Source organism: Bufo bufo, chromosome 3, assembly GCF_905171765.1.
Source record: "Bufo bufo chromosome 3, aBufBuf1.1, whole genome shotgun sequence".
NCBI lineage: Eukaryota > Metazoa > Chordata > Amphibia > Anura > Bufonidae > Bufo > Bufo bufo.
Genome location: NC_053391.1, coordinates 122,642,067 through 123,218,782, shown reverse-complemented (window position 1 = coordinate 123,218,782; position 576,716 = coordinate 122,642,067). Strand labels below are relative to the sequence as shown.

Here is a 576,716-nt window from a genome sequence, read left to right as displayed (position 1 = left end):
CCTAGGTGCGCGTGGCAGTGTAGTTTATGCTGAATTTCTGCTTGGATTTTCATGCAGTCTCTGCTGTTTTCCCACACCAAATCCGCTCCAAAATCTGTATGTGTTACTGTGAATTTGTCACATGTGGATTTGCCCTTGATCTCACTCTCTGCATTGCAAAGGGTGAAATCTGCACTGGAAATCTGTACAAACAATTTATACGCTGCATATTTCAGAAGCCCAATGGCGGATTACAATAGGGACGTTCGGGTCAGCAGCCCCGGGCCCAGCACCGCTGGGGGGCCCAACGCTGACCCGAACGCCCACATACTGCGGCGGGGCACGGGAGCGCATAGCTTCCTGTCCCGTCGCCGATCACCGCCATAGGCTTCAGGCCTGAGGCCTATGCGGTAGAGAAATCCCGGCGCAGGCGTGCGTGATGACGTCATCGCGCGCCTGTGCCGGGACGCAGCACTGTGACGCGCCTGACTCATCCCGCCTTCCTCTGCGAGCAAGCGCCTGGCCCTGGACATAGGTGAGTATTTATCTTTTCATTTTTTTGTTCATTTTTTTATTTTTTATTTCATGTGCCTACTTTTGGGGGGGGGGGCGCTACACACAGGAGGACATATTAGGGAAGTTAAATCGAGTACATGGTGGGGGGAATGTGGGGGCTGTATGGGGCCAAATTATTATGGGAGGGAATACTATGTGGGGGCAAATTACTAGATGGGGCAGTGTGGGGGCAAATTGCTATGTGAGGGCAGTGTGGGGGCAAATTATTATGGGAGGGAATACTATGTGTGGGCAAATTTCTATATGGGGGCAGTGTGGGGGAAACTATTGTGTGGGGGCAGTGTGGGGAAATTGCTATGTAGGGGCAAATTACTATGTGGGGGCAAATTACTATGTGGGGAAAACTATTGTGTGGGGAAATTGCTATGTGAGAACAGTGTGGGGAAATTGCTACGTGGGGGCAAATTACTATGTGGGGGCAGTGTGGGGGAAAATTACTATGTGGGGGAAGTGTGGTTGAAATTACTATGTGGGGGCAGTGTAGGGCAAATTACTGTGTGGGGGGCAAACTACTATATGGGGGCAGTTTGGGGGAAATTACTGTGTGGGGGCAAATTACTATGGGGGATTACTATGTGGGGGCAGTGTGGTGGAAATTACTATATGGGGGTGTTGCTATTGGGGAGGCACTGTAGGGGCAATTCTCTTATTTCTGGGGACACTATACAGGGATTATTGCCTGGAGCACAATATAGGGTGTTATTATTGCTGGGGGTCTCTAGGGGACATTATAGCTGCTGTGGACACTATAGGAACATTTGGGGTAATTTATCAAACTGGTGTAACGCAGAACTGGCTTAGTTGCCCATAGCAGCCAATCAGATTCCACCTTTCATATTTGACAGCTCTTTTGGAAATCCAGTTCTACTTTACACCAGTTTGATAAATTACCCCAATTATGTCTATTAGGGTCACTATTTTTTCAGCAGTATAGTTCCTGGGGCATTGGGAAGCACAACGGACACAGTATTGGCGGTGGCAGGATGACACTGTGGGGACACCAGAATGGGGGGGTTGATGGAAAAATTGAGAAATCTAACGTGTCTGTGTTACAAACTGTAGAGACGAGATGCGGCTGAAAGAATTTGCCATGGTGGTCTGGGTCAAATGGAGGAGAAGAGGAAAGAGAAGGTCTACATGACAGGAGATGTCACTGGATGTAAGAGGTATGTGGTGCTGTATTCTCCTCCATGTCTTTTTTATTACAATTATATGTATTTTAAATTTGGTGACCAAATTTTTCAGTTTAGGACCCAATTTGGGGTATTTTTTTTTAGTCTGAAGATGTCATATGGCCTAAAAAGAGACCGTGGCGCCCATGAAGCACCGCAGCCTCTTCATACAAAAAAAAAAACTAAACTAAAATGGAGGAAGGGGGGGGGGGGGGGGGTAGACAGCCCCGGGCCTATCATGCACTTAATCCGCCCCTGCAGAAGCCGCACCGCAGGTCATTTTCTGGCACTTAAAATTTCTGCACTGGTAGCTTATTAAACTGCAGATTTTCTGCATGAAAATCTGTGTGGAAAATCAGCGTGCAATACGCACTGTGTGCATATACCCTAAAGATGCCAATACACCATCAATAAAAAAAAAATAGTTTGGTCAACAGCTATTCTTCCAGACATATAAGTTTGGATCAGTTAAGTGTGTGTGTTGTCAATGGGGAAAGTGGAGTTCACATGGGTCCCTTTATACGGGATGATATTATAGCAGATTCTCATAAGCTTAGGCTAATGCCATCGCTCTTCCCCATAAGGACTTGTCGTTTGCTGGCAGGAGATCGTGTTAACACAGCACGATCTGTTGCCGGGAAATGATCATTTTTGCATGTGCACAAACGATTGGATTACCTGATGAATGAGCGTTTTGTGATTCTCGGCCCGAGTGGAGGAGGAGGCATACCTCCATTGAGAACAAAAGCAGTGGGGTTTGCAATTCAGCATGTCCAATCCTTATTTCTTTTAAAATCATCTGTCAGTCGAGAGTCAGGAGACAGGGCATCTGTCAGCAGAGCCTCTAGGAGCAACGGGGGAGTTGCCATTACACCTAGAGGCTGAGGTTTCTCTGCAACTGTGGCAAAATCTCCACTTCGATTGCCAGGACCAGGCAGTGTAAATGTCATCACGCCTGGCCCTGTCAATTAAAGTGCAGAGGGTGCTGCAGTTGCAGAGAGAGCTGAGCCTCTAGGTGTAACAGCAACGCCCCCGTTGCTCCTAGAGGCTCATTTGCATACATTAAAACCTAATTTTTTTCAGCAACGCGGGCACATATGAACATGGGACCAACACAGATGCCTTCAGCTGCCAAGTGCACATGTCACAGGTCAGCCAGTTTCATAGGTGCAAATCTGCTGATAGACGCTCTCTAAGAGTATTGTATTATGATATGATGTAATGCTAGTGTATAATAGTGAAGGACAATGTAAAACATTTTGAAGTAATTTCATTGAATGGCCACATCCCAGTGATTAATGGAAACACATTTTTATTGTAATTATATCTCTTGTTAATGGATTACATTCAAATTCTAAATTACTGTATGAAATATTACTGTATCGATGAGACACTACAAGTTTCTGGAGGGCGAGCTAGTGATGAAGTGACTGTAATGCTTACGAGCAATTATTTGGGCTAAAGATAGGCTTTATTTAAGACTGGCTTACAATCCTGCCACTTCTGCTCCCCGTGCAGACCTTCCATTGTTCCAAAATAAATCTACTTAAACAGTGATGCTTATCCAATTAAAAGGATTACTAATGGAAGGAGGAACTATGTAATCCAATACAGTGAACACTGATGTGCAACATGGGATTGATTACAAAAATATACAATCAATGCCTTTTGCTTTTTAGTAGATTCCCACAAACACGTTTTGGTAGCCAACTTGCCACTGAGAAATGTCAAACATCCCAGACAAGAAACTGAATGGAAACTAACAAAGATTAATATAAATAATCAGAAATACTCAAAAGGTATACACATGCTGATATTCTTTTGATCAAATGCATAAAATAATATATATCTGGGATATCTAGTCAAAGCCATATTATAGCAACATGCTTGAGCCATACATAACATAGGGCATGACCACACAGCACTATGCAGACATGCTGTATGCAGCCATAGAGCTGCAGTGGGTTTCATTTAAAGGGGTTAACCCAAGACTAATGTAAAAAATAAAATATATATATGATATGATATCACATAGTACATGGCAACCTCTTTCTAACAAAGCTAGAACCAACCCTGTACCTCACATGGAACCAGAGATCTCCCCATTCATTGCTCTGCTAGATTCATATCAAGCTAACCGCTTAGGGGAGTGTCTTTTCTGATGCAGCTCAGGGGGCGTGTCCATGCTGTGCCTACCACAGCTCAGGGGGCATGTCCATGCTGTGCCTACCACAACTCAGGGGGCGTGTCCATGCTGTGCCTACCACAGCTCAGGCGGCGTGTCCATGCAGTGCTTACCACAGCTCAGGGGGCGTGTCCATGCTGTGCTTACCACAGCTCAGGGGGCAGTTGAAGGATGAAACTGAGCATGTGTGCCCATCTTAGTGAGCTGGACAAAGAAATAAGAAAAAACCCTAAACAGCAGGTGGCGCTATACAGATACATTTTATTGAATAGCTCAGGGCCTACTCAAAATGTTTAATTACATGCTATTACAAAAGTATTCACGTCCAGGTGCTGGTTTGAAAAGTGTAGAATATGTTTCATGGGACAACCCATTGCAAATTAAAACTGACTAAACAATGCAGTCTTAACCGCCTCCGGACCGCCTAACGCAGATTCGCGCTCCGGAGGCGGCAGCCCTGCGCAGAATCACGCATATATGCGTCATCTCGCGCGAGCCGAGATTTCCTGTGGACGCGCGCACACAGGCGCGCACGCTCACAGGAACGGAAGGTAAGAGAGTGGATCTCCAGCCTGCCAGCGGCGATCGTTCGCTGGCAGGCTGGAGATGTGATTTTTTTAACCCCTAACAGGTATATTAGACGCTGTTTTGATAACAGCGTCTAATATACCTGCTACCTGGTCCTCTGGTGGTCCCCTTTGTTTGGATCGACCACCAGAGGACACAGGTAGCTCAGTAAAGTAGCACCAAACACCACTACACTACACCCCCCCCCTTGTCACTTATTAACCCCTTATTCACCCTTGATCACCCCTGATCACCCCATATAGACTCCCTGATCACCCCCCTGTCATTGATTACCCCCCTGTCATTGATCAGCCCCCTGTAAAGCTCCATTCAGATGTCCGCATGATTTTTACGGATCCACTGATAGATGGATCGGATCCGCAAAACGCATACGGACGTCTGAATGGAGCCTTACAGGGGCGTGATCAATGACTGTGGTGATCACCCCATATAGACTCCCTGATCACCCCCCTGTCATTGATTACCCCTCTGTCATTGATCACCCCCCTGTAAAGCTCCATTCAGATGTCCGCATGATTTTTACGGATCCACTGATAGATGGATCGGATCCGCAAAACGCATACGGACGTCTGAATGGAGCCTTACAGGGGCGTGATCAATGACTGTGGTGATCACCCCATATAGACTCCCTGATCACCCCCCTGTCATTGATTACACCCCTGTCATTGATCACCCCCCTGTTAAGCTCCATTCAGATGTCCGCATGATTTTTACGGATCCACTGATAGATGGATCGGATCCGCAAAACGCATACGGACGTCTGAATGGAGCCTTACAGGGGCGTGATCAATGACTGTGGTGATCACCCCATATAGACTCCCTGATCACACCCCTGTCATTGATTACCCCCCTGTCATTGATCACCCCCCTGTAAAGCTCCATTCAGATGTCCGCATGATTTTTACGGATCCACTGATAGATGGATCGGATCCGCAAAACGCATACGGACGTCTGAATGGAGCCTTACAGGGGCGTGATCAATGACTGTGGTGATCACCCCATATAGACTCCCTGATCACACCCCTGTCATTGATTACCCCCCTGTCATTGATCACCCCCCTGTAAAGCTCCATTCAGATGTCCGCATGATTTTTACGGATCCACTGATAGATGGATCGGATCCGCAAAACGCATACGGACGTCTGAATGGAGCCTTACAGGGGGTGATCAATGACTGTGGTGATCACCCCATATAGACTCCCTGATCACCCCCCTGTCATTGATTACCCCCCTGTCATTGATCACCCCCCTGTAAAGCTCCATTCAGATGTCCGCATGATTTTTACGGATCCACTGATAGATGGATCGGATCCGCAAAACGCATACGGACGTCTGAATGGAGCCTTACAGGGGCGTGATCAATGACTGTGGTGATCACCCCATATAGACTCCCTGATCACCCCCCTGTCATTGATTACCCCTCTGTCATTGATCACCCCCCTGTAAAGCTCCATTCAGATGTCCGCATGATTTTTACGGATCCACTGATAGATGGATCGGATCCGCAAAACACATACAGGCGTCTCCCTGGAGCCTTCCGGGGGGGGGGGGGGGGGGTGATCACCCCATATAGACTCCCTGATCACCACCCTGTCATTGATCACCCCCCCTGTCAGGCTGCATTCAGATGTCTGTATGATTTTTACGGATCCACGGATACATGGATCGGATCCGCAAAACACATACGGACATCTGAATGGAGCCTGACAGGGGGGTGATCACCCCATATAGACTCCCTGATCACCCCCCTGTCATTGATCACCCCCCTGTCATTGATCACCCCCCTGTAAGGCTCTATTCAGACATTTTTTTGGCCCAAGTTAGCTGAAATTATTTTTTTTTTTCTTACAAAGTCTCATATTCCACTAACTTGTGTCAAAAAATTAAATCTCACATGAACTCACCATACCCCTCACGGAATCCAAATGCGTAAAATTTTTTAGACATTTATATTCCAGACTTCTTCTCACGCTTTAGGGCCCCTAGAATGCCAGGGCAGTATAAATACCCCACATGTGACCCCATTTCGGAAAGAAGACACCCCCAGGTATTCCGTGAGGGGCATATTGAGTCCATAAAAGATTGAAATTTTTGTCCCAAGTTAGCAGAAAGGGAGACTTTGTGAGAAAAAAATAAATAAAATCAATTTCCGCTAACTTGTGCCAAAAAAAAAATATTTCTATGAACTCGCCATGCCCCTCATTGAATACCTTGGGGTGTCTTCTTTCCAAAATGAGGTCACATGTGGGGTATTTATACTGCCCTGGCATTTTAGGGGCCCTAAAGCGTGAGAAGAAGTCTGGGATCCAAATGTCTAAAAATGCCCTCATAAAAGGAATGTGGGCCCCTTTGCGCATCTAGGCTGCAAAAAAGTGTCACACATCTGGTATCGCCGTGCTCAGGAGAAGTTGGGCAATGTGTTTTGGGGTGTCATTTTACATATACCCATGCTGGGTGAGATAAATATCTTGGTCAAATGCCAACTTTGTATAAAAAAATGGGAAAAGTTGTCTTTTGCCGAGATATTTCTCTCACCCAGCATGAGTATATGTAAAAAGACACCCCAAAACACATTGCCCAACTTCTCCTGAATACGGCGATACCACATGTGTGACACTTTTTTGCAGCCTAGGTGGGCAAAGGGGCCCACATTCCAAAGAGCACCTTTAGGATTTCACAGGTCATTTACCTACTTACCACACATTAGGGCCCCTGGAAAATGCCAGGGCAGTATAACTACCCCACAAGTGACCCCATTTTGGAAAGAAGACACCCCAAGGTATTCCGTGAGGGGCATGGCGAGTTCTTAGAATTTTATATTTTTTGTCACAAGTTAGTGGAAAATGATGATTTTTTTTTTCCTTACAAAGTCTCATATTCCACTAACTTGTGACAAAAAATAAAAACTTCCATGAACTCACTATGCCCATCACGAAATACCTTGGGGTGTCTTCTTTCCAAAATGGGGTCACTTGTGGGGTAGTTATACTGCCCTGGCATTCTAGGGGCCCAAATGTGTGGTAAGAAGTTTGAAATCAAAATGTGTAAAAAATGACCGGTGAGATCCGAAAGGTGCTCTTTGGAATATGGGCCCCTTTGCCCACCTAGGCTGCAAAAAAGTGTCACACATGTGGTATCTCCGTACTCAGGAGAAGTTGGGGAATGTGTTTTGGGGTGTCATTTTACATATACCCATGCTGGGTGAGAGAAATATCTTGGCAAAAGACAACTTTTCCCATTTTTTTATACAAAGTTGGCATTTGACCAAGATATTTATCTCACCCAGCATTGGTATATGAAAAATGACACCCCAAAACACATTCCCCAACTTCTCCTGAATACGGAGATACCAGATATGTGACACTTTTTTGCAGCCTAGGTGGGCAAAGGGGCCCACATTCCAAAGAGCACCTTTCGGATTTCACTGGCCATTTTTTACAGAATTTGATTTCAAACTCCTTACCACACATTTGGGCCCCTAGAATGCCAGGGCAGTATAACTACCCCACAAGTGACCCCATTTTGGAAAGAAGACACCCCAAGGTATTCCGTGAGGGGCATGGCGAGTTCCTAGAATTTTTTATTTTTTGTCACAAGTTAGTGGAAAATGATGATTTATTTTATTTTATTTTTTTTCTTACAAAGTCTCATATTCCACTAACTTGTGACAAAAAATAAAAACTTCCATGAACTCACTATGCCCATCAGCGAATACCTTGGGGTGTCTTCTTTCCAAAATGGGGTCACTTGTGGGGTAGTTATACTGCCCTGGCATTCTAGGGGCCCAAATGTGTGGTAAGAAGTTTGAAATCAAAATGTGTAAAAAATGACCTGTGAAATCCGAAAGGTGCTCGTTGGAATATGGGCCCCTTTGCCCACCTAGGCTGCAAAAAAGTGTCACACATCTGGTATCTCCGTATTCAGGAGAAGTTGGGGAATGTGTTTTGGGGTGTCATTTTACCTATACCCATGCTGGGTGAGAGAAATATCTTGGCAAAAGACAACTTTTCCCATTTTTTTATACAAAGTTGTCTTTTGCCAAGATATTTCTCTCACCCAGCATGGGTATATGTAAAATGACACCCCAAAACACATTCCCCAACTTCTCCTGAATACGGAGATACCACATGTGTGACACTTTTTTGCAGCCTAGGTGGGCAAAGGGGCCCACATTCCAAAGAGCACCTTTCGGATTTCACCGGCCATTTTTTACAGAATTTGATTTCAAACTCCTTACCACACATTTGGGCCCCTAGAATGCCAGGGCAGTATAACTACCCCAAAAGTGACCCCATTTTGGAAAGAAGACACCCCAAGGTATTCGCTGATGGGCATAGTGAGTTCATGGAAGTTTTTATTTTTTGTCACAAGTTAGTGGAATATGAGACTTTGTAAGAAAAAAAATAAAAAATCATCATTTTCCGCTAACTTGTGACAAAAAAATAAAAAGTTCTATGAACTCACTATGCCCATGAGCGAATACCTTAGGGTGTCTACTTTCCGAAATGGGGTCATTTGTGGGGTGTTTGTACTGTCTGGGCATTGTAGAACCTCAGGAAACATGACAGGTGCTCAGAAAGTCAGAGCTGCTTCAAAAAGCGGAAATTCACATTTTTGTACCATAGTTTGTAAACGCTATAACTTTTACCCAAACCATTTTTTTTTACCCAAACATTTTTTTTTTATCAAAGACATGTAGAACAATAAATTTCGAGCAAAATTTTTATATGGATGTCGTTTTTTTTTGCAAAATTTTACAACTGAAAGTGAAAAATGTCATTTTTTTTGCAAAAAAATCGTTAAATTTCGATTAATAACAAAAAAAGTAAAAATGTCAGCAGCAATGAAATACCATCAAATGAAAGCTCTATTAGTGAGAAGAAAAGGAGGTAAAATTCATTTGGGTGGTAAGTTGCATGACCGAGCAATAAACGGTGAAAGTAGTGTAGGTCAGAAGTGTAAAAAGTGGCCTGGTCTTTCAGGGTGTTTAAGCTATGGGGGCTGAGGTGGTTAATTAGTTAATTGGAGACGAATGTGGTCATACCGTAGGAGATGTCACCACAAGATAGAGACTTTCAGGATCTATACACTTGAATGGTTTGTCTCAGAAACTGTAAAGTTTATTGCATAGAGTATTCCATGTACTAAAGAAGCCTCTACACCTTCAATAGCTGTCAGCCAAAGGAGCTGTTCTCCCAGATACATGCAAACAAGTTGTGTATGTGTTTTCAATGTGGAGAGAAGAGAAAGCTGCTGCCGTAGACCTCTGGCGATGGCTTATCTCCTGGGAGAACTGATGCATTCTGAGCGGATCCGTTTCCATTTAAAATGCATTAGGGCAAAACTAAACCGTTTTGGACCGCTTTTGAGAGCCCTGAACGGACCTCACAAATGGAAAGCCAAAACGCCAGTGTGAAAGTAGCCTAAGCCAGTTTTCCTTTACACCAGTGTGATAAAGATTGTGGGGGAGATTTATCACACTGGTGTAAAGGAAAACTGGCTTAGGCTACTTTCAGGCTCAATTCACACCTGAGCGTTTTACAGCGCGTTCCTACGCGCTGTAAAACGCTCAACAAGGAGAAACCAATGCTTCCCTATGGGAATGGTTCTCACCTGGGCGTTTTACAGCGCGTACGATCGCGCTGTAAAACGCCCGACGCTCACACAAGTTCGGTAGCGTTTTTTTGGGCGCTTGTCGCGCGTTCCCGTACATAGACTTTCGGGAACGCGCGACACTGTGTGCACACTTGTCTCTGTATGCGCGCTTGTAAACGCCCGTACAATCGCGCATACAGAGCGCTCGTTTCAGAACGCTCAGGTGTGAATTGAGCCTCACACTGGCGTTTTGGCTTTCCGTTTGTGAGGTCCGTTCAGGGCTCTCAAAAGCGGTCCAAAACGGTTTAGTTTTGCCCTAATGCATTTTAAATGGAAACGGATCCGCTCAGAATGCATCAGTTTTCCTCCGTTCAGTCTCCATTCCGCTCTGGAGGCGGACACCAAAGCGCTGCCTGCAGCGTGTTTCTGTCCACCTGACGAAGCAGAGCCAAACAGATCCGTCCTGACACACAATGTAAGTCAATGGGGACGGATCCGTTTTCTCTGACACAATCTGGCACAATAGAAAATGGATCTGTCCCCCATTGACTTTCAATGGTGTTCAAGACGGATCCATCACGGCTATAGAAGACATAATACAACCGGATCCGTTCATGACGGATGCATGCGGTTGTATTATTGTAACAGAAGCGTTTTTGCAGATCCATGATGGATCCGCAAAAAAAGCTAGTGTGAAAGTAGCCTTAGTTGCCCAGAGCAACCAATCAGATTCCACCTTTTATTTTCCAGAGGAGCTCTGAAAAATGAAAGGTTTGAATCTGATTAGTTACTATGGGCAACTAAGCCAGTTTTTCCTCTACATCAGTTTTGATAAATTTACCGCTTTGTGTTAAAATAAAAGTGTCTGATCCTTCTTTCTGCCAACATCATCTGTTGAGGGAGAGCTCCCCATACACATTAGATTGTCAGCTGATCACATGGCCGGCGGATCTCCGCAGTTTCAAACAACAGAAACCCGTGGCTAATGACCGCAATTGGCAATAATGTCGATCGCAGTCATTAAAGCCTTTAGATGCTGTGATCAATTGAGAAATTGTGAAAAGCTCAGAAGCTCCGGGCTTCTTATCGGCATCCTCTGAGGCCAATGAGGATGCCAGTAATTGATTTAAATGTGCTGGGTCTCTCTGAAGAGACCCAGGGCATTGAAGCTGCAATTCTTATTTTGGCCAGCAGGTCAACATAAGAAATTAGCAATTCTGTAAATATAATGGATGTAAGAAATCCATGATTGTCCAGATTTTTTTTTTTAATGGATAAAAAAAACTGTTAAAAATATATATAAAAAATAAAAAAATAAACGTTTAAATCACTTACCTTTCCGTAGGAAAAAAAAATTAATACATAAATAACAAAATATATAAATACATGGGCATCACCACAGCCAAAAACCCCATTACTATTAAAATCTAAAAATATTTTTTCAATACGGCGAATGGCTTACCAATTCTCTTACCAAAATTTTTTTTAAAAAATGTAATCAAAAAGTCACACACACTACAAATTGGTATCAATAAAAACTACAGATTGTCCGGCAAAAAATGAGCCCCCACACAGCTCAGATGATATAAAAAAGTTATGGAGGTCAGAATTTGGTGATGTAAAAAAAAAATACATGTTTTATTTCAATGTTTACATTTATTTTTACACTATTAAGACATAGAAACCTATACATATGGGGTATCGTTATAATCGTACTGACCCAGAAAATGGCACAGGTCAGATTTTCCACAAATGGAATGCCGTAGGAACAAAACCTGTCAAACGGTGGAGGAATTGGATTTTTTTTCCAATTCCACCCCATTTGGAATTTTTTTCCCACTTCCCACTACATTGTATGCCATATTCAGTGGTGGCATTAGAAAGTACAACTTGTCCCGCAAAAAATAAGCTCTCATACAGCTATGTGAATGGAAAAATAAAAAAGTTATGGCTCAAGGAAGATAGGGAAGAAAAATGAAAACGCAAAAAAACTCCGGTATCCAAAGGGTTAAAGAGGACCCGTTACCTCTCCTGACATGTCTGTTTTAGCAACTACTTGCATACCCCATGTAACAAAAATTCTGGAGGATCCACTCTTATCACTCTATGCTGTGCCATTCCTTTATTATTCCTGCTAAACATTATGGGCCAGATTTATCATTAGCTCATATCAGAATAATGGAGTGAAAAAGTTTAAAAAAATTACGCAATCGCTTAAACTGCGCAAAAATTTTAGACTTTTATTGGCTCTGCACTATGCTCGCCAGTTTTCTGAAAGTAGGCGTGTTTTCTTATGCAAATTAATCTCTAGACAGATTTACTATTGCAACAATTTAAAAAGTCGCAAAATTACTCCAGTGAGGACCATGCTTATCTTATGCGATTTTTTAAAAGAACATGCAACTTTTTCGTAAAGATGTGCGACTTTTGTAAAGCTGCCCTCTGACGGATAAACTGCTACCGTCAAACCACATTTATTACAGTCTTAAAGGGCCGATCATAAATCTGACTTGGCTAAAACTGACTTTAGCCGTATGTGAAAGTGGAGTGAGCTGTCAGAGTCATGATAAATCTGGCCTTATGAATGAATTGCTAGCAGTTTGCAGTAAAGATCCAAATGAGTGTTACAAGTTGCGGTGGGGGGGGGGGGGGCATGCATATTCTGACACTATCCAATCAGTGCTGCCAGTGTCAGCAAATAGAGTTGAGGATTTGGACAGGATTAATGGTGTCCTCAATGCTGAGAAATACAGGGTGATACTTATCCACCATGAAATACCATCAGAGGAGATGGGAGGATCTGAGCAAGCCTACATCCACAGAAGATCTGTAGTTTGTTCTCCAAGATGTTTGGAACAACCTCCCTGTTGAGTTTCTTCAAAAACTGTGCAAGTGTACCTAGAAGAACTGAAGCTGCTTTGAAGGCAAAGGGTGGTGACATTGTAATATTGATTGGATTAGATTTCTCTTTAGTTCATTCACTTGTTAAATGATAAAAATAAACTATATGTCTATTAGACACTCCGATGCTGCAAGCGATTGTCGGGGGGGAGGGAAAGCATTCCCTCCCAGCAGTAGCCTTGATAGCTAGCAGAGGACCCCTCTGTTATTACATGCAGCGATGTCCTCCGCAGCATGGAAAGAAGCGATCGCCATGCCATCGCTCGTTCCCATGCAGGACAATGGTGTTCCAGCAGCAGATCGTGATTACATAGCACAATCTGCTACTGGCAAATCCAAAATGCTGACCTCAATTGCCTGATGATCAAGCGTTTGCTCATTCATCGGGCAATTAGAGGCAGTATAAGGCTAGGTCTACACGACGACATTCGTCGCGCGACATTTTGTTGCACCATTGTCGCGCGACAATTTTTATAATGGCAGTCTATGGTGTCGCACTGCAACATGCGACATGCTGCGACTGCGACGCGACAGTCGCAGAAAATCCATCGAGATGGATTTTTCTGCGACTGTTGCGTCGCAGTCGCAGCATGTCGCATGTTGCAGTGCGACACCATAGACTGCCATTATAAAAATTGTCGCACGACATTGGTGCAACAAAATGTTGCGCGACAAATGTTGCGCCCTATTTGTCGCGCGACTTAGTGTCGCGCGACAAATGTCGTCGTGTAGACCTAGCCTTAGACTGCCAGATGATTGCTAACGAGAACGCTCGTTAGTGATTATCGGGCAGAAAATTTGCTCGTCTAATATACCCTGCATTTTCCATACCTGTGTAAACCTTTGCAGTACATTGGGCACTGTACAGTCGTGGCCAAAAGTTTTGAGAATGACACAAATATTAGTTTTCACAAAGTTTGCTGCTAAACTGCTTTTAGATCTTTGTTTCAGTTGTTTCTGTGATGTAGTGAAATATAATTACACGCACTTCATACGTTTCAAAGGCTTTTATCGACAATTACATGACATTTATGCAAAGAGTCAGTATTTGCAGTGTTGGCCCTTCTTTTTCAGGACCTCTGCAATTCGACTGGGCATGCTCTCAATCAACTTCTGGGCCAATTCCAGACTGATAGCAACCCATTCTTTCATAATCACTTCTTGGAGTTTGTCAGAATTAGTGGGTTTTTGTTTGTCCACCCGCCTCTTGAGGATTGACCACAAGTTCTAAATGGGATTAAGATCTGGGGAGTTTCCAGGCCATGGACAGAAAATGTCAACGTTTTGGTCCCCAAGCCACTTAGTTAGCACTTTTGCCTTATGGCACGGTGCTCCATCGTGCTGGAAAATGCATTGTTCTTCACCAACGGTTGTTGGATTGTTGGAAGAAGTTGCTGTTGGAGGGTGTTTTGGTACCATTCTTTATTCATGGTTGTGTTTTTGGGCAAAATTGTGAGTGAGCCCACTCCCTTGGATGAGAAGCAACCCCACACATGAATGGTCTCAGGATGCTTTACTGTTGGCATGACACAGGACTGATGGTAGCGCTCACCTTTTCTTCTCTGGACAAGCCTTTTTCCAGATGCCCCAAACAATCGGAAAGAGGCTTCATCGGAGAATATGACTTTGCCCCAGTCCTCAGCAGTCCATTCACCATACTTTCTGCAGAAGATCAATGTGTCCCTGATGGGTTTTTTTGGAGAGAAGTGACTTCTTTGCTGCCCTTCTTGACACCAGGCCATCTTCCAAAAGTCTTCGCCTCACTGTGCGTGCAGATGCGCTCACACCTGCCTGCTGCCATTCCTGAGCAAGCTCTGCACTGGTGGCACTCCGATCCCGCAGCTGAATCCTCTTTAGGAGACGATCCTGGCGCTTGCTGGACTTTCTTGGACGCCCTGAAGCCTTCTTAACAAGAATTGAACCTCTTTCCTTGAAGTTCTTGATGATCCTATAAATTGTTGATTGAGGTGCAATCTTAGTAGCCACAATATTCTTGCCTGTGAAGCCATTTTCATGCAACGCAATGATGGCTGTACGCGTTTCTTTGCAGGTCACCATGGTTAACAATGGAAGAACAATGATTTCAAGCATCACCCTCCCCTCTGCTTCTCTCTCTTACAAACATGCACTTTAAAATTCGCATTAAAAAATCCCAGGGTCTTATTCTTTGGCAAAGAATAAGACGCTGGGATTTTTTAATGCGAATTTTAAAGTGCATGTTTGTAAGTATGTACTAATAAACTTTTTAAAAACAGTTACCGGAGCTTCACTATGGTAGGAGCCACTTGTATCCACAGAAACTTTTAGGAAAAGAAATTGGGAATACTAGCAGACTTATCTGGTGTGTACTGGAACCAAGTCCGTGGTTGAACCCTGTTTGGTTGTGTATGAACGTGGATCTTCGCCGCGAAAAATCTAACCAGCCTTTTTGTTGGTGGAGTGCCGTGTAAGTACAACCTGTGCACTGCAGGGCAAAACAACCGTACGGATTTACACTATTTTAGTTTTTTCAGTTGCAGGATATCCACAAATAGGACATTTGCAGCCCTCAGGTTTTTTTCTAAAAGGAGAAGGAGAAAAGAAAAAAACTGTTTGTATACCGTCTGTTTAAGACACGCGCGGTCCGAACCATATATATAGGCTAAAGTAAAGAACAGAAATCTTTTTATGTCATGAGACTCAATGTAGCAGAACAGGGCTATCCATGGCTTGTACCGATAGCTAGTTGTGACCCTTCATTCATTCATTAATGAAATCCAACATGCCCAATACTTCATTTACCCTCAACATATGCCATCATGGAGAAGCCAGGACTCCTACATACACATTAGATAGCTTTCTAGTTTCACTGAAATTGGAGGGTCCAGCCACCTTAAGCTGGCCATTTATATTAGAGATATGCCAGCCGATCCCAGCTTTTCCCTGACAGCAGAACAGGGGAGAAGCTGGATTTTAACAATGTAATCCGTCTGTTTTCAGGGACACAAGCTGCAGCCAGAGGTGTCTGGCAGTGACTTACTTCCCTCTACCTGTTCAGTGCACCAGCATAAGGTGTGTATGAGTATTAGGCCTATTTCACACGGGCGTCACGTTTTGGCTCAGGATGCGTCCTGGGTGCATTGCGGCAAACCCGCGCAGTAGGTACGCAATTTCAGTCCGTTTTGACTGCGATTGCGTTCCGTTGTTCAGTTTTTATCGTGCGGGTGCAATGCGTTTTGCACGCGCGTGATAAAAAAACTGAATGTGGTACCCAGACCCGAACTTCTTCAGTGAAGTTCTCGTTTGGGTTCAAGGTTGTGTAGATGTAATTATTTTCCCTTATAACATGGTTATAAGGGAAAATAATAGCATTCTTAATACAAAATGCTTAGTAAAATAGGGCTGGAGGGGTTAAAAAAAAATAAATAATAATTTAACTCACCTTTATCCACTTGTTCGCGTAGCCCGGCTTCTCTTCTTTCTTCAGGACCTGGGTAAAGGACCTTTGATGACAGCACTGAGCTCATCACATGGTTCATCACCATGGTGATGGATCATGTGACGGACCATGTGATGAGTGCAGTGACGTCACCACAGGTCCTTTTCCTGCACACAGCAAAGAAGAAGAAAGAAGAGAAGCCGGGCTGTGCTAACAAGTGGATTAAGGTGAGTTAAATTATTATTATTATTTTTTTAAACCCTCCAGCCCTGTTTTACTAAGCATTCTGTATTAATAATGCTATTATTTTCCCTTATAACCATGTTATAAGTGAAAATAATAAAGATCGGGTCCACATCCCGATCGTCTCCTAGCAACCGTGCGTGAAAAATCACACCGCATCCGCACTTGCTTGCGGATTCTTGCGATTTTCAAGCAGCCCCATTCACTTCTATGGGGCCTGCGTTGCGTGAAAAACGCACAAAATAGAGAATGCTGCGATTTTTCACACAACGAACAAGTGATGCGTGTAAATCACCGCTCATGTGCACAGCCCCATAGAAATGAATGGGTCCGGATTCAGTGCAGGTGCAATGCGTTCACCTCACACATTGCACCCGCACGGAAATCTCGCCCGTGTGAAAGAGCCCTTAGAAAAGAACATAACTAAGGCCCCTTTCACACGAGCGAGTTTTCCGTGTGGGTGCAATGCGTGACGTGAATCAGGGGCATACATAAAAATCCCTGGGCCCCATAGCAGGAATCTAAATTGGGCCCCCATTCCCCTTTTATAGTCCCTCCTTTTGTTCCATGAACTATGCTTGCTGCTGCGTTTTATAATTTATGCTATCAATGCCGGATTGGGATTACAAAACAGCCCTAGCACACAAAAGAGGTATAATAGATGCAGTGTGTACAGGTATATAGTATATTCCCTAGTGTTCTGATACAGTTGCAAGAAAAAGTATGTGAACCCTTTGGAATTATATGGATTTCTGCACAAATTAGTCATAAAATGTGATCTGATCTTCATCTAAATCACAACAATAGACAATCACAGTCTGCTTAAACTAATAACACACAAAGAAATAAATGTTACCATGCTTTTATTGAACACACCATGTAAACATTCACAGTGCAGGTGGGAAAAGTATGTGAACCCCTAGACTAATGACATCTCCAAGAGCTAATTGAAGTGAGGTGTCAGCCAAATGGAGTCCAATCAATGAGATGAGATTGGAGGTGTTGGTTATAGCTGCCCTGCCCTATAAAAAAAAACACACACCAGTTCTTGTTTTGCTTTTCACAAGAAGCATTGCATGATGTGAATGATGCCTCGCACAAAAGAGCTCTCAGAAGACCTACGATTTAGAATTGTTGACTTGCATTAAGCTGGAAAGTGTTATAAAAGTATCTCCAAAAGCCTTGCTGTTCATCAGTCCACGGTAAGACAAATTGTCTATAAATGGAGAAAGTTCAGCACTGCTGCTACTCTCCCTGGAGTGGCCGTCCTGTAAAGATGACTGCAAGAGCACAGCGCAGATTTCTCAATGAGGTGAAGAAGAATCCTAGAGTGTCAGCTAAAGACTTACAAAAGTCTCTGGCATATGCTAACATCCCTGTTAGCGAATCTACAATACGTGAAAAACACTAAACAAGAATGGATTTCATGGGAGGATACCACAGAGGAAGCCACTGCTGTCCAAAAAAAACATTGCTGCACGTTTACAGTTTGCATAAGAGCACCTGGATGTTCCACAGCAGTACTGGCAAAATATTCTGTGGACAGATGAAACCAAAGTTGAGTTGTTTGGAAGAAACACACAACACTATGTGTGGAGAAAAAGAGGCACAGCACACCAACATCAAAACCTCATCCCAATTGTGAAGTATGGTGGTGGGGGTTTAGGGCTGCTTTATTGCTTCAGGGCCTGGACGGATTGCTATCATCGAAGGAAAAATGAATTCCCAAGTTTATCAAGACATTTTGCAGGAGAACTTAAGCCCATCTGTCCACCAGCTGAAGCTCAACAGAAGATGAGTGTTGCAACAGGACAACGACCCAAAGCATAAAAGTAAATCAACAACAGAGTGGCTTAAGAAAATTCTGGAGTGGCCCAGTCAGAGTCCTGACCTCAACCCGATTGAGATGCTGTGGCATGACCTCAAGACAGCGATTCACACCAGATATCCCAAGAATATTGCTGAACTGTCACGGAACCATGAACCAGACGTACAACAAGGGATAAGTGAAAATAAGAAGGCTTTATTGAAAATAAAGCTGTAAAGCAAAAGTCCAAACGGATGGCGAAACCGAAGCAGAGTCTTTGCGAAGCCAGAGGTCAGGAACCAGAAGGGTAGTCAGACGAAGCCAGGATCAGGAACCAGCAGGGTAGTCAGACGAAGCCAGGATCAGGAACCAGCAGGGTAGTCGGACGAAACCAGGATCAGGAACCAGCAGGGTAGTCGGACGAAACCAGGATCAGGATCAGGAACCAGAAGCAGCAGCAGTCTAGAAGCATGTGAACACAGGAGGACCAAGCGAGGAACTGAAGCCACAGACCTCCTATATATATGAGCTAGGCATCCAGCTCCTCCCAGTGGGAAGGAGGAGCCGCAGGGTGGGAGGCTACAAGAAACCCAGAAACCAAGATGGCCGCCAGCACATGTCAAACGAAGGAGAACAGCAAGAAGGTAAGACCATGACAGTACCTCCCCCTCAAGGGCCCCTCCTCCGCGGAGTAAAGAACGGTTTCTGAGGGAAGCGTGCGTGGAAGGCTCGGAGCAAGGCAGGAGCATGGACATCTGCGGAGGGAACCCAGGAACGCTCCTCTGGACCATAACCACGCCAATGGACCAAAAACTGCACCCGACCGCGGACCAGGCGTGAGTCCAGGATATTGCTCACCTCATACTCCTCACGATTACCCACTTGGACCGGACGAGGCCGAGGAACCGAGGAAGTGAAACGATTACACACCAGTGGCTTCAACAGGGAGACATGAAACACGTTGGAGATCCGCATGCCAGGAGGAAGCGCAAGGGCATAGGCTACCGGGTTTACCCTGCGAAGCACTCGGAAGGGACCAACAAAGCGAGGCGCCAGCTTGGGAGTGGGCACTCGAAGGTTGAGGTTGCGGGTGGACAACCATACACGGTCTCCGACCTGGTAGGAAGGAGCAGGCGCTCGTCTGCGATCAGCCTGGAGTCTCTGGCGCTGCGCAGAGACCTCAAGGGACTTCTGGATCAGTACCCAAGAAGCACGTAGGACGGAAAGGTGATCCTCCACAGCCGGAATATCCTGGGGAGAGAATACCTCCGGTAACACGGCAGGTTGGAACCCATAATTGGCCATGAAGGGAGACGTCCCAGAGGAAGAGTTCACCGCCGTGTTCCTGGCAAACTCAGCCCAAGGCAGGAGGTCAACCCAATTGTCTTGGTGATCGGAGACATAGCAACGAAGGAATTGCTCCAAGGCCTGATTGGATCGTTCTGCGGCCCCATTGGACTGAGGGTGGTAGGCCGAGGAGAAGGAGAGATGAATCCCCAACTGGGAGCAAAAGGCGCGCCAGAACCTGGACACAAACTGACTCCCCCGATCCGACACAATCTCCTTGGGCAAACCGTGCAACCGGAAGACCTCCCTGGCAAAAATCGTGGCCAACTCTTGTGCAGAGGGTAACTTCTTGAGAGGAACACAGTGGCACATTTTGGAAAACCGATCCACAATCATGAGAATGACCGTATGGCCTCGGGATGCAGGGAGGTCCACAATGAAATCCATCCCCAGGTGTGACCATGGGCGCTCCCCGGTGGCTATGGGTTGCAGAAGGCCCAACGGAAGGTGCCGAGGGGACTTACTCTGGGCACAAACGGAGCATGCCGCTACATATGCGGCGATGTCGGAACGTAGGGAAGGCCACCAGAACAGACGTGAAACAGCCCAGGACAGCTGATTCTTTCCTGGATGCCCCGCGGTCTTGGAGTTATGGTAGGTTCGCAACAACCGAGTGCGCAACTCCTCAGGCACAAAACATCTGCCGTTGGGTCTCCCAGAGGGAGCACCAGATTGAGCCGCCAAAATCTGCTCACCCAGGGGAGAGGTCAGGCTGGTGCGAATGGCGGCCAAGATCTGATTCGGAGGTATGACCGAAGTCGGAATCGACTCCTCCCTGGACAGCTCGGAGTACTGCCGTGATAAGGCATCCGCCCTGATGTTCTTGGAACCGGGTAGGTAGGAGACCACGTAATTAAAACGTGACAAGAACAGAGCCCATCTGTTCTGATGTGGTGTCAATCTCTTGGCCTCAGAAAGGTAGGTCAGATTCTTGTGGTCCGTCAGGATGAGAACCGGAACCACCGAACCCTCGAGCAAGTGCCTCCATTCTTTAAGGGCCTGCACGATGGCCAATAACTCCCTGTCACCAATCTGATAGTTGCACTCCGCGGAAGACAGTTTCCGGGAGTAAAACCCACAAGGAAGCAGAGGACCCTCTGGTGTTCTACGCTGAGACAGAAGGGCGCCTACTCCCGTCTCAGACGCGTCCACCTCGAGGACAAAGGGCAACCCAGGGTTGGGATGCGACAGAATCGGAGCCGACACAAAGGCGGACTTTAGAGCCTCAAAAGCTCGGATGGCCTCGAGCGGCCAGACCTGGGAATTACTGCCCTTCCTGGTCAGATCCGTGAGAGGCTTGGCTAGCATGGAAAAGTCCCTGATGAACTTCCGATAATAATTGGCGAAGCCCAAAAAGCGCTGCAGGGAACGAAGACCACTGGGCTGGGGCCACTGTAAGACAGCCGAAACCTTCTCAGGATCCATGGAGAACCCCTCAGCGGAAATGATGTAACCTAAGAAGGTTACCTGGGATCGGTGAAATTCGCATTTCTCAAGCTTACCGAACAGCTTGTTCTCTCGTAACCGTTGCAACACTCGTCTGACATCCAGAATGTGGGCCTCCATGGATTCAGAATATACCAAGATGTCATCCAAATAGACCACCACACACTGCTGCAACAGGTCACGGAAAACATCGTTGATGAATTCCTGAAAGACTGCGGGCGCATTGCACAACCCAAAGGGCATAACCAAGGATTCATAATGACCGGTCCTGGTGTTAAACGCGGTCTTCCACTCATCGCCCGCCTTGATCCTTACCAGGTTATATGCCGCCCTCAGGTCGAGTTTGGTAAAGACCGTGGCCCCTTTAAGGCGATCGAACAGCTCGGAAATCAAGGGTATCGGGTAAGCGTTCTTGATCGTGATGCGATTGAGACCCCTGTAATCGATGCAAGGCCTCAACTCACCGCCCTTCTTTTTCACAAAGAAAAATCCAGCCCCTGCCGGGGACGAGGATTTGCGAATGTGTCCGCGTGAAAGCGCCTCCCTCACGTACTCCTCCATGGCCTCATTCTCCGCTACCGACAGTGGATAGACTTTGCCACGAGGAGGAACGGCACCAGATTGTAACTCTATGGCACAATCGTATGGGCGGTGCGGAGGTAGGGCAACCGCGCGCACCTTATCGAATACATCCCGGTACTCCTCGTATTCAGGAGGCAACAGAGAGTCCGAAGAAGTACACAGCAACTTGACAGACCCATGGATGCAACTAGCCCCACACTGCGGTGACCACGAGAGGATCTCGGCCGATCTCCAATCGAAAGTCGGATTATGCTTCCGGAGCCAGGGGTACCCCAAGACCACCGAGTAGTGTGGAGACGAAATAACCTGGAGGCAGACCGACTCTCTGTGAACGGCACCAATGGCTATCCCCACTGGAAGGGTCTCATGAGTCACGTGTGGCGGCAGAAGGGGTCTGCCGTCTATCGCCTCAAGAGCCAGTGGGGAACCTCGAGCCTGCAGAGGAATGGAATTGGCGGCAGCGAACACATTATCAATGAACAAACCACCAGCACCAGAGTCCACCAACGCCTGGGTCGTCACCGAGCCCCCGACCCAGGAGAGGACAACAGTGATCAGTGGTTTGTCAACACGGGAAACCGGGGACGAGGAGACTCCACCCAAGATCTGCCCCCGACAGGATCTCAGGTGCGAGCGTTTGCCGGACGGTTCGGACATGCCAACCGAAAATGCCCACCGAGACCACAGTACATGCATCGGCCCTCGCGTCTCCGGAGTACCCTCTCCCCCTCGGACAGGCGAGCAAACCCCAGCTGCATGGGTTCACCCCCAGACAAGTCATCCCCAGGAGGCGTGGGAGGAGAGGGAGGCACGGGTGGGACAGCAAACGTAGGCGCCAATCTGTTAGAAAACCTCCGCAGGCTCTCCTTAAAGGAAGGTCTCTCCCTGAGTCTGGTGTCAATCAAAATCAGGAAAGAAATAAGAGACTCGAGCTCCACTGGTAGGTCCTTAGCTGCAACCTCATCCTTCAAGGCATCCGAGAGACCATGAGAGAAAGCAGCGACCAGAGCCTCATTATTCCAGCCCACCTCTGCTGCCAGGGTACGAAACTCAATGGCGTATTCAGCTACGGATCGTGAACCCTGTCTGATGGACATAAGGAGCTTCGCAGCAGAGGCAGCACGAGCCGGCACATCGAATACCTTCCGAAGAGAAGCAACAAAACCGGAAAACTCGGCAACCACCGGATTGTTGTTCTCCCATAAAGGGCTGGCCCAGGCCAAGGCCTTGTCCGAGAGCAGCGAGATCAAGAAGCCCACCTTTGATCTCTCAGTAGGAAAGGCATGTGGCAGCAACTCGAAATAAATGCCCACCTGGTTAAGGAAACCTCGGCACTGAGTTGGCTCTCCCCCAAAGCGCTGTGGAAGAGGGGCAGAACCGGTCATACCCCGAAACACCGCAGGTGCAACAACAGGTGTCGGGGTGGACTCTGGCGCAACAACCGGAGCGGCAGTAGGAGCGGGCCCAGGAGCGACAACCGACCCATCGGCAACGGGAGCGAAATGAGCCGTGCGTTCAAGCAGGGTTTGCAACGCCACAGCGAACCGACCCAACAGGTGATCCTGCTGATCAAGTCTGGCAACCAGCGTGGGTAGCGAGGATGGCCCTGTACCGTCAGAATTCATGGCTTGGTCCTAATGTCACGGAACCATGAACCAGACGTACAACAAGGGATAAGTGAAAATAAGAAGGCTTTATTGAAAATAAAGCTGTAAAGCAAAAGTCCAAACGGATGGCGAAACCGAGCAGAGTCTTTGCGAAGCCAGAGGTCAGGAACCAGAAGGGTAGTCAGACGAAGCCAGGATCAGGAACCAGCAGGGTAGTCAGACGAAGCCAGGATCAGGAACCAGCAGGGTAGTCGGACGAAACCAGGATCAGGAACCAGCAGGGTAGTCGGACGAAACCAGGATCAGGATCAGGAACCAGAAGCAGCAGCAGTCTAGAAGCATGTGAACACAGGAGGACCAAGCGAGGAACTGAAGCCACAGACCTCCTATATATATGAGCTAGGCATCCAGCTCCTCCCAGTGGGAAGGAGGAGCCGCAGGATGGGAGGCTACAAGAAACCCAGAAACCAAGATGGCCGCCAGCACATGTCAAACGAAGGAGAACAGCAAGAAGGTAAGACCATGACATGAACTGAAACAGTTCTGTAAAGAGGAATGGTCAAGAATTACTCCTGACCGTTGTGCACGTCTGATCTGCAACTACAGGAAACGTTTGGTAGAAGTTATTTCTGCCAAAGGAGGTTCAACCAGTAAATAAATCCAAGGGTTCACATACTTTTTCCACCTGCACTGTTAATGTTTACATGGTGTGTTCAATAAAAAAATGGTAACATTTAATTATTTGTGTGTTATTAGTTTAAGCAGACTGTGATTGTCTATTGTTGTGACTTAGATGAAGATCAGAACACAATTTATGACCAATTTGTGCAGAAATCTATATCATTCCAAAGGGTTCACATACTTTTTCTTGCAACTGTATGTGAGGTACAGGGTATAATATATGCAGTGTGTACAGGTATATAGTATATACAGCAGTGTACTGATATGTGAGGTACGGGGTATAATATATGCAGTGTATACAGGTATACAGTATATACAGTAGTGTAATATGTGAGGTTCGAGGTATAATAGATGCAGTGTGTACAGGTATATAGTAAATACAGCAGTGTATTGACACCTCGTACCTCACATATCAGTACATTGCTGTATATACTATATATCTGTACACACTGCATCTATTATACCTCGTACCTCACATATCAGTACACTGCTGTATATACTATATATCTGTACACACTGCATCTATTATACCTTGTACCTCACATATCAGTGCACTGCGGTATATACTATATATCTGTACATATTGCATGTATAATACTGTGTAATATATGCAGTGTGTGTGTGTGTGTGGGGGGGGGTGTGTGTATATACACTGCTCAAAAAAATAAAGGGAACACAAAAATAACACATCCTAGATCTGAATTAATTTAATATTCTTCTGAAATACTTTGTTCTTTACATAGTTGAATGTGCTGACAACAAAATCACACAAAAATAAAAAAATGGAAATCAAATTTTTCAACCCATGGAGGTCTGGATTTGGAGTCACACTCAAAATTAAAGTGGAAAAACACACTACAGGCTGATCCAACTTTGATGTAATGTCCTTAAAACAAGTCAAAATGAGGCTCAGTAGTGTGTGTGGCCTCCACGTGCCTGTATGACCTCCCTACAACGCCTGTGCATGCTCCTGATGAGGTGGCGGACGGTCTCCTGAGGGATCTCCTCCCAGACCTGGACTAAAGCATCTGCCAACTCCTGGACAGTCTGTGGTGCAACGTGACGTTGGTGGATAGAGCGAGACATGATGTCCCAGATGTGCTCAATTGGATTCAGGTCTGGGGAACGGGCGGGCCAGTCCATAGCATCAATGCCTTCGTCTTGCAGGAACTGCTGACACACTTCAGCCACATGAGGTCTAGCATTGTCTTGCATTAGGAGGAACCCAGGGCCAACCGCACCAGCATATGGTCTCACAAGGGGTCTGAGGATCTCATCTCGGTACCTAATGGCAGTCAGGCTACCTCTGGCGAGCACATGGAGGGCTGTGCGGCCCTCCAAAGAAATGCCACCCCACACCATTACTGACCCAATGCGAAACCGGTCATGCTGGAGGATGTTGCAGGCAGCAGAACGTTCTCCACTGCGTCTCCAGACTCTGTCACTTCTGTCACATGTGCTCAGTGTGAACCTGCTTTCATCTGTGAAGAGCACAGGGCGCCAGTGGCGAATTTGCCAATCTTGGTGTTCTCTGGCAAATGCCAAACGTCCTGCACGGTGTTGGGCTGTAAGCACAACCCCCACCTATGGACGTCGGGCCCTCCTATCACCCTCATGGAGTCTGTTTCTGACCGTTTGAGCAGACACATGCACATTTGTGGCCTGCTGGAGGTTATTTTGCAGGGCTCTGGCAGTGCTCCTCCTGTTCCTCCTTGCACAAAAGTGGAGGTAGCGGTCGGGCTGCTGGGTTGTTGCCCTCCTACGGCCTCCTTCACGTCTCCTGATGTACTGGCCTGTCTCCTGGTAGCGCCTCCATGCTCTGGACACTACGCTGACAGACACAGCAAACCTTCTTGCCACAGCTCGCATTGATGTGCCATCCTGGATAAGCTGCAGTACCTGAGCCACTTGTGTGGGTTGTAGACTCCGTCTCATGCTACCACTAGAGTGAAAGCACCGCCAGCATTCAAAAGTGACCAAAACATCAGCCAGGAAGCATAGGAACTGAGAAGTGGTCTGTGATCACCACCTGCAGAACCACTCCTTTATTGGGGATGTCTTGCTAATTGCCTATAATTTCCACTTGTTGTTTATCCCATTTGCACAACAGCATGTGAAGTTGATTGTCACTCAGTGTTGCTTCCTAAGTGGACAGTTTGATTTCACAGAAGTGTGATTGACTTGGAGTTACATTGTGTTGTTTAAGTGTTCCCTTTATTTTTTTGAGCAGTGCATACAGTTGCAAGAAAAAGTATGTGAACCCTTTGGAATGATATGGATTTCTGCACAAATTGGTCATAAAATGTGATCTGATCTTCATCTAAGTCACAACAATAGACAATCGCAGTCTGCTTAAACTAATAACACACAAAGAATTAAATGTTATCATGTTTTTATTGAACACACAATGTAAACATTCACATTGCAGGTGGAAAAAGTATGTGAACCCCTAGACTAATGACATCTCCAATAGCTAATTGGAGTGAGGTGTCAGCCAACTGGAGTCCAATCAATGAGATGAGATTGGAGGTGTTGGTTACAGCTGCCCTGCCCTATAAGAAACACACACCACTTCTGTGTTTGCTTTCCACAAGAAGCATTGCCTGATGTGAATAATGCCTCACACAAAAGAGCTCTCAGAAGACCTACGATTAAGAATTGTTGACTTGAATAAAGCTGGAAAGGATTATAAAAGTATCTCGAAAAGCCTTGCTGTTCATCAGTCCAAGGTAAGACAAACTGTCTATAAATGGAGAAAGTTCAGCACTGCTGCTACTCTCCCTAGGAGTGGCCATCCTGTAAAGATGACTGCAAGAGCACAGCGCAGACTGCTCAATGAGGTGAAGAAGAATCCTAGAGTGTCAGCTAAAGACTTACAAAAGTCTCTGGCATATGCTAACACCCCTGTTAGGGAATCTACGATATGTAAAACACTAAACAAGAATGGATTTCATGGTAGGATACCACAGAGGAAGCCACTGCTGTCCAAGAAAACATTGCTGCACGTTTACAGTTTGCACAAGAGCACTTGGATGTTCCACAGCAGTACTGGCAAAATATTCTGTTGACAGATGAAACCAAAGTTGAGTTGTTTGGAAGAAACACACAACACTATGTATGGAGAAAAAGAGACACAGCACACCAACATCAAAACCTCATCCCAACTGTGAAGTATGGTGGTGGGGGCATCATGGTCAGGGCCTGGACGGATTCCTATCATCAAAGGAAAAATGAATTCCCAAGTTTATCAAGACATTTTGCAGGAGAACTTAAGCCCATCTGTCCACCAGCTGAAGCTCAACAGAAGATGGGTGTTGCAACAGGACAATGACCCAAAGCATAGAAGTAAATCTACAACAGAATGGCTTAAACAGAAGAAAATACGCCTTCTGGAGTGGCCCAGTCAAAGTCATGACCTCAACCCAATTGAGATGCTGTGGCATGACCTCAAGAAAGTGATTCACACCAGACATCCCAAGAATATTGCTGAACTGAAACAGTTCTGTAAAGAGGAATGGTCAAGAATTACTCCTGACCGTTGTGCACGTCTGATCTGCAACTACAGGAAACGTTTGGTTGAAGTTATGGCTGCCAAAGGAGGTTCAACCAGTTATTAAATCCAAGGGTTCACATAATTTTTCCACCAGTACTGTGCATGTTTACATCATGTGTTCAATAAAAACATGGTAACATTTAATTCTTTGTGTGTTATTAGTTTAAGCAGACTGTGATTGTCTATTGTTGTGACTTAGATGAAGATCAGATCACATTTTATGACCAATTTGTGCAGAAATCCATATCATTCCAAAGGGTTCACATACTTTTTCTTGCAACTGTATATATATATATATATATACACACACACTCACCTAATAGAACACCTGTTCTATTTCTCATTAATGCAATTATCTAGTCAACCAATCACATGGCAGTTGCTTCAATGCATTTAGGGGTGTGGTCCTGGTCAAGACAATCTCCTGAACTCCAAACTGAATGTCAGAATGGGAAAGAAAGGTGATTTAAGCAATTTTGAGCGTGGCATGGTTGTTGGTGCCAGACGGGCCGGTCTGATTATTTCACAATCTGCTTAGTTACTGGGATTTTCACTCACAATCATTTCTAGGGTTTACAAAAAAATTGTGAAAAGGGAAAAACATCCAGTATGCGGCAGTCCTGTGGGCAAAAATGCCTTGTGGATGCTAGAGGTCAGAGGAGAATGGGCCGACTGATTCAAGCTGATAGAAGAGCAACGTTGACTGAAATAACCACTAGTTACAACCGAGGTATGCAGCAAAGCATTTGTGAAGCCACAACACGCACAACCTTGAGGCGGATGGGCTACAACAGCAGAAGACCCCACCGGGTACCACTCATCTCCACTACAAATAGGAAAAAGAGGCTACAATTTGCACAAGCTCACCAAAATTGGACTGTTGAAGACTGGAAAAATGTTGCCTGGTCTGATGAGTCTCGATTTCTGTTGAGAGTCCGAATTTGGCGTAAACAGAATGAGAACATGTATCCATCCTCTGATGGCTACTTCCAGCAGGATAATGCACCATGTCACAAAGCTTGAATCATTTCAAATTGGTTTCTTGAACATGACAATGAGTTCACTATACTAAAATGGCCCCCACAGTCACCAGATCTCAACCCAATAGAGCATCTTTGGGATGTGGTGGAACGGGAGCTTCGTGCCCTGGATGTGCATCCCTCAAATCTCCATCAACTGAAAGATGCTATCCTATCAATATGGGCCAACATTTCTAAAGAATGCTATAAGCACCTTGTTGAATCAATGCCACGTAGAATTAAGGCCTCTTTCACACTTGCGTTGTCCGGATCCGGCGTGTACTCCACTTGCCGGAATTACACGCCGGATCCGGAAAAACGCAAGTGTACTGAAAGCATTTGAAGACGGATCCGTCTTCAAATTGCGTTCAGTGTTACTATGGCAGCCAGGACGCTATTAAAGTCCTGGCTGCCATAGTAGTAGTGGGGAGCGGGGGAGCAGTATACTTACAGTCCGTGCGGCTCCCGGGGCGCTCCAGAATGACGTCCGAGCGCCCCATGCGCATGGATGACGTGTCCATGCGATCACGTGATCCATGCGCTTGGGGCGCCCTGACGTCACTCTGGAGTGTCCCGGCAGCCATGGTAACCATTCAGAAAAAGCTAAATGTCGGGTCCGGCAATGCGCCAAAACGACGTTTAGCTTAAGGCCGGATCCGGATCAATGCCTTTCAATGGGCATTAATTCCGGATCCGGCCTTGCGGCAAGTGTTCAGGATTTTTGGCCGGAGCAAAAAGCGCAGCATGCTGCGGTATTTTCTCCGGCCAAAAAACGCTCCGTTCCGGAACTGAAGACATCCTGATGCATCCTGAACGGATTTCTCTCCATTCAGAATGCATTAGGATAAAACTGATCAGGATTCTTCCGGCATAGAGCCCCGACGACAGAACTCTATGCCGGAAGAAAAGAACGCAGGTGTGAAAGAGCCCTAAGGCAGTTCTGAAGGCAAAAGGGGGTCCAACACCGTATTAGTATGGTGTTCCTAATAATTCTTTAGGTGAGTGTATATATACACACACACAGAGCAGTGTATTGATGTGAGACATAGAAGGTATAATACTGTAGATGCAGTGTTTACAGAAATATGTGGTCAGTTATACATTATGGTCACGGTGTGTGTGAGGTACATGAGGTAGTGGTCACTGTAACTGTCTGAAGTATTATACATGAGTGAGCAATGAGTAAAAACAGGGCATGGAGGGGGGGTAAATGATGAAAAGTGGAGGACCTCCTCTTACCACTCTATTCCAGTCTGTATGGATCCATGCAGAGCTGCTTGTGAACTTCTAATACTTGCTGTTAGGGGTTGAAGGACCTGTGATGATGTCATCACAGGTCCTGGCAGATATACCTTTGAAACCTAGGAAGTACACCATTTTTGGTGCAGTTCCTTTGCTAGATTTTGCAGGATCTGTGATGTTGAAGATGATGTCATCACAGGTCCTGGCAGATGCACTGTTCTAACCTGGGAACTACACTTTACACTGTGCAGTTCCCTTACAGGACCTGTAATGACATCTTCAAAGGTCCTTTAGCTTTAGAAAGATAAACAGGAGCAATTAGGGGGCGGGGCCTTTCCTCCACTTCGGGCCCCTCTTTCTCACGGGCCCCATAGCAGCTGTGTGGTCTGCCTATATGGTAGGTACGCCACTGACGTGAATGCATAGCACCCGCACTGAATCCTGACCCATTCATTTGAATGGGTCTGTGTACATGAGCGTTTTATTTCACATATCACTTGTGCGTTGCGTGAAAAACATAGCATGTTCTATATTGTGCGTTTTTCATGCAGCCCTGGCTCCACAGAGGTGAATGGGGCTTCAGTAAAAAACGCAAGCATCTGCAAGCAAGTTGAAATGTTGTTTGTAAATCTTCAGTTTTTTATTACGCGCGTGAAAAACGCATCAAAATGCATTGCACCCGCGTGGAAAAAACTGAACAATTGAACGCAACCGCAGATAAAACTGACTGAACTTGCTTGCAAAATGGTGCGAGTTTCACTGAAGGCATCGGGACCTAATCTGTCACGCTCGTGTGAAAGAGGCCTAAAAGAGTCCTTCAGACTCTTTAAATGGTCACTGAACTTTCAAAAACGTTTCATATGACATATCAAAGTTTTTGAATGGTGGGGGTCTCAGCACTCAGACCCCCACCGATCCCTAGAACGGAGAAAGAAAAACTCTCATATAGGTCACTCTCTCTCTTTGCTGCAGATGGGCCTGACTCAATTCCATCCCCTGCAGTGAGGAGAAAGTGCTCACTATGTACGTGCTTCTCTCTGCTCGTTCTAGCCATCAGTTGGGGTCTCAGCACTCCGACTCCCACTGATCAAAGCCTTTCATATGTCGCTATGACATATCAAAAGTTTCTTGACATTTCAGAGACACTTTAAGTTCTATATAATTAAAAAAATAAATAGTTTAAATCTTTTGGCCGTGCTTCATTTCTCCTATTTCTGGTTGGCAATCATTGTACTAAATACACATATAAAAGTAAAGCAGCGATAGACTTTTTTGGGACTTAGCAGCCTTATCGTCTCCTTTCTCTGCTAGCTCTGAACCATTGCCATTGATCTTCCAAACCTGCTGCACTGGAGCCAAAAGTACAAGTGTTAATCAGTAAATGTTGATAATAATAAAAATACTAAGCTGTTCAATCATAGCAATAAAGATGCGTATAAATAATTAGCACTTTGAATAATTAACTTCATACTTGAAGAAGCCTGCAAGGTAGGAAGATGCAGTTCTCTGATGGTTCTCTATTAATAGACTGCTGTGTGCTGAGTCTGGCTTTCACTTGAAACCAGAACCGTGGAGCCAAATGTATGTTTGAGCGGATATCCTTCAGTGTTTTATTATGAAATATAATCCAGAACTCTCAGCCTCTGTTTCTTTCACAGCTTTCCTTTATAGAATTACACTCTATGAAATCACTCTGCATGGCTGAAAACTACAAATGCTGCAATTATATAAACATATGGAAAGATAAGGCTTAAAAGCAACAGCTAACAAGTGGTGGGAAACACTAAATTTCTGTTTTCAATAAAAAAATAAAATGCTGTTAAATTATCTGGAAAATAACTGCAGATCCAACAGAAACTTAGAGGGCATCTATCATCAGTCTGTTCTATAAGCACCACATTATTTTCTGTCCGCCACCACAAAACAATCTGGAAGTGTCCCTCCATGTGGCATCATGTATGTGGGCAGACAGTGTTGTATCATGTATGTGGGCAGTCATTTTTTTAAATTATGACAAGTGCCCTTTTTTATTTTTTTTACTTAAAGGGGTATTCCCATCACAATGATCACTGTTAAATCTGTTAATGATTTGACAGTGACCATTTTTGTAAATACATTTAATTACCCAATTCCCACCCTTTTTGAGAAAATAAGTCCCCTCTTACCTGATCGTTGTCTTTCATCTCCCCTGGTTACGGCCACCTCTCCTGTCGAATCCCGCCGGGATTCAGTCTTCAATCTTCAGTCTTCTGCGCAAGCGCGGCCCGGCCGGGAGAAGACGTCAGTCAAGCCCAGCCGAATCCAGGAAGTGAACGTTGCGTTCAACGAAGGTAAGTATGAAAAGTGAAGATGGGAATATCCCTTTAAGCCCCTGCCCTTCAAAATGTCTGTGCACGTCCCTGTCCTGTACTATGTGCTGCAAGTATGCAGCTGCTTAAGGGCTCATGCACATGACCGTATGGCTTTTTCAGTGTTTTGCTGTCTGTTTTTTATGGATCCGTTGTTCCATTTTTTGTTTCCGTTGTGTTTCTGTTTCCTTTCCCTTTTTCCGTTCCGTATTTCCGCATGCCATATACAGTATACAGTAATTACATAAAAAAATTGGGCTGGGCATAACATTTTCAATAGATGATTCTGCAAAAACGGAATGGATACGGAAGACATACGGATGCATTTCCGTATGTGTTCCGTTTTTTTTGCGGACCCATTGACTTAGGCTCCATTCACACGTCCGCAAATGGGTCCGCATCCGTTCCGCAATTTTGCGGAACGGGTGCGGACCCATTCATTTTCTATGGGGACAGAATGGATGTGGAGAGCACACAGTGTGCTGTCAGCATCTGCATTTGCGGAGCGCGGCCCCGATCTTCAGGTCCGCAGCTCCGCAAAAGATAGAACATGTCCTATTCTTGTCCGGGGCTTGCAGACAAGAATAGACATTTCTATAGGGGTGCCGGGCGGGTGTGTTGCGGATCCGCAACACACCACGGACGTGTGAATGGAGCCTTAATGGAGCCAAGCACCGTGATTTGCGGTCAAGAATAGGACATGTTCTATCTTTTCATGGTACAGAAATATGAAAATACTGAAGCGGAACGCACATGGAGACACTTCAGCTTTTTTTGCTGAACCATTGAAATGAATGGTTCAGTATATGTACCGCATACTGAACTAAAAAAACGGCCAGTATACTGAACGCAAAATACTGTCGTGTGCATGAGCCCTAACCCTGACTGTGACATCACTTTGTATACCCTGTACTGTGATGTCACTCACTGTGCATGGTAACCCTATACTGTTAGTCACAGTACAGGGTTAATATGCACAGTGATGTCACATACAGTACAGCCAGGGTTAATCTTTATTATCGCTTGCATATCTTGTGTTCCTGTGGGCCTCATGTTCGAGTTTCGCCTAAGGCCTTACAAAGTCTAGAGCCGCCTCTGTCTGCCCACATACATGATGCCACATGGAGGGACACTTCCAGATTGTTTTGTGGTGGCGGACAGAAAACAATGTGGTGCTTATAGAACAGACTACACAGTGTAGCGGTATACTGTATATTGTGTGGCACAGTGTACGCTATATGTGTATAACAAACAGATTTCATATGAAAACTTACAGTTACTTGGCTTGGCCCTTGGGGATCTCGGACACCACTTCAACACTTGGCCGGGGGCTCGGCGCAGCTGATGTTGTGCTTTATCCTAATGAGAAAGATTTCATAATAAGGATTTGGAGAAGGGGCAGAGGGATAGCAGAGCAGGGAGAGGCTGGTGCTGCTACTAGGGGGTCATACCATGGGGGAGTAATAAAGCCCACCATAATGCCCCCCCTTCCCCGTAGTAATAATTCTCCTTATAATGTGACAGTGCAAAAAAATACCCCCTTGTAATGCCCCCAGTTGAGCTAATGTTCCCATAGTGTCCACCTTAATGTGCCAGTATAAAATACCACTATATAGTGACCCCAGTAAATGCCCCCATAGTGCTCCTCTCCCCTCTTCCTCCTAGTGCCCCCCATAATGTACCAGTATAAAATATCCCTTCTTAGTGCCCCCCGGAGATGACCCCATAGTACTCCTCTCCCCCCTTCCCCACAGTACCCACCATAATGTGTCCCAGTATAAAATGTCACTGTACAGAGTGATGGGATATATGTGACTCCATTTTGTCTTATTTAGCCACGTGTATTACATTTGGTTAGTGCACTACAAAACCTCCCTTCCCCCTATGGAATGTGAGACACTTCCTTAAACTGTTTCAGGAAATCCATACATGTTGAAAGTATGAACAGTCCAAGCCATATAAAGCCATCTGGCTCAAGTGTCTGCTAGCTTATGTGTATATACCTGATTGGTCAAATGCTGTTACTATGAGTCAGCTATTATGTTAATGCAGAACTTATGTGTGACCATACTATTGGTCACATACTAATGCTAACATATGATTGGATGTAAAGGAAGCTCAACCCCCTCTTTTAAAACTGTTTGCCAGCTGTGAATAAACCAGAATGGATTGGAAATAGACATGTGTTCATGTGGTCTATCTTCTTCATTCTCCCGGTACCGGTTAGACTTAATTCAAGCTGACCACTGAAATCATGTGTCAGGGACACACGTTAGGCGAGAGAGTAAATTAGGCCTAACACAGAGCCCTCCATATAACATACCCCTTCTTTGTGGCCTCAGTAGATGCCCCTATAGTGCCACCTAATAATGTGCCAGTAAAAAGTGCCCCCAATGATATCCCCGGCCTTAATGTCACATTACTCCCCCTCCATCCATGTCACATTTCTCCCCCTCCACGTCACATCACCCCCTCCTTTTTAGATCACCCCATTCGTGTCACATTTCTCCCCCCCCCCCCTCCATGGCAGCACTCCCCCCCCCAATGGCACATTTCTCCCCCTCCATCACCTGGCAGCAGCACATCTTACCTCCCCAATGGCACATTTCTCCCCCTCCATGGGCCTGGCAGCAGCACATCTTACCCCCCCCCAATGGCACATTTCTCCCCCTCCATGGGCCTGGCAGCAGCACATCTTACCCCCCCCTCCCCCATGGCACATTACTGGCAGTAACAGTAAGTTATAATAACTTAGTTATTATCATCAGGCCCTAAGGTAGGAGTCTAACAGTATAGCCAGCCTGGGGGGGGGGGGGGGGGGGGGGGGGAGATGGGCACAGCAGCCAGCAGGACACACACCTGACCTTGGGCTTCTTCGTGCACCACTGTCTGTCTTCGGGCGCCAGCGGCAGCCAGACACGGACGTGAGGTGAGGCAGGGCCCTGGCTCCTTCTCCCCTGTGGCTGCGCAGCGCTCTGAGGGCGGGGCTGGCGTTGCGTTCAGTCAGAAGACGTGCCTGTGCGGCGGCACGCTCCGAGTGCCAGCAGCCACTGCTCTCTTAAAGAGGCAGAGAGCAGAGGGGCTCAGAGCGGCTGGGCCGCCGCGGCTCTTATTAGTCCGCTTAGCACTGCGCAGGCCACCTGGAAGCCAATAAAATTGCGGTTGCGGCGGTGTCGGGTGCGGGTGGGATTCAGAGCGAGGGCCCCACCAGCGCGAGGCCTAATGGAAAGCTGCCTCTGAATACAGGCACATATGAACATGGGACCAACACAGATGCCTTCAGCTACCAAGTGACCAAGTGCACATGCTTCAGCTGGTTTCATAGGCACAAATCTGGTGCCAGATGGCCTTTAAGTTAAAGAAAGCAGCAAGCACAGAAGAAATCTTCAGTTTCCGTCATATGCTTCGATTTTGTTGAAGAAATTTCTGTGACTTTTTGTGAAATCAGTTTCTTTTTATTGGAATACGGTTTTGGCGGCAAGCACATGTATTTCTGCAAGCTCCATGATACAATGTAAAGTAGTCAGTGTACAGCTTGTATAACAGTGTAAATTTGGTGCCCTCAAAATAACTCAACACACAGCCATTAATGTCTAAGCCGCTGGCAACAAAAGTGAGTACAGCCCTAAGTGAAAAAATGGCCAAATTGTGGCCAATTAGCCATTTTCCCTCCCCTGTGTCAGGTGACTCGTTAGTGTTACAAGGTCTCAGGTGTGAATGGGGAGCAAGTGTATTAAATTTAGGGTTATCACTCTCACACTCTCTAATACTGGTCACTGGAAGTTCAACATGTCACTAAGCGGCAGCACTATGGCCAAGACCATACAGCGGTTTAACAGAACAGAACAGGCCTCCCCATGGTCGACCAAAGAAGTTGAGTGAACGTGCTCAGTGTCACATCCAGAGGTTGTCTTTTCAAAATAGACGTATGAGTGCTGCCAGTATTACTGCAGAGGTTAAAGGGTTGGGGTGGGGTGGGGGTCAGCCTGTCAGTGCTCAGACCATACGTCGCACACTGCATCAAATTGTTCTGCATGGCTCTCATCCCAGAAGGAAGCCTCTTCTAAAGATGATGCACAAGAAAGCCCGCAAACAGTTTGCTGAAGACAAGCAGACTAAGGACTTACTGGAACCATGTCCTGTGGTCTGATGAGACCAAGATAAACTTAGCTGGTTCAGATGATGTCAAGCATGTGTGGTGGCAACCAGGTGAGGAGTACAAGTGTACAAGTAGAAGTAGGAGTGTGTTGTTTATAGTCAAGGATGGTGGTGGAAGTGTCATGGTTTGGGCTGCATGAGGGCTGCTGGCTGTGAGGAACTACAGTTCATTGAGGGAACCATAAATGCCAACATGTACTGTGACATACTGAAGCAGAGCATTATCCCCTCCCTTCGGAAACTGGTCCGTAGGGCAGTATTCCAACATAATAGCGACCCCAAACACACCTCCAAGATGAGCACTGCCTTGCTAAACAAACTGAGGGTAAAGGTGCTGGACTGGCCAAGCATGTCTCCAGACCTAAACCCTGAAACAGATGGTGGAGGAGCGCAAGGTCTCTAACATCCACCAGCAATGTGATGTCATCATGGAGGAGTGGAAGAGGATTCCAATGGCAACCTGTAAAGCTGTAGTGAACTCCATGCCCAAGAGAGTTAAAGGGATTTTGTCACCAGGATTATCGATATAGTGATATTTATATGCAGGGCCGGTGCAAGGATTTTGCCGCCCTAGGCAAGATAAAAATTGCCCCCCCCCCCTTATCAGATGATCTGCCCATATCATGACATCACATATGTTCCACCCCTTTCTCAGCTTTTAAATTAAAATAACTGCTATGTTTCCCTTACGGTTAATCCAGCTTCTTGTAGCTGTCTCTTTTTGCGGAACGGAATTGTGGACCCATACATTTCTATGGGGCCGCACGACGGACCCGGATCCGCAATTCCGATCCTGAAAAAAATAGAACATGTCCTATTCTCTTAGTGCCGGCAATGTGCAGTCCGCAAAATGCGGAACGCACATTGCCGCTGTCCGTGTTTTGTGGACCCTAAATGTGAGGTAAATTAGTTTCCAATGTAGTATAACTAAACAATTACATAATAAACATATTGCATTGTCTACTTACCACCAGGACAATGAGATGATCTGGTCTCTGGCTGCAGTCTGGCTCTGGGGACTCCCTTGTCACTCTCTTCCCCCCTCTCCCTTGTCACTCTCTTCTCCCCCCCCTCCCTCCCTTGTCACTCTCTTCTCCCCCCCCCCCCCTCCCTCCCTTGTCACTCTCCCCCCCCTCCCTTGTCACTCTCTCCCCCCCTCCCTCCTTTGTCACTATCTCCCCCCTCCTTTGTCACTCTCCCCCCCCTCCTTTGTCACTCTCTCCCCCCCTCCCTCCTTTGTCACTCTCTCCCCCCCTCCCTCCTTTGTCACTCTCTCCCCCCTCCCTCCTTTGTCACTCTCTCCCCCCTCCCTCCTTTGTCACTCTCTCCCCCTCTCCCTCCTTTGTCACTCTCTCCCCCCTCCCTCCTTTGTCACTCTCTCCCCCTCTCCCTCCTGTCACTCTCCCCCCCTCCTTTGTCACTCCCCCCTCCCTTGTCACTCCCCCCACTCTCATTCTACCCCCCCTCCTCCCTTGTCACTCTCATTCTACCCCTCCTCCTCCCTTGTCACTCTCATTCTACCCCCCCCCCTCCCTTGTCACCTCTAGTGTAGCGTGGCCGAGCTCTGTTCGGTCCGCGGTACAGGAGCATTTGTTTCCTGTACCCGGACGGACTGAAAGGAAGTGCACACTAAGTGAGCACTTCCTGTCAGTCTGGCCGGGTACAGGAAACAAAAGCTCCTGTACCGCGGACCGAACAGAGCTCGGACACGCTACATTAACAACAGCACAGAGCAGACACAGCATGACAGCAGGCGCAGGCAGGCTGCGCAGCACTGAGCCGGCGGCCGGAGATTCTTTAGAGCGGCTAGTGCTCAGCTGCTCAGGAGGCGCAGCATGAGGGGCGCCGCTGGCCGGCCGCCCGAACTTATATAACCAATTTTATTTTTTTTTACACCGCAATGGGCGCCCCCTGCTAAATGGCGCCCTAGGCGACTGCCTAAGTCGCCTTACTGGTGGCGCCGGCCCTGTTTATATATGCCCATTAGTCTCCATGCAGTGTTTACAATGATCCCTCTGTTTATGCTTTGTGTATTAGATTCTTATAAAAAGCAATATTATTGATATGTTAATCACCTCAAGAGACCAAGGGGTTGTCCCACGATATGTTGGAGCCCAGCAGCGCCCATCGATCTGGAGCCCAGCACCGCCTACCACTTAATTTATTCACTCCACTATCCTGACGAGGGAGCTAGCGCATGCGCAGTGGACTAGTTGAAGCCGATGCCAGTAGTCCGCACGGGCGCAGACTACAGTGTCCACTGCACCTGCGCCAGACTACGGAGCTGAGATGAACTGATGTCAGGATAGTGGAGTGAAAAAATTAAGTGGTAGGCGGTGCTGGGCTCCGGATCGATGGGCGCGGCTGGGCTCCAACATATCGTTGGACAACCCCTTGGGCTCCTGACAGAGGTGATTTACATATCAATAATATTGCTTTTTATAAGAATCTAACAGTCTGCCTAAACTAATAACACACAAAGAATTAAATGTTACCATGTTTTTATTGAACACACAATGTAAACATTCACAGTGCAGGTGGAAAAAGTATGTGAACCCCTAGACTAAAGACATCTCCAAGAGCTAATTGGTGACTGGAGTCCAATCAATGAGATGAGATTGGAGGTGTTGGTTACAGCTGCCCTGCCCTATAAAAAACACACACCTGTTCTGGGTTTGCTTTTCACAAGAAGCATTGCCTGATGTGAATGATGCCTCCCACAAAAGAGCTCCCAGAAGACCTACGATTAAGAATTGTTGACTTGCATAAAGCTGGAAAGGGTTATAAAAGTATATCCAAAAGCCCTGCTGTTCATCAGTCCACGGTAAGACAAATTGTCTGTAATGGAGAAAGTTCAGCACTGCTGCTACTCTCCCTAGGAGTGGCCGTCCTGTAAAGATGACTGCAAGAGCACAGCGCAGACTGCTCAATGAGGTGAAGAAGAATCCTAGAGTGTCAGATAAAGACTTACAAAAGTCTCTGGCATATGCTAACATCCCTGTTAGCGAATCTACGATACGCAAAACACTAAACAAGAATGGATTTCATGGGAGGATACCACAGAGGAAGCCACTGCTGTCCAAAAAAAACATTGCTGCACATTTACAGTTTGCACAAGAGCACCTGGATGTTCCACAGCAGTACTGGCAAAATATTCTGTGGGCAGATGAAACCAAAGTTGAGTTGTTTGGAAGAAACATACAACACTATGTGTGGAGAAAAAGAGGCACAACACACCAACATCAAAACCTCATCCCAACTGTGAAGTATGGTGGTGGGGGCATCATGGACGGATTGCTATCATCGAAGGAAAAATTAATTCCCAAGTTTATCAAGACATTTTGCAGGAGAACTTAAGGCCATCTGTCCACCAGCTGAAGCTCGGCAGAAAATGGGTGTTGCAACAGGACAATAACCCAAAGCATAGAAGTAACAACAGAATGGCTTAAACAGAAGAAAATACGCCTTCTGGAGTGGCCCAGTCAGAGTCCTGACCTCAACCCGATTGAGATGCTGTGGCATGACCTCAAGAAAGCGATTTACACCAGACATCCCAAGAATATTGCTGAACTGAAACAGTTCTGCAAAGAGGAATGGTCAAGAATTACTCCTGACCGTTGTGCACGTCTGATCTGCAACTACAGGAAACGTTTGGTTGAAGTTATTGCTGCCAAAGGAGGTTCAACCAGTTATTAAATCCAAGGGTTCACATACTTTTTCCACCTGCACTGTGAATGTTTACATGGTGTGTTCAATAAAAACATGGTAACATTTAATTCTTTGTGTGTTATTAGTTTAAGCAGACTGTGATTGTTTATTGTTGTGACTTAGATGAAGATCAGATCACATTTTATGACCAATTTGTGCAGAAATCCATATCATTCCAAAGGGTTCACATACTTTTTCTTGCAACTATATATATATATATATATATAGAGAGAGAGAGAGAGTATATATATATATATATATATATATAGAGAGAGAGAGGCAGTGAGGGCAGCAGCAGTCAGTGTGGAGCGTGTCTCCACAGTTAAGTAAACAAAAGACAGGGAGCGTTGCTAAGGCACAAAATGGGCTACTTTAGAGCTATTTTTCTAATAGAAATGTACGATTTCAGTAATTTAAGTATATTAGGCTACTTTCACACCAGAATTTTTGCTGGATCCGTCATGGATCTGTAAAAACGGTGCGGTTACTGATAATACAACCGACTGTTATGTACGGATCCGGTTTTATTATCTTTAAAATAGCCATGATGGATCCGTCATGAACTCCATTGAAAGTCAATCGGGGACGGATCAGTTTTCTTTTGTGTCCGAGAAAACAAATCCATCCTCATTGACTTACATTGTATGTCAGGACGGAGCCATCTTGCTCTGCAATATTCTGTCCGCGATGGGGACGCAACCAAACGGAACGGAATGCATTCTGGTGCACTCCATTTCATTCAGTTCAGCTTTGGCCCCATTGACTATGAATGGGGACAAAACAGAAGCGTTTTCCCCCCGCTATTGAGATCCTATGATGGATCTGAATAGCGGAAAAGGAAAGCGCAGATGTGAAAGTAGCCTTACAAAAAATGGTCAGTATCACTGCCCCTATACATTATAAAAAAAAACACTTTAATAAGAGTTCTATGAAACTGGCCCTAGTATTTATTCTATATGTGTAAAATAATTCAGTGAGCCCCATCAGAGAAGTGGAATGATGGGATGTGACCCTCTCCGTACAGCGCAGTCCTATATAAAAGAAGGAAATAAATCCCATTCATACATAATCAAAACATTTAGGGGAGCAGGAAGACTGCCTCTGGCAGGATTAAAACAAATGGCAGCAGAAGACCTGCTCTGTCCTGCCCTTATAGAATACCTATAAGTGAATAATTTCCTCTTCTAAGATTAATAAGGTTCATAAAGTCATTCCAGAAAAGCATAGATAACTATGCTATAATGTATCATGTAGATATAGTAAAACAGCTAAAGAAACCACACCAAAGTCCTACAAAGAACACATTTTGCAGAATTACGTCTATAGAAAACAGAAGAAAAATCTGCTGGAATTATCTTACTTTTCAGCTGCCTTTATTATTTCCACTGCTGGAGGATAACTGACTCTTGGATCAACAAAGTCCTTGGACGTCTGGGCCTCAAATGCTATATAATATCCTGCTTGCCTTGCTGGACACTTCGGAGAAGTATTTCCATCTGTGTACTGCAGCTGATGTACAAGGAAGAAAATAACTTCAACACATACCATTCTCCTCTGTCGAGATCTACAACCTTGCTTCTGGTGTTCACCTGACTCTAGACCTTCAGTGTGGTCAGACATGGTTTTTATGATGTTGAAATATTGAAATGAAGAGACCTGTTGAAATGTCCTATCCAGACCTTACCTTAAAGGGTTGTCTCACTTCAGAAAATAGCAGTGATCATGTAGAGAAAGTTAATACAAGGCACTTACTAATGTATTGTCATTATCCATATTGCTTCCTTTGCTGGCTGGATTCATTTTTCCATTACATTATACACTGCTAGTTTCTATAGTTACAACCACCCTGCAATCCAGCATCGGTGGTTGTGCTGGACTATACGCATTCCCACTTTCCCGGGTACCAGAGAGGCCGGACCTTTTTCCTATATTTTGCAAGTATGACCACCAATGCTGGATTACAGGGTGGTCATAACCATGGAAACATACAGTATATAAACTGAAGGAAAAATGAATCCAGCCAGCAAGGGAAGCAATATGGACAATCAGAATACATTAGTAAGTGCCTTGTATTAACTTTATTTACATGATAAATGCCATTTTCTGAAGTGAGACAACCCCTTTAATATTCAGTGTTTATTAAACACATTTGGGGTTATACACTAACAGCAGTACGCCAGTTTTTGGCATAAAAAAGTCAAAACAACCCTTTTTGCAACTTTTTAAGCACCTGTGCAACAATATACCACTTAGGAGTGGTGAGGCCGTGGCAGGGGCTGAGCCGGGCCTGTAACATAGACCCCAGTAAATGTACTAACATTAACAACTGGAAACAGGGAATGGAGTAGTTTTTACTCCTGGTGCACAAACTGCTATAGATGCACCTAATTTATAACAAGGTGCATGACTCATGAAAATTGATGCATATCCTCCAGCAGCACAGCAGACATAAAATTCCAGTCTTTGTAAATGACCCCCCATTAGTTTTGCACAGGGTTGCACATGTAGTACTGCAGTCAGGGGCCCGGACCCAACCAGTTTGATCTCGGACATTGGCAGCCTCATTAGTATTCACTTCAGTGGATTGAATATTAATGAAGCTGTGTGGCCCTTCTGCCCCATATGGGTTGGGGGAGATGAACTCTTCAAGCTCATAGAGTTTTACAAAATAAATTAATTTAGTCTGTCGTTTATTAAACTCCAGACCTGTATTACACTGTGTAATACACTAACAGGCAATGCATTACAATACAGATGTATTGTAATGCATTGCGGAGGGGATCAGACTGGGACAGAAATAAAGTAAAAAAAAAAAAGGGGTTTTTAATAATAAAAAAATAAAATAGTAAAAAAAGAAAAAGGAAAAAAGTATATATTAGGTATCACCGTATCCGTAACGACCGGTTCTATAAAAATATCACATAATCTACCCCATCAGATAAATACCGTAAACAAAATGAATAAAAACTGTTCCAAAAAAGCAATTTTTGTCACCTTACATCACAAAAAGTGCAACACCAAGCAATCAAAAAGTCAAAAGCAGCCCAAAATGGTACCAATCAAACCGTCACCTCATCCTGCAAAAAATGAGCCTCTACTTAAGACAATCACCCAAAAAATAATAATATCGCTCTCAGAATATGGAGACACATAATTTTTTTGTTACAAAAATGCTCTTATTGTGTAAAACTTGAATAAATAAAAAAAAGTATACATATTAGGTATTGTCACTAGTGATGGACAAACATCGGCCGGGACAATTCGCAAATGCTATCGCGCGAATGCGATCAAATGTTCGCGAACCGCAAGTTTGCGGTGGGTCCCATTAACTTTAATGGCAGGCGAACCTGAAAAACCTTCAGGTCATATTTGCAGCCACCAAATACTTACTAGAAGTGCACAAATCGTCCCACAACATGGACAGTGACATACCAAAGGGGGATAAATGGCAAAAATTCCCACAAAAAATATGTATTTTAATTAGGGGCCATTTTAATGCATCTTAAAGGGAAACTGTCAAAAATGTGCCCTTCTGAAGCCTAGAAATTTTTTATTTTAGACCATGGGATTACAGGCCCCAAACATTAGGCATTCACCGGACAGAAAACATCAATTGATTATGTGGCTTGAGATATATTAGACGGTCATTGGATATCAATTTTACTGCAGACCAGTGGACTACAGGCCCCAAAAATTATTCATTCAACGTACAGAAAAGAACAATTGATAATGTGGCTGGAGGTACATTAGGCGGTCACCGTATAACAATTTTACTCTTCGCCAGTTAGATTACAGGCCCCAACAATTAGGCATTCACCGTACAGAAAAGATCAAGTGATTATGTGGCTGGAGGTATATTAGACGGTCAATGGATATCAATTTTACTGCAGGCCAGTACAAATACATGTCAAATGCATATGTTTTAAATAACTAAAAATAGAAAATTGGATTAAAAACATGGCTAACGAAATCCCCCCTCTTGAATAAATCCCACATGATAATAGGTGAAATTCAATAACATGTGGTCGTCACAGGTGTTGAATTCCTCTGAGGCCCCAAAAATTTGGCTTTCACCGTATAGAAAAGATCAAGTGATTATGTGGCTGGAGGTATATTAGACGGTCAATGGATATCAATTTTACTGCAGGCCAGTGGACTACAGGCCCCAAACATTAGGCGTTCACCGGACAGAAAACATCAAGTGATTATGTGGCTGGAGGTATATTAGACAGTCAATGAATATCAATTTTACTGCAGGCCAGTGGACTACAGGCCCCCAAAATTATTCATTCACCGTACAGAAAAGAACAATTTATAATGTGGCTGGAGGTACATTAGGCGGTCACCGTATAACAATTTTACTGTTGGCCAGTTAGATTAAAGCCCCAAAAATTATGCATTCACCAGACAGAAAACATCAAGTGATTATGTGGCTGGAGGTATATTAGATGGTCATTGGATATCAATTTTAATGCAGGCCAGTGGAGTACAGGTCCCAAAAATTATTCATTCCCTGGAAAGAAACGAACAAGTGATTATGTGGCTGGAGGTATATTAGACGGTCATTGGATAACAATTTTACTTCAGGCCAGTGGAGTACAGACCCCAAAAATTATTCATTCAACGTACAGAAAAGAACAAGTGATTATGTGGCTGGAGGTATATTAGACGGTGATTGAATATCAATTTTACTGCAGGCCATTGAAATACAGGCCCCAAACATTAGGCATTCACCGTACAGAAAAGAACAAGTGATTATGTGGATGGAGGTATATTAGACGGTCATTGGATATCAATTTTACTGCAGGCCAGTACAAATACATGTCAAATACATATGTTTAAAAGAACTAAAAATATAAAATTGGATTAAAAACATGGCTAACGAAATCCGCCTCTTGAAAAACTCCCAAATGATGATAGTTGAAATTCAATAACATGTGGTCGTCACAGGTGTTGAATTTGGCCCCAAACATTAGGCATTCACCGGACAGAAAAGGCCTTACAGAAAAGGCCTTTTATGCCGCTTTATTAACATAATACAGGGACCATTATTTGTTCTGTGCGGTGGTGGATATGTGTGGGCTGGCATGATGAAATTCAATTAAACGTGGTTGTCACAGGTGTTGAATTTCTCCAAGTTCCATGCCTCATTAATTTTTAGAAATGTGAGGTAGTCCACAATGTCGTGAGCTAGACAAATGCGCTTATCGGTCACGATCCCCCCTGCTGCGCTGAACATCCTTTCGGACAGGACACTTGACGAGGGGCAAGCCAAGAGTTCCATGGCAAATTGTGCCAGCTATGGCCACAGGTCAAGCCTGCACACCAAGTAGTCAAGGGGTTCCTCGCTTCTCAGAGCGTCCACATCGGCCGTTAACCCGATGTAGTCGGACACCTGTTGGTCTAGACGTTCCCTGAGGCTAGAACCAGAGGGCGGCTGTCGATGGGTTGGGTGCAAGAATTATCTCATATCCAAAGTGACCAACACATCTTCAAACATCCCTCTTCTTGCATGCGCTGTAGGATTAGTAACCGCAACTGTTTCTCTGTGGGTGGAAATTCCTCTGCCAGAGCCCGCAACAGCAGAATGCAGCATCTCTCAAAGGAAGGCCTGGAAATGCTGCAATCTGACTGCCCTCTGTGATGCTGGTAACATGTCCTCCATTTTGTGTTTGTACCGGGGGTCTAGGTACGTTGCCACCCAGTACTGGTCCTTGCCCTTTGTGCTTTTTATACGGGGGACCCTCTTCAAACACTGGAGCATGAAGGCCCCCATTTGCACTAAATTGGAAGCGGTAGAGCGGCATGGCTCCTGCTCATCGCCCAGGAGAATGTCGTCCTCGGTCTCCTCCCCCCATCCACGCACAACACCAGGGATCCCAGAAAAGTTTAAAGTCTGCTCTTCTTGCTTCTCCTCCTCCACCTCCCCCCAGGTACCATCCTCCTCTGACTCCTTTTCAGACTCCTGCTGATTTGTCTCAGATGAAGTAGACCCCCTGGGAATTCATTCTGCATTGCAACTTCCTCATCTTCCTTCTCCTGCTCCTCGATGGCTTGATAAATGACACGACGCAATGCACGCTCTAGAAAGAAGGCGTAAGGTACAATGTCACTGATGGTGCCCTGGCTGCGACTGACCAGTTTGGTGATCTCATCAGATACCTGCAGAAGTCTGCATGCGTCGTGCATGAGCAGCCACTGTTGTGGTGAAAAAAAAACTAGCTCCCCAGAACCTGTCCTGCCGCAGAGTTCGTACAGGTAGTCATTAACGGCACGTTTCTGCTGGAGCAGCCTATCAAGCATATACAAGGTGGAGTTCCAGCGCGTCAGGCAGTTACAAATCAGACGTCTGACAGGCAAGTGGTGTCGCCGCTGAACTTCAGCAAAGTGAGCCATGGCCGTGTAAGATCTTCTAAAGTGGCCCGAGATTTTACTGGCCTGCTGCAAGTCATCCTGGAGCCCAGGGTATTCGGCAACGAATCGCTGCACGACTAAGTTCAGGACATGTGTTATTTTGACCTGTTTCAGCACGCCACCGTTGTCGCACACCATTTTACCAACTGTCAAATTGAGCGGGGTTAGCCACTGATCAGCCTGTGACCGCAGAGCTGAAAGGAGTGCAGGACCGGTGTGGCTCTTGGCTTCCAGGCACAACAGCCGCAGCACAGCATGGCAATGTCTTACCTGGCACGTCGAATAGTGTAAAAGGAGGAGTCAGCCGAGGAGGAGATGGAGGATGGGGTAGGAGGAAGGGAAGAAGAGGCAGGCCTGCATGCAATCCGTGGTGGTAACACCAAATCCTAGCCTACCTTTTGCCAGATGAATGCGACGACGGCACGGTGGAAGGTGGAGTGGAGGACAAATGGGAGGAGAGAGGAGAAGGAGAAGAGGCAGGGCGTGGAGCGTCGGGAGTGTGGCTTTGTGGGTTCTGACGGTGTTGCTACTACTGGGCTCACTGATGGAAGGCCAGGTGCCTTCTTAAGGCGCTCGTCCCTAGGTGAGTGTTGGGCTTACCGCGACTTATGTGGTGACAGCATAGATTGCATATGGCAACACTATTGTCAGCAGCTGACACATTAAAAGAAGCCCACACTGCGGAGCCATGTGCCGGCGTCCTGGGAGCGCCAGATGTGACCGTGCATGGTGGATGGCTCGCTCCAGATACATCTGCAGTCTGCTTTTTGCCTCCTGTGCACTGCGAGTTCTGCCTGCTTCTCCTCCTTCTCCTCCCTATCTGCTGCTCCGTCTCCCCCTCTGAACTCCCCTCCTCTTCCTCTCTTGTGGGCGCCCATGTAACGTCCATCGACACGTCATCATCGTCTCCTTCCCCACCACTGACATTAGAGATCTCAGAGTAGGCAGCAACAGCAGGGACCACCCTCCTTGGGCTGATCTGGGTACTGTCGTCAGACCGCGGGGTGGCGGCTGTTGTTACCTCCTCTTACTCATTCGATGCCAAGAATGGCTGCGCATCGGTAAGGTCTGGGAATGGATGGGAAAATAATTCCTCTGACTCGAGTGGAGGGGCTACGTTGGTAATGGTGATGGTGTCTTTGGGGGTGCACACAGCAGAGAGTGAGGAGGGTGCTAATACAGAGGATGAGGAGGGTGCAGAAGCGGAAGGCTGAGTGAGCCACTCAACCTTTTACGTAATCGCACGCACCTTCTCCAACTTCCCACTTAGGCTCCGGCCTGGTGCACCTGCCTGACTCCTACCACCCTTGCGGAATGGCCTGCCTGTCTTTTTCAAAATGACCCTGTGACAAAGTCCCTATAGAAGAGCAGTATTTGTGGAAGCCGGTATATCGCAGGCCTCAATCAATATTTTGTGGAACCCGGTATATCAATCCCCTCTATCAGTATTTTGTGGAAACAGGTATATAGAACCCAATAATGAGTATTTGCTGAAAGCTGGTAAATCAAACCCCTTAATTAATATTTGTGGGAAGCTGGTGTATTGCAGGCCTCAATCCATATTTTGTGGAAGGCAGTATATCTATACTCTGTATAAGTATTTTGTGGAAACAGGTATATAGAACCCAATAATAAGTATTTGCTGGAAGCCGGTAAATCAAACCCCTTAATTAATATTTGTGGGAAACTGGAGTATTGCAGGCCTCAATCCATATTTTGTGGAAGCTGGTATATCAATCCCCTCTATCAGTATTTTGTGGAAACAGGTATATAGAACCCAATAATGAGTATTTGCTGAAAGCTGGTAACTCAAACCCCTTAATCAATATTTGGTGGAAGCCGGTGTATCGCAGGCATCAATCAATATTTGGTGGAAGCCGGTATATTAATCCACTCTATCAGTATTTTGTGGAAACAGGTATATAGAACCCAATAATGAGTATTTGCTGGAAGCGCGTATATCAAACCACTTAATCAATATTTGCAGGAAGTCGGTGTATCGCAGGCCTCAATCTATATTTGGTGGAAGCTGGTATATCACACCCCTTAATCAATATTTGGTGGAAACTGGTGTATCACACCCCTCAATCAGTATTTAGTGAAAGCAGATATATCGCACCCCTTAATCAGTTTTTTTGGCGGCAACAGGTATATCACACCTGTTGCAATTACAAACCGGATTCCAAAAAAGTTGGGACACTAAACAAATTGTGAATAAAAACTGAATGCAATGATGTGGAGATGGCAAATGTCAATATTTTATTTGTAATAGAACGTAGATGACAGATCAAACGTTTAATCCGAGTAAATGTATCATTTTAAAGGAAAAATACGTTGATTCCAATTTTCACGGTGTCAGCAAATCCCAAAAAAGTTGGGACAAGTAGCAATAAGAGGCTGGAAAAAGTAAATTTGAGCATAACGAAGAGCTGGAAGACCAATTAACACTAATTAGGTCAATTGGCAACATGATTGGGTATAAAAAGAGCTTCTCAGAGTGGCAGTGTCTCTCAGAAGCCAAGATGGGTAGAGGATCACCAATTCCCACAATGTTGCGCAGAAAGATAGTGGAACAATATCAGAAAGGTGTTACCCAGCGAAAAATTGCAAAGACTTTGCATCTATCATCATCAACTGTGCATAGCATCATCCGAAGATTCAGAGAATCTGGAACAATCTCTGTGCGTAAGGGTCAAGGCCGTAAAACCATACTGGATGTGTCACAGCCAGACAGCTGAGAAGCGCTCACAGGAGCTTCTCAGATCCTCCTCCTTGAATTTCTTTGTTTTGGTTTAGTTTCTCATCTCGTTAGTCTATCTCAGCTGTCATGCAGTTGGACTGATTGCTACCCTTTAAGTTCCTCCCCATAATGCAGTAGTGTGCGGCTGATACAACTTCCTGGAGTGTGTGTGCATGCTGTTCCCAGTTCCCAGTCGTCTGCAAGATAAGTGCTGTTTATGTATTTATGATTTTGTCTTTTCTGGATCCAGGTGACCCTGACTCCCTCCGTGTCAGTGTAGGGAGCCGGTGGTCGTGTCCCTTCACTATTGTAGGGTCTTCAGGTAATAGATAGCCGAGGAACGTGGATATGCGGCCATCCACCTTTGGGGTGGTCGCATAGGCTGAGCAATAAGGGAGAGCGGCAGGTCTCTTGCAGGGGTCTCCCTTTTGTTCCTTAGTTGTGGATCCAGTGAGTCATTGTTTATATTATTGTCTTGTTTCCTGTACACCATCCGTGACATTATCAGCCGCCAAAACCGTCTCAAGCATGGATCCGGTTTCACTTTTGGCTGAACGCTTTCAGGGTCTTTCTTTGGAGGTAGCTGATCTCCGTAAGACTTTTTCTCAGTTTCAAGTGACCGGTTCAGCTTGCGTTCATGGAGTTTGTGCTGAGCCTAAGATCTCGCTCCCGGATACGTTCTCCGGGGGTAGTGAGAATTTTGTGCGTTTTAGAGAGGCTTGCAAACTCCATTTTCGCCTTCTTCCCCATTCTTCTGGTGATGAAGAACGGAGGGTGGGGATCATTATATCGCTGCTCAGGGGTAACGCTCAGTCCTGGGCCTTTTCGCTGCCGGAGGGGGCACGGCCCCTCCGCTCAGTGGATGAATTCTTTTTAGCCCTGGGTCAGATATATGATGATCCGGATCGTATTGCTCTGGCTGAGTCTAGACTACGTCTGTTATGCCAGGGTAAACAATCCGCAGAGATATACTGTTCAGAATTTCGGAGATGGGCAGCAGATACGGGTTGGAATGATGCTGCACTCCGAAGTCAATTTTGCTATGGTCTTTCAGAGGGATGAAAAGATGCATTTGCCTTTCATGAAACACCTACCTCCTTGGATTCTGCTATGTCTCAGGCTGTTCGTATTGACAGGCGTCTTAGAGAGAGACTCAGTCATACTCAGTCCCGGGACAGTGCAGCGGTCTCATTCTGTGCACAGGGGTCTCAGTCGCTGTCAGCCCCTTCTGAGCAGGAGTCCATGCAGCTGGGGTTGATTGCCTCTGACAATAGAAGATTCAGCCCGCAGGGGAGGGTTTGTTTTTGTTGTGGAGGTATAAATCATCTGGCAAATGTTTGTCCCTCTAGGAGATTCAGGCAGTTTTCTGGGAGTAATAAAGAGACAAAAAGGAAAAAATCTTTTAAAAATGTTCCGTCTGTTACTATTGGCAGGGTTGAGGCGGAAATTGAAGGTTTTCCGTTTGCTTGTAGTTCCCGTTTTGTCCTGCCTGCTAGGGTGGCGCTAGAGAGCAAGAGCATTTTTTGTGAGATTTTTGTGGATAGTGGAGCAGCTGTCAACCTCATTGATAATCAATTTGCAATAACTCATGGTTTCCAGGTATGCACTTTGGGAAAGGATATTCCTGTTTTTGCTATTGATTCAGCTCCACTTTCTCAGAAATCATTAAAGGGCATAGTTCACAATATCCGTTTAATTGTAAGTGATGCTCATGTTGAGGATGTGTCATGTTTCGTCCTTAGCGGTTTGCCTACTCCTCTAGTGTTGGGGCTACCCTGGCTCACTAAACATAACCCCACCATTGATTGGCAAGCGAGGCAAATAAATGGTTGGAGTAACTTTTGCAGAGAGAATTGCCTCATAACATCTGTTTCTGAGGTTTCTACTAACACTGTACCACCTTTCCTCTCTGAATTTTTGGATGTCTTCTCTGAGAGTGGAGTTCAGGGTTTACCTCCGCACAGGGAGTATGATTGCCCTATTAATCTTATCCCAGGCGCCAAGCTGCCTAAATCTCGTTTATACAATCTCTCCCAACCTGAGAGGGTCGCTATGCGGGCTTATATCTCTCAGAGTCTGAGAAAAGGACACATACGACCCTCGAAGTCACCTGTTGCCGCTGGTTTTTTCTTTGTTAAGAAAAAAGATGGTTCTTTAAGACCTTGTCTGGATTTCAGGGAGCTGAACAGTATCACTATTCGTGATCCTTATCCGCTTCCTCTGATCCCGGACCTGTTTAACCAGGTTGTTGGGGCTAAAGTCTTTTCCAAATTAGACCTAAGAGGGGCATACAACCTGGTTAGGGTCAGAGAAGGAGACGAATGGAAGACGGCTTTCAATACCCCTGAGGGCCATTTTGAGAATTTGGTTATGCCTTTTGGTTTGATGAATGCCCCAGCCGTTTTTCAGCATTTCGTCAACAGCATTTTTTATCATTTAATGGGAAAATTTGTATTAGTGTATTTGGATGACATTTTGATTTTTTTCTCCTGATTTTAAGACTCATAAGGAACACTTACGTCAGGTCTTGCTCATCCTGCGGGAGAATAAATTATAAGCGAAACTGGAAAAATGTGTGTTTGCGGTTCCAGAAATCCAATTTCTGGGGTTTCTTGTCTCCGCTTCTGGTTTTCGCATGGACCCCGAGAAGGTCTGCGCTGTGCTTGAGTGGGAGCTTCCTGAGAATCAGAAGGCGCTGATGCGTTTTTTGGGCTTTGCCAATTATTACAGGAAATTTATTTTGAATTATTCCTCTGTTGTTAAACCACTCACTGATATGACCAGAAAGGGGGTAGATTTTTCTTCCTGGTCGGTAGAGGCGCGTAAGGCCTTTTCTAATATCAAGGAGAGTTTTGCTTCCGCTCCCATCCTAGTACAACCTGATATTTCGTTACCCTTCATAGTTGAGGTTGATGCTTCTGAGGTAGGGGTGGGTGCGGTCTTGTCTCAGGGTTCCTCTCCTGCCAAATGGCAACCGTGTGCCTTTTTCTCAAAGAAACTCTCCTCCGCAGAGAGAAATTATGATGTGGGAGATAGGGAATTGTTGGCCATCAAGTTGGCTTTTGAGGAATGGCGCCATTGGCTAGAGGGAGCCAGACACCCTATTACCGTGTTTACTGACCATAAAAATCTGGCCTACTTGGAGTCAGCCAAGCGTCTGAACCCGAGACAGGCCAGATGGTCTTTGTTCTTTTCAAGGTTTAATTTTGTTGTTACGTTCCGCCCTGGGGTTAAGAATGTGAAGGCAGATGCCCTGTCACGTTGTTTTCCGGGAGGTGGGAATTTTGAAGACCCGGGTCCCATTTTGGCTGAAGGTGTGGTGGTCTCTGCTCTTTTTCCTGAATTGGAGGCAGAGGTGCAGGCAGCCCAGTCAGAAGCTCCTGATCTTTGTCCTCCTGGGAGGTTGTTTGTGCCTCTCGCTTTGAGACACAAGATTTTTAAAGAACACCACGACACGGTCCTTGCTGGGTACCTGGGGGCAAGAGCCACACTGGATCTCATCGCTCGGAGATTCTGGTGGCCTGCGCTTCGTAAGTCGGTTGAGGGTTTTGTGGCAGCTTGCAAAACTTGCGCTCGTGCCAAGGTCCCTCATTCACGGCCATCAGGTCCTCTCCTTCCTTTGCCCATTCCTTCCCGTCCTTGGACACATCTGTCCATGGACTTCATAACGGACTTGCCTCGTTCCTCGGGGAAGTCTGTGATTCTGGTGATGGTGGACCGTTTTAGCAAAATGGTGCATTTTATCCCTTTTCCTGGTTTGCCCAATGCTAAGACGCTGGCTCAGGCATTTATTGACCACATTGTCAAATTGCATGGGATTCCTTCAGACATAGTCTCTGATAGGGGCACGCAGTTTGTTTCCAGATTCTGGAAGGCTTTCTGTTCTCGCTTAGGGGTTCGGTTGTCATTCTCTTCTGCTTTCCATCCGCAGTCGAATGGCCAGACAGAGCACGTCAATCAGAATCTGGAGACATATCTGCGCTGTTTTGTGGCGGAGAATCAGGAGGATTGGTGTTCTTTTTTGTCCCTTGCTGAGTTTGCTTTAAATAACCGTCGTCAGGAGTCCTCTGATAAGTCACCATTTTTTGGTGCATATGGGTTCCATCCGCAGTTTGGGACTTTCTCGGGAGAGGGCTCTTCTGGTTTGCCTGATGAGAACAGATTCTCCTCGTCTTTGTCATCTATTTGGCAAAAGATTCAGGATAATCTAAAGAGCATGAGTAAGAGATATAAGCGTGTGGCGGATAAGAGACGTGTGCCTGGTCCGGACCTGAATGTTGGTGATCTGGTGTGGTTGTCTACCAAGAATATCAAATTGAAGGTTCCCTCCTGGAAGTTGGGTCCTAGGTTTATTGGGCCTTACAAGATCCTGTCTGTCATCAATCCTGTTGCCTACCGTCTTGATCTTCCTCAGACTTGGAAGATCCATAATGTTTTTCATAAGTCCTTATTGAAACCTTATGTTCAACCTATTGTACCCTCGCCTTTGCCTCCTCCTCCGATTATGGTTGATGGAAATCTTGAATTTCAGGTCTCTAGGATTGTGGATTCTCGTATTGTCCGCGGTTCCCTCCAGTACCTCGTTCATTGGGAGGGTTATGGTCCTGAGGAGAGGATGTGGGTCCCAGTGACGGACATTAAGGCCTCTCGTCTCATCAGGGCTTTCCATAGGTCCCATCCTGAGAAGGTGGGCTCTGAGTGTCCGGAGTCCACTCCTAGAGGGGGGGGGGTACTGTCACAGCCAGACAGCTGAGAAGCGCTCACAGGAGCTTCTCAGATCCTCCTCCTTGAATTTCTTTGTTTTGGTTTAGTTTCTCATCTCGTTAGTCTATCTCAGCTGTCATGCAGTTGGACTGATTGCTACCCTTTAAGTTCCTCCCCATAATGCAGTAGTGTGTGGCTGATACAACTTCCTGGAGTGTGTGTGCATGCTGTTCCCAGTTCCCAGTTCCCAGTTCCCAGTCGTCAGTCGTCTGCAAGATAAGTGCTGTTTATGTATTTATGATTTTGTCTTTTCTGGATCCATGTGACCCTGACTCCCTCCGTGTCAGTGTAGGGAGCCGGTGGTCGTGTCCCTTCACTATTGTAGGGTCTTCAGGTAATAGATAGCCGAGGAACGTGGATATGCGGCCATCCACCTTTGGGGTGGTCGCATAGGCTGAGCAATAAGGGAGAGCGGCAGGTCTCTTGCAGGGGTCTCCCTTTTGTTCCTTAGTTGTGGATCCAGTGAGTCATTGTTTATATTATTGTCTTGTTTCCTGTACACCATCCGTGACAGGATGCCCGTGATCTCCGGGCCCTTAAACGACACTGCACCACAAACAGGAATGCTACTGTAAAGGAAATCACAGAATGGGCTCAGGAATACTTCCAGAAACCATTGTCAGTGAACACAATCCACCGTGCCATCCGCCGTTGCCAGCTGAAACTCTACAGTGCAAAGAAGAAGCCATTTCTAAGCAAGATCCACAAGCTCAGGCGTTTTCACTGGACCAGGGATCATTTAAAATGGAGTGTGGCAAAATGGAAGACTGTTCTGTGGTCAGACGAGTCACGATTCGAAGTTTTTTTTGGAAATCTGGGACGCCATGTCATCCGGACCAAAGAGGACAAGGACAACCCAAGTTGTTATCCACGCTCAGTTCAGAAGCCTGCATCTCTGATGGTATGGGGTTGCATGAGTGCGTGTGGCATGGGCAGATTGCATGTCTGGAAAGGCACCATCAATGCAGAAAAATATATTCAGGTTCTAGAACAACATATGCTCCCATCCAGACGTCATCTCTTTCAGGGAAGACCCTGCATTTTTCAACAAGATAATGCCAGACCACATTCTGCATCAATCACAACATCATGGCTGCGTAGGAGAAGGATCCGGGTACTGAAATGGCCAGTCTGCAGTCCAGATCTTTCACCTATAGAGAACATTTGGCGCATCATAAAGAGGAAGGTGCAACAAAGAAGGCCCAAGACGATTGAACAGTTAGAGGCCTGTATTAGACAAAAATGGGAGAGCATTCCTATTTCTAAACTTGAAAAACTGGTCTCCTCGGTCCCCAGACGTCTGTTGAGTGTTGTAAGAAGAAGGGGAGATGCCACACAGTGGTGAAAATGGCCTTGTCCCAACTTTTTTGGGATTTGTTGACACCATAAAATTCTGATTCAACATATTTTTCCCTTAAAATGGTACATTTTCTCAGTTTAAACTTTTGTTCCGTGATTTATGTTATATTCTGAATAAAATATTAGAAGTTGGCACCTCCACATCATTGCATTCAGTTTTTATTCACAATTTGTATAGTGTCCCAACTTTTTTGGAATCCGGTTTGTACTTATTCCAATAGCGTTTGTCCCTCTATCTAGCTGCGGTATCGCAGCAGAACTGCACACAACTGCTGCACAATACAAATGCAGTATAATATACTTTCTATGTTAGAAGGTATATTATAGGTACAGTGCTGCCCATAATTATTCATACCCCTGGCAAATTTTGACTTAAAGTTACTTTTATTCAACCAGCAAGTAATTTTTTGACGGGAAATGACATAGGTGTCTCCCAAAAGATAATAAGACGATGTATAAAAGGCATTAATGTGGGGAAAAAAACATTTCTCAGCTTTTATTTACATTTGAGCTAAAAATACAAGATGTTCCGCACTGTGGAAAATCTCCGAGGACGTGGTCGGAAGCCAAAAGTGACACCTGTGCTGGCCAGGAGGATAGTTAGAGAGGTGAAAAAGAATCCAAGGATCACCACCAAGGCCATCCTGGGGAATCTGGGCTCTGCTGGTGGCAATGTCTCAAGGCAGACAATCCAACAGACACTGCACAATGCAGACCAAGGAGGACGCCACTTCTCCAAAAAAGGCACACAAAAGCTCGCTTGACCTTTGCAAAAGCTCATCTGGACAAAGAAGACGACTTCTGGTCTCCTGTGTTATGGTCAGATGAAACAAAAATTGAATTGTTTGGTCACAATGATGTTTCCTTCATTTGTCGTAAAAATGGAGAAGCCTTCAACCCAAAGAACACCATCCCCACTGTCAAACATGGTGGTGGGAACCTAATGCTTTTGGGGTGTTTTTCAGCCAATGGACCAGGGAACCTAATCACAGTAAACGGCACCATGAAAAAAGAGAAAAACATGAGGATTCTCAATGACAACATCAGGCAGTCTGCAGAGAAACTTGGCTTTGGGCACCAGTGGACATTTCAGCATGACAATGACCCAAAACACACAGCAAAAGTGGTGAAGAAATGGTTAGTAGACAGCAACATTAACGTTTTGGAGTGGCCTAGCCAGAGTCCAGACTTGAATCCAATTGAGAATCTGTGGAGGGAGCTAAAGATTAGGGTGATGGCAAGAAGACCCTCCAACCTGAAAGATTTGGAGCTCATTGCTAAAGATGAATGGGCAAAAATACCTGTGGAGACATGCAAAAAGCTGGTCTGCAATTATAAGAAGCGTTTGATTGCTGTAATAGCCAATAACGGCTTTTCTATTGATTATTGAGAAGGGTATGAATAATTTTGGACTGGACACTTTTTGCTCAAATGTAAATAAAAGATGAGAAATGTTTTTTTCCACAATAATGCCTCTTGTACATTGTCTTATTATCTTTTGGGAGACACCTATGTCATTTCCCGTCAAAAAATTACTTGCTGGTTGAATAAAAGTAACTTTAAGTCAAAATTTGCCAGGGGTATGAATAATTATGGGCAGCACTGTATATCACACTCCTCAAAAAAAATTTGGGGGGAGCAACAGGTATAGCACACCAGTTGCAATTAGTTATTCCAATAGCTGCGGTATCTCAGCAGCACCGCGCACAACTGCTGCACAATACAAATGCACTATAATATACTTTCTATGTTAGAAGGTATATTATAGGTATATCACACCCCTCTATCAGTTTTTATTTTTTGGGGCAACAGGTATATCACACCAGTTGCAATTAGTTACTTCAAATAGCGTTTGTCCCTCTATCTAGCTGTGGTATCTCAGCAGCACCGCACACAACTGTTGCACAATACAAATGCACTATAATATACTTTCTATGTTAGAAGGTATATTATAGATATATCACACCCCTCAATCAGTTTTTTTTTTAGGGGGCAACAAGTATATCACACCAGTTGCAATTAGTTATTCCAATAGCGTTTGTCCCTCTATCTAGCTGCAGTATCGCAGCAGAACCGCACACAACTGCTGCAAAATACAAATGCACTATAATATACTTTCTATGTTAGAAAGTATATTATAAGTATATCACACCCCTCAGTATGTCACACCTATCGATAGCACACCTATACCAGTCCTTAAAAGGACTTTTGTGGCCCTATTAGCTAGCGTTTGATGTCCCTAACAGTCTGTCCCTGCTCCACACAGCAACCTCTCCCTACACTGGCAAAAAATAGAATGTAAAATGGCTGCCAGATCGGGTTTATTTATAGTGTAGGGGTAGTGCCCATGTGCTGAAACGTCTCTATTGACTGTCTTGTCCCACCCGATGGATGTGTCATGGGTCAAAGTACAGCGCTATGCAAAAAAATATGGCAGGTGCGAATATGTTCGCATGTTCTGCGAATCGCGAACAAGCAAAGTTCGTCGCGAAACGACGGCCGGGCTAACCGCAAGGCCATCTCTAGTTGTCACGTCTGTAACGACCTGCTCTATAAAATATCACAACACCTAACCCCTCAAATGAACATCGTAAAAAAATAAAAATAAAAACAGTGCAAAAAAAAACAACATATTTTGTCACCTTACATCACAAAAAGTACAACACCAAACGATCAAAAAGGCGTATGCCCCCAAAATAATACCAATCAAATCGTCACCTCATCCTGCAAAAAATTAGTCCTCTACATAAGACAATTGGTCAAAAAATAAAAAAAACTATAGTTCTCAGACTATGGAGACGCTAAAATATGATTTTTTTTGTTTGTTTCAAAAAAGCTTTTATTGTGTTAAAGAGAAATAAATAAAAGAGTAGACATATTTGGTATGGCCGCATCCGTAACAACCAGCTCTAAAAAATATCATATGAATTACCCCGACAGGAGTACCCTGTAAAAAATAAAAACTGTGCCAAAACAACCAATTTTATTTTTGTCACCTTGCCCCATAAAGTGTAATATTGAATGATCAAAAAATCATATGTGCCCAAAAATGTTACCAATAAAATCGTCAACAAGATGATTGGCAGAAAAATTAAAAAAATATGGCATTCAGAAAACAAACACATAGTTTTTTTCAAAAATGCTTTATTATGTAAAACTGAAACAAACAAACAAGTATACATATTTGATATCGTCACATCTGTAACAACCTGCTCTATAAAATAGCACATGTTCTAACCTGTCAGATGAACATTGTAAAAAACCAAAAATAAAAACTGTGCCAGAGCAGCCATTTTTATGTTACCTTGCCTCACAAAAATTGTAATATAGAGCGATCAGAAATCATATGTACCCCAAAATAATACCAATAAAACTGTCACCTTATCCCGTTGTTTCCAAAATGGGGTCGCTTTTTGAGAGTTTCTACGATAGGGGTGCATCAGGGGGGCTTAAAATGGGTCTAAAAATCACCCGGCAAGTTTCTATTTTTGCATTTGCGTTTTTCACTCCCTGCCTTCCTGAAGCCATAACTTTTTTATTTTTCCGTTCACATAAACATATAAGGGGCTTGTTTTTTGCAGGACAAGTTGTAGTTTTTGATGGCATTATTTACTATTGCATACTATGTAGTGGGAATCTGAAAAAAAAAAATCCCAAATGGGGTGGAATTTGAAAAAAAATTCAATTCCGCCACAGTTTTATGAGTTTTGATTTAATGACATTCCCCATGCGGTCAAAATGACCTGTTACCTTCATTCTCCAGTTCAGTATGATTACAACCATACCACATTTATATTGTTTTTCTTCTGTTTTAATACTGACCAAAAAAAAAAAACTTTGTGAAAAATGTATATGCCATATTTGTCTTATTGCCATATTCTGACCCCCATAACTTTTTTTATAGTTATGTTTACGGATCTGTGTTAGAGCAAATTTTTTGCAGGCAGATCTGTCATTTGTATTGATAACATTTTGTAATGTGTAAAACTTTTTGATCGTTTTATATTACATTTTTTGGGAGGTGAAGTGGCAAAAAATAACAAATCGGACATTTTGATTTATTTCTGTTATGTATGTGATAAATATTTTTAAATTTTAATAGTTCGGGCGGTTTCAGACACGGCGATGTCCATGATGTTTAGTTTTTTTATTGTTTATGTTTAATCTAGGGAAAGGGGGGTGATTTAAATTTTTACCATACTAATAGGGGGAAAATGGCCGTGCGTCTTATAAAGCGAATGCTGGTGAGAGCTTCCATTATGGAAGTGCTCACTAGTATGCATTATAGGGTTGCACTGGGTATTTGCCTTTTAACGATACTAGGCTGCTCTACTGTGCAGCCTAGTATCACAGAACATGGAGCGTGCTGCTGTCAGCGCGCTCCATGTTCTCTCAGCAGCACAGGGGAGAGAGAAGCAGTCTCTCCCTCCCCCCTTGCTACTTGAATCAAATCATTTTTATTGATCACTTATAATAAGCATTTTCTGCAATCACGTTGACATTTCACCATAGTGCAAAACACAATGATGTATAGTAACATAGTACATCATCGGACGACATATCCATTTCAACATTAGGCAATGTACACAATCAAGAGTAACTGCAATAGTATACAATGTACACCTTCAAAATTAAATATGGCAAAATTTTAAGGCACAAAACATATCAAATCAAAGCCTAGTCCCCCCTCCCCTCCCTAATGGATAGGAGTAAGAACATCTCTGTCATATTTTATAACACAATATGAGTATGAGACAACCACTCATTCCACAATTTCTCAAACTTCTGAGGACAGTCTCTCTTAACAAACACACTTTTTTCCATGATCAACATGTCATTCACCCTCCTCACAAACTCATCTATCGTTGGCGGACTCCCCTGGATCCACCTCTGCGCCACCAGTTTCCTGGCCACATATAACAGCCTTCCCACCGCCACCTTGACCAACTCACTTCCTCCAATCTCCGACATATATCCCAACACACAAACCTTAGGATCCTTTTGCAATCTCAGCTCCAATTTGTGTTTAATCATGGTCAGCACCTCATCCCAATATCAACCTATCACTGGACACGACCAGAGCATGTGCACCAGATCCGCTCCCCCCTCCATGCACTTCGGACACTTATCATCATTCCTGACCCCAATTTTTTGTAAAAATAACGGCGTTTTATATACTCTGTGGATGATGAAAATCTGTGACAATTTAGCCTGCTCGCTTAAAGGCACTCTGGGAACTGCCTCCAATATATCTTCCCACTGATCTTTAGACACGGCATCCAAATCACCCTCCCATTTCATCATCCGCGTCAGAGGGAACCCATCTAGAAACTTGTCCAGCAATAGAGTATACACCTGCGATATCAATCCTCTCTTCCCCCCCTTCGGGAGAATAAGTTTCTGTACCACATCCATTTTAGCTATATTACACCCTTTCCTCACCGTGACATCATAAGCGTGCCTCAGTTGCAGATACTGATAAAACCACACCTTGGGGACGTTAAATTCTTGCTGTATACCCTGAAAAGATTTGAATACATTACCCTCCGTCAGTTGACCTATCCTCATTTGCAGCGTACTCAAGTTGTGTGTAATAGGTGTTTCTGGGTGATGTAGTGCAATATACACTAACCTGAGACAGCTGACTCTCTGCATAGGCAGGTGATGGTAGAAATTGTTCGTGACGCCAGTGCCAAGTAAACAGTGGCACGCTGTTTGCGGATAGCAGGAATAAATGAGGGACCACGTGATCTTAAAACAGAACTCCAACTTTAGTAGGTTTCATAGAGACAATAATGGAATCGCAGTTCCTTGGCATACAGTCGATTTTGCAATACGGTTGATGCAGGCAATTACAGATTGAGCAAGGTGATTACAGAGTGTTGAACACAGGACTTGCAGTACAGGAGCTTGCACTCTATTTCTGTCTGATCCTGGAATATAGCAATTCTTCTCCAAGGCCCAATAACCTAGTTCTGGCTTTATATCCTTGGTTGTAGCTTTAGAAAGTACCTCCTCTGTTATTTTGAGTACCTCTTACTTCTCTGCACTTTGCCTCTGTCCCTCTCAGCTTCCTTAGGCTCTAGAAACTTCTGCACAGTGGTCTTCCTGCTTCTGCATTTCTATATATTCAGGAGGGGAACCTTCTCCTTGGATTTGGAACCCGGTTACAGGGACTGCAATACCCTCTCCTGGTCTGCAGGCTTCAGGCCCGGACTGGTCTCTGACATAGTCTAATCTCTGGTTAGACTAGACTACAGACTCCAACTCCAACTCTAGACTAGACTCTCTTAGACTGACTTTTGCTTCCCTGTCTGGGCCTTATATAAACTAGGGCTCCCTAGCTCCCTCTAATGACTAAGAGCTGGAATGACACCCCTAGCAGGCCTGTACATGCAAGTTTCACAGTAACAGGAAAATACATAGCATTACATTACACTGCGTGCAGAATTATTAGGCAAATGAGTATTTTGACCACATCATCCTCTTTATGCATGTTGTCTTACTCCAAGCTGTATAGGCTCGAAAGCCTACTACCAATTAAGCATATTAGGTGATGTGCATCTCTGTAATGAGAAGGGGTGTTGTCTAATGACATCAACACCCTATATTAGGTGTGCATAATTATTAGGCAACTTCCTTTCCTTTGGCAAAATGGGTCAAAGGAAGGACTTGACAGGCTCAGAAAAGTCAAAAATAGTGAGATATCTTGCAGAGGGATGCAGCACTCTTAAAATTGCAAAGCTTCTGAAGCGTGATCATCGAACAATCAAGCGTTTCATTCAAAATAGTCAACAGGGTCGCAAGAAGCGTGTGGAAAAACCAAGGCGCAAAATAACTGCCCATGAACTGAGAAAAGTCAAGCGTGCAGCTGCCAAGATGCCACTTGCCACCAGTTTGGCCATATTTCAGAGCTGCAACATCACTGGAGTGCCCAAAAGCACAAGGTGTGCAATACTGAGAGACATGGCCAAGGTAAGAAAGGCTGAAAGACGACCACCACTGAACAAGACACACAAGCTGAAACGTCAAGACTGGGCCAAGAAATATCTCAAGACTGATTTTTCTAAGGTTTTATGGACTGATGAAATGAGAGTGAGTCTTGATGGGCCAGATGGATGGGCCCGTGGCTGGATTGGTAAAGGGCAGAGAGCTCCAGTCCGACTCAGACGCCAGCAAAGTGGAGGTGGAGTACTGGTTTGGGCTGGTATCATCAAAGATGAGCTTGTGGGGCCTTTTCGGGTTGAGGATGGAGTCAAGCTCAACTCCCAGTCCTACTGCCAGTTTCTGGAAGACACCTTCTTCAAGCAGTGGTACAGGAAGAAGTCTGCATCCTTCAAGAAAAACATGATTTTCATGCAGGACAATGCTCCATCACACGCGTCCAAGTACTCCACAGCGTGGCTGGCAAGAAAGGGTATAAAAGAAGAAAATCTAATGACATGGCCTCCTTGTTCACCTGATCTGAACCCCATTGAGAATCTGTGGTCCATCATCAAATGTGAGATTTACAAGGAGGGAAAACAGTACACCTCTCTGAACAGTGTCTGGGAGGCTGTGGTTGCTGCTGCACGCAATGTTGATGGTGAACAGATCAAAACACTGACAGAATCCATGGATGGCAGGCTTTTGAGTGTCCTTGCAAAGAAAGGTGGCTATATTGGTCACTGATTTGTTTTTGTTTTGTTTTTGAATGTCAGAAATGTATATTTGTGAATGTTGAGATGTTATATTGGTTTCACTGGTAAAAATAAATAATTGAAATGGGTATATATTTGTTTTTTGTTAAGTTGCCTAATAATTATGCACAGTAATAGTCACCTGCACACACAGATATCCCCCTAAAATAGCTAAAACTAAAAACAAACTAAAAACTACTTCCAAAAATATTCAGCTTTGATATTAATGAGTTTTTTGGGTTCATTGAGAACATGGTTGTTGTTCAATAATAAAATTAATCCTCAAAAATACAACTTGCCTAATAATTCTGCACTCCCTGTACATGACATTTTATAAAACTGACATACACCAACTTCCCATAAATAAGGAGGGACGACAGCACACCAAGTGACACTTTTGTAGTGACGGGCATTACAGTCCCCGTACACTACATACCCCACTGCTTTAAGCTGAGTACGACCTCGTACTCCATCAGGGCTCGCCCAACTGGAATCTCTACCTGAAACAGAAAAAGAGACATGCAGGCATACATACATGTAATTCATCTGCATTTACATTTACATCAGGTCCAATTGGCAAAGGTGAAGGGTAGTGACAAGGGGCGTCGTTCTCTTCTCTCAGGATAATGAATGGAACTGGGGCGCTGACCTGGCACAGCGTAACATTATAACCAGGATAGTCCATGACAATGAATAAGTCCATGATAGATCAGCAAACTGGATAAAACAGTATAAAAGTTCTTGGAGGCTCAAAGAACAAACATGAGTCCGTACCCAGGTTATTTTCCTATTAAATCACAGAGGCTCTCATGCAGTGGAGTCCATCTCTGGGCACATTTCCTTTAAAAGAGCAAAAATCTCAGAGGCTCAGGTTCTTTTGAGTCTGTCTCCGGGCACGGTTCCTTAGTATGAAGTTGCACAATAAAAGGACAGCAAAGACAAGTGCTGTAATACCCCTGATCAACCTGAAAAGGGGGTGAAGGGTAAAAGGTGCAACTAAGGAACAGGCACAACTTGGCGTGGGGTAGCAAAAGCAGGCAGGAGGTCCTGGAAACAAACTTGGCCTTGCTGACTTTGTGATTTCAGTGGTCAACACCTACCACTGAGCCGTGGATGAACTGGCAGCCGCAACAAAGGACCAGGAAACATAGGACTCCTGTCCTGGAAGGGTTAACACCATATTTCTGCGGTGAAATAAATCAAAGGCCTAGCAGGCTGTTTCACAGTGGCATATCATAACCACTTGGCTCTGCTGGCAAGTACGGCCTGTAGTAGTCCTCTACAGGAGGATGGGCCCACATAACTGTATTGGGGGGCAGCTGCAAGGTGAAGGGGCCCCTAATAGGTATTGGCCCCATGGGCCTAGGGGAAAACCCTTGGGTGGACTGTACCGGTCCCGGCATAATGATTGTGGGGTGGAATGGTGTGGTTACCGCCGCCTCAAGCGGTCCGGTGGGCTCTGCGCAGCTATTCACAACAACGGGGGGTCTCCTTTGGGGCACTGACGGAGCGGTGGCAGCAGAAGGTGGTCTACGGGTGGTGACAGGCACCCTTACCTCGTCCTTCTTTGGCGGCGTCTGGATCCTGGCGGTCGCGATCTTGCGCAGCTCCCGCAACTTCTCCTCCAGCCGGACAATCTGCTCACCGATGCTCTCTGTGTCGGAGTCGCTGTCATCTGCTGGCGCCGCCGGCGCAGGTACAGTCACCGATGGCGCGGACTCGGCCTCTGCAGGTTCTGGCGATGCGTCTGGTCTCCGACCCCTCCGGATGTTCTCCAAGGTAGCATGAAGTCCTTTCAAGTTTTCCATATCTTGTATGGTCTTCTCCCGACGAGGCAGCTCGGGGGAAGGATAGGGGCTCACCCATTTCTCCAACACGGTTGGCTGCCAGAAGACGTTAGGCCCAATGAAGGAGCTCCGCTCCTGAAAGGCGTGATGGGCCGGCTCTGGAGAGCGTTCAGGTTCCCGCTCGCAGCCAGAGTAGTCTTCTCCTTCTTCTGCCTCCCAGTCCTCAGGTTCTCGCTTGGGACGGGTCACAGCAGTCGCATAAGGGCCGCGCAGGCTCTCGGCAGGGGTGTACTCCACTTCCTCTCCCTCACGGAGGCTGTGCTGATAAGAAGGGAGGTAGTCTCTTTTGACAGACCTTCTATTCACATATAGGTCTCTGCCAGTCAGATAGTCTTGGATGAACCCGTAGCCACGGATTTTGTCGAAGGACACCACCACTCCCTTTCTCCTTTCCAGGCGGGGTTGGGTGTTAGTGTGCTTTTCATGGATTGTTTTAGTCAATTCTTCATAAACGATTTTGGTCTTGGTATTCCGCTTTATAGCGGCCTCCCGGATCTCCGCCATTAGTGAGGACCATTTGAAAGAGGGCTGAAAGAAGTCCCTCCACGAGCCATAGTAGGGCTCTGGTTCTTTCTCCCTTGGGCGGCAGGCGGGTTTCTCCGGTCCCGGAGAGTAGGTCGGTGGAGCCTCCTCTGGCTCTACACCGATGTCAGTCATTTTTGCAATCTCAGGTGCGGACGCTGCAGCAACGCTCTGCTCACTTTCCAACATGCTCGATCCTTCTCTGGAGAGCGATAGGGTCGCGTCAATTAAAGCAGCCAGCTCCTCCCATTGCACTGGGAGGCCGCCCCCCAGGTATTCCAGTATTTGGAAGGCGGTGTCCATGCTGGCAGACATGCAAATGTCCAGATAAGCAGTGGCGCCTGACCTTGAACTCCTTCCCGCTATTTCCTCAGAAAGGCGCCAATTTTTCCCGCCTTTTCGGGATGAAGATGACGCAGCAGTAAATTCAGCAAGCTCAGCGGCCATTTTTAGCAAGAAACGCTGTCTATTCACTGACAGCAAGCAGGATTGTAAAAAGTCCACAAAACCACACTCCAATGCGGCGATTTTCTTCCTCTTGGTAGCGCAACACTGCACAGCGCTTTTTAGAGGTTTTAGGAACACTTTGGGTATGATTTTCAGTCCACAAAGTCCACTTGAATAAAACGGGCAAATTGTCACTTTGGTCACAGGGCAACTGTATAAGGCACAAAGTTCACGCTTCTTGCACTAGAAAGCGTGCGTATCCTGTTCGTGACGCCAAAAGAGATGTGCAGCGTACTCAAGTTGTGTGTAATAGGTGTTTCTGGGTGATGTAGTGCAATATACACTAACCTGAGACAGCTGACTCTCTGCATAGGCAGGTGATGGTAGAAATTGTTCGTGACGCCAGTGCCAAGTAAACGGTGGCACGCCGTTTGCGGATAGCAGGAATAAATGAAGGACCACGTGATCTTAAAACAGAACTCCAACTTTAGTAGGTTTCATAGAGACAATAATGGAATCGCAGTTCCTTGGCATACAGTCGATTTTGCAATACGGTTGATGCAGGCAATTACAGATTGAGCAAGGTGATTACAGAGTGTTGAACACAGGACTTGCAGTACAGGAGCTTGCACTCTATTTCTGTCTGATCCTGGAATATAGCAATTCTTCTCCAAGGCCCAATAACCTAGTTCTGGCTTTATATCCTTGGTTGTAGCTTTAGAAAGTACCTCCTCTGTTATTTTGAGTACCTCTTACTTCTCTGCACTTTGCCTCTGTCCCTCTCAGCTTCCTTAGGCTCTAGAAACTTCTGCACAGTGGTCTTCCTGCTTCTGCATTTCTATATATTCAGGAGGGGAACCTTCTCCTTGGATTTGGAACCCGGTTACAGGGACTGCAATACCCTCTCCTGGTCTGCAGGCTTCAGGCCCGGACTGGTCTCTGACATAGTCTAATCTCTGGTTAGACTAGACTACAGACTCCAACTCCAACTCTAGACTAGACTCTCTTAGACTGACTTTTGCTTCCCTGTCTGGGCCTTATATAAACTAGGGCTCCCTAGCTCCCTCTAATGACTAAGAGCTGGAATGACACCCCTAGCAGGCCTGTACATGCAAGTTTCACAGTAACAGGAAAATACATAGCATTACATTACATGACATTTTATAAAACTGACATACACCAACTTCCCATAAATAAGGAGGGACGACAGCACACCAAGTGACACTTTTGTAGTGACGGGCATTACAGTCCCCGTACACTACACATTACCTTATGAGATTCCCAATTCCTAAGTCCTGACAAAGATGTGAATTCTGGCAATAGATTATTGTTCCATATTGGGGAAAGCTCTCCAACTCCTCCCACACCTCTAAGCTGCTTCACCTTTGCCCATACTTTCTTCATAAGTTCAATAAGTAGGACTTTCTCTCTCCCCACGTGCATTCCCGCCCCCTCCAGTATACACATAAGGTCTCGACTGCCCAACCAGTGCTGCAGTATCTTGCCTGTCACATCCGGTGACTGAAAATCAATCCAGCCCTTAAAGTGCTGACACTGAGAAGCCAAGAAGTAAATCCAGGCATTCGGGACTGCCAAACCACCTTCTGTCTTAGGGTATTGCAGCGTCTCTAGTTTGATCCTTGCTTGGTCATACTTCTAAATGAGGTCCCTGAATATGGAATGTATTTTCCTGAACCTATCTAGAGGGATCCACACGGGGGCATTATTGAGTACATAAAGCAGCTGAGGCATCATTACCATTTTTAAAAGGTTCACTCTACCCACTACAGATAGAAAGAGCCTACACCAAGTCCTTACCTTACGTCTGAAAGTAACAAGCAAGGGGGTCAGATTTAGTTCTTCAAAGTCCAGCAATCTAGGCGTTATGTACAACCCTAAATATTTGAACTTGTCCACCCAGGGAATCCTACTATCAACTCGCTCAGCTGACAGGGCCTGCCTATCCACAAGCATCATAGCAGACTTTTGCCAATTAATCTTAAGTCCAGAGAAGTTCCCGAATCTATCTATCAATGACATGGCTGCAACCAGAGACGTCCCAGTATCGCCCAAGAAAAGCAAGGTATCCTCAGCGTACATAGCCACCTTGTTCTGTACCGCACCCTATCTGAACCCCACAATATGAGGTGACAGGCGTATTAGAGCTGCTAGTGGCTCGATGGCCAGAGCAAATAATAAAGGGGACAGTGGGCATCCCTGCCTGGTGCCCCTAGCCAAAGTAAAGTTGTCTGACAGCCCCCCATTGGCTCTAATGCGGGCCCTAGGACTCGAATACAACACCTGTACCCACTGTATAAACCGAGCGCCAAAACCCATAGCTCTCAAGACTCCCCACAGATAATTTCACTCTACACTATCAAACGCCTTAGCGGCATCGAGAGTAAGTAAGGCCCTGTCTCCACAATTATCTGCCGGGATATTCAAACTAGCATATAGCCTGCTTATAGGATGTTTATAGCAGTCGACTTCCCAGGCATAAAGCATGTCTGATCTGAGTGTACAATAGTCAGAATCACCCTGGACAACCTGTTCGCCAGCACCTTAGCTAGGAGCTTCCCCCCTTGATACTGCCGCCAATGAAGAGAGAGGGGGACGGAAGAGGGGAGGGACTGTGGCCACTGTGCCACCAATGATAATTAACCTTTAATACAGATACAGGAGGCGGGTGCCAGCTATGTGTTTCTGCTGCCGTCACCGGCCTCCTGTATCTATATTAAAGGTTAATTATCATTGGTGGCGCAGTGCACCCTCCCCCCTAGTATTAAAAACATTGGTGGCACAGTGCGCCCCCCCAACCCTCCAGTATTAAAATCATTGGTGGCAGGGGCCACAGGGTCCCCTCCTCCCCTCCTCTTCATTCATTTCATTCATTGGTGGCAGTGGCAGTTCTGATCCGAGCCCCAGCAGTGTAATCCTGGGGCTCCGATTGGTTACCATGGCAGCAAGGACGCTACTCAAGCCCTGGCTACCATGGTAAGCTCCCTGCTGCCTTGTGCACAAAGCACAGGGCAACAGAGAGAGTGTGAGATCCTATTCACCCTCATAGAGCTCTATGGGGGTGAATAGGACAAGGGGGGAAATAGTTATTATGGGGGTGAATAGGACAAGGGGGGAAATAGTTATTAAATAAAAAGTTTAAAAAACCCCACCAAAATATTAGGTATAAATCACACTCTTTCCCAATTTTACATATAAAATATATAAACAATACATAAAAACATATTACATATCGCCACGTCTGAAAAGTCCAAACTATTAAAATATAAAAAAAATCTCCTATGCTGTTGTTCTGAGGTCTGTTGGGGGTCTGACATAGAGGGCAGATGGGGTTATGACATGGAGGGCTGATATGGGGGTCTGATGTGATGTCCTGATATTTATGGGGGCCTGATCTGAGGATCTGATTAAAAATATTTTTTTCTTATTTTCCTCCTCTAAAATCTGGGGTGCGTCTTATAAAGTGAAAAATATGGTATTTTATTTTTTTTACTTTTTTCTTTTTTCTAAGTCACCCTAGGTGACTCTTGTATTCTATAATGCATATATATGCTTTATAGAATACTGAATTCAGTATATTCCAATATAGTACTGCCACCTACAGGCCTGCATTGGAATATACTAGTAATTGGCCTGTAAGCCTAGTACTGTCTTACTATTACAAGCTCAGCCAGGGGAAGGAGTCCTGGGCCGGGAAGTGCGCAGCTCCCGGTTTTAGCTCTCCCAGATGCCCTGGTCAAATTTGACCATGACATCTGAGGGGTTAAATGTTCACAATAAGTATGACTACCAATCACAGGCATTACCCCTAGGCCTCTGCTGTGTAAAACAGCAGAAAACAGGTGGCTATGATGCAGGCACAATCTTTAAAGACTGGACTTATACGGCTGGAAAGGATTAAACACCTGTGGGGTCATAGCGATCACTACGAACTTTGCTGAATTCTTTAGAGTGGGATGTAGTTTCAAAAATTATTTCTTGGGGTTTCCACAGTACTGGTACTTCAGGGGTCTAACAAGTCTGACATTGCGCCTGAGCCTATTTCAGTAAAATCAGGTTTTCAAAAGCCAAATGGCACTGCTTCCCTTCTGATCCCTGCTGTGTGCCCATACATCAGGTTACAACCACATATTGCTATACTTGGCAGAAATGGCGTAATTGTTTTTGGGGTGCTTTTTCTTCAGTTTGCTAAAAATGTTGCACTAAAAATACATATTATTGTTATGATGTAATTTTTTGTTTTTATTGAGGTGTTTTAGCACCTCCAGATCTCTGCAAACCTGAAAGTGCCTGAAAAACTTCCTAAAAAATGGGGGCCAGGAAATCCACAAGGTGCTTCTTCACTTGTGAAGCCGTTATTTGAGTCAAGTAGCACTCTAGGGCCACTTATAGGATATTTCTAAAAACGACAAAATCACAGAGTTATACATTTAGAGTATTAGTGCTATTTTATAATTTGCTGTGTGCCAAAAAATTTATAAAAATTGAAAATCAGAAAAAATAAATTATGACATTTTTAAATTTCACTTTCATTTTGCATGAACTCCTGTGAAACACCTAATGGGTGAACAAACTTCCTAAATGTCATTTTAAATACTTTAAGAGCGCAGTTTTTAATATGGGGTTTCTAATATATAGGCCTCTCAAAGCCACTTCAGAACTGAATTGTTCCCTAAAAAATAGCATTTGTAAAGTTTCTTAAAATGTTTTTAAATTGCTGCTAAACTTGTAAGCAATTTAACATCTCCAAAAAAAAAAAAGACGACTAAACAATGATAAAGTGGACATATGGTAAATATTAATTAGAATTTTGTGAGCTAGGACTATCTGTCTTAAAAGCAGAGAAATTCTAATTTGGAAAAATTGCATGCGCAGTTCATGGCTGGAGATCGCTGGGCAGATGGGTGATCTCACGAGAGTGCCAGTATACACTGCATGACTCTGTCAGTCAAAGCAGTGGGGGCACGGTGTAGAAGATAATAAGTGGCAACTCTGGGTGCAATGCTCTAGTTGCACTTTCTCCACATTGGGAGCACGTATGGAGATTGGACAAAGAGCATTTAAATGTAGTGAGCAGCGCCCATGACAGAAGGATTTATATCGAGGTATCTGATGTCAGATTCCATTTAAGGCCATTATAGGCTTCATTCTTAAGGGGTAAAAAAAAAGTGCTAAAATCCTGCAGTTCTCGCACTGGCCACTAAGCCAAATAATACGCAGATATGACAAATAACACATATATGCAGAGTGTATAACACAGGATCTAAAATTCACTACAGGTAATATAACAGCTTATCTACTTCCTACTGACATCTGCACAGGTCACAAAGTATGTCTAGAAAACTTTCCCATAGAGTCAATGAGGTCAGCTCCTGTCCATTTTATTAATGGCCCATGGTGGCTGCTGTAAAGCAATTCTCTAAATGCTGTTGACAACAGCTCAGACAAGAGGGCTGCCCCATAATCAAGTACTAAAAATCGAATAAAAAATCTACGATTAGGAAATAAAAACAGATTAGAAAAAAGGATATGTGTCACTATGTGGTTTTAATTGGTGGAAACAATTCTAGGTGACATTCCCTTTAAAGCAAAGTGTGTCGATATTTATGGATAGCAGACATTTAGAGGGGAATCTTGCTTTGTATGGCATTAATGAAACATTTTTAGATAATTCTATTTATATTTGAATAAGGGTTTTAGATAATAGAGTTAACCAAGGTTGGATGCATTGTTTGGCTGTGGCTACTAGATGGAATAGGTTAATATTCGTTGAAACAGAAGTTTTTACCCAGATTGTGAACAATACCGGTATATATTTCAAATGTGCAATATTAGTTAAAAAATAATGATTGGGTAAAAATAAACATTGGGTGAAACCATTTCTTAATTAAGAAATGAAATAAAGGGGCTTAAATAAATGCAAAAAAAAAAAGTTACAATTTTGCCATACCATTGTAAAAGGAGACCATTCACATGCTTTGCTCTCTACATTGTAGTCTAAAAGATTTGTTGGATTGTCTCTATATAGACCATTGCAGAGGACAATGCACATGTACTGTATGGTCACCTTTCCTATATATTTTTTCTTATTGGGATGGGAGTGATCTCAGAAGTAGGATGGTGTCCCCACCAAGTATTTTGCCCTGGGACTTCCACCACCATTAATTCAGGTCTAATGCTATACAGTATATATATATATATATATATATATATATATATATATATCAAAAAAGCGGGCAGCACTCCGCAAAATAAAGTAAAAAGAAAATTTATTCACCCATAAAGCAATGCAACATTTCGGCTCAGTGCTAGAGCCTTCCTCAAGCAATGTGTTAAGACAAAGTGCTCAGTGTATATAGCATACTCAATCAATGTGCCAAAATTGCAATCAATAAAAACAATTAAAGTTAAAAGTGACATATAATAAATGCACCAACATATCTAGTATGTAAGTGATTACAGTGCATAATTAAATATCTGTGTCAGATACAAAAAATCTTTACAACAGACATGATTCTCAATACAAATACATAAATTATCATATATATCGTGATTATCTGACATGTGCAACCAATTGCATAAAGTGACCAGTGCTTACTAGATGATGTATCAATCGGAGGGGAGAAAGAAGAGAAAAAAAGATGTATGGCGGCATCCAGTTATCCACCACCTGCTTCGGCGTACCCCATGCAACACTGCGCATGTCAGGATGACGTATATACAACTTCCATCACATCATTGTATCGGGCGTATCTGAGAGCATGCGCCCATTCTTCTAGATGTCAAAGCGGCCATGTTGGATAAGGGAATATCACATAGTTCATCGGGCGCATGCGTGTCGCGCACCCTAGTGAATGGAACAAAATCAAACCTGCCAGTAAGTCCCAAATGCAGAGCTCTATTCACGAGCAACCTGCACCTAATGTATGGGGGTGGCTATATGGGACCAGGTAAGGGCATCCACATCCAGAGCAGACGTGGAGCCCTCCGCTATGGGCACGGACCAAAACATAAGCCCGCACGTCAATGCAGAGTCATGTTGCATCCGAGTCCAAATCCCATGTATCACCATCTCTCCAGAGGGTTCTCCTCCATAAGGGCTCACTGGAAATGAATGACGACAGATGCTGTTTTAAGATCTGGAGATTGCGTCCTGTTACCTGTCACCGCCAGTTCTGTGAGAAGGTCTGACAGACGTTCTTCTCTACCTCTTGTATGACGTTCTTTGTTTTGGTTTCACTTTGTCATCTACTTTCCTTCTGCCAGGTGTCACTTATTTAGACTAATCGTCATCCTTTATATTCCCTCCTTACTGCCTCACTTTGCGATTTATACTACTTCCTGGATGAAGTGTTCACTGCTGGAGGCTGCTGCTGCTGTTTGCTCAGATAAGTCTTTTCCTTTATTGTGTTTCCTTGCTGGCTTGATTCTAGGTGACCCTGACTCCGTCCGTATTAAGTGCAGGGAGCCAGTGGTCGTGTCCCCTCACTATTATAGGGTTTTCAGGTGTCACACAGCCTTAGGTACGTGGGCATGCAATCGTCTACCATTGAGACCCTTGCATGTGCATAGCAGTCAGGGAGAGCTCTTAGGGTTTTAAAGGGCTCACCTATATGCTCCTTAGTTTGGGATCAAGCCAGTCGGTCGTTTATTTATAATTTCCAGCTATCTGCAACTTCACCCGTGACATTATAAACCGCCTAAACCGTCTTAAGCATGGATCCGGTTTCAGCCTTGATTGACCGCATGCAAGGTCTTTCGCTAGAGGTAGCAGATCTCCGTAAAACTGTGTCTCAGTTTCAGGTGACCGGTTCTGCTGGCGTTCATGGAGTTTGTTCCGAGCCTAAGATCTCGCTTCCGGATACGTTCTCCGGGGGTAGTGAGAATTGTGTTCACTTTAGAGACGCTTGCAAACTCCATTTTCGCCTACTTCCCCATTCCTCTGGTGATGAGGAGCAGAGGGTGGGGATCATCATCTCGCTGCTCAGGGATAACGCTCAGTCTTGGGCCTTTCGCTGCCGGTGGGGGCACGGCCCCTCCGATCGGTGGATTAATTTTTTGTAGCCCTGGGGCAGATATATGATGATCCGGATCGTATTTCTCTGGCTGAATCTAAACTGCGTCTTTTATGCCAGGGTAAACAGTCCGCAGAGATATATTGTTCTGAATGTCGGAGATGGGCAGCTGATACTGGTTGGAATGATGCTGCACTCCGAAGTAAATTTTGCCATGGTCTTTCGGAAAGATTGAAAGATGCATTTGCTTTTCATGAGAGACCAGCGTTGTTAGAGTCTGCCATGTCTCTATTGACAGGCGTCTTAGAGAGAGAGAGGAGACTACTCTTTCCTGTCATATTCAGCCCAAGGACAGTGGGTCTCTCTCATTCAGTGCGCAGGGGTCTCAGGCTGTCTCAATCCCCTCTGAGGAGGAGGCCATGCAGCTGGGTTTGCTTGCCTCTGATAGTAGAGGATTCAGCTCTCAGAGGAGGGTTTGTTTCTGTTGTGGGGGTATAAATCATTTGGCTAATGTTTGCCTCTCTAGGAGATTATTGGAGTTTTCTGAGGGTAATTAAAAAAAAAAAAAAACTCTAAAAACTTTCCATCTGCTACTATTGGCAAGGTTGATGCGGAAATTGAAGGTTTGCCGTTTGCTTGTAGTTCCCGTTTTCTCCTATCTGCCAGGGTGGCGCTAGACAGCAAGAACATTGTTTGTGAGATTTTTGTAGATAGTGGAGCAGCTGTCAATCTCATTGATAATCAATTTGCAACAACGCATGGTTTCCAGGTGTGCACTTTGGAAAAGGATATACCTGTTTTTGCTATCGATTCCGCTCCACTTTCTCAAAGATCGTTAAAGGGCATAGTTCATAATATCCGTTTGACTGTGGGTGACGCTCATGTTGAGGATATGTCATGTTTCATCTTAAAAAGACGAAAACATGCAATGCGACAATTCACTGCAATATAGAGTACAAAATTGCATAAAAATTACAAGTGCTACACTATAAGTGAGAGATACTTGGCAAATCGTTTTGTACAAAATAATCTGAGCCCGTCTGCCGAACGTCAAGGCAATCTCTATTAGACGGGTTCCTACGCTAAATTCTACCTGTTAGGCGCCATGACGGCTACCAAACACTTCAGGGAGTGTAGGTTACACAGCAGGCCCACTCCACAACACCACCGCCGCCATAGGATACCAAGGGGTGCAGTGAGAGTCCACAAACTATCTCACTCCTGGTGCCAGGCTTCAGTGCCAAGGCTTAAGCGGATTACCTACTCCTCTAGTGTTGGGGCTACCCTGGCTCACTAAACATAACCCCACCATTGATTGGCAAGCAAGGCAAATAAATGGTTGGAGTGAGTTTTGCAGAGAGAATTGCCTCACGACGTCTCTTTCAGAGGTTTCTACCAAGACTGTGCCATCTTTTCTCTCTGAATTTTCTGATGTGTTTTCCGAGAGTGGTGTCCAGGAGTTGCCCCCTCACCGGGAGTACGACTGCCCTATTAATCTCATCCCAGGCACCAAGCTGCCAAAATCACGATTATACAATCTCTCCCAACCTGAAAGAGGCGCTATGCGTACTTATATCTCTGAGAGCCTGAGAAAGGGACACATCCGACCCTCGAAGTCACCTTTTGCCGCTGGTTTTAATTTTTGTTAAGAAAAAAGATGCTTCTTTAAGACCTTGTCTGGATTTCAGGGAGCTTAACCGTATCATGATTCGTGACCCATATCCGCTTCCTCTGATCCCGGACCTGTTTAACCAGATTGTTGGGGCTAAAGTTTTTTCTAAGTTGGATTTAAGAGGGGCATACAACCTAGTCAGGGTCAGGGAAGGGGATGAATGGAAGACGGCTTTCAATACCCCTGAGGGTCATTTCGAGAATTTGGTTATGCCCTTTGATTTGATGAATGCTCCGGCCGTCTTCCAACATTTTGTTAACAGCATTTATTATCATTTAATTGGGAAATTTGTACTGGTGTATCTAGATGACATTTTGATTTTTTCTCCTGATTTCAAGACTCATCGGGACCACCTATGTCAGGTCTTGCTGATTCTGCGGGAGAATAAATTGTACGCTAAACTGGAAAAATGTGTGTTTGCGGTTCCGGAGATTCAATTTCTTGGTTTTCTTCTCTCCGCTTCTGGTTTTCGGATGGACCCTGAGAAGGTCCGCGCTATGCTTAATTGGGAGCTTCCTGAGAATCAGAAGGCGCTGATGTGGTTTTTGGGTTTTGCCAATTATTACAGAAAGTTCATTTTGAATTATTCCTCTGTTGTTAAGCCACTCACTGATATGACTAAAAAGGGGGTCGATTTTTCCTCGTGGTCGGTAGATGCGCTTAAAGCCTTTTCTAGTATTAAAGAGTGTTTTGCTTCCGCTCCCATTTTGGTACAACCTGATGTCTCTCTACCTTTTATTGTTGAGGTGGATGCTTCTGAGGTGGGTGTGGGTGCGGTCTTATCTCAGGGTCCCTCTCCTGCCAAATGGCGACCATGTGCCTTTTTCTCAAGGAAACTCTCCTCTGCAGAGAGAAAATTACGATGTGGGAGATAGGGAGTTGTTGGCCATCAAATTAGCTTTTTAGGAATGGCGCCATTGGTTAGAGGGAGCCAGACATCCTATTACCGTGTTTACCGACCATAAGAATCTGGCCTACTTGGAATCGGCCAAGCGTCTGAACCCGAGACAGGCCAGATGGTCTTTGTTCTTTTCTAGGTTTAATTTTCTTGTTACGTTCCGCCCTGGGGTTAAAATGTGAAGGCGGATGCCCTGTCACGTTGTTTTCCGGGAGGGGGGAACTTTGAAGACCCGGGTCCCCCCGGATTTGGAGGCAGAGGTTCAGGCAGCCCAGGCAGAGGCTCTTGATCTTTGTCCTCCTGGGAGGTTGTTTGTGCCTCTCGCTTTACAACACAAGGTTTTTAAGGAGCACCACGATACTGTCCTTGCTGGGCACCCAGGGAGTAGAGCCACAGTGGATCTCATTGCTCGGAGATTCTGGTGGCCGGCTCTTCGTAAGACGGTTGAGGGTTTTGTGGCAGCCTGCGAGACCTGCGCTCGTGCCAAGGTCCCTCATTCACGGCCATCGTGTTCTCTCCTCCCGTTACCTATTCCTTCCCATCCTTGGACGCATGTGTCCATGGACTTCATTACGGACCTGCCTCGTTCCTCGGGGAAGACTGTGATTCTGGTGGTAGTGGACCGTTTTAGCAAAATGGCGCATTTCATTCCCTTTCCTGGGTTAACCAATGCTAAGACGCTGGCGCAAGCGTTTGTTGATCACATTGTTAAATTGCATGGCATTCCTTCAGACATCGTTTCTGATAGGGGCATGCAATTTGTTTCCAGATTCTGGAAGGCCTTCGGTTCGGTTGTCGTTCTCTTCTGCTTTTCACCCGCAGTCGAATGGTCAGACCGAACGCGTCAATCAGAATCTCGAGACATATCTGTGCTGTTTTGTGGCGGAGAATCAGGAGGATTGGTATTCTTTTTTGTCCCTTGCTGAGTTTGCTTTAAATAACCGTCGCCAGGAGTCCTCTGATAAGTCACCATTTTTTGGTGCATATGGGTTTCATCTGCAGTTTGGGACATTCTCTGGAGAGGGGTTTTCTGGTGTACCTGATGAGGAGAGATTTTCCTCGTCTATGTCATTTATTTGGCAAAAGATTCAGGGTAATCTGAAGAGGATGAGTGAGAGATATAAGCGTGTGGCTGATAAGAGACGTGTGCCTGGTCCGGACCTGAATGTGGGTGATCTGGTGTGGTTGTCTACAAAGAATATCAAACTGAAGGTTCCCTCCTGGAAGTTGGGTCCTAAGTTTATTGGGCCTTACAAGATCTTGTCCGTCATCAATCCCGTTGCCTTCCCTCTTGATCTTCCTCAGACTTGGAAAATCCATAATGTTTTTCACAGGTCCCTATTAAAACCTTATGTCCAACCCACTGTACCCTCCTCTTTGCCTCCTCCTACGATTTTTGTTGATGGTAATCTTGAATTTCAGGTCTCTAGAATTGTGGATTCTCGCATTATCCGCGGTTCTCTTCAGTACCTCGTTCATTGGGAGGGTTATGGTCCTGAGGAGAGGATGTGGGTCCCAGTGGCGGACATTAAGGCCACTCGTCTCATCAGGGCTTTCCATAGGTCTCATCCTGAGAAGGTGGGCTCTGAGTGTCCGGAGTCCACCCGTAGAGGGAGGGGTACTGTCACCGCCAGTTCTGTGAGAAGGTCTGACAGACATTCTTCTCTACCTCTTGTATGACGTTCTTTGTTTTGGTTTCTCTTTGTCATCTCCTTTCCTTCTGCCAGGTGTCACTTATTTAGACTAATCATCTTCCTTTATATTCCCTCCCATACTGCCTCACTTTGCGGTTTATACTACTTCCTGGATGAAGTGTTCACTGCTGGAGGCTGCTGCTGCTTTTTGCTCAGATAAGTCTTTTCCTTTATTGTGTTTCCTTGCTGGCTTGATTCTAGGTGACCCTGACTCCATCCGTATTAAGTGCAGGGAGCCGGTGGTCGTGTCCCCTCACTATTATAGGGTTTTCAGGTTTAACACAGCCTTAGGTACGTGGGCATGCAATCGTCTACCATTGAGACCTTTGCATGTGCATAGCAGTCAGGGAGAGCTCTTAGGGTTTTAAAGGGCTCACCTATATGCTCCTTAGTTTGGGATCAAGCCAGTCGGTCGTTTATTTATAAGTTCCAGCTATCTGCAACTTCACCCGTGACATTACCATGACAATATGCAAGCGGTTTTTCAATGGTCAAGTGATTTTTTGATGGATGGTATTAGTCATCTTTTCATTCATGGAAGCAATGGATGAAGGTCATGTGGTCTGATGAGTCCAGATTTACACTGTTCCAGAGTGATGGGAGCATCAGGGTAAGAAGAGAGGCAGATCAAGTGATGCACCCATCATGCCTAGTGCCTACTGTACAAGCCTGTGGGGGCATTGCTATGATCTTGGGTTGCTGCAGTTGGTCAGGTCTAGGTTCAGCAATAGAGATGGCCTTGCGGTTCGCCCGGCGGTCGTTTCGCGGCGAACTTTGCGTGTTCGCGATTTGCCGAACATGCGAACATATGGAGAAATTCGCGCCCGCCATATTTTTTTACATTATGAAGAACTTTGACACATGACACATCCATCAGGTGGTACAGGACAGCCAATTGAGACATTTCAGCACATGGACATACCCCCTACCTTATAAATAAACCTGATCTGGCTGCCATTTTACATTCAGTGTTTTGCCAGTGTAGGGAGAGGTTGCTGTGTGGGGCAGGGACAGGCTGTTAGGGACACCAAACGCTAGCTAATAGGGCCACAAAAGTCATTTTAAGGACTAGTATAGGTGTGCTATCTATATGTGTGATACACAGAGGGGGTGCAATATACCTATACTTTTATAATGAGTCAAAAACACATAGATCTATATAGTGATCACCTGGAAGTCAGGGGACTAGGGGCTTACTAGGGCCATTTTTATATAGGGTAAGGTCTGTGGTTAGGCTATCAGGGCCAAAATAGCACCCCCCTGTAGGGCAATATCAGGGACAGTTCTTTGCCCACCCTGTCCTTCAATACCACATCATCATCTAGCCCAGGGATAGATGGTTTTTGCTTTCCCTCCGGGATTCATAGATGTGCACTGGAACCCCCCGGATTGTGGTAGGACATATGGTTTCTGATTTGGTGCCGCCGAGCACTTGTTATTGCCTACCACAGCTATGCTTTTTGCTTAAAGGGGTTCTGCACTTTGTTTTAACTGATGATCTATCCTCTGCAGTGGCGACTCTAGGATCAATATATAGGGGGGGCACAGAAGATACACAGTCAGAAATGGGGGGGCACTAATAAATTTCACCAGCTAATCATACTACTGAAAAATACTAAAGCAGCCGCTTCCCCTGCAGCTACGCCCCTGACGCCGGGGTAATATAATTAAGGGGTATCAGGGTACATTGGGTGTAATATAACTGAGGAGGGCTATCAGACATTATAAAGGGGTAATATAGCTTACATTACCCCTGTATTACGTCCCTGATAGGATAGCACTCCTCAGTTAGGTTACCCCTGTATAATGCACCCTGATATCCCTTAGTTATATTATATAACTAAGGGATATCAGGGTACATTACACAGGGGTAATATAACTGAGGGCTATCATGGGACATTATACAGGGGTAATGTAAGCTATATTGCAACCGTATAATGCCTGATAGGCCTCCTGAGTTATATTACCCCTGTATAATGTACCCTGATACCCCTTAGTTATATTATATAACTAAGGGATATCAGGGTACATTACACAGGGGTAATATAACTGAGGGGTATCAGGGTACATTATAAAAGGGTATTGGTAATATAACTGAGGAGGGCTATCATGGGACATTATAATGCCGTATAATGCCTGATAGGCCTCCTGAGTTATATTACCCTTGTATAATTATGTACCCTGATACCCCTTAGTTATATGACCCCGCCGAGATCATATAACTAAGGGATATCTGGGTACATAATTATACAAGGGTAATATAACTCAGGAGGCCTATCAGGCATTATACGGTGGAACGGTGGTAATATAAGTATTACCCCCTGTATAATGTACCCTGACACCCCTTGGTTATATTACCCCCTGTATAATGTACCCTGATTACCCTCAGTTATATAACTGAGGGGTATCAGTCAGGGGACATTATGGGTAATATTAACTAAGGGGTATCATCAGGGTACATTATACAAGGGTACAGTGCTATCAGGGGGAGTGGGGACATTATACAGGGGTCCTTAGTTATATTACCCCTGTATAATGTACCATGATACCCTAAGTTATAGGGCTAACCGTATCAGGGACAGGTTGAGGAGGGGCTGGGCGCAAACCAAGCAGGAGGGAGGGCTCAGGGCAGGCCATAAGTAGAGGTAGTGGGGGTAAGGGTACATACTTTTTAAAAAATCTTTGTTTTTATTCTTACTTTTTCTTTTCTATAGGGCCAGGCAGAGTTGAGAGGTTGCAATGCCACAGCAGCCACAGTCGAGTCCACTCCTGTCTCCAGTCCTGCTGTCCTCCTCCTCTCCTGACAGTCCAAGCTGGGGCTAGGCTGTCTAGCAATAGACAGTGGGGCCGGGCACCTGTAGAAGACAGCCAGGTGAGGTCAGGGCCAGGCTGAGGGCCTGCGGCTCAGACAGCCGCTGCTGGCTCAAGTCACAACAGTCTAAGAAGTCACTAGTAGGCACTAGCTAGCCTAGCAGAGTGACGCAACACGCAGGACAGGTCCAGACCGTCCAGGAGCAGAGAACATTGAAGGCAGGCAGGCAGGCACTCAGTTAGAACTTCTATGATCTATCACTCACTACTCACACACTATGGTGGCACTTGACTTGACAGGCGCGAGCGCAGCAGTTTCCAAAGTCTGTTCGCGCGGGCGGGAACTGGGAAGGCACGCAGCAGCGCAGCTTTACTTGTTGACGACCGTGACGTCAAGTCGTCAACTCGTCTCTGCGGCTGCCACACTCAGCCGGCCTGCGCCCGCCCTGCACGCTCTGCCTCCACGTCCGCGAGCCCGCTGGGTCCGAACGCCGCCCCCTGTGACTCGAGTAGACACAGACTTATATATATCTGTGCCGGGCGGTGTGTGTACACTGTACACTTTAACTTTAATCACTGACACTGAGGTCAGTAGTGCCGGCGCAGCAGCCGCAGCGAACGATTATTACTATTATATATTAGAGTTAGCGATTCAGCAGGGGGGGCACCCGGGGGGGCAAGGAATGACCTGGGGGGGGGCAATTGCCCCCCCTTGCCCCCCTGTAGCGACGCCACTGATCCTCTTGATAGATCAGCAGCATCTGATCGGCGGGGGTCCAACACCCGTTTGAGAAGGCAGTGGCGCTTCAGCAGCGCCGCGGCCTTCTCGCTGTTTACCACTGGCCCAGTGACGTCACAACTAGTATCAACTAGCGTGGGCGGGGCTAAGCTCTTTTCACTTGAATGGAGCTTAGCCCCGCCCACGCTAGTTGATACTAGTCGTGACATCACTGGGCCAGCGGTAAACCGTGAGAAGGCCGCGCCGCTGCTGGAGCGCCGCTGCCTTCTCAAACAGCTGATCGGCGGGGGTCCTGGGTGTCGGACCCCCGCCACTCAGATGCTGATGATCTATCCAGAGGATAGATCATCAGTTAAAACAAAGTGCAGAACCCCTTAATTTATTTTCATTTTGAGGGATATCTTTTCCATTCACACGTCCACAAAATTGGTCCACATCCGTTCCGCAATTTTGCGGAATGGGTGCAGATCCATTCATGTTCAATGTGGTCGGAATGTGCTGTCCGCATCCGCATTTGCGGATCCGCACTTCCGCATCTGTGCTTCCGTTTCCGCAATAAAATAGAAAATGTCCTATTCTTGTCCACAATTGCAGACAAGATTAGGCATTTTCTATTATAGTGCCGGCGATGTGCGGTCCACAAATTGCGGAATGCACATTGCCGGTGTCCGTGTTTTGCGGATCCGCAAAACACTTACGGAGGTGTGAATTGACCCTCATAGTAAAATTATTAAAGGTTACGTTTTATCTTTCTGTATATTCTAATGGATTGCCTTCCTTGTACATGTTATAATATACTTTCTATGTTAGAAAGTATATTATAGTGCATTTGTATTGTGCGGCAGTTGTGTGCGGTTCTGCTGCGATACTGCAGGTATATAGAGGGACAAGCGTTATTGGAACAAATAATTTCTACTGGTGTGATATACCAGTCGCCCCCCAAAAAAACTATTTAAAGCAGGTTATATACCAATATACTTTCTTTATAGTGCATTTGGGTACTGTATAGTGCATTTGCGCACGTGAAAATTATATTGCCGATATTTCGCATTGAAAAAAATATTTAAATGGAGATCACAAATTCGAATAATACATCTGGTATGTCACTGTCCATGTTGTGGGACTATTTGTGCACTTCTAGTAATTATTTCTTGGCTGCTGTTGAGGAAGGGTTGAGACGCATGCATATATATACATATATGCATGCAAACACGTGCATGCGTGTATGATATATATGCATGCATTAATGGTCACTTCAAAGGATGATGTGCGCGGATGTGCCCAGCATCTACGCACATCTGCCCTTAGTGGCCCACAGGGGCTCATGTTGGGCCCTGTGGGAAATGTGTGGTCCCTGGTTGATCTGTGCCCCCCTTATATGTGTCCCCTTATAGTTAGTATATATATTTCCTGTCCCTCTCATGTAGATATATATATATATATATATATATATGGGGATGTGTGTATGCAGTGCATACATCTATATGTGTGTATCTGCCATGGCTCTCCCCCAGGTATATATATATATATGGGCCTATAACTGCCCATGTATGCCCCAGGTTTATAATGAGAATATATGTGTATATAGATGCGCCCCAAGTATCTATTTACATATATATACTTAAATGCCCCCCATAGGGACAGCGTTTAGCCAGTTCCTGCAGATGGCTGGTGACTTCAAAGGCTAAGAAATCAATTGCCTTTTGTTGATTTTATCAGCCTAGTTACTTATGTTTGGGACATGGCTGGGCGCGTGGTGCTGCTAGCCTCAGGGGGCCAACTGGCTGTTCTGAGGGCAGGCATACGTCACAGTGACACTATGATGTCACATCCCTGAGGAAGGAGGAGGGGGGGGCTGGTTTTGGGCTATAAAGCCCCAAGCAGAGGAGAGGTGCGCTCTCTTGGATTCCTGGACTGCAATGAGAGACACATGGGAGCTGCACCCTGAAGGATGGCTGAGTACCCCTTTTCCCTCCAGACCCCTAATACACCTGCCCTGATTCACCCCTTCCCTGCCACCAACTCATACCCCTGTAGCTGCCCTGTAATCTGCCTGCATACCCCAGTAGTAGCTGAGTGTGTGCTGCTAAGGAATGTATGTGTATTGTACAGCTAGAGTGTGGGGTGGAATTGGGAATTGTCTAGTGTAGTGAGGTCTGTATTGTGGTGTGTGCGTCTATATGTATATATATTTATAACCATTGATCTATAAATATATATAGATATAGCGTATAATTAGACTTGTATTGTTGTAAGTGACCCCCCCCCCCCTGGTGAACCCCTATTTCCCCCCCTGGTTATCCTAACCCCTACTCCCCTGAATACCCTGATTTACCCTTGCCGTGTTACTGGACACCCTGATCCCCCAAACCCTTGCCTTATTGTATCCTTGTTTGTACGCCTGATCCTGTGCCACTGGTTCCCTGATCCTGTGCCCCTGATTGTATTTGTGGTTCAGTTACACCCCCCTGATAACCCCCACTGTATCTCACCCCTATTACTGTATTAGTGTCTGTGGACTACATACACTTCTGTAGTGCCACCGTGTAACCCTCGTCGTACCCTGTAGGGACAGTGAATAGTCAGGTGGGGTGGGTTGTTATATACTTGTATGTGTGAATTGTCTAGTTAGTTTATGGGTGGAATATGGGAATGTATAGTGTAGTTTAGGATTGTATATTTAGTGCTGTATTGTTAGTGTATTGCGTGCGTAGTGTATTGTAAGTAATAAATACTGTGTTACTTGTAACTATCTGTGTAACGTGTAGTTATTGGTGATAGTTAGTTAGTTAGGCGCATGCAGCTAGCGTAGCGATCAGTGTAAAGCATAGCGAAAGTATGTTGTTATTATTATATAAAGGTATAAATGGGCGGAGTTATCAATAGACGGCTCCTCCCATGTATGAATATTAATTATTGATAGTTGCATAAATATTAGTGATTAATATTCCCTTTTTACATTGGCAAGCCAGGCCCACTGCGTGGATTTTGCGTTTGTTTTTGGTCTTAAGGCTGAGGGTCGCTGGTACTGTGAATTAGTGGGCAGGAGAGACGCGGTCAGCGGAGTGTCTGAGCGTCTAGGACCCGATAATTCGTACAGGAGAAGCGATACTTCCCTTAGAGTACCAGAAATAAAACAAAATCTTTTGCAGAGAATCTATAATCTATCTGTGTATAAATATTTTTGTATTTGCTTTACACGGTCACCGTCGCTGGGGTAAGAGAAGAAGGATACGTCACGGAAAGAGATCCATCTTCGTTGGAGGTACATAAAAGTCCAGCTGGTCGGGAAGAAGCGATCCGGAAGAAAAGGACTTCTTTCAAGCAGCTGCAAGGGACGGGAAAGTACAGCACCAACAAGAAGATGGAGGCTCAGAAAAATGTGAGTATGAACTTCTCCACACTCCAACACTTAGCCAAACACAGCACATTTAACCCCATCTTCCTACTACATACAAGTCAGCAGAAATGCTGTGGTCCGATTTGTTAGCACAGGCTTGTAGTTACGACAAGCTATGTGTTAACAAACAGACGGTTTTGAACAAGGCCACCAAACGGCTTCAGATGCTGGCCAAACTCGTTCATACGTTTGAGGCTAGCATCTGTAAGCCAAAGGAAGTGGCGCTGGTGTCTCAGTCAACGGAGACAATTCCTCCGGCCATTCACTGCCAGTGCTGTACCAGTAATTCGGACCAGGTTTTGGCATTGCGGGCACAGCTGGCAGAGAATGTGCAGTCTACTGTTGACCGAGATGCGCAGGTGGCTAATATAGAGTCACAGTTAGTAGAGCTGCAGAGGCAGAAGGAGGAAATTGAGGCTAAGTTGACTCAGTCTTATACTGAGGTCAAGGCCTTCAAGGAGCGGACTGCCTCTACTGACGTGACGGTAGCCAAATTGAAGGCTGAGGTTGCTGTAAGGTCCCAGCTAATGTCTGGCATGCAACAGGTTATCACCAAGTTGGTGCCGGCCCTTTCTTTTTCCGTAAAGCCAGGGTCGAAATCTCCCAAAATGTTGCCCTGTGCAGGGCCACAAGGGGGGAGAGTAGTCTGTGAACGGTCTAATCATCAGGTCAAGCCGGTCCAGACTAACATAGATCTTTCCCTGACTTTGGGAAAAAGAACTGTCGTGAAGAGTGCGTCCCTGAGGATGGAACAATTCAGGAGAAGGGAGCACGGCTGCAGTGTAGATGGACCTGGGCCATGCAGATCAAACATCAGATGTTTTGCATGTGGTGGCCTAGGTCACATAGCGAGACACTGCAAAACAGATAGGAACATAACACACAGGACAGGAAACCAAGTCACGTGTTTCAGGTGTGGGAACAAAGGACACATTGCAAGGAATTGCCCTTGTGCAAGTAATTGCAATGTGTCCAACAGTATCAGCCAGGTAACAAATTGTGCAGTGGGGTCTAGTCAGCCTGGCCATAACGGGGTTACCTCTCGGCAGCATCACCAGCTGCTGAGGGGTCAGAGTGGCCAAGCTAGGCTAGGCAACATTTTACACCCCTGTACTATTTGTTACACCGTTTGTTCCCTGTGTATGTCCATGTTGGGTGTTTTTGTTATCTGTTTGTAAGTTTTTCTTGATGTTGATGGTGGTAGTCCTTGTCTACGGAGGTGTTCTACCATGCTGATTTATGTAGTGTTGTAAATCCCGTCTGCTGTCTTTGTTTCATTCTGTGTCCCCTTGGAGTGGAACAGTGTTATACTGTGGATCGAGAACGTATTGGTTCGCGAGCAGATAATATCACACGGGAAATCCTGCTGGTCGGGAGAAGGCATAAGGACCTTCTCCATGCAGCACACAAAGGATGATGTGATATTATTCTGGGCAGCCAGGGTCTCGGATCGATACGGGTAACACTGTTGTGCTCAAGGTTTTCGGTAGGGCTGTGTTGCGCTGGGGACTGGGGCGGACAGAGAACATTGGTGTAATGTTGTGCTGCGCACTTAATTCTAGTCCGAGCAGGTAGCACAGCTCTGATAGGGATTGGACGCAGAGTGTTTGGCAGCAGAGTGTGGACTGTGTTCTTGTGTTGTGGGGTTCTGGAGAGCCAGGGCATGACTATGCCATTGGTTCTGCGGGCCTCCACAGGATGGGATCACAGGGGGAAATCAGCCTGGGTACACATGAGTGGACAGGGATGTGGTGCCATCAATAACAAGATGGTGCTTTGTCTACAGAACTCCAGTTATCCTAACCTAGTAGGGTGGCCATCCTTATCTTTTGGTGCAGAGGGATGTGCAGCAGAGGACGCTATCCTCTGAAGGTAGGGTGTTCAGACACCAGTGTTGGGATAACGAGGGGCCATGTGAGATAAAGGGCAGCCCAATACCTTTCTCTACCCATGGGTCAAAGGTATTGGTGCTGGGAATTTTCACATTTAATTGCACTGTTAGGGGAGAAATTCCCCCGGGAGCGCCTGGTATTTTCTTCTGCCATAGGTGTGGTTTTATATGGAGCGGAAGAAAAACCCAGGAGATGCCACAGAAGAGGCCAGCTATTCCCCCTGACTCTCTTGTGAGGCTCCAGAGGATCCCACTGGATTTTGGCAACTAAGCGACCTCTGCCTAGAGGTGTTCTAGAGATGGAAGACTGTGCCACAATCCAGCGGGAGCGTTATCTCAGACTCTGGAAGAAGACTTGGAGACGTTCGGGTGGAAGAGCTACTATCACTTGTTTCACCCAGTGAAACTTCTTCTGGTTCTGGTCATAGTCATATCGGAGGGTCAAGGGACTTATTGACCAAATACACCAGAACCAGACAGAACTTTACCGAACTAACCAAAGGAGGAGGCTCGGGACATAACTCAAACATTGTTCCTGAAGCCAAATATTGGATGGACACACTTTGTTTCCTATGAGGGTTCGGGACTTATAACTTGTACTACCCTGAAACCCCATAGCACATTGTATTGTATTTATTGATTTTGTTTGTCGGTCGATTGTGTACCCATGGACACTCTAGGTGCAAATGTGTGACAGCCCACCCACAGGGAAACTCGCCCAACACACTGCGGTGAGTTATTATTTGGCTGTACACATTTGCATCCTATAGTCGTTTCCCATTGACACAGGGGTCTGCGACTTACCTGTGTCTTTGGAGGTGTAGAGATATGCCAGGTTGCATGAGTCTCTATAGGTACACATACATATAATGATTTTGGTGGTGTTGGGAGGGATGTGACATGTGTTTTGTGTGAATGGGGATAAGGTTAGGTCACGATAGGGACAGGCATCCATTGTTTGCCATTTGCCACCTTGAACCCTGGAACGGTGAGGTTCTTAAGGGAAGGGCTGGAGGTGTAGTGTGGCGGAGGTGTTCTCCGCAGTAGAATTTAGGTACTGTGACATCGCCGCTTAAGAGTCTGACCTGCCTTGTAAAGACCTATTAATCTGTCCACGGGAGAACCGCACCCATCAAGATGGAAACAGACGTTGGATAGAAGAAAGTTGGGACTGAGGTTGTAAGGGTGAACCCGCTCCAGATGCCTTGGAGGCGGGCCATACCTGAAGATCGGCAGAACTACCGAGAGACTGTGGGGGTGTGGTCACTCCAAAGTGGGGGTGGCCGACACTAAAAGACTGCAAAAGAAAGGCCAGTTAAAGACTGCGAGGGTGAACCCGCTCCAGATTCCTTGGAGGCGGGCCATACCTGAAGATCGGCAGAATTACCGAGAGACTGTGGGGGTGTGGTCACTCCAAAGTGGGGGTGGCCGACACCAAAAGCCAGTTAACTGACAGACTGTGGGTGTGTGGTATCCTAAAGAAAGTTCCAGCGAGAAGAAGACGGTGCATCCTGTGGACGGAGGAGTAGGTTACGGTGAAGGGCAGGTCGGAGGATGAGGGATGTTTAAGTACCTAAAGATCAGTGTGCACTACAGTTCTTCCTGAACTTCCACCAAGGATGGGGTTGAAGGGGGGGCAAATATATCTCAACCCGTTCCCCCAATATATTGTCGTATTATATAGTCCGACAACAGGGGGATTGTTGAGGAAGGGTTGAGACGCATGCATATATATACATATATGCATGCAAACACGTGCATGCGTGTATGATATATATGCATGCATTAATGGTCACTTCATAGGATGATGTGCGCGGATGTGCCCAGCATCTACGCACATCTGCCCTTAGTGGCCCACAGGGGCTCATGTTGGGCCCTGTGGGAAATGTGTGGTCCCTGGTTGATCTGTGCCCCCCTTATATGTGTCCCCTTATAGTTAGTATATATATTTCCTGTCCCTCTCATGTAGATATATATATATATATATGGGGATGTGTGTATGCAGTGCATACATCTATATGTGTGTATCTGCCATGGCTCTCCCCCAGGTATATATATATATATATATGGGCCTATAACTGCCCATGTATGCCCCAGGTTTATAATGAGTATATATGTGTATATAGATGCACCCCAAGTATCTATTTACATATATATACTTAAATGCCCCCCATAGGGACAGCGTTTAGCCAGTTCCTGCAGATGGCTGGTGACTTCAAAGGCTAAGAAATCAATTGCCTTTTGTTGATTTTATCAGCCTAGTTACTTATGTTTGGGACATGGCTGGGCGCGTGGTGCTGCTAGCCTCAGGGGGCCAACTGGCTGTTCTGAGGGCAGGCATACGTCACAGTGACACTATGATGTCACATCCCTGAGGAAGGAGGAGGGGGGGGCTGGTTTTGGGCTATAAAGCCCCAAGCAGAGGAGAGGTGCGCTCTCTTGGATTCCTGGACTGCAATGAGAGACACATGGGAGCTGCACCCTGAAGGATGGCTGAGTACCCCTTTTCCCTCCAGACCCCTAATACACCTGCCCTGATTCACCCCTTCCCTGCCACCAACTCATACCCCTGTAGCTGCCCTGTAATCTGCCTGCATACCCCAGTAGTAGCTGAGTGTGTGCTGCTAAGGAATGTATGTGTATTGTACAGCTAGAGTGTGGGGTGGAATTGGGAATTGTCTAGTGTAGTGAGGTCTGTATTGTGGTGTGTGCGTCTATATGTATATATATTTATAACCATTGATCTATAAATATATATAGATATAGCGTATAATTAGACTTGCATTGTTGTAAGTGACCCCCCCCCCCCTGGTGAACCCCTATTTCCCCCCCTGGTTATCCTAACCCCTACTCCCCTGAATACCCTGATTTACCCTTGCCGTGTTACTGGACACCCTGATCCCCCAAACCCTTGCCTTATTGTATCCTTGTTTGTACGCCTGATCCTGTGCCACTGGTTCCCTGATCCTGTGCCCCTGATTGTATTTGTGGTTCAGTTACACCCCCCTGATGACCCCCACTGTATCTCACCCCTATTACTGTATTAGTGTCTGTGGACTACATACACTCCTGTAGTGCCACCGTGTAACCCTCGTCGTACCCTGTAGGGACAGTGAATAGTCAGGTGGGGTGGGTTGTTATATACTTGTATGTGTGAATTGTCTAGTTAGTTTATGGGTGAAATATGGGAATGTGTAGTGTAGTTTAGGATTGTATATTTAGTGCTGTATTGTTAGTGTATTGCGTGCGTAGTGTATTGTAAGTAATAAATACTGTGTTACTTGTAACTATCTGTGTAACGTGTAGTTATTGGCGATAGTTAGTTAGGCGCATGCAGCTAGCGTAGCGATCAGTGTAAAGCATAGCGAAAGTATGTTGTTATTATTATATAAAGGTATAAATGGGCGGAGTTATCAATAGACGGCTCCTCCCATTTATGAATATTAATTATTGATAGTTGCATAAATATTAGTGATTAATATTCCCCCTTTACAGCTGCAAATATGAGCTGAAGGTTTTTCAGGTTCGCCTGCCATTAAAATGAATGGGACCCGCCGCGAACTTGCGGTTCGCGAACATTTGATTGCGTTCGCGAACTGTCCCGGCAGATGTTCGTCCATCACTATTCAGCAACAGTATGTGCTCCAAGAATGAGGTCAGCTGACTATCTGAACATACTGAATGACCAGGTTATTCCATCAATGGATTTTTTCTTCGCTGATGGCACGGGCATATTCCAAGATGACAATGCCAGGATTCATCGGGCTCAAAATGTGAGAGTGGTTCAGGGAGCATGAGACATCATTTTCACACATGGCTTGGCCACCACAGAGTCCAGACCTTAACCCCATTGAGAATCTTTGGGATGTGCTGGAGAAGGCTTTGCGCAGCAGTCAGACTCTACCATCATCAATGCAAGATCTTGGTGAAAAATGTATGTAACACTGGATGGAAATAAATCTTGTGATATTGCAGAAGCTTATCGAAACAATGCCACAGCAAATGCGTGCCGTAATCAAAACTAAAGGCTTTTTTTTGGCAGCGACTTTTTTTGGACAGGCAGTGTATATATATATATATATATATATATATATATATATATACAGTACAGACCAAAAGTTTGGACACACCTTCTCATTCAAAGAGTTTTCTTTATTTTCATGACTATGAATTAACACATGTGGAATTATATACATAACAAACAAGTGTGAAACAACTGAAAATATGTCATATTCTAGGTTCTTCAAAGTAGCCACCTTTTGCTTTGATTACTGATTTGCACACTCTTGGCGTTCTCTTGATGAGCTTTAAGAGGTAGTCCCCTGAAATGGTCTTCCAACAGTCTTGAAGGAGTTCCCAGAGATGCTTAGCACTTGTTGGCCCTTTTGCCTTCACACTGCGGTCCAGCTCACCCCAAACCATCTCGATTGGGTTCAGGTCCGGTGACTGTGGAGGCCAGGTCATCTGGCCCAGCACCCCATCACTCTCCTTCATGGTCAAATAGCCCTTACTTTCAAAGTTTTCCCAATTTTTCAGCTGACTGACTGACCTTCATTTCTTAAAGTAATGATGGCCACTCGTTTTTCTTTACTTAGCTGCTTTTTTCTTGCCATAATACCAATTCTAACAGTATATTCAGTAGGACTATCAGCTGTGTATCCACCTGACTTCTCCTCAACGCAACTGATAGTCCCAACCCCATTTATAAGGCAAGAAATCCCACTTATTAAACCTGACAGGGCACACCTGTGAAGTGAAAACCATTTCAGGGGACTACCTCTTAAAGCTCATCAAGAGAATGCCAAGAGTGTGCAAAGCAGTAATCAAAGCAAAAGGTGGCTACTTTAAAGAACCTAGAATATGACATATTTTCAGTTTTTTCACACTTGTTTGTTATGTATATAATTCCACATGTGTTAATTCATAGTTTTGATGCCTTCAGTGTGAATCTACAATTTTCATAGTCATGAAAATAAAGAAAACTCTTTGAATGAGAAGGTGTGTCCAAACTTTTGGTCTGTACTGTATTTATATATATATATATATATATATATATATATACAGTATATATTTTTACATATTATACAGTGAGGAACAGAAGTATTTAAACACCCTGCGATTTTGCAAGTTCTCCCACTTAGAAATCATGTAGGGGTCTGAAATTCACATTGTAGGTGCAATCCCACTCTGAGAGACAGAATTAAAAAAAAATTCAGGAAATCACATTGTATGAGTTTTAAAAAATTTACCGTACTTGTCTTGCACTGCTGAACATAAGTATTTGAACACCTGAGAAACCGCAAGAATTCTGGCTCTCAAAGACCTGTTACTGTGCCTTTAAAAAGTCCACCTCTACTCCACTCAATTTAACTTTAATAGCACCTGTCTGACACCTGTCCACCCCACAGTCAGTCAGACGCCAACTACTACCATTGGCAGGACCAAAAAGCTGTCAAAAGACACCAGAGACAAAATTGTGGACCTCCACGAGGCTGGAAAGGGCTACGGGGCAATGGCCAACAGCTTGGTGAAAATAGATCAACTGTTGGAGCAATTGTTAGAAAATGGAAGAGGCTAAAGATGATTGTCAGTCTCCCTCGGACTGGGGCTCCATGCAAGACCTCGTGGGGTATCACGGATGATAAGAAAGGTGAGGAATCAGCCCAGAACTACAGGGGAGGAGCTGATCAATGACATAAAGAGAGCTGGGACCACAGTTTCAAAGGTCACTGTCGGTACAACACTACGCCGTCATGGTTTCAAATCATGCATTGCACGGAAGGTTCCCCTGCTCAAGTCATCATATGTCCAGGCCCGTCTGAAGTTTGCCAATGACCATCTGGATGATCCAGAGGAGGCATGGGAGAAAGTCATGTGGTCAGATGAGACCAAAGTAGAACTTTTTGGTCTAAACTTCACTCGTCGTGTTTGGAGGAAAAAGAAGGATGAGTTGAATCCCAAGAACACCATCCCTACTGTGAAGCATGGGGGTGGTAACATCATGCTTTGGGGGTGCTTTTCTGCGAGGGGGACAGGACGACTGCACTGTATTAAGGAGAGGATAAATGGGGCCATTTATTGTGAGATTTTGAGCAACAAGCGCCTTCCCTCAGTCAGAGCATTGAAGATGGGTCGTGGCTGGGTCTTCCAACATGACAACGACCCAAAGCACACAGCCAGGATAACCAAGGAGTGGCTCCTTAAGAAGCATATCAAGGTTCTGGAGTGGCCTAGCCAGTCTCCAGACCTAAATCCAATAGAACATCTTTGGAGGGAGCAGAAACTCTGTGTTGCTCAGTGACAGCCCTGAAACCTGACAGATCTAGAGGAGATCTGTGTGGAGGACTGGGCCAAAATCCCTGTTGCAGTGTGTGCAAACCTGGTCAAGAACTACAGGAAACGTTTGACCTTTGTAATTGCAAACAAAGGTTTCTGTACCAAATATTAACACCGATTTTCTGAGGTGTTCAAATACTTATGTTCAGCAGTGCAAGACAAATAAAAAAATTTTTAAATCATACAATGTGATTTCATGAATTATTTTTTTATTCTGTCTCTCAGAGTGGGAATGCACCTACAATGTCAATTTCAGACCCCTCCATGATTTCTAAGTGGGAGAACTTGCAAAATCGCAGGGTGTTCAAATACTTCTGTTCCTCACTGTAGATATATATAAAGGCCTTTTTTTCTGGCGGAACACCCCGGAATGGCGTTCCGCCACCTATTTTCTGCCGACTCGCACCGCCCCCCTTTAGTTACGTGGCCCAGCCAGCCCGCTGCTTAGGCTGCTTACTTACAGCAATGCTCAGTCCCTGCAGCCTCCGGCACCTCCGGCTCTCCACTGGCTCAGGCCCGCCCAGCTCCCGCCCACCACTGACAGCGGCGGAGAGAGTAAGAGAGGAGACGCCGATTCTGTGGCCCCAAACCCCGCCCCCAGGCCGACTCCATTGCTGTCTGCGGCCCCAGACCCGGGACCCCCCGCCTCCGGCTCCACTGACAGGCCCGCCCAGCAGGCAGGGCGGCTGCTGGAGGCGCGGGCGGCAGTTTAGTGTCGTGGCATACCACTTCTGGTAAATATTTATTTTGCGTACAATCTACTTGCTGTACAAGTTGTTGAAATGTCGAACTACAAGGCTCAGCATGGACTGGCAGCCTCCTGGTGCAGGCTGCATATGGCTGGCAGTTTAAATGTCCTTATTTCTTCTGAGAAATCCTCACTTCCTGTTCTTCTGTCTGTAACTCCACACAGTAATGCGAGGCTTTCTCCATGGTGTGGATGGAGATGGAGATGGAGATTTGCAGATAGAGAAAGGAGCTGTGTGTTAGTGGGCGTCCTGACACTCCTGCTCGCCCCCTCAGGAGGCTTTCTCCACACCATGGAGAAAGCCTCGCATTACTGTGGGGAGTTACCAGAAGAACAGGAACTGAGGATTTTTCAGAACTACATAACCTTTTTTAGTTTATTCATATGACCTGACAACTTAGTGCTTTACAATATACGAAGCCATTACCTTCGTTGTTAGTTCGTTTTCATCTATATTTTCAGATCATCTATTTAAATCATCTATTATTTAATTCCATACATTTACTTTTATAGCCCCCCCCCCCCAAATTTTACTTGCATCCCTGTTCTCTAAAGGGGCGGTTTTAGGGGGCGGTCCTAGGGGTGGGTAGGGGCGTGGCCAGGGGAGGGGGGGGGGGGGGTTCCACCACCTTTTCTCTGAGATAAAAAGCCCTGCTTTGCACACTCTTGGCATTCTCTTGATGAGCTTCAAGAGGTAGTACCCTGAAATGGTTTTCACTTCACAGGTGTGCCCTGTCAGGTTTAATAAGTGGGATTTCTTGCCTTATAAATGGGGTTGGGACCATCAGTTGCGTTGAGGAGAAGTCAGGTGGATACACAGCTGATAGTCCTACTGAATAGACTGTTAGAATTGGTATTATGGCAAGAAAATGAAAAGGTTTAAAAAATGAAGGTCAGTCAGTCAGCTGAAAAATTGGGAAAAGTTTGAAAGTAAGGGCTATTTGACCATGAAGGAGAGTGATGGGGTGCTGCGCCAGATGACCTGGCCTCCACAGTCACCGGACCTGAACCCAATCGAGATGGTTTGGGGTGAGCTGGACCGCAGAGTGAAGGCAAAAGGGCCAACAAGTGCTAAGCATCTCTGGGAACTCCTTCAAGACTGTTGGAAGACCATTTCAGGGGACTACCTCTTGAAGCTCATCAAGAGAATGCCAAGAGTGTGCAAAGCAGTAATCAAAGCAAAAGGTGGCTACTTTGAAGAACCTAGAATATTACATATTTTCAGTTGGTTCACACTTATTTGTTATGTATATAATTCCACATGTGTTAATTCATAGTTTTGATGCCTTCATAGTCATGAAAATAAAGAAAACTCTTTGAATGAGAAGGTGTGTCCAAACTTTTGGTCGGTACTGTATATAGTGAAAACCTTCTTCAGATGACCACTCAAAATTGCAGTAAAGAATGGTCTTCCAGAGGTGTGGTCAAAGAAGATGACCAGTATGGATAGTATATGATGGACTGAAAATCTATCACTGGAAATATGATCTACAAAATAGGGTCGTCTTCTCAAATAAGTGGTCTTTTGGAGAGGACTCTATACTGGTAAAAAACCATGTGGTTCATACATCCAATGTGCCACATCAGGATGCTGTAAATATTTTTGTTGTTGTTGTGTCTAAATGACCAGAGAAGGTAGTAATCACAACTCTAACAAAGCTAGAAACAGCCCTGTACCTCACATCGAACCAAAGATCTCCCCATTCATTGCTCCAGCAGGGCAGATAGATTTTTTTCAGGCTTGCAGCTTAGGGTGTGTGTCTTTTTTCAGAGGGCTGTCCGTTCTGTTGCAACTCCTTCCCTCCTGTAACTGCTACAGCTTAAAAAGAAGATTTGGCTAGTGGCAGTTGAAGATATAAACTGAGCGCGTACAACCACTTCAGTTAGGTGGATGGACTGAAAGGGAAAAGAACGAACAGCAGGTGGCACCATACAGATACATTTATTAGAAAACTCAGTGGTTATATTATAGTAGCCAGTGGGGAACTTAAGGGGTGTTGTATCCAAGGTTATGATTGTAGGACTAATGGCCCAGAACCATTATTGAGTCTGGGCCTAGAATCTGTCTACAATTTGGGCACAAAATGTCACAAATCATAGGTTTTTGTTATGCTGGACAAAATGTGCGCCAAAGTTTATGTTGTAAACATCTGAATGAAAGTAGGAGAACTGAAAGTTGGCTTAAACTTCTAGATAGGCAGCCTATAGATGCACCAGATTTATCATACAACCTGAGCCACTATGACAATTCTGGCATTTTTAAAGATTACTTGTCATATGTTAAAGATGTTGTAGGGCCACTACTCAAACCAAACCACTCTGCCTGCATGATACTCCAACATACCTGTTTATTCCACAGCCTTTACCTTTGTATGACTGACTATAGCTTTTGGCTATCTAGTTCAGCTGATGGCTATCCCTCCCGACCCGTCCCCACCAGGGGTGCATGTGTTCTCTGTGGGGAGAGAGGAGAAATTCAACTGCCTGACCCTTACCTTCCCTGACATATGTCATCAGGGAAGAATTGGCCTGTACCTAATTGCTGGGTTCAGCTTTTGTTGTTTGCGTTTTTCCTGTGAATGACCATGTCATCACTGTCTCAAAGGATGTTTCCAGCTGTTCGCTGCGTGAGAAGAAATGGCATCCCCTTTAATTCTCAAATTGGTAATGTGAAAGAGCAGTGATGGAACCTTAAATTGGTTCTTCAGGTTTTAACAATTGATGACCTATCTGTAGGATAGGTTATACATATCACAATGACGGGAGTCCAACACCCTGCACCCCCACAATCAGCCTTTTGCCTTTGAGTAGCTCCTACACAGTTCTGTTTAAAATATAGTGCCCCCCCCCTCACCTTCTGTCCTGTTCTCTTATTTTATTTGTTTATTTGGTTTTAGATACTTCCATATAGACTAAGGCCTCACAGAGCCAGCGATGACGAGTGAAGGCCTCCCCCTTCTGACCTTCCTCTCTAAATAGCGACCTTTAAAGGACTTCATTGAGTTCTTAACTTAAGAGGAGGAGGTCATTAGGGATTTTCAGGGTTTGGAGGTGCTCAGTTTACAAGATTCGATGCAATATATAACCATAACCCCTTCCCGACTGCAATCCGTTTATATACGTGATATTTGCACATGTGCCCCATGCAGCTACCACGTGTATAAACGTCAAGCCAGTTCTTTAATCCAAGCGCTGCAAAGCGCTTGGATTAAAGCTTCTGCCCCTGTCCTGCTGCTGTCACGGACAGCATACAGTGCAGTAATGCCGGCAAGGGACCAATCAGAGTGGCCCCTTGCCGGCAATCGATCCGATTGGTTAGTCTATGCAGACTAACCAATCGGATCGCGGCAGTGAAAAAATGCCGGTTTCAGGCTCTGATCTGCGCTCTGCAGATCAAAGCCTGAAATCAGGTAACGTGTCCTGAAGCCCCCGATCTGTGCCCCCTTCTTGAAGCCCCCGATCTGTCCCCCCTTCTTGAAGCCCCCGATCTGTGCCCCCTTCTTGTCCTTGTCCTTCTTTTTATCCTACCCCCGATGCGGTCCGCCCCCTCCTACCCCGATCTGTAATTTGTAAAATGCTGCTCCCCCTCCTCCCTTTCCAGCGCTGCCCCCGATCGGTCCCCCTTCTGTGTGTGATGGCGGCAGCTCCATTCCTGAGCCGCCGCCATCAGCAGCGTGTGTCAGCTGAAATCAGGTAGTGTTCCTCGTGCCCCCCGATCTGTGCCCCTCCAAGCCCCCCGTTGTGGCCACCTGCCCCTGAAGCTCATCTCCATATTCATGCAGCGCCTGCCCTGATGCGGTTCGCCCCCTCCCCGCCCCATACATTATTCCTGCCCCCATTTGTGCTGCCTCAGCCTCCCTCAATGTTGGCCGTACCCCCCCCCCTTTCCAGCGCTGCCCCTGCCCCCGATCGGTCCTCCTGCGGTGTGTGAGCCGCCGCCATCAGCATTCCTGAGCCGCCGCCATCAGCAGAGAGTGTCAGCTCTATGCTGACACTCTGCTGTAACCCCATAGATGCCGCGGCAGCGGCATCCATGGGGTTAATAGAGGGAGGGGGCTCCCTCTCTCCACCATCGGGGCTTCCGCACTGCGATGGCAGCGCCCGATGGTTGCCATGGCAACCGGACGCTTTGCAAAAGTGTCCAGTGTTGCCACCTACAGGGCATCTGATAGTATTATACTTTGCAATGCAAGAGCATTGCAAAGTATAGTACAGCCAACAGCCCCACTGGATCTTCAAGATCTAAGAGGGACTTAATAAAAAAAAAAGTGAAAATAATAAAAGTAAAAATAAATAAATAACAAAAAATGTAAAATTAAAAAAATAAATTGCCTTTTCCTATAAAAAAACAAAATACACATATTAGGTATCACCGCGTCCGTAACGACCGTCTCTATAAATATATCACATGATAGACCCCGTCCGATCAACACCATAAAAAAAAAAGTGTAAATAAAGCCATTTTTGTCACCTTACATCACAAAAAGTGCAACACCAAGCGATCAAAAAGGTGTATATCAAACAAAATGGTACCAATAAAACAGTCACCTCATCCCGCAAAAAATGAGACCCTACATAAGAAAATCGCTCAAAAAATAAAAAACTATAGTTCTTAGAACATTGAGACGCTAAAACATAATTTTTTTATTTCAAATATGCTACTATTGTTTTAAAGTGAAATAAATAAATAAAAGTGTACATATTAGGTATCGCCGCATCCGTAATAACCTGCTCGATAAAAATATCACATGACCTAACCACTCAGTTGAACACCGTAAAAAAAAGAAGAAAAAAAACTGTGCCAAAAAAGCCATTTTTGTCACCTTACATCACAAAAAGTGCAACAGCAAGCGATCAAAAAGGCTTATGACCCCCAAAATAGTACCAAACTATCACCTCATCCCACAAAAAATGATACCCTATTTAAGACAATCGCCCAAAAAATAAAAAAGCTATGGCTCTCAGATTATGGAGACACTAAAACATCATTTTTTTGGTTTCAGAAAAGCTATTATTGTGTAAAACTTAAATAAATAAGAAAAAGTATACATATTAGGTATTGCCACGTCCGTAACGGTCTGCTCTATAAAACTGTCACATGACCTAACCCCTCAGATAAACGCTGTAAAAATAAATAAAAAGTGTTCCAAAACAGACAATTATTTGGTCACCTTGCCCCATAAAGTGTAATAATGAATGATCAAAAAATCCTATGTACCCAAAAATGGTACCAATAAAAACCACAACTCTTTCTGCAAAAAATGAGCCCCTGCACAAGACGATCGGCAGAAAAATAAAAAACATATGGCGTTCAGAAAATGGACACACAAAACATAATTTCCTTTTCAAAAATGCTTTATTATGTAAAACTGAAACAAACAAAGAAAGTAGACATATTTGATATCATTGCATCCATAACAACCTGCTCTATAAAAATAGCACATGATCTACCCTGTCAGATGAATCTTGTAAAAAAAACAAAAAAAACTGTGCCAAAACAGCCGTTTTTCAGTTACCTTACCTCACAAAAAACGTAATATAGAGCAATTAAAAATCATATGTACCCCAAAATAGTACCAATAAAACTGGCACCTTATCCCCTAGTTTCCAAAATAGGGTCACTTTTTGGGAGTTTCTACTGTATGGGTGCATCAGGGGGGCTTTAAATGGGACATGGCATCTAAAACCAGTCCAGCAAAATCTGCCTTCCAAAAACCATACGGCGTTCCTTTCCTTCTGCGCCCTGCCGTGCGCCCTTTCATCAGTTTACGACCACATGTCGGGTGTTTCTGTAAACCGCAGAATCAGGGTAATAAATATTGAGTGTTGTTTGGCTGTTAACCCTCAATGTGATAAAGAAAAATTTTAATAAAATGGAAAATCTGCCAAAAAAGTGAAATGTAGAAATTTCATCTCCATTTTCCTTTAATTCTTGTGGAACACCTAAAGGGTTAACAAAGTTAGTAAAATCAGTTTTTAGTAACTTGAGGGGTGTAGTTTCTACAATGGGGTCATTTATGGGGGGTTTCCACTTTGTAAGCCCCACAAAGTGACTTTAGACCTAAACTGGTCCTTAAAAAGTGGGTTTTGGAAATTTTCTTAAAAATTTTAAGAATTGCTTCTAAACTTCTAAGCCTTCTAACGTCCTAAAAAAATAAAATGACATTTCCAAAATGATGCCAACATAAAGTATACATATGGGAAATGTTAAGTAATAAATATTTTATTAGGTATGACTTTTTTAGAAGCAGAGAAGTTGAAATTTAGAAAATTGTGAATTTTTCTAAATTTTGGGTAAATTTGGGATTTTTTCATAAATAAAGGTGAACTATATTGACTCAAATTTATGACTATCATGAAGTACAATATGTCACGAGAAAACATTCTCAGAATGGCTTGGATAAATAAAAGTGTTCCAAAGCAATTACCACATAAAGTGACACGTCAGATTTGTAAATTTTGACCTGGACACTGGGGCATCAATGACCCTTGGTCATGAAAGGGTTAATGGTAATATCAGAACACTTTCACTTAAACATGTACAAAGCTAACGTCGATATAGCTCTTGTTCTGATTTTTTTTCTTCTTTATGAATCCTCTCAAATAGAATTCTTTCTCCTTGAGGGTTTATAAGTCCCCACTCTCTCAACCATTGCCAATTTCCGCTCTATGTGATTCTGTACCATTGTATTGGCCTCAATGCAACTTTGACTTGCTGTCATGTATTGTAACCCCCCTTTATTGAAAATCAATAAAAAGAATTTGAAAAGAAAGAAACTATAGTGGCCATGCTAGATTATGGAGCCCAATTCCCATTGAAGTGAATGGCAGCTGAGCTGCAGTAACCCAGCATGGTCACACTTTGTACGGAGTTGTGCTTCCTGTTCCATTTAAAGGGCTAGTACCAGCGCCAGAGGCTGCAAGTAACAGCCGATCAGTGGGGTTTGGCAAGCAGGACCCCCACTAATCATGTGTTGATGACCTATCCTGACGATAGATTTTCAATATCAGGAGCCTAGAAAACTTCTTTAAATTCTAGGTGAAATATCGGTGGAACAGACTGTTATAGGGAATACAATTGTTCACTAAAGCAGACATGTCCGGAGAGTCGACAGATCCTCTTTAATGTGTGCATTACACCTACTAGAATAGCCTTATTAGAGGATCTTAATGTACAGTAGTGGCCAAAAGTTTTGAGAATTACATAAATATTGGAAATTGGAAAAGTTGCTGCTTAAGTTTTTTATATTAGTAATTTGCATATACTCCAGAATGTTATGAAGAGTGATCAGATGAATTGCATAGTCCTTCTTTGCTATGAAAATTAACTTAATCCCAAAAAAAACTTTCCACTGCATTTCATTGCTGTCATTAAAGGACCTGCTGAGATCATTTCAGTAATCGTCTTGTTAACTCAGGTGAGAATGTTGACGAGCACAAGGCTGGAGATCATTATTTCAGGCTGATTGGGTTAAAATGGCAGACTTGACATGTTAAAAGGAGGGTGATGCTTGAAATCATTGTTCTTCCATGGTAGCTATGGTGACCTGCAAAGAAACGCGTGCAGCCATCATTGCGTTGCATAAAAATGGCTTCACAGGCAAGGATATTGTGGCTACTAAGATTGCACCTCAATCAACAATTTATAGGATCATCAAGAACTTCAAGGAAAGAGGTTCAATTCTTGTTAAGAAGGCTTCAGGGCGTCCAAGAAAGTCCAGCAAGCGCCAGGATCGTCTCCTAAAGAGGATTCAGCTGTGGGATCGGAGTGCCACCAGTGCAGAGCTTGCTCAGGAATGGCAGCAGGCATGTGTGAGCGCATCTGCACGCACAGTGAGGCGAAGACTTTTGGAAGATGGCCTGGTGTCAAGAAGGACAACAAAGAAGCCACTTCTCTCCAAAAAAACCATCAGGGACAGATTGATCCTCTGCAGAAAGTATGGTGAATGGACTGCTGAGGACTGGGGCAAAGTCATATTCTCCGATGAAGCCTCTTTCCGATTGTTTGGGGCATCTAGAAAAAGGCTTGTCCGGAGAAGAAAAGGTGAGCGCTACCATCAGTCCTGTGTCATGCCAACAGTAAAACATCCTGAGACCATTCATGTGTGGGGTTGCTTCTCATCCAAGGGAGTGGGCTCACTCACAATTTTGCCCAAAAACACAGCCATGAATAAAGAATGGTACCAAAACACCCTCCAACAGCAACTTCTTCCAACAATCCAACAACAGTTTGGTAAAGAACAATGCATTTTCCAGCACAATGGAGCACCGTGTCATAAGGCAAAAGTGATAACTAAGTGGCTCGGGGACCAAAGCGTTTACATTTTGGGTCCATGGCCTGGAAACTCCGCAGATCTTAATCCCATTGAGAACTTGTGGTCAATCCTCAAGAGGCGGGTGGACAAACAAAAACCCACTAATTCTGACAAACTCCAAGAAGTGATTATGAAAGAATAAGTTGCTATCAGTCAGGAATTGGCCCAGAAGTTGATTGAGAGCATGCGCAGTCGAATTGCAGAGGTCCTGAAAAAGAAGGGCCAACACTGCAAATACTGACTCTTTGCATAAATGTCATGTAATTGTCGATAAAAGCCTTTGAAACGTATGAAGTGCGTGTAATTATATTTCACTACATCACAGAAACAACTGAAACAAAGATCTAAAAGCAGTTTAGCAGCAAACTTTGTGAAAACTAATATTTGTGTCATTCTCAAAACTTTTGGCCACGACTGTACAGGAGGATGTTCTTGTGACTGCTTCACCTGATTAGCAGCAAAATGGCAAATCTAGTAGCAGTGAGTATATTCTCTTATATTCCTCCTTGTCATGTGAAATTGATAAGTACAAGGAATGATGGTAAGATTGATAGGAGGAGGAACATTCACTCTGCTAAATAAAGAGAACAAGAGACAAATTACTGAGCAGATAAAGATTGACAGAAAAAGCTGAATCAGTCCTTCAATAATTCAATCACAGAGCGCAGGTCAGAATTCCGATTAAGTATTAAGTATAATGTATTTGCAGGATGCTCAGCTCTTAGTTATCTTGTTTTAAACACTTATCTATATTGAAGATCTTTCTTATTCATATTATAGATTTTCTTCTCGAGGTTGGAGGAAGTTCCGTTACTTACTCTGTCTGAGATATTTTTATTTTAAAAGTAAAGTTTAGCTTATTCCTAATTGGGATTTCTATTACATTTCTTTTATAGACATTTATATGGACATTTACAGAGCAAGTGTCTATAGCAGTGACCTGCCTCGGCAAAGTGGGGCTTTCCTGGATCTTCCGATATGTTGAGCCAGGACCAGGAAGTGAGGAAGACAGAGGACCAGAGCATTTTCGGAATGGCAGCAGTGGGATTGGTGGAGGTGAGTAATGATTCTTTTTTAGACTTTTCTGACCCATATTCTTAAAAAAATCTCCCTGGAACATTGTACTGTAAACTTTACAGTTACCATTGTGCACACAAGACATATCATCAGTAAAGTCTAAAAGGTTATTTGTGAATCAATCCAATAAGAAACAGCTCCTAATGGAAAGTGATCGGCTCCATAGTCAACTGACACTACTGTTGGATTTCGTTACTGAGTCTGGTCTATCCAAGGATCCTTTGGTGCTTGGTGGGCAGTGGTGGACTAGGAACTTAGTGGTCCTGAAAAAATAAATAAAAGTGGCCTCAAATTGTAGGCGAGTCCAAATTGACAGAAGGCAGGGACAACAGAAGCAAACAAAATAGCAGAGTGATGCCCTATGACCATTTTGAGGATGGTGATACAGTTGAATTCAGGAGGTCATCTGCAGCTGTTGGACAGGTGCATAAGTACCTGATGCTTCTAGCATTAATACTGAGAGCATCAGATTATTATGTACCTGACCAATGGCTGTAAGGAGGGCTCGGACAGCCCCCTGGGCATTGGCCTGCCGGGAAATTTCCCTGTGAGGTATATGGCCAGTATTCCTCTGTAAGTGGGCCAGTCATAATCTGATCCTTGGGATCTTGTGGTGCACCAGTCCAACCCTTATTACAATTATAATATTCCTGAACATTTTTGAAATTTATCATACATACCTTTCTATAAAAAAAAAATAAACTTTTATTTGTTCAGCAACGTTTTACAATTTGTGCAGCAACATTTTAAAATCAGGAATGTAAAAGCACTGACTATTCTAAAATGATTCTAAATGATAAAATGCTGATGTTAATTATCACCTTACTGCCCTAATTAGGCGTCAGTAGGAGCATTTGATCTTACAGGGTCTACACTATGCAGGGCAGCTTTAATCAAAGGGCAAAGGGTGCAAATGCACCCATCCCAACAGCGGTAGGTCACATGACCCATCAAGGACAGTCCTTGATTTTGGCCACCGTCTCGCAGACCTGGAAGGACTGCACATGTCCTGATTTTAACTACATGTTCATCTTGAGGACAAGGATACAGTTGAATACAATGGTGAAGCAAGGAGTTGTCAGATCCCTGCTCTACCATTCACCGCCCCTGTGCTCTCCCCAGCAGGCAGACATGTAACATTCAAATGATTTAGCAATTTCTTGGGCCAGTCATCCCAATAACACCAAAATCATTACATTCCAAAATGACATCCTTTCTAGGCTTCTTGTAAATACTTCACGTATTGACTGTTTAATGCTGGCTTATCAACTTTTCAATTTTCTGAAAATACATTAAGAATTTATGAACTGAAAATAATTTTTTCAATTGTTTCCTTTTTTGCAGGAATGCATTCATATTTTATGGATAAAGATTGAGACATTGCTGTGGCTCCTAGTTTTATGTATAGTTGAATTCTTAATCATTTATTGACATGAGTCACTTCTCCTGAAATTTCTGTTTTAGTAAATTAATGCATCTCCCATGTATATTGTGCCATTCCTTTATTAGTCCTGCTAGAAGTTTATGAATACATTTCTAGCAGTCTTTAATAAAGGTCCATCTAGGTTTTACCAGTGTGTGTGTGTGTGTGTGTGTTGGGGTAGGATAGGATTGGTCCCTGCATAGTCTGACACTATTCAACCAGTTCTGCCAGTGGCAAATGGTGCAGAGACAAACCCCTCACTGGTAACACCCAGTTGGGAAACTGAGTGGGGCAGGGGGCCCATAGTAAGTTTTGCTGTGAGGTCTTGTGAGATCTGTGTACGCCCCTGGCTGAAGACAGTTCTTAAAGGGGTTCTTAAGAATTAATAAAATGAAAATACTTAAATATTACTTTATTATAAACATATTCCTAAATACCTATTATTAGTTATAATGGCCTGTTTTGTCTAGGGAGCAATAACTAGGAGAAATAAACTGCTGCCGTTCTATTAGTACACACAAATCCTGTCGTAATCGCACAGTAGGACAAGTTACTTCACAACACTTAGCTAAGGAGCTGCCTCATCCTTAAAGGGGTTATCCGACTTAAATATATTCATTCTAATTACTCTTATTATATTCCATTGAAAAATTCTTCAAATCACTTACATTATCTATCTTTCCCCATTTGGCCAGTTCACTTATGGGTCATGTGACCGCCGACGTCAGCAAGCTGGCTCTGGCGCCTGACGTCTCGTTTACAGGCTTCTCCCTGCTTGAGGGAGTGGCCCGGCTCTGTAAACGAGACGTCAGAGCCTCTGGTTGCCTCCCCTCTCTCGCTGTTTAGGCTACTTTCACACTAGCGTTCGGGGCTCCGCTTGTGAGTTCCGTTTGAAGGCTCTCACAAGCGTCCCCGAACGGATCCGCTAAGAATGCATCAGTCTGGCTCCGTTTGTCCTCCGCTCCGCTCAGCAGGCGGACACCTGAATGCAGCTTGCAGCGTTCAGGTGTCCGCCTGGCCGTGCGGAGGCAAACAGATCCGTCCAGACTTAGGCTACTTTCACACCTGCGTTTAGGTCGGATCCGTCTGGTATGTGCCCAGACGGATCCGCACCTATTTGCAAACGCTTAGATCCGTTCAGAACGCATCCGTTTGCATTACCATGAACAAAAAAAAAAAAAAAAAAAAAAATTTTTTTTTTTTTTTTTTTTTGTTCATGATAATGCAAACGGATCCGTTTTGACTTTACATTGAAAGTCAATGGGAGACGGATCCGTTTGAAAATTGAGCCATACTGTGTCAACTTCAAACGGATCCGTCCCCATTGACTTACATTGTAAGTCTGGACGGATCCGTTTGCCTCCGCACGGCCAGGCGGACACCTGAACGCTGCAAGCTGCGTTCAGGTGTCCGCCTGCTGAGCGGAACGGAGGACAAACGGAGCCAGACTGATGCATTCTGAGCGGATCCGCATCCATTCAGAATGCATTAGGGCTGGACGGATCCGTTCGGGGCCGCTTGTGAGCCCCTTCAAACGGAACTCACAAGCGGAGCCCCGAACGCTAGTGTGAAAGTAGCCTTACAATGTAAGTCAATGGGGACGGATCCGTTTGAAGTTGACACAGTATGGCTCAATTTTCAAACGGATCCGTCTCCCATTGACTTTCAATGTAAAGTCAAAACGGATCCGTTTGCATTATCATAAACAAAACAAAAAAAAAAAAAATTTTTTTTTTTTGTTCATGGAATGCAAACGGATCCGTTCTGAACGGATCTAAACGTTTGCATTATAGGTGCGGATCCGTCTGGGCACATACCAGACGGATCCGACCTAAACGCAGGTGTGAAAGTAACACTGCCTCGGCGACGGTATGCGATCGCGCATGCGCGGTACGTACCAGAGCCGAGGCGATCTCTTCTCCGGCAGCAGGGTATGTTTCTCGCTCCTGCACTCACTGGGCTAGAGTTAGTGTGATCCGGTGTGATCCCCTCTGCGTCTGGGGATCGTTCTTACAGCCATGTTACCCTCCACAAGTACACATTCAACAGTTACCACCCCCTGGGAAAAATAAATAAATAAATGTCCTTCCTATTTATTGATATAGCTATATATAATCCATATCTGCTACCAATATATATATTTATATAAGCAATATCCATATTGAATATATATTTGAATAATATAAATATTGCTTAGATACAGATACTGCTTATAGTACTTTCACACTAGCGGCAGGACGTATCCGACAGGCTGTTCACCCTGTAGGATCCGCCCTGCCGCTATTTGGCCGTGCCGCTCGACTGCCGCTCCGTCCCCATTGACTATAATGGGGACGGGGGTGGATCTCTGGCGGACTAAGTCTACTTTTACACTTGCAGCAGAGTGATCCGGCGAGCAGTTCCGACGACGGAACTGCCTGCCGGATCTGGCATTGCAAAACAACTGAAGGATGGATCCGTCCTTCCGGTCTGCGCATGCGCAGACCATGAAAACTGTGAAAAAGCCTGCCAGACGGATCCGTCCATCCGCATGACAAGCGGATAGATGGATCCGTTCTTGCAATGCATTTGTAGACAGATCCGTTCCTGCAATGCATTTGTAGACGGATACGTTCTTGCAATGCATTTGTAGACGGATCCGCACCCGTATCCGTCTACAAATGCTGTGAGTTGTCACACTGATTGGCGTATCTGGCAGGCAGCTCCGACGACTGAACTTTCTGCCGGATCCGGCATTGCAAAACAACTGAAGGACGGATCCGTCCTTCCGGTCTGCGACCAGGAAAACTGTGAAAAAGACTACCAGATGGATCCGTCCATCCGCATGACAAGCGGATAGACGGATCCGTTCTTGCAATGCATTTGTAGACGGATCCGTTCTTGCAATGTGCAGGAAGATCTTCTGCCAGTGTGAGCTAGGAGATGATCATGTGTTTTTTTTTTATGCAAAGTGCAGAGCAGGGGGAGGGGAAGGGCAGGTTGTTCACGCCCAGAAATATTCATGAGGCAGAGCTCAGGCTTTGTTGTTATACGCCCCCTCAGCATGGACTTCAGCATGTAAACAAAGCAATGACAGAACCATGAAAAGGTGTAAGTATGGGTTTTTACTTGATGAAATCAAGCTTAACCAATGTATATCCTGATGAGTTTTAAGAGTTTTTTTTTTTTTCCCATAACTTGGATAACCCCTTTAATACAGCTGATCCTGAATACAGCTGATCTTTATCTGAATCTCTGTAGGAATAGAGTTTATGAGGAGATGAAGTACAGACAGGACAGACTGTGGTAATGTGGGGCTGTGGTAATGGAGACTGCATACAAGTGCTGCTGCTCATTATCCACACCCCCACCTCCTCTCCGTACTTCATGTCTCCTCATGAACTCCATTCCTTCAGCTGTATATCATATTAAACTGTAATCAGGATCATAATCCCTGACAAGCAGAACAGAGAGGAGGACGAGGCAGCTCTTTAGCTCAATGTTGTGAAGTAACTTGTCCTGCTGTGTGAGTAGGACAGGTTCTGTGTGTACTAATAGGACCGCAGCCATTTTATTGCTCTCTAGACAAAACGAGCCATTATAACTAATGAAAGTATTTGGGAACACATATATAATAAAGTAATATTTAAGTATTTTCAGTAATTTTATTTTCTTAATTCCCCGAGAACCCCTTCAATGACATTGGCTGTATGTTTGGAGTCGTTGTCCTTTTTCAGAATAAATTTGGAGACAATCAGATGCCTCGCTGATGATATTGCGTGATGGATTAGCATGTTCCTGTATTTCTCAGCACTGAGGACATCATTAATCCTAGCCAAATCCCCAACTCCATTCCCTGAAATGCAGCCCCACACTTTTTTTAATTAGAATTTTTTCATAAAATTTTTTAATGTAATAAAACAAACAATAAATTAGAAATCAGGGGAGTTGAGCTTTGTGTTTTACATTGCCTAAGGATCCGATACGCATACAGCCATTAGATTTTCCTTAGTGTGAAAGAAAGCGAATCGCGCCAACACATCTCTAGGCACTTCCGCTGGCAAACCTTTAGGGTTTAGTAATCGATGAGCTCTATCGAGAAAAAGTTCTGTTTGAGCGGCATTGGGCAACAGGATTGTAAAGAAGTCAATCAGGTACTTATGAAGTTGATCTGGTTTTACCGATTCCAGAATTAATCTAAATCAGATATTATGCGGTGGGAACGATCTTCCAAATCAATCACTTTTGTGCAAAGTGCCGCTAATTCTTCATCTTTCTCATTTGTAGTGTCTACTAGATCGTTATGAGCTTTTGCAAATTCAGACATTTTGTTTTCCAAGTGGGACGTATGCCTTCCAATTTCCACCATTTTGTTTTGTAAAGCTGTCAGCATGTTGCAAAAATCTGCCTGCACGGACATTTGCAGGTCTCCCTTTAGGGCTTTAAGGAAAGACTCTGTGACCGGTCTGTCGGATCCCATGCTGCTGCCAGCAGGGTAAGGCTGAGTACATACTGTGTTTGAGCAGTCTTCATACTGCTGTTCCATGAATAGAACCTGCCCTTGGGGACTAGCAACGTTCACATAATGCTGCCCAGGCGGGGTGTCATGACAAATGTGTGGCGCCACCATATTTCTCCCCATTAAGCTTTCTGGTGTGCGCTGCCCCGATGTGGCAGGGGAGGGGACATGGTGAGATATTGCAGGGCCCTGTATGGACAGCGTCTGGGGCTGGTTACCTGCAGGGGTTTCCCTGTATGGACAGCGTCTGGGGCTGTTACCTGCAGGGGTTTGTGTTACCCTCGCTGGTTCTTAACCACCTCCGGACCGCCTAACGCAGATTCGCGTTCCGGAGGTGGCAGCGCTGCGCACAATCACGCATATACGCGTCATCTCGCGAGACGCGAGATTTCGCTCAAAGCCGGCCTGCGCATGCGCATCGCGGGCCGGCAAAATTAAAAGAACAAGTTCGTCACCAGCCTGCCAGCAACGATCATTGGCTGGCAGGCTGGCGATTTTCAAAAAATCCAATCAAAAGTCATATAACAGATCATATTAGTAAATATGATCTGTTATATGGCTTGTCTGCTCCTCTGCTGGTCCTTTTCGTCGGTTGGATCCAGCAGAGGAGCAGACTGAACTGTGAGTACACCAAACACTACACCTTAGCCCCAGATCACCCCCCTGCACCCCAATTAACCCTTTGATCACCCCTTTGATCGCCCCTGTCAATCACTATTGAAAGGAAAAAAAGTGATCAGTGTAAACTGTCACTTTTTTTTTTTCACTAGTATTGGCTGTTAGGTTTTAGGGATAGTTTAGGCCCCTTGGTTAGGTAGTTTAGCGTGAGTTAGCGCCCAGCCCACCGCACCGCAGTCACTTATTCTCTGTTTAGCGTATCGCTAATCAGCATTTGTACTTTTATAGTATCTGTAAGTGATCAAAACTGATCACGGTCAGATCTATAATAGTATTAGTGTCACCTTAGTTCGCCCTCCACCCAAAACGCAGTGTTTGCCCGATCAAGCCTGATCGGTCGCCCACACGTGCGTTCACCCACGCCCGCCCCACCGCAGTGACAAAAAATATATATTTTTTTATCACTGCGGCGATAAAAAAAATCAGTTTTGATATTTTTTATCAACCGCAGCGGCCTCCGGTACTTCGCTAGCCTCCCCTTTGTAAGACAGGCTTGCTTTTTTTCTTGGGTAGTCTCAGGGAATACCCCTAAATTTAGTAGTCCAAAATGTCAAACAGGGGGTATTCTTCTGAAGAGGCCTACAGGATTCTGACCCAGTCGGATGAGGAGTGGGAACCCTCATCTGACGAATCTAGCGGGTCAGAATATGAACCTGTAGAAAGCAGTGGCTCTCTGACCCAAAGTTCGGACGAGGAGGTTGAGGTCCCTGGCAGCACCAGGCGTACCCGGCCCCGTGTCGCTAGACCACAGGTTATGCAGGATCCGCTTCAAGAGCAGCAGAGTGGGGCTGTCGCTGCCGGATCACGTGGTGAGGCATACACCAGCAGCGCAGCCCTCCCTGGACCTAGTACCAGCACTGCCGTACAACATGGTGACGTGGCGAGCACCAGAAGGGCAGTTGAAGCTGGTACGGTGGCACATGCAGTAGTTACCCCGTCGCAGCCACCGCACAGACAGGCCCGTAGAGCCCCTAGAATCCCTGAGGTGCTGGCAAACCCTGATTGGCAGTCACCAACTTCAGCCGCACCATTAGTTCCCCCTTTCACCGCCCAGTCTGGAGTTCGGGTTGAGACGGCTCAAATCGGTTCGGCCCTGGGATTTTTTGAGCTGTTCTTGACTGCGGAGCTCTTGGACTTAGTCGTGGCAGAGACAAACCGGTATGCCACACAATTTATATCCGCCAACCCGGGAAGCTTTTATGCCCAGCCTTTCCGGTGGAAACCAGTCCAAGTTTCCGAACTTATAATTTTTTTGGGCCTTCTCCTCAACATGGGCCTGACAAAAAAGCATGAATTGCGGTCATATTGGTCCACGAACCCGATTCATCACATGCCCATGTTCTCTGCTGCTATGTCCAGGGCACGATTTGAGGCCATCCTCCGTTTCCTGCATTTTAGCGACAACACCACCTCCCGTCCCAGAGGCCACCCAGCTTTTGACCGGCTCCACAAAATTCGGCCCCTCATAGACCATTTCAACTAGAAATTTGCAGATTTGTATACCCCCGAGCAAAACATCTGCGTAGACGAGTCCCTAATACATTTTACCGGGCGCCTTGGCTTCAAACAATACATCCCAAGCAAGCGTGCCCGGTATGGGGTCAAATTGTATAAGCTCTGTGAAAGGGCCACAGGCTATACCCACAAATTTCGGATCTATGAGGGAAAAGATCAGACCCTGGAGCCGGTCGGTTGCCCTGACTACCTGGGGAGCAGTGGGAAGACAGTCTGGGACTTGGTGTCACCCTTATTCGGCAAGGGGTACCATCTTTATGTGGACAATTTTTACACAAGTGTGGCCCTCTTTAGGCATTTGTTTCTAGAACAGATTTGCGCCTGTGGCACCGCGCGAACTAGTCGCGTGGGCTTCCCCCAACGGCTTGTAACCACCCGTCTTGCAAGGGGGGAGAGGGCTGCCTTGTGTAACGAAGAACTGCTCGCGGTGAAATGGAGAGACAAGCGTGACGTTTACATGCTCTCCTCCATTCACGCAGACACGACAATGTGTCCACGACTATAATGCGCTCATGGGAGGGGTGGACTTCAATGACCAGATGTTGTCTCCGTATTTAGTTTCCCGCAGAACCAGACGCTGGTATAAGAAGGTGTCTGTATATTTAATTCAATTGGCGCTGTATAATAGTTTTGTTCTCTACAGTAAGGCTGGGAGAACAGGATCCTTCCTCAAATTCCAGGAAGAGATCATCGAGAACCTCCTTTACCCAGGAGGTTCCGTGGCCCCATCCACCAGTGTAGTTAGCCGTCTACACGAGCGACATTTCCCCAGTGTCGTTCCTGGTACCTCAACCCAACCGTCACCCCGAAAAAGATGTCGTGTCTGTAGCAGGAGTGGAATAAGGCGTGACACCCGCTATTTCTGTCCTGACTGTCCTGACCACCCTGCCCTATGCTTTGGTGAGTGTTTCCGGAAGTACCACACACAGGTACACCTAGCATAGGGATTGCATCTCACAGGACAGGCACACAGGGCTATTAGGGCCCTTTTACTCACAGCTGCTGCAAACCTCTCCTTTCACCTGGGATAAAGTGCATAACGTACTTTGCCACATCTTTGGGCGATTTGCGCTTTGCACATTGTCCCGTGGGGAAGGAGAGGTTTATTCTATAAAGGTAAAAAAAACTAAACAAAAAAAAAATTACCGGTAAGTAAAAAAGTTTAAAAAAAGTTAATATGTTCTGTTCTAAAGTTAATAAAGTTATTGCGTTGCGGCCTGGTTTTTTCTTTTTTGTTTTGTTTTTTTTACCTTTCAGGTGGACCAACCGATCGACTAGCTGCAGCACTGATGTGCATTCGGACAGAAGCATTGCGCTGCTGTCAGATTACACGCAAGTCGGTGTATGCGGCGCTGCAAGACGAGATTTCTCCTCTGCAGTAAAAGATACGTTTGCCGAGGCATATGAGCTGAGGAGGTGGCGGTGTTCATATACTTTGGCAAACACTTTGTATATATAAAAAAAAAAATCCCGGCAATGATTTATTCATCCACATCGATTGATGTGAATGGAGAAATCGGGTTTGCCAGGGCATTACGGGCTAAGTGGGTATGGATGTTGGGCGGAGCTCCTATGTCCTGGCAGACGCCTTTCCCCTCCTTTTTCTTTTTTTGGCAGAGATTTTTTCATCCACATTGATCGATGCGAATGAAGAAATCTGTGCCGTTCATTTTTTTCTTTCAGCCCAGAGGCTGAACGGAAAAAAAAAATCTCATTACCTGTATGCTCAATATAAGGAGAATAGCAGAAACTCCTAATGCTGGGCATACATGTAATGATTGCGGAGACCCTCAAATGCCAGGGCAGTACAAACACCCCACAAATAACACCATTTTGGAAAGAAGACACCCCAAGGTATTCGCTGAGGGGCATATTGAGTCCATGAAAGATTGAAATTTTTGTCCCAAGTTAGCGGAAAGGGAGACTTTGTGAGAACAAAATCAAAAAAATCAATTTCCGCTAACTTGTGCCAAAATTTTTTTTTTTCTATGAACTCGCCATGCCCCTCATTGAATACCTTGGGGTGTCTTCTTTCCAAAATGGGGTCACATGTGGGGTATTTATACTGCCCTGGCATTTTAGGGGCCCCAAAGCGTGAGAAGAAGTCTGGTATCCAAATGTCTAAAAATGCCCTCCTAAAAGGAATTTGGGCACCTTTGCCCACCTAGGCTGCAAAAAAGTGTCACACATGTGGTATCTCCGTATTCAGGAGAAGTTGGGGAATATGTTTTGGGGTGTCATTTTACATATACCCATGCTGGGTGAGATAAATATCTTGGTCAAATGCCAGCTTTGTATAAAAAAATGGGAAAAGTTGTCTTTTGCCAAGATATTTCTCTCACCCAGCATGGGTATATGTAAAATGACACCACAAAACACATTCCCCAACTTCTCCTGAATACGGCGATACCACATGTGTGACACTTTTTTGCAGCCTAGGTGGGCAAAGGGGCCCACATTCCAAAGAGCACCTTTCGGATTTCACAGGTCATTTACCTACTTACCACACATTAGGGCCCCTGGAAAATGCCAGGGGAGTATAACTACCCCACAAGTGACCCCATTTTGGAAAGAAGACACCCCAAGGTATTCCGTGAGGGGCATGGCAAGTTCCTAGAATTTTTTATTTTTTGTCACAAGTTAGTGGAAAATGATGATTTTTTTTTTCATACAAAGTCTCATATTCTACTAACTTGTGACAAAAAATAAAAACTTCCATGAACTCACTATGCCCATCAGCGAATACCTTGGGGTCTCTTCTTTCCAAAATGGGGTCATTTGTGGGGTAGTTATACTGCCCTGGCATTCTAGGGGCCCAAATGTGTGGTAAGGAGTTTGAAATCAAATTCTGTAAAAACTGACCAGTGAAATCCGAAAGGTGCTCTTTGGAATATGGGCCCCTTTGCCCACCTAGGCTGCAAAAAAGTGTCACACATGTGGTATCTCTGTATTCAGGAGAAGTTGAGGAATGTGTTTTGGGGTGTCTTTTTACATATACCCATGCTGGGTGAGATAAATATCTTGGTCAAATGCCAACTTTGTATAAAAAAATGGGAAAAGTTGTCTTTTGCCAAGATATTTCTCTCACCCAGCATGGGTATATGTAAAATGACACCCCAAAACACATTCCCCAACTTCTCCTGAGTACAGAGATACCAGATGTGTGACACTTTTTTGCAGCCTAGGTGGGCAAAGGGGCCCATATTACAAAGAGCACCTTTCGGATTTCACTGGTCAGTTTTTACAGAATTTGATTTCAAACTCCTTATCACACATTTGGGCCCCTAGAATGCCAGGGCAGTATAACCACCCCACAAGTGACCCCATTTTGGAAAGAAGAGACCCCAAGGTATTTCATGATGGGCATAGTGAGTTCATAGAACTTTTTATTTTTTGTCACAAGTTAGTGGAATAGGAGACTTTGTAAGAAAAAAAAATAAAAAATTAAAATCATCATTTTCCGCTAACTTGTGACAAAAAATAAAAAGTCCTATGAACTCACTATGCCCATCAGCGAATACCTTAGGGTGTGTACTTTCCGAAATGGGGTCATTTGTTGGGTGTTTGTACTGTCTGGGCATTGTAGAACCTCAGGAAACATGACAGGTGCTCAGAAAGTCAGAGCTGCTTCAAAAAGCGGAAATTCACATTTTTGTACCATAGTTTGTAAACGCTATAACTTTTACCCAAACCATTTTTTTTTTACCCAAACATTTTTTTTTTATCAAAGACATGTAGAACAATAAATTTAGAGCAAAATTTATATATGGATCTCGTTTTTTTTTGCAAAATTTTACAACTGAAAGTGAAAAATGACATTTTTTTGCAAAAAAATCGTTAAATTTCGATTAATAACAAAAAAAGTAAAAATGTCAGCAGCAATGAAATACCACCAAATGAAAGCTCTATTCGTGAGAAGAAAAGGAGGTAAAATTCATTTGGGTGGTAAGTTGCATGACCGAGCAATAAACGGTGAAAGTAGTGTAGGTCAGAAGTGTAAAAAGTGGCCTGGTCTTTCAGGGTGTTTAAGCACTGGGGGCTCAGGTGGTTGTTAAAGAGATTGCTGCACGCTTCTACCGCCGCCATTTTAGGTTGCGCTGGCAACGGGGAAAAACTGCATCAATTTACCGGAGGCCACCTTTTTCCTGGTCTTCTTCATCTTCAAGTCTGGCATGGTGAAGATTTCTTTATGTGCAGTGAACTTTAGGTAAGTTCTGCAGGCTTTTTGCCGGCGTCTCAGATCTGAAGCGCCGGAGCAGAGTTGAAGTGCGTCTCACTCCATGCCCTGCCGGCCATGCCGCCCCCTTGTAAACACAATATAACCTCTCAATACAAATAGGACAAGACACCAGCTTCTTCCACACCCAAACTTTATTATTGCACTTGCAAAAAAGACAGAAAAGAAATAATTGTTTAAATCAATTAAAAAACAATCAAATTTAAAGAAAGGAACCTTCAGCGCACTGCATTCCTTATCATTAACATTCAGATTCATAGAATATCATGTACATGTCATATATGCAGATCATTAATGCAGTATATTTGCTCCATCATACCTCAAGAGATCTTTATAGTAACATCATGAACCTGTGAAGCAGAGGTTTAGACACACAGGGTATCTATAGTTCATCTAAACTGATCACTGTGATTCATGAGAAAATAAGAAACTAATTTGCATTTATAGAATAAATTCATTTGCATTTTAATTAAAACTTGTCCCAAACATGCAAAAAAGACAATGAGATACCTGGCCAATTATTGATTATTTCTATTGTGAAAGCAGACGGTATTGAAAAACTTTTACTAATGAACCATGCTATTGATTAAAGTCTTATCATACCCACCCAATCAAACCTGAACCTGTCAATGTGCTGCCCCTGATAATGAGCAGGCGTCTAAAAGAATACAACTAACTGTCATGGATGGATATCGGAGAGAGTAAATGGGGTTCAGGCTTCCAGTTCCCAGGGTTTTTTACATGACACATTTTGTTATGGCAGACACAGGGGCAATAGTACTAAGAGGTGATACAATGGACTTATGTAAAGAAAGTTTCATCTTTGTATAATGAACATTTCTATGGTTTTCTAATATACTTTGTGTTTCTATTTATCCCCATTTTCAAGATCTGCAAGTCTACAATCATTTGTATTACAATATATCAGCGTGGCCTACATTGCTACATTGTAATAAGCCATCAGCTGTATAAGCAGCAGTAGGTCAGGGGGAGTCACCCTTTTAATGCAAAAACAATTAATGCTTCCGTTCAAATCATGAAACTAGAATGGAATTAAAACATTGTATATTAGGAGGTTGTATATCCTTTAGATATCCAATTACCGTAATAAACTTTATTCCCAACAAACTAGACACCCCTTTTACATATAAGCCTAAAGAAATTGTATTTGGTTACTTATACATGCACTTAGATTTTAAAGACAATTATAGGGTCAGCCATTTTATTAAAAAAACATATGCCATTTTTATTTCATAATGTAGAATTAAAGGCTATGGCCGTTTTGATTACATAAATTTTATTACTGAATGGTACTTATTTGGGGATAAACAATTGTTCTTCATTAAAAATTCTTAACTGTTGGTCTTCTGCAGCGGGGATCTTTTAACATACGGTGATGGCCACTCTGTCCCCTAGAAGGTGAATTCCATCAGAGGAGCCGTCTGATGGCTCATTTTCTAACTTTTTATGCAAACTCAAACACTTAATGAAGCTAAATTCTTATCAATTTGCTATGAATTCAGCTTAAATGAGAGTTTATGAGCTTTCAGGGGTGCAGAGATATGGTGTACAGATCGAGCTTTTAGCTCCTATGCAGCAGCACTGTATGTGAAAAATTGTAGGCAGTAGTGAACAAGTGGTTACAGTTTTTTTTAATAAAGACCAATTTGAATTTGTCTCAGCCCCAAATAAGTACAATGCAATAATAAAAAAGTATCAAGCTACTCATCTTAAAATATATCAGATCAGGGACGCTCAACCTGCGGCCCTCCAGCTGTTGTAAAACTACAAATCCCACAATGCCCTGCTGTAGACTGATAGCTATAGGCTGTCCAGGCATGCTGGGAGTTGTAGTTTTGCAACAGCTGGAGGGCTGCAGGTTGGGCATCCCTGGTCTAGATCATATGCATTTAAACTCCACCCTGCCCCAAACCTGTTCTGGATCCCTACTTCTGGGTGGTGTTTAGATAAACCCTGCACATTTTTGAGGGGGGACAAGCAAAATTTGTCGGGATGATCCCAGTAAATTCATGACTGTTGCAACTGTGCATATGCCAGGAAAACCAGAAATGTTTTTTTTTTTTTTTAGAAATGATCCACAATGGAGGACGCATTAATGGCGTTGTATGCCTCTTACAGCACAGTAGCAGCTATATAGTAAATTCAATAGGGAACACTGAAATTTCAGTAGTGCATGTACAGTTAAATTTCTTTCCACACACAAAGATGGCCCTGTTAACAAAATGGCTGACTTATATTAGTAATAGGCAATAACAGTAACAATGCATTATTATCTATGATATTCACAGTGCCAGAAGATGAGACACGTCAATTTGTATGGTCACAAGGCAAGTTATGGAAAACAGCATATTTCTAACAGAAATCATTATAGACAACAGGGTGCAACGTGACGGCTTTATTATTCCATTACAAAAACTTCCAAACCGTTGCACCACTTTACACATAATAGATTAGTAGTATGCATCCGCCATTCCTCCAAATGCAGCCTAATGACGTCTCTGACACTGCGGTGCTGATCATGCCCTATTGCTGCAACCACCATACCACTGCTAGGCATAAAATCTATCTGTAGTTCCATGTTTTAATCCAAGGGATGTTAAAAAATCATAAGAACTGCCTACTAGCGAAATTCTACTATTGAAGGGTAAATGGATAGTCGCCTTGTTAAATATGTATAGGTAGTCCATTTTCTCCGCTCTTGTGTCTGCCATTTCCACTACTGTAAAGCTAGTCTAGGTCAAGCAGCTGTGCATAATGCATGGATCAGGGAAATCAGCCTGTAAAAATACATCCGGTCATTTGGTCTCAGGGAGATTAAGACGCCCCCGTATTGCGGATTCTCTACTCCTGCCACATGGCTCCGTTTTCTCCGTTCTCATGGAATTTGTGCAAGTGGTCGGAGTATCTAAAAGTGAAAGATGAAGTACAGGATTACTGTAGGCAATCTTCTGATGTCATTTAAATGACATTGTAATAAGAGGAAACGCTCATATCCATTTCTACTTTGCAAAAATTATAGTAATATACAGACTGAAGACACTTATGTAGTCAAATATTCATATGGCGTGTGGCTTATGTACTGTACACAGTTCATGCTACCAAGACAGATACTGACAACAACTTTTTTTTGAAAATGTTGTAACATTTACTGGCACAATTTCTTATATTACCTGTGGATGACTACAGAAGGATATGCCCACACATTCGACTTCGGAGGCTTCGATTAAGTGCCAGCATGTCGTCATTTGCCATGAGCAAGGCACGTTATTATATCTGCGCTAGGGCTTTCAGTTGTGCCAAGTATGTTGCATCATGTTAAATGATAATACAATATTTAACAAATTGTGCAAAACCAGAATATGAATGAGTAAAACTTGGGTTTCAAGTTTCTCACCACAGAAGCTATCAGAATACCAGCGTCAGTTAAAGCAGTGCCTTTCAAACTCTCAGCTTGGCGTCACTGGTGAAAAGTGCCACCCCAGTTATTGGTGGTCTGACTTGACACATGCTGCACAAACCTTAAAGGGGTTGTCTCACCGCATTAATCAAGAGTCATTCTGCTTATTGCAGTCTGATGATCGATTTTGCCATTTAATTTTGTTTTCCATTGTGTCTCTGTGAGATCTTATTTCCAAACTAAGAACCCCAAATTGCCTGCTCGTTTCTAGGGGTTACGACCACCGCTGTAGAGCTATCAGCAGTGGCCGTGCAGGCGCATGGAAAGAGCTTTGGCTGGCTGCAGCTTTTTACCCTGGCTACACCAATCTGTGATCCTGCAACACAACTAACTCCTTCTACACTTATTTAATGATCCACTGAATTAAGGTGGCAAATAAAACTTGAGCAATAATTTTTCATTTTTAGCATGGACTTTGGCCAAAGGTGAAGCCCAATTGTCACTATATTCTGGATGATAATGTCCCAGTAGAAAAAAGCTGAAGAAGCAAAGAGTTGGACCTTCCTGTATTTAGTGAATGGGGTTATTTCAGGGTTTGTCCTGAGGCCTTGTAAATGAGACTCACAGAGTACAGGGGGTGCTATACATGGCTTCTGTATTCTGCAGAGACTTAGATGACCCTCATCTACGAACAAAACATTTCTACTTGTAAATAGATCCCTTCCTATACAGTCAGGGGCGTAACTACCATAGCGGCAGACCATGCGACTGCTATGGGGCCCAGGGCAAGAGGGGGCCCAGTCTTAGTTGGGATTATCTCCTCTTCTACTGGAGGTGAAAACTTGGTCAGGACTCTACTCTTTAAAGGAACAACTTTTAGCAAATGAAGCAGTGGAAAAATGGCCAAAGGGTCATAGAAAGGGGTTTAGGCAGAAACCGTTCTGTCCTGTCTAGGGGGCCTGGTTTGATTCTTGCATGGGGCCCCTACTTCTCTATGTACGCCACTGTATACAGTATATTATATATTATTTATTAATAGTATTATTATATTATGTATTATACATTATAATTGGAGGATCGCTTGTAACAAAACTCTCTAATATAATATGCGAACAAAGACTTTATCCAAAATGAAACCTATATGGCCATTTATTTACTGCCTTATCCGCAGTCACAGATAAATAATATCTATAGTTCTTTTATAGTCCTAGAGCTTGTGTCCGTAGAGCTTGTGCATTGTCTCCCACTTTGTACTGAGCATGTATAGGGTTTCAGTGTAATGTGCGTTTAGAAGCAGAATAGAATGAGTAAGGTATAATGGTCTGTTAATGCCTTGGGTTAATGGTCCGAGCCATCAGGAGACACGGTCCTCTGCTCTGCATTTTCATGAGCATCAATAGGCAAAAGTGGGAGGAAATGGTTTACACAGCCTACTATTTTTGGATGTATTGATATCCCCAATTGGGAATGTAAGGAAGTAGTCAATCTCAGTAACGGTGGTAACAAGATAACATGAGCACTATTCTGTGATAGAAAATCCCTCACCCCCATATTTATAGTGGAGAGCTCATACGCTCCATCTCCCGCACCTCACAGTAGCACATTGACTATTTAAAGGTACACAAAAGACGCATAGAGCAACACCAGGGGTATATAAAAAAAAACAGGGGGAAGAGTATATAAACCACTCACCTTGGAGCCAAATGGGGGTGCATGAAGCTATTGTCTTGCCAGAAAAGTATCAAGAGAAAGAAAAAAAAGAGACTTCTGCTTGTTAAAGGAACTGACCTTGGTATATCCGTTTATTTGTGTAAAATAGCAATGCATTTCTGGTCTGAACTAGGAAGGGGTTAGTCCAGCCCAGAAACTCGTTGCCATTTTCAACAAATAAACGGTTATATGGTTGGAAGTTCCTTTAGCGAGCAATGCCTGCGAGAAGTCTCTTTTTCTCTGTTTCTATTGATGCATTACTATTTAGGCTTTCTGATCCAAGGAGTATCAGGAACTGATGGACAATATGTAGGAACACTGGCCTTTGTATTTTGTCTTAGTGGCACACTGTTACTACACTGCAACGGTTTATTCTCCAAACCCTACTTTGCGGCATCTCATCCATGTGTTGCGATAAGGAGGTCTATAAAATACTGGCTTTAATGGTCAGTGAGGATTTTGCATGTCTAACTATGAAGTAGCTATGGCAATGCAAATTTCTTGTGTTACAACATATCTAGGTCATGTTTTAAGCTTTCTCAGACTACCAGGGTAAGCAATTATGCTTGAACCTATTATGTAAGATTATGATAAGGCCTCATGCACACGGACGTTTTTTTCACGGTCCGCAAAAACGGGGTCCGTAGGTCCGTGATCCGTGACTGTTTTTTCGTCCGTGGGTCTTTCTTGATTTTTGGAGGATCCACGGACATGAAAAAAAAGTCGTTTTGGTGTCCGCCTGGCCGTGCGGAGCCAAACGAATCCGTCCTGAATTACAATGCAAGTAAATGGGGACGGATCCGTTTGACGTTGACACAATATGGTGCCATTTCAAACGGATCCGTCCCCATTGACTTTCAATGTAAAGTCTGGAGTCCCTTTTATACCATCGGAGTTTTCTCCAATCCGATGGTATATTTTAACTTGAAGCGTCCCCATCACCATGGGAACGCCTCTATGTTAGAATATACTGTCGGATATGAGTTACATCGTGAAACCTCATTTCCGACAGTATATTCTAACACAGAGGCGTTCCCATGGTGATGGGGACGCTTCTAGTTAGAATATACTACAAACTGTTTACATGACTGCCCCCTGCTGCCTAGCAGCATCCGATCTCTTACAGGGGGCCGTGATCAGCACAATTAACCCCTCAGGTGCCGCACCTGAAGGGGTTAATTGTACTATCATATCCCCCTGTAAGAGATCAGGGCTGCCAGGCAGCAGGGGGCAGACCTTTCCCCCCCTCCCCAGTTTGAATATCATTGGTGGCCAGTGCGGCCCCCCCCCCTTCCTCCCTCTATTGTAATAAATCGTTGGTGGCACAGTGTGCGCCCCCCATCGGCCCCCCCTCCCTCTATAGCATTAACAACATTGGTGGCCAGTGTGCGGCCTCCCATCTCTCCCCCCCCCCCCCCCGATCATTGGTGGCAGCGGGTTACTAGCAATAGTACAATAGTAAAAGATTCAGACTTACCTGGGAGCTGCGATGTCTGTGTCCGGCCGGGAGCTCCTCCTACTGGTAAGTGACAGTTCATTTAGCAATGCGCCGCACAGACCTGTCACTTACCAGTAGGTGGAGCTCCCGGCCGGACACGAACATCGCAGCAGCCAGGAGCAGGTAAGTATGAATCTTCTACTATTGTACTATTGCTAAGTAACCATGGCAACCAGGACTGTAGTAGCGTCCTGGTTGCCATGGTTACCGATCGGAGCCCCAGCGATTAAACTGGGACTCCGATCGGAACTCCGCTGCCACCAATGATGGGGGGGGGGGGGGGAGATGGGAGGCCGCACACTGGCCACCAATGTTGTTAATGCTATAGAGGGAGGGGGGGCCGATGGGGGGCGCACACTGTGCCACCAACGAATTATTACAATAGAGGGAGGGGGGGGCCGCACTGGCCACCAACGAATTATTACAATAGAGGGGGGGGGGGGGCCGCACTGGCCACCAATGATATTCAAACTGGGGAGGGGGGGAGGGTCTGCCCCCTGCTGCCTGGCAGCCCTGATCTCTTACAGGGGGATATGAAAGTACAATTAACCCCTTCAGGTGCCGCACCTGAAGGGGTTAATTGTGCTGATCACGGCCCCCTGTAAGAGATCGGGTGCTGCCAGGCAGCAGTCTTGTACACAGTTTGTAGTGTATTCTAACTAGAAGCGTCCCCATCACCATGGGAACGCTTCTGTGTTAGAATATACTGTCGGATCTGAGTTTTCACGAAGTGAAAACTTAGATCTGAAAAAGCTTTTATGCAGACGGATCTTTGGATCCGTCTGTATTAAAGTAACCTACGGCCACGGATCACGGACACGGATGCCAATCTTGTGTGCATCCGTGTTCTTTCACGGACCCATTGACTTGAATGGGTCCGTGAACCGTTGTCCGTCAAAAAAATAGGACAGGTCATATTTTTTGGACGGACAGGATACACGGATCACGGTCTCGGCTGCAAAACGGTGCATTTTCCGATTTTTCCACGGACCCATTGAAAGTCAATGGGTCCGCGAAAAAAAAACGGAAAACAGCACAACGGCCACGGATGCACACAACGGTCGTGTGCATGAGGCCTAAGACTGAGTCAGAGAGTAGAGAACAGAATATGTGACTTCACAGCAAGTCATGGCGAATACAACGCCATAATACTGATATATTCATTTAACGCCTCATTTCATTTCCTTACTTCTTGGCGCAGTAGGCAGCACAATCTCTTCCCACACTTTCACTCCAGGCTGTTTTGTACAGGACCTAATAAATGAATAGATATATTAGTATTCAACATCATTAGAACAAAGCAGCCCAATTCATTAAAAGGGGTTTTCCCATTACAGCCTTTAATGGAACATCCATAGAGTATGGTACTCTATATCCCTATGACCCCCACCGAAACCTAAAACAAAGATGCCAAATTAAATAGATATAATCCTTTCGCACTTCTCTGACAAAGCACCACTCCACCTCCTGCCATAGTATGTAGTGTAGCTTCTGGGTCCTGACACTATCACCTCACCTTTCCTTAAAGGAAGCATGTCATCAGAAAATAAAGTATTGTTTAACCCTTTCCTGATGCAGTGATTTTCCATTTTTGCTTTTTTGTTCTTCACTCCCTGCCTTCCCGGAGTCATAACTTTTTTATTTTTCCATTCACATAGCCATATCATGTAGTGGGTAAAGAAATTCCAAATGGGGTGGAATTGGAAAAAAATAATAACAATTTCACCACAGTTTTATGGGTTTGCAGCATCGCTTACGAAATCCCGCGCCTGCGCCGTTCACTTCTGTATTCGGCGCAGGCGCAGTGAGTGAATGATGCGATCCTGGTGCCGGATTCCTCACTGCGCCGACTACGTCACAGTGAGGAAGCCGGCATCAGGAGAGCGGCCTTTACTCACTGCGCCTGCGCTAAATACAGAAGTGAACGGCGCAGGCGCGGGATTTTGTAAGCGATGCTGCAAACCGTCAGAGGAGCGGGGCGGGCAGAACAGGGACCTGGCACCTAGAGGCTCATTAGAATATTATAAAAGTGCTTATTTTATCAGAACGACTGCAGGGAGAAAGGTAAAAAACATACTGTTATGTAGTGCTGACATTAGTGCATCGCTAATGTCAGCTACATAACAGTATTTCTGGTGGTAGAAACCCTTTAAAGTGATGAAAAAATGGTGAATCAGCCATTTTTATATTTTTTCCGTTACGCCATTCACCATATGGAATATTTTTTTTTTATATTTTAATAATACGGGCACTTTCACACACGGCGATGCCCATGATGTTGAATTTTTATTGCTTAATTTTTTTTATTTTCACTTTGAGAAAAGGGGGGTAGTGTACTGTAATGGAAAACCTTCCCTGATCTACGCCAGGGGAGGCACGGCATCTCAGGGGTTAAATGTCCACGATCGGCATTACCACGAATCTCGGACATTAGCCGTGGGTGTCTGCTGTATGAAACAGCAGGCACTTGCTAGCTATGGTGCTCGCTCCACTCCGGAGCGAGCACCATCTTTAAAGATCCAATATCTGCCTTACATGTCATAAGGGGTTAAATCAAGTTGTCATTTTTAATTTTCCATGTCACTGTCTATATTTTAAAAATATCTTAGTTTTCTCACTGGCCACTAAGCATATTAATAGGCTGACACTTTCCTAGAGATCGCTTTTGCAGTAGTCATCTCATTATCATCACAGGCAAAATTACAGTGGCAGATAACACATATATAGGTAGCTGAATATTTTTCCAGATCTCAAGACCAGAATTATTAAAAAAGTAGTTCAAATATGGGCTTAAAAAGTATATGGAAGTCACTGCTTTTGGCAAATATTCGCCCTCTATTTCCTGGTTTCATTGTTGGTTGTGGGTATTTTTTCCCTGTCTTCTAGGACAGATCCATTATCTGTGTCTACAGGTTAGGTATTTCAATTACATATGTTCATCTCTTGTTCAGAGTGGTACTCTGTGCCTTCTCCATGCCGTACAAGTATAAGCTGGCTGCAAGATCCCCAAGAAAGCAGATGATAGAATGAAGACTAATTTTACAGAAAGTATGGAATGATTATAAAGTACAAGGTAAATAAACCACCAGTGACTAGGATCCCAGTCCCGCAAGGCACTAATGCCAACCACTGAACCCCAGTGCTGCCCCTATCCTGTATGTAGCACTTCCTGTTGCTGTATCCAACCAAACCCATGATGCACTTCTCCTTTCTCTGCCACAGCTCCAGCACCGCCCCTAACCACACCCAGCTGGATTATAGCTCCTCCCACCCAGCTAGTTACATAGACACACCCTTATTACTGACACGCCCATGGACATAACGTCACAGGAAATAAGAAAGAGCTGCATGGACATGGTCATGTGACCACAGCCCAGAACGGAATAAAGGAGCACTAAATGTAAAAGAAAATACAGTACACAATTACAGCTCCCTTCATAAATATCTTAACGGATGTTAATGCAAACTGCATCTCCCCTTTACGGCAGCTCATTAATTATTATCATTGTGAATGGCTACCATTTTATTCCACCATGATAACGTATTATGTTACATACCAGGAATACCAGACAATGCAGGAACAGAGTATAGAAAAACGCAATTGTGCGGGCCATCTTATTGGACAGAATGAGCCGACCCTAAAGAAGGTAATAAACATATATATTACAGGGACATAGTTTAATTCACATGCAGGCTGTTTCATATACTTAACCTTTGATATACTATATACTGAGCACAAGCACATGCATTATATTTTACTGGTGTTGTGTGATATCACACCGTAATTCTACTGTAATATATTTGGCAGAGTTTTTTTCCTGTATTATCTAGTTTTATGACAATATTAACAAATCTGTCCCAGCTTTTTAAAGGGGTTGTCAAGCTTTTGTTAAGTGATGGCCTATACTCAGGATCAGCCATCACTAGCTGATTGGCTAGAGTTTGACACCCCACACTCCTACCGATCAGCTATTTGGTGTAACACCATAGCCAGAAGTTGGTGCCAGAGCTACAGAGCACCGTCCACATGTAGTGGACAGCACTCGTCAGCGATGGAGCTCAACCAAAAGGCTGATTGTGTGGCTGTAGGTGGTCGACCCCCACGATCAGCTAGTGATGGCTTATCATGAGAATTGGGCATTACTTACAAAAAGCTGGACAACCCCTTTAACCTTACAAGGCAGGTATGTACCAGTCAACACTTGGTATACTATTGCTGAGCTTAGGCTACTTTCACACTAGCGTTTTTGCTGGATGGTAGGGTTCAGCAAAAAAATTTCCTTTACTGATAATATAACCATCTGCATCCGTTATGAATGGATCCAGTTGTATTATCTTTAACATAGCCAAGACGGATCCGCCATGAACTCCATTGAAAGTCAATGAGAGACGGATCCATTTTCTATTGTGTCAGAGGAAACGGATCCGTCCCCATTGACTTGCATTGTGGGTCATGACGGATCAGTCTTACTTCGCATCCCAAGACGGAAAGCAAACCGCAGCATGCTGCGGTTTGCTCTCCGGTATGAGAACCGAACAAAATGCATTTTGGAGCATTCCGTTTTGTTCAGTTACGTTTTGTCCCTATTGACAATGAATGGGGACAAGACAGAAGCGTTTTTTCCGGTATTGAGACCCTATGACGGACCTCAATACCGTAAAATATTAACTCTAATGTCAAAGTAGCCTTGGTGTTGTGGAGTTTGCAGCACACACGCCAGCTTATGTTCTATTAACAATAATAAATCATGTAAAAATACAATGTAATGTACTTATATCATTGCAGACTTTTAAAGTCTACCCACTAATACTTGGCTGTAGGATCACCATTCTTCCTTGAATGAGACATTGTGGTGGACCCTTATAAATATATGATCGCTTCTTCATGTGAGCCAAGTTTTTAGACAATCAATAAAACATTATTCTTCCATTTCTCTCCATAGCATTTGGCTCTTGGACCACGGCACACTTCTCCACAAAATACTGAATATATGTCATCATAGAGGTAAGATAATAAAGAGATCCTGGCAGCAGTTTTCTATGAATGCAGGAGCAGGTTACAAAAACTGAAAAGGTCTGAAAACTAATGATGGAATGACTGAAACTTAGGGGAAACTTTTTTTTTCACTGGGAGGTAACCATTAAGATGTGTAAAAATCATTTTTCCCGGGAGTCCATAACCTTTAAGTTACCGACTGATCTCATTTTACATACACGTGTGCAGGTACTCACCATGCTAAGGGTTGCTTTATCCCATGGGCTTAAGTTGAGATACTTCCTCTGGCGTTCCTGCAATAGGAAAGTGAATTGTTAAAGGGGTTATCCAATTTCACAAACAGCCCACCCATGTGCCGGGCCCCTCAGAGGGAATAAACTTACCTCGCTCTGCTCCTGGTTCCCGCACCGCCGCTGCTTCTCCCTGTACACTGATGAAAAGATCTGGTGTCAGGGGGGAGCAGTCAATGGCAGGCGGGACGGGGAAAAGTCTCCCTAGCATCACGGGTGATGCTAGGGAGGCTCGTCCCCGCCTGTCATTGGCTGCTCACCCCCGACACCGGATGTTTTCATCAGTGTACAGGAAGAAGCGGCGGCGGTGTCGGGACCAGGAGCGGCACAGGGAGCGGGGTAAGTACAGTTGCAAGAAAAAGAATGTGAACCCTTTGGAATGATATGTATTTCTGCACAAATTGGTCATAAAATGTGATCTGATCTTCATCTAAGTCACAACAATAGACAATCACAGTCTGCTTAAACTAATAACACACAAAGAATTAAATGTTACCATGTTTTTATTGAACACACCATGTAAACATTCACAGTGTAGGTGGAAAAAGTATGAGAACCCTTGGATTTAATAACTGGTTGAACCTCCTTTGGCAGCAATAACTTCAACCAAACGTTTCCTGTAGTTGCAGATCAGACGAGCACAACGCTCAGGAGTAATTCTTGACCATTCCTCTTTACAGAACTGTTTCAGTTCAGCAATATTCCTGGGATGTCTGGTGTGAATCGCTTTCTTGAGGTCATGCCACAGCATCTCAATCGGGTTGAGGTCAGGACTCTGACTGGGCCACTCCAGAAGGCGTATTTTCTTCTGTTTAAGCCATTCTGTTGTTGATTTACTTCTATGCTTTGGGTCGTTGTCCTATTGCAACACCCATCTTCTGTTGAGCTTCAGCTGGTGGTCAAATGGCCTTAAGTTCTCCTGCAAAATGTCTTGATAAACTTGGGAATTCATTTTGTCTTCGATGATAGCAATCTGTCCAGGCCCTGACGCAGCAAAGCAGCCCCAAACCATGATGCCCCCACCACCATACTTCATAGTTGGGATGAGGTTTTGATGTTGGTGTGCTGTGCCTCTTTCTCCACACATAGTGTTGTGTGTTTCTTCCAAACAACTCAACTTTGGTTTCATCTGTCCACAGAATATTTTATTTTGCCAGTACTGCTGTGGAACATCCAGGTGCTCTTGTGCAAACTCTAAACGTGCAGCAATGTTTTTTTTGGACAGCAGTGGCTTCCTCTGTGGTATCCTCCCATGAAATCCATTCTTGTTTAGTGTTTTACGTATTGTAGATTCGCTAACAGGGATGTTAGCATATGCCAGAGACTTTTTTAAGTCTTTAGCTGACACTCTAGGATTCTTCTTCACCTCATTGAGCAGTCTGCGCTGTGCTCTTGCAGTCATCTTTACAGGACGGCCACTCCTAGGGCCGTCCTGTAAAGGACTGAACTTTCTCCATTTATAGACAATTTTTTTTACCATGGACTGATGAACAGCAAGGCTTTTGGAGATACTTTTAAACCCTTTCCAGCTTTATGCAAGTCAACAATTCTTAATCATAGGTCTTCTGAGAGCTCTTTTGTGCGAGGCATCATTTACATCAGGCAATGCTTCTTGTGAAAAGCAAACCCAGAACTGGTGTGTGTTTTTTATAGGGCAGGGCAGCTGTAACCAACACCTCCAATCTCATCTCATTGATTGGACTCCAGTTGGCTGACAACTCACTCCAATTACCTCTTGGAGATGTCATTAGTCTAGGGGTTCACATACTTTTTCCACCTGCACTGTGAATGTTTACATAGTGTGTTCAATAAAAACATGGTAACATTTAATTCTTTGTGTGTTATTAGTTTAAGCAGACTGTGATTGTCTATTGTTGTGACTTAGATGAAGATCAGATCACATTTTATGACCAATTTGTGCAGAAATCCATATTATTCCAAAGGGTTCACATACTTTTTCTTGCAACTGTATATTCCCTCTGGGGGAAGGGGGGGGGGGGGCTGTTTGTGAAATTGGATAACCCAATCTAAGCAGCTTGTAAATTATGCAAAGAGTACAGGCATCATTTGATTGTCTGTGATTATTTTTCTCTCTCCATGCACTGTGCCACTTCTGGGAAATGGGAGCAGTGCTGCAGTAACCATCTTCGACCATTACACAGTTGATTGAGCTGTGTAGTTCCGGTGCCCGTTTCTGGGGTTGGACCTACAGCAAAATGGCAGATTGGCGAGTTCTTTGGAAGTCAGACCCCTGCTGGTCTGATACTAATAGCCTTTCCTAAATATAGGCTATCAATACTCCTGGAGAATATCTTTAAGTCCCCAAGTTATCAGTCACAGTCAGTTAATGTCAGTACACATGTTGATCCAGATGTAAGTGGAGACAGTCATATTTATTAGAAGACGATTTAAACCAGTATTCAATTACATAATTAATATTAAATATATCTTTCTCTTTATGCCATCCAGTGTCTGTAGAAATCTGTAAGACAACCCCTATGGGCACCATAATGGCTGCTCTTAGTGTCTGGCATGCATCATCTATTAGCTATGCAGGAAATTCAGGATAACTGAAAATTTCTAGTATAGCTCATACTAAGGCAAAAAGGTGTTCAGTTGTTCATATGGTCCTTCTTGTAGAAAGCTGTATGCTGAATGAGCATAGGATATGACCGTTGTGGGCAGTGATTGGCTAAGTGGTCACTTCCTGTGTGTGGAGAAGGACCAGGAAATAGAGACTAGTGGAGACCCAGGAAATGTCTTAAGTGGCGGGGGAACGGTGAGGTGAACATTCCTTCTTATTTTTATGCCATTTTAATCCAGGTTTTTTTTATCTGACAGCAACTAAGCCTTGTACATGTACAGTGGTGCTTGAAATATTGTGACATCTTCACAATTTTCTGTATTTATGCCCAAATTTGACATAAAACTACATCTTCATTTATTTAAGTAAATGATTCAATATCCCATGTCTGTAAGTGGCAGAAGTATGTGAACCTTTAGGTTTAGCAGATAATTTGAAATTAGAGTCAGGAACACGGATCCATAAACGTCTGATCTTCACAATACGTTTGTGAAAGTGTATCATAGCATGAACAAAGGAGATTTCTGAGAAGATGAGTTCCCAGCAGTGGTCAACCAACAAAGATTACTCAGTCTGATCACCGAGGAATCTAAGGCAATCTCTAAGCAAGTAAAAGCCTTTCCCACATTAGCTAATGTTAATGTTCATGAGGCCACATAATCCTATCTGTGAAACCTGGTGGTGGTAGTATCATGGTTTGGACCTGTTTTGCTGCATCTGGGTCAAGACAACTTGCCATCATTGATGGAACAATGAATTCTGAATTCTACCAACAACAATATGTGTGGGGCTGTGCCCATTTTGTGTGTTGCAGCCGCCCCCTTGGTACAGCAACTTGCCCACCTCATTAACTTGGAGCACCGAGTCTGCACCTAATTATGCAGAATCCTAGTGCCACATACATTTACAGTACATAGAGGGAGAGAGCAGCCATGACTTGAATAGTGTTTCCTAAGAAGAATTACAGTGGCCTGTAAAGTGGAACATAGTGCCTGCAGATTGCATGCATTTCCTGGTGACAGGTCCTTCTTTAAAGTGTACCTAAGTTTTTAAAAAAAAGTTTGCATAATGGCTATAGTTCTTTGTGCAATTATAACTGTGAAAAAAAACAGTTGTGTGTGGGCTTACCTAATGTTTTTTTTCAGCTGCATAGTTAGATGCATTTCACTCAGAAGCAGGGAGCATCTCCCTTCTATCAGCATTCTATGCAGTGACCTCACTTCCTGCTCACAGAATAGCTAAGGAGGGATAAATCACATTTACAGACACACAGGAGGCTCCTGTGATCAATGCAGTGAAGAAGCAGTAATTTTATCAGGCTCACAAAATGGTTGCCACTCTTGCTGTGCTTCTTTGTGTAGTTATAACTGTGAAGGAACAGTTATTTTGGGCTTCCCTAATGTTTTTTTTCCAGCTGCACAGCTAGATGCATTTCACTCAGAAGCAGTGGGGAGTCTCCCTTCTCTATTTTTTCAGGGTTACGACAGGGTTGCCAATCATCCAGAAACTCCTGGACTTTTTTTTACCAGTGTCTGTGATTTTTCTTAGTACTTGAGCAGGTCACTTTGTAATTCTCAGCATTTTAGAGCTCGCAGTAAATTATAGTAAAATGTTCAGTATTAGTATCTTACGTATAGACATGTATTACTCATCATCTTTATAGTTCATTATAGTCTTACAATTTGTCTGTGAAAAATGATGCCTGTGATTTTTGGATAAATTGTCCAGAAAAAATAAAAATGTAGGTTGACAATCCTGGCTCACAATCTCAGCTAGCTCTGACACCCCCCCCCCCCCCTTCCTCTCAGCCGTCTTCTCTGTTACCAGGGACAGATCATGCCTGACAACAGGCAGTGGGCTCTAGCTTAGGTGGAAGTGAGACCCCTAGTGGCCATGACTGTACTACATTTAGAAATTTTCTAGTTATACCATTCTCTGTTAAATGAAATGAAATTGTGTGAAAGTACAGTGACTCTTTAAATGTGGAACCATAATGTTTAATAAAGACTATGAAAAACAGAAAATAATTTTTTTGCATTATGAATTAATGGTTTGGCTTTTACTGACCAGAGAACAAAGTATGCAAAGAAAAAAAAAAGCCAAAACAGCTCAATGTTATTCTTGCATGATGTTGTGGCAAACCACAAGTAGATTTCCCCCTACTATGGCAGCAATTGTTCCAGAGTCTGATGCTGTGCCAGGTTGGGTTTAGAAAATTCATTGGTTGATTGAGAAAACTAGTAAATAACAATTTAAGTGCAACAATCAATAGAGGAAATAAATGGTAAAGGAAAAGCTTTTATACTGCGTATGGAAAGACAAATGTCTTCTGTATACACAAATCTCGGAAACTCATTCCATCAAAAATCTTTTTGGAAACATCTTGTGGTTTTATATTAGAAACATCGAAGCCACTAAGTAAATCTGCGCGCTTATTATTGTGGAAAAGATCTATAAAGCTCAGCTTACATTTCAGAACTCGCTCTGTGCAGGCAAGCATCAACTCACAACCATTAAAAATCAATTTAATTATCTCTTTTGTAGGCTTAGTAGTGACCATATACATAGATATCCTTGTCCTGAAACGACCTCAACAAATATTTAATCTGGAACAATATATGACTTGTTGAAGACTGAGAATAAAAGCAACTATGCAAATAAGAGCAAATTTGGCTAAACCCACCATTTTTAGCAGCATCGGCCAACTATCAAATCTGTATGGGGGTGTACCAACTCTCCGACGATAAATGGTATTAGAGGAAAGAAGTATCTTGAATGTTAAAGGAGTTTTCTAGGACTTAGATACTGCTGACCTGTCCTCAGGATAGGCCATCAGTATCAGACCAATGGCGGTCCAATACCCGGCTCAGGCAGCTGGCGGCAAGGGAAACTATACAGTAGACACTGATGGAAGCAGAAGGTTCCATCCACTGTGTAGTTTCTGGTGCCGGTATAGCTCCCATTTATTAATTTATTTTACTTGCTTGTATAGGACCAACATACACATACACACCAGCATATACAGCGCTTTACAACAGTACCATCACTCACGGTCACCAGTGGAGCTCACAATATACATTCCATATCATTATGTCTTCAAAGTGTGGGAGGAAACCAGAGATGTCTGGCAGTGGCTAATTTCCGCGTCCATACTGAGAACACAGGCCTCATTAAGTGCGCGTGTGTATAAGGGGTGGGGTGGTCAAGAGGAATAACTGTCAGCTGAAGAGGCGTTCCAACGACAGCTATGACCTCTTAAAATATCATACCCACAGTCAACTTACATTGTTTGCAGTTGCAGCAAGCATAGCTATGCTGCGCTGTAACAGAAACCATTTTAGTCAGATAAATATTGATGTTACTAGCAATAAAGAAATGCTGAGTGTCTTGAGACAGTTGATGCTTTAAAGGGGTGATTTTAATACAGACAACCCCATTAATATAGGAGCTACCGGGGCAATATAATATTCCATAGCAGCCATTCAGGTAGGATATGTCCAGATAGTACAACCTCTTTAACCCCATTATGCTCTATGATGTACTATTATATCATGGCAGCAGGGTCATTCCCCCTCTGTGCTGTAACAGTATGTCATGGCGATGGTTAGGGCCCAGGAACTCAGAAAGCACCCAGCTCTCACTGCCAAGATTAGACATAACTCCTATCCTGACAGTTTACGTTTTCAGTGATAAAAGCAGGTTGTGCCTTCATACTAATGATAGCCACATCAGAGTTTGAAGATGGGCTGGAGAGCATCTACTGCCATCATGCAGAGACACACAGGACCAATATTATCTACCATGGCTGTCAGGTATTCGTGGAGGAAACATTGACCAGCCTTTGGTATGTTCAGGACAATGTGGAACCAGTCCTACTGCCTTTTTGGGTCAGTTAGAAGACATGCTACACAAGATAATGTCCACCCATGCTACACAACGTGCTCTTCAGCGTATCCAGCAGCAACCCTGGCCAGCTTAATCACCAGATCTCTCCCCATCTAGAATGTCAGGGACTGGATTGGGCAATGGATCTCCAATGCACAGCAGATAACTACCATGGCTGAACTAGGAGTCCAAGTCGAAAGAACTTGGAAGGACATACAACAGGATATGTATATACAGTTGCAAGAAAAAGTATGTGAACCCTTTGGAATGATATGGATTTCTGCACAAATTGGTCATAAAATGTGATCTGATCTTCATCAAAGTCACAACAATAGACAATCACAGTCTGCTTAAACTAATAACACACAAAGAATTAAATGTTACCATGTTTTTATTGAACACACCATGTAAACATTCACAGTGCAGGTGGAAAAAGTATGTGAACCCCTAGACTAATGACATCTCCAAGAACTAATTGGAGTGAGATGTCAGCCAACTGGAGTCCAATCAATGAGATTAGATTGGAGGTGTTGGTTACAGCTGCCTTGCCCTATAAAAAACACACACCAGTTCTGGGTTTGCTTTTCACAAGAAGCATTGCCTGATGTGAATGATGTCTCGCACAAAAGAGCTCTCAGAAGATCTACGATTAAGAATTGTTTACTTGCATAAAGCTGGAAAGGGTTATAAAAGTATCTCCAAAAGCTTTGCTGTTCATCAGTCTATGGTAAAACAAATTGTCTATAAATGGAGAAAGTTCAGCACTGCTGCTACTCTCCCTAGGAGTGGCCGTCCTTTAAAGATGATTGCAAGAGCACAGCGCAGACTGCTCAATGAGGTGAAGAAGATTCCTAGAGTGTCAGCTAAAGACTTACAAAAGTCTCTGGCATATGCTAACATCCCTGTTAGCGAATTTACGATACGTAAAACACTAAACAAGAATGGATTTCATGGGAGGATACCACAGAGGAAGCCACTGCTGTCCAAAAAAAACATTGCTGCACATTTACAGTTTGCACAAGAGCACCTGGATGTTCCACAGCAGTACTGGCAAAATATTCTGTGGACAGATGAAACCAAAGTTGAGTTGTTTGGAAGAAACACACAACTCTATGTGTGGAGAAAAAGAGGCACAGCACACCAACATCAAAACCTCATCCCAACAGTGAAGTATGGTGGTGGGGGCATCATGGTTTGGGGCTGCTTTGCTGCGTCAGGGCCTGGACGGATTGCTATCATCGAAGGAAAAATGAATTCCCAAGTTTATCAAGACATTTTGCAGGAGAACTTAAGGCCATCTGTCCACCAGCTGAAGCTCAACAGAAGATGGGTGTTGCAACAGGACAACGACCCAAAGCATAGAAGTAAATCAACAACAGAATGGCTTAAACAGAAGAAAATACGCCTTCTGGAGTGGCCCAGTCAGAGTCCTGACCTCAATCCGATTAAGATGCTGTGGCATGACCTCAAGAAAGCGATTCACACCAGACATCCCAAGAATATTGCTGAACTGAAACAGTTCTGTAAAGAGGAATGGTCAAGAATTACTCCTGACCGTTGTGCATGTCTGATCTGCAACTACAGGAAACGTTTGGTTGAAGTTATTGCTGCCAAAAGAGGTTCCACCAGTTATTAAATCCAAGGGTTCACATACTTTTTCCACCTGCACTGTGAATGTTTACATGGTGTGTTCAATAAAAACATGGTAACATTTAATTCTTTGTGTGTTATTAGTTTAAGCAGACTGGGATTGTCTATTGTTGTGACTTAGAAGAAGATCAGATCACATTTTATGACCAATTTGTGCAGAAATCCTTATCATTCCAAAGGGTTCACATACTTTTTCTTGCAACTGTATATATGTAGTAACATGGTGGCTGGTAAAGTACTGGAGTTGGTGTATATCTCACCCAGAATGCCCAGATGGGTAAAAGGTAAAAGAATCCAGGAAAGCGGGGTGGTTTCAGCATATTTTTATGAAAGGGTGGATAGTTTGGTAGAGGGATCTGCGATTCCTGTCCTACTCCAGGACATTTTCCCCTAAGCTGAAGTAATGCCTGGTGAAGCTGCTGGGCTCATTACTGGGTCAGTGTCTGGACGCTGCATGACCTGCTGGTTCAGGAGAGTCTGATCATGTGTTTACAAAGTACAATTCTGTTTAGTTAGTGTCCAGAGGAGTAAGGACTTTAGTTTTTTTGTTCTATTTTGGATGGAAAATAAATGATAATGGATTTTTAAACTGCCAGATCCTGTGAAGTCTGTCATCGTCTACCCCATTGATAAGTACAAGTCCTAACAATATATAATATATGCATATACACATACACACAATACATATATACACACACTATATGGACAAAAGTATTGGGACATGTCTTAATCATTGAATTTGTGTGCTTCATTCATTCCCATTGCAACAGGTGTATAAAATCCAGCTCCTAGTCATGCAGTCTGCCTCTACAAACATTTGTGAAAAAATGGGTCGTTCTAAAGAGGTCACTGGATCTCAATGGAAGTTTTTAGGAACCAAGCAAATCAGCCACAAAGTAGAGAGCATGTAAAGGTACAGAGTGGGGTCACCGAGTGCGGAGTTGCATAAAAGTCACCAAGACTCTGCTGACTTCTCTCGCATTAGCATCAACACAAAAGCTGTGTGCCAGGAGCTTCATGCATGGGTTTCCATGGCTGAGCAGCTGCATGCAAGCCTTACATCTCCAAGCACAATGCAAAGTGTCAGATGTGGTGGTGTAAAAAGCACGCTGCTACTGTACTCTGGAGCAGTGGAAACGTGTTCTGTGGAGTGACAAATCAGGCTTCTCTATCTGGCAGTCAGATGGATGAGTCTGGGTTTGGCGAATGCCAGGAAAACGTTACCTGCCTGACTGCATTGCGCCTACTGTAGTTTGGTGGAGGAGGGATAATGCTAAAAGGTTGCTCTGCAGGTGTTGGCCTAGGCCCCTTAATACCAGTGAAGTGAAATCTTACTGCTTCAGCATACCAAGGCTCTTTTCTGATTCAGCAAGACTGTGCACCAGTGTACAAAGCAAGGTCCATAAAGGCATGGTTGGGTAAGTCTGGTGTGAAAGAACTTGACTGGCTGCACAGAGCCCTGACCTCAACGCTATCAACATTTTGCTGTTTTAGCTGCAAAGGAGGGATCAACTCCATCACTCACACCCTCCATCATTAGAAAATGCTACCTGACCCGAAAAACTTACCTTCCTGCTAAATGAGGAGAATGGGTCAAGTCGCTCTTCATACTGGGAGGAGTAACGAAGCTCGGTGTCATCACTCTTACCTCCCTGGTGAAGGAAAACAGAAAAGTTTATTAGACTTAAAAGGTCCACCCAAATAGAAGCCAGTATATGTCCATTGTCCTCATAAACCAAATTTATTCCAGCCATTACTAATTATTTTCTTTTGATCTTTTTTAACATGATCATGTTTTCTACTACATAGTTGACTTAGGCTAGTTTCACGCTAGCAGCAAGGAACGCCGGCAGGCTGTTCGGGCGGGTGAACAGCCTGTCGGATCCGTGCTGCCGCTAGTGCACGCATGCCCCCGGGCTACCGCTCCGGCCCCATTGACTATAAGGGGGGCGGGACGGAGTTCCGGCGGCAGCACGGCAAACATGCGGAGACGCGGCCGGAATAAAACTACAACATGTCGTAGTTTTATTCCGGCCACCTCTTCACCCGCAGGAACAGCCTGCCGGAGTTCCTTGCCGCTAGTGTGAAAGTAACCTTAAAAATGAATGAGTGCGCCCTACAGGCTGAAAAAAAAAATGCTTATTAGTATTATCAGTATCACCTTTGTTACATTATTAAAACTTCCTTTTTGATAATGCAATGAAAGAAATTGCAGAGCATGGAGGCACACAAGTTCCCGAAGGTCTTTAATATGGAGTCAAAAGTGCTGCTGTATAGTTTTCTAAAAAAATTTCTGCGCCCTGCAGTATAGTTGCTCTGTACAATTCAGTATAACAGAAGAATTCTCCTCCACAAGCTATTTTTCTAAGGCTACATGCATACCAACATGAAAAAAAAAGTCAGTTAAAAACGGACACATTGTGAGTTTTTTATGACCATTTTTCAACCATTTGTGCATCCATTTTCTGGCCGTCTGGCCATTTTTAATGGCTATTGTGCATATGTTTTTCATAGCCATTAAAAATGGCCATGAAAAATGGATGAATTTCATAGTTTTTTTTTTCTTTAAAGATAAAAGATCCCAACCCATGCATTGACTTCAGTACACATAATGTCCCCCATCTGTAATAATGACCCCCAGAAATAGTAATGTCTCCTATAATGTCTCCTATAGTATAATGTCTCCTAATAGTAATGTCTCCTATAGTGGCCCCCAGCAGTTATAATGTCTCCGATAGTGGACTCAAGAATTAGTAATGTCCCTCATAGTGTCCCCCGGCTGTAATATTTGCTTTCCCCAGAAAAAAATAAAATAAATACTCACCTCATCACGCATGTGCAGTGGCAGTCGATCCTCCTTGATTGAAAGGATCTGCAGAAGGACCTGCGCTCAGCGTCAGGGCCGGCTCCAGGTTCATGTGGGCCCTTGGGCGATAAATCTCAGTGGGCCCCCTTACATAGTGATAACTCTCTGAGTACAGATTATTTAGTAGATATCACCTGCAGTCCTATGTAACAACACAGATAACACAGTGCTGGCTATCTGAGTACAGAAAATGTAGTAGTGTAACTGCAGTCCTATGTAAAACCACAGAGAACACTTGTGCTAATAATGTGGTAGTGTTACCTGCAGTGCTATGTAAAACCACAGATAACACTAGAGCTGATAATGTGGTAGTGTTACCTGCAGTCCTATGTAAAACCACAGATAACACTAGTGTAGATCATGTGGTAGTGTTACCTATGTCCTTAGTGTGTCTCCCTGTGCCTCTCCCTACGGGACTCCATGCTGGTGGCGCTGCCTTCTCTTCCATCTTCTTTTTGCCTCGCACAGAACGTCCTGAAGCCGCTGCGTCAAGGCATAGGAACACTGTGGGCATGGTGACACACAGGGAGAGACACACACACACACAGGGACAGATACACACATAGGGACAGGGACACACACAGGGACAGGGACACACACAGGGACAGACAAATACATATGGACAGACACTTACATATGGACAGACACTTACATATGGACAGACACTTATACGATGGTGAGATTGTCACAGCACCTGCTGTGTATGGGGCAGGCTCACCGCCGCAGTCCGCTCCATCCATTGTTTCAGCACCGCATAGTGAGTGGGGCACAACACTGCCTGCATGGCACGGCTTATCATAAGCTGGGCCATGCAGGCAGCCGCCGGGGACAGAGGTGAAAGCCCAGGGCCAGCTCAGGCTTCTTTGACATCACCGTTCAGCCTTTCCATTCTCCTGCTCTGTTTAGGAGCAGGAGAACGGAAAGGACGGATTTGGCACATAACTGAGCCGAATGGAGCCCATGGGCCCCATAGACTATAATGGGGTCCGTTAGGTGTCCGCTCTGAAGATGATTTTTGAAGCGGAGACAAAAGCACTACTTTCGTCTCCGCTCCAAAATAATCTTCTGAGCGGAAACCTAACGGACCCCATTCTAGTCTATGGGGTCCGTAGGCTCCGTTCAGCTCAGTTATGTGCAGAATCCGTCCTTTCTGTTTTCCTGCTCCTAAACAGAGCAGGAGAACGGAAAGGCTGAACGGTGATGTGAACGAAGCCTCATATTGATCCTTTCTATGCGGGCCCCCTTCTTCTCTCTCTGTACAGGGAACACTGACAACTGTTGCGGTCCGCATCTTTTGCAGCCCGATTGAAATGAATGGGTCCGCACACATTCCGCAAAATTGCGGCACGGATGCGGACACAGAATTACGGTCATGTGACTGGACCCTAAAGGTGGATCATCAGCGACACTTGGTGGTGACAACAGCGCTGAGTGACAGTAACTACAAGTACTACTTGTTCATGCTAAATCTTACAGCGTGTCCCAATTATAAGGAAATGGAACATCATGGGAGGAGAGTGGTGCTGGCTGAGACTCACTATTTGGCTAATGGAAAAAGCTCAGTCACTGTGCCGTGGCAGAGCCTGAAGGGCTAAAATTAAACAACTGGACAAAAGAAAAAAAAAGAAAAAAAAAGGACCTTACTAGATTGAAGACAGGCCAGCAAGCAGGACAGGAACCAACTCTGCAGTGACGGGGGAAAGGCCGGAGTAGCCACACTGAGTGGTCTCCCTCTGGTGATCACAGAAGAACTTGGGGCATGTCAGGAGCACGGAGGACTGCAGAAGGAGGAGGCAAGGATCGTTATTTTCCTGGGACCCGGCCCCTCCTTCTGCAAGTCTCTCTCTCTCAAGGCTCCCGAGCTCTCTTCCCTGGCTGTGTGAGGAGGCGGAGCCAAGGACGCAGCACAGTGAGTGAGAGGCCGGACACTGCCTGCATGGCCGGGTTTATCATATGCCGGGACATGCAGGCAGCCGCCCGGGACAGTTGGGACCTATACAGCTGCAGGAGTGAGTGGGCATAGTGGGCCCCCCCACTTGCCCGGGTATGCTGGGTGCTGACGCCGGCCCTGCTCAGCGTAATGACATCACTGCATGCTCCCAGCATGAGTGCATGGTGATGTAATTACGCTGAGAGCAGGTCCCTCAGCAGGTTCTTTTCAATCAAGAGAGGAGCAACTGCCACTGCGCGTGCAAGTGCATGAGGGGAGTATTTTTATTTTATTTTATTTTTTTCAACCCCTAAAAGGCCACATGGTTCTAGGTGTACCCGTTTTTAACGGCTGTTAGACGTGTGTACTCCTGTCTAAGCGGCCGTTAAAAAAAAGAGTTCTGTCTGGCCTTAAAAAGGGTCAAAAATAGAACTATTTTTTTGACAGCCGCTATTCACTGGCCTTTTAAGACTTTCATTGGTCATAAAAGTTGTGTGCATGTAGCCTTAGACAGAATACCTCTGTAGCACTGCATGTGGAGCATAGACCATAATTATGCCGCACACATCTCTGAGAGGCATACGGGAATGTCACTAGCAACAGACGTCTGGGCACATGCCTAATGTTTTTTTTGCCTGCTTCCCCTTGATTCCTAGTCTGGGCCCTGGAACCTTAGCCTGCATTTGACCCAGTGTTCAGGTGGAAACCCTTTATTATTTAATAAAGTAGACCACAAGCAGTTGTGTTGCTGTTTTGCTTTACATTGGATCTATTTTGGCAGACGTCTCTGATACAGAATAAAAACTGTGGTTCTTCAAAGAGAGGTAAATAGACAGTACAAATTAACTAATAAATCCTCCAGGACAAGACAGACTTTTGGCCCTCCAAGGATTATCATAGATGCGGGTCCATGTTTTACTCTCTCACAGCTACTGCATTCACATCTACACTGCTCAGTGCTTCTCTATAATGTCCTCCATGCTGCTGCAATTTCGCTCTGTATATGAGGCAATTATAAGGGGAGTAGGATCTTCTGTCCTCCGTGTGTTGTGTATGGGAGACCTCATAGCAGCTATGATGTGTCCACCTACTAGCTCAGGCATAACTGAGAATTACAGATAGAGCCTGCGAGGGGAAAACTTGGGAAATGCCAACGAAAGTTCATATAATGGACAGATATAGTGCTTCTCATGTACACACAAGACAGATTATTCTGAAGTCAACTGAAAACTATAGGTACATTTTAATTTCTAATAGGTATAGTAATAACAAAGATATAAGGACCTATCTGACACCAAAGAGGTGCTAAAATGATGTGGGCAGCCTAATGCATACAAAAGTTATGTCAGTTTAAAAATCACTAAACTGAGTGCGTCATTATATTCCACGGCAGTCATTAATGGGTTTAACTACATAATTTGCTAAGACACAGATGATAATGTGGCTCTTTGGATTTACAGACTTTAGTCTTAAAAGATAGCTCTATGGTTCATAGTGGACAAAGACAGATGATCCAGTTCTTTATATAACAGCCCCATAAAGTCATGTAAAAGTTCCCTGTTCTGAGATTATTCTGGAAATCAAAAAAAAACTCACTTTGCCCCTGTAACTTTGCAGGAATTTAATCTTTTCATACAGCTTGATCGTTGCAGCTCTCAGGTTATCTAGCTCGCTTTGAAGAGCCCCTCATAGTATGATGCATCATCCGATTTTCCTATTTAGTGGAGACAAAACAAACAGACCAGAAGTTAACAAAAATACAAACAAAAAAAAAATAAAAATCAAGTTATCCTATTAAAATATGTTAAAAACTCAGAGATAAAATCCTTCATTTTTTGTAAAGCAATTTGAGGAAGGAAGCACTTATAGGACACTGACAATATACTATAATTCTTGTAATTGGTGTTGGACATTTTGAAAATCTTAACTCACTGGCAATCCAGAACCTCATAAAACTAGAGATAGCACAAACCTGTCTTGCTTGAGAATAGCATAATTTGTTTGTTACTGTCTATTCTTCCTTCGCACACAGAGCCAGGAAGATGTGTTCTTGATTAAATTGCCTCTTAAAGGGGTTCTCCAGGAATGGTTTAAGATGGCCACCAGCAACCTGTCCTAGAATGTGAGCAGCAATGGTTTCCTCCACTTGCAGAGCTGCCTAGGGAGGTGAGGGGGCGATTCCTCACTACACATTAAACTCTAGAACTTGCATATACTACATATTGGGCAGTTCTCCTGTCAGACTGCTCAGCCATGATGGCATATCATAGGCAGGGTCGCATCATCACCATTTATTGTATTGCAGTGTAGTGAGGCTTTGCGCCCTCATCCCCAAGACAGCTCTGCAAGTGGAGGCAACCAGTCCTGCTGGCATTATAGGATAGGTTGCTGGTGGCCATTTCAAATCATTCCCGGAGAACCCGTTTAATCCAAGATAAAGAAAGTGGCAGAAAACCACACATTTTCCCAATGCAGTGTGGAAGACTTTATAATTATTATAAATACTATAATTATTTTCCATCTATTGATTGCAATGTATGACAGAATCAGATGGACGGAGATGAGAACATGTTTTCAGCTATTACTATTTTTGGTTTTACGTTAGAATCCCTTTCACGCCATTTTCCTACTTAATACTATAATCAGAATGTTAAAGGGAGTCTGCAGGCAGTTTTCACCATACACAGTGCTTTATCCTGTGAGAAAACAGGATAAACCTTACCTTTTGTGGAGCTTTTATTATAGGAAGAGTGTGACTATGAAGTTTTTATTCTGCCAGATTCTGTACCTGCAAGTGCTTTGAAGGCGGAGCTTCCACTTGAACTGCTCCTCACTCCTTGCATCGAGCTGCTTCACAACCCTTCCCCTATGCTGTTAGCATCAATTACACCAATATCCTGGTTGGATGCTACAGCTCTCACTCAACGTCAAGCAGCTCAAATGCAAAGAGCACTACATAGTGACTTTCTGCCTCTTGGGCACGTGCAGGAGAAGAACCAGGAAGAATAAATGTTCCTAGTCACACTACTCCTGATAATAAAAGCTCTGCAAAGTAGGACATCAGTGCTGATTTATTCTCAAGCTCAATGAAGATCCCTGAAGTTGGACATATGCCAAAACTTTAAATTGGTGTATTTTTAAAATTGAGTGCCAGCACTTGATCAGATAGCAAAATTGCTAACAGAACTAGGTAGGGTCAGTTCTACCCTCTAAACTGACCCTACCTAGTTCTGTTAGCAATTTTGCTATCTGATCAAGTGCTGGCACTCAATTGCAAAAATACACCAATTTTAAAGTTTTGGCATATGTCCAACTTCAGGGATCTTCATTGACCTTGGGAATAAATCAGCACTAGAGCTTCCTTACAGTCTTTTCCATACATAGAGGTGCCACTTGACACAGCTACATTCAAGTGAATAGGCCCAACAGCAGTTCTTGCTCAGCTGTGCAGAACGAGGAATAACACTATTTCCACTGTTTTCGCCACTGCACACTCAGTCTCTCCGTTTGCAGTTTCTCCCAGATCTGGTGGGAGAGACTAGATCCCGTCTGCACACAGAAAGTAGAGGAGAATCTTCTTCATAACCTTCTCTTGCTCATATTTTGAAGTTTGTGCTGCGCGTTCGTGTTGTGGTATTTACCGATTGTGTTATGGATTCTGTTACCATGGACCATAATGCAAATCCATGAAGGAATGCATAACGGAAGCCTTTAGAGGCATTCCGTTATTCATTCCGTCATAATAGAAGTCTATGGCCTGCATAATGGATCCGTCCGGTTTCCGTTATACTGAGTCCTCTCCTGCATAACGAAACCCGACGGATCCGTTATGTAGGCCATTCACTTCTATTATGACGGAACGAATAACGGAAAGTCTCTAAAGGCATTCCGTTATGCATTTAGTCCGTGGTAACGGAATCCATAACGCAAATCAGTAAATACCACAACACGAACCCGCACATGAACTTCAAAATATGAAATTCGCTCATCCCTACTGATTATATCACATTGTCCAGTCTACGGAACAGGATAAGAGGCCACTTACCGCTTCCAGTTCTTGATTTCTTGCTCTGAAACGCTCCCTTTGACTGGATATGATTGAAAGCAAAGAGTCCATCTGTCCTTCAGGAATTGGAGTACTCGCAGAATGACCTGGAATGATACAAAAGCATTAGTATTAACCTTCATGTAAACATATACAACCTATGAGATACTGTACCTACTATAACGGACATAGAATGAAAGACGAATGATGGGAGAATAAGATTTATGAAGTAGAGGTTCTCTCTCAGACACTTCATATGGTCCTATTACAAGCATTGATCATTGACCTGCTAAAAGCAGGGAGCAATCTGCCACAGATAGGCCTATCAGTCACTGGTGTAACTAGAGTTTCTATAGGCCCCAGGGCAAACTTTTGGATTAGACCCACCTACAACATAGGCCGCTTTTCGTATTTTTTTTTTCCAGGGCCACTTTAAGTTCCCAGTCCGTCATTGTTCTATAGTTATTCCCTATGATGATGATTGTTATTGCAAGTAATTTAAAAAAATAGATCAGGACAGGTACAGGTTGTCTTTAAGATATATGAAAATAAAGTGCTTTAACTTTGGAACATGAATAAATCAGTACTTAAAGCAGCAGTCAAACTTTAGAAATATTTTCACAAGTGACAACAGGAAGTGCCGCCATATTGATTGCCACTAGTTTTATTATTAGGTGCTATAAAGCAAATTCATAAGTGACAGTGAAAGTACAAGATGAATAATAAACAATATTTATATATAAAAGCACAGAACAAAATGTTCTTCTCAGGGTTGAGAACCTTTAGCGAGTCCGGCAAACCAAGTAGACTGTTATCCATGATAGTAAAAAATCAAAGTGGGAGTAATAATATTAACCGGAATCAGGACAGAGGGCAGGAAACATTTTACGAGACCTGATGATATTCTAAGGGAATTTACCCGATATTCTCGATACTATATCAAGCTGGGTCTAAAACTCAGGGAGGAAAAATAGATCAATATCTAGATAATATTAAGATCCCTGAATTGACCAACAAGATATTGATTGGCTGAATAGACCTATCCAATTGATCGAGCTACAAAACCACGTTAAAATCTATTAAGGGTAATACATTCCCAGGGGTGGACGGCTTTCCATTCGAACTATATCGAAAACATGAGGGAATTATCCTTCCCCAAATGCTGGAGGTATTAAACCAATCTTGGATAATGGGCTCTTTACCTCCCTCATGGATGGAAGCAACCATCACATTAATCCCCAAAAAAGGGAAAGATCCGTTATCAGTCACATCCTATCGCCCCATCTCTCTGTTGAACACAGATTATAAAATCCTTGCCAATTGTTAGCCAATAGATTAAAAACAGTTATCCATAAAGTTTTCCATGCGGACCAAACTGGGTTTATTCCCAAAAGAAATATACAAGATAATGTAAGGAGGGCCTTCTTGAACGTCCAGATGGGGGATGGGGAGGACCGCTCCATTCTGTCCTTGGATGCCGCTAAGGCCTTCGACAGGGTGGAGTGGCCCTTCCTCTGGAGAGTAAGTCTCGGGTTAAAATCGGTGAATACTTCTCCAGATGGGTTCGCATTCTGTATCAAAACCCGGTATCCAGGGTCCGAAATCAATGGTGAATACTCTGTTCCTTTCCCCCTGACCCGAGGAACACGTCAGGGTTGCCCCCTTTCCCCTTCTCGTTGTTCTTGGAACCATTGGCATGTAAATTAGAGCGGATGGGGGAAATACTGGGTTTTGGGTGTGAGGGAAAGAAGTTGACAAAATAAGTCTCTATTCAGATGATACGCTGCTTTTTATGGGAGAGGATATATGAACTTGCCCAGGGTTATGGAAAGCCTGGACGAATTTGGATGCCTATCTGGATATGAGATAAACTGGGAAAAAAATCAAAATTTCTTCCATTAAGACGTCCGGGTCCCCGCCCGGTCATAATTTTCGGGTTAGCATATTGACCCCAGAAGACTCCTTACTATATCTAGGTATCCAGATGGGGACCAAACTGGAACAATACACGAAACTGAATATACTTCCAATAATAGATAGAGTTAAGGAAAAAATTAGAACATGGCTAAAACTTCCCTTGTCACAAATCAACCGCATAGCACTGATAAAAATGACGTTTACTACCAATGTTACTATATGTATTTAGCGCAAGTCCAATAATGATAGAAGATAAGTTCTTTAATAAGCTAGAGACTCTCTTTAATGAACTAATATGGGGGCGCTAACGAGTTAGAATTAAGATACAACATTTGTATAAGAAGAGGGTGGAATCTCTGTCCCTTTCCTAAAAGGATATTATATAGCTGCTCAATTGAGAGGGAGTGTGAGGAATCGAAGGAATAAATGCATTCGGCTTATTTTTGGGGAGCACTGTAGACCCTGGGAGGATCTTTTTCATATTCTCGAAACTGGTATCATGGAGAAGAAAACATAATAAACCCGTTTAGTAAGAATGCTTGGGTATATTTGGCAACAAGTTAGATACATGGTTGGAGTATCCCAAGCAGTTCAGTATACCCCATTGTGGGGGAACGCTCACCTATCACAAGTTATGCAACTGGTTGATGTTGAATATTGGGAAAAATTTGGGATATATTTAATTGCACAGGTTTTCTATAAAGGACAGATTAAGCCCTTAAACGAAATCCTACCAGATATTACATTAGGATTTATTGATCAATTTCGATATGAACAACTACGACACGCTATACACTACACGGAGAATAAGAATTATTTAAACATTGTACGGAACACTTTTTTAGATTTTTGTCAAGACATGACATTTAACACTTCTATATCACACATTTATGCAAAGTAAAAATATGAATACACTAAAACGATCACATTTAGAGGTGAGGTTAAATGGGAAAGGGACCTGCAAAATGGGGAACCCATTCCGTGGAATATTGTTTACAGAAATATTAAAAGATCGACGGTCTCCCCCGCCCATGCATGGATTCTTTTGAAAATCATACACCGTCTCTATTACACACCAGTATTATTGCATACTATTATAAAGACAGAAAAGAGAACTGTTATAAATTTAATAAAGACAGAGGAGACTATAAACACTTGCTGTGGGAATGCCCAGGGGATAAAAGATTATTGGACAAAAATATTCCGGAAACTGCAGGGGTAGCTCCCCCATGGAAATATGAATCATGCATTGAGTATGTTATCTTGGGTACTCTTCCAGAGACAGATAAAAACAAAATTGAGCAGTCACTTTGGCTCCGGGGCAATCGCCCTGGCCAAAATAATAATTGTTAAATATTGGGGCGTCTAATACAAACATTTTAAGCCCTGCCTCTGTAGGACCCATCTAAGTACTTTGAAGACTGTTCACCATGGCACAGAGAATACTTCCTTACCATAGAAAACTGCTGTAGCTTCTTTAATGGGTCAAGAATCTTCTCATGCTGGGCACTGCAGCTCCCTGTTGATTATAACATGATATTATTACAAGTAGATTCTAATTATATGGATGGTACACAAATAATAATCTGAGGAACTGGTAAAAATGGAGGGTGTGGGTGATCCCAATGTTGCAATTGAACCCTAGGGCACTAGGGTTGTCACGATACCAAAATTTTGATTCAATTTTGATACCATAAAAAAGTATTGCGATACTCGATACCATGCGAAAAAAAATAAGATGCCAAAAAAGCTGCGTGCATTCAACTCTTTATGGAACGTCCGGCCCATAATCGAACAGTCCAATCCTATTTTTTGGGGGGACAAGGTGACAAAAAAAGGGCAAATCACAGAGTTTTTTTTTTTTTTTCTGTTACGCCGTTCACCTTATAGGAGATATTTTTTTATATTTTAATAGTTTGGACGTGGCGATACGTAATGTTTATTTATTCTTTATATATTTTATATGTAAAATTGGGAAAGAGGGTGATTTATACTTAATATTTTGGTGTTTTTTTCGGTAGCATCCTGGCTGCCATGGTAACCGATCGGAGCCCTGCGTTTACACTGCTGGGGCTCCGATCGGAACCTGCCACTGCACCAGCAATGAAGAGGGGGAGAGGGGACCCTGTGGCCACTGCCACCAATAATTTAATACTGGGGGGGGTGCACTGTGCCACCAATGATGATAACGAACGTTTAATACAAATACAGGAGGCGGGTACTGGCTGGAGAATCACATAGCCAGCACCTGACCTCTATGACAGGGCGCTGCGATCCGCGGCAATTAACCCCTCAGATGCCGCATCTGAGGGGTTAACTGCCGTGGATCGCAGCGCCCTGTCATAGAGGTCGGGTGCGGCTAAGTGATTCTGCAGCCGTCACCGCCTCCTGTATTTGTAATAATGGTTTAGTTATCTTCATTGATGGCGCAGTGGCCACAGTCCCTCCCTTCCTCCTCCCCTCTCTCTCCTCATTGGTGGCAGCGGCACAGGTGGAGGGAGAGACTCTCTCCTTCTCCACTGTGCTGCTGAGGGAACATGGCGCGCGCTGAGAGCAGCGTGTGCCATGTTCTGTGATACTATGTTCTGTGATGTACCCATGCAACCCTAATTGGCACAGCAACCCTTTGGCAATTAAAGGGGCTGTGCAGTGTCCTCAGGATAGGTCATCAGTATTGGATCAGCGGGGGTCCAATTCCCAGCGCCCCTGCCGATTAGCTGGTTGAAGAGGCCGAGGGTACTTGTTTCAGTGCTGCATCCTCTTCATTGTTTTCCTTACACCCCATGTAGCGGAGGTGAAGTGTAACTACAACTTCTTCTGCCATTCACTTGTATGGGAGAGGAAGGTGTAATTACACTGCACTGCTGCTACAAGGGAGATGATGTGCAGGTAAACTTTGAGAGATGCAGCACTTGCATGAACCCTCCAGCCTCTTCAACCAGATGATTGTGGGGGGTGCCAGGAGTCGGACCCTTGCTGATCTGATACTGATGACCTATCCTGATTATTTTAGCACAAGGCTGCAACATAACAAAATGTAAAAAAGTGAAAGGGTCTGAAGAATTTATGAATGCATTTTATATATATATATATATATATATATATATATATATATATATATATTCAAAGAATGAAGAGGCAGCACTTCCAGTTGTTAGGTGATAGGGTGACGACCCCAAACTTTATTCCAGCTACGTTTCTGCCTTCTCAATGAGGCCTTTGTCAAGCTACAACAGTGCTACACTGTGGGGTTCATATACCCACAATCCAATACAAATTGGTGCAATTAGTGAAACCACATGTGCACAATAAAATCACATGATCCCAAAAACGTCACATCTCACATGACTATTTGTGTAAACATATTCTACATGTCAAATTTTTTTATACAGGAGTGGTAACATATTCAATAGTGGACAAGCCAGCCTCTGTGAGGATTTCTTGCACCCAGAGCTCCACATCTGACTGTGCTGCTGCATTATTTGTGGTATTATATATATATATATATATATATATATAAAAAAGTATAGTATATGGGAGAATAATTTCCACTGCCTTTTGCTGCTGTATCTAATTCCTTCTTGCAGAAATTAGCCCTATATTTGAGAATGTATGTGCGTCATACTATGTATATCTTAGCTGGTGGTGTAGGTCACCCAAATGGAGCCCTGAGAAAATGTAAGGGATACCTCAGCATCTGGTCGTTGGACAGATGACATAGACTGGATGGTGCTCAGGTCATGCTCCAGTTTGGAGATCAGGTCTTTCTGCTCAGTCACTGTAGAAATGGATTCTGTGAACTGGAGCTGTAACTCTGCACAGCGGGCTGGAAAATAATACATGGAAGACATATCAGCTCATATGAAGGAGATCCATGGGAGGCAGCTACGTTCTGCTACATTACTAATCATACATATTATTCAATCACCTTGACATGGAGATCACTGTAGGGTGGTGGTCCAGAAAATACCGCTTTTGCCTTGTCTGCATATAACATCTGGGGAATTGGGTTTAAAGCCAACTTCACTTTGGCACATGGGAAGGTACAAGTAAGAAACCCACACAGATGATGCTTATAAGATGTCAGCAATGCATGATGGTAACCTCAGTCTTCTATCCACATGGGCTGCTGCTAAAGCCAAGCCCTGAGGAGGAGCATGTAGGAGGCATCAGTGTGACTAAAAAGGGCGTGATAAAACTTTAAGTTGTAGTATTAGTGTTGTACTTTTCAGGTCTATGTAATGACCCCGCTTCCTTCTTTCAAGTTTCTTGTCCAAATGTAGGGATATCCCTTAAAAGGACTCGTGCCATAAACTACTGTTCACTCTAAAGCGTATTATCACCAATTACTCTAGCATCTATATCTCCTTGGATAGTTTTTTTTTCCATATTTACCTCATTTGCAGTTTTCTCTTATCCCCCATGCTTGAATCCTACTTCCTGTTTTGCCATGTGTGTGCTGTCCCATCATGCCTTAGGGCAGTGAGATGTTCAGCAGGTCATATGACACTAACCACACCCCTTGTTCTTACCAATGACGCTTGTGCTCCCTACATTACAAGGATTCGATACACGACAACTGAATGGTAGAATAATAAATAATAGAATAAGGCAGTTTTGATAAATGGTGGTATTTGGAGAAAGTGATATAACAGTTATCTGTTGTTTGGGATACATTTATATTAGTGCCACAACCCCTTTAAGTTTAATATAGAAGAAAGTTGACCAATAGGACTATTACCATAAACAATATCTGATATTTTTGTGTACAATAACAAGATTCCACAATATCCTGTCCTCTGCCTTGGAGCTCTAAAGATGAAAATCTACAGTAGTTTGGGCTAAAAATTTTTTTTATAGGAGCCCAGTGACTTCTAGTGACTTGCTTTATTTTTTTCACTTAGAACTTAAATTTAAGTAGAGGCTAAATCTAGATAATCATCGCCATACTTTATCTATATAATAAAGTATTACTTAGGGCACGACGGTGTGGTCATGAGGTGGTCATGCTGCAGTTAGGAACAGCAGCATCTCATTTCCCAATAGAAGCCAAGGCGGAAATAGGTTTCTGAGACAGACCTGGCACTTCTCAAGTTGTGATGACTGCACAAGTTATACATGAGGTTGACCGCACGTAAAACACGCCCGACCATTTGCGACTGCAGACCGTAGCGACCATATAGTAGATCAACCGCTTCTGGTATAGATGTAACATATTTTACCACATGTATCACTATTTAAAGTTAATCAGAATGCTAAAGAACCACGAAAATTCACAACAAATAGCAGTCCATAATCGCAGACAAAAAAAAAAAAAGCACGCTAAAAGCATGATTATACATGCCGTGGCAGCATGCGTTCCCTGACTGCAGCATGAGTTCCCTGACTGCAGCATGACCATGACACAAACGCACTGTGTGGTCGTACCCTTATGTGAATGAGTTGGTTAAAGTGGTTCTCCGGGCTTTTAATATTGATGACCTGTCCTCAGAATAGGTCATCAATATCAGATTGGTGGTTGTCCGACACCCGGCACCCCCACCGATCAGCTGTATGAAGGGAAGGCACGAGCACTGCGCGATTGCCGTCTCCTTTCTCTCTTACTGCTCGCCATAGACATAGCAGGAGCGAAGAGGAAGAGAGACTGCACCCGCGCACACCTTCCTTTCATAAAACTGATCGACAGGGGTGCCGGCTGTCGGACCTCCGCCGGTCTGATATTGATGACCTATCGTGAGGATAGCAATAAACAAAGTGTAGAAGCAGCATTACTCGGTCCTTTTTGATGTACCCTAATAGATGCAACAGCCTCACCAATGGCCCTGGATCTAACGGACGGAATATATGGATAAATGCAGACGGTATCAGCAGCATCTGACATCAAAGCGGTATCAGCCCCCAGTCATCCCAATCCACACTATAAAGTATAGATTATAAGATAGTGACCTCAGACAGTCCAGGCAATTGATCCGCATGTTTCAGCAATGTCAGACTCACGAGTGCGTAGAGTGCCCTGAACGCACTCGTGAGTCTGACATTGCTGAAACATGCGGATCAATTGCCTGGACTGTCTGAGGTCACTATCCCATAATCTATACTTTATAGTGTGGACTGGGATGACTGGGGCTCCCCCTGTGTAGGTGGTGGATCGCAGTCTATATTCATGGGACTTCTGTAGATTCTGGATACCTTCGGTGGCGCTGTGGGTTGCCGTGGCAACACTGGGACGCCCTCTGTTTGGTCAGTTAGTTGCGTGTCAACGCCAGGATGATGTAGTTGGGAGCGCTCATCCCGACCGGATGACGTCGGCAGTGGAGGATGGACCAACGTGACACGTAGGGGCGGACCCACAGACGCATTACAGGGATCATAGATGATGACGTGAGAGATTAGACAGCTGTGTATACATGCGCACTGAGCGGTAAGGAACGCCGAACATGGCAATTGATGTTTTGCTCTACATTTCGTCCACAGCAATTACAGACGTCATGCGATGATGGGGTTGACCTATAGCGCGATTGGTGGACACTCAGGTGAGACATATAGGTAAATTAGGCTAAAGAGCGGTTGTGTAAATACGCATTCTCATTGGTCAGTCCATACCATTGCCTGCAACTGGATAATCTGGATGGGGGTGGTGCATAAATATATGGATGTAACACAATGTGAATAGGCTTGACAAAGGCTGTATATCAGCCAAAACGTTGCCATCTGCATTGTTGCTTTGAAGTCCAAATAAAAGTCGATGATGTGAGATGCTGCTGATAACGTCTGCATTTATCTATCCTGAGGATAGGTCATCAATATTAAAAGCCCGGAGAACCCCTTTAATTGATTAGTTTTATGTTGATTTTGTGAAACTACATAAAGAAAAATAATTTGCCTGCAGCTGGAAACAAACAGCTACATTTTTATACTACATTTTACACTCTTCTTTACGTATGTTACAATAGGAATACAAAACACTAGATCACATTAAATGAACACACTTGGACTAGTGTAATACATATGTAGGACCACTAGATGTCAGCATGTCCTAAAAATAAAAAAGCATCTCTTGTAATAGTATTGCCTAATACTTTCTAACAATGTGGCTTATTCACAATTGCAAGAAAAAGTAAGTGAACCCTTTGGAATTACCTGGATTTCTGCATTTATTACTAATAAAATGTCATGTTTTTTTTTTTTTTTGAGTAGTTAAAAAAAAAAAAGTTTTAAGACTAATATGGGCGTATTTCTGTTTATTAAATGACCCTTATCGTTTTAAGGAAAAATATTCAGTATGACTTGCATCTTATTACAATCTCTGCTCATTTTGAGCTCAGCAGCCAAGTGGTTGGTCTTATAAGTGATTGACAGCTATCTATGTATACAAAATGATAAGGAGGGACAAAAGCAGTAGTGAACCTTGGCAAATTTTATAATACTAAGCCACACCTCTAACTTCGCTCAATGCATATTATACACACCCAATCCCCTTAGTGCTCCCACACAGAAGTTATACCTACATTGTGCCCTCTCACAGTAGTAATGCCCACATTGTGCCCTCGCAGTAGTTAAAGGGAACCTGTCACCTGGATTTGGGGTATAGAGCTGAGGACATGGGTTGCTAGATGGCCGCTAGCACAACCGCAATACCCAGTCCCCATAGCTCTGTGTGCTTTTATTGTGTATAAAAACTAATTTGATACATATGCAAATTAACCTGAAATGAGTCATAGCTTGAAAATATGACTCTTCTCTGGTCACACAAGTAAGATATGACTCTTTTATGTTAATTTGCATATGTATCAAATCGTTTTTTTTACACAATAAAAGCACACAGAGCTATGGGGACTGGGTATTGCGGATGTGCTAGCGGCCATCTAGCAACCCATGTCCTCAGCTCTATACACAGAATCCCGGTGACAGGTTCCCTTTAAGACAACATTGTACCCCCTCACAGTAGTAATGCCCAAATTTTGTCCCTCTTTTTTAGTAGTTATGCCCACACTAAAAAAAACTTTCAGTAGTAATGCGCACATTGTGTCCCTTTTTTAGTAGAGTTGTCCACATTGTGCCCTTCTTTCAGTAGTTATGTCCACGTTGTGTCCCTCTTTCAGTATTTATGTCCAGATTGAGTCCCTCTTTTAGTAGAATTGCCCACATTGTGCCCCCTTTCAGTAATTATGCCCACATTGTGTTCCTCTTTTAGTATTTATGCATACATTGTGCCCCCCTTTTAGTAGTTATGCATACATTGTGCCCCCTTTTAGTAGTTATGCCTACATTGTGTCCATTTTTTAGTAGAATTGTCCACATTTCAGTAGTTATGCCCACATTGTGTCCTTCTTTTAGTAGTTACGCCCACATTGTGTCCCCCTTTTAGTAGTTATGTCCACATTGTATTCCTCTTTAAGTAGTAATGCATACATTGTACCCCCGTTTAGTAGTTATGCCCACATTGTATTCCTCTTTTAGTAGTTATGCATACATTGTATCCCCCTTTTAGTAGTTATGCATACATTTTATTCACCTTTCAGTAGTTATGCCCACATCGTGTCCCCCTTTTAGTAGTTATGCATACGTGTTCCCCTTTTACTAGTTATGCATACACTGTGTCCCCCTTTTACTAGTTATGCATACATTGTGTCCCCTTTTAGTAGTTATGCATACATTGTGTCCTCCTTTTAGTAGTAATGCATACATTGTGTCCCCCTTTTAGTAGTTATGCATACATTTTATTCACCTTTCAGTAGTTATGCCCACATTGTGTCCCCTTTTAGTAGTTATGCCCACGTGTCCCCCTTTTACTAGTTATGCATACATTGTGTCCCCTTTTAGTAGTTATGCATACATGTCCCCCTTTTACTAGTTATGCATACATTGTGTCCCCCTTTTAGTAGTTATGCATACATCGTATGCCCCTTTCAGTAGTTATGCCCACATTGTGTCCCCATTTTAGTAGTTATTTTTGTTACATGAGACCCACTCACACGTGTTGAGACTCAAAACACTCACTTTTTCAATTGGTCACTAGGACCATTAGTAGTCTCTAGGTTAACACGTGCTTCAGGATAACTAATATTAAAATATAACTTTTATTTCTTCCTATAAAAAATTAACTAGAACTCACACTTTTAAAATTATCAGTGGTGCCTGCACTGTTGCATATATAAATATAATAGTTTGTATATATGCTCTCAACCACTGGAGGGTTCCCTGACTGTTTGCCTAATAGTTTCCACTGTGACACTGTAACAATTATCACAGTCAGTTGTTGCGCTCTGTTAATTCCACAGGGCGCTACTTTTAAATATTGAGCGTCCTCCTGGTGTATGGAGTATGTCGGTCACGTCATGTGTTCATGTATTCATGCTCCGCGCTGCACACACTGGCTAATATCACATGTCACACTCTGCCCCCCGACATGTTTCGCCAAGCACTTGGCGTCTTCAGGGGTATGGGCAGTGAATGTGTTGGGGGCGGGACTAGGCTTTTAAAACCTCCTAGTGCGTGTCATAACTGCATTGGCCAATGTGCATCCTTGTTGCTGTTCACTATAATCTTACAGCCAATCAGTGTTTGCGTTACGTGATGTGTTAGGTAGTAGGATCCTCCCCCTTCCCTCTCCACCAGTCTGAACTCTGCTGCGCCGTCCGTCCCTGCGCTCAGACTTAGCTGAGATCGCTGGTTTTCACTTGCTGCACATGCCCAGACACTCTGTTAGCCTGCCTTGTCCTAAGCTGTTAGTCAAGTACGTACGTCAAGACTGGATGCCGATCGGTACATATGTTTTAGCGCATGCTCCCGGACTTAGTAGTTGGTCTACTCTTCTTCTAGTCTTCATGTACATGTGTCCGGATTTGGTACTGGACCTTGGCTTGTTTTGGCATATCTGGATGCTTCTGTATCTCTCATCTTTCTTATATTATGCGCATGTGTCCGATTCCAGGCATTTATATTTTCCTTAGTTTTTAGGAGGGCATATTAAGGCTTCATTACAGTCTCCTCGCTTAGTGCTGTTCATGCACTTACATTTGGACTGGGGTATAATCTCTACTTGGCTGCTACATCAATCGTCCCTTATCATGGGCTGAATATTGTGATTATCAGGTTCCCATGTCTATGTCCCACAGCATATTATCATCCTATTGCTTGATTATGTATGGTGCCTAATAGAGTATGTGGGACATATACATGGGACCCTTATAATATATACGGGTTCTGCACTTGTTGGGGCTATTTCCTTTTACTCCTACTCACTAATTGTGATCTTTGATCCTGGATACCATATAGTGACCTGTGATCCCCAGTTCTTCCCTTAGATATAGTGGTCTAGTTTTTATTGGAGGGGGGGTCCTACTATATTTTATATACATACATTATATACATTGTGTCCCCTTTTTACTAGTTATGCATACATCATATGCCCCTTTCAGTAGTTATGCCCACATTGTGTCCCCATTTTAGTAGTTATGCCCACATCGTGTCCCCCGTTTAGTAGTTATGCATGCATTGTATCCCTTTTAGTAGTTATGCCCACATTGTGTTCCTCTTAGTAGTTATGCATACATTGTGTCCCCCTTTTAGTAGTTATGCCCACATTATATTCCTCTTTTAGTAGTAATGCATACATCGTATGCCCCTTTCAGTAGCTATGCCCACATTGTGTCCCCATTTTACTAGTTATGCCCACATCGTGTCCCCCGTTTAGTAGTTATGCATGCATTGTATCCCCCTTTTAGTAGTTATGCCCACATTGTGTTCCTCTTTTAGTAGTTATGCATACATCGTATGCCCCTTTCAGTAGTTATGCCCACATCGTGTCCCCATTTTCATAGTTATGCATACATCGTGTTCCCCTTTTAGTAGTGTCACCTCTGTTAATAAATAAAAAAGAAAATACTCACCTAGGCCTTCCCCTGATGACTGGAGCACATCCTACGCTCCCCAGGAGGCATGATGCAGTCACACACATTGTGCTTGCTAGGCTGTGTAGGAGAGGGTGGGCACAGGTAGATTCCCGGGCCTGCATATTCTTCCCACACAGCACAGCAGAGTAATGTGTGTGTGACTGCATCATGTCTGCTGGGGAGCGCTGGCAGCGGAGATGAATAGTGAAGCGGACAGCTCTCTGCTTCACTGCAATCAACTGTCTGAAAAGACGATTGCCCACGTCAATAAATTACAAGTTGCTAAATCTTTTCCCAGAAAAACTATATATTCAGTTTGCTGAGCTTCTTCTGATCTATAACATGCTGCCTGCAGATTGCATTGCAGTCTAAGGCTGGGTTCACATCACGTTTTTCCCACCTGTTCAACATACAAAAAAGATATACGTTAAACAGATGCATCAAACTGATGCCATACAGTGGCATCCGTTCACCATAGAGTTCCATTGTAAAAAAAAAAAAAAAATTTTTTTTTTACTGGACTGTGCATTGCGGGCCGCAGTGCACGAACACCCACTAAGGTGCAGCTGCAGCAGATCACAGACCCATTCACTTTAATAGGTCCGCGATCTGGCCGTTCCGCAAAAAGATAGGACATGTTCTATCTATTTGCAGAACGGAAGGACGGGACGAAACCCCACGGAAGCACTCCGTAGTGCTTCCGTAGGGTTCTGTTCCGTGCTTCCGTTTCGCATCTCAGCGAAAGTTAATGGGTCCGCATCAGTGATGCGGAATGCACACGAAACGTTGCCCGTGTATTGTGGATCCGCAAATGCGGTCCGCAATACGGTCACGGGGCCCACATGTTCGTGTGCAAGAGGCCTAATACTGATGATCTGATTGGTGGGAGTCCGACACCAAGGACCTCTGCCGATCAGCTGTTTGAGAAGGCAGTGGCGCTCAAAGTAGTGCCACAGCCTTCTCCAGCTTTTCCTAGGCCGTGTGATGACATGTTAATTAGTCAGATGGCCTAGGGGCAACTTAGCCCCACAGAAGTGAATGGGACTGAGCTGCAATACCAAGCATAGCCGTTATACTATGTACGTCGCCGTGCTTGGCGAGCTATAAGAAGGCCACAGCGCTCACAGGAGCACCAGTTGCTTCTGAAACAGCTAATCAGCGGGGGATCCGGGTGTCGGACCCCCACGATCAGTATTTAAATCTGGGAAAACCCTTTTAAGTCTAGACAAATTCTATCCCAATCTGGACAAGATTGATTAAGCTTGAAAGGGATTTTTTTTATAGTATATATATATATATATATATATATATATATGGCAGATATAAAATTTTACAGCATGCCAATTTTCATTTTAAAATAAAAAACATTTTTGACATAGTTAGATTTTTTTTACTTTATTTATCCTATCCATAAAAATGCAGTTTTCATTATTGGCCACTAGATGTCAGCATAGCAGCCTTCATTACTTGACAGAAAACAGTTTGTTACAGGCCAGTAAAACAGAATGTTCTTTAGTCATTACTACTGGAGAGGCCGCTGTGTTGGGTCAAAAGCCAGGCAGTTGCCAAAGATGTTTAATCCTTAGGAGGCCCCCAGGGATGGGACTGTCAAAAGCAAGCTGACCAAGGAGCAGAGAAAAACATTTAGCTGCACTGTCTCCTATGACCAGTCTGGTCTGGGTGCTCATTAAAACCAAACTCTCTTCCATGCCATCTGACCTATTATTAGTGCACCAGAGGCAAAGGAGACAGGTAAACTGCAGTCAGATTCCTGTTACAGGCTGCCAGACAGTGCTGGAGGAGTGACTAGGACTGGGTAAGACTCGCACTGTTCATGCAATGTATTTAACTGGCAGTGTTAGGCCTAGTTCACGCTTTAGTGATTTGGTCATTGATTTCCATCAGTGATTGTGAGCCAAAACCAGGGACATGTGAAAAACACAAAACAGGTGCAAATATTTCCATTATTCCTTATGTCTCTCCATTCCTGGTTTTGGTTTACAAATCACTGATCAAAATCACTGACCAAATATCGACATCCACCAGCAGACTGCGCCAGAGAGGAGCAGCCCGCTGGGACATACTGGAGGCAGGCCTGGGGCCTTCAATACGCTCCAGCCTGCGTGCAGAGACATTGGCACCCCGCAATGTCATTTGTGGGGTGCAAATGGGAAGCAGAGGGAGTCTGCTTAGTCTGTAACCACTTAAATGCCATGGGTGCTCTTGCCTGTGGCATCTAAGGGGTTAAATGTTAGAGCAGGGAGAGCTGAGCCCCCACTCTCTGCTGCAGTCCTGTGCAGCGCTTAGACTGGGCCGCCATAAAAAGGCATATTTGTAGTCTCTAAGGGGATAAATGGTGACATGATAAAGTGCAACTTGTCCCGCAAAAAACAAGGCCTCCAAAAATGACTGATTGTAGCCTCTGCTCTAGATTATGTCTTCTCCAATTCCAGTTTCCTCTAATTCCAGGGATAAACGCAGGAAAATAACAACTCAGTTATTAAAGGACTAATGAATTCAAGACAGTGGAACCTTACATGTAGACATATAGCTGAAGTCCACCCAGTCTGCCATTGTCTTGGAAAAGTTCCTCATTAAATCTTTTCAGAAGAATTTTACTGTTGGGAAGCCTCAGTTTTTCCAACACTATTCTTGTACTAGCAGTTTGCAGACTGAAGGCTTAAAAGGATTTTCTGATATTTTAATACTGATGACCTATCCTCTGGACAGGTCATCAGTATCTGATGGGTGGGGGTCCGACACCCAGGACCCCCGCCGATCAGCTGTTTGGACAGTGGATAGGTTATCAGTATTGGAATCTTGGAAAACCCCTTTTAACCAGTCACCTCTCCTGACTTGCATTCTAAGTTCTGAAGCATCTTTTCCTATAACTATGTTCTGCAATTCCTCTATTACTCCTACTAGAAGTGTATAAATAAATTGCCAACAGTCTGCAATAGGGGTGCAGCTGGGTAATATGGGGGGGGGGGGGGGGGTTCCTGCACAGTTTGATACTCTCCATTCGGTCCTGCAAGTGGCAGACTGTGCAGAGACTCCCCTCTCCTAATTGGTAACACCAAGCTGGACCTTTGTTGTTCTGGCAGTTCATTCATAAACTTCCAGTAGGAATAATAGGGGAATGACACAACGTAGTCATAAGGATAGATGCTGCAGAATTGTTTTTACACGGGGAATGCAACTTCCCCTCCTTTGCTCCCTTGATGCACCCTCTCCGATGCCCTGGCATGCTCTTCCACCAAGGTCCTGACCAGATGTGGCCGCTCTTATCCTATACAGTTGCATTGACTATAAAGCAGCTGAACAGGAAAAGATGCGGCCACATCTGGTCAGGACCCGGGCGGAAGAGCATGCAGAGCGACTTTGGGAGAAAGTAAGTTCTATGTAAAAGAGCGTCCCACCATATGTTAGTACCATACGGTATTTAGACAAAATGCCTGGAGAACCCATTTAAGTACCGGACAACCCCTTTAACTTATGTCAGCCTTTGTAAAGGTTGCATTCTACTTGAAGATCACCCAATACACGTAATATTGCCAAACTATTGGTGCAGAACCCCGCCACCATTAGAAATTTGAGGATTCTATACTATTAAAGGTTTTGTTCAGTATAAGAAAAAAAGGAGCAACTTGTTTTCAGGGACAGACTGGGAACTTAAAGTGGCCTTGGAAAAAAATAAAAAAATAAAACGTGGCCCCATGTAGTAGGCAGGTCTACAGGGCTCCAGACTAAAAAAAATATCAAGGAGCCATTGGCTCCTAACCTGAAAAATTTAGGAGCCAAATTTACATTTTTAGTAGCCAAATTTAAAATACATATAATTACGGTATAATTAAAAAAAGAACAAAAAAAAACAACAAAACATGTCTAGGGTTGTCACGATACCAAAATTTTAACTCAATTTCGATACCATAAAAAAGTATTGCGATACTCGATACCACGTGAAAAAAAAAAAAATAAATGCCACGTGCATTCCACATTTTATGGAACACCTGGACCATAATAGAACAGTCCAATCCTAATTTTTGTCTAGACAAGGTGACCAAAAAAAAAAGGCAAATTGCAAGTTTTTTTTATTTTTTTTCTGTTACGGCGTTCACCGCATAGGAGATATTTTTTAAATATTTTAATAGTTCGCACTTTTTTGGGCGTGGCAATATGTAATATTTATTTATTGTTTATATATTTTATATGTAAAATTGGGCAAGGGGGTGATTTAAACCTATTATTTTTTTTTCACTTTTTTTTTAAAACTTTTTATTTAATAACTATTTACCCCCTTAGGGGCTAGAACCTGGGATCTTTTCATCCCTTGTCCTATTCACCCTGATAGAGCTCTATCAGGGTGAATAGGAATTTACACTCTCCCTGCTGCTCTGTGCATAGTGCACACAGCAGCAGGGAGGTGACCATGGCAGTCAGGGCTTCAGTAGCGTTCTGGCTGCCATGGTAACCGATCGGAGCCGATTAGAATAGTTATAATACTGTGAATATAGTTTATGCCTGAATACAAACGCAGGCTGAGCTGCACCTCAGGGGTTAATAGCGGCGGATCACAGCACGCAGTCATAGAGGCTGGGTGCCGGGTATGGGATATGGCCGGCACCCGCAGCCTGCGTTTGTATTCAGGCATAAACTATATTCATTGGTGGTGCAGTGGCCACAGCCCCTTCCCTCCTCCTCCTTGCTATCAGCCCATTGGTGGCAGCGGTGCAGGGGGAAGGGACTGCCTCCTTCTCCTCTGTGCTGCTGAGGAGAACATGGCACACGCTGACAGTCAGTTCCTCCTGTGTGAGAGGTAGAGCAGCGGAGGGTCTAGGCACAAATGGCGACAAGACTACAAAGTCTTGTCGCCATTTAGCAATTCTAAGTCGCATTGGCGACCATTTTGGTTGCCATCTGGAGCCCTGGGTCTAAATTGACAGAAGGCAGGAGCAAAATAAGTAGGTCAATAGGCCAAAATAAGTAAGTCAATAGGCCAAAATAAGTAGGTGGGGTCAGCAATACTGTAGTGCGGCAAAAAAATACCAGCCCCAACAGAACCAAATACCACAGTCCTGCATAAAATATTGCCTCACCAGCTGCAATATTTGACTGTATTACCATCCTGAGGACGACAATACAGCTGAAGCAGGTGGGCACTTTCCACCACCGGCCAGGTGCATAGGTACCTGATGCCTCTTGCATTAATTACTGACGAGAGCATCAGATTGCTATGTACTTTAGTGGCCCACTGGGCATTGGCCCATCAGGAAATTTGCCTGTAGAGTCTATGGCCAGCCTACCCCTGGCTGTTTTACAGAAGTATCTGGTATTCATGTAAATGAAGCTAAACTGCAATAAAATAGACAGTGTGTGGGCAGCAGTGGTGCGATACTGGATAACAGCTTGAAGTAGTTGGGCCCTTTATTGTTTTAGCTGAGCTGTATTGACGGCAATTGACATTTTCCTTCTCTCCTCTAAAAGCCTGAAAATGCTGACAGCAACTGGATCAGTGTGAATGCCCAGAAATCCACTGATACAAACTTTGGATAGAGAATATTACATTTCTATTTATTGAAATGACAGTGCCCTTTTAAGATAAACTTCTAGACTGCTCTTCTCGGGGGAGGAGGAAAGAATCAAGGATGCGATTCTTGCACAGCAGATGTATTTTCCCCCCAGTCTTCTGATTCTATGCAGTTTACTTTGAAAATGTACCTTTAATCCAAATCCCTTGCCCAGCTATACACTTGCATGAATAACCTTACATTAAATATAACAGGAGCATAAATCCGCATGCAGTGAGCTCCCCCTAGTGGAGGTGGCAGCCAGAATTTTTTTTCTCCCAGTGAACTCACACACAAGTCATCCTATTAAGCCCAGCCCCTGACTTGACCTCTGGTGCTGCCCTAACGACCATATCATAATTTAAAATCATTTATTTCCTTTATTGCCAATTGCAAAGTCTACTTTTTTGGTATACACAAAGCACTGTGGAAAGGTTGTCTAAGGTCAGGCAAGCATATGGAAAGCTTTTTTAAGGTTAATAGCTTTAACTTTATTTTCTTGGATTCTTATCTTTTTTCCATCCATGCTGAATACATTTCCTTCTCATCTTCGCTGTAATGTATAGATCTCGGTGTTCATGCCTAAAACAGTTAATGGAACTGAAATGCATATTGAAGAGCTACTCTAATATTGTTTCTGAAAGTGAAAAATAGCAAAAAATATAATTTAGAATAAAATAGCCTTTAAGGCTAACACTTTTTGGCCTCTAATATTATATTACTATTTTTGCCTATATTTGTAGAAGCAAAATGTGTCTAGAGGGCATATGGTAAGCCACCATCTAAAAAGTTTTGTTACCTGAACTTTTGTCACTTTTTTACACTTGCACAAAAACTTTTGTGACAGTGCGATTACTCCGCTGGCCTCTACACTTTCTGGAAAAGGGGGCATGGTGGGGAGAGGGTGGAGACAGAGGCCCTGCCACATTTATCATCTTTTACACCAGTTTTATGGCGTAGAACATCACTGAAATCTATGCCAGCCCCTTAAGGCACACGGATTGCTGTACACTGCATACATCAGGCGCAGCATCCGTACGCCACCAGGCTATGATAAATCTGGCCCTATGAATACGTTTTGGAGCATTTTTTTTATTATTGCATTTTACTCATTCTGGGCTAAAAATTTTTTTTAATTGTACTTTATGAAAAGTTTTCAACAGTTTCAAGTCATACAGCCTTCACCATAGACGATTGCTGTATCTGCAGACTACTGCTTTCTGTTTTACACAATCAATCATGGAGCTACTCTGATGGCTCAATGTGCAGTCCTTATTTCAATACTGAAAGGAAATAAAGTTGCCTTACACATTAGATTAACCCTTCATGGCATCCGGCTCTTTAAAAGATGGCACCCGCTCCGAAGCGGGGAGAGTGCCATAACCACTGGGTGCCTGCTGTTTTATACAGCAGGCACCCTCAGCTAATGTCTGCAATCCGAGTTAATGACAACCGTGGACATTAAACCCCTCAGATGCTGTGGTCAAATGTGCGCTTCCGGATCAGGCTAGGAGATGGGGGAAAACGCTTTGTTCTAATAATGAGCAAGAGTTTACAGGCTCATTATTAGTACATCCCAGTTCAGGCCAGCAGGTGGCAGCGCTGAACTGGGATATAGTGATTTCTGTACAGAATAATGGAATTTGCTCTCTGCATTCTGATTATTACAAAGTTGTGGTCCACTTGGGGACCTAACAAAAAGTAAAAAAGTAAAAAAAAAAATAAGAGTTTTGAAAAAATAATAATATATATAAAATTAAAATCACCCCCCTTTTTCCAAAATCCAAATAAACAATAAAAAAAATAACATCATGGGCATCGCTGCATGCAAAAAAAAATCCTTACTATTAAAATATTTTACAAAAAGTTATACCATAGGGTAAGTGGTGTAACAGAAAAATAATAAAAATGGCCTATTTGCTGTTTTTCATCACTTTATCTTCCAAAAACTTTTATAAAAAGGTGATCAAAAAATTATACACAGCCCAAAATAGTATTAGCAAAAACTACAGAACCTCCCGCTAAAAATGAGCCCCTCCACATTTTTTTTTTATTGAAATGCAAGAAAAACTATACATTTGTGGTGTCACCAGATTCATACTGACCTGGAGAATGAAGAGCACAAGTCAGTTTTACTGCATATTGAACGCTGTAAAAAAAACAGAACACTGTGGCGGAATTGCATTTTTTTTACAATTCCACCCATGCAGAGTTTTTCCCGCTTCCCACTACATCCTATGCAGTATTAAATTGTGACTTTAGAAAACACAACTTGTCCCGCAAAAAAACAAGCCCTTATATGGCTATGTGAACGAAAAAATAAAAAAGTTATGACTCTTGGAAGGCACGAAGAGCAAAACAAAAATGGAAAATCGCCATTCCAGGAAAGGTTTAATGGACTGGCCGACCATCTAATGTCTAAGGGGTGCTCTGACAAATAAAAATTGGGCTGTTGAATTTCAACATGATTGATCCTTTTGTTTTCAGTAAAGAAATTAGTCTGGCAGCAGCTTTCTCCCCATTGAAAACACACTTGTCTGAACCGAGAAGGCATGTGTATGGGGGAGGTGTATCACGAGGGAAAGCTGTTGGCCAACAGCTATCTAAGGCCTGGTTCACACCTGAGCGTTTTACAGCGCGTTCCTACGCGCTGTAAATGCTGTAAAACGCTCAACAGGCAAAAACACATGTTTCCCTATGGGCATGGTTCTCACGCCCAAAGGAGTACAGGAGCTTCTTTGGGACGTATTGTCGCGCGTTCTGTACATAAACACCTCTGTTTTTCATTGGACGCCTCTGTGGTCAATCGCAAGAACGTGTGTTTCCCATTTCCAAAAACGCGCTGTAATACTCCCCGAAAACGTCAGACAAAAACGTGTGTAAAACGCGTGTATCAAATACTCTCAAGTGTGAACCAGGCGTAAAGTAAATACTGTCCGCATCTGTAGTCCTGGTATGTTACATGATGCTAGTACGTCCATTTTAAATCAAACCCCCCCCCCCCCCCCTCACATAATATGCTCCCATAACGGATCCATTGGTTTCTGTCACCCACTGTGGACTTATGTGCAAGCTGATCACAAAACATCTAACCACATGACCACTGCAGCCAATCACTTACCTTTGACCACATGGTTAGTTAGTATCAGCTGCAAAGATATACAGCAAAACCACAATATCCACTGGGAATAGGTTCCAAGCGTATCCCTAAATTTGCAGTAGAAACCAATGGCAGACTATAATGGGGTCGATTGGGGTGGCAGCCCTGGGCCTGACTCTTTTTGGGGGCCCATGGCCGCCCACCATTTTTATAGACCACAAACACATTAGGCTCCAGTGGAGAGCCTGTCTTTATCTTTTTACTGTGGAACGTGCGCCACTGCCCATCTACATTGCCTCAGTCTGTCCGGCACAAGCAGTGACTGACGACAACCTGTGACCTGGACAGGAAGCAATTAAAATTATCGGTGGCAGCAAAGTAAGAGACGAAGATCATCTTGTCCCCCATCATGCCTGTAAGTATGTGTATATACATGTATGCGTATACACTGTATATACATGTCTAGATAAACAGTATATATATATATATATATATATATATATATATATATATATATATACACACACACACACACACACACGTCTGTGTATATACGGTACATGTCTACGTATATAAAGGGGGGGATGTTCAGGGGCAAAAGGAGGGAGGGGGGCCAAAGTTGGGTAAACAGCTTTGGGTCTATGAAGCACTTCATCTGCCTGGTAGCGACCACCATGCACTGTTCATACCTATGATAAAGGAAGAACTTTTTACGACTTATCTTTGGCATATCCAATTTGCCAGAATCCCTGCTCTTCTACATTGGGGCCATTATTAGGCGAGTGGACACACTGGACAAAGCCATGATTTACATCCTGGGCAGGACTGTCTGTACAGTGGTCAATTGTGGTTAAGTGAAACTGCAGTAACTGAAATAGCAGATAGAGACCGACAGGGACCACTGGATCAATGGCATGGAGAGGCAGGTACTGAATGGGTGAGTATTTTTTAAAATCATTTTAATTAATTAAAATATTAAAGATCATCCTCCTGAAGAATGTTTTTTTTTGTGAAAGATCCACTGCATTGGAGGTTAGTTTATTATCTCAGGGCACATTTGGGTCTCATACCAACCATATCATGTTTCCCCATCATTCTGCTGAGGGTACTTTCACACTAGCGTTTTTCTTTTCCGGTGTTGAGTTCCGTCCTAGAGGCTCTATACCGGAAAAGAACTGATGAGTTTTATCCCCATGCATTCAGAATGGAGAGAAATTTGTTCAGGATGCATCAGTTCAGTCATTGAATGGCGTTTTGGACAGAGGAAATACCGCAGCATGCTGCAGTATTATCTCCGTCCAAAATTCCGGATCAGTTGCCGGAATGCCGGATCCGGCATTAATTTACATTAAAATGTATTAGTGCCTGATCCAGCATTAAAAATACCACAATGCCGGATCCGGATGTGAGAAAAAATAGAAACAGATCTGTTTGTCAGTTTGTGAGACTGATCCGCATCCGGATCAGTCTACAAATGCTGTCCGTTTGCATGCAAATTGCCTGATCCGGCAGGCAGTTCCGGCGAACTGCTTGCCGGATCACTCTGCCGCAAGTGTGAAAGTAGCCTTAGGCCTCTTTCAGACGGGCGTTGCGGCAAAATGTGCGGGTGCGTTACGGGAACACCCGCGATTTTTCCGCGCGAGTGCAAAACATTGTAATGCGTTTTGCACTCGCGTGAGAAAAATTGCGCGTGTTTGGTACCCAAATCCGAACTTCTTCACAGAAGTTCGGGCTTGGGATCGGTGTTCTGTAGATTGTATTATTTTCCCTTATAACATGGTTATAAGGGAAAATAATAGCATTCTGAATACAGAATGCATAGTAAAACATCGCTGGAGGGGTTAAAAAAATAATATTTTTTTTTTAAACTCACCTTAGTCCACTTGATCGCGTAGCCGGCATCTCCTTCTGTCTTCATCTGATCTCTGTGCAGCAACAGGACCTGTGGTGACGTCATTCCGGTCATCACATGATCCATCACCATGGTAAAAAGATCATGTGATGGATCATGTGATGACCGGAGTGACGTCACCACAGGTCCTATTGCTGCACAGAGATTAGATGAAGACAGAAGGAGATGCCGGGCTACGCGATCAAGTGGACTAAGGTGAGTTAAAAAAAATTTTTTTAACCCCTCCTGCGATGTTTTACTATGCATTCTGTATTCAGAATGCTATTATTTTCCCTTATAACCATGTTATAAGGGAAAATAATAATGATCGGGTCTCCATCCCGATAAGTCTCCTAGCAACCGTGCGTGAAAATCGCACCGCATCCGCACTTGCTTGCGGATGCTTGCGATTTTCACGCAACCCCATTTATTTCTATGGGGCCTGCGTTACGTGAAAAACGCACAAAGAGGAGCATGCTGCGATTTTCACGCAACGCCCAAGTGATGCGTGAAAATCACCGCTCATGCGAACAGCCCCATAGAAATGAATGGGTCGGTATTCAGTGCGGGTGCAATGCGTACACCTCCCGTATCGCATCCGCGCAGAATACTCGCCCGTGTGAAAGGGGCCTTAACGAGAAAGTGAAAACAGAATTTTAGAAATGCTTGCAAATTTATTAACAAGGAAAAACAAAAATTTGCATGGATGTTTTTTAGATACTTTGCTATGACAATGTAGCTCTGGGGCTTCCCATTTCTCTTGATCTTCTTTGAGATGTATCTACACCTTGATTAGAGTCCTCCTGTGATGTATTTAGTTGATTGGACATGATTTGGAAAGATAAACCGCTGTCTATATAAGATTTCAGAGTTGACAATGTATAATCAGAGCAAAAAACAAGCCATGAGGAGGAAAGAACTGTCCGTAGAGCCATGGATTGTGTGGAGTCACAAATCTGGAGAAAGTTATAAAAATTTGTGCTGCACTGAGTGTCCCAAAAATCAGTGGCCATAATTCTTAAATGAAAAAAGTTGAGCTGGCCACTAGAGATGAGCGAATCGAATCCCACGAAGTAGAACTCGATCCGAATTTCAGGATAAATTCGATTCGCCTAGAAGCCGAATTTCCTTGTGCTTCGTGTCAGCGAATCGATTGAACCTGAAATGGTATAAAAAAAAATATAAAATCAAACTTACCGCCTCCATTTGCTCACGACGGGCCGGCCGCCGCCATCTTGCTTGAATATCTCGTCCAAAATCCCAAGCGGCGCAAGATTACATCCTCACGCCAGCCGGCGTGATGACGTAATCTCGAGTCGCACAGGATTTCGGCCGAGATCTTCAAGCAAGATGGCGGCGGCCGGCCCGTCGTGAGCAAATGGAGGCGGTAAGTTTGATTTAATTTTTTTTTATTGTTATTTTACACTCAGATGTGCGATCATGTATAAAAGCAGCATCTGAGGGGAACAATGACGAGGGCGGTGCTATCGCAGCTCCCTGTCATTGCACCCACTACTTACAAAAAAAGTTCACTTTTTTTGTGAAATTTGGCGAATCAGCTAAATTGAACTTAAGAAATTTGCTCATCTCTACTGGCCACCCCACCAAACTAAGTAATCTGAGGAAAAGGGCCTTGGTAAGAGAGGTGACCAAGAATCCAATGGTCACTTTGACTTCGCTCCAAAGATCCTGTGTGCAGATGGGAGAAACTTCAGGTGGTCAACAATCACTGCAGGCTCCACCAATCTAGGTTTTATGGCAGAGTGACCAAAAAGAAGCCTTTCTTCAGTAACAAAAGAAACACATGAAAGCTTTAAAAAAAGCTACCTAAAGGACTCAGATTGTTAGAAACAGGAATCTCTGGTCTGATGAAACCAATATTGAAATTTTTGTCCTCAATTCTAAGTGTCATACGGAAACCAAGCACTGCTCATCACTGAACAATACTATCCTCAGCGAAGCATGGTGGGTGGCAGCATCATGCTTTAGACGTGTTTGCCAGTGGCTGGGACAGGGAGACTGGTCAGAGTTGAGAGAAAGCTAAATGGAGCAAAGTACAAAGATATTATTAATTAAAACCTAATCCAGAGTGTTTTGGCCTGGAGGTTTACATTCCAACATGACAATGACACTAAGCACACAACCACAACAAGACTCTGAGTAACCCAGCCAGAGCCCTGACTTGAACCCAATCGAACATGGCTGTCCACCAATACAGTTGCAAGAAAAAGTATGTGAACCCTTTGGAATGATATGGATTTCTGCACAAATTGGTAAAAAAATTTGATCTGATCTTCATCTAAGTCACAACAATAGACCCTAGATCCTAGTCTGATTAAACTAATAACACACAAAGAATTTAATGTTACCATGTTTTTATTGAACACACCATGTAAACATTCACAGTGCAGGTGGAAAAAGTATGTGAACCCTTGGATTTAATAACTGGTTGAAACTCCTTTGGCAGCAATAACTTCAACCAAACGTTTCCTGTAGTTGCAGATCAGACGTGCACAACGGTCAGGATTAATTCTTGACCATTCCTCTTTACAGAACTGTTTCAGTTCAGCAATATTCTTGGGATGTCTGGTGTGAATTGCTTTCTTGAGGTCATGCCACAGCATCTCAATCGGGTTGAGGTCAGGACTCTGACTGGGCCACTCCAGAAGGCGTATTTTCTTGTTTAAGCCATTCTGTTGTTGATTTACCTCTATGCTTTGGGTTGTTGTCCTGTTGCAACACCCATCTTCTGTTGAGCTTCAGCTGGTTGACAGATGGCCTAAAGTTCTCCTGCAAAATGTCTTGATAAACTTGGGAATTCATTTTTGCTTCGATGATAGCAATCCGTCCAGGCCCTGACGCAGCACAGCAGCCCCAAACCATGATGCCCCCACCACCATACTTCACAGTTGGGATGAGGTTTTGATGTTGGTGTGCTGTGCCTCTTTTTCTCTACACATAGTGTTGAGTTTCTTCCAAACAACTCACTTTGGTTTCATCTGTCCACAGAATATTTTGCCAGTACTGCTGTGGAACATCCAGGTGCTCTTGTGCAAACTGTAAACGTGCAACAATGTTTTTTTTTTGGACAGCAGTGGCTTTCTCTGTGGTATCCTCCCATGAAATCCATTCTTGTTTAGATGTTTTACGTATCGTAAATTCGCTAACAGGATGTTAGCATATGCCAGAGACTTTTGTAAGTCTTTAGCTGACACTCTAGGATTCTTCTTCACCTCATTGAGCAGTCTGCGCTGTGCTCTTGCTCTTTACAGGATGGCCACTCCTAGGGAGAGTATCAGCAGTGCTGAACTTTCTCCATTTATAGACAATTTGTCTTACCGTGGACTGATGAACAGCAAGGCTTTTGGAGATACTTTTATAACCTTTTCCAGCTTTATGCAAGTCAACAATTCTTAATCGTAGGTCTTCTGAGAGCTCTTTTGTGTGAGGCATCATTCACATCAGGCAATGCTTCTTGTGAAAAACAAACCCAGAACTGGTGTGGTTTTTTAGGCCAGGGCAGCTGTAACCAACACCTCCAATCTCATTTCATTGATTGGACTCCAGTTGGCTGACACCTCACTCCAATTAGCTCTTGGAGATGTCATTAGTCTAGGGGTTTCACATACTTTTTCCACCTGCACTGTGAATGTTTACATGGTGTGTTCAATAAAAACATGGTAACATTTAATTCTTTGTGTGTTATTAGTTTAAGCGGACTGTGATTGTCTATTGTTGTCACTTAGATGAAGATCAGATCACATTTTATGACCAATTTGTGCAGAAATCCATATCATTCCAAAGGGTTCACATACTTTTTCTTGCAACTGTAGTCCCCATCCAACCTTACTGAGATTGTGAGATCTGCAAAGAATCCATATGTGCAAACCTTGTGGCATCATATCCAAGAAGACTGGAGGCTGTAACTTCTGCCAAAGGTGCTTCAAAGTCTTGAGTAAAGGGTCTGATGCTTATGTCAATGCAGTTTTTCCTCTTCAATAAATTAGCAAAGTTTCAAACATTCTACTTTCACTGTAATTATGGGGTACGGCGTTTCCGATTCATGGGAAAAAATAAATAAAAAAGAAACTTTTTTTTATTTTAGTACAAGGCTGCAACATAATCAAAATGTGAAAAAGTAAAAAGGTCTGAAGAGCTTCCGAATGCACTGTATCCCTATGATATTTCCGAAAATAACCAAGTGAGTGCGCTTGGCTATTTTCGGAAGTTCCATAGTGGTGAATGGAAAGCGCACAGAGCAAGAAATGGCCACCTCTCCATTTACCCCTATGGGACTGCTGAAATAGTCGAGCAAATGCTTGGCTATTTTTGGAAGTCCCATAGCAGTGAAAAGTGGCGAGACCCCCACCTATCTGACATTGATGGCATATCCTAACTATATGCCTTCAATATCCCTGATGGGAATACGCCTTTAATTGGAAATGTAATTTAAGGAAAACCAGCATCTCATTGATTGCTTTCAGCAAATCTGCGGCATTTCTTTGAAGCAGTTTCGCAAATGAATCAACATACATAATCTTCAGCATAATTTATCAAGGTTTTCGTATATGATAAACAAAAAATGTAAAGTGTAAAATAAATACAGCATTCACGCTGCTCTGTAAATGTTTGCTGTTTTGACCACATTAAAGAATGACAAACCACCATTGACTGTGTTTGTATAAAAGATATTTACTTCAATTATCACACCTAGGGTGCTAGTGAATAATAATAATAATACATTGTGTGAGATTCATACAGTGATATTGCTTCTCCATATCATATAGGGACCGTTGTACAGTGCTGAGAACAAACATTATTATGGCTACCCAACAAAGACAGAACAATTGCCTGCTGACGGGACCTCTATTCCCACTGTCGCCAGCCATAAAGAACTTGTACTATATGTTTGAACAAATACCAATAAAGAAAAAGCTACAAAAAAAAGAGTCACAGCAACACAACATGGGCTTCTCAAAGCTACGTGTACAAAAATTACACTTTTTTTGGTCAGTTGGGTCTCTCGTGAGGATTTTTGTTTTTGTTTTTTTTTCTTTTTTTCATATTTTAAACTTGTGATCGTGAATAACAAACAAGCTCTAAAAACATCTAAGACTTAATGCAGTACAGAAAAAAATAAAATAAAATAAAAATATATTTAAAAAAATAATAGAATACTGCTAAAAATGTCAGACACCACAATACACCGGGGAACTGAGCTTATTCAAATGTTCTCAAGAAATAAGGATAAAAAAGACAAGTACATCACGTCTGAGTTCATCTTGTGCTGTGTTAGTAGTCAGGGCATTTTTCAGCTGCACCCATCTTCATGGCAAGTAGTTATTGCACAAATATAAGAAGTTAGTTTTAGAGTAACATAAACAGGGACATGAAGAAATGCGTTATTTTCCTCCTTTGTTACAGGTGAATCTTGCCTTTGGATACAAGCCCATATGTCTATCCAAATACAACTGCATTTGTGGTAGACTCATTGCAAAAAATATGAAATGAGGAGAAAATATATATATAAAAAGTACTGCAGGCTGTATTGTCATGAGGTTATGACCAATATTTAGTGTGTCAATGTGTAATTATATAGTGGCAATTTTTTGTATTTTTTAAGCTTCTGTCCAAAAACGTGCTCGTTGCGGAAGTGGAATTTATCTGAAATTGCTGAGATCTAGGTGACAGATAGATGCACATGTGGTAACCAGTCACCGACCCAGAGTAGAGGCGGCCATTATGTGAGGGTCGTAACCTTATGCCTGAGGATAGGAAGCAATCACATTACTATGGGAACACCTCAGTGACGGCAGCAGGCAATCATTCCTCTCTCCGGTCACTAGTAACGGATAGGCTACCTACTCTTGAATATTGGTTGATTCCCTACAATGGCTGCTTCCACCAGTAGTCACTGACAGAAACTCAAGTTAGGCCACCAAAAGCTTAATCTACATGGTGTAGTCAATCTCAGTAGACACTTACTGTAACAATGTAGCAGGGTTAATGTCTTGCAACACAACAATGAAATATTAATGGAATTTAGAAACCAAAACGTTACAATATTTCCTCGTAAAATATAATGAGCATTTGGAAGTCCAGAACAAAGTGCCATTTACCATTTGATACGTCTTAGTATAGCAGAAGATATCTGTCTGGTGTACAGAACAGGTCTCTCTGTCCTAGAATGGTACATGTGGTATATTGCCGTTTCTTGCATCACAACCAGTCCTGAATCTACTGAAACTAAATAGTACAAGAAATCCAACACTTTGAACCACGATATCTGTTGAAAATATTTTCAGGCTCTTAGAGGCATAAGGCAAGAAAAAAAAATTCAAAAAACTGGTTATTGGGCGCATTAAAAATACATTAAGTGTTTAAAGGGTTGTCCAGTTTCGACCCTCCAGATCAAGCTGCAATGAAGAATGGGTAAATACTTACTTGACAGATTCTGCTCGGCTGCTCCAGTTCTCCTGGCCAGGCTTTATTTACCCAGCTGCAACAGTGACGTCACGTCAACAATACGTGACTGCTTGCAGCCAATCACTGGCCTGGGTTCATCTCTGAAACTAGTGATTGGATGCAGTGGTCACGTGTTGTCGAAATGACATCACCACTGCAGCTGGGTAAATAGAGCCCGAACAGGAGAAACAGGGTGGTGGCCCAGGATCTGGCAGGTAACTTCTTACCCATTCTCCATCACAGCTTGATCAGGAGAGTTATTCGGTTTCATCCCTAATATAGATACAAAGTGGCCAGAATGCAGCCAAGGTGTGGCTCTAATGTGTCCCCCCCCCCCCCCCCCCTACAAACTGACATGTGGTAAAGACCAGGCGGTTATTATGGGTAAAAATGATGTTTACCTGCAGAACATGTTTGCAATAACAATGAGCTTGAAAATTGCACCAATTTGTAGCAAAAACACATGTTGGTGCAGTTTCCAGTTGCTATGCATGTCCTCTACCCAGAGAGGTAACCTACAGCATCTTGGCCCCAATGTAAATCTGTAAAGGGCCTTTAACTATGACACATTCATAGGGCTGGGGCAGAGGGACCTTAGGTGTCCACCTTTGGCTCTAGGTACCAGGTAGGACGACAGCACTCTGCACCCTGTCTCTACCCTAATTGATCTATTACCCCACAATGACTAAATGACAAGTGTATTTAACCCACAGGACTGGACATGATGAAGTGAATCTGTAACAAGTGGCGGAGTAGTTTTATGTTTGTATGGTATGTGCTAGTTTTCAGACTACAGAATCTGAAAGCTAGAAATTGTGTTACCATTTTTATTTCAGAATACTGAAGTATCGCAGTGAATAGTACAAGACGACTTGAATAAGTAGTGTTTAAAAATATTTTAAAAACCACTGAAATATTAATTAAAAAACTATTTCCATTTAGCATGTTAAAAATAAAATAATTGGTATCGTTGCATCCAAAAAATGGCCACTATACTAAAATATCATGTGATTTATCCTGCACAGTAAACAGCGTAAAAAAAACGGAATTGTTGTTTTTTTTGTGTCACTTTGCTCCCCCCAAAAATGGAATTAAAATTTAAAAAATTTATCAAAAGGTTACGTGTTCCTCAAAATGATACCAATAAAAACGACAGCTCATCTTGCAAAAAAACGAGCCTTCACTTTTACTGCATAGTAAACGCCGTAAAAAAATAACCCCAAATTACATTGAGTTGCATTTTTTAACCCCCAAAATATCTTTTTTTTTACAGCTTCACAATACATTAATCCCATGGTTCGTTAAATGGTGCCATTAAAAGTTGGGGCGGGAAGAAAAAATGGAAAACGGCATTTCCAAAATTGCCCTGGTCTCAAAAGGCCTTAATCTGGAAGTAAACAACTGCAAGCAGAGATCTTGAACCATCCACAAGGAATTGATATAGAAACTATACTGGAAAATTTAGCAATAAACTGTGAATATGAAAAAAAATTCTGGAGTCTCTGGGACTTGAACCTCATACACAGGCCAGTCGTAAAAATCTCTCATGTATGTGAAAGTTTAGAGAGAAGCATGGTAGAAGCATGCTTGGAGATACTTCAGTGGTCACCATACAGTTATTAGAATGTACATTGAATAAAAATGGACAATGAGATATACAGAGGTACCTGACAATGCTGGAGGATTTTCCCTGTATAGTGTAACAGCAGATAGTAACTCAGTATGGTCCTATACCTTATTGCTTAGTGTTGCTGTAATGCAGTAGTTTTGCTCTATAACTTAGGTGACAAATCTTTAACTCTCCTCATATATACAAAAAAAAAAAAGGGTAATGTGGCAAGTAATGTCTATTTATACAGTGTGCCAGCTGCACAGGTCTATATCTATGGCTGGAAAAGATTATACCGCCCAGAATTACAGTATACACTCTGAGTATGTGGATAGATCCTACATGCATGACTAATTTGTGATTTTTGGTTCATCTACTGTTTAGGACCAGTTTGCATAGAAGACCATAGTCCTGTTGATGTAACACATGGATAGTATGGCTTTATGGGTCTCCTTCACTGTAGCTGCTCTTCTGACATATGGGTGAAATTTTGCAGGATAGTCATCTAAAAGAAACCAATTAAGAAAATCTTGGATGTTTACAGGATGTAACGAATTAGAAGCTTGTTAGCCTAGAGGAGGCTAGCCAGGGTTTAAAGGTTTCCCACTTTGGACAACAATTTGGACATCTATTTCAGTGTGTTCCATCAGGGCATATGGAGGTCATGAAGGGGGTGTTACATGGATGTTCATTGATTCCAATGGGTGTCCTTTAAACAGCTCATGCAGCAGTGTTATATGGGAATTGAGCATTTGCCAAGTGATCTGGTGGGAGGGACACTAAGAAGCACCCCCTTTGTCACTATCAGCTACAGTACTGGTTAGGAGAGTTTGCCCACATGATCTCTACTTTTGTTCTTCTCAATATCCCTGGTTTATTTGGTCCCATTTATAGCCGAGGTATTCTTCAGCTTTCTCCTAATACTGCGGTATTTTTCCCAGCACTTATACTGGGGAACCTGCTGGATCCCATCACAATCAATGGGGATCTGGCGGTGCCGGATACAGTAACTCCAGTAATCTGCTCCTTTGCCGGAAAAGACTACTCATTACATGCAAAGCGAGATATTTCAAGCCCTGTATTTGTTATAATTTGGATGATTATGGCTTACAGTTATGAAACCCCAAAGTCACAATTTTGAGGTACCCTTTGATCAGGGGGTATGGATTCATTAGCTGACTGGAGTGTGACACTTGAAGCCTAGAATATTGAACCTTTTCACAAAACTTTAATTTTAAGCTGCATTAATGCAATTCCTTTTAATTTGCATTGCTGAAATAAATGGACTTTTGCACGATATTCTAATTTTTCGAGTTTCACCTGTATGTATATTCTGTACATGCCTCCAATTCCTTTGGTGGTTTTAGTGACCTACGTGGTAACATGGGCAAAGCCAAGATGAGAGATAGGCAGAATAGGCTGCTGCCTTAGGCCCAACTATTTTTGAATTTCTTTTGACAGCTAGTCAGGCATTAGGTCTCAGTGGCTGGTAACGCTGTAAAACACAACCACACACATATATGAAGGCTGCGTGCACAGGCATAGCATGCACGTTTGCATGTTACTGGGTGCATCATGGCTGCAGGCAGAACGACTATTCAATAGCTATCATGCTGATGTTAAGGGTGTAAAGGTTATTGTGAAACCCCTGCACCAAATTTGTGCCACTACTAAACACAGTTTAAGGGTCCATTCACACATCCGTGTGTGTTTTGCGGATCCACAAAACACGGACAGCGGCAATGTGCGTTCCGCATTTTGCGGACCGCACATTGCCGGCACTAAGGGAATATGCCTATTCTTGTCCGCTATTGCGGACAAGAATAGGACATGTTCTATTTTTTTCAGGATCGGAATTGCAGACCCGGAAGTGCGGGTCCGCAATTCCGGATCGGGGGACGCACGTCGTGCAGCCCCATAGAAATGTATGGGTCGGCAATTCCGTTCCGCAAAATGCGGAATGGAATTGCGGATGTGTGAATGGAGCCTAAAGGGGATTTCATGGGACGTGACTTCTACTTATATGCAAAAGAGAGAGAAAAAATATCTTTGAAACTGAAAGACCAGCACAGGTATCATTTTTGATCATCATGCTCATTATGTCGCACCAGAATTTATTTAAAGACCACGGCTTTAAATGTATATTGTTAAAGGGGAATCACATCTGTGCAAATACTTACAATTTTGGCAAATATATTTTTTACAAATAGGCTTATTTTATACTGCAAAAACATGAACAACCCTTTAAGTGTTCAGATGGGAAAAAAATAACTTTAAAAGGAGACAATATACAGTAACCTAATTGACTAGTGATTATCAATTGGTTCTACTACAAATACAGCAAAAATCTGCTGACAACATTTTTTTTTACTTGCCCTTTTTGCCTCTGAGCCTCTTTTTTTGTAATTGGTTTTCTGTATTGTTCATCGAGAATTTAATCTATCCTTAACCTGAAGTGCTACTGCATCTTACCAATGCATGTAAAGAGCATTTTATATTTTACTACACTCTTGTATAACAAATGTGGTTCTACACATTAAAATGTTTCTACTAAATAATACAAAGCTCATTGAGGTTTAGCATAGGGAGTACGGTTTTATAACAACACTCCCATCCCCTATAAGATAAAGGATTAAAACATAAAAATAAAAAAAAGATATATTATTAAAACATAAGTAACAAATGCACCAAATAACGTCATCAAAAGATGCTGACCTAAGACACAATGTTTCAATGATACACGATAAGATCAAAGAAAAAAAAAAATCTTTAAATCAATAATATACAGTATGACAACTACATCTTGTAAATTATACCCAATACTGCCGGCAGTCTATTCCCTCTAAAGAATATTTGCCCCCGTTTTCATCCCTTCCTAACAATCAGATATAAAAATACAGCACCTATAAATAAGCAAAAAAATATATATATACTGAAATCATCTATTGTTAGTTTTTAAGATATGGCGAGAAACGAGCCTAGTTCAGCAAATCTTGTCGAAGCCATAGCAGATAAACCAGCTTATTGAAAAAGGTGGCAGTAATGCACTCTATGTGTGCACAAGTACATAAGAAAATACACAGACTTATAAAATTGCATACACGGGTATTCCCACACGTCTCTGTTCTCTCTCACACACATATTGACAGCAAGAAGGAAGAGGATACAAATTGGATATGGGTGTCGTACTTTGAACGAGAACGGACAGTTGTCGGAAAGATTGCTCGGGGGCCACAAATGCCGTCTCGTCCAATGGTTATTTTGGTTCTAGATTTGTCTATTTACACTGTATTATGTCAGAGTTAAGAGGTTGCTTTGTTTTATCTTTTTTTTTTCTATATTTTTATTATATTTTTTTATACATAAAAAGTTTATAATTAGACTGCATTTAAAATGTCTCTTTCTCTGCATCCAGCTGGCAGCATATTTGGTAATAGTTGAACGTATTTTAAAAAAAGTGGCCTTTTGTAAAAGAAAACAAAATTATATATATACATATATATATATATATACGTGTGTGTGTGTGTGTCGGTATGTAGGGAATACTGTAAGGATGTATAACAGTACATGTCTGCCATTCCAACTTGTACCCTTTTACCCTCCCAAAATATGAGGTCTGATCAGCGTGCTCTGTGGTTAGAGGTTAAAAAGCAGATTAGAAAATACCTAAAATTCAGATTTTTTTTTTTGTCCTGATTTGGCCTAAAATGGAGTGTAATAAACAAATCCTGGTCTGGAAAAGACCATAATTAGTTAAAGCTATGAAACAATGTGCACTGGATACCTAGTTTCACTACCAAGAAAACACTACATCAGCTACCACAAATTAAAATAGTTTCCTGATGTGACTTTAGTTAGAAAATATGTGGATTGGTGTATTTCTTTTATTTAAAGTTCTGAGCAGGTTTTTTTTTTATTCTTTTTTTTATTTTTTTTTATTTTAACTTCTTGAAAATAGGATTCCAAACTAGTGTGTTTAGAGTCAGATGACTGTGCAATCTCTTGTGGCAACTGAAACACCTACTAAAAAGGAAAACCAAAATGATAAAAAAAGGACAACCTTTTTTTTTTTTCCTGAAAAATCTCCTCCTTTTCCTGGTATAAGAAGATCATAGTGTATTATCGCTCTGCGGCATTACATGGCAGATAAAAAGCCCCCATATATTTTGTGGGTTCAATTTTTTTAGCTTTTTTTGTACTTTTTTTTTAAGCCCACACTAAAAAGGTGGGCACAAGGCAAAGCTGTAAGAGTTATTCCAGAAAGTGTGAAAATCACTTGGGTAATAGTAAAAACACTTCAGGTTACAAAAAGCTTGACTACATATTTCAGTTTTCGTCCTCGAAAACACAACATAAAATTGGGCTTAATGCTCCTTTTTTATTCTATATGCACCTTGGCCTATGGCGTTTTTGCCCTGTGGCCTGCAGGGCGGTAAGTGCGCAATATGATATAACCAGTGAGAGGTCCAGTTTAAAATCCCCAGTTTGCTGGAACAGGGTTTAATTTAATTTCAAAACTCCCATTCGATGGGGTTCTTCTCGACTAGCGGCCTTCTCTAAGCGGTGAATTATGCTGTTCAAGTTTGCGGCTTTCTTTTTCCTCAAGGAGTTGTCCCGTGTGTTTTTGGAACTTGCTGTCTCAGAAAAGTTGAACAAGCTCTGAATCGAGCTTCCTTTCTGTGAACTTGTACTTGGCACACTGGATAGTTTCTCAGAATCTTCACTAGACTTGTTTAAAACCCTCCTTTGTGGGGACCAAGCTTGAGGCAGCTGAGGTAGAGGCTGCTTTTCAGTAGCAGATTTCGGTGTCGTCTCTGAACTCTCTCCAGAACACCGAGATCCAGGAAGGAAGTCCGACTCTGCTTTCTCCGGCCTTCCTCAACCTTTTCAACTGGGCTGTCTACTTCTGACCGGCTGTTGTCCGATTTCTCAAGTAGGTCTAGCGTCTTCACCCTCTTCAAAAGCTGAATCTGTCTGCCCGCCCTGAGACTTTATATTGTCACTGAATTCATCTCCTTCAAGGACACCATGCTTCCCATCAGTTGTGCTTTCCATATCTACACCATCGCAGCTATCTCCTTCTGAACTGTGGGCTGCTCTGCTGCTTGTAGCTGATGGAGAATCACTAGAACCAATTTGTCCATGACCACCTGCTTGAATTTCTTCAATGAACAGCTCTCTACGGATGCGAGACCTGATGAGAGAAGTAAAAGCATTTTTAAAAATAATTTTATGCACACTATATCCAGAAAAAAAACAAAACATATTTAGAGATAATTAAAGAGGTTTTCCATGCTACTGATAATAATGACCTATTCCTAGGACAGGTCATTAATATCCCATTAGTGAAGGTCCAACACCCCGCAGCCCCACTAATCAGCTGTTCCTGCAGCATTTGGCGCCGGAATTAGCACTGTGAATGGAACAGGAAGCACAGCTCCGTTCAAAGTGGAGTGGCCGTACCGCTGCAGTAGGGCTCTGTGGGAAGGATTGCAGCTTCACCAGCAAATGGGTGCAGCCTAAGAAGCACCATTTTCGCCAAAATTGCATCACAATTCTAGCATAAAATTCTGTCTTAAAGGGAACCTGTCACCGGGATTTGATGTATAGAGCTGAGGACATGGGTTGCTAGATGGCCGCTAGCACATCTGCAATACCCAGTCCCCATAGCTCTGTGTTCTTTTATTGTGGAAAAAAAAACAACATTTTATCCATATGCAAATTACCCTGATATGTGTCCTGTCCCGGAGAGGAGTCCAGCGTGAAGGAGCCCAGCACCGGCCCGCATCCTCAGAATCTCCTCCTTGCTCCCTGACGTCAGACAGCCAGAGCGCCGTAATCTCGCGATGCGCAAGTTAGCGCATGCGCAGTTCCTTCCCTGAGGGCTGATGCCAGCACAGGGAAGGAACACTATGAGGACAGTGCGCATTGCGCTAGCTCACGCATCGCGAGATTACGGCTCCCTGGCTGTCTGACGTCGGGGAGTAAGGAGGAGATTCTGAGGATGCGGGGCGGTGCTGGGCTCCTTCACGCTGGACTCATCTTCTCGGGACAGTACACATATCAGGGTAATTTGCATATGGATCAAATAGTTTTTTTTCCAAATAAAAGCACACAAGCTATGGGGACTGGGTATTGCAAATGTGCTAGCAGCCATCTAGCAACCCATGTCCTCAGCTCCTATACATAAAATCCTGGTGACAGGTTCCCTTTAAAGTAAGCCAACCATAATGTTGCCATTATACTCTGACTGGCACCTACATGTTTGAAAAGAGTGTTCTCATAAACCCAAAACGTTGCAGCTTATTGTTTCATGTGTAAATGGGATGTTATGATCTAAGCTTTGGTGGACAAAAATAAAGACTACCGAACTGCAGTAAAATTTGAATGCTGTCCTAATATAGTGAATAATAGTTGGTATAGAGTCAGAGAAAAGTATCTATCCTGCGCCATATTTATCTTCCAGCATCTAGACAGCCTGTCTAAGCTTATGTCCTATATGGATTGGTTAGCTGCCCCCTATGTGGGCAGGGGACTTTAAAGAGGTTATCTGATTCCTAAAATGCCCCCCCCCCCCCCACATTAATATGCAATGAAATTAAGGAACTGATGCTCGAATAAGTGAAATAATGAATTATTGTACCATTGTAATTTATTGGGAATACTTTTGCCATCACTAACCAGCTTATTTCCAGTGTACTGTGCTCACACAGGGTTGTAATTAGTTTGATCACGAATATTCGAATTCCGTTTTTTTATCGCGAATATAGGTACTTCGAAATTCGCGAATATTTCGAATATAGTTATATATATTCGTAATTTCGAATATTCGAATTTATTTTTCCCTTTTTTTTAATTCGATTTTTTTTTTTAATCAGTACACATGAAAGCTCCCTGCTTCTAGCTTGTGGGCCAATAAGAAGGCTGCAATATACTTGACTTTAGGAGTAGTAGTGTTTGCAAAATTTTGCTCTATATTCGTTTTTTTCGAATATTCGCTATATTGCTATATATTCTTGTTTTAAAATATTACGAATATTCGAAAAAACGAAGTTATAGCAATATAGCGAATATTCGAAAAAAAAACGTATATAGAGCAATTTAGCCTAATATAGTGCTATAATCTTTTTTTTTATAGTTGTAATTTTTTTCCAATCTGAACTTCAGATGACAAAGAAGATTATAGCACTATATTAGATAAATTGCTCTATATTAGTTTTTTTTCGAATATTCGCTATATTGCTATATATTCTTTTAGAATATTACGAATATTCGGAAAAACAAAGTTATAGCAATATAGCGAATATTCGAAAAAAGAAAATCTAATATAGAGCAATTTAGCTAATTTAGTGCTATAATCTTCTTTGTCTAATAGTTGTAAGTTGAAAAATTCGCAATAAAACATTCGAATCCAAAAATTCGAATTACAAAAAATTCGCATATTACACAATCATTACCTTGCCGATTTTTCGAGTAAAAAAATCGGTTGAATTTTCGAATTTGCGAATATTCGACGAATATTCTACAAAATATTAGCGAAATATCGCGAATTCGAATATGACCCCTGCCGCTCATCACTAGTTGTAATCAATGTGGGACAGCTGACTCACAGATTTTCACTAGAGGTTGCGTCTTAACCACTTAAGGACCACAGGTTTATACCCCCCTAAAGACCAGGCCCTTTTTTACAAATCGGCACTCCACAACTTTAGCGGTTTATTGCTCGGTCATGCAACTTACCACCCAAATGAATTTTACCTCCTTTTCTTCTCACTAATAGAGCTTTCATTTGGTGGTATTTCATTGCTGCTGACATTTTTACTTTTTTTTGTTATTAATCGAAAATTAACGATTTTTTTGCAAAAAATGACATTTTTCACTTTCAGTTGTAAAATTTTGCAAAAAAAACTACATCCATATATAAATTTTGCTCTAAATTTATTGTTCTACATGTCTTTGATAAAAAAAAAATGTTTGGGTAAAAAAAAAAAAATGGTTTGGGTAAAAGTTATAGCGTTTACAAACTATGGTACAAAAATGTGAATTTCCGCTTTTTGAAGCAGCTCTGACTTTCTGAGCACCTGTCATGTTTCCTGATGTTCTACAATGCCCAGACAGTACAAACACCCCACAAATGACCCCATTTCGGAAAGTAGACACCCTAAGGTATTCGCTGATGGGCATAGTGAGTTCATAGAACTTTTTATTTTTTGTCACAAGTTAGTGCAAAATGATGATTTTTTTTTCTTACAAAGTCTCATATTCCACTAACTTGTGACAAAAAATAAAACTTCTATGAACTCACTATGCCCATCAGCAAATACCTTGGGGTGTCTTCTTTCCAAAATGGGGTCACTTGTGGGGTAGTTATACTGCCCTGGCATTCTAGGGGCCCAAATGTGTGGTAAGTAGTTTGAAATCAAAATGTGTAAAAAATGACCCGGTGAAATCCGAAAGGTGCTCTTTGGAATGTGGGGCCCCTTTGCCCACCTAGGCTGCAAAAAAGTGCCACACATGTGGTATCACCGTACTCAGGAGAAGTTGGGGAATGTGTTTTGGGGTGTCATTTTACATATACCCATGCTGGGTGAGATAAATATCTTGGTCAAATGCCAACTTTGTATAAAAAAATGGGAAAAGTTGTCTTTTTGCCAAGATATTTCTCTCACCCAGCATGGGTATATGTAAAATGACACCCCAAAACACATTCCCCAACTTCTCCTGAGTACGGAGATACCACATGTGTGACACTTTTTTGCAGCCTAGGTGGGCAAAGGGGCCCATATTCCAAAGAGCACCTTCGGATTTCACCGGGCCATTTTTTACAAATTTTGATTTCAAACCACTTCTCACGCATTCGGCCCCTAAAATGCCAGGGCAGTATAACTACCCCACAAGTGACCCCATTTTGGAAAGAAGACACCCAAGGTATTTCGTGATGGGCATAGTGAGTTCATGGAAATTTTTATTTTTTGTCACAAGTTAGTGGAATATGAGACTTTGTAAGGAAAAAAATAAATAAAAAATAAATCATCATTTCCATGAACTCACTATGCCCATCACGAAATACCTTGGGGTGTCTTCTTTCCAAAATGGGGTCACTTGTGGGGTAGTTATACTGCCCTGGCATTTTCCAGGGGCCCTAATGTGTGGTAAATAGGTTAATGACCTGTGAAATCCTAAAGGTGCTCTTTGGAATGTGGGCCCCTTTGCCCACCTAGGCTGCAAAAAAGTGTCACACATGTGGTATCGCCGTATTCAGAGAAGTTGGGCAATGTGTTTTGGGGTGTCTTTTTACATATACTCATGCTGGGTGAGAGAAATATCTCGGCAAAAGACAACTTTTCCCATTTTTTTATACAAAGTTGGCATTTGACCAAGATATTTATCTCACCCAGCATGGGTATATGTAAAATGACACCCCAAAACACATTGCCCAACTTCTCCTGAGTATGGCGATACCAGTTGTGTGACACTTTTTTGCAGCCTAGATGCGCAAAGGGGCCCACATTCCTTTTATGAGGGCATTTTTAGACATTTGGATCCCCAGACTTCTTCTCACGCTTTAGGGCCCCTAAAATGCCAGGGCAGTATAAATACCCCACATGTGACCCCATTTTGGAAAGAAGACACCCCAAGGTATTCAATGAGGGGCATGGCGAGTTCATCGAAATTTTTTTTTTTTGGCACAAGTTAGCGGAAATTGATTTTATTTATTTTTTTATCACAAGGTCTCCCTTTCCGCTAACTTGGGACAAAAATTTCAATCTTTCATGGACTCAATATGCCCCTCACGGAATTCCTGGGGGTGTCTTCTTCCGAAATGGGGTCACATGTGGGGTATTTATACTGCCCTGGCATTCTAGGGGCCCTAAAGCGTGAGAAGAAGTCTGGAATATAAATGTCTAAAAATTTTTACGCATTTGGATTCCGTGAGGGGTAGGGTGAGTTCATGTGAGATTTTATTTTTTGACACATGTTAGTGGAATATGAGACTTTGTAAGAAAAAAAATAATAATTTCCCGCTAACTTGGGCCAAAAAAATGTCTGAATGGAGCCTTACAGAGGGTGATCAATGACAGGGGGGTGATCAGGGAGTCTATATGGGGTGATCACCCCCCTGTCATTGATCACCCTCTGTAAGGCTCCATTCAGATGTCCGTATGTGTTTTGCGGATCCGATCCATGTATCCGTGGATCCGTAAAAATCATACGGACATCTGAATGCAGCCTGACAGGGGGGGTGATCAATGACAGGGGGGGGGGGGGGTGATCAATGACAGGGGGGTGATCAGGGAGTCTATATGGGGTGATCACCCCCCCTGGAAGGCTCCAGGGAGACGCCTGTATGTGTTTTGCGGATCCGATCCATCTATCAGTGGATCCGTAAAATCATGCGGACGTCTGACTGGAGCTTTACAGGGGGGTGATCAATGACAGGGGGGTGCATAAAGGAGTCTATATGGGGCGATCACCACAGTCATTGATCACGCCCCTGTAAGGCTCCATTCAGCGTCCGTATGCGTTTTGCGGATCCGATCCATCTATCAGTGGATCTGTAAAAATCATGCGTACATCTGAATGGAGCTTTTACAGGGGGGGTGATCATTGACAGGGGGTAATCAATGACAGGGGGGTGATCAGGGAGTCTATATGGGGTGATCAGGGGTGATCAAGGTGAATAAGGGGTTAATAAGTGACAAGGGGGGGGGGGTGTAGTGTAGTGGTGCAACATATTACTGAGCTACCTGTGTCCTCTGGTGGTCGATCCAAACAAAAGGGACCACCAGAGGACCAGGTAGCAGGTATATTAGACGCTGTTATCAAAACAGCGTCTAATATACCTGTTAGGGGTTAAAAAAATCACAATCTCCAGCCTGCCAGCGAACGATCGCCGCTGGCAGGCTGGAGATCCACTCTCTTACCTTCCGTTCCTGTGAGCATGCGCGCGTTCACAGGAAATCTCGGCTCACGCGAGATGACGCCAATCAGCGTTAGTGTGACCTGGGAGCGCCGCAGAGATGACGCCTTTCGGCGTTAGTGTGACGGTAAGTGGTTAAAGACAAAGATACTAGGAGCAAAAGATGATACCCCCACCATATGGCTTATCCCCTCTACCAGCATTATTATTATTGATTCATCATGAGGAGCTAAGTTTGACAAGTCTGATATAGACGTTTGTTAGGCTGGTAAGGGATGATTTAAAGGGATGGCCTCTCAGGGCGTACTGTAGAGCTTCTGAAGATGAGAACCCCCCAGGGAGTAAACAAAAACCACCAGGTATCATTTAGTGGTGTTAAATGGGAAATAATAATAAGCTTACCTAGCGCCACCATATTCCGCAGCACTTATGAATTATATGATGAAGTAGGAACTACTTGTCTATAGTCATATGAGGGCACGGCCACATGTGCTGTATACACAGCAAATACAGAAGCAGCAAAGTGAATGAGATTTAAGAAAAAAAAAAATCTCATCCACATGCTGCGAAGTTTCCACTAAAAACTTGACCTGCAGGGCAGATGTTAAATCTACAGCCTATCAATTTAGGTTGCAAATAAAGGGGAAATCTGGGGGAATGAAACACACCAGAAAAGTGCTAAAGTAGATGGGGCTACCAAATTGGTATACGTTACACCTGTGGTCGCAATTCTAGTGATAAAATATCGCATATCGGCCTTAAAAAAAAGTTGGGTGTTCAAAATGAGTTGAGCACAGGATCCACGGTCACAAATACAATTAAATGTTGCGTTTTAACTCTGACATCAATTTAAAAATAGCATGCGCCTTTTGATAAATGAGCTGCTGTTATATGAACTGTATATGGCAATATTACATTGCATAAGGTGGCTAATGCTTGTTGGCATTTTCTATAAAACTGGCGGCCCACACTGCTATGATATTGAAGATTTCTCTATGTCTTACAATCATGTTACATAAGGAGACACACACTTCTGGCGAGTTGTCGAATTGTTAGTCTCTGTATTACCATTAAAAACAATAGATTGGTGGCGCATTTACCTGTAATTATGGAACCAGTTGATAACGGTGCTGGTTTTCAGGTTCAGTTGTGTTGCAAGCTCTTCAATAGTTTTAGGGGAAGGGTATGGCTTTTGCTGGTAAGCCCGTTTCAAAGCTTCTTTCTCCTCAGGAGCCAATACTACGCGTGGCTTCTTCAGATGATGCTGTGGCTGGGGACTGGATCCCTGGCTGTAATCTATGCCTGTAGGGGCGGCTCACAGGGCAGGCTGTCACTCACCGAACTGTGCCTTCTCTTCATGTAAGCTGTAGGTGAGAGCATTTCATTGGTTAAACACATGGTAAATCACTGTCAATTACCATTAGAGCTTGATAATAATAATGGGGGACATTTCTTAGGCTACTTTCACACTAGCTTTTTTTGAGGATCTGCAAAAACGCTTCCGTTACAATAATAAAACCGCATGCATCCGTCATGAACGGATCCGGTTGTATTATGTCTTCTATAGCCATGACGGATCCCTCTTGAACACCATTGAAAGTCAATGGGGGAAGGATCAGTTTTCTATTGTGCCAGATCCGTTCGTGAGATCCGTTCAGAGCTCTAACAAACGGTCCAAAACGGATCAGTTTTGCCCTAATGCATTCTGAATGGATAAGGATCCGCTCAGAATGCATCGGTTTGCCTCCGTTCAGTCACCATTCCGCTCTGGAGGCGAACACCAAAACGCTGCCTGCAGCGCCTGACGAAGCGAAGCTAAACGGATCTGTCCTGGCACACAATTTAAGTCAATGGGGACGGATCCGTTTGGCTCCGCTTCGTCAGGCGGACAGCAAAACGCTGCAAGCAGCGTTTTGGTGTCCGCCTCCAGAGCGGAATGGAGACGGAACGGAGGCAAACTGGTGCGTTCTGAGCGGATCCTTTTCCATTCAGAATGCATTAGGGCAAAACTGATCCGTTTTGGACGCTTGTGAGAGCCCTGAAACGGATCTCACAAACGGAAAGCCAAAACGCCAGTGTGAAAGTAGCCTTAAACAGAAATACGGCAATATTAGGTGTACTTCTGGAGCAGATTGCCAGAACTTTCCCCGCTCACGCCAGCAGGGCCCGTCTCATTCATCATTTTCTATGACTGTTTTAGGTGAAGAAAATGGTCTAAATGTAAGACAGTTAGGAAGCGGTGGATCTGCTGAGGCTCTGTTAGAGGCCTGCGCCTCTACATAATTCAGTGATCCACCGCCAGCGCAGGTCCTTATTAAGACCGTCTGCCTAAAACGACGGTCTTAATAAATATTTTTTACTCCTGATGAAAATATTCACACTCTGGCTTTAGATTATTAGGTGAGAAAAAAAACATGGACCTTTTAGCTGTTCTGACATGTATTTTTAGTAAAAACGTATATTCACCATTTCTTAGAAATATGGGGGACACTTATTATCCCCTGTGCTGCTGGAGGATGCGGCTATATTAATAATGAGGTGCAAACCTCGTCATAAATTTGGCGCATCCTCCGACACCGCGAGCACCTTAATTAAAACCTATGACCCTCAGAGCTGCCGTACATTTCCTGGCTTCATTTGCAGCTGAAAACTGGTATAAAATTACGATAAATTTGGTTGTGGCAGCAGGCCCCGTCCCTTTCCTGCAATTTCCCTGCCCCCATTTGGAAAAGTGGGGGGGGCGACAGTCGCAGTTTAAAAAGACGCAAATACGTAGTTTGCCGTTTTTTAATGCCACTTTTCAGGCACAAAGGAGATGATAAATCTTCCCCTATGCCCTCTGCAGCTCTTCTGTCATTCCCCCTTGAAGTATATGAAAGAAACTGGGCATTACTATGTGTCACTGTCAGGACTGATTGGACAGTGAGTGTATATGAACTTGCTCCACTGAAAAGGGAAATGGTAACACCTAGTGGAATTTTTTTTTTTCCTGGAGGAATAACAGAGGAAAGATACCATTCATAAAACATGATTCAGGGTTGTTATATAAAGTCTCGCAAAGTTTTCACTTGTAAGGCAATACGGAATCACTCCACTTTTTACACCATCCCTTTTTACTGGAGGAAGATTGCAACAATTTTTGTGACTATATTAAAGTTGATAAATCTGGATTAAATCTGCTCCAGAGGTTAATCATGGCTATATTCCCACCTGCTTTTCAAAACTGGAGTGAGTGGTGAAAAAAATGAAAAATTTTTGAACAAAAGCCCAAAAAGCCCTCATTTTGCCTGCCTTTTTTTGAAGGCAGATTTCTGGTGTGCAGGACTTGATAAGTTCACCCATAGTCATTAGGTTCAGAGCAGATTTTTAGTGCTAGTATGCTTAAATTCTATAATTTAATATTAGTTACCGATCTGATGTGAAATGATTAAGAGACTTGTATCACACTAAATCGTTCTTTCCCTGAGATGCATGCAATGTCTCCACCTCTAGATGGCGCTTCAGGCAAAGTAATTGAATATAAACTTGAACATTTGAAACGGAAACTGTGGCATGTACAGCAAAATGAATCACTAATGTTTTATATAAACCATGACCAGTTGTGTATTATTTAGCTGCGTGCTTTCTTTTAAGAAGTCTTAAGCCTTTAAATTTAGATTCTGAGGACACTATTATATTTAGTTTCTGATGTTATTTGTAACCTTTACAGAAAAGCACTTCTAAAAACAGAAAGAAATTATAAAATGTATATGAATTATAGATGTGGAACGTCCCTATAACAATTATCCACTACTCAAATAAGTACCCCAAAAGTTATGGTCATACACTACAGATACCCTCTAGAGATCTGTGCACTCCCCCAGGGAACAAGCCTAGGATACTGAGAAAGACTAAAATCTATAGAAATGGGTATTCATGACAAGTTGTTGTGCCAATGCAGCTCTTGTGCATGGAAGCATTTTTCAGGAACACACCAAAGTGCTCGATTGAAGTGAATGGGAGCAGCGCTGCAGTTACCATCTCTATCCACTACACAATGATGGAGGCTCTGTAGTCCCCTGATCGTGGGTGTCTGACCACCGCGTGATCTGATACTGATGGCCTATACTGATGAAAGGCCATCAGTATTAAAATCCTGGACAAAATCCAGAGTGTTTAGTGGCAGGTGTGGCATGTGGCCAGAGTGTTAGTGGCAGGTGTGGCATGTGGCCAGAGTGTTAGTGGCAGGTGTGGCATTGTGGCCAGAGTGTTAGTGGCAGGTGTGGCATGTGGCCAGAGGGTTAGTGGCAGGTGTTGGCATGTGGCCAGAGTGTTAGTGGCAGGTGTGGCATGTGGCCAGAGTGTTAGTGGCAGGTGTGGCATGTGGCCAGAGTGTAGTGGCAGGTGTGGCATGTGGCCAGAGTGTTAGTGGCAGGTGTGGCATGTGGCCAGAGTGTTAGTGGCAGGTGTGCATGTGGCCAGAGTGTTAGTGGCAGGAGTGGCATGTGGCCAGAGTGTTAGTGGCAGGTGTGGGCATGTGGCCAGAGTGTTAGTGGCAGGTTGTGGCATGTGGCCCAGAGTGTTAGTGGCAGGTGTGTGGCATGTGCCCAGAGTGTTAGTGGCAGGTGTGGCATGTGCCCAGAGTGTTAGTGGCAGGTGTGACATATGTCCAGAGTGTTAGTGGCAGGGTTTGCTTCCGGAGAGGGAGCCCGAGTAACGGCTACCACTTCCAAGAAAGGCAGGCGGGGGCGTGCAAATTACCCACTCCCGACTCAGGGAGGTAGTGATGATAAATAACAATACAGGACTCTTAAGAGGCCATGTCATTGGAATGAGTACTAAAAAATTACAGGGAATGTCATAGGTATTTAGGATGAGGAAACGTTATACAGGAGAGGTACCACAGGTAATGACACTGTTCGCAGCATCTACGGCAAAGGTATATCTGTGGGCCAGCTCACCGGCAGGCCCACAGATATACAAGGGCTGCAGGTGAGCCGACACTCTAAAAGATTTCCGCTGAGGGCCGGCAGGTGAGCTGACCTTCGAAAAGATTTCCGCTGAGGGCCTGCTGGTGAGCTGACCTTCGAAAAGATTTCCACTGAGGGCCGGCAGGTGAGCTGACCTTCGAAAAGATTTCCGCTGAGGGCCTGCTGGTGAGCTGACCCTCTAAAAGATTTTCGCTAAGGGCCTGCGGGTGACCTGACCCTGTAAAAAATTTAATGAGAGGGCCTGCGGGTGAGCTGACCCTGTACAAAATTATATGAGAGGGCCTACGGGTGAGCTGACCCTGTAAAAAATTATATGAGAGGACCTGCGGGTGAGCTGACTGTAAAAATTTATATGAGAGGGCATATATACGAGGGCATTATATGCGACGAATAAGCATGTTGATATAATGAAATAGGAGGAGGAGGAGAAAAGGAAGATTCAACCATATACCCTTTTTTTGTGGTGGAAGGGGTGCATGGGAATACAGAATATTCAGTACATTATAAACAACACATTTAGAGTGCCTTTTATGTTCATCCGCATTCCTCTGGGTGGAGTCGAGAAGTCAGGTGCAATCCAGGCCTTGGTCCTTTTTATAAGAGTCAACCTTTCAGCATTTTCAGTTGACAGGCGGATACTGCCACAAGCAGTACTAAATACCCGCTCAGACAAAACGCTGGCGGCAGGGCAGGCCAGCACCTCCAAGGCGTAGATCGCCAGTTCGTGCCACGTGTCCAGCTTGGACACCCAGTAGTTGTAATGCACTGAGGGATCACTGAGAACTCTGACACGGTCTGCTACGTACTCCTTCACCATCTTCCAAAACTTTTCCCTCCTTGTGACACTAGGCCGCGCATCAGGGTCAGGGTGCTGGCGGGGTGTCATGAAACTGTCCCAGGCCTTGGAGAGTGTTGCCCTGCCTGTGCTAGAACTGCTGTGTGTTCAATTGTCTCCCCTCCTCGGTTGCCCAAGGAAGTACAGACTCTGCCACCAGCGTTGTCAGATGGAAATTTTTGGAGCAATTTTTCAACAAGGACCTTCTGGTATTGCACCGTTTTGCTCGTCCTTTCCACCCGAGGAATGAGAGATGACAAGTTCTCTTTGTAGCGGGGGTCGAGAAGGGTGAACACCCAGTAATCAGTGTTGTCTAAAATGCGTATAACGCGCGGGTCGGGGGAAAGGCAGCCTAACATGAAGTCAGCCATGTGTGCCAGAGTACCAACGGACAAGACTTCGCTCTTGTCAACAGGAGGGTGACTGTCCATCTCCTCATCCACTTCCTACTCTTCTGCCCACTCAAGCTAAACAGATGGAATTAAACTTCCATGGGTACTACCCTCTGTAGCAGCGGCAACAGTCTCCTGCTCCTCCTCCTCAACGTCCAATTCACGCTGAGAAGACGGATGGAGGGTGGTCTGGCTATCACCCTGTGTAATGTCTTCTTCCCCCATTTCCACCTCTTCCACATGCAAAGTGTCAGCCTTAATTGTGAGCAGCGTTTGAGTAGACACAGAAGTGGGATGGTTACGCTGATAATAGCGTTAAACGCCGCTTACCATCTGTGTTGATTCCTCAAAGTTTCTTAAAATCTCACAGAGGTCAGACATCCATGCCCACTTCCTCCGCTTCTGATTAGCGAAGCTGACTGAATATTTGACGACCATATAAGCATTTTGTATTCCAGCTACTGCCCTCTGCTGCTCACAAAGCCTGGCCAACATGTGGAACGTTGAGTTCCAGTGCGTGATCATGTCGCACAACAGCCGGTGAGCTGGCAATTTCAAGCGCTGCTGCAGCGTTGACAGACCGCCTGAAGCTGAGATGACTTGCAGAAATGTGCACACACGCGGCACACCTTCACCAGTAGTTTAGGCAAATTGGGGTAGGTTTTGAGAAATCGCTGAACCACTAAGTTTAAGACGTGGACTAGGCATGGGATTGTGCGAGCTTGCCGAGCTCCAAAGCCGCCACCAAGTTACGGCCATAATCACACATTAACCATGCCTGGGTTGTGGGTTGAGTGGCAAAGCCACAGCTCAGTCTGGTCTCTGATCCCCTGCAACAGCTCTGCGGCGGTGTGCTTTTGTCCCCTAAGCATATCAGCTTAAGCACGGCCTGTTGACGCTTCCCCACTGCAGTGCTACACTTCCTCCAGCTATCGGCTGATGGCTGACTGGTGCTGCACGCGGATAATTCGGAGGGTGGAAGTGGAGGAGAAGTGGGGGTTGGGAGCCACTGACGTAGGTGCTGGCGGAAACCCTCATCGACGTAGGGCCCGCAATCCTCGGCGTCGGTAGCACCTGTGCCATCCCAGGGTACGACTCACTCCCGGCCTCCACAATGTTCACCCAGTGTGCCGTCAGGGAAATGTAGCGTCCCTGCCCGAATGCACTTGTACATGTGTCCATGGTTAAGTGGACCTTCCCAGTAACTGCGTTGGTCAGGGCACGTGTGACATTTCTGGACACATGTTGGTGTAAGGCGCACACCTTGAAAAATAGTAGCGGCTGGGGACAGAGTACCGCGGTACGGCCGCCGACATCAGGCTGCGGAAGGCCTCAGAGTCCACAAGCCTAAATGGCAACATTTCCAGGGCCAGTATTTTTGAAAGGTGTGCATTTAGTGCTATGGGCCTGTGGGGTGGGTGGATGGGTATTTGCTCTTGCGTTCATATGCCTGGGGTAAGGACATTTGGAAGCTGCGCTGGACAGGGAATGGATGTGGTCGCTGATGGGCTTGCGAAGGTCCAGGTCAGGGTTGGGAGGCATCCTCGCCTGCTCCTTCGAAAGATGATTGGCCAGCACGTACCATAGGGGAAGAGGAGGCAGTGGTGTGACCCGCAGACACAGATTGTGGACCCAGGCGTTCGTCCCACTTATCACGGTGCTTGGATGCCTTGTGGCGGATGATGCTGTTCGTGGTGAGGTTGCTAGTGTTCACTCCCCGGCTCATTTTGGTGTGGCACAGGTTGCAAACTACTATTCTTCTGTCGTCCACACTTTCCCTCAAAAAAGCGCCATACTCGGAACACCTACCCCTTGCAAGGGAGATTTACGCAAGGGGTGCTCCGTGGAACAGTTGCGTGCCTGTTTTGGTGTGGCCGCCTTCTCCTTTATGCCCCCCCCACTGCCACTTCCAGCCTGTTGCGGGTGCTGCAGATCGCTCCCCCTCTGTACTGCTGTCCTCGCTTGGCTTTCCACCTTCCAGGGTTGGGACAGTGACTCTCAGTCGTCCACCAAGTCCTCTTCCACTTCCTCACTTGATCATCCTCCTGATTTGTTGACCCAACCACAACCTCAGTGACTGACAACTCTGTATCATCCTCTTCATCAACCTCTTGAGACAGTAAGGGCTGTTTCACACGAGCAGATGCCATGCGTGGCATCCGCTCCGTGAAAAGAGTGCCAAGGACCCGATGCAGACGCAGAGGCACGGAGCATTTAACATGACTGATAATGCTCCGTGCCTCTCTGTGATCTCTTTACTACGAAATCACAGTGACAACTTATCTCAATGTGATTTCGTAGTAAAGAGATCACAGAGAGGCACGGAGCATTATCAGTCATGTTAATGCTCGTGGCCTCTGCAGTCTGCATCGGGTCTTGGCACTCTTTCACGGAGCGGATGCCACGCACGGCATCCGCCTCTGTGAAACAGCCCTAATTGCGGTTGACTCAATGGGCAACTGTGTCTCTCAGTCATCCACCTCATTACACACTAATTGCCGTTCCCCACTGTCATCTTCTTGTGACTGTGGATTCTGTAGAGTTTGGGGAATCAGGGCAACGAGATCACATGTCCCTCTTCAAGCGTGCTTGGCGAGAGGGTCAAATCAAGTAATGGCGATAAAAAGAGCTCCTCGCAAAATCCGAGTGTGGGATCACTTGTTTTGGCCAGACTCTCCATGGTGAAAGGAGGATCAGGTGAGGATTCCTGTTGACCAGACTCTTGGCTACTGAGACTGGACTTGGTGGAAGACAGAGTGGTGCTTAACCGACTGGAAGCATTATCTGCTGCAATCCAACCGACCACCTGGTCGCACTGGTCTGACTCAAGAGTTTTGTCCTGCAACGCCCTGAAAACTGTGACATGAAGCTAGGAATCGCGGATGATTGCTTTTTTGTGCTCTGGCAGCAGGCACAGTTTCAACGGATGTCACAAGTCACTGCAGGCACCCTCTATAGAAAAAGTATAGAAAAAGTATGGAAAAGTACAGAAAAAAACAAATTGATGGCTTTATTATATTCCTGCCACCACACACAATAGTCCTTAAAAGGACTTTTGGGTCTTTGAAACGTTTTCAACTAAATAGATTGCGATCACACTCCTTACACTATCTGTCCCTTTTCTAAGCGCAGCTCTCCCTGACTAATAATGAGTCGAACACACGCGCCATCGGGTGCTATATAGCACCCGATCACATGTTCCGGCCAGCCAATCACTGTAATGTCAGTAACCAACAAGGCTACGGCATTACACTGATGGCAGTACTTACCTGCACGTTTATTGGCAGCCAAGAAACGTGTGGGGAGGAGACTTAGGCATGCGCTCGAGCACATGCGGTACTCGGCAGAGTACCGCCATGTGCCGAGCATAGCGATGCTTGAGCCGAACAGCAGTTCGGCCGAGCATGCTCGCTCAACACTAATTGCTACACAGGGGGAACCAAGTGGTAAGTCACAAGCAGATCTAAGACTGTCGAGGGTAACCCGCTGCCTCATCCTCCTAAGTGTTATATGTTTTGAGACCTTGTGCTTAGCCAAGGTTCTTTATTTATTCCCATGTTTTGTGCTTAGCCAAGCCAGAGAAAAATGTGTGTAGCTACCTGGTCAGTTATCAAGGTGACGAAGTGTAAAGCATTATTAGACCTTGGTGCAAGGATGAAGCCACCCTTCTATTTGCAGGCGTATCATGACATGTGGAGGGATTCCAGTACATGACACACCCACGCTCCATTTGCAAAAAAAAGGCCACATCGTAGAAAATTAAGCGCTTAGTGCAGTAGTACTTAAAGAGTACTCATTTGTTCGGTTCGTTGCGAGAGAGAGAACCGTTGCAAGACACCCTACCCAGTCCAGGAGCCCATAGGTAGCCGTCTTCTATGTTTAGTCTATGTATGTCTATATTTTCTTGCGGAACTTAAGTTTTTTCCCAGGTGCCCTGACAGCATATTTATATACCCTAAGCACAAGCCGAGGCGGCTTGGTTCTTAAGTGTGGGGGTATGCAACGCCCCAGAGGTGCATTACCACCTTTACGCCTCTCTACTATCTCCTATGGTTAACCTAATGTCATCCTATGTATTAATTTCCAGGGCCCGCAAAATGTGTATTTCCATTTCCATGCAAATGTTATGCTAAAGTATAATGCGCCTGGTTCACCAGTAGATGGCAGCAACAATGGCAGAGCTATCTTACATAGAATGGAACCCTTCTTTCCATTCTAGCTCCCTCAAGGGAGGAGTTTAGCTAGTTATAAGTCAGTCTACCTTCCCTTCTAAGGGAGAGGTCGAGTCTAGCTTACCCCCTTCTAGGGGAAGGCTGTGTCCAAGCCAGCAGAGCACCCCAAGCTCTGCTGGATATTGAGGCCAAAGCCTGAAGCCTCAAGAGCCAGGAAGAAAGGAAAAGTTTCCTATTTAATCCTGTTACACAGCAGAGCCAAAGAGCAACAGATGTAGCAGAGCTGAGTGTGTTTGCCTGCCAGAATTAATGCCAAAGCTTGCTAGTGACTAAGGCAAAGCTTGCTAATCATTTGGAGGAAAGTTATTTAAGTAAAGCTGCTGTTCAACTATCCTTTTTTCTGCAACAGACGCCCCAACGCCTGGGTTTCCAGCTTATCCAGGTAGGAACAACACCGTGACAAGTGCAACACCATTCAGGAACATTTTAGGTCACCCTACATTGGGTACCACCATATCACTAAAAAGGGCCCTGTGCCCTTGTTGCTTCAATGCAACTGGTGTCACGAGAAACAAGAAACTATAGACTTTTTTCCTCTTAAAGGGACCCCCATGGCCATGGTCCGTAGCACTGCATATGTACATTAATGTATAATTTAGTCATAGTAAATGTGTAAGGAAATAGCCATAACCCATCACTAGACAATCACAGGGTGGCATCTTTAGAGGTATAGGCAGGGTACATACTGGAACATGAGATGAAATGAACAGTGGGAAGTAATATGGATATTGGCACCGATACAATATATTCCTATAGGTTGTGAGCAGGGAAGTCACTTCTTTGGTTTGAATTGCTGGTTAGATGTTACTCTGTATATACTCTGGAATTATTATTTATGTGCTACATACTTTGTTCTATTATACTTATTCCCATAAAATAATTGTTTTGTGTTATGAAACATGGTTTCTATCAAATGTAATAGTTAGCTAGCTATGAGTGACAATGCAGACACTGTTTCATCCCCTAGCTGCCTCAGGTTGGCAACATGTCAGGTGCGGTACATTATATAGTGGATGTGCCGGTTATTGCAGCTTAATTCTGTTCACTATGATGGGAGTGAGCTGTGCAAAGATCAAGTTACCAACGGACGTGATGCTTTAGGCCAACGAAGACGCACAGCGCTCAGCCGCCAGCCCCTTTCAACAGTTGACCGGCAAGGGTGCCGTGAGTCGGACCCCCACTGAGGTGATATGCATGACCTATCCTGAGGATCATGTAGACTACATACAAAGGCCAATGTAAGATTTGGCTGTGTTGGTTATAACAAGAAATCAATACTGAACCTGAAGAAACCAAATCAATCGCATACCTTTCTTTTCCATCCGTTTCATGTCCATGAGCTTATCTACATTGTTTGGATCATTGAGCCACAGTTGCATTCGTACAAATGGTTCTCTTCCTTTCAAACTTAGTTTATGCCAGGGTTTTGGTCTAGCCAGCAAATCAGAGACGGAGCCTTGAGTTAAGCCGAGAATGGTCTCTCCAAACAGACGCTGACCTGAGTGAAAGAAGACATAGATAGATAAATGATGCCAATCCTATGAAGATCCTTTATTATCAGTTAGTAAGGAAGTAAACTACTTTTCTACCTAAATTATTGTCCGTTAAAACTTCTTTCACCCTCTTGGTGATGCCATAGGTGTCCAGTTCTGGTGACATGGCCACCAGCTCTTGGATGCTCAGTGCTGAATGGCCAGGGAATGGAAGTGGTGTTGGTGGCTGGGAGTCACCTCCAGTGGCATCACTTGACTCCTGGGCCTCTCCTTCTTTGTTGGTCTCAATTGGGGGGCACGGCTGTTGCACCAGTTCTGTCAGGCTTTTCACCGATTCATTGGAGCTCATTGGTGATTCTGGAGCAGGGCTGCAGCTGGTTGAGCTTTTTGGAGTGTTTTCTGTAACAAAAATTATGTAGGTTACTGTACATTGTTGAGCTCAACTGTTTTTCTTTACCCAAACCACTATAATCCAAAAATTGCATATAAGTAGTACAGTTCATACTGTTAGAATTGATGAAAAGGCATATATACGGTACAAACCTAATTAAAAAGGTACTGGAGTCATATATTAGCACATCAGCAATGTCTACTTTCTAGTCAATACATTAAACATTTAAGAACAAATAGTTTTTATTTTTTCAGGTCACTGTCTACACATCATCACATCAGACTGGCGAAGTCAGGCTTTTAGGGATTTTAGCTTGTGCAGTGTATAGTGGAAACAGGGTCAGCAGTCATCTCAATATCAGAGTGCAGATTACAATGGAAGGTAACACCTTTAGATTACACCGGATCCACTACTGACAATAAGTGATGGGCACAGCTGTGAGTACTGCACGTGACAGAGAATGCTCACTACACTCTTCCATATAAATCAGTAAGTGATGTCTAGGAACATCTTTACACAAACTTTTTTTGTTAAAAGAGTGTTAAAAAAACCTAAAAATACCCCCAAAACACCATGAGTGGCATTTTGCAAGCATTTTTGGTGGCTTTTTTTATTTTAAAACATTTGTGTTTTTTTTTGCCAGTTTTGAAGTTCTATACAGAAGCCTATGGGAAAAACAGCTGAAAAAATGCCATGTTGCATTTTGAAAGAAACAAAAAATGTAGAAACAAAAGGCTGTCAATGTAGACTAGCTTGTACGATCAAGGTCAACATCTGCATGGAGTTTGTATGTTCTGCCCGTGTTTGTGTGGATTTCCTCCGGGTACTCCGGTTTCCTCCCACACTCCAAAGACATACTGATAGGGAACTTAGATTGTGACCCCATTGGGGACAGTGAGATGCACATGTCTGTAAAGCGCTGCGGATATGTCAGCGCTATATAAGTGTGTATGATAAATAAATAAATACATAAAATCTGTAAATTAAATTTTTCTGCTTTTGTAAAAGCGCTATTAAATTTTATCATAAGAACCAAAGTTGTATTACTAACTGCTCATACTCCTTCTCAAATCCATTACAGATACATTAGAGAGGTTTTTGGCTTTAGTATTTGTATTTGACAAGTACTGGTAAATGTTATGTAATCTCACTTCATGTTCATGCCCTGTGTAACCGGAGATTGTATGTTGTATGAAATACCAATTTTACATATTGAGATTAACGTCCTCTGAAATGACAGCTAAAAACTATACACAATACAGGCGCCCAGAGGAGATGACTAGCATATCAGCAGCAGCCAACAGTCGCTAAACACGGCTAATACATGTAGTCAGCTGCCGCTCTCATTAAAGGCTGGATTATGTGTCTTTTTGTATACAGCCATAATATGTTGTCTACAGAGGTACACAGGGCGTTATATGTATCACTGTAAGCCTTCAATTTTCTGTTGGATTCCTATGAATGAGTCAGAAACAATAGAAAACATGATATATTCCATCAGACTCCACATGTACAGAGTTATACTGCCACTCCTTCGAGGGGATGTTTGCTAGGCCACGTCAACCATAGAACCAACAGTGTCCTTGCATATGGCTCCCTTGATGGCACTATTTTCAAGAGCGATGATGGTCTCACTGCCCCATCATTTACTCTTATTTATGGCAATATTTACCATTATGGGTGCGTGTGTGTGGGAAGGCGGATATTGGGCATGGGCAGCATGCAAAAGAATTAGAGGGAGGTGAGGTCTATTCATGAAAACTCTGCACTATGTCCCCTGGATGTATATCTCCATACATACAGCATCCCACACAGCACGAGTGGCTTCATACTAGGAAACCATGCAACTTTCATGCAGGGCAGTATTAGCTCTGTGAAAAAGACTTTGTTTTGTGCACGAACCCTAATGATTATGGCCAGAGAAGGCAGTAGAAGTTGACTATCTGGATCTGGTGCTGTTAATAACATGCATTACGTATCGCGTTGGTTGTGGTCATTCTAAGAATCTGCATTGATATTCTACATGATCTGTTTCCTTATAAGAAGAAATAAGTGCAGTACAGATGTAGAAACTTCAATGTTTAAAAGATTAATTATTGAAAACCCTAGGCTTCATGAAAAGTGTGTTAACGATGGCCTCTAATTCTTACCACTAGAGCAGGCATCCTCAAACTGCAGCCCTCCAGCTGTTGTAAAACTACAACTCCCACAATGCCCTGCTGTAGGCTGTTTGGGCATGCTGGGAGTTGTAGTTTTGCAACAGCTGGAGGGCCGCAGTTTGAGAATGCCTGCACTAGAGGAAGGGTAGAAGCTTACTGCATACTGCCATATTGTTGAGTTCAAGGTATAAACAGTATGCAGTAAGCTCTTGAGCTCCCTCTACTGTTGGCTGCAGGTACAAGGCATGTCGTCTTAGATTTAGAGCTCTGCATCAGAAAAACAAAGATCTGACCACTATAAATATATATTAAAAAAATAAGTCGACAAAGAATTTAGATCTGTTCAAATAAAAAATGGTGTTCAAAGGTCCAGTAAGGATCTAGAATCCATCTGTAATTTTTGTAGGCTTGGGCTGAAACTACTGCTAGAATTAGTAACCTAATTAATCTAGATTTTCAGAGCAAGACTACAACAAATTGCAGTGAAAGAAAGACATACATAGTCAAGGCAATCACTGAGGCGCTAAACTGCTGACATTCAGAGCATGACCTGTGAGAATGGTACTTAGAAGGTACAGATATTATGTAATAATGAGAGAAAGTGGGTATTTGTCTCCCAGTGGGCCCTCATTATTTGTTCAGTCTGACATTATTTGTGGTGCTTGAGGTCTCATATACGTCAGTGTTGGAGGTTTATTATGAGTCACATGCAGCTGCACCCGGAGGCCCACACAACATATGTAGCTTGCTGATCAAATATCTATAACTCCCCGTTCTCTGGAACTTTATACTCTTGCATTGTGTAACCAAACACATTATGAAAATCCCAAAATATATTTATGGCCAGTTTATTTAGGGTATGTTCTTATGTGTAAAAAGTGCAAGATACAGCGGCTCACCCTCACTCCGTATGGATAAGGTGCTCACATTCCGGTCCTACCCTCAGGACCTAAATACGTGAATAAACTAAGTGCAAGTGGATATGAAGGGGCACACTCAAAAGGGAAACACAATTATGGATGATACAATAGTAATTTAATACTTTAAAGTATTAAATTACTATTGTATCATCCATAATTGTGTTTCCCTTTTGAGTGTGCCCCTTCATATCCACTTGCACTATGTTCTTATGTGGTGAATATGCTGCAGATTTGCCAATGCAGGTTTTCGTGGAGATAATCCACAGCGTTGTACAGTACCAGAAATGTAAAGGAACCACAGCATAAATGGACCTTTGATGCAGATATGAAAGCTGCAGCATGTCAATATACAACGTGGATCGCCAACACGGATTTCACTCTTTGCAATGGAGAGGATGAAATGCACAACTATTTCCAAGGTACTGTAATATCCACATCAGACTTTGCCCTGTATAACCGACATACCCTAAATAATGCAATTCAGATTCAGCATGTATGGCAGCCATTCTTAAAATTAACTCATCGGGTGATTTCTGCTGCCCTATCTGAGCAGGAGCGGATAGAGGACGAGAAGCTGAGCTCTGTGATATATAGGTCTATATTATTTGGAGCAGGATTTCTGTACAAAAAGAGTACATCCTGACAGGACTCCTTGGACAGATGGTAGGAGTCCTGATTGACAGCTTTCCAGGTGTCTGTGTGTGTTCAGAGAAGGCTGTCAATCTTCCTATGTGGGTGGGGTAATCCGGTCTCTCAACTGCTCTCTCAGGATTCACTCTGCTTTTTATTAAGAAATCCAAGTCCAAATAACATAAACCTATTTAAATCACTCAGGTTTTTCACTCCATCATATTCAGATAGGGTAGAAATCAACTGACAGGTTTGTGTTAAAGGGGTTGTCCAGGATTTTACAACTATCATCAGGGTAGGTCATCAATATCTGATCGGTGGGGTCTTCCTGCCGATCAGCTGTTCTGCAGTAGCTCCAGTGCCGAAATTACACAGCTCTGTCCACTGCGTAGTGGACGGAAGTGGTTACCGCAGAGGGGCGGCTTCACATTCCATCAGATGACATATTGGAAAGGACTACAAGTAGCAGCACACTGCCATGCGCAAAGAAACCTGAATAAACGTAAATTGCATTACTGATATACTTACTATATGTAAACAATCAAAATTGTTTTGAGTCCTTTGTAAAAAACTGCTTCTAAGTATCAAAGTAGCAGAGTATAAAGCCACAAGAACATGCAGCTTTTTTCTGTCCGGAGCTATTTAACATCTAGCATCACAACCGATGAGCCAGATGTAGAAGAACTGTCCCATAGAAAACTAAGGGATCAGTTCTGGCTCAGTTGTAGAGGACCTAGCTAGATCAGTGGACACATGTGTAGGAGGCCTTAGAAACATTCATCCTAAATAGACAGGCTATGAGTGGATTGCTATTGCCAGAAATCAAATGATGTATACCAGGGTCGGACTGGCCCACCAGAGGAACCTCTGGTGGGCCCAAGCTCTGACAATAATGGGCAGCTAATAAAACAGGGCCCTTAAGGTCCTATATATATATACACAGAGGGTGGACCCTCAGAATCATTTTCTCTGGTGGGCCCAAGGGACTTCAGTCCGACGCCGATGCATACATCTGGTCGAATCAAATGCTATATTATGAAGTACCCTGTACTTATTCATAATGAACACACACAAATACAATAGCAAAAATATCAATGAATACATATAGAACATATTCATGGTTTATTATACCCATCCCTTTTCTTATAAATCCTCCTCTTCTCTAAACCCTGAGGTCATGATACACGGAATATATAACCTAGCAAATGTTATTTCTGTATTGCAGGCTGCTGAGAAACAGTCCTGTAAATTTGCCCAGATTCAGCCAAGCGCAGGAATAAATTGGCAGGTCATCCATCTTGCTCACTGTACACTGTCAGGGATGCTATGAATTCCCTACATGATTAACAGACTTCTTCTTGGGCCTGCGTCCTTTAACCTACAGCAAGGTCGACATTATGGCTGCCGGCCTGATATAGTGTACAGAGCTTACGTTCAGTTCAGATTTTGTTCCCTGTATCAGCCTAAACAAACCTTACCGTGCAGCAAGAATAATTACTCCACCATAGTGCATAGCCCCCACACCAAGGGCGCATGTCCCCGACACCAACAAAATGACGGATGTAAATGAAGGGTTATCATTTCAGAAATTATTAACACCATAAACCGTCACTGCATCACAAACAGAAAACATGGGCTGGAAATGGACTGAGATTCCACAAGATGTGGGGGATTGTGATCCTACAAAGAGCAACCAAACTGTCTGGAGCTATGCTGCCAAACTTCTGGTCCATACCAATGATACAGAGCAGTGAAGGTCCATATTAGGCCTCATGCACACGACCGTGCTGTTTTTTGCGGTCCGCAAGCCCATTGTAGAAATGCCTATTCTTGTACGCAAAACGGACCCGAATAGGACATGCTATATTTTTTTTTGCGGGGCCACGGAACAGTGCAACGGATGCGGACAGCACACGGAGTGCTGTCCGCATCTTTTGCGGCCCCATTGAAGTGAATGGGTCCGCACCCGAGCCGCAAAAAATGCGGCTCGGATGTGGACCACAAAAACGGTCATGTGCATGAGGCCTTACTGTGAGATCTATCTCACATGGGAATTTATCTCAGAGAGGAATTTTTTAAGTTTTTGATTAAGTTTGCATTGCTGTCATTTGCACCAAATGTATCAAACTTTATTACATTTTTACATCTGCTACAGATGTATTGTCAGTTTTTATGCATCCCTCAATGGAGTGAAATTGTGACTTTTTAATGACTTATTGGTAAAATCACATTCATTTAATCTGGCATAGACCTACTCAACTACCTAACCATGTGAGAGAGGCATAACAAAAAACAAAAAACAATTTTTGTGCAAAAAATGGCAAGTGCTAAAATTTGGGACTTAACTTTCTGCCAGAACACTCGCGCACAAGGATTCATTTGTCCCCTCATATTTCCAGAGCTAAGGATTTTGGTGGTGAATTGACCTTAAAGGGACTCTGTCACCACTTTCTAACCCCCCCTTTTAAAACTATTGTTCTCTCCATGGCGCCCTTGTGATTACAAAGGTGTTGTTATAACATAAATTCGCCGTCTCGTTTTGATAAAAATACCTTTTATCTAACCTGTCAATCTTGTGGATAAGGTGCCCAGGGCGTTTCTGAAGGTCTGAAGCTGCCGCCCACCGCTGCCGCCGTTGGTGCCCAGCTCCTCCCCTGATCCTTTCAGCGCCGCCTGAATGTAAAGAAATCCGCCTCCGGCTCTCGCTCAGTGCCCCCTCCTCCTTTTCAAAGATCCCGCGCGTGCGCACAGGCCTGTGCCTGATGCGCCCGTGCGGACATTTAGAATCAGCCGCATGCGCGCACTTCGCTCAACCTCCTCATAAGACGAGCACTGCAGCCAGCCACTCAGAGCCTGCGGCTCCATACAGCGCTAGGCAGGCTCTGAGTGGCTGGCTGCAGTGCTCGTCTTATGAGGAGGTTGAGCGAAGTGCGCGCATGCGCACTTCGCTCAATGAGGCTGATTCTAAATGTCCGCACGGGCGCATCAGGCACAGGCCTGTGCGCACGCGCGGGATCTTTGAAAAGGAGGAGGGGGCACTGAGCGAGAGCCGGAGGCGGATTTCTTTACATTCAGGCGGCGCTGAAAGGATCAGGGGAGGAGCTGGGCATCAACGGCGGCGGCGGCGGGCGGCAGCTTCAGACCTTCAGAAACGCCCTGGGCACCTTATCCACAAGATTGACAGGTTAGATAAAAGGTATTTTTATCAAAACGAGACGGCGAATTTATGTTATAACAACACCTTTGTAATCACAAGGGCGCCATGGAGAGAACAATACTTTTAAAAGGGGGGGTTAGAAAGTGGTGACAGAGTCCCTTTAAACTACTATGATAATGCTAATCATTAAAGGGGTTGTCCCATGAAAAATATTGTACAGTTTTCAAGCCAGCGTCTGGATCTGAATACTTTTGTAATTGCTTGTATTATAGCCGCTGAGTTATTCAATAAAATGTATCTTTATAGAGCCACCCGCTGTGTTTTTCTTTTCTTATTTCTTTGTCCGGCTCACTGCGCTGGCCGCACATGCTCAGTTTCATCCTTCAACTGCCTCCTGAGCTGTGATAGGAGGAGAGCTGCAGCAGAAAAAGGACACGCCCCCTGAGATGCCAACCTGATATACTGTAACTCTAGCAGAGCAATTGGAGCAATGAATGGGAAGATCTCTGGATCCATAGCTTTGTTAGAAAAAGAATGTTCTGTACTATGTGATGTCCAATTTATATTTTTTACATTAATCATGGAATAAACCCTTTAACGATCAATCAACGTTGATTACATTAGTATCAGATTTTCAATGACTTTATATTAATGGGGCTAACACACTGGTCGCTGACCATGCAGACTTGGTTATCAATTTTTAATAATAGTGGGTTTTATTCAGTATAATTAATTTTTGATATTTGGGGAGTCCGCAAAGAGCAGCACCCTAATATATATATATTAAAAAAATAATTCTATTTTCCATGCAGATGATGTGGTTTTACAATAACCTGTATTCTGCATCCTGTTCACTGAGGGTACTTGGAAGATCCCCCACTATCCCAGCATGTTTGTACTGAAACCTTCAGACAATCATGCTATTAGGGAATTGTCATTTAAGCCTTTCCCAATAAACTCTTAAGTGCTGTATGACCGTAGCCTCAGCCAGCTCGTCTTTACCACTACACAGGGAGCCAAGGATCAGCCACTTCCACTGCTTCTCCAAGAGCAGCCTTCAAGGACAGCGAGTGTCATGTATCAACCGCCACTGAAGAGAAAGCAAATGCGCCTCCTGCTTCTGTAGCCTGCAGCTCAGTCAATTATAAGGAACTTGTTAATTTAAAACTTTCACATTTGACATGATGTGTTTGCCGTGAGGTTTAATACACTGGAGACCCATTGGGGATTTTTACTTTGTAAAACTAAACGTAAAAAAGAGCAATCGCGTTCACAGACCATTTAGAAGCCTGTGACGAGCAGCCATCTACAGAAGTGACATACAGGAAAGCATCACATAAATGATCCTATAGTCTGATTATGGCAATATTCATTAAAGGGTTTCTGTCACCTGAAAAATGGGTATTAAGCTGGCTGACAGCAGCGATGTGCTAATCTCAGCTGAACATAACTATATTAGAGCCATCTCACTGCCCGCCGCCGTTATTGACAAAAACTTGTATAATATGCTAATTAGCCTCTAGGAGCAGAGGGGGCGTTGCCCCTACTCCTAGAGGCTCCGTTCTTCCACCTCTCGCCACGCCCTGCTACACTAGATTGACAGGGGCAGGCATCGTTCGTCTCCTACCTCTGGCCCTGTCTGCAGTGTAAATCTCACGCCATTCAGTATTCGGCGCAGGCGCAGTGAGTGAAGGGCGCTCGCCGGATGCCAGCTTCCTCACTGCGCGAGATTTATGTTCAGCTGATATTAGCACATTGCCAATGTCAGCCAATATCCATTTTTCAGGTGACAGAAACCAGTAAGTGGATGCCAGCGGTAACAAAGAAGTAATCACAGCTATCCTTCTCTGCACTGAGGGTTCACGCACATGACCGTGATTGGCTAGGGAAACACGGTACCGTGTGCCGGCCGCATCTCTCGGGCAGACGATGGCTCCCCTGACCCGAACTGACTGCATTATCGTAATTCATGATACAGTCAGTCTCTCTCTGATCATGGAGCTATTGCAGTGTACTCATCATTATCAGTACACTGCAATACCACCGTGATCAGAGTGCACTGCAAAAGACCCGAAATCAGATCCAAACTGACTGTATCATAAATTACAAAGATACAGTCAGTTTGGGTCAAAGGAGCTGCAGTCGGCCCGTCACCTGCAACAGACACAAAGACCATGTTTCCTGGATCGATCAAGGTCATGTGCATGAGCCATAAACCTGTACATTTGGAGCCATAAACCTGTACATTTAGAGAGCAGTGATGTCATCACTTACAGAATTGTTTTTTGTTTGGACAGCAATGATGTCATCACTTATAGAATTGTTTATGTTGGGAGAGACGTGATGTCATCGCTTATAGAATTATGTTTGGAGAGTAGTGATGTCGTCACTTACAGCAATGATTATGTTTGGACATCAGTGATGTCATCACTTCTAGCAATATTTATGCATGGAGAGCAGTGATGTCATCAGTTCTAGCAATGGTTATGTTTGGACAGCAGTGATATAATCACGTAAAGCAATGTTTATGCTTGGAGGGCAATGATGCCATCACTCCTAGCAATGTTTATGTAATCAGTTATAGAATAGAATTATGTTTGGAGAGTAATGATGTCATCACTTCTAGCTATGTTTATGAATGGAGAGCACTGACGTCATCACTTTGTTTATGGTTGGAGGGCAGTAATGTCATTATTTATAGCGATGTTTATTTTTGTAGGGCAGTGATGTCATCATATAAAGAAATGTCCATATTTAGAGAGTAGTGATGTCATTTTACAACCATGCCTCATTGTGAAAGCATTGCAGAAAATTCTACATAAAGGAAATACAGTGTAATACGTCCTAAACCAATACTTTCCACTACAGATTTAGGCAACATTCACACAAACATATTTTGTTTCCGTGTCCGTACAGTTTTTTTTGTGTGGATAGGATACAGACATATTCACTTCAATGGGTCTGGAAAAAAATGCGGACAGCACACCGTGTGCTTTCCGCATCCGTATGTCCGTTCCGTAGCCCTGCATAAAAAAAAATAATAGAACATGTCCTATTCTTGCCCGTTTTGCTGACAAGGATAGGCATTGTTACAATGGATCCGCAAAAAAAACTTTTTTTTTTTTTGCGGATCCACAATTTGTGGACTGCAAAACACATACGGTCGTGTGAATGTAGCCCAACTCTAACATTAAAAAAATTGTCCATTTTATATTCTGGTATGGTTTCTGCCAATTTCTTTTTTTTCCCCCCGGTTTGGTAAACCTCTGTGTTACCTATATATACATACCGTATATTACACTGCAGAGTTAGGCAGATTTGCCATTCAGGACTCTAGGAAAGCTGGGTTACAATCCTTCTAGGGCAGACACATTGCTATACACATGCACAATGTACTATATAAACTGTATAGACATCAGTAACAAACCACCTATTAACTGGATAATGGTATTGGATTTGTTGAAAGGAAACCGGATTGTAATTTTCTGAAACAAATCTTCCATTTATCAGATCCCTCTTTTAAATTTCCCCGACACAGGCCTCAATTCTCAGTAATAATAACCTAAATTCCATTTAGTGTTTATTTGAGCAGTCAGGATAAAGTCATTTCTTATTATCTCCCCGCTGTGTAAAAAACAGCTTGAAGGTAGGAAGTCAGCAAGCATTTTCACCAAAAAGTAATTATTGTAAGTGACATTTTTACTGCTGGCGTGCCATAAGGCGTACTGTGCATTCAGAAGGACAAGTTGCTGAAATGAAATGGCAGGGTGCTCTGTGACATTTTGACAAGAACCCAAACATTATTTATCTGATGACTGGTCTGATACTCTTCCTTACAATATGACCATGGTAAGGACATACTAAACACTGTCTAATTCTCGCTGGCGCTCCGGATGTACACAGTGCTGCGCCTAATGCCATTTACAAGAGTGACAGGTGCAGATTATACAGCATTGAGCTTTTTGGAAAAGGAAATAAAGAGTGCTGCAGGCTACCATAATGGTACTAACAAATATCTGATCTAAAATATACCAATACCCAAGCCCCTTGAATGTGCGGCATCATTGCTAGACAATAGACATCTACCAATATATACTGCATTCTCCTGCAGACAATATTTGCATTGCTAGTATCTAGCAACAGAATGCAGTATATTTATCTGCAGTCCTATGTAAAACCAGATATAGTATTGGATTACCAAACTGTAGTAAGTAAACTGAGTGGAATTACAGTACATGCAGACATTCAATATTTATACTCAAAACGGTTTCAGACCGCAAGTATTATATGTCATTCTCTTTCCAAAACCAGCCCTGTACCTCACATGGATCCAGAGATCTCCCCATTGATTACTACAATTGCTCTGCTAGATTTATTTCAAGCTTGGACATTCTCAAATTGCTCTGTACTGCACACGGGGGTTGTGGATGGGGGAAGGGGTATTTTATTATTATTATATGATTCAAAAAAAATCTTTATTTCAAGCTGGCAGCTCAGGGAGTATGCACTCTCTCAGGGGGCAGAACTGTGCATGTATGTCAACCTCAGTGAGCTGGACAGAGAATTTACAAAAACAGCAAACAGCAGGTGGCGCCAAACAGATAAGATTTCAGTGAATAGCTCAGTGGCTATACTACATTTTTGATTATTTGCAATTACAAACGTTTTCAGACCCAGAAAAATGTAGAATATTTTTTTGTGGGACAAACCCTTCAAATGAATTTCAATTAGGACACTTCCATCTTAAAAGACAAGGCGTTACGGGGGAGATTTATCAAAACTGGTGTAAAGAAAAAAACTGGCTTAGTTGCCCTTAGCAACTCCACCTTTCATTTTCCAAAGGCGCTCTGAAAAATAAAAGGTAGAATCTAGTTGCTATGGGCAACTAAGCCAGTTTTCCTTTACACCAGGTTTCATAAGTCTCCCGCGACGTCTTTAAGGGTATGTCCATATGAGATGTAATTTGCAGTAGAAAACCCTGATTTGTTGCGGATTTCACACTGTGCATTGAAAACGTGCAGTGGGGTAATTTATGCCGCAGAATTTATGCTTTTTCAGCAGCGTGTGGATCAGATTTGCTAAACCCTCAACCACTTGCTGGTACTGTAATGCGCTGCAGATTTAACACACGCAAACCCGCAATGGCATAAATTGCAGCCTCGCCATACCCCAACAGATCTTCAACTTCTGCTGCTATAGTGAGCTTGGATATACACAAGCAGGCAAAGCATCATATTATTCTCTTACACTGAATATATCCTATATTGTTTAATCATATTTTATACCAATTCTACTTGCCAATCGATAATATGACTTCAAAAAGGTGCCCAGTCTAACCCCAGCTGACCAATATCCAAGACAAGGTCTATACATAATGCATGCACAAAACGCTGCATTAACTATTTTAATAATGAATAAGAGGCAGGGGATTTCAATGCGTCTAAAGGTTTTGATGATCGATGGCTACTTAAATTCAAGAATGTATTATCAGCGTGAACAAAAGACGCATTGTTATAGGGACATGGTGCGTGGTTCCAAGGTTCTATACTAAACGGAGGTTAATGGGTCAGAAATGGATTTTCCCAGGGCACCTAATCAGACACACAAAGCATTGTTTCAGAACACAAATGGACACGCATACATGAATATTTTTTTTTTTTTTTTTTTCTTCTTCGCCGTTCTACGTAAGAGTGCACAGCTGGGGCAGCAGAAACTGAATCTCTTCTCCCCCACGGACGCCTGTCTCGGCTGTTTTTTAAGTCACTATAGTTCTCTCCGAGCCTCAGAAATGGAATCTGGAGTCTGCTTCAAACAAGGACACTCCGAAAATGTAGACTAGAGGAACAGAGCAAAGAGCAGGACAAAACTGAATGTAGATAGGTCATGTGCCATCTAAAAATGCTGGCAAAAGTACATTGGTCCCCTCCATCCATCACAGTGCTCAGGACAAATGCATTTTTACTATACGATTATCCATTTCATATTGCTGAAACCACCTTGCCGTCTTTGTAAGTGGACCATTAATCACGCGGCTAAACACAAACATACCTACAGAAGCTGGCACCAGCACAGAGCTTTCCTCGACAGAATAGTGCGTGGTCAGTATTTGTTAACTCTTAGGCACAGCGCCTGTTTCACTTACTTATCCTTGGCAAATAAAGACTGACTGGCTGATTCAACGTAGGTTATAATATAACGGAGCATAATAATCAAGTGCTGAAGGGCACAAAGGCTGTAAGTATAGAGTGACGAGTGACATGAACGTGAGGGCAGCGGTCCATGCCGGAGTTTACCCACTCATTATCATTAAACTTTTGCTATACAATATTTGACTGTTACAAACTTTGAATGAGCAGACAAAAAAAAACGGGTCAGCGAGCCGGAGAAAGACATGAATACTTAAAGAACACCTCCGGCTTGGAGGCGCTTTCAGAAAAATATTTGTGAATTGCATAGCCAGCAATTGCTTAAAGGGAACCGGTCACCGTGGAAATGTAGTTTACTTTGCAAGTAGCTTGCTATAGAGCAGGAGGAGCTGAGCAGATTTATATAGTTAGGCCTCATGCACACTACCGTATTTTCGGTCAGCATCCGATTAGGATTTTTGTGGATCGGACGTGGACCCATTCTTTTCAAAGGGGCCACAAGTATGCGGAAAGCACACTGTGTGGTGTCCTCAACCGCTTGTCTGTTCTATTGGCCTGCAAAAAAAGATACAACATGTCCAATCCTAATGATAGGACATCTCTAATGGGGTTAAAAAAAACACCACCACCACAGTGACATGCACATTGGCAGGATCCATGTTTTGCACATCGCAAATCACATACGGTCGTGTGCACGAGGCCTTATTCAGGAAACATTTCAGTATAACTGGTATTTGGAAGTCATACTGAATCTTTTCCCATAAAACTATATATATCAGTCTGCCCAGCTTCTCCTGCTCTATAACGTGCTGCCTGCAGATCAGACACCATGTTCAACATGACAGGTTCCCTTTAATATATTGTGATTAACAGAAACTTTCTGATATGAAGCTGTAATACAGCTCTGGGCTTTATAACAGGGCTCCAAAAGAGCTACGCGAGGTCTCTACTCAACTTTTATGTCTCCAATTTCCTAAGGAAGCAAACAGAGGTTTTATCCAACAGAAAGAAAAAAAAGTTCCATGCTCCATCGGATGCCATATGTACAGAGGTTTCCTCCCCTAGAAGTATCAAATCTCTCTACATTTATGGTACTATATGGAGCCTGAATGGTAGTACAACCCTACTGAGGAGCCCTATATGTGCACTGTTCTACGTGTTTTCTAGGCCTAAGAAAGTGACCTAGCGTGATGTGAGTGCTGGGTGCCATGGGGAATGCCAACATGCAAGGTCTTGGCCAGGGTGTTTTAATAGAAGGCAGTAAACTTGAATAGTTGAAGGATGCATAGTTCTAGTATACAGAATCTATACACTGTATGAATCAAGACACCAAAAAATCTTCAATTTATTTCTGAACATGAACAGAATGGCGCCGTCCATCGTCTTCTCATCTACTGCATAGATCTCGGCAGTCTGTTACGACAAGTGATCCTGAGTGAAAGCAATACACAAGACTATCTGCCAGTGCAACCTCTGCACTTTCATCCTTATTTACACGTGTGCAACCAAAGATGATGAATGTGGTGACAAGGATCTGTGTTAAATGTCATTTGTCATTCTCTAGTCATTTCATATCCTTTGTCCGGCCCGTGGTAGCAACAGCTAATGATCAAGACGCCTCAATGCAGAATGTGCCTTCTGATCATTTAATAAAAATAAAAAAAATCCAGGCATTAACACAACTATGCTGACTACGTCGGTTCGGGGGGCCAAAGGCAGGCGGTATTGATAAACTGCAGCGTTCAAAGGCAGCAGTGGGAGGGGTAATTGTTTTTGAAAATGTAATTTTGCTCAAGCCGCAGGAAAGTCCAGATTTACTTCTGTTTCAGGATGGAAAAGGAGCCTACCTGTACACATGGGGCCTAATGACTATGGCAACCAATTTGGCCCATGGATTCTTTTATTCTGCACAGTTATGATTATGTACAATGATGCCTATAGTGTCCTGAACAGCTTCACTACAGCGCTATAGATGGCCTATTGACTGTATGTAGGAGATGTACAAGAGGGACACCCAAGACGTTCTCCTCTCCGACAGTAAAAATGTGTCCAATTACTACAGCAGTTTGTGGTTTATTAATCAAGGACCTTAGGGTACGTGTACACTACAGAAATATTATGCTGTGAAAGTGGCCTAGAATCTACTGCTAATTTTTTACGCCGAGTGAATGGGACTTATAGACACCTTCAGGGGTATTTTTTATGATTCTATTTTATGCATTTTGGGCTAAAAATATATATATTTTTTATTATAAAGCAGCGGTGCCAAGAGCCGTAATCCACCGATTTCATATGCATGACCTGTCTTGACGATAGGCCATCAATATTTAACTCCCGTAAACCCGTTTAGTTTGGAATTTAGATGGTTAATCCCCCCCCATGGGGGACACTGAGTGATGACCATCTCTGCACTGCTGTGGAATAGGTCGGTGCTATATAAATAAATATAGTAATAATATGAAGATATACTTCATAACTAGATAATTATAAAGTAGTCAGGCTAGAAGGTTGGGAGGGGACTATATAAAAAAACAAAAACAGGTTATTGGCTCAGCCCACAAAATGGCTGCCTCCGCTGTGTTTATGTGACAGCCAGGCCGTGTCCCCACAGTGTCACCAAGCACAGTTAATGGCCACAGTGCTCTCATTAGAACAGGCCAGGAATGACAGATTACAGCTGACTCCTTCCCGTGTTCTAACTTCACCTTTCTACGTAGATCAATTGCGCATAATGAATAAAACAAATCTCTGCTGAGCGCAGGGTGAAGCGCTGAGACTAAATGCCTCTTAGACGCAGCAATAATACAGCAGTTATTAGGGTACATTATTTTATACAATCCTACAATATCCATACTGCTTCATTCAATTTCAGATAAAGTTGTTTGGAAAGGGTGCTTAATGTAGGACAGTCAGTAAAAGTAATTTATCATGTTCTCGCCTCACTGCGCACGTTATCAGCGAACTCATTTTCTGCATTCATCATGCAATCAGCCTATTATTTGCATATTAATCAGGCAGTGGACCATGAAAGGACTGCATCCCAGCCAAATGCTGCACTATCTCAGGAGAAACACTCAGTAATTATCATACATCAGTGTTATGATGTGGTAATTGATTAGAACATCTTTTTGTTGCCCCTAGGGAGTCCCACTTCCATCGCTGCTTAAGGCGCTTGCCGTCGATTTTATTTTTATATTCTTTTTCCTTTGCAGATATCTGCCGCCCTCTTTGCTACTCGTGTAAGCTATGTTTTGCTCAATTATGTTACTCATTAAATGTTTTAAATAATCAAGTCTCAGTACATTCATCTCCAACTGGGCTCTAAGTGTTAGATGCGAATATCAGCTATTAGACACTTTACCATGATTATTCTGATTATTAATGTGTGATGCTTTCCCAGATTGTATTATTTTTTTTTTTAAATGGTTACTACCAAGTTGAAATTATAGGATTCCAGTTCATTCCATTGTAGCCGTAAATAATTCTGCATTAAGGGAATCTGTCAGGAAGGGGCATAGGCTATGTTCACATCTCCGGCACAAACAACCAGAATTTACCGGAACCGGCACAGCCAGATCCTCTTGGACTACAATGGAATCCGACAGGGATCCGGTGGCTTTCTGGCCTAAATGCCGACTTTCAGCCAAACAAATACAGCTACATTGGTATTTATCAGAGGGAAAGTTAGGCCTCTTCCACACGAACGTTGTGCATCCGTTCCGTGCATTGGGGACCGTAATTTGGAGGACGGATCGAGACCCATTCAACTTAAAAGGGTCCGTGAGCCGTCCGCACCGCAAAAAAAATTGAACAAGTTCTATCTTTTTGCGGTGTGGAGGCACGGACAGAAACACCACGGAAGCATTCTGTAGTGCGGACCCATTCAGAGTGAACACGGGCCGGTGCCCGTGTATTGCGGACCCGCCGTATGCAGGCCACAATATGGCCACGGGCACACAACGTTCGTGTGCAAGAGGCCTTAGCCTTTATGCTGGAAAGATACCAGATTCCCCTAGAATTCCATAGAATCCGACAGGAAGGGGTATTCCATAAACCTTTAGCCTATGTTCACATCTCCAGCACAAATAGACTGGCAAAATTTACCAAATCCGCCATAACCATATGTGCATCGACTACAATGGAATCCAACAGGGATGTGGTGGCTTTCCGGCCTAAATGCTGGCTTTTAGCCAACTACAGCTGCATTGGTATTTGGCAGAGAGCTGGCATCTATGCTGGAGAGATGTCGCATCCCAGTTGGATCCTATTATAGTCAATGGGGATCCAGCGGTGCCCTACGGTATCTGGCTTTGCTGGATACAATAAACTCCAGCAGTCTGTTCCCCCTCCACAGACTACTAGTGACATGGGGTTCGTGAGTATAAGTGAACCCGATTTGCTCAGTCTTTTAGGATAGCTAGTAAATGCTCTACTTCTAAGACCGGCCTGTCCTCATAACACACACCATTTAATAAAAATTACAAACTCAATACTTTTTTTATGTGGAGGATTTTCCAAATGTTACAGGGCCATGGTCCTAGATGCCAAAATGAACTGTGCCATTTGGCTAACAGGTACACTGAAATAATACAGAGGCCTCATATTTAGGCCTCATGCACACAACCATATTTTTCATCCGCGGGCTATCCGTATTTTTCGCAGATAGCACACTGATCCATTCATTTCTCTGGGGCGGTGCATACATCCATTTTTCTGACAGATCTGTGTGGCCGTTCTGCACATTGTGGACTTTCTACTGATGGAAGTGTATCCGTATTATGCGGATCTGATGTTTGTAGGCCGAAATACAGACACAGCTATTTGCATGAAGCCTTATGAGTCATAAATGAGCAAGAACGAGTGTGTCCGTGCACAGTAGCATGTTGCTCACCTCCCTATGGGATTGGAGGAGCAGTCCACTCATGAGTACACTGGTCTCCTAGTCGTGTGCCCACTGTATTCTTTTAGCTCTCCTATTAGACAAACAGCAGCAGTATTTGTCCGGCCGAATCTTGACATATTTGCTGGGTTGCGGCTGGATAACCGCCAGTCCCCATTATAGTTAATGGGGCCGGACAGCAATCCATGTAGCTTCCGGCAATGCCGGATACAGAGAGAACTAGCCTAATTAATGCTGAGAGCATCGGATCATTATGTACCCTGGCCAGCAGCTGTAGGTTCAGGCAGCCCCCTGGACATCGGCCCACCAGGAAAATTCCCTGTAGAGTCTATGGCCAATCCGCCCCTGCATAGGTATATTAGTTTATAGCATAATCTATCTTCAAGTCATGAAAATAATTTAGGGTCCCAATTTGAGACAATATTTCATTTGGCAAAAGCTTACTTCCTGATGGGTGTAATTGGTTGGCAAAGTGACCAATTTTTTATGTATATTTTAAATATTAGGCCCCCATGTTTTTCCTTAACTACCCTCAGTGGTATATTTGATGCCAAATTTAAACAAACAATAGGTACCACTACTTAAGCTACATACACACAACCGTAACCGGTTTGCGGTCCCCAAACTGTGGATTCACAAAATATCGATACCGTCTATGTGCAATATGCATTTTCCTTGGTCCCATTAGTAGAAATAGCTATTCTTGTCCACAAAACGGACAAGAACAGGACATGTTCGATAATTTGCGGGACAGACATAAGAATGCAGACAGCACGCGGATTACATTTGTGTGATGTCCATTTCTTTGAAAACCCACAGAAATGAATGGGTCAGTGTGCAATCTGCGGATGGGATAAGGATCCAAAATATGGTCGTGTGCATGAGGCCTTACATTGAAAATGAACAAGCACTGCATTTTATGTTGAATCACAAAGGCAATTTTAATGTGCGTTCTCTATAGTCATTGTCAGAGGAAATGATTTTGAGGGCCCAGCCTCTCTGTATATAGGACCTCATGGGCTCTGTCTTATTAGGTCCCATTATTGGGGCCCTCTGGTACTCTGGTGGGCCAGTTCAAACCTGGTCACTATTATGTAGCTTTTTGATAATTATTGTTTGCCATCTACAGCAGTTACCTTCGAATGCTTGGTCTCTGACATTTCCTGCTGAACTGTATTACTACCACAGTACGAGCAAATAAAACATATGCAGAGAGTTCTGCAGAGAAATCTAGGACACATTTAAGGGAATGAGAACATGTTAGGTAATACATATGCATTTTCCACAAAAGGTGTTAAGTGAATATACTTAGTACCTGCTCCTCTTTTTCGTGGCCAAAGACTTGTGAAAATGACTGGTGTGGTTAAAAATCAAATGAGCGCTTAACATTATCCTGTGTCTGTACACCCATACAAGATAAAAGCAAAGAACACTTTTCTTTTCCGGACAGATTGCTCATTCATATTTGTCAGGGCAATGACTGCAGCCATTGTTCTTATCACCCGTAAGTTTGCTTAGCCAATTACAGATGAAATGGACATGCATGACTTCTACTCATTCATAAGTAAGTCAGCGAGCTTGTGGGACCCCATTCACATGCCATATACTGCCAGGGACATACAGGCAATGGAGCTGGACACGCATTATTAAAATGCGATTTGAAGATTGTTTTCATGGAAATAATATTTATCAGGTTTATCGTCTCAACCTTTATCATTATCCAAAATATACTAAAAATTCCGATTATTTCTGCACCATGTCTGTATAAATACAATGGAGAACAAGTGTAGTAAGCGTGTGCGTCATCAGGAGTCCCCCCTCATGCTGCGACAAACATCTGCCTCCTAAAATCTGACAGCTGTACCTCGCAGTGCAAGGAAGGGAACAAAGTGTGTACAACCATAATGGCAGCACATTAGCCAGAGAGGAGGCCATTTATTTAATTTTCACATTGCATATTACTGTGCCATGTGAAGTTATTCTGCGCAATTTCCTTAGCCCTTGCGGCTGGAAAAAAATATTTGCATTACAAATTATTATTACTTTTATATACCTAATGGGGCTCAATTATCAGAACTGTCACAGTAAATCGGTTTGTCGCCCAAAGCTACCAGAGTTCAGCTTACATTTATACAGAGCAGTTTAAGAAATAAAAGCTGAGCTCTGATTGGTTGATAAGGGCAACAGACCGTCTTTACTGTTGGTTTTGAAAAATAAAATCCAATGTTTTTTTGGTCTGGCTCACTCTTTATACCGAAGTCTAGCACATCATCTCACAGCCATTATATCATATCAAAGACTTGAAGCGTACCTGTGTTTAAAAAAAAAAAAGTTTGCATAATGGCTGTACTTCTTTGTATAATCATTACTGTGAAGGTACAGGTCTTTTTTGGACTTCCCTAATGTCTTTTTCAGCCTAATTATTCCCCTCTTCAGCTGCACAGCTAGATGCATTTCTCTCAAAAGCAGGGGTCGTCTTCTCCCTTCTGTGGAATCTGCTAGTAGTCAGTGCTGTGATGTCCTTACTCTTACTTCCCTCTATGTTTGTTTTCAGCTCTAGAGCTCACAGAACAGAAAAGAAGGGAGAGATCACACTTACAGACACACAGCAGGCTCCAGTGATGTTCAGAAGCAGTTGCTTTATCAGGCTCAGAATCTCAGCTAGCTCTGACATGCCCCCACTTCCTCTTTGCCGTCTTGTGTCTCTGTTACTAGGGACGATCTTGTCTGACAACAGGCAGTGGACTGCAAACTAGGTGGAAGTGAGACCCCTAGTGGCCATGACTTTACAGCTTTTTTTTTCAGGTGGCTGCAGGCAGATTTTTTTTTAATTAAGCGATTTAGAAATTTGCTATTTACACCATTCTGTATTCAATGAAATTGTGTAAAAGTACAGTGACTCTTTAAAGGGTTGTGCTAAGTTTGTAAGTTATCCCCTATTTACAGGATATGGAATAATAAATAGGAGATAACTTGAAAATGTGGCACAAACTTGGCATAACTTACTATGGCACAGCAAGTGGTAATATCAGTGTATGCCCATACATAGGTCCTGATATTCAGAGGCAACCCAGAGGACAATGCACCCCTATTCCGCTACCAGCTAAATGGGTGGGGAGGACAAGCTTGTTAGTCAACTTTTTCAACAAGTTGACAAAAAAATAATAATAATTGTAATCTACAGAGATATCTATACATTAAATCTTGCAGCTCCCCCCATAGAGGATACCACACATCTGCATATGGATTATCATGGCAATCTCAACTTGCTCTGATTTCTAAAACGTATGTGCCATGGATGCCGGCACATTCACACAAGAATGATGCCCCTTCATTGGGACTAGTTAGTGTGAGACTAATATGCCGCTTTTCCAAGAAGATCCCATGAGAAGAATGAGCATAGTCAAAGATAACTATCTCAATGATTTTTTTTCCTGATGTGGGCAAAAATCTGTGCAGATTTTTTCCAGGAGATTGGATGCAGAATGTTAGTGGATTTGATAAGGATTTAGTTTTGGACTTTGTGCCTAAATCCTCCTCATATCCTGAACACGTGACAAGACCCTTAATATTACCCTAAAAAATCCTTCTTTTTCTGCAATCCATTGGCCATTCTGGTGCAATATGCATGTAGCCATGAAGCATAGCGTGAACCAGATGATGTCCACATGAGGAGTAGGAGATTAGTTGTACATAATTATATTTTATCTAGAAAAGTCAGGAATATACACGGGTGACTGACCGTATCGGATTGCAATTACAAATCTGTACTTGTGGCTAACTGCAAGGAATAGGGACACGCCACTGTTTGTCTACAATACTTCAAGTCCACATGCAGAAATATCTGCACTTTATAAACTCTAGAATGTCTGCTTCCAGATGCAGAAGTCCACCAGAGGAAGATCAGCTGGCAAACCAAGGATACGTGTTTCCCGAGGGTAAAGTAATGCCCAATACCAATTTTGTGGGCGGAATTGATGTTCAGATGGATGAGATTGAGATTAAAGACTTCTTTTCTTAATACGGAGTAGTGGAAGAGGTGAAATTACCATATAAACTATGATGTGGATTTCCCTTGAAAACAACTGGGAGCACAGGCACTGAAATAAGGGTGGAAATAACACCATCTGTAAATACACTAAAAGGCTTTGCTATAGGCAGGACACTTAAAGGGGTTGTCTCACTTCAGAAAATGACACTTACTGTATCATGTAGACAACGTTAAAGGGGTTGTCTCACTTCAGAAAATGGCATTTATCATGTAGAGAATGTTAATACAAGGCGCTTACTAATGTATTGTGATTGTCCATATTGCCTCATTTGCCGGCTTGATTCATTTTTCCATCACATTATACACTGCTTGTATTCAAGGGTTATGACCACCCTGCAATCCATCAGCGGTGGTTGTGCTTGCATACTATAGGAAAAAGTGCCAGCCTCTCTGGTGGCCAGGACTGTGGGAGTGCGCATAGGCCAGAGCTTTTACCTATAGTGTACAAGTACGGCCACCAAGGCTGGATTGCAGGGTGGTCGTAACCCCTGAATATGAGCAGTGATGGAAAAATTAATCAGGCAATATGGATAATAACAATACATTAGTAAGTGCCTTGTCTTAACTTTGTCTACATGATAAAAGCTGAAGTGAGAAAACCCCTTTAAAACACACTGAACATATCCCAGGGCGGCCTGCATGGATGATGCCTCCTGATATAAGTGCTTGGGGACAGAAGGTTTATTAGAGGAGAACCCCTTTATGTTAACTCTTGGACCCCTGGAGACCATTATTAATTTTCCGAAAGCAGAAGTTGAACTTTTCTCAGTGGAACAAAGCGTTCATTTCTTTCGGTATGTATAAAAAATCTACAGAAAAGTACCACAAATGTATTGCGACAGCTGTAACAACCTTCATAAAGTAAGCCTTCCCCTGAACTGCTCGATCCTCACCGCCTCATCCTAGGGGAGCCGGAAGATTAATTGCCATGTGATATCATTAACAAAACGGACTTTTGTTTGTGTTCTGCATTATTTTAAGCAGATCTAAACATATTGCGGACACTTAAGTCACTAATGCAGGAGCCATTATTCAAGGTATGTAGTGGTTGTGTTCAGGGGGGCCATCCTTAATTAGCAGTTGCCTTTTGTTGCTGTACGAGTTTCTATTCCTATGGGTTTGTCTTCTGCTAAGCAGCATGAGGTTAGACATGATGGATGATAGCTCAGAATATAGACGAACAAAGAAGAAAGACCGAGTCCCCGGGGATCACCCACAGCTGGAACTTCAAATGCAGTTTTCCACCTCCAGTTTAATAATGAGAGGACACTAACCAAAATAAAGTACTTTTGTGTGTCTCTCCTTCGAGTATGACACGAACAATAAAGGTCTATGGTAAACAGTTTTAAAAGTAACAACGCACAGCTTCAGTCATGGAGTGAGGTTACAGATCAGTGTTTCTCGGGGACAAGTCCATTCATTACCGGCAAGAGCTGTCCATCAATCTGGGCTGATTTGTCCCTATTGCTCCACTGTGAGAGCCGGTGCAGGTAATGTTACTCTGAAAAGGCCGCCGTACATACCCTTCTGCGAAACTGCCAGCATGCCAGGTATAATGCTCAATCTTTCTGCTGTCTATCACCATATATCACATGGTAACTGAACAATCTTTCCTGATGGGTGTCACTTTCTGTTCTGAAAGAGCCTCAGTCAATAAGGCAACTTGCAACGTAGACTGTTCTGCTGTGTTAGGCCTTGTTCACATTCCGCCTGCATTTTCCACGGACAGCACATGCACCCATTTATTTAAATGTGCCTGTCCACACACCAGTATTTTTTTTACTGACCATGGGTCAGTGAAAAAGTCTTGGAGACATGCACTAAATTAAAGTCTATGGATCCGTGAAACTCATGGACACGACATGGATGGCATCCGTTTTTCATTGACCACTGATAGGAGTTGCTTTTGAAATGTATTTTCAGCTGAGCAGTGTCCGTGGAATACGGATGGTGCATGGAGGGCAAATACGGACACACAGACCAAACAAGGACTGATTTTTTCACGGACGTCAAATGGACACAGAAACCTTATAGGAGTGGTCTTATAGGAGTGGAACAACAAAAGAAACTAAATTTTAAAAAAAAGGAGGTGTCCGATCAGTTGCATGATGGACATGAATGTCCCGCCAAACTCTACTGACTATAATGTGGTCCCATATGGTTTCTGATGCGGAGCTTGACATTTGACTGGACATAATATCGCAGGATTGTGGGAAAAATACGATGTGCATTTGCTATGGAATCCAAAGTAGAAATTCAAGGCTGACCCTCAGATTTCTTTCCATGGATTTTAGCCCTCACTCTAATTCGCTAACACAAAAAGAATTGAAATTCGAAATCTTTTTTCTATGGGTTCCCATGGTGCAGAGTGCTATTTAAATTATTTTGACCGTGAATTAATAATTCTGATAGTTATTTTGCATTAGGTTACCATTACTCTTTAATGACTGTGCTATTCATCAAATAAAAAAAACACACACACACAAAAAACAGGCAGCTGATGGAAACTAAACCATCCCGTTATCAATGCCAGAAGAAAAAAAAAGAAAGGTAAAACAGGTAACTGAACTGTAATGGATCCAGTAAAAACGCCATGATGTGTGAATAGGGCAAATAGAAAGCCATTCAGAGGAATTTAACGCATTTTGAAGTGGTTGTCCCATTAGGAAAACCCCTTTTCTAAATGTAGACCCTCTGTGAACAACTAGAAAGGGGACATCTTTTTATTTTTTTTGTGATATGGTATTCTTGCTATAGGTCTAGAATGAAGGGATAAGAGAAATATTGGAAGCAGTTAAACAGTGATGGCCAGTTCGCATACGAACATATGCGGGCTGCCATCTTTTTTCACAAGTCCGGCGAGGCACAGGTAAGCCCTTACCTGTGCGCGAGCCGGTCTGAAAACAAGTGCGGTCAGCGGGAGCAGGCAGTTCCGAGAACAGCCACCGGGGGCCTTCATCGGGCTGTTCTCGGAACTGCCTGCTCCAGGGGGACCGCATTCGTTTTCAGACCAGCTCGCGACACAGGCACAGGTAAGGGCTTACCTGTGCCTCACCGGACTTGTGAAAAAAGATGGCAGCCCGCATATGTTCGCGGGCGAACAATGCGAACTGGCCATCACTGCAGTTAAATACAAAATTTTTCCCATTTTATGGAGTTGGAAATTGGGAGGCACAATGAGAAAAAATGGATGACCATAAAGGCCTCTAAATAGAGATTTCTGCTCGTGTCATTGACATTTGTAAGGTATGTGATTAATGCATCATGGTTATGGACTTCTGCCGGACAGAATGTATCAATATCAGGCACTTGTCTTGTCTGCAGCATCCAGACAGATTACTGTATCATCCCAAGTATTAAAATGAGAGGATTTGATAGTCAGACCAACTAGTAAGACCAGCCCTAGTGTGAGTGTGCCGCACCGCTTCTCAGACTGCCCAATACACACTGTGCATCAGTAGTATAAGAGAAGTTCAAGACACTTTCTGCTTCTCCAGGCCTGCTCTGAGAATGGCCAGCGCTGCTTATGTGAGGCGTGCTGAGCGTGCACCAGGTAGTCTGAGAAGTGGTGCATTCATATTGGATGGCAGAAGACGACCCTGGGAACTGGTGGATCTGCAGCTGAAGAGAAGAAGTCGATTTAAGGGAAGAGTCGGCTGAACCAGCCAAAAATGGTGGGACTGGCCAACTATCTTATGGGGAGAGAAAACTCTCCTCCATGTCGCAATAGAAAAAGGATTGAGCATGTTAAATTTCAAAATCAAGCTCTCTAGTTCTCAAGGGAGACAATAAATTTATCCATCTCATTATCCATCTATCCTCTCTAGGTGTCTCTATTGCCCTATCTAATCTATCTCATATCACAATGTCTCTCTCTCTCTCTCTAGGTATCTGTCTCATACCTATCCAACTATCTAATTTCTCTAGGTCTCTCTCTCTCTAGGTGTCTCTATTGCCCTATCTAATCTATCTCATATTATGGTGTCTCTCTCTCTCTAGATGTCTATGAATCTAATACCAATCTATCTAATCTCTCTAGGTGTCCCTCTCTCTCTTGCCCTATCTAACCTCTCTCATATCACGGTGTCTCTCGCACTATAGGTGTTTATCTCATATCTAACTATCTAATCTATCACATAGAGCAGAGCTGACCTGTGCTACATATAAAATGTGTGAACAAAAGTAAAAAAGAAATATAACAGTAATGTGAGAAATGGTCTCAGTGAAAGCTTCACTTGAGGACCCGGCTATCAATTCAATTATATTCTCTTAAGGTAAAAATGTGCCTTCATGTCTTGAATGATATCCTTAAGGTCTGGTATAAACATCTCTAAAATCTCCTATCCTTAAAGTAACCAAAAAAAAAAAAAAAACTCTCAAAGAAATTACTTTACATGAAGGAATATTACTCTCCAGCACTTTGGAATGAATGTGACAAAAACCCCACAAATGCCCTTAACACATTTCGCCCCAAGTGTCAAAAATCTCAGATCGTGTTCAAACGCAGAGTAAGTACCTGAACTTGGACATCCTTCGATCACAGAATCCTGCTGAGTTGCTGCAGATTGCAGGGCTATAAATGGAAATAAAAGGTAGATCAGCAGAGGATGTGGCAAAGACATCATCCCTGTAAGAATCTTTATACATCAGCGCTTCACTTGCCACAGGGCACTACGACACATGGCACTCAGTGCCCGCCAACAGCAGAACAAGTCTCACTTTCTACACCCTCTCCACTACGCTATACCCTGTCTAGAGAAGTAGTCAAGGTCACATTATGTCTAAAACCTTTCCATAAAACAGGAGATACGGCAGGTAGTGCAGTCACTAGATATTTCGACATTTATAGTACCTTGTCCTTGCTGCTGTCCTTGGGAATGCAGGACGCTCTGCCCCAGCTCACCGTTCAGCCAGAGCTGCATTCTAATAAACGGCTCCCGGCCCTTCTGGGTCAGCTTGCTCCAAGGTTTCGGCCTGGACAGCATGTCGCTGACACTGCCCTGTGACAAGCCCAGCACCTGAAAGTCCAAACCACAGGTTCAATCAAAGGTTATTATAGGAAAATACAGCAAATGATGTCTTCTCAATACGTCCTGCAGTTCATTCATTATGTAAAAACCGGAGGAAATCTCCTGCAATTCATTATTTTAAACACGTGCAATTGCACCCAGGACAGAGTCGCTCTTCTTCGGGCAAACACTATTCAAGGTCATGCAGGGACAAGGAACCTAGAAGGCGTTTTTCCTGGGAATAGCGTCTCTAATTCAGGACATATTGGGTAATGAACCTTATGAGGAAACACATGAATCTACTTAATCAGTCACCTCTCAGACTTGTTACAGCATGGGCATCATGTGATAGGATGACAGTCATTAAGCTATACTGTATCACATTGTATACAATATCTAAGATGCCACATTCACACTGTACATGTGCAAATAATACTGAGACACGGACAGAGGTTCTCTGCTTCCACCAATTCTTACTTGATTCTATTGGCGATAAAGTGTCCCTATGCCAGGACCAGCAGCGGTCAGCTGTAATCTCTGAAATGTTCAGCTTCTCTACAGCGCCTCTACAGGGAAATCCAAGCATTACACAGTGCCCATTCTAATCACTCCGCTGCGAGTGTAAGGTAGCACAGTACAGTCCTCCCGAGATAGGGGCGCTCTTCTTAGCTGCTCCCCAAAATATGAGGATCCTGAATAGAATCCTCCTCTCTATTAAAGGGGTTATCAAGGGCTTTAACAATGATGGCCTGTACTTAGGACAGGCCATTAGTACTAGGTACTAGGTATTAATAGTACTAGGTACTTGGTTGGGGGTCCAACTCATGGCAGCGGTGTGAAGGGGCCACGTCACTGCAGTGAATGCTTTGTCCACTTGGGACAGTTCTGCAGCCATAGCGGCAGCGGTGCCTGGTATTACAGCTCAGTCCTATTTGATTGAAAGTGATGAAGCTGTTGTGGACTGTAATACCAGGGGCCTCACTGCGCCTTTTAAGGGGATACAACATTTTCTGGAGTGCCACAGCTCCTTCAAACAGCTGATCAGCAGGGGCGCTGAGAGCTGGATCCTCACCAATAAGATTTGATGGCCTATCCTAAACAAAGTCCTGGAAAACCCCTTTAACTCATAATTATCTAATATTGAAAAGGGGCTTTTTAAACTTGACAATCCTTTTAATAGTGTATATTACTTAAAGGGGTGGTCAGAGATTTAAAGAGTGATGACCTATCCTCAGAATAAGTCATCAGTATCTGATCGGCGGAAGGTGCAACTCCCGGCGCCCCTGTACATCAGTTGTTTGAAGAGCCCGGAACACAGTGGTCACGTAGCCTAGACCAGCGATGGCCAACCTCCGGAACTCCAGCTGTGGTGAAACTACGACTCCTAGCATGCTCCATTCATTTCTATGGAGTTCTGAGAATAGCCAAGCAATGGGGCACCTTAGGAGTCGTAGTTTTACCAAAGCTGGAGTGCCGGAGGTTAGCCATCACAGTCCTAGACGCAGCTCAGTCCCATTCAGGTAAATGGGGCAGAAATGCAATACCAAGCACTGTCGCTATCAATGGACGTCGCCGTGTTTGGTAAGCTGCGAGGAGGCCGTCGTGCTCACCTGAGCACCACAACCTCCTCAAAAACTCATCGGCAGGGGTGCCGGGAGTTGGACCCCACCAATCTGATATTGATGACCCGTCCTGAGGTTAGGTCAGCATCATTAAGTACTAAGAAAATAAATTTACGTTTTAGTATCTATGTGCTTTCCCCATATAATAAAACATTGCTCCAAAGTTATTACAACTGAATATTCCTCCCTTAGTATTCCTTTTAGAAAGTTATGAAAAATTGACAACTGGGCGTTATCATTCTTCCTTGTCAAAGGGTTGTGTCCCTGCACAGTCTGCCACTGACCACACACTGTCCCACTGTGCAGGGACACAGCCCCAACTGGGAACATCCAGTTGCAGATTCATTAACAAATGTCTAGTAGGAATAACAGAGGAACAGCACAACACACAGTTCTAAGAAAAGATGCTCCAGAATGGTCATTTCTTGTGGAATATTTACTAAAACATGTCAAGGGGGTAACAGGTCTTCGTTAGGCTGATAAATATCAGTTGATCCCACTGATTTCTATGTGATCAGATAACAGTCTAATGGGTATGGGGGCAGCCTGACAATCCTCTAATGCCTACTGACAACTTGAACATGCCCATTCCTTTGCTCTCCCAGGGATCTGACATCCGTCTGCCACTCAGATGATCTGCACGGACCTGTCTGTTGGGGAGCTGTCGGCTGAGAGGGCCAGCTGCTTTACTTTTCCTTCTCAATAATTTTTATTAATTGATAAAATCCCTATGCAAACGTAGGACTCCCCATTAGGCTACATGCACACGAACGTTGCTCGTTTCCGTGTTTGTTTTTTGAGGATAGGATGCGGACCCATTCATTTCAATAGGTCCGCAAAAAATGCGGACAGCACACCATGTGCTGTCCGCATCAGTATGTCCGTTCTGTAGCCTCGCAAAAACATGTCCTATTCTTGTCCGTTTTAGGCGGCATGGTTACAATGGATCGGCAAAAAAAACTGATGGCATACGGATGTGTGCAGGCCGCAAAACACATACAGTTGTGTGCATGTAGCCTTAGTCTGTGCTTATCATTTTGCAACTACCAAAAAAAAATAAAAAATAGATAAAAGTGGCAATGTGTATGTCCTACACGGACGGGGCATGAGACGATGCCCTTCACTTACCGGAGGTATTGAATTTGACAAGAGCATGCTCTAGCAGGGAGTTAACTGGATCTGTAATTTCCATGTGTCCAAAATACAGTGAAAAGCACTACAGCCATGCACCGGGTAGCACATTTTACATTCTTTACATGACCCCCTCCCACACACACACACTGGAATGAACCAAGAGGTGCTTAGTATTCAGAATTATAAACTTTTTTTTCTTATTATTATCTCTTGACTTGTGGATTCATTAATATTACTGTTATATCAGCAGCTGATCCTCACTGTGACAGACAGGGGGCGCTACGGTGCACGCTCTGAAGCATTCACAGACAATGTTATCTAGGAGTATGGGTGCTTAAAGAAACAAACAAACCTATATGCACTAAAAGAAAGCATCTTTCAGCAATTTTCAGACGGCCTATGTTCAGCTGTGCCAACCCTAACATTTATTTATCGTATCTGTGTCAAGTACACGTTTTGACAGTCCAGAAACAACATCTACCTTCTGCCAAAATGGGCCTTGAGCAGCTACATTGTATGATTTATTAGCGTGTGCCCAAATCAAGACAAATCAAGCAATGACTATATCAAGAACAGCTTACGAGCCTCGAGCGGTGCCAAGGTTTTCTCTGGAAAGCGTCGCAGGTAATAAACAGAACATTGTAATCGTGAAGGTAAGTGAATATAATGCACGTGACGGTTACCTTTTCACCGAATATCCTTTGGCAGATTCCATTTTTTGCAAGCTTCTCTTTCACTTGACGAGTCAGATCGATGGTGTCCACCTCCTGGTACATGTAAACCTCGTACTGCTCTGGGGTTAGCGGAGGGACCGATGGTTTGGTCGGCTTGGCTATAGAGACCACAGGAGAAGAAGGCAGTGGACTGTTTTGTGGCGTCTCACTACGACTGGCTCCGGTCATGCTAATTTCCGAGCTTTGAGAGTAGGGAGACTCGGCACTTGGCCACTCTTTCCAGTAATCTGAAGAAGATGATGGTCCTTGGAGTTGATTCCGTTCTGACCTATTCTGATTGATCACTTTTTCCTTTGTGCAGTTGGTCTCCTCCGTTTTTGTGTCTTCGGCTGCGACAGTGCTTCTCCGGTCATGTTGAACAGTGCTCCACCAATGGTCTTTCCAAACATTACCTCGTCCAAGCTCATTTTTTACATGCCTTAGAATGCTTGGCGTTGAATCGGTCATGCCATGAAATTCTAACACTGACGTCTCCTGTGGCTCTTTTTTTACACTAGAAAGGTTTTGTAAAGTTGCGATACCAGAGTCTAAGACAGGCGTATGTTTCTTCAAGGACATAATTAAAGGAGAGTAAGTAGATGCAGAAGAGACAGCAGTGGTGGAAATTATTTTTGGGGAGAGGATGGCAAGGTCAGCTTGGGATAAAGATGCCGTCTTTAAGGCAGGTTCAAAAGCAGCCTGCTGGGCTTCCATCTCTCGCCGTGCTTGTTGTAGAATGGACCGAATAGTGTCATCAGAATTACCACTGATGGATGCTGAAGGGGGCTGAGCCGGCTCAACTGCAAAAGCAAAGGTCAAATAAAAAAAAGTTGAGAAAAGAAGAATAAAGAACATCCGTTAGCTTTTTACTGAACACAATTTATTGCCTATACATTGCTTTTTAACAGAATGTCTAACTTCATTTCTGAGAATGAGCTCAAAATTCCTTGCATACCTATACAGTTAAAGGAATTTCCGAGATGGGTCATCAGTAGGGGTCCGACACCTGGGACCCCCGCCAATCAACTTTCAGTAGCGCCGTGGCCTTCTCTCTGCTTTTTCTAGGCCAGTGACGATACATTCATGTGTCACATGGCCTAGGTCAGTGGTGGCGAACCTATGGCATGGGTGCCAGAGGAGGCACTCCGAGCCCTCTCTGTGGGCACCCGCACCCTGGGAAAAGTCTAGGGCGTACCAATATGACAGATTTTTCCTGCCATTCATCAGCACAGGGCGCACTATGAACAGCACAGGCAGGTTATTATAGTCATATGATAAAGTACAAGTAAGATATGCTATATTGGACTGTAGTATTCAGGTTAACTTGTCGTGTTGGCACTTTGCGATAAATAAGTGGGTTTTGGGTTGCAGTTTGGGCACTCGATCTCTAAAAGGTTTGCCGTCACTGACCTAGGTGCAGCTCAGCCCCATAGAAGTGAATGGGGCTGAGCTGCGATACCAAGTACAACCACTATACAATGTCTGGCGCTGTGCTTGGTAAGCTGCGAGAAGGTCGCGGCGCTCACAGAAGCGCAAGAACCTTCTTAAAACAGATGATCGGCAGGGGTGCCAGGGGTCGGACCCCCACCAATCGGATGAAAAAATAAATAAAAATCAAAAAAAAAAACTTTAAATGTTAAAATTCGGATTTCCTGAAACCGCCATTAGAGGGTGTATATGGTTTCATTAAAGGGGTTGGTCATCAATATCAGACTGATGGTGGTCTGACTCCCGTCATCACAACGATTGGGTGACTGAATAGGGACATGTGACAAAGCTGTAGCACTCAGAAAAGCCATAACTAAGCAAGCAACCTTACTGACTATGGACAGATGCAATCAAAAAAGAGGTCACAGCGCTTGCGCAAGCTCTACTGCCTATACAAATGGGTCATCCAGGGGTGCAAAGAGTTGGACCCCCACCAATCTGATATTGATGGCCTATCCTAAAGATAGTGCATGAATATAACCCCAAAATAGTAACATCCAGATGTCATTTTATTAATATATTTCTGAGAGGTGTAACGAAGGAATTGCACAACTCCAGAATTCTTATGTGAAGAACAGAATTATCCACTAACACGGACTTGTCAGAAGAGCTGACAGGTTCCTATTTACGCTTATGCTGTACACATAATTTTGTTCATATTTCTTTTTAAATGGATCTGTCAGCTTTCTTGCCATCCCCGTTTTAGTGAATATGCCCCGAGCGTGTTTTCTTATAGCTTTGTGATGTGTTGCTCCTCTGTTAATCCTCTCAGAAATTTGAAAATAAATTGAGAACTGAGCGTTATTATTCCCCTTGTCAATATGATGTGCCCCTATTACTCCCATCACTGCAATGTCAATCAAACATTTCCAGGAGGAATAAAAATGTAACGTCACAAGTTCTAACAATAGATTCTCCAAATTTGTAATTTCAAGTATTCACTGAAACAGACCATCAAGAGGAACACATACTCTATAAAGATGATTCAACATATATAATGTGCCTAATTTAGGCAATAAATCATGTAAAAAGAAAACAAAAACCATACACAAACACACATACAAAGAACCAGACTAGCGGTCCACCACTCACCAGTCTTCAGCACCTGCAGCTCTCTTTTGGCTTGCTCTAGAATAGACTTAATGGCTTCATCGGAGCCCGTCTCTGAGGTTCTGATCCGTGTAGTAATATTTCCTAGAGTGACAATAATATTAATAAAAACACAATTAGAAAAAAAGCACATAAAACAGAATAATGCTACTTTCACACTTCGGATCCGTCCTTCCACTATTTCGCCGTGCCGCCGCTCCGTCCCCTTTATAGTCAATGGGGACGGAGCGGCAGCACGGCAAAATAGCGGAAGGACGGATCCGGCCGGGTGAACAGCCTGCCGGATCCGACCTGCCGCAAGTGTGAAAGTACCCTAAAGCATTTTTTTAATTGCTTTTAGAAAATTAGACCAGCAAGGTCAAGGTAACTTATTGACCCAGAAATGCAGCTAAATGGCCAGATTTGTATTAACATGTGGGTGCCTTATAATTTATGTAATACTGGCCCTCTACTATGGTGCTCCGCTGGAGACCCTAAGGACCTGTACACTTGCACATTGTAGTCTTTAAGATTTTTCAATTAAAGGGGTTGTGTCACAAAACAAATTCTACATTTTTCAAACCAGCACCAGGATCTGAATACTTTTAGAATTGCATGTAATCAAAAATGTAGTATAGCCACTGAGCTATTCAATAAAACGTATCTGTATGGCGCCACCTGCTGTTTGTAGTTTTCCTAATTTTTTTGTCCGTCTCACTGAGCTGAGGTTGAAAAGTGATCCGTTTAAATCTTCAACTGCCACCAGCCATATGTTCTGTTAGATGCTGTGGCAGTTGCAGGGAGAGAGCTGCAGCAAAAGGGACACGCCCCCAGAGCTGCCAGGCTGAGGATAATCTAGCAGAGCCGGGAATGTGGAGATCTCTGGATCCCTGTGCATTACAGCGCTGGTTCTAGCTTTCTTAGAAAGGTATTGTCCTGTACTATAGGATGTCTGACTTTGACATCAGTCATGGCAGAACCCCTTTCATTTCTAGTCCCTCTGTAACATCCCTCACTTTCCGTCATGTGCAGCATGGCAATACGTTGTACAACTGAAAATGAACGCAAATCCCACTGCCATACTTTTATAAGGGGCCTGTCAATCAAGCCAAGTCGATTAGAGCCTAAGTGCTTTTTCTCTCTCCAAACTGAAGTTTGTTGGAAAGAGGATATTGAACACATCAACAAATGTAGGATATTTGGCCAGACTGTCAAAGCCGTTTGCCAAGTTTCGATCAAGTAAAAAGTATTTTTAGCTCTGACTGGTTTAAACTCTGCTGGAAATTCTAATGAGCTGTAATCGTATATCTTCCTGGCAAGGCCGCGCCAAGGTGCCACGCTAATCATGTGGTTTCTACAGATCGTTGATATGCATAGGAGTCAATGCATCACATAACATGGAGGACTGATAGTGCTGACTCACAGAAATAGAAGAGGACTAACAGTAAGATGTGCGGACAGGATCATTTCAGGTACTTCAGGCAATCCACGTCTCTGATTGCCTGGCCTTGCCAGCACTTCTGTCTCGGAGCTGGTATCGGGCACCAAGGAAGCTTTTTTGGCCGACAAGTAGCCTTGCACTTCTAATGACTCTTAGGTGAAGTGGGTGAAGCAAATTCCTCATGACTACATCACTACTGATGATGGCCCTGCACGTACGACTTTACCGCTGACCAGTGGGCTGTGAACCCCAATTGGCAATGCCCTAATGACTGGCCAGTCAGGTGTGGAGGTCAGTAGGCTTAAAAGGGTATTGAATTCCTTGCAGATATTGATTTCTGTGTATGAACAAAATGCAGTTCTCAACTATTTAAATGTAGCATTATGTTGTATGGATGTGTTTATATATATATATATATATATACACGTCCATACAGCACAGGCTACATATACAAGATGTCTAGACAGAAGTCCATAGGCCCACTATAATAAAGGCTGTAGTATGTTTTCTATCTTACCCAAGTGTTGAGTTCACAGCTACACTGCTCAGTACTGCTGTATAATGCCCTCCATGATGCTGGAGCTGCTTCTGAGGGTGTGCTACAGCGAGGGAAAACAAGGAGGTTCTTCTCTTTTCTGTGTGTGTTGTGTATGGGAGATATTATAGCAGTTAAGCTAATATTAGACGCTCTTTAGTGAGTATCTGGCAGTGTAATACTGCCGCCAAGTAATTGGAATCTTTCAGCAGGTTTAAAAACCACTGTTTGCCGGTGGCAGATCATGCTGTGTAATCACGATCTGCTGCCCTCATAACAACTAGTCAGTATGGGGACAAGCAATGGCATTAGCAATCGATGTTCCCCATACTGTGGAGGAGATCACTGCATGTAACAGCAGTGGTCTCCTCCACTGTCGTGAAGGAAGGAATGCTGGATGATCTACACGTCTAATATAAGCCTTAGTTTATTGCTTATGCTCCTTCTTCCCCTCTTTATAGACTACTATGGGCAACTGTAACATGATCTCTCTGTAAATATGATAAATGATCACCTCTATGGAGATGGATTTTATCAGTGGGGGGAAGGGAAAGGAGCCCGATCAGTGGAGAAAGAGTCATTTTTCTATTCTAATAAAATATGTTATAATATGTTATGAGTTTCTTTACCTTTGCTTGTACTATTGATTTATGCAAAATTGTTCATAATCAGAGATACGCTTTAAACTCTCTGCTCTATTGGTCATTATTGACAGGAGTTTTCGTAACCTCTTTCAGTCAAGGGGTTAAGTTAATGGGGATGTCCAACTTAATTGAATGTGATAAAAATAATAAAAGATCAAATACCATACTTGTCACTTATCCCTTGCCATTGCAGTTGTGACATATCTTTATATGACATGTGACCACTGTAGCCAATCACTGACCTCAGCAGTGCACGGTACTGTATACAGCTACGTAACCGCTGCAGCCTCTAAACACAGACCAGGGCGGCAGTGCTGGAAACGGCAGGGAATTACGTGGTGTGTATCCAATCTTATTATTTTCTCACATTTAGAGGCACTGGGCGCATTTTTTAATAAACTGGACACCCTATTTAAATATGTGCATGAAAACAATGACTATAGCCGATGTCAGAAAATTAAGGCTGCAGACATTTTTCCATCAGACACCAGGGACCTAACCGTTTTTTTACGATAATAATCCAGCTGATCTGAATTAATCTATAAACTCTTTTCGAGTTTGTACCAGTAACAAATGGGCCCATTATCAGAGCCAGGCGAGCATGTAACATTTACACACACAGTTTAGTACAAGCAGAATGCTGACAAACACTTATTTAAATTACAGCTTATTGTTGCTTTCACGTATTTCCTAATGTTACTGTATTGTCAGCACATTAACTGGATCTAAGAGGCGGGTTGCTGCACAGGGCAGTGCTATGACAAGCCGCCAGAAAAATAAATTCTATACTTTGCGGTGTCTTTGAACGGAATACATCTGAGATAAAGGTGGGATTGGGAGGGGTGTCTTTAACTATAAGAATTCCAGCAAAGATTCTATAGGTCGTCTGTACACTGTATAGTGCAGAATGTACCAGCAGCCATCATCATTTCACTTGTGCTTAGGTACGTTACATTGGCAAAATGTGACACATCAACAATACCCCAAGAATGTTGGTATTTAAGGTGCTGGGTTTTAAAGCAAACGCTCAAAGCTCCTGGGCCCCGATACAAGGTTTATTCCTACAACTACCATGGGTTACTTGTAGTGCTGCCGTCCATTTATGTGGTCCTTGTCAGGCACCAGGGTCCACATATATGGCTCTATTCACATCTGGACCTGTTATATACACGATATATACACCAGCGTCATCTGATTGTCTCCACTTATAATGATATCTATCAGGTTCCATTATGGTGTTTGTGTTAGGCAAAACATAATGTGTTATTCCCCATTAAAAATGATGGCGCCTCTGATACAGATGTGAGTCCAAAAAAAAAAGCCCTCTTCGTCACTTATTAGCAGGCACCAGATCAGGGGCAGATTTATAGCCGCTGTTTAAAGGTAATATGACAGCTCCGAAGCACCCTCCCCCCCCCCCCCCCAAACTAGAGTAAGGCTACTTTCACATTCGCGTTTTGTGCGGATCCGTCTTGCATCTGCACAGACGGATCCGCACCAATAATGCAAACGCTTGTATCCATTAATAACTGATCCGTTTGCATTATTCATTCAAAAAAAAGTCTAAGTCAAAACGCAACGGAGACCAAACGCAGCCAAATTGATGCATTCTGAACAGATCCTTATCCATTCAGAATGCATTGGGGCTGAACTGATCCGTTTTGGGCCGTCTGTGAGAGCCCTGAAACGGATCTCACAAGCGGACCCAGAAACGCCAGTGTGAAAGTAGCCTAAGCAATGTATAGTGCATGGGGTGCTGGGTCTGATCAGGTCATTTTTATCTTCGTGCTCTCACTTGCTTTCCGATCCTGTGCTCCCACAAACCAGCAGTAAGATGCATTGAGAGGACTCCTGGAGTCTTCTCCATTGTGTGTGTGAGCACAGGAGTCCTCTCAATGCATCTTACTGCTGGTTTGTGGGAGCACTGATAGGGACCTTAGGCCTCATGCACACGACCGTTGTGTCTTTAGCGGTCCGCAAGGGGGCATAAAAGATAAAAATGACATAACTGGACTAAGTGTCACTTACACTATACATTGCTTACTCTTGTTTGGGGCGCTGACAGATTCCCTTTAAAGGAAAAATGGTCTCTGTTGCTCACAGCAACCAATCACAGCACAGATTTCATTTTCCAAGGTCACTATAAAAATAAAAAAACACGACAGTGACCGTGATTGGTTGCTATGGGCAACAAAGACAGTTTTCCTTTATGCTGCAAATTATGTCTGCACAGATTATTACGGACAGTGACACCTTTCGTGGACAGAGATCTCAGCATCTTCATCAAGCTCCATCATTGCTGTGACTGTGGTGCGCGAGTCACCAGAAATCCTGTCGGTGTCTCGGCTGCAGAAACTTGCAGGTCGCAATGTGACCCCCTTCACTTTCTTTACCTAGAGATGGAGCATCATGATCCTGCGATCTTTGGTCGCGTGACGTGTCACAGTCAAAATCGCTAAGTAGCCTCACTTTAAAGGGCAGGGAGTGAATATTTTTGTGCGCAATTATTGATATATATATATATATATATTTTTTTACAATTTTCTGTTATTTACAAAACGCCACATTTAAAAAGAAAACAATGCAAACTTTCAGCACTTAAAAAAAAGTCTCCGATTGTCTTTAGAATACCTTGTCCCAGCTTCTCGGTGACCGGGGCTGTAAAGTGGATGTGTGCATTGTAAGGCTACTTTCACACTAGCGTTCGGAGCTCCGCTTGTGAGTTCCGTTTGAAGGCTCTCACAAGCGGCCCCGAACGGATCCGTCCAGCCCTAATGCATTCTGAGTGGATGCGGATCCGCTCAGAATGCATCAGTTTGGCACCGTTTGTCCTCCTCTCCGCTCAGCAGGCGGACCCCTGAACGCAGCTTGCAGCGTTCGGGTGTCCGCCTGGCCGTGCGGAGGCAAACGGATCCGTCCAGACTTACAATGTAAGTCAATGGGGACGGATCCGTTTGAAGTTGACACAGTATGGCTCAATTTTCAAACGGATCCGTCCCCCATTGACTTTCAATGTAAAGTCAAAACGGATCCGTTTGGATTATCGTGAACAAAAAAAAAAATATATATATTTTTTTTTTTGTTCATGGTAATGCAAACGAATCCGTTCTGAATGGATCTAAGCGTTTGCATTATAGGTGCGGATCCGTCTGTGCAGATACAAGACGGATCCGCACCTAACGCAGGTGTGAAAGTAGCCTAAATGGTGCTAAGCAGATTGCTAGCAGCGAGTTCATTTCCCACTCCATGTGATAATAAAAAGAGCGGTGCCAATTGCGTTTCCAGCCACATAACGTCCCAATCGTCGAGTGGGTTTCAGAATCGTGTTAACATGAAGAGATGGCTTGCTAGGACGGAAACAGGGAAAACTGCTCCCAACAATTCTGCTCCGTTCCCCTAAAATTAACCATTTAAATACTACAACGCTATAAACAGGGTTATCATTTTTATGCAGGTGACATAGCATTTGGATCTGACCACTTTGAGCAAGGCAGCGATAGGTCTTCAGTGTCGTGTACCTTGTATTTATCCCCCTCCCGCAGCTTATGTCCTGAGCTAGAAACAGGTCGCCGCACAGAAGTATTCTCCTGATGTGTAATACTCCAGAGTGAGCGCCCGTGTTTTATACTTACTACAGCTGTTTTTCTATCAGATTCCAGGCCAGAATCAAATGCCACAGTATGACTACACAGAGCAGAGTGAAAGCAGAACGGCTGGCTACAAACACAGAGACACCTGCTTGTCACGTACCTTCAGACCCATTTCTTCTTTTCGGTACTTCCTGAAATAGTCTGTTCAGGTTCTGGCCTGGATTCTCTGTTGAAAAACAAGTTTGGTAAGAACAAAACAGTCGGGGGGGATGTCAGCTTTGTAATGTTATGGGCTACGTTACATGAAGAAATGTGGGTGAATGCATAAGATGGTGGAATAATTGCCCACTAACTACTCTTTGTAAGGGTACCGAGACATACCGCCCAACTTTTGGGATGGTCAACGGATAGGTGATAAATGTCAGATCAATGCGGGTATGACTGCAGTGACCCCTCAGCATTCCCAAGAATGAGGGTCTCCAAGTGGTCTCTTTAAATAGAGCAGAGATGTGCATGTTGGTCCACGGCTCTATTGTTTTCTATGGGACTGCTGCAGTGGAAGGAGGACATGCGCACTCGTGTACCATTCAGATAGGCCACTCGGGGACCCCTGTTCTCGTCACTTCTCCTGTGGATGGGTGATTAATGCTGACTCCTTCAACATATATCTATTTCCATGGTCAAAAAAGAGAGGGAGAGATTAAAGCAGCAAATAGGAAGAGACTTGGATGAAAAGCAAGGACTGTCCCTCGAAAAGAGGGATCCATGGGGGGTATGACCAGAGACTTCCTACTCCCAGTGCAGTTTACAAAATGAAAGCTGAATTCAGATTACTACGGGCAAAAGAGGCTCTTATTCCTTCGAGACAGCATTGATCTCCCAACCTCAATTCTAATATATCATGATAAAAATGCAGCAGCAGAGCTGAGCTTGTCATTTCACACATGATATCATCATTATATCACTGGGGGTTTCCACAAGTTAATTCACTTAGGTTTTCATTATGCACAAAATATCCATTCCAAACAACAAATTCAGCTCTGCTACATCCGTTTGTGTCAGTATCCAGTAGCCAGGTAACCAGGATGCCAAAACAGCACAGATATTTTATTTTATAAGTGTTTTGTATATATGTCACTGCCCCGGATCAGACTAACCGGCTCCTGTATTCTGCATTCATTTATTTACTCATGCCAATAAAACGTCACCAACTTGTATTAGAAAGCAGAGCTGTGCCTCCCAAGAGTCGCTAATAGAATATCTATCCATCTATCTAATATCCATCTATCTATCTATATATCTAATATCCATCTATCTAATATCCATCTATCCATCTATCTATCTAATATCCATCCATCTATCTAATATCCATCTATCTAATATCCATCTATCTATCTAATATCCATCTATCTAATATCCATCTATCTATCTAATATCCATCTATCTATCTAATATCCATCTATCTATCTAATATCCATCTATCTATCTAATATCCATCTATCTATCTAATATCCATCTATCTATCTATCCATCCATCTATCTATCTAATATCCATCTATCTATCCATCTAATATCCATCTAACTCTCCCATATCCATCTATCCCATATCTATCCATCTATCTATCCCATATCTATCCATCTATCTATCCCATATCTATCCATCTATCTATCTATCCCATATCTATCCATCTATCTATCCCATATCTATCCATCTATCTATCTATCCCATATCTATCCATCTATCCATCCCATATCCATCCCATATCCATCCTATATCCATCCCATATCTATCCTATATCTACCTATCTCATATCCATCTATCTATCTCTCATATCCATCTATCTATCTCTCATATCCATCTATCTATCTCTCATATCCATCTATCTATCTCTCATATCCATCTATCTATCTCTCATATCCATCTATCTATCTCTCATATCCATCTATCTATCTCTCATATCCATCTATCTATCTCTCATATCCATCTATCTATCTCTCATATCCATCTATCTATCTCTCATTTCCATCTATCTATCTTTCATTTCCATCTATCTATCTCTCATATCCATCTATCTATCTCTCATATCCATCTATCTCTCATATCCATCTATCTCTCATATCCATCTATCTATCTATCTATCTATCTATCTATCTATCTATTTATCTATCCCACATCTATCCATCCATCCATCCATCCATCTATAAACACATACTTGTAGCTTCACTGCACTGGGTGTGGTTGGTAAACTCATGTACATAGGCCAGTGGGGGAGGACTGCTTATAAATACATGGGGCAGATATATAAAAAGTGACTTAAAAAGGGATGTACCACAAAAAATATTCTACAGTTTTCAAACCTGCACCTGGATCTGAATACTTTTGTAATTGCATGTAATTACAAATTTAGCATAGTCACTGAGTTATTCAATAAAATGTATCTGTTTAGCACCACCTGCTGTTTGATTTGTTCCTCATTTCTTTGTCCGGCTTACTGAGAAGGCCGCACATGCTCAGTTTCATCCTTCAACTGCCTCCTGAGCTGTGACAGGGAGAGAGTTGTTGGAGGAAAGACACCCCCCCTGAGCTGCAGCAGAAAGGACACCCCCCTGAGCTGCAGCAGAAAGGACACCCCCCTGAGCTGCAGCAGAAAGGACACCCCCCTGAGCTGCAGCAGAAAGGACACCCCCCTGAGCTGCAGCAGAAAGGACACCCCCCTGAGCTGCAGCAGAAAGGACACCCCCCTGAGCTGCAGCAGAAAGGACACCCCCCTGAGCTGCAGCAGAAAGGACACCCCCCTGAGCTGCAGCAGAAAGGACACCCCCCTGAGCTGCAGCAGAAAGGACACCCCCCTGCGCTGCAGCAGAAAGGACACTCCACTTGAGCTGCCAGCTTGATCTAAATCTAGAAGAGCAATTGGAACAATAAATGTGGAGATCTCTGGATCCATGTGAGGCACAGGGCTGGTTCTAGGTTTGTTGGAAAGAGGTTGTCATGTACTATATCATGTCCGATTTTATACTAATCATGGGATAACCTCTTTGAAGAAAAACAGTCTTTGCTGCCCTTTGCTAGAAAAAAAACTAAGAATTTTCCTTTTAGCCACTTTTTATGAATCTGTCCTATTGTCATACATGGCCGATTGCATTCTTTGGGGTCCTCTGCATGCTGTAATATCCCTCCAGGTACCAGATATAACTGCCTGAATCCTATCTGTACCTCTAGATTTGGTACAATAACTGCAGCTAAATAGGGTGAGCGACCTGATATAACAACCCACATAGTCTTCAGAAAACGCCTTCATACCAGAGAGTATTCCTACTAAAATTCATGTAATCATAGGTAAATGTAGGAGATAATGACAGATACCACCCTGTGCAGCTCTTGTACAAAATGTACAGAGAACAAAAGCATAAAAGTATATGTACCTGTCTAAAGGTAAAAATGGAAAATTGCGTTGATGGTTATTATTACCTATTATAGATAAGGAACATAACATTTCAGGTTGATCCTTTAATGATGAACATAGGGATTTGTTAACGCTACTGACCTCTGCTTATAAAATGGACAGTTGTGGATTTCTTCCTTATGTTGGTTCTTCATAGTTTAAAAGAAATGCTATAGTATGGTACATATAGTTTGACAATGTATTTAAAGGGCTATACTTTCCACTCTATAGGGGATAACCAACTGATCGCTGGGTGTCAGACCGCACTCTCCAGAGGACTGCCAGAGACAGTCGAGTACAGCACTGTAGAAGGGTGCGTGCCTGATCTGCAGCTCCACTAGACCACCATTCCTGAGATTGATGGGGGTCCCAACAGTTGGGCCCCTACTAATCAATTAGTAACTGTATTAAGTAGATAGGGGGATAACATTTAGTAACTGTAATACCCCTTTAAAGTCTGAATCCACTCAAAAATTCAGGTGAAGCTGCAATACACCCAAGTTCTCCAGCTGAGATATAGAGAGCTGTTTGCTGGTGTCCTGAAACTAAGAGAGTGTTGTCTTTGGTGAATTTGTTTTCCTGATCAACTATTTCTGGGAGTACAATATTGATGGCCTATCTTAAGTATAGGTCATCCATATATGATCGAGAGGGGTCTGACTACTACATTCTCTGCTGATCAGTTGTTTGAAGAGGCTGGGACCCTCCGGTGAGCAACATTTCCTCTTTCTATGTCACTGACAGCATATTCATCAGTCACATTGACTATGTGCATGTCAGTTCCATTCAAGCTGCAATACTAAGCACAGTCCTTATACAATGTACAGCCCTGTGCTTGGTAAGCTGTGAGGAGGCCGCAGTACTCCCCGGAGCGCTGCAGCCTCTTCAAACAGCTGATCGTCAACCAATCAGATATTGATGACCTATCGAGCAGATAGGTCATAAATATTCTACCCCGGGAAAAACCCTTTAAAAAAAAACAAAAAACACCAGTGACCCTCAACGCTACCACATCAAATAAGTTTTCATATCTCAGCTTCCTAGAATCCTGGGAGGACATATAAAGGGGAGAGTGGGATTGGGTTAAATGTACCTATCAGGTCTGAAGAACACTTTAAAAGGACACATCGCATCTTGATGACTTGTATTGAATCGATAGCTTCCACTATATTGCACATCAACTATTCAACGTCAGAAAACTATACTAAAAGAGACGTGAGGTAAGAAGGAGCTCAAAGTTGAACCTAGAAGCACAAGTTTATAACAAGGATGTATGCACAAGTGATGCTGCACATACATAGGACACTGCAGTGAACAAGAAGCTGGTCCGAACATGGCTTTTGTGTAGCCATCTTTAAAAGTGCTCATCCAAAAATGGTGGGACAAAAACCTCCAAAAATAAAAATCTGATTTGAAAAAGTATACTATTCACATTTTGGGATTTACCCGCATCATTACTACTGACAAAGCAGAATTTCTAAATAATTATGGGCCATTAAATTTCACAACATTAATAGGGGTCTGTAGGTACATAGCATTCTGGGTTGTAACTGGTTAGTCCTGGCTGCTGGATTGACTACCTGCCTTCTACGTTTTACGATGCCTTGACTAATGACACGTGAGAATATGTATGTGTAGCACACCCCTGCACCCACTGTCTAGAAATGAGATATTAGTTGCCTGTGTCAGGATATGGAGATGATGGCTGTAAAATGAAGTATTCTGGAAGTGTGAGGTGTTGGAAATGATTAGGAAGACCATGTAGACTTTAGGAACGTGGCACTCACCTCTTTGTCTGCCTTGTATACTCCGCAGTGCAAGGATGTTCTGCTCATCGGAGAGGAACTGCTTCATCTTGTGGAAAGGCTCCTTGCCTCGTACAGTTAGTTTATTCCATGGTTTGGGCCTGGCCAGTATCTCACTCACAGACCCTTGTGATAGTCCCAGTACATAATGTCCAAAGATACGCTGCCCAATATTGTGCTTGATCAACTGCTCTTTCACTTGACGTGCAATTTCTGCAGTGTCTATATCTTCGCCTTCCGAGACGCTCCCAGCGCTCTCTGACTGGCTTGGTGAAGGAGCCATGCCGTTTACATCCGGGCTTGGCTGTTGTAATGGACTTTGGGAAGATATGGAGTTTGTGCTGAAGTGACCTGTTGAAAAAAGCATGCTTGTGCTTCCTGCTTCCTGCATTGCCTTGGAGTAGAAGGACTGCATAAGCTGTCGCTGGAGAAGTGAATTTAGTGCAAATTTTCCCGTGGAGGCCAAGGGTAAAGTAGGGCTTGCAATGGATGAGCTGAAATAGTCTTGGTTTAAACCCGTTGGTGAGAACTGGTGTGTACCATTAGTATTGGAAACCTGCTCCCCTGCGTTGCGGAGCAACTGAGAGGGAGGGGAGGCCGGCAAGGTTGCAGGACGCTGAGTTTCATGCTGGTCTTTCCCTTTTCTCCTGGCTGACCCTACAAGAAAGGTCAAACATAATGCATTATGGGGGGATTAAAAAGGGAAAAACCAAAATAAAAACGCAATGTTTGCCCCACAAAGTGAAAAAGTGCATTTTTTTTTTTTTAAAAGGGCCAATTAGGTTTTTAAATTGAATTTTCAGTAAGCCAAACTTGGCCCCCAAAACAAACAACATGCATTTCATGTTTGTACCTTTCTTGTACAGTTTGTTGCAGCCTGGAGAACACCTATGACAAATGATTGCACTTCACTTCAATCACCGCATCGTACAGTATATAGAAGGATTAGGTTATGATGTGCGATCCTGGACGATAGCATGGTCTTACAGCATACAAATACAAGTCAATGTGTGGCCCCACAGCAAACATTTACACTCGAGAGCAGCCGAATGCAGCAGATGAAAGAAAACCAATGTTACAAATCCTCCAAATATCACGCTCGTCTCATGCTATACAGAAGGCTCTACAAATCCTCTGACGAAAGAGTACCAAACTGTACAGCCCAGTTTTCTAAAGACAATGCACATCAACCAAAACGGAACCAAATAATGGTCCAGGCAGAATCTGCCCAACTCTTTCATTACGACTATTAATCAAGACCAATGAGAAGCGCTCTCGCTGCATATTCAAGCTCTCTTTTCTTATCATCCCACCTTTCCTCCTACGGCAGAGGAGAAAACAAGCTTGTAATGTCGCACAGCTTACAGAACTGCTATTTTCTAAGGTAATTAGTCTTTTTTTTTTTTTTTAACACAATGCCATGGAGGTCCTCAAGATGTTTTCTATTCTCCCGCTCACACTCCTTACAAGTCAAACAATACTGGCGGATGCTGTTGTTCATTAATCTTGCTGTCAGGTGTCTCTAACTCCGTTTTTCCACCGCACATTCATTTTTGTCACTTACTGAAGTCAGCAAAACAAACTTACCACTCAGGTCGCTGTTGGAAATGCGCAGCGTGGCGTTCTCGGACTGCAGCGTGCGGTTCTTCTCCAGTAACAGAACCTCCAATGGTTTTGATGCTTCCTGAAGAAGGCAGTATTAGGAGATTAACATATTAACAATGTGACTTTTACTCATTGTACTAGAAAGGTTTTACAAGGTGCCAGGAAAAAAGGGAAACATGATCAAAACCTTTACATATGAGAAAGGGGAAGTGTTTTTAATAAGAAACTGAAAGTGAGAACAAGGGTGCCCCCCTGAAATCTGAAATGACCTGGGGGGGGAATCGGAAGAAATGTCAGAAAATATTATTTTACTGAAAGAGTAGTAGATGCTTGAAACAAACGTCCAGCAGTGGTCGGAAAATCCACATAAAAGTGAGAAAATAGAAAGGAAATAACAGGGCAGACTAGATATTTTTTGCTGCCGTCATTCTTTGATTTCTAAAATGCTAAAATTTAATTTACAAAATAGTAGACGCAACCTGGACATAGCATTATTAAGCCTCTGTTCACACTACCTGATCAGTTACCCTTGTGTATATTTAGAACAGAAAATATACCACAGTCTGCAAGGGTATTCTTATGATTAAAAATACTGAAACCCAGATGGACCCCATTCATCTCAATGGGATCTGTTGGTATCCATCTGAAAATTGATCCGACATAGCCGTTCTGGCTCTATTATAACCAGAACCTAATTTGTAAAAAAAAAGGAAGGAATTATAACAGTTGCAAACAAGACTCGCTAGTGGAGTAATGAACTGTATTTGCTCTATATGAGAGGCTACAAACATCTGCATAGAAATGTTGTAAAAAATAAATAAAAATTTACAAAAGATGCAAAAAACAGCGGCAATGTAGAAGCAGTCCCGTTATCACAGGCTCAGCATGGACTATACCTGTGCACTTGATCCTTCAGACTGGGAAAACTCCATGGATTTCAGGATGCTGCAAAAATCAAAAGAGAAAGGTCACTTCTTACTTTTCCATATCTGTAAGAAAGTAGTAAGTGGAGTTTTCCGAGAGTCAACATTGCAGAAAAACAACTCCAGGTAACTTTCTCAACTTGCTCCGCAGCGCAATAATCAGATAATGAACCCGAAGAGCAATCTATCCCTAGATAAAATACATCTTTCTTATGGGTCACTTAAATAATGCATATCTCATTCCCAGCAGGCCACATCACGGCATAAAATTAAATGTTAATAAGGATATAACATTTGAAGCTGTCAGAAAGTGTATACATTTGTTAGTGTAGCTGCAAGGGAGTTAGATTTGCATAACAGTCGTGGTTAAATAACGCTGATCTTTTTTTTTTCCCTCCATAAATCTCTTTTAAAGGATACATGAAGGAACCAGACTGTGAAATAATACATGGATTGTTAATGGATTCTCTAAATATTGCAAATTAAACAGCACATAAATATCCGTATTATTCAGTGACTGCAGTTACTGTGCATTGATTCAAAGCATCCTTGTCTCCCGCATACAACATACATGAATTCTTCTGGATGAAGCAGCAGATCGATTCATTATGAAATAAAAGTGTTCTTGAGATGGAAGCATCAATAATCTGGGGAAAGGGACCTGAAAATCCATGGCGAGTAAGACTAGGGCTACACGGTAACTTTGGTTGCACGTCATCGAGATTGCAATCTTTAAAATCAAAAGAGGAAATTCAAAAGATATCCCACCGCTCTGGTAGACCTGCGACAGTCACAAGCTATTAATCAGCCACGTGACCAACACAGCCAATCATTGGCTTCAGTGGTCACTAGTGCATGAAGGGCACTTGACCACTGAGACCAGTAGTTGGCTGCAGCAGTCAGGTAAATGATCTCAGAAGGCATTGAGGCAGTGAAGACTAGAGTGGTAATGCAGGAGCGCCAGGACATTTAGAGCTCATGCACATGACTGTGTGTATTTTGCAGTCTGCAAAACACGGATCCGCAAAAAGCTAAACAAAAAAAACGGATGACATACGTGTGATGTCCGCATTGCATCCGTTTTTTGCAGATCCATTGTAACAATGCCTGAAGAACAGGACATGCGGACATATGGAAACGGAATGCACACGGAGTCATTTCAGAACTGTAAAAAAACGGAAGAAAAATACGTTCCTGTGCATGAGCCCTTAAAGGGTGAATAAGGTTTTTTTCTTTGCTTCATATAGCCCCCTGTTTTCTGGTACTTTTAAAAATATTGGACAGCCCCTTCAAAGGGGTTCTCGGGATACAGATATTGATGACTTATCAATCAATATCAGATCAGCTGGGGTCTGACTCCTGGCACTCCTACTGATCACCTATTTGAAGGTTCCACGGTTCTGATTCAGACCTATCCGGGCATGTCTTGTGTCCCAACCCAGGTAAGCTGGAGTTCCTTGCCTTGTCCATGGTGCTCATGCCATCACCCTTGTAGTGGTGGTGCAGTAATTACAGCTTCCTCTCCCGGTCACTTGAATGGTAGGATCAGCTGTAATTACACTGCACCGCCACCACAATCTAGACAGCGGGCCTGCAAACACTGAAGAGGACCCCCAGCGATCTGATATTGATGACTTTTCCTGAAGATCATCAATATCTGAAGTCCAGAGAACCCCTTTAAAGAAATACAAAATAAAAAAGGAACTTTTCTTTGTGTAGTACTAGAGTTGAGCAATTGGTCATACACTATTCTATATTTTGGCTTGATCTTTCTGTCAGGCAACATATAACGTAGTTTGTAAGGCTGAAAAAAGATAGACGTCCATCCAGTTCAGCCTGTTATCCAAACAATTTGATCGAGCTTACATTGAATCAGTCACTAGTGTGTACACGAGTTCCAGGAAAATTAGACTGGGAGCCCCAGTAAGGCAAAGGATGTGAGTGGATACATACACATTTCTGTGTACAGAGGGACAGCAAGTAGTATGTAAGTAATTGGCTATAAATTATAAAAAGGATGAAACACTGCGCTTTTCTGCAGATGGCCTGTGGTAATACGATATTCATAAGGGCACACGCTCCCGCACACTGTGTTGCAGTCAGCAGCAGTCCCTGGCATTTTCAATGTAACTTTGAGATTGCGTATTATGAGCAAAGGAACTGTTTTCCCAACACTCACAATGTAATTTCAACAAAATGATTTATGGCTGCAGGAAGAAGCTGTCAAATAAAAAGAAGAAGGATTGGTAAGGAAGGCAGAACACCAGGAAAAGGCAGGGAGAAATAGATGCAGACGATAATATTACATTTTCGGACAGCATACGATACCCTTGAGGCCGATGATATTCAAGTCAGCTACAAGCTGACCTGAACAAATCACTAAGAAAGGGTAAGTGCAACACAGGCCTTTCTTAGGAACCACATATCATTGAAATACAGAATGCAAGATCTGAAACTTAAATTGTCTATATAAAGTATATAGTATTAACCCCTTAGTGGCTGCCAGTATGCCTTTTTACAGTGGGCAGTAAGGGGTCGGCTGCGGCCTTTTTACAGCGGCCTAGTCTAAGAAGGAACTTGGCTTTCGCATGACAGTTGTGATTCCTGCTCGAATGGACCAGACCGGCAGAAACGCAGATCCAGGTCGTTTAACCCCTTAGATGCTGCGATCAGTAGCGACCGCAGCATCTAAGTGGTTGCAGAGGGAGTGAGGTCCCTCAATCAGGCATAGGCACCACCGCGAATGAGATCGCGGGGTTTCAATGTCTTCTCATGGCAGCTGGGACCCTAATGCAGGTGCCCAGGTGTCTTTCAGTTTCTACTGACATTATAATACACTGTATTACAGAAGTAGTACAGTGTACTATAGAAGCGATCAAAGGATCGCATGTCAAAGCCCGACTTGTGGAACTAATAAGAAAGTTTTTGTACAACAAAAGTTAAAAAAATACACCTTTTTTCATAAAAAAAAATTGCAAAAATAAAAACTCCACATACTTGGGATTGCTGCATTTCTAACAACCTGCAGTAATGCGGACATTTTTTAAGATTGTATGTACCCCAAAATGCTAACAATAAAAACTACAAAAATCAAGCCCTCACACAGCTCAGTTGAAAGAAAAATGAAAAAAAAAGTTATGGGTCTTGGGGAGCGGCGATGCAAAAATATTTTTATTTAACTATCCAGGACTCATCTTTTGATGACCTATGGAATAGGTCACCAATATATTATTGGTGGGGGTCTGACTCCTGACACCCCTGTAAATCAGCTGTTAGAGGGGGCCAGGATGCTTGGGTAATCACTGCACCCTCTTCCTCGGCCTGTGACATCATGTCCATGTGTCACAGCCCCTTTACAAGTTATTACATTGTCAGAATTGGTAGGAGTACCAATGGTTGGATCCCAATGATCAGACATTTCTGCCATTTCCAAATCAGCATTTCCTTTGGAAACAATTTTCTGTAAAGGAATAAGACTGTACAAATTGGATTAAGACACATACTTGAGCTCCTTTTTAATTTCTTCATAGTCCGCCTGCACTTTAAGTTTTTCTTCAAGTTGCTGAATATGTAAAAAGAAAATCACAATTAAAAAAAAAATAGCAAATTATTCCAATAAGAATATATAATATTTGCCACTGTATCCAGTAACTTATAATATCTGCCACAGTCTTAAAAATGAAACAGGAAATACAAAATAATAAATACAATAATTACACCAAACTGTTTTACTGTATAGTGTACAGCACATCAGACATGGAGTGTGAAGATGGTCTCTTATGTATTACATTGGGCTGTCCATGTTAGAAAACCCATTTTGAAATACTCTATTCAGGCATCCTGAATTTATCAAGGGTGGTCCCTCGTTTGCAATGTACAATAACTAGCCAGTGCAGAGAGCTGCTGGAGTCTCCCTGGAGGACTTGGTCTATCCGTGTATTACACAGCACCATTAACTGTTTCATTTCCCCTGTGGAGGCACTGCAGGAGAACTGAACACTTGCCGTCAGCCTGCCCCACATGATCGCTGGGGTCCACAGCAGTATATTTTCATGGGCCCCCTATAACAAAAATAAATTGTCAAAAGTGGACAACCCTTTAAGTAACTTGCTTTAAGTCTCTGCCCAGATCTATCCAGATCTATTTACCCAATCTGTAAGTCAGGGGTCTCACCCCTGGCACCCCCACTGATCAGCTGTTTGAAGAAGCTGCGGAACTCTGGGGAACACCGCACCCTCTTCCCAGGCCAGTGACGTCACATTCATCGGTCGCATGCTGAGGCGCAGCTCAGCCCCATTGCCGTGAATACCAAGCACAGCCACTATCCAATGGACAGTGCTATGCTTGCTATGCAGTGAGGAGGCTGCAGCCCTCACCGGAGGGTCAAACGTCATCTCTGGACCAGGAGGCAGCAGGGGACTGGACAGTATTGATACAGGAGTGGCGGGGATCTGTAACGCAAGTAGTGCTTTTTTCAAATTCTTGAACAGCACTCTTAAGTGCAATTTATTGCCTGCACACATTCACGAAAAAAATGTGAATTCAACATTTCTGAGAACAGTCTTGACTGATTTGCATCTTGACTAGTGACGCTGCAGTTTCAGTCCTCCAGTGCCAACAGTGAGAATGATTGATAATTATACAATGCGGTGTTGCTGCAAGACACATTACATATTATAGCAAACAAATGTCACTATGAATTCTCTACTTAAATTGTTAATGTGATTTTAATGGTGCTAGGGAAGGCCTACATCTGGGATCCATTCGCATGCCAAGATGTATGGAGCAGAACGAACTGTTATTCAGATCCCACAGAATGACACGGGGTGCCTGAAAACAGTTGTTAAAAATATAGTACATTAACCTCTTCTCTATAGAGGGCATATGGAAATGGCCACTGATGGAGAAAGGCATGTCCCGCATATTAAGGGCGGGGGAGGGGGGACAGAGGAACAATGAATTGTAAAGGCCCTGCGTGGCTTCAGACGTATACATCTACCTATTTAAAGTAACAGCCTACACACATCCGCAAAATATGACAGCAATGTAAGCTTTAACTGGCGCCTACAATTGGATTACAGGATCTACTGTATGTTTTGCTACTAGACAACAATGGAATAGAACAATAGCACAGATACTTGTAAGCTAAATAGGCCTAGTTCCTAGAAGACATTCATAAACATCTAAAGCAGGTTTGGTTTTACAACATTAAGAACCACAATCCCCAGCATAGCAGGAAGGCAGTAGTAAATCGGCTGCATTACAACAGTGACAAGCGCCTAAAATATCATATTCTCTCCTTTTCTCTACCCTTAAGTTTCATGTGGTTGTCATACGGCTGCAAACAGCACCGGGTAATAGCCCCCATTGCGTAGTCCTACTGATCTGGATGTAGAGCACCATACATTTTGTTCAATAGGTTGCAGTTGTTGTGGCAGAATTATGACTGTGTGAGACCAGCCCGATGATGGCCATACACTCAACCGAGCATGCATGTGCTCCTAATAGTACAAAGGAATCAGGCATGTTGAAATCCAACATGCATGGCCCTTCTTTCCCCAATGTCTCGTGTCGGGGGAGAATCAGAAAGCACCCATACGTATTGGCCAGCCTTGCCAAAATCAATGGGTGCGTCTGACATTCAGATGATGTATATGGGCACCTTCTACATTTCTTAATTCTATCTATTCGACCGACGATATGTTGTCCCTCAGATAGCCTAAGCCTGCCTAACAGCAACACTATAGGTGGGATGTATGTATTACTGCGTGGCTTATGCATGGCTATAAGATACTTATTTATTGCAAATTATTACTGTATATATAGAGCTTAAAATATAATGCAGAACCTGCCCTATTATATTGATATAATGCTGCCCTGACATTTGCGCTCCAGCTTGCATGTCATGGCAGCAATTTATTTCCATGCTCAGAACACGAGACAAATTTTTGGTGACATCATTTATCAAAGGATGTGGACGTATGCAAAGCTGGCTCTAGTGATGCATGCAGCACAGAATAAAAGATTCAGAGGGATCGAGAGGCTTTGCTTGTGTGCGTGCCTCTAAAACACACAGTCTATTAGAGACGACTCATTGAGCACAATTTCTTGATGGCTGGAATTATCTGGTATGCATGTGAAGATGCACATTGTGCAGCAACACTGGATTCTGCGGGGTAATAAAGATTAATGTCAGTTCTCCAATGCTCAGCGTGTCTACCATGGAAGAGAAAGATTGATAACCAATTCCACCCCACCACTGTGCTTTTCCCGCAGCAGTCTCCAATCCGAGCAGAGATTTAAAGTGTACTTAAACTTTGTAGAAAAATGTTTTTGAACACTGAGAAATACCCTAGTAATATTTTTTGTAATATACTTTATAGATTTTATAGTTCTACAAGCAAAAGTGGCCCTAGATGTTCAGGCCTTCCTGAAGCGCTTTTCACTGTAGCACATACAGACTCCATACACCATAACCATGTATGCGCTGTATGTATTCTGGTTCCTGCAATATGCTCTGCTGTGAGCACTGTACTGGCAGGGGCACACACCACTGCTCCTGCCCTCTGCTGAAACATCACTGCTATGCCAGGCTTAAGGGAGCCCCGTGAGGACAGGTATAAGCTCACACTGCTGCGCCTGCCTGTGCCCTCCACTGAAACCTGTGCCATAGAACATCAGTGCAGGATACCCTGCACCAAAGTGCTGTTATGCCAGGCTTTAGCGGAGCTGAGCTAGGACAGACAGGAGCTGCTCCTGGCTGTCATCGCTTGGCTCCGCTAAGGCCTGGCATAGCGCATCGGTGCAGGGTAACCTGCACTGATGTTCTATGGCACAGGTTTCAGTGGAAGGCACAGGCAGGCACAGCAAGAGGTACTCCTGCCAGTACAGAGCTCACTGCAGAGCATATTGTGGAAGCATCCATACACCGCATACATGGTTATGGTGTATGGATTCTGTATGTGCTGCAGTGAAGAGCGCTTCAAGTAGACCTGAACTTCGGGGGCAACTTTTGCTTGTAGAACAATAAAATCAATCAAAGAAATTGATATTACAAAAATGATTACTGGGATATTTCCGACAGTTTAAAAAATATTTCTTGTAAGTTTAGGTACACTTTAAAGCTCTCCAGAACCAGATGCCACTTAAAAATTGATCTTGCTGTTTAGGCTATCATTTATGTAACCTGAAGTTGGCCGTACACATTAGATAGGACAATATACCACTGACACACACCTCTGGCAGCAACTTATGGGGAGAAAAGGATGAGACATATTAAGAAGCCAACATGACCAATCCCCCTCTCGGACATCGGTTGTCTGGGGACAGGTGAGAGTTTACTATATATAGGAGATCACCTACGGAATCTATTGGTATTGGCTAGTTTCGACAACGTTTCTCATGTGTATGGCCAGTCTGCTTTTTTTTTTTTGGTACCAGACCACTTCAGCAGATTTCTCTCTAGTGTGTACAGGCAGCTTAGAGTAGATTCAGCTATGCAGTAATAATCTAAACCAGTCCTTTGTAATATGTGAGGTGAACCTGGTCAGTGGTGAGGCTTAGCTAGGAAGGCAGTTTTCAGAAAAGTGACCATAAGCTGCACAGGCCTTTCTCTGGCTGCAGCAATCTCTGGTTTAGCATCATATCTGACTGCTCATTTGGGTATATTTTAACATTATACAGAGGTCAGCAGACAAATAAAAGATAAATTGAGCAATATTTTTTTAATTTCAGCATGGACTTTGACCATGGGTGATAAGCCCCAGACATTACCATCTTCTTTCTGGTGAGACCGCAGTAGAAAAAGGTTGAGAAGCCCTTTTCTAAACTATCCGCCGTGTCACCCTTAACAAATGTAGACTAGGCAGCTCCAGTATTACAGACCTATTCAGCGGCAGTGATGGCCAGTTCGCATTGTTCACCCGCGAACACGCCATCACTGTTCAGCAGGACTTACTTTAAGAGTGCTGTTCTTGGTGTTTAGCTGCTGTTCAAGCTGAGATATTTGAGAAGCGGAGTTTTCACGGAGCTTTGTAAGACTGGCCTGTAACCTCTGCACGTCCTCCACAAGTTGGGCTATTTCACGCTCCTTTGCGGCAAGTTCAACTTCCATATTGGAGTGACCTGTTCCCTCCGTCGTCTGATCCTGTTTGAAGGCAAAGAGACAGGAGAATTACATTATGAAACTACTAAATTAGGACATCTATTCAAAAGATTAAAGCAGACATATGACCATAGACTGTATATGGATTATATGACTATAATGGGGAATATTTACTACTGGGCCACAATGTGGGAGCTTTATTACTACTTGGGGCATTATGGTGAGCTTTATAACTATGGAAGGGCACTGTGGTGGGATTTATTACTATTGGGGGCACTATAAGGTGAATTATTACTACTGGGGGACTATCGGGAACATGATGACATTAGTTTTACCTTTCTAATAAAGTAGCAAAGATTTTTCGAAAATGCTGTTTTTACTTTGTTGATATGGGGTATTAAGTGCAAAATGATGGGGAAAAACTTATATTTTTTTTGTTTTGGCACAAGGCCACAACATAATAAAATGTGGAAAAAATGAAAGGGTCTGAAGGCTTTACAAACGCATTGTTGCATTGGCACTATGAAGGACATTACTACTATAGTGGGAACTGTTGGGACCCTATTACTTCCAAGGGCACTCTGGGAGAGAATCATCATCATTTTGGGCACACTATCAGCTTAACACAATTATTTTTGGGGATACTATGTTTAAGGCACTATTCACTGGGCACAATTATTCTGTGTGGCGATAATTATACATCTGTATCAGGGGAGATGTCACTGGGTATGTAGTGCTGTATTCTCCTGTATGTTTGGTGACAAGGAATTTAATTTAAATAGTAATAGTTATCCATTATGGGTCCAAATATGGAGTCTGTCATTTTGACAGGATGACTAGCTCTGCATGCTGCGCTATTCTTTCTGTCAAATCTCAAGGAACTGCTGAGCCTATGACAGCAGCGGAACAATAGCCTTATTTTGAACAATCACTACAGAAAATACTTAGGATAACATGTGAAAAACACCAACAACAGTCATATAGCTTCCAGCTTACGTTCTAAAACACAGTGTCATATACAATTTTACTAAGTTCGATTTGAAAGTTTGTCTGACTGCATTTATGATATAAACATGTTCATATCCATTGGCGTAACTAGAAATGACTGGGCTCCACAGCAAATTTTTGAATGTGGCCCCCAGCAACTTCTGCGCAACCCCCACTCCTGTGGCTAGTCAAGATCGCTCTCAGACGAGGCCCAGCAGCCGCTCCCTCCATTTCATACAGTGTCTCTGCATATAATGTTATGTTGAGGGGGCCCAGACAAATAATTTTTATCTTCCTCCTGGGTGGGCCCCTTCTGAGTTGGGCCCCCAAAGCAGCCGCTTCCCCGGCTTCCTCTATAGCTACGCCCCCGAAACCTCTCCAAAAAACCACCTCTGTAATATCAGTCCGAGAGCAGATTTCCCAAGCTTTTTCCCAGCTGGGGGAAGGAGCATTATTGTGGCCTAGTGACGGCTTTTACAGGATCTGTGTGCCAGTCAGCAATGCCTACTATAAAGTGGCATTTACCGATTGTGTTTTTGGTAACAAAACCTTTATGGCGATGCAATCAATAAAAATTGAAGATAAATGAAAGCTTTTTTACTCATTGTGAATCTTTTCCTCCATTCATGCTGCCCAATTATGATGATCACTTGGAAATAAGGAAATTGTGCTAATACCTGGGCAGAGTAAGAAGGTCTTTAAGGCACCATTCACACGTCCGCAAATGGGTCCGCATCAATTTTGCAGAACGGGTGCAAACCTATTCATTCTCTATGGGGACAGAAAAGATGCGGACAGCACACAGTGTGCTGTCCGCATCCACATTTCTGTGCCACGGCCCCGAACTTCCGGGCCGCGGCTCCGCAAAAAATAGAACATGTCCTATTCTTGTCCGCAGTTCTATGGGGGAATGCCGGCCGGGTGTATTGCAGATACGCAATTTGCGGATCCGCAATACACTACGGACGTGTGAATGGACCCTAAGTGGGAAGTTCTGCTAAAGGTGGAGTTGACCTGTAATCTTGGTTGGATATTACTCACTGCGTTGTATCAAATACAACCTATTACTAAGAGAAAACTTGGTATGATGACTGATTGACAGCTCAACAGTCAAGATATCATCACAGCGGCTACAAGTAAGCAGAATCATAAAGTGGATTTTCACCGTATCAGGCGGCTTCTGCGAGGCATGGTCGAGAGATTTGTCAACTGAGGAGAGCTGCTCCTTTAAGGCCTCTGCTTCTCTCTGTGCCACCTCTGCTCTCTGAAGGGAGGAAGAAAAAAAAAAGGTGAAGAGAGAAATACATTCATTTTAACAACTGACAATTAATCTGAGAACATTCATCAATTCATGCCCGGCTGACTATAATTGATTTTCCTAAACACTCAACCTAATAAATGTTAGGGGGGGAAGGAGGAAAAAAAACTGGAAAGTGATGGATTTTTATTTTAAACAGTACAAGGAAGAAATAATTGAGCGATTATGACAGTAATTTAACGCTAGAAGCAAGGAATCCCCTGCTGCTGTTAATGCTGCAGCCCACTGAATTTATCAGGCTGAATAAATATGAGGAGAAATGGAATCTTTTTTATTCAATTTATTTCTGTACTCATGCCGAGAATGATTTCATTCCAGAACTACTTGTGGGAATGGCTCATAGAGGGAGGCACGGTAGGAACCTTTTAATCTGGTATGGTTTGGATTCTAGCCAGCCAATGGAGTGGCGGAGCTGGCAATGAAGGGGTTAAAGTGTGGAATGATGGGGTAATATAAAGCAGCCATACTGGCTGAAACAAGGGGGCAAGCCGCCCTGTGCGTAATACAGAGCTGAATATTATTACGTTACACTAGCCGATAAAATGGATTTAATCATTTTGCACTTAACCATCACTTGTATGGAGGCAGAGACGCACAGGCTACGAAGAGGATGGCTAGGAGATATTAGTATGGCGGCAGATCTTTATTGCACTTCAGCAAACACATCAGAACATTACAGGAGTATTCTGGTTGGGAGCAATCGTTTGGATAGGTCATAACTGCTACATCACAGAGGGTCCGACCACAGGGACCCCTAGTTTGAAGGCATTTTTTATTATGGTTTGGATAGGTGATGGCTGCTACATCAGAGAGGGTCACCATAATGGGGGTTTCCTGTGTCCTCTATTTGAATGGAGAGGTGATGTGGAAAGCATGTGCACTTCTATTAAACGTCTATGGGACTGACGGAGATAGCTGAGTGTTAGGCCTCATTCAAACAACCGTGTCGGTGATGACGGGTTCATCTGTGAAGATGTCCGTGTAGGATCCGTTTGGTCCACGTGTCTGTTTTATCCGTGTTCTATAGACATTGATAGGCTGCAAATTCGTTTCTAGAGCATCTCCTACCAATGGTCCGTGAAAACCACATGACATTCGTGTCATGTCCATGGTTTTCCCACAGCCATAGATTATAATGTGTGTGAGGGATCCATAATTACTGGCAAAATAGGGCATTCTTTTGTGGTTTCACCACAGACCCATGGATCGTGAAAAACCCCTGATGTATAAATACACAAATTAAAGTCAATGGATGCGTGAGCAGACTATGTGATTCACGGACCTTATAGTCAGCCATCTTTATCAGTCCCATAGACTCTGGCATGCGATCACCCCCATTTTAGTGAATCGTGGGGGTTCCAGTGGTGGGATGTCTAATTTTTTAGTTTTTTTCTCCAGAAAAGGGGCATACATATTAGGTCATGGTAAAAATTATTCTTGACATGCAAGTCATTACTTATATTTTAAATGTTTTTATTTCAGGTTGACAAGGAGTACATACAGTGTGAGATGATAAGTAATACTTTACAGCATTTCTTTTAGTGACATGTCATCGGTAAAAAGTGCCAACATAGATAATCAGAATAATGTATTGGAGCTGCTGCGTCAACCTTCCGACATCAGTCGGTTTTTCCATATAGGTGGTAAAGGGGAGTGGAGGGGAAGGGGAAGGGGAAAGGATGAGTTATGGGGGATTAGTAGTACAACATACGTCAGAAACCATAACTGGACACCCCGCAAACCGCAGGGTGGGCAGAACATAACAGTAGCCCAACATGTTCACCTCTCCTCCACAGTCAGTGGATTTAAAACCCAAGCAAGTACGCAGCGTGCAGGGACCCCCGCTGAGCCCTCCAGTAGATTCATATCCCTGAAATTGGCGGATCGTTTAGTAAGACACGCGTCTGATAGCAGGAAGTGAGTTGAAAACATTCCTGAATGCATCTTCTAACCTGGAGGGGCAGTATATCTATGAAGCTCACCCAGCATTCAAAGAACTGCTTCACATGGATCTCCTTCTTGGAAGACACCTCCACCCAGTTCATCTTCATTAAGGCCTCTTTCACACGACCGTATGGCTTTTTTTTAGCGTTTTGCGGGCCGTTTTTTCCGGATCCGTTGTTCCGTTTTTCATTTCCGTATGGCATATACAGTATACAGTAATTACACAGAAAAAATTGGGCTGGGCATAACATTTGCAATAGATGGTTCCGTAAAAAAACGGAACAATACGGAAGACATACGGATGCATTTCCGTATGTGTTCAATTTTTTTTTGCGGATCCATTGACTTGAATGGAGCCACGAAACGTGATTTGCGGGCAATAATAGGACATGTTCTATCTTTCAACGGAACGGAAATACGGAAACGGAATGCATACAGAGTACACGTACGTTTTTTTGCGGAACTATTGAAATGAATGGTTCCGTATACGGAACGCAAAAAACGGCCCGTAAACTGAAAAAAAATTTAAAAAAACGGTTGTGTGGAGGAGGCCTAAGAAGGAGACTTTCTCTAGAAATAGCTTAAACGGTGGGGGGGGTGGGGTCGACCCATGTGTGGAAGATGGTCTTGATTCCTGCCACTGCTATCAGACATAATAGTTTCCTACTACCAGGGGTGCAACGTGTAGGGTCAATGTACCCAAAGATAAGTAATTACTTATAATCGATTAAGCAGGCTGTAATAACTGCTAACTGCTCTGATCTCTGGGACCATGAGAATTGGAAGTCTATGGCCTACATCAGTCGTGTTCTGTGTAGATATACTGCCGACTGCTTGTTGCTGCATCTTCACTACTTCTGTATAGCAGGCAAATATTCCACAGGTCTTGGCCAAGAAGAAACCATTAAAAATAAAGAATTGACTGCCCTGGAAATGAATGCTATTTTATAGGAAATGGGCAATTTTATAATGAGTTACTAGTAACTCCACTCTTACCCATTGGACATGACACTGGGACTGCTTTCATGTTGACCCCATCAAAAGCAAAAAAAAAAAATGTAAGTAGACTTCTGAACGAAAAGTACGTGTTCATGGAGTACGTCACAGTCCTAATACATAAAATCCATTCACAGAAAGCCCAGATCCCAGTGCTTTTCAGAATGAGCTTCCACTCCCAAAAGATGTGCTTAATCAAAACGTCATGTACAGCGCTCGCCTGCCAAAGACCTTGGTTAGGACTACAAATCCTTCTTGGACAAAAGCAAATGTGTGCATGCCAAACCAGAGGCAAATAACTCCAGTCTAGAGCATAGTCCAGGACAAGTTTCTCAGCATGTTATTATGGTGTGCATTAGAAGGCTTTTAACACTGCGATCATCTTATAATGAAATTTCAATGCCGTTTCATTTCTTTAAGGAATTATTACTGAATGTACAATATCCTCTCTCTCTCTAAAGTGTAGACATATAATAAAGCAGAGTTTTAATGTTTTCTTTTTTTGACTTGGAAGTTGCCCAAAAGAAACAAACGTGATGACAGGTGGCCACGATCCAGCTCCTCACCTGCGCCTGGAACATGCGTCTACTAGTGCTGACTGTAATAGCCTCCATGTACACACATTTTGTCTTCTAGCAGTTGAAATGAGGTTCCTGAATCACGGTGACACGAGACAATTACATTCAGCTAAAAGACTGGAAGCATTACCTGGTTGGCTCTTTCAAGGTCGGTCATGATCATTTCAACCTCATCGGCCCTAGAGAGAGGAAAAAGAAAAACCCGGATAAGAAAGGCTGGTAAACTCAAGTCAAGGCAAAGAAAAATATCAAGGGCATGTCCACAGGGGACTTCTTTTGCTGCAGCGGACCAGTGTCATCTGCATGAGCATTGCAATGAGTGAAATGTGTGGGAAAAATCCACAGTATAGGTTGACATGTTGCGAAATTAAAATGCGCAAAGCAGGCAATTGCCCTGTGGATTCCGCCTGAATTTTACCACGGCGTGCAGATGAGATTTATTTCAATTTCATCCACTTTCTGCAGATATTAAACCCTGCAGCTTATAAACACTTTTAAACATCACCTAAAGAGACTCTGTCCCCTTCGAACCTCCTGCCCCTATCCCCCGAAAATATAAAATGACAAACAGGCTTCATTGTGTGCACAGGCTCAGGAGTTCTCTCAATGCACTGCATGGCCCATTTCCGAGAGCACTGTGACAGAATGCAAGGGAGTAGAAAGGTAACATTGGTTTGTGTGAATGGAGAGCAAGCGCGGCCACTGCTCCAGTCACTTCTGAGGGATTGCCGGAGATAGCTGAACCAGTGCTCAGTTATTGCTTCAGTTGTTATTGGCAGTCCCATAGAAATAAATAGGGGACAGTTACTTTCTGCTCACTTTGGGGGTCTCCTTCTGGAGATCTGCCACCAATGTCTAAGATGAGACAAGCCCTTTAATAAAAGATTTGGGGCAGAAAAAAAACTACAGATTGGAAATCGACATCCTTCAAACTATTCACTGTTTACTCTAGTTTAGAGACTTTTTTTCCACATGGTCACAAGAGTTTCTTTAGAGTAGCCATTGTTTCAATTTTCTGTCCTATAAAATCAATAGTACAAGAGAATCAGAAACGACCTAATATATCTTCCCCTTACCCATGCCTCCTGCACTGATCACTCACTGTCTGTTCACTGGTCAAATATATCTACAAGGAGGCAGAGATGTAGACGGATTATCAGCTCCATGAGGGATCAAGTTAGAAATGCTGTCTATGGAAGTATATGGAAAGAGAAGGTGCAAGAAGAGGAATCAGCTGCAGAGAGAAACCTAGAGACACAAAGATGAAGCTGCTGGCTCTAATATGTTTTCTATCTCACCCCAGTGCTGGATTCACAGCTGCACTGCAAAGTACTGCTGTATAATGCCATCCATGCTGCTGCTGGTCCTGAGGGTGTGCTACAAAGAGATACAGAAGCAGGATCTCTTTTTCTCTGTGTGTGCTGAAGTGTCTGAAAGGGCTGCAGTGTAATTCTAGACAAAACACCTTGCGGCACTTTAATTCTCATACCCACGATACACTGATGTACAAGTAGAAAGAGTAAATAAAACATTTCTATCTATCCAAATATTTCTTTTGGTAATGTTACTCTTGTCCTCTATATTAAGATCTGTTCTATCTGTACCATGGTTATGATTATAAACATCCTATCAAAGAAATGTGTTCAAACCCAGTCATAAACTACACCAATGATCACTCTACAAATATCATTTATTCAATAATATTAAAAAGTCATACACAAAAGAATGTGAAGGAATCTACATAACATTGGTGAACAGGTTTCACAAACGTGCTTTGTGTCCCCTGATGAAGCACCTTTGCAAAACGAGTTGTATGAGTGAGGGTCACTGGTGTGGATAGGTGCTACTTTATCAAGACTGTGTTGATATCTTGAAGGTTACTGTATAGTTGAATGTTCTATGGAACAATGACTTATGTGTCCGGTGTTGTAAAGTACCTAATAGATCAGGAGGATACCCTGATTGTTTCATTGTGCTATGGGATATGTATACTGTGGCTGTGTACTATTTTCAGTTCCCACTCCTACTATTTTTCACCAGTGTTATGTGGTTTCCTTCACATGCTTTTATGTATGACTTTTTAATATTATTGAATAAAGGATATTTTTAGAGTGATCACTGGTCTAGTTTATGACTGGGTTTGGACACATTTCTTGATGGGATTGTGATTATTTTGTGTGGCCCCTTTTAAGTCTAGTCAGTCAATGACTATGATTATAGTGGATAGATAGATAGATAGATAGATATAGAGTATATAGCCTAATATTTCAGTCAGTCCAATAGGGATTCTAGGCATCCAATCTAAACACATGTTCAGCAGGAACTAAACTAACACTATTTGTGTCATTGAAAATGGCGCACAGAATTACGTGGAGCTCTTTTCGATGTGTCCATCTCGGCAAAGGGTAATTGCAGCTGTTTATATTCCAGGCCTCTTGTTTAAGAAGTGCAGCTCTGCTCAAAACAGCTCCTAATTATAGATCCACACTGTAAATATGAATTCATCTTAATCTCTACATGTATAAATATTTCTATTCATGTTTCATATTCAAACCAGAACTTCTATTGGTATTTTAAATGATTTTCCTGCTAATAAACATTTTAACAAAATGTAATTCTTTTTTTATACTGGCCAACAGTTGTGTCCTATTTTGGTCAGATCGGAGGATATTCTAATAGAAGAGCACAGTTTATCCTTTGTAAATCCACTACTAAGGGAGATCATAGACAAAAAGAGTTTGTATTAGCAACTGGACTAACACCCCCCCTCCCCCACAATGGAAAGGTTTGTTTAGCTTTTCTTTTTTTTTTTTACTTAAAAATCAGTTCACCATAAGTGGATATAGTCGAGGTGGTATAGCTGGTCCAGTTGTCCAATCTTTTAAAAGGGATGCCGCACCTGAAGTCAGGCTGTAATTCTTCATGAGACAACCCAGTTAAGATTTAGGCCCCTTGCAGACGAGCGTGAGCGGAATAGGTCCGGATGCGTTCAGTGAAAAATGCACGATTTTGCAAGCAAGTTCATTCAGTTTTGCCTGCGATCGTGTTCGTGTTTTATCGCGCGGGTTCAATGCGATTTAATGCGTTTTGCTCGCACGTGATAAAAAACTGAAGGTATACAAACATCTCTTAGCAACCATACGTGAAAATCCGATCCGCACTTGCTTGCGGATGCGATGCAATTTTCATGCAGCCCCATTCACTGCTATGGGGCCAGCGTTTCGTGAAAAATGCAGAATATAGAACATGCTGCGATTTTCATGCAAAACCAACGCTCATGTACACAGACCCATTGAAATAAATGGCTCCGGATTCAGTGCTGGCGCAATGCGTTCGCATCACACATTGCACCCGCTCGGAATACTCGCTCATCTGAAAGGGGCCTTAGACAATGGCAAATATCAACTATTAAAACTTACAGTAGAATATTTTTAGGGATCAGTCCCTAGAAAATAGCAATCTTAGGGATCTACAGATTGTCAGGGTTAGGTGATTATCAGGAATGTACATTAGTATGAACGCTACTTCACAATAATTGGCCTTTCTAAAGATGCCACCAATAATCCAATGACCGAGCAAATTGTTGTACATCGGCTGAAAACGTTTATGCTGGCACCTAAATCATCGTTTCTGGGCAGCAGATAGTGCTGTGCAACAGGGATCTGCTGCCAAAAAACAATGACTCTGTATGAGGACCAGTGATTGCAGAAGCCATTGCTCGGCCCATACAGTGGAGTTGAATGTAGCTCTAACCTCCACTGAAGATCAGGCATTTATCGGGAAGTAATGGTTCCTTTCCGATAATTTCCTGCTAGGTCGGACAGTGTAAATGTGCCTTTAATTATTAGTTGTAGTTAACATTCCTATGATGCACAATCCTTATTATAGCTGAACAACCTTTTATCTGTCAACTATGATGGGTCTGTTAAATTATCATTACAACTCCTTTTTATCATTTGCTTCGACTGATAATTTCTTCTTTAAATTGGCACAAGGGATTATCAGTGACACATTGTATATCATGTTCTATTTACAGTGCAAGGGAATCTTATCTTTAGGTGATAAAAGTACTTCTATCTGACCTGGGTTATTTATGATAAGGTAGTAAAGATGGCGTCACTAAATGGTTTATTACCCCAAAAGATAACTCTGCTTAAATTGAAACTGCTCCATTTTAGGCTTGCTGCCTCATACATATTGAAAATTTATAAAGTAAGATATTTATTAAGATGGATTATATTAAAGGGAACCTGTCACCGGGATTTGATGTATAGAGCTGAGGACATGGGTTGCTAGATGGCCGCTAGCACATCCACAATACCCAGTCCCCATAGCTCTGTGTGCTTTTATTGTGTAAAAAACCGATTTGATACATATGCAAATTAACCTGAGATGAGTCAGAGCTTGAAAATATGACTCTTCTCTGGTCACACAAGTAAGATATGACTCTTATGTTAATTTGCATATGTATCAAATCTGTGTTTTTACACAATAAAAGCACACAGAGCTATGGGGACTGGATATTGCGGATGTGCTAGCGGCCATTTAGCAACCCATGTCCTCAGCTCTATACCCAAAATCCCGGTGACAGGTTCCCTTTAAGATATATATATATATATATATATTTATATATACACACATACATACATATATAAAAGTACCGTATATATAAAACTATATTTTATATAAATATATATATACATACATATAGCGTTTGACCTGTCCAACTGAACAAAAAAGGACTATCTGATACCAAAAGCCCTGAACCCTAAATATTCAAAGAGCTTTGAGGAATGTGAACTGAATCCACTGGCAACCAGATTTGTGAATGAAGCATGGGACTATAAAATACACACGAAAGCCTCTTGCACATGAACTATATGGAATGTGTCAGGGTCTGTTCAGTGAAAAACTGATTGCTTTGCATGAAAGTTGAATCATTTGAGTTAGATTTTTTTTATTTTTTTCATCAGGATTGCATTTTTTTACATGAGTGAAGAAAAACTGAAGAATAACACTTAACATCTCTAGCAACTATCAATGATAAAGCTGCCTCCGATTAATAATGAATGAGCGAAACGATCGTTCATCGGGTAATAGGCTCATTCGTGTGGACACCTAAATCATCATGATTCTGTACGAGGACGAGCAATGGCATTAGCAATCACTCCTCCCCATACTGTGGAGATCGCTCCATGTAAATGCAGCTTTCTCCTCCACTGACGACCAAGCGATTGTTGAGAAGGGAACACTTCCTTCCTGACAATCATCTACTCCATCGGGCAATGTACAGTTGCCTTAAGCTAAAAATGAATCCTAAAATAAACAGGAAATATAGCTGCCTCACTCTTTGTCAGTCTGCAGCATCTTGTTCATGACCCTAAAGCTCACAGTCCTATAGAAATCCTGCAGGGAACACAGAGGTTCATTTTATTATGATCTGTACATCTTCAGCTGGAGGCCAGCCAAGGGGGTAGAGCTTAGCAAAACTACTGCAGCAGAGAGGCTGCTGCTCCAGCCACTAGTCGGTGAGAAGAAGGAATGGGATATGGCTGATCACAGAGAAAATATTTCTTGATATACACTATTGTGTATAAGTTTCAGGCAAGTGTGGAAAAAATGCTGCAAAGAATGTTTGAAAAATACAAGTGTTAATAGTTTTAATGTATTCTGCAGCAGGACAATGACTGCATGTGTGGGCTCAATGTCATTAAGGAGGAGCCCTGGATGTGAAGATGTCTGGAACAACCTCTCTTCCGAGTTCCTTCAAAAACTGTGTGCAAGTGTCCCTAGAAGAACTGATGCTATTTTGAAGGCAAATGGCGGTCATACCAAATATTGATTGGAATTAGATATCTCTTTTTTTTTTTATCAATTAACAAAATGTAAATTTCTGAAAGCAGCATTTTTCCCACACCTGCCTAAAACCTTTGCGTAATACTGTATTTCTTGGCTTCAAAATTAATAATAGGAGACAAAGTAGGGTCAACGGAAAGGAGGAGATTAAGTGTGGAAGGGCTGGAATATTTTTTTTTGCAATTATTTGTTTAGTGTTCTTTTATGTCCAGACATCTCTTAAATATCTATAGTATCCAAAAGCACATGCAGAAAAGAGCAGTTATGTGAAATTTAAAGAGATCTCGGGAAACTTTAAAATATACTCTTGCATTTTAACCCTTTAATAGAAAACATCTTGCATTTTAAGCATTCAATTTAAAAAGGTTCATTTTTAACTTGCTGACCATAAATTAAATACTTGATGAGATCATAAAACCACACAACACATCAGTAACCAGGAGTTAACTGCTGAGAAATTCCATTCCACACAATCTACACATGTAAGAGTTGACTCCACAATTGTCCTCTAGTGGGCCAACATGGTGTCCAAATAACTTGTGTGTGAAAAAAAAGGGGGCAAAGAGAATCATACAGACAATATGTGAAATGCAGGTCACAGCTCGGCATGTGACCCACTAAGCAATCAAAGACATTGCCTGCAACTGTCACTCAAGGTTCAGTCGTTTCAGTGCAGGACAAATTGAACAGCTGTGGCTCGGAGAATTAAGTGTACTGCATGATTCATTCAGTATCTATGAAGGAAGGCATGCGGGAATGTCCTGTGCTCGGTAATGCATTATAGGCTCTCTTGCCATAGATTAGGTTAAAGCTTTCACCATTATGTAACAGATTATTATTGACAGAGATGGTCAAACCTTAAAAATATACCTCCAGAATGACTTACACGGTTGATGGGATCATTCATTATGAGCACTATAGATAATATAAAAGGGCAATTCCTAAACTAAACCTATGCAGGCATACATACATGTCTAAATGATGGCTGGCTGGATGGTCTTGAACTGTCTTGTACAAGAACACAATTTCCTGACACTTTTAGGGTAGGTTCACATATGAGTGCAGAAATCCTGAAGCCTGGTCCACGCATATGTGAACCTACTGATCTTACATGTATATTATTTGCATTATTTTGCAATGCATATCAAGAAATCGCTGAAAAGGGACCTCTAATGTAAAATATAAAGATTAATAAATACATATAAAAAAAACAACTCTTCAAAAATATGCAGTGTATTTCACATAAAACAATCACAAGCAAAATTGCTTGGGCACCATGGTCCTAGTAGACCCTGCAGAATAGAAAGTAACTGCTACAAAAAAGGGCAACCTTGATCTGCATCCTCACACAATTAATCTCTATATTGGCCGAGCCAAATGTGTATTCAATGGGTGGAAATTTTGTCCGATCCTTCTCTACTTCGATATCATCTGCGTCTCCGTAATATAATAAAAAAGAAAAAGAAAAGAAGAATATAACAAATGACAAAGGCCAGCCATACACATAAGACTGCTGTTGGCTGATCCTGCAGGAATCTATCACACATGTAATGGGTATGGCAAACTTAAAGGGGTTTTCCAGGAGTACAATATTGATAACCTATCCTCGGCATAGGTCAGCAATATCTTATCAGGTGGTTTCAAATCACAGCACCACCACCGATCAGCTGTTTGAAGACACCATGGAGCTTTGGTCTCCTCACAGCTTACCAAGCACAGCGCCGTCTATTGTATAGCGGCTGTGCTTGGTATTGCAGCCTATACCCATTGACTTCAATCCAACTGAGCTGCACCTAGGCTAAGTGACTGATGAACATGACCTCACTGGCCTAGGAAGAGGACCCAGCGCCGCTGCCTCTTCAAACAGCTGTCCAAGTCATCAACCCGTGTAACAGGGCCCTTATTGACCACATGCCATGGTCAACTCAAGTGTGATACGGCACTAGGGCTGCAGTAAACGATTATTTTAGTAATCGAGTATTCTATCGATTATTTTTTACGATTAATCGAGTAATCTAATAAGAAAAAAATAATACTGTTTTCCTTTATAAAAACTCAGACGCCCTGCCATTAGCCCCCAACACCCTTTGTTCCCCACTGTGCGATCAGCTCCACTATCCCCCAGTGCCATCAGCTCTCCCTCACCCCAGTGCCATCAGCTCTCCCTCACCCCAGTGCCATGAGCTCTCCCTCACCCCTGTGCCATCAGCTCTCCCTCACCCCAGTGCCATCAGCTCTCCCTCACCCCAGTGCCATCAGCTCTCCCTCACCCCAGTGCCATCAGCTCTTCCTCACCCCAGTGCCATCAGCTCTCCCTCACCCCAGTGCCATCAGCTCTCCCTCACCCCAGTGCCATCAGCTCTCCCTCACCCCAGTGCCATCAGCTCTGCCTCACCCCAGTGCCATCAGCTCTGCCTCACCCCAGTGCCATCAGCTCTCCCTCACCCCAGTGCCATCAGCTCTCCCTCACCCCAGTGCCATCAGCTCTGCCTCACCCCAGTGCCATCAGCAGCTCTGCCCCCTTGTGCCATCAGCAGCTCTGCCCCCTTGTGCCATCAGCAGCTCTGCCCCCTTGTGCCATCAGCAGCTCTGCCCCCTTGTGCCATCAGCAGCTCTGCCCCCTTGTGCCATCAGCAGCTCTGTCCCCTTGTGCCATCAGCAGCTCTGCCCCCTTGTGCCATCAGCAGCTCTGCCCCCTTGTGCCATCAGCAGCTCTGCCCCCTTGTGCCATCAGCAGCTCTGCCCCCTTGTGCCATCAGCAGCTCTGCCCCCTTGTGCCATCAGCAGCTCTGCCCCATTAGCTCTGACCCATTGTGCCATCAGCTCTGCCCCATTAGCTCTGCCCCATTGTGCCATCAGCTCTGTTGCCATGCTCCTCCTGACACCCGTAGTGCACAGCGTCACTGGTTTCTATGACGCTGTGCACTCCAAGCGCCTGGCCTTAGTTGCGCCCCCACCCCCTCGGTTTCATCCACTTACCTTTCCAGCAGGGGCGCTGCCGACACTCCATCGTTCTGCGCTGCTCTGCTCCTGACGTCACACAGTGCGTCGGGTCACGGCGTGCGTACGTCAGGAGGTCAGAGCAGCGCGGGACCATGGACGTACTGTGAAGTGTCCGGAGGCCGCCTGCTGGAAAGGTAAGTATTCCAAGCGCCGCAGGAGACCACGGAGCGGGAGTAATAGCAAGCGCTTCACTCCCGATCCGTGGTCACATGACACAAACAAATCTTCGATGCAAAAAATTTGCATCGAGGATTTTTTTGTGTCGAATTACTCGATTTAATCGAGTAATCGTTTCAGCCCTATACGGCACATAGGATTTTTAGGTCTCACATCCCTGAGGCTTGAAAGTAGCAACCTAACTGGCAGAGAAAATCTTCATCTTTAATTACAAAAATAAACGCCTGTATGGCCTTCTAAAGAAAAAGCTGGCAGTTTCTTAACCTTGAGGTACCCAAATAACGATCCATAACCAGGTTACCATATAATGGACTTTACAACACCTCAAAACATTAAAGATACGGGTGGCTAGGTCTGCTTTTGATCACTTATAGATGTTGACATGCCGCCATTCTGTCCCGCAACCAGCTTATTGTAACCAGACTTGTTTAATCCGTCTTCCTGAAGAAGAGACATGTCTACGCAGTGATGACTAAAATGGTCTTCAGGACACTCTGTCTATTGCTTTCAAGTAACTGTCTGCTCGTCTGGAGTAAATATTTGCCTACTGCGGCTAAATTGTTTGTTAATGTTAAATGCTGGAATTACATATTGTTTATCACCATAGCAACAACATGAAAAGAATCATTGCCTCCATTTTAATTCCAATGAATCTTGATGTTTAATTAAATTAAGCACAATGGAGAAGAAAATCGTGCTGAAACGCTCTGAAGGAAAGAAGGAGAAAAAAAAAAAACAACTTACAGCAGTTCCAACAGAAAAAAAGAGTGTGTATGTGTTAGGGCTTAAAGGAAAATTAATGGAAATATAGATAAAAACAATCTTTGCTTCATCCAGGGGGATCACTGATATCATTATCTTCCCACAGCAAGAATCTATACTAGTGGAGAATAACCTTAAACCCTCCAATATTCAACACATTCCTTGAACGGGTTCCCAAGTGATGACCATTAATGTTAGACCTTTAGGACCCACCAATCTTCTCACTGAAGGGGCTGCAGCCCTCCTACTAACTAATACACATTACTTATAAGGAGTCTGATGGTTGTACAACCAATCACCTGGTGAAGCATCATTACGCTGATGCAGCCATACACATTTAGCCCGTATTGGCTGTCCCAGTCATTCAAACTGGTTGTAAGTGTTCAATAAAACCAGACAGGAGACTAAAGATTTTTCTGTCAAAATTATTTCATCCTTAAATGTTCTTTTCTGAACAGAAAGATATTTTGACCACCTATTAGAAGATATTTTAAGTACGGCTGACTTCTCTCATTAGTGGCTGAAATGATCATTCCTTGGTAAATCTCACCTGATGAATGATCGTTATAGTTGAATTTGTCCATTTTCATCAACTTTAGATTAATGTGTATGGCCATCTTTAAAGATAAACCAAAGATTGTAGGTTGGGAGGAGGGAAAAAACTGTTGGGTTAGGGGCTTGTTACCCCCAGTATGAGGTTGGGTTGTAGCATTTTGATTTGTGAATGTCAATTTAAAAGGACTTTATTTTGGGCATGTTTTAAAGCCAGTGCCAGAGCCCACAGTTGATGAGATGACATTATGTGAACGTGTGGACATCATAAAAATGGCGATGATATTTTTTAAATGTAATTGAATCACAGATGTGCGCTGGCCATGGTCTCCACAGAAAGAACGCATACCCATTGACTTTAATCTGTGTATTCACACATGGGTTTGTGCGGGTTCCCTCCAGGTGCTACGGTTTCCTCCCACACACCAAGACACACTGATAGGGACCTTAGATTGTGAGCCTGATTGGGGATAGCCTGATGCTAATGTCTGTAAAGCGCTGCGGAATGTGTCAGTGCTATATAAGGGTGTATAATAAATAAATAAATCAGTAATTTTCCAGGGGCCCTGGAATATGGATGACACAAGGAGGGCAAAAAAACACCAGGTCTAAACATGGATTTTTCATGGACATCTTCATGGATGAACCACTGACTATCTTGTTATAGATGTCATTACGGACACAGACGTGTTAATGAGGCTTTACAATGAAGACAGCACAGGTCATTTATCAGCCACCTTATTTTTCTAAGACTCGCCAATAAACTAATATCACACATTCCTGAAACCATCTAGCCCTGTTATTGGATATAAAAAGAAATTTAAAGGGGTTTTCTGCTTTCCCCATATTGATGACCTATCCTCAGGATAGGTCATCAATATCAAATTGGTGGGGCCTGACTCCCCCCGATTGGCTATATAAAGAGAATGCAGCTTTCGTGCGAGCGCTGAATTGTCTTCATGGTTTACCTGCTCACCGTTGACACTGCAGCAGTGACCAGTGAAATTACAGCTCCTCCATACAATTCACTTGAAAGGGAAGGAGCAGTTGTAGTTACACTGTCCCATTCAAATGAATGGGACTGAGGAGCTGTAATTACACCTGCAATGTCGACGGTGAGCAGGCAGTGAAGAGAAGGCAGCTCTGCATTCTCTTCATATAGCTGATCGGTGGGAGTCGGGCCCCTGGCGATCCAATGTTGATTACCTATTCTGAGGATGGGTCATCAATATGGGGAAAGCAGAAAACCCCTTTAACTGCAAATTTTTTTTATTTGTAAACGTGGTGTAATCACACAGAGTATTGTGTTTCATTCTTAGAACACAGGAAGCAGGATTATAATGCAGCTTATCAAGCACTAACATAAGGAAGGATTTTTTCTTGTTATTGGAGCTAGATCACACCACCTGCATGTGAGTAGACTAGGATCTTATCAAGGATTTCATCAAACTGCATTAGCGTCATTTCTACTTGGAGCATGAAGCACAAGGGTATTGGATACTACATTATGGTTCCTAGGTAAGGCCAAACTGCAGATCGTGGTGGGACAATTAAATGTGAGGTAAATACTGTAGACTATTATTTTAGCCATTTCTAATTGGATTTCACTCATACATTATACAGGGTGGGCCATTTATATGGATACACCTTAATAAAATGGGAATGGTTGGTGATATTAACTTCCTGTTTGTGGCACATTAGTATTTGTGAGGGGGGAAACTTTTCAAGATGGGTGGTGACCATGGTGGCCATTTTGAATCCAACTTTTGTTTTTTCAATAGGAAGAGGGTCATGTGACATCAAACTTATTGGGAATTTCACACGAAAAACAATGGTGTGCTTGGTTTTAACGTAACTTTATTATTTTATGAGTTATTTACAAGTTTCTCTTTGTTTACAGTTATTGACATGTCGCCGAGGTTAACACGTGAGGAGCCGATAGAAATTGTGTTGATGTCTGGTGAACGCAGTAACCGGGTCATTGCAGCAGATTTCAATGCAAGACACCCTACGAGACCACCCATCTCCCATGCTACAGTTAGCAAACTGCTTGCTAAGTTTCGTGAAACTGGTTCAGTGTTGGATTTGCCAAAATGTGGACGCATGAAATCTGTCTCTAATGAAGAAACATCAGTGGCTGTCCTAGCTTCATTCAGCAAGAGCCCACAGCGTAGCACTCGCCGCATGTCACTGGAGAGTGGCATTAGTCGAACATCCCTTCGGCGGATATTAGCTACTCACAAATGGCACCCTTACAAACTCCAGCTACTGCAACATCTCAACGAGGATGACCCAGATCGGCGCACTGAATTTGCAGAATGGGCAAAACAAAAATTGGAACAGGACCCTCAGTTTACTTTTATGTGAATGGTGAAGTTAACAAACAAAACCACCGCTATTGGTCTGACACTAACCCACATTGGATAGATCCCTCCAAGACTGTTGGAACAAAAAAATTGATGGCATGGTGTGGTATATGGGGTACAAAGATAGTGGGGCCATTCTTCATCAATGGAAACCTCAAGGCCACTGGATATGCGAAATTGCTACATGATGATGTGTTTCCCTCTTTATGCACTGAAGCTGGCACGTTCCCTGAGTTTTTCCAGCAAGATGGTGCACCACCACATTATGGGTGTCAGGTCCGAGCATTCCTAGATGAACAGTTTCCTGGAAAGTGGATTGGTCGTCGTGGACCAGTTGAATGGCCCCCAAGGTCTCCCGATCTGACCCCCTTAGACTTTTATCTTTGGGGTCATCTGAAGGCAATTGTCTATGCTGTGAAGATACAAGATGTGCAGCACCTGAAACTACGGATACTAGAAGCCAGTGCTATCATTTCTCCTGTGGTGTTGCTATCAGTGTGTGAAGAGTGGGAGAAGAGGGTTGCATTGACAATCCAACACAATGGGCAGCACATTGAACACATTTTATAAGTGGTCAGAAACTTGTAAATAACTCATGAAAGAATAAAGTTACGTTAAAACCAAGCACACCATTGTTTTTCTTGTGAAATTCCCAGTAAGTTTGATGTGTCACATGACCCTCTTCCCATTGAAAAAACATTTTGGATTCAAAATGGCCAACTTCAGAATGGCCGCCATGGTCACCACCCATCTTGAAAAGTTTCCCGCCTCACATATACTAATGTGCCACAAACAGGAGGTTAATATCACCAACCATTCCCATTTTATTAAGGTGTATCCATATAAATGGCCCACCCTGTATATTTACTAATTATTTTTATCGAGTATTCGTATACTGTACAATGCTATAACCCATTCAGTATTTTTCTTACAGGTTTCTAATAATTTTGGGCATAAATGTGAAGGATAATTAAACTATAGGTACAGTTGTGTTCAAAATAATAGCAGTGTGTTTAAAAAAGTGAATAAAGCTCGAAATCCTTCTAATAGCTTTTATTTCCATACACACAAATGCATTGGGAACACTACACATTCTATGCCAAACAAAACATGAAAAAAAATATATCAAATTTGTGTGGTTCCTCTAAAAAAAATTGACGAAAAGTGAATATTAGACTGTTCAAAAAAACAGCAGTGTTTGTATTCTTCTTTACAAACTCAACCATTCACTATATAAACTGAAAAATGTTCAAAGATTTTGCTTTCCTTTGAATGACTTAACTAATATTTAGTTGTATAACCACTGTTTCTGAGAACTGCTGTACATCTGTGTTGCATGGAGTCAACCAACTTCTGGCCCCTGTGAACAGGTATTCCAGCCCAGGAGGATTGGACTACATTCCACAGTTCTTCTCTATTTCTTGGTTTTGCCTCAGAAACTGCATTTTTTATGTCACCCCACAAGTTTTCTATTGGATTAAAGATCCAGGAATTGGGCTGATAATTCAATAACGTCAATATTGTTGGTCTTGAACCAAGATGTTGCACGTTTACTGGTGTGTTTGAGGTCGTTGTCTTGTTGGAACACCCATTTCAAGGGCATTTCCTCTTTAGCATAAGGCAGCATGACCTCTTCAAGTATTCTGATGTATTCAAACTGATCCATGATCCCTGGTATGTGATAAATAGGCCCAACACCGTAGTATGAGAAACATCCCCATATCATGATGCTTCACTATCTTCACAGTTTACTGTGGCTTGAATTCAGTGTTTGGGGTCGTCTGACAAACTGTCTCCGGCCACTAGACCCAAAAAGAACAATCTTACTTTCATCAGTCCACAAAATGTCTCTTTAGGCCAGTCAATGTGCTCTTTGGCAAATTGTAACCTTCAGCACGTCTTTTTTTCAACAGTGGGACTTTGCGGGGGCTTCTTTCAGATAGCTTGGCTTCACATAGGCGTCTTCTAACTGTAACAGTACTCACAGGTAACTTTAGACCTTCTTTGACCTTCCTGGAGCTGATTGTTGGCTAAGTCCTTGTCATTTTGGCTATTCTTCTATCCATTCGAATGGTAGTTTTTCACTTTCTTCCACATCTTTCAGGTTTTGGTTGCCATTTTAAAGCATTTAGCTGAGCAGCCTATCATTTTCTGCACTTCTTTATATGTTTTCACCTCTCCAATCAACTTTTTAATCAAGGTACGCTGTTCTTCTGAACAATGTCTGGAACCACCCATTTTCCTCAGAATTTCAGAGAGAAATGCACTGTAACTAGCATGTACAACATTTGCTGCCTTTCTTCCTTAAATAAGGGCAATAATTGCCACCTGTTTTTCAAAGAATGAATGACCTCACTCATTGAATGCCACACTGCTATTATTTTGAACATGCCCCTTTCAATAAGTGATTGAATTACAGAGAATCAGCAGCATGCATCTCATGACTGTTGGGTCTATTGGATTTCTATGACTCTACTACACCTGCTAGTAAATTATTTGCCATGTAGAAATATAATTTCTGCCAAAAACAGTGATTGATCAGGTTAGTGATGTCTGACTGCTATTATTTTGAACACAACTGTATATGATGCTTCAATTCTCTCAAATCATTCCCCATTGAACCATGAGTCTGGCCGGAAATGCTACAGTTCCCATCCTGTGCATGTGTAGCATTCCAGGCTTGCAGTTCTGGATCACCCGCACTGAACAGAAGCTTTAGTGACATGGACAGTTTGAGCTGACCTTCTGCACGCTAGTCAATTTGAGATTTTCTGGTACAGGTCGAAGAGAGTGCCATTATTCCTTCACTATTAAAGTGTACATAAAATGGTCATTTTATTAGGGACACCCATCTAGTAGCACGTTTGACATCCTTTGGCCTTCAGAACTGTAGAAATTAGTTGTGGCACAGATTCTACTAGGTGCTGTGGAAGTATTGACCCATACAGATAGGGTCGCTTCTCACTGTGGCCCTGTTCTACCTCGTACCAGAGATGTTCTATAGGATTAAGATCTGGGGACTGTGAAGGCCAAGGAAGCAAGGAAAATTTGCTGCCATTTTTGCAGGACCAGTCCATGACTTGTACGATCTTTGTGGGATGGTGCGTTGTCCTGCTGAAAGGGTCCTTTTGCCATACGGTAAACCGCTGCCATGAAGGGATTAACTTGTTCAGCCGCAAATGTGGAAACCCAGCCTAAAAGCTTTAAGAAACACATGACAACCCTGGCTTGACAAAACAATTTTTTTTAAAGTTTTTTATAGAACTTTTCTTGATATTTATGGAAATTGATTTATAGACAAAATGCAACTATGCTTGCATGGATAGGGCATCCTGCAGTTAGCCATTCTGCTGGCATGACTGGCACATTTATAAACCACTCATATATATATATATATTCTCCTTCTTCCTATACATGGAACTGCAGTGAAAAAGAGAAGAAAAAAAAAATAACCATGAATCTTCTGTGCATCCCCACCCCCGCCTACAATTCACACAAATGATTGCAATCGACGGATAAAGGCCAGACATAACAGTTATATCTGTTTTATCCTATGGCGCTTCATAGTTGCTGTGACATACTGTCAGTCCTCTCACCTCATTTTAGGAATAAGTTACCTGACAAAAACTATGACTAGGTTGCTACAGGCAATTCAGGCGTTTACCTCAGACAGGAGCGCTGTAAGAGCTTAATATGGGAAATAAGTGCGCTGAACCTCTCCGAGGTCACATGCCTGCAGTGATTGGACTGGCTTCTCATTAATACAGTATGAAATGGGGACTTGCAATGATACCAATAGGTTATACCATGAGAATTGGTATGCAATGGAGCTGTACTAACAATTTAGGTCTAAAGCTGGCCAGGAACAAGACATACAGTGGGGCAAAAAAGTATTTAGTCAGCCACCAATTGTGCAAGTTCTCCCACTTAAAAAAGATGAGAGGCCTGTAATTACAGTCCCGATCAAAAGTTTAAGACCACTTGAAAAATGGCAAAAAATCATATTTAGCATGGCAGGATCTTAACAAGGTTCCAAGTAGAGCTTCAACATGCAACAAGAAGAAATGAGAGCGAGACAAAACATTTTTTGAGCATTCAATTTAATGAAAACAACGAAAAAACTGAAACAGGCTATTTTTCAGCTGATCAAAAGTTTAGGACCACATGCCTTTAAAAGGCCAAATCTGTGCAAAGATGTGGATTCATTGTCATTTTCTGTCAGGTAGTCACACGTTGTGATGGCAAAGGCAAAAAAACTCTCCCTTTTTGAACGTGGTGGGGTTGTTGAACTGCATAAGCAGGGTCTCTTACAGCGCGCCATCGCTGCTGAGGTGGGACGCAGTAAGACAGTCATTTGGAATTTCTTAAATTCTTAAATGATCCTTAGGGTTATGGAACAAAAAAGCCAAGTGGAAGACCCAAAAAAATTTCATCAGCACTGAGCCGGAGGATCCAATTGGCTGTCCGTCAAGACACTGGTGATTTTCGACCCAAATTAAGGCCTTTACTGGTGCTGACTGCAGCCCCATAACCATCAGACGGCATCTGAGACTGAAGGGCTTCAAAAACAAAAAACGTCTTCAAAGACCTCGTCTCCTTGAACGCTACAGAACTGCTCTTTTGGACTTTGCAAGAGAGCACCAAACATGGGACATTCAAAGGTGGAAGAAAGTTTTATTCTCTGATGAGAAAAAATTTAACCTTGATGGTCCTGATGGTTTCCAACGTTACTGGCATGACAAGCAGATCCCACCTAAGATGTTTTCTAAGCGCCACAGTGGAGGGGGCGCCATAATGGTCTGGGGTGCTTTTTCCTTCAGTGGAACAATGGAGCTTCAGGAAGTGCAGGGGCATCAAACGGCCGCTGGCTATGTCCAGATGTTGCAGAGAGCATTCCTCATGACTGAGGGCCCTCGTCTGTGTGGTAACGACTGGGTTATTCAACAGGACAACGCTACAGTACACAATGCCCGCAGGACAAGGGACTTCTTCCAGGAGGATAACATCACTCTTTTGGCCCATCCTGCGTGTTCCCCTGATCTAAATCCAATTGAGAACCTTTGGGGATGGATGGCAAGGGAAGTTTACAAAAATGGACAACAGTTCCAGACAGTAGATGGCCTTCGTGCGGCCGTCTTCACCACTTGGAGAAATGTTCCCACTCACCTCATGGAAACGCTTGCATCAAGCATGCCGAAACTAATTTTTGAAGTGCTCAACAATAACGGCGGAGCTACTCATTACTGAGTTCATGTTTGGAAGTTGGATTTCTGTTTTTTTTTTGGGGGGGGGGGGGGAGGTTTATTTTTTTTGGAGGTGTGGTCCTAAACTTTTGATCAGCTGAAAAACAGCCTGCTTCAGTTTATTTGTTGTTTTTATTAAATTGAATGCTCAAAAAATGTTTGGTCTCACTCCCATTTCTTCTTGTTGCATGTTGAAGCTCTACTTGTAACCTTGTTAAGATCCAGCCATGCTAAATATGATTTTTTGCAATTTTTCAAGTGGTCTTAAACTTTTGATCAGGACTGTATCATCATAGGTACACTTCAACTATGAGAGACAGAATGGGGGGAAAGAATACGGGGAATCACATTGTAGGATTTCTAATGAATTAATTGGTAAATTCCTCGGTAAAATAAGTATTTGGTCACCTACAAACAAGCAAGATTTCTGGCGATAACAGACCTGTAACTTCTTCTTTAAGAGGCTCCTCTGTCCTCCACTTGTTACCTATATTAATGGCACCTGTTTGAACTTGTTAACAGTATAAAAGACACCTGTCCACAACCTTAAACAGTCACACTCCAAACTCCACTATGGCCAAGACCAAAAAGCTGTCGAAGGACACCAGAAACAAAATTGTAGACCTGCACCAGGCTGGGGAGACTGAATCTGCAATAGGCAAGCAGCTTGGTGTGAAGAAATCAACTGTGGGAGCAATTATTAGAAAATTATTAGGGTCCTCCACAGAAGGAACAGGGGGCACACTGCTACCAATTGAGAACTACTGAATAGGCATTTGGAAATCATTTTTCTAAACTCCTTTAAATTGCCTCCAAAGATGGGCTTCCTTGTAAGTGGTCAGTCTGTATTTGTACAATGTATCTACAGCTAGACTTTCTTTAGGCAACTTATATGTTTTAATAGATATAACCGATAGAGTTTTTTCCTGGTAGGACTGGAATCTAACAACAGATCTATTAGTCTCCCATTATAAAATACATTACACTGATAAATGTATGGGTCTGTAGGTTACCCAGAGAAGCGGCTATAAAGATAACAAAAGATAAAAATGAGTGCTCTGAAAGAGTAACCCAGGATCGGTTCCAGGCATAAAGCACTGGAGTACCGCTCTGACAGGCCGAGAGGCGCTCCCACATCCAGCAATGTAACTGGATACCGCCGAGCTGCATTCACACAATGAATGATTCAGAAAATCATCATAACTTATAAAGCTACAATAAATCTATAGTCTCCTTTAGTCTTTATCATATGGAAAAGATTACATATACTGCGTGTCTGTGCTCCTCACTCATATTTCAACTGTTTGCTCTAAAAGACCAAGGAGGACTGTAATATCCTCTATACTTTACTGTGAATGCATACACTATGCTTTATGATATTAGGTTTCAGCGGGAAACAAAGCAAGGTCTCTCAATAGTGATCCTTCTTTGCAGGTGTATTTACTACACAGTCAATAAGATTTTAGGGACAATCTCTCATACTCTATACAACAAAAAGCCATAGCATTAAAACCACCTGCCCAATATGGTCTAGGTCCCAATCAGGCAACCAAAACAGCACTTAGGGTGGGGTGACACTAGCGTTAAGGAGTCCGTTATGGCTTTCCGTTATGACAGGGTTATAACGGAACATAACGGAATCCATAAGACGGAACGGCGGATCCGTTTTGCTGCCCAGAGACTTGCATTATGATGGAATGCAAAATAGACGCCTTTAAAGGATAACTGTCACATTTAGACCCTAATTTCAATTTTCATATATGTAGTTACTAATAACATGATATTCCAGAATCAGTTACTATTAGACTGACTTACCCCATATTTAATAAGATTCAGCCCTTAGGAACCAGTCTGCATAAAACTGCAATTTCACTATTCAGTTAAAATGGCCGCCACTGCCCTCACCCTGAGGCTAATCCCGCCTGCCCTCACTAGCCAGTAACAATAGCCCCCCAAAAGTGTCAGTAACAGGAGCCCTCCCCCCTAAAGGGTTAATCTCCTGCAGCACAAAGGGGTCCTCTTACCACATGTTGCTTTCATTTATACACTGAGCAGATGGCAGATCTCCCTTCCCTGGTCTGCGCTGCTTCCACTCTGCATTCTCCTGCTCTGCTGAGTGAGGGAGCGTCTGCCAAGCGCAGGGACAGGGAGAAGTGCACACAGCCCAGGCACTGTTATCAGCTGCTGGGGAGGACCTGGCTTTAAAGGGCTTCTGTCACCCTCCAAAAGTCATTTTTCATTTTTGGGCTAATTAAAATCCTTATAGTGCGATTATTCAATATATAGTTATCTTAACTTTTTCTGTTGTTTAGTTTCTTTAAAAACTGCACTTTTATAATATGTTAATTACCTTGCTACCAGCAAGTAGGGCGGTTACTTGCTGGTAGCCGCCGCATCATCCTTTCAAAAAAACGCCCCCTCCTCCTGTTGATTGACAGGGCCAGCGAGCGCTCTCCTCCTCCGGCTGGCCCTGTCTGCAATTCAAATCCCGCGCCTGCGCCTTACGTGTCTTCATTCGGCGCAGGCGCTCTGAGAGAAGGACGCTCGCTTCCTCAGCACTCCCTCAGTGCGCCTGCGCTGATGACGTCACCTCTAAACCCGAAAGAGAAGACGTCATCGGCGCAGGCGCACTGAGGAAGCGAGCGTCCTTCTCTCAGAGCGCCTGCGCCGAATGAAGACACGTAAGGCGCAGGCGCAGGATTTGAATTGCAGACAGGGCCAGCCGGAGGAGGAGAGCGCTCGCTGGCCCTGTCAATCAACAGGAAGAGGGGGCGTTTTTTTTAAAGGAGGATGCGGCGGCTACCAGAAGCCCTTTAATCATTTACTTACAGTCCCTGGCTGTCAGTAATGTGACCCTGCACGCTGCATGCTCCGTCCTTCAACAGATAGACGGACCATGCCTAGCAACCCTATTTTAAGCACAGTAGGCAGTACAGGGAACAAAAATGTGGAATTAAGGGGTTATTGAATACACAGTGAAAAGTTGAAATAGGGCCACCAAGGTGATATTAATCACCACAGTCCAATACTCCAAAAAAAAAAAAAAATACGACAGTTATCCTTTAAGAGGCATTCCGTTTGCTCTCCGTCCTAATAGAAGTCTATGGGAATCAAAATGGATCTGTCTGGTTCCCGTTATGCAAGACGGAAAACAAAGTCCTGTCGACAGGACTTTGTTTTCCATCTTGCATAACGGGACCGAGACGGATCAGTTATGTTTTCCCATAGACTTCTTTTAGGACGGAGCAAAACAGAATGCCTCTTAAAGGCATGTGTCCTCCTTACAGCTTACCAAGCACACCTCCGTACATGGTATAGTGCAGTGGTGGCGAACCTATGGCACGGGTGCCAGAGGCAGCACCCAGAGCCCTATCTGTGGGCACCTGTGCCCTGGAAAAAGTCTATGGTGTACCAATATCCCTTAGACCTTTCCTGCCATTCATCAGCGCAGGGTGCACTATGAACAGCACAGGTAGCCCACTGAATGTAGGCAGGCTATTATAGCTAAATGATAAAGTACATGGAAGATATACTATACTGGACTGTAGTATTCAGGTTAAACTGCCGTGTTGGCACTTTGTGATAAATAAGTGGGTTTTGGGTTACAGTTTGGGCACTCTGTCTATAAAAGGTTCGCCATCACTGGTATAGTGGCTGCGCATGGTATCACAGCTAAAGGCTACTTCACATTCGCGTTTTGGGCGGATCAGGCATGGATCTGCAAAAACAAATCCGTTACAATAATACAACCGCATGCATTCGTCATGAACAAATCCGTTTGTATTAGGGTACTTTCACACTTGCGTTATGAAGATCCGGCAGGCAGTTCCGTCGCCGGAACTGCCTGCCAGATCAGGAAATCCGTGTGCAAACGGATGCGGATCCGTCTAACAAATGCATTGAAACACTGGATCCGTCTATCTGGTGTCATCCAAAAAAAACGGTTCTGGTATTTTTTTTTGCATTTTTGCATTGGATCAGTTTTGCCGGAACACTTGGTGCCTTAATGCATTTCAAAGAAAATAATGCTGGATCCGGCATTCTGGCAAGTATTCTGCTGCGGTATTTTCTCCGGCCAAATACCGTAAGAGTGACTGAACTGAAGACATACTGATGCATCCTGAACGGATTGCTCTCCATTCATAATGCATGGGGATAAAACTGATCAGTTTTTTCCGGTAATGAGTTCCGTCACAGGCTACTGTGAAAGTACCCTTTGGCTTCGTTCACATCACTGTTCAGCCTTTCCGTTCTCCTGCTCCGTTTAGTTGCAGGAGAACGGAAAGGACGGATTCTGCACATAACTGAGCAGAACAGAGCCTAAGGACCCCATAGACTATAATGGGGTCCATTATTTTTCCGCTCAGAAGATTATTTTGGAGCGGAGACAAAAGTTGCGCATGCAGGACTTGTCTCCGCTTGAAAATAGTCATCTGAGCGGAAACATAACGGACCCCATTATAGTCTATGGGGTCCTAAGTGCTCCTTTTGGCTCAGTTATGCCTAAACGGAGCAGGAGAATGGAAAGGCTGAACGGTGATGTGAACGAAGCCTTACCTGTAACATAACCAAGACGGATCCGCCATGAACTCCTTTGAAAGTCAATGGGAGACGGATCAGTTTTCTATTGTGCCAGATGGTGTCAGAGATCCGTCACCATTGACTTACATTGTGTGTCAGGACGGATCCGTTTGGCTCAGTTTCGTCAAGCAGACAGCAGAACGCTGCAGGCAGCGTTTTGGTGTCCGCCTCCACAGCTGAATGGTGACTGATCGGAGGCAAACTGATGCATTCTGAGGGGATCCTTTTCCATTCAGAATGCATTAGGGCAAAAATGATCCGTTTTGGACCGCTTGTGAGAGCCCATGATGGATCTCACAAACGGAAAGCCAGAATGCGAGTGTGAAAGTAGCCTAAGCACCATTAACTTGAATGGGACTGAGCTACGCCTAGGCCATGTGACTGATAAACATGATGTCATTGGTCTATGAAGAGGAAGCAGCCTCTTCAAACAGCTGATTAGTGGGGGTGACGGGAGTCAGAGCCCACACCGATCAGATATCGATAAACCTTCTCCTGAGGATAGGCCATCAATATCGAAATCCTGAACAACCCCTTTAAGTACCAAGGCATTAACAGCACAACCAGTCCAGTAAAAGACAAGAATTGGTGATGGGATGGTCAAGTAATTCAAATGACATGGCTTTTCCTCCTTGAGTTGTACTTCTAGGGTATATTCACGCATGGAAGATTCTACTTAAAAAGTTCTGCGACTTTGGCCTCATGTCTGTATTGTAATCCGCAAACTATGGATCCACAAAATACTGATACCTACTCTGTGCAATCTGCATTTTTCTCCCTCCAATCAATATAAATGAGCTGAACGGACATAAGGATGCATTTTTTCCCCAGACCCATAGAAATGAATGTGGCCATCTGCAATCTGCAAAGAATGTTGATCGGATGTGGATGCAAAATAATGTTGTATGCATGTATGGGAATGTTTTGGCAGCACGTGCACGGGTTTGGATGTGTGAATGAAACAGATGTGAATGAAAATGTTGTACACGGACTCCATGGAGTGTGGCTGTTGCACAAGTGTCCTACAAATGTGTTGTATTACACAAGATTTGCAGTGCTGATGCTACGGCTACTGTCACAGCTGCCATCTGGCTCCTTGAAGGCTGTGTGCAATAAGTGTGCAATAGGAGAAACCCTAAGAATGCTGCACACTGGACATGGGCACCTTTCCATGGTGGCAAAGAAAGTTAGATGGTGCAACCTAACAGGATGACCAACAGTGGAAGCTCAGGCAGTGTAAAATGGTCAAAGACCTACATAATTCTATCTCAGTGACATAAATATGATCATGGTAAGGCTAGGTTCACATCTCCGTCAGTGGTTCAGGCAGGAGCCCCCAGCGCAGATCCCGGCAAAACCGAAAACGGACAAAATACAGCTAAAAGCAGCAAAAATGGCATCAATCAGGTGCTGGCACTGTCTGGTATATGCCCGGTCCAGTGATTCTGGTATTCTGTACCTATGACAAAACAGAATAACAGAATTGTACCACATATATGAACTTCTACTAAGCGGATTGAAGATTTGTGTTTTTTGTACAGACGTGCTGATCTGTTTTCTCTGTGTGATGCTCTCGGCAAAAAAATTAAAAATACAGCCCTGACTATAATCGTTCATTAAAACTATGTTCTCACAAAACTCCTCTTTGATCACTCAGAGCTCACTGATGGACTTACACAACTTAATAAAAAGAAACAAAAACTTTTTAGCCCAATTTCACATCACCAGCAAACCCTGAGGTGACAGCATCAACCTAGGAGGAATTCCAAAGCACTTTTACAAAACAGCAGTCCATAAATCTGCTACGGCGCCATAAAATCTAGAAAATAAAAGCAACTGTCTACAAAATGGCATTTGGATGGGCTTATAATGGGGGTGGGGAGTAGTTCGCCAATGCCTCTAAAGCACAGCAAACAATCAACCAGCACTGCCATGAACGTTTCTGATTGGCGCTCTAAGGGTTAACCCCGAAATGATGTAGAACGCCCCAGGCCTGAGCTCTGCTCATCAGAGCATTAAATCTGAAAGCTCAAGAGAACAGAGCAGTCGAGCTGCAAGGGCTGTGTTATGAAGTTCTGCATTAAAAATTCATATTGCAGGCTCGCCACAGTCCCCTTGTCTGGCTGAATGGAGAGCTGGCGGGGGAAATATTACACACCCCACTGTCTTTCTGGCGATTGGAAACATTCCTCAGCAAACAGCACCTCAGGAAGAGAACGAAAGGGCAAACAAACCGTGAAACAAATCAATGGGTTCAATTATCTCTCTTCTCTCTCGTAAAAGGAAACTTTTGATTTTGAAGCCGTTTCATCAAATATATTTTTAATGACAGCTCAAGACATGAAGACCCCAGACCCTAAATGTGACTGGTTGCTTGGAAAAGAGCCGTTTTGCCATGACGTCCTTTTTTTCTCTCTCCCGCAGCTATAAACATCACATGCTACTTAAAGGGATGGCCCCTTGGAATACAATAACATAACCTAGGTAAAGAGGGAACATGAAGGAAAGAGCTGTGGTACAAAACCGATTTGTCATGTCTTGTGAAAATGGAGCTCGATGTCACAGCACAGAAGACACATTCATAACCAAGACAGAGCCCAGATTATCCAAAGAGACACTATGGGTGTCCATGGAGGAGGGCACCTGCAAAGGAGACAATTTGTATTATGCGTGTATGTGTGTGTATATATATAAGGCTACTTTCACACTTGCGTTCGGGGTTCCGCTTGGGAGTTCCGTTTGAAGGCTCTCACAAGCGGCCCCGAACGGATCCGTACAGCCCCAATGCATTCTGAGTGGATGCGGATCCGCTCAGAATGCATCAGTTTGGCACCGTTTGGCCTCCGTTCCGCTCAGCAGGCAGACACCTGAACGCAGCTTGCAGCGTTCGGGTGTCCGCCTGGCCGCGCGGAGCCGCACGGATCCGTCCAGACTTACAATGCAAGTCAATGGGGACGGATCCGTTTGACGTTGACACAATATGGTGCAATTGCAAATCGATCCGTCCCCCATTGACTTTCAATGTAAAGTCAGGAGTCCCTATTAATATACCATCAGATCGGAGTTTTCTCCAATCCGATGGTATATTTTAACTTGAAGCGTCCCCATGACCATGGGAACGCCTCTATGTTAGAATATACCATCGGATTTGAGTTAGATCGTGAAACTCAGATCCGACAGTATATTCTAATACAGAGGCGTTCCCATGGTGATGGGGACGCTTCAAGTTAGAATATACTAAAAAAACGGTGTACATGACTGCCCCCTGTATTTAACTCATTGGTGGCCAGTGCGGCCCCCCTCCCTCCCCTGTATTTAACTCATTGGTGGCCAGTGCGGCCGGCCCCCCCTCCATCCCTCCCCTATATTTAACTCATTGGTGGCCAGTGCGGCCGAACCCCCTCTGTTTTTAACTCATTGGTGGCCAGTGCGGCCGGCCCCCCTACTGGTAAGTGAAAGGTCTGTGCGGCGCATTGCTTATAGCACAGACCTTTCACTTACCAGTAGGAGGAGCGCCCGGCCGGTCACAGACATCGCAGGTAAGTATAATGCTTCTAAAATTGCTAAGTAACCATGGCAGCAAGGAATGCAGTAGCGTCCTGGTTGCCATGGTTACCGATCGGAGTCCCAGCGATTAAACTGGGACTCCGTTTGGAACTCTCCGCTGCCACCAATGATGGGGGGGGTCGGTCATTTTAATTAGGGGGGGAGGGGGGGCCGGCCGCACTGGCCACCAATGAGTTAAAAACAGGGGGGGGAGGGGGGGCCGGCCGCACTGGCCACCAATGAGTTAAATATAGGGGAGGGAGGGAGGGGGGGCGGGCCGCACTGGCCACCAATGAGTTAAATACAGGGGGGGGGTCTGCCCCCTGCTGCCTGGCAGCACCTGCCAGGCAGCAGTCATGTACACAGTTTTTTAGTATATTCTAACTTGAAGCGTCCCCATCACCATGGGAACGCCTCTGTGTTAGAATATACTGTCGGATCTGAGTTTTCACGAAGTGAAAAATCAGATCTGAAAAAAACAGTTATGCAGACGGATCCGTTCTGAACGGATGCAAGCGTTTGCATTATAGGAGCGGATCCGTCTGAACAGACACCAGACGGATCTGCTCCGAACGCAAGTGTGAAAGTAGCCCAAGTCAAAAAAGTGGGCAGCACTCCATAAGATAAAGAAGTACAAAAATCTTTATTTACCCAAACAGGACATGCGACGTTTCGGCTCTATGCTTGAGCCTTTCTCATGCCAAGAGAAAGGCTCCAGCATAGAGCCGAAATGTTGCATGTCCTGTTTGGGTAAATAAAGATTTTTGTACTTCTTTATCTTATGGAGTGCTGCCCACTTTTCTTTAGAGACGGTGCTGCCACTTTTTTCTTTTTATATATATATATATATATATATATATATATATACACACACACACACACTTACACTATTTACCCACTTCAAGTGGGGCAGGAGAAAGGTGCAAAGGGCACCAGACATTGAGACATAGGTAGCACTCTGTCTTCTTTTTTAGGCGCAGACAAACATTTTAGAGCCATACATGACTTAAAAGGGTTGTCCCATCTCAATATTTATGGCTTATTGATAAGATATGCCACAAATGTCAGATAGGCAGAGATCCCACCTCTGGGACCTGCTAATATCTACAAAACGGAGCTCCCAAAGTTAAGGGCGAAAACCCATGCATGTGCGGCCACGTTCCATTCACCGCTAAAGAGTTCCGAAAACACCTGAGCTCAGGCTCAGCTATTTAAAGCAGTCCCATAGTGGTGAATGGGGGAGGGGCGGGGTTGTTGTGCTTGTGTGGCCTACTTTCCATTCATAAGACTGATAGCAGTGAAGGGAAAAGGATGCCACACATGCTCAGTGTACTCTTCTTCAATTTGGGGGCCCCATTCTGGATATTGAAGTGAGTCCCAGAGGTGGGACACACACACCTATCTGGCATTTGTGGCATCTCCTAGCTATATGCCATAAAAGTTGAGATAGGACAGCCCTGTTAAAGTAGTATTCCAGTCAAAAAAAATAAAAAATAATAATAATAAATATATATATATATATATATATATACACACACACACACACAACTTATACCCATCTCACCAAGCCCTCACTGCTGCCATTTCGATGTTGCCTAGGTCCCTGCTGCTTCCACTTTTTGTTCCTGTCCAGATACAGCAGGAAAGGGCTGTCAACTAAAGTGTTAGGGCGTCAGCGGGGATCTGTGTATCACTGGAAGAGCAGCTGTGGGGGATCGGCGGGTATAAGCACACCATTTGTATCCCACTGGAACCCTTTTTATTTGGCTGGAATACCCATTAGGTTGTGACCTTCTTGCTGGGTGGAGACTAAGGGTACTTTCACACTTCCGTTTTTCTTTTCCGGCATAGAGTTCCGTCCTAGGGGCTCTATACCGGAAAAAAACTGATCAGTTTTATCCTAATGCATTCTGAATGGAGAGCAATCCGTTCAGGATGCATTAGGAGGTTTTCAGTTCAGTCTTTTTGACTGAATAGGAAAAAGATAAAACCGCAGCATGCTACGGTTTTATCTCCGGCCAAATAAACTGAAGACTTGCCTGAATGCCGTATCTGGCATTTTTTTTCCCATAGGAATGTATTAGTGTTGGATCTGGCATTCAAAATACTGGAATGCCAGATCAGTCCTTCCGGTCTGCGCATGCGCAGACCGGTAAAAATGTGGGGGAAAAAAATCGAAAACTGATCCATTTGTCCATATGACAAATGGACAGACTGATCCGTTCTTGCAATGCATTTGTAAGACGGGTCAGGATCCTGATCAGTCTTAAAATGCAATCAGTTTGCATACGTTTTGCCTAAGGTGCTAGACAATCTGTGCCTCAATGCTGCTGGGATGTAAATCCAGTACTTTATGTGAATGTAATAGCAATTTCCTCATCCTCAACTTTTTTTTTTATTTTATCTTTATTTTTCTTTATAATTGCCATAACAATAAAAAAAAAAATCTTCTGAGAAACATCTGATATGTTATACCTAGTACAAGGCTTCAGAGGGAGATGCATGACACAGATTTTGACTTAAACTCCAGGCAAATTTTCAGAATACGTAAAATGGACCCAGTAGGTCTTGTAACATACCCGGGCAGTTTTCTCCTTAAAGTGGTTATCCAGTAATGGATAAAGATGACCTATCCTTAGAACAGGTCATCATTATCAGATCCGCAGGGGTCCAAATCCCAGCACCATTGTTGATCAGCTGCTACACGGAGTCGCCGCGCTCACTAGATCTCTGGTGAGCGCAACCAGCTCCCGACATCTCTCACAAGCACAGCACTGCACATAGTATAGTGGCTGTACTTGGTATTGCAGCTCAGCCCCATTCACTTGGCCCACGGAGCGCCGGCCTCTTTAACAGCTGATCGGCTAAAATGAAGTGGTAGACGCTCTCTTCTTGCTGAAGTTGGATTCACAGACCTACTTTTGAATCCATCTTTCGCAGCTAGGAGAAACAGCACTATGTGTAAGCGCCTGTTTGTCCTCTTTGGAGGTCTCAGCACTCACACATAACACATCTAAAATATTGATATGTCACTGAGACAAATAAAAACTTTGTACAGGTACACTTTAGAGTTGAGGGAATCAATTTGTTCATCAAACAGAGTCGCTGAGCAGCAAGAGGCTGCCCCCACTGCTCAAGAGTCACCCCTGTCCTGCTTGATGGACAGGGCCGGAAATCTTTCCCAGACCTGACAATCTTGCACCTGCTCTGCTACTCCAAGTAGCAGAAACTGCGCATGCGCTGCTACACTTCCAGGTAGTGGTGCCTGCACAGTTGCAGCTCTGGTGGCAGCAGCTAAGCCTGTACGCTTGGGCGTGCCACTTGGAGCAGAGGCACAGGCGCAGGATTGTCAGGTCTGGGCGAGCTGTCCCGTGGTGTCAATCAAGTGGCAGAGGTGAGCTACTTCAGCAGTGGGAAAAGCCCCTCGCGGCACAAGAACTCGGTCTGATAAACAGGAAAATTCATTAATCTCTAGTACACCATAAAGTGTACTTTAGAGCTATTTTTCTAAAAGAATTGTATGATTTCAGTAATTAACGTATATTACAAAAATGGTCAGTGTCACTGCCCCTATACATTACAAAATTAAAACTAGAATGGCAGTTACACTTTAATGCGCTATACATGAAAAGGACGCCTCTTTCTCTGACATCACTCGCTGCTTTGCGTCTGGCTCAACCCACACTGTGGCGCTAGTTTACTACAAGAATTAAATCTGAAGCAAGGTTAATATTTTTTGCTTAGGATTTAGATACTCCGGTTTCACTGGTAACCGTACATACAATTTCATTAAAACCATAACATGATGCACAATGACAAGTAGGTTCAGATCCTCAATAAAATGATCTGCGACTATGCACACTTTACAACTCTTAGCTCATCGGCGATAACAATAATGTTTTATTTGGTCATGAAAGAACATGCAGGAGCCAATAGCAATGTTACCTCACACCTGGCACACTGTCTAGACTCTACCTTGTACCATTCAGCAAGCTAGTTTTTTTAATTACATTTTTTAGATTCAAAAAGAATTCCTGCACTCATAAATATAACTGGATACTCAACGATTTTCTTTAGGCATCTCATCTTAACCTGTAATATGTAGAACTTTTTTGGGTCACACATTGGATTAATTACTGACGTGTATTTTCCATGGCAGAAACTCAAGTCTGATCATTCAATTTCTACCAGGGATCTGCATGAGCTTTAGCCCCATTATCATTTAATGGTGCTAATCCTTGCACATTTCAGCCCACTCATTTCTGGGATTTGTTTCCGCGCCATGCTGCTGGAAATCCACACAAAGATTTTCCGATAAATGTAAACAGGGTTGCAGAGACCCCATTTACATGCATGGGATGCAGATCTGTTTCACTCTATTGACACATAGAAGCAACTTGGCTATGTAGGAGTGGGGAGATCATGTTCCCCAATGCTGCCACCAGAGCTAGTAAAATAACCATAAACCTTCCATGAGATGAATGTCGTGCATCAAGAATGAACACAGGTTCAGATGGATTCATGGTAGAGCTGTTTTGGAAAACATGGTTCACACTCTCAGCACCTTGATGGTAACTGACCACCAGCTATTATTCATCTATTTGTATCTTAATTAGGGTCCATTCACACGTCTGCAAGTGTTTTGCAGTCTGCGAATTTCAGATCCGCAAAACACGGACACCGGCGGACCGCACATGCCAGGCACTTTAATAGAAATGCCTTTTCTTGTCTGTGTCTGCGGACAAGAATAGGACATGTTCTATTTTAGTTTTTTTTTGCGGAATGGAAGTGCGGATGCGGACAGCACACTGTGTGCTGTCCGCATCTTTTCCGGTCCCATTGAAAATGAATGGGTCCGCACCCGTTCCTCAAAATTGCAGAACGGATGCGGACGTGTGAATGGACCCTTAAACTAATATAATCTACACAGTAGAACACATAAGAACATATGACCTGGCCACTCCTGTGACAGTCCTGTACATGACATGGACAGTGAGGTCACATACGTGTGAGATCACAAACTAAGATTATGGAATGTGATGTTAAAAAGCCTGCTTCAGAATTGGCAGCCTCCTTGGAGTACAGTATATCCTCACAACTTTCTGCGACTGAAAATTACCCTAGTTCCATGTATCTGAATGGGCTTGTTTCTGCATCATGTCTGCACCTTGTCTCATTCAGATGTGACTGTACCTTAAAAATCTGGATACATTTTTAAATACTTAGTCTACAGCACAGCACATAAGAGAATCTGTTATAGGGGCACTAACTTTTCGAAAGCTATATTACAAATTTTCTTATATACACCTGTGCTTTGCTTTATGCAAAGATTTTTGAAACAACAGTGACCATTTAACTTAAAAGGTCGCTAACTTTTCAAAAAAACTTAGAAATAGTTTATAAAAATATGTAAAAATACATATCAAAAGTTTAGATTGGTGGAGGTCTGATCCCTAAGACGCCCACCGATATCTAGAACAAGGGGAGAGACGCGCACCAATACCATGCTCTCTCTCATCACTGCAGAGGACAAAATCATGACGGTCCCTGGACTTCTATTGAGCCCATATGCTTCTCTCCCCTCGTTTTAAGGATCGGTGGGAGTCTCAGTGTTCAGACCCGCACCAATCTAAACTTTTGATATGTCTCTAAACATTTTTTTAAATGATAGCAATTCATTAAGATAAATGGTCACTGTCATTTAACAAAAACTTTGCATAAACCAATAGCACAGGTGACTATAAGAACCTTTGTAATATATCTTATCAGAGAAAAATGCTCCTACCCAAAACTAACATTTTCTGCTAAGTCTGTCTTGATGACCTGCTGTCAGCTCCCTGCAGCATCAGATTATAGAATCCAGTAGAAGTCTATGGAGAGAGGAGTGAGGAGGAGGGAGTTGTAGCAAGAGACACACAAGCTTATTTAAGGAAGAATGAGCTGCTGAGAGGGAGAAAAAAAGCATTTTCTTGGATAAGATATATTACATTTCTTATATTTGCGATTAAAACTAGCATTTTTTATTCTATCCACACAAAAAAGTCCCAGCCCCTACACATGCAGACCACATATGCACCATATTTGAGGCCATCATACCAGTGGACATACACTGACATTCCTCAATGCTTATAAAGTGCAATGCATGTCCCCCCCCTGGAATCTGCTTTAAATAAAAGTGCTCTCATTTGTAAAGCCTGTTCTTAGTGTAATTGCAAGTTACTTTATAGTTCTAAACACATGCTTTGGATGTTCATGACTCATTAACTGAACAGGAAATCGGAAACTTTAATTACAAATTAACTTTTATTATAGACTCAGCATAATACCACATGTAACAACCATAAAACCACTGTCTTTTATACTCGTTCCAGGAATGCAGTCACCAGTTGAGTATAAGCGTGTACAACAAAAACACTGGTTCTGTTTTCTCTTTTGATTATTCGTTAACACCAAAGCTCTACATGCAAACTTGTTATCTCAGCAAAACACAAAAAAGTCTAGCTGAGGCAAAGAGGGTATTTTGATAAAAAAATATGTTTAGTTTCACTACTGCAAAAAAAATGAATAAAGCCAGAGATCCCATTCTGTGCCGTGCAGGATTGAGTTGGCTTAAAATAACTTCCTTTTCAGTTTTCATTATTTTGTCTCTTATGTCTGTTGCCAAAACAAGTGATTTCTACGTGAAAAAATAGTGATAGAGACACCAGTTAGTTTTTACTCCCTGCACACCTCTGTGCAGTGACATCCTAACCTCCGCCGCAGACGGTATGATTAAATATCCAAACAATTATCATTACGTCAATGTTCCTGAAATGTCTCGATTCTGAATGAAGGCAATTTGCTCCATCAGCCGAAACAGTGTTCATGCTTCAAATTTTTCCTTGGCTGATCACATATTATGATTTAAATTTCGACAGCGTTTTTCACAGAATTTTCATTAGTATTTTTAACTGCCTTTTTTTTTTTTTTAGGTCAAAAACACTGCGGACAAATGTTACTTTAAAGGAGTATTCCGGTTGTTAGGATAGGGAATAACTATTAGATCTGTGGGGGCTACCATTGGGAGCCCCATCGATGAGAATGGGTACCCCACGTACTACTTGGAGCCGCCACAAATGAACGGAGTGGCAGGTCAAGCATGCACATTGCTGAGCCATTCATCTTCAGCACACGGCCTTGTCCAGAACTCCGGCAGAGATGAATGGATTGGCAACATCTGTTTATTTTAGGGGTCTCCAAGGGGTACAGGGTACCCATTTCAGTGATCGGTGGGGCTCCCAGTGGTAGGACAGGGGATCATTTTTTTGGATAGGGAATACTTTTAAAAACAAGAAAATCCTTTCAAAGGGCATCTGTGCTAGTCAAATGTTCATATGTGCTTACATTGCTGAGAAAATTTAGATGACCCTAGAGATGTTTTCACTGCCTGGCCCTTCAATCAAAGTGCAGAGGGCGCGGCAGATGCAGAGGGAGCAGAGCCTCTAGGTGTAACAGCAACGCCCCCAATTGCTCCTAGAGGCTCATTTGCATATATCAAAAAATTATTTTTCTCAGCAATGTGGGCAGATGTAACAGGTCAGTCAGTTTCATAGGTACAAATCTGCTGACAGATGCCCTTTAGGTCTGTAACATATTACTGAAAACACAGTGGGCAGATATATAAAAGATTTATTTTTAGCTAGAGTATTGTGTCTGGGCCAATTGTAATTTGCGCCAAATTTATGTTTTGGATTGTAAAAAGGGTTTTCAGAGACTTTTCTACTGATTACCTACTGGATAGGTCCCATCAGTATCTGATCAGTGGGAGTCCGACACTTGGGACCCCCGCTGATCATCAGTTTGAGAAGACATCAGCGCTTGCATAAGTGCCTCAGCCTTCTCACAGCTTTCTCTATGCCATGTGACGTCATGTTCATTGGTCGCAGCTCAGCATCATTGTTATGAATGAGGCTCAGCTGTGATACAAAAGACAGCTGCTATCAAATGGACAGCACTGTGCTTGGTGAGCAGAGAGAAGGTTGCGGCGGGACTGCGAGCACCAGCGCCTTGTCAAACAGCTGATCGGCACGGTGTCGGACCCCCACCAATCAGATACTGATAATAATAACAAAATGCTGTCAGTGTAATACAATAGATTCCAGGACTCTCAGGGTCACACGGCATTATAAATCATTATAATGCTGTGCGATCCTCTCAGTGGAGTGGGGGGCAGAATGAGACCTCACAATGACAAACGCTGCGAGTTTCTCGCATTGAACTAGCTATTGTGTGTCTGGCCTAAGGGCTCATGATTCTTATGCTAGGGTTCTGCCTCGACAGAGCTGTCCACGATTTGAAGTAAAATCGCTTCCTGACCGCATGGCAATTATGTTTCCCTGGGGGAAAAGTTGCAAGGTAGCATGAAGTTGAACCATCACAAAAAATGGCAGATTTATTCTTTTACAATTTTTACAAATTTGCTTGCAGTTCCATGTTCCATAGGGAAAAGCTAAGGTCATCTGTAAGCTACAGAAAGTCCATTTCCCTGTCACTGCCTGGCAACTAGCCAGTTTAAAAGTCTGTAGTTGCTAAGAAGCATTTCCTTAGCAACTAAACTGTTAAATTGGTTTGGCAGGATGCGGTGATGACCGCAGAGAAGGGGTCAGCAGCGTGATAGTGAAAGGGTCATGTCACTAGTGAGGCCGAGGTACATCATTTCTTTATTGTCGTGGCTAGGAGTTCAGAATACACGGATGTATACATGGATAAGAAAATAAACCATAATGCCGCACACACTCTGTCGTCATTGTGAACATTGTATACGTTCCCTGCATACTGGACATATAGTATGTATTTGTGTCTACTGCATTAGTAGAGTACTTCAGTTATTAGTATTAAATTCTTCAGCATAAATTTCATGCACAAAACCAATGGAGCACTCTGCTTAGCATCTGTCTAAAAAATGCTGCATTAATAAACATGAAGAACACTTTTACCTCCCACTCTCAAAGACAGAATAAAACAAAGACCAGCTGTATTCATCAATGGATCCTTGTTCTAAGCATAAAGGCTAATTACATTTTATTTTGAGCCTACACATGGAAAACTTTACAGTTGCCATAAGTGGCTTTCTGATATTCCATCCGACACACTGGCAATACTGCACGGGGAGGGAGAGAAAGTAAAAAGGCTGGATATGTAACACTTTCCAAGCCATGTACCTGCTTCAGTTTTAAACCTCTCTTCAAAGGTTGGTGGCATTTTATCACTGGCTTTTCAAATAGATACGCAGCTTGGAAAATTTGCGTACAACTTTTATAATGGATCTGTCGACGGTGACATTTTTCCTTTTTTCATCAGGGTCCTGCTTCTTATTCAAGGCAGAAATAGTGTGATCTACAGTTCTGCTCTTGCTGTTAAAAATACTGAAACTCTAAGGCTCCATTCAAATGTCCGTATAATGGGTCCTAATCTGTTCTGCAAATTGCGGAACAGGTGCGGACCCATTCATTCTCAATAGGGATGGAATGGATGCAGAGAGCACACTATGTGCTCTCCGCATTTCCAGAGAGCTCCCCCGATCTTCCGGTCCGCGGCTCCAGAAAAAATAGAACATGTCCTATTATTGTCCGCAATTGCGGACAAGAATAGGCAGTTCTATGGGGGTGCTGGCCGAGTGTATTGCGGATCCGCAATGCACTAGGGACGTCTGAATGGACCCTAAGGGCCTGTTCACATGGTGGAATTTACCATTAGAATTTTAACGCTGACACCATGCCAAAGTTTGGCTAGTGGCTGTGTGGTGTCGACCTCTAGGGACATTGCTGCAGATCAGGAGCTGGCCGGTGGCTTAAAGAATAACTAAACTTTTAGTAAACATTTTTTATTTATTTTTTTAATGTCCCAAATGCCTTAACAATAATTTTTCTAATATACTTTATTAACAGATTTTGCCGTTTTACTAAAGAAATTGGCACCCAAAATCCTGATTTCTTCCACACACTAAATTCAATACATTCACATATTGCTGACTTCCCAGCGGTGTACAGAGTACGGACTCCTTGCACTGTAGCAATGGGGCAAGCAGCGAACAGTGTACAGGCAGTAGAGTACATTGCTGCTCCTGCCTGTGCACCCCAGGCTCGGCTAAATGCTATGCCAGGATGAGCGAAGCGGGCACAGGCAGGTGCAGCTATGTGTGCTCCTGCCTGTACACCATTCACTGCAGCCCCATTGCTATAGTGCAAGGAATCCAAACTCCATACACCGCTGAGAAGTCAGCGATGTGCAAATATAGTGAATTTAGAGTGCGGATATCAGGATTTTGGGTGCCAATTTCTTTAGTAAAAAGGCAAAATCTGTTAATAAAGTAGATTTGAAAAATTATTGTTAAGGCATTTGGGACATTTAAAAAAAAAAAAAAAAAAGTTTAATAAAAGTTTAGTTACTCTTTAAAGCCATGACTGTGCCAAGAAAGGACTAGTCCCTTCTTGGTGCAGTATCTGGATGGACACAGCTTTGAAGCTGCTGTGGGTGTTCGCTTGCGGTTCAGCTCCATTCAATGGAACTAAGCCGCAAGCAGGTCCACCGCATGCAAAGTGAAAAACTGCAGCAGAAACAGTTGTGTCAAAGTCCACTGGGTGAACGTACTCTAATGGCAACCAACAAACTTCAATATAAATCAGCAGGCTGTATTAGGATTCATTGGGGTTCAATCAGAAGCTTGGTTGACGCTAATGTGAACACAGCCTTAGCTCTGCAAGGATATGTATAATGGGGAAAGAAACTAAAGGCATCAATGACCGGGGTAAAAACTTAAAAGGGTTATACAGCCTAATCTTGAAATAACAAGCTCATAGTGTGATCCCATGAGCTGATTGCAGGCCCACCCCTCCTTTATGATAAATTTTGTTGGTTTTTAGTTTAGAGAATGGTGACAAAACATGTGCAACTGTAAAATAGATATAAAAAAAAAATCTATTTTCTAAAAATGTTGTGATACATTTTCTAAAAACTAAAACGTGATACAAATATATCATTGGAAGTACCAACAAAACCCCCAATGTATTACTTTTATGCTTTGCCAGTTATTATTATGGCTTGCGTGACATTTCCTGTGAACGTAATGGAAGAGAGAGCCAAGCTGCTTCCCTTCCATTCCATGCGCGATATGCTTGTAAATAAAAATCTCTCTTACATTAAACTTATGTGATCTTAATAAAGGTCAATGTGGTTTTTTATGGCTTCTGGGTTAAACTGTAGATATACATTTTATTTTATATTTATATTCCCTGAGGTTACAGGATTCGCCGGAGATATTTTTCAGTGCATTGCAGATAATGAGAAAATTCAAGTGTGCATTACACCATGACCAAAAATGTTGCGAGGCTTAAGGGTAAGAAGCTAAGAAATGGTGGACGAGATGATATCAAACAAAAAAGGGGTTGATCACCTCTTATGTATTTATGTTGTTATATTAAGTGGAAAAGTAAAAGCCATCAGGACCGGACATCACTAGCGCAAAGCTTTTTACTCCTGACATCTGTAAGAGGATGTCAAAGACGCTTTATAAAAGAATATGGAAAACCAATCATGTACACAGTGTAGTAGGAGTCGATACCTATAAGGTGGTCATTCATCTGGTTATTGATAAGCATTAAAGAGGACCTTTCACCAGAATAAAGCATCTAAACTAACTATACAGACGTGTAGAGCGGCGCCCAGGGATCCCCCTGCACTTACTGTTATCCCCGGGCGCCGCTCCGTTCGCCTGGTATAGCCTCCGGTATCTTCATAGTTAGGCTCCACCCAGGGGAACCTGACGGGGTCTCTTTCGCCTATGCTGTAGCGCTGGCCAATCGCAGCACTCAGCTCATAGCCTGAGAGGCTTTTTTTTCTCTCAGGCTATGAGCTGAGCGCTGCGATTGGCCAGCGCTACAGCATAGGAGAAAGAGACCGTGGCAGGTTCCCCTGGGTGGAGCCTAACTATGAAGATACCGGAGGCTATACCAGGCGAACGGAGCGGCGCCCGGGGATAACAGTAAGTGCAGGGGGACCCCTGGGCGCCGCTCTACACGTCTGTATAGTTAGTTTAGATGCTTTATTCTGGTGAAAGGTCCTCTTTAAGTCTATGATGCTAAACCCAAGGATATCTGTTCCACTGGTTGGATAAAAAAATATACATGGAAATGGACCATTTTCTTGGCATTGTATTAATATATACAGCTACAATAGAAAACATGTCAGTGGGGTGATACTTGCTATACTAAGTAGCACAGGAATAATCACATTATATTAGTAAGCATGACGTCTAAGGAAACCACATCTTGTACAGGTTTATCTCTGACTGGGCAGGAAACATCTGATGGTCGCCAAGCAAAAATGGAAAGCAGTATAATAAGCCCGGGGAATTCCACGTCTTAGTAATGGAATACCACTGGTGTTACATGGTCTTAGATTCTGGTGGTGGGGGATATCAGATTTGACAATCTTCGGATTTCTTATTCAGTTGCTTATTAAGGTTTTTCTTCAAACATTGTAATGACAGGGTGCAGTCTGGTCAAACCAGTCCTTCGTATACATGGTAATAAAAATAGTCTCTTTGTTCCTCTATAGCATAGGAAATATGGCTATATACTACTATAATTAAAATAAAAAAAAAGGTTAAAAACTTGTTAAAGCAGCACTATACGGACATACTCAGATGGTGGGCTGGTCCTACTAAAATCGTCAGGTTCAGACAACAATTATCTTATGTGTATGGCCAGCTTTCCCGATCATACATATCCATGCCAGGAATATTTTGTGTGTTGTGCCTCCGTAATGCCCCCCTCTGGCCATTAGTCATTGGTATCTGTTCTGTCTATATGGTTCTGTTTTTCTTCAGAAACTCCAGCGTGGCACCTCGCTCTGGGAAAGTCTTTATTTTTTTTAATTAATTTTTTTTAAATCACACATGATATAATCAGCTAACCGCTTTATGGCAGTCTGAATGCGGCCATAGAAGAGTTGTTCAGCCAAATAATTAAATTAAAAAAACAAAAAAGGGGCTCACAATGTTGTAAAATAATACAAGAAAAATTCACCATACCGATCCCCCACCACTTCTGTTCTATTGCTTCCTGATCCCCCACCAGTCTCTGCTTCCTGGTCCCTTTATACATGCAGGAAAAGACGCTCAGCCAATCACTGGTCCCAGCGATAATCTGCCAATAATTGAGTGATCATTTCCTGCATTGAGAGAGACCAGGGAGGATCCGACCAGGAGTGATTGGGGGGGGGGGGGGCTATGGGGATATTTATCATCACCCCTATGCCAATTTTCTGGCGTAAAAAAACACTTTTTAACCCTATGCAAATGATGTTTGTTTGTTGTTGACGTTTGCTCTCGCCACTTTCTGGAAAGGAATGTGGTGGGGGAGAAGTGTGGAAAAACTGCAGCGTAATACAGCATCAGCAAAATGAATGCGATTAGATAAATCTCAGGTAGGTTTATATTTTGTCCCATGTGGAAATTGACCTGCCGTGTGGATTTTGAGATACGCAGCATGTCAATTCTTTGTGGGGTTCTTTTGTGCGGATTTCATCCTTTTCAATGCAAAGGTGAGATCTGCCGCAAAACTGCATCAAATCCACACCAAAAACCTCAAGTAATACCTGTGATTTTTGGTGTGGATCTGGTGTGAAAACGCACAAAAATCTGCACGGAATTTCTGCAAGACAGTCCGCAGGTAGCCTAAGTGTAGGATGCTTATTGTGGTACTTGTAGTCCGCTGCGGGCATCCTCCACTGTATGCATTTTTGCTGGGGATCGCCATTAGCAACGGGCCACAAGTGCAGGATTTACTCCCCTGTATACACATGCACAACTGCATATGGGTTTGAGCACTTCCTGCCTGTTTAACACCATGCCATTTTTTCAGTTTGTTTGTATATGTGCCATATTCATAGATAGAAAGGCTTAGTATACACAGGCTATAAAAAATACCAAATCAATAGCACAGCATGAGTGTTGATTTTCTTAAAAGCCTGAAAACACATCTTAAGCCTTTCAATTGGCAATCATTTATTGCTATGTGCTCAGTTAAAGCCGGGCAATAGCGGCAGTCTATTCAGACAAGTCTTATGCTGTTAGAAATATTTTAATTATAGAGCTAATTTGGGTATGACTAAATGAAAAACTTCTGTAAATCTTTACAATCTAAAAAAAAAAAAAACTATGCTGTGTCACAAATAATAATGGGTAATTGATCCAGGATCTCAGCATGAGGCCTTCAAGTGTGTTTCTTGAGAATAATCTGATTAAAATCGTTATTGGTCATGCTGGTAAATGTGGTTGGAAGGTCTCTAGCTGGTCCTGCTAATGCTGGGCTAATCAAAGTCAACCTTATATCCACCGCCCAGTCCTCCAGCAAGTAGATCAATCCCTGTGCTGCCAGGTTCTTCTAAAACTTAAAGTAGATTTGAAAAGAAGATTTATGAAATAGTCTAAAAGAAAGACTTTTTGTTGCTCATAATAACCAATCCCAACACAGCTTTCCTTTTTCAAGAGCAGGATACAAAATGAAAGCTGTGCTGTGATTGGCAGCTATGGCCAGCAAAAACAGTTTCTCTTTAAGCCCGTTTCATAAATCTCTCCCATTCTTTTTATGACACAGTAGGTACAAAAAACTTTCAAGCACTTACTTTGCTGAGGTTTCTTCATCGTATTTTGTTTTCAGATCAAATAATGATGCCTGGGACTTTTCCAAAGCTGCAGAGGAGAGAAATATCAGATCAGAAAACAGATTTGATCATAAACTTTCAATGAAAATTGGCTTCTGCAAGTTAAAGTATGTGGTGGTATATTCTGTGCTGCAGAACAGGGTCAGATAGACTCATCCTATCATAATATTAAAGGCTTTTCCGGGAGTAAAATATTAATGACCTACAGTATACTGGAGGATAGGTCTGCACCCCAGCTTTAGTGCTGTGTCCTGTTCACAGAATACCAAGCACACCGTACATTGTATAGTGGCTATGCTTGGTATTGCAGCCAAGTCCTATTCACTTAAAAGCGACTGCACATAGGTCATGTGAACCATGTGACATCACTGGCCTAAGAAGAAGCTGCAGTGCTTAACTTCGTGCTGTGGCCTCTTCAAATAGCCGATCGATGGGGGTGATGGGTGACAACCCCCACTGATTTCACATTGATGACCTATCCTGAGAATAGGTCTTTCATACTTCACTCCTGGCAAACCCCTTTAATCCTTTTGCTGGCAAGGCAGATTTTGCTGTTCTGTGCCCTCTTAATTTACCCCTCAATAGGCTGATTTAAAATCAGGGCTCGAGTCCTGTGGGAACGTGTGGGAACAGCGTTCCTGCACTTTTTTCATAGCGGGAACACCGTTCCCTTTCAGGGCCGCCCGTCTTTAAATGCCAGTCGCCGGGCAAAAGGACCAGGAAGTGGTGAAGGCTTTGTACTCACCGCTTCCTGGTCCTCGGCTATCCAGGGCTGCGCACAGGTATGAGGCGCTCTGTGACGTCACGCTGTGCCCAGCCTTCACAGCACAGCCGACAGCAGGATCATCGCGTAGGAGGAGAGGAGCGGCGTCGGCATCCAGGAGCAGGAGAGGGTAAGTGTTTTTTTTATTTTATGAGGCGGCTGATGGAGGCGCACTGACTGGGGGGCCTGGGGGCTGATGGAGAGGCACTCACTGGGGGGCCTGGGGGCTGATGGAGAGGCACTGACTGGGAGGGGCTGTGAGCTGATGGAGAGGCACTGACTGGGGGGCCTGGGGGCTGATGGAGAGGCACTGACTGGGGGGCCGCTGGTGAGAGGCACTGGGGGCTGATGGAGAGGTGCACTGGGAGCAGGCGACGAGGCTACTGGGGGCTGCTACAAGGCTACTGGGGGCTGCTACAAGGCTACTGGGGGCTGCTATGAGGCATGGGGCTCTTCTCTGAGGTCTGATTGGAGGTCATTCATATTGGGGTCTGAGCCGAGGTGTGATCGGAGGTCTTATTGGAGTCTTGAGGTGTGAGCTGAGGTCTGATTAACATTGGGGGTCTGATTGGTGGTCTGACCTGAGGTGTAATGAAAAATATTTTTTACCCGGAGAAGCTTGGAGAAAAAAGGCCTCACTGTCTCCCACACTCCTTCTGCCCGGCCAAGCCTGCCAGCACCCCTGAGGCCAAGCCTGCCAGCGCCCCTGAGGCCAAGCTAGCCAGCACCCCTGAGGCCAAGCCAGCCAGCACCCCTGAGGCCAAGCCAGCCAGCACCCCTGAGTCTTCAGAACTGTAAGTAAATTATACAGTATTTAAGGGGAGCTTATAATATGAAAGAGACGAATTACGCCTGAACAGACATTTAGCGCAAATTCCAGTTTTTGTTTACGTTTTATGTTGCACAGAATTTTCTGCGAAATATATATAATGCTTTTTTTCCCAGGACTTGACCTCTGTTTAAAATGATGCTTTTACATGCTATGTGTTTGGAATGTAAATTATGTCATGCACTGAATACTTGTATGCTTCAAATCATAGATAGATAGATAGATATAGACAATGAACGTCCGCAGCACTCCTTGGAACAAGATGTGCTTTAACTGCAGACTGTCAGCTTTAACTTGAGGGTATTTACATCCAAATCAGATGAACGGTGCAGGAATTACAACAGTTTGCATATGTGCCTCCCACTTGTTACGGGACCAAAAGTAATGGGACAGAATAATAATCATAAATCAAACTTTCACTTTTTAATACTTGGTTGCAAATCCTTTGCAGTCAATTACAGCCTGAAGTCTGGAACGCATAGACATCACCAGACGCTGGGTTTCATCCCTGGTGATGCTCTGCCAGGCCTCTACTGCAACAGTCTTCAGTTCCTGCTTGTTCTTGGGGCATTTTCCCTTAGTTTTGTCTTCAGCAAGTGAAATGCATGCTCAATTGGATTCAGGTCAGGTGATTGACTCGGCCATCGCATAACATTCCCCTTCTTTCCCTTAATAAACTCTTTGGTTGCTTTTGCAGTATGCTTTGGGTCATTGTCCATCTGCACTGTGAAGCGCCGTCCAATGAGTTCTGAAGCATTTGGCTGAATATGAGCAGATAATATTGCCCGAAACACTTCAGAATTCATCCTGCTTCTTTTGTCAGCAGTCACATCATCAATGAATACAAGAGAACCAGTTCCATTGGCAGCCATACATGCCCACGCAATGACACTACCACCACCATGCTTCACTGATGAGGTGGTATGCTTAGGATCATGAGCAGTTCCTTTCCTTCTCCATACTCTTCTCATCCCATCACTCTGGTACAAGTTGATCTTGGTCTCATCTGTCCATAGGATGTTGTTCCAGAACTGTGAAGGCTTTTTTAGATCTCGTTTGACAAACTCTAATCTGGCCTTCCTGTTTTTGAGGTTCACCAATGGTTTACATCTTGTGGTGAACCCTCTGTTATTCACTCTGGTGAAGTCTTCTCGTGATTGTGGACTTTGACACACATACACCTACCTCCTGGAGAGTGTTCTTGATCTGGCCAACTGTTGTGAAGGGTGTTTTCTTCACCAGGGAAAGAATTCTTCAGTCATCCACCACAGTTGTTTTCCGTGGTCTTCCGGGTCTTTTGGTGTTGCTGAGCTCACCAATGCGTTCCTTCTTTTTAAGACTGTTCCAAACAGTTGTTTTGGCCACGCCTAATGTTTTTGCTATCTCTCTGATGGGTTTGTTTTGTTTTTTTCAGCCTAATGATGGCTTGCTTCACTGATAGTGACAGATCTTTGGATCTCATTTTGAGAGTTGACAGCAACAGATTCCAAATGCAAATAGCACACTTGAAATGAACTCTGGACCTTTTATCTGCGCAATGTAATTAGGATAATGAGGGAATAACACACACCTGGACATGGAACAGCTGAGAAGCCGATTGTCCCATTACTTTTGGTTCCTTAACAAGTAGGAGGCACATATGCAAACTGTAATTCCTACACCGTTTACCCGATTTGGATGTAAATACCCTCAAATTAAAGCTGACAGTCTGCAGGTAAAGCACATCTTGTTCATTTCATTTCAAATTCATTGTGGTGGTGTATAGAGCCAAAAATGTCAGAATTGTGTTGATGTCCCAATATTTATGGACCTGACTGTATGTGTATGTGTATGTGTATATATATATATATATATATATATATATATTTTTAGTCTCTGGGTATTTATTTACATTAATGCATTAGTGTTAGTATTTTCATATTTTTTTTTTTCACTTTATTATGTATTTTCTTTTAGCACTTTGATCACGTGTTCTTGTTTGATCGTTATATAATATATATGAAATTGAAATTGCAATAAGGAGCTCTACGTTTTGATCATAGGCACTGATTACAATAAAACATCCACAAAGACAATATTGCAGACATATCCTAATCACCAAACAGGCGTAGAGTGCCAAATTTCACAACTGAAATATTTATCTGCAAATGTGTTCAGTTCAAGGTCTTAAGTTTCCCAGCTTTTTATAAGTCTCTTTTCCTTTTCCGATTGGAATGTGGCTCCTGATCACAATGCAAAGTCACATGAGAGGTGATAATTAGACCATCACTGATGACTAAAAGGAGAGAATCCCTGTGTGCATGTGTGACCACCACTCCATTCATTTGAATGGGGCTGCAACAGACAGCCAAGTGCTGTAAATCGCAGGCCCCAGTGGTTGCACCCCTAGCAATCAACCATCATGTTGTGAATAGGTGATACATGTTATTTGTGGTCCAACCCTTTAAATGGGGCTAACAAGGTACAGGAAGATGGGGACCGTTATAATAGACATATGGCCTACCAATGGGTAAAAACATGTTCTGATGGATACATTTGGACCATTAACTCCATAATCAATTTTTCGATTAAGCTGTGATCAAGGCGGCAGATCTTGCCTTCAAAGAAATAGTAAAATTGCCAAAATCCTAACAGCTAAAATGTCTTCAATCAATCTCAAGAACGCTGAATTAATATAAAGCATCCAAACCTGTCTGCAGAACTTGAACTCTGTGTTCAGTCTCCTCCAGTTTGGAAGACGTAGACATCTGAGTCTCCTGCAGTTTCCTAAAAGACAATGAACATTAAGATTTAGAAGTGATTTGCTGGACACATATCGACCAATATTGGAAGAATTGATTATTCATTTCAGTTGATATTTTAAACTGAGAAAAGTGTTAAAAAAAAGGATTCATGAGCAAATGAGCAGATATATAGTGTAGTAAAACCAAAGACACCTAATAATTGGGTAACCACTGTCATTCCATATCCATTATAAGCACAGGCCCAGGAAGTCATTTGTTGATTTGGCTACAAAATAGATCCAAATGTCACCGTACAATAGTTCCAATAGTTCTACGCAGTAAATATTAATCACTTCATACAAATATGAGAATCTGATTACAACAAGGGCACAAAGATGTCCTTAAAGGGAAACTGTCACCAGTTTCCTGCTGTCCCAAACACAGTCATCATGAATGAGTGATAAGCGCTCTCTTTATAAGCCCTCATGCACATGACTAGGGATGAGCAAATCGACTTCGGATGAAACAGCTCCGTACAATATTGGAATGTATTGGCTCTAATGTCTCGCGAGACTTTGCATAATAACTTCATAAATTGATTTCTACTGTAAGTAATAACTTCGGCTCATCGGAGCCAATACATTCTAATACTGTACAGAGCGCTCGCTTTTATGCGAATCGACTTCAGACTTCGAAGTCGATTTGCTCATGCTTACACATGACCATAGTTTCGATTTGCATCTGATCTGCATTTTTTTGCGGATCGGATGCCTACCCATTTATTTCAATGAAGCCTCAAAAGATGCAGACAAAGACATTTCTAGTGGGGTCTGAAAAACAAAATGGTGGCATGCACACGGCTGGGATCCGTGTTCTGCAGATTTGCCATATGCGGACTGCAAAACAGATATGGTCATGTGCATGAGGCCTAAAGAACAAAGTTCTGAAAAGAGCCAGGACAGGAAGAAATGTCCGCTGGGCAGCACTCCTCTGGCTTCTTCTCAGTCGGCTTGATTGACAAGTCTCTTCCAATACATACACAGAGAGAAACATCTGTGGTTCGGGCACCATGAAAACTGATGCAGGTTCCCTTTAATTAAAATATCTGCTCTCAAAGCAGCAAAGTGAATCAAAGGTCCTATTCTTCACAAAAGAAGACAGAAGAGATGCCGGCTGCGCGAACAAGTGGATTAACTACCTCAGCTCCCCTAGCTTAAAAACCCTTAATGACCAGGCCACTTTTTACACTTCTGCACTACACTACTTTCACCGTTTATTGCTCGGTCATGCAACTTACCACCCAAATTAATTTTACCTCCTTTTCTTCTCACTAATAGAGCTTTCATTTGGTGGTATTTCATTGCTGCTGACATTTTTACTTTTTTTGTTATTAATCGAAATTTACAGATTTTTTTGCAAAAAAATGAAATTTTTCACTTTCAGTTGTAAATTTTTTTTTAAAAAACGACATCCATATATAACTTTTTCTCGAAATTTATTGTTCTACATGTCTTTGTTAAAAAAAAAATGTTTGGGTAAAAAAAAAAAATGGTTTGGGTAAAAGCTATAGCGTTTACAAACTATGGTACAAAAATGTGAATTTCCGCTTTTTGAAGCAGCTCTGACTTTCTGAGCACCTGTCATGTTTCCTGAGGTTCTACAATGCCCGGACAGTAGAAAAAACCCACAAATGACCCCATTTCGGAAAGTAGACACCCTAAGGTATTCGCTGATGGGCATAGTGAGTTCATAGAACTTTTTTTTTTTTGTCACAAGTTAGTGGAAAATGATGATTTTTTTTTTATTATTATTTTTTTCTTACGAAGTCTCATATTCCACTAACTTGTGACAAAAAATAAAAACTTCCATGAACTCACTATGCCCATCACAAAATACCTTGGGGTGTCTTCTTTCCAAAATGGGGTCACTTGTGGGGTAGTTATACTGCCCTGGCAATTTAGGGGCCCTAATGTGTGGAAAGTAGTTTGAAATCAAAATGTGTAAAAAAATGACCTGTGAAATCCTAATGGTGCTCTTTGGAATGTGGGCCCCTTTGCCCACCTAGGCTGCAAAAAAGTGTCACACATCTGGTATCGCCGTACTCAGGAGAAGTTGGGCAATGTGTTTTGGGGTGTCATTTTACATATACCCATGCTGGGTGAGAGAAATATCTCGGCAAAAGACAACTTTTCCCATTTTTTTATACAAAGTTGGCATTTGACCGAGATATTTCTCTCACCCAGCATTGGTATATGTAAAATGACACCCCAAAACACATTCCCCAACTTCTCCTGAGTACGGCGATACCAGATGTGTGACACTTTTTTGCAGCCTAGATGCGCAAAGGGGCCCAAATTCCTTTTAGGAGGGCATTTTTAGACATTTGGATCCCAGACTTCTTCTCACGCTTTAGGGCCCCTAAAATGCCAGGGCAGTATAAATACCCCACATGTGACCCCATTTTGGAAAGAAGACACCACAAGGTATTCAATGAGGGGCATGGCGAGTTCATAGAAATTTTTATTTTTTTTGCCACAAGTTAGCGGAAATAGATTTTTTTTTGTTTTTTCTCACAAAGTCTCCCTTTCCGCTAACTTGGGACAAAAATTTCAATCTTTCATGGACTCAATATGGCCCTCAGCGAATACCTTGGGGTGACTTCTTTCCAAAATGGGGTCATTTGTGGGGTGTTTGTACTGCCCTGGCATTTGAGGGTCTCCGCAATCATTACATGTATGGCCAGCATTAGGAGTTTCTGCTATTCTCCTTATATTGAGCATACGGGTAATGAGATATATTTTTTTCCATTCAGCCTCTGGGCTGAAAGAAAAAATGAACGGCACAGATTTCTTTATTCGCATCGATCAATGTGGATGAAAAAATCTCTGCCAAAAAAAAAAAAGGAGGGGAAAGGCGTCTGCCAGGACATAGGAGCTCCGCCCAACATCCATATCCACTTAGCCTGTATGCCCTGGCAAACCCAATTTCTCCATTCACATCAATCGATGTGGATGAATAAATCATTGCCGGGATTTTTTTTATTTTTTTTATATACAAAGTGTTTGCCAAAGTATATGAACACAGCCGCCTCCTCAGCTCATATGCCTCGGAAAACGTATCTTTTACTGTAGAGGAGAAATCTCGTCTTGCAGCGCCGCATACACCGACTTTTGTGTAATCTGACAGCAGCGCAATGCTTCTGTCAGAATGCACATCAGTGCTGCAGCTAGTCGATCGGTTGGTCCACCTGGAAGGTAAAAAAAACAAAACAAAAAAGAAAAAACCAGGCCGCAACGCAATAAATTTATTAACTTTATAATAACATTTGAACGGAACATATAAACTTTATTTAACTTTTTGAACAGAACGTTAACTTTTTTGCTTACCGGTGATTTTTTATTTTTTTTTACCTTTATAGGACAAACCTCTCCTTCCCCATGGGACAATGTGCAAAGCGCAAATCGCCCAAAGATGTGGCGAAGTACATTATGCACTTTATCCCAGGTGAAAGGAGAGGTTTGCAGCAGCTGTGAGTGAAAGGGCCCTAATAGCCCTGTGTGCCTGTCCTGTGAGATGCAATCCCTATGCTAAGTGTACCTGTGTGTGGTACTTCCGGAAACACTCCCCTAAGCATAGGGCAGGGTGGTCAGGGCAGTCAGAACAGAAATAGCGGGTGTCACGCCTTATTCCACTCCTGCTACAGACACGACATCTTTTTCAGGGTGACGGTTGGGTTGAGGTACCAGCAACGACATTGGGGAAATGTTGCTCGTGTAGACGGCTCACTACACTGGTGGTTGGGGCCACGGAACCTCCTGGATACAGGAGGTTCGCGATGATCTCTTCCTGAAATTTGAGGAAGGATCCTGTTCTCCCAGCCTTACTGTAGAGAACAAAACTATTGTACATCGCCAATTGAATCAAATATACAGACACCTTCTTATACCAGCGTCTGGTGCGTCGGGAAACTAAATAGGGAGCCATCATCTGGTCATTGAAGTCCACCCCTCCCATGAGCGCATTATAGTCGTGGACTGAGAGGGGCTTTTCAATGACACTGGTTGCCCGTTCAATTTGTATTTTCGTCTCTGCGTGAATGGAGGAGAGCATGTAAACGTCACGCTTGTCTCTCCATTTCACCGCGAGCAGTTCTTGGTTACACAAGGCAGCCCTCTCCCCCCTTGCAAGACGGGTGGTAACGAGCCGTTGGGGGAAGCCCCGGCGACTAGGTCGCACGGTGCCACAGCAGCCAATCTGTTCTAGGAACAAATGCCTGAAGAGGGGCACACTTGTGTAAAAATTGTCCACATAAAGATTGTACCCCTTGCCAAATAAGGGTGACACCAAGTCCCAGACTGTCTTCCCACTGCTCCCCAGGTAGTCAGGGCAACCGACCGGCTCCAGGGTCTGATCTTTACCCTCATAGATCCGAAATTTGTGGGTATAGCCTGTGGCCCTTTCACAGAGCTTATATAATTTGACCCCATACCGGGCGCGCTTGCTTGGGATGTATTGTTTGAAGCCAAGGCGCCGGGTAAAATGTATAAGGGACTCGTCTACGCAGATGTTTTGCTCAGGGGTATACAAATCTGCAAATTTGTTGTTGAAGTGGTCTATGAGGGGCCGAATTTTGTGGAGTCGGTCAAAAGCTGGGTGGCCTCTGGGACGGGATGTGGTGTTGTCACTAAAGTGCAGGAAACGCAGGATGGCCTCAAATCGTGCCCTGGACATAGCAGCAGAGAACATGGGCATGTGATGAATTGGGTTCGTGGACCAATATAACCGCAATTCATGCTTTTTGGTTAGACCCATGTTGAGGAGAAGGCCCAGAAAAATTTAAATTCGGAAACTTGGACTGGTTTCCACCGGAAAGGCTGGGCATAATAGCTTCCCGGGTTGGCGGCTATAAATTGAGTGGCATACCAATTTGTTTCTGCCACGACTATGTCCAAAAGCTCCGCAGTCAAGAACAGCTCAAAAAATCCCAGTGCCGAACCCATCTGAGCTGTCTCAACCCGAACTCCAGACTGGGCGGTGAAAGGGGGAACTACAGGTGCGGCTGAAGTTGGGGACTGCCAATCAGGGTTTGCCAGCACCTCAGGGTCTCTAGGGGGTCTACGGGCCTGTCTGTGCGGTGGCTGCGACGGGGTAACTATTGCACGTGCCACCGTACCAGCTTCAACTGCCCTTCTGGTGCTCGCCACTTCACCATGTTGTACAGCAGTACTGGTACTAGGTCCAGGGAGGGCTGCGCTGCTGGTGTATGCCTCACCACGTAATCCGACAGCGCCAGCCCCACTCTGCTGCCCTTGAAGCGGATCCTGCGCAACCTGTGGTCTAGCAACAAGGGGCCGGGTACGCCTGGTGCTATCAGGGACCTCAACCTCCTCGTCCGAACTTTGGGTCAGACTGCCACTGCTTTCTACAGGTTCATATTCTGACCCGCTAGATTCATCAGATGAGGGTTCCCATTCCTCATCCGACTGGGTCAGAAGCCTGTAGGCCTCTTCAGAAGAATACCCCCTGTTTGACATTATAAATTTAGGGGTATTCCCTGAGACTACCCAAGAAAAAAAGCAAGCCTGTCTTACAAATGGGAGGCCGCTGCGATTGATAAAAAATATCAAAACTGATTTTTTTATCGCCGCAGCGCTTGTAAAGTGATTGTGCAGTGGTCACTGTGGCGGGGCGGGCGTGGGTGAACGCACGTGTGGGCGACCGATCAGGCCTGAGGTGACACTAATACTATTATAGATCTGACTGATCAGTTTTGATCACTTACAGATACTATAAAAGTACAAATGCTGATTAGCGATACGCTAAGTGACTGCGGTGCGGTGGACTGGGCGCTAAACGATCGCTAAACTACCTAACCAAAGGGGCCTAAACTATCCTAAACCTAACAGTCAATACTAGTGAAAAAAAAAAGTGACAGTTTACACTGATCACTTTTTTCCCTTTCACTAGTGATTGACAGGGGTGATCAAGGGGTTAATTGGGGTGATGGGGGGGTGATCTGGGGCTAAGCGAAGTGTTTGGTGTGTACTCACTGTGATGTCTGCTCCTCTGCTGGGACCAACCGACGAAAAGGACCAGCAGAGGAGCAGAGAAGCCATTTAACACCTTATATTTATAAATATAAGGTGTTAGATGGCTTATGATTCGATTTTTAAAAAATCATCAACCTGCCAGCGACGATCATTGGCTGGCAGGTTGATGACGAAATACTCCTCTAACTTTTGCCGGCCCGCGATGCGCATACACATTGCTGGCCCGCTTTGAGAGAAATCTCGCGTCTCGCGAGATGACGCGTATATGCGTGACTCTGCCTTCAGCTGTCGCCTTCGGAACGCGATCCTGCGTTAGGCGGTCCAGAGGCGGTTAAGGTGAGTTAAATTATATATTTTTTTTTTTAACCCCTCCAGCCCTATTGTACTATGCATTCTGTATGCAGAATGCTATTATTTTCCCTTATAACCATGTTATAAGGGAAATGATACAATCTACACTACAACTAACCCAAACCTGAACTTCTGTGAAGAAATTCGGGTCTGGGTACCACAGTCAGTTTTTTTATCACGCGCGAGCAAAACACATTGCACCCGCGCGATAAAAACTGAACATCGGAACGCAATCGCAGTCAAAAATTACTGCAATTGCGTACCAACTCTCGCGGGTTTGCCGCAATGCACCGGGACGCATCCGGACACGCTCGTCTACAAGGGGCCTAAGGCCCCTTTCACACAAGTGAGTTTTTTCACTCATCAATTCTGCATTGCGTGAGAATCGGAGCATGTTCTATATTCTGCGTCTTTCACACAACCCTGGCCCCACAAAAGTGAATGGGGCTTCAGTGAAAAACGCATTGAATCCGGATGCAGTCCGGGTGCAATGCGTTTTTCACTGATGGTTGCTAGGAGATGTTGTTTGTAAACCTTCAGTTTTTTTTCACGCGCGTGAAAAATGCATCAAAGCAAACGGAAAAAACTGAACCACTGAACGCATCCTGAGCCAATCCGTATCGTTTGTGTGAAAGGGGCCTAAGGCATATTGGTACACCATAGACTTTTTCCAAGGTGTGGGTGCCCTCAGAGAGGTCTCTGAGTGCCACCTCTGGCACCCGTGCATAGGTTCACCACCACTGATTTAGGCTATACCGTAGAATCCATCCGGTATATCACATTTCAGTGTCATTATTATTTCTGTACCATCTTTTACTATGGGATCTAAGTTGGGTTCTTTGGAACTAGTGGGGGGGGGGGGGGGGAGGTGTCAGGGTCTTGTGGCTGTGACTTGGTAAACTTTCATACAGATAGAGGATACTGTGAGCATGCAATAAAAAAAATTGTCACAATCTGGTCAGATCAGACGTCTCTTTCCAACTGTACGTTTGGGTCAAAATACGTCAGGCGCAGACAGCAGCAATGGAGTTAAAGTTGACAGGGACTTTAATGATTCTTATTAAAATATGGAACGGATGCGGTGCAGACGGACAATCCGCAGTGTACTACAGTAGCAGCAAAAGTTGTCCACGCGCTGCGGAAACAAATCTATGTGGAAATTGGCTTGCTGTGCAAATCTGAAATTCATCAATTCCTGCGGATTTTTACTGCAATGTGATGCATATGGTGAGATCTGCTGCAAAATCTGAGTGTGAACCATATTTGTGCCATGGATGTACAACACGATCTGTGTCAAAACCCGGTAACGGAGCTCCTCTTATATTAAAGCTTCCAGCATTGCTTCAGAACTCAGTTACATGCATTGCATAAAATATTGGTCTGCAAAATGCAAAAAAAAACAAAACAAGAAAGGTCCAGCAGTGTACACACATACATGGCCGGCACTGTACATTAGCCATGCTAATACTTCCACTCACCTCTCCTTCTCAGCAAAGTCATTTTGTAACTTTTGTTCTTTCTCCAGAGCCAGGTTTTCCGCCTGGTTCTTCAGGGTCTGTTCATATTCCCGGATTTTCTCTCTAAGTGCTTTTATTGTAACCTCTGTAGAAAAACAATTGGGAGAAAATGTGTTTACATAGCTCTGTGTGGTTATATAATACAAGGCTTTCTTCACCCTGTAGGATCAGTGTGTTTTAAACTCCATCTCTTCAACTCTGACACAAAATCAATAGATATGAGTCCCTTTGGAGACCTTTTACTCCCTAAATGTTAAATTGAACTTTAAACGTTTCAGTTGAGAAGGATCAATGGATTTTGCTGGGAAACAGAGCCGGGGTTTCTGCAACATGCCTGAAAAGGGAAGAAAAATCAATGCTAAAACATAATATCACCTTATTGAACAGTTTCAAATTATCTCTCTGTTGAGCTGGGATTAATAAAGTCTCCGTGTGGGTTAAAGCATGAATTAACATGTGGAACCGTTTATTCATTTTTCTGCGCACATTAGGACATTAATTTCCCATAGCCTCCACGCGTATGATGAATGCTCCGCATGCCTCTCTGCTTCTGCTCCAGCCATTTGCATATTTCTCAGATTGCATTGTGATGTAAATCAATTAAATTCATCTTAAAGCCTGTAGACATGTACAATTAAAGAGCCACACAAGAGGAAATACAAACTGTTACCTCAGCGTAAACCTGACCTGCTTCGCTCTACTACTCCTGTGATGAGCTCTTGACTTGTTACTCTCCTGAGTTAATCCATTCATTCAGGTGAATTTAAAGAGAATAAAGTGCTGAACGAATCACTTAGGATTTTATTTTTTATTAAAGATTAATTTCAGAATAGGTAAATAAAGTAGGGGGGGGGGGGGGCCTGTGGGTTGGGTGGTGCCTATTGGCCACTAAATCTCTGCAACTTGCGATCTCATTCTATTTGGTCACACTCAGAACCCAGGCTGATGAGATCATAAAAAAGAATACTACAAAATCAATGCATTGACTTGCAAATAAAAGTGTGTTTCTTATGTTTTTTTTTTTTTTAACTTTAAGAAATATCCCAACATCCTACCATATAGAAAAGAGGAGAAAGTGGCCATGTGGGGTTAAGGGAGCAGACAGTGCACTAATCATGACACATGGCCACAAAATATCCCTCTTCCAGCATATTATACCTTAGCACGCCATGTTCTAAACTTTAGAACTAAAGGATTCACTTAATATAACAGTAACCATTTCATGGTGGGCAGTGTAGTTCACTAGTCCAACACCAGCAGGGCAGCAGCAGGGTTGGGATCTGCCAACAGAGTATGGCCAACATCAAAATTAACGCCCAAAGGCAGTAATGGCTGTGAGCTAAAGACAGAAATGAATAAACACCTGACCCTGACACGTGTTTCGCTGTCGCTTCTTCAGGGGAGAAAGAAGCGACAGCGAAACGCGCGTTGGGGTCAGGATTTACTGGTCTGTATTTATTGAGCAGTTATTTTTCCCACGTTTATCCCCATTTTCATGCACTTTATTATTACCTATTGACTTGATATCTACTTGGCACTTGTCAGGGGTAGATGGGATTTACTGCATTTATTATATTGCTACATTACCAGCAGTCCAGTGTTATTCTTGTGTCTTCATTGCCATATATATGGTTTTTATTATTATGTTTTGTATGTAACAATAAAGATTTGGTATGTTTTACATTTGAACACAACAGAGTAATGGGTAGCCGGACTGGCCAAAATACCTGCAGTTGGAGAAAGCGAGATTTTAGGAATGCTCCAGAGGTAAGTGGAGCTGGGGGTGGATGGCGACAATTTATTCCTATTTTCCAATGGTAGCCATCATGAATGCTGATGTAGGAGTTCTTCTAGTTAGCAGTGCAAGAAGATCAGGCATCTGAGCACCAACCAATGAGTAATGAATACTAAGAAAAGCTGCATGATCATCTCTTGTGCCACATGTCAGAATATAATACTGTTAGATGTACACTTACACCTGTGTACACATGGGTTTCCTCCGGGTACTAAAGAGAAAATCCAGATTTTGAGCCCCAATAGGGACAGAGTGCCTGTGGAATATGTCAGCGATGTATAAGGCCGAATGCACACTGCCGTCATATGATTTATACAAGTATATTACTGTAGTGCAGCGGCGGCATGAAGCGCACGGCGTCATAACGACCAATGACGCCGTGCGCTCCTGCTGTCAGCAGGATGCCAGGCCGGGATACCACGGACCGCTCACGTCCGAGTTCCACGGCTATGTGCATTCGGCCTAAGTGAGTAAAATAATTAACTAAAATACAACAGGAGGAGCTGAGAAGATTGATATTTTTATTTTTGTGGTAAAAGATTCAGTGAAACTTATAAGTTATACATTTAAATCTCTGCTCTCTCTTTTTTTATGTTTTTCTTTTTTGAAAATTAAACAGAAGTGCATTAGAAAGTATCAAGATAGTAACGTTTGGATGCCAAAAAATTGGCATATTTAAATCCAAATTTCAAATATGACTAAGCCCTCCCCTGTGTACAGCTAGTAGTGACTGACAGCATTCCCTGTGTAAGTATGTGTACAGAGATATCTATCAATCATTGAGAACACCACCCTGTGTACAGCCATCAGTGCCTGACAGATATCTCTGTATACACAGTTACACAGAGAATGCCATCTATCACTGATAACACCTCCCTGTGTACAACTATCAATGACTGATAGCTATCTCTGTATACACACTTACACTGAGAATGCTATCAATCACTGAGAACACCTCACCCCTGTACAACTATCAGTGACTGACAGATATCTCTGTATGCATACTTACACAGGGAATGCTGCCAATCACTGATAACACCTTCCCCATGTACAACTGAGGTCAGAAATAGCAACATATGAAATAGCAACAAATAAACACATTACAAGTTTTACCAAATCTTTTCCCATAAAACTATCAATCTGCTCAGCTTCTCCTGCTCTATAAAAGTTGCCTGCGGACTGCACTGCATTTTGTGGTGACAGGTTCTTTTTAAATGTGTTTCAGTCTTATATGTCGTGCTGCTGGGAAGCATTTGAGGGAGTTTGGACGTGGAAGGTCCTAGGAAGTGAAGGTCCCTGGTCAACTGAATTTTTTTTAATCATACATGATAGGTCCAGGCTCGTTGAGGCATACATCGTGTGTATTCTCAAAGGAATACCATCGTATTGCCATAAAGTGCCCACTTTCCACAATGTAAATCACAAAAAGTATACAGGTTTTTTGTTTTTTTTTGCAGTGGAACACTATATAGGAAAGAATTTCTGCACACCACCCCAATAGAGGCCGCAAGAACACTCTTTTGGCCTATATCGGGGGAACTGCGGCGTATGGCGTTTGCAGCAGGAGTTTTACCAGTGTATAATCCAAACATTTTCATTCAAATGCTGTGTGAACAGAGCCTGAGACAAATTGGCTGAGCAGTACAAGGAGGTTCCCATAAAGTGATGATGAAACAGTTTCGATGAATATCCCTGATAACAGAATTACATTTCATGACATACAACACGTTATTATACAAGACATACTGGGGCAATAAGCAGAACCTTTGGACTGATCTTTATATTACCAAGAAATAACAGAAGACATGTTAGATGAAAAGCTTCTACAAAACCTTCTTCCTGTATGTAACTATACTATGTTGTGTGTTAACCTGGTAATGTAAGGACCAATTTATTCAGAGATCGTGTGTTAGCATAATAACCTGTTCTCATTTAGACTGTAATAGGAAACAGACTATGACCAGAACAATCACGTTTCTTAGTGTTTCGGCTGAGACAGGTTAACTATAATCAAACTCTAAACTTGCTTCGAGGCCAAGAACATTCAGTCTAAGAAGAAACACATAAGCCCTTTAAATTGTTTTGAGTGGTATTCCAATTAGTCTGTTTTCCACAGTATTTTAATTAGTTAAGGTCTTCGGCTCCAAGGTGGCCTGATCTGGTATTGGTCACAGAGACTTGTATACAATAATCCCTTCAAGATAAAGTGTAAAGGACTGTCCTGCTACGCTAATCCTTGGACCAGGAGGGCTTTAACTATCTCTTCCCTTGGCAGAACCAAAACTTGATAGGACAAAAGAACGTTACACACCAACATAGCAAAGTTTCTAGACAGAAGATCAAAAGTTTTTTTATGAACATGCAAACATGTTAGAGAGACAGTATTGAGAGGCATAACACTGCTCTACACATAACAGGCTCTACTACGTACACAGCGTTAGGGTACTTTCACACTAGCGTTTTTCTTTTCCGGCGCTGAGTTCCGTCCTAGGGGCTCAAATCCGGAAAAGAACTGATCAGTTTTATCCTAATGCATTCTGAATGGAGAGCAATCCGTTCAGGATGCATCAGGATGTCTTCAGTTCTTTTTGACTGATCAGGCTTTTCAGAAAAGCGTAGCATGTTGTATTTTTACCTCCGGCCCAAAATCCGGAACACTTTGACTGAATGCCGGATCCGGCCTTTTTCCCATTGACTTGCATTAACGCCGGATCTGGCGCCGTGTGTTCCATCAAAACGGATCCGGCTTTTGCATGTTAAACCCGAAAAATGTGAAAAAAAATGTTAAAGTCCATAAATGGCGGATCCGTTTTTTCCAATGCATTTTTTCATTGTGATCAAAATCCTGATCAGGATTCAAATGTAATAAGTTTTCACACGTTTTTCCGGATCCGGCGGGCAGTTCCGTTGACGGAATTGAACGCCGGATTCAAACAACGCTAGTGTGAAAGTAGCCTTAGGCTACATGCACACAACCGTATGTATTTTGTGGCCCACAAATCGTGGCTCTACAAAATATGGATTCTGGCCGTGTGCATGCCGAAAATTCTTTGCAGAAATGCCTATTCTTGACCACAAAACAGACAAGAACAGGACATGTTCAGTGATTTGTGGAAAAGAAACACATTTCTTGCAGCCCCATCAAAAAGAATGAGTCCATGGGTGATCCGTGGATCGGACGGAGATGGAAAATACGATCGCGTCCATGAGGCCTTGTGGTGTCTGGAGAGTTGTAAATACTGAAAAGGCTGCAGCACTTTCCCAAGCACCGCAACCTCTTCACCAGTCTAATGTTGTAAAACTTGTGGCATCATGCCCAAGAAGACTGGTGGCTGTAATTGCTGGCAAGGGTGCTTCAACTAAGTCCTGAGTAAAGGGTCTGAACACTTATGTCAATGCAAGAGTTTAGTTCTTCCTTTACAATAAATTAGCAAATATTTCGAACATCCTGTCTTCACTTTCAAATTATGGGGTATTGAGTGCAGGAATGATGTGTCAGATTTTCCATAGGAACCCTAACCCACACATCTAGGAGCAAGTGGCGTTTCTATGCCACCCTCGTCCCTGGTGTAGTGTGGCGAGGGCGGAGCCGTGGCCCTGCACATTTATATTCTTTTACGACAGTTTTTGGAAATCTACAACAGCTAGGGACTGGCATTAAAGGGGTTGTCTCGCTTCAGCAAGTGGCATTTATTATGTAGAGAACGTTAATACAAGGCACTTACTAATGTATTGTGATTGTCTATATTGCTTCCTTCACTGGCTGGATTCATTTTTTCATCACATTATACACTGCTCGTTTCCATGGTTACGACCAGCCTGTAGTCCAGCAGCGATGGCCGTGCTTACACACTATAGGAAAAAGGGCCAAGAACATAGGCTGGTGCTTTTTCCGATAGTGTGCCAGCACGGCCATCGATGCTGCATTGCAGGGTGGTCGTAACCATGGAAACGAGCAGTGTATAATGTGATGGAAAAATGAATCCAGCCAGCAAATTAAGCAATATGGACATTCACAATACGTTAGTAAATGCCTTGTATTAACTTTCTCTACATGATCAATGCTACTTCTTGAAGTGAGATAACCCCTTTAAGTTCAGGCTAGGAGCACAGGCTGCCAGAGAGTGCACCTAATTTATGATGATGCCTAGGTCTCGCCATAAATTAGGGGCATCCTCTGGGAGCGCAGGGGATATCAAGACCAGAGTAAGGCTGCTCTATGATAAATTCCTCCCTATGTTGTAACTTACTATTAGATTTGTCAGTGTTGATGTACTGTATGTGAAACAGTCTTGTCATCGCCAGCCTTATTAATCTTTATTAGTTTATTACTGGCATTGTCACGGTTTTAGTTATTAAACCCCAGACACATTAGACAATCTGTATGGATGATGCGAGGATTCAGATCTGCTGCTAACCTAACCAGCTCCTAAATACCGGCCTCAAAAATATACTTAATAGCACAATCTCATTAAGCATGTTTAAATGGGTGGGGTAATAAGTGCAGAATATTACAACCTCCTTAAGAACGCATAAGAATGACAGTTTATGGCTCTGGATAATAGACACTGGAAATATTACAATGCCATGAGCTAATAGCTATGAGGATATTCTAATCTGGAACCAGGATGGAAAGTTACAAACCAGGTCATTAAAGGAGGAGCCAGCACCTCTCCTGACCTGTCTGTTCTAGTAAGTAATTGTATTTCCCTGCTATATTTTCTCATACCTATGTTGTACCGACCCTCTGTTATTCTTCCTAAATATATACGGTAGTCAATAAACTCACAACTGGTTATTACCTTTCAAAGGGGTTTGCCCCTACACAGTCTGACTGCCAGCACTGAATGGACAGTGTTAGAGGGCAGGGACCCAGCCCCAAGTAGTAACACCCAGTTGTCAATTTATTCATACATTTCTAGGAGGAGTAACAGAGGAAGGGCACAACACATTTCTAAGGAAAGAATCCAGAATTGTTATAAAATGGACATCACATGTCAGGAGAGGTGAGAAGTAAACATGAGTGAAGGGATTCGTTCATCAAACACACTTCTTGAGCAGCAAGGGCTGGCCCCGCCTCCCCCTTGATTGACAGGGCTGGACATCTTGCCTTGCCGAGTCAATGTTCCTGTTACCCGAAAGTGTAGCAGCTGCTTCGTGGAGCAACAGGGCAGGCGAGAGATTGACAGGACCAGGCAAGGTTTCCGGACATGTCAATCAAGGGGGAGGGCGGAGCCAGCCCCTTGCTGACAAAAAGCCTGATAAACAAATTGATTAGTATGAACCGATTCGTTTATCTCTAGTGAGAAAGTCCTCTCTAACAGCAAGTAGGAAAGGCGTTCTTCTTTTCCTATTTTATTAAACATTTTTTAGGATTAGCAAATGTCTCCCATTCAATTAACGAGGTTGCCTCACAAAAAATATAGTTTATCGCTAAATCTATCTCAATATTGTAAACATTTTTGCATTTGCACATGTTAAAAATAACGCTCATATTCCCAGCTACGTCAGTATAGCACCACCTGCTGATTATAGTGAACAGCCTTTCTGCGTCCACCTCAGTAACTGCAACCCACCTGCTCGGCATTTCTTCTGACACACAGAGACTTCAGAAGCAGCCGGCTCACCACATCAGGGATCCCTCCGCAAACACGAAGGAGCAAGACTGAGCATGTGCGTCCACCTTTACACAGTTACGGAGGTGGACACAGAAGGGCAGTACATTAGAAACAGCAGGTGTAGCTATTCTCACATTATTCCTGTTTATAACAACCGTCTGGATTTAACTATAAACAACCCCTTTAATGACCGCTTAGTCCACTGCCCTTGCTCCATGGCTTCCCATAGAAACATATAATACAATACAAACCTTGATTTTTGACTTCAGCAAACTCTTTGTTGTATTCATCTAATGTCTCTCGGAGCTTCTGATTCTCGGTTTCAATATCGTGCATTCGTTGTACCTTTAGTTGCAATTGCTGTCCCAGATCCAAGGCAGGTACTGGATCTAACAGAAAACAAAAGTTCTGTTCACTTATATGTCTCCTAGAGCTAGTATATATGCTAGTAAACAAAGGTAACCATAAAGCAAGTTAAACCAGCAGGGTCACAAAATATACACATTATGTAGAACAACAAGTTGACCCTTGACTTTACAAATACTCGTCAAATTCAAGGGGTCCTCTAGGAACGGCCGCCAGCAACCTGTCCTAAAATGTGAGAAGGACTGGTTTCCACTACTTGCAGAGGACAGGACCTTACTACACACCACATTGCTCTACAATAGATGGTAATGATGCCATCCTGCCTATGATATGCCCTCATGGCTGAGCAGCCTGACAGGAACGCTCACCAATATGCAGTATATGCAAGTGCCAGAGTGTAGTGTGTAGTGAGGGTCCATCCCCACACTCCTCTAGGCAGCTCTGCAAGTGGAGGCAACCAGTCATCCTCACCTTCTAAGACAGGGTGCTACCAGCCATTTTAAATCATTCCTAGAGAACCCCTTTAAATAAAGTACAGTAAATATACATTTTGACTAACAGAACAAAAGTATGGGCAACCCCTATGTAGAGAAACCATGCTGATACCCCCTCCCAATTTGCAACAGTAAACTCTCAGAAGAGGTAGAGCTACAATTACAATAAAGGGTGTTTTGTGTGTATATTTGTGTATATATTATACACATAAACACGTGTTTGTTGATATGTTTGTTTTGGTGCATGCATATGTACGTGTATTTGGGCTTATGTCGATTTTAGCGATTTGCGTCCGGGGCCCCAGGAGAACTCTCAACGTGCTCGGACAACTCGGGATCATCATCGGCACATCGGTTGCTACGAGACCCACTGTCCCTATGTAACACTGACCGGCCAGAGCACAAGGCAGGAAGTGTTGTCATAGACACAGAGGCTCTTCTCACAAGAGGTCTGTAATTTTGACCTCTGATAATTCGGCACAGGAAGAAGAGGTTTACTTTTAACATAGTAAAAAGGAGGACTGCAGGCAGACCTCTGAGCAGTTCCCCTCTAACTGTATACTCAGAACCCTGCACCATCAGGGAAAAAAAATAAAAAAAATTTGCTTCCCACGGGTGAGACTCATTCATCAGAAAACAGACATTAGTTATAAATAGAGAATATTGCTTGACCAGACGTGTTTCATGTAATTACAGTGAATGGGAACGACACCCATTAGACTGTCTGTCTCTTAATGCATACTTATTGCATTACGTTCACAATTGGACTGACCACTGCGGCATCGATTTCCAATACTAAGATAATCAGAGCAGCTGCTTGAACCATACTTGGGAAAACACGCCATGGCGGTTTGCCGGAGCAGAGGGAACTTGGGAAGGATTATTGAATACATGTCTGATGAGGGCGCCAGATTTAGTGGTATAAAAGGCAGGAAAGATTTAGTCTCGTCCAGTGGAATGCTAAACATCAAACTAAATGGATCAACAACAGTGTACATTAGCGAGTTCATTTAACTTCAAAACATTGCAGTCATTCATTCTGCGGACCACCCTCAGCTTGGAGGAACATAGTGTATATCTGTTAACACATTAGACATGGACACATGCTTTTCCTCAGCTACCCCAGAGGACGCTGTCGCTTGATGGGATGTTACCGGATTTCGCTTGATTTCGCTCCACAATTAAGGAAGAGCGTGCAGCCTGCCATGGTTCTGCACCCAATAGGTTAAACAAAGACATATTGTAATCTGCATATAAGTTGGCCTGGTCCCAACTCGCTAAAATAAGCAGTAATTCATATTAAAAAGGATGGAGACAGACAGTCGAGTCTTCTAAACGCTAGTTACTGAGTTCAGGAAAAGCCCAGTCACTTCTCTGATTATTAAGTAATGACAGCAGCCTTTAAAATTAGAAGGCAGAGCCGTCTGGTGAAGAGCAGAGGTAACCCTGTATACACATGTAAAGGGGGAAGAGACCCGCTCTACTTTCTTATAGGTAATGCCATAATTAGAGGGGATTGATCACCTATGATTTTTTTTCGGAATTAGATAAAACCAGATACGGACACATCTGCTTTTACGAATATGTTTTATGATTTTTTTTTTTATTCACATTTTTTAACATGATTATGGAGCAGCCATCTTGTCTTAGCTGCTGTTAAAGGGTTTTTCTGGTTACACAAAAAAAAAAAAAAAAAAATTCAACCTTATTGCATTATATCCATCAGATGACGAAGTTCTGAGTGCATTTTGACTCCTTCACCGTAATTTGGATCTGTGACCCATGCCCTGTGTTTATATCCCAGCACAAGACTCATGGGGAGGGCCAGCAGCATCAGGTCTCTGCTTTTCCTTCCCCTCCAGGTTTGAACGTTACAGATCCAAGCCTGCTTGAAGCCCTGTTGAAAAATCCCGCCCTAAGACACGGCACCATGGCTGACATCATGTCTACAGGTCCAGGAGAATAAGCAGAATACGACACTCATAGGCAAGGTCATTGGTGATGTTGTGTCTCTAGGGCAGAGCCTTACAGGCCTTGCCACAGCCCCGATGTAGACGTGATGTCATCAGGATAGGGATCCAACACAGCGTAAAATGTCACGTGACCTCAAAGGAGTGCAGGAAAATGGACATTACAGATAGACAATCCCTATTAGTAAGTGATAAAGTGTGCTTTCCTTCAAGTCATGCTGAAAATTACAAAACCGGATTACCCCAGCCACAAGGACCACAAAAATCTTTAGTCTCATTTACTTCTATGGTAAAGTGTTGTGCCCATCACCTCTTGTGAAAAATGGATGCTATAGCCACCTACTGTATAACAAAGGTGGTTCCTTCCATTGCAATCCTGCCTGAGAAGATAATAAGATGACTGCTGGAAGTGATCTCTACAGCGTTTCAGCCTATTATAAGAGTCAGCGGTCAGAGTGAAAACAGCAAGATTTCAGGATTATTTCTATTTAGAAAATGGCATGGAAAATAAAAAAACAAACATGTTTTTTCATCAAAAAAATAAAATTTTAGCATATGCTACTGCTGCAGCAGCATGATGCATAAAGCAATCTTTATTTTCTTCACTTACCACAGTTTTCCTTGAGTTTTCCCCCTAGTTACAGCTGTTTTGAATCCTACATTATGAGGATCTTCTCAAGATGGCTCCTCGGCCAAAACTACATTCCCTCAGGTCACATACAAACTTGCTGTAGCCAGCAGCTTCCTCCCAGCCAATCAGATTGGATTACTGAGAGACACGCCTCCTCACTCTGAAGCCTAATGCAGGCATGCAGTGTGAAGGACCGCCCCTCTGTCTTCCGAGCCGGAGACAGATGAGCCATAGCAACGGTCTTTTAAAGGGAGTCTTTCACCGAATATGACCATTACAGACCACTCAGATCAGGTCCTCCATTACTTTCCCCAGATTACTATGGTACCTTTCATATTGCAGTCCATCGCCGATTTGCTCTAAAAAACACTTTTATACCATATGGTAATTAGGTTCTGAAGGTGCCCAGGGGTGGCGTTCATGCCGCCAGTTCCCAGGCCCCTCGGCGCTTTGCTTATCAAACTCCTCCTCTTTCTCCCCTCTGGCCTGCCCTTGTTTAATCTGATTACCTCCTCCTCTCCGTCTGAAATCCCGTGCCTCCGCCGGCTGGATCGGGTTGCGCAGGCTGGCGCATGCGCATTGAAAGTCCCTGTTCCTCTGCCCATAATGGGCAATGCAGTGCGCACGCGTCGGGAATGTGTGGAGCGGCTAGGACGCGGGATTTCAGACAGAGAGGAAGAGGTAATCAGATTAAAGCGATTAAACTGGGACTCCGATCGGAACTCTCCGCTGCCACCAATGATGGGGGGGGAGGCCGCACACTGGCCACTAATGATATTACAATAGAGGGGGGGCCGCACGCTGGCCACCAATGATATTACAATAGAGGGAGGGGGGGGCCGGGAGGGGCCGCACGCTGGCCACTAATGATAATACAATAAAGGGAGGGAGGGGAAGCCGGGGGAGGCCGCACACTGGCCACCAATGATATTACAATAGAGGGAGGGAGGGAGGGGGGGGCCGGGGGAGGCCGCACACTGGCCACCAATGATATTACAATAGAGGGAGAGAGGGAGGGAGGGAGGGGGGGGCCGGGGGAGGCCGCACACTGGCCACCAATGATATTACAATAGAGGGAGGGGGGCCGCACACTGGCCACCAATGATATTCAAACTGGGGAGGGAGGGGGGTCTGCCCCCTGCTGCCTGGCAGCCCCTGATCTCTTACAGGGGGCTATGATACGTACAATTAACCCCTTCAGGTCCGGCACCTGAGGGGTTAATTGTGCGGATCCCAGCCCCCTGTAAGAGATCGGGTGCTGCCAGCCAGCAGAGGGCAGTCATGTACACAGTTCGTAGTATATTCTAACTAGAAGCGTCCCCATCACTATGGGAACGCCTTTGTGTTAGAATATACTGTCGGATTTGAGTTTTCACTAGGGTTGTCCCGATACTAGTATCGGTATCGGGACCGATTCCGAGTTTTCTCGGCGGTACTCAGCCGCCGATACCCCGCCCCGATACATAAATAGAATACTATGGGCGTAACTATGGGCGGGGCCCGGTGCAGTCACTGTACTCTTACACCGGGCCCCGCCGCTCACCAAAGTATTTATAAACGTGAATCCTTATCCTGTTATTAAGTTGAACTAACGCTGCCCTCTCCCATGTTCCCCTGTATCCCCCTGTATCCCCACAGCACTTACTTAAGCTTCCATAGCAGGCAGAGCAGACGGCAGCAGTAACGTCACTCACTGACGTAGAGCGCCTGCTCCGCCCACTTTATGAGTGAAGCAGGCGGAGTAGACGCGCGACGTCAGTGAGTGACGTTACTGCTGCCGTCTGCTCTGCCTGCTATGGAAGCTTAAGTAAGTGCTGTGGGGATACAGGGGGATACAGGGGAACATGGGAGAGGGCAGCGTTAGTTCAACTTAATAACAGGATAAGGATTCACGTTTTTAAATACTTCGGTGAGCGGCGGGGCCCGGTGTATTGGGGGACACTGTTATGAGGGGGATCTGTGGATGACATATAGCAGTGTCATCCACAGATCCTCCCCATAACAGTTCCATCCACAGATCCCCTATAACAGCACCATCCACAGATCCCCCACCAAATAACAATGCCATCCTCAGATCCCCCCACCCCATAACAATGCCATCCACAGATATCCCACCCCATAGCAGTACCATCCACAGATCCCCATAACAGTGCCATCCACAGATCCCCCATAACAGTGCCATCCACAGATCCCCCATAACAGTGCCATCCACAGATCCCCCATAACAGTGCCATCCACAGATCCCCATAACAGTGCCATCCACAGATCCCCCATAACAGCACCATCCACAGATCCCCATAACAGCGCCATCCACAGATCCCCCATAACAGTGCCATCCACAGATCCCCCATAACAGTGCCATCCACAGATCCCCATAACAGTGCCATCCACAGATCCCCATAACAGTGCCATCCACAGATCCCCCATAACAGCACCATCCACAGATCCCCATAACAGCGCCATCCACAGATCCCCCATAACAGTGCCATCCACAGATCCCCCATAACAGTGCCATCCACAGATCCCCCATAACAGTGCCATCCACAGATCCCCCATAACAGTGCCATCCACAGATCCCCCACATGACAGTGCGTCATCCACAGATCCACAGATCCACAGATCCCCCAAAACGGTCACATGACATTTAAAAAAAGTATCGGTATTCGGTATCGGTGACTACTTGAAAAAAAGTATCGGTACTTGTACTCGGTCCTAAAAAAGTGGTATCGGGACAACCCTAGTTTTCACGGAGTGAAAACTCAGCTCTGAAAAAGCTTTTATGCAGACGGATCTTCGGATCCGTCTGCATGAAAGTAGCCTACGGACACGGATCACGGATGCTAATCTTGTGTGCATCCGTGTTTTTTCACGGACCCCTTGACTTGAATGGGTCCGTGAACCGTTGTCCGTCAAAAAAATAGGACAGGTCATATTTTTTTGACGGACAGGATACACGGATCACGGAGGCGGATGACAAACGGGGCATTTTCTGAGTTTTCAACGGACCCATTGAAAGTCAATGGGTCCGCAGAAAATCACGGAAAACGGAACAACGGCCACGGGTGCACACAACGGTCGTGTGCATGAGGCCTAAGCCTGCTGGGAAGATACAAATGCTCGGGGGATCTTGTTCTCCCTTGAGAATATGGAGCACAGTTTGTTCAGCATCTACTAATGTAGGGGGGGGGGGGGGGGGGGAAGAAAGAACATATTGGAAATCTGATGAGAAATGTGATATTTAGCCAGTAGGAATCTGTTCGAATTATCTCATATATAAAAGGTCTGAAAAAGGCCACAAACAATCAGCAATCTCTAAGGAGATCTGGGCAGGCAGGCTCTAGTATTATTACAACAGCAGAAGATAACTCCATGGGGCTGTCTGTGCTTATCTTCCTATTACATTCATAGATTAAGACCTAATAGTTACTATGGCGCTGCAGCCGATACGAGCTATACATAAAACAGAAGTTAGGAAACTTCAATGTACGTGATTATTACTCGTCTCATTAGGGTTACAAAAAGAAAACAATTGTTGCTTGTAAAGTCATAGATTTCTACCCTTTCACTAATGTCATATTGCAAAAGTAAATCTGTGTCTTCTCACTGTCAAGGGGAAAGGCAGTTATGGCAGCAAGGCTCGGCGTTCATTGTATGAGGTCCATCTGTGCTGTCATTTCTAATTGACTGGTAGGAAGAGTGGGCTCTCACGCTCAGTTTCCCGGCAGATGCAGATGAGAAGGTGGAAGGAGGATTGGAAGGATGTAATCAATAATACTTCTTGTTGGTTTAGATCTGCAGCCCATCATTTGCAATTGACTACTGACCCTTTATGGACTGAGGTGCGACTTCCAGAAGGCAGAAGAAATGGCAGCGCTGACTACATGATAATCTGTGAATAGAATCTATAGTAAGGTCGCCTAGGACTGGTGTGTGTGAGCATAGGATTCCACTACTGAAACGGAGAACGCAGAGAAACCAGTTAGAAGGCAAGTAACAGAAAACGTCTAACTGGCTGCTGTGGTTAACGCCAGAAATGTGCCGAGACCTGACTAATATTGGGAACAATCCTGTTCAAGTATTAAACAAGCCATAGACAGCAGATATTCTTCAGATTTTAAAATTGTCCAATTTTGTGATCTATTTTGGAGAAACATCTCTGCTCAGTATACCACTTCCCTGAGGAATCTTCTGATTGAAAAAAAAACCAAAAAGCAAAAACAGAACACTTGTAGATTTAGGCTACATGCACACGCGACCATGCCATTTTTTGCGGTCCGCAAACCGCGGATCCGCAGAAACCGGAAGCCGCCCGTGTGCCTTCCACAATTTGCGGAACGGAACGGGCGGCCCATTGTAGAAATGCCTATTCTTATCCGCAAAACAGACAAGAATAGGACATGCTATATTTTTTTTGCGGGGCCACGACAGATGCGGACAGCGGATGCGGACCACAACAACGCGGTCGTGTGCATGAGGCCTTAGGGTAAAATCCTGGCTACATCCACAAGGGGTGGGATTCCCACAGCGCAGCAAAATCCGCTGCACAATCCACACATTACAGGCAGATTTGCAGCATTTTTTAAAATATCTGCAAGGTTCATTTCTGCTGCGGATTTTCAATGCAACATGTGGGCGAGATTTTAACAAATCTCATCCATTATGCCGACGCTGTAAAACGCTGTGGATTTTCTACCTACAGTTCCATGGCAGAATATACTGTATGCAGTGCATCCGCTACGTGTGATCGTATCTTAAAGGGAAATTGCAGTCAGAAGCAATTGTCACATACACCAGTGATAATGGCTACCAAAGAGATCCTAGCCATCACCAGAGCAGGGGGCACATCCCCCTTGCCGCTATATCTTGACTAGCAAACATTTGAATAGAATGGCGGGGTGAATATTCGACTTCCACTCCATTCAAACTCCTAGCTTCAGCCTGGCGAATGGGGGGAATGGGGGTGACTGAAGTTCCCCTTTCTGGTGACCTCTGGTCTAGCAATTATCACCTATCCAGTGGACAGGCAAAAATTGCTTTTTGATTGGATTACCCCTTTAAATCTATGACCAACCTAAAAAAAAAGTCAACCTTTTACATGGTGTCGCCTTTAGGTCAGTTGCTGGTATTGGTCTATTACTGACAAGAAGCACATCTGAAAAATTGTTCCTGACCAAGCTTTCCCTCACATACCATTAGCGCCGACATGTTCAGTATCTGCAAATGGTAATCCAGTGCTCGATTGTAAGCGATTTGTGAGGCTTTGACAAAAATCGCCAGTTATATTTCATATAATATGGTTCTGGGATCATTATATGGGGAAAACGAGGGCAATATCAGCATAAGCTTTGTATGATCTTAGGGGGATTTCCTCACAAGCGCCGAAGATATATTCTAAGATTCACCGACTTTCACATAGTCAATGATGTGCAGGGGCAAACTGGGAACTTAAAGTGGCCCCTTGTCATAGGCAGGTACAAGCTGACAGAAGGAAGGGCCAACACAAGTAGCAGTGACAATGATACCACCCCAGCAGGACCAAATACCACAGTGCAGTACAATATACCGCCCCAGCAGGACCAAATACCACAGTGCAGTACAATATACCGCCCCAGCAGGACCAAATACCACAGTGCAGTACAATATACCGCCCCAGCAGAACCAAATACCACAGTGCAGTACAATATACCGCCCCAGCAGGACCAAATACCACAGTGCAGTACAATATACCGCCCCAGCAGGACCAAATACCACAGTGCAGTACAATATACCGCCCCAGCAGGACCAAATACCACAGTGCAGTAAAATATACCGCGCCAGCAGGACCAAATACCACAGTGCAGTACAATATACCGCCCCAGCAGGACCAAATACCACAGTGCAGTACAATATACCGCCCCAGCAGAACCAAATACCACAGTGCAGTACAATATACCGCCCCAGCAGGACCAAATACCACAGTGCAGTACAATATACCGCCCCAGCAGGACCAAATACCACAGTGCAGTACAATATACCGCCCCAGCAGAACCAAATACCACAGTGCGGCACACAATACCACAGTGCGGCACACAATACCACAGTGCGGCACACAATACCACAGTGCGGCACACAATACCACAGTGCGGCACACAATACCACAGTGCGGCACACAATACCACAGTGCGGCACACAATACCACCTTGGCATCCCAAAATACCTCCCTAGAAGCAGCCCCTTTGTCCTGATGGCTTCCTGCACCACCACATCTGCAGATGTCAGACGGGTACATAAGTACCTTACATTCCCGATGCATTTAATTAACGCCAGAAGCATTGGGCTTTTATGTACTTGGATGGTGGCTGTGAGGAGGACTCAGGCGGCCCCCTGGACACCGTCCCACTTGGAAGTTTCCCTTTTGGCTCTATGGCCTGTTTGCTCCTGATGTGAAGAAAAAAAATTAAAAATCTAGAAATTGGGAGTGTCAGTGTTTGTTGGGCTGGGTATGTATGTACCGTATATATATATATATATATATATATATATATATATATATATATATATATATATATATATATTTTCCAGTCGATGTCTATTCTGGAACCTATTTGTCCAACCATGTGGGTCTATCCAATTCCCCGTGGTCCATGTTAAATATGGGGCACGTGGTCTGCTTAATTTTCATGGACACAATAAATGGCATGTACAGAAGCCCGTTATACACGCCCCTCTTTGCTGTAGGATGAAGATGAATGCCCCCCTTGTGTGTTTGCCTTATGCTACTACAACACATTCCTGCATACGTTCCTTTTTTTGCCAGGGCACTCTAGGCTAATATAATCATACCATTACATAATTAAACCAGCTGTCTCATTAAAGAAAATCAACTGGAATTCAGGGCCTAATTAGTCATACGGCAATTAGCATGCTGATGAGCAACTGATGAAAAGCTGCCTGGATTTCAAGTGTGTCAAGACCACCCAGTTATTTAGTTGGCAGGGGGGCACTGAATGGCGAAGCGGAGACTGAATGGCGGACAGGTTGATTATATTTCGCACACAAGCCACATTGCCCATTATGTTACCTCACACACCACAGAAAGACGATCCACCCAGTCGAGTCCTCCGCACTCCCAAAACTGAGCAGCCCAATTTTAATTGTAGTATACACAAGCAAAATACAAAAGGGGTCAGTAACATGTGCTCCGGACTGGCAGCCTGGATCTGAGATCACTTACTTTACCAAAGTAATAGGTCATGGTCAAGTGGACTCCAGAGAAGAAGCCCCGAAATAAAGAAAGGAAATGTGTACATACTCAATTTTCATTCTAGCTGTTAAAGGGACACGCCCTTATTTTGTGGGAGTTAAAGGCTTTTCCGCTTTAGACAATCATTATTTATCAGAGGCGTCACCCCCCCCAGAATAATCTGGAAACCGCAAGGAAAATCGTCAAAAACTATTAATTCACCTCGCAGCGCCACCACAGGATAAATTCGGCATTACACAGTGACCATTAAAATCAATGGGCTGCCCGTATAATGCATAGATTTGCCACAGAGAGAGAGAAACGCTTTGTGCAACCTCTCATCGCCCTAATAATTAATGTTGGTTTCAGGAACTCATAAGGACATTCATACATGCTGTGGTTGTGAACTTGTTAACCAGTCTAGGACTGGACGGCAAGTCTAGATAAAGCTCATTAGTTTCACATATATTTGACACGCGGCTCAAAGTCACCTAGAGACACCCGGAGCGGACCCTCAGATTTCTGAAGTGGATTTGCAGTTTAAACTTCGGTGGATTCTGCAGCAAGTGGTCTCGCTGAGATTAGCGCCAATCATGTCTTATATGTGGACCTCTAGACGCAGATTTTTTACACTGTGAGTGAACGGGGTTGACTATCATTTTACTGCAGTTTGGAGCAGAATTTCAGGGAGGATTGCACAACCAAAATCCTGCATGCAATGTATGAATCCACCCCAAGAGCAGTAGAAAATTGGTTTTCAAAACCAGATAACCCCTTCAGGCCGGCGTCACACACAGTTCTTTGATGCCGTTTTTTTTAGCCAGAAGCGGTCAAAAAACACCAGCCTTAGGCCTCATGTACATGACCGTTTCCATATTGTGGCCCGCAAACTACAAAATACAGTGTGTGTGAAATCCACATTTTTCGCACTTTTACGGCTCACAAACTTATTATTTTTCAGTGTCCATTAAATTTTCTGTGGCCCGTATGCGGAACCATTCACTTCAATGGGTCCACAAAAAAACCCGAAATGACTCTGTGTTCATTTCGGGTCTGTATGTCCACATGGCCAGTCCAGAAAAAAAAGATGTCCTAATCTTGTCCGTTTGGAGGAAAAGGATAGGCATTGTTACAACGGACAATATGGATGTCACACGGATGTTAAATACGGTCGTGCGCATGAGCCCTTATTAAAAGAAATGACTATTCTTGTCCAAAATACAGACAAGAACAGGACACGTTCTATAATTTGCGGGAACGGACACATGGATGCAGACAGCACATGGATGACATCCTTTTTTTTGCCGACACACAGAAATGAATGGGTCCGTGTAAAACCCGCAAAACATGCAGATTGGACAGGATACAAAATACGGTTGTGTGTATGAAGGCTCGGTCTACATGGCAATCTTGGCCAACAACACCCATCGCATGAGCAAAGATCACTGTGTAGCAGAGCAGCCACTGAACTGAATGCGGTCGCAGGGCAGCTTGCCACGGCCCTAGAGTCTGCAAAATATTCTACAGGGTGGGACATTTATATGGATACACCTTAATAAAATGGGAATGGTTGGTGATATTAACTTCCTGTTTGTGGCACATTAGTATATGTGAGGGGGGAAACTTTTCAAGATGGGTGGTGACCATGGCGGCCATTTTTAAGTCGGCCATTTTGAATCCAACTTTTGTTTTTTCAATAGGAAGAGGGTCATGTGACACATCAAACTTATTGGGAATTTCACACGAAAAACAATGGTGTGCTTGGTTTTAGCGTAACTTTATTCTTTCATGAGTTATTTACAAGTTTCTCTTTGTTTACAGCCATTGACATGTCGCCGAGGTTAACACGTGAGGAGCGGATAGAAATTGTGTTGATGTCTGGTGAACGCAGTAACCGGGTCATTTCAGCAGATTTCAATGCAAGACACCCTACGAGACCACCCATCTCCCATGCTACGGTTAGCAAACTGCTTGCTAAGTTTCGTGAAACTGGTTCAGTGTTAGATTTGCCAAAATGTGGACGCATGAAATCTGTCTCTAATGAAGAAACATCAGTGGCTGTCCTAGCTTCATTCAGCAAGAGCCCACAGCGTAGCACTCGCCGCATGTCACTGGAGAGTGGCATTAGTCGAACATCCCTTCGGCGGATATTAGCTACTCACAAATGGCACCCTTACAAACTCCAGCTACTGCAGCATCTCAACGAGGATGACCCAGATCGGCGCACTGAATTTGCAGAATGGGCAAAACAAAAATTGGAACAGGACCCTCAGTTTACTTTTATGTGAATGGTGAAGTTAACAAACAAAACCACCGCTATTGGTCTGACACTAACCCACATTGGATAGATCCCTCCAAGACTGTTGGAACAAAAACATTGATGGTATGGTGTGGTATATGGGGTACAAAGATAGTGGGGCCATTCTTCATCAATGGAAACCTCAAGGCCACTGGATATGCAAAATTGCTACATGATGATGTGTTTCCCTCTTTATGCACTGAAGCTGGCACGTTCCCTGAGTTTTTCCAGCAAGATGGTGCACCACCACATTATGGGTGTCAGGTCCGAGCATTCCTAGATGAAAAGTTTCCTGGAAAGTGGATAGGTCGTCGTGGGCCAGTTGAATGGCCCCCAAGGTCTCCCGATCTGACCCCCTTAGACTTTTATCTTTGGGGTCATCTGAAGGCAATTGTCTATGCTGTGAAGATACGAGATGTGCAGCACCTGAAACTACGGATACTGGAAGCCTGTGCTAGCATTTCTCCTGCGGTGTTGCTATCAGTGTGTGAAGAGTGGGAGAAGAGGGTTGCATTGACAATCCAACACAATGGGCAGCACTTTGAACACATTTTATAAGTGGTCAGAAACTTGTAAATAACTCATGAAAGAATAAAGTTACGTTAAAACCAAGCACACCATTGTTTTTCTTGTGAAATTCCCAATAAGTTTGATGTGTCACATGACCCTCTTCCTATTGAAAAAACAAAAGTTGGATTCAAAATGGCCGACTTCAAAATGGCCGCCGTAGTCACCACCCATCTTGAAAAGTTTCCCCCCCTCACATATACTAATGTGCCACAAACAGGAAGTTAATATCACCAACCATTCCCATTTTATTAAGGTGTATCCATATAAATGGCCCACCCTGTAGAAGGAATAATAGAGGCATGTCACAACATAGAGTTATATGAAAAGAAGCTCCAGAGTTGTTTTTAACACGCGAGATGTAAGTAGCTACTAAAACACATGTCGGGAGAAGTGACAGGTCCTCTTTAATTAAAATGATGTCCTAAAGATAATAATCTACTTACATTTGCACTAAATGAGGCGAGTGGCAGGAGCCAGAGCTGAAACTGCCACACCTGGTAAATGACTGTAATTAATCGGGGGAGAAAGTTCCTACCTTTAATTGCAGTTCCCAGAAAACCTTTAGAGAGACAGAATGTGGTTCCTTGCCGGGGCCTTGCTGGCCTTAGGGCACGACGATTCTAATGATAAAAGGGTTTGGAACATGTTTACGCCACTAAATTATAGCTACTGAATGGCGGACCTGTTCCTCTGGCATGTACGTCATGCTGCTTAACCCACAATTGATCACCATCACAGGACGCAGCTAATGGCACAACCACGGGCATTGAGTGCTCAGCGGATTTAACATCTAGAACATATAGTAGATGGGGAACATCTGAGGTGACCCTGTTCTGCTGTGGCCGTAGCTGCTCACCAGATGGGACAGCTGTAAGGGTTATTACTAATATCCTGTGAATATGGCATTTATATACTGAGCTGTGGAGATGAGCAGTACGTGTTCCATTTATTACTGAGGACTTGCTGATTGTTTCCACCTAGTTTGGCCTCATATGTCCATCTGTAGTCTGCTGTCCGCAAACCTCGGATTTGAAAAATAATGATACCGGTCGTGTGCATCTCACAATTTCCAAAATTTCTCCTCTCCAAAACAGACAAGAATAGAACAGATTTTATTATTTTTGCGGGACGGACATCTGGACATGTGGATGTGGATAGCACATGATGTGCCGTCTGCATTTTTTATGGCCCCATTGATATGAATGAATCCAAATCCAATCCACAAAAGAAGCGGAAAAAAAATACTGTTGTGTGCATGAGGCCATAACCACATTTCTCTGCTGCCAGCTCACATGACCCAGTGAATTTTTTAAGGCTAGTTCCTGTGTATGCCGAAATTCCATTTAGTTTTGTTTCTTTTCTAGTAAAGGACACAGAACCACCAGATCTAGCATATGCTGGACACCAACGGCGTCCAACAGATCCCATTGACTATAATGGGGTCTGTCAGGTTTCCAACATGGATTCCAGCACTTTGCCTGACCATTGTGTGCAGCTGTAATTTGTCCTTTTTTATTTCTTTGCTGAACCTCCACGGCAGATGTGAATCAAGCCTCAAAAGGATTGTCCAGCGGACAACCCCAACCGTCTAGACCTGTGCCCCGAAACATAAAAAAGCAGACTTACCTTTCCCACGGTTCAGTCACTGCTTAGTTCTTGGCTGCTTCCAGTCCCAGCTGGGTCCCCATGACAGCTGCAGCCAATTACAGGCCTCAGCGGTCACATCAGCTTGAACATTACATCACAGATACTGTTCAAGCCAATGCCACCTCTGAGGCCTGTGATGAACCACAGTGGTAACGGGACCCGGCCGCTACCTGGTCCATGGGAACCGGAAGCGGCTAGGAACGGAGCAGTGGCGGGACAGCAGGCAGGTGAGTCTGCACCGATTCAGACAATAGGAGTTGTCAGCCAGACAGTTCTTTTTATCATTTACAATGTGGGTGCATCACTTTCTCTTACAGTCAGGTCCTACTGTCCCCTGTGTCTAGATGCCCTCACAGGAGAGACAGCACTCCTAAGGTAGGCGTGTAAATTAATTGTTGTTTTTAGCAATTTTAATAAATTCCCCACCACAAGTGACCTGCAATGTTTTGGACAGAACTGTGTACATCTTCAGGTATTAACTAACACAGAATCCCTGTAACCACGGCATGTACGTGGATTAGCAGGACACACTGTATAGATGAAAGGCCGTCACAATGGCCCCCTTTAACATCTTGGGTGTTTATTCCTTACTGTGCAGGAGCAGTATACCGAGAATAATAGCGCCTGTATATAAATGCTTTTTGTATGTTCCTGGTTTGACTTAAACACCAGCTCCGAGCTTTTTGGTATCAAAGCATCAGTGGCCGCAGGTGATCCCATGACCCTTATACAGGAAGCATTTTACATACATCACTTTCACTACTGGCTGCATCGGGAGACAGGACAGCTAAGGGCTCATTCAAATCACCTCCACCAACCACTGCCATCGCTCTGCCCCATCGTATGAACACAACTACGACAATGATGGAAGTGACGGTTCCGTCACATGATGGACATATATGGCGAGCGAAGGACCCCAATGACTACAATGGGGTCCATCTGGCTTCCGTCATGGAATCAGTGGAATCTGCCATCCAGACTATTTCTATTAAACAGATCACAGCATTTTGCTTTGGGCTTGTGCACGCGACCAGTGTTTTTCAGTCCGCTTTTCACGGATCCGTTGAGTTTTTCTTCTTCTCTGATTTAAGTCCTCTTCCGTTCGTTATTCCACAAAACATATCCGTATGGTTTCCGTAATACGATCAGTTTTTTGGCGGATCAGAAACGGAAACAGTAACTTATTAATCACCAAACACATGAGCAATATGGGCTGGGCATAACATTTCTACAGCATGGATCTGCAAAAAACTGATGAAATACGGATGACATACAGATGTGTTCCGTGTGCGTTCTATATTTTTTGCAGACCCATTGACTTGAATAGGGCCTCAGACCGTGATTTGCGGACAATAACAGGACATGCACTACTTTTTTGCGGAACGGAAATGAAACGCACACGGAGTACCTTCTGTTGTTTTTGTGGACCCATTGAAGTGAATAGTTCCACATACGGTCCGCAAAAAAACCTGAACGAAAGCGGAAAGAAAATACATTGGTGTGCATGAGCCCTTTGTGTGTATAAATGACCAGCTCTGAAAAATCCACAGACTGGAACAATTAACTTTTTGTTTAATATTAAAATCCAAATAACATACATGTTAAAATACACTAATAAAAAGCACACAAATTAAAAAAAAAAAAGAGCCACCTGCTACCCCCCGCCCCCCCCAAAGAATTATATATATATATATATATATTTCCCCCACCCATTAAGATCCCAAATATCTGGCTGATCTCATAGAATTTGCACTTTTTGAAAAGTACCAGGTCATTTTAGGTAAACCTGTGGCTTTATATTTAAGGAAATACTTTTATGTCTCAACCCATCCACACAGTGTTCATTACTTTGCTCAATCATTCACTGATGAAACATTCTGTAACTTGCCACATCCTGTATTAAATCATTAAACTGAACCCATAAGCTGGAACTGCCCATCTCTGCTAAAGAGGAAATGTATATCATGTGTTGGTACTGTATTTTGTGCATTTTCTTACCACAATACTGGAATTTGAGCTGAATATACAAATTACTTCAACTTACAACAGACTATATTCAATAGATGCTATGGAAGAAAGGAAGGTAATTGAAACAGAAACAAATATCTATCTTCTCTACATTTAGCAAGGAGTTAAATAACCAAAACGTGTCAGCTCACATGATCGCTCTCATTGGGATTCCATACTGCCCACTGATGTCAATGAACAGTGACTGCACAAACACCGCTAAATGACACCATTGTGGAGGAGGATAGGTACCCAATGATCACACATAACTGACTGTCCTAAAACTTCAGCTTGGTAGAGATCCTGGCGTTTTAGGATGGATTTAACTAATGTCAACTCTTGACCAATTGTGATCCTAAGCTCGAAGTATTTTTCTCTGCACTCTTATTCATAGCATCACCCCTCTCCTTCACATCACAAAAGTATCATATTGTCAAATAAGGCCAAGTTCACACTTCAGTTATTTGGTCAGTTATTTCCATCAGTTATGGGGAGCCAAAATCACAGAACAGGTACAAACCTTTCCATTATACCTTATCTCGGAGTAGGCTTTACTACTGGTTTTGGCTCACAATAACTGATGGAAATAACTGGCCAAATAGCTTAAGTGTGAACCTTGCCTCACTAGCAATAGGCTACAGATTTTTCAATAAAATTAGTAGATTTGTAAATCAATGAATAAGCAAGTTCCGTATTTACGCACTGTATGTTTGAATGTGCTATATATTATTAACGTCACATTGTAAGCGTAAAGGGTAAAAAATCTATTCTATAATAGAACAGAAATGGATTACCTGGGACATCAATTAATCTCTTATAAACATTCAAGAAGGCAGCTTCAGCTTCTTTACTTCTTTTACTTAATGCATCAATCTAGAAAGAGAAGGAAAAAAAACCGTATTATTTTATATGAACTATTTTATATCACAGGATCATTCTTTGCTATAATTACGTGCTAGTTTCTTAAACTGGTTGCGGAGTTAAACATTTTTTTTTTTTATTAAACCTCCATAAATCCAGTGCCGCTGCTACAATCCTTCCTGCTGCTCCAACCATGAATAATGACAACCTGTACATCACACACAAACGCTGCAGCCAATCGCTGTCCTCAGTGGTATAACAGCAGAAGACCGCTGAGGTCAGTGATTGGCTGCACCACTCATGTGGACACGTTACTGCTGTACTCGTGAGAAGAAAGCCTGGCAGTGAGGATCGGAGTGTCCGTGTCACGATCAGTGCGGGGGGAAAACTCCACACTAAACACAGGAGGGAAGGGGAACAGTAACTGGGCCTGGAAACTAGAGAAGGAACAGGTCACCTCCTAAACAACCCTAATCTGGGCCCTAACTACCTATCAATATGAATAGACCTTGAAGGTAGGAATATTCATATGCTGTATACCTAGGCCCTTATATCCCTATAAGGCCCTGTAATGAGGTTAGGACCAGAGACGACCCATTCCTCCCCAGATGCACGAATGGAAGTCTCTGTCTCAGGCCCAGATACAAAAAACAGGGAATACAACAAACACAAAACAATAAGAAAAGACAAGACTTATCTGAAAGTAGAAAACTGGCAACTCCAGAAGCACCATAGAGTACAACCGACCAGCTAGTAAGAAGGCAGGAAGAAAATCTATAAACCGCACCTCCAAGAGTGAGAAGCTGCTACTTATGGGAAAAGTAAATTACCAACAAGCAACACCTGAAGCAAGGGGTGTGGCATTCACCAAAACACAGACACAATAAGATCCACAAGGAACTTGTCAATTTAACCCAGGAGTTGCCAGTCTCTCCGATCTCCTGGTACCTGCCACGGGAACGTCTGTGACAGGCGGTGCTGGAACAGAGGTGATTTGGAATGGTGGGTATAATTTTTTTTTTATTATTCTATTACCTTCCTTGTGTAAGCGGAAACCTTTGGAACCGTTTCCAAGCATGGAGAGATGGCTGCAAGCATATGCACCCCAGCACCCTAACCCTGTTGTAGGTGGTATCACTAATCTCGTAAAAAGGTTTTAAGAGTCAAACTCTGTGATGTAAAGTGTGAGAATTTAAGCCGACCAGGGATGTGTGGTTAATCTAGACTTGCAAAAGACTGGACAGGACCACTGCCCAAAACAATAGTTGGCCTGGAGGCAGCGTCTAAAGCGTTCCATACGTTGCCATCTCCTGCCTATTGGAGAGGCACAAGGTGCCTGCTGGGCCAATATAGATGGCAAGGCAACGTATTCTGCCAGAGTCTTATATTCCAATTAATTGGGTTTGAATCCGGCCTAAGGAAGCTCTACATACAGTTTTCAGGACCTACACATTTCCTCTCACACTGGACTGCTGTGACACTGGACTAGAGAACGCATGTGTGAATGAGATAAGGACATTGCGTTGTGAGCTCCAGGGACTCAGAAGAGTCCATTGTCGGTAAAGGACTTTAGAATAGTAGAAAATAAATGATAAAGCTTATTGCTCAGCGCATGCTTACACATGGATAGTAAGCCATTATTCCCAGGGGATAAGTTATTATGTCTACCTAGCATAAGGAACATGTAAATGTGATTGCGGGTCAAATGCTATTAACAAGGTGCAACAATAATGTATTTAGGTTGTGACTAGCCAATTCGTCATACAGACGTCATTTGCTATATGTCACATATGTAGTTTTATATAGGAATGAAAAGAAAAAAATATATCTTAATATATCATGACGTAGTAATTAGGTGGGAGATTTATCAAGACTGGCGATTTTTGCGCTGGTCTAAATATCCCCTGCACCGCCGGAGGGTGCACCTAATTTATGACAAGGCGCATGCCTCATCATAAATTAGGCACATCCTCCTGCAGGCTGTGCGCCTAAACAGAAACCTACGACAGCTCAGAGCTGCGGTGGATTTCTGGCTTCATCTGTATTTTCCAAGTTGCAAAAATTGTCGCAATCTTACTCAAGGAAAAGGGGCAGTGTAGAAAGTGGAGTGTTAGACCAAAAGATGCACCAAATTTATTTAAACATTGTTCGTGATAAATTTGGCGCAAAGTATCGTAACACAGACTTCAGCAAAACTGACTTTAAAAAATCCCCTCATGATAAATTACCCCCATGGTCTGAAGACGTCTATAAAAAGGAACTTGCTGACACTATTCAAATCCGGCGTAAAAATGCAATATGTTGCAATAAGCCCACAATGCCTTAAAGGGGTTATGCAAGAATGGAGGGGATTTTGCCCCCACCAACCGCTTTAAAGCCCTGGTTTGCAACTTTTTGAAGCTGTAATTCTGGAGTGCATGAGTTAATACATTCCCCTTACATTTTTTTCAATCTTTGATATTTTTTGAAAATACAGATAAAGCAGATCAACATTCATTTTAATACTTTTTACATCATTTGTGATTTCTATGTTTTTGAGTTTATGGATGTTCTTACAATCCCATACTAAATGCTCCAGTGTAATAATTGTCAATGGTAAAAGGTATAGAAAAATCTAAAATTCCAGAGAATAGGTATAAGGTGAATCTCGTTTCTCAGAAGTCTTATTGTAAGCATTAAATTTGTATGTCTACCCAGAATCAAAGAATGTCCTTCCTACAGATAACTTGCTTTTCTAATATTCTGGCAAAAAGTCAGCCCGATAAAGTATCAACCTGCGCTTCCTGGAGTGATATATCCCAGTGTATGATTGCAGGAGATATGCAGCTTCATTGACAAGTATAAATTGAATTTCACTGCATACTCTTCCCCCAACGGTGGTTACTGCTGAATTTTTCATACATTTCTTTTCTACTGCTGAATATTTGAGTATCATTTTATGAAATATGTGGCTTCCTCCGATGGTACGTGACAGGACTAATGGAAAACACATTCTTTCCCATCCCCTCTACATTTTTGAATTACATCCTATAGCCAATTGACCCCATTATTAAATAGCATAAAAACGGCACTTATCATTATTAATGGGGCTTACAAAATGCATTATCTACAAAGGCTGCAAGCAGGCTAGCATGCCAGGTCTCAAACTGTAAAACCAGAGAACCCTGCAGCAGATTCAGGGAAGGAATGGGAACTTAAAGTGCCCCTGCAAAAAAAAAAAATACAACTAACAGTGTCCCCATGTTTTAGGTGGGTCCAAATTGAGAGAAGGTGGGGCAACACAAGTAGGCAGGGACATTAGACGTAGGCAGGGCCAGCAATACTGTAGTGCAGAACAAAATACCGCCCCAGCAGAGCACAAATACTGCCGCCTGCACCAAAGTATGAAACTGTATCATCGTCCTGAGGATGGCAATATAGTTTAATTCAGGAGGGCCTCTGCATTCGATGACCAGGTGCATAAGTACCTGATGCTATTAAATGAATTAATGCTTAGAAAATCAGGTATATATGTACCTGGCTGGTAGCCATGAGGAGGCCTTGGATGGCCCCCATGGCATCGGCCCCCCAGGAAATTTCCCTGTCGATTCTATGGTCAGTCCGCCCCTGAACAGATTCTGCACAAACACAGGCATCTCAGACATTAGTAACATATCGCTAAGATATGCCACCAATATCAGATAGGTGTGGACCAGGTCTCCAGAAGTAAATGAGAGCGTACCGCTCGGTTATTTTCAGAATGCTCATAGAAATGAATGGAGTGTGCACTGCGTACTTGGCTATTTTCAGAACTTCCATACAAAAAAATGGAGGGTGGCCGGACATGCACGGCTGCCCTCCGTTCACTTCTGGGGTCCCACTCTGGAGATTGGGGCAGGTCCCAGAGGTGGGACCCGCACTTATCTGATATTGGTAGCATAGTCTAGTGATATTCCACCAATGTCTGAGGTCAGACAACCCCTTTAAGGAACATTCCAAGCTAAACTGATGCACTCCATATGCATGACACAAATGCACACAAAGAGAATCAATAATGAAGATTTTTCCTTGTAAATGGAGCAACAGGAGTGCCTCATTGCTTCCTACAGGCAGGAAAGCTCCTCCTAGCGGTGGATGCAAGCAGCATGTATTTGATCAATCAACTGTGAATATGCCCAAGATTAACAGGGGTTTTCTGGCATTTTTAAGTGTTCTTGCATGGCAAGACCACTTACTGTTATCTCATATATATATTCTTATTATAGCCAAATTTACCACCCTAACTCCTCCCACAGTTTTTACACTACATAGACAGTAATATACGGAACGTTTCGCCGAATGGTTCACGAAATATCGGCGTTTTTGTGGCAAAATTGGTCCCATAGGAATGAATGGCTGAATGTTCAAAACTAGAGTGGGAGCTGACAAAAGCTAGAGTGTGAGCTGAAAAATCAGGACATGATTTCTTTCAAATTTCTTTTTATTGAAAGTAAAAGATAGATCAGTACAATCATAGATGGAAATAAGCGATGACAATCGATTTCACAATCGTGTTACACAATTAGATCAAAATTGTTAGCTAATACAAACGAGTAGCTGACTATGGCATCTGTCATCAGCATCGCAGTATAGAATTATACGGGAATGTACCGATAAAAATGAAAATAAGGAAGATACAGAAAACATGTACAGATAAAGAGGGAAGGCCAGGAAAGAGGGAAGGGGAGGGGAGGGAGGGGTTTGCAGAAAAATTCCACCCATTGGGCTTATCAGTTTCTCCTGAAAGAGGCTAAAGACGCGGATGTTTTAACATCTACATGAGGCATAGAGCTAGCATGTAATTGGGGTATGTATAGAAATGTGCAGTCTTTAGCTTACGAACCCTGGTTCCTATATTTTCTCCAGGGATCCCAAAACTTTACAAATCCCTGATGTTTCCGTAGTTCCCAGCTCACTAATTCCTCGAGTCTGTAGACTTGGTCAACCTTATCAATCCACATCTCCAGTGTCGGGGATTCAGTGTCCAGCCATTTGAGGGGGATAAGCAGCCTAGCTGCCTGTATTAGTTGTGTCGCGAGATCCTTTTTGCTCGGGCACCATGTATCATTTGGGAGCCACAGCTAAATGGATTCCGGAGACAGCAATATACGTCTACCAGTGATCCGGTTAGTCTCTAGAGCTACCTTACGCCAAAATTCGACAATTCTGGGACAAAACCAGAAAATATGACTCATTGTGCCTGGACTTTCCCCACAACGCCAGCAAGCTCCTGACTCATTCAGTCCTACGGTGTGTAATTGTTGCGGGGTTTTGTACCATTGTGTCAGAACCTTGTAGGAATGTTCTTGTAGTCTGACACACCGTGAAAAGCCATGGGAACACAAGTGTGCTCTCATTTCATTATATCCCTTTCTGTGAAAGATTTATCCAGTTCTTTCGACCATTCAGCGATATAGGCAGGCGTACCTTTATTTTGCCCGGTTAGAAGTGGAGGATAGAAATAAGCTTTCTAGGTAATTCCTTCCTAGCTAGCAATTTTTCAAACCATGCAAGTTCTCCTATTGGGGTTTTATTAGCAGAGAGGGTATTACAGGTCGTCAGTAATTCTGCTTTTTTAAAGAAAATTAGAGGTTACAGTATCAATATCTGGGGGCCCCATCTTTGCTTACAATATTAGTAGTAAAGGCAGCCCACGTCTGGTTCCTAAATTTATTCCAAACCTGTGGCACAGTTGTAATCTGGGGTCTCAGCAAGAAAGGGATCAATTAGGCCGGCATTAACGGAGAAGGTGAACCCAAGATGTCCCTGTCATCCGCTACCGTCCGCATCATCACCACCATGCCCTGAAGTAATGGATTAGCAAGGAAGGAAACATTTTTCTTCAATCCCCAAAGCCCTGCTAATTGGAGAGGAGTTAAAGAGAGAAGTTCCAAATCTACACCAAAGATTTGCCCACTCTCAGAGTTAAGTTGAAGCCATCTCTTCATGTGTATTGCTTTATAATACGTGTATGGGTCTGGAAGCCCAAAGCCTCCATGCTCCTTCCTCATGGCCAACCTAGCATAGGGAAGTCTCGCTCTCCACTTATTCCATAGGAATCTGGAGAAGGCAGTTTTGATTAGCTGAAAGAAGCTTTTGGGGACAAAAATTGGAAGCATTTGTAAAACATATAGTAGTTGTGGCATAATAAAGGTCTTGAGTAAATTTTTTCGGCCCATCCATGAGATATATGGGACTGCTAGGGACGCAAGCTGGTTTTGAATTTTAGTTACCAAAGGTGGGAAGTTGATTTTGTAAGCATCCATAGGGTCATTTGGAATTTTATCCCTAAGTAGGTGAGGGAGGACAACTGCCATTTAAAAGGGGTAATTTCCTGCAATTTCGTAATCACCGAGGGGTGTGCTGAGACATTCATGGCCTCTGACTTGGTGTAGTTCACCTTAAAATTGGAAAGGGCACCATAGTTTTCAAATAACTCCAATAAATGTGGGAACGCTTCCAAGGGATTTGTAATGAAGATCAGTAAATCGTAAAAGCGGCAGTATGTTGGTGCGGCAAAGGGTCTGGTAACTTTAGCCCTTGTATATTGGGGTGTTTCCGAATTGCTTAGAGCAGTGTTTCCATAACAAGTACAAAGAGCGAGGGCGACAGTGGACACCCCTGACGGGTTCCATTAGTTATGGAGAATGCAGAGGAAAGAGTGCCATTCACCCTCACTCTTGCACCTGGTGAAGAATACAGTGACATGACTGCCCTAATAAAGGCTGCCGGTATGCCAAAACGACTAAGGTTTTTTTGCATGAATTCCCAGTTAACCCGGTCGAAGGCTTTTTCAGCGTCGACGCTAAGGAATACTAGGGGCTGAGTACATTTTTTAGCATAGGTCATAGCTGTCAGGATTCTGCACGAGTTGTGATTGCCTTCTCGTCCTGGTACAAAACCAGCCTGTTCAGATTTAACTAACTGGGGTAAGAGTTGGCTCAATCTGGAAGCTAGTACCTTCGCCCAAAACGTTCAGCAATAATATCGGCCTATAGCTTCCACACTGTTCCAAGTCCTTGCCTTCTTTTGGTAGAATAGTTATGATTGCCTCGAGGGATTGGGCGTGTAGGGATCCCCCTGCTAGTAGTGCCCCACACCATTTGGACATATGAGGAAGGAGCACAGGCAACAATCTTTTATAATAACCAACCGGGAAACCGTCTGGTCCAGGACTCTTCCCTGATGGCATAGATCCAATGATCTCCTTAAATGCCTTTTCTGTGATGGGTTGAAGGAGCATATCCCGGTCTCCAGTGCTTATAGATGGGAGGTGTAAAGAGTCTAGAAAGTTGTCCATCATTTTGACCTTTTCGCTCCTCTCCCCCCCCCCCCCCCCCCCCTCCACCTACATTGTAAAGTTGGGCATAGAAATCTTTAAAGGCCGCTTCTATTTCTGCCGTTTTTGTCACCTTAACCCCCACTGGTGTTCTGACCGCCTTTATATAGGAGGCGTCCTTACGTTGCTTAATGATGCGGGGGATAAATTTCGTGCCTCTATCCCCATGAGCATATATCTTAACTTTTGCGTACTGGTAAGCCTTTGCTGATTGTACATTGAGAAGGTCTTTTAACTGGTTCCGCAAAAGCGAAAGTTCCTGTTGAACATTGAGGACTTTGGCTCTTTTGTGAAGTGCCTCTAGGTTGGTAATCTGGGACAGCAGGGATTGTATACGTTTTTGTCTATCTTTTTTAAGTTTACATCCAAGAGAAATGAGCTCTCCCCGAATTAAAGCCTTATGGGTTTCCCATACTGTCATCATTGAGGTATCTTCAGGAAGATTTTCCTGAAAAAACAAGGTAAGTTTTTGTTGCAAAGACTTATAGTCTACTTCCCTATCAAGCAACGTTTCATTTAAACGCCAAGTCCTTGTTCGCATAGGTAAATTTGCGAAGCTTACAGAAACAGTTACTGGGACGTGATCTGAAATAGTGACTGGGCCAATGGTGGCAGATTGTATGACGTCTATGTGTTGCTCGGATATGAAAATGTAATCCAGTCTCTGGAAGGTGCCATGTACAGCCGAGAAAAATGTATAATCCTTTGTTGTGGGATGTAACAGCCTCCATGCAGCCGTCAAACCTACTCTTTTCAGCATGCCATAAACACCTCCCAGAGAGCGCTGAGAGTGAATGGAGGAGCCTGATGAGGTGTCCATTAGTGGGGACAGTGCTAGATTAATGTCTCCTCCTACAACTCTAACACCCTCGGCAAAGGAGTTTAGTTTGGATAGCGTCTTTTTTAGCCAATGTTTCTGACCTTTATTGGGGGCATACAAGTTCCCAAGGGTGACCGTGTCTGTTCCCAGCTTCCCTTAAACAAACAAGAATCGCCCTTCCGGGTCTGCTTGTGTCATTAGGTGAGAGAAAGGTACATTTTTAGCAATAGCAATGCTAACTCCCCTTGAAGCTTGCACATGGGTGCTGTGGAACCACATTTTAAAGTGAAGGCGCGACATACATGGCACACGCCCTAACTTAAGATGCGTCTCCTGTAAAAATCCTATGTCGGTTTTAGACTGACGTAACAATCTACAAATTTGTGAGCGTTTCTGCGGCGTATTCATGCCTCTAATGTCAAATGTAGTGCAATTAACCTGCATCATTATGATATACACTCAATAGTAAATCGCATTGACACACAACCCTTAGTCTGCAATGGAGGGAGGGGGGAAGAGAGGGGAGAGAAAGGCCAGGAAAGAGTGGGGAGGGAAATGATTAAGGTTACTGAAAAACATATAGCTATCATTTTTGATCCACAATGGGACCTAATCAACAACATGGAGTGGATGTGCAGTAACATAAGGCAGTAGAAATCTGACCAAATGTCTAGTTCCACACCATTACAATACAGTGGGCATCGTCTAGAAGCGAGGGTGGCCAGACGAGGCAAATAGTAGAAAAACATGTGAGCCTGACAGAGGTTCTCCAAGGTCTCGACCCTGTGGCCTATTTGTTTCAGGTCGCTGGCTAATTCTTTCATCACAGGTGTGATGGAGTGGGACGATGCTTGCTTCAAAAACCGTTTGGCGATACGGTCCTGGCTCCCAGTGCCACTGGCGACAGTCGAGTCAGAGACGCTGCCTGCGTCCGATTCTGCAGATTGGTCCCGCCGTCTTTCAGGCGCCATCTTGCGCACGCGGTCTCCCGGCGTGGCTGCTGCATTGCTGAGGAATTTCTCCATGTCGGCACCCCGTAGGTCGGGTTTTGTGAGGTCTCTCGGATCTCTGGCTTTCTCTTTGCCGGTTTTGACCAATCTGGCTGGAATATGAGCAAAGGTATGAGCTGTGCACGGGCCTTGTGTAGCAGAGCGAGCTAACACATGTCCACCATGTTCTCACTCCAGGCTCCGCCCCCAGGACATGATTTCTAAACTGCCACCACTCCATTATTTTCAAGCCCACCTACACAAATCTTAAATCTAAACGTTCAGCTATCACTGCTGCCACTAAAAATGTCTAAACCATAGTCCTGATAGTTTTCACAATATGACCATTTGTTTGCAACTCATGCCGCCCATTGACATTCATTGAAACTCCACTCTAGCCACCTCAAATTTGAAGAGCAATTTCTAAACTGCGACTTCATTTTTAATACTTCAGTGACATACTATGCATCAACATGTAGGTATGGGTCTTGTGATTCTCAAACTATAAAGCTCTTCACTGTAGGATTTATAATTTTTCAACTACAACCGTTTGAAGATGGCAACCGCCAGTGAAGTGAGCAAGTTGGAGCAGTTTGTTTTTAACCGCTCTTCTCTGCCCTTGCTGTAGAGTGAGTTGCCATAGGAACCCAGGAGTGTGAGCAGCCAGCAGAGTGACAAAAGCTAGAGTGTGAGCTGAAAAATCAAGACATGATTTCTAAACTGCCACCACTCCCTCATTTTCAAGCCCACCTACACAAATCGACTGCTAATGTTTTTATAAATGTATGTTTTAATGTAACTGTGAAGCACTTTGGGCAACAACATTGCAATTAAATGTGCTATATAAATAAAAGTTGAAATGCATTTCTCACTCTATCAAGCTTGCCATGTGAACTTTTTTAAATTTGATCAATTGGTTAGTGCAATGTTTACTATCTTTACTCACTTCAAACACTCCACACAGTTACTCTGCCCACTCCATAAAGTTACTCTGCCCAGTCCAACCTTTCCACAGTTACTTCAGCCACTCCAACCACACAACAGTTACTTAAGCCACTCCACCCAGTTACTCCGCCCACTTCAGTTGTAGACTACTGGTGGAGGCAAGAACACTTCACACAATTTCCCCAGAAATTGTAGCTTTTCTAGTTAATATTGATGGTCTATCATCAGAATAGGCCATTACAATCTGATGGGCTGGGGTACGACACTCTGCAACCCCCCACCGATCAGCTGCCTTGCAGTAGTTCCAGTGCCAGAAGCCAGAACTACTGCTACTTCAGTGGGAGCAGTGCTCCAGTAACAAGCAATGTCCACTACAGACATGGATGGAGCTGTGTAGTTCTGGCACCAGAGCTACTCGGAAACAGCTTATTGGCGGGGATGTTACTGACCAGATATTGATGGCCTATCCTGAGGAACAGAAACATGATTGGTACACTTTAAAGAAAGGCTGTGTTCACTTCTGTATGGACTCTCCTTTAGGGACCTCTGTTGCAGATCCAATTAACCCCCCGACAAAATAGTGAAATAGTGCAGTGTTGCATTATAGTCAATGAGGTTCAATGGGTGCCATTTATTTGTATCATGTGACAGTGCAGATTTTTTTTTTCCGGGTTTTCTGTTTCTAGAATGGAACAAAAAAAAAATAAAAAAATGGAAAAACTGGCACAGATGTGAACATAGCCTTAAGGACCTAAAACAATGAAAGTGGTTTTGGGACGATTTGATCAGCTCATGTGATCTAGTACTCTGTGCCGGTGATGAATGCTACACATACAGCTTTGGAGATTCAAATGCCCAACAGCAAAGTTTCCCAGGAAATGGATTTTAGTTGTTGGCAAGTATCTTAAGATGAGTGAGGCTCATAGGAGCCAAGAGTACTAATCCTACTAGTTCAGACGCAAAAAAAAAAATTATTGGCAGATTACCATTAGCACAAAAACTGTCTGGGACATGCAAACAATAATTACTCCACAACCAGTCCACATACACCTCCACATTAAGGCAACCTGCACATGGGTAGCCTTTTCCGTGCGGTTTTTGGTGTGGATTTGATGTGGTTTTGCGGCAGATCCCACTCTTGCATTAAAAGGTGAAACATGCAAAAAAGAACCGCATAAAGAACTGACATGCCGTGGATTCCAAAATCCACACAGCAGGTCAATTTTTGCACGGAACAAAAAAGGAAAGTGGGTATGAGATCCGTCTAATATCATGCACTTTGCTGGTAGTACACAGCGTTTATTCCTGCACGAGAACCTATGTGGAGAAAACGTGCGGAATTCGCAACATGTGTAGGTGGGGACGGTTTTTCATTGTTGTGGGGCTATTACAACCATATAATAAAATAATGTGCTCCATTTATTGCCCACTTATGATGATAGCAAAGTGCGAGATTGATGCTTCTTGTATAGGCCTTGTACAGACAGGTGTCAAATTTATGTCACCTTGTCACCTCAAGCACAGTGAACTTTTCCAAGACATGCTTGTCACTGAAACCAATGAAGTCAACACAAGACAGAGACAGCACTACAGCCAACCGTAAGTTCATGCTCCTTCACATTTCTTTACTAGAGCTTTGTAGATACCAGCCATTCAACAATGAGAATATTCTCAAAGTGCATTGTGGGAAAATAACATTTCTGTAGCTCTACACATACTTCTAAGACATTAAACGTCCTCAATGTTAAGGAGTTGTCCAGGATTTGAAAAATATGGTTGCTTTTCATAAACAGCTCCAACATCCATGGGTTCAGACTCGTATTGCAACTCAGTTATATGGAAGTGGATGGGGCTGAGCTGCAATACCACAAACAACCTGTGGACAGGTGTGTCACTGAAAAATAAATAAATAAATATTTTTCTAATTCTGTATAATCCCTTTAAAGGGCAAATTTTCTAGCAAATGATAATGATGACCTGTCCGTGTGCCCCTGCTGTTTGTGGATGCGGACCAATTCACTTGAATGGTTCCGCGTTCCGCAAGATTCAGTCCGCACGGCAAAAAAATAGAACCTGTGTGGTGTCCGCATCAGTAAATCTGTTCCACGGTCCTATTCTTGGCCAGTTTGCAGACAAGGATAGGACATTTTTGCAGGAGTAAAAAACTAATAAATAAAAAATGGAAGCATGCACTCGGATCAGGACTTGATGCCAAAAATAACAATTAGGGCTTCTCAGTTCAAAATGAATCGAGCACCTCCAATATCAGGGTAAACATGGTGATAATACAGATAATGTATACAATGGAGAGTGAATTCCTTTTCACAGACGAAGAGAATTCAATTAAATGTGAATCAGTCGAAGTGCTTTACAATAATGTGCCTATTTCAATAATAAAGAGCAGCATTTGGTGTCTATGAAGGCTACAGCAATTGTCTGCTGTTTAGTTCAATTGACAGAATTATGGTTCAATTTGAGAACAGTGAAAAGCTTCCCGATTTCTAAACATTATATTTCAATTGCTAGTCATTCTTATGTTATGTATAGCACATATTACGGTACTTCCACAGCTTCACTACACAAGCAACAAGTGAATTGACTCAAATTACGACTTAGTACAATTCCCTTGAAGTAGTTTAACATCAAATTCCGACTCCACCACCTAGGAACAATAATCAGTCATTTCATGAGATTGAGGAACATTCACAAGATTACAAACCTCCAAAAATGATGCAATCATATTAATGAGGAAGCAAAGTCATCAGAGAGCTAAGCATAGGTAAAGCAAATCTAATATTAGAAATCAGCTGAATGGGTCAACATGTATGTAACGTAAATGGCCATGGCCAAGTCTGCTCATGGAGCTATGGCCCGTGTCCCTTTTTAGTGACATTAAGTTTATCAGAGATTTAAAAAAAAGTTGGCATAATGGCGGTGCATCTTTTAACAATCATAAGTCTCATTCAGCCATATTATTCTCAGTTTCAGCTGCACAGCTAGATGTATTTCACTCAGAAGCAGGGGGCGTATCCCTTCTGTGAAACCTGCCAACACAGTACTGCTGTGATGTCCTTTCCCCAACTTCCCACTAGCATTGTTTTTAGCTCTGGAACTCACAGAACAGATAAGGAAGAAGAGATCCCAATTACAGACACATAACCTGTGTCCCAATCTTCATAACCTGTGTAGAAGCAGTTATTTTATAAGCTCGGGATCTCAGCTAGCTCTGACACACGCCCACTTCCTGTTACCAGGGATGGATCATGCCTGACAACAGGCAGTAGACTGTGACTTACGTGGAAGAGAGACCGCTCGTGAACATGACTTTATGGCTTTTTTTCAGCTGGATGCAGGCAGATTTTATAAATGAAGTGATTGTTACACCTTTCTCTATTAAATGAAACGAAATTGTACAGCGACTTTTTAATATCAAACAAAAGTAGAGAGAGATGTGAAGGACTCCATTTCTGGAAAGCCGGCCAAACACCAGACAATGATAGGCTACACTGCAGCCATTCTGCATGGAATCGGTTGTACTAACGATGCCACCAGCAACTTGCCAGACTAAACTGGTCAACGAAGGAGTCAGTTTTTTAAAAACGGACTCCCTGAACACATTGGCAAATAATTGGCTGAATTTGTCCGATTGTTTCAAACACGTGTAGAATCGCCAGGGCTGGAATTATCTAACCTGGCCGTTTTTGACATTTTAAGACAAAGTGTGTCATCGGCCATCCTGAATGACCGTTTTCAGCCAACATTATGCTCATGTAAGCAACTCCTGAGAGATCTTATAGAAAATTCTTAGGCCACAGTCACACTGCATTTGCAGTGTCTGTCTCCCATATACGTCAGGAAAGCTCCTGGTGCATACATCAATCGTATCCTTAGGCTCCCATTTAACAGACAGAGGCCAAAAGTTCTGCCTTCATCAGTCTGGTATATGTCAGTATATACTATACAGAGCAGTCCTGCTAAAAAAGACTTACATTGTGCAGAATACTATTGTTTTTATGGAAGCCTATGGGTGATGTATGCGCTGACACATAGACATGTGACTTTTGCAGCTAATCACTGGCTGCAGCACTGACCCGCTGTAGTCAATGATCCAGACATCATCAGTACAGCAGGAACAGGAGCGGTGAGAGATTAGCAAGATGAGTATGCCTTTTTTTTAATGGTTTTTCTAAGAGTTTTTTACTTGTGACCCATCCTCAGGATAGATCAGCAGTATCTGATCAGTGGGGGTCCGACACCAGGGACCCCCACCGATCAGCTGTTTTGAGAAGGCAGTGCCGCTCCTGTGCACGCTGCTGCGTTCTCGCAGCTCACCAAGCACAGTGCTGTACATTATATAGCAGCCGTGCTCGGTATCGCAGCTCAGCCCCATTGGATGGGGCTTGGAGGGGTCTGAACTGCTGCTAGGCCAAATGAACGATAAACATGATGTCATTGGCCTAGGTCAATGCCTTTTTAAACAGCTGATCAGCGGGGGTCACGGGTGTCGGACCCCCACCGTTCAAATACTGATGACCTATCCCGAGGATAGGTCAGAAGTATAAAAAAAACTGCAAAAACCCCTTTAATTATCGTCACCATGCTGAGACATTTTAAATGCATTTTCTTTCCCTGGAAAACCCCTTTAAGTGTTCACTTAGCAGAGCTCAATGATTACTGGAGTCAAGTTTCTAAATGAGACCTTCTAACAGTAAACAGATCTAAAAGTGAAATATTAGCACTCTCCACCAGTTATACCAATGACAATAAAGGCTTATATATCTGACGGTGCAAAGAATCTCATATAAACACATGTCACACTGCAGTGGATGCAAGTCCCTCTCCCCCACCACTCTGCTGCTCCTCTATATACCTACCTAATCTCTAGGTTTATACAAACGATTCCTTTCCATGAGCCTGGCTGTAAGTTGTCTTATGTACAGAAATGTTTAAAGAAAGCATACTTTGGAGGCATGAGATAAGACTCTTAAAGTCACAAGGCTGCAGCATGAAATTGCCTGCTACAAGCGACTAGCAAATAGCACCAGAATAATCTGGAGCCGACTTGCTACCACTGCTAGAAACAGCAGACGGTGCCATCATGCACATCACACTCTGCTTCCACTGTCCTCAATTCACCCTACAGCATTCCAGAGAATTTGCGCAAAATAAAACGTCCCGGTGCCCTCCAGCTGTAAAAAACCTCCGTACCAGATTCTGCACGGTTATGGATTATTCATCGACGCTCACAAATCTGTAATCTTCTGATTCTTTAGACAAATAAACGAAGGCGCAGAACCATTCCTTTCATGGCTTCTGAAGGAAACTGTTTAACCTCTTCTTTATGGAAAGTCCTCTGCGTTGTCATCTGATATATTGGCAAACTACAGTCAGAAGGTAAAAGGGGTCTGCAGGCCTAGTCACACTGGACTGAAGGTCCAGAACCATATGATACAGCAGAAACTGTTGAGAAAGACCCTGATTGTAATGAAGGATCAATTACTTGCTTTGATCCAGTAGTTTTCCTAGGCCTTAAGCACACGACCACTCTTTTGCGGACCACACATGGGCCCACTCATTTCTATGGGGTGGCACAAATTATAGAACACGTCCTATTCTTGTCCTTTTTTCCGGACAAAAAGAGACAATTGGACAATGGGGCCTGCAGAAAGTGTGGGATGCACATGGCCAGTATCTGCATTTTGCGAATCCCTGGTTTGCAGACTGCAAAACGGATACGATCGTGTGCATGAGGCCTTAAACTTACTGTTTAACACCTGAGCAGAGTGTTGGAGTCCACTTAGTAAAGTGTACAAACTCGGGAGTCACAAAGCTCCCAGATCCCGCCACAATAGTATAGGAACACAGTTGCCAATTGTCAAAGTAGGACGGAGGCAGCCATAACTCATAGATATTAGGACTCTGGCTCTTGGAGGTCCTCACCAAGGATTTTAAGAAAATCAGTGGGTTGGGGAAAAAAAAAAAAAAAAAGACTCTGCATTTGGGGGTCGTTGTCACCAACGTATGCTTCCCTCAGATAGAAGAGTCTATACATATAAAAGTGGTGCCAGATTCCCTTTAAGAATGATATGACTTTAGTGAATCATTAAACAAAATAGCTGCTGTAAACCCAAAAGTGCATCCTTCCCATCCACAGGAGTCCTCCCTATCCTGCAGATATGAGTAGATGTTTGGACGAGTCCTGTAGAGCTGCTCTTGTTCTCACTGTCATGCAAGGAACACAGGACTCCCGTAATGGTCTTTTCTTGACTATCAAACAACGGCACTGGAAAGTAAGATGACACATAGACCCTGGTGACCACCGGTAAGTACAGTCCCCAGTCGGTGTCACAGGACAACTAAAGCAGGCATATTATGGCACATGAGTAAGAGGTGGAAGGGTAAAGAGAGACTGGCGTTAACTAACTTTTGGCCAAACACTTGTCTGGCTGACATCTATGCTGATCGCCCCATACACATGCATACTCCGCTCAGACGACTATGAATGTGTTGTGAACGGAAGAGGGGAGAAAGACGCAGCCGGACACCTTATTTCCCTGAGAACTAAAGGATCGGCCATGTTGCAACCCATGCCCAATCCTTCTCTCCCCCTGACATCTGCTGTCGGGAGGCACATTAGATGGTTGGTGTGTTTGGCAGACATACATCACATAAATGTGTATGGCCAGCATTACACGTGATGTTTTTGGAACGGAGTAGGCCTTTCATTTCATTTCTATCAAAGCAGTAATGGTAGGATGAAAGTCAACCTTCACAACAGTTAGGAAGCAGATGAAAATGTGAATATCCGCAGAAACCCTGAACAAGAGCAAGAATACTGTCCTGGGCAACTTTTATGTAGACAGTTTCCATATATGTTTTTTTTTTTTTTAAAGATGACTCAAACCGAACCAACAGCTTACCTTCCGTGGACTACAAGGCCTTCATTACAAAGATGGCCGTCTTTTTTTTTAAATATAAAAACTGACTACTTATTATACCACCAGAAAAAAAACCTTCAGTCTTGAGGCTCGAACTGGACAATGTTCTGTATGTGCAAATAACAAATATACTGTATATATAAAAAAAAGGGGGGGTATGGAGATCGCAATGTTAAAGCCTGACCTCCTCTGACATTCTCCACATTTTGCATTTCACTACGGGCTGACGTGTTTGTGTGCGAGATGGCTGCGAACACAATTTTTTTCCCCCTTCTGGCAGCATCACCCAACTGTATTTCACAACGAAACATCCACTGAGCAGCAAGTAGCAGATGATGCTTAAGAGGTTAACTCGGCACATATCTGGCACCTCTCCAGTCTTTGTAGAAGAATCACTACTAATGTGAGAGCACAAAGCATAGTCCAGGCCAGCCGTGATTAATAGACTGCTGAATACGCTCCTTTCCTCACACACACACACATTTCATTCCCCTGCTTCCATAGATCATGGACTTATCCTCGAAATATCTGACTGAAATTGAATTTGGCTTCTCTCTCAACCGTTCATTTCCTATGTTATGCAAGGTTATATCCTTTTCTGCATGAGCAGAACCAAACCAGCTGCAGCTCGGGAGAAGAAAATATGTTTTCAATTATGGAGCTGGCCTGAAAACAGAATGGTAGATCTGCGAGCGCCCTTAATAGAGCCATCATTGAATGAACCTGCTAGACGGAATCCTATTAATTAGGTGTTTAGCCTTACACAGGGAACCTTTGATACTGCGAGCACGTTCTACCTGGCACGCTGGAGCTTTGTAACGCAGCAGGAAGTTAATATGGCAAACTTCCTCAATTGGCTATGCAAAGGTCTGACATTTGAAACGGAGATGATTGCGATGAAATATTGACTTTTGGAAGTGTGTAAGGCAACGATGAGAATGTATCAGAATTTACTGAGCTAGCAATGCAAGCCGCCGCATTATGGAGGGATTATTTTTCCCTCAAGGAGGGAGACCAGGGAAGAAAAGCATTTAGGAAAAAAAAAAAATTGCTGTTTTGTTGCACAAGCTGTGGGGGATTTTCTGCTGCAGTCCCCATTTAGAAAATGAAGTTTGCTTCGAGAGGGAATAAGCATGAAACAATAAAAAGAAAAAAAAAAATAACAGCAAAACACACAATAGGGTCGGGAGCCGCATTCGCTTCTATTTTTCAATTACTCTGGTACCACTGGGAGGAAGTGACAGCCTTGAACTCATAAAAGACATCTTGGCCATTTATACTCCATCCGTGTTCTCTTTTGTCACGCAGCGCCGTTACTTGTAATAGTGTAATATACTCGTCGTCAGGACCAGTGTCGTGTAATGGTGAATGCAGACAAACAATGCTGAAATACAAAAACTTCAGGCACCAAAAGCTAAGAAATGTCTGTTTTAGTAAATTATTGTATCCTCCATTATCTAAGGGGCTCCTTCTTTCAAACCATCCACCTCCTCCCATGATGCGATTGCAGGGTACTGATGGATTGCTTAACAATGGTCCCCAGTTTTCTATCTTACTATACCTATTATGCACCGCCAAAGACAGGTTCTAATAGGATGCCTGCCAGTGTTAAGCCGACAGGAAAAACACACTGCATTACAGCAGTACTACAGCTCTATAGTCCTCTTAATATGCCTGTGAGGCTTTGGGCAGACTCTGGACAGAATCAGCCTCCTTCCACCTCTGGCACTTCACAATATAATTAGGGATGAGCTTTGTTTCAATACTGTCAGGAGCGTGTGCTCTGTACAGTATTAGAATGTATTGGCTCCAATGAGCCGAAGTTATTACTTCGCGAAGTCTCAAGAGACTTCATGTAATAACTTCATAAATTGATTTCTACTGTAAAAAAAACATTTCCCGAACTAGGGAACTGCTAAGAGGTACCTTGGAACCGAAATGTTTTTTTTTACAGTAGAAATCAATTTATGAAGTTATCACGCGAAGTCTCGCGAATCATCGCAAAGTAATAACTTGGGCTCATCGGAGCCAATACATTATAATACTGTACGGAGCGCTCGCTCCGTACGGTATTGAAATGAGGTTTTATGCGAATGAACTTCGGATGTTTCATCCGAAGTCGATTCGCTCATCCCTAAACATAATCACTTCTTACTTCTCCTGCAGAAGAGTCTTCTCAACTATACTGCCATGCTACTGCAGAGGCTCTGCTCCTTCCCTGGCAAGCAGAGCAGAAAGCGGTTTCTATTAGTTGCTCTGCAGGGAACAGAAGATCACTATACAGAGAATTACAGTAATGTGGGGAAAGCAATTGAGCATACATGTCCACCAATATTCTTGCTCAGTAAATGGACGTGCACATTGCTATACACTTTGAACATCAGGTGGTGCCATACTATGCAAGTAAATGCCATAACCCTAACTTAGATATATTTTTTTTAAGAGCATGTAAATGGTAAGTATGCTTCAGTTTTATGAACTTTACAATTAATATGATATTTAATAGTGGCTCAAACCCTTTAGGTCTATCCATAGAATAGGCCATGAATGTTTATGTCCCGAAGAACCACTTTAATTTCAAAGAGCAAGACTTTGCTAACCCAAGCTTTACTAGTTTATACATTGTGACTGCCTGAAACATAACTATTACTACAAACTAGGGATCGACCGATTATCGGTTTTACCGATATTATCAGCCGATATTGAGGATTTTGACCGTTATCGGTATCGGCATCTATTTTGCCGATATACCGATAACGTATTGGGAACACAGAACGCGCTGCTCTCAGCGCTCTCTGTGTTCCCTCCGCAGCACAGGGGAGAAGGAAGTAGTGTCTCCCTCCCCCTGTGCTGCTGCTGCTGCTGCCGCCAATGACAGAAGAGAAGACAAGAGGAGGGGAGGGGCTGTGCCCACTGCGCCACCAATGAAGATAAGTCTTTCATTAATTCATATACAGGAGGCGGGAGCTGGCTGCAGAATCACATAGCCGGCTCCCGACCTTTATGAACTGTAGCTGCGGTCCGCGGTAGTTAACCCCTCAGGTGCCGCGGATCTCAGCTACCGCTCATAGAGGTCGGGAGCCGGCTATGTGATTCTGCAGCCAGCTCCCACCTCCTGTATATGAATGATTGAGAGACTTATCTTCATTGGTGGCGCAGTGCGCCCCCCCCCCCCAAGCCCCCCAGTATTAATCATTGGTGGCGCAGTGCGCCCCCCACCCCCATCCCAATAGTAAAAACATTGGTGGCGCAGTGCGCCCCCCCCAAGCCCCCCAGTATTAATCATTGGTGGCACAGTGCGCCCCCCACCTCCATCCCAATCCCAATAGTAAAAACATTGGTGGCGCAGTGCGCCCCACCACCCAGTATTAATCATTGGTGGCAGTGGCCACAGGATCCACTCTCCCCTCCTCCTCCGATCGGAGCCCCAGCAGTGTAAGCCTGGGGCTCCGATCGGTTACCATGGCAGCCAGGACGCTACTGAAGCCCTGGCTGCCATGTTCAGCTCCATGCTGCTGTGTGCACAAAGCACAGAGCAGCAGGGACAGTGTAAGATCCTATTCACCCTGATAGATCTCTATCAGGGTGAATGGGACAAGGGTTCTAGTCCCTAAGGGGGCTAAAAGTTAGTTAAAAAAACAACAACAAAAAACCCACAAAAATATTAAGTATAAATGAAAAAGATTTACAAAAAAAAATTAAAAATACACGTTAACAATAAACATATTAATTTTCAGCCGATTTGTGTAGGAAAATTTATTTTTTCTCAAAAATAAAAATACCCGGAATATCGGTATAAATTATCAGCTATCGGCCTGAAAGTTGACAAATTATCGGTATCGGTCCTAAAAAATCAATATCGGGCGATCCCTACTACAAACAGTACTCTATAAAAAGAAGTGATCCTATGAGTTTTATTTTATAGACAAAATATATCTGAGTGATCAATTCATGGGGCAATAATGGGAATTCAAGTTCGCCAGACTTTTGATTGAACCAGTCTGGTGGAGGTAAGGACTCCATATACAGTATGTGCATCAGGGAATTGAATTTACACAATTCTCCAATTACAAGGTACAAATTATAGCAACAAAATGTAAGGTACTAATAAGCTCAATGTGTCACTGTCTTAGATGCCATTATTTCAATAAGTTAGTTTGTCAAATTTCTGTCATGCTAGAGCTGCCCCAGTAAAATGTGAGTGAAGTTATTGTGAAGTGGAAACCTCAAGGAATCTCAGCTGGGAACTGCTAGGCCACACGGACCTCCAAGTGTTTAATGCAAATAAGACATCTTTTTGCAAAACACTACAGGAGTTCATAACTGTCTCTGGAAGTAACATCAGAGCAAGAACTGCTCATCTGACGCTTCAAAGGCAAGTATCAGGACAACATCTTGTAACCGCCATGCATAGTGACAAACATTGGGTGGGGCGGTGTAAAGCCCACTGCCATTACACTCAAGTGGCAGAAATGCATCCTCTTGAGTGATGAATCTCGTTTATCTGTCAGATGGCCAACTGTGGGCTGTTGGATGCCAGGATAATGCTGCTCCCTTGTATCCCTTAATTTTTTTTTGGGCTTGTGAAATGCACCATGAATTTCATGGCATTTTTGGGTTGGTTTTAGAGAAGGAACATAAACCACATAAAAAAAATGCCACATTTGCTGACCCCATCAACATACAAAAAGTGAGCAAAACTGCAAAAATTATAATAATAATAAATAGTTGTATATTTTAGATTTCACAATTTAGTATAAGCCAACATATGGCCACAGGAGGGAAAAAAAAAAAGCAAAATTACCACAAAAATGCAGTGTTATTCCAAAAATAAAGTTGTGTCAAACCACCCTTATGTAGTAACAGATCATTAATGATAGTTATAATACACATTGGGCAATTAAGGTTTCTACACTTTTTTTTTTCAGATTTGTTTGAAAAAGAGTGGGGCTTAGTTGGAAGGGAGTGATTGTGCCACAATTCTAGTGGAAAATTCTGTCTCAAAGTAAGCCAAACAATAGTTGATATAAAGCTAGACAAAAGTGTCTATCCCTGCACCACATTTATCATCCGGCCTGAGCCACTGTGATAAATCTAGTGCAGGTCTAGATGATCTGCTTAAAGGGGTTATCCAGGAATTTCATATTGATAACCTATCCTCAGGATAGGTCATCAATATCAGATTGGCAGGGGTCGACACCCAGCACCCCCCGCCAATGAGCTCTATGAAGAGGCCACGGAGAACCTAGGTCTCTTCCTAGGCAAGTGACGACACAGTACAGCACTTATGTGGCCTAGTCGCAGCTCAGCCTGCAATACCAAACACAGCCACTATACAATGTACATCGCTGTGCCTGGTGAGCTGTGAGGAGGCTGCAGTACTCACCAGCTACAGTGAGAGCCGTGGCTTCCTGAAACAACTGATTGGTCCCAGAAGTCCTATACCGAGCATCCTGGATCACACCTTTAAGGTTACGCCATCTATAGGATTAGTAAATCTGGGTCATTGTAGCTAGATTAACATATCATACCACTGTGACTGCAGCTGCCCTCCAAAAACAAACACTTACCTGGGACAAATCTATGTATTTACAGTCCACACAGCAAATGTAAATGAATCCAAGGGCTACCTACATAGACATGCATAAACACATGACACACGCAGCGGGTTTTGGTGTGGATGAACAACTCATTAAGCATTAATGTAAAATAAAACCATCATAAAACTTCCCTGACTAGACAGTAACACATTTTCTGCTGACAGTGCTAGACTTAAAATGGTCTTACCTCTGCTTGGAAACTCTTTAACAACGGAGCTACCTGTTTGCGCAAGTCCTGTGAAGAACAGAGACAATAATTAGATTTGGGAAATTCACAGAGTGAGAAGCCAGCAGAATGAAAACGTCATCTTGCCCAGAACTCCCGTCACCAGACGCTAGCTAGGCCTGCCTCCATCTGGCAAATCAAACACTCATAGGAGTCTCTTCTGCCCATGAAAATATCGTATACTTAAACATTATAGATCTCATAGGACAAGTAATCCTAAATATACCCCATAGAATAACATTTCTGGCAATGAAATTATTACTTTTGTTACTAATCCAGGCGAATGGCAGAATAGCAGGCCATGTTTAGATCTTGGCAGCTCCAAGTCTCTAGTGGCCGTCCTTCATTTCCAGTTCTATTTTAAAGACAAGCTCCAGCCAAGTGTATCTCTCCCCCTCCCCCCATTTTGGCAGGAGTTGCCCTTCCCCCTAAACCATGATCTTTGGGAGTTCTTAAAACCTACTCTTTCTAAGCTTTATTCACTGGCAGCTACTACATGCAGTTTTTGTAACTTCTTACATAGCTCAATGTATTAGTAAACCAACAAAAGGCTATGTGCGTAGTCGGTTAGAAAACATTTTTCTTTAAAAAAAAATAAAATAAAATAAAACCTATTCAAAGGGATTTTCCTAGATTTTACTACCGATGATGTATCCTTTGGATAGGTCATCAGTATCTGATCAGTGGGGGTCCAACACCCGGGACCCCTGCCAAACAGCTGTTCGAGAAGGCAGCGGCGCTCGCAGTAGCGCGGCGCCCTTCACACGGATTTTCCTAGGACAGTGACAACACGTTCATCATTCACGTGGCCTATGCGCAACTCAGCGCCCTAGAAGTGAATGGGGCTGAGCTCGATACCAAGCACAGCTGCTATACAATGTGCGGCGCTGTGCTTGGTGAGCAGAGAGAAGGCCACGGCGCTACTGCTGACCGGCGGGGATCCCAGGTGTCGGACCCCCACAGATCAGATACTGATGACCTATTCCTGAGGATAGATCATCAGTAGCAAAATGTCTGAAAACCCTTTTAACACTTTGTGAAAATGAAGCACTTTCTGCCCCGATCAGCTGATCTGTTGTACACTGCTTTCATGTAAAGAAACATACAGTGAATGATAGCAAAATATAAAATAAATAAGTTCATGGTTTAACTTTTTAAAATCAATTTTTACAATACATAATTACTTTTGAGAAACAAACATTTTTGTATCTTTTTACTTTTAAAACTTTTTTTTTTTTTTTTTAAACTGCACAGGCATCTGTTAAGGTCCTATTACACAATTTAGCAGGCGCCTGCCTGTCAGTGAAGCAGACAGCCGCATTTACATGCAGCGATCTCCTCCAGAGTATGGGAAGGAGTGATCACTATTGCCATCACTCGTCTACATACTGAATCATTGTTTGCCGGCAGCAGAGGCTGTTTAGAATAATAGACGGCATGATCTGCCGCCAGCAAAAGACTATTTAGGTGACAGCACAAACGATATTCGGGAAATGGGCAGCACCGCCAGATAATTGCTAACAAGCATTCCTATGAACGATTTTTTGCTATTATCTGGCCAATTCTTGGCCCGTGTAAAGCAGCCTGTAGTCCGACTACACAGCCCTTGGGGCCTTTGTCTGCACTGGCATTGATCGTGATGCTTAAAGAGGACCTTTCACTAGAATAGAAAATCTAAACTAAGCATACAGACATGGAGAGCGGCGCCCAGGGATCTCCCTGCACTTACTATTATCCCTGGGCGCCGCTCCGTTCTCCCGGTATAGGCTCCGGTAACTTCATATGTTCGGCTCCACCCAGTTGAACCTGCCACGGTCTCTTTCTCCCAGGATGTAGCGCTGGCCAATCGCAGCGCTCAGCTCATAGCCTGAGAGAAAAAAAAACCTCTCAGGCTATGAGCTGAGCGTTGCGATTGGCCAGCGCTACAGCATAGGAGAAAGAGACGGCGTCAGGTTCCCCTGGGTGGAGCCGAACATATGAAGATACCGGAGCCTATACCGGGAGAACGGAGCGGCGCCCAGGGATAATAGTAAGTGCAGGGAGATCCCTGGGCGCCGCTCTCCATGTCTGTATAGTTAGTTTAGATTTTCTATTCTAGTGAAAGGTCCTCTTTAAAGTGCAATCTGCAGGAAGCAGGTTATAGAGCAGGAGAAGCTGTGCAGATTGATATACCGTATATTTTGGTTGTAATAAAACTTGTAATTTATACATTTAAATCTCTGCTATTTCTCACAAGATCGCCCCCATGAACAGCTCTTAGTACATGTGCGAGGTGCAATAAATGATAGCATTCCCTGTGTAAGTGTGTACACAGAGACAGATGTCAATCACTGATAGTTGAAAAAAAAGCTGAGATATAATAAAGATAAAATATTGTCTTTCTGCAGCAGTCAGCTCAAATTTTGAACCCCCTAAATAGGTAATCCATTGCCAAGCCTGTATTACACTGGGCGATATTTCGATATATATCTGATAATTGCTAATGAGCGTTCGCATTAGGGATCATCTTGGAGTGTAATATTGCCACCGAATGCCCGATGAACGAGCAAGCGTTTGTTCATCGGGCAATTCAGATTTTTAAGTATGCTTACAAATCAGCGCTTGTCGGCGGCAGATCGTGCTGTCTAATAACGATTTGCCGCCAGCAAACCACTAGACAGGATGGGGACGAGCGATGGCATAGTGATCACTCCTCCACATGCTGCAGAGGAAAACACTGCATGTAATAGCAGCGGTCTCATCCGCTAGCTAGCAAGTGATTGGGAACCCTTCCTGATCTGCCTGTCTAATACAGGCTTTAGTCTACTGCTGCTGAAAGAGGCAGAGGTCATCTGCAACATACAGTAAACAGGAATTCTTTCCAGTAAGAGCATTGAGACAATGGAGCTTTCTGTCACAGGATGTCACGATAGTTAATACACTGTACAAGTTGAAGGGGTCTGAAGTAATAATATCACAAGTTATGGGTACTAGATTCTGGAGATGGTATGTTGATCCAGGGATTCATTCTGATTGCCCGATTTGGAGTCGGGAAGACATTGTTCCTCCTAATATGTGGCAATTGGCATTCCCCAAATGGGAAGTTTATCCGCTGGGCTACATGTACTTGTGTCTTTTTTTTTTCCAACTTTATCCACTATTTAACTAAGGAGAACCTGTTACCAGCTTCAAAGATCTTAAGCTGCTATAATGCTAGTATGGCTAGAGAGACATTTCGGGGCATACATACATAAAACATCAATTTGAACAACTCCTGCAGTATCAGTCTAGACTAGACAGAGCAGGTACCTACAATTTGTTACATGGCATTATTGTTAGGTAGAATCCTACATCAAGTGCTTATCTTGGCAGCTTGAACATAAGCCTCTACAGTGTATATGTTGTAACTTCACCATTAATTGTCTAATAGAGCCTATGGGAGCATCCATTGTGTATTGATTCAGATGGTCAATACTACATGGCACATAAAGACTCCCTAAATACACATCCTAACTGGACAAAGCTTTCTCAATATATATTTAAAAATGGATTTTCCTTTTTCTAAGGCAGAAGGGTTTGGGAGTCCTGTGTTCAGTAACAGCAATGAGGCAGAGACTCACGTGCACATTCTTGAGGTAGTCACTCATCTCCATATAAATGGTGTAAAAGTTAATCATTTTATAGTTGGAGCCCATCAGCACAAGAATTCAAAAGCACACTATTAATTTGTATGGCATGGGCAGATCAGTAGTTTTGCCAGTCCAAACTGTAACCCAAGTGGTGTGCCACATACACAACTGGTTGCAGACATACTCAAACTTTGTAATATAAGTTACTAAGCTTCAGTCATAGTGGGCTGTAGATTTGGGACATGAACACAAATCTATTCATGACACGTATATACATACGGTAATATATTCAGCAAATCCTGAAGCCTTGGTTCTCATGATCAAACATTGGGACTACATTGGTGGTCAGAAGCCTCTGTGCTTTCTGTGCTTTATAGCAGAGTTGCCAATTTCCAGTTAACAAGTCTGCTACGCCAGATTTAAGGCGCAAAAATGCCGCAAGTGATGCCTGCGTGCAACAATTGGTAAGCCACGTCACTTTCAGAAGTGAAGTGAAAAATCGGTCAGGATTTGAGATTAGAAGATCTGTAGGTCTCATCTATGACTTTCAAGTTTCACAGTACTTTGCACTTTTACAGACACAGGCGTACACCAAATTGCACCTGCACCAAATAAATGTATTATTATTACTGAGTGCCATTTCATAAATTAGGCTTAACCTCACAAAACAAAGACAGACTTAAAACTGACATCAAAACCACTGCAAATGTAAATCCCCCTCGCCCATAATTTTTATGGCTAAATAAAAAAAAAAAAAAAGGAATCATGGATCCAATCGAAATTTTTATTAATTCATACAACTGAGATTGTTCTAACAGTCTGGTAGGGTATTCCACTTGTTATGCCACACATGTCTAATGGGTACAGTGCCACCTGGTGATGCAGCTGCTGTATCTTGGTGTAGAAAAAATGGATAGCAGCCACACATGACTGGCAGTAATATCAGCAGGGGGGACAGGACGGGATAGCCAGAAATGTCTTTAAGGCCTAGTTCACACGATTTATTTATTTTTTTGCGAGTGTACGGGCTGTTTTTTTGTGTTCGTATACGAAACCATTCATTTCAATGGTTCGCATTAAAAACGGAATGTGTTCCGTAAGCATTCCGTTTCCGTATTTACATTCTGTTGAAAGATAGAACATGTCCTATTATTGCCCGCAAATCACGTTCCGTAGCTCCATTCAAGTCAATGGGTCTGCAAAAAAAACGGAACACATACGGAAATGCATTGTTATGCCCAGCCCAATTTTTTCTATGTAATTACTGTATACTGTATATGCCATACTGAAAAACGGAACGGAAAAACGGAACAGAAACTGAGACACAACGGAACTCAAACGGAACAACGGATCCGTGAAAAACGGACTGCAAAAAACTATAAAAGCCATACGTTTGTGTGAACTAGGCCTAACAAACAAAGACAACTTAAAGGGGTTGTGCCAAGTTTAAAATTTATACACTACGAGCAGGGCGGCTCCAGGTTCATGTGGGCCCTTGGGCGATAAATCCCCCCCTTGAGGCATTTTCATGTCCCTTTGTGGCCCCCACACGCTATAATGACCACCAGCAGCTCCTATATAGTATAATGCCCACTAGTGGCCCTTCACACCGTATAATAACCCCCCAATGCCCCCAAACACAGCATAATGATCCCCAGTGGCCTCACACACAGTATAATGACCCCACAGTGGCCCTCCATTCAGAATAATAACCCCCAGTCGCCCCCCTTTCAGAACAGTCCAGTAAAAAAATGCATACGTTAATGTATATTTTTTTTTACAATGGAACTGTATGGTGAACGGACGCCACTGTACGGCATCAGTCTGAGGCATCTGTTAACGTATACATTTTTGGTATCCATTAAATGGATGGCAAAAATGGTATGTGAACCCAGCCTTACTGTCAGAATAAGCACCAGTACACAGCGGAGCAGCGTGGCGGAGAGGGGAGGCCGCCATGTACTGACAGAGCATTACCTGGTTCTGGTGGTCAGGGATGAGGACTGTTTCCCAGGATCATTTTCTACTGGGAAATACAGGGCACAGTATAATACACTAGAATCTATATACACTATAAAGATATTAGCCCTACCCCCGAATAATAATACAATTAGGTGGTCAATTATTATATAGAAATACGTCTATATTAGGCGTATTTCTGACATCGATTGTGGCGCAAAGGTCCTTAGCACTGCAATCTGCATCTTTTTCCCACTCATGCCAGGTCTAAAAAAGGGGTCGTGGGCAGGGAAAGGGATACAGTTATGGCCATCCAGTTATTGGATTACACCTCTGTACAGTGACCAGATAACACCGGATAAAAGAATATAAGAGGGCACAATACAGGGAATGACTAGGGTGTGGTAAGAGGGCACAGTGCAGGGTATAAGGGAACACAGTACAGGGTGGGTGACCCTGTGACGTTAGAAGGTCCTTATGGTGAATGCGGTTCAGACGCCACCAAAATGAGAGGCAGAGGAGTGAGACAGGGGCCCGCAGCCCTGGATGGACAGGAGGGGTAATCACAGCAAGTAGGTGGAAGGGCTCTGAGGGGGATTCATACAAAAAGTAGTGGCAGGAGGTCTGTGCAGGGCAGCAACAGGAGATAGGAGCTCTGGATACATGAGGGAGGAAAGGAGACAGAAGAGGATCCATGAGGATGAGATAGGACAGGATATTGGGGGGGGGGGGGGCAGGTGTCATGGAGGCAAACTGCCCACAGAGAAGAGACAGTCACAGTGCAGACTCACTGACAAACTCTGGTAACCTGCTGCTCTGCTAAATGGAGTGGGGGAGTGTCTGATGCTCTGCAGCAGCTGGCTTCATGTGACTCAGAGGGCTCACCAGAGGGGTACTGCGTAAGTGAAAGGACAGCTATCAATCTGTATTGATGGAAGCATTGCCCAGGTTTGCCGGGTGCTGACGCCGGCCCTGACTAAGAGTATAAGGAATAACTAGATGATGGGTGAGGGCCTGACCACTGAGGGGGGTGGGAGTCCCCATTCCAGTGGAAGGGTGAGCATACACCTTGCTGCTTCATTCATTTGCTATGGGACCTGCAGATATACCGGAGTTATCCCTTGTTTTATTTATTTATTTTATGCACTATACAGACATTAGCATTCAACTGTCCCCAATGGGGCTCACAATCTAAGGTCCCTATCAGTATGTCTTTGGAGTGTGGGAGGAAACCGGAGTACCCGGAGGAAACCCACACAAACACGGGGAGAACATACAAACTCCATGCAGATGTTGCCCTTGGTCAGATTCGAACCTAGGACCCCAGCTGCTAGGCACTAGTGTTAACCACTGAGCCACCGTGCTGCCCGTTCACAGGATATTGAATAACTTACTGATCTGTGGATGTTCAATCCCAAGAGCGCTGTCTCAGTAAGTTATCCAATATCCTGTGAACAAGGAATAACTTTTAAACTTAATCCAACCCTTTCAATTTTGTACACTTACATCTTAATAGTGGAACTGCTCTTTAAAAAGTGCATTTCTATATGATTTCCTATATTCTTTGTAGGGCATACGAAGAAGAAATTATTTAAGTTAAAATGACTGCAAACAATCTATAAGACAGCCCCATACAACCCATATACTTTCTAATTAATCAATAAGGTTTTTGTTTCCCCCCCCTTTTAACATCGGAGCCGCGTTCCCTCCTTTATAAATAGAACGTGTTGATTTTAAGTGCATTTACCAGGTACTTTTATGCTGATAAATAAGAAATACCTTGATCTGCAGCCGTTCACAGCCTACAGAAATTCTCCCTCACACATCTTGTGAAAATTCCATTAGCTTTAATTATTTACTAGGAGGAGATGTAGATTTCTCTTCTTGACCTATTTTTCAGAGCAATGATTAAACAGAAGAATTGCGCTATTGCACATATGCTGAGCAGCCAGGTAAATCTGGAGCAGAACCCCAAGTACTCGGCACCCCAGAGAGACTGACAATGCTCTCAAGATGTCTCCGATTAGGCGGACCATGCTACAACGTATATAGAAATCCAGCACAAGTCTTATGAATTTCATACATGTAGGTGATGCATTCCAGTAGAAGCCTTGGAACAGCTGGACAGTCCTGCCACAAAGGAATGTGTTAACGGCATATGTATGAAATCTGTATTCTAAGACTGACCTTTCACTGCACGACCCCAAAGGGACGACATATCAAGATACATACAATCTTCGTTATTTCTTGGCTCATTAGAGAAGGAATGTGCGGTGGCAAATGTAAGCAGATAAAGAAGAGCACCTTTGTTGAACAAAGAAGTGTTGACCCCGTACTAATGGCGACACAACACGGCAAATTGTAGACGTAAATGCACACAACTAAATTATGTACACATAAATACCTTATAAATGCACATGCAGTGCAGCCAGCTTGTAACAGGAGGCGAACACAGTAGTACATGTATACATAGCAATAGCCTAAGGGGATGACTAAACGGTGCAAAATTGGGTGCCGCAGAACGGCATGGCTTGGCCGCATGTAATGAGCCGCAGAGTGGGGTCATACTCTAATAAATTCTTTATATTAGACTGATCTGATAATCAGCTTGCAGCAGGTATTCCATTAGGCCACATTCATACATGATGGATTTATTGTTTTGTTTGTGTGCGAAAAATGGAAGTGAATGGGGTTTTATAACAACCTATTCGTATGTGGCGGAGGGGGGGTGGGGAAAGGAAGTCTGTTTTTTGGATGGCTTTAAAGAGGCATTCCAGTTATGTAAAGTTATCCCCTGTCCACAGGGAATAACTATTAGATTAGTGAGGGTCCTACTGCTGGGACCCTCAGCGATCACGAGAACAGGGATCCCATACCCTGTGGAGCCCCCTAAAATGAACAGAGCGGACAGTCAGGCACTAGCAAGGCTGCTCTATTCATTTCTATGAGAGTTCAGGAGATAGCCGAATATAGCAGTTGTCTCCAGAACTCCCATAGAAATGATGGAGCGGCCAGGCGCATGCAATCCTGCTGTGGAAAATCGGCATCATTTTTGCCACATGAGGGCACGTTCACACGTAGCGAGTCTGCTGCAGATTCTCCATTGTTGCCATGATCACAGCAGGTCCTCCACTGCTTCCAGCCATTGCGTTGCAAAGGTTAGTTAAGAAAAGTTGTGCGACAAAATAAAAGCAAAAAACTAATGACATTTGTGTTACTAAGAGCTGTGATTTGGCTGTAGAAATACAGCCAAATAAAAAATAAAAATAAGGTAGTAATTATACTCGCATTGTGGTCTATCAGGGCAAAGACGCGTACGACTCGCAATCCGCAACCAAAAATCCAATAGGGTTGGATTTCTGCGACTGCTACGTCACAGTCATGGCCTGTCGCACTGCAACGCCACTGACTATCACTAGATGCAATGTCTTGCGGCACAGCCCCAGACTTACAATGCAGGTTCTCTGATTGGATAACATTTCTAAAATTGTATCGTAATTTGCTGGCACTGTGCGGATTAGGTGCATGCAAATCCACAAGGTTTTCACCACTTATGGCAGTTCCCTTGAATTTGGGCACGTTCACATGGCAGTTTCTGATAAATTGGCAGCGTAGTCCGCAGCAGAAACTGTCGAGGTTGTTCACTTTGTGTTGAGTGGACCCATTCGTGGCTTAAAGAGGACCTTTCACCGATTCTTACCCTATGAACTAACTATACAGATAGGTAGAGCGGCACCCGGGGATCTCACTGCACTTACTATTATCCCCGGGCGCCGCTCCGTTCTCCTGCTATGCCCTCCGGTATCTCCGTTCCCTAAGTTATGGTAGGCGGAGTCTGCCCTAGCGCTGGCCAATCGCACTGCAGAGCTCACAGCCTGGGAGAAAATAACCTCCCAGGCTGTGAGCTCTGCGCTGCGATTGGCCAGCGCTAGGGCAGACTCCGCCTACCATAACTTAGGGACTGGTATCTCCGCCTACTATAACTTAGTGAGCGGAGATACCGGAGGGCATAGCGGCAGAACGGAGCGGCGCCCGGGGATAATAGTAAGTGCAGTGAGATCCCCGGGTGCCGCTCTACCTATCTGTATAGTTAGTTCATAGGGTAAGAATCGGTGAAAGGTCCTCTTTAAGTGTGAATGGACGGCCTCCATAGCTTCAAGTGGCGTTCATCCGGACACCACGCCAAGAAGGGATATGTCCCTTCTAGGCACAGAGAACAGCAGCTTTGCCCCCCCACGAAAGACATAAAACATTGTGTGAACGGGTCCTTAGGGTGAAATCCACAAAAATATCCACATGCTATGGATTTCAGTGTTCGCGGCAAGCCCTAATATCTGCACTGATATTTCTCCACAATGTGTGAGCCTCATTCACTATCCCTGCGATTTTATATGGTGTGGAATCTGTGCTGAAAACTTGCAGCAAACCCTCAGGGCCATAAGCAGCCTGTACTAGGCTAACCTCTGCGTTCCTGGATTATAATCTAGCAGGTAATTTCTAAGCCTTGTACAAGACGTCTGAACAGCCTTTAATGCTTACATAACGTATGCTGTGTACACTGAATGCAAACGAGGGGAATAGGCCATTGTGCGCCTAATCACTGTCAACATGAAGACTGGGGATCAAGGCAGCGCAAGTGAGAAGACATGCAGAGACCACGGAGATATTTTTATCTCATTTTTAATATTCAGAAGAGCTGGTCCCGTCAGATTTCCTGTGTATTTGCACACAGGTGCTTACAGCGTGCCACACTTGTTCATTTTCTAAATATTTATTCCGCCACCTGTTCTGTGGGAGAATGGAAACGCAGAAGGGCAAAATGTGTTGTAAGCGCGGTTCATAGCCAGGACTTTTTCCATGTGTTTCGAGACAAACGCAGGGCAAGGATCCAGAATTAGATTAGAGCTGGATGTGCTGGAGAGAAATCACAGCTAACAGTCACCATGCCACTACGTTTAGCAGCCACCATTTACCAGAGTTTTACCCCAGACAAAAAAATAGATGCGTGTCCAAGACAGATTTCTCATCTCCAAAAGTCAGAGCCTCTGTTTAATATTCTTTTGGTTCTCTTCCCTTTCATTCCATTGAGGCCAAGTAGGCGCAGGATAGGAAAAAGTATAAAAGGCAACAGAAATAGCTGGGCGCAATTTATCATGTGTAAGAAAGGGATGTGCAGAGCCACCGAGAGTGCATTAAATTGTGTTTGCATTTCGCACGCTCAGCTTACTAATAGTTTCCTTATCACAATCTAAATTCGATAGTGTGCTACAGGAGACAGCGGCTTAAAAGCTGCAATAGCTCAGTGACCCAAAGAAACATTAAGGGGAATTAGCACAATGTACGGCAAATGCTATTGTATTGCTGAAAGTTATACTACAATTGTGACATAACCAACTCAGATCATCTATTCCACTTGTCATAGGCAACGTATTGCCATTTCTAAGAAAGCCACATGGACCACGTTCTTCTGCTCCTGTAGACTACCACAAGATCCCTTACAACAGTATTAAAGTCCACAATAAGGCCGAGTTCACACTTCAGTTATTTGGTCAGTTTTTGTGAGCCAAAACTAGTACTGAAGCCTACTCAGAGATAGGCCTCATGCACACGGCTGTTGTTCTGGTCCGCATCCGAGCCACAGTTTTTGCGGCTCAGGTGCAGACCCATTCACTTCAATGGTGCCGCAAAGGATGTGGACAGCACTCCGCGTGCAGTCCGCATCCGTTGCACCGTTCCGTGGCCCCGCAAAAAAAAAAAACAACATGTCCTATTTTTGTCCGTATTGCTTACAAGAATAGGCATTTCTACAATGGGCCGCCTGTTCCGTTCCGCAAATTGCGGAAGGCACACAGACGGCATCCGTGTTTTGCGGACCACAAAAAACTGAACGGTTGTGTGCATGAGGCCATAAGGTATAAGGGAAAGATTTGCACTTGTTCTGTGTTTTTGACCCACACCTGGTTTTGGCTCAAAATAACTGACCAAGTAACTGAAGTGTGAACTCGGTCTAAGGCCCCTTTCACACGAGCGAGTATTCCGCGCTGGTGCGATGCGCGAGTTGAACGCATTGCACCCGCACTGAATCCCGACCCATTCATTTCCATGGGGCTGTTCACATCTGCTGTGATTTTCACGCATCACTTGTGCGTTGCATGAAAATCGCAGCATGCTCTATATTCTGCGTTTTTCACGTAGCGCAGGCCCCATAGAAATGAATGGGGTTGCGTGAAAATCGCAAGCATCCGCAAGCAAGTGCGGATGCGGTGCGATTTTTACGCACGGTTGCTAGGAGACGATCGGGATGGAGACCCGATCATTATTATTTTCCCTATTTTACTATGCATTCTGAATACAGAATGCATAGTAAAATAGCGCTGGAGGGGTTAAAAAAATAATAATAATAAAAAAATAAAAAAATGTAACTCACCTTAATCCACTTGATCGCGCAGCCGGCATCGCTTCTGTCTTCTTTCTTTGCTGTGTGCAGGAACAGGACCTGTGGTGACGTCACTCCGGTCATCACATGATCTTTTACCATGGTGATGGATCATGTGATGGACCATGTAATGACCGGAGTGACGTCACCACAGGTCCTGTTCCTGCACACAGCAAAGAAAGAAGACAGAAGCGATGCTGGCTGTGCGATCAAGTGGATTAAGGTGAGTTAAAAAAAAAATTAACCCCTCCAACCCCTGCTATTTTACTATGCATTCTGTATTCAGAATGCTATTATTTTCCCTTATAACCATGTTATAAGGGAAAATAATACAATCTACAGAACACCGATCCCAAGCCCGAACTTCTGTGAAGAAGACTGATGCCATATAGAATTCCATGTTAAAAAAAACAAAAAAAATAAAAACATACGTTAACATACATCTTTTTTTTACTGGACTCTGCAAGAAATAAAAGTGTGGTGTGCTGCGCTTTTGTACATTTTTCTTTTTTTTTTTTCAACATATCCGTTAAACGGATAGCAAAAACGTGTGCATTCCGTATTTTGCAGAACGGAAAAGCTGGCCCTTCATAGAACAGTACTATCCTTGTCCGTAATACAGACAATAGGACATGTTCTATTTTTTTGCGGAACAGAAATACGGACATACGGAAACGGAATGCACACGGAGAAACTTCTGTTTTTTTTGCGGACCCATTGAAGTGAATTGTTCCGCATACAGTCCGCAAAGAAAAAACGTAACGGACACGGAAAGAAAATATGTATTTTTAATGTACATCACATTTTCCACTCCACCTGCTGCTCCCTACCTCCTCTCAGCGCCGGCATAGTGATCTCATAGTGACACAGCCCAGACACCTTCATACATGCCTTCTTCTAATCTCATAGAAATACAGTTATATCTCTCTTTAGACAATGGAGAATGGGGGACATGCCATAGCGGAATCACTGGGGTGTGTGTGAGTGACCATTTTCTATGTAGGGAAGAAGGTGTTTACAAGAGCTGACCAAAATGCACACCTATGTTAGCCATAGTTAAACTAAACATTGCTTAAAAGGGGTTATAAAGGGGTTTTATGTCGATGACTTATCCTCAGGATAGGTCATCAATATCTAATCGGTGGGGGTCCGACACCCCTGCCGATCAGCTGCCTGTTATCTCTGAAGTGCAGTGTCATTACAAGTACTCGCTCCATTCAAGTACTTGTAATTACACTACACCGCCGCTGCAAGGGAGACGACATGTAGGGCAATGAAGAGGAAGTAGCGCTCGCATCTAGAATTACACCAATGGATGCTACAACTTAAGCGGAGATCATCTTGCCTCCATTGCTTGTCACACTGTAGGCTTTTCTACTTGTTGTTTAAGGTCTATTTCACATGTCAGTGTCATCAGTGGTTGTGGGAGAAAACCAGCAGTAGAGACTATGCAGAGAGGAGGTAAACTGGAAAGATTGCACCTGTTCTGTGTTATTTGACCTGCATCTGGTTTTGGTTCAAAATCACTGATGCGAATCACTGACCAAACACTGATGTGTAAACTAGACCTCTTGTAGAAATCCTGCAGAAAACACAGGGATATATTTCCTCTTGCAGATGTCTTCCATTGTCACGTGGGAAATGGTTTAGGGGTTAGGGTTCCAGCAATGGGGCAGGGCTTAACCATCTTTGCTCCCAACTGCAAACAGAGAAGATAGGGAGGTTCCTGCTGCAGCCAGTTATCTTACAGCCAGAGAGATTACTGATCTCCTGAAACACCGTTTTTTTTTTTCAGAGACTTCTTAGTATAACTGTAATATGAAATAAATTATCAAAAGAAAATAAGAAATCAAAGCAACGTTCTCAGCAGTTTTGACCTATAAAAAATGCTGAAGGCACTATATAGGAGCCCAGGAAAGCTGTTTAAACATACCTCTGTGGATGGTGTTAGCATCAGCATAACTAAAAAAGCAACTTGACCCATGATATGCAAAGAGAAGTGTAAGTTTGAGTCCTCTATGTATTGCGGATAGGCAGCCAGGTAGGTGAACTTGTACACATCTACAATCCCCCTTCATACAAAGGAGAAAAAAAAAGCAAACCTTGTACAGAGAGACAACCAACACAGTCACACTCCTCTATCTACTGTGGTTTTAGGCCATATACTTCCTTATGTTTGCAGCTGATGCTATTAAAGAACTGGTTGGTGAAATGTACCCTTACTTATAACATCCAATTTCAAAAACATTTTCTCTATTCATCAGCAAATTATCCGAATACCACATTATGGATTGTACCACTAAACTTCAAAGGAAGGTTTCAGAATCTAAAGATATTATTTCAACCCTTGAAGTATGAAAAGAAAGACCTGTAGCCTCTAATTACAGATTTTGGGGGAAAGCTTTCATTTCCAAGTTTGTGTATATTTATGGAAACTGTAAATTATCCTAAAAATATAGGATGTGCTGATGTGAAGAAAAACAACCACTAAAGAGCTGCAGTGCCCTAACAAAAAGTAAAAAAGTATCACAACAAATAATCTAACAAAAAAAAAGTTTAAATGAAAAGAAAAAAAATTGGTTGTAGAGTGCTGTGGAAAAAAGTACTTGTCCAGACTCAATATTCCCCAGTTATTGCAAATCTGTGCATATAGTCTAAAAGGGAAGCAGAGTTAGGAATGTGCCTGATAAAGAGCGGAGGGAAAACTAGGCAACACGTGATCCGCCTGCAATAAACCATAGATTGTCACTTACCTGCCAGATCCCGTGTCCTTGTTCATGTTCTCCCGCCCAGGCTCTGTTTACCTGGCTACAGCGGTGTAGTCACATCGCCAACATGTGACTGCTGCAGCCAATCATTGGCCTTTTCAGTGCACCATTGAGGCCAGTGATTGGCTGTAGCAATCACATGTCGTCAAGTCAGTAACAATCCTCCAATTCTTTATTGCAGGCAGATTGCATGTGTTACCCAGTTTTCTCCTGAAATCAAACAACCCCCTTAATGCTGCTAAATGTGAAGCAACCAAAAATTGCACTAAAAACCTATTTTATTTTACTATTTTTTAATATAATTTGCAATTCTCTGAGCAATTGTTTTGATGAATTACACAAGACACCAGTAAGTGCACTTAATGCTTATGTCATCAAAGGCCCATTGAAGAAGAAACATGGCGTACAGGCTAGCGCTACCTAAACACACAGAGACTGTAGTGGCTCCATCACACACACATATAAGGCTACTTTCACACCTGCGTTAGGTGAGGATCCGTCTGGTATCTGCACAGACGGATCTGCATCTATAATGCAAACGATTGTATCCATTCAGAACGGATCCGTTTGCATTACCATGAACAAAAAAAAAAATTATATATATTTTTTTCCTCATGATAATGCAAACGGATCCGTTTTGACATACACTGAAAGTCAATGGGAGGCGGATCTGTTTTCAATTGCACCATATTGTGTCAGTGAAAATGGATCCGTCCCCATGGACTTACATTGTAAGCCAGGACGGATCCGTTTGGCCTCGCATCGTCAGGCGGACATCAAAACGCTGCAAGCAGTGTTTTGGTGTCCGCCTCCAAAGCGGAATGGAGGCTGAACAGAGGCAAACTGATGCATTCTGAACGGATCCTTATCCATTCAGAATGCATTGGGGCTAAACTGATCCGTTTTGGGCCACTTGTGAGAGCCCTGAAACGGATCTCACAAGCAGACCCAGAAACGCCAGTGTGAAAGTAGCCTTAAGCGACAAGTTCCATTTTGAATAAACAGTGCAAAATTGATATTGGCCATACTTGGGTGCTAAAGGGGTCAAGCCAACTTTGGACTCATTGCTGTGTGCACAGCCGGACAAAGTGTGCCTTGAATTTTTGGGTAGCCATCTGGAGCCATGTCTGAATAGCATTTGTGAATAGCTATTCTGAGACAGGTCTACTCTGAATTTTTGGGCAGCCAGTCGGTGCAGGACTGTTTAGTGGTTTTAAGCGGCCATCCAGGACCAGGTCTAGTGTATATTTGGGTAGCCAATCAGGACTAGGTCTAGGAATTTTTGTGGCCATCCAGGGTAAGGTCTACTCAGGGTTTTTGGGTTGCCAACCACAAGTCAGATCTGCTTGGTATTTTGCGGCAGCCAGACGTAGTCTGGGGGGCTTAGCATTTTTGGTGTGGTCAGGGGTGTGTCCGAAAGTTGCCCTCATCTGTGATTGTATTTATTTTGTATTTAGTATTCTATCAATAAAAAAACACAGATTACCCTTGTAAAGTACACATTTCAGCTCTAGACTGGTAACATGCTATGCTAAGTTTTACCATGCTCAATTTAATTACCACAGCCAGTAATAAGGCTGTAATTTGAGTTTTAATAAGAAATTATGTTAATTAATATACGTATAGTGTATCTGTGACAACACACAAGAAAGTAATGTGCATATGAATGATTAAAAAATAAAAAAAGAGTGCAGAAGAATTTGCACATACATCCCAGATGGAGGATGTTTTCCTTAAAATGCCTAAATTTAGTAACGATAATGAAGCTGTACTACTGCCTATATCTTTTGAGGGCTACTACCGAGCCAGACAAATTAATGTGCCATTTCCTGACAATCAGCAAAGAAGGGAAACGAGCAGAGCCAGGATTCCTGATGCATTTCTTCACTTCTTTGAACATGAGCCATTCCGCACACCCATCAAAGATTAGCAAATACCTTTCACTTATCAAGGTCTAATTGGAATGCCCTTCTGATGGGTTGTCTGTTGCCTGGGACAAGTACGGACAAAGGGGCATTTTAATGTAACAGGAATAGTATGCCTAATACCCTCGCATCGCTGGAGGGTGGCAGCAGAATGCAGCAAACACACTTAATTCCCTAACATCACCACTTAAGATTGTAATCTCTTAAGGGATTGTCCTTTATGTTTTATTCAATTAGTAGAGCAAGGATAAAGCATACTTATAAGGAGGATCATGGGTATGACAGGTCGGCCCATTTACTATAGCAAATTATAATAGGTGGTTGCTGCTGGAATAATCTTTCGTGCAGGTACAAAGGAAACAAACATAATAAATGGCTGAAAGTTTCCTGAACACTATGTATAGACTAGAAGGAATGCAAGAAAAACTTTACTGTTATTCAAAGAGTTTTTTCATGAAACAGTTGTTGCATTGCCCTGTGTGTCATGGTGGCATTTTAGGCTGTGATATAGATTAGATATATAGGTTATTATACCATTTAGGTGGCCCAAAATGTATCAAAAATAAATAGGAAGGCATCAAGATATATAGGCTGACCATACATATCAATGTTAGCAAAACTTGCCGTCTAATGTGTTTGAGAGCCTCCCGATTCTTCCCTGACAGCAGATGTCAGGGGAAAGAAACAAGAGACAAATATCAAATTCTATTTGATTCTATCCCTGACGTCTGCTGGATAAACCAAAATGTGATGGCAAGAAAAGGGTCAATTTGAAACTTTTAGTCCCCTTGCAGACGAGAGTTCCTCCCGCAGCGAGTCCTCATCGCAGCTCCCGGCCTGACCTTCCAGCGCTGCTGGGGTTACATAGCATTATATTGATTTATGATGCTATGTTACCCTTACAGTTCTGGAATGTATTGGATAACACTGGCATAATGCTGCCAGTGTTATCCAATGCATTCCAGAACTGTAAGGGTTACATAGCATCATAAATCAATATAATGCTATGTGAATCCCGTCAGTGCTGGGAGGTCAGGCCGGGAGCTGCGATGCGGACTCGCTGCAGGAGGAACGCTTAAGGTGAAATTCTAAGCAGCATGATTAAAATGAAAGATCCATGCAACAATATAGTGATAAAAAAGAGGGAGTGACATGATTATGAGCACGAGCCCAGATCAGGGTGAGAATCGCTGTCATTTTTGTTTCTTGGTGAAACAAAAAGCAAGAAATAAATAACAAATAATTACATATACAGTACAGACCAAAAGTTTGGACACACCTTCTCATTCAAAGAGTTTTCATTATTTTCATGACTATGAAGGCATCAAAACTATGAATTAACACATGTGGAATTATATACATAACAAACAAGTGTGAAACAACTGAAAATATGTCATATTCTAGGTTCTTCAAAGTAGCCACCTTTTGCTTTGATTACTGCTTTGCACACTCTTGGCATTCTCTTGATGAGCTTCAAGAGGTAGTCCCCTGAAATGGTCTTCCAACAGTCTTGAAGGAGTTCCCAGAGATGCTTAGCACTTGTTGGTCCTTTTGCCTTCACTCTGCGGTCCAGTTCACCCCAAACCATCTCGATTGGGTTCAGGTCCGGTGACTGTGGAGGCCAGGTCATCTGGCGCAGTACCCCATCACTCTCCTTCATGGTCAAATAGCCCTTACTTTCAAAGTTTTCCCAATTTTTCAGCTGACTGACTGACCTTCATTTCTTAAAGTAATGATGGCCACTCGTTTTCTTTACTTAGCTGCTTTTTTCTTGCCATAATACAAATTCTAACAGTCTATTCAGTAGGACTATCAGCTGTGTATCCACCTGACTTCTCCTCAACGCAACTGATGGTCCCAACCCCATTTATAAGGCAAGAAATCCCACTTATTAAACCTGACAGGGCACACCTGTGAAGTGAAAACCATTTCAGGGGACTACCTCTTGAAGCTCATCAAGAGAATGCCAAGAGTGTGCAAAGCAGTAATCAAAGCAAAAGGTGGCTACTTTGAAGAACCTAGAATATGACATATTTTCAGTTGTTTCACACTTGTTTGCTATGAATATAATTCCACATGTGTTAATTCATAGTTTTGATGCCTTCAGTGTGAATCTACCATTTTCATAGTCATGAAAATAAAGAAAACTCTTTGAATGAGAAGGTGTGTCCAAACGTTTGGTCTGTACTGTATGTATTTGCGAATTTGGAGCATTTGTAAAGATTTGGGTTAGGGCTCATGCACACGGACATATTTTTTGTTCCGTGTCCGTTCCTTTTTTTTTTTTTTTTTTTTGCAGCCCGTATGCGGAGCCACTCTCTTCAATGGGTCCACAAAAACACGGAAATGACTCCAGCTGCATTCCGTTTCACAAAAAAGATAGTACATGTCCTATTCTAGTCCATTTGCAGACAAGGAGAGCATTTTTACAATGGATCCGCAAAAAGCCCGGATGCGTTACGGATGTCATCATATTGTTTGCGGATCCGTGTTTAGCGGACCGCAAAATACATACGGTCGTGTGCATGACCACTTACAGTTAGATCTACCATTAAGCTTCAGTCATAGTTTTGGCTGGAAAAAAATAATAATAAAAGGAGAAAAAAAAATATACATGCTTTGATAGCATTCTGAATCAAAATGCAAAGGTATTTCTGTAATATACAGTAAATTTAGGGCCACCTTTTCAATTGTGGGCTGCTATTTAGCAATGCGGGTGCATACGTTATCCAAAAGTACCAGTTAAATCCGAGCAAATATTACTCAATATGGCATTACATGTATGAGATGCAATCCTTTTAATGTTATTCCAACTCGGAAGTTACTTAAGTAATGGAGAAGTTATTAAAGGGGTTTGTCTCACTTCAGCAAATGGCATTTATCATGTAGATAAAGTCAATACAGCACTTACTAATGTATTGTGATTGTCCATATTGCCTCCTATGCTGGTGAGATTCATTTTTCCATCACATTATACACTGCTCGTATCCAGGGGTTATGACTAGGGAGGAGTAAAATCTACTTCGGATGGTACATCCGAAGTTGATTCGCTAAATCTTTGTTCTAATACTGTATGGAGATCCCGCTCCGTACAGTATTAGAATGTATTAGCTACGATGAGCCGAAATTATTACTTTCTACCGTCCGAAGTCGATTTGCTCATCCCTAGTTATGACCACCCTGCTATCCAGCAGCAGTGGCCGTGCCTGTACACTATAGGAAACATGTGACCTAAGGCCTTATTCACACTTCAGTGATTTAGTCAGTGATTTCCATCAGCGATTGAGAGCCAAAACCAGGAGTGGAGCCTACACAGAGATAAGGTATCATGGAAAGATTTGCACCTGTTCTGTCTTTAGAACCGCACCTGTTTTTGGCTCACAATCACTGATGGAAATCACTGACCGAACACTGACTGTGTGAATAAGGCCTAAAGGGGCGTCAAGTTCTAGATACTGATGATTTATTGTTAGAATAGGTCATCAATATCAGACCGGTGAGGGTCCGACACCAGCACCGACCAGGTGTTCACAGCAGCTGCCGACACCAGAACTGAAGGTAGTCCTCCATGTAGTGGCCATGCTGAGTTACTGCAGCTCAGCTTCCATTCAAGGGTAATGATGGCTGCATGTAAATGTAGTTGTAAATGAGCAGACAATCAATCATTGGGAACAAACTATTCGTTTCCGGTCAACACCCTGTGCATCAGCCCATGGAAACGGGCCCTTAAAGTTGTGGCCCTATGTTGTAGTCGGCTTTGATAACCAGAAGTCGCTCCCTAATACGTCTTCTAAGCGGAAGATAAAATGCTGAAGACAAACATAATAAACCAGGTAAATGAGACCATAATACAATCCAACAATAAAAGAAAGGAATCGGGGGCTGCTTTTCCTAATGGAAGTGTCTAAACTGGATCAGATTCTCCGCAATTGAAGGTGAAAGTATTTCAAAGCCAGTTCTATATATACTTCAAGCAATTTGTTACTCTGAAAAACCATCTGTTTCTCGGTATAACAATCCTCAGAGGGCAAATTACAGCTAGTGTTCAACATAAAACATCAATTTAAACCATCAGCTATTCATAATTTCAATTCTTTATTGGAATCCAAGGACATAAATGTCAGAGTACCCAGCAATAATTCTTTTATTAACCATGCTATTCATCTGCACATTAAATAAAGAGTGGATGCCCAGTAAATACCGCTAACCTTTTACCGACAGCTGACCTACAAGACAAAGAATTTTCACATCATACGAGCAGAAAATAATATACGTTGGCAGCCACAGACGCTGAACCACTTGGCTACATACATTCACACGTGAACCAGATGTTCTACACGTCATCATTCTCTACCAATCATGAAATAAAAGTAAAGCAGGCCATATGTAACATGACACAATTTAAATATTAGCAAATAAGCTTTCAGGGCTGTGGGGAAGAAATCAAGCACAACTGCTGGCCAAATCTAGGGGTCATCTACAGAAGCTCGCACTCTGCAAATTGACAAAGGTCTCAGCGTGCGAATGGCCAAAGCAACAGCATCTGCAAGCATCCCATAAACAGAGTACAGGCGACTGTAACATCTGCAAACCGTCCATACACAGAGAACAGGCATCTGAAACATCTGCAAACCGTCCATACACATGGTATAAGCATCTCAACCACCTGCAAACAGTCCATACAGAGTATGGACATCTGAACCATCTGCAAGCAGTCCATACAGAGTATGGACATCTGAACCATCTGCAAGCAGTCCATACAGAGTATGGACATCTGAACCATCTGCAAGCAGTCCATTTACAGAGTATGGACATCTGAACTACCTGCAAACAGTCCATACAGAGTATGGACATCTGAACCATCTGCAAGCAGTCCATACAGAGTATGGACATCTGAACCATCTGCAAGCAGTCCATACAGAGTATGGACATCTGAACCATCTGCAAGCAGTCCATACAGAGTATGGACATCTGAACCATCTGCAAGCAGTCCATACAGAGTATGGACATCTGAACCATCTGCAAGCAGTCCATACAGAGTATGGACATCTGAACCACCTGCAAACAGTCCATACAGAGTATGGACATCTGAACCATCTGCAAACAGTCCATACAGAGTATGGACATCTGAACCATCTGCAAACCGTCCATACACAGAGAACAGGCATCTGAAACATCTGCAAACCGTCCATACACATGGTATAAGCATCTCAACCACCTGCAAACAGTCCATACAGAGTAAAGGCACATGAAGGGCAGTGGAAGAGAATTTGATTATCTCACAACTCTATAGGCTATTATCACACCTTTCCTTAGGATAGGTCTTTAATGTCTGATGGGCCCCCAATTCTCGGCTTTCCAGCCAATCAGCTGCCTAAAGGGACTGCAGCGCTCAGATAAGCATTGTAGCCTCTTCACAGTATACCAAATATAAGACTATACATTGTATAGTGGCTGTGCTTGGTTTTGTAGTTCAGTCCCATTCACTTGAATGGGACTAAACAGGCCATGTTACCGATGAATGTGACATCAAAGGCTGCGGAAGAGGTGGCAGCACTCAGCAGAACAGAGCAGCTCCTTCCAACAGTTGATTGGAGGGGGGAAGGGAGGCAGGAAGTCTGACCCCCACTGATTCAAGATTGATGACCCATAGGTCATCAATACTGAAGTTCCATACATTGATGGCACATCACTAGGATCATCATCAATGTCAGATAGGTTCACTCGCTCACCTATTTTCAGAACTCTGATAGCGATGAATGGAGAGAGCGCCACACATGCTCACCTTCACTTTATGGGGGGCCCCATTTTGGAGATAGAAGCGGGTCCCAGAGGTGGGACCTGCAGCTATCGGACATTGATGGCATATCCTAGCAATATGCCATCAATGTCCGAGATTAGCCAACCCCTTTAAGGAACATTCCATGCTAAATTGATGCACTCCATATGCGCGACCCAAATGTATGCAAAGAGAGTATCCTTATGTCAAACATCCAGAAATCCAACATGCCCAAAAAAAATTCTGGTATCTGCTGGCAAAGGCAATCATCCGCCATACACACTGAAACATCGGTGGGTTTGGCCAACTTGGAACTAATGGCCAGATATAATATGGATGGTCCGCTATGTTCTGTGTTCCCGCCAAGAGAGCTTGTATAAATATATGGACTTAGCAACTCCAATTTTAAGAGGGTGTTTTTTTTCTCTTTCTTTAAACCAGACTGAAAACCAGTCAAAAAAGCAAGGTTGAATTGTGTGTGATTCTATTTGTGAAAGGACAGCAAATACTGGAACCATCCTGAGATTTTGCTCTTTTGCTACCACAATGCCCGTCTCTAAAAAGACTCTCAAACAGCTCAGCTAAAGAACATCGAAAAAGTCCTTTCATGGGTCACAGAACATTTGCGTGTGATGAAACTCCATAAAAAAGGAAATGTGAGTGTTCAGCTTTATCCATAGCTGTCGGTGATATTTAACAGTCTGAAATTCATTAAGAATTTAAATAGTCATCTAATTCCATGCTAATATATTTAATCAGCACATCCATTTTCTGTGGTAAGTGCACACACAACACTTTTGTAACGATGATAGGGACATGCAATTGAAAGAAAAGATTTTAAACTCTTAGTTATCTCTGTTCCCTTCCATAAACTAATATGCATGAAGGGCCTCTAAACAGAATGTCATCAGCACAACACACAGAACCAAAATGGACTCACAAGAAGACATCCAAACTCTAAATTGAGCTAAATTTAAAAACATACAATGAAACGGTGTATGACAGACTAAGGCCTAGTTCACACGACCGTATGGCTTTTATAGTTTTTTGCGGTCCGTTTTTCACGGATCCGTTGTTCCGTTTTTGAGTTCCGTTGTGTTTCCGATTTTCCGTATGGCATATACAGTATACAGTAATTACATAGAAAAAATTGGGCTGGGCATAACATTTTCAATAGATGGTTCAGAAAAAAACGGAACGGAAACAGAAGACATACGGATGCATTTCCGTATGTGTTCAGTTTTTTTTTGCGGACCCATTGACTTGAATGGAGCCACGACCCGTGATTTACGGCCAAATATAGGACAAGCTCTATCTTTCAACGGAATGGAAAAACGGAAACGGAATGCATACGAAACACATTCAGTTTTTTTGGCGGAACCATTGAAATGAATGGTTCCGTATACGGACCGTATACGGAACACAAAAAAACGGCCCGTACACTCACAAAAAAAACGTTCGTGTGAACTAGGCCTAACAATGGTAGATGCTCAACACATTAGACTTTGCAGAAGCACAAGGCAGCATATGGAAAGCCAAGGTACGGGTTTAGCAACTGTTGGCATAGGATACTGCAATATAGTTGATGTAATACATTTTCCATGGGGAAAACGTGAAAATAAATTACTTCATATAAAAGCAACTAGCATCACATAAACATAGAATATATAAAATCTGTCCACAAACCATTCCTTTCACTCCCTTCCCTGCATTAGATCCAATAGTTCCCTAAACTTCCCTACATGAAATATCTACATGTATGTAGTACTGAATAATATTAGAAAGATATTTTCAGAATTTTCAGCTGCCTGTGTACTTTACAGCACATCTGAATTTCAGGAGTGCTTACTATAGTCCATGTATGTCTCCTACCTGGGCCTAATCATCTTCATTAGAGATGAGCGAATTTCATATTTTGAAATTCGTTTGCGCTTCATTTGCTGGTAAAAGGTGAATTGCATTATGGATTCCGTTACCACGGACCATGACGCAATTCTATGATGGAATACATAATGGGATGCCTTTAGAGGCATTCTGTCATAATAGAAGTCTATGGGCTGCATAACGGATCCGTCCCGTTTCCGTTATGCAGGGGAGTCCTCTCCTGCATAACGGAAACAGGACGGATCCGCTATGCAGGCCATAGACTTCTATTATGATGGAATGAATAACGGAATGCCTCTAAAGGCACTCCGTTATGCATTCTGTCAGAGAATTGCGTTATGATCCGTGGTAACGGAATCCATAACGCAATTCTGATTTTACCAGTAAACGAATCGCAAACGAATTTCATAAGCGGAAATTCGCTCATCTCTAATCTTCATCAAATGGATTATATAACTATCGCTGGCCACACACATTAGATAAATGTTGGCCAAAACTTGCCTACCATGTAAAGTGTAGGTTTATCCCAATAATGATTGGGCTGTTGGATTCCAACATGCTCAGTCCCTTTGTTCTCAGGAAAGATGAGGCATTGCCAGAGGTATAGAGCAGTGGCTTTCTCCACTCTTCCCATTCAGGTCACATGCACAATCGGCCAAGTGGGCAAGTGTATGCGGGGTCAGAAGGCACAGCTGTTGGCTTTTCGGCTGACAGCTATCTGAAGTGTATGGCCAGCCTACAACTCAAAATTCTTGTTAGGGCTCATGCACACGAATGTATTTTCTTTCCATGTCCGTTCAGTTTTTTTTGCGGACCATATACGGAACCATTCATTTCCATTTGCATCACGTTTCCGTATGTCCATTCCGCAAAAAAAAATAAAAAATAATAATGATTAAAAAAAACATGTCCTATTATTGTCCGCATTACGGACAAGGATAGTACTGTTCTATTAGGGGCCAGCTGTTCCGTTCCGCAAAATATAGAATGCAGACGCACGTCATCCATAATTTTTGTGGATCCGTGTTTTGCATACCGCAAAATAGATACGGTCGTGTGCATGAGCCCTTACAGGTCGGTCCTGTTTACCTACATCTGTCTCATTGGCAAAATATATACACAGATGTCAGAAGGTATATAATAAAAGTGGAGCAAGTGTTTGGATTTATAATCTATACCTGGAGAAATCATTTAAAGATAGTTTCCCTCAAAAACAACCTACAAACATAAGCCCTTTCCTCGTGTTGAAAGCTAGCTGATAACACATTGTGCCTCTATTACAGACAGCGTCACTCAGCTCTGTTAGTCTCCTAAATGGCAAATCTGCTCAGCTGTGCAGCGATACACGCTCAATTCCCATACCGCTGCATAACTGGGCAGAGTTTCCATTTGGGAATCTGGCAAACTTGATTGGATGTTGGTCGTCATCCAGCTCTTTCAGACACAGACATAAGTCACAGAAAGACGACAACTTATATTTGATGCTGTTTGCTTTTAAACGGAAAGAGCTTTTTAAAGGAACACGAAAGAGAGAAAATGCACAAAAAAAACAAAAAACATACAATCCTCCCTTAATCGGATACCAATTGGTTCATATTACAATTAGAACTGGAAAAAAAAAAAAAAAAAAAACCTTCAGCATCCCTCTCTACTGGATGGCTGGCTGGAGAAGACTGTTCCGTCACACCCGCTCATCTAAACACCAGCTGTAGGATTTCTACAAGACCCTGTGTCAGGATCATGGAGAAAATGCTACATACTGACACAGTAAGGGCAACCACATTTCATATTTACGGTACTTTTATCATTCATTCATAGGTTTTGCGTTCCTTTTAATGTACTGAATCATTAGCTGACAAGGTGGACTGTAAGGGTCCATTTACACGTCTGCAAAATGGGTCCGCATCTGTTCCGCAATTTTGCGGAACAGGTGCGGACCCATTCATTTTCAATGGGGCCGGAATGTGCTGTCCGCATCCACATTTGCAGATCCGCACTTCCGTTCCGCAAAAAAAAATAGAACATGTCCTATTCTTGTCCGCATTTTCTATGAGAGTGCCGGCGATGTGCGGTCCGCAAAATACGGAATGCACATTGCCAGTGTCCGTGTTTTGCAGATCCGCAAAACACATACGAACGTGTGAATGGACCCTATGACCTTTAAGAGCATCATCCATATAGGGTAAGGTAAAGGACAGCCAGAAAATTAAATGACATGCTATACTTGCTATAACACAATCTAACATTATTAATTTATTAAATATGTGAATATTTCATTTACTTGTTAATAAAACACATCTGGAAGTATCCGCTTCACCTAATCTTTCTTTGTCAAGGTTGAGCAGACTTCTCCTAGTCCTCTCCTCCGCACATTGTATGTTTGGTGTAAGCCGCAGTTAATGAGATCAGCTAGCTTATTGGTACATGCACGTGAAGACTTTGCCTTCCACAAGATGTATTCCTTTTAAGAAGTTTACTGTCTACACAGCCAATAACCTTACAGCCACCATAAGAAAATTGTGAGCCATAAGGGAATGCATTAAGAAGGTAGACTATCGAAAACGAGCGCGTCATCTGATCTATCAGATTGTATTTACTGTGAGCCGAGCCGTCCGAGATAATCAGAAACGCAATGTAATTTAATTTCTAACTGAACACATTATTGTTCATTTGCTAATTTGTCAGCTATTTCCAAAATCAGATTTGACAGTCGTGACCTAAAGGTAGAGTAGAGAATCGGAGCCTTAAGTAATCTGCCAAATCAGGGTCAATAGCATTAGCTGAGCAAATCTGGAATCAGTGAAGAACAACCACAAACATGGCTTAGATGCTTCTTAAAGTGCACCTGTCACTGACACACACAATGGAGGCCGGCATCTTCTCTGCTCACCCAAACTGGAGGGCAGTCATTATTATACACATGTAATAAGCAGCTTCTGGCCACGACACAGCTGCCATCCAGATCAAACAGTCAATTGAGCCCCATTTTTCAAAACTGCCTAACCATGACAGTGTATGTTGCCCACTAGAACCCCAATCATAGCCCAGCTTTTATATTTTCAGATCAATTTAAAGGGACACTCATCATACATTTTATTTTTCTCACATATTAAAAGCCTACATGTGAATATTCTATGTTTTCTTTTTTCTTATGTTTTTATTTTTTGTTACAAAGAACAGATGGGAGGGTTTTCTGGATATAATTTCTGAAATTCTGGTCCTGGCTCCTTAACTTACCTCCTTTGTTTGGACTTTCAGCATGGCAGACAGTCTTGGTTAACTCTCTTAGTCAGGCCACCACTGTGGCCAGAGAGGGAACTCAAAGATGCCTACAGAAGAGTGTAATGTGTGATGCTCTGACTATCTTTTCCTATCAGGAAAACAATAGAAGTGTCATACTGTCATCTAAATTCTACAATGTACTATTATACTAGCAGATAACATCTTCCCTTCACAACAGAAATAAACTAAAAATGAATTACCCATCTATATAGGAGTTTTATCTCTGAGCTGATTTCTAAAGGAGAATATTTTGTATTTAATTTTCAATGACAAATTACTGCTTAAATGAAAAAAAAAATGGCTTAAAATTTCTTTAAAGGCAATGGGTCATCAGAAAATGACCTATTGTTTAAATAATGTATTTAAGTTTCTTTTTTAGAATTTCTGGTTATTTATTTTTCCATGTCACTATCTATATTAAAAAAAATATATAAAATCTATACAATCATGCAATTTTCACAGTGGCCCATAGAACTGAAATATGTTAAGACTTCCTGTCTTTTGAGAGCAGCTACATGGGTAGAGATGAGTGAACTTCTGTTTTAAGTTCGGCGTCTAAAGTTCGGCTTCCGGTTAGCCGAGGATACCGATATGGATTCCGAATTCCGTTGTGGTCCGTGGTAGCGGAATCAATAATGGCCATTATTGATTCCGCTACCACGGACCACAACGCAATTTGGAATCCATATCGGTATCCTCCGCTAACCGGAAGCCGAACTTTAGACGCAGAACTTAAAACAGAAGTTCGCTCATCTCTATACATGGGTGATGGACACATTGACGTCTATGGGAGAGTTTTCTAGGCATGATCTGAGACCTGTGCAGAGGTCAGAAAGGAGCTGGTAAGCTGTGATATCACATATTGTGAATGGTGGATTTAGGGTTATCTATACAAAGGTGTGAGAGCTACTGAAAAGTTACTTGTGTGCCGGTGTGAAAATTACAGGATCATATCAATTTTTTTAAAATATAGTGACAAGGAAAAATGAAAAAATTATATATATATATATATATATATATATATATATATATATATAAAAAAGAACTCACCAAAAAGTCTAAAAAATAATCTTTAACTTAACACGATTTAAAAATAGGTCATTTTCTGATGATACATTCCCTTAAAAAATTGTTTTCTATGAATACAGAGTTAAAAAAATAAAAATTCTGGTAGAAGTGTCCCTTTAAAGGGGTTATCCAATTTCAAGAAACCCCCCCCCCCCCCCCTTCCCCCATGTGCCGGGCCCCTCACCGGTAATATACCTACCCCGCGCCCAGCTGCGGCTTCTCCCTGCTCACGGATGAAAACATCAGGTGTCCGGGGGGAGCAGCCAATGGCAGGCGGGGACGGGGGTTTCTTGAAATTGGATAACCCCTTTAAGTAAAGAAGTTGAGCACTGGTTGCTATGGGCAATAACTATTAGGTGGTTTTGATAAATGAGGGACTACTGGAAAGAAGCAGCAAAACGATCAGACTAATTGGCTTTGTAGCTGCTGTCAGAGGCACTGTTTGCAATCTGTACTGAAATATAAAGCTCTCTATGTCAGTGCTGCCACTAGACAAGGCCTCATCTAATTAGATGAAAAAACCCGGCATCTTTAACGCTTCCCTATGAAGGAAAATAAAACACTGCAGCCACTGCCTTTTTATGTGCTGTACACTTACTTCTAGTCGTGACCAGTGCTCAATTCCCATGATGTCATAATGCTTGGAGCCAGAAGATTAGCTAACACGCCATGCAATTGGCAACACTAGAAAAGGCCCAGTCATCCCTCCACAGTCATCTAGACGGCTAGGACTTTGGGACTAATTTTACTGCGACTAATCCTCACCCTTCAATTAAGCCAGTCTACAAAGAGTTTCAATGTGAATATAAATTATTTTTTAAAAGCTTCTTGATCATGTTTCTTTCAACTTCGCATCATGTTGTGACTGTAATAAACAAAAGCAGAAAAATAACTACTTTAGTGGAAACTAAGCTCGCGGTCCAGCTAGGGATGCCTGTAACTAATTCCTGGCCTGCAATACATGATGGATCGGAGAAGAATGCTCCCTGAAGCATTCACATAAGCAGCATTATTTACAGAGACGGTCCAGACATCTACTGCCTGGATTGTCTGGATGTTGTGGAATTAAGGGCACTTTCACACTAGCGTTTTTGTTTTCCGGTATTGAGTTCCATTACAGGAGCTCAATACCCGAAAAAAACTGATCAGTTTTATCCTAATACATTCTGAATGGAGAGCAATCCGTTCAGGATGCTTCGGTTCAGTCCCTCTTACGTTTTGTGGACGGAGAAAATACTGCAGCATGATGCAGTTTTCTCTCCGGCCAGAAATACCGATCACTTGCCGGAATGCCGGATCCGGCATTAATTTACATTGAAGTGTATTAGTGCCCGATCCGGCATTTAGTGTTCCGGAAAAATGGTTCCGGCTTTCCGGTCTGCGCATGTGCAGACCTTTAATAATGCAAAAAAAATAAAAAATAATAACTGATCCGTTTTTCTGGATGACACCGGAGAGACGTATACGGCATTTCAATGCATTTGTCAGACAGATCCGCATCCGGTCTGCGTCCGGATTGCCGGATCCGGCAGGCAGTTCCGGCGACAGAACTGCCTGCTGGAATCCTCTGCCGCAAGTGTGAAAGTACCCTAAGTCTGACAATCTCATAAATCATGATGTATGATACTGGAAGGTATAACTGAAAATCACTGCCAGCCAAGAGAGACTTAGGGTGCAATGGCATCTGTGGCAGCGGATCCGGCAGGCTGTTCTGCAGAGAAAAATCCAGATCCTGCATTGCCGGATTCTACAGTTCTCTGCTGGATCCCCATTGACGATAATGGGGTCCTTTGGTGATCTGGCCACTTTCTGGCATAGCTTCCCGGGTTTCTGCTGGATAAAAAAAACTGTTGCAAGCAACGGTTTTTGTCTGCCCCACAGCAGGCATTTATGCCGGATCAGGCATGTTGCAGATGCGAATGTACCCTTAGGTTATGTTCTCATAAGACGGAATTTTGGCAGAAATGTCTGCAAATGCCCCTTTAAACTGAAGGGGGTTTGCAGAAAAATCCATGCACATGCTGTGGGAAGATGCACAGGATGGATTTTCTTTAGAGGGGCTATTCACTCAAACGTATTTAACGTCCATATCACTGGAGTAATAAGTGCAGAACATGTTTATGTTAAAGGGGTTGTCCCACAGAAAATATTCTAGAGTTTTTAAACCAGCACTTGGATCTGAAGATTTTTGCAATTGTATATAATTAAAAATGTAGCATAGTCACGGAGTTATTCAATAAAATTTATCTGTATAGCGCCACCTGCAGTTTTTTTTTCTTACTTCTTTGTTTGGCTCACTGAGATGGCCGCACATGCTCAGTTTCATCCTTCAACTGCCCCCTGAGCTGCAGAAGAAAGGACACCCCTTGAGCGGTCAGCTTGATATAAATCTAGCAGAGCAATCAATGGGGAGATCTCTGGATCCATGTGAGGTACAGGGCTGGTTCTAGGTTTGTTATAGATTGTCATGTACTATATGATGTCTGATTTTCATGTTATACATTAGTCATGGGATACCCCCCTTTAATAGCCTCTTACCTTGTCTAAACACTAAATTAATGTTGGCCAAACCTGCCGATTTCAGCAGGAGGGGCCGACCACATAACGGCATGGTGGTTTCCCAACTCTCCCTGGTGGCAGATGTCAGGGAAAAAGAAGGGTCAGGCATGTTAAGCCACCTACCAAAGGGGTGTAGAAGTGCTGAGCTGAGTGTGCAGGGGGCCGGAAGGAATAGCTTTCCGCTGAATGAGGTATTTGGTCACTTTAAGCCTAAAGACTGTAGAAATTCTATGGGGGTGTATTTTGCAATACCAGACAAAGCCCAAGGACAAGAGTGGCAGTGTTTCTGGTCAGAAAAAGACAAGCACAGGTAAGGGTTGATGTACTGTGAATGCCTCCAGCAGCAAAGGAGAGGCTTTAGGATAGTTTACAGAGTAAGGCCTCATTCACACGGCCGTTTTGGCGGCTCGGATGTGGACCTATTCACTTCAATGGGGCTGCAAAAGATGCGGACAGCACTCCGCGTGCTGTCCGCATCTGTTGCTCCGTTCTGTGGCCCTGCTAAAAAAATATAACATGTCCTATTCTTGTCCGCGCTTTGCGGACAAGAATAGGCATTTATATTAAAGGCTGTCTGTGCCGTTCCACAAATTGCGGAACGCGCACGGACGCCATCCGTGTTTTGAGGATCCGCGATTTGCGGACCGCAAAACACACCACGGTCGTGTGCATGAGGCCTAAGCTAAACCCAGCAGTTGAGAGGTGAATACCCTTTATTATTTTATCTGTGGATCTTCTAAGAACTTATCTAACTTCCACTTGCATGTACTGTAGAAGTGAAGAAAAGAAGGATTTGGAAAATAACATAAGACTGCAATTTGTACAGCGCGATAAGAACATGTTGACCATTTATGTAATTAGCTTATTCTCGCAGACAATGTTTTGCTGGCCCTCCGGCACTGAATGAGTTCTTTGTACGACTACAACATACACATGTTGTGCAAGCTTAAATAAAAATCAGCTTGCAGGTCGCACCATGTCAAATGAAAACTCTGCATGTAATTGAATTACTAAATTGGGCCTGTAAATTTGATAATAAAAAAAAGTTTCACCTCCCAAAATTCAAGCCAGGGCAGATCGATGGGAGGTGGAACGTTCCCCAAGATAATGTTAATGCTGGCATCAGGAATGCACTATGCTTTGTTCAATAATCATTAGGGACGGGAAGAAGGATTACGCCACAGTCTGATGGAAATATTAGAGTCATGTTTTTCAATCAGGATATTGAGACGCCTTATACATGATCAAAACAAGGCGGTGTGTGAGCGTGCAGCACAAAACCAAACAAATCTCTGAAGCAGGATGTGACTGAATACAACCACGTGCAGGGGCAGACTGGCGGAATGAGCCTAGTTTGACTTTTTTCTGCGCGCATGACATTAAAGAGGACCTTTCACCAGAATAAAGCATCTAAACCAGGGGTGCACAACCTGCGGCCCCCAGAGCTAAGATTTGCGGCCCCCGTCCTCCTGGACAGAAACACAGCTGATCGTAAAATCAGCTGTGTTTCTGCCCGCTGCGCCGCACGATGGATCATTACAGCTCCTGCCCCTGCACTGTTTAAGGACGGGTCGTCGGCTGTCAGTGACAGCGGGGGAGCCGAGGAGAAGGCAGAGGCAGTTATCAGCGCTTCTGCCTTCTCCTCACACAGGGGAGCGCTATGTAGGGTGGACCCGGCTTGGGGGCAGAGGAGCGCAGAGCTGCAGGTTAGAAGACATGATCAGCTCTGCCTGTGTACAATGCCCCCACCGCAGGCTGGTTTCCCCTGTAACTGGGGCTCCTTTGGATGCCCCAGTTACAGTGGAAATAGTGCAAAAAATAAGTCTGTGTCCCCAAAGGTCTTTCAGTGACCTCTTGGGGACAAATTATGTGGGAAAAATATATTAAATAAAATAAAGAATTATTTAAAAAAATATAATAAATCACAAATAAAAGAAAATAAATAAAATATGATGTGGCAAAAAAATAGAAAATTATAAAAAAAAAATACAATACAAATAAAAGGAAAAAAAATAAAAGGAAAAATTGCTAAGTAAAAGAGTTTTCACTGCCCCCTAACAGTCTTTTTATGATCCCTTGTCATTATGTGGCAAAAATATATTTAAAAAATAATTTGAAAATAAATAATTTAAAAAAATTAAAAAAAATACTAAAATATAAATAAAAGAAAAAAAAAAGTGCAAAATAGCCTGGCTATGAGCTGAGCGCTGCGATTGGCCAGCGCTACAGCATAGGAGAAGGAGACCGTGGCAGGTTCCCCTGGGTGGAGCCTAACTATGAAGATACCGGACGCTATACCGGGCGAACGGAGCGGCGCCCGGGGATAACAGTAAGTGCAGGGGGATCCCTGGGCGCCGCTCTACACGTCTGTATAGTTAGTTTAGATGTTTTATTCTGGTGAAAGGTCCTCTTTAAAGAGGAGACACAGAGCTTCTCACAAATCTAGAAATGCAATACTTCACATGATACTGGAACCCAGATTAAAAAGATCATTAGAAATCAAGTTTTTATGTTAAAATATATTTAAGAATTTGTGTTTTGGTGTCACTATATATTTAAAAATGATCCTATGACAGATCTCAATAGCGGAATTGAAAACGCAGATGTGAAAGTAACACAGGTTCCACCATTAACATTAGGTGAAGGACACAGATACACTCTCCCCCCCCCCCTTCGCAACTCCGCACCAACTCTGCGTGCAACGTGTGGATTTTGATGCAGATTCATTGAGAAAATCCGCCCCCATGTGGCTGTACCCTAAAGGGGTTGCTCAGTAAGGGCAGACCCTGGGTCATCTATAATGGTAAAAGGAGACTACAAGTCCAATGCAGTAATCTTTCAAGTGAAAACAATGGAGGACCATGAAATACAGGACAGTAGGGGTGGGCGATATAGACGATATAGGCGATATGCGATATAAATCTGTGCCACGATATGGATTTTGAGCATATCGCCTATATCGCCGGACCGCGATATGATCCTGAGCCGGCACAGTGGAGAAGGAGAGAGTCCCTCCCTCCCCACTGTGCGCGGCTGCCGCTGACCACCAATGACAAGAGGAGGAGGGGAGGGACTGACAGTAAATCATTGAGTTTTCACGATCTCAATGAGCGCGTGAAAACTCAAATCCGATGGTATATTCTAACCCCGAGGCGTTCCCATGGTGACAGGGACGCTTGCCTGGGGGTTAGACTATACAGGGCCACGCCGCTGACAGTAGAACATTTAAAAACTAATCAGTAACTTTAACTTTATTCATTGGTGATCTCTTTACTGTATACCTTACTAGGTCTTCGCTCCGATAACAGCAGGCAGTGTGGGCGGGCGGCGCTCACTCACTGACGTCACGCGCCTGCTCCTCCCACTAGGCGACGCAGGTGCGTGACGTCAGTGAGTGAGCGCCGCCCCCCGCACTGCCGGCTGTTATCGGAGCTAAGACCTAGTAAGGTATACAGTAAAGAGATCGCCAATTAATAAAGTTAAAGTTACTGATTAGTTTTTAAATGTATTCCTGTGAGCGTCGGGGGAAGGGGGGGGGGATCTGTGGATGGCACCGTTTAGGGGAGGGGGGGGGGGTCTGTGGATGGCACCGTTTAGGGGAGGGGGGGTGTCTGTGGATGGCACCGTTTGGGGGGGGGGAATCTGGATGGCACTGTTTAGGGGAGGGGGGGGGATCTGTGGATGGCACAGTTTAGGGGAGGGGGATCTGTGGATGGCACCGTTTAGGGGAGGGGGGGGATCTGTGGATGGCACCGTTTAGGGGAGGGGGGGATCTGTGGATGGCACAGTTTAGGGGAGGGGGGGGGATCTGTGGATGGCACCGTTTAGGGGAGGGGGGGGATCTGTGGATGCTACCGTTTAGGGGAGGGGGGGATCTGGGGATGGCACCGTTTAGGGGAGGGGGATCAGCTCCCTGCTGCTGTGTGCACAAAGCACAGGGCAGCAGGGAGAGTGTAAAGTCCTATTCACCCTAATAGAGCTCTATTAGGGTGAATATAACAAGGGTTCTACGTTCTAGCCCTTAAGGAGACTAATAGTTATTAAATAAAAAGTTAAAAAAAGTTTAAACACGCCCCCCCAAATATAGAAAACAATATATCGCAATATATATCGCACATGCTTAAAATTATATTGCAATATAGATTTTAGGCCATATCGCCCACCCCTACAGGACAGGTCATCAACTGTTTGAAGAGACTCACTGGAGCGCCGCGGACTCTTTCTAGGTGTGAGTCATGTTCTTTCGTCACACGATCTAGGTGCCAAGTGAATGGGGCTGAGCTGCAATACCAAGCACAGCCACTATCCAACGTGCGGCGCTGTGCTTGGTAAGCTGCGATGAGGCCGCAGCACTAGCTGTAGCCCTGCGGCTCCTTCAAACAGCCACCGATCAAAAACGGATGAACTATCAATATTAAACACTCAGACAAACCCTTTAAAATTCTCTAGCACCTTGGAGCAACACTTCCAGTATTTTCCATCTGTTCTCTGCAGCAGCCTTCAGAACAGTTCTGTGCTCAGACACTGAATGAAGGAGCTTCTTTTGCCTCTCCTCTAGTAGAAAGTATCAGCAGGATGTGAACCAGCAGCTGCGTTACATGCAGCCAGACATCAGCCTGCACACACCGCCTAGTATCTGTCTATATTAGTGTCCAGCTGGGAAACTCTGACCTGCCAAAAAGTTATTTAGAGGTCACGGAAATTCAATGCTTTTATCTAAGTGGACTTCTGACATCCTGCTGCATCAAAATATAGCGACTTTACTTTGTATGGCTTACAACCCCTTTAGCTCTACCAGGTCTCTATGCACTATTTTAGGGATTTTACTAAACCTCACGACTTGTGTTTCTGGTCTATGGGATACTTAGTTTTTTTTTCTCAAATATAAAGGTGTTATAAGTGGACTGCTTTGTAATGCTACTTTCACCCTTGCGTTGTTAATTCAAATGACTTACATGGTTTTCAGTTATGGCTCCGTTTTTATGGCCGGACACAAAACAGCAGCTTGCAGCGGTTTTGTATCCAGTCACAAAATGGAATGTTGCCGGAACAGAAGACGTCCTGATGCATCCTGAACAGATCTCTTTCTATTCAGAATGCATGAGGACTAAACGGAAACGTTTTTCCCAGTATTAAGATCCTCTGCCGGATCTCAATACCAGGAAACAACGCAAGTGTGAAACTAGCCTAAAAGACACAGAAGAAGAAAAAAATAAAGAATCACTGTTGCCTATAGCTACCAAGCAGAGCGCTACTTTAGCCTCCACTAGAAAAGATGATGGATTGATTACTATAGGCAGCACTAATACTTTTTGTCCATACTACTTTTAATGCATGAGGCCTGGTGTATCAATCCACCATATACATCAAACATTTGTACAGGTCCCTCAAGATACAATATGGTCTTTCCTTGGCCATCGTAACTAGACACACCATACCTCAGACTCCAACCAATCATTGTGGCCTTTTCTCTGGTACTGGTTGTGTAGTAGCTCTTCTTTACAGTACAGAGCGGTACCACATGAGCTCTACTGCCCTCTGTCTGTGCCAGGATGAGCTGACACCAGGTGAGAACAGCTCCATTTTAGTTTTTTTGGTACACTGTGTGCTGTACAGGACCCCGAAGAAGCTCTTGTCCTTTACATAGAAAGTGGTTTACAGCTTCCAGCATCTATGTCTGACCGTTATACAGTTACTTCGGCCTATTTTTCTTAAATCTTCATTGTCTCTTATCTTGGGATGACATTTTGGGGCTTTGGAACCAATTACTAGTTTTCCATACTTACTTGAGATATGGACTCAAGTTACAATGGTTTCAACATTCAATGGTCGTCCCGGAACCAATTAATATTGTAACTTGAGGGACCAGTGTATAGCACGTTTTAAGCAGTGCTTTATTCTGCCGGCACCACACCACAGACTTTCTTAAACTCAAGGTCAAGGTTACATTTTCTAATAAAAATCTTTAATTCTTTTCATCCATCTTCTCGTTTCCAGTGGGCTGTTTCAGGGGGTGGCTGAGCAGCTACATTATGAATTATGGTCGGGAAGACGCAGAGTCTGTTCCCTCTTCTTGTACTAAAAAATATACTAAAGCACACTTCTGCAATTTCCATGTTACTGTTAGGGACTAGTTGCCTATGTGTTGCATTGCAGGGAAATAGGACATGAAAGACACCTCAGAACATTTGTGGCCAATTTATTTTTCTAGTAAGTAAATGCTATATGGCGACAATCAGGGCCATGAATCAGTGAGGTTCATAGCTCATTGACTATCAGAACCAAAGTACCTATCTAGAGGATAGGTCATCAGTAGGCTTGAGCGAATCGACCTTCGAATCATAGATCCAGGTCGATTTGTTCAAATACGTCGATCTTAATGATGTTTCTGCACGCATTTAGGCTACGTCTACACAACGACATTTGTCCACGCGGACATTTTGTTGCACTAATGTCACGCTACAATTTTTATAATGGCAGTCTATGGTGTCGCACTGCAACATGCAACATGCTGCGACTGCGACGCAACAGTCGCAGAAAATCCATTCGAGATGGATTTTTCTGCGACTGTTGCATGTTGCAGTGCGACACCATAGACTGCCATTATAAAAATTGTCGCACAACATTAGTGCAACAAAATGTTGCGCTACATATGTTGCAGAGTAGTTGTGCCCTATCTGTCACGCGACTTATTGTCAAATGTGGTCGTGTAGACGTAGCCTAAAACGTATTAGCTCTGTGGAGACAAAGCTCTTCTCGTCCAAAGTTTTCCGAGACTTTGGTGAATTCCCACTGCATTCATATCTGCATATTGAAAAACAATTTTAAATAGCAATTCGAACTGGGCTTTGGTACCGAGGTAACAGCCAGTACCAAAGCGCAGTTCGGATTGCTATTTTAAATAGTTTTTCAATTAGCAGATATGAATACATTGGGTATTGACTGAAGTCTGGCACGACTTTGGGCAAGAAGAACTTTGGTTCCTAGGAGCCAATACATTTTAATGCTGTATGGAATCGGCATTAAAATCGAAGTATCTGAACGGATCGACTTCAGATCTACGATCCGAAGGTCCATTCGCTCAGTCAGCATTAAAAAAAATCTTGGAAAACCCCTTTAAGAAAGTCAGCAGCTTGCATATATTCCATAAATCAGGCTGGACTGTAGCTAGAAAGGGAGGGGTAGCAGCAAATATTTTATATTTTCTCAGTAGCCAAGAGTAGTTTCATATTGGTCCCCATTAATTACTTTAATATTGTTGCAAACTTCCAGCACATGATAACCATACCGTACAACTGGCCGAAACAAACAGTACTAGTACTAGGTGCCGGTACTAGATTAGACTGAACAGATGGCAGAACAAATAAGCCAAACACCGTACAACGAGAAGCACAACAAGTTATTTTTTTACTTGTACGGTTCACATACCAAAATAAAGTACTCCGGGAGGATGATACAGGTGAGCAGATAACAAGAGGACAAGACTTTGGTCACCCAAACCATCTGCATCCGTTATGAAAGGATCCGGTTGTATTATCTTTAACATAGCCAAGACAGATTAGCCATGAACTTCATTAAAAGTCAATGCGTCTTGCTCCGCACCACATCGCGGACAGAAAAACGCTGCTTGCATCGTTATTCTGTCCATACTGGGGACGCAACCAAACGGAACGGAATACATTCTGGTGCATTACATTTTGTTTAGTTTTGTCCCCATTGACAATGAATGGGGACAAAACAGAAGCTCCCCCCCCCCCTATTGAGAGTAGTCATAGGCAAAGCGCAAGTGTGAAAGTAGCCTTAGGCTCTGGTAATATTTGCGATGGAGTCTCTACTGGCCATTCTGTCAGTTCTTACAACAAAAAGCACAGCATGCAGCACTATTCCTGCCATCAGAATGCATGACGGAAAACTGTGTTCACAATGGCTTTTGCTCATAACAAAGTTGCGACAGATCTGATCCATTTCCGTGCATCCCTGACTTATAGTGGTCAGTCAAGGCTGGCACACTACAATGTTCTTGATGAAAATCTAACAGATCAAAAGAACAAAACGCAGCTTTGAGCAGAACCCAGCTCACATATATAGTAAACTGTAGTTCTGCTTCACTAGAAATGTATCCACGTTTAAAAGAAACTTGTGAATTGTTCAAAATTCAGCATCCCCCCCAATCTTATCTACAACCTACATTTTACATACAAAACTATTCCCTGTGGGTAAAGGCAGCTATTTGTCAGTATTTCGTAGGTAAAAGCTTTGGAACCTGCAATATCCCCTCCTGTACTCACCGCTGTTACATGCTGCTACCAATTCACTGACAAGCAAATTCTTTCTTCTTTTAAAAGGAAAAATGTGGGTTATGATTATTAAGAGGCAGCGAGCACAATGAATCAAAGCCTGGCAATAAGGCTCACTTCTGAGCTGTCACTTAGGAAATTAAACACCATTATCCTACGATTTACAAATTCTCCTGCATTTACTGTATTACCGAGGCCCTTGCACTCCATTTTATCTCTCTTACTGTTGAATATCTCCTCTCCCTGCTAACAGTGCTATAATTAACTTGTGAGACGCTAGTCAGTCAGCCTCGGCAACATGCCAAGAAATCAACCCCAATTACTATATTCACAATGTCAGTAATGCTCACTTCTCAGCTCATACTAATTTGAAATGGCAGGTTCCAACTTCCCATGTCTGAATTATACAATCCCATTTTTATACAATCCCATTACACAATAATGTAACATTGGAGCCTACAGAACACTTACACATTGAATCAAACTGCAAACAATGTTCCATAATCATCTCCTTGTGTAAAGAATATACCGTATATGGCGACACTTAAGCTGGGCATACAGTCCGTCGTATAATATTTGTCAGACAGCCATCTCTCCCGACTCCCTAACAACTCCTCCATACACATGCACATTTGGCTTGGCTGAACACGTGCATGTATTCTATGGGGCGAGAAGAGAAAGATGCTCACAGACACTTCTGGCAATGGTTTATCTCCCAGGAGAACAAAAGGATTGGGCAAAAAATATTCATTTCACCCCATCCTTCTCTCCCCCTGACGGGAAAGGGGGGGGGGGGGGGGAGAGAGTTGGGAGTTCCAAGCACATTTAAGTGTCGGCTGAACCAGCCATTTTTAGCTAGTTTGGCTGAAAACCAACTAATGTGTATAGGGGTCTTAATGGGGTGGTGCAGGGGTTTTAAATTGATGACCTATCCTAGGTCATCAATATCAGATTGGCGGAAGGACCAACAACACCTGGCACCCCCGTCGATCAGCTGTTTGAAGAGGTGACTACGCGGCGTCTCCCTTAAAGCGGTGGCGTACTGTAAATTAAGTGAATGGAGTGAGTATTTGTAATTACACGCTCTTCCGAGACGACGGGCAGTGTAATGAACAGGAAGCACACATGGAATGTTGCATTCTCTTCAGACAGCTGATCGGCAGGGGTCTCGGATGTTGGACCCCCGCCGATCTGATATTGATGACCTATCCTGAAGATAGGTCATCAATATAAAACCCTTTTAAGGGAATCTAAGACATTGTTGTACTTCTACTGGCAGATGGTTTACCGAAGTGATTCAAATGACTTGGCAGAAGCCATCAAGATACAGTTCTAAAGCCAACTCACTGTCACATATCTTAAGAGCCATCTGTGGCAAAAAATGCTGGTATAACAATCCGCAAATAGAAAAGCAACAGGTACCATTCATGCGTTTATTTACACCCTCCAAAGCAACTGTACGCATCTACCGATGGGCTGTTTCTATTACATTTTGAATACCTGTATTCACCACACAGGGGAGTTTATCAGACAGAGATGCAAGGCAATTTTTCATTTATAGCTCAAATATAATGCCTATACCCAAAGGACTGCGAGAACCTATTCCCTCTCACACATAGCACCAGGACAACATCTTCAAAAACAGGAACAGCAATTACACATTGGCCTAGGAAGCATATGTTACACTTTAGTTTTTGCTCATACTGTAAAAGATGTCGAGTAAAGATGCCCAAACACATTAGGTAAATGTTGGCTGAGCCTGCCGATTCAAGCAGGATCGGCTGGCCAATGACCATCTAATGTGTATAGGGGTCACCAGAGTGAGCAGAATGCAGATGTTAGGGAAAGGATCAGGCATTTTTGGATTTCATCATGCCCAAATACTTTATTCTCGTGGAAGATAAGCCGCTAATAGTGGGTTCCCTTTCCACAGAAACACATGCATGCAGAGCCGAGACTGCATTTGTATGTGCACCGGAGAGTCAGGTGGAAGAGCTGCAACATGAACAAGCATTCAGCCGATGGCCGAATCTAAAGTGTATGGGCAGGTGAACTAGCTAGGTAGCAGACAAAAAAAATGGAAGAGTATACACTGGTATATGGTAGATATACAACTTTTTTCACTTTTTCATCAAAAGGAAAAAAAATAAAATAAATGTTTCACTGATCCAGGAGCAGTGATGGCCAGTTCGCCCGCGAACACATGCGGGGTGCCATCTTAACTCACAAGTCCGGCGATGCACAGGTAAGCCCTTACCTGTGCCTGCGCCGCGAGCCGATCTGAAACAAATGCGGTAACCGGGAGCAGGCAGTTCCGAGAACAGCCGCCGGGGACCTTCATCGGGCTGTTCTCGGAACTGCCTGCTCCCGGTGACCACATTTGTTTCAGACCGGCTCGCGGTGCAGGCACAGGTAAGGGCTTACCTGTGCATAGCCAGACTTGTGAGTTAAGATGGCAACCCGCATGTGTTCGCGGGCGAACACAGCGAACTGGCCATCACTGTCCAGGAGACACCTTCCCATTCTTGAAGCGGTAATCCCCAACCAACTGTAAAAGAAAACCAAAAAGTTTTCCAGATTTTTATAAAATTTACATTTGTCCTGTACAAAAATTTATCTTTCGTTTCGGCTCATGGTCCATTTCATTGAGGAAATCAGACATGGTATAGCTAGCCTAGCATGACACACCTCATCATATGCCAGTTATACTTGTATGTTCCAGTAAAGGTTTTGTAGATGTGCGGACCGCAGGCAGAACATCCATATACATTTTTTTGTTCACTTGACCGGCAACCCACCTAGTACCTACTCTCTGGTGTCTCACATCCCAAGACAAACCAAAACAGTCAGTCATCACAAGCCGGCAACATTTTCTACTTCAGCAACATCAAAAAGACTTCAGAATGACTGAACACGCTTCAAAATTTAATCAGGGCTATGGAGACAAAAAGCACAGGAAGTGATCTACAAAAAATAGCATCTGCAACGGCAAAGAACAGCATGTCCTGTAGCTTCATAAGCCCAAATTATCAAGCGGTCTACCAAATGACAAATGATAAAGCTCAACTGGTAAACAGTTAAAGATTACACTGAAGGGTTGTTAGCAAGGGAATGTATTCCATACAGGCACAGCATGCAGCAGGTATGGGGCTATTGGAGAGAGGGAAACCAGCTCTTCCCTTACCGCTGTGTGACAAGAACCTGCACAGGACTCCACTGCATTGTTGCAAAAGTTTAGGGAATAGGCTCGTGTCATGGACAGGGTGTGTAGGGACAGTGTATACTACGCTATTTTTGCAACTCCCACAGAAGTGAATGGAGAGAGACAAGGCTTCCGTTCTTGAGCTATGGGTCCCAGAGGTGGATATTGATGGCATTTCCTATGGATATGCCGTAAATGTTGAGATGGGAATAACTCTTTAACCACTTAATGACCAGCTAAATTTTTCACTTTTTGCCTCTCCATATTTAAGCAGCCATAACTTCTTTTTTTATTCACTGAAGTGGCTATACAAGTCCTAGTTTTATGAAAGACAAATTGTATTTTCTTTGTGCTGTTTGAGGGTACATATAATAAACTTTGTAATTTACTTTTAGTTGCATTGCAACTAGAGCAAAAGTAATTTTTGACATTGCTTTTTCGTACTTAATTGTTTACACTACATATTTTACACTGAATAACCTGTTAAAGGAGTTGTGCAGGTCATTTCCGTCATGTGGATACATAAGTACAGTGTTTTGCTTTTATGTAATGTATGCACAACAGAATGTATTTTCAGAAAAAGGATTGTTTATTATTTTTCCAAACTTTTATTTTTTTATTAAAAGTTTTTTCATCCAAATTTCTTACAAATTATGTTTTTGGAAAATCCCATTAAGGAATTACGGTCTTAAAAAACTATTTTATATTTATAATGTAGTAGCATACGCCTGTCTGCTAAAACATTATGTTCTGTGTCACTCTATGTCCACAGGGCTGACGAAGTCGGCTTTACTCAGCCTCTGATCAGATCAATGGGAACCAATCAGAGGGGGAAATCAGCTTTGATCATGCTGTGGTCACAAACTGCAGCAATAAAATGGTTAACAAGTGGGATTGGCACTACCACCAATCGTGGCTGTAGAGCTTTAGACTGCTCTATGAACTGGAGCTGCTAGAGTTCATTTGTAGAGCAAGAGTGCTTACAGAAGAGCTCTGCTCCCTCTAAAACACCGACGGCAAAACACAGTGGGTGGTCATTAAGGGGTTAAGAACGTTTTTTTTGTAACCAGACATACCTCTTCACATTACACCACCTATAAAATGCCGCAATAAATTTATGCTGTAATCCAGCCTCTAGATGTCAGGGTATGCTGGGAGTAGGAACTTCAGGAAAATAGCTACTCTGTGGTGCAGATACACTAAGGCTCCGTTCACATCTCTGTGTACTGCAGTAATCTGTTCCAGCAAAGGAACAGACAACCAGAGTGCACTGTATAGATGGACACCGCCGGATCGTAATTTACTATAATGGGACCTGAAAGGTTTCCTTCATAAATGGCGGCCGAGTCAAATCCGATAAGTCCTTGGAAAGCAATACCCCCTCTGCTGAGCCATACGCAGTTTTCCACCATAAAACAGTTGATACATCTTCCCCTTCATCTCATATATATAAAGAAGATATTTAAAGGGGTTCTCTGGGACTTTTATACAGATGGCCCATCATTAGGATAGGCCATCAATATCACATCTGCAGAGGTCCGACTCCTGACACCCCCACCGATCAGCTGTTCTGCAGAGGCTCTGGTGCCACAACTACACAACTTAGTCCAGTGAATGGGCGCAGCACTTTAGTGGACAGAGCTAGGTCAGTGGAGGTGTCAGGAGCCAGTACCCCCCAGATCTGATAGTGATAATCCTAAGTAAAGGTAATCAATATAAAAATTCCAGAGAACACCTATAACACGTTCTTGAAGGCTAATATTAAAAGGTTTGCTCACCAACAGCAGGCATTTCCCCATTTATCTTGATGGGACTTCCACAAATCCATTTACATGCCACTAAAACATCCCCATTCTGATGTAGAGAATGGATTTTTCAGTTGCAAAAATTTCCACAACAAATCTGCAGTATGTGAATATACCCTAAATCTTATTACGCGGCAGGCAAGAAGTCGCTAATTGAAATTGCTATTCAGGGACTTATCTGTGCAAACTAGCCATGTGTCTGGCATAAACAAGACAACACCTCCTTGCCTAACCCCCGCATATAATGAGAATACAAAGTCTTCCATATGAGACAATGTAATTGAAGTCAATGACCCACTGAAGTGCAATTTGTTACAGCCCACATCTACAATTAACGTAGTATTTCTATTACAGATACATTATCGATTATGAGATTCCAGTTAATAAGCACAGAAGAAAGATGCCATCTCAATAAATCGTGCTCTACGCTTTCCTCGGCAAGTTGATGTGTTTTAATCTGGCAATACTTAACGCAACTGTTCCAGGAGAATGTGAATAGACCAGTATGTCCCCTGTATGCTGCATTTACAGGGCATCCACTCTAAGGTGACAGGGATTATAGACCATCTCTATACCGTGTACAACCCAATCAACTTTCACCTTTCCTCTGCACTAGTTTTGACAAATCTCCTTGTTGATTTCTTATTGTACTCATCCCCACTTTGACCCAAATGGCAGAGGCAGATCTGGTGACGTGACGCCACGGAACACCCTGTCGCTGTTTGTAGTTATACAGGGCTGTATATGCATCATTTCTCAGTCATGTAATGACAATATAGGCACCCGGCCAACCATGATGATAAAGAGCAGGTGGCATGGAGGTTCTACATTCCTGAATGCTGAAAGAACAATATGCACAACATGAGATAGATATATATATATATGAGAGAGAGAGATATACACACACACACACACACACACGTGGTTCTGACAGGCGACAACCAGTGGCACTGGTCAGAACACAAATCGCTCACACCTCAACACAGTTCTCTGTTGTTCAGGTTTGTTCACATCTGCATTGACTTTTCCATTATTCTGCGAGGCACAGAAAACAGTAAAGAATAGATTAAATGACTGATACAAATAGAACGCCATCTGCTTCTATACAATAATGAAGATCCAGGCTGCACTCTGTGAATGATCCTTTAATACAGGGGTGCACAATGTTTTCTGGGTGGGGGCCACATTGTCAGACTGAAGGAATCCCAAGGGCCGAAAATAAAAGGGGTATTAACAAGTGAAATACTGTATTTATGGCGTATTGTACACACAGTATATATTATAAATGTCTAGCTATACCTCCAGGACTCCCATCTAATGGGAGAATACATGAAAAATGCATGTGAGCAGCCACAAGACATAGACATACATGTCTGTTACCAGATGGTTGGGGGACGCAGAGAATGGTATCAAGGTTTTGCACCACTGCTTTACTGTATCCAATGCTCCTTCAGTGGACCTGTGTCCGGGGAGGTATGGAATCTGCGATTATGTTTTCTGGTTTTATTTTTATATACGCCACCCACTGACTAAAACGCAAAAAAAAATAAAAAATGTATTTTTTATCTGCAAAAATTAGCAAAAAACCTAACACAGCGGACACTAACTGAGCATAACTGATTCTCAAAAGCACTCATGTAAACAAATGAGGCATAAAACTGACATTTTTTCCTCTGAGTGAACAGAATAAAGGAAAAGTCAATGTAGATGTGAATACAGCTTTGGTGGCAAATAATATGACCATAGTGTGTATGTCCAAGAAAAATGTAAATGCTGTATGTAAATGCACAAAAAAAAAAAAAAAAATACCACATTAGAACTATCCAGGAATACAACCGAGCCATTATGAACTTATTTGGATCGTTCAGGAACGTCCACATGAGACTGAGGCACAGAAGCAATGCCTGCGTCATATGGCAGTCACAGCGCAAGTACTTACATAGAAACATAGAAACATAGAATGTGTCGGCAGATAAGAACCATTGGCCCATCCAGTCTGCCCAATATACTAAATACTATGGATAGCCCCTGGCCCTATCTTATATGAAGGATGGCCTTATGCCTATCCCATGCATGCTTAAACTCCTCCACTGTATTTGCAGCTACCACTTCTGCAGGAAGGCTATTCCATGCATCCACTACTCTCTCAGTAAAGTAATACTTCCTGATATTACTTTTAAACCTTTGCCCCTCTAATTTAAAACTATGTCCTCTTGTAGCAGTTTTTCTTCTTTTAAATATTCTCTCCTCTTTTACCTTGTTGATTCCCTTTATGTATTTAAAAGTTTCTATCATATCCCCTCTGTCTCGTCTTTCTTCCAAGCTATACATGTTAAGGTCCTTTAATCTTTCCTGGTAAGTTTTATCCTGCAATCCATGTACCAGTTTAGTAGCTCTTCTCTGAACTCTCTCCAAAGTATCAATATCCTTCTGGAGATATGGTCTCCAGTACTGAGCACAATACTCCAAATGAGGTCTCACTAGTGCTTTGTAGAGCGGCATGAGCACCTCCCTCTTTCTACTGGTAATTCCTCTCCCTATACACCCAAGCATTCTGCTAGCATTTCCTGCTGCTCTATGACATTGTCTGCCTACCTTTAAGTCTTCTGAAAGAAGACTTAACTGTAGGTTTGTCGCAGATTTCACCCTCTGTATTGCAAAAGGTGAGATCTTTGGGCGCAAATCGGCAGCATAAATTGACATGCTTGCTAAATAGCAAAGGAAGGATTGAAGCGCTCACCACGAGGCCCCCATACTGGAACCTGACCGTCGTCAGATCACAAACACCATAGCAGTTCAGGTTACTCGTTCAGGACACCACAGCAAATGAAGGCAAGAGTGGTTGGCTGTCAATGGCAGAAAACGTAATGGATGCTGTAACACCAAATTTCCTTCCGCTAGGAGCCTGGAAATGGTCTTGGCAGAAACGGGTTGTAATGAAGATGCCACCCGTGTCTGGATGGTGGACAACAAAAAACGGTGGTATCTGCTTGTGGGCAGATCAGACGATACTCTCTACTGGTGGTCTGTCCGTCCAGAGCCTGTTTGTTGTGTGTGCATGCCCTTACATAGCCACTGTTCCCAGAGCACGTTCACCATGTGTGTGCGCCATCACGTAATCACTGTTCCCAACACACCTCCTAACAGCTAGATCAGAATGGGCTAGATGGTAGGCAAATTTGTCGAAAACAGCCACCCTGCTTCTCTCAGTCCAACGATATGAATACTCTCAAAGTCTCTTAACTAGGCAAAATGTCTGAGTGCATTGCAAAGGCATGTCTAGAAGTCAACGATCTCTCACCAAGAGGTACATTACCTAAAAGTAGCCTCTGAGAGCTTTTTGATAGAAGAGTGGGGAGAGCACTTTTACGCTCTCTTGTGGCAAGACCCAGTATGTAACGAGACCACACCTGTAATCATTTACATACCTGCCCGAGACATAACTGCATGCCGAGTTTTGAAACAATACGACATTTCTATCTGGGTGCAGTACATTTTTTTATACCTCACAGCATGACATTTCAAACATTTCCAATACGGACCTGTACTGTATAATGCACCATGCAGAGTAAATTTTAGTGTACTTCAGAAAGCCCTCGGTAAGCTCCAAAAATATTGAAAGACACATCAGTCACTGTGTGACACAATTTCCATGCACATCACACTAGTACACAAGCAGATATTGAATGCACATAGTCCTATTCTGTCTTGAAGTGCTGATAAAAATAAAATATTTCACAAGAGCAAATATTTAGAAATGTCCAATAAAGACAAGTGAATGAGAAAATGTACAATGCAAACTTCTAGAAATTAATAAATGAATGCCTTTAGAGCCAAGGTGTTAAAATTACACAGACAAGCTGTCATGTAAGTTAATTACAGGATTAATACCTGATCAGTCTCACAGTTGAGTATTGTCCTTCGCACATAGTGCAGGAGACATTCATCTGCATTTAGAAAAATATTTAAAACTCCACCCTCATGGATACAAGCATGCCAAACTCACTATAATTTATACATGTCCTGATTTATAGCACTTCAAACATTACCAGCAAAGGCGCTATAACGAATAATATGGATAAAATATTAGAGAATATAACCTTAAAGAGGACCTGTCGCCCCAAAATGCAGTGCAATCTGCAGGCAGCGTGCAGGACTTTTTGATTGAACGGAAGGTGAATGGACTCTGTTCTAGTCCCAGCAGTCTGTTATGTGCCAGTTCAGACACTACCATTATTTTTGTTGTTCTGCTCCTCTAATGGACGGAATGGAGATATACAGTGGTGGTGTGAACTCACCCTCATTAATATATTGAAATCTGCTCTCTCTGTTCCCAGGTGTTAGTGATTTATAACATTCTCTGTGTGTGTATAGAGATAGCAGTCAGACACTGATCGTTGTACACAGGGGCCATCTTAAAGGGGCTGTCCACGTTCAGAGCTGAACCCTGGCATAATCTCCCATTCACCCATTTTCCATGTATAAGTGGAGCATCAAGCTCAGCAGGACTCAGCTGTTTCTCAGTATGCTAGGCGGAGGCTTCCACCTAGCAGTCATCAGCCAGCGCATGCGCACTTCGCTCAACGAAGCCGCTGCCAGGAGTCCGCGGCACATCAGGCTGAGCCTAGTGCGCAGGCGCGGGATCTGGCACAGGGACCGCTAGAATTGCGGAGGCGGCGCTGAGCTAGGGAAGGCAGTGCTGGGCACCCGACGGCGAGGGGTGCGGCCGGGCACCCTGTATTAACGGACCTCCCCTTGGCACCTTAAGTCAGTGTTTCCCAACCAATGTGCCTCCAGCTGTTGCAAAACTACAACTCCCAGCATGCCCAGACAGCCTTTGGCTGTGCGGGCATGCTGGGAGTTGTAGTTTTGCAACAGCTGGAGGCACACTGGTTGGGAAACACTGCCTTAAGTGAATGATTGACAGGTTATAAAAACCATTTTTTTGTGCAAATAGAGCCACAGTGAAGTTTAATAATGCCAGCTTAGGATTCTTATTATTACTCCGGACATGAGCATATGTTTAGGTTATAGGGGTAGAATCTCATGACAGAATCCTGTTTAAGCTCATAAAAAGCAGAGATGTAAATGTATAATTATAATCTATATCAATATTCTCAGCTTCTCCTACTCTATAACATGCCATACTGAATTTTGTGATGACAGGTTATCTTTAAAGGGATTGCCATGATTAACGCCATGTAATCATAGATATGTCATAGAAGCTTGAACCACCCCCCTGCTATGCATTAACTCCAGAAATACACATTTTAGGACGAGTTCACACTTCAGTTATTTGATCAGTTATTTCCATCAGTTATTGTGAGCAAAAACCAGTAGTGAAGTCTACTCAGAGATCGGGTATAATGGAAAGATCTGCATCTGTTCTGTGTTTTTGAGCACAGTAACTGATGGAAATAACTGATCAAATAACGTTTTGCGGACAAGAATAGGCATTTGTACAATAGGCTGCCTGTTTCGTTCTGCAAATTGCGGAAGGCACACGGGCAGCTTTCGTGTTTTGCGGATCTGCAATTTGCGGACCGCAAAAAACAAAAACAACTGAATGGTCGTGTGCATGGGCCTTAGGGCTCATGCACACAACCATATATATATATATTTCGGTCCGTTAGGGCTCATGCACACATAAGTATTTTCTTTCCATGTCCGTTCCGTTTTTTTCTTTGCATTCCGTTTCCATATGTCTGCTCCGCAAAAAATAGAACATGTCCTATTATTGTCCGTATAATGGACAAGGATAGGACTGTTCTATTATGGCCAAGCTGTTCCGTTCCACAAAATGCGGAACGTACATGAACGTCATCTGCATTTTTTTGCGGCTCCGTGTTTTTGCGGACTGGAAAATACTTACGGTCGTGTGTATGAACCCTTAAAGTGATGTCCGGGGTTAGAAGCTGCTTTCTTTCACAAATACCACCATACATGTATATGGGTTGTGCCTGAGTGAGTGAGGCTGAGCTGCAATACCACATACAACCAGAGGAAAGGTGTGGCGCAGTTTGTGGAAGAAAGCATTCATGTTTTTAGAATCCTGGACAATCTCTTTAATAGAACACATGAGAAAAATATTGATTGGCACAGTGTCTCCCTTTAATAAAAGAAATTCATGAAACTTATCTGAACACAAGTGGTGTACCTGGCACAGATTACCAAAATTGTGCATTTTCATGACATGTTGGAAAATAAAAAATATCAGACTGGTTGTGATGGACATCTGCTAGACCTTGGCACCGTGATATATACAATTCTAAAGTTTTCCCCCTTATACTGCCATTAATAGGTACATCAAGTGGTTTACAGTCTCAATCATCTAAGGACAATGGTGGACCAACATTTGAAACCCGTTCACTGTGGATCCTCAGCCCTGCACACAGAATTGATGGCTAGGATTAGCCCGTGTGCATTTACTGTTAACTAAAGCAAAATTATCCCTGTTGAACTTTGATGAGCCACGTCAGAATCTGATTATAAGCGGCTGGAGCTGTGTATAATGAGTCTGAACAGAATGGTTAGTTTACCAGAAAATTACGCCTACTCATGTACGATACAGTAATTATAAGCAATTAGGAACTTAGCAAGAGAGCAACTGATGAAGAAAAGCTCAAAATCTAGGTTCATTTCATATATTTCACCATTTATAAATTACGTACAGCGGTCACATTAATAAGAAAACAAAGAGAAGGCGGCTTGTCATTTACTGCAGAACAAATTGTACCATTTAGAAAAAGCAACGTATGATAAGGTTAACATTCATTTAACAGAACTGAAGCAAGAGCACAGAGGGAGTCAATGATCAAAATTTACCAAAAAACTGAGCCAACTGCTCATAACAACCAAAAAGAGCTCAGCTTTTAGTTTATAACCTGCACTGTGACTAGTTGCTATGGGCAAAAAAAGCCAGATTTTACAAATATGTAAGTCTGGAGCTCCCGCACCAAGAGCTGAGCTGCAGTAACTCACTGTTGCCACTACACTTTGAACGGAGCTGTGCTTCAGGCACTCTCAGCGGTAGTTCTGGAGTGGCTGCAGCGGATCGGTAGGGTTGCCGGGTGTCGGAGCACCACAAATCTGATGCTGGCGATTTATTGTGAGGTTAGAAAATCGGTTAGCCTGGAAAAACCCTTTAAAAAAATATTTGGTTGAAATTTAAATCAGGAGAGGGGAATAAGCTGCTGCCAGATATCCCTTGCAGTGGCTTATCTCCCACAGGAAAAAGCTTGGGGTATATTTAGTCCGTTTAAGCCCAAAATAGGTTATCACCTTGGACTAGCCCTATTAACAAAGGTACTGCAAGAACACTACACCCAACAAACAGTTCTGATTAGCATTTTTTAATCTCTATTCTCACCCCCATTCACCTACAAATTGACCCCGTAATGCACAGAAAGGACTCCTGAGCGCATGAACATAATGGACAGGACTCAAGGAGTCCTCTCCATGTATTACATGGACGGCTTGTGGACATACTGTGGGGGAACAGGGGTGATTATAGACCCAAAAATTACTGATGTGAACACAGGCATACCATAAGATTGCAAAGGAACCTTGTCGGGTCCCCAGGCTGTCTTGATGGTGACCCCAGCTCCAATTATTATGCCACCAAGATAGGCGATCACTTTTACAAGGGGGGTTTTGATCCCTTGCACGGTGCTGCAGCACTGATTATTGCTGGGATTGGCGTTTTCTCCGATTTTAGCAGTTGAAGTAGATGCAGGGCTGTGTTTTGCAGCCATCTCCTGCAACTGATCTTGCAAGCACGGCACCCAGAGATCATCATTATATATACAGTATTTTTTTTCTATAGGTTGGCAAGTGGAAAAATTGGACAGACCTGATCTTTTACCTGATGTGGACACACTCATACACATTAGATTGTTGACTGATCCGGTGAAAATGGGGTTTAAACATACTTTTGTTTAATGTGAATGGCCAGTTTTAAACATGGCTGATTGTTAGGCTAGTTTTACACTGTCATTCATAGTTCTGGCAGAGAACATCCTGCTGGAGCTCTCTGAATCCGGGACTGTTGGATGGTACAACAATGCCCGTGGACCTCATTGACTATAATGGAGTCCGGCGGTGATTGTGAGCCAAAACCAGAAGTGGAGCCTCCAGAACATTAAGATATAAGGGGAAGATCTGCACCTGTTCTATGTTTAGAGCGGCACCTGGTTTGGCTCAAACAGATTGTGTGAATAAGGCCCTTTCAGAAGAGCGGGTGCCGCGCTGCGGACTAGCAGCGCAGCACCCGGCCTGACCTGCCAGCACTGCCGGAGTCGCATAGCATTATATTGATTTATGATGCTATGCGACCCTTAAAGGTTTGGAATGTATTGGATAACACAGACATAATGCTGTCAGTGTTGTCCAATACATTCAAGAACTGTAAAAATTACATAGCATCATAAATCAATATAATGCAATGCAACCCCAGCAGTGCTGGAAGGTCAGGCCGGGTGCTACTCTGTGAGTCTGCAGCGTGACACCCGCTCGTCTGAAAGGGGCCTAAGGCATTAAACATTGGTATATGACATTTACACTTTTGGTCACTTTTTATTGAATACTCAATTACAAGTGATTTAGAAAAGGGAGACTATGAAGGGGCACTATAGCTCAACCACTAACAAACATGCATAATTTGGGGAAAGTTTTCTTTACCGTGGAGGAACCACAGAGTGAAGAGTTAAGGTGGATAGATCTGCCTCAAAACATTTATTTTCATATATTTTACTCTGAACTGCAGACACAAGAAAAAGCAGGGTACTAAAAGGTTTACAAAATCTCCTGATTCTGTCGTTGCCAACTAAAACACCTACTATGAATTTAGTAATACGTTAGGCAATCATAAATCATACAGCTAGACATTTTAAAAGGAAAAAAAAGGGGATTTATTGTCACATTGTAGACACTGTGTAAAAGCACAAATCCATTTTTCCATATATTCATCAACTCTCTGGATGTGTTAATGCACAAAGAATCCTGGAGTATAGAAATAACACACTATTTTCCCTGTTCTCAACATTGCCTTTATTCTTTATCAAAACAGCATTTTCCATGCAAAGCACATAAAACTGCTGCTCTATATGTAACCTCTGTAGGAGGAATACAGTAATCATGTGTCATTATGCAAAGGGAGAATATATGACTGTATGATATTAAATAAAATAAAAAAGACAAGGTACAGGCTTAACGGGGTACTTTAAAGTATACAATATATAATCTATACACATTTATTTTATATAAACCGTATTTTATATAACACAATAAGGAACAGAAGTACCACCTCCCCCCGTTTCTTTATTAAGAACTATACTAGAGGTGCGTAGCAGCTGCTTAGGCATCCTCCCCTTAGGCTCTCTTCATATTGTGTCTTGAGTATCCATTTACCGTATGCACTGGGAAAGCTCCCGACCCATTTCTAAAACGGACCCAAAAGAACGGATGCCACAGGCGTCCATGTTCCTGGATGGCTCTGCATTTGCGGTGTAATGCACAAACAGCTGGGGTGTCGGACCCCCGCCGATCAGATATTGATGACCTATCCTGAGGATAGATTATCAATAGGGATGAGCGAATCGACTTCGGATGAAACATCCAAAGTGTTTCAACACTGTACGGAGCAGAAGCTGCGTACAGTATTACAATGTATTGGCTCCGATGCGCCGAAGTCACGAGACTTCGCATAATATACTGCAAAAAAACATTTCCCGAACTCGGGAAACTCCTCCAGATGGTAAAAGCAAAGTTGTACTGTCTTATCTAGTACTTGTGTAACAACCAGCCTCAAGTCATCTGTTGCAGATAATAGTCCAATACTAAATGAAGACATCCGTAAATAATGTTTACCATAGACCCACGGACTACTTCCATTAAGTAATTAATCCTCAATTATAAAGAAAAGAAAAAAAAAAAGCTAATTCAAAAGTGGCAACCAATATGGCTACACTTCCTGTTGTAATAACAATGCAGAAAATGTTAATATAAAAAAATCCTTTCTGATGGAACTGATCATGTGCGTCCATCTCAGTGAGGTGGCCAGAGAAATAAGAAAATATAATATATGTATACGAATACCTTTTATTGGACGTGACAATATAACATTTTTAATTACATGCTATTACAAAAGTATTCTGATCCAGAAGCTGGTCGGAAAACTGCTGAAAATTTTTCATGGGACAACCTCTTTAACAAACTTTTACTAGCATTCTGATTTACTTGTACAAAATATGGTAATTTTAAGTATTGGACAGAAATCTTCTCAATGTACATTGCACTTTAACAAATGCAAATGTTTTTTTTCCACTGAAAATGAAAAGGTGTTTCTGGATGTGAAGCATAACTTAACTTTCCTGTAGTTTTGCAATAAGCTGCCATATGTGTATACATGAGTTATACCACTATATTTGTCGATGATATTACTTGCATTTGGCTTTTTTTTTGGGGCAGTTTTCTCCTTTGCATGCTGCTTATTTGCTGCACCGTTGTCCCTAAGCCAGTAGGTGGAGACTAGCTGAAATGATGTCTGCCCATAGAGTATGATATTCTGCTCCCTTAGGGCTTTTTCACACGAGCGGATGCCGTGCGTGGAATCCGCTGCGTGAAAGACAGCGCTCTGGACAGCAGAGACACGGGGCACTAACATGACTGAAAATGCTCCGTGCCTCTCTGTGATCTTTTTACTACAAAATCACCGTGAGGTAAAGTAGTCACCGTGATTTTGTAGTAAAAAGATCACAGAGAGGCACGGAGCATTATCAATCATGTTAGTGCTCCGTGTCTCTGCTGTCCAGAGCGCAGCTTGGCACTCTTTCACACAGCGGATTCCACGCACGGCATCCGCTCGTGTCAAAGAGCCCTTACTCTCTTACCCACTTATCAACACCATATAGGATGTTATAGAGAAGTACTGAGCAGTAGTGATGTGAATAATGCACTTAGCTGCTCTATTGTGTCTGACTTTCTCTTTCCTGTTTGTTTTTCTTTGTATTTCCTCACTCTTCCTCCCTTCTCAATATACTTCAATGAGATGATGTAGTCTGATACTTCAGTGAGCAGGCAGCCATTTTGGTCTCACAAGGGGGATTTCTCACAAGGTTACTTTAGAAAGGAGGTGAAAGAACAGATAACTATAAAACAATTTTTTTTCCTCTGATATGATATATTACGAAGTTTCTTATTTTCATCTGCACTACTGATTTATGCAAAGTTCTGTGAAAGTACAGAGACCCCCCCCCCCCCTCCCAGAACCCTAGCAATATCAGACTGTCAGAGGTCTGACTCCTGGCACCCCCACTGATCAGCTATTTTTAGTAGCTGCGGCACCAGAACTACATAGGTCCATACATTGTATAGGGGTTATGCATGGTTACTGCACTTGACGCAGCAGTGCAGTAAGCAGGTACAGACACTACGCAGCTGTGTAATGTCAGTGCCAAAGCTCCTGGAATTATCTGACGGGGGTCCTGGGAGTTGGACACCTGCCGATCTGATATTAATAACATATCCTAAAGACAGATCATCAAGAGTTTGGTCCTGGAAACCCCCATTTAAAAGACTATTTGACATATTCCCGGAAACATACATATAGGCAACAAGAATCCTAGTAGTTCTTTCATTTTCTTGGATTCCTTCCTTAAAGGATGGTACTTTTCACATGCATGAGAAGCGATTTCTAAGAAATTGCTCAGAGGCAATCCACCAAGAAAAAATTCAGTTTAACAGTGCAAACATGAAACCAGCTGTTGATGCTAAAAACAGTTTGTGCATCCAAGGGCAAAATGCATATGTGTCTCCAGGGTGCTAATTATATTAACCTATTCACTTCCAATATGATTCTTCTTCTCTTCAATCTACTCAGATAAATATTGTGAACAAAGCAAAGAAGAATTTATGACATATGTCTCATTGAAGGCATCATATGCATAAAGATGTGGAAGTTGTCCAATTTGACACGTTTATATTGTGACTAACAGAAAAAAACCTGAAATTAACCACCGTCAAGATTTTCAGTATGAGTATTGTATGTCCTTCCTCCATTCTTGACTTTGTCAGATATCTCAATAAGGGTCCATTCACATGTCCGCATTATGGGTCCGCATCCGTTCCGCAATTTTGCGGAACGGGTGCGGACCCATTAATTTTCAATGGGGCCGCAAAAGATGTGGACAGCACACTGTGTATTGTCTGCATCTGCACTTCCGTTCCGCGGCCCAGCAAAAAAAAAAAAATAAGAACATGTTCTATACTTGTCCGCAGCCACGGACAAGAAAAGGCATTTGTATTATACTGCGGACCGCAAAACACTTGGACAATGGACCCTAAGAGTGTGGGCAACAGATATTTACTAATGGACAATTAAATAAAAATTGTGATATTTAAAGGTTCGATTAACCAAATAAAAACCATAGAGCATGAAATACAAAATAGCTGTTAGGGCTACTTTCACACTAGCGGCAGGCTGTTCCGTTGGCTGAAAAGCCTGTCGGATCCGTCCTGCCGCTAGTGACCGTGTGCCTCCGGGCTGCCGCTCCGTCCCCATTGACTATAATGGGGGCGGGGGCGGAGTTCCGGCGAGGCACGGCAGCGCACGGCGAAAGGCTGCCGGAATAAAACTACGACATGTCCGACATTTATTCCGGCAGCCTCTCGCCGTGCCTCGCCGGAACTCCGCCCCCGCCCCAATATAGCCAATGGGGACGGAGCGGCAGTCCGGAGGCACGCGGTCACTAGCGGCAGGACGGATCCGACAGGCTGTTCACCCGACGGAACAGCCTGCCGGAGGTACGTGCTGCTAGTGTGAAAGTAGCCTAAGTAGGACCACCATTTTGAATACCTATATTCAGCTCTGACCTGTTTTCTGGATGACGACAGAAGTGGCTGAAAGCTACAAGTAGAATACTATGAAAGTCATGGTAATGGACATAGTTATAACTTTTAGAGTACTGGTTCCATGCAGTGGAAGTAGTATGACACTGTGCAGAAGCCTGTAGTAAGACACAGTCTGCAATAGTGGGTATAGTCATTCACCAGAACCTGCTTGCCCACTATCTGAAACACCAGGGTAGCCTTGAGGAGAAAAAACTAGGCAAGTATTTAAATATATTTAAAAAAAAGTTACATAAAATGGTTCTGCAAATATGGCTGCTTTCTTCCAGAAACAACGCAACCCTTGTCCATGAGCTGTCTAGTATTACATCTAGAACGGAGATGGCACTCCATGGTGTGGGCAACCCTGGGTAAATAGTGACGCAGAAGAGGATGATAGGAAATGTGCTCAACTGGCAGCAATGTGCTAATGACATGGCATAACTCTCTACAGCGCTCCTAATGTAGTCATAATCTCATCTCTACTGCTGTAACCACAAATTCGACAAAACTGGTCAGGAGTAGGGAACAAAGGCTGGAGTTCTTGGAAACGCTTCTGGAGATGAACACAAGTCGTAACCCAGAAGTAAAGTATAGAATGCTATAATTTTTATTCCGTCAATGCGTCAGACAGAGGCCTTTGTCAGGCTATTGGCCTAAACAAAGATGATCACCTTCTACACCATTCTTCTGGGTTACAACGCCGATTCATCTCCAGCAGTGCTTCCAAGAAGCCTAGCCTTTGCACCCTACTACTTACTCTCTAGTATTACAGTTCATCCCTCTTCAAGTAAAAGGGCTGAGCTCTAATACCAGACACAAAAAAGAAAATAGAGCGGCGCTGTCTCTGGGAAAAAGGCTATGTTTTAGCATCCTAAATTGCTAAAAGAGATGTCCAGCAACATGAAATGTACAGTATGATGTCTGCGGCAATGTCCCATTTTCAGCATTCCTCTTCTGATCCCAGCACCTCACTCCGACATTTGTTCCGAAACAGCAAAAACAGGTTCCACTCTCTGTCTGTGGGTCATGCGCTGTAGCTCAGCGTGGGGGCTGGCTTAGCTAATGATCTGAGCCAAACCACCAGTCCCTTTCTAGCAGGTCACTGACACAAAAAGGTGGGGGGAACCCTGTGCTGTGTCGGAACGATTGCGAATCTGGAGGTGTCAGGACCAGGAGAGCGGCACTAAAACTGGGACATTGCTGCAGATTTAGGCTACAATATGTGTTTTGCGGTCCAAAAAAAAAAACGGATGATGGCCGTACGGCATCCGTTTTTCCCCCGGATCCATTGTAACAATGCCTATCCTTGTCTGCAAAAGGGACAAGAATAGGACATGTTCTATTTTTTTTCTGGGGCTACAGAATGGACATAACACGGTGTGCTGTCCGCATTTTTTGCGGACCCTTTGAAATGAATGGGTCTGCATCCTATCCGCAAAAAAACGTTACGGACACGGAAGTAAAATATTTTCGTGTGAATGTAGCCCGATTGAGAATGATTGTTCAGCATGGAGACAGGCACAGAATGCTGTGGGCCTCATTCATTAAAATGAAGGAAAGGCGCTGACTTTGGTTGTCTTACCCATCTACTCATATCACATATTTTCCTCTGAACTGTGGAACTGCTGCACAAGCAAGAAATATGAGTTATTGACTCACCTCAGGAGTGTTCTTTTTGAATTCTCGACTTTGATCAATAAGTTTTTTTCTAGACTGTTCACTTTCATCTTGTCTGTTTGCCAATACTGTTGCTGTTGTATCGAGTTCTCTCTGTCAAGGAATTAAGACATGAGGATCAGTAAGCAGCTAAGACAAATAAAATATAGGCAAAAATAAGAATACAAGCAGCAAATGTGCAAGCGAAAAAACAAAGAACACTTCGAAAACGTTAATGCAAATAGAAACAAATCAATATAGAAAAAGAGAGGAAGGGGTTTCTGAACAGAACACAAAGTCATCAGTAGACTTAAGAGTTTTATGGGGTTACTTAAAGCTCATTTATATGCACCAACTGTGCAGGCAATTATTGGGAAGAAACAGTTACTTCCCAATAACTTGAAAACGAGCATTTATACTAATGCTTGTTCGCAATAATCATCCCGACAACTGCCCAGTGTAAATCCATCCTTAGATTTATCAATATCAGATCGGTGGAGGTCTGACTCTCAGCACTCCTGCTGTTTAAAGGGGCCACTGTGCTCCAGTGAATGGGACAAAACTACAACACCCAGCACAGCCGCTGTTAAAAGTATGGCAAGCCCTGTACAGAGCACTGCAGTTATTCATCAGGAAGTACTTCCACCTTCCTCGAGGAACTGTGCAGAGTGAATCAACACTTGACATCAGTGAAATCAATGTAGTTCTCAGGTGCCAGACCCCTGAAAATTTATGACATGTGACATTGGGGTTTTGCTATAACACCAAATTATTGTAACGGGGATCCAGCAAGGATGTTGGGGCTCAGACGTCGTCCAGATGGTGGGGTTTGATGTAATTCTGCCAACTTCTGCAAATGTATAATGTCACATATTTAAGTCACCTTTCAATATACAGATGATCTGGTGGGGTTTATTCATGTCCCCATGACTTCACTATGAAGAACATTAGATATGAACAGTATCTCGTTTTTTGCCAACTGAACTTTTTCTATCTGTAACTGCGGCGAGTCACGTCGTAAGAAATGGGCAATGGTTCATCTGACGTTTTCATTTTAATCTCTCTGAAACACCAACACAATCTCTCTGCAATTACAGTTTATAGAATGGCTAACTCAGCATGCAAGCATGAATATTACAAGGTCAATAACTAAACTCATCCTTGACGCCAGAAGGTGTGATTTATAGAAGAGGAGTTCCCCAGTGTGTCACTCCTCAGCCCAGATCAATCAAGGTTACTGTATAAAAGAAATCATAATGATTAGGGAAATGATTTACACTTGCCAGACAAGACAAAGTGATAAATGATTATGTTCTAGATTTTTAACTTCCTCCAATGAGCTGGCAACTCCGGTTTTCTGTAAGAAATGAAGAATAAAGCTCCAGAGGAGAATCCAAGAAATCTCCAGCATTGTAAAGATTTCCTCATGATCTGATGAGCGTTCAGAAGTTTTGTGTAATCAGAATACTAAAAGAAAAAACACCAATAGAAGTGGCCCAGCCACAGTGCACAGTAAAATTTATGGGAATAAAACTAAGAAGAAGCCTATGTCAGGATCAGAGGACTGGACTTCCAGAAGAAAGGTATGGGCATGTTTCGGAGCACCAAGCCTACAGTGGTAGCAGGTTTACCATGAAAACTATTTTAGAGGAAACAGTCACCTTAACAATTAAAAAAAAAAATCTCATTACCAATTAGACTTGCCTCTATAGCAATCTGAACCTTGAAGAGCAGAATGTCAAGATGGGAGTTTACATTTCCAATACATACACATTATAGTCAGAGGTCACACTAAGGTGTACATGATATTTAAAAGGTGAAGCATCACTTGTGCTACGTTCACACAAAGTAGATTTTACAAAGTTACGCCATTGGAAAAAAATAAAAAATAAGACGTTTATCAAATCCAACTATGTTAAAGGAGTTTAATTCTGATGACCTATGCTCAGTATAAGCCCCCCACTGATCAGCTGAACAGGCAGCTGAGACCTATTCTGAGTATGGCCTCATGCACACGACAGTATTTTTTTGCGGTCCGCAAAAAGCTGTTCCGTTGTTCCATGATCCGTTTCCGTTTCCGTGTGTCTTCCTTGATTTTTGGAGGATCACCAGACATGAAAAGTGAAAAAAATGTATCTAAGTCAAGTTTGCCTTGCAAATGATAGGAAAAAAACGGACGCGGACGACAATCTTGTGTGCCTCCGTGTTTTTTCACTGACCCATTGACTTGAATGGGTCCGCGAACCGTTGTCCGTGAAAAAAATAGGACAGGTCATATTTTTTTGATGGACTGGAAACACGGATAACGGACGCGGATGACAAACGGTGCATTATCCGAGTTTTCAACAACGGACACGGAACACAACAACGGTCGTGTGCATGAGGCCTAAACCAAAGGAAGGCAAAAACCACTATGAGGGGATTGTGAATTCTCTAATATTGGGAGGAAACAAACTTTCCTGACTACAAATACAGTAATCCCTTGATCAAGATCCCATCTCCAGAAATCTCTACACATTGTGGCATTATTACTTTATGATAAAGACATCCAGACCCCTCTTGAAATACGAATCAGTCATCACAACTAGGGATGAGCGAATCGACTTCGGAGATTCGCATAAAACTTAGCTTGAATACTGTACGGAGCAAGCGCTCCGTACAGTATTAGCATGTATTGGCTCAGATGAGCCGAAGTTATTACTTCGAGAAGTCTCGAGAGACTTTGGGTAATAACTTCAAAAATGAATTTCTACTGTTAAAAACCTTTTCCTGAACTTCGCACCTTAGAACCGAACCAGAGTTCGGGTAAAGGTTTTATTATGCTCGCTCCGCACAGTATTCAAATGAAGTTTTATGCGAATCTACTGAGGATGTTTCAACCGAAGTCGCTTCGCTCATCCCTAATCACAACCTCAGAGAGTTCCATAGTTTTACTGCTCTTACTGTAAAGAATCCCAAGTCAATGTTGCTGGTGAATCCTTCTTACTTACAGACATAGAGGACGTCCTCTTGCGATGTTTACAGGACTTTGTGTACAAAAGTCATTGGAAAGATCTCTGTTCTTCCATATATTTGTATATGGAAATTAGATCCCCCACCAAGCCCAACATGCTACAATTTAGGCAGGTTTAAAAAAAAAAAAAAAAAAAAAAAACAACACACACACACACACACACACACACACACACACACACCAAGGGTACATCTACACAGGCCAGATATGCTGGTTTTTTTTGCTGCAGAAATGCAGGTGGAAAATCTGTAGCACTTTACTACAGCAGTAATCAAAATTTAATTCAATAAACCTGAAACTATCTAATGGGGGTGCTAATGCAACTCTCGTATTCCGTGGGGCCGCCCATGAAACGAACAGAGCAGCAGATCGAGCTTATGCGCGGCCTCTCCATTCATCTCTATGCGCGTTCCAGAAACAGCACTTGGCTATCCCCAGAATTCCCATAGAAATGGATGGTGCGGCAGTGCACAAGCTAGACCTGCCGCTCTGTTCATTTCATGGGGTGCTTGCGAGGTACAGGGTTCCGGTTGTCCTGATCAGTGGGGACACTTGGTGGAAGTTCTCCCTAATAGTTATCAAGAACTCCCCTTTAATGGGGAAACTAATAGTGTTAAAACAGAATATAAAAACTGTGATTCCATACAAAGAGATAAGAACATTTGCTTCCATTAAAAATAATAAAAAAATAATAAAAAAAATACCATGATGGAAAAACTGCTACAAAAACTGCACGCGTTACATGCTCTGTAGCACAGCGGTGATGGGGCTTTCTACTGGTATGTGGGAGCAATGCTATCAAAGACTAAATGGAAAAATAAAAAAAGGAAAGTTTGCGAAAGATGACGGGATGGAACCAGTTAAAAATAATACTTTTATTTGCTATAATTGTGTTCTCTCGTCCCCAATCAATTTCCAAAGACTATAGCTCTCATCACTTTATCAATTTAAATAATGATTACCACAATTTTGGTCACTTTTGTTGGACAGACATAACATGGTATGAGCGCATTTGAAATACACTGCATAATCAGCAATGATCAGTATGTGACGCTCCAGAGAAAACAATGCTGGGACGGGCGCTTTAATACAATGGATCAGAATAAAACATCTGTTTAATCAAATAATGGACGGGACAGGAAAATAAATCACCGAGAAAGGCACCACCCGGTATGAAACGAGACAATAGCCGACTTATGTCAATAAGACGCAGTGCTCGTCGTGTCATGGTTATTGTGTTCCAGGCAATGACTGTTCTCTTAGAGCTGTGATGTGTTTTCTTTCATTACACTTCTCGGTTCCTTCATCTCCTGTGTTGGGGGAGGATCAGAAGACACAGACCTGAAGGCAGACTATTGACAACAGTTGACTATTTGCTTCCTGTCTAAACGGACATCCTGTTAAGCTCCAATTACTGCCAACTCGGCAGAGCTCGCCAGAATTCTAATCCATACTGCAGATTACCTGATAAACTGAGACTTGTGTGAAGTTAGCAGGTAGCATTGCAACCGGACAGGTAAATGGGAGTCCCGATTTGCAAAAACAGGAGGAATTTTTTCTTTTTTAGTTACGGTATAGAATCAATCTTCAGGTAGGTTAGCACATGGCAGATTTGATGCAGAAAATTCTACAACTGAAAAAAATCCTTCCCATATGGACGTTCTGCAAATTTAGACGATTTCCCAATTGCAGAACCTCCTGCCATTTAGACCCCATGCACACAATCCTATTTTTGGTGCGGATCCCTTCATTTCAATGCAACCGCAAAAGATGCAGACCGCACCCGTTTGTACGTTCTGATAACTCGCAAAAAAGATAGAACAGGTCCTATACTTCTCTGTGGCGTCATGCACATGGCTGGGATCCGTGGCTTGTGAACCACAAAACACATACAGCCGTGTGCATGGGGCCTTATGAACATACGGTATACACATTAGTGCTGTACTTTGCTGCCATCTACATGAACTGTCCACTTAGATTCCATCAGTCTTCTAATGCCAATTGCCCCAAACTAGCAGCTCACCCATCAAGCCCCTCAGCCTTGTCCGTGACAGACAGTGATTTCATGGAATTAACATGATCGTTTTTTTAGTGAGGAGTCCACTGTGAAGTCTGATGTATTCCTATGTTGGCTTAACCGTACCCTTCAGCTGCTGATTGACAGGCTTCTCCATATACACAGTAATACGGACAAAGCCATTCTGCAGCTGGAAGGTGGAGGGGGGCCCATGTCATGTATATCCATTGCACTCCTTGCTGCAGCGCTAAACGCATGGTTAAAAGCTACTACACGTCAACTTCTAAGTGACAAACTGCTGCAATCAGCATGCCCGTCTCTACCCTATCCTGAGAGGGCATCACAAGCGACCTGATGGGTCCCTTTAACCGGTTCTCAAGTCCATGTGGACTGCAGCGGATGCCCTTGTATAAACAGCACTGTTAGAGTCCTGAGTAAAGGCAGCAGCGGAGATCACTGGAAAGACCCTTTTTTTTTCAGAGGAAAACGTTATCACCTCAATATAGTGATAATCTAATCTTTTATGAATTGGCTCATCTTTATCTTGGCATCCATATATCAAGCTTCTTTTTAAAAAAAACAACTAGAGTTCCGCAGCACCACATCACTCCTTAGGTCAGTACCCCATTTCTTCTCGTGTCACTTGTAGGCCCTGTAAGCCCAACCCAACATATGATGGAAAAAAAATATATATACATAAAAATATTAGCAGTATATTATCAATTTTTCACCTATATTGTGTACAAAATGAACATCGTAAATCAATCCGCTCCCACTCTGGTGCCCTGCGCTCTGCCCCTTTAAAAATTCCAAAATGGCTTGTTACAAATTAATAGCAGTGTAACTCATTAAATGTAAGTGTAGCATTTCATATACATGAGGGCATGTTTCATATACTGTCAAAATGTTTGATATCCACAGGAATTTTCATTTTATAGGCTATAAACATTAAATCTAGACTGTCATAAAAAGCTATTCAATACTACATAAATCAGCACTGAAAGCAAATCTGAGTTTAAAGAGCCTGATCGTATTTTATAGCAAAAGATATCCATGACCAGAGTACCAGGAGGGGGGCCTTTTACTACGGCACTGCTGCTAATGGGTTATTGTGAACAAAGTCTGATACAGAAGGAATATTTTATAAAGGTGATGAAAGGAGAAGGCGGCGGGAAGCACAATAGCCTTCTAGAGTACACGTACTGAGTGTGACCACTTAAAAGAGGTTTTGCAGGACTTTAATATTGATGGCTCATCTTTAGGATAGGCCCTCTGTGTTAGAGCTCATGCCCACGACTGTTGCCCCGCATACGGCGGGTCCGCGATACACAGGGCAAATCCGGAGATGCAGTGCGGAACGGAGTGCTTCCGTGGAGTTCCGTTCCGCAAAAAAGTAGTACTGTGCATGCACTACTTTTTTGCGGTGCGGACCGTCGGATGCCGATCGCGGACCCCATTCAAGTGAACGGGTCCGCGATCCGCATGCGGCTGCCCCACGGTCGTGCCCGTACATTGCTGACCGCAATTTACTCACGTGGGCATGAGACCTTAGATTGGTGGGATCAGACTCTTGGCATCCCTGCTAATCAACTGTATGAGGGAAGCAGTAGCACCAGCTCAAGTGCCACAGCCCCTTCAAATAGATGATCTTTAGGGGTTCTGTATCTATGGCCTGTCTTAAATATAGGCCATCAACATTCAAAATCCCCCCAGAAATCCCTTAAAAATAGCTCTGATACATCTGTAAGTGTATACACATGAAAATATCCTGCAATTGTGGGTGTCTGTAATGTGGCAAAACATCCACAAGACTGCCATACTTGAGAAAGCCACCACTGATCCATTACAGATTTTTAAAGGGGTGACCGGCGATAAATATTGTATCGCGTGAGGGTCAACAGCTGGAACCCTTGGCGAACCGATGAATGAGATTTCCCCAAATTCTTTCCGAATGGAGCGGTAGTGCACATGTTGAGCCACTGCTCCATTGATATCTATGGGACTGACTGAGTGCTGTCTACATCAGTCCCATAGACGAGAATAAAGCAGTGGACCGACGTGCACACTGCTTCTCCATTTAGAAATGGGACTTCGGGGACCCCCTTGTTCTCAGGATCACTCAGGGTACCCACTACAATCCAATATTTAGCACCCAATCTCTGGGTAGGTATTAAATATTATTTGTGGAATAACCCCTTTAAATTCTATGTATATTGGTATCTATCGCTCAAAATAGTGCTATGCCCCACACCCAAACACATAATGATAGGATGAGTAATAGAGAATTTAGACTGATGTAATAACCAGCTCTTTACAGCGCTGTCGAATATGTTGGTATTATAAGGGTATGTCCACACATGCAGAAAACTGCAGCTTTTGCCTTGATTGGGCCTTGTTCACATCTCTGTCAAGCAGATCAGCCAGGCTGGTGCAGCATTGCCAGTTTCTCTAGTTCACTGCCATATCTCCATTGACTGTAATGAGGTCTGGCAGCGATTCGGCTGCTTTCCGCACAAATGCCAGCTGTCGGACAGACAAAAAACCGTTGCAAGTAAAGTTTTTTGGCCGGCCAAAACCCAGCATTTATGCCGGAAAGCAGCCGGATCACCGCTGGACCTCACTACAGAAAAATAGGGATCTGGCGGTGAACTAGAGAATCCAGCAATGCCGCACAAGCCTGACTGATGTGCTTGACAGATGTGAAGGAGGCCTTACGCAGCAAAACCTGCACCATAAAACACAAGTATTACATGTGGTTTTTGCTGCAGGACTTTGGACTTCATCCTCTCTATTGCAAAGGGTGAAATCCGCAGGGGAGATCCGCACCACATAAGTCCATTTACACTGCAGTTTTTTTATGCAGCATGTGGATGACATTTCTTAAAATCTCATCCACTTTGCTGGTACTGTACCACGCAGTGCATTTACTGCCCAAAAATCCACAGCATTTCTGACGTGTGGACATAACCTAAAAGCAATAGTAAATAAGTACAAATTTAATCTGAAACCCAAGAAACAAATATACGGAGAATAAACGGATTTCAGCACAAGACTCCAGAATGGCGCATTTCAGCCATTTTGTATGAAAGCTGCCCGAGCATTTAAGAATCCATTGTAGTAAATCTGTGAGTGCTAATAACGATTACAGAAAGGTTCGTTAAAGGATTAGAAGAGCACCAGTTTTCTGGACTGTGCACGATTAATTAGGAATAGTATACCAGGTAAACACACAACGAAGGCTACTTTCACATTGGCGTTTTGGTTTCCGTTTCTGAGATCCGTTCAGGGCTCTCACAAGCGGTCCAAAACTGATCAGTTTTGCCCTAATGCATTCTGAATGGAAAAGGATCCGCTCAGAATGCATCAGTTTACCTCCGTTTAGTCTCCACTCCGCTCTGGAGGTGGACACCAAAACGCTGCAAGCAGCGTGTTTCTGTCCGCAATGTGGTGCCGAGCAAGATGGATCCGTCCTGGCACACAATGTAAGTCAATGGGGTCGGATCCGTTTTCTCAGGCACAATAGAAAACGGATCCTTCCCCCATTGACTTTCAATGGTGTTAAAGACGGATCCGTCAAGGCTATAGAAGACATAATACAACCGGATCCGTTCATGACCGATGTAGGCGGTTGTATTATTGTAACGGAAGCGTTTTTGCAGATCCATGACGGATTCGCAAAAAACGCTAGTGTGAAAGTAGCGTAAATGGTGGCCACACACGGAAACCCTTTGTTCTCATGGGAGATATGCCACCATCAGACATTTCTGGAATTGGCTGAAGGCACTATTTACACAGGTTTACGACAAGACAACTATCTGGAATGGACGGTGTGTTCGGCAGAGGTGAAATTTACATTTACATGCAGCAATCATCCCCTTTGTATGGGGATGAGCGATCGCTATTTGATTCTCTGTGGGAACAAGGGATCAGTTGTTTGCTGTTCACACAGGATGAACTGCTGCCCTCAAACGATAATATGATGTGCCGCACAAAAGATGTGATCACTGGATGAACAAGCGCCTGTTTATCGGGTGATCAGTGGCACATTTAGAGTGCGGCTAAGACCATCCAGAGCAGCCCATGACTTTGCAGTAAAATCATACAGCCATTGGCTACTGCGGGTGGTGATGTCTGGCCACCGTCTAGTCGTATCCTTACGCAGGGCAATTACTGGGAACAAGCATTCCTGATGATTGCTGTGATTATTGGCCCATGTAAAAGGGCTTTTATTTCTGTCTACTTACTAAGAACACATGCACGCACATTTGAGCACGCCTGCATATGGGGGAGTCTGTAAGAATAATCGTCGGCTGATCTGGTGTTTGGCAGACAGCGATGCAAGATTTGTAGGCAGTGTATGCACAGGCATCCACCATGGCTGATTTTAAATCAAGAAAAAGAAACACAGAGGAAACAAAACGTACACCTGAGGTGTCTGAGTGGAGCAATGGTCACACATCTAGCCAGCGGCTTCATTTGGTGCCTTGGGAGCTTATGGAGAGCGCTGGACTCTAAATCCGTCCCATGGACTTCGAATATACAGCATTTGGCACAATTTTTTTTCTTTTGGATTTATATAGAATCAGAAAAAAAAAACTAAAAACTTCACATGAACTTGGAGGCATACGGTGGTGCCATGCTCCTCCATGGGAGCCTTATGACAACTGTCTATATATGAATACGTTTCACTTCCATGCCACAGCATGAGTGATCTGATGTGTAATTACTACAGTTTGTAAGGAGTTACATTTCTATTGAATGTTATTTATAAACCCTTATGTGTGTGTATATATATATTTATATTTATAGTGAGCTGCAGTAAATCTGCCATGCTTGGGTAAAGACGTCTCATTTAAAACAAGAAAACTTGACGGAAATTAAAAAATACAGGCAAGGATTTTCTTTTGACACTGGAAAGGCTCCAGTAAAAACTGGTTTGTACATGGGAACATGGTGTCAGACTCGGGCAGAATCAGTTCGTCTGACTTGTGGTTTTTGACAACATTCATCTTCTCTGGGCCTGATACAGAGTAATTAGTGCTTGTCAGTGGAATCATGTGTTATTAAGATCACTCAAGCATTTTTTAATTATAGCAAGCAGAAGGGAAAGTGAGCGAGAGATCCTGCAACTGTACATTTCTACTTCCTTTTAGGACAGAACATTTTCTTTTGGCTTCTTAATACATGGCACAGAGTCAGTAGATCCCGGCACCGGTTATTATTTGTATCTGGAGCGGTCAGATGTAACAAGGCCTGCTGCAGTCCTTCTTCGGGGCCTCCAGTCTAGACATCTCAAACAAGGCCACACACCGCCCTCTGTACTTCGTAGCACGCCGTCTTGTGCCACTGTGGTGACATGTAGTCATACAGTCACCTTATTCATCATAATGCCCTATTATTTGGCAGAGCTTCCATGAGATTTGATTTAAAACTCTGGTTGATGATGTATCATAGCTCATCTATAAGATTTTTCCTAGTTAGATATAAAAGCTCCCTTTTAAGTTGTGTCCTGAGTATATGTTCATACATACATTTTATATGTGTGTTTATGGCTTTTTTGTAAAAATTGTGCAGCAAAAAGTGATGAGTAAGCACTTTGTGAACACGCTGTGAGAACGTCCCTTACATAAAGTGATATCAGCAAGGGAAACAAGGATTCTGGCTTAGAAAGTGGCTCAGGCTGAAGAACACACAAGGATGCTTGAAAGCAGCTTGATTTTAGGAAAGGATGAAGCATTAAAACTGTTATTCTTTTGATGTAATCTCAAAAAAGTGGTGTGATTGTCTAAAACAGAGGTCCACCTGGCAGCCCTTGTACCTGATGTTTGGCCCCTTGGCTTCTAGCCAAGGACAATGAACGACATGACAGCGTATGATGAATGATCTGGTCAACCACAATGAACAGAAGAGCTACTTTATTTTCTTCTCCATTATGAGGGCACTGCAACATCTTTCCAGTTTACAAAATGTCTTGTTTATTTGTGTAACTATGTGGTTTTTGTTGTTTAGGTCTTTTTTTTACATGCATATTGTCTGTTTACCCTCAATAGGTGTGTGACTAAATTTTGTACCCAGCCCTGGCTGAATTTGGTATTGGTCCCTTTCATTTAGGGCCACAATAATAATCCCAATAATGGAAATCCCACCTACAGCTCTGCTGCTCTGGGGGCTTAGAAGGCCACTTGCCTGCACAGGATCCATCGGGATGCTATAGATTTCAGTTTATGGCAATCTATGTTTTGCAAACAGGCTGAAGACTAATCATATAATAGTCTACTGTCTGTTGGCGCACAGACAGGGAAGCTTTATGTTTCGATATCTCCTGTTTCCATTACAAATAATGTCTTACAGAATTTTTGATAATTACAGTAGAGGAATTAGGTAAGCATGCAATGTCTAGTGAAACAAAAGCGCGCTCAAAGAAGTCAATCACTGAAAAATCACTTTCACCGGGAGGGATCTCAAATGCAAAAGACTAGAGAGTGCTAATGAAGCTTACAGACCAGCCAAAATCCAGGGGGACCACAGTCTGCACTCGGTACCATCTTTCTATAATAGCCCTCTATTGTAACTGGGTCCGCTCATACTGCCTACTTTGCCTGTAAACGTAGACACAGATGGCATGCAGCAGCAATACGTTTCATCCACTGTGTAGCAGCCATGCCAGGGTGAATGACTGCTCAGCCGCGGACACTATATAGCGGATGTAAGGCCCCATCCTCTGTGTATAGTATCTGATGCATTACCCAAAGAGCTGACTGGTGGGGATGCCGGGTGTCAGACCCCCACTTATCTGACATTGATGACCTACCATGAGGATAGGTCACCCATATCCAAGTACCAGAAAACCCTTTTACACAATAGGTCATTTACTGATGACAGATTCCCTTTAATGAATGGCCAAGGAACGAGTTCAAAAAGAAAAGTTGTCGGATTCTACACGTTAAAGCCTGATTCACGTGTCAATGTGTCACGTCCCCATTCATTTTAATGTGTATATTTACACATCAGTGTTTTAGCACGGTCCGTGGATTAGTGTTTTTAGCACAGGCGCATGCTCTATTTTGTCCGTGTTCACAGATCCATCACGCCCATTATAGTCTATGGGTCCGTGAAAACTACAGATGCCATCCGTGTTGCATCCGTGTTTCATGGATCATTGAGAAGAGATTCTTTGAAAATTATTTTTCAGCTGTTCAGTGTCAGTAAAACACGGATGCAACACGGACAGCAAAAAACAGACACACGGATCCTTCACGAACAGCTTCACGGATGCATTACTGACCACCTGCTCATGGAGTTGAGCACGGACGTGAGAATGAGGCTAAAAGGGAACCCGTCACCTGCAAAACGCATATTAAACCGACCACAGTACCTTACAGTATCCCCCAGTGTGTTGCTAATCATATTTTTCTTTGCGCTTTGCGTTTCTTCATACTTGTTAAAAACTTTGTTTTAATGTCGGTTGGCGCTGTCTCCGAGTCAGGCTTGAAGTCAAGGGGGCAGCGGCCTCCTTGCTTCAAGTAAAGCTAAGCCCGCCCCTTACCCCTCCTCTCTACAATTAGATTGACATGCTGCCGGGATCGCGCTCTTCTAGCGCATGTGCGGTACGCTGCCTGTTACAGCGTGACGGCCGGACGCGCGCGCAAACAAACTGTCTGGAGCATCCGCAGTCAGCAAAATGTAGGCGGGTGAGTGAGGATCGCGCTGTAACAGGCAGCGTAACGTGCATGCGCTAGAAGAGCGCGCTCCCGGCAGCATGTCCATCTAATTGTAGAGAGGAGGGGTAAGGGTGGGCTTAGCTTTACTAGAAGCAAGGAGGCCGCTGCCCCTTTGACTTCAAGCCTGACTCGGAGACAGCGCCAACCGACATTAAAACAACGTTTTTAACAAGTATGAAGAAACGCAAAGAGCAAAGAAAAATATGATTAGCAACACACTGGGGGATACTGTAAGGTACTGTGGTCGGTTTAATATGCGTTTTGCAGGTGACAGGTTCCCTTTAACAACTGCAAAAACTAAACAGCAGCCGCTGCAGAACAGCCCACAATCCCATGTGTATTACAGGCAGGCTCTATGTGTGATCATGCTATATAACCTGCCATAGATCCGTAATAAGCCTTGTTCTGTACAGATAGAATCAAAAGACAAAATTGACAAACTGGCTTATACCTGTCTGCAGGTTGCTACAGGATATATTAACACGTTTTACATGACCCTTCTATATAAAAAAAAATAATAATTAAGTGACAAAGACGCTAGTAAAATATAATCAAAATTACTTGCAGGAGAACAAGGACAAATATCAAAGAGGATGTTTTTTCCAGTTCCAGCATGACGGAAAAGTCCCTTTTATACACCACAGTAATATGTGTGAGAACCGGGTAATGTCAAATTACACTAAAGTGCCCATATGTCACATAGGTTAACACCATTCCACTATAAACATTTGGTTTGGCCTAGCACTTTAGTGACCAGCTTATTTTTTCATTTTGCATTTTAATGTTTAAGCAGCTATAAGTATTATTTTTTCACTGACGTGGCTGTAGAAGGTCTAGTTTCATGCAGGAGAAATTGCATTTTTTTTTGGTGCTGTTTGAGAGTACATATAAAATACTTTGCAATTTACATCCTTTTTTGCATCACATAGAAAAAGCGATTTTTGACTTTGTCCTTTTTACTTGGTTTATAATGTACATATTTCTCACTGAATAACTTGGCAAAGGAGTTTTTCATGTTATTTCAGTCCTGTGGATATCTAATTAGCATATTTTACTTTTACGTAAAATGTATTTTAGGCAACATAAATTGCTTAATTTTTGCAAGCTTTTTTATTTACATTTTAAATCATTTTTTTATTACAGTATTTTAAAATCCCTAGACTTCTAAAGTAATCACATATTACTGTATGCCAATACATTATGCTATGGCACAGGCAGTTGTGAGGGCGACACTAATTTGCCCCAACAGCAGGATTACTGAAGTTACAGTCCTGGTGTCCTTTCCGGGTCCCCAGGGCTAACTGCAGAGGGCTTCCAATCAGAAGGAGAAATCTCCGTTGATCATGCCATGGTCACAGATTGCAAATCAAATGATTCACTGTTGGGACTGGAGCTACCTCTGATCCTGGCTGTAGAGCAAAAGGCTGCTCTAAGGCTGGGCTCACATCATACTTTTGCCCAACGGTTAACTTATACATTGAGGGGGAAAAAAGGATGCAAAAGCATAGTGCACCCTTTTCTCCCCTGTTTATTAAAACATCCTTGGATATCTGTTCTTAAAGACATTCGATTTTATGGCAAAGTAGATATATGAGATTTAAAAAATGTCAACCAACAGTGTCACGGATAAGCCTTGCCTGGTGTTGCAGCTCAGCTCAGCCCATTACCTTGAAAGGTCCCCCGATGGCAGATAAGGGGAGAAAGGTTGGACATGTGGAAGGTATATGGCCACATTAAGACACAATAAGCAACAGAGGAAAAGACAGAATATTAAACCTGCGTTTAAAAAAAAAAAAGTTTGCATAATGGCTTTGTGCAATCATAACTGTGGAGGAAATGTGTCTTTTTGGGCTTCCCTAAAAAGTATTTTTCAACCGTAATATTCCTTTTTTCAGCTGCACAGCAAGATACATTTCACTCAGAAGCAGGGGCGTCTCCCTTCTGTGAAATATGCCAGTACTACGGTGATGTCCTTTCCCTCACTTCCCACTATGTTTGTTTTCAGCTCTGGAGCTCACAGAACAGATAAAGAAGGGAAAAAAAAAAATCACACTTAGGCCTCATTCACACGACCGTTGTGTGCATCCGTGGCCGTTGTGCCGTTTTCCGTTTTTTTTCGCGGACCCATTGACTTTCAATGGGTCCATGGAAAAATCGGAAAATGCACCGTTTGGCAGCCGCATCCATGAGCCGTGTTTCCTGGCCGTGAAAAAAATATGACCTGTCCTATTTTTTTCACGGCCAACGGTTCACGGACCCATTTAAGTCAATGGGTCCGTGAAAGAACACGGATGCACACAAGATTGGCATCCGTGTCCGTGATCCGTGGCCGTAGGTTAGTTTTTATACAGACGGATCCGAAGATCCGTCTGCATAAAAGCTTTTTCAAAAGCTGAGTTTTCACTTCGTGAAAACTCAGAACCGACAGTATATTCTAACACAGAAGCGTTCCCATGGTGATGGGGACGCTTCTAGTTAGAATACACTACAAACTGTGTTCAAGACTGCCCCCTGCTGCCTGGCAGCACCCGATCTCTTACAGGGGGCCGTGATCAGCACAATTAACCCCTTCAGGTGCGGCACCTAAAGGGGTTAATTGTGCTGATCACGGCCCCCTGTAAGAGATCAGGGCTGCCAGGCAGCAGGGGGCAGACCCCCCCCCCCCTCCCCAGTTTGAATATCATTGGTGGCCAGTGCGGCCCCCCCCCCCTCTATTGTAATAATAGGTTGGTGGCTAGTGCAGCCCCCCCCTCCCTCTATTGTAATAATTCGTTGGTGGCACAGTGTGCGCCCCCCCCCCCCCCTCCCTCTATTGTAATAATTCGTTGGTGGCACAGTGTGCGCCCCCCATCGGCCCCCCCCCCCTCTATAGCATTAACAACATTGGTGGCCAGTGTGCGGCCTCCCATCTCCCCCCCCCCCCATCATTGGTGGCAGCGGAGTTCCGATCGGAGTCCCAGTTTAATCGCTGGGGCTCCGATCGGTAACCATGGCAACCAGGACGCTACTACAGTCCTGGTTGCCATGGTTACTTAGCAATAGTACAATAGTAGAAGATTCATACTTACCGGCTACTGCGATGTTCGTGTCCGGCTGGGAGCTCCACCTACTGGTAAGTGTCAGGTCTGTGCGGCGCATTGCTAAATGAACTGTCACTTCCCAGTAGGAGGAGCTCCCGGCCAGACACAGACATCGCAGCTCCCAGGTAAGTATGAATCTTTTACTATTGTACTATTGCTAGTAACCCGCTGCCACCAATGATCGGGGGGGGGGGAGAGATGGGAGGCCGCACACTGGCCACCAATGTTGTTAATGCTATAGAGGGAGGGGGGGCCAATGGGGGGCGTACACTGTGCCACCAACGATTTATTACAATAGAGGGAGGAAGGGGGGGGGGGGGGGGCGCACACTGTGCCACCAACAAATTATTACAATAGAGGGAGGAAGGGGGGGGGCGCACTGGCCACCAATGATATTCAAACTGGGGAGGGGGGGGGTCTGCCCCCTGCTGCCTGGCAGCGCTGATCTCTTACAGGGGGATATGATAGTACAATTAACCCCTTCAGGTGCGGCACCTGAGGGGTTAATTGTGCTGATCACGGCCCCCTGTAAGAGATCGGATGCTGCTAGGCAGCAGGGGGCAGTCATGTACACAGTTTGTAGTATATTCTAACTAGAAGCGTCCCCATCACCATGGGAACGCCTCTGTGTTAGAATATACTGTCGGAAATGAGGTTTTACGATCTAACTCATATCCGACAGTATATTCTAACAGAGGCGTTCCCATGGTGATGGGGACGCTTCAAGTTAAAATATACCATCGGATTGGAGAAAACTCTGATCCGATGGTATAAAAGGGACTCCAGACTTTACATTGAAAGTCAATGGGGACGGATCCGTTTGAAATGGCACCATATTGTGTCAACGTCAAACGGATCCGTCCCCATTGACTTGCATTGTAATTCAGGACGGATCCGTTTGGCTCCGCACGGCCAGGCGGACACCAAAACGACTTTTTTTTTCATGTCCGTGGATCCTCCAAAAATCAAGGAAGACCCACGGACGAAAAAACGGTCACGGATCACGGCAAAACGGAACCCGTTTTTGCGGACCGCAAAAACATACGGTCGTGTGCATGAGGCCTTACAGAAAGGCAGGAGGCTCCTGTGAATTCAGAAGCAGTGTAGAAGCAATTTCTTTTTTTATCATGCTCAGGATTTTAGCTAGCTAACACTCCGACACTTAATCTCTGCTGTCTCTGTTATAGTATGGACGGATCTTGCTAGACAACAGGCAGTGGACTGTAAATTAGGTGCGAGACCTCTAGTGGTGATGACTTTATGGCTTTTATAAGGTGGATGCAAGCAGATTCATTAGATGAAGTGATTTAGAAATTTGCTATTTACACAATTCTCTATTAAATGAAATGAAGTAGTGTGAACGTACAGCGATTCCATAAGCCCTAAGTTTACCATTTTAAAAAGTGAATGCATATCTCCTGAATAGGGTTCCTGCCAGGTCCCCTTCAGACCCTCAATCGTAAAGTGACTGCATACACTAGTGATAGGTCATCACTTTAAAAGATGGGTAAATTTTACCCTTCCCTCCTCTGTCATGTAGGACTGTCTTTTTAGATCTATAGTTTTAGCAGATTTAATACTAAATACAGAAACAAACGGTCCCCATGGACATGAACTTGGGTAAGCACATGACGACCTTGTCCTTTATTTCTATAGTTGGTTGAACAATACAATACAAATATATTTTTCCGCTACTCAGACATAATGGCTGTTTTTGCACAATTTAGGGCACAAGTTTATATATTAAATGCACATAGATTAGCTACAGATATCCTAAAACTTTTTTGTTCTTGCATATATTAACCAAAACGGAAATGTCTGAGCTTTGCTTTTCAATGTATTACTTATCCTGCCTCTTTCTCACACACCGTGTCCTTGAAGAAGGATAAATAGAGATCTCTAAAAAAAGATCCCTTGCAAACACTTCTAAAACAAAGACTAACAAAACTGATAAAAGTTTCCACTGGAAACTGCATGACCCTTCACTGCAGAGAGAGAGAGCGAGGACGAAAGAAAATACATATGTAGGGTTCACATAATAGAAAGTGTCTGATAAAAGTGTTTGTTTTATAGTCTTTGAATGTCTTGCCCTAATACAGCAAACCATGTGAAAGTTTATTTTATTAAAGTCAGAGTCTAAAACAGAAGAAAATTGTGAGGCCTGCTCAGCTGAGATGCCACAACCAAAGTGCAACGTTCACAAACCATGGGAGGACAAGATGATTGTGGAGGGTAGTTTCTGGGCCAGACACAGTGACTCTATCGTGCACATAGTTCTTTAATATTTATGTACCATTACATCATAAATGTGCCGCAGTACACAAGAGAACGGCATTCTGCACATGATTAACGGCAGCTACATGTAATCTACAGTCTACTGTCCGGTGACACACATATCTAGAGGAGTCAGCAATAATCCCCAGATACTGAACAATATTTCAAATCTGCTGTGATAAAGATAAAAATTTAACTTGTAAAAATAAGTATAACCAGATAAAGTAAAAAGGAAACAAGGAAAGGGAACAAAGAAAAGTATGAAAACTAAAGCGGGCACATAAATATAGGTGTTATATACACCAAAAAAATTATATAAATCATCAAAAAGAAGTATTTATTAAAGTTGGGGATTAGGTCAGGATTAATGATGTTCTCACTGCTGAGAATGTAGATACTTAACCATCATGCAATACCATCAGGGAGGCGGCTGGCTCCAAATGTATTCTGCAGCAGGACAAGGACTCCAAACATAGAGCCCATGCCATTAAGAACTATCTTCAGTGTAAGGGTCCATTCACACGTCCGTTTTTTCTTTCCTGATCTGTTCCGTTTTTTGCGGAACAGATCAGGACCAGATCAGGACCCATTCATTTTCAATGGGTCCTGGAAAAAAAACGGACAGCACAATGTGTGCTGTCCGTTTCCGTTGTTCCGTTCCGCATGTCCATTTAAATATAAAACATGTCCTATTCTTTTCCTGAAAAATCGGATCCTGGTACAATACAAAGTCAATGGATCCGCAAAAAACGGATGACATACGGATGTCATTCCGTATGTCATCCGTTTTATACGGAATCAGTTCCTGGAAATTACATTTTCATTTTTTATTTTTTTTTAAAGAAATCCAACCAACTTTATTTGCTTATTGAAATTTATACATGTTTCCGTTTTTTGCGGATCCGCAAACAACGGATGACATACGGAAACATTTTCAGGAACAACAGATCCGCAAAAAACGGACCGAAAATCGGATTATAAAAAAATACTGACGTGTGAATGTAGCCTAAGGGTACTTTCACACAAGCGTCGCTGGATTCCGGCAGGCAGTTCCGTCGCCGGCAATCTGCATGCAAACGGATACCATTTGTAAATGGATCCTGATCAGTCTCCCAAATGTATTGCAATAACAGATCCGTCTCTCCAGCTGTCATCCGGAAAAACCGGATCCGTTTTCCTCAACACTTAGGGCCTGCATTAATGCATTTCGGCAAGTGTTCCAGGATTCTGGACTGAGAAAATACCGCAGCATGCTGTGGTATTTTCTCCATCCAAAAACTGTACAGTGACTGAACTGAAGACATCCTGATGCATCCTGAACAGATTGCTCTCCATTCAGAATGCATTAGGATAAAACTGATCAGTTCTTTTCCGGTATAGAGCCCCTAGGAAGGAACTCAATACCGGAAAAGAAAAAGGCTAGTGTGAAAGTACCCTAAGCCTACATGCACACGAACGTGGTTTGGTTCCGCATTTTTTGAGGCTCGGGTGCGGACCCATTCACTTCAATGGAGCCGCAAAAGATGCGGACAGCACTCCGTGTGCTGTCCGCATTCCGTTGCTCCGTTCCGTAGCCCCGCAAAAAAATAAAAATAAATAGTACATGTCCTATCCTTGTCCGTTTTGTGGACAAAGATAGGCATTGTTACAATGGATCCGCAAAAAAACAAAAAAACACATACGTTCGGGTGTATGCAGGCTAAAGAACAAGGAGTCCTGGAATTGATGATATGGTCTCCACAAAGACCTGATCTCAACCTCATCCGATTTTGTCTGAGATTACATGAAGAGACTGAGGGATCTGAGTAAGCCTACATCCACAGAAGATCTGTGGTCAGTTCTCGAAGATGTTTGGAACAACCTTCCTGTCGAGTTCCTTCAAAAACTGTGCAAGTGTACCTAGAAGAACTGATGCTATTTTGAGGGCAAAGGGTAGTCACACCAAATATTTGTTTGATTTAGATTACTCTTCTCTTCATTCACTCAGCATTTTCTTGATTGCTAAAAAAAAAAAAAAAAATGCTTCTATATTTTTTTTTTTTTAAAGCATTCTTACTTTGCTGCATTTTTTTCCCCACACCTGCCTAAAACTTTTGCACAGTACTGTATATACCAGGACTATTGATGGAGCATGAACTTTAAATATGAATGCAAATTGTATAGCGGAAATTTGAGTTTCCTCTGCAGTCTGAGCTTCTTCAAGAAATTATTTCATCACATGGCGTAGTGCCCAAAATCCCATTGTAGTCTTTATAGTTGAAAATGCACAAATGTGGTACTCCACATGTCAAAGAAAAGGGAGAATACGTGAATATGTAAATTCACAGCTGCTTTACGGTAATAAACTAGCTGGAAATGAGCCGATATGAAGCAATCATCCCTGGATCCCAGTCGCCTTACGATGAATGAACAGAAGACAGGATTTGCAGACAGTGGTTTTTGATCGGTGTATAAAAAGGCAAAATGATGAAAAGTCTGGACAATACCAAGATATTATTTTGCTACGTTGAGTACAGACTGCCCCCACACTACAGGGTTTGAAAAGTTTCTGCCAATGGCTTGCCCCTTTGCACTCTTAAAGCAAAATACGTCATCTATAGGTAGGCCCACATCTGTGCTAAAGGTAATCTATTCCAGCAGAGGACCAGACTACCAGAGTTATTGTATCTGGCATAGCCAGATACTGCTGCACACCACCGGATTCCAATTGACTATAATGGGATCCAAAGGCTTTCCGGTGGACAAATACCAGTGTTTGTTCTGCCAAAGGCTTCCGGATCCCATTGTAGTCAAAAGGAATCTGGCTATGCCAGATATGGTAACTCCAGTAGTCTGTTCCTCTGCCAGAAAAGGCTACCAGATTACCTCTGGTGCAGATATGAACATAGCCTTAGGGCTCATGCACACGACCATTGCAATACACGGGGCACCTGCCGTGTGCACTCCGCATCACGGATGCGGAGCAATTAACTTGAATGCAAACCCAGAGAGGAGGTGCGGAAGCTCGGATCGGAACCCCGCGGAAGCACTACGGAGTGCTTCCGCAGTGTTTCTTGCCGTGCCCCCGCACTGCAAAAAAGTAGTGCATGCACAACTTTTTTGCGGTGCGGACCGTCTGATGCGGATCGCGGACCCCATTCAAGTGAATGGGTCCACGATCCGCATGCGGCTGCCCCGCGGTCGGCGCCCGTGCATTGCGGACCGCAAGTTGCGATCCGCAGTACGGGCACGGAGCCCTTACGTTCGTGGGCATGAGCCCTTATGTGTATGTCCAACTTAGAGGTTTTCCACATTTGTTTGTTTAAAACAAAAAGTTTTCTATGGTCTTAACCTGGTGACAAAGACATGGTTATTTTGATAAACCCAAACTTCCCAATATGGAGACCCACATTTCATCGTGATGTTTTCGTTCCTTTCCTTTGTTGGTGAAAAACACAATTACAAACGGCTTCTCTCCAAGTTGTTTTTACAGTGTTGCCAAGCAAATGTATTTTCCCCGGAGATCCCATGTCAGGTCTCAACAGGAATGTCACAGTGTGGTCCCTAAGTAAAACCACTCTGTATGCAGGAACGACTGGTGAAATCAATATCCCCCCACTCGGCTCTACGCTAAGCAAGCTGTTTATGATGTAGCTTTTACAGTCAATGGTCTAAATAGCCATAAACAGCTTAGGCCTATCCCATGCTCACAGCGATCACGCTTACAAATGTAATCATCTCTCCTACATAGAGCACAGCCTAAAAGCCAGACACGTTTGTTCAGCTAGGACTCCTAGAGAGACAGTTTACTGCACACACAAGATAGGAGGTTTATACCGCAAATGGTAAAAATAATTTTGGATATACCTTTGTATGACACCTTGTTCACACAATATGGCTGCAGGTCACACACGATACAATAACTGGTAGGTGCCACACTGTATGTCTGTGATGTACACTCGGAGCAATATTATTTACAAAGTATCAAAGAAAATAAAAGTAACTCCACTGTGTGATCCTGCCCACATTACAAAGTAACATTATAAAGAGAATAAAAGGCGCTGTTACAAGAAATAACTTTTTAAACCATCGCCAAACAATAATAGTTTGAAAAGTTGTTGCTGAGGATCGAGGGAATGATCTTGAATGCCAGTTGGGAGGAAGTGAGCGGGACTCGCGCGCTTGGCGGCAATGCCTACTACAAATGTCGCTATGATTGCGTTTATGGTACATACATTCATGCAATAGTTGAAAACAGACGATTTCAGAACCATAGAAGTAGATGAGGATATTGCATGTGGCTGTTTGTTAATGGCTAGTGAAGAGCAGCCATCAAAAAATAGGTCCTTTTTGCCGTTTTCACAGCCAGATGGACCTCACTGACTGAAGTGCACCAATCTAATGGCCGTTAAAACAGGTACACTATGAAAAGGTAATAATCACCTCACCGCAGGCACACCGGGAACACCTGCTCCACACAGGAGGCAGGGCGACCTGATGCTCCTAGGGCGATTATGTGACATCCCGATGCTGGGAGCTGCGGAGCAAGTGTTCCTGGCGTGCCTGCGGGAAGGTGGAGGGTGCTTCTATATAGACTGGGGGAAATGTATGGCGGCATTATTTACACTGGAGGCAGTGTATGATAGCCATTATATGTCCGGGGGGGGGGGGGGGGGCATTAATATATACTGAAGGCACTACAGGGCTTAAGTTTACAAAGAAAGCCAATGAAATCCATCTGTTTATAAAAGATTTAAAAACGTATGCAAAACAGATGTTGAAAATGGATATATAGCCAGAAAACAGATACACACACGGATACAAAAAGGCCATAGAAATAGACCCAACACTGCTGATAATGACTGCCAATATGATCATCACTAAGGGGCCTTATGCTAGGCCGCTGCCTTTTATGCAGCGGAGAGCGGGGGCTCTGCTACATAAAAGGGAGATTAGCAGAAGAGGCAATCCAGGCAGTTTAACACTTTAGATGCCGCTGTCAATAACAACCATGGAATCTAAGTGCTTTAGAAGAAGGGCGCTCTGTCTCCCATCAGTACCCCGTGAATAAGATTGTGAGTGCTGATGTCTTCCCATGGCAGCCTGGAGCCTAATGAAGACTCAATGCCTTCCTACAGTATATATCCATCAGTATAATGCACAAGCGATACATTATATTATAGGAGCAATCAATAGATTGCCTGTTAAAGTTCCCTTGTGGGACTAGTAAATTGTATATAAGAAAAAAAAAAAAAAATGCCTGGATCCGGCACTAATACATTTCAATGTAAATTAATGCCGGATCCGGCATTCCAGCAAGTGTTCCAGAATTGTGGACGGAGATAAAACCGCAACATGCTGCGGTATTATCTCCATCCTGAAAAGTCAAAAAGACTGAACTGAAGACATCCTGAACGGATTGCTCTCCATTCAGAATGCATAGGGATAAAACTGATCAGTTCTTTTCCGGCATAGAGCCCCTAGGGCGGAACTCTATGCCGGAAAAGAATAACGCTAGTGTGAAAGTACCCCAAGTTAAAGAAAACATCTTTTTTCCATGGAAAAAAAAATTATTAAAAAAATGAACATTCCCATCACATATTTCGTATGGCTGCATCTTTAACCCCATAGGGACATAGCCTTATTTCACCTTAAGGACTTCGCCATTTTTTGCAAATCTGACCAGTGTCACTTTAAGTGCTGATAACTTTAAAACGCTTTGACTTATCCAGGCCATTCTGAGATTGTTTTTTCGTCACATATTGTACTTCATGACACTGGTAAAATGAAGTCCCAAAAAAAATTTTTTTGCATAAAAAAATACCTAATTTACCAAAAATTTTGAAAAATTTGCAAATTTCTAAGTTTCAGTTTCTCTACTTCTGTAATACATAGTAATACCCCAAAAAATTGTGATGACTTTACATTCCCCATATGTCTACTTCATGTTTGAATTATTTTGGGAATGATATTTTATTTTTTGGGGATGTTACAAGACTTATAAAAGTTTAGAAGCAAATCTTGAAATGTTTCAGAAATTTACAAAAACCCAATTTTTAGGGACCACTACAGCTCTGAAGTCACTTTGCGAGGCTTACATAATAGAAACCAAAAATGACCCCATTCTATAAACTACACCCCTCAAGGTATTCAAAACTGATTTTACAAACTTCGTTAACCCTTTAGGTGTTGCACAAGAGTTATTGGCAAATGGGGATGAAATTTGAGAATTTCATTTTTTTGCTTAATTTTCCATTTTAACCCATTTTTTCCACTAACAAAGCAAGGGTTAACAGCCAAATAAGACTGTATCTTTATTGCCCTGACTCTGCTGTTTACCCCATATGTGGCCGTAAACTGCTGTACGGCCACACAGCGGGGCGTAGGGTGAAAGGTGCGCCGTTTGGTTTTTGGAGGGATGATTTTGCTGGGGAACCGCGGGGATCAGAAACTGCAGAAATCGCAGCAAACCGCAGGTCTGAATTGACCTGCGGTTTGCCGCGATCGCCAACATGGGGGGGGGTCACGGGACCCCCCCGCGCATTTAGCCTAGGTGCCTGCTCAATGATTTAAGTACCAGGACACAAGGGCGTACCTGTACGCCCTATGTCCTTAAGAGGTTAAAGACCTGCACTATGCAATTATTATTATAGTAATTTATATAATATGGCGACTGCTGTAGAAATAAAGACAATTGCTGTTTTTTGCTGCTAAGTGTTATGTACCACAAAATAATACCAATGAAAACTACAAATTTTCCTGCAAAAATCAGTAGCTCCGTAGGATGCAAAATCAAAAAGTTATGAGTCTTGGGACGTGGATATGCAAAAAATGTTTTTTCTTTTTTTTCAAATAAGGAGTTTACATTGTGCAAAAGAAGTCAAATATATATATCTAAAAAAATTTTTTTTAAATATTTGGTATCGCTGTAAGCGTACTGACCCACAGAATAAAGCTGTCAGATTATTTATGCCAAAAAATGAGGGCCACAAAATTTCTACCATAAAAACTTGTCCTACAAAAAACAAGCTCTCATATGACTATATTGATGGGAAAATTAAAAAGTTATAGCTCTTGGAAAATGTTGATGACAGAAATTTCTTCGTCACTTAGGCCCAAAACAGGCCCTAAGGTATTATCACACCAGCAAAACTGATGGACAACTATAGTTTTACCTAGTTTAATTATAATTACAATTTTGCTAAAATAAGCAGAACTAGCAACAATTTGCTAGTGCAAATATTTAACAATCATGTCTATGACTGGATTAAAAAGAGAATTTCATGGGCGGAAGGCCATCAAGAAAACTTTACCTTTCCCTTTAATTTAATAACATTTAAACATTTTAGATCCATTACTCGCTTTGAGAAATATAAGACTACAATGGACAGGAATATAGTCAATTATTATTATTATTTTTTTTTTTTACATACGATACAGTGACATCACTTAAACGAGCACAAAACGAGTTATACGAGCTCACAAAGCGATCAATGGAGAAGACTCCCAGTGGTAATAAATTACAAATGTAAGTTTACAACTTGTTTTCTCCCGAATGAGCCGTTTGCAGCTTCACCAAAAAAAAAAAATCTGCTCGAAAAAAAAAAAAAGATTACTATTATTCCAATACAATATACTTTGATGTCATGAAAAAACAAACAATCTCATAGCCAAGCACAGCATATGTATGCTATTACATCTACACCTAAGTATAGGTTTTCAGTCTCCCTACAATACAAACCTGTCAAACCCATTGAATTTATTAGATCAGCTTTCAACAATAGCATGCAGACAAAAAGATTTCCCTACCAAAAGGAAACATTCTACTTTCCATCTGTACTACCGACAGGGACACCAAGTTTTTCATTTTCAAATAAAGGTGAACTAGGGGTTATTAATGAAGTAATAACGTACAACTAACGATATATACCTCGCGCCATCTACAGATCTATTAGCCAGAACTAGTGAGAAGCCGAGGTGGATGTAACTTTTCTCTTCTGATTACATAATGATGGACAACATAAGGCCCCTTTCACACGAGCGAGTTTTTCGCGTGGGTGCAATGCGTGACGTGAACGCATTGCACCCGCACTGAATCCGGACCCATTCATTTCTATGGGGCTGTGCACACAAGTGGTGATTTTCACGCATCACTTGTGCGTTGCGTGAAAATCGCAGCATACCAAATATGTGGTGGGAATGTTTTTCACGCAACGCAGGCCCTATAGAAGTGAATGGGGCTGTGTGAAAATCGCAAGCATCCGCAAGCAAGTGCAGATGCGGTGCGATTTTCACGCACGGTTGCTAGGAGACGATCGGGATGGGGACCCGATCATTATTATTTTCCCTTATAGCATGGTTATAAGGGAAAATAATAGCATTCTTAATACAGAATGCATAGTACAATAGGGCTCAAGGGGTTAAAAAATAATAATTTAACTCACCTTAATCCACTTGTTCGCGCAGCCAGCATCTCTTCTGTCGTCTTCTTTGAGGAATGGGACCTTTGATAATGTCACTGCACTCATCACAGGGTCCATCACATGATCTTTTACCATGGTGATGGATCATGTGATGGACCATGTGATGAGCGCATTGACATCATCAAAGGTCCCATTCCTCAAAGAAGAAGACAGAAGAGATGCCGGCTGCGCGAACAAGTGGATTAAGGAGAGTTTCATTATTTTTTCTTTTTAACCCCTCCAGCCCTATTGTACTATATATTCTGTATTCAGAATGCTATTATTTTCCCTTATAACCATGTTATAAGGGAAAATAATACAATCTACACAACACCGAACCCAACCCTGAACTTCTGTGAAGAAGTTCGGGTCTGGGTACCACATTCAGTTTTTTATCACGCGCGTGCAAAACACATTGCACCCGCGCGATAAAAACTGAACAACGGAACACAATCGCAGTCAAAACTGACTGCAATTGGGTACCTACTCGCGCGGGTTTGCCGCAACGCATCTGGACCTTATCCGGACACGCTCGTGTGAAAAAGGCCTAACATGTGGCTAAAAAGTACTCTTCGCAACTAATCAAATTCTTTTCAGCTTGTAAACTTGAGGGAATGTGTCATCAGAAAATGACCTATTGTTTAAATCACACTTTCATGTTATTTTTAAATATAGTCGTGGCCAAAAGTTTTGAGAATGACACAAATATTAGTTTTCACAAAGTTTGCTGCTAAACTGCTTTTAGATCTTTGTTTCAGTTGTTTCTGTGATGTAGTGAAATATAATTACACGCACTTCATCCGTTTCCAAGGCTTTTATCGACAATTACATGACATTTATGCAAAGAGTCAGTATTTGCAGTGTTGGCCCTTCTTTTTCAGGACCTCTGCAATTCGACTGGGCATGCTCTCAATCAACTTCTGGGCCAATTCCTGACTGATAGCAACCCATTCTTTCATAATCACTTCTTGGAGTTTGTCAGAATTAGTGGGTTTATGTTTGTCCATCCGCCTCTTGAGGCTTGACCACAAGTTCTCAATGGGATTAAGATCTGGGGAGTTTCCAGGCCATGGACCCAAAATGTCAACGTTTTGGTCCCCGAGCCACTTAGTTATCACTTTTGCCTTATGGCACGGTGCTCCATCGTGCTGGAAAATGCATTGTTCTTCACCAAACTGTTGTTGGAATGTTGGAAGAAGTTGCTGTTGGAGGGTGTTTTGGTACCATTCTTTATTCATGGCTGTGTTTTGGGGCAAAATTGTGAGTGAGCCCACTCCCTTGGATGAGAAGTAACCCCACACATGAATGGTCTCAGGATGCTTTACTGTTGGCATGACACAGGACTGATGGTAGCGCTCACCTTTTCTTCTCCGGACAAGCCTTTTTCCAGATGCCCCAAACAATCGGAAAGAGGCTTCATCAGAGAATATGACTTTGCCCCAGTCCTCAGCAGTCCATTCACCATACTATCTGCAGAAGATCAATCTGTCCCTGATGTTTTTTTTGGAGAGAAGTGGCTTCTTTGCTGCCCTTCTTGACACCAGGCCATCTTCCAAAAGTCTTCGCCTCACTGTGGATGCAGATGCGCTCACACCTGCCTGCTGCCATTCCTGAGCAAGCTCTGCACTGGTGGCACTCCGATCCCGCAGCTGAATCCTCTTTAGGAGACGATCCTGGCGCTTGCTGGACTTTCTTGGACGCCCTGAAGCCTTCTTAACAAGAATTGAACCTCTTTCCTTGAAGTTCTTGATGATCCTATAAATTGTTGATTGAGGTGCAATCTTAGTAGCCACAATATCTTTGCCTGTGAAGCCATTTTCATGCAACGCAATGATGGCTGCACGCGTTTCTTTGCAGGTCACCATGGTTAACAATGGAAGAACAATGATTTCAAGCATCACCCTCCTTTTAACATGTCAAGTCTGCCATTTTAACCCAATCAGCCTGACATAATGATCTCCAGCCTTGTGCTCGTCAACATTCTCACCTGAGTTAACAAGACGATTACTGAAATGATCTCAGCAGGTCCTTTAATGACAGCAATGAAATGCAGTGGAAAGTTTTTTTGGGGATTAAGTTAATTTTCATGGCAAAGAAGGACTATGCAATTCATCTGATCACTCTTCATAACATTCTGGAGTATATGCAAATTGCTATTATAAAAACTTAAGCAGCAACTTTTCCAATTTCCAATATTTATGCAATTCTCAAAACTTTTGGCCACGACTGTAGATATTGACATGGAAAGTTAAACAAAAAACACTAGTCACTAAGTCTAATAATAGGAGACACGTCTGTCTGTACAGATCACTTTACTGCAGTTATCTGCTTATCTGTTATTCTAATCCTGCCTGTAATGATATCACCTCTGTGTATAGATAATATAGGATCCACCATTCACAATAGGCGATTTTGAAATCTTTTCTTGTACAATGACCTCTGCAAAGGACACAGAGCATGTCTAGGAAACTCTCCAATAGAAGTCAATAGGGTCCCCTTCTGACTATTGTGTCTATGGCCCACGGGGCGCTGTAAAGCAATTTTCCTAATTATTTCTTCTGTTAGGAACAGCTCAGGGAAGATGGCGGATTGGATGAGAACCCATTCATTTCAATGGGTCCACAAAAAAGGCGGACAGCAAGCATCCGTATGTCTGTTCCGTAGCTCCGCAAAAAATAAAATAAATAGAACATGTCCTATTCTAGTCCGCTTTGCGGATAAGGATAGGCATTGTTACAAAACGCATACAGTCGTGTGAATGTAGCCTTATTGCAGATTTCCTGTGGAGCAGTGCAGATTTCACCCTATGAAAATATTGAGCATGCTGCTAATATGAAATCCGCACTGCAGGTCAATGGTCAGAATAGACCATCAATATTATACACCCTGACAACCCCTTTAAAGAATCGGTTCTAGATAACATTTTCTTTTTCATTTTATAGATCAAGTTGAGAAAATATTTTGTGCAATTTTTTCTAATTTTATGCAGTATATCTCCTATAGTTGGAAATCAACTTCCAATTTTTTTCTGCCCTAATTATCATTTACCATGAAAACTATGTCTAATCTAGAGATATTTAGGTTTAGCTCAAATCTCCGGTTTCACAATACATTTAATGGGCTGAGTCAGCATACTGCAGTGCTCATAAACACCTAATTGCATGCTGCTATCTCCCACAAGTATCTATGGGTGGAAAAAAAAAAACATTTCAAAACTATGAGTTTGGAAATAAATATAAATCCTATAAAACACATGCACAGAAACAGACATTTTCTGACCTGCGGTATTAGGCCTCATGTGTAAACACACTGGGGGGGATTTAGCAAAACTGGTGTGAAGTAGAACTGGCTTAGTTGCCCATAGCAACTTATCAGATCCCACCTTTCATTTTCCAAAGGAGCTGTGAAAAATGAAAGGTGGAATCTGATTGTTGCTATGGGCAACTAAGGGATCGTTCACACAACCGTTTGTGTCCCATTCCCATACTGCGGACCACATTTGTGGATCCGCAATACATGGGCACCGTTTCGTTGTCATTCCGTATCACGGATGCGGACCCATTCATTTTAACAGGTCCACAAATCCGGAGATGTGGAACTGAAGCACTACGGAGGGCTTTCTGGGGTTCCGTTCCTCCGCACCGCAAAAAGATAGAACATGCTCTATCTTTTTGCGGAACGGAGGGATCGCAAACCCATTCAAGTGAATGGGTCTGCTATCCCCAATCGCCTGCCCCACGGAAGGTGCCCGTGCATTGCGGACCGCACAGGACACCAACGGTCGTGTGAACGAGCCCCAAGTCAGTTTTACTTTGAACCAGTTTTGATAAATGTACCCCATTTTGCAAAATTGATCAGCATACCATCACAGCCAAGTGCAGCTTAGAAGTGAATTATGGGTTATGCACCTGGTTCTGTATAGTGATCGGACATGGGGATATAATGGATGGTCCTCTGCATAAGAGGAGCTCAGCCAAGCTGTTGTCTGCTACCAAACACGCTGTAAGAACAACCAGCAGAATTGTGAATGCAGCTCTGGATTACTGTAATTCAAGATCGATATGCAACAAAACAATTTATTATTAAAATTCTTTGTGAATTGCAAAGACGGACACACACTTCAGGTTTCAAACGAGATACATTTATAGCTGATCATGAATGTCAAAACTCTGAGTCAAACTCTGCTGACCTCCGTTGATTAATAAAATGCCCGCCAGCTCCCATAGCCATGCTCCGCTTCATTCAGGAGGCCCAAGGACAGCATCTCCTACTAATAATCACGATGCATTTTTTTACTTTCAAAGCCACAACCAGGAGCAGATTGGAATCTAGGTGCCATACGCGAAATTTATATCTCCCAATGTATGTGCTGATGTGCCTCTAGACTTTAAAGTGACCCTGCACTTCAAGAAAAATTCACATTAACTGGGGAACAGACAGAATATTACCTGGTACTCTTCTTTTCAGCTGCAGATCCACCAGTCCCCAGGCTCCTCTTCTGCCCTCCAAGATGGCAGCACCGCTTCTCAGACTCCCTGATCCATACTGTGTATTTGGCAGTCCAAGACACTTTCAGCTACCCTTGGATAAGAAGTGGTGCAGCCATCTTGGATGGAAGAAGAGGAGACTGGGAAGTGGTGGATCTGCAGCTGAATAGATGGAAATAGAGGACACCAGGTAAGTGTTCTGTTTGTTCTACAGTTAATGAACTTATTCATGAACAAAAGGTCGCTTTAATGGTCAAAAAGTATGACAAAAGTGTGATCCTTAGGCTTCATGCACACGACCGTTGTTCCGTTTTTCTGCGGACCCATTGACTTTCAATGGGTCCGTGGAAAAATCGGAAAATGCACCGTTTTTCATCCGCGTCCGTGATCAGTGTCCGTTTTTTTTCAATCAGTTTAAAGGCAAACTTGACTTAGAATTTTTTTTTCACTTTTCATGTCCGTGGATCCTCCAAAAATCAAGGAAGACCCACGGAAGAAAAAACGGACACGGATCACGGAACCAGTTTTCGCGGACCGCAAAAAAAAAACGGTCGTGTGCATGAGGCCTTAGGCACACATTTGATCAGTGTATATATATATATATATATATATATATATCTCTATCTATCTCACACAAGGTCAGCTATATATATTTTTTTATAAAACTGTATATCAAAGAAGAGAACAAAACAAAACAAAAAAAAGCAAACATAAGGCCCCTTTCACACGAACGAGTTTTCTGTGTAGGTGCAATCCGTGATGTGAACGCATAGGACCCGCACTGAATCCTGACCCATTCATTTCAATCGGTCTAGTTGCATTTTTCAAGCAGCCCTGGCCCCATAGAAGTGAATGGGTCTTCAGTGGAAAACTCATTGCATCCAGATGCAATTCAGATGCAGTCCGGCTGCAATGTGTTTTTTACGGATGGTTGCTAGTAGAAGTTTGTAAAATTTCGCGCGTATGAAAAAAAACCTGAAGAACGCATCAAAACTGACTGCACCCGCGCTGAAAAAACTGAAACACTGAACGCAATTGCAGACAAAACTGACTGAATTGCTTGCAAAATCGTGTGAGTTTCACTGAACGCAACCTGAGAGAATCCGTAACGCTCGTGTGAAAGAGACCTAATGCTCAGTAAATCTTTTTAATAGCAGTCTAGGGCAGATTATGTGACGGGATACATGCACAGGTGCCTACGTCTAGCCATGCATTCAGCAGGACTGTTTCAGTTAACTTAATTTAACCTTTAAGCCTCATTCACACGTACATGTCCGTGCTCAAATCCGTGTGCAGGTGGTCAGTGATTCATCCGTGAAGGATCCGTGTTGGGTCCGTGTGTCCGTTTTTTGCTGTCTGTGTTTCACTGACACTGCACAGCTGAAAAATAATTTTCACAGCATCTCTTAATGATCCATGAAACACGGATGCAACAACGATCCATGGTTTTCACGGACCCATAGACTATAATGGACGTGATGGATCCATCAACAGGGACAAAATAGGGCATGCATCTGTGCTAAAAACACAGACCCACGGACTGTGCTAAAACACTTGTGTGAATACACACATTAAAATGAATGGGGACGTGTGCTGTCTGTGGAGAACACGCACAGCACAGGTCCGTGAAACACTAACGTGTGAATGAGGCTTTATTTGCTTTGTCAGTTTCTGCTTTTCTGTTTCTTCCACTTGTAATTGCTGGAGATACCGGCCCACAAGTATCCAGTAGTTTATGGCTAAAACTGATGTGTGCAAAAAACGGGACTTATTGTTACTTGCCAAATTTGTAAGAGGTTGACAAAAGTGGCCATGCTCTCCAAGGAGACATAGTTTCAGCCAAATTAATTAAGTAGAAAGCCTAAACAAGTTGCAAATTTTGGAGTAAATTCAACCTGCTCATGGTAGGAGTAGAATTGGATGCAACAGGCACAGGGCTATTCAGTGTGGGAAATGCGCTCCTTGTGACAGCAGTATCGCCAGGACTGGACTCTGCTCCTGTGAAACAAAGTCCCAGCATCGTTTTATATGTTTTGCATTTTATGTTTTATAATACTGTAGGTTCCTGCCCCACCTCGGCTGTACTGAATTGTACTAAGGCTAGTTTCACACTTGCATCTATCCTCTCTGGCAGCCTGTTCCGGCAAATCACTGCCAGACCCCATTAAAGTCAGTGGGGTACTGCGGGCAGGCGGCATTATCTGGCAATGCCAGAACCAGAGAGCAGCTGAAGATGTAAAAGTAGCCTTACGTGGTCAGTACAGTCCCCTGTATATAGTTCAGAAAAGTAGTTGTTAATGCACACAGGCCCTCACTGAGGCTGGCCACACTGCTGACCGCTGTGTAATAAATCTCACACTGCACATTACATACAAGTTAAAAAATAACCACTATCCCACAGTCATTGTTCAGAGTTCTTCCAAGGCACAGTGTAAGTGAAGTCACCCTTTTCTGGACGACCTTGGTGAACACATAACCATAAGGGCCTGTTCACACAGAGGGTTTTACAGCAGAATTTGGTAACCGACAGCTGCACCAAAATTTCACCAAAATCCTGCTTGCAGCTGCATCGTTACTGCCTCCAATTAATAATAATAAAAAAAAAAAAAATGTATAACTTAAAAACTAGAGCGTGGACATTAGTTCAATGTCACAACTGTTTCTTGGGGGACCCTTGTACATACGATCTGCAATGTATTCTAGCACCTTTAGCACGGGTTTAAGGGATTGCTCAAAAAAAAACCACCTTTTCCTTATTCCAGGGCACATGGACATATAATACAGTGGGCATACGAATGGGTCCTCCATTAGCCAGTTCAAGGCGCTGTTTGGAACTGGCAGATCAGATCCATTCACATGACATTTAAGGGCCTTTTGAATAAATGGTCTCCATATCATTCTATATTTCCCCTGCAGTGGTGGCTTCATGGATAAATGTAGCTTCTCTAGGTTACCAAACAAAAAAAAAAGAAAAACTGGTAGTTTCTTAATCTGACCCGCAGCAATATGATATCGATCCTATTTAAAATGAACGAGGTGAACTCATAGAAGGCTTGGTTACCTTATTTCATGTGTATACATGTGAATTTTAATGTGCATTATATGGCACTGAGTAACACATCTTAAAAGGGGTATGCTGTTTAGGTCACATTAACCCCTGGAGCAGCTGGACGCACATAAACATGGCCACTCTATTACTTTCTATGGGAATTCCGGAGGTAGCTGAGTACAGCACTCGGCTATCTCTAAAATTCCCATAGAAATGAATGGAGCAGCCACACTCATTCCGTTCATTTGAGGGCTATGGGCCCGTTCTTATGATCAGTTGGGGTCCCGATCAATCTAAAAGTTATCCCCTATCCTGTGGATAGGAAATAATTTAATCTAACCGAAATACCACTTTAAGCTTAAAGAAATGGCTGCAGATGGAGGCATATTTCAGCAATCCCATTATCACGCCTCCATTAAAAAGAGTGTGTTTTATGGCCCCTTTACACTGCAGACATCGGGCAGATTATCACTAACATGCATTTGTATGCTACTCTGCGGGTGTAAAAGGTGATGATTTATGTGACCGCACAAACTATCGTTTTCTGGCAGCAGATTGTGCTGTCTAAATAGCAAACAATGATTCTGTGTGGAGACGAGTGTTGCCATTAACACTCGCTCCTCGCCATACTGTGGAGAAGATCGCTGCATGTAATAGCAGAGGTCTCCTTCATTGATGAGCAGGGGATTGTTTGGAAGGAAAGTTTCCTTTCCAATAATCATTCGTTCAACTGAGCAGTGTAAAGGGGCCTTTACTGCCTAAGTCCAGGCTGGCACATGGTGGTCGCACTGGGTTTTTCAATGGAGGCATGAAGATGTGTTTTTGAGGGAGTGTGTTGTTTCTGTAGTCTAAAAGCATCCCCCAAGGAGATGACAAAGATATGTGCCATATAATGCACATCAGTACTCAAACCTGTAGCCTGCAATAAAGTGGAAAAACTCCTTAATCTTGCTGTATACGTATTTCCCCAACCATTTTTTAATAATAAACTTTTTGGAAAAAAATAAAATAAAATTATCCAGAAAAAAAGCTATTTTTTGCTCTACTGCCCTCTCACACGGAGGATACTTATGCTAAGGGCCGTATTTGAAAGTTCTGGAAACTCCATGAGATCATACACACCCAAGGGACTGAAAGTTGAACATTCACCTTGATCTTCTAAGAACCCATGGTCAACTATGTATCAGGTTGCCACTTCTCACATATGTAGCACCTTTTCACCAAAGGAAGCTTTTCATTCTTTCACAAGTCTAGGATGTCTTGCACTCTGGGACACTGTTACTGTAGACGCCTCCACCCATTGTTTCACATGCATAAAGTGTTCCTGTTGACAAATGTGTTGAAGCTCATCTTTTCAAACCCTGAGGACATGGCTACACAGAGGAGCAGTTAACATTTCAGCCATCTTTTATGCAAACGTTGTCACGCCTATTACCACACAAACTGTTACTATTCTTGAATGCAGAGGCAAACATCGCCAATATATTTACAGTTCTTTGTATGTCTATAGAAAAACACCATAAACCACAATTTATAGTCAGAATTCTATTAGTAAAAGAAACATATATTTAACACAGAAAAGACACAACTAGAAGGCCAGGCCTTATTTTATTCACACCTCTTCCCCAAATCAAGCTTATTCAAGGGATCTTAGTGACCATGTTCACTGGAGGATTGGGAGAGACCGCTATGTGAGGGTACGCCCACACTGAGCGGCTAAATGTCATGCCACCATGCAAGCTGCAGCAGGATCCTAAGAAACAAAATGCTTATCCAGGATTCATTGTTAAACTTTGATATGTCTTAGAGATGTGTCAAAAGTTTTGATCGCTGTGGACTTGAGTGCGGAGACCCCCACTGATTGCTAGAATGAGGAGAGAGAAACGCTTGCATAGTGCGTTCTCTCTCCTCGCTGAAGAGGACAGAATCGAAACGGCCCACAGGCTTCTATTGAGCGAAGAGACAGAGCACTATATACCAACTTCTAGTGATCGGTGGGGGTCTCAGCACTCAGACCACCACCAATCAAAACCTTTGATCGATACCTATGAAAACTGGTTCTGCAGTTTTGTGAGTTACCAACAGCCATTAACAATGAATCCAGAATAAACAATAAGGTTCTAGTCAGTTAATATGATCCCGCTGTGGCTTGCATGGACATTCACAGGACCATATTTCTGTTCTGCATCCGATCCGCTTTCTGTGCGGATTGCATGCAGACCCATTCATTTCAATAGGGTTGCAAAAGATGCGGACAGCACACTGTGTGATTTCCACATTCTGAGGTCCGGTCTGCGGCCACGCAAAAAAATAATAATTTAGAACATGTCCTATTCTTGTCCACAATATGCAGAAGTATAAAATGTGGGGTGAACAAGGCTGATGTCTGTGTTCTGTGGATCCACATTTTGCAGTCCTCAAAATGGACACGGTTGCGTGAATGGGGCCTTAGTCTCTATTCAGGTCACTTCTTTGCCAGATGTACAACCTATACTATAATCTTTCCGTAGGCTTATTTTTACAGTTGATTGAAGCCTGTGACTTATTGGGATATGTATGTATGCATATTACATGTTTGTTAATACATTAAAAGGGGTTGTCCACTTTATTTATATTGATGACCTATCCTCAGACCATGCCGACCTGCTGTTTAAAGAGAAAGCACTGCCTTCTGTTAACTTTTTACCTGCCCACTGTCACAGCCGCAGCGGTGCGCAGGTGCAATTACACCTAAGCCGTCCCCATTCCTGTTCCTGTTCAAATGAATAGTAAAGAGCTGTACAATTGAAGTGACAGGGACGGCTGAGATGGAATTACACCTGCTCACCGCCGCGGTTGTGACGACGAGCAGGTAAACTATGATATATAGGTGATCAATATAAATAAAGAGGATAACAGCTTTAATGATACGAGCTGTGTCTTCTCTTTACTGTTTACCTGATGGCTATCGCAACACGTCTAGGTCAAGCAGCAGCTGCGGTTAGGGAACTGGAGTTGAGAAGCACTGGTACGGGCAAAGAAACCACAGCAACAAGTGGTCGGGCATGTTTTACGTGCAGGTGACTACACGTACAAAAAGTGCAGTCATCACAGTTTAGAAAGTGCCAGGTCTGTCCGATACCCATTTCTCCATTAAAAATTCTATTAGAAAATAAGGGCTGTATTACACCAACAGATTATCTGACCAATTTCAGTCCAGTCAGACCAATAGTTGGTGTGCATAACAAAAGATCTGTGTGTAAATACCCATCTGACCAAAATCTGTCAGATAATCTGTTGGTGTAATATAGCCCTAAGATGCTGTGGCCCCTAACCACAGCATGACCACGCCACGCAGTGGCGTAACCAAGGGGGCCCGGCGCCCCGGCAGCGTGTGTGACAGTTTATTGGTTGTCACCTGATACTGGCACCTGGGGGGGAGGGGGGTGTTGGCACCTGATACTGGCACATGGAGGGGAGAGAGGCACCTGATACTGGCACATGGGGGGGGAGAGGGGTTGGCACCTGATACTGGCATGACACCTGGGGGGGTTGGCACCTGATACTGGCACATGGGGGGGGGGGGAGAGGCACCTGATACTGGCACATGGAGGGGAGAGAGGCACCTGATACTGGCACATGGAGGGGGAGAGGGGTTGGCACCTGATACTGGCATGGCACCTGGGGGGGTTGGCACCTGATACTGGCACATGGGGGGGTGGGGGGAGAGGCACCTGATACTGGCACATGGGGGGGGGGGGGGGGAGGCACCTGATACTGGCACATGGAGGGGAGAGAGGCACCTGATACTGGCACATGGAGGGGGAGAGGGGTTGGCACCTGATACTGGCATGGCACCTGGGGGGGTTGGCACCTGATACTGGCACATGGGGGGGTGGGGGGAGAGGCACCTGATACTGGCACATGGGGGGGTGGGGGGAGAGGCACCTGATACTGGCACATGGGGGGGGGGGGGGGGGAGAGGCACTTGATACTGGCATGTGGGGGGGGGGTTTGGCACTTGATACTGGCACATGATGGGGGGGGCATCTATGGGGACACTTACTGGCACATTATTAGGGGGCATTATGGGGGGACACTAGGCCGGCAGCCTATCAGAGGCCGGACACTGAGGGGCATCTACTGGGGCACTATATATGGGGAATTTTATACTGGTACATTATGGGGGGCACTAGCAGGAAGGGGGCAGAGGAGCACTATGGGGGAATTTACTGGGGGCACTATATAGGGGTATTTTATACTGGGACATTATGGGGGCACTATGGGGACATTAGCTCAACTTGGGGCATTACAAGGGGGTATTTTTGCACTGTCACATTATAAGGAGAATTATTACTACGGGGGGTGGGGGGGGGGGCATTATAGTGGGCTTTATTACTCCCCCATGGTCTGACCCCCTAGTAGCAGCACCAGCCTCTCCCTGCTCTGCTATCCCTCTGCCCCTTCTCCAAATCCTTATTATGAAATCTCTCTCATTAGGATAAAGCACAACCTCAGCTCCGCCGAGCCCCCGGCCAAAGTGTGGAAGTGGTGTCCGAGATCCCCAAGGGTCAAGTAACTGTAAGTTTTCATATGAAATATGTTTATGTTATACACATATAGCGTACACTGTGCCACACAATATACAGTATACCGCTACACTGTGCCAAAGGAGTGGGGTTTACACAGGAGGAGGGAGGTGCGAAGCGCGCTGGTGGGGCCCTTACAAAAATTTGCTGTGGGGCCCAGTCACTTCTAGTTACGCCCCTGGCGCCACGTGGTCATACCCTTAAAGGGGTGGTCTCATCACAGACAATGGGGGCATGTCCTAGCCATATGCCCCCATTGTCTGTGATGAGACAACCCCTGTAAGTCTCTCTCACTCAAGCATGTCCCTTGAGGGAATCACATTCTGTGTGAGAGCCCTTACTCTCTTAGCCATGAAAGTTTTGATGGGTAAATTGAGAAAAGGTTGGTAACAAATCAAGACACATCCCAATTACCTTTTTTGGTGGCAAAAAGTCAAGGTAGATTCAGTTATTTTTGTCGATAATCAACAGAAACCCGATGGATCATAGGTGAGGCTCACATCTGCAGCAAAGGTTATGATAGGAGACTGACGCATATCCCAGCAAAAAAATAAAAAGCTCAAATAAGCATTTTGTCTGGCAAAAAGTCAGTGTTCACGTCAGACACTGGACAGACCCTATTATAGTGAATGCAATCTGTTGGGTGCTGGATTTATTACAGACCAAGCTACTTGGACATAAGCCGCACACAAATTTGGCTACTTTTAGTTCACATACCCAAAAATTAGACTGGCTAAAGCCATATCCAAAATTTTACTAAAGAGGTCACTTTTTGGAAGACTGTTTGGTTGTCTATGAGCTATAATAGGCACAGAACAGCCAGGTAGAGCTGACAGGTGGCACAATGCTTTCCTATGTGGTGATAAGAATTACTGTGTTCAGACATCCACGGGATAACAGTGATAGGTCATTCTGTTATACGAGACACTCACAGCAAAACGTAACCACTGTATTATGCCTAGCGATGGGTCTGAAGGGCGAGAACAATTCCTGAGTCATGCATTTCCCCATGAACAGCTGGCCACACAAATTAAGGGGGGAATTTATCATTGTAGGTGTATTTGAGGTTAGTTTATAGACTGTAGTTGCTATGCCCACCTGCACGTAGTAATCTGAAAATGGTGAACAGTATAATTAATTCCTAGTTTCGAGGAAATTACATCTGGGGGATATGTGACTTGTGCAACTTTTAGAATGTTACAAATGATAAATGTGTCTACAAAAAATTATCTACATGGGAATTTTAACCTAATTTTCACATTAATTCTGAAAGTGGCTCAACCCACAAAATGTCACACAATTTGGCACAAGTAAGCACACGTGACAAAATAAATTTTCATGCCAGAAAAGTGGCATAAAAATACTCGATAAATGTTCCCCTAAATATTGGCAGATCCGGACAATGTATGAATGTAGAGTTATCTAGACACCACTTATCACCTATGCAGCCAAGGAGCGGCCATACACATTCAATAGTTGTCCACTGATCTTTCAGCCGACAACTCTCTCTCTACAGACATCCGGTTGTATTATCTTCAATATTGCCAAGACGGATCCGTCATGAACTCTATTGAAAGTCAAGGAGGACGGATCAGTTTTCTATTGTGTCAGAGAAAACGGATACGTCCCCATTGACTTGCATTGTGGGTCATGATGGATCATGACGTCTTGCTCCGCATCCCAGGAAGGAAAGAAAACTGCAGCTTGCTGCTGTTTGCTCTCCAGTATGGGAACGCAACCGAACGGAATGTATTTTGGAGCACTCCGTTCTGTTCAGTTACGTTTTGTCCCCATTGACAATGAATGGGGACAAAACTGAAGTGTTTTTTTCCCCAGTATTGAGACCCTAGGACAGATTTCAATACCGGAACATAGAACAGCTAGTGTAAAAATAGCCTTAGACTGTCATCCGAACCCACCGTTGTCAGTGGGTTCAGCTGATAATAGACTAATGGGTATGGGGGCCTTAAGGCCTCTTTCACACGGGCGTCATGTTTTTGGGCCGGATAAGATGCACGATTTTTCTGCGCGAGTGCAAAACATTTTAATGTGTTTTGCACGAGCGTGAGAAAAATCGGCATGTTTGAAACCTGAACTTCTTCACAGAAGTTCAGGTTTGGGATCGGTGTTGTGTAGATTGTATTATTTTCCCTTATAACATGGTTATAAGGGAAAATAATAGCATTCGTAATACAGAATGCATAGTACAATAGGGGTTAAAATAAATAAAAAATAATTTAACTCACCTTAATCCACTTGTTCGCGCAGCCGGCATCTCTTCTGTCTTCTTTCTTCAGGACCTGGGTAAAGGACCTTTGATGACATCACTGCGCTCATCACATGGTCCATCACATGATCCATCACCATGGTGACGGACCATGTGATGAGCGAAGTGACATCATCACAGGTCCTTTTCCTACTGCAGAGCAAAGATGAAGACAGAAGAGAAGCCGGGCTGCGCGAACAAGTGGATGAGGTGAGTTAAATTATTTTTAATGTTTTTTAATCCCTCCAGCCCTATTTTACTAAGCATTCTGTATTAAGGGAAAATAATAAAGATTGGGTCCTCATCCTGATCGTCTCCTAGCAACCGTGCGTGAAAAAAAAAATCGCCCCGCATCCGCATTTGCTTGCGGATGCTTGAAATTTTCATGCAGCCCCATTCACTTCTATGGGGCCTGCGTTGCTGTGAAAAACGCACAAAATAGAGCATGCTGCGATTTTCACACAACGCACAAGTGATGCGTGAAAAATCACCGCTCATGTGCACAGCCCCATAGAAATGAATGGGTCCGGATTCAGTGCGGGTGCAATGCGTTCACCTCACGCATTGCACCCACGCGGAAATCTCGCCCGTGTGAAAGGGGCCTAAGAGTAAATATAAAGACATTTACCACAGGACTACCAAACACAAATAGAAGTACAAAAAAAGACTAAAAACCTTTGGCCCAATTCACACGAGCGAGTTTTCCGCGCGGGTGCAATGCGTGACGTGAACGCAAAGCACCCGCACTGAATCCTGACCCATTCATTTCAATGGGTCTGTGTACATGAGTGTTGTTTTTCACGCATCAGTTCTGCGTTGCGTGAAAATCGCAGCATGTTCTATATTCTGCGTTTTTCACGCAGCCCTGGCCCCATAGAAGTGAATGGGGCTGCGTGAATAACGCATTGCATCCGCAAGCAAGTGCGGGTACGATGCGTTTTTCACTGATGGTTGCTAAGAGATGTTGTTTGTAAACCTTCAGTTTTTTTTATCACGCGCGTGAAAAACACATCAAAACGCATTGCACCCACGCGGAAAAAACTGAACTGAACGCAATCGCAGACAAAACTGACTGAACTTGCTTGCAAAATAGTGCGAATTTCACTGAACGCATCCGGAGCCAATCCGTCATGCTCGTGTGAAAGAGGCCTAAGCCATCCTACACCTTCAAACGCAAGCCATATATCAAACTTCAAAACCCCAGACTGAATCTCACCAATGGGAAACCATAACAGAAAGGGGAGCTGTAATATGGCACTGTAAGTAAAGCCCAATTTTGCCTTGTAACCCCAAATTAAACATGGGGTGAAGTGGTGACAGGAGAACACAACTTGATTAAAACCAACTACGGCATCACAGTTCTGAAGCAGTGCAATCTTTCTATCAGGCTATTATGACTTTGCTCAACAGCAGGAAGGTTGAAAGCTTCAAGATTAAGATAGCTCCTGAAAGCTTCCTGAGGAAATTCCAATATACAGGAAGAATTGCCAAATTAGTTGTAAATTTTAATTTCAGCTAGTTGTACATTTTTTGTCAGTTCAGTACCAAATTCTTACTATCTTATTCTTAATTAACAATACCAGTTTGAAAAGGCATTCACTGCGATCCAAAAACAGTGGCGCAAGGCAACGACATCATGAGACGCGTACAGAAAAGAAGAAACATTATACTAAACTGAGCTTAGGCTCGACTGAGCTTATTGTGTTGCCTGCACTCTTTACACATTGCCTTAGGGCTCATGCACATGACCGTAGCAGTTTTTGTGGCCTGCAAATTGCGGATCCGCAAAACACAGACAACGCCCAGGAGCCTGCAGCCTTTTTTTTTTTTTTTACTCCTTCACAAATGTCCTATCCTTGTCCGCAAAACAGACAATAGGACAAGCTCTATTTTATTTTATCCTCTCCACTGAATGAATATATGGATGCGGACAGCTCACTGTGTGCTGTCCGCACCTTTTGCAGTCCTATTGAACTGAGTCCACATCCAATCCGCAGACAAAAAACACAATTGTGTGCATGAGCCCAGTTAATGGGTCGGACCAGATTTATTTTTCTTTAAAAAGGCAGAGTACCACAGGATCATGGGCTGAACTGGGGGGAGGGGGGGCACATGTCTTTTTTTCAGCCTTAGGCCTCATTCACATGGCCGTTGTTTTGGTCCGCATCCAAGCTTCATTTTTGCCATCCGTTGCTCCGTTACGTTGCCCCGCAAAAAATAATATAACCTGTCCTATTCTTGTCCGCGCTTTGCGGACAAGAATAGGCAGTTATATTGAAGGCTATCCATGCTGTTCCACAAATTGCGGAATGCACACGAATGCCATCCGTGTTTCTAGGCCGGAAGGGAGTCTTTTCTCTCATTCAGTGACGTACTGGGTCCCTTCTACAGAGCGAAGCCGCTGCGAGCCCGGTGACGTCACCATCAGCCGCAAGCATTATGCAGAGTGCTCGGAGGGGTGGTACCTAGCGCGATCTGTTGCCGCCTAAGCCACGCCCCTCCGGTCCGGTGACGTCACTGGGCAGGGCGTGTTGTTCACAATGAAGGAGGCAAATGAACTATGCTAGTTAGCATAGTAAAACGCCTCCAATGCAGGCAAATGGCGCAGCAGGTTGGACATAGAGGCAATACTCGGACCTAATCACGTTTCAAAGGACTGAGCCAGGAGGAGTTTAGGGGCGTTACTAAGGGGGGGGGGGAATGTGCGTCAGGAGGCGGAATATGATACAAGGGGGGCGGATGCATGGAGGACGTGGATATGTGCAGCAGGAGGCGAAATAACAATGAGGGGGCGGAGTCATGGCGTAGATGATAAGTCGTCTGAAAGCACGTGATGCCGCGCTGCGACCACAGTGCAGAGCAGCAGGAAGTTAAATAAACAGATGTAAACAGTGCGTGGGGGACCGTCAGAGCCATGTTGAAATGGCGAAAAATACCTTAAAACATATGGGTGGACCTAGAATCACCTGTTTACGGTGAGTACACTTGGGGGGTGGGGAAATAAAAACAACACTTGGATCCCGGACAACCCCTTTAAGAAAATAGCAGCATGTAAATAGATAGGCCTTTAGGCTGAATTCACACATCTTTTGGCAAAAACAGGCTTGTCTTCTTTCTTTTTCCGAAATCTGATCTATCAGATCCCATAAGGACTGAAAGCAAAGCCAACAGACTGCAACATTAGAAAGCTATTCTAACAAAGGAGGTACAGGGACTATTACTGCTATTCGTGCACTCCATGGTAATCTAGTCCATCCAAATACTTTAGAACAGGTGGTGACAACTGTGTTGCTGGTTTGTACATTTTGATTTGGGAGGAGAAATCTCCACTTCATGTGAATTTTCTCAGTACTTTGGCAAATAACTCGTGAAGTTCACATACGTTACTGCTTTATGTAAGTCTAGGAGCCATTTACCACAAGAGAGTGATATAGAAGATATATTTTTCAATTCAACACCAACAGTCTGGTCTTAACAAAAACTGTCATGTTCTTCAGTGTTGTAATTAACAAATAAACAGCCTGCAAACATTGTTATCGTTAGTTGATTATTTCCATATCGCAGCCCAGCAGGTTTTAGAATCTCCACAAAGGTGTCGGCAGAATTTGTCTCTCCTTAAAATCTCTATTTTAGGCCTAATTCAGACTACAGTAATTTTCCGTCTTTGTGCTATTCAGATTGCACCCACATAGCACATGTACCCTTTAAAATATGCTGTGAAATTCATACTTTAATTTCTCCAAAGCCACAGCAAGCACCATTCTTGCCCATTTTTCATCTAAAAACAATTACTGTTTGTTGATTGGCTGCAGCTGTCACGTGCAGGTAATCGCAATGTCATCATACCAGCAGGAGCATGGAGTGGCTGGGGATTTTCCAGGTAATACAGCTATCTGCTGCCCAGGAACAATGGTTTTCTATGGGGACAAGTGATTTGGTCAGACAACTATTAGGAACCTTTGGTTCATTCCTGATAATTGCCTGAAACACTGACACATGTGAAAGAGCCTTTAGATTTGCTCCATTCATTTTCTGTTTAAAAGAAATGCGTTCCTTTCAGGCCTTGTGCATACGGCCATGGCGCGGACGTTCCCGTATTGTGGGCCGCAAACAGCAGGTCTGCAATATGCGGGCACGGCTGTGTGCTCACCGCATCACGGATGCGGACAGCAAAAATATTGATTGTTTTATTTTTTGCGGTGCGGATAGATCATGGACCCATTCAAGTTGAATGGGTCTGGATCAGTCTGTGGAAACCGCAGAGATGTTGCCCATGCATTGGGGACCGCAAATTGCTTGATTCTAATGAATTGATTAATCTCATCAGCAGGATTTGTTCCCCTCGCACGTGAAGAAGTTTCCCCCTACCGCAAGATTGACAGGGCAATTTTATTTTGGCTATTCAGTGTATTTCCAGTGCAAGAACAAGCTAAGTGATGAGGATGATGATTATATAGTACTCATCGTCATCAATAAAGTTCTCAAAAAGTATAGACGAATTTCAATAGCAGATCCAGATTAAAATATATGGATTATGCTAATACAAAGGCTTACTTAAAAGGACATCCAGTAATTATATACAAGCAAAATGAAAAATTATTTTTCACCTACGTTGTCCAGACTAAATACAATATGGGTAGCAGTAAAAACTGTTTTGCATAACATTTTATTATCACGTCTGTCCAGTTTAGGTGCAATGCTCAACTCCAAGGACTATACAAGATTTAGATAAAGAGATCACAAAGCATGTTCACAATTAGCTACTGGATACTTGAGTTTTATTATTTCTTCTAATGTGTGAACTTTGATACATTAACTATAATAGAGCAAAGAATCCCAGAAACCATTTAGTTCCCATGAGATTACCATGACTGCTGTAAGAGTTAAAGGGGTTGTTCGGGTTCAGAGCTGAACCCAGAAAAAACTCAATTTTCACCCAGGCAGCCCCCTGACAAGAGCATCGGAACAGGTCATTTGCTAAATGGCGCAGGGCAAAGGCATTTTCAAGAGTTCCAGTGATGAACCGGGCTCTCCATGGGGCTGCCAAGAAGCCCGATGACATCACCGGCACTGATGGGCGGGGTTTAGCGCTACACTAGCCAGTAAAACAGCTAGGGCAGCGCTAAAGCACAACCATCAGAGCCGGTGATGTCACCGAACACACTGCCAGGCTGATGCTTCCGCCTGGCATTGTGTTATTGTAAACAAAAGAGCCCATGCCCTGCGCCATCTAACGCAGGGCAAGGGAGCGCATCGGAGCATAAGATGCTCCAATGCCAACATCAGGGGGGGCTGCCTGGGTGAAAATAAGGGTATGTCCGGGTTCACTTCTGAACCCAGACAACCCCTTTAAACTACATGTACACCGTCAGTTTTTCATGGCCATTTTGCATCAGTGGGTGCATCCATTTTCTGGCCATGTATCCATTTTGAATGGCAGTTTTGCATCCATAAAAAAATTTAAATAAATGTGTGTGTGTGTGTATATATATATATTATTTTTTATGCCCTTCCATAACTAACCCCAGTATAAATGCATCCCTTTGTGCCCCCGGTAGTTATAATGGCCCTTTTAATTAGGGATAAGTAGGGGTGCACTGAAATGAAAATTCTGGTCCGAAACCGAAAATTCAGGATGCCCTTGACCGAAAACCGAAACTGCCTTTTTGCCCAAATACTTTTAAAATACTTTTTTTTTAATGATTGGCGCTGTTATGGAGAGGGGGATCTGTGGGTGGCGCTGTTATGGAGAGGGGGATCTGTGGGTGGCGCTGTTATGGAGAGGGGGATCTGTGGGTGGCGCTGTTATGGAGAGGGGGATCTGTGGGTGGCGCTGTTATGGAGAGGGGCATCTGTGGGTGGCGCTGTTATGGAGAGGGGCATCTGTGGGTGGCGCTGTTATGGAGAGGGGCATCTGTGGGTGGCGCTGTTATGGAGAGGGGGATCTGTGGGTGGCGCTGTTATGGAGAGGGGGATCTGTGGGTGGCGCTGTTATGGAGAGGGGGATCTGTGGGTGGCGCTGTTATGGAGAGGGGGATCTGTGGGTAGCGCTGTTATGGAGAGGGGGATCTGTGGGTAGCGCTGTTATGGAGAGGGGGATCTGTGGGTGGCGCTGTTATGGAGGGGGGGGATATGTGCACTGTTATGGGCATAACAGTGCACAGATCCCTTTCCCCATAACAGTGCACAGATCCCCCCCTCCCCATAGCAGTGCCATAGACCGATCCCCCTACCCATAACAGCCCCGGCCCTGCTGCTCACAGCATCACTCACTGCATCTTTATTTTACCTTACAATCGTGACGCTCCAGTAACAACTCTGCAGGCAGAGCGGAGGGCGGCGTAACGTCACTTACTTACGTGACGCATCTGCTCCGCCCACTTTATGAATGAAGGAGGCGGAGCAGGCGCGTCACGTGAGTAAGTGACGTTACGCCGCCCTCCGCTCTGCCTGCAGAGTTCTTACTGGAGCGTCACGATTGTAAGGTAAAATAAAGATGCAGTAAACCGCCCGCCCGCAGATGGTGGGTGACAAATCCCACACCCCATATTTTCGGCCGATATGTAACAATATCGGCCGAAATGGATTAGGTACATTTTCGGCCGATATTTTCGGCTGCCGGAATTTCGGTGCACCCCTAGGGATAAGGGATGAGCAAACTTCTGTTTTCAAGTTTGGCGTACAAGGTTCGGGTTATCTAAAATTTCCATTATGGATTCTGAGACCACTTATGGTCCGTGGTAGCGGAATCCATAACGGAATTCTTAGATGAGCAAAACCCGAACCTTGTACGCCAAACTTAAAAACAGAAGTTTGCTCGTCCCTACCCTAATGCCCCCCCCTGTAGTTATAATAGCCCCCAAGTTGTGTCCCAGTATAGATATTAGTGTGTGTATGATGACATCATCTCTGGGAGCACAGGTCCTGCTGCCTCCAGTGTGGAGCGAGCATTCCCTCATGTGCAAGGGGATGAGGTATTATATAATTTTTTTTAGCCCCTGAAAGGCCCTTTCTTGACAAAGTGTGTCTGTTTTGAACAGTCGCTAGGTGCATGTCTGTCTAAACGGCCATTAAAAATGGGCCCACTAATTTCAGTGGGGTAATCAGGCCGCGAAAAAGGGCCAAAAATAGGACACATCCTATTTTTTTGACGGCCGCTATTCACTGGTTGTTAATAAAGCCTTAATACACTTCAGCCAGTCCACTAGCTTTTACTTCACCATGTCTCATGCTGCCTTTTCTCTACATGCTTTACTTCATACGTATATACACAAAACGCAAGTATAATATTAAAGCCTCTCTGTTCTCGCTCCATTCACAAACTGACAACCAAGCCTTTCAGCAGAGCAGCGCCCACCCACCGCATCACACACACTGGAAAGTGCTTCAGGGAACTAGTGACATTGATATGCATGTTTGGCAAGCCAGGTAAACATTATCCGGCTGCACCATCTGACACAGTCACACTAGAAAGACTCTCAAACCTTTAGAATAAGTTTGGGAGATCAAACCCTAATAAATAATATAATGACTCTTATTTATCAGATGTAAGTAGCACTTGTCTCCCAGATCAAAAGACAAAATACATGCTCAGTAATGGCTGCAACATACAGAACCTCCTATGTCTCCTAGCAGTTTAGGTTAGGATAATGCACTTTGAAGACTTCAGACAGCCTAACACCTAGGTGTGTAATCTGACTGTGAGCTAAAGATGGGCTGCTGCCTACACAAGCCTATAGTCATTAACCAAGGCCTGTATAGAGGGGGCAAAGAGAACATCATGGCTGCCTCCAGTAAAGACCTATACTGGACATGCTGCATTTATCAACAGAAGGCATGTCATAAGAGCGCTCCTCATTGTGAGCGTGCTCATCATTTCACTCTTCAATTCCAAATTTAAGAAGCCAAAGCAAACAAATTTGTGGTGACCTAGTTACAAAAGCAATTTTATATTTTCATAAGACCAGGTTGTGTTCATTCCTTTGTGTCTGCTGAATAACTGCAGCAATAAAATTATAAGGAACAGAACTAGGAAAGCTTACTTTTTCCCCCTGCCACGTCTAGGTGTTTTTGGTGTAATGTACCTAATTGTGTCAGTCAGAGCAGAATTGTGTTTTTTTTTTGTTGCAAATGACCACATATAAACAAAACTAGAGTCCGATTTATACCTGGGGGTGTTTCTGCAGTATGTAGGTATTTATCATCCGGCTAATAATTGAAGTCAGTTTTACAGTAAGTTGCAGGCTGTGTTGGTGTGCTTAAGAAACATAACATGGCGTCTTAAATTTGGTGCATCTTTAAACCTAACTCCTGCCTAGAAATGTTACTCTTACAGTTTTCCTACGCCACCCTTGTACTGGAGGAAGTTTGTGACTTTTTAGGAAGTCTCAATGATAAATCTGGAGTGAAGCTCATTAACATAGCTAAGCTATAGCTACATAACTAGCCCCATTTACTCACCAGCTTTGATTTAGCAACTTTTTTAGCCAGAATTCGGCTAAATACGGAGTATAGGGCGTGATAAATTCCCCCATAGAGTTTTCAAAAAACTGCACATTTTTGAGGAAAAAATACAAAACAAAAACACTGTAGACAGACATTACACGCTGGCCAATGGGAAATTATGGAATTCCCTTCAAACACTTGGGGTGATTTATCAAACTGGTGTAAAGTAGAACTGGCTTAGTTGCCCATAGCAACCAGATTCCACCTTTCATTTTTGATAGCTCCTTTGGAAAATGAAAGGTGAAACATTTTTTGTTTTAGGTCACTTTCACACTCGTGTTTGGTGTAGATCCGTCATGGATCTGCACAGACGGATCCGAAACAATAGTACAACCACATGCATCCGTTTGTATTATCTGTAACATAGCCAAAACGGATCCGTCTTGAACACTATTGAAAGTCAATGGGGGACGGATCAGTTTTCTATTGTGCCAGATTGTGTTAGTGAAAACGGATCCGTCCCCATTGACTTACATTGTGTGTCAGGACGGATCCGTTTGCCTCCAGCGCGGAATGGAGGCAAACTGATGCATTCTAAGCGGATCCTTTTCCATTCAGAATGCATTAGGGCAAAGCTAATCCATTTTGGACCGCTTGTGAGAGCCCTGAACGGATCTCACAAATGGAAACCAAAACGCCAGTGTGAAAGTAGCCTTAATTTTATCATGTTCTAGGTCGGAGAAAAAAATAAATAAAATAAAAAAAAAGAAAGAAAAGTTTTTAGAGATTAAAATAACACCAGAACCCACCACTGTCCCCATCTGTATATCAGTTCCACAGATTATAGAACATGTCCTATTCTGGTATGCAAAATGCAGTGCACGGACCCACTAAAGTAAACGGGTCCATAATAATAAAAAATGCAAATGGAACACAGTATCCACTGTTTACAGACCGCACAACAGATACAGTCGTGTGCATGAGGTCTAATGAGAACAGTTAATGTGTCCGGAATACACTTGTATGAACAGACTCTTAAGCCTCTTTCACACGGGCGTCACAGATTTGTGCCGGATAAGATGCGGGTACACCGCGGGAAAATGCGCAATTTTTCTGCGCGAGTGCAAAACATTATGATGCGTTTTGCACGCACGTGAGAAAAATCGGCATCACCATGGTGATGGATCATGTGACGGACCATGTGATGAGCCACAGGTCCTTTTCCTCAAAGAAGAAGAAGAGAAGCCGGGCTGTGCGAACAAGTGGATTAAGGGGAGTTAAAAAAAAAAATATTATTTTTTTAACCCCTCCATCACTATTTTACTTAGCATTCTTAATTCAGAATGCTATTATTTTCCCTTATAACAATGTTATAAGGGAAAATAATAATGATCGGGTCCCCATCCCGATAGTCTCCTAGCAACCATGCGTGAAAATCGCACCGCATCCGCATTTGCTTGCGATTTTCACGCAGCCCCATTCACTTCTATGGGGACTGCGTTGCGTGAAAAATGCACAAAATAGAGCATGCTGCGATTTTCACGCAACGCACAAGTGATGCATTAAAATCACCGCTCATGTGCACAGTCCCATAGAAATGAATGGGTCCGGATTCAGTGCGGGTGCAATGCGTTCACCTCACGCATTGCACCCGCGCGGAAATCTCGCCCGTGTGAAAGAGGCCTTAATGAGGCTGTAAAAATAAATAAAAAGTAAACTGTCAGGGAATGTGTTAAATCAAGTTATACTTACCAGTTCAAACACCTTCTGCACCAGGACCGCCATGCCGATCCTCCCCACCACTGCAGCCATGACGTGCTTGTATACTGAAAGTAAATGCTGTAGCCAATCACTGGCTTCAACAGTACAGTAAGCAACCACTAATTGGCTGCAGCAGTTATATGTGGTGTAAGCACACCTCTCAGTTGTTTGTAATCATGTAAGGATTGGAGTGGTGGTGCTGGAGCAAAGGGTAATTAAACTAGAAAATATAACTTGCTATATTATTTTAACACCTTCCCTGCCATTTTTTTTTTAAACTTGGACAACCGCTTTAAGTGTCTTGTATGATATCGCTTTTGTATAACACAATCTACAAATATTAAAAATGTATTCTGACAAAATACTGAGTTATGACAATGCCTATATAGCAATTCCACTTTGTGTTATCATATGAAGGACTGTTAGGCCTCTTGCACACGAACTATACGGATTAGGTCCGGATGCATTCAGGAAAACTCGCACCATATAGAAAATGCTGCAATTTTCACGCAACGCACAAGTGATACGTGAAAAACAACGCTCATGTACACAGACCCATTGAAATGAATGGGTCCGGATTCAGTGCCGGCGCAATGCGTTCACATCATGCATTGCGCCCGCGCGGAAAACTCACTTGTGTAAAAGGGGCCTTACGGTTTCCAAATCCATGTGCTTTCTACCAAAACAACCCACATTTTGGAACTGATTTTTAGTTGCAGAAAACAAATCTGCCTTGTGTGAATTCAGCCATAATCCGTCCATACAAATCAGACTGACGTCACTGACCTGCAAGGAAGTAGGAATTTTCAACAGAACTAGATGCTAATAAAGAAATTATTACAAGCGCACACAAAATTACATTTCCAAAAATAGCACCAAACAAAGAGAAACCTCTCACATTTACAGAAACGTAATAGCCTACAATCTGGGAAATCAGCATCTGGATCTGATTGTGAAGTATTCCACCAGGTACTCCAAGGATCTATTATATGGAGTGAACAGAACACATTTGATAAAGCCTTTCTTCTTGTAAAACCATTCAGACAATATTTACAGAAGGGAAATTACTACTGCGAAACCCACCACTATCACTATATCCTTGACAGAGGAGAAACAAAGCTAATCTTTGTTCATATAAAAGAATTTGAATATTCAGAACTCCCTAATTTGTGTTTAATTTGCTGAAACTGTAATGAATTGGTGGCAAAGTGTTCTGAACTTTTGATCCTTTCTGAGTGCTGTTTGATTGCCTTTTTTTCCCCCCCCCTACAAACCGTGCAGACCAACGTGATCATACGAATTCAAGGACCTTCACCTTGTACATTCAGGCGATGATTAATGAGTTTCATTTTAACAAAAGAGAAAACAATGATCTTTGTTCTGTGCACAAAGAACAATTTTTGTGGCGTCCTCAAAATAGTCTCCTGCCTACCAAAAATCATGTACAAATCTCCGATTTATAGACATTGCTTAGTTTAACCCTCACACATTTTTATTTTATATTCCTTCAAGTTTAGCTTTTTTTGGGGGGGGAGGAAGTCTATGTGGAGTTACATACCATGCCTTTATCTCACCCACACCACAGCAGAAAAAAAAAAATATTCTGCAATTTAAAGAATGCATAATTTATGTCTGGACCCCTTTGTTACTTAGGAAAAGGAATCTACCAGGCCATGGTACAATAGCAATTTTATTTAGAGAGCAGAAAATTCACAAGTCAAACAATCCTATGGAAATGGACAAACTACAAATCACGAGCGACGTACCTCAAAAGGTTACATTCTTATAAAAATGAACTAAAATTTAGGCTTCTTTATTTTCATATAGACTGTATAAGCACACACAGGCAAGCAGTCATTGCTTCTAAAAACTGCCAGAGAAAAAAAAAAAAAAAAATCTATACAGGCAATCAATAATATTTTTACTGCCCCCCGTAAGTTCATGTGAATGTCTATTGATCTTAACCATGACTCCACAGCAAAGATCTCTACTTTGAGACTGAGCCTTTTATATGGTTACTGACAGGCACATTAAGCAAAAGCTACTCCTGGAGAAAAATGACAAATACCCACACAACTTTCGAGCATTGCTAAAATCTGCACCGACACATCCACGCTCTTCCCGGCACATGAAAGTGTTACAGATAGACACTTCTGAAGCCTTATAATTGCATGCAAATCTATGCAAAACGTGAACCACTCAAAGGAAGGAGGAAAAAAAAATAATAAATAAAATAATAAAGTATATCCTCATGTCTTAATTTTATGTAAAATTTAATTTCTTGTAATAAATAGATTTCCAGGCTCTTCGAAGAACTGCGCTTCTTGGTTATTTCATGAAGACAAGTGAACCGTAAACTGGAAAGCCATGAAAGGGTTTTCAAGGCCACAGTACCCCCAAGGAGACGATAGGCCATTCTGTGACGCCTCATGGGTTAAATTCCTGGCTAGCCACAGTAAGCACCGACTACACCAATATCTCACAGGACCAGCAGCCTTCTAAATTGGGTCATCGCAGATTTGCATACACCACCTCCATTTTAGCCTCTACAGTACCATATGGAAGGAGGCTGGAAATACAAACCCCAAAAAGCAAGTTGATTCTGATGAAGCCCCCCAATACTATTCTAGCTCGTGAAGGTATAAAAATGACCACATCAATTCAAAGCGCCGTAATAAACAAGCACAACGTCACGACAGCAAACCGCACAGGAAAAACACACGAAATACAGGGGTGTAATAAGACTATATCACAGACACTATACGGTATACAGACTTCAAGGGATGAATGGAAGGAAACTGTCTGCTTTATAAAGTATGCAAACCCAATGTATAAAAGCCACTGAATCATCAAGAAAACGTCTCACAGATGTACACGTTCTACTCTTGAAGTTTACCTTCAATCTAAAATGAAACCCATAGGTCAGAAAACGGCGACTAAACACGAGCACAGCAAAATAAAATTCTACGACTAGCTACGTCGAGATACGGCTACCATACACAGGGAAAATTTTTAGTAAAATAGTAATTAAAATAAAAATATATAAAAATCAAAGAACAATTAGTGAATAAAAAGTAATAAAACCCTGACTCACAGGAATAAAAACCCTGACCGGATCGTTACGTCACATGAGGTAATTCTGACCGAATTTCTGTCAGAAATAATACAATTGCCCCATGTATGGCTGGCACATAATTCCTTCACACTTTTACCTCATAAATATAACATAATGCGTCCCAAAATGTATTAATAATCCGTAAGAAAACACAAAACACCTCACAAAATACATTCGGAACAGTAAAGACAAAACATCTTCAAGGCTAAAGTTCTGTCAGGTCCAGAAGGTGCAGAACCCCAGAGAAAGAAGCCAGGCCGCCGACAAGAAGTCACACAGGCGGCTGAGAAGAACGAAAAGGTTTTGTCTATTTAATAAAAAATAAAAAGTTTGGCCGAGAAGGATTAGTGAGAGGAGCAGGAGCAATGAGGAGGAATGAGGAGGGAAGGAGCTGTGTCTGTGTGTATGGAGAGGGGAGGGGTGAGGAGCGCAGCCTGGCACCACAGCGCCACCAGCATCATCATGCACAACAACCAGCGGAGGAGGCAAGTTCAATAAAAGAAGCTGGAAAAAAAAAGTCCAATAAAAAAAAATAAACTTGAAGAAGCTCTAACAAGAGGCGAGAGAATTTAAGGCTGGAAAGCGGGCAGAAGTGTCCCGGTGCGGGCACAGGAGAGGGAGCAGGAAGAGAGGGAGAGCGGCGCCACAGAGCCGGCGCCATCTTGGCTGATCGATGAATTGAACAAAGAGGATCAATTTCTGATAAAACGTTATCAATGAGAGCGGGCAGGAAAGCGGCGGTTTTGCCCTGCTCAGGGACGGTGCAGAGGGGAGCGGAGCGGACGGATAGAAGGCGGGGAGGGAGCGGGAGAGGGTGGCGGAGGAGAGGAAGTAAGAAAACGGAGCTGACCTGCAGCTGCTGTAAATCAAAGCGCTTCCAATATTGAAACATCGATCCCGCATTGGCCGCCATCTTGAGACATATTGAGACGGAGTGAGAGGCTGATAGAGAGGGGGCTGGAGTTCAGGAGCAAGCGGCGGAGGAGGGGGAAAGGAAAGGAGGGAGGGAGCAAGAGCAAAACACGGAGCGGACTTCCACACCCACCCTCTGCCGCCACGGAGCGGGGCCTCCCCGGCTTCGCTTGGCTCACAAACCGCCCATTTTAACGGGGGAACTGGCTTCCATCTCTCCCGCCTGCTGCTCGCTCGCTAGGCGGCCCTCTGTCACTACCAGGAGCCCCGGCGGCGCAGGCCGACCGCATCCCGACATGTTCCCTCGGCAATGAGCGGCTTTTCCACACGGAAAGTGCTTTCAGCGCCTGAATTTTTATTCAGCTTTTACATAATAGTGAATGTATAAAAGCCGTCGTTATACTGGCTGATGTGTACGGCACCTGCACCTCGTACACACACGGCGATATATCACGTACATGTAGATTTGCCGCGGTTGTGAGGTACATGATTTACATTATATGAGGGGAGCAACGACCGTATAGTAAGCGTACGGTTATCACACGGTCGGGCACGCTTCCATCATACGTCACATCGGTGGACATGTGGTCGCCGGGACAGACGGAGTCCCCAGCGCGCCATGGAATCACCTCCGCGCTATTAGACTCGCTGAGAGCAGCTGAGGTGAGGGGCCATGGCGGGAGGGGGAAGGGCAGGGGCAACGCACGGACTAAATGGCTTCGTTTGTACACTAGGCTGTCAGCGGCCGCTTCTGTCAGACGGGGGCAGTAGGGAGGCGGTGCTACGGAGCACAAGGCAGCGGACATAGTAGGACACGGGTTCGAGTCCCAGCTGAGGAAGATATAATTTATATATATTTTATATATACATGTGCCTCTGGTGATAAGATAATTTAAATTTGTTATATGGTTTTATTAATTATGGTCTACTGCTATTACACATGGGGGGGGGGGGGTTTACTGTTCCACAGATTTGGGGCATATACATGTCTATATGTACAACAGGGGTTGTCTTCCAAGGCTGGGTGAGAGTTCAGAGACGCTTCTAAAACCTGTAAGAGGCTGTTCACATGGCGTTGTTTGGCATGGATAATGCACCTCAGAGTGGAGACCACTAGAGTTTTAAGTTCGGCGTCTAAAGTTCGGGTTATCGAAGAATCCCGTTATGGATTCTGCTACCACGGACCATAACGGAATTTAGAATCCATAACGGGATACTTCGATAATCTGAACTCGAACTTTAGACACCGAACTTAAAACACAAGTTCGCTGAACACTAGAGACCACCGTTCCTGCAGCCACCGTTTATTGCGATGAGCAGCCACGGCTTGTTTGAAAACATTAGGAGGCTCGTGCACAGTGGTTTTTGCAGCAGGATCCATATCAGATTTAGGCCTCGTCAGGGCCGGATTAAGAGCATCATGGGCCTGGTGCTGAGGATTTTGCTGGGCCTTTTTATGGAACTGCACTCAGTGTCTTAATTACATATATATTTTATCGATACCATTAAAGTATTTTGTTCCTGCAACTACCCCTTCATTTGGCGTCTATCTTGGCAACATGGAGGGGGACCACGGGAGGGGGACCCTGAGGGTGGGGGCACCCTCAGGGCACTATAGTGTCAGGAAAACCGCTTTGTTTTCCTGACACTATAGTGATCATTTAACATGACTATGAAGATTACTGTTTTCTAGCTGCTGTGGACAATAGCAGCTAGAAACAGTAATTTTCATAGAGCTGTGTTATGATTTATGGACACAGCACTCAGCATGCTTAGCCAGTCAGATAGAAGGCTGGCTAAGCATGCTGAGAGCTGTGTCTAAATAACATAACACATTAAAGGTTTCACCCCTGTCAGCTAAACATATGCTGATGTTCAGGGAGTCTTCACGATTCCTAATGTGGGCTTATAAATGTCATCTGTGGGCTTATTTAGCTAAAAAACAGCTTTTACTAACCTGTCAGTCAAACAAATAAGGTGCCCAAGGGGATGTTAATGGATGCAAGGTGCCGTCCGCACCCGCCGCCGTTCGTGCCCAGCGCCGCCTTTCCAGACTTCTGCACCGCCTCCTAATCCTCTGTGCCGCCTCTCGCTCTCCCTCCCTCCCCCCTCCTCCTGCTGTAAGATCTCGCGCATACAGGGGTTGAGCGAAGTGCCGGCGCATGCGCACTTCGCTGTAAGAAGCCAAATGGAGAAGTCTGCACAGGCGCATCAGGCAGAGCCCTGTGCGCAAGCGCGAGATCTTACAGCAGAAGGAGGGGGGAGGGAGGGAGAGCGAGAGGCGGCACAGAGGATTAGGAGGCGGTGCAGAAGTCCGGAAAGGCGGCGCTGGGCACGAACGGCGGTGGGTGCGGCGGGCATCTTGCACCCATTAACATCCCCTTGGGCACCTTATTTGTTTGACTGACAGGTTAGTAATAGCTGTTTTTTAGCTAAATAAGCCCACAGATGACATTTATAAGCCCACATTAGGAATCGTGAAGACGCCCTGAACATCAGCATATTTTTAGCTGACCGGGGTCAAACCTGGTGACAGAATCCCTTTAAAGAAATTACTGTTTCTAGCTGCTGTGGACTGTGGACTAGCAGCTAGAAACAGTAATTTCTTTATGTGTTATGTTGATTAGACTGAGCTCTCAGCATGCTTAGCCAGTCAGTAATTTTCATAGTGCTGTTATGATTTATGGACACAGCTCTCAGCATGCTTAGCCAGCCTTCTATCTGGCTGTGCTTCTTGAGAGTCACAGTCCACAGGCTCAGAAACAGCCAGATAGAAGGCTGGCTAAGCATGCTGAGAGCTGTGTCCATAAATCATAACAGCACTATGATTGCCCTCCCTTCCAACTGGATGAGTTTATCTGATACCTGTTCTGCTCCAGAACCTCCTGCTGTCTCACGGGCTGGTGTGGCTGAGCGCTGTGGGCCATGTGCTGGTCGAAACTGCTAAGCAGGTTGTACACAGCGCAGCGTGCAGGAGGGATAACCGCGGGCGCACTGAGGTCCTATCCGGCGGGCCGGCATTACAGGAACCGCACCAGCTGCTCTGACGTCCTGCCGCCGGATATCCTGTGACGTATATCCGGCGGCAGGACGTCAGAGCAGCTGGTGCTGTTCCTGTAATGGCGCGACCCGCCGGATATGACCTCAGTAGTGATGGGAAGTTCGGATCTTTCAGATGAATCGGATCTCGGTTCACTTGCTGAGTCACTGACTGCTGAGCTGACTCGCAAGTGAACCGAAGACTCTAGGTGCCGGTGCGCATGCGCAGATGCTATCCATCCGATTCACTTGCTGCTGCTGACTCAGTCGGCTCTTCAGCTCTCTATGAGTGAGTCCGGATCAGGAAGAGTGATTGATTATAGTGATAGTGAAGGGAAGCTGAGGCTGACGCCGGACAGGAGGACTCAGGAGCTGTCTGACACTGACAGTAGTACAACGAACCAAGTGAAGTGAAATGTGAATGCACAGGGAAAACTATGTGCTGAATTGATAACAGTATTACAGTAACACAGTCACTGGCTGATAATAAAATAGTCCCCACTTAACGGAATCCATAAAGGAGATGTGAACCCACCCTTAGTTATATAGCTACTGAATGAGATGCCTTTAACATATATATATCTCCTGAGAAGCCAATTTGATCCTAAAGGGTTAATTCAAACTGTAATCTAAACTCTGTGTCATCTGTCACTTCTCTTATCTCTCTGCTCCTGTCAAAGGCCATAGAAATCACTGGGCCCCATAGCAAGAATCTAAATTGGGCCCCCATTCCCCTTTTATAGCCCCTCCCACTACCCATTCCAGGCCTCTCTCTTTGTTCCATGAACTATGTTCGCTGCTGTTTTATAATTTATGCCATCAGGGCCGGATTGGGATTACAAAACAGGCCTGGCACACAAAAGAGGCATAATAGATACAGTGTGTACAGATGTATAGTGTATACAGCAGTGTACTGATATGTGAGGAACGTGGTATAATATATGCAGTGTGTTCAGGTATATAGTATATACAGCAGTGTACTGATATATGAGGTATAAATTACAGCTCGTACCTCACATATCAATCCAATACTGTATATACAATATACCTGTACACACCATCTATTATACCTCGTACCTAACATATCAGTACACTGCTGTATATACAATATATCTATACACACTGCATATATTATACCTTGTACCTCACATATCAGTACACTGCAATATATATTATATATCTGTACATATTACATCTATAATACTGTTTAATATATGCAGTGTATGTATGTATATATATATATATATATATATATATATATATATATATATATAGATGTGAGGCATACAAGGTATAATACTGTAGATGCAGTGTTTATAGAAATATGTGGTCAGTTATGCATTATAGTCACTGTGTGTGAGGTACATGAGGTAGTGGTCACTGTAACTGTCTGAAGTATTATACATGAGTGAGCAATGAGTAAAAACAGGGCATGGAGGGGGGGGGGGTAAATGATGAAAAGTGGAGGACCTCCTCTTACCACTCCATTCCAGTCTGTATGGATCAATGCAGAGCTGCTTGTGAACTTCTAATACTTGCTGTTAGGGGTTGAAGGACCTGTGATGATGTCATCACAGGTCCTGGCAGATGTACCTTTCAAACCTAGGAACTACACCATTTTTGGTGCAGTTCCTTTGCTAGATTCTGCAGGACCTGTGATGCTGAAGATGATGTCATCACAGGTCCTGGCAGATGCACTGTTCTAACCTGGGAACTACACTTTACACTGTGCACTTCCCTTACAGGACCTGTGAAGACTCCCTGTACTACTCAGAGCTGCTAGGGCTTGCCTTGCCTCAGCTCTGAATGGTTGGTGGGCGGGGAGGGGTGGGGCTGGCAGAAGCAGCTTCCACTCTAGGATCATATTACGCTCCTCCCGAGTCCCTCCCTCAGGCTCCTCCCTGCTGCCAGCGTGAGGTGAGCGTCTCTGCATTGTCTGTGCTGTGTGACGCTGCGCTGTGTACAACAGAGGACTTTTAACCCTCCCGACGGCCTTTTGGCTGGGGATGGGCCTATTTTATGGTAGGGGCCTGGAGCTGCAGCTCCATCAGCCCCTACGTTAATCCGGCCCTGGGCCTCGTCCACATCTCCGTGTCAGTGACACGTCTGTGAAAAAAAACTTGCGTGTTTCATCCGTGGTTGGTCGTGTGTCTGTTTTTACCCTCTGCGTGTCATCCGTAATTCACTGACGTTGCTCACCTGAAAATTAATTTCCAAAGAATCTCCTATCAGTCTTCAGTGAAAAACGGACGCACCAAGGATGCCATCCGCGGTGTTCCATGATTTACACAGACCCATAGATTTCTATGGGCGTGCTTTGTCCGCATCACGGTTCAAAGTAGTGCATGTCACCGTGATTTATAAATTTTTTTCTATTGACCCACGTTCAGTAAAAAAAAATACTGAAATGTGAACAGACACATTTAAATCAATGGGTACGTGTGCTGTCCGCAGAAAATGTGGACAGCACACGTCGGTGAAAAACAGAAATGTGGCTATTCACAAAAATCCTGTGTGAACAGCCCTCAAGACCAAGCGTATTCAGTGTGAGAAGTACGCTCCGCATGTCAGATATTTCCCGTCCTGAATGCTGCTTCTGTGACATGGACCCGCGGCATTTTCGTGGTTTTTATTTAATGAATTGTGCTCACATAATGCCTTCAGTGCAAATCCCCAGAGTTGAGGTCAGACAGAAACATATAAATCATTATAATGCCACGGGTCCATGTTATAGGAACAGCATTCAGGGTGGAAAATCCCTCTGACACATGGGGGGAGATTGATCAAAATGGAGTGAAGTAGACCTGGCTTAGTTGCCCATACCAACCAATCAGATGCCACCTTTCAATTTCCAAAGGAGCTGTAAAAAAATTAAAGTTGGAATCTGGTTGCTATGGCCAACTAAGCCAGTTTTACACCAGTTTGATAAATCTCCCCCATGGACTGTACCTCTCGCATTTAATATGCTTGTTTGACATTGGCCTAAGGGGTAAGATAAGACGGCCTGGATGTCGCACACGACCAAAACCTGGCATTGGCCATTGGTCGCACATTTTTGCATGTGGGTAGGATTTCTGTCATGGGCGGCTTAGACAGTTTGCTCTTATCCTAAGAGTTCAATAGGTAAGTATATCTCAAGGTTTATTTTTTTTCTGAGAATGAGGAATGTTTTTGAGCAGATGTTCGACGACAAACGCCAAGCAGCATGCGGTTTTACGACTATTTCTCACAGTTTCTGTAGTTTAACACGTTTTACTTGAAAGAACAGCACAACCAAAACCAGGCATTGTAAAATGGCACCAATTTGCAATAAAACCACATGTTGGTCCCTCCGCTAAACCTTGGAAGTGCATGTGACCTCACCCTGTGTCTTCTGTCACCTACCACCATTATCTGTCAGTCCCATGTGGTCACAGTGACGTTACCTTTGTAGTGGTATGACCTCCACCAGTGGCAGTCTATGGCTGTGCTTACATCACAGATTCCGTCATGTTTGATTCGTGCAGTGCAGTTTTTCCCATTGAAACGTTTGTCACCACCTTCCAAGAGCCGTAACTTTAACCCCTTCAGGACCCTGCCATTTTTCACCTTAACCATTTCACATCCGGGCCATTTACCCCCTTCCTGACATAGCCTAATTTTTCAAATCTGACGTGTCACTATGTGGTATTATTAACTTTGGAATGCTTTTACTTAACCAAGCCATTCAGAGATTGTTTTCTCGTGACACATTGTACTTCATGACAGTGGTAAATTTGAGTCAATATATTTCACCTTTTTATTTATAAAATAATCCCAAATTTACCAAAAATTTAGAAAAATCCGCTATTTTCAAAATTTCAATTTCTCAGATTTCAAAACAGAAAGTGATACCTCATAAAATATTTATTACTTAACATTCCCCATATGTCTAATTTATGTTGGCATCATTTTGTTAATGTCATTTTATTTTTTTAGGACGTTAGAAGGCTTAGAATTTTAGAAGCAATTCTTAAAATGTTTAAGAAAATTTCCAAAATCCACTTTTTAACCACCTCCGGACCGCTGTACGCACAGACGCGTCCTGGAGGTGGTTGATTCATTCCTCCTGGACGCGCCGGCGCGTCCTCTCGCGAGACGCGAGATTTCCTGTGAACGCGCGCACACAGGTGCGCGCGCTCACAGGAACGGAAGGTAAGAGAGTTGATCTCCAGCCTGCCAGCGGCGATCGTTCGCTGGCAGGCTGGAGATGTGTTTTTTTTAACCCCTAACAGGTATATTAGACGCTGTTTTGATAACAGCGTCTAATATACCTGCTACCTGGTCCTCTGGTGGTCCCATTTGTTTGGATCGACCACCAGAGGACACAGGTAGCTCAGTAAAGTCCCACCAAGCACCACTACACTACACTACACCCCCCCCCGTCACTTATTAACCCCTTATTAGCCCCTGATCACCCCATATAGACTCCCTGATCACCCCCCTGTCATTGATTACCCCCCTGTCATTGATCAACCCCCTGTAAAGCTCCATTCAGATGTCCGCATGATTTTTACGGATCCACTGATAGATGGATCGGATCCGCAAAACGCATCCGGACGTCTGAATGAAGCCTTAGGCTTATTGCACACGACAGTATATTTTCACGGTCCGCAAAACGGGGTCCCGTTTTTCCGTGACCGTTTTTTCGTCCGTGGGTCTTCCTTGATTTTTGGAGGATCCACGGACATGAAAAAAAAGTCGTTTTGGTGTCCGCCTGGCCGTGCGAACGGATCCGTCCTGAATTACAATGCAAGTCAATGGGGACGGATCCGTTTGATGTTGACACAATATGGTGCCATTTCAAACGGATCCGTCCCCATTGACTTTCAATGTAAAGTCTGGAGTCCCTTTTATACCATCGGATCGGAGTTTTCTCCAATCCGATGGTATATTTTAACTTGAAGCGTCCCCATCACCATGGGAACGCCTCTATGTTAGAATATACTGTCGGATATGAGTTAGATCGTGAAACCTCATTTCCGACAGTATATTCTAACACAGAGGCGTTCCCATGGTGATGGGGACGCTTCTAGTTAGAATATACTACAAACTGTTTACATGACTGCCCCCTGCTGCCTAGCAGTATCCGATCTCTTACAGGGGGCCGTGATCAGCACAATTAACCCCTCAGGTGCCGCACCTGAAGGGGTTAATTGTACTATCATATACCCCTGTAAGAGATCAGGGCTGCCAGGCAGCAGGGGGCAGACCCCCCCCTCCCCAGTTTGAATATCATTGGTGGCCAGTGCGGCCCCCTCCCTTCCTCCCTCTATTGTAATAATTCGTTGGTGGCACAGTGTGCGCCACCCCGCCCCCCCCCCTTCCTCCCTCTATTGTAATAAATCGTTGGTGGCACAGTGTGCGCCCCCCATCGGCCCCCCCTCCCTCTATAGCATTAACAACATTGGTGGCCAGTGTGCGGCCTCCCATCTCCCCCCCCCCCCCCCATCATTGGTGGCAGCGGAGTTCTAGCAATAGTACAATAGTAAAAGATTAATACTTACCTGGGAGCTGCGATGTGCGTGTCCGGCCGGGAGCTCCTCCTACTGGTAAGTGACAGTTCATTTAGCAATGCGCCGCACAGACCCTGTCACTTACCAGTAGGTGGAGCTCCCGGCCGGACACGAACATCGCAGCAGCAGCCAGCAGCAGGTAAGTATGAATCTTCTACTATTGTACTATTGCTAAGTAACCATGGCAACAGTCCTGGTTGCCATGGTTACCGATCGGAGCCCCAGCGATTAAACTGGGACTCCGATCGGAACTCCGCTGCCACCAATGATGGGGGGGGGGGGGGGGGGGGAGATGGGAGGCCGCACACTGGCCACCAATGTTGTTAATGCTATAGAGGGAGGGGGGGCCGATGGGGGGCGCACACTGTGCCACCAACGAATTATTACAATAGAGAGGGGGGGGGGGCGCACACTGTGCCACCAACGATTTATTACAATAGAGGGAGAGAGGGGGGGGGCGCACACTGTGCCACCAACGAATTATTACAATAGAGGGAGGGGGGGGGGGGCGCACACTGTGCCACCAACGAATAATTACAATAGAGGGGGGGGGGCCGCACTGGCCACCAATGATATTCGAGGGGGGGAGGGTCTGCCCCCTGCTGCCTGGCAGCCCTGATCTCTTACAGGGGATATGAGAGTACAATTAACCCATTCAGGTGCCGCACCTGAAGGGGTTAATTGTGCTGATCACGGCCCCCTGTAAGAGATAGGGTGCTGCCAGGCAGCAGGGGGCAGTCTTGTACACAGTTTGTAGTGTATTCTTACTAGAAGCGTCCCCATCACCATGGGAACGCTTCTGTGTTAGAATATACTGTCGGTTCAGAGTTTTCACGAAGTGAAAACTCAGCTATGAAAAAGCTTTTATGCAGACGGATCTTCGGATCCGTCTGTATAAAAACTAACCTACGGCCACAGATCACGGACACGGATGCCAATCTTGTGTGCATCCGTGTTCTTTCACGGACCCATTGACTTGAATGGGTCCGTGAACCGTTGGCCGTGAAAAAAATAGGACAGGTCATATTTTTTTCACGGCCAGGAAACACGGATCTCGGATGCGGCTGCAAAACGGTGCATTTTCCGTTTTTTCCACGGACCCATTGAAAGTCATGGGGTCCGCGAAAAAAAACGGAAAACGGCACAACGGCCACGGGTGCACACAACGGTCGTGTGAAAGAGGCCTTACAGGGGCATGATCAATGACTGTGGTTATCACCCCATATAGACTCCCTGATCACCCCCCTGTCATTGATCACCCCCCTGTCATTGATTACCCCCCTGTAAAGCTCCATTCAGACGTCCGCATGATTTTTACGGATCCACTGATAGATGGATCGGATCCGCAAAACGCATCCGGACGTCTGAATGAAGCCTTACAGGGGCATGATCAATGACTGTGGTTATCACCCCATATAGACTCCCTGATCACCCCCCTGTCATTGATCACCCCCCTGTCATTGATTACCCTCCTGTAAAGCTCCATTCAGACGTCCGCATGATTTTTACGGATCCACTGATAGATGGATCGGATCCGCAAAACGCATCCGGACGTCTGAATGAAGCCTTACAGGGGCATGATCAATGACTGTGGTTATCACCCCATATAGACTCCCTGATCACCCCCCTGTCATTGATTACCCCCCTGTAAAGCTCCATTCAGACGTCCGCATGATTTTTACGGATCCACTGATAGATGGATCGGATCCGCAAAACGCATCCGGACGTCTGAATGAAGCCTTACAGGGGCATGATCAATGACTGTGGTGATCACCCCATATAGAGACTCCCTGATCACCCCCCTGTCATTGATCACCCCCCTGTAAAGCTCCATTCAGACGTCCGCATGATTTTTACGGATCCACTGATAGATGGATCGGATCCGCAAAACGCATCCGGACGTCTGAATGAAGCCTTACAGGGGCATGATCAATGACTGTGGTTATCACCCCATATAGACTCCCTGATCACCCCCCTGTCATTGATTACCCCCCTGTAAAGCTCCATTCAGACGTCCGCATGATTTTTACGGATCCACTGATAGATGGATCGGATCCGCAAAACGCATCCGGACGTCTGAATGAAGCCTTACAGGGGCATGATCAATGACTGTGGTGATCACCCCATATAGACTCCCTGATCACCCCCCTGTCATTGATTACCCCCCTGTCATTGATCACCCCCCTGTAAAGCTCCATTCAGACGTCCGCATGATTTTTACGGATCCACTGATAGATGGATCGGATCCGCAAAACGCATCCGGACGTCTGAATGAAGCCTTACACGGGCGTGATCAATGACTGTGGTTATCACCCCATATAGACTCCCTGATCACCACCCCTGTCATTGATCACCCCCCCTGTCATTGATCACCCCCCCTGTCATTGATCACCCCCCCTGTCATTGATCACCCCCCCTGTCATTGATCACCCCCCTGTCATTGATCACCCCCCTGTCATTGATCAACCCCCTGTCATTGATCAACCCCCCTGTCATTGATCACCCCCCTGTCATTGATCACCCCCCTGTAAGGCTCCATTCAGACATTTGTTTGGCCCAAGTTAGCGGAATTATTATTTTTTTTTCTTACAAAGTCTCATATTCCACTAACTTGTGACAAAAAATTAAATCTCACATGAACTCACCATACCCCTCACGGAATCCAAATGCGTAAAATTTTTTAGACATTTATATTCCAGACTTCTTCTCACGCTTTAGGGCCCCTAGAATGCCAGGGCAGTATAAATACCCCACATGTGACCCCATTTCGGAAAGAAGACACCCCCAGGTATTCCGTGAGGGGCATATTGAGTCCATGAAAGATTGAAATTTTTGTCCCAAGTTAGCGGAACGGGAGACTTTGTGAGAAAAAAATAAAAAATATCAATTTCCGCTAACTTGTGCCAAAAAAAAAAAAATTTCTATGAACTCGCCATGCCCCTCATTGAATACCTTGGGGTGTCTTCTTTCCAAAATGGGGTCACATGTGGGGTATTTATACTGCCCTGGCATTCTAGGGGCCCCAAAGCGTGAGAAGAAGTCTGGTATCCAAATGTCTAAAAATGCCCTCCTAAAAGGAATTTGGGCCCCTTTGCGCATCTAGGCTGCAAAAAAGTGTCACACATCTGGTATCGCCGTACTCAGGAGAAGTTGGGGAATGTGTTTTGGGGTGTCATTTTACATATACCCATGCTGGGTGAGATAAATATCTTGGTCAAATGCCAACTTTGTATAAGAAAATGGGAAAAGTTGTCTTTTGCCAAGATATTTCTCTCACCCAGCATGGGTATATGTAAAAAGACACCCCAAAACACATTCCCCAACTTCTCCCGAGTACGGAGATACCAGATGTGTGACACTTTTTTGCAGCCTAGGTGGGCAAAGGGGCCCATATTCCAAAGAGCACCTTTCGGATTTCACTGGTCATTTACCTACTTACCACACATTAGGGCCCCTGGAAAATGCCAGGGCAGTATAACTACCCCACAAGTGACCCCATTTTGGAAAGAAGACACCCCAAGGTATTCCGTGAGGGGCATGGCGAGTTCCTAGAATTTTTTATTTTTTGTCACAAGTTAGTGGAAAATGATGATTTTTTTTTTTTTTTTTTTTTCATACAAAGTCTCATATTCCACTAACTTGTGACAAAAAATAAAAACTTCCATGAACTCACTATGCCCATCAGCGAATACCTTGGGGTCTATTCTTTCCAAAATGGGGTCACTTCTGGGGTAGGTATAATGCCCTGGTATTTTAGGGGCCCAAATGTGTGGTAAGGAGTTTGAAATCAAATTCTGTAAAAAATGACGAGTGAAATCCGAAAGGTGCTCTTTGGAATATGGGCCCCTTTGCCCACCTAGGCTGCAAAAAAGTGTCACACATCTGGTATCTCCGTACTCAGGAGAAGGCGGGGAATGTGTTTTGGGGTGTCATTTTACATATACCCATGCTGGGTGAGATAAATATCTTGGTCAAATGCCAACTTTGTATAAAAAAATGGGAAAAGTTGTCTTTTGCCAAGATATTTATCTCACCCAGCATGGGTATATGTAAAAAGACACCCCAAAACACATTCCCCAACTTCTCCTGAGTACGGAGATACCACATGTGTGGCACTTTTTTGCAGCCTAGGTGGGCAAAGGGGCCCATATTCCAAAGAGCACCTTTTGGATTTCACTGGTCATTTACCTACTTACCACACATTAGGGCCCCTGGAAAATGCCAGGGCAGTATAACTACCCCACAAGTGACCCTATTTTGGAAAGAAGACACCCCAAGGTATTCCGTGAGGGGCATGGCGAGTTCCTAGAATTTTTTATTTTTTGTCACAAGTTAGTGGAAAATGATGATTTTTTTTTTTTTCATACAAAGTCTCATATTCCACTAACTTGTGACAAAAAATAAAAACTTCCATGAACTCACTATGCCCATCAGCGAATACCTTGGGGTCTCTTCTTTCTAAAATGGGGTCACTTGTGGGGTAGTTATACTGCCCTGGCATTCTAGGGGCCCAAATGTGTGGTAAGGAGTTTGAAATCAAATTCTGTAAAAAATGACGAGTGAAATCCGAAAGGTGCTCTTTGGAATATGGGCCCCTTTGCCCACCTAGGCTGCAAAAAAGTGTCACACATCTGGTATCTCCGTATTCAGGAGAAGTTGGGGAATGTGTTTTGGGGTGTCTTTTTACATATACCCATGCTGGGTGAGAGAAATATCTTGGCAAAAGACAACTTTTCCCATTTTTTTATACAAAGTTGGCATTTGACCAAGATATTTATCTCACCCAGCATGGGTATATGTAAAATGACACCCCAAAACACATTCCCCAACTTCTACTGAATACGGAGATACCAGATGTGTGACACTTTTTTGCAGCCTAGGTGGGCAAAGGGGCCCACATTCCAAAGAGCACCTTTCGGATTTCACTGGTCAGTTTTTACAGAATTTGATTTCAAACTCCTTACCACACATTTGGGCCCCTAGAATGCCAGGGCAGTATAACTACCCCACAAGTGACCCCATTTTGGAAAGAAGAGACCCCAAGGTATTTCGTGATGGGCATAGTGAGTTCATGGAAGTTTTTATTTTTTGTCACAAGTTAGTGGAATATGAGACTTTGTAAGAAAAAAAAAAAAAAAAAAAAAAATCATCATTTTCCGCTAACTTGTGACAAAAAATAAAAAGTTCTATGAACTCACTATGCCCATCAGCGAATACCTTAGGGTGTGTACTTTCCGAAAGGGGGTCATTTGTGGGGTGTTTGTACTGTCTGGGCATTGTAGAACCTCAGGAAACATGACAGGTGCTCAGAAAGTCAGAGCTGCTTCAAAAAGCGGAAATTCACATTTTTGTACCATAGTTTGTAAACGCTATAACTTTTACCCAAACCATTTTTTTTTTACCCAAACATTTTTTTTTTATCAAAGACATGTAGAACAATAAATTTAGAGCAAAATTTATATATGGATGTCATTTTTTTTGCAAAATTTTACAACTGAAAGTGAAAAATGTCATTTTTTTGCAAAAAAAAATCGTTAAATTTCGATTAATAACAAAAAAAGTAAAAATGTCAGCAGCAATGAAATACCACCAAATGAAAGCTCTATTAGTGAGAAGAAAAGGAGGTAAAATTCATTTGGGTGGTAAGTTGCATGACCGAGCAATAAACGGTGAAAGTAGTGTAGGTCAGAAGTGTAAAAAGTGGCCTGGTCTTTCAGGGTGTTTAAGCACTGGGGGCTGAGGTGGTTAAGGACCAGTTCAGTTTTGAAGTCGCTTTGCGGGGCTAACATAGTGGAAACCCCCAATAAATGACCCCATTGTAGAAACTACACCCCTCAAGTTACTCAAAACAAATTTAACAAACTTTGTTAACCCTTTCGGGGTTCCACAAGAATTAAAGGAAAATGGAGATGACATTTCTAAATTTCACTTTTTGGCAGATTTTCCATTTTAATCCATTTTTTTCTTTAACACATCGAGGGTTAACAGCCAAACAAAACTCAATATTTATTACCCTGATTCTGCGGTTTACAGAAACACCCCACATGTTGTCATAAATGGATTTAAGGGCACACGGCAGAGCGCAGAAGAAAAGGAGCACCGTATGTTTTTTGGAAGGCAGATTTAGCTGAACTGGTATTTAGATGCCATGTCCCATTTGAAGCCCCCCTGATGCACCCTTACAGTAGAAACTCCCAAAAAGTGACCCCATTTTGGAAACTAGGAGATAAGATGACCAGTTTTATTAGTACTATTTTGGGGAACATATTATTTTTAATTGCTCTATATTACGTTTTTTTGTGAGGCAAGGTAACCCAAAAAAGGTTTTTTTGGCATTTTTTTTTACAACATTCATCTGACAGGGTAGATCATGTGCTATTTTTATAGAGCAGGTTGTTACAGACGCAATGATATCAAATATGTCTACTTTGTTTTTTTCAGTTTTACATAATAAAGCATTTAAAAAATATATGTTTTTGTGTCTCCATTTTCTGAACGCCATATTTATTTTATTTTTTTCTGCCGATCGTTTTTTGCAGGGAGAGTTGACGTTTGTATTGGTACCATTTTTGGGTACATATGAATTTTTGATTATTCGTTATTACTAGGGATGTCCCGATATCGGGACCAATACCGGACATTTGCACGAGTACTTGTACTCGTGCAAATGTTGCCGATACCTCATGGCCGTGCAGCGGCAGGTCCCAGATGATCAGCGGTGCGGGTTGCGAGTACTTGTACTCGTGCAAATGTTGCCGATACCTCATGGCCGTGCAGCGGCAGGTCCCAGATGATCAGCGGTGCGGGTTGCGGGTCCCATGTTGTCTTCCGAGTGACGGCGGTGCTGCTCCCAGCCGATCAGCGTGGGGATGGCAGCGTGTCCCAGCTCATTGGCTTCTGTGCGGTGGCTCCCAAGTCCCATGCGGTTGCCTAGCACTGGGAGGAAGCTAAAGCCACTTCCTCCCAGTACTCTGGTGCATCTGCATGGGAAGGATTACAGCAGGCCAGGTCGGTATGGTGCATGAAATGGGGGAGAAATTCAGTTAATTTCTCTCCATTTCATGTTAAAACAGACAAACAGTGAATAATAAAATAAGGTGGGGGGGGGGGGGAATGGGCATATAATAGTGATCCCCAACCAGTGTGCCTCCAGCTGTTGCAAAACTGCACAGCCAAAGGCCTCATGCACACGACCGTTGTGCCGTTTTTTTTCGCGGACCCATTGACTTTCAATGGGTCTGTGGAAAAATCGGACAATGCACCGTTTTGCAGACGCATCCGTGATCCGTGTTTCCTGTCCGTCAAAAAAATATGACCTGTCCTATTTTTTTTGGACTGACAACGGTTCACGGACCCATTCAAGTCAATGGGTCCGTGAAAAAACACGGATGCACACAAGATTGTGATCCGTGGCCGTAGGCTACTTTCACACAGACGGATCGCAGATCCGTCTGCATAAAAGCTTTTTCAGAGCTGAGTTTTCACTTCGTGGAAACTCAGATCCGACAGTATATTCTAACACAGAGGCGTTCCCATAGTGATGGGGACGCTTCAAGTTAGAATATACTAAGAACTGTGTACATGACTGCCGCCTGGCAGCACCCGATCTCTTACAGGGGGCTGTGATCCACACAATTAACCCCTCAGGTAACGCACCTAAGGGGTTAATTGTGCGTATCATAGCCCCCTGTAAGAGATCAGGTGCTGCCAGGCAGGAGGGGGCACCCCCCATCCCTCCCCAGTTTTAAATTCATTGGTGGCCAGTGGGCCCCCCTCCCTCCCCTGTATTACTGTCCATTCATTGGTGGCCAGTGGGCCCTCCCTCCCCCTCCTAATTAAAATCTCCCCCCCTATCATTGGTGGCAGCGGAGAGTTCCGATCGGAGTCCCAGTTTAATCGCTGGGGCTCCGATCGGTAACCATGGCAACCAGGACGCTACTGCAGGCCTGGTTGCCATGGTTACTTAGCAATTTTTAGAAGCATTATACTTAGCTGCGATGTCTGTGACCGGCCGGGCGCTCCTCCTACTGGTAAGTGAAAGGTCTATGCGGCGCATTGCTTATAGCACAGACCTGTCACTTACCAGTAGGAGGAGCGCCCGGCCGGTCAGACATCGCAGGTAAGTATAATGCTTCTGAAAATTGCTAAATAGCCATGGCAACCAGGACTGCAGTAGCGTCCTGGTTGCCATGGTTACCGATCGGAGCCCCAGCGATTAAACTGGGACTCCGATCGGAACTCTCCGCTGCCACCAATGATAGGGGGGGAGATTTTAATTAGGAGGGGGAGGGAGGGCCCACTGGCCACCAATGTGTTAAATACAAGGGAGGGAGGGGGGCCGCACTGGCCACCAACATGTACACTGTTCTTTTAGTATATTCTAACCTGAAGCGTCCCCATCACCATGGGAACGCCTCTGTGTTAGAATATACTGTCGGATCTGAGTTTCACGATCTAACTCAAATCCGATGGTATATTCTAACAGGCGTTCCCATGGTGATGGGGACGCTTCAAGTTAAAATATACCATCGGATTGGAGAAAACTCTGATCCGATGGTATAAAAGGGACTCCTGACTTTACATTGAAAGTCAATGGGGGACGGATCCGTTTGCAATTGCACCATATTGTGTCAACGTCAAACGGATCCGTCCCCATTGACTTGCATTGTAATTCAGGACGGATCCGTTTGGCTCCGCACGGCCAGGCGGACACCAAAACGACTTTTTTTTCATGTCGGTGGATCCTCCAAAAATCAAGGAAGACCCACGGACGAAAAAACGGTCACGGACCTGCGGACCTTAAAAAAAAAACGGTTGTGTGCATGAGGCCAAAGGCTGTCCGGGCATGCTGGGAGTTGTATTTTTGCAACAGCTGGAGGCACGCTGGTTGGAAAACACTGTTATATGCCCATTCTCTCCCTTCATATGCCCATTCCCCTCCTTATATGCCAGTGTTTCCTGACCAGTGTGCCTCCGGCTGTTGCAAAACTCCAACTCCTAGCATGCCCGCACAGCCAAAGGCAGTTGTCCATAGCAACCAAATCCCAGCTTTAATTTTTCTCATTGCTATCAGCAACTGCGCCGCTGTTGTAATTGGTATCGGTATTCGTACTCTGTCTTAAAAAAAAAAAGCTCAATATTTATTACCCTGTAGTTTACAGAAACACCCCATTTGTGATACTGCTGTTTGGGCACACGGCAGGGCGCAGAAGGAAAGGAATGCCATATGGTTTTTGGAGGGCAGATTTCACTGGGATAATTTTAAGTTGCCATGTCACATTTGAAGCACCCCTAGAGTAGAAACTCCCCAAAAAAAGACCCTATTTTGGAAACTACAGGATAAGGTGGCAGTTTTGTTGGTACTATTTTAGGGTACATAAGATTTTTGGATGCTCTATGACACTTTTTGCAAGGTAAGGTAACAAAAAATAGCTGTTTTGGCACCATTTTTATTTTTTGTTATTTACAATGTTCATCTGACAGGTTAGATCATGTGGTATTTTTATAGAGCAGGTTACGGACGCGACAATACCAAATATGACTACTTTATTTGGTTGTTTGTTTCAGTTTTGCATAATAAAATATTTTTGAAAAAGAAGATTTTTTTTTAGTGTCTCCATATTCTGAAAGCCATAGTTTCTTTAAATATTTTGGGCGACTGTCTTATGTAGGGGCTCATTTTTTTTCCGGTATGAGATGACGGTTTTATTGGTACTATTTTAGGGTGCATATGACTTTTTGATCGCTTGGCATTACACTTTTTGTGATGTAAGGTGACAAAAAATGGCTTTTTTGACACACTTTTTATTATTATTTTTACGGTGTTCACCTGAGGGGTTAGGTCATGTGATATTTTTATACAGCAGGTTCTTACGGACGTGGCGATACCTAATATGTATACTTTTTTTTTATTTATTAAAGTCTTACACAATAACAGCATTTTTGAAACAAAAAAAAAAATCATGTTTTAGTGTCTCCATATTCCGGGAGCCCTCGTTTTTTTATTTTTTGGGCGATTGTCTTAGGTAGGGGCTTATTTTTTGTGGGATGAGGTGACGGTTAGATTGGTACTATTTTGGGGGGCATACGCCTTTTTGATCGCTTGGTATTGCACTTTTAATGATGTAAGGTGACAAAAAAGTGGGGTTTTTTTAGCACAGTTTTTATTTTTATTTTTTTGATGGTGTTCATCTGAGGGGTTAGGTCATGTCATATTTTTATAAAGCCGGTCGATATGGATGCGGCGATACCTAATATGTCTATTTTTTTTCCCCAATTTTCTTTAAAAAAAAAATTTTTTACTTTATTTTGGGGAAAGGACATTTTATTTTATTTTTTACTTGAAATTTTTTGGGGTAAAACAATTTTTTGTCCCACTCTGAGACTTTAACTTTTGGGGGTCTGATCTAGGACTGCAACAATTAATCGACGTTATCGATAATATTCGATAACGGGATTCGTTGTCAACGAATCCCGTTATCGAATGATCGGCCGATTCGTTGCTATGCGGGCGGTCAGGCGCTATGCCTGCGGGTCCTTGAACTTTAAATCACAGCATCTTTATTACCTTACAATGAAGCTCCAGTAACAGGCAGAGCGGGCGGCAGCGTAACGTCACTTACTCACGTGACGCGCATGCTCCGCCTGCTTCATTCATAAAGTGCGCGGAGCAGGTGCGTCACGTGAGTAAGTGACGTTACGCCGCCGCCCGCTCTGTCTGTTACTGGAGCTTCATTGTAAGGTAATAAAGATGCTGTAATTTAAAGTAAAAGTTACTGCCGGTTAAGGAATAATGCTGTGAGCAGCGGGGCCGGGGCTGTTATGAGGAGGGGGATCTGTGAATGGCACTGTTATGGGGTGGGGGATCTGTAGATGACACTGTTATGGGAAGGGGGATCTGTGGGAGACACTGCTATGGGGAGGGGGATCTGTAGAAGACACTGCTATGAGGGAGATCTGTGTCATCCACAGATCCCCCTTCTATAACAGTGTCATCCACAGATCCCCCCATAATGGTGTTTTCCACAGATCCCCCCCCCCATAACAGTGTCTTCCACAGATCCCCCCCATAACAGTGTCATCCACAGATCCCCCCCATAACAGTGTCATCCACAGATCCCCCCCATAACAGTGTCATCCACAGATCCCCCCATAACAGTGTCATCCACAGATCCCCCCATAAGTGTCATCCACAGATCCCCCCCATAAGTGTCATCCACAGATCCCCCCCATAACAGTGTCATCCACAGATCCCCCCCCATAACAGTGTCATCCACTGATCCCCCCCATAACAGTGTCATCCACAAATCCCCCCCCCATAACAGTGTCATCCACAGATCCCCCCCCCCATAACAGTGTCATCCACAGATCCCCCCCCATAACAGTGTCATCCACAGATCCCCCCCCATAACAGTGTCATCCACAGATCCCCCCCCCCATAACAGTGTCATCCACAGATCCCCCCCATAACAGTGTCATCCACAGATCCCCCCCCCATAACAGTGTCATCCACAGATCCCCCCCATAACAGTGTCATCCACAGATCCCCCCCATAAGTGTCATCCACAGATCCCCCCCATAACAGTGTCATCCACAGATCCCCCCCCATAACAGTGTCATCCACAGATCCCCCCCATAACAGTGTCATCCACAGACCCCCCCCCATAACAGTGTCATCCACAGATCCCCCCCATAACAGTGTCATCCACAGATCCCCCCCATAACAGTGTCATCCACAGATCCCCCCCCCCCCTCATAACAGTGTCATCCACAGATCCCCCCCCCCCCCTCATAACAGTGCCATCCAGAGATCCCCCCCGTAACAGCGCCATCCACAATTTGTTTTAATATGGCCTTTATTCAAATAATCGTTAGCTGCAGCCCTAGTCTGATCCCCTTTACAATGCATCACAATACTTCTGTATTGTAATGCATTGGCTGAAAGTGTATTACACACTGTACACTTACAGCTTCTTGCCTGTGAGATCCAGGTGGCTGGATCTCACAGGCTGTCATGGAAGGCAGCCACGATGCCTAAGAAAGGCATCGTGCTGCCATCGGGTTCCCGTCACAGCAGCGCTGGGACCCGATAGACACCCGGCAGGATCCCGCACGTGCCGCTGTCAGCGTACAGCAGGGGTCCGGCTATCAGTGACTGCCGGACCCCTGGCGCTGCGCCCACCCGATCAGCATGCTGTATGTGTACGTCACTGGTCCTTAAGTCACGGCCAGATATGACGTACATGTACGCCATGGGTCCTTATGGGGTTAAAAAAAAAAGATTCTGTGGATATAGCTTTTTTGTGCGATGGGTTACATTTTGGAGCATTGTTTTGGGGTAAATATAATATATTGAAAAATTTTGATTAGTTTTTTTTGGGGAGGTTGTTTTATGGGCTTTATTTTAAAGAATTTACACTGCTGTTTAAAAGGAGCTGTCCCCTCTCCTGACATGTCTGTTTTAATAGCTTCATGCATTCCCCAATTCTAGAGCATCTATTCCTATAGCTCTGTGTTGTGCCATTCCTTTATTATTTCAACTAAAAGTTATAAATGAATTGCTAGCAGTCTACAGTAAAGGTACAGAGGAGTGGTAACCAGTTGGAGGGAGGGGGGAAGGGGTGTCCCTTCACAGTCCAACAATGGCAGCACTGATTGGCTAGAGTGAGTATGTGCAGTTACCTCCCCTCTGTACCCTTACTGCAGGCTGCTAGCTCTTCATTCATAACTTCTAGTAGAAATAATAAAGGAATGGCGCAACATACAGACATAAAAATAGATGCTCCAGAATTGTTGTTACATGGGGAATGCATGAAGCTATTAAAACAGACATATCAGAAGAGGTGACAGGTCCTCTTTAAATGACAACTTAATTCTACAGGTTAGTATAATTATGGAGATACCCAAAAAAAACATCCTTTTTTTGTCACCATATCATGTAAGCCATAACTTTTTGCTTTGCTGTTAATGGAGTCATAGTAACATAGTACATAAGGCCGAAAAAAAAGACATTTGTCCGTCCTGTTCGGCCTGTTATCCTACAAGTTGATCCAGAGGAAGGCAAAAAAAACCCCTGTGAGGTAGAAGTCAATTTTCCCCACTTTAGGCCTCATGCACACGACCGTTGTGTGCATCCGTGGCCGTTGTGCCGTTTTCCATTTTTTTTTCCGCGGACCCATTGACTTTCAATGGGTCCGTGGAAAAATCGGAAAATGCACCGTTTTGCGACCGTGATCCGTGTATCCTGTCCGTCAAAAAAATAAGACCTGTCCTATTTTTTTGACGGACAACGGTTCACGGACCCATTCAAGTCCATGGGTCCGTGAAAGAACACTGATGCACACATGCCATGGTTACTTAGCAATTTGTAGAAGCATTATACTTACCTGCGAGCTCCGATGTCTGCGTCCGGCCGGGAGCTCCTCCTACTGGTAAGTGACGCGTTGCTTAATGACCTGTCACTTACCAGTAGGAGGAGCTCCCGGCCGGACGCAGACATCTGAGCTCGCAGGTAAGTATAATGCTTCTACAAATTGCTAAGTAACCATGGCAACCGGGACTGCAGTAGCGTCCTGGTTGCCATGGTTACCGATTGGAGCCCCAGCGATTAAACTGGGACTCCGATCGGTACTCTCCGCTGCCACCAATGATAGGGGGGGAGATTTTAATTAGGAGGGGGAGGGAGGGGAGAGGGCCCACTGGCCACCAACGAGTTAACTACAGGGGAGGGAGGGGTGGGCCCACTGGCCACCAACGAGTTAACTACAGGGGAGGGAGGGGGGCCCACTGGCCACCAACGAGTTAACTACAGGGGAGGGGGGAGCGGCCGCACTGGCCACCAATGTGTTAACTACAGGGGGGGGCTGCTGCCTGGAAGCACCTACCAGGCAGCAGGGGGCAGTCATGTACACAGTTCTTTTAGTGTATTCTAACCTGAAGCGTCCCCATCACCATGGGAACGCCTCTGTGTTAGAATATACTGTCGGATTTGAGTTTCAGATCTAACTCATATCCGACAGTATATTCTAACGTAGAGGCGTTCCCATGGTGATGGGGACGCTTCAAGTTAAAATATACCATCGGATTGGAGAAAACTCAGATCCGATGGTATATTAACTCCTGACTTTACATTGAAAGTCAATGGGGGACGGATCCGTTTGAAATTGCACCATATTGTGTCAACGTCAAACGGATCCTTCCCCATTGACTTGCATTGTAATTCAGGACGGATCCGTTTGGCTCCGCACGGCCAGGCGGACACCAAAACGACTTTTTTTTCATGTCCGTGGATCCTCCAAAAATCAAGGAAGACCCACGGACGAAAAAACGGTCACGGAAAAACGGAACCCGTTTTTGCGGACCGCAAAAAAATACGGTCGTGTGCATGAGGCCTAAGGGGAATAAAAAATTCCTTCCCGACTCCAATCAAGCAATCAGACTAACTCCCTGGATCAACGACCCCTCTCTAGTAGCTATAGCCTGTAATATTATTACGCTCCAGAAATACTTCCAGGCCCCTCTTGAATTCCTTTATTGTACTCACCATCACCAGCTCCTCAGGCAGAGAGTTCCATAGTCTCACTGCTCTTACTGTAAATAATCCCTTTCTATGTTTGTGTACAAACCTTCTTTCCTCCAGACGCAGAGGGTGTCCCCTTGTCACAGTCCTGGGGATAAATAGATGATGGGATAGATATCTGTACTGACCCCTGATATATACATAGTAATTAGATCTCCCCTCAGTCGTCTTTTTTCTAAAGGGAATAACCCTAATTTTGATAATCTTTCAGGGTACTGTAGTTGCCCCATTCCAGTTATTACTTTAGTTGCCCTCCTCTGGACCCTCTCCAGCTCTGCTATGTCTGCCTTGTTTACAGGAACCCAGAACTGTACACAGTACTCCATGTGTGGTCTGACTAGCGATTTGTAAAGTGGTAGGACTATGTTTTTATCACGGGCATCTATGCCCCTTCTGATGCAACCCATTATCCTATTGGCCTTGGCAGCTTAGTTTGCTGTTTATTAAAATTCCTAGATCCTTTTCCATGTCAGTGTTACCGAGTGTTTTACCATTTAGTATGTACGGGTGACTTGCATTATTCCTTCCCATTTGCATAACTTTACATTTGTCAGTGTTAAACCTCATCTGCCACTTATCTGCCCAAGCCTCCAATCTATCCAGATCGCTCTGTAGTAGTATACTGTCCTCTTCAGTGTTAATTACTTTACACAGTTTAGTGTCATCTGCAAAAATTTATACTTTACTATGCAAGCCTTCTACAAGATCATTAGTAAATATATTGAAGAGAATAGGGCCCAATACTGACCCCTGAGGTACCCCACTAGTGACAGTGACCCAATCTGAGTGTGTACCGTTAATAACCACCCTCTGTTTTCTATCATTGAGCCAGTTACTCACCCACATACAGACGTTTTCTCCCAGTCCGAGCATTCTCATTTTATATACTAACCTTTTATGTGGTACAGTGTCAAATGCTTTGGAGAAGTCCAGATATACGACATTCATTGATTCGCCGCTGTCAAGTCTAGAACTTACCTCCTCATAGAAACTGATTAAATTAGTTTGGAATGACCGATCCCTCACGAAGCCATGCTGATATGGCGTTATTTGCTTATTTCCGTTGAGATGCTCTAAGATAGCATCTCTCAGAAAACCTTCAAACAGTTTACCCACAACAGATGTTAAACTTACCGGCCTATAGTTTCCAGGCTCTGTTTTTGGACCCTTTTTGAATATTGGCACCACATTTGCCATGCGCCAATCCTGTGGGACATTCCCTGTCAGTATAGAGTCCGCAAATATCAGAAATAAGGGTCTGGCTATGACATTACTTAATTCCTTTAGGATATGGGGGTGTATGCCATCCGGTCCTGGCGATTTGTCTATTTTAATCTTTTAAAGTCGCTGATGTACTTCTTCCTGGGTCAGACAGGACACTTTTAATGGGGAATTTATTTTTACATTCTGCATGTCATCTGACAGTTTATTTTCCTCAGTGAATACATTGGAGAAAAAAATATTTAACAGCTTTGCTTTCTCCTTGTCGCTCTCTGCGACTACCCCCTCATTACTCTTTAAAGGGCCGACACCTTCAGATTTATACTTTTTAACATTTATATAATTGAAGAACATTTTAGGGTTAGTTTTACTCTCTTTGGCAATTAATCTCTCGGTCTCTAGTTTGGCCGCTTTTATTTGTTTTTTACATGTTCTATTTTTTTCCTTATAGTTTTTCAGTGCTTTCGTGCTACGCTCCTGTTCTCCAATATGGTATGTACCTCTCACAATGAGATTTTAGGATGCTTTTAAAGATATCCCATTTTGTGGCTGTATTTTTATTTTTGAGGACTTTGTCCCAGTTAGTTAGGCCTTTGGCCTCTCTTAGTTGGCTAAATTTAGCTTTTTTGAAGTTTGGTATTTTTGTTCCTCCCTGTAGAAACACTCTTTTGAATGATAATTGCATGATTTTCCTATTTTATGACGTAAAGTCATGAGTTTATTAACACGGAGGCGAGTATTGCACAACTCTATCTTTACTAAATTCCTCAGCAGCAAAGAATTAACATAAAAAAGTGAAGGGCAAACCCCCAAATAACCCCTCCAATAAGCCAGTCCATAAATAGGCCTTCCCTCTACATATCTTCCTCTTTCTTTGATGTGAACTAGCCGATCCATACACGAAACCGAACCGATACTCCTCCAACCGGACACTAACTGGGATCCGTGGAACTAGAACTTGAACACCAGAACTCAACCGGAACAGGGGTCAACCGAAACTAAGAATTTCTTGGAACCATCACGTGGTGAAAACCAGAAGTCAGCCTAAGGAGACAACAGAAATAGAAGAAGGTAATACATAGAAAATGGAATCGTATCCAATCATGTGGCGATAAAAGATCAATATAAAATATATAATATAAATATAATATACATCAAATAAAAAACATAAATATAATACGGTAAAATGAACATCAGAACCTAAATATAAGGGGGGGAAAAGTAGGGTGGGCAATACTCGCCTCCGTGTCTTTAATAAAATCATGACTTTACGTCATAAAATAGGAAAATCATGCAATTTTATAACAAGACACGGAGGCTTCGTATTGCAAGTTTAAAGTGACGCCATTACAGTAGAAAAAGCATGAGGAGGCGGTCTGAAGTAAAACTCCCTAAACGTAGAAGCCCTAGACCAATCCGCTAACCGTAGGACATCCTCTAAACGGGCTCCGGTAACAGTCATGGAAGTAGCAGAGGGTCCCCTAATCGAATGAGCCGTGAAAATAGACGTATCAACTCCGGCCTGAGACTAAATCCACTTAACCCAACGGGAAAGGGTGACACTAGTGACCGGAAGAAAAGGTCTGCGGAAAGAAATGAATAGTTGTGGAGAAAGCGGATTACGTAAGGAAGACGTGCGTCCTAAATATTCCTGCAAACATTGCACCGGACAAAGGGAAACGTTATCCGGAAAGGCCGGATAGCAAACCGACCGGATATTAGTTTTGGTGCGGCGAGATACGTTAAAGGAAACCCCGCTAGGAGTAAAAGATAAGGCATCAAAATCCAAGGCTCGCACGTCCGAGACCCTTTTGCAGGAAATTAAGCACAGAAGGGTGACCAGCTTTGCCGAAATTTGGCGAAGAGATAAATCCGGATTGAGGGGCCAGGCCGTGAAAAAACGAAGGACCAGCATAACATCCCAGGAGTTAGTGAAACGTGGTCTGGGTGGACGAGATAAGCGAGATCCTTTAAGAAGTCGACACACCAAGGGATGCTGACCCGCAGGGCAGCCCGCAAAACCCTGGTGGCGAGAAGAGATGGCAGAGCGGAAGAGGTTAATGGACCTATAGGCTTTACCTTCATCAAAAAGAGACAGGAAATCGAGCATGTCCGTCACAGGTGCTGAAATGGGATCCAAACTCCGCCCCACGCACCAACCAGACCAGTTATTCCAGGCTGATTGATAAGCCCGTCGGGTGCCGGGAGCCCATGCGCTCTCCAAAAGGATACGAGTTGTTCTCGATAAGCCCGAGACATTCCACTGTTCCCCGAGACTCTGCACGTGAGGAGAGTGAGAGAGCCGTCTGTCACAAGCGGATGATGTTGATCCAGGGGTCCGCGAAGGAGATCCGGAAATGAAGGGAGAAGTCAGGGGTCTTCCACTAGAAGTTCCAGGAGTTGAGGAAACCACGATTGGGCTTGCCAAAAGGGCACCACCAGCACCAAGTCCGCCTGTTGACGACGAACTTGTGACAGCACCCGTGGAATGAGAGCAAACGGAGGAAAGGCGTAAGTTCGATGATCCGAGCAATCCTGAAGAAGGGCATCCACCGCTTCAGACAGCGGGTCTGGTCTCCAACTGTAGAAGCGCGGTAGCTGAGCGTTCCACCGAGAAGCAAAAAGATCTATAGATAGGGGTCCCCAAATCGACATGATGGAGGAGAATACCGCTGGATCTAATCTCCAGTCGCTGAAATCCGATGAGTGGCGAGAGCTCCAGTCCGCGAAGGTATTGCTGAGTCCTGGAATATATTCCGTGATTACCGTGAAGCCCTTGTCGAGGCAAAAAGTCCAAAACTCCTTCGCTAAATGGGACAGGATTGAAGAATGGGTGCCCCCTATGGCATTGACATAACGTACTGCAGACACATTGTCCATCCTGAGCCTGATGCACGCCGAAATCCTGTCGTTGGTGAAGCTGCGTATGGCAAAGGAACCTGCCAATAGCTCCAGAGCGTTTATATGAAGGTGAGTTTCGTTGCCTGACCAGGGACCTCCGGTGGAGACCCCATTGCAGTATGCACCCCAGCCGAGAAGGCTGGCATCCGATTCCACAACTAGGTCGGGTTGGGGTCCCACGATGGCCTTGCCATTCCACGCGTCGAGGTTGGATATCCACCACGCAAGTTCGTCCCTCGTCTCGCAATCCAGAGTCACCAGATCCGCATAGGAAGCCCCCGCTTGTAAGTGGGCGATCTTGAGCCGTTGTAACGCTCGGTAGTGAAGAGGAGCCGGGAAAATTGCCTGGATGCAGGAGGAGAGGAGACCAATAATGCGAGCTAAGTGACGAAGCGACAACTGAGGAAGTCTCAGAGCGTGACGAAGTTCCTTCCGTATGGACTTGACCTTGGTTCTCGGGAGGAAAAGGGAAAGCTCGCTGGAGTTCACGACAAAACCCAGAAACTCTATTGACCTGGAAGGCTGCAGACAGGATTTCTCGGTGTTGATGACAAACCCAAGATCTGTAATGAGGGACATCGCAGAGTGCAGATGAGAAAGGAGCTCTGATGGGGATGTCGTCCAGATATATCACAAGACGAATACCCTGACTGCGAAGCCAAGCCACTACCGGTCTCATTAACTTGGTAAAACACCAAGGGGCTGACGAGAGGCCAAACGGTAGGCACGTGAATTGCCAGAGAAGGTTGTGCCAGCGAAATTGAAGGAGTAGTCTGGACTGAGGGGAAACAGGCACCGTCAGGTAGGCATCCTTCAGATCTAACTTCGCCATCCAGTCCCCTGGAAGAAGAAGGTCCCTGAGTAGATGAATCCCTTCCATTTTGAAATGGCGGTAACATACAAACCTGTTCAGACTCCGTAAATTTATTACTGGACGGAATTGGCCTCCCTTCTTTTCTACTAAAAAGATAGAGCTGACTATTCCGACCGTATGGGGGGAAGCTCTCTCTATTGCTCCTTTTGACCATAAGGGAATGGAGTTCTAGGTTCTTGAGAGACCGAGCCGATTCCGATAAGACCAGCGGATGAGGTTCCGGAAGTGACAACTGAGCAACTACCAGATCTATCTGGAACCCTTGAACCGTGGCTAGCACCCACGGATCGGAGGTGACACGGCTCCAGGCGGGCAAAAAATGTCGGAGTCTGCCCCCGATACAATGGCTGGAAGAAAACCATAGATTTTGAGGACTTACTGAGTGGACGTCTTGAGCCAACAGAGCCTCTGAATCCTCTGGGACGGTACGACTGACCCCTGGAACGAAGCACGTTGATGATAGGAGCCTCGAGCGTTTCCACGCGTCTGGAAGTGGACACGGCCGGACAGTCGGCCCCTGAAGCTGCCGGCCCTGCTAGAGACACGCCCATGAAAAACCCTGCGCATGGAGCTTTGCGCTTTATCAAGGGCAGTAAACGCTCCCACAAACTTCCCTAAATCTTTGATGAAGCTATCCCCAAAGAGGAGCCCCTGAGCCTCCTTGCCCGTCTCAGTCAGTGCCATATTGGACAATTTGGGCTCAATCTTCATAAGAAGAGCTTTTCTCCGTTCAATGGAGAGAGAGGAATTAACATTCCCAATCAAACAAATGGCGCGCTGCGCCCAGCCACTTAGTTCTTCTGGGTCTATGGCCGTACCCTCAGATCTGGCAGTTTCAGCCATTTCAAATATTTTTGTCAGAGGCCCTAGACTGTCTAGAAGCTTGTCCTGACAAGCTCTGAGAGCGGAATCAAGGCCTTTGCGGGGATTAAAGCCCGATTTTGAAAGGAATTGGATCATTTTGGGATCCACATTTGGTGTATCGCACACCTTATTTGGTATCAGGGGACGGGGGCATTCTGCCTTTAACTTATTCCGGGTCTCCTTGGAGAGCGGCTTTCTCACCCTATTCTCCAAATAGTGGGCCACGTGAGGGATGGGTAACCATTCAGCCGACCTGGGATGGTGAAGGCTGTCGGGATCAAACAGGGGAACACCCTGCGGATCAACAAGGGAGTGAGGACCCGAGGTACCAGTTTCTGGTGGGGGAGGGGGGAAGAACCCAGAAAACTCGTCAGCCACCTGGACCCCCTCAAGGTCCATATCAGAGGAAAAATGATCCTCACTCAAAACCTCCTCATTAGACTCAATATCCGAGTCAGAACTAGAGTCGGGACGAGCCCGAGCGGACTTCCAGGGGCGCGCTTTTTCTGCCTGGCGCGGACAGGCTCTCTTACGTGACCTATGCACGTTGTCTTTTGATGGAACTAAGCCATCTACATCATCAATTCTGGAGGTAACAGGAGCCGGGTAAACAGTGGGGGTGGCGACTGGGTTTTGTGCCCTAAGCGCATGAGAAACTGACTGAGAGATAATAGAGGACATATTACCCATGGCGTTGGCAATAGCTGAAGAAATGGATTGCTGTAAATCCAGTATATGGGATTCAGCTTGCCTGGGGTTAGAACCAGCAGGGGGCGCTATGGAGCTGGTGGTAGGATTCACCTGAGACAAGGGGGTGTCACTGGGCAGAGACATGATAGGAGTTAGTCACTCCTGGAGCAGAACAGACAAACAAGACAAAAACGACCGACTCAGAGAGCAGGACAGTAGCAGGAGCCGATGCGGACGTGCAGAGACGGCGAACCGGAAACAGAACAGAGGGTGGAGGGGGAGGAAGGAGAAACGCCCCCTACACCCCCGGAGTAATAAGATGGTGGCCGAAGAACGGCCTGCACTGAGAAGAAGCCAGACGGGGGTAGCAAGATGGCGCCCGAGAATCTCTGGCCCGACGCGCCCCGCCCCTAAAAGTGAATGCCGCCGAAATCCCGGAAATCGCGAGATTTTGGACGGCAAGAAGCGCGATTGCTGAAGGAAAAAGCGCGAACGCCGAACAGATAGAGGGGGCAATGGCGACGGAAAATAAAGCGAGGACAGATGAGGTACTGTGAGAACACTATGTATAACTAATAGAGACAAGAGGAATAGCGCAGAAGATGCGCTCAAACAGGAAGGACAATACGACCTAGATAAAAGCAAATGACAAAAACGAAAAACAGGAGACAATAATATACTGTATAATTAACACCAAGGAAACAGACCAAGGGAATTAAATAAAAGCCTTAAGATCTGAAAACCCTCTAATCACAATACAATAAGTAATAATAATATCACAATTCAAATAAGAGGCACTTATCTGCTGGGGAGCAGCAAAGAAAGAGGAAGATATGTAGAGGGAAGACCTATTTATGGACTGGCTTATGGGAGGGGTTATTTGGGGGTTTGCCCTTCACTTTTTTATGTTAATTCTTTGCTGCTGAGGAATTTAGTAAAGAAAGAGTTATGCAATACGAAGCCTCCGTGTCTTGTTATAAAATTGGAAGGTTATTACTTTATGGTCACTATTTCCCAGGTGTCCCCCAACCTGCACGTCTGTTGTTCTGTCAGGCCTATTGGTTAATACTAAGTCCAGTATGGCCGTCCCTCTAGTCGGGTCCTGTTTTTTTAATTATTTTTAAGTGTTCACCATTTCAGGTTAAATACTATAATTTTATAGTTCATGATGATGACTTGGCGTGGTGGACATATGACTCCCACTGCAAATGAAGCAGACACAGCAACCGTGCCAACTGACTCACCATGACATACAATTACATCATTTTACAGGAAGTGTACAGTTGTAATAGTACATCACGGGGTTTTATGGTGTTAAAGCGGTTTTCGGTAACTTAGAAAAGACCATCTATATCTAAGGCTTAATCCATCAATATCAGATTGGTGAGGGTCCAACACTTGTCTTCAACACTCTCAGCTAATTTAGGAGGCATTCCCCTTCATTGGTTACCAGTCCTTTAAAAAACCCTTTAACCGCCTAACGGAGGATTGCGTTCCGGAGGCGGTCGATTCATTCCTCCTGGACGCAGGCGAGATTTCCTGTGAACGCACGCACACAGGAGCGCGCGTTCACAGGAACCGAAGGTAAACGAGTGGATCTACAGCCTGCCAGCGGCGATCGTTCGCTGGCAGGCTGTAGATGCGATTTTTTTTTTAACCCCTTAAAGGTATATTAGACGCTGTTTTGATAACAGCGTCTAATATACCTGCTACCTGGTCCTCTGGTGGTCCCTTTTGCTTGAATCGACCACCAGAGGGCACAGGCAGCTCTGTAAGTAGCACCAATCACCACTACACTACACCCCCCCCCTGTCACTTATTAACCCCTGATCACCCCATATAGACTCCCTGATCACCCCCCTGTCATTGATCACCCCCCTGTAAGGCTCCATTCAGACGTTAGTATGTGTTTTGCGGATCCGCAAAACACATACGGACGTCTGAATGGAGCCTTACAGGGGGGTGATTACCCCATATAGACTCCCTGATCACCCCCTTGTCATTGATCACCCCCCCAGTAAGGCTCCATTCAGACGTCAGTATGTGTTTTGCGGATCCGTGGGTCCGCGGATCCGCAAAACACATACTGACGTCTGAATGGAGCCTTGCAGGGGGGTGATCAATGACAGGGGAGTGATCACCCCATATTAGACTCCCTGATCACCCCCCTGTCATTGATCACCCCCCTGTAAGGCTCCATTCAGACGTCAGTATGAGTTTTGCGGATCTGCGAACCCACGGATCCGCAAAACACATACGGACGTCTGAATGGAGCCTTACAGGGGGGTGATCACCCCATATAGACTCCCTGATCACCCCCTTGTCATTGATCACCCCCCTGTAAGGCTCCATTCAGACGTCAGTATGTGTTTTGCGGATCCGTGGGTCCGCGGATCCGCAAAACACATACTGACGTCTGAATGGAGCCTTGCAGGGGGGTGATCAATGACAGGGGAGTGATCACCCCATATTAGACTCCCTGATCACCCCCCTGTCATTGATCACCCCCCTGTAAGGCTCCATTCAGACGTCAGTATGAGTTTTGCGGATCTGCGAACCCACGGATCCGCAAAACACATACGGACGTCTGAATGGAGCCTTACAGGGGGGTGATCACCCCATATAGACTCCCTGATCACCCCCCTGTCATTGATCACCCCCCTGTAAGGCTCCATTCAGACGTCAGTATGAGTTTTGCGGATCTGCGAACCCACGGATCCGCAAAACACATACGGACGTCTGAATGGAGCCTTACAGGGGGGTGATCACCCCATATAGACTCCCTGATCACCCCCCTGTCATTGAACACCCCCCTGTAAGGCTCCATTCAGACGTCCGTATGTGTTTTGTGGATCCGCAAAACACGAACACCGCGGATCCGCAAAACACGGACATCGGCAATGTGCTTTCCGCATTTTGCGGATCCGCACATTGCCAGAACTATATAGAAAATGCCTTTTCTTGTCCGCAATTGCGGACAAGAATAGGACATGTTCTATAGGCTCTACAAAAAACGCAGTGTTCGCCCGATCAGGCCTGATCTTGTGCGCACACTTGCGTTCAGTCCGCCCCACCGCAGTGACAGAATTTTTTTTTTTTCTGATCACTGCAAAAACACTGTAAAATCGCTGCGGCGCTATAAAAAGATTACTTTTGAGGGGCATGGCGAGTTCATAGAAGATTTTATTTATTTTTTTGTCACAAGTTAGCGGAAATTGATTTTATTTTTTTTTGTTTTTTCTTACAAAGTCTCATATTCCACTAACTTGTGACAAAAAATAAAATCTCACATGAACTCACCATACCCCTCATGGAATCCAAATGCGTAAAATTTTTTAGACATTTATATTTCAGACTTCTTCTCACGCTTTAGGGCCCCTAAAATGCCAGGGCAGTATAAATACCCCACAAGTGACCCCATTTCGGAAAGTAGACACTCCAAGGTATTCGCTGAGGGGCATATTGAGTCCATGAAAGATTGAACTTTTTGTCACAAGTTAGCGGAAAGGGAGACTTTGTGAGAAAAAAAAAAAAAAAAAACTCCGCTAACTTGTGCCAAAAAAATAAAAAATTCTATGAACTCACCATGCCCCTCACGGAATACCTTGGGGTGTCTTCTTTCCAAAAAGGGGTCACATGTGGGGTATTTATACTGCCCTGGCATTTTAGGGGCCCTAAAGCGTGAGAAGAAGTCTGGAATGTCTAAAAATGTCCTCCTAAAAGGAATTTGGGCCCCCTTGCGCACCTAGGCTGCAAAAAAGTGTCATACATGTGGTATCGCCGTACTCAGGAGAAGTAGGGCAATGCGTTTTGGGGTGTCTTTTTACATATACCCATGCTGGGTGAGAGAAATATCTCTCTAAAATGACAACTTTGTATAGAAAAATGGGAAAAGTTGTCTTTTAGAGAGATATTTCTCTCACCCAGCATGGGTATATGTAAAAAGACACCCCAAACCACATTGCCCAACTTCTCCTGAGTACTGCGATACCACATGTGTGACACTTTTTTGCAGCCTAGGGGGGCAAAGGGGCCCAAATTCTAAAGAGCACCTTTAGGATTTCACAGGACATTTTTTACACATTTGAATTTCAAACTACTTCTCACGCATTAGGGCCCCTAAAATGCCAGGGCAGTATAACTTCCCCACAAGTGACCCCATTTTGGAAAGAAGACACCCCAAGGTATTTCGTGATGGGCATAGTGAGTTCATGGAAGTTTTTATTTTTTGTCACAAGTTAGTGGAATATGAGACTTTGTAAGAAAAAAAATAAAATAAAATCATCATTTTCCACTAACTTGTGACAAAAAATAAAAAGTTCTATGAACTCACTATGCCCATCAGCGAATACCTTAGGGTGTCTACTTTCTGAAATGGGGTCATTTGTGGGGTTTTCTACTGTCTGGGCATTGTAGAACCTCAGGAAACATGACAGGTGCTCAGAAAGTCAGAGCTGCTTCAAAATGCGGAAATTCACATTTTTGTACCATAGTTTGTAAACGCTATAACTTTTACTCAAACCAATAAATATACACTTATTGCATTTTTTTTTATCAAAGACATGTAGAACAATAAATTTAGAGAAAAATGTATATAGAAATTGAAAGTGAAAAATGTCATTTTTTTGCAAAAATTTCGGTAAATTTCGATTAATAACAAAAAAAGTAAATATGTCAGCAGCAATGAAATACCACCAAATGAAAGCTCTATCATTGAGAAGAAAAGGAGGTAAAATTCATTTGGGTGGTAAGTTGTATGACCGAGCAATAAACCGTGAAAGTAGTATAGTGCAGAATTGTAAAAAGTGGTCTGGTCATTAAGGGTGTTTAAGCTAGGGGAGCTGAGGTGGTTAAAGGGGTTGTCCAAGGTTTGCTTATGCTTTAAAATCCACCACCAGACCTGTGAAGGGTAGAATACTTACCTGTTCGCCACCTCTTGGGTCCAGCTCCATGTGTACTGAGATGTCTTCACTGTACTTCAGCCCTGCATGTAAACTTTTAGCATGGACAGGGTCATGTGGGCTGCTGCAGCCAATGACTGGCCTCAGTGGTGACATGTCACCAAGCAGCTGGTCACATGACAACAGCGACAGAGCAAGATGTGAAAGCATAAGCAGTATGATCTGACATTATAAGCCATCAAGGACACTTTGGACTAAGCGGAGAATTGCTGGCGAGGACGGGAGTCAAGAAATTGTGTTTATATTTATGAAGTGAGGATAATTTAGTGCCCTAGATCATCTACTAGAGGTCAGCAATCCAAAATTACCTTGATTCATTCCTGTAGTATTTCACTATTTTATGAATAGTTACCAGCCTTCTTAGGGAACGGCCACATGGTCAGATTCCTGCATGCAATTTCGGGAGGCAAAATCAGGAGTAGATTGTAAAAAAAGAAAATAAATAAGGATAGAGAAGACTACCCTAATGTTGTCAGCCTTTAGGAACTCTATGCAATTTACGTGTGGGGCCTTCTGGGACGATGCAAGTCATTCAGGGTTGGATCCTTGTTTGTCTAAGGGCTCTTTCACATGAGCATGTCCCTTGTGGGAATCACGCTCTGTGTGAGAGAGGGATTGTGCGGTCTGAACTTACAGAAGCGCAGGGTATTATCATGATTGATAATTCTGTGTGCCTCTGCTTTACCCTTCTGTAATAGAATCATACTGGCAGCTCTATGTCAGTATGATTCAGTAACAGAAAGGTCACACAGAGGCACACAGCATTATCAATCATGATAATCTGCATTTCTGTAGTCCAGACCACACAATCCCTCTCTCACACAGAGCGTGATTCCCGCAAAGAACACGCTCGTGTGAAAGAGCCTTAAGAGTTGGTGAAGACGGTACTATATGTGTAGCCAGAGTTTAGCTCAGGAGCCACATATAGTACCGTTTTCACCATCTCTTAGGGCTCTTTCACACGAGCGCGTCCCTTGTGGGAATCACGCTCTGTGTGAGAGGTATTGTGCGGTCTGGACTACAGAAATGCAGGGTATTATCATGGTTGATAATTCTGTGTGACCTTTCTGTAATGGAATCATACTGACAGAGCTGCCAGTATGATTCTATTACAGAAGGGTCAAGCAGAGGCACACAGAATTATCAATCATGATAATACCCTGCGCTTCTATAAGTTCAGACCGCACAATCCCTCTCTCACACAGAGCGTGATTCCCGCAAGGGACACGCTCGTGTGAAAGAGCCCTAAGAGTTGGTGAAGACGGTACTACACTGCTCAAAAAAATAAAGGGAACACAAAAATAACACATCCTAGATCTGAATTAATTAAATATTCTTCTGAAATACTTTGTTCTTTACATAGTTGAATGTGCTGACAACAAAATCACACAAAAATAAAATATGGAAATCAAATTTTTCAACCCATGGAGGTCTGGATTTGGAGTCACACTCAAAATTAAAGTGGAAAAACACACTACAGGCTGATCCAACTTTGATGTAATGTCCTTAAAACAAGTCAAAATGAGGCTCAGTAGTGTGTGTGGCCTCCACGTGCCTGTATGACCTCCCTACAATGCCTGTGCATGCTCCTGATGAGGTGGCGGACGGTCTCCTGAGGGATCTCCTCCCAGACCTGGACTAAAGCATCTGCCAACTCCTGGACAGTCTGTGGTGCAACGTGACGTTGGTGGATAGAGCGAGACATGATGTCCCAGATGTGCTCAATTGGATTCAGGTCTGGGGAACGGGCGGGCCAGTCCATAGCATCAATGCCTTTGTCTTGCAGGAACTGCTGACACACTCCAGCCACATGTGGTCTAGCATTGTCTTGCATTAGGAAGAACCCAGGGCCAACCGCACCAGCATATGGTCTCACAAGGGGTCTGAGAATCTCATCTCGGTACCTAATGGCAGTCAGGCTACCTCTGGCGAGCACATGGAGGGCTGTGCGGCCCTCCAAAGAAATGCCACCCCACACCATTACTGACCCAATGCCAAACCGGTCATGCTGGAGGATGTTGCAGGCAGCAGAACATTCTCCACGGCGTCTCCAGACTCTGTCACGTCTGTCACATGTGCTCAGTGTGAACCTGCTTTCATCTGTGAAGAGCACAGGGCGCCAGTGGTGAATTTGCCAATCTTGGTGTTCTCTGGCAAATGCCAAACGTCCTGCACGGTGTTGGGCTGTAAGCACAACTCCCACCTGTGGACGTCGGGCCCTCATATCACCCTCATGGAGTCTGTTTCTGACCATTTGAGCAGACACATGCACATTTGTGGCCTGCTGGAGGTCATTTTGCAGGGCTCTGGCAGTGCTCCTCCTGTTCCTCCTTGCACAAAGGCGGAGGTAGCGATCCTGCTGCTGGGTTGTTGCCCTCCTACGGCATCCTCCACGTCTCCTGATGTACTGGCCTGTCTCCTGGTAGCGCCTCCATGCTCTGGACACTACGCTGACAGACACAGCAAACCTTCTTGCCACAGCTCGCATTGATGTGCCATCCTGGATAAGCTGCACTACCTGAGCCACTTGTGTGGGTTGTAGACTCCGTCTCATGCTACCACTAGAGTGAAAGCACCGCCAGCATTCAAAAGTGACCAAAACATCAGCCAGGAAGCATAGGAACTGAGAAGTGGTCTGTGGTTACCACCTGCAGAACCACTCCTTTATTGGGGGTGTCTTGCTAATTGCCTATAATTTCCACCTGTTGTCTATCCCATTTACACAACAGCATGTGAAATTGATTGTCACTCAGTGTTGCTTCCTAAGTGGACAGTTTGATTTCACAGAAGTGTGATTGACTTGGAGTTACATTGTGTTGTTTAAGTGTTCCCTTTATTTTTTTGAGCAGTGTATATGTGGCTCCTGAACTAAACTCTGGCTACACTGGGTGTACACATTGTGATATATTGTCCCTATCAAATGATGTGCTCCCTTATGTAGAGATGTACCACCATAGCAATAGTAAAGAGTTTGTCTCTGATCTAGACCTTATTTAGAAGAAACCTTACAGAAAATAAAGAAACACTAAAAAATTTAAATTGCATCAAAGTTTACATTCCCCCCCCCCCCCCCTTAAAGGGAACCTGTCATGTTGAATATGGTGTCTAAGCTGCAGGCAGCATGTTACAGAGCAGGAGGAGCTGAGCAGATTGATATGTAGTTTTATAGGAAAAGATTCAGTAAAACTTGTAATTTATTCATTTAAATTCCCTTCTCATTCTGCTGTTTGAAGTCAAGGAGGTGCAGGGGCGGCCCATGTTGTAGGAGTGAGGCAGGGCAACAAGTAGGGGGGTCAGCAATACCATAATGCCAAATAGCATATAGCATAGTGCAGAACAATATATTGGCCCAAAAGCTGTCCCTCTGTGTTGGCCAGCAATAGCTGCCATTTTCTGTTCTCCTCCTCCAGTTGTGTCTGATTAAGATATGGAGCAGGGGGATTAGGAGGTAAGATGCAGGTCATAGTTGAATTAAGGAGGGCATGTGTGGTCACAGGCCAGGTACATGAGTATCTGATTCGCACAGCTTTAATTACCACTGAGAGCTCATTATGTACCTGGCCAGCAGGGGAGGGGGGGGGGGCAGGGCTTTGGCAGCCTGCTGGGCTTTGGCCCATTGGTAAATTTCCCTGTAGTATAGTGTCTATGGCCAGTCTGCCCCTGCGGAGGCGGTCCTATGAGTGACTGACAGCCTCCACTCTATGATTGTACAGAAAGTGCTGTAAGTCAATCCTTGAGTAAATTATAAGTGATTCTAAATCTTTTCCCACTAAACTATATATCAATCTGCTCAGCTCATGCTACCTTCAGATCACACTGCATTTTCATGGGGACAGGTTCCGTTTAAAAGGGTAGTCTTATTATTGACCCTATCATATAAAAGCTGCCATGACAGTCAGCTGTACAAGGGCAACCCAAGCTTATTAGCTCTCCATTCTGGCTCATCCATGATGTCTATATGCCCCACGGAAAATTAAAGGGAACCTGTCCCCTCCAAAAACCGCCAGCAGTACCTGAGAGTAGCCCGCAGTGTGTTTCTAATGATCATTTTCTTTCAGCAGTCAGATGCGGCAAAAGCTCTGAAAATGTTCTTTTATCCCCTGCCCGCGCTATTTTCTAGTCATGCATAACCCCTTAAGGACATAGGGCGTACAGGTACGCCCTTGTGCCCTGGTACTTAAGGACACAGGGCGTACATGTACGCCCTGTGTATTTTCGATCACTGCCGTGCGGCTGGCAGTGATCGGAACCCGGTGCCTGCTCAAATCATTGAGCAGGCACCTAGGCTAAATGCGCGGGGGGGTCCCGTGACCCCCCCATGTCGGCGATCGCGGCAAACCGCAGGTCAATTCAGACCTGCGATTTCTGCAGTTTCTGATCCCCGCGGTCCCTGACACCGGGGATCAGAAACTTTAGTATTGCTAAAATATATCTGTATCCCCCCCCCTGCACCCCTGAGTGATTTTAGCCCGGTGGGAGGTGCAGGGGGAGGGGTGCGGGAGGCCGGCGGTGCGGCAGACGGGATCGCGATCCCCCGCCCGCCTCCCCTAGAAAAATCGTTGGTGTACAGTGGGTATACCAGGGTGCCAGCACATTGCTGACACCCTGGTATAAACGGCTGACATCTGCGATGCGATGTCAGCCGTTTAACCCTTTCCATACCGCGGTCCGTACGGACCGCTGTATGGAAAAGGTTAACAGCTCATTGAGCTCCCTCCCTCTCCCATCGGGGGGCTGCTGTGCCTTTGCAGCCCCCCGATGGGAGAGGGAGAGAGCCCCCAGACAGCCCCGTCCTTACCCTTCCCCGTCTGCGAAGTTCTGACCAGTACTGAGCAGACGGGGAAGGTTCCCATGGCAACAGGACGCCGTCTCAGGCATCCTGCTGTCCATGGTGCTGAACAGATCTGTGCTAAAAGGCATAGATCTGTTCAGACAAAGTGTAAAATACAGTACAGTACAATATATATTGTACTGTACTGTATTATACAGACATCAGACCCACTGGATCTTCAAGAACCATAGCCAGGCTATGAGCTATGCGCTGTGATTGTCCAGCGCTGCAGCAAGGGACACGCCTCATACAAAAAATCAGTCAGAGGGAGCGCAGACACCGGAGCCTATACCGGGCGAACGGAGCGGCGCCCAGACATACTAGTACAGTGGGGGAAATAATTATTTGACCCCTCACTGATTTTGTAAGTTTGTCCAATGACAAAGAAATGAAAAGTCTCAGAACAGTATCATTTCAATGGTAGGTTTATTGTAACAGTGGCAGATAGCACATCAAAAGGAAAATCGAAAAAAAAACTTTAAATAAAAGATAGCAACTGATTTGCATTTCATTGAGTGAAATAAGTATTTGAACCCCTACCAACCATTAAGAGTTCTGGCTCCCACAGAGTGGTTAGACACTTCTACTCAATTAGTCACCCTCATTAAGGACACCTGTCTTAACTAGTCACCTGTATAAAAGACACCTGTCCACAGAATCAATCAATCAAGCAGACTCCAAACTCTCCAACATGGGAAAGACCAAAGAGCTGTCCAAGGATGTCAGAGACAAAATTGTAGACCTGCACAAGGCTGGAATGGGCTACAAAACCATTAGCAAGAAGCTGGGAGAGAAGGTGACAACTGTTGGTGCGATTGTTCGAAAATGGAAGGAGCACAAAATGACCATCAATCGACCTCGCTCTGGGGCTCCACGCAAGATCTCACCTCGTGGGGTGTCAATGGTTCTGAGAAAGGTGAAAAAGCATCCTAGAACTACACGGGAGGAGTTAGTTAATGACCTCAAATTAGCAGGGACCACAGTCACCAAGAAAACCATTGGAAACACATTACACCGCAATGGATTAAAATCCTGCAGGGCTCGCAAGGTCCCCCTGCTCAGGAAGGCACATGTGCAGGCCCGTCTGAAGTTTGCCAATGAACACCTGAATGATTCAGAGAGTGACTGGGAGAAGGTGCTGTGGTCTGATGAGACCAAAATAGAGCTCTTTGGCATTAACTCAACTCGCTGTGTTTGGAGGAAGAAAAATGCTGCCTATGACCCCCAAAACACCGTCCCCACCGTCAAGCATGGGGGTGGAAACATTTTGCTTTGGGGGTGTTTTTCTGCTAAGGGCACAGGACAACTTATTCGCATAAACGGGAAAATGGACGGAGCCATGTATCGTGAAATCCTGAGCGACAACCTCCTTCCCTCTGCCAGGAAACTGAAAATGGGTCGTGGATGGGTGTTCCAGCACGACAATGACCCAAAACATACAGCAAAGGCAACAAAGGAGTGGCTCAAGAAGAAGCACATTAAGGTCATGGAGTGGCCTAGTCAGTCTCCGGACCTTAATCCAATCGAAAACCTATGGAGGGAGCTCAAGCTCAGAGTTGCACAGAGACAGCCTCGAAACCTTAGGGATTTAGAGATGATCTGCAAAGAGGAGTGGACCAACATTCCTCCTAAAATGTGCGCAAACTTGGTCATCAATTACAAGAAACGTTTGACCTCTGTGCTTGCAAACAAGGGTTTTTCCACCAAGTATTAAGTCTTTTTTTGTTAGAGGGTTCAAATACTTATTTCACTCAATGAAATGCAAATCAGTTGCTATCTTTTATTTAAAGTTATTTTTTCGATTTTCCTTTTGATGTGCTATCTGCCACTGTTACAATAAACCTACCATTGAAATGATACTGTTCTGAGACTTTTCATTTCTTTGTCATTGGACAAACTTACAAAATCAGTGAGGGGTCAAATAATTATTTCCCCCACTGTAAGTGCAGGGGGACCCCTGGGCGCCGCTCTGCCCACTGATATAGTTAGTTTTTAGTTTGTACAGTAGTGAAAGGTCCTCTTTAAAGTGACACTGGTCAGATTTGCATAAAATGGCCTGGTCCTAAGGTGTAATAAGGCTGTGTCCTTAAGGGGTTAAAGTCAAGGTAAACTCGCCTCCTTCCCTGCCCCTTCGCCTGTGACTGACAGCCAGCAGTTCGGCAAAGCCAGCCGAACTCTCGTGCATAAGCGTTGTCAGTCACAGAGAAGGGAGGGGGAGCAGTTACCTTGACTTGAGGCACGACTAATAAATAGCAAGTCTGCCATTGTTTGTTTGATTTTGTTTTTACTGTCCAGTAAAACTGATTCTGTGGATCAGTACAATCACAGCGATACCAAATTTATATATTTTTTCGTAGGCATCACTATTTTCTGATCCCCATAACGTTTTTATATTTATGTCTACAGAGCTGTGTATGGACAGCATTTTTCATTTATACCACTTGGGGTGTGTTTGACTCTTTTGTTACTTTTTATTATATGTTTTGGGGAAGATGAAGCGACCAAAAATGGCAAATCAGCCGTTTTTTTTCCATTATGCTGTTCACCATGTAACATCGGCTGCTGTGCGCCGCTGTTCCACTACTTACCGCCACGGCCCTGGGCGCCGTGTTCAGCGGTGATCTGCTGCCAGTGCTTCCCATTCATCGCTGCAGTCCTGGGCTCTGTCTGTGTAGGTACTGTTGTTCTGGGATCCGCTCCACAGTTTCCTCTCAGCGCTGGCCACAGCATGGTTGCTGCTTGTTTCCTGCAGCACTCCCTGTGCTTTATGGGTTAGGTCATGTGACCTCTCTGACCAATCCTAGCCCTCCTGCACATATATAAGTGGCTCAGCCCCCTTCCCAGATGCCTCAGTGACAATGTCCTTGTGTCCTGTTAAGGTTCCTGATATCCGCTTGTGTTCCTGTGTTCCTGACTCGTACTTGTATTCCTGGACCCTGCTACCTGTTTGATCCCTGCCTGCTTGCCTTGACTCTCCTGTTGCCGATCCAGATTGCCTGACCTGTACCTGTGCCACCTGCCCTGACCTATTGCCTGTCTGACTTCGCCTCTGCCTCATCCTTTGGTCCTGCACTGTTGCTCCTGGTTACGACTTAGCCTGCTGACAACACCTGTACCTCTGGTACCTTTCTCAGGTACCTCCTGGTCAGCCTGGACCAGCTGCCTTGTATGCCAATCCTCCTCAAGAGGTAGCGACCTGGTGTTCCCCTCGGGAAAGTCTATCCCCACCATCTGGGGTACTGTGAAGATCAAGGGGTTCACTTAGACAACTCCCTTAGAGGAGGTAGGACACGTGATACAGTTTACACCCACTGTTTCGTGACACGCCATGTGGTATAAATACTTACACTAATGCATGACCAAAATCTGACTTCAGTGTAAAAAAAACTCGACTTTGTGCACACCCTGCAGAAATGGTAGAATTTTTTTAGTAGCTAATTTAAAAACCGCGTCAGAAATGCCATGTTACTTCTTTGAAACAAATTTGATAGAGGATTTCATAGACCTCAATGCTGAGGCAGAGAAACCTCACCTAAAACTCCTCTCCTCTAAAACCACCACCAAATTACTAATCCGCCACCAAAAACTACCTGTTTTCGGGTACTAAATCTGTTACTGTTTTTTCTGCCACAGATTTAAGCCACGTGAACATACCCTCCAAGCTGCTTCCAAAATTGCATCTAGATCCTGAATGTGCGGCCGTACCCTAACAGTTTAGATGATTATAATATTCAGTATTGAAAAATATTTCTGTCACATTTTATATGCTAGACGTGCATACACACATTAACCTGTTATAAGTCTCCTGATATTTAGGAGCACAGGGGTTAATTCTGCACATGCACATTACCAGAGCTTTGTAAATTATAGGTCATTTATTATTAGTCTTAGAAATTATAAGGTAGCCAACATAAGCATAATTCCCTAACTTTTGTGTAAGAAAAATGAGAGAAGCTGAACGCCTTGCCGCTGTATGACATGTATTATTGATGAGATAGTTACTATAATGTATTACAGTTTCATGTAATTTACCATCATAAATCCATGATTATGTTTTCTTTGTCACAGTGACTGATCGTTAGCATGTAAACAAGCAATAATATAACAAAAAAGTAATGCATTCAAATATTTATTGGCCAGAATTTCAGTCAGTGAATATCTGACTGTACATTATTTACTTAATTGCTGTTTTGCTTGTAAGTATCATGTCGATCTTTAAAGGAAGGCATATTCTGAGTGACAGACATTACCTCATTTTGTCCTTTACTTTTAACATCTCCACTCAATCATCTGTGGCCATCCATCAAGCTTCTGAGTGTCATTATACCTTAAATAGCAGCTAAGGAAAGGAAGATTGATACACTAAGCACTCTTTTATGGGTATGTATGAATGATATTCATGCATTATCAAACCATTCTGCACTGAAATTCACTTGACTACTGATGCATTCTCTAGTTTATTAGGTAAACTACTGCAAGTAGGGAGAGGGATAGCTGATTATGTAGTGAGCCACATGTGATGGCTGCCATTGAGGAATACTCGGAAGATATACCGTATCTACCAAACTATTGTTATACTTTATGATCATAAACGGAATGATCGGCTTGCATTCTAATTTCTCTGGTCAGTATCTGTAACATGGTAAGGTAGTGTTCACACGATTTAAATACACGCCAGAAAATCCTACCTGCATTTGCAGTGCAGTTTCTCTGATTTCTGCTATTGATTTGCAGTAGAGATGAGCAAATTTCTTGAATTTGTTTGTTATGATTCTAGAAAATCGGTCAGAGAAATCCGAGTTGATTCTGGCCAAATCAAAAATGGACCAATTGGTCTGAAAATTAGTATATGACTGACTCTGAGGTCTCTTAGAACTCTTTATTTTTTTATTTTATTTTTTGCTTTGTTGGCTTTCTCTTTTTTTCTATTTAAAAATTATTTTTTTTCTCTCTGTCTCTCCTCTTTTAAACACTTGCAATAGTAAATAATGCCAGATTGACACTAACATATATATCTCTGAGTAAAACCATAGTTAAGGCCTCATGCACACGACCGTTTTTTTTTGCGGTTCGCAAAACGCATTTCCGTTGTTCCGTGATCTGTGACCGTTTTTTCTTCTGTGGGTCTTCCTTGATTTTTGGAGGATCCACGGACATGAAAAGTGGAAAAAAAAAACTAAGTCAAGTTTGCATTGAAAATGATAGGAAAAACCGACACGGATCACGGACGCGGATGACTATCTTGTGTGCATCCGTGATTTTTCACGGACCCACGGACTGGAAAAACAGATCACGGACGCGGAAGCCAAACGGTGCATTTTCCGATTTTTCCACGGACCCATTGAAAGTCAATGGCCGTGGATGCACACAACGGTCATGTGCATGAGGCCTAACAGTGTTAAAAGCACACTTGTTGGATTTGTTATGCTTTTTCAAATTTAAAAAAAGTTTCAAAATTGTCCAGTGGTATCTGAAGCAACAGTGGCTTGTTTTGAACAAGCAATCCAAAAATTATGCCTTAACGGAGCACATGCTTGACTGTATTCACAGGGTAGTATCGGAGAAAACAATGGTTTATTCCACACGTATAAACTGCAGAAAAATTGCAACAGGTTTTTGGGTAAAAAAAAAACAGGTGTAATAGGACATATTTTCGATTCGCCGATCCGAATATATTCGCTGCGAATTATGTTAATAAAAATGGCTATTTCTTGGCTGCTGAGAGCCTTAATAGTGGTGTAGAACACTGTGCCTTATAGTAACACATAGGGAGTCTGCTTTAGTAGTGAAATAATTCTGTGAGTCTGTATGACATGCAGATGACAGGCGTCGCTCTTAGAATCACTGCACACTTCACTTATTAGGGCAGTCACGGGGCCAAAACTGACCAGATAACTCAAGTATGAACTCAATCTTACAGGTCGATGTTGGTGCCAAGAAGAAGCGCACTCCTTTCACACCGTCGCCAGCTGATTCAACATACATGTTATCAGAACTTTGTTCTATTAAATGCTTATACAAGTAGAGCCCCCCCCCCCCCCCCCCGACAGAGTGGAGAGGGTGTCAGCAGTAAGTTTGTGTTGACGTCACTGATTAATTTGCTCTTCCTCTGATCCGTCAGAACAATAACCCACAAAAACCATATCCTGTCTGTGGAGCATACGCCTTCACTCGGTCAGCATTTGCTCAATAATCCATCAGTATTGCTAATACCAAGAAAAAAACAGGAGTGGATCTAAAACAGAGATGACACGTGAATGGAATATTTGCATGTCTTCTGTGTTTTGTACCTACTTCTGCTTTTGGCTACCAAATCATAAGCCAATTCTGATGGGACCATACAGGCCTTACAGCTGCTACACAGACAGGATCCGTTGTGTGTCTCATTTTTCCTTTATTCTGACAGATCAGAAGAAGCGTCAAAAAATGATGATGTCAGCCAGGCCAAAAGGCAAAATAGTGGCCCAGTCATGAAGTGGGGAGGGTGGGAACAGCATGAGGAGACCACAGAGTGGCCCAATGAGAGGGTCTGGAGGTTGCGGCAGCATCAGGAGGCCACATAGTGGCACAATGACAGAGTCTGGAGGTGGCAGCAGTATGAGGAGGCCACAGAGTGGCAAGGTGACATAGTGTGGAGGTTGCGGCAGCATCAGGAGGCCACAGAGTGTCAAGGTGACATAGTGTGGAGGTGGCAGCAGCATGAGGGGGCCAGAGAGTGGCACGACGACGAGAGATTGCGGAGGTGGCAGCAGCATGAGGGGGCCAGAGAGTGGCACCACGGCGAGAGATTGTGGAGGTGGCAGCAGCATGATGAGGCCACAGAGTGGCCGCTTCCTCTATTCATTTATAGGGAATATGGAACAGAATAGAAGGTTAAAATTTCTCAACTTTATAAAGTGTTGCTTAAAACACAATTTAATAATACACGTTCTCCGGCACAAAAGGCTTGGCAAATTGATTGTCCGTGAATTTCCCTTGAAGATTGGGATAATATATTGGCGAATTTAAGTTTACTTTCTTATAAATTGAATCAAGTTTTGGTTCAATTTAATATTTAATACATTTAATGATAAAAATTGTTGCCTAAGACAGGAGAGAATCTGCCAGTCTTCTGTTTATTAAACGACATGGTTACGATGGAGAAAGCATTCCAAAAAACTATTTCTCCCCACCTTGAGACAAATTCGGTCAAAGTTTGGGTGTTGGGGGAGAGTCTGATGTGTTGGGGTAGAGAGTTCCAGTAGGGGAGAGGCACATGAGAAATCTTGTAGTTGATTGTTTGAAGAACAGATGAGAGGAGAACAGAGGAGGAGGTCCTGTGAGGATCTGAGATTATGTTTGGGGATGTATCGAGAAAGCAGGTCAGAGATACACTGTTTAAGAAGGGGACAGGATGTATGTAGGTGTAAGTATTTTAAACGGAATTTGCTGGGAAATGGGGAGCCAGTAAAGGGCAGAGAAGAAATGAGGAGAGAGGTGGATTAACCAAGCAGCGGAGTTGAGAATAGATTGGATGGGAGGCCACACAGGAGGATGTTGCAGTAGTCCAGACAGGAGATGACGAGAGTATGCACTAGTATTTTAGTTGACTCAGATGAGGCGCCATTACGAGAGATGTTCTTAAGTTGAAAGAGGCAGGTGGAGGTGAGGGTTTGGATGTGTGGCTTAAAGGAGAGGGCAGAATCCAATGTTACCCCCAGGCAGAGGGCCTGCGAGACTGGAGAAACTGCTGTGCTATTAACCATAATGGACAGGTCTAGGGTTGTCCCGATACCGATACTAGTATCGGTATCGGGACCGATTCCGAGTTTTCTCGGCGGTACTCAGCCGCCGATACCCCGCCCCGATACATAAATAGAATACTATGGGCGTAACTATGGGCGGGGCCCGGTGCAGTCACTGTACTCTTACACCGGGCCCCGCCGCTCACCAAAGTATTTATAAACGTGAATCCTTATCCTGTTATTAAGTTGAACTAACGCTGCCCTCTCCCATGTTCCCCTGTATCCCCCTGTATCCCCACAGCACTTACTTAAGCTTCCATAGCAGGCAGAGCAGACGGCAGCAGTAACGTCACTCACTGACGTAGAGCGCCTGCTCCGCCCACTTTATGAGTGAAGCAGGCGGAGCAGACGCGCGACGTCAGTGAGTGACGTTACTGGTGCCGTCTGCTCTGCCTGCTATGGAAGCTTAAGTAAGTGCTGTGGGGATACAGGGGAACATGGGAGAGGGCAGTGTTAGTTCAACTTAATAACAGGATAAGGATTCACGTTTATAAATACTTCGGTGAGCGGCGGGGCCCGGTGTATTGGGGGACACTGTTATGAGGGGGATCTGTGGATGACATATAGCAGTGTCATCCACAGATCCTCCCCATAACAGTTCCATCCACAGATCCCCTATAACAGCACCATCCACAGATCCCCCACCAAATAACAATGCCATCCTCAGATCCCCCCACCCCATAACAATGCCATCCACAGATATCCCACCCCATAGCAGTACCATCCACAGATCCCCATAACAGTGCCATCCACAGATCCCCCATAACAGTGCCATCCACAGATCCCCCATAACAGTGCCATCCACAGATCCCCATAACAGTGCCATCCACAGATCCCCATAACAGTGCCATCCACAGATCCCCCATAACAGCACCATCCACAGATCCCCATAACAGCGCCATCCACAGATCCCCCATAACAGTGCCATCCACAGATCCCCCATAACAGTGCCATTCACAGATCCCCATAACAGTGCCATCCACAGATCCCCATAACAGTGCCATCCACAGATCCCCCATAACAGAACCATCCACAGATCCCCATAACAGCGCCATCCACAGATCCCCCATAACAGTGCCATCCACAGATCCCCCATAACAGTGCCATCCACAGATCCCCCATAACAGTGCCATCCACAGATCCCCCATAACAGTGCCATCCACAGATCCCCCATAACAGTGCCATCCACAGATCCCCCATAACAGTGCCATCCACAGATCCCCATAACAGTGCCATCCACAGATCCCCCATAACAGTGCCATCCACAGATCCCCCATAACAGTGCCATCCACAGGTCCCCCATAACAGTGCCATCCACAGGTCCCCCATAACAGTGCCATCCACAGATCCCCCACATGACAGTGCGTCATCCACAGATCCACAGATCCCCCAAAACGGTCACATGACATTTAAAAAAAGTATCGGTATTCGGTATCGGTGACTACTTGAAAAAAAGTATCGGTACTTGTGCTCGGTCCTAAAAAAGTGGTATCGGGACAACCCTAGACAGGTCAGGTAGGGGGGCTGAGTGACATGGGGGGAAGACAATGAATTCAGTTTTCTCCATGTTGAGTTTTAGGAAGCAGGAGGAGAAAAATTTAAGATATTGCTGACAGACATGCTGGGATTCTGGATAGCAGGGAAGTGACATCTGGGCCAGAGAGGTAAATCTGAGTGTCGTCAGCATAGAGGTGGTATTGGAAGCCATGCGACTGTATGAGCTGTCCCAGGCCGAATGTATAAAGGGGGATTCAGGACAGAGCCTTGAGGGACACCAACAGAGAGGGGGCATGACGAGGATGTAATGTATGAATGGGAGATTGGTCCCTGCTTTGAAGGACCAGGTCTGTACATGCATTATTTGAACACCATTCACACAGCCACATGAGCAGCCTTTAGCCTCATCTACGGTGTTTTCCCAGTCTCTTATAGATTTTAATCTCTTGCGGGCAGGAGTGCCGATCTGGGCTGTTTAACCCCTTACATGCCACATGCAATGACGCTCGCTGCATGTAAGCGTTGACAGAGGGAGCAGTCTCCCACCGGCACCCTGCAAATGCTACCGTGGGGTGCCGATGTGTGTACAGGCAGACTGGGACCTGTGTAGGCCCCAAGCATGCCTTGAGTGCTCTCAAGCTGGTCAATGTCAGTATAGCACTGATATTAAAATGCAATGCACAATAGGGATAGTGCATTGTATTTTAGAATTAATCAAAAGATCGCCTGTTAGGCCCCTTTCACACGGGCGAGTATTCCACGCGGATGCGATGCATGAGGTGAACGCATTGCACCTGCACTGAATACCGACCCATTCATTTCTATGGGGCTGTTCACATGAGTGGTGATTTTCACGCATCACTTGTGCGTTGTGTGAAAATCGCAGCATGCACTATATTCTGCGTTTTTCACACAACGCAGGCCCCATAGATGTGAATGGGGTTGCGTGAAAATCGCAAGCACCCGCAAGCAAGTGTGGATGCGGTACGATTTTCACGCATGGTTGCTAGGTGACAGTCTATTCACTGTATTATTTTCCCTTATAACATGGTTATAAGTAGGGGTGCACCGAAATGAAAATTCTGGTCCGAAACCGAAAATTCAGGATGCCCTTGACCGAAAACCGAAACCGAAACTGTAAATTATATTTATTTACATTTGAGTCTGAGTGCTAGTCAGACTCATGGCACTATTTTTAGAAACAACAAAATGTCGGATGGGCGCGAAAATTGTTACAGTACAGTGACAGTCAGCTTTATCTTCCTGGAGGCTAAGACCCAATTAGCCTCCTGTACATCAGGGCAATCATCATTTTAATATATATCTAGGTGGATGGCTTCCCACAGGATTGGGGATTCTTACTGAATCTATGTACCGTATTTTTCGCCCTATAAGACGCACCGGCCCATAAGACGCACCTAGGTTTTTGAAAAGGAAAATAAGAAAAAAAATATTTTGAACCAAAAGGTGTGCTTTTGGTGGGTTTTGAACTAATTGTGGTCTGTGGATGGCACTGTTATGGGGGATCTGTGGGTGACGTACTGTTATGGGGGATCTGTGGGTGACACTTATGGGGGATCTGTGGGTGACACTTATGGGGGATCTGTGGGTGACACTTATGGGGGATCTGTGGGTGACACTTATGGGGATCTGTGGGTAGCTCTTATTGGGCTCTCTGGATGGCACTGTTATGAGGATCTGTGTATGACAGTTATGGGGGGGATCTGTGGATGACACATATATAGCATCTTATGCTATGTGTCATCCACAGATCCCCTCCATAAGTGTCCCTGTAGTGAATGACCCTCAATACACGCTGGGGGCCAGCATCTGCTTTTATAATGACAGCGAGGCCCGTGCAGTGACTGTATTCTACTACACGGGCCCCGCTCACTGTATAATCGTATGTCTAATAGTTAATTGTAATTGTATGTAATCACATAAGGAGCGCTGTGTATTACCGGTACTTACAACTACAAGCGCTCGCCTGCTCGATAGGTAGCAGAGAGGAGGGAGGAGGCAGGCCGGGAGGATGGACGCTGGCAGTGTGAGTCATACGTCATGCGCCCTTGCCGCCTGCTTCATTCATAAAGTGGGCGGCGCATGACGTATGACTCTCACTGCCAGCGCCCGTCCTCCCGGCCTGCCTCCTCCCTCCTCTCTGCTACCTACCGAGCAGGCGAGCGCTTGTAGTTGTAAGTACCGGTAATACACAGCGCTCCTTATCTGATTACATACAATTACAATTAACTATTAGACATACGATTATACAGTGAGCGGGGACCGTGTAGTAGAATACAGTCACTGCACGGGCCCCGCTGTCATTATAAAAGCAGATGCCGGCCCCCAATCCCGCCTCCCTCACAGCTGATACACCCGCCGCTACTTGGTGGGTGACAAATCCCACAATTCCCAAACCCCATATTTTCTGCCGATATGTACCAATATTTCGGTGCACCCCTAGTTATAAGGGAAAATAATAGCATTCTGAATACAGAATGCTTAGTAGGTGATCAATTGAGGGTTAAAAAAATAAATAAAAATTAACTCACCTTCTCCTCTTGTTCACGTAGTTCCCGGTCTCTTTTTTACTTCTTTAATGATGAACTACCGGCTAGGACCTGTGGTGACGTCAGATCACATGCTCCAATCACATGGTCCATCACCACGGTGATGGACCATGTGATTGGAGTATGTGATCTGACATCCCCAAAGGTCCTTTAGCCCACAGCTCATCATTAAAGAAGTAAAGAAGAGACCGGGAACTACTCGAACAAGAGGAGAAGGTGAGTTCATTTTTTTATTTTTTTTTAACCCTCAATTGATCACCTACTAAGCATTCTGTATTCAGAATGCTATTATTTTCCCTTATAACCATGTTATAAGGGGAAATAATACAATCTACACAACACCTAACCCAAGCCCGAACTTCTGTGAAGAAGTTCGGGTTTGGGTACCAAACATATGTGATTTTTCTCACGCGAGTGCAAAACGCATTACAGTGTTTTGCACTCGCGCAGAAAAATCGCAGGTGTTCCTGCAACGCACCCGCACATTTTCCCGCAACGCAAATATGCTTTTCAATGAAAAACAAAACAAAAATTCTCCCACATTTGGTATTGCTGCGTTCGTAACGACCCACATTACTAAAATATGTATATTATCCCCTGCGGTTAACGCCGTAAAAAAAAAAAAAAAGAATTGCTAATTTATTTAGTCACTACCGAAAAAACTTAATAACAAGCAATCAAAAAGTGTTATTTGCCCTAAAATGATACCAATGAAAACTAAAAGTCGTCCCACAAAAATCAAGCCCTCGCACAACTCCCACAGCTCCATAGAAAGAAAAATAAAAAAGTTATGGGTCTTCGGATGCGATGATGCAAAATTATTTTCTTCTTTTCAAAAAAAGGGTTTTATTGCACAAAAGTAGTAAAACATAAAAAAAACTATATGTATTTGGTATTACTGTAATCGTACTGACCCAGAGAATAAAGATATTATGTTATTTATGCAAAAAAATTAACGCTGCAAAATTTATAACGTAAAAACTCCCATCTGCTGCCCAGAAAAAGTTCATAAAAGTTGGAATCAGAAAGTTATATGTAACCAAAATGGCACCATTAAAAACTACAACTTGTCTCGCAAAAAACAAGCCCTCATACAGCTACATAGACAAAAAAAGTAAGAAAAAGTTATAGCTCTTGGAAGGCGATGATGTCAGTATGGCCCAAAATGGGCTGGTCACTTAGGGGTTAATACATTTCCTACATATGGTGCATCATTTACTGCTAGAATTAGGCTCCATTCACACGTCCATAGTGTGTTTTGCGGATCCACGGATCCGCAAAACACGGACCCTGGCAATGTGTGTTCCGCATTTTGCGGACCGCACATCTCTGGCACTAATAGAATATGCCTATTCTTGTCCGCAATTGCGGACAAGAATAGGACATGTTCTATTTTTTGGGGGAACGGAAATGCAGACCCAGAAATAAATGGGTCCACAATTCCGTTCCGCAAAATGCGTTACAAAATTGCGGACGTGTGAATGGGGCCTTAGTATCCTTTATTTGTACCTTTAGTACCTTTATCCATATTGTTGGGTTGAAGATGTTTTAGAATTTCCGCCCTTGTATCACCTATGTATTAACACACAAGGGTTAATTTTATCATGATATGACTACAGCTGAAATTTTTGAAGTGTGGAGGAAACCAGCACACAGAGGAAACCCACACAACCAAAGAGGGAAAAGAAAAAATCCACACAAATAGCACCATGGTTGGAATAAACCCCAAGACAGTGTTTTATCCGCTACTAAATCTGTCTACTTCAGTGCACCTGAATACATATATAACATCTGCTAATAAACAGTAAGAAAAGATACTCAGGTAATGGGGGGGATAGTTTATAGCTTTCTCAGCTCAGTTGTGGCAGATATTTTTGTAAGAGGGACAAGAGGAGGTGCTGCCATATTGGTTGTTAGCTTTTAATTGGCTTCTCTGTGGTCTTCTCTGTCGTTTGAACAAGCAGTGCACAGCAAAACTGACACAATCACATTTAATTTTGTGCATAGACTATTAGATTTATTCCACATCAATGATTAATATGGGCCTTTTTTTTTTATACAGGACCCAAAGAAAAAGCGGTAAATGTGTTTACCTCTTAGTGACCAGCCTGTTTTGGGCCTTACAGACCGAGTGTTTTTCTTCCTTTTTTCATCGTCGCGTTCCAAGTGCTATAACTTTTTTATTTATCTGTCTATATATCTTTATGAGGGCTTGTTTTTTGCGGGACAAGTTGTAGTTTTTAATGGTGCAATTTTGGGGTACACATAACTTTCTGACTAACTTTTATTAACTCTTTCTGGGAGGGAGATGGGAAAAACTGCAATATTGCCACTGCGTTTTTACGTTATGGTACGGTATAAATAACATAATATCTTTATTCTCTGGGTCAGTACGATTACAGTGATACCAAATACATATGGCTTTTTTTAAGTTTTACTGTGTAAAGTAATTAACACTGAAGAGAACAGTATACTACTACAGAGTGTCACAGATGTAGTAGGGGAGAACACCAAAAGACAACAAGACGGAAGAGAAAAGACACTAGGCCTCACTGCTAGGGAAAGAAAAGGTTTACCACCTATGAAACCCTGCTCCTGGCCCTAACTCCTATCCGTATGGGCACCTCTCGATGGTAGAGATGCCCATACACAGGAACCTAGAAAACCCTGGTGGCCCTCAGATGCCCTAGACTTAATGACAGGGCAGAGACAAGCCGCTCCTTCCCTGGTGAAGGAACCAGCGTCTCACTGAGGCCTAGTAAACAACAGAGGATGGGGGGGGGGGAGAAATACAAAACACAACAAGCGGAACAATTAACTTCTAAGGATGATGGATGATCAGGACTTCAACTAGAACCATACTCCAGCTCTTCCAACACCAAATGAAGCTATCCAGAGCAAGGATTGATGGGTGAAGCCAAACTAAATAGGGGGAGGTAAAGGTCACATGATCCACACCTGAACAGGAGGTGTGGACATACAAGCAACACACAGACAAAGTGAAACCAAAAGATGCTGTCAGATCACTAATGAGCAGATAATCTTTCAGACCTTCTCAAAACTGTCACCGGTGTGACAGTACCCCCCTTCTACGGGTGACCTCCGGGCACCCAGGACCAACCTTATCAGGATGAGCTCTGTGGAATGCTCTCACCAGACGACTACCATTAACATCGGTCGCTGGAACCCACATTCTCTCCTCTGGTCCGTACCCTCTCCAATGAACGAGATACTGGAGGGATCTCCGGAGAACTCAGGAGTCCACAATCCTGCTGATCTGAAATTCCAAATTGCCGTCCACCATGACAGGAGCAGGAGGCAAGGAGGATGACTCAACAGGTTCAACACATTTCTTTAACAACAATTTATGAAATACGTTATGGATTTTCAATGCCTGAGGAAGTTCAAGACTGAAGGCTACAGGGTTAACAATGGCAGTGATCTTATATGGACCAATACATCTTGGTCCCAACTTCCAAGAAGGTACCTTAAGTTTAATGTTTCTTGTAGACAGCCACACAGAATCACCCACTCTCAGGTCCGAACCACTCATACGTCTCCTGTCAGCCGCACGCCTATACCTGTTGCCCATCTTTTCAGGAATGCCGGAATTATGAGCACCAGAAAATGTACCAAACTGTGGATGGAACCCATATGCCCCAAAAAACAGGCGACTTATCAGTGGATTCCTGTCTACGGTTATTTATAGCAAACTCAGCTAACGACAAAAATGAAGACCACTCTTCCTGATTCTCTGAAACAAAACATCTCAAGTAAGTCTCCAGATTCTGATTAGTGCCCTCCGTCTGTCCGTTCGACTGAGGCTGAAAAGCCGAAAAGAAGGACAATTGTACACCCAGACGAGTACAGAACGCTCTCCAGAATCTGGAAACAAACTGAGTCCCTCTATCGGACACCACATCAGAGGTAATGCCATGTAGTTTCACGATGTTGTCGACAAACACCTGCGCAAGAGTTTTAGCATTGGGTAGACTAGTTAATGCAATAAAGTGTGCCATTTTACTAAAACGATCGACAACCACCAGAATCACGGTCTTTCCTGAAGAATTCGGTAAATCCGTGATAAAATCCATGGACAAATGGGTCCAAGGTCTGGACAGGATGGGCAATGGAAGCAGAGATCCGGAAGGCCGAGTATGTGTCACCTTAGCACGTGCACAGGTACCACAGGCTGACACATAGTCCTCCATACACTTATGCAACCCCGGCCACCAGAATCTGCGAGAGATGAGATCGATAGTCGATCTGCTCCCAAGGTGCCCAGCAAGCACCGTACAGTGATGTTCCTCGAACACCTTGTGACGTAATTCGGGGGAACAAACAATTTCCCCTGAGGACAAGAGTCCGGAGCATCCTCCTGTGCCTCCAACACCCTGGCCTCGAGATCAGGATATAGAGCGGAAATAACTACCCCTTCAGATAAAATGGGACTAGGGACATTAGACTCACCCCCCCCCCCCCAGGAAAGTTACGTGACAAAGCATCCGCCTTGACGTTCTTAACCCCAGGGCGGTAAGTGACGATGAAGTTAAATCTGGTGAAAAACAATGACCATCTGGCCTGCCTTGGGTTCAGTCGCTTAGCTGACTCCAAGTAGGCCAGATTCTTGTGATTCGTAATTACCGTAATAGGATGAATTGCTCCTTCCAACCAATGCCGCCATTCCTCGAACGCCAACTTAATGGCCAGCAATTCCCTATTCCCCACATCATAATTCCTTTCAGCAGTCGAAATTTTTTTAGAGAAAAATGCACATGCGCGGCATTTACTGGGTGAAGGACCCTGCGACAATATTGCTCCTACCCCAACCTCTGACGCGTCAACCTCAACAATAAATGGCTGAGACACGTCCGGTTGCACCAGAATAGGGGCCGAAGCAAAACATTCTTTCACAGCAGAAAAGGCCTGTAATGCCGCATCAGACCAGATAGAAATATCAGCACCCTTCCTAGTCATGTCTGTTAAAAGTTTAACCACCGATGAATAGTTAAAGATAAATTTACGGTAGTAGTTGGTAAACCCCAAAAACCGCATAAGCGCTTTCAGATTTTCGGGTCGATCCCAGTCCAACACGGCACGGACCTTCTCGGGATCCATACGAAAACCTGAGGATGAGAGCAGGTAACCCAGAAATTGCACTTCTGTACAGCAAATACACACTTTTCCATCTTAGCATACAACTTATTCTCAGGATCTGTAACACCTGTTTCACATGATCCTGATGAGTCCCCATATTGGGTGAATGAATTAGTATGTCATCAAGGTATACAACGACAAACCTCCCCACCAGATGATGAAAGATGTCATTGACAAAGTGTTGAAAAACCGCAGGAGCATTGGTTAACCCAAAGGGCATGACCAGGTTTTCAAAATGACCCTCAGGGGTATTAAATGCGGTCTTCCACTCATCCCCCTCCTTGATCCTTACCAGATTATATGCCCCCCTCAGATCCAATTTAGAGAACACCTTGGCACCAACAATCTGACTAAACAAATCCGGAATCAAAGGAAGGGGGTAAGGATCACGGACAGTAATACGATTGAGCTCACGGAAGTCCAGACATGGTCTCAGGGTACCATCCAGGGGAGGGCTGGCAGCCTTAGTCCTGGGGGGCAAATCCAGTCAAGTGGCCCATTTTTAGCCCCGCCCATTATTAAAAGCCCCTCCTACATTTAATAGGCCACTCCCAACACACACTGTACAGCTGACATTCTATAGTTGAGGCCTGTCTACACTGCCTGCTTATATAACAAGCTACAGCCAGGAAGCTCCTCCGCTCTCCTCCCTCCTCTGATCCTGCTCAAGGCTTGTGGTTCCCCCCACCATCTGCCACCCGCCCGTGGCCTGCTGCCCCCTTTCGTCGTCCTCACCCAGCTCTGAATCCTCCTTCTACAAATGGCAGAGCATCTCCTCTCCTACATAGCACCACATACCTCTTACATCCAATGTCACCTTTGTTGTAGACGTTCTTTTTCCTCATCTTCTCCATTCAGACCAGACCGCCATGATGATTTTTCAGCCATCTCCCGTCTCTGCAGAGATTGAGAAACAGACATTAGTTTCCTGCCACCCCCAATACTATACTGCAGAAACAGTACCCCTGGGAATACTACTACCACACAGATAGTGCCCCCAATACTGTACCCGCTATGCCTCCAATACTATACTGCAGAAACAGTCCCCCTGGGAATACTACTACCACACAGATAGTGCCCCCAATACTGTGCCCGCTGTGCCCCCAATACTATACTGCAGAAACAGTCCCCCTGGGAATACTACTACCACACAGATAGTGCCCCCTTAAACAATTATTGGCACACAGTGCTCTAAAAAATAACTGCGCCCAGACACTAATAGTATAAAGATAATGTCCCCCAAAAATAATTGTGCTAAGCTGATACTGTGCTAGGGTGCCCCCAAAGTAACAGTGCCCCCCAAAATCCCACCAATAGAAATAATTCTCTGCCAGAGCACACTTAGTAGTAATAATGCCCCAATAGTGCCCTAGTAATCATGTTCCTCATAGCCCCCCAGTAGTAGTAAAGCTCCCCATAATACCCCCTAGTAGTACTAATTTTCCCTATAATATGACAGTACATGAAATACCCCCGCTTAGTGCCCGCAGTTGAGCTAATGTCCCCATAATGTATGCCAGTATAAAATACCCCTATATTGTGCCCCAGTAAATGCCCTCATACTGCTCCTCTCCCCCTTCCCCATAGTGTCCCCCATAATATGCCAGTAAAAAAATGCCCCTTAGTACCCCCAGCAGATGCCCCTATAGTGCTCCTCTCCCCCACAATGTGCCAGTAAAAAAATTTCCCTTCTTAGTGCCACCATATGCCCCAATAGTGCTCCACTCCCCCATAGTGCCCCCAAATAATGCCCCATAGTGCCGCTCTCCCCTATAGTGCCTGCCATAATGTGCCAGTAAAAAATGCCCCCTTAGTGCTACCAAATGCCATAGTGCCCCCCATAATGTTCCAATACAAAAGGCCCCTTTAGAGCCCCCACTTCCCCATAGTGCCCCCAAATAATGCCCCTATAGTAACCCCAGATGCCCCATAGTGCTGCTCTCCCCTATAGTGCCCCCCAGAATGTGCCAATAATTAAAAAAAAGCCCCTTTAGAGCCCCCAGATACCCCCATAGTGCTCCTCTCCCCCATGGTGCCCCCCCATAATGTGCCAGCAAGAAATGCCCCCATAGTGCCAGCTCCCCCCCCATAGTACAAGCCCCCCATAGTGGCAGCCCCCCCATAGTGCCAGCCCCCTTATAGTGCCAGCTCCCCCATAGTGCCAGCCCCCCCCCGTAGTGCCAGCCCCCCCCCCCCCCCCCCGTAGTGCCAGCTCCTACCCCATAGTGCCACCCCCCCCATAGTGCCAGCCCCCTTATAGTGCCAGCCCCCTTATAGTGCCAGCCCCCCCATAGTGCCACTTCACCCATAGTGCCAGCCCCCTTATAGTGCCAGCTCCCCCATAGTGCCAGCCTCCCCCATAGTGCCAGCTCCCCTATAGTGCAAGCCCCCCCATAGTGCCAGCTCCTACCCCATAGTGCCAGCCCCCCCCATAGTGCTAGCCCCCTTATAGTGCCAGTCCCCCATAGTGTCAGCCCCCCCCCATAGTGTCAGCCCCCCCCATAGTTCCAGCCCCCCCCATAGTGCCAGCCGCCCCATAGTTCCAGCCCTATAGTGCCCCCCCCATAGTGCTAGCTCCCCCAAAGTGCCAGATTCCCCACCTTAGTGCCAAATCCCCCTATAGTGCCAAATCCCCCCCCATAGTGCCAGATCCCCCCCATAGTGCCAGCCCCCCTATAGTGCCAGCTCCTCCCCCATAGTGCCAGCCCCCTTATAGTGCCAGCCCCCCATAGTGTCAGCCCCCCATAGTGCCAGCCCCCCCATAGTGCCAGCCCCCCCCATAGTGCCAGCTCCCCCATAGTGCCAGCTCCCCCATAGTTCCAGCCCCCCCCATAGTTCCAGCCCCCCATAGTGCCAGCCGCCCCATAGTTCCAGCCCTATAGTGCCCCCCCCCCCATAGTGCTAGCTCCCCCAAAGTGCCAGATTCCCCACCTTAGTGCCAAATCCCCCTATAGTGCCAAATCCCCCCCATAGTGCCAGATCCCCCCCATAGTGCCAGCCCCCCTATAGTGCCAGCTCCTCCCCCATAGTGCCAGCCCCCTTATAGTGCCAGCCCCCCATAGTGTCAGCCCCCCATAGTGTCAGCCCCCCATAGTGCCAGCCCCCCCATAGTGCCAGCCCCCCCATAGTGCCAGCTCCCCCATAGTTCCAGCTCCCCCTATAGTGCCCCCCATAGTGCTAGCTCCCCCAAAGTGCCAGATCCCCCCCCATAGTGCCAGATCCCCCCCATAGTGCCAGCCCCCCTTATAGTGCCAGATCCCCCCCCCATAGTGCCAGCCCCCCTATAGTGCCAGCTCCTCCCCCATAGTGCCAGCCCCCTTATAGTGCCAGCCCCCCATAGTGTCAGCCCCCCATAGTGCCAGCTCCCCCTATAGTGCCAGCCCCCCATAGTGCCAGCCCCCCCATAGTTCCAGCCCCCCCTATAGTGCCAGCTCCCCCTATAGTGCCCCCCCCCCCATAGTGCTAGCTCCCCCAAAGTGCCAGATCCCCCCCATAGTGCCAGATCCCCCCCATAGTGCCAGCCCCCCTTATAGTGCCAGATCCCCCCCAACAGTGCCAGCCCCCTGCAAAGAAGAAAAAAAAAACAACACTAATACTTACCTCCATCAGCAGCGATGCAGCCTCTTCTGGCCTGTGTCCCTGCTGTGTGCTGGCTCAGGCGTCGCAATGATAATGACGTCATTGCTCTGCCTGAGCCGGCCTCTGATAGGCTGCAGGCATTAGTGCCTGCGGCCTATCAGAAGAACAGGGGAGGGACACGCCTCTCCCTCCCCTGCCCCACAGCACACAGCACGGCCGCAATGACATCCAGGGCCGCGCCGCCTGTGGTGATGATCGGCGGTGCGGCCCTGAAGAATAAAAAAAAAAAAAAAAAAAAAATTTTTTTTTTTTTTAAGACGGTCGGCCCAGTGGCCGTTTATTTCGGGCGGCCTGGGGGGCAATTGCCTCCCTGCCCCCCGGCCCAGCCCGCCCCTGGTACCATCCTTTTTCTTTACAAAGAAAAATCCAGCAGCCACTGGGGACTTGATGGTCTAATATGTCCCTTTGCCAAACTCTCGGTGATATACTCTCGCATAGCCTTTCTTTCGGGTTCCGAAAGATTATAAAACCGAGATTTGGGCAATTTAGATTCGGGAATAAGATTGACGGGACAGTCATACTCCCGGTGCGGAGGCAACTCCTGATTACCACTCTCAGAAAACACATCAGAAAATTCTGAAATGAACGAGGGTACAGTTTTAGTGGTAACCATAGAGAGCGATGCATTAAGACAGTTGTCCATGCAAAAATCACTCCAATCGAGAATCTGTCTCGCTTGCCAATCGATGTTAGGGTTATGTTTGCTTAACCATGGCCCAACACCAACGAAGCAGGCAGACCCTCCAACACATAACAGGAGACAGATTCCTGATGCAAATCACCCACTCTTAAATGAATGTCATTTACTACCTGCGACAGGCATTTTTGGGCGAGAGGTGCTGAGTCAATTGCAAAGACAGAAATACTATTCTCTAATGCATTAGTAGTCAACCCGTGAATGCGTACAAACTGTCCATCAATCAAGTTAGCTCCTTCCCCACTGTCGATAAAAGCTTCGATTTTCACAGTTTTGGACTCTAGCGCCACCTCGGCTGACAGGAGAAAACGGATACTACCAGTAAAAGTCAAAAGTAGGTTTTCTTGCTGCCCACCCACACTACCAAAAGTAATTTGGGGATTAATACATCCAGACGTAGTGGGTCCATGGAGGTATGTGGATCATTCACGAACCCCCAAAGATGGTGCCCTGATGTGCTCACTTGGATACGTTGTCTGTGTACAGCTGGGTAGTTCAGAAATTCTTGATTGCAGAACAGGCAAACAGGCGGGTGGCTCTTACTTTCTTGCGTCAAGACGGCATCAGGAACAACTAGCCCTATATTACCCCAAAAGAGGTGAATAGACTAAAATTGCCCTACCTATCTATACAGAGCACTCGCCCCTAAAGGGGCGACCCCGCCCGGATACCTGATCCCTAATAAACCCTAAATAAAAGTTCCCGAAATGGACAAACTTAGGGTATGCTAATGCTGAGTACAACAAATGCTGAGTACAAAGTATGCTGAATACACAAAGTATGCTAAGTACATCAGACAGAGAAAATGGGGCCCATAAATAGGAAAAAATGCAATCGAGGTGTTTCTACCGTTTTTGGATGTAATGATAACTAGGAATGATGGTGGTGAACTAGACACTTCAGTCTACAGAAAACAGAGCTCCACCAATTCCCTTCTGAGATGGGAGAGTAGTCATCCACCCCCTGTCAGAAGAGGGATTCCGAAGGAACAGTACCTGCGTCTTCATAGGAACTGTTCCACGAAACGGGAGTTTATCTGTCATGCTTCCGATTTACGTGCAAGATTTTTACAGCGTGGCTATCAGGATAAAGTCCTTAGACCTGTGTTTAGGTCAGCTTTACAGGAGGAAAGATCTAATCTCCTTTCCCCCAAACCAGTGGGGAATCAGGATGCCAAATTAATTTGCCTTATTACTACATATGACAAGGGGGCGCAGCAGATACGGGAAGTAGTGAATCAACACTGGGAAATTCTTACTATGGACCCTGATTTGAAAGCGGTTATAGGCGACTACCCACAGATCGTGTATCGTCGTGGTCGGAGTCTACAGGATAGATTAGTACACAGCGAGTTTGTAACACCGACTCCTTTGGGTTGTCTGTGGTTACATGTACAAAGGACTGCTTTAGGTGCAGTGGCTGTGTAGCTTGTAAACACATCCAGACTGGTAAGACCTTCACGAGCAATATTACAGGGAGAGTATATACTATCCAGCATTATATCAACTGTAGAACCAGAGGGGTCATTTATTGCTTCTCCTGTGAATGTGGCATAGAATACATTGGAAAAACCACCCGTGAACTTCGCAGAAGAGTAGGTGAACACTTGAACGACATCACTAACATGAGGGACACACCGATAGCCCAACATGTTCATTGCCATCATAATGGTAGGGCTTGTGTGTCCTTCATGGGGATCGACAAATATTTACCACCTAGAAGGGGTGGCAATTGGGATCGCTTAATTCTCCATAGAGAGGCTTGTTGGATTTATCACCTTAAAACCATGACCCCAATGGGTTTAAACGAGCAACTGAACTTTAGTTGTTTTCTTTGATTTCCATTTTTTATATATAATTTTATCTGTTAATATTCTTTACTAATTACCTTAATAATTTTTAACTTATTGGATGCATGTATCCTATTGGTAACTCCCATTTCCTCTTCCTTATCTATTTACTATTAAATTATATGCCCATTCTATACCTATGTTAGCATTTCTGCATTTTATGTTCCTTCTGAGATATGTTTAGTTATTGGCTTCCCCCAGCCCTTTGGTAAATTGATTGTGGTCAGATTCCTGCCTAAAATGCTCCTTTTTTCTTTCTAATACTGTTTTTGTGGAATACTAACAGGCACTATTTATCTGTGCCTCTTTCGCAACAACCGGAGCGTCCTGGACTTTGTTTCAGGGCGTCTACGGCTGCCAGGCACCTGCTCTGGCTCCTCACTGAACTAGTTCCACCCCACGTGGCCGCTGCTGCGTTCCACAGGACGCAGCGCTGTCTGCGCTTGCACCCCTGGGTGCGTAGCGGGCGGGTCACGAGATTTGATCACCTAACTATATGGGCGGCTCTTAGAAAAAAGCGCAAGGGGGCCTTTAAATTCAATGCACCGGACGCCATACTTGGCGCTTAGATATGCAGCCCCTACCCACTTGTAGGATATATATCTGTTTATATCGATAGCCCCGTTTTCACTGCAGGGCACCTTTCTTGGGGGACTTTTTTATTTTCCATCTGGCTCCACTGATCAATGTAATGAGTGTGGGATAATTTCTCCTGCTTGCACCCATAAGATTTGTTTGCATTTTTTCCCTATTTATGGGCCCCATTTTCTCTGTTTGATGTACTTAGCATACTTAGTGTATTCAGCATACTTTGTACTGAGCATTTTGGTATATTCAGCATTTTTTGTACTCGGCATACCCTACGTTTGTCCATTTCCCCTGATGAGTTATTCAAACGAAACGTGGCACGTCGGGAACTTTTATTTAGGGTTTATTAGGGATCTTGCCCGGGTTTAGGGTCAGGTATCCGGACAGGGTCGCCCCTTTCAGGGCGAGTACTCTGTATAGATAGGTAGGGCAATTTTACTACCTTCCCCTCTTTGTAGGGTAATATAGGGCTAGTTGTTCCTGATGCCGTCTTGACGCAAGAAAGCAAGAGCCACCCGCCCTTTTGTCTGTTCTGCATTCAAGAATTTCTGAACTACCCAGCTGTACACCGACAACGTATCCAAGTGAGCACATCAGGGCACCATCTTGCCTTTGGGGTTCGTGAATGATCCACATCCCTCCATGGATCCTCTACGTCTGGACTGGTGAGATTATTCCAATTTTTCCTTCTCCATTGTGTCCATGGGCCCTATAATACTTCATAGTGTGCGACAATCTGCTACAGTCTAGGTCAGATTTAAGTTTTTGATTTATGTATTGCTTTATATAGTGCTTTATATGTCTTTTTGGTGCAGCATGATGATTTTATTGTAGCATTAGTAAAAGTTAATTTTTAATTCCCTTTGCCTCATTATTGGGGTTTCTGTAATTTAGCATTAATTTGGGAGTGTACAGGAGGGGCGTCACAAGCCTCTCTCCTATTTACTGTTTCTAAGAATAAATTTGCAATTCTGTCTTTTTTTTTTTTACGTCGTTCACCTTAGGGGATCATTTACATGATATTTAGTTAGTCCGGGTCGTTACCGACATGGCAATACCAAACATATGGGGGAGATTTTTTATGGGATTTTTTTTCTTGAATAAATGTTTGGGTTTTTTTTACTTTTTTTTTTTTACCACTTAATAGTCCCACAAGGGGACTATAACAGACAGCTTTATGATTGATTTTAAAATGCAATGCATTACCCCTATTGTGCATTGCATTTTAATGTCAGTGCTATTCTGACATTGACCAGCAGACTGCGCCAGAGAGGCGCAGCCAGCTGGAAATTACTCAAGACTGGTCTGGGGCCTACATCATACTCCTGCCAGCCTTCACACACATCGGCACCCCACGATCGCATTTGCGGGGTGCCGATGGGAGACAGAGGGAGTCCGCTCCCTTTGTCAGCATTTTACATGCGGGGGGCGCCATTGCCCGTGGCATGTAAATTGTTAAACAGCTCGGATCGGCAGTCCTGCCGGTCCGGGCTGTCAGAGCAGGGCCCCCGCTCCCCGGGGGACCCATGCAGCACTTACACTGGGCCGCAGGAAAAAAGTGGTGGCCCAGCCTAAGGCCCCTTAGTGACAGCCATAACAAGACGTATGGGTGGTCACTAAGGGGTTAAGATTGGCACAAAATGTGCAAGATTTATTGAGAAGCACATTAAAAAATGTATATAGGCCGTGAAGACCACACTTCTGCTATGCCCTAACTGCTTTCAAAAGTGGAGAGAGTTGCCCAAAAAAAAATTTTTTAACTAGCATACAGCTTTTATTAAATTTACCCCATAGTATTCTGTGGTTTTATAAAATTTTCGCAGACATCCATGAATCTCCATATTTATGATAAGAAAGGTAAGGTTTGACTGTGTATGATTGTACTTTATTATTTAATGGATTGGGTTTTTTGTAGAGATGAGCAAATCAAAGTTTTCGAAGTGGAATTCGATCCGAATTTCAGGAAAAATGTGATTCGCAACAAATGCGAATTTCCTCGCGCTTCGTGTTAACGAATCGCAATTTTCCCTAAAATGTGTGAGGACATGGGGCATGTATGCAGCCAATCAGCAGCCAGCCAGCCCTGTGATGTCACAGCCTTGTAAAATACGGCGGCCATCTTAGAGTCAGAAATTTTCAAGCGTTCTGAGTGCAGGGACAGACATGAGAAGGCGCTAGGGACAGCATCTTAGTGCAGGGAGAGACATCAGAAGGCACTAGGGACAGTGCTAGAAAAGCGATTTACGAGTGCAGGGAAAGATTATTTGGGGATCCAAATAGCCATTATACAGCTCTGTCATTCCAGCAATTTATTCTTGGGGTGCAAATGCTATGTTGAAAAGCCTTTAGTGGCTTATATCTTTTCAAACAAGAAAAATATATACGCAGTTGACTTCTCCAGTTATATGTGTTGAAAGAGTACAGAAATAAAAAAATATACGCACTTCACTGGTGCAGTTATTTGTGGCAAAAGGGTTTAGCGGCCTGTGAGGAATATGGATTAATATTTACAGTCAGCCATGTCATCACACCCACCATTTGCTGAAAGATGGCAGAGGAAATCAAGCTCCACAGGGGAACCCTGCTTCAAAGCCGCAGCCAGATAGCAGAAAACTCCTAGCAGGCCACATTTGATTACATTTCACACCTCCAGTCAGACAGCACAGATCCTGCTGTAAAAAAAAAACAGCAGGAGGTATCAGCCCTTGCCAGGATCAATGATACCTCCCAGACATGTTGGCACCTACATTTCATAAGGAATTATGAATCGCCTGGCCATCGCAGGTGCAATCCGGATACATATTTGTGTCCCGGTGGCCACGATGAACGTGCCCATGGTATTTGTTTGAGGCTAGGATGCCCGGCAGGGGAGATATACATATCATCCCACAGAAATCAAATAACGGTACCATGCTTGGACTGTAGTTGTAGCCGGAACCCAGGCGGATAAATTGGGCCCGTAACCATCTTCCTGCGACATTCTGGTCTGAAGCTATGAGCCCTAAGGGGTTTTATGGGTCGTTTGCTGCCAGCACCAGAGTGGGAGGAGTGGACCCTACCCATTGGCGGGGAGGGGAGCGGCCGGCTACAGGTTATAAGCCCATGCAAGCCAGCAGGCGGCGTCTTTTTCTGAAAGGGGGTCACATTGTGCAAATGTGTTTGGAGAGACCTGGAAACTGCTGACATCACCGCCCCCCACGTGACTGCAGCTAAGGACTATTCCACCATCATAGAACTTTCAACTACCTGGTAACTGACTTTTGCTCTGCTTAACCCTGTTGTACCTATATCACCTGTATCTGTAACCTCAGACCACTGTATAGATTCTCTGTGTATTGTGTTATATCTAGTGTGCCCTTAAGGCGAGTAAACATATAATTTAATCTTGTGCTATCTTGCATCTCGATCATGAATCCCCATGTGCATGTTTTGGCCTAGTTATAAGCTACCGCAGGTTGGTTTATCACCCTATATAATCCTGTTAGTTGACTGGGCTTATATCAAACGAGAAGCTGGTGGCAGATACCCGGGCTGAGACAGCGCTGTTTTCACTGCGGCAGTGAAAAGGCTCTCTCAGCTTGTTGCCTCTCTGTGCCCACGTGGACAGGAGGTGTCTGTGTAAACTGTACCAAGCTGACCTTACCTGCTCCTCTGGAGGGCGTAACGTCACTCTTTGGTAACCCGTGACCATACCGCGTCTTCAATAGGCAGGCAAATTTTAGAAAAACCCACAGGGACTGTTTCTGGCCACAATAGTGATGGAAAAGTTGTTTCAAAGGGACTAACACCTGGACTGTGGCATGCCGGAGGGGGATCCATGGCAAAACTCCCATGGAAAATTACGTAGTTTAAGCAGAGTCGGGTTTTAATCCATAAAGGGCATTAATCACCTAACATTCCTTAATTGTTTGAAATAACGTGCTTTAAAACATCCAGTGTGTGTATACGATCAGGTATGATGTTGTATCGATCAGGTAGTGTAAGGGTTACGCCCGCTTCACAGTGACAGACCAAACTCCCCGTTTAACGCACTGCAAACAACCCCAGAGTCCATTTGCACAACCGCAAACTCCCCATTTTGACAAGGTTGGATACCAAGCTAGCCATGTCCCGTTCCTTGTCCTCACTGACGTCATTGAAGGTCTTTTCCTCCACCCAGCCACGTACAACACCAAGGGTCCCCGAAAGGTGACAACAAGCCCCCTGGGACGCCTGCTGTGGTTGGTCTTCCACCTCATCAAAGCCACCTTCCTCCTCTGACTTCTCTTCTTCAGACTCCTCTCTCTGCGTTGCCGCAGGTCCAGCAATCGACGACGACAAGGCTGCTTCTGGTGGTGATGGTGACCACAACTCTTCCTCTTCATGCTCATCTACGGCCTGATCCTGCACTCTTCGCAGGGCACGCTCCAGAAAAAACGCATATGGGATGAGGTCGATGATGTTGCCTTGGGTTTGACTGACCAGGTTTGTCACCTCCACAAAAGGACGCATGAGCCTACAGCCATTGTGCATGAGCGTTCAGTAACGCGGCCAAAAAATACCCAGCTCCACAGAGGCTGTCCTCTTTTTTTTAAATTAAAAAAAATCTGTTCTTACCAGTTTAATCTCTGTTTTGTTCCCTATCAGGGGCCGGGGTATAGAATAGATTTTATGAACCGGGAGATTGAAAAAGATGGTTGGTCGGTCCTCTTACTTCCAATTTGGGGCACTGCGCGTGCACCGTGCAATGTGCTGTGCCACCCTATATGAGTGGTGTGTTAAGTAGTACTATTCCTATCAGTTTAATCCCTGTTACGTCCTCTATCAGGGGCCGGTGTATGGAATAGATTTTAGGAACCGGGAGATGGAAAAAGATGCTTGGTCGGTCCTCTTACTTCCAATTTAGGGCACTGCGCGTGCGCCGTGCAATGTACTGTGCCACCCTATATGAGTGGTGTGTTAAGTAGTACTATTCTTAGCAGTTTAATCCCTGTTACGTCCCCTATCAGCAAAGAGTTGTCAATAGTTGACACACTCATGACATAAATTTTATTCCTCTATGCGTCAATCTTGGTGTAGTGATGACTGTGCTCGTGCGCACGTTTGGGAGATTGCAGGCGATGGCAGTTTTCCAAAGCCTATGGTCGTGCTGAGGTAGTTCAGTGACAGTTAAGTGACCCAGAAAACAATGATTCTGCAGTGTGGGCCCATTGTTGGCCTAGTAGGCTTTAATGATCACCTTAGATGATCACAAAGAAAATTAATGTTTTTCCTATGCAAAATTATCCAGCCGATCGCTTTTGGTCTGTTCACAATGAAGCAACGACCTTATCATCTGGGGTGTGCCAACATTGCCAACACACTCATTGAGGTGATCGCTTCATTGTGATACGCGAGCCCCTTCACCACAACAAGGTAACGATCACGAAGGGGAATTGACACATGTATGTGCCTTTTTTTTTTGTTTTGTTTTTGCAGCCACAGTGCAGCACCAGAGGCCAGAAAAATTAGGCATGTACACATGCCTGAAAAATTAGGTATTGTTGCAGCCGGCCAGAAAAATTGATGTTTTCCAGGCAGAAAGTGCACTAAAACATTGCGGCTTGAACCCTAGTTGGTGGCGGATAAGTCATGCAAGTCATCCGGCATGCAGAGATAAAATACAGCAGCGTGTGGACCATTTTTAGCCCAAGGCATCTCATCAGGCCTTTTTTAGTCAAATGCATCCCCCACTGTCAGTCCCTTCGGGATCCATGCCTCATTCATGTTAATAAAGGTGAGGTAATCTAGACTTTTTTGACCTAGGCGACTTATCTTCTCAGTGACAATACCCCCTGCTGCGCTGAAGGTCCTTTCTGACAGAACACTTGAAGCGGGGCAGGGCAGGGCAGAAGTTCTATCGCAAATTGGGATAGCTCAGGCCACAGGTCAAGCCTGCACACCCAGTAGTCAAGGGGTTCATCGCTCCTCAGAGTGTCGATATCTGCAGTTAAGGCGAGGTAGTCTGCTACCTGTCGGTCGAGTCGTTCTCTGAGGGTGGACCCCGAAGGGCTGTGGCGATGCGTAGGACTTAAAAAGCTCTGCATTTCCTTTATCAACAACACGTCTGTAAAGCGTCCTGTCCTTGCCGGCGTGGTCGTGGTAGGAGAAGGATTACTTTCACCTCTTCCCTTGTTAGATTCCCGTTGTGCTGTGACATCACCCTTATACGCTGTGTAAAGCATACTTTTTAACTTGTTTTGGAACTGCTGCATCCTTTCTGACTTCCGGTAATTCGGTAACATTTCAGCCACTTTCTGCTTATACCGGGGGTCTAGTAGCGTGGCCACCCAGTACAGGTCGTTCTTTTCACGGAACCATGAACCAGACGTACAACAAGAGATAAGTGAAAATAAGAAGGCTTTATTGAAAATAAAGCTGTAACGCAAAAGTCCAAGCGGATGGCGAAACCGAAGCAGAGTCTTTGCGAAGCCAGAGGTCAGGAACCAGAAGGGTAGTCAGACGAGGCCAGGATCAGGAACCAGCAGGGTAGTCAGACGAAGCCAGGATCAGGAACCAGCAGGGTAGTCAGACGAAACCAGGATCAGGAACCAGCAGGGTAGTCGGACGAAACCAGGATCAGGAACCAGAAGCAGCAGCAGTCTAGAAGCATGTGAACACAGGAGGACCAAGCAAGGAACTGAAGCCACAGACCTAGCTAGGCATCCAGCTCCTCTCAGTGGGAAGGAGAAGCCGCAGGGTGGGAGGCTACAAGAAACCCAGAAACCAAGATGGCCGCCAGCACATGTCAAACGAAGGAGAACAGCAAGAAGGTAAGACCATGACAGTACCTCCCCCTCAAGGGCCCCTCCTCCGCGGAGTAAAGAACGGTTTCTGAGGGAAGCGTGCGTGGAAGGCTCGGAGCAAGGCAGGAGCATGGACATCTGCGGAGGGAACCCAGGAACGCTCCTCTGGACCATAACCACGCCAATGGACCAAAAACTGCACCCGACCGCGGACCAGGCGTGAGTCCAGGATATTGCTCACCTCATACTCCTCACGATTACCCACTTGGACCGGACGAGGCCGAGGAACCGAGGAAGTGAAACGATTACACACCAGTGGCTTCAACAGGGAGACATGAAACACGTTGGAGATCCGCATGCCAGGAGGAAGCGCAAGGGCATAGGCTACCGGGTTAACCCTGCGAAGCACTCGGAAGGGACCAACAAAGCGAGGCGCCAGCTTGGGAGTGGGCACTCGAAGGTTGAGGTTGCGGGTGGACAACCATACACGGTCTCCGACCTGGTAGGAAGGAGCAGGCGCTCGTCTGCGATCAGCCTGGAGTCTCTGGCGCTGCGCAGAGACCTCAAGGGACTTCTGGATCAGTACCCAAGAAGCACGTAGAACGGAAAGGTGATCCTCCACAGCCGGAATATCCTGGGGAGAGAATACCTCCGGTAACACGGCAGGTTGGAACCCATAATTGGCCATGAAGGGAGACGTCCCAGAGGAAGAGTTCACCGCCGTGTTCCTGGCAAACTCAGCCCAAGGCAGGAGGTCAACCCAATTGTCTTGGTGATCGGAGACATAGCAACGAAGGAATTGCTCCAAGGCCTGATTGGATCGTTCTGCGGCCCCATTGGACTGAGGGTGGTAGGCCGAGGAGAAGGAGAGATGAATCCCCAACTGGGAGCAAAAGGCGCGCCAGAACCTGGACACAAACTGACTCCCCCGATCCGACACAATCTCCCTGGGCAAACCGTGCAACCGGAAGACCTCCCTGGCAAAAATCGTGGCCAACTCTTGTGCAGAGGGTAACTTCTTGAGAGGAACACAGTGGCACATTTTGGAAAACCTATCCACAATCATGAGAATGACCGTATGGCCTCGGGATGCAGGGAGGTCCACAATGAAATCCATCCCCAGGTGTGACCATGGGCGCTCCCCGGTGGCTATGGGTTGCAGAAGGCCCAACGGAAGGTGCCGAGGGGACTTACTCTGGGCACAAACGGAGCATGCTGCTACATATGCGGCGATGTCGGAACGTAGGGAAGGCCACCAGAACAGACGTGAAACAGCCCAGGACAGCTGATTCTTTCCAGGATGCCCCGCGGTCTTGGAGTTATGGTAGGTTCGCAACAACCGAGTGCGCAACTCCTCAGGCACAAAACATCTGCCGTTGGGTCTCCCAGAGGGAGCACCAGATTGAGCCGCCAAAATCTGCTCACCCAGGGGAGAGGTCAGGCTGGTGCGAATGGCGGCCAAGATCTGATTCGGAGGTATGACCGAAGTCGGAATCGACTCCTCCCTGGACAGCTCGGAGTACTGCCGTGATAAGGCATCCGCCCTGATGTTCTTGGAACCGGGTAGGTAGGAGACCACGTAATTAAAACGTGACAAGAACAGAGCCCATCTGGCCTGACGTGGTGTCAATCTCTTGGCCTCAGAAAGGTAGGTCAGATTCTTGTGGTCCGTCAGGATGAGGACCGGAACCACCAAACCCTCGAGCAAGTGCCTCCATTCTTTAAGGGCCTGCACGATGGCCAATAACTCCCTGTCACCAATCTGATAGTTGCACTCCGCGGAAGACAGTTTCCGGGAGTAAAACCCACAGGGAAGCAGAGGACCCTCTGGTGTTCTACGCTGAGACAGAAGGGCGCCTACTCCCGTCTCAGACGCGTCCACCTCGAGGACAAAGGGCAACCCAGGGTTGGGATGCGACAGAATCGGAGCCGACACAAAGGCGGACTTTAGAGCCTCAAAAGCTCGGATGGCCTCGAGCGGCCAGACCTGGGAATTACTGCCCTTCCTGGTCAGATCCGTGAGAGGCTTGGCTAGCATGGAAAAGTCCCTGATGAACTTCCGAATAATAATTGGCGAAGCCCAAAAAGCGCTGCAGGGAACGAAGACCACTGGGCTGGGGCCACTGTAAGACAGCCGAAACCTTCTCAGGATCCATGGAGAACCCCTCAGCGGAAATGATGTAACCTAAGAAGGTTACCTGGGATCGGTGAAATTCGCATTTCTCAAGCTTACCGAACAGCTTGTTCTCTCGTAACCGTTGCAACACTCGTCTGACATCCAGAATGTGGGCCTCCATGGATTCAGAATATACCAAGATATCATCCAAATAGACCACCACACACTGCTGCAACAGGTCACGGAAAACATTGTTGATGAATTCCTGAAAGACTGCGGGCGCATTGCACAACCCAAAGGGCATAACCAAGGATTCATAATGACCGGTCCTGGTGTTAAACGCGGTCTTCCACTCATCGCCCGCCTTGATCCTTACCAGGTTATATGCCGCCCTCAGGTCGAGTTTGGTAAAGACCGTGGCCCCTTTAAGGCGATCGAACAGCTCGGAAATCAAGGGTATCGGGTAAGCGTTCTTGATCGTGATGCGATTGAGACCCCTGTAATCGATGCAAGGCCTCAACTCACCGCCCTTCTTTTTCACAAAGAAAAATCCAGCCCCTGACGGGGACGAGGATTTGCGAATGTGTCCGCGTGAAAGCGCCTCCCTCACGTACTCCTCCATGGCCTCATTCTCCGCTACCGACAGTGGATAGACTTTGCCACGAGGAGGAACGGCACCAGATTGTAACTCTATGGCACAATCGTATGGGCGGTGCGGAGGTAGGGCAACCGCGCGCACCTTATCGAATACATCCCGGTACTCCTCGTATTCAGGAGGCAACAGAGAGTCCGAGGAAGTACACAGCAACTTGACAGACCCATGGATGCAACTAGCCCCACACTGCGGTGACCACGAGAGGATCTCGGCCGATCTCCAATCGAAAGTCGGATTATGCTTCCGGAGCCAGGGGTACCCCAAGACCACCGAGTAGTGTGGAGACGAAATAACCTGGAGGCAGACCGACTCTCTGTGAACGGCACCAATGGCTATCCCCACTGGAAGGGTCTCATGAGTCACGTGTGGCGGCAGAAGGGGTCTGCCGTCTATCGCCTCAAGAGCTAGTGGGGAACCTCGAGCCTGCAGAGGAATGGAATTGGCGGCAGCGAACACATTATCAATGAACAAACCACCAGCACCAGAGTCCACCAACGCCTGGGTCGTCACCGAGCCCCCGACCCAGGAGAGGACAACAGTGATCAGTGGTTTGTCAACACGGGAAACCGGGGACGAGGAGACTCCACCCAAGATCTGCCCCCGACAGGATCTCAGGTGCGAGCGTTTCCCGGACGGTTCGGACATGCCAACCGAAAATGCCCACCGAGACCACAGTACATGCATCGGCCCTCGCGTCTCCGGAGTACCCTCTCCCCCTCGGACAGGCGAGCAAACCCCAGCTGCATGGGTTCACCCCCAGACAAGTCATCCCCAGGAGGCGTGGGAGGAGAGGGAGGCACGGGTGGGACAGCAAACGTAGGCGCCAATCTGTTAGAAAACCTCCGCAGGCTCTCCTTAAAGGAAGGTCTCTCCCTGAGTCTGGTGTCAATCAAAATCAGGAAAGAAATAAGAGACTCGAGCTCCACTGGTAGGTCCTTAGCTGCAACCTCATCCTTCAAGGCATCCGAGAGACCATGAGAGAAAGCAGCGACCAGAGCCTCATTATTCCAGCCCACCTCTGCTGCCAGGGTACGAAACTCAATGGCGTATTCAGCTACGGATCGTGAACCCTGTCTGATGGACATAAGGAGCTTCGCAGCAGAGGCAGCACGAGCCGGCACATCGAATACCTTCCGAAGAGAAGCAACAAAACCGGAAAACTCGGCAACCACCGGATTGTTGTTCTCCCATAAAGGGCTGGCCCAGGCCAAGGCCTTGTCCGAGAGCAGCGAGATCAAGAAGCCCACCTTTGATCTCTCAGTAGGAAAGGCATGTGGCAGCAACTCGAAATAAATGCCCACCTGGTTAAGGAAACCTCGGCACTGAGTTGGCTCTCCCCCAAAGCGCTGTGGAAGAGGGGCAGAACCGGTCATACCCCGAAACACCGCAGGTGCAACAACAGGTGTCGGGGTAGACTCTGGCGCAACAACCGGAGCGGCAGTAGGAGCGGGCCCAGGAGCGACAACCGACCCATCGGCAACGGGAGCGAAATGAGCCGTGCGTTCAAGCAGGGTTTGCAACGCCACAGCGAACCGACCCAACAGGTGATCCTGCTGATCAAGTCTGGCAACCAGCGTGGGTAGCGAGGATGGCCCTGTACCGTCAAAATTCATGGCTTGGTCCTAATGTCACGGAACCATGAACCAGACGTACAACAAGAGATAAGTGAAAATAAAGCTGTAACGCAAAAGTCCAAGCGGATGGCGAAACCGAAGCAGAGTCTTTGCGAAGCCAGAGGTCAGGAACCAGAAGGGTAGTCAGACGAGGCCAGGATCAGGAACCAGCAGGGTAGTCAGACGAAGCCAGGATCAGGAACCAGCAGGGTAGTCGGACGAAACCAGGATCAGGAACCAGCAGGGTAGTCGGACGAAACCAGGATCAGGAACCAGAAGCAGCAGCAGTCTAGAAGCATGTGAACACAGGAGGACCAAGCAAGGAACTGAAGCCACAGACCTAGCTAGGCATCCAGCTCCTCCCAGTGGGAAGGAGAAGCCGCAGGGTGGGAGGCTACAAGAAACCCAGAAACCAAGATGGCCGCCAGCACATGTCAAACGAAGGAGAACAGCAAGAAGGTAAGACCATGACAGTTCTCCTTCAGCCTTTTTATACGAGGGTCCCTCAACAGGCATGACAGCATGAAAGACCCCATTTGCGCAAAGTTGGATGCCGAGCTACTCATGTCCCGTTCCTCATCCTCACTGATCTCATTGAAGGTCTGTTCTTCCCCCCAGCCACGTACAACACCACGGGTACCAGATAGGTGACAACGAGCACCCTGGGATGCCTGCTGTGGTTGGTCTTCCTCCTCCTCAAAGCCACATTCCTCCTCTGACTCCTCTTCCTCAGACTCATCTTCCAGCGTTGCCACAGGTCCAGCAAGCAATGATGATAAGGCTGTTTCTGGTGGTGATGGTGACCACAACTCTTCCTCTTCACGCTTATCTACAGCCTGATCCAGCACTCTTCGCAGGGCACGCTCCAGGAAGAAAACAAATGGGATGATGTCGCTGATGGTGCCTTCGGTGCGACTGACTAGGTTTGTCACCTCCTCAAAAGAACGCATGAGCCTACAGGCATTGCGCATGAGCATCCAGTAACGTGGCAAAAAAATACCCAGCTCTGCAGAGGCTGTCCTAGCACCCAGGTCATACAAATACTCGTTGACGGCTTTTTCTTGTTGGAGCAGGCGGTCGAACATTAGGAGTGTTGAATTCCAACGTGTCGGGCTGGCATGTTGTTTCGCCGCTGAATATCGGAAAAGTGCGCCATGGCTGTGTAGGAATGCCTGAAATGGCCACACACCTTCCTGGCCTGCTTGAGGATGTCCTGTAAGCCTGGGTACTTATGCACAAAGCGTTGTACGATCAGATTCAACACATGTGCCATGCACGGCACATATGTCAACTTTCCCAAATTCAATGCCGCCAACAAATTGCTTCCGTTGTCACACACCACTTTTGCCGATCTCCAGTTGGTGCGGGGTCAGCAACTGATCCACCTGTGCGTTCAGGGCAGACAGGAGTGCTGGTCCGATGTGACTCTCTCTGCTTTCAGGCAAGTCAACCCCAAGACGGCGTGACACTGTTGTATCCGGGATGTGCAATAGCTCCTGGGGAGCTGGGGGGGTGCAGTTGATGTGGAGCAAGACGCAGCAGCAGAAGAGGACTCAGCCGAAGAGGTTAGCGAATAGGATGGAGTAGGAGGAGTAGAGGAGGTGGCAGCAGGCCTGCCTGCAAGTCGTGGCGGTGTCACCAACTCCTCTGCAGAGCCACGCATTCCATGCTTGGCAGCCGTCAGCAGGTTTACCCAATGCGCAGTGTACGTGATATACCTGCCCTGACCCTGCTTTGCAGACCAGATATCAGTGGTCAGCTGGACCCTTGCCCCAACACTGTGTGCCAGACATGCCATGACTTCTTTTTCCACAATAGAGTACAGGTTGGGGATTGCCTTTTGTGAAAAAAAATACCTTCCACTGCGGTGTCCCAATAGCTACAAATTTTTTGAAGGCGTCAGACTCCACCAGCTTGTATGGTAAAAGCTGGCGGGCTAAGAGTTCCGACAAGCCAGCTGTCAGACGCCGGGCAAGGGGGTGACTCTGTGACATTGGCTTCTTACGCTCAAACATTTCCTTGACAGACACCTGACTGTGGGCAGATGAGCAGGAACTGCTGAAGGTGAGAGGCGGAGTGGCGGATGGTTGAGAGGGGGCAAGTAGGACAGCAGTGGTTGACGTGGCTGAAGATGCTGGACTAGGAGGAGGATGGTGGCTTTGAGTTTCTGTGCTGCTTGTACTGTTTTGATCCCATAGGCATTTGTGATGTGAGATCATGTGCCTTCGCAAAGCAGTTGTACCTAGGTGGGTGTTGGACTTCCCACGACTCAGTTTCTTTTGGCACAGGTTGCAAATGGCATCGCTGTTATCAGAGGCAGACACACCAAAAAAATGCCACACTGCTGAGCTTTGCAATGACGGCATTCTGGTGGTGGCAACAGCATGCGTTGATTGGCATGCTGTCTGGCTGACCCCGGGTGCCGATACATGCTGTCTGACTGTGCCACTAGTTCTTTGCGACGACCTCCCCCTGCTTCCAACTCGTCTCCTCCTCCTCTCTGTCTCCCCATCTGAACTTTCCACCTGTTCTTCTTCTCTTCGAGCGGGCACCCACGTGACATCCACAGACACATCGTCATCATCAACCGCTTCACTTGTATCTGACAACTCAGCAAAGAAAGCAGCAGCGGGTACAACATCATCATCATCATCATCACACGTCCATGTGTGTAATGTTGCCTGACTGAGACATATCCCTGTTATCTACATCCTCTGGCAATAATGGTTGCGCATCACTCATTTCTTCCAACTGATGTGTAAATAACTCCTCTGACAGATCAAGTGAAGAGGCTGTGGTGCTAGTGTTGGTGGTAGCGGTGGGCGGGCGAGTGGTAACTTGAGAGGTGCCCGAAGCTGAGCTGGGGGAGGATGGTGCGTCAAGGTTCCGAGCGGAAGCTGTAGAAGATTGGGTGTCCTGTGTAAGCCAGTCAACTATGTCCTCAGAACTTTTCGAGTTCAGGGTACGTGGCCTCTGAACACTGGGCATTATTCTAGGGCCAAAGGAAATCACAGCACCACAACCACGACGGCCCCTGCGGGGTGGCCTGCCTCTGCCTGTCATTTTTTTTTTGATTAGTGGTACTATGCGTTCAAGGTACTGTGCCACCCGAGTGGTGGGCAGTGGGCACAGTACAGTCTGTGGGCCTGAGACTCACTGGCAGGCAACTGCAATTATATTACAGAGAAAAAAAATGTAATGACTTTTTTATCTGTAAGGTACTGTGCCACCCGATATGAGTGGTGGGCACTGGCAGTGGGCACAGTACAGTCAGTGGGCCTGACACACACTGGCAGGCAACTGCAATTATATTACAGAGAAAAATTAAATGACTTTTTTATCAGCAAGGTACTGTGCTACCCGATATGAGTTGTGGGCAGTGGGCACAGTACAGTCTGTGGGCCTGACACTCACTGGCAGGCAACTGCAAGTATATTACAGAGAAAAAATTAAATGACTTTTTTATCTGCAAGGTACTGTGCCACCCGATATGAGTGGTGTGCACACAGTACAGTCTGTGGGCTCTCGCACACGGGCAGGCAACTGCAATATATATATATACACAGTTGCAAGAAAAAGTATGTGAACCCTTTGGAATGATATGGATTTCTGCACAAATTGGTCATAAAATGTGATCTGATCTTCATCTAAGTCACAACAATAGACAATCACAGTCTGCTTAAACTAATAACACACAAAGAATTTAATGTTACCATGTTTTTATTGAACACACCATGTAAACATTCACAGTGCAGGTGGAAAAAGTATGTGAACCCCTAGACTAATGACATCTCCAAGAGCTAATTGGAGTGAGGTGTCAGCCAACTGGAGTACAATCAATGAGATGAGATTGGAGGTGTTGGTTACAGCTGCCCTGCCCTATAAAAAAACACACACCAGTTCTGGGTTTGCTTTTCACAAAAAGCATTGCCTGATGTGAATGATGCCTCACACAAAAGAGCTCTCAGAAGACCTACTATTAAGAATTGTTCACTTGCATAAAGCTGGAAAGGGTTATAAAAGTATCTCCAAAAGCCTTGCTGTTCATCAGTCCACGGTAAGACAAATTGTCTATAAATGGAGAAAGTTCAGCACTGCTGCTAATCTCCCTAGGAGTGGCCGTCCTGTAAAGATGACTGCAAGAGCACAGCGCAGACTGCTCAATGAGGTGAATAAGAATCATAGAGTGTCAGCTAAAGACTTACAAAAGTCTCTGGCATATGCTAACATCCCTGTTAGCGAATCTACGATAGGTAAAAAACATTAAACAAGAATGGATTTCATGGGAGGATACCACAGAGGAAGCCACTGCTGTCCAAAAAAAAACATTGCTGCACGTTTAAAGTTTGCACAAGAGCACCTGGATGTTCCACAGCAGTACTGGCAAAATATTCTGTGGACAGATGAAACCAAAGTTGAGTTGTTTGGAAGAAACACACAACACTATGTTTGGAGAAAAAGAGGCACAGCACACCAACATCAAAACCTCATCCCAACTGTGAAGTATGGTGGTGGGGGCATCATGGTTTGGGGCTGCTTTGCTGCGTCAGGGCCTGGACGGATTGCTATCATCAAAGGAAAAATGAATTCCCAAGTTTATCAAGACATTTTGCAGGAGAACTTAAGGCCATCTGTCCACCAGCTAAAGCTCAACAGAAGATGGGTGTTGCAACAGGACAACGACCCAAAGTATAGAAGTAACTCAACAACAGAATGGCTTAAACAGAAGAAAATATGCCTTCTGGAGTGGCCCAGTCAGAGTCCTGACCTCAACCCGATTGAGGTGCTGTGGCATAACCTCAAGAAAGCGATTCACACCAGACATCCCAAGAATATTGCTGAACTGAAACAGTTCTGTAAAGAGGAATGGTCAAGAATTACTCCTGACCGTTGTGCACGTCTGATCTGCACCTACAGGAAACATTTGGTTGAAGTTTTTGCTGCAAAGGAGGTTCAACCAGTTATTAAATCCAAGGGTTCACATACTTTTTCCACCTGCACTGTGAATGTGTGTTCAATAAAGACATGGTAACATTTAATTCTTTGTGTGTTATTAGTTTAAGCAGACTGTGATTGTCAATTGTTGTGACTTAGATATAGATCAGATCACATTTTATGACCAATTTGTGCAGAAATCCATATCATTCCAAAGGGTTCACATACTTTTTCTTGCAACTGTATATAAAAAATAAATAAAGCAGACTGATGTACCAGCCCTAAAAAGGACGCTGTCCATACAGCAGATGGGTCTTTGAGGACTGGAGTGGACACAGAACACTGGCCTAGCTAACGATTTCCCTATTAATTCAGCAGCAGCAGCACTCTCCCTGCTCTAACTAACACTGCAGCTTCAGAATAAATCTAAGGCCTCATGCACACGACCGTTGTGTGCATCTGTGGCCGTTGTTCCGTTTTCCGTGATTTTCTGCGGACCCATTGACTTGCCGCACCTGGGGGGCGGAGCCTGACCGCGTTAGATGGTGGAAGCTTGAGAGCTGAGCTCCCGCCACCAAGCCTCTTCTAAGCCTATTTACCTGCACACCAACGCATCGGTATGGTGAAAATACAGCCGAAGAACTCTCTGGACTTCACGGCACCTTCCTCGGAGAGCTCACATCAGAGCATGGAGAAGTTTGTGAGCCGTCAGTCCCAGCAGCAGACCGGGCGCGCTGCCAAGATGGCGCCTCAGCTGAAAGAAGCGCCGATTCCTCGCCCTGAATCTCCGGTCTCAGGCGCCACTGATGCAAGGGAACCCTTACACCCTGAGGTGAGCGATCCGGCAACCCTTACTAGGAGCTACCTGGACGAGGCTTTGTCTAGGGCTCTGGCCCCTATAGCTGCCGACCTGACAGTCATCAAGGCGGAGGTCCGCCATATCGGAGACAGAGTGGAGACCCTGGAGCAAAACCAAGACGCACTGCTAACATTTAATGCTGCAGTTAGGGTCACTCTGGACAGTCATCGCACGGCAATAAATAACTCCCTCCTGCTCCTGGAAGACCAGGAGAACAGGAGCCGAAGGAAAAACCTGAGAATCAGGAATTTTTCAGAATCTGCAGATACTGAAGATTTATTTAAAGTCATGGGGTCCTTTTTTGAGCTTCTGCTCGGCTCTGATAGGGCTAATAGTGTGGTAGTGGAGAGAGTCCACAGAGCCCTGCGCGCAAAACCCTCACCCTCTGAAAACCCCAGAGACGTTATTTGCGGGCTACTTAGCTTCAGAGATACTGAGGCTATATTACAGAAAGCCAGATCGATGGGAGAAATTCAGCTGTTGGGCTCAAAGGTCCAGATATATCAGGACATTGCCTCTTCTACTCTGCAAAAGAGGCGGCAGTTAAAACCTCTCACGGATACGCTGCGCTCCTCTAAAATTGCTTATCGCTGGCTATTTCCCTTTGGCCTCCTCATCACTCATGGGAATAAGCGTTTTACGATTCGCACGCCAGAGGATCTCCGACAGATTTGGGTGCCACTTAATCTGGAGCCTATGGTCCTGTCCTCATGGTTGCCGATCCCACTAGAGGAAGATTTACCACCGTTGCAGATCCCGTCGAAATGGTCTACAGTTAAGAAGCAGAAGACCAGAAGAAACGGAGGCCCCTCAAGGATGGACGCTAACGATTGATTTAGCTATAAGCCATCTTATGTTTTTCACTTTACTGAATGCGGCACCTAGATGTGTCCGTTTTTCACATACCTAATTTGACCGGCTGCTCTTGTTTTAAGTTAGTCTGATTCTAGCTGTGTTCTTTCCCCCCCTCTCCCGCCTTTCTTCCTTTTCCTTATCTTCCGCATTCCCCTTGGCACCCTGCAGCTCCGGTCTTCCTTGTGTAGTCCACCAGGATCTACAAACTAAATGTTCTGGTATTTTCCTTGTTCACTATTCCAATGATGTTGTTGGTTCATTTGCCTTACTTTCTGTCACAGGCTTGGGTCACGAGGCTTGGGCAGATCAGGCTATTACATATGGTTGTTCTCCCCAACCCACATAACTGTGTGTATACCTGGTATGCGCTTAAATGGGGCCTAAGTTCCAATAGGCTCCTGTTGATTTTTGTTTGTATTTTATGTTGGATCATAGAGCAAACTTCAGACAGCCCGCAATCTAGTTTTAAAATCACAGATGACTGACCTAAAACTTAATGTGACCACCTTTAATGTTAACGGAGGTAATAATCCTGTTAAGAGGAGCCGCATCTTCCAATTGCTGAGGGCGAATAGGACGCAGATAGCTATGCTGCAGGAGACTCATTTCAGGAGTGGTCAGGTTCCCAGCCTGGCACGCTCCTCCTTTCAGCATTGGTATCACGCGTGTAATTCCTCTGCGGCTACTAGAGGGGTTAGCATCGGAATTCATAAAAGTGTCCCCCTATGTGTAACAGCGGAATTAGCAGACCCTGAAGGCAGATTTCTTCTTCTAAAAGGTACCTTAGGAGGCGTTGAAGTTACCCTATGCAACCTATATGCCCCCAATAACCATACCCCCAAATGGCTATCCAAGATTCTTCACAAGATTTCCATTTTTGCCTCAGGTCTATTGATAGTGGGAGGCGATATGAACTTAGCGTTGAACCCCCTTTTGGACACCTCTGCTAACAAATCTGCGATCTCTGTCGGTGTACTGAAGGGGATTCTTAGCAAGCTCAGGAATATGGGTCTGTGCGATGTGTGGAGAACTTTGAATGCCGATAAAAAAGATTATTCCTACTATTCTCATCCCCATAAATCCTTCCAACGCCTGGATTACTTTTTTGTCTGACAGGTTACTACCTCAGATCAGGAATGCTATAATTCATAATATCACTATCTCGGATCATGCTCCGGTTTCTTTTTCATTTATAGCCCCCGGGGTATCAGGGAAGGAGTGGGTTTGGTCCCTGAACCCTACACTTCTGAATTCTCAGGCGGACACTATCTCGTTTGAGGAAAATCTGACAGAATATTTCTCTATTAATGCCCAAGCTGGTGTAGCTTCAGCTTCAGTATGGGAGGCCCATAAGGCTGTTGTGCGTGGAGAATTTATAGCATTAGGTTCATTTTTGAAGAAGAAGCGTGACAGTCGCCTAAATTCTCTACTTTTAGAGATCTCTTCTCTTGAACAGGCACACAAACGATCTATATCAGATACTGATTTGAAGGCTCTGACAGCTTTAACCACCTCAGGACCGCCGTACGCAGGATTGCGTCTTTGCGGCGGTCCTGTTGTTCTGGGTGGACGCGCCGGTGCGTCCTCTCGCGAGACGCGAGATTTCGTGCATTGCCGGCCCGCGCATGCGCATCGCGGGCCGGCAAAAGTTAAAGAAGTATTTCGTCACCAGCCTGCCAGCAACGATCATTGGCTGGCAGGCTGGCGATTTTCAAAAAATCGAATCAGAAGCCAGATAACAGATCATATTAGTAAATATGATCTGTTATATGGCTTGTCTGCTCCTGTGCTGGTCCTTTTCGTCGGTTGGATCCAGCAGAGGAGCAGACTTCACAGTGAGTAGCACCAACACCACACTTTAGCCCCAGATCACCCCCCTGCACCTCAATTAACCCTTTGATCACCCCTTTGATCGCCCCTGTCAATCACTATTGAAAGGAAAAAAAGTGATCAGTGTAAACTGTCACTTTTTTTTTTTCACTAGTATTGGCTGTTAGGTTTTAGGGATAGTTTAGGCCCCTTGGTTAGGTAGTTAGCGTCAGTTAGCGCCCAGCCCACCGCACCGCAGTCACTTTTATTCGCTGATTAGCGTATCGCTAATCAGCATTTGTACTTTTATAGTATCTATAAGTGATCAAAACTGATCACGGTCAGATCTATAATAGTATTAGTGTCACTTTAGTTCGCCCTCCACCCAAAACGCAGTGTTTGCCCGATCAGGCCTGATCGGTCGCCCACACGTGCGTTCACCCACGCCCGCCCCACCGCAGTGACAAAAAAAATTTTGTTTTTTGATCACTGCACATTCACTTTACAAGCACTGCGGCGATAAAAAAATCAGTTTTGATATTTTTTATCAACCGCAGCAGCCTCCGGTACTTCGCTAGCCTCCCCTTTGTAAGACAGGTTTGCTTTTTTTCTTGGGTAGTCTCAGGGAATACCCCTAAATTTAGTAGTCCAAATGTCAAACAGGGGGTATTCTTCTGAAGAGGCCTACAGGATTCTGACCCAGTCGGATGAGGAGTGGGAACCCTCATCTGATGAATCTAGCGGGTCAGAATATGAACCTGTGGAAAGCAGTGGCTCTCTGACCCAAAGTTCGGACGAGGAGGTGGAGGTCCCTGGCAGCACCAGGCGTACCCGGCCCCGTGTCGCTAGACCACAGGTTACGCAGGATCCGTTTCAAGAGCAGCAGAGTGGGGCTGTCGCTGCCGGATCACGTGGTGAGGCATACACCAGCAGCGCAGCCCTTCCTGGACCTAGTACCAGCACTGCCGTACAACATGGTGACGTGGCGAGCACCAGAAGGGCAGTTGAAGCTGGTACGGTGGCACGTGCACTAGTTACCCCGTCGCAGCCACCGCGCAGACAGGCCCGTAGAGCCCCTAGAATCCCTGAGGTGCTGGCAAACCCTGATTGGCAGTCACCAACTTCAGCCGCACCTGTAGTTCCCCCTTTCACCGCCCAGTCTGGAGTTCGGGTTGAGACGGCTCAAATCGGTTCGGCCCTGGGATTTTTTGAGCTGTTCTTGACTGCGGAGCTCTTGGACTTAGTCGTGGCAGAAACAAATCGGTATGCCACACAATTTATATCCGCCAACCCGGGAAGCTCTTATGCCCAGTCTTTCCGGTGGAAACCAGTCCAAGTTTCCGAAATTAAAATTTTTTTGGGCCTTCTCCTCAACATGGGTCTAACTAAAAAGCATGAATTGCGGTCATATTGGTCCACGAACCCAATTCATCACATGCCCATGTTCTCTGCTGCTATGTCCAGGACACGATTTGAGACCATCCTACGTTTTCTGCATTTTAGCGACAACACCACCTCCCGTCCCAGAGGCCACCCAGCTTTTGACCGGCTCCACAAAATTCGGCCCCTCATAGACCATTTCAACCAGAAATTTGCAGATTTGTATACCCCTGAGCAAAACATCTGCGTAGACGAGTCCCTAATACATTTTACCGGGCGCCATGGCTTCAAACAATACATCCCAAGCAAGCGTGCCCGGTATGGGGTCAAATTGTATAAGCTCTGTGAAAGGGCCACAGGCTATACCCACAAATTTCGGATCTATGAGGGAAAAGATCAGACCCTGGAGCCGGTCGGTTGCCCTGACTACCTGGGGAGCAGTGGGAAGACAGTCTGGGACTTGGTGTCACCCTTATTCGGCAAGGGGTACCATCTTTATGTGGACAATTTCTACACAAGTGTGGCCCTCTTTAGGCATTTGTTTCTAGAACGGATTTGCGCCTGTGGCACCGCGCGAACTAGTCGCGTGGGCTTCCCCCAACGGCTTGTAACCACCCGTCTTGCAAGGGGGGAGAGGGCTGCCTTGTGTAACGAAGAACTGCTCGCGGTGAAATGGAGAGACAAGCGTGACGTTTACATGCTCTCCTCCATTCACGCAGACACGACAATCCAAATTGAAAGGGCAACCCGTGTCATTGAAAAGCCCCTCTCAGTCCACGACTATAATGCGCTCATGGGAGGGGTGGACTTCAATGACCAGATGTTGGCTCCCTATTTAGTTTCCCGCAGAACCAGACGCTGGTATAAGAAGGTGTCTGTATATTTAATTCAATTGGCGCTGTACAATAGTTTTGTTCTCTACAGTAAGGCTGGGAGAACACGATCTTTCCTCAAATTCCAGGAAGAGATCATCGAGAACCTCCTTTACCCAGGAGGTTCCGTGGCCCCATCCACCAGTGTAGTTAGCCGTCTACACGAGCGACATTTCCCCAGTGTCGTTGCTGGTACCTCAACCCAACCGCCACCCCGAAAAAAATGTCGTGTCTGTAGCAGGAGTGGAATAAGGCGTGACACCCGCTATTTCTGTCCTGACTGTCCTGACCACCCTGCCCTATGCTTTGGTGAGTGTTTCCGGAAGTACCACACACAGGTACACCTAGCATAGGGATTGCATCTCACAGGACAGGCACACAGGGCTATTAGGGCCCTTTTACTCACAGCTGCTGCAAACCTCTCCTTTCACCTGGGATAAAGTGCATAATGTACTTCGCCACATCTTTGGGCAATTTGCGCTTTGCACATTGTCCCATGGGGAAGGAGAGGTTTGTTCTATAAAGGTAAAAAAAACTAAACAAAAAAAAAATTACCGGTAAGTAAAAAAGTTAAACGTTCAGTTAAAAAAGTTAAAAAAAAGTTTCTATGTTCTGTTCAACAGTTAATAAATTTATTGCGTTGCGGCCTGGTTTTTTCTTTTTTGTTTTGTTTTTTTTACCTTTCAGGTGGACCAACCGATCGACTAGCTGCAGCACTGATGTGCATTCTGACAGAAGCATTGCGCTGCTGTCAGATTACACGCAAGTCGGTGTATGCGGCGCTGCAAGACGAGATTTCTCCTCTGCAGTAAAAGATATGTTTGCCGAGGCATATGAGCTGAGGAGGTGGCGGTGTTCATATACTTTGGCAAACACTTTGTATATATAAAAAAAAAAATCCCGGCAATGATTTATTCATCCACATCGATTGATGTGAATGGAGAAATCTGGTTTGCCAGGGCATACGAGCTGAAGTGGGTATGGATGTTGGGCGGAGCTCCTATGTCCTGGCAGACGCCTTTCCCCTCCTTTTTTTTTTTTTGGCAGAGATTTTTTCATCCACATTGATCGATGCGAATGAAGAAATCTGTGCCGTTCATTTTTTTCTTTCAGCCCAGAGGCTGAACGGAAAAAAAAAATCTCATTACCCGTATGCTCAATATAAGGAGAATAGCAGAAACTCCTAATGCTGGGCATACATGTAATGATTGCGGAGACCCTCAAATGCCAGGGCAGTACAAACACCCCACAAATAACACCATTTTGGAAAGAAGACACCCCAAGGTATTCGCTGAGGGGCATATTGAGTCCATGAAAGATTGAAATTTTTGTCCCAAGTTAGCGGAAAGGGAGACTTTGTGAGAACAAAATCAAAAAAATCAATTTCCGCTAACTTGTGCCAAAATTATTTTTTTTCTATGAACTCGCCATGCCCCTCATTGAATACCTTGGGGTGTCTTCTTTCCAAAATGGGGTCACATGTGGGGTATTTATACTGCCCTGGCATTTTAGGGGCCCCAAAGCGTGAGAAGAAGTCTGGTATCCAAATGTCTAAAAATGCCCTCCTAAAAGGAATTTGGGCCCCTTTGCCCACCTAGGCTGCAAAAAAGTGTCACACATGTGGTATCTCCGTATTCAGCAGAAGTTGGGGAATATGTTTTGGGGTGTCATTTTACATATACCCATGCTGGGTGAGATAAATATCTTGGTCAAATGCCAACTTTGTATAAAAAAAATGGGAAAAGTTGTCTTTTGCCAAGATATTTATCTCACCCAGCATGGGTATATGTAAAATGACACCCCAAAACACATTCCCCACCTTCTCCTGAGTACGGAGAAACCAGATGTGTGACACTTTTTTGCAGCCTAGGTGGGCAAAGGGGCCCACATTCCAAAGAGCACCTTTCAGATTTCACAGGTCATTTACCTACTTACCAGACATTAGGGCCCCTGGAAAATGCCAGGGCAGTATAACTACCCCACAAGTGACCCCATTTTGGAAAGAAGACACCCCAAGGTATTCCGTGAGGGGCATGGCAAGTTCCTAGAATTTTTTATTTTTTGTCACAAGTTAGTGGAAAATGATGATTTTTTTTTTTTTTTTTTTTTCTTACAAAGTCTCATATTCCACTAACTTGTGACAAAAAATAAAAACTTCCATGAACTCACTATGCCCATCAGCGAATACCTTGGGGTCTCTTCTTTCCAAAATGGGGTCACTTGTGGGGTAGTTATACTGCCCTGGCATTCTAGGGGCCCAAATGTGTGGTAAGGAGTTTGAAATCAAATTCAGTAAAAATTGACCTGTGAAATCCGAAAGGTGCTCTTTGGAATATGGGCCCCTTTGCCCACCTAGGCTGCAAAAAAGTGTCACACATCTGGTATCCCCGTACTCAGGAGAAGTTGAGGAATGTGTTTTGGGGTGTCTTTTTACATATACCCATGCTGGGTGAGATAAATATCTTGGTCAAATGACAACTTTGTATAAAAAAATGGGAAAAGTTGTCTTTTGCCAAGATATTTCTCTCACCCAGCATGGGTATATATAAAATGACACCCCAAAACACATTCCCCACCTTCTCCTGAGTACGGAGATACCAGATGTGTGACACTTTTTTGCAGCCTAGGTTGGCAAAGGGGCCCATATTCCAAAGAGCACCTTTCGGATTTCACTCGTCATTTTTTACTGAATTTGATTTCAAACTCCTTACCACACATTTGGGCCCCTAAAATGCCAGGGCAGTATAACTACCCCACAAGTGACCCCATTTTGGAAAGAAGACACCCCAAGGTATTCCGTGAGGGGCATGGCGAGTTCCTAGAATTTTTTATTTTTTGTCACAAGTTAGTGGAAAATGATGATTTTTTTTTTTATTTTTTTTTCATACAAAGTCTCATATTCCACTAACTTGTGACAAAAAATAAAAACTTCCATGAACTCACTATGCCCATCAGCGAATACCTTGGGGTCTCTTCTTTCCAAAATGGGGTCACTTGTGGGGTAGTTATACTGCCCTGGCATTCTAGGGGCCCAAATGTGTGGTAAGGAGTTTGAAATCAAATTCAGTAAAAAATGACGAGTGAAATCCGAAAGGTGCTCTTTGGAATATGGGCCCCTTTGCCCACCTAGGCTGCAAAAAAGTGTCACACATCTGGTATCTCCGTACTCAGGAGAAGGTGGGGAATGTGTTTTGGGGTGTCATTTTATATATACCCATGCTGGGTGAGAGAAATATCTTGGCAAAAGACAACTTTTCCCATTTTTTTATACAAAGTTGTCATTTGACCAAGATATTTATCTCACCCAGCATGGGTATATGTAAAAAGACACCCCAAAACACATTCCTCAACTTCTCCTGAGTACGGGGATACCAGATGTGTGACACTTTTTTGCAGCCTAGGTGGGCAAAGGGGCCCATATTCCAAAGAGCACCTTTCGGATTTCACAGGTCAATTTTTACTGAATTTGATTTCAAACTCCTTACCACACATTTGGGCCCCTAGAATGCCAGGGCAGTATAACTACCCCACAAGTGACCCCATTTTGGAAAGAAGAGACCCCAAGGTATTCGCTGATGGGCATAGTGAGTTCATGGAAGTTTTTATTTTTTGTCACAAGTTAGTGGAATATGAGACTTTGTATGAAAAAAAAAAAAAAAAAAAAAATCATCATTTTCCACTAACTTGTGACAAAAAATAAAAAATTCTAGGAACTCGCCATGCCCCTCACGGAATACCTTGGGGACTCTTCTTTCCAAAATGGGGTCACTTGTGGGGTAGTTATACTGCCCTGGCATTCTAGGGGCCCGAATGTGTGGTAAGGAGTTTGAAATCAAATTCAGTAAAAAATGACGAGTAAAATCCGAAAGGTGCTCTTTGGAATATGGGCCCCTTTGCCCACCTAGGCTGCAAAAAAGTGTCACACATCTGGTATCTCCGTACTCAGGAGAAGGTGGGGAATGTGTTTTGGGGTGTCATTTTATATATACCCATGCTGGGTGAGAGAAATATCTTGGCAAAAGACAACTTTTCCCATTTTTTTATACAAAGTTGTCATTTGACCAAGATATTTATCTCACCCAGCATGGGTATATGTAAAAAGACACCCCAAAACACATTCCTCAACTTCTCCTGAGTACGGGGATACCAGATGTGTGACACTTTTTTGCAGCCTAGGTGGGCAAAGGGGCCCATATTCCAAAGAGCACCTTTCGGATTTCACAGGTCATTTTTTACTGAATTTGATTTCAAACTCCTTACCACACATTTGGGCCCCTAGAATGCCAGGGCAGTATAACTACCCCACAAGTGACCCCATTTTGGAAAGAAGAGACCCCAAGGTATTCGCTGATGGGCATAGTGAGTTCATAGAACTTTTTATTTTTTGTCACAAGTTAGTGGAATATGAGACTTTGTAAGAAAAAAAAAAAAAAAAAATCATCATTTTCCGCTAACTTGTGACAAAAAATAAAAAGTTCTATGAACTCACTATGCCCATCAGCGAATACCTTAGGGTGTGTACTTTCAGAAATGGGGTCATTTGTGGGGTGTTTGTACTGTCTGGGCATTGTAGAACCTCAGGAAACATGACAGGTGCTCAGAAAGTCAGAGCTGCTTCAAAAAGCGGAAATTCACATTTTTGTACCATAGTTTGTAAACGCTATAACTTTTACCCAAACCATTTTTTTTCTACCCAAACATTTTTTTTTTTATCAAAGACATGTAGAACTATAAATTTAGAGCAAAATTTCTATATGGATGTCGTTTTTTTTGCAAAATTTTACAACTGAAAGTGAAAAATGTCATTTTTTTGCAAAAAAAATCGTTAAATTTCGATTAATAACAAAAAAAGTAAAAATGTCAGCAGCAATGAAATACCACCAAATGAAAGCTCTATTAGTGAGAAGAAAAGGAGGTAAAATTCATTTGGGTGGTAAGTTGCATGACCGAGCAATAAACGGTGAAAGTAGTGTAGGTCAGAAGTGTAAAAAGTGGCCTGGTCTTTCAGGGTGTTTAAGCACTGGGGGCTGAGGTTGTTAAGGAAGGAGCTGAAAGACCTTTTGAATGTTAAGGCTGCAAAGGCCTATCTAAAAATCCGACACCGGCAATATGCTCATGGAAATAGAGGTAATAGATTACTGTCAGCCCAAATCAAACAGAGAAGTGATCAATCCTATATTGCCAAAATGTGCAATGATAGAAATGAGACAGTTGCAGACACCCCAGGTATAGCTGGGATTTTTACCTCCTACTACTCTGCCCTATATAATCTCCGGGGGAAGGAATCTCCTAATACTATCCAGGACAGAAACACCCTTACCAATTCTTTCCTTTCCTCGCTCAATTTACCAAGACTGTCATTGGCAGACAGTGAATCCTTGACCTCCCCCACATCCCTTTCAGAGGTTCAGAAAATCCTCTCCTCCACCCCCTCGGGTAAAAGCCCTGGCCCCGACGGCCTTCCAATTTCGTACTATAAGAAATTTTTTCGAATACTGGGCCCTCACCTGGTGTCTTATTTTAATTCTATGCTAGATGGCGCTCCTCCTGCTAGACAGGCTCTGGAGGCTCATATTGTGGTCCTTCCAAAACCTAATAAAGATCCAGTAATCCCTTCTAGTTACAGACCTATATCCCTTTTAAATGCCGACATAAAATTATGGGCCAAATTGTTGGCTTACAGAATAGCCCCCTTCTTAAAGTCTCTAATCTCTTCTGACCAGTCCGGCTTCGTGGGTGGGCGTGAGTGCAGGGACAGCACATTTAAGGTTCAGATGCTAATCCAACATGCTCTGCGAACTAAAAGTAGTCTGGCTCTATTAAGTACCGATGCCGAAAAGGCCTTCGATAGGGTGGATTGGGGTTTTATGGAGGCTGCTCTCATCAGATTTGGTTTCCATCCTAAATTCGTAGGAGCTGTGCTGTCCCTGTACTCGGCTCCCCATGCCCGTGTAAGGGTTAATGGTGTTTTGTCCCCCTATTTTGACATCTCTAACGGAACTCGGCAGGGGTGCCCATTGTCCCCATCCCTCTTCATCCTCTGCCTAGAAACCCTTGTTCAGAAAATTAAGCAAAGTAGCGTTATTATGGGGTTAAAAGTCGGCTCCACTAGTCATTCTGTGGCGGCCTTTGCAGATGATATGCTGCTTATAATGTCGGACCCGGTCACTGCTTTTCCAGAGGTTTTGAGATTGTTAGATGAATTTGGACATCTCTCTAATTTCAAAGTCAATTTAGCTAAATGTTCAGCCATGGGCATTAATCTCCCTAGGAAGACCTTATCTAGCCTTTCATCCTCTTACCCCTTTCACTGGTCTACAACTCATATTAAATATCTAGGCGTCAATTTAACGCCCTCCCCTAGTCAGCTGTTCCATTCAAACTATTTGCCCCTATTGTCGGACATTAAAGCACAATTAGAGAACCTCAAAATTCCCTTTCTGTCCTGGATAGGTAGGGAAAACCTTTTAAAAACGTACGTCCTCCCTAAGCTATTGTATCTCTTCCAGACCCTTCCGATTTCCCTTCCAGCTTCCTACCTTTCTCGGATCCAGAAACTTTTTTCTTCCTTTGTGTGGAGGAGATTGAAACCGAGACTTTCTTACAGCCGTTTGTCCCAGCATATTACCAGGGGAGGGTTTGGCCTCCCAGACATCAGAAGTTATTATTTGGCCAATCTGATAAGACTCCATTCAGAAATTCTCAACCCTCATTCTCCCAAGCTAGGCTGCCAGATAGCTAATATTTCGTGGGAACCTGGGGAACTGATTAAACTCTGGGAGTCCTCGCCCTCTATGGTTGGGGGTGACAACCTAACTAGTCCCTCATTTGTTGGGATCTGTAGGGAATGGAAGAAATTTGCGTCTCTACTGTCGCTTCCAAAGGGACTTACCCCTTTCACACCATTCCGCCTAATTCCATATCATCTGAATCCAGGTTATGTGGATGTTTATAACATATGGTCTGGCCTTGGTAACGTTGCTGTAGGAGATGTGTTGAAGGTCGATAAAGTCCCAGACTTAGAGTCCTTGAAAAAGTCTTTCGGGGCGTGCAATTGGTCTCACTTGCATTACTTACATTTCAGGAAAATTTGCGTAGCCTACTTGAACACCGCCCCTAAGGAGGAGTACATTCCATCTTGGTATGATGTCGTTCTCCAATCCCCTAGCCCTAGAAGTAAACTACTTTCAAACATATATAACAAGACTCTGGACCTGGGGGATTCGGGAAGACCTCATTACATTACCCAGTGGGAATCTGAACTTAATATGCAATTCTCAGATGGAGATGTGAAGAGGATCCTGAGCCACTCTCCTGGTTTCTCCCGTTGCATATCCATACAGGAGAACGCGTTCAAGATAGTTACAAGGTGGTAAATGTTCCCTGAGGTATCTGAGAATTGTTGGAGGTGTTTGTCAGGTAAAGGTACAGCTTTGCATATTTGGTGGTCCTGCCCGGGTATCTGCCCTTTTTGGGATGATGTGGCTAGTGAAATAAGGAAAATATGCCCGGCCAGTACAACCCTAACACCCACAGCTGTTCTTCTAAACTTTTCTGATCTTAATTGCCCCCTTAGCAAACACTCCCTATTATCACACCTTATTTCAGCTGCGAAACTTTTAATCCCATTAAAGTGGCTCTCGGTTCAACCTCCTACGGTGAAGATGTGGAGGGAGAAGGTGCACGAGATCTGTAGATTTGAGGAGCTGTCTAGTTGGGAGACGTTGTCACATGACAAGTATCTGACAATTTGGGCTAAGTGGTTGGGTAAATCCTAGGAGTACTTGTTTTAAAATCTCTATCCCTCTTAGATTAACATGGTCACCCTTGTTCCCTTCTAAGTGCCTACATCATTTGTCGTGGTTTTCACTTGTGGTATTGTAAGTATTTGTACTTCATATGCGCGCTATATTGTCGAGATTTTCTATGTAAATGCTCTGCTTTATGATCCTTGGACATGTTGTCCTTTATGTTTATGAGTGTATATTTCGATTTATTATGCTTAATAAAAAGAAATTTGAAAGAAAGACTTGCCGCACCTGAGGGGTTAATTGTGCGTATCTTAGCCCCCTGTAAGAGATCAGGTGCTGCCAGGCAGGAGGGGGCACACCCTCCTCCCTCCCCAGTTTTAAATTCATTGGTGGCCAGTGGGTCTCCCCTGTATTACTGTACATTCATTGGTGGCCAGTGGGCCCCCCTCCCTCCCCTAATTAAAATCACCTTCCCCCATCATTTGTGGCCAGTGCGGCCTCCCCTCTTCCCCCCCTAATTAAAATCAGCCCCCCCATCATTGGTGGCCAGTGCGGCCCCCCCTCCCTCCCCCTCCTAATTAAAATTCCCCCCCCATCATTGGTGGCAACGGAGAGTTCCGATCGGAGTCCCAGTTTAATCGCTGGGGCTCCAATCGGTATTCATGGCAAGCAGTCCTGGTTACCATGGTTACTTAGCAATTTTTAGAAGCATTATACTTACCTGCGATGTCTGTGACCGGCCGGACGCTCCTCCTACTGGTAAATGACAGGTCTGTGCTGTAGGCAATGCGCCGCTCAGACCTTTCACTTACCAGTAGGAGGAGTGCCAGGCCGGTCACAGACAGCGAAGGTAAGTATAATGCTTCTAAAATTGCTAAGTAACCATGGCAACCAGGACTGCAGTAGCATCCTGGTTGCCATGGTTACCGATCGGAGTCCCTGGGATTAAACTGGGACTCCGATCGTAACTCTCCGCTGCCACCAATGATAGGGGGGTGATTTTAATTAGGGGGGGAAGAGGGGAGGCCGCACTGGCCACCAATGATGGGGGAAGGTGATTTTAATTAGGGGAGGGAGGGGGGGCCCACTGGCCACCAATGAATTTAAAACTGGGGAGGGAGGAGGGTGTGCCCCCTCCTGCCTGGCAGCATCTGATCTCTTACAGGGGGCTAAGATACGCAATGTTCGCCGGGAACTGTTCGCCGGCAAATAGTTCGTGACATCTCTATATTTCAGTACAAAAAGAAAAATATATTCTCAGTTCACTTCTGCAGTTATATGTCTTGAAAGTGTTTAGTGGCCTATTTCAGTACAAAAAAAAATTAAAATTATCAGTTCACGTCGGCTCCGGTTATATGTGGAAAAATCTTTATTGAAGTATTTCGGTCGAAAAACAAAATGTGTTCAGCGGTCAGCGCTGCGGTTATATGCGGTTAAATCTCCATGATAAATCTGCAGCATGGGGGCCCCGTGTGGCTTCTACACACTTTCAAAATAATCCTTCAGTGGGGCGAATAGATGCCGGATGACCGGGACGCTCCATGACCTTCCCAGGAGCTTTTTTGAGATGTCATTTCTGAGATGTCCATACACTGCGTGCAGAATTATTAGGCAAATGAGTATTTTGACCACATCATCCTCTTTATGCATGTTGTCTTACTCCAAGCTGTATAGGCTCGAAAGCCTACTACCAATTAAGCATATTAGGTGATGTGCATCTCTGTAATGAGAAGGGGTGTGGTCTAATGACATCAACACCCTATATTAGGTGTGCATAATTATTAGGCAACTTCCTTTCCTTTGGCAAAATGGGTCAAAAGAAGGACTTGACAGGCTCAGAAAAGTCAAAAATAGTGAGATATCTTGCAGAGGGTTGCAGCACTCTTAAAATTGCAAAGCTTCTGAAGCGTGATCATCGAACAATCAAGCGTTTCATTCAAAATAGTCAACAGGATCGCAAGAAGCGTGTGGAAAAACCAAGGCGCAAAATAACTGCCCATGAACTGAGAAAAGTCAAGCGTGCAGCTGCCAAGATGCCACTTGCCACCAGTTTGGCCATATTTCAGAGCTGCAACATCACTGGAGTGCCCAAAAGCACAAGGTGTGCAATACTCAGAGACATGGCCAAGGTAAGAAAGGCTGAAAGACGACCACCACTGAACAAGACACACAAGCTGAAACGTCAAGACTGGGCCAAGAAATATCTCAAGACTGATTTTTCTAAGGTTTTATGGACTGATGAAATGAGAGTGAGTCTTGATGGGCCTGTGGCTGGATTGGTAAAGGGCAGAGAGCTCCAGTCCGACTCAGACGCCAGCAAGGTGGAGGTGGAGTACTGGTTTGGGCTGGTATCATCAAAGATGAGCTTGTGGGGCCTTTTCGGGTTGAGGATGGAGTCAAGCTCAACTCCCAGTCCTACTGCCAGTTTCTGGAAGACACCTTCTTCAAGCAGTGGTACAGGAAGAAGTCTGCATCCTTCAAGAAAAACATGATTTTCATGCAGGACAATGCTCCATCACACGTGTCCAAGTACTCCACAGCGTGGCTGGCAAGAAAGGGTATAAAAGAAGAAAATCTAATGACATGGCCTCCTTGTTCACCTGATCTGAACCCCATTGAGAACCTGTGGTCCATCATCAAATGTGAGATTTACAAGGAGGGAAAACAGTACACCTCTCTGAACAGTGTCTGGGAGGCTGTGGTTGCTGCTGCACGCAATGTTGATGGTGAACAGATCAAAACACTGACAGAATCCATGGATGGCAGGCTTTTCAGTGTCCTTGCAAAGAAAGGTGGCTATATTGGTCACTGATTTGTTTTTGTTTTGTTTTTGAATGTCAGAAATGTATATTTGTGAATGTTGAGATGTTATATTAGTTTCACTGGTAAAAATAAATAATTGAAATGGGTATATATTTGTTTTTTGTTAAGTTGCCTAATAATTATGCACAGTAATAGTCACATGCACACACAGATATCCCCCTAAAATAGCTAAAACTAAAAACAAACTAAAATCTACTTCCAAAAATATTCAGCTTTGATATTAATGAGTTTTTTGGGTTCATTGAGAACATGGTTGTTGTTCAATAATAAAATTAATCCTCAAAAATACAACTTGCCTAATAATTCTGCACTCCCTGTATAGTGCGGGGGGAATCCGAAGACCCTCTCCATCTCTGTTATATGTTGTAAAATCTTTATTGACGTATTTTGGTCGAAGTTATATGATAACCTTTTGGGACGTATTTCAGTCGAAAAAAAATGTTTATTCAGCGTTCAGCACTGCAGTTATATGCGTTAAAATCTTTATTGACGTTTTTCGGACGAAAATCAAATTTTATTCAGCGTTCAGCGCTGCGGTTATATGCAGTAAAATCTTTATTGAAGTGTTTCGTTCGAAAAACTAAATTTATTCAGCGGTCAGCGCTGCAGTTTTATGCGGTAAAATCTTTAGTGACGTATCTTAATGAACTTCGCGACTCTTCCGGGCTCAAAGTTATCTTGACGCTTTGTCTTCTCATTGTCTGTAGCTACTAGAGGCCTGTTCATGCCAGGCAGGTTCCCCCAGAAGTATCTGGGTTGATAAGCAGCCGATACTGCACTTGCATCGATCTTGAGCCAACACTTTCCTGATATTTGAGACTGCCGACCGACCCTTCATGAAGACCACTTGGTGGGACCCTATTAGGTCGGGCATGACCTCCGCCAGTCTATTTGCTAAGATTTTAGATAACAATTTGATATCCTGGTTTATAAGGGAAATTGGTCTGTATGACCCTGGTTGGGATAGATCTTTCCCCTGCTTTGGGAGTACTTTTATATAGGCCATTGTCCCTGAAGGTGGTAATCCCTCCCCTCGCAAAATCGAGTTAAACAAGGATGTCAGGGTAGGGGTTACTTCTCCTTGCAGCCGCTTGTAAAATTCAGCCGGAAACCCATCTGGGCCCGGCACCTTGCCATCCGAGAGACTTTTTATGGTGTCCCGCACTTCCTCTTCCCCTATCTCCTTGTTCACTAAGTGTAATGATTCCGGAGTGATGGTCGGTAGGTCGACTTTGCTCAAGAGGTCTCTAGCCCTCTCTCTATCATAGGGATCTTGTGCATATAAGGACCTAAAATAACTGCTCAGAATTTCTATGATGTCTTTTGGCTGGGTACGAAGTACACCTTTATCATCTCTTAGCTGCTGGAGGTGGGTTGGTTTATTATATGGTCTGGATAGATTTGCCAATAATTTGCCCGCTTTATAACCGTACCTGAACAGATCAGCCTTTTTATAGACCCCTTGCCATTTTTCCTTGCTTTCTAAATAAAAGTCAAAATTATGTTTTGCCGTCACCCAGAGCACTTTATGAGTGTCCGACGGATCTTGGACGAAATTTGTATTAGCTTCCCTTAACGCCGTAAACCGCCTCTTCGTACTTTTGTTGTGCATCCTTTTTCTTTCCCACTGTGTATGCTATAATCCTCCCCCTCACCACCGCCTTTGCCGTGTCCCAAAATATTTTGGGGTTGTGCTTGTGAGATTCGTTCTCCTGGGAGAACTCCCACCACCATCCTCGCAGAGTGTTTGCGAAGTCCTCATCTCTTAGCTCAAGTACAACCGGGGCATGGTCCGATATGACTAAATCTAAAATTACTATACCCTGCACTTTCTGAAGGAGATTAGCCGAGGCCATAAAATAGTCTAGTCTGGACCACGAGGCCTGGGCATGTGCGAAATGCGTAAATTCCCTATCTGCTGGGTGGTAGTACCTCCACACGTCAGTCCAGTTATGTCAAGGAAATGTGAGAGTATGAGGGCCTCTCGGATTCGAAAGCAATTTGGATTTTAGTTGACGTCTGTCTTCCCGGTCGTCTTGAACCCTATTACAGTCCCTTGCTACCAGTAAAGGTCCTGTCCCCTCCTGTAGTAAATTAGTTTTAAGAGTATAGTAGAAGTTAAACTGGGCCGTGTTTGGTGCATAGATGTTATAAATCGTAAGGGGCCCTGATGGGAGTATCCAGAACCATTTTCAACAGCCTTCCTTCCTTGTCTGAGAGAGTGGATCTCACCTTTGCCCTTTAAATGCTTGTGTAACAGTGTGAGTACTCTCGCCAACCATATACCTGCCCTACCCATAGTTTGCAGGAATCTCCCAAAGTCCTGTTCCTCTAGATGAGCCTCCTGGAGGAGGGCCACATCAGCTTTAAGCTTCTGCAAATGTCTCAACACAGTCATGCGCTTATATTGGTAGCGCAATCCCTTTACATTCCATGTGACTATCTTCATGATATTTTTATCTTGCGGCCCACTCCAGGGGACCCACCCCGAACCCAAATACTCCACGCTGGTAAGAGTGCTAGACTAAACATTCCTCCCACCTTTGACAAAATTAGTGGTATACCATTTCCAAAACCCACCCATTTCCCCTCCAAATAACCAAAACCCCAACTTTTTAAACAAAATGAAGAAGTTGCTTCTCCGGACTTCACTTTTTTCGTGCAATGGTGAACGTACTGAACCGTACATCTCATTGTACTCAGTTTTGAAACCAACATCCCTTCTACTCCTTTCCCTCCCATGCCCTATAAGTAAGAGCAAAACTCAGAGACAAAAAGTCTCCAATACGAGAACCTTCTACCCACGTGTATTCAGTTTTTTTGTTTTTTACTCCTTAATCCCATGGGGGAACTAGTTTTAGCCAGAAGTCCCCCTGGGCGGCCATTAGTTATAAAAAGACTAAGGTTAAAAAGTGCCCCAAAACATCTCACGTGAGTCCTCAGTGCTTGAAATGAGCATTTCAGTCCCAATCTGATCCTTCATTTGGTCTCGCTGATGTCGTGTTGGCCTCGACGCTGTGTCTTGGGGATCAGCAACGTCCTACCAGCTTGTCTCGTCTTCCTCTCCCAGTCGAAGAAACCAGTCGTGGTTGAGGGGCTTGGGTTACGTAAGAGTCACAGTCAAGATCCAGTGCCTCCGCTGCCTCCTTTGGGGTGAGAAAAGTTTCAACTGGGCCATCCGGCTGGAAGACTCGCAGTGTGGCCGGATAGATCCGGTAAACCGCATCCTCTTCTGGACCAAGGAGGTGCAAATGGTCAAGAATGCTCTCCGCCGCCTTGTGACATCCACAGAATAATCGCTGAACAACAGCAGCTTGTTATTGTTAACCAGCAGCGGCTGAGTGGATTTCTTATAGGCGTTCAAGATAGCTTCTTTTCTTTCGACGCATAGTTTAGGTATTTCACAATAACAGACCGCGGCCTAGGAGAGCCCAGTGATTGGTCGTGCTGAGCCGGAGGCCCCAACCTGTGCGCTCTTTTAACAGTGAATTGACCTCTATCGCCATGTTTCTGCATGAGATCGGGAGGGTTACGTCGGCTGACAGGGAGCCCTCTTCCTCCATCTGGACTGCAGCCTCCGACTCTATGCGGCTTTGTGGGGGCTGAGAGGCTGACCTTGTTTGCCGGCTAGCTCTGTCTGTCGCGGCCACCATATTGCCTCGCTGTCTCCTCTCCGTGTGGTGCAGGGGCGCAGGTTCAGGTGTCTGGGAGCTGCTGCGCAAGAGAAATCTCTCCATGTGGCTTCCCTGACCGTGATGGTAAGTGTCGGGTTAGGTAGAATTCACCCAGACGCGCGGACTCCCTGATTTGCTTCTCCCGCTCATGTCTTTACATTGTACATGTCTTTATATATTTTTTTTTATATTAATGGAGGGATGTTGGAGCTTGGTATCAGAAAAAAAAAACTAGCCTTGAATTGTATAGCTATTATGAAATTAATCAGAATGGAATGTTCGACCTAAAACACCAGGATAATACAAGGTAGAAATGACTATTTTAAAATGGCAGCCACTGTGGCAATTTGCTGATTGTAGCTGATCAGCCTTTCTATTTCACATTTCTCAATAGAGAACTGGAATTTGTAAGGCAAAATCACTTTGGTGCTGACTAGACTGGAACTGAGTTTGATTCTAAGGGCAATCTCTAGAATAGTCAACGTTTGGTGTCGAGGCGCTGTGTTGAAGAACATGTAGAGGGCGTTGTGTCGAAGAACATGTAGAAAAGTCAGTAACCTATCTAGTTGTCAATGGAACAACAGTCAGGATGCAACAATGACAGTATAATGCAGGAACAATAGTCAAGTAGAAAGTGTACCTCTACCTGCAAGCCAGGAGCCAAAGCTGGAGTCTCCTTTAAACAGGAGGCCAAGTCCCGAGTCATCTGTGAGTACCTGTGACCTACCTGAACCAGGGTCACACCAAAAGACGGGGTTGTTACTGGATTAGAGAAGACGTTTGGGGACTTGCCACTAGCATTTTGTTGAGAAAAACATTAACCCTCATACTGTTATTGTTGATGCCGAAAAGGCCTTCGATAACGTCAATTGGGCCAGGCAAGATGATGTCTTAGACACTATGGGAATCACGGGAAACTTTAGGAATTATCTTGGAGCGCTCTATGATAAACCCTATGCCCAGGTCTACGTTCCGGGCTTCTTATCAACTAGGAAACCACTGCGGAAAGGCACGAGGCAAGGATGCCCCTTATCCCCCCTATTATTTAATCTATCCCTGGAACCCCTAGCCCAATTTTGAATACAATCCCCCTCTTTGAAGGGATTAAAAGGCGGATTTCAATCAACTTTTACAGGTTGAAATCCGACAGGATTATATCACCTATCTGGGAATTAAGATAGGGAGAGCTCCCATGTCCCTGTATTCGTTAAACTACCCGCCTTTGATCCACAAAATCATAGGGGAATTGGACAAGTGGAAAGATCTGCCTTTGTCTCTGCACGGGAGAGCCAATCTGTTGAAAATGACAAGCTTCAAA

The 576,716-nt window shown here is 43.9% G+C and overlaps 1 protein-coding gene and 1 long non-coding RNA gene across 2 annotated transcripts; one reads left to right on the top strand and one right to left on the bottom strand.

Annotated features, from left to right (window-relative positions):
* Positions 1-118,395: 118,395 nt before the first annotated feature.
* CUX1 (cut like homeobox 1) lies at positions 118,396-476,109 on the bottom strand. Its single transcript, XM_040423522.1, is given in 25 exon segments — positions 118,396-118,818; positions 123,708-123,772; positions 126,076-126,156; positions 127,751-127,807; positions 137,492-137,575; positions 142,316-142,402; positions 142,404-142,433; positions 144,765-144,871; positions 148,136-148,167; positions 148,169-148,200; positions 150,371-150,507; positions 245,509-245,605; positions 246,423-246,471; positions 249,953-250,011; positions 254,407-254,595; positions 256,706-256,804; positions 260,507-260,555; positions 301,127-301,193; positions 305,447-305,523; positions 313,360-313,483; positions 321,063-321,200; positions 338,812-338,890; positions 361,715-361,762; positions 420,873-420,983; positions 475,957-476,109. Coding segments are annotated over 25 exon segments (2,025 nt in total). The 5' UTR covers positions 476,020-476,109; the 3' UTR covers positions 118,396-118,754.
* Positions 172,789-179,655, top strand: LOC120994740. The gene is made up of 2 exons (XR_005777465.1): positions 172,789-177,895; positions 178,202-179,655. It is a non-coding gene; the product is annotated as an uncharacterized LOC120994740 (long non-coding RNA).
* Positions 476,110-576,716: the final 100,607 nt, after the last annotated feature.